Source organism: Xiphophorus couchianus, chromosome 9 (genome assembly GCF_001444195.1).
Source record: "Xiphophorus couchianus chromosome 9, X_couchianus-1.0, whole genome shotgun sequence".
In the NCBI taxonomy this organism is placed as follows: Eukaryota; Metazoa; Chordata; class Actinopteri; order Cyprinodontiformes; family Poeciliidae; genus Xiphophorus; species Xiphophorus couchianus.
In genome coordinates this window covers 8,265,260-8,678,819 of record NC_040236.1, presented here as the reverse complement: position 1 = coordinate 8,678,819, position 413,560 = coordinate 8,265,260, and the positions used below count along the sequence as shown (strand labels likewise).

General features: G+C 37.2%; 10 protein-coding genes and 4 long non-coding RNA genes across 24 annotated transcripts; 7 read left to right on the top strand and 7 right to left on the bottom strand.

The window, feature by feature from the left end:
* The first annotated feature begins 1,316 nt into the window (after positions 1-1,316).
* On the top strand, positions 1,317-10,308 carry alpi.1 (alkaline phosphatase, intestinal, tandem duplicate 1). Its single transcript, XM_028028985.1, has 9 exons — positions 1,317-1,430; positions 4,087-4,261; positions 4,542-4,714; positions 5,608-5,742; positions 5,841-5,916; positions 6,328-6,462; positions 6,614-6,805; positions 7,061-7,177; positions 9,321-10,308. The coding sequence occupies exons 1-9, from the start codon at positions 1,317-1,319 to the stop codon at positions 9,593-9,595; spliced, it is 1,392 nt and encodes a 463-aa protein (XP_027884786.1). The 3' UTR covers positions 9,596-10,308.
* Positions 10,309-12,501: 2,193 nt separating this feature from the next.
* On the top strand, positions 12,502-19,890 carry alpi.2 (alkaline phosphatase, intestinal, tandem duplicate 2). The gene is made up of 11 exons (XM_028028475.1): positions 12,502-12,615; positions 12,982-13,098; positions 13,990-14,105; positions 15,333-15,507; positions 15,701-15,873; positions 16,347-16,472; positions 16,609-16,678; positions 17,310-17,444; positions 17,977-18,168; positions 18,277-18,393; positions 19,010-19,890. Exons 1-11 carry the CDS (start codon positions 12,540-12,542, stop codon positions 19,267-19,269), a joined length of 1,557 nt encoding a protein of 518 aa, XP_027884276.1. The 5' UTR covers positions 12,502-12,539; the 3' UTR covers positions 19,270-19,890.
* A 138-nt stretch (positions 19,891-20,028) lies between these two features.
* LOC114151329 (uncharacterized) lies at positions 20,029-31,433 on the top strand. 2 transcript variants are annotated; one of them, XM_028028473.1, is made up of 9 exons: positions 20,029-20,729; positions 21,387-21,539; positions 22,299-22,404; positions 23,404-23,524; positions 25,074-27,425; positions 27,544-27,712; positions 28,317-28,479; positions 28,578-28,710; positions 30,119-31,433. In XM_028028473.1, exons 1-9 carry the CDS (start codon positions 20,665-20,667, stop codon positions 30,283-30,285), a joined length of 3,429 nt encoding a protein of 1,142 aa, XP_027884274.1. In that variant the 5' UTR covers positions 20,029-20,664; the 3' UTR covers positions 30,286-31,433. The 2 variants fall into 2 exon arrangements, with proteins under 2 accessions (XP_027884274.1, XP_027884275.1); XM_028028474.1 differs by lacking the exons at positions 28,317-28,479; positions 28,578-28,710; positions 30,119-31,433 and having other exon boundaries at positions 27,519-27,680.
* A 2,353-nt stretch (positions 31,434-33,786) lies between these two features.
* LOC114151331 (uncharacterized) lies at positions 33,787-38,482 on the bottom strand. The gene is made up of 2 exons (XR_003596922.1): positions 34,490-38,482; positions 33,787-34,403 (listed from the first exon to the last, which is right to left on the bottom strand). It is a non-coding gene; the product is annotated as an uncharacterized LOC114151331 (long non-coding RNA).
* A 1,904-nt stretch (positions 38,483-40,386) lies between these two features.
* On the bottom strand, positions 40,387-67,046 carry LOC114150368 (uncharacterized). Its single transcript, XR_003596728.1, has 3 exons — positions 66,774-67,046; positions 53,687-53,818; positions 40,387-42,152 (listed from the first exon to the last, which is right to left on the bottom strand). It is a non-coding gene; the product is annotated as an uncharacterized LOC114150368 (long non-coding RNA).
* A 13,646-nt stretch (positions 67,047-80,692) lies between these two features.
* LOC114151210 (uncharacterized) lies at positions 80,693-95,931 on the top strand. The gene is made up of 2 exons (XR_003596900.1): positions 80,693-80,955; positions 95,470-95,931. It is a non-coding gene; the product is annotated as an uncharacterized LOC114151210 (long non-coding RNA).
* A 61,567-nt stretch (positions 95,932-157,498) lies between these two features.
* On the bottom strand, positions 157,499-166,859 carry LOC114151605 (uncharacterized). Its single transcript, XR_003596969.1, has 4 exons — positions 166,743-166,859; positions 164,355-164,413; positions 158,804-158,975; positions 157,499-158,089 (listed from the first exon to the last, which is right to left on the bottom strand). It is a non-coding gene; the product is annotated as an uncharacterized LOC114151605 (long non-coding RNA).
* Positions 166,860-171,529: 4,670 nt separating this feature from the next.
* Positions 171,530-244,004, top strand: nr5a2 (nuclear receptor subfamily 5, group A, member 2). The gene is made up of 8 exons (XM_028027873.1): positions 171,530-171,584; positions 173,575-173,706; positions 176,541-176,659; positions 179,810-179,951; positions 187,170-187,882; positions 215,174-215,293; positions 219,301-219,448; positions 242,091-244,004. Exons 2-8 carry the CDS (start codon positions 173,625-173,627, stop codon positions 242,336-242,338), a joined length of 1,572 nt encoding a protein of 523 aa, XP_027883674.1. The 5' UTR covers positions 171,530-171,584; positions 173,575-173,624; the 3' UTR covers positions 242,339-244,004.
* Positions 244,005-246,173: 2,169 nt separating this feature from the next.
* Positions 246,174-326,524, bottom strand: LOC114150996 (adhesion G-protein coupled receptor D2). Of its 2 annotated transcripts, XM_028027871.1 has the most exons (25): positions 326,370-326,522; positions 326,253-326,289; positions 325,752-325,776; positions 323,550-323,774; positions 322,803-323,417; positions 321,208-321,405; positions 320,628-320,692; positions 320,022-320,312; positions 319,804-319,915; positions 319,534-319,680; positions 319,143-319,245; positions 318,743-318,854; positions 318,137-318,192; positions 317,582-317,708; positions 316,572-316,675; positions 314,630-314,732; positions 313,464-313,617; positions 313,097-313,230; positions 312,578-312,693; positions 311,165-311,285; positions 287,124-287,165; positions 280,581-280,634; positions 277,629-277,773; positions 262,015-262,088; positions 246,174-246,822 (listed from the first exon to the last, which is right to left on the bottom strand). In XM_028027871.1, the coding sequence occupies exons 2-25, from the start codon at positions 326,286-326,288 to the stop codon at positions 246,715-246,717; spliced, it is 3,267 nt and encodes a 1,088-aa protein (XP_027883672.1). In that variant the 5' UTR covers position 326,289; positions 326,370-326,522; the 3' UTR covers positions 246,174-246,714. The 2 variants fall into 2 exon arrangements, with proteins under 2 accessions (XP_027883672.1, XP_027883673.1); XM_028027872.1 differs by lacking the exons at positions 246,174-246,822; positions 262,015-262,088; positions 277,629-277,773; positions 280,581-280,634; positions 287,124-287,165 and adding an exon at positions 299,579-299,688 and having other exon boundaries at positions 326,370-326,524.
* A 1,170-nt stretch (positions 326,525-327,694) lies between these two features.
* kif14 (kinesin family member 14) lies at positions 327,695-351,657 on the bottom strand. The gene is made up of 29 exons (XM_028028878.1): positions 350,397-351,657; positions 348,957-349,211; positions 348,769-348,856; positions 348,539-348,637; positions 348,272-348,324; positions 348,150-348,180; positions 347,855-347,962; positions 347,648-347,764; positions 346,951-347,069; positions 346,121-346,293; positions 345,187-345,334; positions 344,670-344,733; positions 344,367-344,551; positions 344,096-344,198; positions 343,776-343,933; positions 343,547-343,694; positions 342,168-342,314; positions 341,506-341,638; positions 341,022-341,115; positions 340,686-340,824; positions 340,059-340,165; positions 339,086-339,183; positions 338,026-338,259; positions 337,717-337,904; positions 337,087-337,239; positions 331,133-331,255; positions 330,922-330,996; positions 329,304-329,454; positions 327,695-328,881 (listed from the first exon to the last, which is right to left on the bottom strand). Exons 1-29 carry the CDS (start codon positions 351,407-351,409, stop codon positions 328,514-328,516), a joined length of 4,872 nt encoding a protein of 1,623 aa, XP_027884679.1. The 5' UTR covers positions 351,410-351,657; the 3' UTR covers positions 327,695-328,513.
* Positions 334,429-335,597, bottom strand: LOC114151573 (general transcription factor II-I repeat domain-containing protein 2A-like). The gene is made up of 2 exons (XM_028028880.1): positions 334,869-335,597; positions 334,429-334,510 (listed from the first exon to the last, which is right to left on the bottom strand). The coding sequence occupies exon 1, from the start codon at positions 335,583-335,585 to the stop codon at positions 334,896-334,898; it is 690 nt and encodes a 229-aa protein (XP_027884681.1). The 5' UTR covers positions 335,586-335,597; the 3' UTR covers positions 334,429-334,510; positions 334,869-334,895.
* Positions 351,658-352,535: 878 nt separating the features above from the next.
* On the bottom strand, positions 352,536-358,208 carry ddx59 (DEAD (Asp-Glu-Ala-Asp) box polypeptide 59). 3 transcript variants are annotated; one of them, XM_028028823.1, is made up of 8 exons: positions 358,123-358,208; positions 357,041-357,864; positions 356,426-356,620; positions 356,238-356,327; positions 355,240-355,491; positions 353,752-353,904; positions 353,390-353,518; positions 352,536-353,214 (listed from the first exon to the last, which is right to left on the bottom strand). In XM_028028823.1, exons 2-8 carry the CDS (start codon positions 357,842-357,844, stop codon positions 352,954-352,956), a joined length of 1,884 nt encoding a protein of 627 aa, XP_027884624.1. In that variant the 5' UTR covers positions 357,845-357,864; positions 358,123-358,208; the 3' UTR covers positions 352,536-352,953. The 3 variants fall into 3 exon arrangements, with proteins under 3 accessions (XP_027884624.1, XP_027884625.1, XP_027884626.1); XM_028028824.1 differs by having other exon boundaries at positions 358,035-358,134; XM_028028825.1 differs by having other exon boundaries at positions 352,954-353,214; positions 356,426-356,608.
* Positions 358,209-360,023: 1,815 nt separating this feature from the next.
* On the top strand, positions 360,024-402,094 carry camsap2a (calmodulin regulated spectrin-associated protein family, member 2a). 7 transcript variants are annotated; one of them, XM_028027972.1, is made up of 19 exons: positions 360,037-360,129; positions 360,217-360,658; positions 364,413-364,672; positions 376,893-377,054; positions 378,741-378,824; positions 384,013-384,045; positions 385,161-385,302; positions 385,690-385,829; positions 391,146-391,242; positions 391,436-391,532; positions 391,619-391,650; positions 391,735-391,804; positions 391,933-394,090; positions 395,312-395,448; positions 395,865-396,079; positions 396,458-396,554; positions 397,733-397,848; positions 398,110-398,228; positions 399,834-402,094. In XM_028027972.1, the coding sequence occupies exons 2-19, from the start codon at positions 360,520-360,522 to the stop codon at positions 400,137-400,139; spliced, it is 4,404 nt and encodes a 1,467-aa protein (XP_027883773.1). In that variant the 5' UTR covers positions 360,037-360,129; positions 360,217-360,519; the 3' UTR covers positions 400,140-402,094. The 7 variants fall into 7 exon arrangements, with proteins under 7 accessions (XP_027883777.1, XP_027883776.1, XP_027883772.1 ...); XM_028027971.1 differs by having other exon boundaries at positions 360,027-360,658; XM_028027973.1 differs by having other exon boundaries at positions 360,028-360,658; positions 396,482-396,554.
* A 307-nt stretch (positions 402,095-402,401) lies between these two features.
* On the top strand, positions 402,402-412,827 carry LOC114150283 (WD repeat-containing protein 47-like). Its single transcript, XM_028026605.1, has 17 exons — positions 402,402-402,604; positions 403,863-403,920; positions 404,078-404,268; positions 404,515-404,598; positions 404,759-404,843; positions 405,083-405,391; positions 405,564-406,003; positions 406,653-406,749; positions 408,129-408,301; positions 408,387-408,638; positions 409,026-409,101; positions 409,225-409,382; positions 409,912-410,081; positions 410,223-410,393; positions 410,524-410,655; positions 411,567-411,785; positions 411,866-412,827. Exons 3-17 carry the CDS (start codon positions 404,111-404,113, stop codon positions 412,006-412,008), a joined length of 2,667 nt encoding a protein of 888 aa, XP_027882406.1. The 5' UTR covers positions 402,402-402,604; positions 403,863-403,920; positions 404,078-404,110; the 3' UTR covers positions 412,009-412,827.
* The last annotated feature ends 733 nt before the right edge of the window (positions 412,828-413,560 follow it).

Sequence of the window (413,560 nt, the reverse complement as noted above, 5' to 3'; positions counted from 1 at the left end):
ACTGTGTTATTCTGGACATTCATTATTAAAATCATTTATTTATCGTATCCTGGGTCTACAGCGTTTGCCTCACCACCTCACCACAGCAATTTATGACACTGGTTAACTGAAGTTGGAGAAAAGGTTAAAAATACCACATATGCATTTACTGACTAATGATTAAAAAGTAGATTTTTCTTGGAAACGGCTTTGGTCTCATAAAAATAAATTAGCAGACGTCTATTGTATGCCTTTTAGATTTTCTTTCTTAAAACACGTTTATAAAGTATTTTGATGTTCCTTGTAGATCATTTTGATTTCTTTTTGGGTCCATTGCTACATTTATTGGCACCATTAACTGCTGATTAGCTGTAAAGAGTAAAGAGTATGATGGCATTGGCCACAGCTGCTTTTGACTGTGCATGTATGATCCATTAACATAGTGAGTTTGAAATGAAATTGCATTGTAAAGTTTTATATTTTCCAACTTGAAAGTGCACCTTTGTGTTGTGTTTGCTGACTTCTATAGTCAGTGCTGACATCTTAACCTTGTCTTCTGGCACTCCCAAGTAGAGACAGCTACAGTGAAAAGGAGACCATTTACATCTGGATTGGATAGAAATTCTTATTGTGTGTTTATATTTACAGTCGACAAGGCATTAAATTCATCTTTGCAGGAGAAGCTGTTTAAAGGCACATGGATTAAAGAACAGTTTTCCAGTTAACTATTGCAGGATCTGTTTTAAATCAAACTCAGTCACATTTCTGGGTGGTCGCGTTCAGTTTTCTTTGTGAATCTCCCCTGTCTGCTGTGCCCAGAGCCTGTTCTAAGTTTTACGACTGTGATTTTTGAGTTAAATTTGCTGCAGCTGCCTTAACTCAGCTAGGATTTGTTTCTTTTAAAGGGGCAAAAATAAAGCAAATCCCTTAACTGTTTCACATAATTCACTAAGGGAATATTAATTCCATCACAACAGAGTTCTATTTTGACCTGGAAAGACTTTTTTAATCTAAATTTTGATTTTGCTAGTTGCATGTTTTCTTTAGAGATCTACATCTTCATAATATTTTTAGTATTCACACAAACTATCCAAGCAGTTACAAAGGCAGTGGCATAAACCTGTGATTGAATGTTTCATATTATCAAACTGGTGGCAGATAATCTGCACAGTATGTGCTGTGAGTTTATGTAATGCCAAAGGGCGGTGAATGCAGATGTGTGGAGCATTGCTGACGAAATATGTGATTAATTATGTAATTGCTTTGAGATAACTAAGATGAGAAAAGCAGATGGGACATAAAAGTGAACTTTATTTGTCTGTCATCCTTCGACAGGGATGGGTGTGTCTACGGTTTCAGCAGCACGTATCCTGCGAGGTCAGAATGAGGGCGGGTCTGGGGAAGAAACGGTGCTGGCCATGGACACCTTCCCATATGTTGCCCTCTCTAAGGTAGTGACACAAAGTAGAGCTGTTGACAGAGAAATGATTAAAAAATCTTAAAATTTTCATTTTAAGATATTCTTAGGAGGTGTTTTGGCCACATTTTAATATTTGTAAGTAAGTTGGCCCACCCATTTGTAAAAGAAAGCAACTACTTTTCGGCATGATTCGGTCAATTTATGTTAATCTGCTTTTTGCTGGCTGAAATTTTGGTTTCAGCTTAAAAGTAATTCTAGAGTGTATATGTACCACAATCTACTCCAACAATGGTAACACTTATTTCATATGTTTTTTTCTGGTTTTCAAATTCCAGGCACACCTTGACTTGAGTCCTGACAAAATCTTGAAACAGTTTGTTTTGCATCTTTCATTGTAGTGCATCTCAGTCTACTGAATCTGATTTGACCTTTTGGAGCACATTGAACTCTTTGGGAGTTGGGAGAGAAAGATGGAATGAGTAATTATGAAGGATTTAGGCAAAGACTGCCAGACTCCCAATGGAACCTTCTAACAATTAGAGTATTCTGTGAGATGTTTACGGAAACTACAGCTCTTCCAAAAATAATGTCAAAAGTATTTTTTTCTAAATATTTTTAGACACTTTGGTAGTTCAGTCAAGAGATGGAAAGAAATTGTCTGAGCTGGTTATTCACACTCACTTAGTCCTTATTTTTATTAAATGTCAGTGGTTTAAAATAACCAGGAGTTTCCTTGAAATTTTCAATAGCAAAGAACTCTTAGTATTTTCTTTCAAAACACATTGTCCATTAGCTCCCAAAGAAGCCATTAAAGCTCAGTCATCTTTTATTCTTGCTGCTATATAGCCATTTTTCACTTATTCATATTTATCAGCCAAAAAAGTTAGTTAAAAGTATGTTTCTTTAAGGTGCTTAACAGTTTGCCAGGAATTGTGCAGCTCTTTGACCGTTACTATACCAAGTGGAAAAGGGCTTACAGTACAGCATAAATATAAGTAAAGTCATGATTCCTACCAACACACATTTAGCTACACAGTGGAACATTGGCAACTTTGTTTTTCACATCCCCTGATTGTCCAAAGGTATTACTTCTGAGCTGGCTGGAAAATCTCACATTTCCAGAGTTACTACTTCATTAGTGTTCTCATTTCCCTCTCCTCTGAAACAGCTCAAGAAAACTGCAAGGTTGCTAAGTTTAAAACAAAGGTGAGCATGCAAAAGCATAAGTGCAATTTTACTTGCTCATTTATTCAGATTTGCTTTAGCCAGCAAACTCCATAATAGAATACTAATCACTTTCACAGAAAAGAAATGGTAAAACTTTAGCTGTGCAAATGGAAAACCTGAAGTAATTTACCTTATTTACCACCACAGACACACTTGGAGCACTAGACTGTGAAGAGAGAGCTGTGCTAAATTTTAAGCACACACATGCATGCATTTAAATCTTCCAACTTAGTTTTGGCTGCTTAGTAAAATTGCACTATTCATTATGAATAAAGAGAGAGAAGATGAAAAACAGAAGTGGCAGTTGGCTTTCCAAGAGCATGTTGCATCTTGTCTTTTAATGAGCATGCACTGCTACGTAAGTTCTTAAACCACAAAACTGAAAGAGATTTAAAGGATTTTGTTAATTCACCCTTTAATTAAAATGCTGACAATAGGCTGTAAGTAGTGATCACAAATTCTGGGTCTCACATCGCTTTCTGGGCAAGCTTAATCCCTAAATTATTGTAACTTGAGCATTATGGAGAGGCTGAGTATTTATTAATTGTAGTTTTCTGTCTCAACCCACAATCAAGACAGATTAAATCTTTGTTTGGGATAAGTATACATATTTTTATTTATTTATTCGACCTTGGAGATCTTTACTAAGATAAAGTAACATACCAAGAAGAAGTAACATTGATTATTGTGAGACTCTGGTGTCAAGACAAGGTGCTTATGTTGCATTGTACTTGCATATTTTTTCTGAATCTTCTTAAAAGTACAGCGAAAAGATCTGTATTTCCAAAAACTTGTCCTGAACATTTCAAAATATTAAGTGCAAATTCACTCTATTTGTTGCTGTTTTACAGCGCTTTGTAAAATACTTTAAAATGAAAGGGACCCATTTAAAGGGATCCACGACTAGTTAAGCATATTGGCCTTAATATGTTAGAATTTACTTATTGACCTAAAAGTGGTGGTGTTTTCTGGGTAAAAACTCACAATTACTTCAAAGATTGTATATCTTCATTATATTTTTCATATAAGTGGGTTGCCATTTTTTTTTACCTGCACAATGCATGCCAGGCGGATGAAGTGGTTATGTTAAAGTGTGGTTCAAGTCTAGAAACAAAACACAAGAATTCAAGAAGGAGGAGGTCAACGAGGGCAACCTACAACCATGAAACAGCCTCAATGGTTTCATGTGCCGTTTTATATGAGATATCTGCTGAAACAACCGGCTTATAATCTGCTTTGTTTACTATAATAGCTAGAGCTAACACCATTAGCATGAGTTAACTCGAAATTAAAATCTCAATTGATTTTCCTGGTGAAATGAAGATTAATATAAAATAGTAAAAAAAGGAAATTGGAAAACAATGAATGCGTGTTAAAAATGTTGATAAATCATACAAGGGTCTATTTTTAGACCGTGTCCACTTTACATTTATTTGTACAATTGTATTCTGTTTCTGAAGACCTACAGTGTGGATAAGCAGGTTGCGGACAGCGCCAGCACGGCCACGGCCTATCACTGTGGGGTGAAGGCCAACGCCAAGACAGTTGGACTCAGTGCTAAAGCAGTGGCCTATGAGTGCAACACTACTTTTGGAAATGAGGTCTACTCAGTACTACGACGTGCGAAAGCCCAAGGTAAATACAGTGGATCACTGACAATAGTGGCTGTGCTGCATCATGGAAAGGTCAACCAGTTGAAACTGCACTCTTATCTCAAGATACAGATTAACCATACTTACCTAAGATGAAAAATGTTTGGAGTAGAACAATCATCCGATAAGCATGTGGTGTCACTTATTATGGTTCTATGCAATGTACAGGTATAGCTGCAGTGGTCCAGTTTTGTATTGGTAATTTTGTTCATTAATAAAAAACAGATGTAGTTCTGATTTGAGTGTGTCTCTGGGTTGTACAGGTAAATCAGTGGGTATTGTGACCACCACACGTGTTCAGCATGCCTCACCAGCTGCAGCCTATGCCCACTCTGTCAGCCGCAGCTGGTACAGCGACGCAGACCTTCCTTCCAGTGCTCAAAAACATGGATGTGTGGACATTGCTACCCAACTGGTCACCAACTTTGACATTGATGTATGAAAGTACAGCTTATTATTTTCCAAGATATTCTGAGACTGATTAATTATGGTAACATTGGTTACGTATAGGAACTGCTGAGCAAGTGGCAGAGTTAATTTTTAGACAATGTGAAATCTATAGAGCGTGCCATGAGGCTATGTAGAGGCATCAGGCAAACCTCTGATCTCCAAAAGCCTGTGTTAAATCAATAGCAGTCACATTAAATAAAATTAACAGCAATGTTATTTTTAAATGGAAGGACTTATGGTGGCTGAAACTGCAAAAGGCAATTAACCACAGTGATACTTTGGTGATCCAAATCACTCTATTTGTAAATGTTGCATGTTGATTTACCTTATTTGCATTAGTTATCTGCGTAGCCTTGGTGTGGTCAGCCATGTTATTCTTGTATTGTCATCTTGAGAAAACATCTATGCTAGCAAGTTGTGACTGCATTGCTTTCTCTGAATCTTTTTATTTCATTTTCTGCTTTAAAAGACTTCAAACAACAGGCACGCTAACAAATTGGCTTATTCAATAGGAACATTTTACAGCAAATGTTGCTGTAAGATTACTAAAAGTTGAGAAAAGTCAATTACTTCAATACGGATCCTTTAATAAACACCTTAAGCAAAACCCTGGGTCAATATTTTAAATCACACATGGATGGCTATAACCACCTCCCATATATATTTTAAAAATGAATTATATTTTTTTTTTCCTGGAGCTACTCCTTTGCTTGACGTAGCTTGCCAAATAATTTCTACTTCATTCTGTTGATGTTTAGATTGAAAAGACTTAGAACTTGTACATGTTGCATGTTGTACACCATGTATTTTTTGAAGCTGTACAGATAAAGTATTTAAAAAGTGCCTCCACCGACATTCTGTCATGTGATCTTCTTAAAGGTGATTCTTGGGGGAGGAAGGATGTACATGACACCAAAAGGGACTCCGGATCCTGAGTATCCTACCTCCTCTTCTCGTAAGGGAAACCGCAAAGACAAGAAAAACCTTATTGATGTGTGGTTGAATGCTAAACCGGTAGGATTAATGAGCATTAGCTTGATAAATTATGTACCATTTTATGGACTTCTGCTACTAACATATATGTTACCATGGATCATGGATTTGTTTTTTAGAACAAGAAATCACTGTATGTCTGGCATAAGAAGGAGTTTGATGAGATAAATGTGAAAACTACAGATCGTCTTATGGGTGGGTGTACAAGTAATATATAACATCTTTATCTCTAAGTATCGCCTTTCATCTTTACAGCCATTTAAGACAGTCATGTTTTGTGTGTAAATTTACTTTTAACAAGCATTATCAGGTCCAGCTATAGAGATAAAGACTCAAGGGTGCATTTCTTGCTGTGATGATACATATAACAGTAATCCAGGTGCAGCTACCAAGAGTACACCATCTTTATTATCTTACTATCATGTTGTCCTTTGATATGTGAGGAGTTCAGACTCTTGAACTTTCTCATTGGTCGTATTTTGAATGTTTTTTTTCTGTGGCCTTTCTTTTCACAGCTTTATTGCTTCTAAACAGAGCTGAGTCTTTACTGCCTCCAACTGTAAATCTCACAATGCTGAGATTTCACACTCTTTTATTTGGGTCTAGGTCTTTTTGAAGCAAAGGACATGAGATTTGATGTTTTCCGGAATACCACACGAGACCCATCTATTGTGGAGATGACCGAAAAAGCAATTCAAATCCTCAGGAAGAATCCAAAAGGATACTTCTTGTTTGTGGAAGATGAGTATTATGGGATTGTTGTTGAATATAAAATCAAAATAAGAGCACAAGAAAGCACTTATTTTCAATGTTGTTCCTGAAATAACACAGAATCCTGATTGTGCATGATCATGTGCAGTTGTTGAAATTTGTCTTTTCTGTGTTGTATTACGAGGGAGAATTGACCATGGACACCATGATGGCATTGCAAAACTGGCACTAACTGAAGCTGAGATGTTTGATCGTGCAATTGAACGGGCAGCGCAAATCACCAGAGAGTCTGACACACTGACAGTGGTAACTGCAGACCACTCTCATGTCTTTACCTTTGGTGGTAACACACCTCGAGGGAACCCCATTTTTGGTATGATTCTAAGAATAGCTATTTTGATGCTGTTCATATTAAAAGTTGAGTGAAAGTATAAAAAAAACATGTAAGACCAGCTGAAGACTAGAAGATGTTGATCTACTGTTAGTTTTTTTTTAGCTCTAGAAAGTCCTGGGTAAAGATTCTTTAAGTTCATTATAATCTGCTTTCAATATGACGTCAAAGCATACGTAAGTATCAAGGAATACCTTACATGACAAACATTATTCACTTTCCCACCCAATGATTCAGGTCTGGCGCCAAAGAAAGCAGATGACGAAATGCCTTTTACCAGCATCCTTTATGCCAATGGCCCTGGTTATGTGCATGTAAATGGAACCAGAGGGAACATCACAATGGTGGATTACTGTGAGTCCAGGCTAATGGTTTTCAGATGCAGCTGCTTGTCTCTACTGATCTGTGTACAGCCAGTTTTAACTGATGTGGTTATGGCTGACTCATGCCTGAGTTTGTCTGAAAAACAAAGATGAAACATAATGCATTCATTTCATTGTGATCTGCTTTCTTTTTTCCGCATAATCCTTTGCATTTATATAACTGAACTTTTAAACTACATTTGCATGTCTTTGTGACACGTTGAAAAGAATGAAAATACACATGCATTTTAAGTTATTGCACAGAATACCTTTTATAGCCCTAAGTTTTGCTCACCATTTCTAAATGGACCAGTATTACTTTTTGGAACAAGTTTTCATGTATAATAGCTATACACTGAGCCCAACTCCATATGGAATTTGATTTTAAAATGTATCCATCTGGAGAGGCAGGGAGCATTGCAAAAGAAGTACATGTGCACTTTGATGCTTTTATCCACAGCAATGCAGTGAAATTACAAAGCAACAAGAAAGAAAAAGGCACCAGCATGCTTTCCAAACCATCTCTGCCACTCTACAGAAAAAAATGACTTTATTTGAAGTGTAGAAAAGATTGTAGTATTTTTAATCATAATAATTTTAAAATACTTTATCTCACTTCCTGTCCAACATGTGCTTCTTGTATTTTAAAGGTCAGGAACTATTTCTGCATTTTCCATCAAAGGAACTTCAATTACCTTCTGGGGCTTTGGAAAGCTGTAATTAGTTTTGTTTGAGTAAATTATGGAGCTTTGGAAAACCCTGTCTTATGGGCCAAACTACTAAAAATGTATGAGGCAAAGGTTAGAATAGTATTAGTGCAAATGCAGGAACAACAAATAAAAAAGTCTTAACAGCAAAAACAGTAAATCTAGGACACTCAGTTTTCTGTTATATTTTGTTATTTCATATTGTAAGGAACATTGGGGAAAAAAAATGTTAAACACATGAACATTCTTCTTTTAATAATGTATTTCTAATTATGTTATTGACATGAAATTCACACCAGGAGTCAGTCACAACCCAAGAGGGTTACACAAACTTTTTTTCCACAATGTCAATGTCAAAATGTCTTGTATAGAGAAACTACTGTAATTGTTGTTCAGGTATGTTATGTAAGACATTAAAAACTTGTAATTCTGGTGAGCTCCTATATACACTCTATTTTGTTCTTCCCATAGATTTTTTTTAAAGTTGGATTTAACTAAATTGATTGACTAGGCAGCTGTGTTTTTTTTTTTTTTTTTTTTACCCTGAGACCACTTGAGTTTATTTACCTTGGTGTCATTGGGTAGTTGAAATATACTTCATTCAGATTCTTATTAGTAATGTCCTGGAAGATTTCCCCTTTAATTCTTTCTGCTAGTTACATTAAGTGTGCCTGTACCATGTGCTAAAAAACAGCCCCACATCATGATGTTCACACCTTCACACTTCACGTTTGAAGGTGTGAACTTATTGTGCAATGCGGTTTCTCATATATGTGTTGTAAGCAGTGATGTTTAAAGAGTACAGGTTTGGATCTAATATGACCAGACTATATTTTCTTAATATTTGATTGGCTTGTTTGAAAGCTGTATAGAAAACTTTCCACAAGTTTCAACACACTTTATCTTCAGAAGTGGAATTTTGCATAGTGAGTCTGTATAGAATGTCTTTCAGTTGAGTGCATTAGTTATTGTTTTTATAAAAAAGCTAATTAGGACTCTCTGAAACACTCAAACATTGGTCCTCAGTTAAGACTAAAATAACAGGTTATGAATTTGCACTGATAATGAGTAGTTTTGCTTTCAGAATACAGACAAAATCTAACTATTGTCCTGATTTTCTATGTTTTTTATACATATTTTTCTGTTTAATTCTTATTTCTTCACTCCTGCTTATTTTAATTACCTAATTTATGGACAGATTTTTGTTGATTTCTTGGATATGGGTGTTAGAAATATTGTGTGAACTTCATGCCAATATGGCAATTAGAAGTATATTTAGGGAGAAAAAAATTGGATATGTTCAATATTTATATTACAAAATGTTGTTTGCTGGTTTATATGTAATGGTCACTAATAGAAGCATTAAATTACATTCATTTTAACGTATTGGATTTTCTTTTTTTGCATTTTGCACTTGTCTCCTTGCAGTGGATGAGGAGTACATGCAGCAGGCCGCTGTACCATTGGATGCTGAGACACACGGCGGAGAAGACGTAGCCATCTACGCCAAAGGTCCCATGGCTCACCTGTTTCATGGAGTAAAGGAGCAGAACTATGTAGCACATGTTATGGCTTATGCAGCCTGTTTGGAGCCATACAAAAACTGCCCTCCTCACCATCACAGCCATTCCTCAGCTGGGAGTGTGAACAGACATTTAGACCTTTGGGTCAATATGCTTGTCCTTCTTTGGTTTTTAAGATGACCTTCATCAATAGACATACATTTAAACTGTTACGGTTATTTGCATGCAGTAAAAGAAAGACTATGGATTAAGTGCTTTCAGGTAAATATGCCAACATGCCCATTTTGTGCATGGGCTGAAAAGTCAGAGTGCATGGATGAACACTGACAGTACTGTATTTATTACCAAAAACTCCTTGGATCATGTGGTATTGATCCACACACACTAGTATTTTGCCATAGATTTACAATGCAAGTTTGAGCATGCAAGTGTTAACTAATCTAAGCTGCATAGCAATAAAAAGTTGAGCACTGACAGCTTGTTCACATGAAAATATGCAATGATGAACTGTTATTCCTTTGTAAACTGAAACAGTTTTTCTAGAGAGAGACGATTAAAGACTCAATATGTCATCCAACATTCCAACTGATCAATGTACAACTTCAAAGAGACTGTAGACTTGCACTAACTTGTAAGTTCATGATTTAGTGAGATGTTTTTAAGAGTTCTTTATTCTATGCCATGGATTTACATGAAATGAAAATTTACTGTGTGCGTAAGATTTTCTCTGAATATCTTGAAGCCAACAACCCTTTGTGGTACATTTGTTGGGATATATACGTTTACTGAAGGAAAAAATGACTTGATTGAGTAAATTAAACCCAAACTTTGAACTGTTTTGTCATTGTACATTACAATATTAAATGACCTTCAATGAGCCAATATAAAAGGTATCTTACTTGGTCTCCTACGGTCAGTAAATACTATATAACTTTAAGGGTAAAGTTTTAACCCTTAAAGTTAAAAACTTTAACGTTTTTTTAAAAGGGGAAAACCATTAAAGTGCAACTCAAAACCACTTCTTTCTCTTTATCAGCGCAGCTACGCGCAGCCACACAACTGACAACAACGCCACTAATATATAATATATTAACTGATAAAAAAATATTCCACCATAAACCCCTCTTTTGATAAAGAAATATGTAATATTTTAATATTAATCTCATCATTATTTATATATATTTTTTGACAGTTTAGGTTTTTTGCACCAGAGACCTCCACAGCAAGGCTGATAGGAGGTTCCTTCTGTCTTTTTCTTCTGTCAGACACTTTTCCATTTCTAGCTTGAGGAGCAAAGCAACTTGATGAATGTCACTGGAAGCCAATCAGAAAGATGAGCATGGCAAAAAAAAAAAAAAGCTCCTTGAATTTTTACTCTGTGGGACAATAAAGGCTATTTCTATCTTGAATAAGTTATTTTAACTTACATTTTATAATAATGACTGAAAAACACATGACATTTATATATAAAAATTAAATTAAATTTCAGATTTAAACGTTCAATTTTTTTCTTTTCTTTTCCCCATTTTTGCCCTTCTTCCATCTAATTCTCTGAAACTCCCATGACGCCCCCTGGTGGCCCTCACCTTTAAAAACTTTGTACTAGAGGACAACTGGGTCTCCTTTGCTCAACAAATGGTAATAAAGAATCTAAATCTAAGCTATTTTTAATGGATAGACAGAGAAAAACAAACAATAAATGTATCCCCTTGAACTAGATAGAAGAGAGTTTAAGTACTAAAATCTTTAGTCTGCATTCTAATCACCCATCTAAGCAGCCCCGTGTGTGCATACACATGCATACATTTATTTTGTAGCATATAGAATTGTTTGCAGAATATTGGGCCAGAATGGAGAAAACTGAATGAACTACAAACTACTATGTGATATAAAAACCACTTACACAGCAGTACAGCACAATATTTATTGTTCCGTTTTAGATGTTTGCTTATTCTTTGCAGGGTTTCTGTTGCCTAGCTCCCTCGCTCAGTGAGAGATAAGACAGGTGTAATTGCTAATGACGTAAACCGTATCAAAACACAAACCTTTACATCCTTTACGTGTATGCATACATTCTATTATTGAACCCTATTCTAAACACATTTTTTTATTTCGGGCCACATTAAGATCAGAAATGCCCTAAAATGGCCCAATTTTGGCAAAATGGATTGAAAAAAATACCCAGTAACAAACTGTTAAAATAAAACAAAATAAAATCTTCTTTAAGCACAGACTCACTAAGCACTGAGTATGTTACATTGCAATAGCAGGTATTTCAATATCACACCAGCATTTTTAAAACTCAAAACCTTTTTGATGAGTTTGATAACAAAACGTTTTTTCTGCATAATCGGGTTCGTTGGGAGGAGTTGGTGTGTTCTTAGTTGTTGTCAGGGGGCAGAAAGAAGGGGTTACTCAAGGCGGCATACATAAAAGATATCATTATGAGGTCACACTATAACGTTTTATGATAAGGATAAAATTCTAAGAAACTAATAGTGTCTTGAAGTTTACCACAGTTTTCTGTTGTATGCAGATAACCAGAGATAATCGTGAACAAATATCGTTTGTAGTGAGTTTTTACAGGAACAAATATCATTACAGAGATCAAAAACTGGTAATACATTTATTGGATCCAATTAAGAATTAATATGAACCCCATATTTTGTGTCATCAATTAGTACTAAACTGATTAATACTTCACTGATATCTGATTCTGAGTACTAAGCACAATATCTAAATTGAAAACTACAACTCTGTAAAGATTCAGAAAAGTAACAAGCCATTAATAAGAAAAATCTTGATGAACTAAAAAGAAGATGCTATACTTATTGTCAAAAATACTGCCTTATTGCCATAAAAACTAAAAAAAAAACATCACACAACCATATTAATTACATTTGATTCATAGACAAACTATAATAGAAAAGAGTCTAATAGAAAAGAGTCTGACTATTTGAATGTTTTGGGTGAGCCATGGACAGTTCCCTATCGGTGTGTTCTTGCTTGTTAAGCATAATCTTGTTCTTACATTGCCCATGTGCCCTTTGCTCCTTCTGCAGGTATAAAGGGAGTTGAGCTAACTCACAAGCAAAGTTTTGTAAATTTACCTGCAGCCAACACAATGGCAAAGACACACAACCTCATTTTTGCTGGATTATTAATATTTCTATTGACTCAGAGGACTTTGTGCGTTATCGGTAAGAATCTATTAAATATTCAACTAAGAACAGTTCTTAAAAATTGTGGAAACCATGAATAAATATAATATGACACTTGGAATTAATACAAAGAAAAACAAACATATGACATCGGTAAACCAAACTGTTTTATGGTTTAATACAACGACAGAGTGATTTTGAGGTAAAAAAAAAAAATTTATACAAAGAATGTGACATATTTACATGTAATAACTCTGTAAGGTCATATTTGACTTCTAGCTTTGTTGCTTTTATAAATATTTATTTCCATGAAATATCAGTTTGATTAAACCTTTATCCTTATCCATTTGTTATTTTATAATGAAATACTTTTATCGTACCCTGATGTGTTTATCCTAATCACAGAGGAAGAACTTCATGCTGAATACTGGAACAACAAAGCGAAACAAGCTATTCACACTGCACTGAATGTTCAGCCTAATGCTCACCAAGCCAAAAACCTCATCCTGTTCCTGGGGGACGGTGAGTCTTTTCTACCATTAAAGAGCCTTTCCTGGATCATCTGGTTTTGTTCCTTTTACCTCAGTTTATTTTTTCAGTCCAATAAAAAATTACAACTGCGGGAACATGATTTGGGAAACCACTTTTTCATGAGCCTTTAAGGTAATGCAAACAAAGTGATAAAATGCTGGATAGTGATCTAAGCATGGTGAGACGTCCACCATGCTCAGATGATGTGACACTCACTCGGGTTTCTCTAATAAGTAACAATTTACCGTTAAACATTACTAAAGACAGCTATAAAGAAATGGACTGCCCTTTCTGGTTATGTATAACTGGATTTCAACAAACATCATATCATATCACCATATCATGGTCATAACTGTGATTGTGGACAAATTGCAAATTTACAGCAGCAGTGTAGAATTCTGATCACAACATAATCCACTCCCTCCTGGAAAACATGCTGATTACGGCATATTCAGGGCTTTATCAGGGTTTGCGATTGATCAGTAATACTTCATTACCCCGTAATCTGGTATGTTTATGACAACAAATCACGTTGTAAGTAAGCTCTTGTAAATTACCAGATGACAACACTGTATAAAGAGAAATCAGAAGAAGGTTCCAATATTTTATTGTACATTTAAAATGCAGAGAAAAGAAATTGTGAATATTTAGCCCATTGTGAATCAGTTTTTGGAGTTCAACTGTTGGACAACAAGTCATTAGTTTATGTTGATATAATAAAGTTTGCAGTTCTGAAAGAATAATTAATAATGGTGGATTTCATACTTCACACGCATCCCACTGTCTGTGATTGTGAGTCTTTCACTGTCATGTAACTCAGCCAAGTCTTATGAGGTTCACAAAGTACAATGTTAACCTTGTGGCATTTGATTCTGCTTTCAGGAATGGGAATACCAACAGTGACAGCTGCCCGGATCCTCAAAGGCCAGCTGGAAGGAAATTCAGGAGAGGAGGGAAGTTTGGTTATGGATACATTCCCTCACCTGGCACTGTCAAAGGTCAGCACTCTTTGACAGCACATTTTGACTGCTCAGGCGATGTATCAAAAATAAAAAAGAAACACATTATTTAATAGTGAAAGCTAACCCTTAGCTAATAATAAGCATTACTTTGGACAGAAAAAGCACAAGTACTAGACAGAAGCACAGAACTCAATAGAAATTATCTTAACGTCTTTTAAAATGTGAAAATAACCTTTTTCCATGAACAAAGAAAATCTAGCCTTTTAAACTGTCAGAAATTCATAAAGTTACTACATTAATATTTTGATGGTATTTTTCCTGGGGACAATGTTACTAAACATCCCATTTTTTATTGTTTTACTTGGTGTGTTCTGTAGCAGTATCCTGTATACTACACACTCCAAATTTGACATTATGATCTGAAGAGAATTCCTTGACCTTCCATCCATCCATCCATCCATTTTCTGTTCACCCTTGTCCCTAATGGGGTCGGGAGGGTTGCTGGTGCCCATCTCCAGCTACGTTCCGGGCGAGAGGCGGGGTACACCCTGGACAGGTCGCCAGTCTGTCGCAGGGCAACACAGAGACATACAGGACAAACAACCATGCACACACACACTCACACCTAGGGAGAATTTAGAGAAACCAATTAACCTGACAGTCATGTTTTTGGACTGTGGGAGGAAGCCGGAGTACCCGGAGAGAACCCACGCATGCACAGGGAGAACATGCAAACTCCATGCAGAAAGACCCCGGCCGGGAATCGAACCCAGGACCTTCTTGCTGCAAGGCAACAGTGCTACCAACTGCGCCACTGTGCAGCCCCTTGACCTTCTATAATCTTAATCAAGTGCATAGTGCACAACTATGCAAAATATATATATATATATATATATATATATATATATATATATATATATATATACGGTATATTGCCAAACAAACAGCATATTATCACATAAGAGTCTGATCTACATTTAGGGTGATGATGATTGCAGTCCCCCCTTCCTAATATTTTCTGCATCAAACTACGTAACTAATGGTTGAAAAAAATATATACTTTGAACTTGTCATGGGCCCTCTCAAATCTTTGATAGACAATTTCTATTTTTGACTGCTTTTCTTTTAAAAAAGCAACGTCTTCATATTTGAAAGCACTTTAGAAAATCCAGAATTATTTGAATCTGATTCTTTGTACATTTCATTATACTTCTAAAGTATATTAATTCCACAGTGTTTTTCTCCAATATTTGATTCCTGCAGACCTATAATGTAGACCAGCAGATGCCAGATAGTGCCGGCACGGCGACGGCATACTTATGTGGGGTAAAAGCCAACTATGGGACCCTTGGAGTCTCTGCTGCCACTCCACTGGGTGACTGTAAAGCTGTTTTTGGCAATGAAGTCACATCAATTCTCTACCGTGCCAAGAATGCAGGTAGGCACCATTATCTACAAAGTTTGGCCACCATATCTATTTGACAAGAAGATTAGTTTTATTATATGCGTGAGGCAGTATAAAAGGCACTTAAGCAAATTAATCACCACTTAGATTAATTTCGTAGAAATGTTGACAAAATATAAAGAACATTGTTGTTACAACGGTCTGACAACTACCATATTTGTTTTAGGAAAATCTGTTGGAATTGTCACAACAACGAGAGTGCAACATGCTTCCCCTGCTGCAAGCTACGCTCACTCTGCAGACAGAGATTGGTATTCTGACTCTGACCTCTCTAATGAAGCTGTCCAAAATGGCTGTCGTGACATTGCTTATCAGCTGGTTTACAACACAGAGATAGATGTGAGTCTTAATTTTTGAATCAGTTCCTTACGGCGATGTCCATTGAGTCAATAATTGCAACAAACCTTGTTGGATAGTAATGGAAATGTCTTCATAATCAAATGTTAACATAGCTTTCAGCAATTTGACATATGCTTTTTAAATATACTTCATGTATTATTCGACTCCTTCCTCACTCATGTTCATATTATTTAATTCAGATCAATTGAATTCAGTTTATTCATAAATTTTTTTTAAAGTTCATTTATGTCACTAATTCAGCCCCCCAAGAAAAATTATATAGATTATATAGATGTATTACATAGACACAATGTTTTCAAGCCTTTGTTTCTGTTATTCATAAGGATTTTCTGCATATAGCGGCAAAAGCACGACAGTGAAGATTAGAATATTACATCAGACTGAGAACAGCAAAAACACTATTTTAATAGTTTTAAAAATGACTATAACCTTTGTCATCTTTTTCAATGCAGGTCATTCTGGGTGGAGGTCGTCAGTATATGTTACCAAGAGACACACCAGATCCTGAGTACCCATCTGAAACCGGAAGCCGGAAAGACGGAAAAAATCTTATTGATGAATGGGCTAAAAACAAAATAGTAAATTGAATATTTTACGTCTACATTATTTGATTTGAAGTATGGTGTTCCAATGTAGTGTAAATATATTTGTAATTTGTACATCATCTTATATTATTTCAAAGTTTACCCATATGTTTGTTATTTCAACTTGCAGAATGCTAAATATGTTTGGAATAAAAGTGAGTTTGATGCTGTCGATCCTCGAAAAACAGACTTCCTTCTTGGTAAGTTCTTATTAAGCACTCTAAAAAGAAATAAACTAATGGCATGACTTGCTTAAATGTTTTCTCTGGCTAGTTTTGTTTAAATGGAGGATATCTAAACAGTCATTTTCAGATCTCGCTTGAAATTTGATTCAAGTCTGGAGTCTGGTTTGACCTTTCTAGGACTGCTAGTTCCCGCTGCTGCGAAACACCCACATAGCATTATGCTGCCTTCACCATACTTCAATGAAGGGATGTTATTAGCCTTATGATGAGCCAAGTCTGGTTTCCTCCAAACATTATGCCTGACATTCACACCACATAGTTCAATCTTTGTCTCATAAGACCAGACTTTAGTTTCCTGTGGTTTGAGAATCATTCAGGTGCCTCCAGACAGCCTGTCTGGCAAACTACAGACAGGCCGCCATGTGATTTTTATGAAGAAGTGGCTCTCGTCTGGCCATTCTACCATGCAGGCGTGGTTGGTGGATTGCTGCAGAGATGGTTGTCCTCCTGCAAGGGAAGAGAGTTTGGCATAGTTATGGGTGTTCATCAGGCTACATGGAGCAAAAAAGCAATAACTACTTAAAAGTTTACATGATCCAGCATATTTTGCTTTAGATTATATTTTAAAAAATGTCCTTTCTCTCAGGTTTGTTTGAACCCAAAGACTGTCGCTATGAGCTGGAGCGGGATACATCTATGGACCCTTCGCTAACAGAGATGACAGAAAAGGCAATCAAGATTCTCCAAAAGAATCCCAAAGGATATTTCCTGTTTGTGGAAGATAAGTACACACCCAAAATTCAAAAACCTTTTCTCTTTGTATTGCTTTTGAAGTTTGCATAATTGCATAGATTGTTGCATAGATTTATGTGTCAATGACCCTTATTATCAATATAATATCTCATTTTGTCTTTTAATAAACACAATATTAAATAATCTGCATTTAAACCTGTAAACAAAATTATTCTATGAGTGGCATTAGCTGGTTTTAAATGAGCTATCATTTACCTAAAGAGATAGTGTAGAAATTCTTATATCAAGTGCTGTTAAAACATAATGAGTTTATAATTTACCTGCAGTAAATACCACTCTCTGCAACAATTAGTGTCCATCCCAAAAACTTCTGAAAATGTCCCCATACAAAGACCATAGACCGTCCTGGAATTGATTCCCAACCTTACGACATTTGCGGCATGTTTTCCCCCTTCACTCTCTGTTTCATAACTGTCAATAAAGCCAAAACAATCTTTAAAAAAACACAAACAAATGAGATTGTCATGCTTATGTGTCAGTGTGCTTCTCTTGAACTTTAAGGGGGAGAATAGATCATGCTCACCATTCCACTATGGCTAAAAAAGCTCTTCATGAAGCTGTAGAGTTTGACCGTGCAATCGGGCGAGCAGCAGAACTCACTAATGAGCTGGACACACTGACTGTAGTCACTGCTGACCACTCCCATGTCTTTGCTTTTGGAGGATATTCTGCAAGAGGAAACTCTGTTGTGGGTAAGATATGTGATGAAAAAATAACTTATTATATCAAAGTTAAAGTAACATAATGTTGTCCAAATTAGTATTTTTAAACAAAACACTGACGTGTTCTGCAATCCACAGGAGTTTCTCGTAGCTTGGCCTCGGACAAAAAGCATTTTACCACTGCTGTTTATGGCAATGGACCAGGATATCAGATAGTCAATGGAACTCGCCCTGATATGAATGAATCAATTTCATGTAAGTACATGCTGATTTTTGTAAGAAAAAAAAAAAGCCAATAACTTCACCTAGTAGACTGACATGTTACATTTTACATACTACACATACACAATATGAAAATAAGAGTCCATTTTATGTTGGTTTAATAAAACCAGTAACGTGGGGGTGTGTGTGAAAGGGTGAATTAATGAATTTAGTGTAAGTGCTTTGGAGTTCTCTGAGCTTGATGAGTTACTTTACAAAAACAAGCCATTTACCATTTGTCTAGGCAACATGTTAAAGACAATTTGTACTAGAAGAAAAATTGAGTGTTCTGCTACCAATTTAAAGTGTAAAAATGTAAGTTTACTTGTTTTCAGTAAAGCTGGCCTTGTCACCTGTATGTTCAGCTTTTGTGTCAGTTCAGTTGTTAATTATGTCATCATTACTCAGAAACTCAAATAAACATTTCAGTCAGGTCAAGTCTTATGATACACATAATGATGATTTATGGTCCTGTTTGTCACTGCCAGATAATGTTTTACTTCCAATTATGTTATCTGAGGCTTCAAACGTTCACACACACAAGGGCAGGTTTGCCAATTCTGTGTGAGAAAATTTAAACATAATGCAGACCTTTCCATTTCTCTCACAGCAACAAATGACTACACACAGCAGACTACAGTCCCTCTCGACTCAGAGACCCATGGTATAGAAGACGTGGCCATCTTTGCCAAAGGACCAATGTCTCACCTTTTCCACGGAGTTCAGGAACAGAGCTACATTCCACATGTCATGGCTTACGCCGCCTGCATAGAGCCCTATACAGATTGCCAACTGGAAAGCCACAGTGGAAGAATTCACTCTAGCCTGCTTCTTGTGATGGGCTTGTTGGTTACCCTGTGCTCTGCCTGAGATCACAGTCCCAACAGGATTCATTAAGATATTGGAATTAGTCTACAATCTTTTATTTTGGTTGAAATATAAATTATTATTGTATTGCATTTCAATGTTGTGCTAAGACATATGCAGCCATTCAGAGTAAAGCATTTTTGTTCAGCATTTGAGCTGAAAAAGTATTTCTATTAATGCTGACTATGGAAGCTGTGAATCTGAACACTTTCTTAAATGTTTGTATCTAAACTATGACTGTGATTCTTTTAAAATTCAATTTAAAATAACTTACGTTGTTTTCGTGTTGGACTATCAGCTTGTTTAAAATATGTCCTACCTCCATGAATAAACATAAAATGAAAATAAAATAAAAACTGTTAAAGTTAAACATTACGTATGTGGGTTTAAAATTGCTGATATTTTCTACTGTTATTTAGCAGGTTTTATTGCTAACTGCACTTCTTATGTTTAATTATATCCTAGACTTTTATATGTATACGGAAACTTGTATTCTGACACAGTTATAGAAATTATGCTCAAGTTGAAGAGCCAAGAAAGTTGGTGCATTATAAGTTTCCTTCTCAGATTAAAGGAAGCTTTAAAATTTGCAATACAACATATACAAATAAATGATGTTGCAACGGTTTTGGCTGAAATTCCAATGTTTAGTAAGAATAACATCATCATGGCAACCTTTATGCGAACTGTAAATGTATAACATCAAAACACATTTTAAAAACTCTGTGACATCAACCAAACTCACTAAATATAATTCACCTATAGAACAGCATCTCAAAGTCAGTTTTCCTATTTGTTTTGCTATTTTGCTGCAAATCTTTTTATTAGTTCAATTCAGTTCAGTTTATTTGTATGGCACCAATTGACAACAAGTGTAATTTTTAGGCACTTACGGAAAAAAATCACTTCAGTCAAACTTTCCAATTTATCCTAGTTATTATCATTGCAGTACATTAAACTACATGGTGACGGAGACCAGAGCTTCTTTATTTGAAATGCTGATGACGCTGTTGACAAGTTGTCCAATCAGAAGAGCCCGTGGGCGGGTCTTCCGACTTCTTGCTTGGAGGGAACTTTAACCATCAAAACAATAAACGCAGCTTTTCCTGATCTGGGTTTCGGTTTTAAATTCAACATTATTTGGGACTACAAAGCTACGTAAACATTTTAGCCAAATAATAGACGATTAAATGAACCGCCTATTATTTGTTAGCTAAATGCATTATAAACTTAGCCGAACAAGTGTACGCAAAGTGGAGTCGTTTCTGCAGAATTAGCCCTATTAGCTAACTTTGGTTGAAAGTTTTCCCCCGTTTTCTGATTCATTTCATCATGAGCTAGGCAGAAAGACTTTGCAAATAACATAGTGTAGTGTTGTGCAAGCAAACATCGGTGGTCATGGATTGCAACAACGGGAGGCTGGCAAGGCAGTTGTGCGTCGCGGTGAACGATGGAGATACCAGGTAGTTAACAAGTATCCAGGCTTTTCTTTGTTTTGTTCGGGCATGTCCTGAGTTGAAAGAGACGCAGAAGACAACTGTATTTGGGATGCTGGATTGTATTTTCGAGTTGTTCAGTTATGAACACCTCTTTAACAATTTTAGTTAAGCGATCGGCACTCTTTGATATGCAAAGTTTGGAGTCCTTTGACGTGTAATGAACCAGCAGACGTTCCCATGCGGTGGCTGAAATAATTGTATTGTAATAAGTGATGATTGTGCAGTTGAATAAACGTTAGTCATCAAGGACATGATTCCATATAATAAACAATGTTTAGGTAAATGCATCCTGTCTTTTACTTTTACTATTTGCCAGTCAGTTCTGGAGTTACTATTTGCAGTAGCATTTTTTGTTTTTCAAATTTGGTGATGTAAGTGTTAATGCAAAACTGCTTTCTTAGATAATTTGCCAGAGAGAAGCCACCCATAATAAACCAAACACCTACTACCTACCTATTGTATGTTTAAATGAGTAGCTTTTAATATTTTTTATTTGTTCTGCTTTGTAGGAAGATGCACAACTTTTGGATGAATAGAATGTTTATGATTATGTTTTGTACGTGACATATTATTAAGTTAATACATGAATTCCAGAAAGTAACGTGATTTGATCCTTTGCAGATCTGTACAGCTATTCCTTTCCAAGGGTGCAAACCCAAACCTGGTGGGTAGTAAAGGTGTGGCTGCAATACACCTGGCTGTCGGCAACGAAACAGAGAAGAACATACGCTGCTTGAAAATGTTGCTGCGGCATGGATCTGACCCCAATGTCAGGTATAGTTTCATACATTGAAATTAAAACATACCGTATTTTCGGCACTACAAGGCGCACCTAAAACGCTTCCATTTTCTCAAAAGCCGACAGTGCGCCTTATAATCCGGTGTGTCTTATATATGGACCAATATTGAGCCACGACAGGTCTTGCAACTACGGTAAGCAGCCGCCGACTTCATTTTCCCCCGTAGAAGAAGAAGCGCACGGTGCACGCTGAGATATATGGCTGCGTGAAGCGTGCCGTTTCATTTCCATTTGTGTGTTTGTGTAAAGAGCCAAAATGGCTCCTATTAAGAGACACGCTTACAACGCAGAGTTTAAAGTCAAGGTGACCAGTCACGCAGTAGAACACGGGAATAGAGCAGCAGCGAGAGAATTTAACATTAACGAATCAATGGTGCGGAAGTGGAGGAAGCGACAAGATGACCTGCGCCAAGTAAAGAAGACTAAACAGAGTTTCCGAGGGAACAAAGCGAGATGGCTACAGTTGGAGGACAAACTCGAACAGTGGGTTGTTGAACAGAGAGCAGCAAGTAGAAGTGTCAGTATAATCACTATTCGAATGAAGGCAACAGCGCTAGCAAGCGAACTTATCAAAGTTTTAAAATATGCCATTCATTGAAGGTGTGCCATATAGTGTGGAAAATACGTATATTGTTTTACCAGTTTACAGATAACAGTTGAATTACACCTATAATCTTGTAAACAAATATATTCTAGTAAAGCACACATTGATTTCTTACCTGTATTTCTCTCAGATCTTCTGAAGGCCTGACTCCTCTTCATGTCGCTGCTCTTTGGGGATGCTATCAAATTCTCAAGATGCTCTTAATGAATGGAGGGAACCCAAATTTAAAAGATAATGTAAGTCTTTACAGTTAAACAGATTAATTACAGCTGTTTTAATACCGAGATGGGCAAGTTTATATCTTAAATTGCATTGTATGATGTTTGATGACAGGGATCACTTTTGATGGAAACTCACTTTACCAAGTTTGTATGAAGATAAACACGTAGACTGCTGCTCTTACAGCCAAGCAAATATAATGCAATCAAATAGAGCATAAGTGAGCATATTGGTATTTATTATTTATAAATATATTTTTTTATATATTTATTTAGATTAGAGATTAGATTAGATTATTTAGATTATTTGATTAGAGTTTAGTTATACAACGTCTATTATACGGTTGAGGCATCTTTTAATGTGCAAACCATATTCAGTTTGATAAAATCTTGTTCTGTCCAGAAATATATCAAATTCAAATTAATTATAAAAATGATCCAATTGTGTAGTCAGTTAAGATTATACAGTTGTTCTTGTAAGAAGCTCTTAGAAATCCCAGCCAACAGCATTAAATTGTTGACTTACCAGCAGTTCTTCATACAGAGCAAGTATTTGGAGACTGTGGAAAGAAATGGCTTCCTTTAATCAGGAAGAGACTCCTAGCAGAACCAGGTTCAGTGAGAGGTCATCTACTAGACGAACACAGAGTCCCAGGTGTGCTTTTTATGGAAACGGACAAACAAAGAGTATGCATTATGACCTCAAATTACACAGTTTAAGAATAATATCTTCACTCAACACACAGCCTTAAAAAAGGTTGGTTTGCTTTGCTCAAATATTGATCTGAGAGCTTTTCTGTAAAAATGTCCTTATGGATCCTGGACTACTTCATGTGGTCAGAGTAACCACATTACATTGTACAACAATGGCTCACTCCTGAGGTGTCGGCTTACCACCAAATACCATATGACAAATGTGACTGCCAGGAATTAGACATTTTTAAAGAATAAATATTTCATTTTCCTGTAATATTTAATTTATGTAATCTGACCATTATAGTCTGTTTATTTGTGCAGGACGGGAACACACCAGCACAACTAGCAGAACAACAGGACAATTGGAAATGTGCCTCTCTTCTTCATGAGTACCAGTCCTCAGCTGATACAGAAGAAGAGGACCTCCCCCAGTTTCAATACTGTAAGATATGTTACCTTGTTGCAGATTGCTTTAAAAATTGTGGACTTTGTGGGGTCTTTTTGTTTTAAGATACTTCCATGTGAAAAAGTACATTGTCATACATTTGCAATTCTTTATGTACAAAGAAAAAAAGTGTTGTCATTATTATTATTCTGATCTAAAAAGTAGTTACTTTTAACAGATGAAGATCAGCACATTCACATTACTATTCTCATCATTATTTATTTGAACTCAAAAAAGCCAAACTGCTGAAACAAATGTCCACCATTAACAAGAACATAAGTGGTAGCATCTCATTGCAAATTGATTGCAGTATATTTACTTATCCAAACAAATTTATAAAAGAAAATAATGTTTGCAGTTTATTGTTGCCTGTAAATCAAGAATGAGTAATAGAATAGAATAGAAGTACTTTATTCATCCCAGCAGGGAAATTACTTCGCAGTTACAGCATAGAGACAAGACAAGAGACGAGACACAATAACAACGTTCGGGTGTTTAGTCTGGAGTTTGGCTGTGTCAGAGCTGATGACGTCACAGGCCACCGCTGCATCAGCTGATGGGGGAATGTAAACAGCGATCAAAATGGCGGACGTAAACTCCCTCGGTAAATAACCGAGGGAGTTATGGCCGGGATTACACCACCTCTCACTCACATAAGTGCAATCCCGCCGCCCCTCTTCTTCCGACTCTTGGAAAAGTCCCTGTCCCCCACCCCCAGCACCAAGGAAAATCCAGGAACCTCCACGCTGTAGTCCGGAATAAGCGAGTGTAGCCAGGTTTCGGTGAAGCAGAAGATACTGCACTCCCAGTACTCCTTCTTGGTCCTAACCAGCGCCGTGAGTTCGTCTGTCCAATTTACCAAAGACCTCACGTTCCCCACGATAATCGCCGGTAACGCTGGCCTGCGCCGTCTCTTCTTCTACCTCCGTTTAACTCCAGCCCCGTCGTCTCCTCCGTAACTCCTCCGGGACCACAGGCCCGTCTCCGGGCAGCAGCAGAGGCCCACACAGCGCAATCAGCCGTTCACGCAAGCAAACAATGCCGCTACACCGCTCGGCGAGGTTCTCCGCCATAAAAAGTAGCAGACGAACGCGGAGAACATCGACAGAACCACATCCAGCCATTGTGGAAAGCCCAACTGATGATCCATGGGTTCTTCAAGCACGGATCATTAATCGGTTACAGCAAATATACACAGACAAACACACACGACGGGAGCTGCGTCTGCAGGCAGCCAGCTGCACCAGCGCCATCTTGAGAGGTATAAAAAATAAAAAATAGCTGTAATCAGTTCTTACAGACTATGATAAATAATTAATTTAGAGTGAAATGGTAAAGTCTGTTTTTATAGTTTTTCTGAAGAGGACGTGCCAGCAGATTCAAAGTAAAGTTATGTAATAAATAAACCAAAGATAACTGACTTTTCCACCCAGTTGGTTGCCACTGGCCAAATGCTGCAAAATTAATAAAGTGAAAATGTACACAGTGTGGTTATATGCAGGGACTCGAAACTGTTGTGATAAAAATGTGTGTTTTCTTGTCACAGCTGTGTACTCAGACCAGACTGACACGTCCAGCTATCCTGAATCAGACTACAGCTTCAGTTCCCGCTCGTCCATGATCAGTGGCTTTGGTGAAGTCCCACTGAGCAGCACGAGGCGTTCATCCTTTTTCACCTTGTCTAACATAAATGGAAGACCAAGTTGCAGGGGAGTATCATTTAATGGGCCTTCTGTGCTGTCAAGCACTCGCATTTCTGCTGCAGGACCTGTAGCTACAATGGCAGCTCCAGAAAATGACGCCTTAAGTTGTGACGATGGAACAGTCACAAAAGATAATGAACAGGCGGCTTCAGCTAATGCTCCTTCAGAGTTTTTATCCAGGCGAGCAAGTCGGAAGAGTGTTAGCTTTAGAAAAGTAGATGACTATTTCCCAGTTTTCAGTCCAGAAACTCGAAAACAGAGCACTTCTGTTGAAATCAGCCAGCGCACTTTACCCTTTGACATGTCTGAATACTCAGACTTTCTAGATTCTGAACGCATGGCTACGGTTTTACCACAGCAGGGGATCGACGTCACATCACCGGACCATGTATTTGTCTTCTCTAGGGAAAGCAGTGAGAGCACAGAAGAGGAGCTAGAGAAAACAGTTATCAGTCACTGTGCTCTTGAACTCAGTGATGACGAACCAGAGGGGCAGAGCAACAAAGAACCTCCAATGAATCCTTCTGAACAACAAGAGCAGGCCCATGTGGGTAGCAGCAGCAGCAGCAGCAGTGGGACTCGCAGCAGTCATTACAGTAGCTGTGAAAGTGACCAGTACACCAGCTGTCTGGATGCTCCTGTACCCCTAAGACATCATTCATTCCCTCTTATAGAGGAGTCAGAGTCTGATACAAGGACCAAACAGGATTCTACAGACTCTGAAAATGAACTCCAAAAGGGAGATAAAAATATGTTAAGAGTTCAAACAGAACCCAACGGAGACTCAAAATCTGAAACTGTACAACCTTTATCAGGTTTGCTTGATAAACTGACCTTATCTGAAAAACAACACGAAGAGACGGATATATTGAAAGCTTCTATGGGTTCTTTTTTAAGCACTGCAAAAAAACTTGATGGGGTCAGGCAAGATGCTGAGTCATCAGAAGAAATTAATGGACTTCAATTTACACCTAGCCCTTTTGTGACCGGCAGGACACGGTCTAGATTGAGCCGCTGCTCAATGAGAACAAGCAGAAACCCTGAGAGCATGTTAATCACATCTTCTTTATTTGACAATACGCTGCCAACGCCAGTTCGAATGTTTCGGCAGACACCAAGGTGTCAGAGCAGTGGGCATGGATTCAACTCACCTTACACACCTAGTTATATGTCACGCCACTTGGAGAGGTGCACTGAAAGAGACCCGCTACCCAAGGACAGCCAAGACCCCCAGTCCAGTACTCTTAGAAGTCCAAGTGTCAGTAATAGCCAAGCTGATACTCTTATTCTACACAACAGAGTAACTGATTCTGTTGAGGGATCACAGTCTTTGGATGACACAGACATATTAGACAAGAACCAGGATGACTCGGTCGCTGCTTATGAAAAAAATTTTGCGGAGATTATTCTTGCCATAAGAGGACAGAACAGCCATCTTTCTGAGGATGAGGAATTTCTAACGGAGGCTCTCCCTGGTTCGGATGAGTCAAAAGTAGCTCATCTGGCAGTTGAAGATCAGGTAGATGATTTTAAAAACGACGACTGTTGGGTTACTGAAGACTACGGCTCAGAGTCCAACTCTGCATCCTCTTCGTCCACCTCCAGCAGTTTTTCTCCAAAGACATCCACGGAGGACACTGACCCTCCACGTACTCCAGGCACCGGATGCACCCCGAGATACAGCATGAGCCGGCTGTCGAGCCATCGACCACAGCGCCTAGCAGACCTGTCTTTCACTCCTGGGGGGCGTCCAGTAATCCAGAACCTGGATGAACCAGTGGAGTATCTCTACACTGATACAGAGCAGGGCCACAAGCTCATTGAGACACACGTTCCACCTACGTCCGACACCTCACTCAGCTCCGGCACAAGTACCTGCATCAGCGACGAGACCGTTTTGTATGACTGGCGAGCTTTGCAAACTGAAACTAAGAGCAGCAAAGCTAAAGAGAACCTACAGCCTGAGATGCGGGCTCAGGAAGAGGAAGATGATAAATCTGAGTGCAGACTGTTGCCAGAAACTAGAGGAATGACTGACAGGGAACTGAGACTGAGGCTGGTGGAACTGGGAGAGAGCCCGGGTCCTATCAGCAGCCTCACCAGGCCAACTTACCTGAGGAAGCTCTGCCGACTGTTGCAAGAAGAAAACTGCAACACACAGAATGACAACAAGCAGTCTGACCAACCGCAGAAAGGTTATGTTTATTTTCAGATATTACATTATTACATTACGTGAAGAAACATTCAGGAGAATTTAAGCAAGTAATGTTGCACCTTGTCATTCACAGATGTTTTCTTCTTTAACTTTCCTAGATTTAGGGTATAGTCCAGATCTCTGTCGGGTCCTGAAGACTTTCCAGCTGCCCAATTCCCATGGTGATGAGCAGTCCCTGTGCCAGCAGTTTGACCAACCTGATCAAAACAGGAAGTGGAGGGAGGGCATCATCAAGTCCAGCTTTAACTACCTTCTTCTTGACCCAAGGTACAGTCTATTTTTTGCTTTTTGATTACTGGTGCAGTCCTTTTGCCTCGCAAAAAGATTTTAAAGTTTTACAGTTTGATAAGTGTTAACTTGTTTTCGTTGTTTTGAACGTGTGTGATATAGGCTCCTATAGCTCTTTTGGAAGTTTTATTTTTGATGTTTTTGAGTTTCTTATTAGTAAAAAATCATTAATAAAGCAAATAAAAAAGAGACAATATGACAGTATAAGATGACAATAGGATAACAGTGAGTAAAAATCTATTGAGTTCACAGTATTTACAAAAAAATTCAAAACAAAAATGGGTAACATGATGTAATTCTTTTTTTTTTTTTTTAAGAAACAGGGACCACTTATCTTCCCAGCTGTTACACTATGTTGTGAATTCCAGTTACGTTTATGGTTGCAAAATACTAAATACATAATAAATATATCATTTTCTTTTTAATTCCACTGGAAGACCACAATAAATCAGATAACTTTTCATAAGCCATTTTCTTAACTAAAAATTAGCCTCTAAACTGGTTTTAATCCCTGATTTGGGTTGTAATGAAAAAAAAAAAAAACAATATGTAGTATTACATCTTTTTCTTTTTCTTTCATTAGAGTGACAAAGAACCTCCCGTTCCGCAGTCACACCATGACTCCTCAGGAATGTTTCCAGACTTTCATCCATGCCATATTTTATGTGGGCAAAGGAAAACGCTCCCGCCCCTACAGTCACCTGTATGAAGCTTTAGAGTACTACCGAGGGGAGAAATCCGCCAAAGTAACTCTGCCCAGACACCTCTGTCTTGTAAAATTATAAGGACGTTTAACCAAGGTGGTATCAATAGGTAACAGGGCTGCTTTTCTTCCCTTTAACAGAAACTTTGTCCAAAAGTGCAGCACATTCTCCAGGTGTGGACTGCCGGACAGGGTGTCATCTCTCTGCACTGTTTTCAGAACGTCATTCCTGTGGAAGCGTACACAAGAGAGGCCTGCATGGTGGAGGCCATCGGTGAGTGAGGAGCAGTCATAACTTGTCGTTGATAATCACCTATGTATGACGTCAGACCAAGTGTTTGATGTGACGTCCTTTACCCACCCGCTTGCGCAAATCTGAATACAAAAATATAAATATGAATATATAGTCATATCCTTGAAGGTTTGATGAAAAGTAATGCCATCATAGATTTTTAGGAGCTTCTGAGTTGAAAATTGGTTGATGGTGTTGAGCGAAACTATGTTTCCTCCCTTCCTGACTTTTTCTGCTTTTTCTAAAGTTGAATACTTAAATTTGTTTTCCTCACTGCAAATTTGAAATCACACAAAAGTAACTAAAGTGAAGATTTATATTACAGATTCATTTATTAAAGTATAAAAGCTATCCAAAACTATAGTGAGGTCTATGTTGAGAAGCTACTACACTGCTTGCTATATCATAAATTAACTTACTAACCTCATTTTGGGAAAGCTTTACTAGCGACACACAGACCTAAACTGTGCTTGAGTTTTAGCCTCTAAAAATTGCTTAAATAGAATGTATCAGACAATCAAAAAGTTACACATCATTCCTCAATCTAAAGAAATTATTTTAAAGAAATTTAATAACTGATAAGTGAAATTTACTGTAAAATTTATGTCTATTTCAGTCCAGAAAGGTTTACAATGACCAAATTACTGTAATTTGTAAGGCATAAAATATTACTTTTGTGAGAATGGCCCCCCAAACTGGCTCCAGCCCAAGCTACATCCCTTTCAGTTAGTCCCTGGTGGTTCTTACAGCTATGCACTGTAGTAGGAAAATGTGGCATTTTTTAAAATAGATCTCATTGTGATGAAAGCAAATTATTATTAAAGAACCAAATTGAAAATTTCAAGTTTAAAAAAAAAAAAGCAAGATTAGTCCTTTTTAAAATTTTAAATATCTCCTTTTTCTGTGTTGGTGTTGATGTAGCTTTCTACACAAACACTTTATAATGACAGTCCAAAAATGTAATTAAATATAAAAAAAAAAACAGCAGTGCCTTGACTTCTACCCTTCCTTTCTCTCCGTCTCTCTTCCTCAGTTTTTTGTCTCGGAGAGAAAATGAGATTAGATGGAGAAAACATTTCACTACATGGATATTTAGAAATGAGATGATTAACTGGTGAGGAAGGATTGGTGTTGGAGCTTACACATCTTGTAAAAAAAATATTTTAGCTGAAAATGTCTTTCCCTATTTAAGACAGAGTAGACCAAGTATATGGCATGAGTGTAAGGAAAATACCATTAATTTATAGACTGACCACACTTATTTAACTTATTTAGTTGTGTCTTGTGTAGACAATACCAGTGTCTTATGGAAGTGATTTTCACAGACTTGCTTAGTTTGTCTGAAATTACTTGAGTGCAACATTTTTGGACCAAACTGTCCTTATTCCAGGGCTAAAGATGCTGACCAATCAGAAGCGAGGAGATTTCTATGGCGTGGTGTCAAACTGGGAGCTAAAGAGGAAACGGGAGCTCGGGATCCATCTGCTATACCGAGCCATGCGGATTTTTCTGGCTGAGGGTGAGAGACAGCTCAGACCAGCAGACATCAGGCAGTAGAGACCCCTATAGGAGTGGGGAGGTGTGGGAGGCTATTAACTGCAAAACACCAACACTGATGGGGTGAAATTTCTACATTGATGGACATCAGCTACATGAGCCGCATTAAACTCTTTATCAGGGATGGTTTTTTTCTCCTAAAACCAGTACAGTTTTCTTTTTAATGCAGCCTGAACATACAGTTTATCATTATGCAGAAACTGTACAATGAATTTTTAGACTTGTTCTGTTTTAATAAGTATGCTCTTTATACATTTTCAGTGGATGTTCTTTGTGGAATTTGAGAAACTCACAATAACTTTGTCTTAGCTTTTCATGACATGTGAACAAAACAATCAATTCTGTTGCATTTCAACTTTCAGGAATTTTGCCACAACTCATTTTGAAAAATGTTACTCCTTAGGTTTAAGCTTTATTTTCACTTATAGCCCAGTGCTTTTTTTTTTTTTTAAAGTCACAGTTAATTAATTTCAAATGAACTTTATGTTTCATAAAATGTGAGACTTTTTTACATAGCTTAGTGATCATAGCTTGTATTAATTTAGTTTTGATTAAAAAGAAGTTAGCTAAGTGATGCATTAGTGAGCAATTATATTTTGAAGGATGAAGAATAATGAGGTGTAAAAGGAGAAAATCATAGCTTGAAAGTAGAAGATGAGATGTTTCTGTTTATTGGCATAACCAGTTTAAACTTTGTTCCTGTGCGAAAGATCCTTAGATTGCATGCTGGATCTCAGGGGTTACAGCTGTTACTTGGTGTTATGATCTCCATAATTTCACCATCTCATTTACTACACATCAGTGACCCATGCAGTGAGCTTCCGAATCACTCATTATCTCCGCAGGGAATTACGATTGATGAGCTCTCTGACAGTCTCACACGGCTAAAAAAGCATTAGCACTGACAAATGCAGACTTTGTGTTTTAGAATGTTTGCTTTACATTGCTTGTAAAGCAAAATTAAACAATTGCCACTTTAATAAGGCACATCAAAGAAAACACTACAATTCAGGTTTTGGAAGATTTCATTTAAGCAATTGATTAATCTAGAAGGACACTTTTTTAGGTCTAACCCCTAACCCTAAAACAAATCTGTGCATTACTTCTGATTTCTTTCGTGGTTTGAAAATAAAGCTCCCTGTCTTTGATCTGTTTGATACATCTGTTTGATTTATCACAAAATAATGTTTTTATAGTTAATGAAACTGCTTTCATCCTGACTAGACTGTCTATATCACTGCTTTTCTCCATTCTTTGCACATTTCTTTCACTGTTTTTGTGAAGAGGGAGGGATAATGTGGGAAGCTCACATTAATCTGGATCCTGCTGTTTTCAGTGTCTGCTTCCTGTTGTTTGGTGTCCCTCTAGTGGACTAAAAATGACATTGATTTCATTCGTTCACTTTATTTAGTACCCGCCCTCGATCTCTGATCACTATAAGAATTTGAGAAATCCAAACATAATTTGTTCAGATAATTTGATCCAATTTAGCTCCTTTAATATTTTATCGCTAAAATTTATTTTTAAAAAATATTTAAAATCTTAATTTAAATAATCAAAATTAAAATCTTACAAAGTCTTAATTTTTCCAGTGATTGCATGTTTTATATTAAATTGGCTTAATTATTTAATATTACATGCTTCAAACTATTTCTGTGTAATAAGCATGGTGATTCCTCATAAAAAATTGCACGTTTAAGCAATTAAAAGCAAAATTTGTTTGCTACTCTTCAAACTGACTCCTACATCATGGAAAAGTGTATCTTTAAAATGGTTTGACCTGAAAAGAGGAATTTTAAAACCTCTTATCAGGAGCTGAAATGAGATGAAGTCTCATTTATACCTGCATGAAAAGAAAACGGAGTAGAAAACCATCAAACTGTTTTCCTAAGTTACATGTCTTGCTTAGATTTTATATGTTTTCATGTGACTAACCTATTTTTTCTCTATGGTGATCTTAAAGTTAAATTAGACATCTTGATTAAATCTTGCAGAAACCCTGAGCTTTACTTGCATCGGTCTCCCAAAAAACACACAAGTAAACAAAGAAATGAACTGTGTGCATCCACTTAGTTATGTAAGATGGTTTTTGTTTAATCAAAGGTGAATCTGTTTTTCAAGAATTGGCTTTCTTTACTGTTAGTGTGACTCATTCAGTTTCAGCTGCAGTTTCTTGGTAATGGTGAGGCAGCACATTCTTACCAGCATCATCATCATCGTCATCATTTTCTCCGTATCACCACAGGCCCTTTCTTTAAGGCTGCTGCTAATCCTAAAGCAGCGACCCAAATGACGCATTATATAATCTGGTGGAGAGAGGGCTGCAGATCTTGTCAGTCACTGCTTATTTGCAGAGCATCAATTTACTTTTTATGAGAATTATTGTATAATAACGGGATGTGAAAAATCATCTATAATGGTGCAGCGTAGGCAGAGGTAAGTATAAAAATAATATGAAAGCATAAAGCCATTTTGAACAGCCATGACCTCTGAGTTGTCAAAAAGAAAAGGGGACAGTTAGTGTTTGTGGTCACGATGTGGTTTTATTTCAGAATTAACAGCCTTCAGTTATTTTTTTAAGGTTCCTTCCTGGCTGAGCAGTACAGTGGTCTGCGGGGGGAAACAAAAGCTAACTATATCACCAGCACAATATTTTTGAAATTTAATTGCATACATATAGACTGGAAGAAACAGCTAAATATTAAGACTTTAGATTTTGTAATGTGCTCCAATTAAAGTAAACATGTAGAATAAAATGTAGTTTCAGCTTTTTTTTTAGTTCTGGGGGACTGAACAGGTGGTGTTGCACTTTTGAAGACGGTATTGTGTGTTTTAACAACATTAAATGCAGTTGCTTGCCCATTGATGTAGAAACTATTGTGTTGCTATGTATGAATGCACCTCCAAAAATAAAGCTTGGCAGTGAAACGTAAAAAATATAAGAGCAATTATGCTTATTTTTCTTAGTTAAAATGGTCCAACACAATTAGAATATTAGGCTGTGATAAATAATTAAAAATCTTTTTCCACCTTTGTTACAATTATCCTGTTGCAATACTGTGGAAACACATATTGATGGAGCCTAATTTATAAAATAATATTGTAAAAAAATTTTTCTAGAAGACATTAGTTTTAATTTGGGTCGTAAAAGATAAATGCCAAATTATATGTGAAGAAAAGCTTTAGAATGACTTAACTGGTGTCATGTTTTTACTTCACAAATTTACTTCTGGTATTTTAAGAGGGCTCCATAGTTTACATTTTCATCAAAAATTAGCTACAATATTTCTAAAATCTTAACAAGATTAAATCTTGACAACTCCATTCACTTTTTGTTTTTCTTACATCTTGGCTTGAGGTGCTTTGATCGGTGGGATTTGCATATTGCAGATAGCTATCGTTTTTATTCAAGTTTCAGAAGAGGAGCTTTGACTATGCTAGATCCAACATCATCAATTTCACATGTTCCCCTGGAAAATCAATGAGTATCAACAGCTTCACTGAGATCTGAAAGTGTGATGATTTATTGAAATTCATCAAAGACAGTGCATGCGATGTGTTAAGAATTAGGAACACAAAGTGAATTTAAATTCTTATGTATCATAGTAACTTAATTCCTGGAAACATTACAGAAATGAAGACCACCTGATTTATGCCGTTTTATACCTTAACATACCAACTAGTCCAATTACAATGTGCACAAAAAATAAAACATTTCCATTTAGTTCAAAGTTCACAACAAAGTCATGTCTAGTATTTCATGTCCCAAGTTTAGTTTTATTGTCTTTTCTTCTGTTGCTCCTAAAGCCAAACTGTCAACAAGGCAGTTCACACCACCAGCATCACGGTAGCTGAGGGAGAGAGACAGGCGAAATAAATAACGCCATCATCAGCATGCCGTGACAACATTCCTTGTGACGGTCGGATGAAATCTGGGACACAGTTGCATTCATCGTTCAGTGAGCTCTTCCACAAAGTCAAACCCACCGACAGCAATGAATGTTGATTGTGACCTTTGTTGTGATTTAGAAAGCTGGAAGTATGTCCGGATTGTTTTCCTTCCCAAGGAGTCGTCAGCCGTTCTTCCTCTGATTCGTATGGTGGGGCTTTATCTTCATCTTTTAAAAATACATCTAGTGACAAAAGCTGTCCACAGGGTACAGTCAACGGTCGATGGTTTTTGTTAAATTACAATCAAACTCACCGACAGCGTTGAATGTTCACTGAGGGAAGCGTGAACCGGACGGTGACCAGAGATGACAGTCTGCTTAGAAATGAGGGCGAAGCGTGGCTGCTCTGTGGGTGGAGAAACTTTTACCTTGCATATTCATGAAGTAAATCTTTCTTTCATTCTTCAGAAGTAAACAGAAAAGGTCATGGGAGCTTTACCAATGACAACAACATCATGGATATTTAATGATTATGTGCTAACCAATGCTTGAACTGGTTACGTAAAGCTGAACTTTATTCATCCCTATGGCAGATTTAGACATAAAACTTGCTTCATTTGACCAAGAGAAAATGGGAAAGTCTTCTCTTGATAGATAAGAAAATACAAAAGTGTTAATTTCATATATAAAGTTTTGTTTATTTTAATAAAATAAATAGCATGTAAAAATTCTTCCCAATAATCAATTTGAGATCTTTATTAGCATTAAAGCAATCACACCTTTCTATAATTACTGATAAGAGCTTCTAGTGATTTATGAACAATAAATCATCATCATCAAGATGATTTATTGTCCAAGATGAGCTCCAAATCTTTGACATAAAGGCCATCACCCTAATCTTTAGTTCCTTCAACAAATTCCCTATCAGTTTCAAGTTCGAACTCTGTCTGGGTCACTTCAAAATAATAACAGACAAAGAAACATGTTGATAAAATTACTTCAACCCTAAATCTGCCAAGGGTATCAATAACATAACTGTGTATTAGTGGAGTTGTTCCCAGTTACATGACAATAACATATTACATTTTGGTCATTTTGATTGAAATATCCAAAACATTTCTTTAAATAATAAAAAAAAACAAATGTGACACAAAAACAAGTGTATGACTTTGTGAAGATTTTTCCTCCCCCAGTAGTTTCTTCCACCGCAGCCCATGAAAAAAGAAACAACTTTGACTCACCTTTTCTTTAAATCTTAGAAACCAACCAGTAATACAAGTACGATTTAACTTCCATGAAATACGGTCAAAATTACACAGACGGTGAGTGCATGGGAACATGTCTTACTTTGCTGAAAGTAGCAGTTACACAAAGAAAGTCATCTTGAAACTCCTGACTCATAGTAGTTCTTGGTTAACAGAGCACCTGGGCAGGAGCTGCAGTTTTCTGTCTTTTTTTTTTTCTTTCCTGTTTTGAAGCACAGCTGCTCGGCCTCTAGAGGAGCATCAACATGCCTCAAAGGCTTCAGCGCAAGTTTGAGGATGAGGGAGAGAACGGGTATGAAACTGCCGACTCACCCCGATCAGTAACGCTTGCTGTTTCGTTATGATGTGGTCCCCTGAGTCTGAGGACTGAAAGGCTCAAATGCGCTTTTTATTTGTTTCCTCTCTTTGCACTAAAACCAAGAGAGAAACTGTCCACCATCTTAGACAGTGCTGAATCATTGCTCATCTTGGGAAGGAAAGAAAAATGCGCAGACAGTAAGAAGCATGAAACTCAAATGCCACAGAGCTGCTGTAGTAAATAAGACAGGACGTGAGAGCAACTACGCTGATGAGTCAAGATTCGTTTGGGTGATAAATATCATTCTGGGATGCTTTAACAGAGCAGGATAAGGAGTGACTAAGGCAATCTGGTTGAATGTGTCACCACCTGCCAATCTCTCTCTAAATACCCCTGCACTCATACAACTTTGATTTAAAAATAACAGCTTTTGCTGTCTTTACTACAAAGAGTACTAAGACTTGTGGAGAGGAGTATGCCGCCTCTTTTTACCCTCACATCTTGTGCCACTGCTGTCATTTTATTTGTACCTGACGAAGATCTCTTCACTTCAAAGTAACTCCCCCCCCCCAAAAAATAAATCAAGTCTACAACTCTGTTAGCTGATGAAATATATATCTACATAGAAAAACATGTCCAACATTATATATAAACAAATAGTCCTTGCTGCGACAAACCCCCAATGGTGGTGTGAGTGACAGTGTTTGAATTGACAGAAGTGGATGAGAGAGAGTGTAGCTTTATAAGGTCTTTTCTGGCCGCGGGACGGGGTGGCTGACAGTGGGAAGAAAGAAACGGGACACGAAACTAAAGAGAGAAGAGCCCTGAGCTGACAATGTGGCCTTAATCTGAATGACAAGGCCTGCACATCAGCCCTCTAACCAGCCTGGTTGGAGCGATGGTGAGGGGGTGCTGGATGATGTGGGAGCTAACGGGGGGAGAAGGGGATTTAAAGAGACAGAGGAAGGAGGGGGAGGTGTCCTTCCTTCAAACACGCTGGCCTTAATGGTACGGACAGCTCTGACATTTAACCACTGAATCATTTTTAGAAAAGTGGACGGGTTGGGGGGAGCTGAGACTTTGGCTAAATATAGGGAGCTTTGAAACAGACAATAAAAACGATCTTACTGAAAAAGTTTAGGATTGTTGAAGCAAAGTTCTGTAAAAGTTTAAAAGCACATAAATATATCAGAAGTATATTACGCTCTTTCTGTCTTCATTGACCATTTTATGAACCTATACACTGTAATTACATATATATTGGACAGTAAGGCTAATGCTTATTTATAATAGTTAACACAGGCTTCCTCTGTGTAACGTGAAAATGGAGCATGTAAGTGTTTCCAAGTACATACGTAACAGAGACGTGAACCAGTGGTAAAATCAATAAAAATATATATAAAACAAGGTCCTTCAATCATAAACTGCTTTAATATTTGTGTGTTTTACACCCCTTCCCTTTATATCAGAGAGTTACTCTGAATGGACATGCTTCCATTCTCAATAAGAGTTTCACACAGGAAATTAATTGGTGTTGCACTTTCATTTCCTGTGGAAATCATTGTCAGCTGCTGTAAAACAGCCACTAAGTCCAAAGAGCTTAAAGGTATATAAAATAGGGTTTGCATTAAACATTATGAGATTGGGGTTTCTATAAGGACCTAGAAGTCCACTTTAGTCTTGGCCCTTCTTGGATAGTAGTTAGTTTCTGTTCCATATTGTAAAGCGCTTTGAGAGGTCAAAATGACTGGAAAAGCGCTATATAAGTTCAGTCCACTTACCATTTAAGCACTCGGGGCCAAGCAATCTGAAATTATACAGAATGAAGACACCATGTGAGTAATTTCCAGCTGCAACCGCTTATAGCCACTTAACAGAACCTTACTTCAAAAATTATTAATTTTACCCCTGAAGAATAAGGAGAGAGAAGAGTTCAGAGAGTATGGGCAATAACGGGAATTACTTAATTAAACAGCATCATTTTAAAACGAGGTGACTAGATGAGGCTGTGACCAAAGAGCCAGTGAAAAGAACAAATTTGTGTAAGACATGAACTGAAATGTCCCTTTTCTTTCAAAACTCAAATTGCAAATTTCCTTGCCAATAATACTCCATGCGGTTGATTCAGCGCATCTGAGCGGCGAAGAGCAGAAAACAGAACAAAACTACGGAGGATTTTTCTTAAGGTCGAGTAGCGAAGTAAGTCATACGTATCGGCACTGATAATGGCCATGTTTCCTCAGCAGACTGGGTGCAAGGATAAAAAGGGGAAAGAAAATAACAAAAGGGAGCCCTGACAATGTTCCAGGAAATTCGTAAGACATTCGTTTGTGTGATGAGCACTGTCAGCGTTTCACAATTAGCACCGTGGACTCTGTCAGAACAGACTAGTAATTCCAGACAGGCGAATCATACAGGAGGTGATTAAACGCTCTGAGAATTTTGCTCCTTTTGACAAACTTGTGAACACACTGTTTTATTTATTTTTCTGTCCTTTCATTATTTGAGTTTTACAGAACGTAGGGACAGATATGTGCTCTACCAAAACATGGAGCGTCTGCGGAGATTTTGCACCTATTTTTCTCCACTGCTGTCAATCTGATTTCTCCGCGTCGTTTCATCACGCAAGCTAATTTTAGGCTTGCAAGTGTGAGCTTTTGCCTGGAGGGAAAATATGCATAAAATTTAAAAATAACATGAAACAGGCGAGGTTTCTATGCTAAAATAGAAACATTAAAGGTGAAAAACAAATATTTCCACAAATAACTTAATTAATGTGAAAATGTTAAACTATTTTTAAAAGTGCAATTAGCCTTACTGTAGAGTGTTTTCAATCTTTAAAAATATAATTTTTCCACAAAACCTACACATTAAGATGAATGTAAACTGTTCAAAAATGTTAACTACAGCAATTTCAGATTTAATAAGGTTAACAAGATGTAGCTTTGAAGAAAAATAGCATAAGCCGCAATTTGCACCCGTCTTTCACCTTCAACCCGCCCTCCTCCCAGGAGTTGGAGGAAATTCCTGGTGAGGGTGCTGCGAATCGCCGCGCTCAGCCTGCAGGTACAGACCGGTCTCCTCTGTCTGCAGATATCACACCGCGACGTGATCTGTTTAGCACCCTGACTTAATGCTCACCTGCTTGCACTCAACCCCCACCTGCTGTGTGTATGTGCAAGTGCGTCAGTGTGTGCAGTGTTTATTGTGGCCGTGTGTACACGACGCCTTCGGTCTCCTCACAGCTGGAATGGCGTCTCCTTCTTTATCTGCTGCACTGCAATTATAGACACACACGCTCACAGAATGATAGATGGATTCTTACTGCAAGGACAAGATATTTTTGGAAATTATTCCAATCTTCTGCAAATAAAAAAGGACTAAAAACTCATATGGAAGAAGATTAAAGTGCCTAAAAAAAGAAACATGGGACTACTGAAGGAAAGATGGATGTGAAACTTGCAAAATGTAACAATTTTAACAGATCTCAGAATTTATCTATGCACTTTATGACAAAAATCTAAAAAATAAACATTTTAAAATGAGCTTGAAGCATTCATTTTCTGTGATTTGCATGCATAGTTTGTCATTTCCCCCTGAGGTTGTCACCACGCTGACAGATACAAACTGACTTGTACAACCGCACTCACAAAACACACACCAAGACACTTGAGCAGGGGTCTGAGTCCAGCTGGAGGTGGTCTCCTGCCAAACCTGCAGGGAGGTTGACTATTCATATTCATCACACGCACACACTGATTGGAACTGACAGGACAGACAAACACACACACACCTTCTTACACGCACACAGTTGGGAAAAAACAAAAAAAATCTACCGGAGAGTGATTCAGTGGTTAGACTAGGCAAGGTTTACTTATACGAGGTACAAAAATTAAAAAACAATTTACAAGTTTAAAGTATTTTTTTTAATGGATAGCGTAATAGCGCTGCCCCTCACCCTTTGTTGACTGTCAGCTGGCTGAAAGAAAGCTACTGTATTTTACAAGAGAGACGGATTTGGCTGAAAATATTTCGCACCAGCTTGCCATCTTATAAAGGTAACACTATTTTCACACTATTGCTGTCAAGCTATTAGCAACATGACTGATAAGCAAACGACTGTAGTCTGGCTACCGAGCCAGCTTTTTAGTCTACCCCAAAATTTAGCTGACATTTTTTTTTTCTTTTTTTAGATAGGTGCACTTAATGTGTATATTTATGAATACCAAAATAGCCATTAATAAATGGAATATAAAATATTACAGTTACATCCATAATGAGAAATTAGTTGATTTATTTCAGTGGGGGAAGCTGTAAGTTTACTCAAATTAAAGCAGTCTTATGATGCTATATGGTTCAGTTTTTCAATGAACAAGTTTACCCTATCCTAACCACATACTGGCCCTAGCTGTGTTGAGAACGCAACTGTCTTCTTTGCTCACAGTATTGTCTTTTACTTCTACCTTTTAGACTACTTTACTTGTTGTTATGAATGATATGCACTGTAGATAAAAAAAATATGGAGTGTTTACAAAAAGAAAACGAGGTGTTTATGGTAAAGAGACAGCCATGATTGGATGAAGAGCAGCAACAGTAAGTAATGTCAGGAGAGGTGTAGGGTGGGAGAGGAAAAGCGAGAAGTTAATAATAGCCAATGGACTGGGAAGGCAACATCACTGAGAGACATGGAGGATGAGTACCACTCCTCTTCCTCTCTCTCTCTCTCTCTCTCAAATACACACACACACACACACAGGCAAAAAAGAGAGAGACTCCATGGGGTGCTGAATAATAACCTTCCTTGTCATTATCATCGCCAAGCCAAACCGCTCTCCTCTCCACTCCACTCCTCCACCACCACCACCTTCCATCTTCAGCACAATCATTGCCCTATCGTTTACAGTGTGCCGCCAAATGGGAACATCAATAGACACATCCATTAGCAGCGTGAGTTCTTTCCTCTCTGATTCTCAAGTGCTTTAATAGTTGGTACACACACCCCTACACACGCCGACACACACACACACACACCCTCGACCGACTGTTAACCAAGCTGGCCTCGCGCAGGAAAAAAGCTGAACTGATGGAGTGTATCATTAAAGCTTAACTGTGACACGGCCACTGTGAGGTTGGCTTCGTCAGTTAACCCAAACGCTGGAAATGACCAGGGCTGCTTTCTCATCTAAATAGCTCGCATTTGACTATTTTTTAATTCAGTTTAAGTTCCAAATTCGCATAATTAACTCAAATTTGACAGCCTTGGTGATCTTAACTCTTGACAGCCACATTTATTTCTAGATAACTGTGGCCACTGGATAACGTTTAAAAATCCGAAGGCAATACTAAAACATGCACATTCTTTTTGTTCCACGAAAAGCCTGAGGAGTTGTAGCCTCTTCAGTGCGTTCCAAGTGGCTCAAAGTGATAACAGGAAGATACATTTAAAGAGGACAATCAAAGAAACTTAATTAGTATGCTAATTAGTAGTTCATTAAAAATTTAAGAATTTTTTTACCCCTTTTTAGAAATTAAAACAAACTAATTATCAACCTCTCTTTCCATTCACACAAAATCAGACACAAAAAAGGTGGATTCTATAGAGGGCTACATTCATACCTTCTAAAGTTAACTGTAGCTACAGATTGAAATTAGTGTGGGTCGCCATAGTCCAGACTAATTTACAATAAAATTATCTGCACTCTGAATCAAGTGAAGCCTAACAAGGAGACTAGGGAAGGGACGTCGGGGGGGCAGAGATACAAAAGAGGGAGGGTTTTCCCACAGAGCCGCACTGTAATTTCGTCTTGAAGGATTTATTTTGGAGGGTGTGCTCGGCAGGATGCTGGGAAGCCTGGGAGGGGCGTTGGGTGGGTTATGTGGGTTGGTTACGGAGGTGTTGTGGGATGTGCGGTGGGGAGGTTAAACTTGTATGGATAGGTTCAATGGACGGAAAAAAAAGGGGGATAAAAACAGATTTAGATTTCCCTGAGGCAAGTACACTCAAAAACATTAACACATGATATAAGATGTATTTTGAATAGTTTAAAACATCTAGACTTTAAAGGAGAAAATTGGTTTTACGTCGATGCTATTCTAGTTTGTTTTCTCAATAATTTTCTATAAATTTTTTGCAGTAAGTTTTACATTTCATTATTGGAATTTGGCTTTGAAGTAAAAGAAGAAAGCAGCAAAAGATAATGAATGTGTTTTCGTAAATTCCAACTGCGATTATCATCGTGACTCTGTGGTCTGTTGTTCCTTACTGTAACAGTCTTTGTGTGCAAGTGCGTGGGTGTGTTGGGGTGTGCGTGTCTGTGTGCATGTGCAGAAGGGTGGTGGTAGACCGCAGACAGCCTCTAGGTGCCATTGCACTGGGTTTGTGTGTATCCTTGCGTGCCTCCTTCATGTCTGGACCTGGGCAGAAAACAAACAGAAGTACAGAGTAAATTCAAGGTGTCGTCTGTTTAAAGCATGTTATTAAAATGTTTACACATGCACATTCACCCCACTGCGTACACACGAGAGTCGGAAGAGACGCATGCACTCAAAAAGAAAAGACAAGATAGAAACAGGCGACTGATTTCAATTAGCACACTGCATTTGATGTGTGTGCTGAAGCTCGTGGTTAAAACAGTTTTAAAATTCGAGTTTAAATTATTCAACAACAGATGATGTGCAAACTATGTTTGCTTCAACTCTGTTAAATAACTCGCATGAATTTATTTGTGCAGAAAGCCCACTCTGAAGTGGACCGGATCCTATCAACAGCTTGGGTGGTCTTAGGAAGCACAGAAAAGGAGCTGCTGGGTGTGTACATTAACCTCTGATTGAGCAACAAAAGGGCCCCACTTTCAGAAACATATGAATTCAACATCTTTGGAGTCTATATAATACAAGACCTTGATAAAAAACACACGACAAATTGCACATTGAAGTGGCTGTTTTTATCTCCTTTAACAGACCTGCTGTAAAAACTGTGTTCTTCTCATGTGGTGTTCGACACAAACTGAGGAATTTCAGGATTATACGGGCACTGGCTGTAATGCGTTATAGGCTGCAGCGCTGCGTCTGACGCTGAAGCAGCAGGATGAGGCCGAGAGTGAATGTGCGGAGAGACAGAATGAATTATCAAAAAGAATTTCTGAGTCTAAAGTCTACAGCTGGCCAGACTGAGAAGGAGGAATAAAATTGTATTGGGTGTAACAGGAGGTGATTAATGCAGCAACACTATGTAATATATTTTCTGGGTGTGTTGAACTATTGAAAAAAAAAATGTTTTAAAATGTTACATTTCTTGTTATGCTACCTGAAGCAGGTTTGCTTTTTGTAATTATCCAAAGCTATGTTTTGAACGCCAGAAAAAAAGTAACATTTTTATTTAAACTTCATTTTTTGTAGTTGCATTATCTTGTCCTGCTTTATTTCATTCATGTGTCATTTGGCTTTCTATTGTTACAGATAACAGACGTGGTACTATGAAGTTGTGGCCAGTAAAGCACATCAAAGTTCCCGTGGAAGTCATATTCATTAGTGTTTTTTTGAAGCTACTTAAGCTGCATTAATGATTTTTTTTCAAGTACCCTGCTGCTTGTAGTTTTAAGTAGTCCCACAGAGTCCTTTTAAACTTCCGTCTTTTCTGGCTTGGGATAATTTCTGCCCTTTGGCGAAAAGCAAAGCAAGTGGTCATAATTAGATATGGCAAGTTCATGCACTCCTTATTAAATATATCTAGAAGTCAGAATATCATGTATTTAAGCACAGTACATATATCTCAACCGATTCTTTTTATTCTTCATCAAAGTGTGTTGCAAAGTTAATACACTTACATTAGCCATTCTTATCCTCATGTTAATCTAAGTTTTAATCTTGTTCGCTGAGTTGCATAGGGGTAAGTTTAACAAACATAATTTACAAAATAACACCACTGCTATAACAAATGGGCCAGAAAATTTCAGATAATTATATCTACATTACAAAACAAATATCACATTTAGAAAGAAAAACATGCAGAAATGTAATATTCCATAAATATCTGCCTAAAATGTGTTTAAAGAGTGGCTTGCAGAAGCAGACATGCCATAGAAGCATGGCTTCTCAGCTGGACCTACATTTTCAGATGGAGAACAATGATTGACCTTCACCGTGCGAAAAATTGCCTCAATTGTTCAAACTTTTCTTTGATGTTAAATGCAGGGAAAGAGGGCAGCACAGGAAAGCTGCTCACTGCAGACAAAGGAGAAATTAAACCTTTTATGCCAACTAAGAACTTCCGTCCTCAATTCACAATGTTGATAAAAAAAAAAAAAACTTCATCTCTGTTTAGGCACTTCCAGTATCAAGGTATATCAAAGTTTGAAAAGTTACAGTTTTAAGCTGCTTCTTTCTCAGCTGTTGCTGCACACTGCTAATCAGCTGGCTGAAAGAAGGTTATTACACTTTTTTCTGCTTACAAGGGCGATGGTTGTAAGAGTTCATCCAGTAAGCTGTGGGTTGACGGTTCAAAACCCTGTCTCAGTTGTTGTGCCCTTGGACTAGACACTTTCACCCTTCAAAATAATAAAATAAGTGCTACAAATAACATTATTACTATGTTATTAACTGTTATCTGTGAGTAAGGTTATTTTAGCAGTAATAAGATCAACCCAGCCAAACTATGTTTTACATTTTTGCTTTAGTATTTTGTGTGTAAGCATGATATAATGAAATGTGGGGTTTAAATTTAATCTTATAACACCATGAGAGTCTCATACTGTTTTATTGTTGGCATTGACCAGTTCAAAATGTAGATGTATTTTTTATATCTTATTAAGGGGAAAGTGGTACATCTTCTTTTCTATACCTTTTTCTAGCAACATCTTGTTGATAGAAAAAGCTCTCTTTTTTCCTTCTGTATCCTAATTTTCCCTTTTTCTGTCTCAATGCCTGCTGAGAACAGGGAAGAGTACTGCCATCATTAAAGCCCGGTACATTCACCAATGTAAACCCCTTAAAAGAATGGGACCACCCAAATGTTTGCAAAATGAAATGCAACCTTAAAGATCCATGCTACCCAAAGAGACCAATAGAACTAATGGTGAAAAGAACCACAAATTAGGATACTTGAACATTTGATAGAACACAGGAAGTTTTCTTTTTCTTTTGGTTAAGGAGAAAACATACCGTTTTCTGTTGACGCTCTTTTCTTGTGGGACTTACCGCTATTTCATTTTTTTTTTTTTATTAATGTGTCAAAATGTAATTAAAAGAAAGCAATTAATATATTGCAACTACTCTATTAAAAAGCTTTACTATGCATGGTTTCCTTCTAAAATGTATGTTTATATACAGTGGCTTTGTTGGATTTATGCTGTCATGAACAAAAATAATAGTCATGCAGTCATGAGATGCATAAACCTCCCATTGACCCATGTTACATTTTTGTGCCATTTCACTCTAAAGCAAATGTGGTCCAAAGTGGTTCAATGAGTGGAGAACAACACAGAAAGATTTAAGAGTTCCTCTTCTAATGGGGCACCCAGGTTTGAAATGTACAATATGTGATAATGTGAAATGTTGACGACAGAAAAATCCAGCCATTTTGTCACAGGCTCCCTGGGCTATGAGATCGCTGTAAGAACATTTCAAAGACCAGAGAAGCATTTATGGTTTTTATGGTAAGTTTACACAGATAAATGTAACCCTTCAGTTTTGGATCATCTGGCTTCTATTCAGAGGCTAAATACAGGTTTGGATGGAGGCTAAAGTTAGCTTTGTGATGAAATGTAGGAGGGTGCACATTTACATTTCTTAGTAAAGCGAAGCAGTCGCGTTCAAGTGCGCGTCTATGATCAGTTCCGCTGCACCCTGGCGAAACAACTGAAGCAGGTAGTGAAGCAGGAAACGTCCAGCACACCTATTTTCTTTCCAGAATTACGTTTACGCCGCACCACGTCACTAATCTTCTTTGTCAGTGTGTATGTGCTTTTACCATGTTGTGCCTGTTTGCAATAAAACTAGCACAGGCATGTAGAGCTAGACCACCCAGAAAAGTTACCAAAACACCCTCCCCAAAGAAATGCGCTAGTCTTAATTATATCCATCTTCTGGGCGTGACTTTCAGCTCAAAACAGACATCTGAGCCACCCCTCGACCGATAGGCCACAAACCTCATGACAAAGCTTTACGGAAAGAACTTTTTGGTCAACACACTTACTTTGGATGGAAACAAACAGGATAAGCCTTTCTTTTTTTTTTAGTATTCTGATCTTATATTCATTACATCGTGTAAAGGGACTACAGCTAAATTAATCAAGATATTTAAAGGAAAGGAATGGCAGCTAACTAAAATAAACACCTGCACAATGTGTAGCACTTCATTAACAGGAGGAAAAACATGACAGCTTGTAGATGTGGACACACACAGGAGCTGTGATATGAAAACAACTGTTGAAAGGGGAGGCTAAGAGGAGGCTAACCCGTTCCCGTCTGTGATCTCTAATTTTTATGTTGGGAATATGAGGGGGCAACTGTTTTGGTTGAGCATGTAGAGACTTAAAAAGGCACAAAAAGACACAAGAGGAGCGAGAGTGTAAGCAGACAGGACCTCAGTGACTATCTGCCAGACAAATCCTCCTTGCGCTTTGATCCGCTGCCCACTTCTCCCTCTGTGGGTTTTGTCTTCAATAACACAGCTGTGATGTTTAGCTGAATGCCACAAGATTTCAAGGCTCGGGGAAGTGAAAATTCAATGAAAATAAATGGCAATTTAACACCTTGCAATGCTAAAAATAAAAATTATCAAGATTTACAGCTATTATTTTTTTTTAAACATGCAGTAAGGGGACAAAAGAGTTAATCTCTTCTTCTTGTAGTTTGGCTGAGATACTATCTAAAGCCATTTGTTTCAAGTAGTGAGGCTAATGACCCTGATCTGACTCTTGGCATTAGGCAGGGAGCAAAAGAAGGTAAGTAACCTCATATGTTCTCAGGGGGCCAAGATAATGAGAGGGAATGGGAATACGAGCTACGGTCCATCATCTACTTAGGATCTAGGCAGCAGCACTGTCTTACCACTCTTTCCCACCCCCAACCAAAACTCGACAAGACACACAAACACAACTCTTCTTCCCCATCCAATTTTGCTCCTGTCTTGTTAAGTAAATGTAATGTGTGCTGCATGCAATCATCAATAAGTCAATAGTCTATTAACTCTGAGACATTGGTATTATTACTGTAAACAAGGAGTTCCATCATTAGGATAGCAGGCTGTTTCCATTTGCTTTTTCTTTAGTTTAACCGGTTGGTTGGCATCGCCTGGTCTGCTGGGTCACTTTGCTTTCTAGACCTATTTTACATGTCACAGGATAGTTGATGGAGTGGAATTTTAACACAAATACATACATGCAAAGTGGGTTTTATGAGTAAACTGGTTTCTAAGAAATTTTGGCAAAAACATTATGGTATTTTGACAGCAATAAAGCCTAAATGTCCATTAGTCTGGTATTCTGAAAATAAGTCTGACTCAGCTTTTCACAAACCAAGCACATTAACTTTTATAAACAAGGTCTAGAGTTTATGTTTAGATTAAAAAAATAGTCTACATTCTGTATGAGAACTGCATTAGGGAGCTTACACAGCTAGCAAAATCAGGAAAAGAAATATGTAAACTTTACAGTAAAACAATTTGTTTTTTCAAAAGAAGTTAACTAAGATTTGGCTGTAGAATTAACACAATGTGTGTGTGGTAAACATACTGTTCTAAATGGCTACAAGTGGCCCACAGGCTGTAAAATGAAATTTTCTACTTTGATGTTCCATCCTACAGCTTCTTATTGTAAGTGGCTAATGATGTCTGTTCTGTTTTTTCTTTTATTTGAAATGAATGTTCTCATTTTTTTCACTCATTTTATGAAGATGTTTCAATACTACATACTTTTTCTACTCACTTTGACAATGAATGAATTCAAGTAATTACCTATATACTACCACAGTTTACTGTAAGAAAATGTGATTGTTTTACTCCAATAATTAACTTAAGGTAAGGTAATTGTATTTATATAGCACATTTTCAGCAACAAGGCAATTCAAAGTGCTTTGCATTGCCTTAAAGCAGCAGGAACAAAAGTAATTGTTATTTTAGTTTATTTATTTCATAGAAGTACAAAAGTGGATTAGAACCACAATCAATAGAAATGGAAAATGATCAATTTGAAATCTGAATACATTCATGTGAAGGAAAACATCTGTTTTTATGTACAAAATGAAAATATGTTGGGATGATTCGGCAACATTTGAATACATTTGAAAGTGATGATACAAATACATGATGACACTAACAGACCACAAGTCGGTTTTATATAAATTCTTCATGTAAAGACTCATAAAAACAACATTTACACTTCATTTTCATTGTCTTTTTTGAGAACGCCACGTCTTACCAATTACTGCTTAACGACAGTTCAAAGTTACTGCCATACACGAAGAAGCCGAAACGTATGCATAGACACTGTATAGCCAGGCATGGATGTTCTCACAATATGAGGCAGAGAGAATTCGGCTGTGATGGGAAAACAGCGGGGGGTCCACTCCTCAGCTTTTATTCGATTCAAGTCGAGCATGGCTGCCTCTTTTACTTCTGGCACGCACATGGATATTTTATATGTGTGTGTGTGTGTGTGTGTGTGTATGTGGAAAAGAGAATAGAGCACCAGAATAAGTACCTACTGCACTCTGTGTATGTCTGCGTGAGCATAAATGTGTTGTTGTGTGTGTGTCAGTAATACCTCCTATGGCAGGCTAATGATAGGTCTTATCGACACCCAGCAGTGAATGCAGGCCTTTGTCTCCTCTCGGGACGCATTATGAAAAGCTTAGGGGGCTGCCTTTGACTCCTCTTTCATTTGTTCACCCACTGATAAAACTGGGTACAAAAAAAATGCAACTCTTATATGGCTCCTATAGTGCAGCGAGGTTGGTTACAATAAAACCCCAAGCCCTGTGTGCTCATCAACAAAATAAGCAAAGCAAAGTTAGAGCTGCAGCTCAAAAACTCATAAGTCGCAGACAAAAGATGGAGATTAAGACCGGAATTTACATTTTGCTAAACAAAAACACAAAGCTCCAAGTCAACGAGGAGTGAATAGATTGGAGAGAGGAAAACAACATGCATGAGCTTGAAGCATAGTTTAAAATTATTTTCAGTAATACCTGCTGTGACAGTACAAGAAAAATGATCTAGGACCATAATGGATTTAGAATTTCTTCTGGGTTGACACGATGTGATTTCTTTCTGTACACCAACACACCTTACCAGAATTGATCATTTTTTGGGTTAATTCTAAAATCCACATTAATTGAAATGAAATTTAATTTTCATAAGGTTTTTTGTTTTGTTTTGTTTTTAACAGATCTTGTTTGTCTTTACCAAGATCCACAGCATTTTCTACCAGATGATCTGCTACTGTTACTACTTAAAACATACTGTATATTAATAATAATGTTTTTTCTAAGTAGGCTGGCACTCATCCCATATAGTTAATCTATTAAAGATAAGCTTAAAGTGTTTGTGTTTGTACAAAGAAGTAGAAGAAATACACATTCTTTTTTTAAAGTCCTTGTTCATCACTGTGCTTGCTTGTGGAGTTGAAGGTTGGGGCTCGATTCTGTGGACAAGCGGTTTGTGACATGGAAATGTTGTCTTTTTCAATTATGTCAACAATTACTTCTCACATATTTTTGTGTACAGCCCCTTTGGGGATGCCCAGTCATTTTCCTGCTCAGTCAGCAAAATAATCTCGCTTTATCTACATTCTAACTTTGCTTTTGTTAGAAACTGCACTGACAGGGTTTGGATTGTAGCTTGTGGTTAACCCTCTGCCACCTTTCATTCAACTGTATTTCTGACATAATAATTTTTTCCCGCCTTATTATTATTTTTATCTAAATGTTCAATGTAAGCTTTCTTCGCTTCACCGCTCTCTTTCTCTGCCGGTTTTACCAACATGGTGGTAAACAATGAATCACCCCAATAAGCTGTGCAATAAGGACTTGGAGGCTTCATCTAGCAGCCACATAGTGTTGAGACTCCCCCATCCCATTCCTCACAGCAATTAGAGAGAGGCCAGGAAGTGCATTGCTTTTATGATCTTATAAAGACATTAGAGACTCCACTGCGCAGACCCTCAACACTTCTAGATTTACTAGTTCCACATTATGCTTTCTGTCTTTCAATTATCTTGAAAGTTAACTTGGAAACTTAGTGGACGGCACTCACTGTCTTTCTCTCTGTTGACTCCACACCCTGTAAATTTTTGTCTGCAAAACCACGCATACTCTCTTTTTGAGAATCTCACACTGATACCTCTAGTTTCAAACTGCAGTGGCATTTCACGCCATAAAAGCCCTTTGTGCAAACACAAATGCTATCTAGTCTTTCACTTATCTTTTAAGTTTTCATGCTTGTTCACCAGCTGTCCTGACCATGACCATTGTGCATCACTTGCTGTTTTTCTTTTCTTTCTTTTGGCACAAGCATGAAACCGACAATTACCCACTGTGTCTGTTCAAAATCTTTCACTGAATCGATACAACATGACGGAGAGCTCGTCTGCCTGTCATCTTCCTGTATGTGTACATCCGTAAAATAAAACCTTCTGACATACTGCGACTTGAGCATTTTTAACCTCGCCTCTCTCTAACTAAGTGGACGCCATTAGAGATCCAAGCTGCTTTTTGGGCCAAAGCTATCTTAGACAAACTCGTCTGCCGCTGAAACATGTCACGTCTTTAGAGGGGGAAAAAGGGCAAAGAGGAAAAGGCAGCAGCATGTCTGAATATTTTCTTACATCCTCCACCGTTATCCTTCCTTTCTTCCCAAGGCAACTCATGCATCCTTTGACAAGTCCCTAAAACAATGGGATTGTGTATCACGCTACAATGTATGCCTCCACTAATCCCAGGTGGTTGATACATGGTTCATCCATCAAAAGGATGATGAAAGAAGGTATTTCTACCTCAAAGACGTTCTAAACCACTTCTATTTAAAAATATTTTTCCCAGCCTTGCTAGATAGATACAACCATCGCTCAACATCCCATAATCCTGCCAAACCGTTTCATCATTTTCTGTTTTTTTTAATGGTTTTGGATCATAAAAAAGTGCAACTTTGTGAATATACTGTCATAGAAACAATTACGTAAAAGAAGAACATAGAGATGAAGGTTGCTTCCATATGGATCAAACAAACAAAAAATATGACTACAAAAAAATAAAAGAACTCAAGAGAACATAAAATCAGTTTAGACACAACAAAATTGCTGCAAAAAAAATAAGTGCAAGAGACAAAGTGCAAGAAGAGAGAGGTGAGAGCATCTATGCTGGTTTGATATAAAATGAGTTAACCTAAAATGAAATGGAGAAATCGTGGAATTGAATTCGCTCTGTCTCCTGCAGAATATGAGTGTGAGCAGCAGTTCGGATTGAAAGTTGATGTAATACCTGCAGCTGAAAAGCTGACATATTTAGTGGATGAGTATAATATAAAATGTCTGAATCGTCTTGGAAAAAAAGTCTGAAGAAGAAGTTTTGTATTCATTGAAAGATAAATTAATGCTATAAAAACATACGTATTACTAGTTTCTAAACTCTTAAAAACACTCGAGGAAAGGGAGAAAAATAGATGGAACGTTTGTGTTTAAAAACTAAAACCCCTGAAAAGCTTTGAAGAAGAATCCCATCATTGCTGTTGTAACCTCTGGGTGGAAGGTTGAGGTGGAAGAGTGTTTCATCAGAAGGGAGGATGACATGTACTAAGAAAAACAACATTGTCTTTTGCCTCTTGCTGGATCTCCTCTTTAACTATCCCCCCTATCTGTGTGTGCTGGTGGCCGTTCTGTTCATGCCTGCACGGAGGAAAATGATTTACTGCTGCTTTCAGCTTCACACAGAGAGTGAGAAGATTACTCACGGAGACGACACACACTTTGGGAACTGCTGAAACACAGTTAAAACAATAAGGTGGCTCCTCTGCCAGGTTCATTCCTGTGTTTTGCCTTGTGGGTATGCTGTTCTCCAAGGTAATGATTTATTTCTCCTTCTCTACATCCCAGTACTGTTAGGCTTTCCATATTTTAATAGGGGTTGGAAGAAAAATCCTAACTCTGAAATAGATTCTCTGATCGTACAGGCGAGTTCACAGACAACCCTTTAGATTGTTAAGAATACTGTCTCTTCAAATGATCCCTGACAGATATTTTCTTATAAAAAACTTTTTTTGCTTACTTTCCTAATTAAGTATCCATGACCATGGGCCACTTGTGTAAGGATTTTGTAATTTCCATAAAATTTTCTGTCAGTGTGGATTTAAAGTTAATCTCTTCGCATTGATTAAACCACTGGAAATATTATTTCTATTCCTCAAAATTCCTTATCTACAGTTTTGCCGACGAAAATAATCCCCTCATGACTTAAAACAGCTTAGATGTACTTCAACACCTTAGCCTCATTTATAATGCGTGGATGTATGAATATGCAAATTTAGTCTCCACCTCCACAGCTTTCCTAAGGGTTGCGTTTACCTTCTTGACTTACACTCTGCTCAACACTTCAGTTATATAAATGAAGGAGGGTGAAGTGTTTATGGATGCCTTTGAGTCAGTTTATCAAAACAGAACCATATTTTGTCTATCTCCAGTTAGAAAGTTAGAGTTGAAACTTAGGGTGTCTTAAAATCCAGCAAACTGTTCAGATTAATTGGGTACTCTTGGGCTCTGAAAGCTACATTGAACCCTGGATGTAATTTTAAACATGAACCCTATTTTGTATTCAGACAAGTATGAACTGTAACTGGTGAGAACGTGAGACTAAAATACACAACCTTAAGTATTTGAAATTTGTAAAATTTGTATTTCTGGATACTGTAAACTGTGATTGTGATCAAAAGGTGCTGCAATGCCAATCCTGTGTCAGCAGAAGGTAGAAATGCAAAAATGTAAGATCATCCTGAGCCTTGCTAAATTAGTGCTTTGAACTCTAATGGAAATCGAGTTAGACCAAAGTGACACAGATAACTTAAAAAGAAAAACTACATTTGTCATGGATTCTAGATCAGGGCTTGTTAACTTCTACTTCATGAGGTTGCAGAGATGCAGTTCACTGGGGTTGGCCACAAATGGCATATTGTCCACTTTGGGAAGTCTCTTCCAAAACATCTGTATCTGGACGTGATTTATTTATTTATTTTTAAATATTCATGTTCGTGTGAACAATTGCTAAAAATCAATACAGAAATCTCAGTCTGTGCTCTCTGGGAGCTTAGTGTGATGTAGACATTAAGATGACCATTTATTCAGATGCTTCTGCAATATTTTAATTTTACAATAATATAACTGCACAATATTCAAAATAGCAATCATCGTCATGATACCAATGTGTGTGAAATTCAAATCATACCTAACTGTTCAGATTAAATATTTTCTGGGCTAATTTAGGTAGAATGTTTTCACTGGTTAATATAAAAATCACATCTTCTTATTCAGGCTTTACAATGTTGTGAAATAGCTAATTATATGTTGCAAATTATCATTTTATTATATTTTTGGTATTTACATTTTCAGTCTGTTTAAAACAGTGAGAATTCATTGTGGAAATAAATGAGGAAAGAAATACAAAGTGGTTAAAAAGTGGAAAACAACCAACCATGATTTTTTTTTTCTTTTCTTGAAGGTAAACATGGAAACTGAGATTCAAAAAAGAGAAAGAGATGGTGACTGGGACAGAAAATGCTATTCACCTGTTGGTTGTGACTTAACACGAGGGAGGGACTCACACACACCATGCTCACTTAAATACTTAAAAACAGAAACATGCAGGAATGCAAACATAAAACCTGCCCCAGCTGAACACCTGACTAAGGCAACCAGGTGGAAAGGACAGAGAAATGCTTTGAGGCCAGGTATAAGCTAAGCTCTCACCTCGTCTAGTTCTCCTCGTAGCTCACCGCTTGAGTTAGGGGGTCTTCTGCTTCCTCTTCTTGCCTCTTGGGTGAAGGCCAACACTGTCAATTCTCTTCAGCTTCTCCCTCTTTTGTCAGCTCATTTCATGGCCTGACACAGAAAAAGACCAAAAGGGGAAAACAAATCATTAAGAACCTCTTCAAGTGAAATGCGTTGAGGTCAACAAGCACCTTGCATTGAGAGAGAAAAAAACAACATATAAATTTCCTACTTAAAGAGATGGGCATAATTTAAATCTCTTATTTGCCCTCCATAAAAGGAAGGCAAGACAGCTAAAAACAATTGCAAATCAATGCAAATTCTAGGGTTTTATGTGCTTATGGTAAAGAACAGTCCCAGAATGAATGATTAATATTTAGGCATCATATGACTATACAAGTGTCATTTACAGTTTGCGTAACTGTTTGGTCTTGCTACTCTGTCCGTTTCGTCTCTCTTTTCTTTTCCTAAACTGTGTTGACATGCGCAGTTTGGGCAATTTTCTCATGGCTGTAACTGCTTCGAAATAATTGACACGGTTTGTTTTGCGAGAGTGCGTGCAGGGGGCGTCTTACAGTGCACTGATGAAATTGCTAACAGCTGTGACAGCCGCCATTGAGCACACAGACCCTCCCTTTCGCCATCTCATTTGTAGCGTACAGCTGCACAGATAAAGCACGAGGGTTAAGCAAATAATGCACAATAGCCAGAAAACAATGACTCTCCTCTATCACTCACTCGCACACACTCGCTCCAAGTGTTAGCGCTGCTAAAAAAGAGCATGCCAGCTGCAAGTGTGGAAAAATGACTGGCACTGCTTGTCCTCTTTATTACTGGGGGCAGCGCAGACACCCCAGCTATCCCTCCATTCATTTGAATCTCTTTTTCTTAATGATAAACCCTCCTTGGTCACACTCTCTCGTTGCCTGCGACCCCTCTAACCGCACCCCTCCAGTCTGGTGTCAACCCTTGAACAAGGCAGCAACAGTGCTCCTTTGTCTGTCCTCCTCCCCTCCTCTCTCTCCTTGCCCCCTCATCCTGCCCTGAGTGATGCTGGTTGGCGGGGACGGAGGCATGCCTCGACAGGAACGCCAGAGGAGAGGAAGGGAGGGAATGCAGGAGAAAAATATAGGTGGAAGAAGGTCAGTGGGGGGAAGAAAAAAAAAGTATGGTTCTAATAGTCAATTGCTGTCATTTTTCTCTCCTTTCTGTACTTTTCTGGTATTTATTCAGACCGAGATGAGTGCAAGCTCAGACAGCATTTGTGGGGAAAAACGAAGGTGGGTTTCAAGTGACCACACCCTCAGTGAACCCTATGACTCTAGGCTTACCATCACAGAAAGTAATTTCCAAAGGAATACAGCTGGTTTGGACAGAGAAGCTAATTTTAAACTCTAAAGTAAAGATGGAAAAGATGTGGGGAAGAAAAACATTCAGTCTTATTTCTTCTCTTTGAAAACAAGCTATGTTCATTGGATTTTATGATTGAAAAAATAATGTGAGTACGACTGGGAGTTTGCAAAAATAGTCAAAAATACACAACGTGTAATTTATCATTTATGCAACAAAAAATACCAGGTCCAAGCCCACCGGGGTTAGTCAGGACATAATTTTAGCTAATTCATTCTGGTACCATGGCGGGTGCTGCAAACCCAGCTCCCTAATAGCATAAATACTGCTCTTGTAGTGATGTCTGGGGAATGTCTCATTTGGTAGCGAGCGAGACCAAGAGGTAGAGCAGCACCTTTTTAGCTAAAGCACACAAACATTGTGGCAACTTAGAGGAAATAAATCGGACCATTAACCCCACGTAATCTACAAACATTGTGTTTATAGTAAACACATTCCCAGCTTTGTGTGTGGGGTGGAGGGGGGAGCATGTTAATTCACTCTGAGTGTGAGGATGTGATGTATAAGTGAGCCATGACAACGCGAGAACCATGTCTCTCAGTTTCCATGCACACGCATCTGTCATGGCTGTCTGTGTGTGGAGCATGTGCTGTGATAGATAGAGAGAACATGTCATAGACAGTGAAAACGAGTGTGAAAGTGTGTGTGTTTGTGTGGCATGACTACAGTGATGCAGCTTCGCGCCTTGATCTAGATTCCTGCCTGCTTGTGACACCCGCTGCGCCTGCTTCATTAATCAATAGGACAGATGAAGACAGACTCCTGCTGCGCTATGACGGAGAACGGTGGCTTGCATTCCCTACTGTGTGTGTTTCTGTATGCATGCAGACTCCAATGCCCCCGGGTAGAACGTGGCAGACATGATGCGAACCTTCAAGGCTTCCTGCCCACACAGATCATCTGCATTGTATTTGCTTTCTTGTACCTAAAGAAAAAAAAAAGCAAAGAAAATGTCCTTGTCTATTTGATGATCTGAACAGACTTGTGTTTGCTACTGTATTAACCAGAATGGCCTGAAGCCTTGAAGTCTCCAAAAAAAAAAATTTATGTACTGGGATTTTACTTCTGTGTTTAGGTTCTCTGTACAGAATTATACCATTGTCTCACTTTCATGTCTGGTAGAAAACATTTCAATAAAAAATGAAAGTAAACACCAAAATCACAACGATTATGATGCTCAAACTATTGTTCCTCTTTTTGAATGTGGTAGAAGCCTTGAGAACAAGAATCAACATTTTGTAATTTAGTTATATCCTTGATTTTAAGCACAGACGCATACACAGACATGCACACAGCTGTAATTACCTGTTCTTGGAAACACACACACACAAAAAACTCTTGGTGTGTTTATTTAAATTCTTTTTCAAAACCTGAGCTAAAAAGAGAGCATGCCTTAAGGGCTTACTGAGAAACTCTTTGTGTTCATAAGTTTAGTATACCTCTAAGTACAGTCAGACCATGAGAAAATTAAATCAAAACCTAAAATAAACTTCCCCTTTCATGTGACACCAAAGAAATAAACGCCTCAAAATTTCATGTTTTGAAGTATCTCGGTTGCATAAAAAATAAAAAAAAATAAAACACTGGAACTGTTACAACAGTCTCTCAGTCATACTTGTGCAAAATGTGACTACAATACTGTGGCCATACGAAAAAGAATTGAGTAATTTGCGAAGATGTATTAGAGCGTCTATATGTAAAACCTGCACAACACCATAAATTTAAATGTAGCTGATTTAACAGCAGTCATCCATCTTGACACACGTTAAACAAGTTGGAAATATTTTTACCTAATGCAACCTGATAGAAGAATGCTATAAATCATAGGTGAGTGTTTTTTGTGAGTCCAATCAAATGCCCACTTTTAATTGAGCAAAGCTGTACTGAAAGTCAACTTTTAAGAGAGAGATAAATTAAAGAATATTGCTATAAAGCAGGCTAGGTAGGATCTGAGGGATGGAAAAAGGTTAGAGGGCAACATTGATGTGATTAATGCTACCCTTCTTAAATCTCATGCCAGTCAGCTGACTCGATAAAGGCTCATAAACTTTCCACATACTTACAAGGACAGGGTTGGCTGTTTGGAAGCACATACAATATTAAACAACCAAGAACCATGTTTTAAAAATTGAAATTAATACAATCACTCTTTTTAAAGTAACACTGTTTTTAGTACTGCAGCTGTCAAGATAAGGGCAGCTGCATTAGTATGCTTTCTAATTACACAGCTAGTGTTAGGTTGTTATACTTCTGCTCCTCTATAAAAGTGGAATAGTAGAAAAGCATTAAAATTGGCAAAATAAGCACTTGAGACCTACTAAATTTATCATGTGTTTATAGTTTTTCATAGTCTATGTATCAAAATCAAAACATATTAATAATTTGAATGGTGATAAACATATATTCAACAGCAGCAGTAATAGTTGTTACTTTTCTATTTTAAATAAGAATAACTATATTATGTTCTGTATGTTTGTTTTCCATGTTTTAATTAAATATAATATTTATTTAAGGTTAACTTACTGTGAGAAACTTCCTACCAGCCCATGACTATAAGTCATCTATTTTTCATATATTGTTTCTAAAAATCAAACATTAGTATTACACATAGAAAATATCCTTTGTTAAATTGTAATTTATTGAGGAAATGCAGCCCTGCCATTATTAAATCATACTGTGAAGAAAAGTGCAATGACTATAACATTTTGAACATAGCAATACAAAACGTTTGTGACTTGTTTTCAAGTATATTCTGGTAACAGAAAAGAGGAATGTGTGTAATTTCCTGGGCTCTAAATGACTTGAATGCAAAGCCACTTAGGCTATTTTCTTCCTTAGAAGCTAAATCTTGCAGAACGGTTATCAGTCAGTGAGAATTTTTTTGCCTCCTGACTGTACTGCTACACCGTTTTGTGTGCATTCAATATAACTTGTGATACTTGGCCAGAACTCAGTACCCTCTTTGTTAGCCATTGTGCAGTGATGAATGAATCCTTCTTCCAAATTTCATACAGAGTTGCTCTGTGTGGAGCCATAGAGACTCCTTTGAGACCAGTAAACTGATGTGTAGATGATATATGTAGACACCTATAAAAGGAATATTAGCTAGTATCAAGTTGCAAATAGCGACTAATTTAAAGTATATGCAATAAAATTAGAGCATTATTTCTCTATCATACTGAATAAACTGTAATTAGCTATTAAGGTTTCATTTAGTCTTGCATTTTATAGTATATTTTTTCTTTATCCAAGTAAAAATAGATTAGTGTAAGGTAGAGAACTTTGAATTTAAAAAAAAAAAAAAACTTTTTCAGGTTGAAAACATAGGCTGAGAAGCACATTTGTTTGATTTATTCAATAAACTATTAAGAGGTTTGATGGATCTCCTACTGGCAATAATACATTAGCTGTAAATATGTGACACCAAATCATTTCGGTTTATTGATGAGTACCTCATCTGCCTGTATGATTGATTTTCCTTTTCATAAAAGCTGAGCATCACTGCAGCACTGCACAAAGTTTGTTGATTTAGTGACTCATATCAAAAGCCCATTGTTTACTCATTGGAAAAATTATACGGTTACAAAATTTCTGTGTAATTCAAATGTACTTTACTGCAGAGCTAAAAGTAATGCTGTCAAAAGAATGATGTCACCCGTAAAAAAAAAGAAAAAATAAAGAAGTTATTTAAAACAATGAATAACATGCAATAATGAGATGTTTAAAATTTAAAGAAGAAAAAAAATTCATGTGAATTTACCAAGACATTTTGTGGTCACTTCTTAACCCAAGGTCGCCTGATTGGATAGGCACATTGTGTGTTTTGACATTGTTGGCCTGACATTCAGACAAAGGGGGCCAATGTAGGCCTCAAGAGGGCAGATGACAAACACTCCTAAACCATAGCCAGACATAATCCCCCCACCTCCCACTAAAACCCCACAACAAACGCAGGGAGGAGGTGAACTTATTCAGAGCATATTAGGGAGGTGAAGGGGGCCAGGCACAGAGGGACCCTCTTCTCTCAGCTGTCCTAATCGTCTGAGACAACCCCTCCAGAGGCAGATTTTCCCGCCAAACAAGACCTCGCCCCTCTCCCCCCAAAGGCATATCCCAGACACATCCAGGAGTGTTTACAAGGGCAGACGGCCATGAAGTGGAGAAGCTGACCAGAAATAAACAGCTCCCGTGGGAGATGTAGTCTAATTGTCCATATTCTTGGTCCAAATTAAACAAGCTTGAGCTCGTTCAAGTATCCATATACTCACACGTCCCACCCACCATCACCATCCTGCTTTTAACTGACTGGCACGCCGCTGATGCAGAATGATGAGCGAGACCCTATTGTCTCGTTATATTGTCTTCAATTAGGGAGGAGATGATGGGAGACAATGAGAGGAGCATTTGTAATCATGAGCCTTCCAAACTCACGCTGGGAAACAGAACTTCATTATGCCCAATGGTCCCTCATTGACGATAAAACTCAGAAAATATGCTGTTCATCCTTAGGAAGTTTTCAAGCATAAATGGCTCGGAAAGAAGTGAGTCACCATGAAAACTGTAGGGGGTTTTGAAACTTAAGATAACAACAGATATGTACTGAGGCAAATTGCCTTCTTTTATCTGAACTGCAAGAGAACAACAGATTGCAATCTATAAAATCCCACTCTTCTCATGCAAGCCTACATTTTATATTGACGATTTTAAAAGTGAGAGAACTTTGAGGAGCAGGGCGTGGATAAAAATTAGTAAAGTAAGTGATGGATAATCCTTTAAGAAGTACAAGAAACTCAAAGGTTCTAATTTCAGATTGATTAACAAAAGTGGTACACTTTTTTTTTTTAATTATTATTCCTCTATCCTTTAAATATCCAATAAACAAACTGATTTTTTTCCAGAGATGAATTTAAAGGTGTAAAGTGTTCCTCTGATGTCGTTTCATCTCCTTCCAGCAAGTACTATAAAGGCTAAGCCTGTGAGCAGAAGCTGTGGCAGTGTTGGTGTCACAGCCATCAGTAAAAATTATTCTTCTTTAAGAAAAAAGAAACTGGAGAATGTATTACTTGCAGTCACCTGAAGAGCGTTCAGCTGAGAAATGATTCTAACCTGACATATCGGCGGCTTTGTAGCTCACCATGTCATTTCAAAATCACGTTCCACTGTGGCTGCTGGGCTTTGATAGAACCATCCAACCGGACAAATACTGCTTTCAGAAAATTGTGCAAATTATTTCTTTCAACTGGGATTGGGGCTGCATTGTCCCCACCCTCCGCTCCCACTGCTTCACTTCGCTTTTCCTTCTCTCGTGGCACAAAGAGCTAATCTGAGACAAACACTTGCTGGCTTGAACGCATTGTCAGTGCAAAACCTGGGTGATTTTATTTTCTTTAAATCACGTAAAGTGACGGCTGAGGTGAAAGCCACCATCCTTGGAGCGTAACACAAGGCTTAGAGAAAAATTGCTCCACGTTACACAATGGTGGGATTATATACCATGTTTTATTTTACTCATCCAATCGTTCAGTTGTTTTGTCATGTGTACAGTATTAAAAAGACACCAGATAGATCCCAAATTTCTTTCTAGTTTGATTTTGCCCATTTGCTGATGAAATCATTCTGCAGTGGGTGCCAGTGAAAGGGATATCCACAAATTCAAGCTGCCCCAGGGCTAAACATCCTTTACTCCAAAGCCCCTTATCTGATTCCACCAAATGGGGCAAGACCATGGCCATGCCAGCCATAGCCTTCCCATTTTTTAAAATGTATCCCTCTGCTTTCAAACTGCTTTATTGATCACTGACAGACCTCAGTTTGTTCCTCTGCTTCCAAGACACTATTTGTAACATGATCATCCAGACGAGAATGGCAAGGAGATGGACGGATCCTAATCCTCTTGTTTTTTTTCCCCTGTCTGGGGCTTTGTGATATTTTGTGGATCATCTCTGTCAAGATCAGTATTATCTGAGGCTCCTGAGGTCAGGCTACAATCTATGTTTGGGAGTTAATTTCTGCATAGAACAATTGTTCCTTTTAATCCTCTTGAAATGGATAAATGGAAACAAGCATATACAGCAAAAAAACAACAACAACAAAAAAACAAGGCTCCCTCAATTTAGAAGCATTGATTTCAAGTTCACTCTAGGATGTTTCTGACCTGAACCCAAACATTAAATGTGCTCGTTGACCTCTGAGGACTTGACACATTCCTCCATGTTGAACAACGCAGTGCAGCGCAGGGAAGCATCTGCCTTGTCACTCCACCCAGATGGCAGCAGAAAGTATGTAAATTGGTTCATTAACCTTACAGTGCTTTAACCAGTGGGCCATGCAAAGGGCTCATTCAATCGGGCTTTCGTGAATTTTATTAACGCCCATTAATAACATCAGGAAACTTTTGCTAATGGCCTGAGGTAGTTTTCTGTGGCAATATCAAACACTGTAGTAATTATACATGACATCCCTCTGATTAGCACTTCTGTGATTATTACACCATGTAAAAATCTCATTTACTCCCCTCTTAAAAAGAGTTATCCGTCTTCTTGGTTGGAGGAAAAATATTATGGCAGCACTTACCCCATCTGCAAAAGCAGGTTTGGATCTTTAACCCCAGACAATAGAGTAGCATGTAGAAAAAGAAGTGAGGGGGGTGATGGTAGGGGGGGTGGTGAAAAATGTGAAAGGGAGCTGCATTTTCATGTGCTGTTTCCCCCCTCCGTGGAGTGTGTACGAGGAATTGGCACGCAATGAGTGTCTGTGTGTGAGCTGCCAGCAGTGAGGGCTTGCACCTGGAGCAGGGAGGAGCAAGTGAAGGGGCCAAGGGTCACCTCGTGGGCTAAACAGGATCGGAGTTTTCCCTCTTCCAAAGGAGGCCAGACGGCCCCCGCGGCTGCATCGCACAAGCAAGTCTTTCACGCCCCCTTCCTTCCTTTTCCCCCTTCTCTCCTTCCTCTCCTGGTCACCTCCTTTTCTTTTCTCCTTTGGAGAAGGCACAGTAATCCATAACCCACTAAACTATCAGCAGCTCAATTATCCCTCCTGTTCCTCTATTTTCTCCCCTCGGATGGAGATTCAAAAACAATTAACCTCTTCACGGCTGGGGACTTTTCCCAGGAAAGGGTATGATTGTAATTGAATGACTCCACCATTTACATTCCTGACCATGACTTCACTTCTTCGTGCATAAATCTGGTTACCAAAATCTTAATCTGCGGCTTTGTGATTGTTCAACATTATTACCATGAATGTTGTGCTATCAAGGTGTAAAAACCGTCTTTATCTTAGACAGAATTTAACCACACAATTTGTTAACATTAACTAAACAGCCAATGACCTGTCTAGATTTTAATACTGTTTGCGTGTGTCTCTGTGTTGGGCCCAAGGTAGAGAGGGGGCTATGTACAAGCTATTGTGTGATCAAAACATTGTAATAAGTTCAACTGAAAGCACTTTCCAAAAATGGCACTGCTAGACAATTTCACACCAAGTGTCTATAAGCTATAATGCACCTCCTCCTCATCTTCAGCCTTCAATAAACTGCTCTCTTTTTCTCCTTCGATACAGAGGGGCCTCCTATTCATCTCCAGGTAGAGAGCCTCAAAGTCTAGGAGGGAGGAACAGCTTGTTGCACCCATTGAGCTTTTTATTACTTCCCTCTTCAAAGGGTGGTGGTAGAAGAAGACACAGGCCCCATACCTCCCTGATGCGATGATGCAAAGAGTTTCAGAAAACAAACACAAAACAAGAGGAAGAACTGCAACTGGAGCTCGGTAACAGATTTTACAGACACTTGTTCTTCAAAACATCCCAATTGAACAGATTACGTTGTTGATGCACAGCGAGAGCACCCTCCCTCCCCTCTTCCCACTCACCCCACTCCAGTTGTTCGGGGGATAATCCTCAGATAAACAAGTTTATCAAAAATGGACACATTCGAGAAAAACAACTGGTGGCATGCTAAAAATATCTCCTTTTTCAACGAGTGTCTAACAAAGGCTCTGATCAACCGTTTTCTGTGAGGCAAGCTAGCTTAGTGTCTAGCTATCCCATCTGAAACAAAATGATGTAATGCACAACCAACAAAGAGGCGAAAACAAAGAGGTGTCTAATGGCAAAAGCTTTGAAGAAAAATCTGCCAAATGTCCATCATCTTTAATTTTGTAGTTTTCAAATTGCACAAGACATTAATCATCAACTTAAAGATGATGACATGTTTTTTTACGGCTATTTCAGTTTGAGATGTCCTTTTCTTTATTTTAATGTTAAATTTGACATTGAAAATTGTATGTATTTTTCGTTCATCCATCTTATCCAAATTTAGCCTGAAGAAAAAAAACACTGACATTCGAGCTTCAAAGTAACCATGTTGAAATATCAAATGAGGTCTATCATATGGATGTCTTTTACTCTTCAAAAAGATTTACATTTTTAGATGGAAGATAATTTCATATTTTCTATACCTAGCCATTAAAATTTTGCTCTAGACGGGTCACTTCAGAAGCTTCACCAATTTGCTCAAGAGAAGGAATATTATCAAAAACGTAGGACCTATAAAATCTTATTTGTGAATCTTGAATACATAACATATTTCTTTTAAATAAAAACAAAACTAACAAGCTATTTTCTGCAAGGCAAACAAGTTTAATACATACCAAACTTGTGAGAATTTTTTTTAATAATCTCACCGAACAAACATCAAGAAACAAAGGGATGTGCAAGAGGGAAGGACGGTTGAAGGTAACTCTTTCAAAGAGAAGTGTAATCACTAACTAAAATTTTGATATATTTTTTGCACTTAATATGTTTTCCATTTCAGGTGAGAGACAGTCCCCATCAAACACTTGATATTTATGGACATCATATTATGAGTCTTTAAGTCAAGTCCTTATTCTTTATTTACAAGGAAAAATAAAATCCATCCATCCAGCTAGCCCATTTGATTAAGCCCCATCACCCTCTAACTACATTTATAAATCAATAATGTATTTAGGTGGACATCTTGTCATTGCTTCTTCAATCACATATACACATTTAGATTAAAAGGAAGAAAGGTATTGTCTATATTACTTGAATTCAATATTGGAAATAGTGGGTCATTGTATGAGCCTCACAGCGAGTCAAATCAGTCTTTGTTCAAGAGATGAGCACTCGGTTGATACTTAAAAAAGACCTAATTGTTGTTTAATAATATCAAGACACTAGTGTTTAATGGAGCATATTTTCTAAGGACAAGATCAATAATTAACCCAACTACCAATTCTGCAAAACAACCCGCTTTGATATTTTTGATAGCTGTACAGAAAGACACAAAATGACGTAATCAACATCCAACACGCATTGAGAAACAGAGAGGCTCAAATGGAAGACAAATCTGTTAAAGAAATACATGTCTGCCAATTTTTAACTTAAATATATTTTAGCTTGTCATATTATATATTTAGAAATCAGATTCTAAAAGACCTTAATCATTACCTTAACACAGGATGTCTATAGACATGTTTTCATGCCCTGTTCTTGTCTTCCTTATTGGTCTCAAAAATATGTTGAAAATATGACTTAATTTAGCTCAAGGGTGCTATCCAAATTTTGCCAACTGGTTAGCTCAGATGTTCAGATTTAACAATCCTCTCTCTCTGACATACATGTGTAGATATATATACATTTCATACTTATATGTGTTTTTCAGATGGAGAGCAAGGTTGTTTTTTCTATGACTATTCAACAGAATTACGCTTGCGTCAGGCCATTGTAAGGACTTCTCTGCGCCATCAATCAGTCTTTGTTCAAGAGATGGAGTGCTCAACTCAGACTTAAAATGTACTTAACTTTACTGTTTGAATAATGATGTTCTGATGTTTTATGAACCATATTCCACATCGACATTAAATTTTGCCAAAAAAGGAAGAACTTAAAAAAGACAAAAAATCATGGATCAAAGTTTCCTGTGGTTCGTTTGGAAACAAAATTGTAGCAATAGCAATACTAGACAAAAAATGTAAAGCGAATCACAGATACCACCAAAAACTCTACATTTATACTATGCTTGCCTGGAGAACACAAGTAGAATCTGCATCAGACACACTCACACAATAGAAGGCAGAAGAAGTCTTTGATGTTTCCTCATGAGAGTGCGTTTGCGTGTGTGTCTATTGCAGCTCTGTGAGTCACCCACATTCATCCAATATCCATACAGGCTGCACGGCGACAGCAGCACAGTAGCACTGAAACTGCAACCCTTTTTACATGCAAACACAGAAACTCACAAACAACGTAATGCGTCTTGATTTGGGGTTGAGGAACAAGGGACAGGCAGGGCAAGCCAGGCCAACAAGAGAACAGGAGCGGGGAAAAAGTGGGAGGAGAAGATGGAAACCTAAAAACAACTGGCTGCACTTCAGACAGACTGAAACTTCTCTTGATCATTATGTCTAGGCTTCAGGTGTCTGGGGTCGGTGTACTGTAGGCGATAGTTAGGTTTGAGGGTTGGTGGGAGGATGGGGTGGGTGAGAGTAGATAAGACAGCAGCCAGACAAAGAGGGGAATAAGAAGCGCTGCCTACATACCACCAGCATCAAGAAACAGAGGGTGGGAGTCTAGGGAGGGAGCGACAAGAAGAAAAAGAGGAGGGTTATAAAATTTTGATTAGACGATCCTCCACTGAAGTGACTTTCTGTGTCGGGTTTGCTTTTCTTTTTTCCCCTCTTTCTCTCCTCTTGCCCGTTCCCCTCCCTTTCTTGCTTTTCCAGACCGCTGCCTGAGAGAACAGGGCAGACAGATTTTATAGGTCCTAATTAAAGCCATCTGAAGCCTTTCAAAACATCAAATGGCCCTGGTCCCCTGCTCTTTCCCTCTGATTGTGTGGTAGATACAAAAAAAAAAGAAAAAAAATCTGAGGGCACCTATTTTTTGGATTGACTCTGGAGTGTACATAAATGTTGTACTCCCTCCTCCCACCTATGACCCCCAGCAACCTCTAATTTCCAATCAATAAAAAGGTTCACTGAATGACATGACCCCATAAGGTGAATAAGGTGAAATCCAATTCACTGAAATTTGACATTTAAGGTACTTTACTTAACAAGTAAGAGGGGGAGGAAAAACAATTTTTAAATTTTTTTTTTATCTCGATATAAGACTTAAAATTCACCTTCATCTCCGTCAGGCGGTTTGAAGCGAAGTGCAGACCTGTTTCAGTGCGCCTCAAGTACTCCATTTATTTCTCCTGTCGGCCCCCCCTAATTGTCCTCATTGAGCCGTGTGGACCGGTTGCACAGCCTGCCTGTCTGCCTGACTGGGGTCAGCGGGTTTACTGTGTGCTTTTTATCTATATTTCATTCTATGGCGCTGCGCGGAGACAACCACACATGCACAATGAGGACATTCACAGAGACGCACACAAAGAATGCCGACAGCAGAGGCAGGAAAAAACAAACTCAGATTACTCAAACAATAACTTAAGTCAAATATGTTATGATATACCAACATATGAAGGTGTTTTTTTATGTCTAAATATCTATTTAAATTAACACAAAAAAGAACAGAACTCGTGCCATGCAAAAGTGAAACAAGTTATGCGTTTGAAAACGAAGTTGATTTCAAGTCATGACTTTTGCGAACAAGAGCATCCAGAAAAAGGAAAATATTATATCTCGCCACTTACAATTTATTACAATAACTTCGGGGTGTTATTGTCTCGCTGCCTGCCTTTCCCCCGTTTGGACACAAAAAGTCTCTTCCAGCGGCAAAAGCGGCGCTCATCCTCCGCCGACAGGAGTGCTTGGTCAGCCTCATCATAAGGAGATAAAGTTTGTTTAAGATGAACACCTGGTCAATCAGTTGCAGGGAGCGACGAGCGGACGTCCGATTTCCTCTGATGTCAGGTCTTCAGTGATGCCTGCACTCGCCGGGATTGAGCGCCTGAAAGGACTGGAGAGCGCACAGAAAGGCGTCATGTGAGCGGGGAGCGCTGCGCCATTGGCCAGTCGGGTAGAAGTATGATAAGGCTACCCTGCGCGCCATTGGCCCAGGACGGACGCGGAGGCGCCTCCTCACTTTGCTGTGCGCAAGAATGTGTGAGTCTGAGTGTTCATAATTTTCAACATGGCAAGAGCGGGTAGGGGGTGGGCGGTAGGAGAGCATAAGTAACAAATTGGTATTGAGATGTTATGCTTTTTTATCCACTGGTTTGCGTCTTTGGTCAAGGGTGAAAGAGGAACATTTACACCCTCAATTTCCTGGCTGGTTTCCTGGATACATTTACAGGACACATTTAAAACATTTTTATTATTACAATAAAAAAAAAGAAAAATCACTTGCAACTCTTTCAATAAATTGTTATGGCTTTAAATTTTGCCTCAATATATTTTAGAGCAATTTGATTTCTTGGATGGATATCATCCACAGTGAATCCCTGCGTTTCCACCCTATTTATGCAACTCTTGAAAAGATTAAAAAGCCACATCAAAATCTTTAGTCCCTGTAATTTTGCTGATGCATTTAAGTCAAAAGTTTTATTTCATAAAATGCTAGCAGCCTTTCCTAATCATTCAATTTGAGACTTTCTTTACAGAAAATTATAGTTTTGTAAAAAATAAAAATGCTGTAATTCCAGACCTCAAATACCTCAAGAAAGTTTGTTGACCATTTAAAGAAACAAACAAAAAACTAATGTTTTGACTTTCCACCAGGCTTTTACATCTTTGGGTTCAGGTGACTCTTTCTCAATAAGTAGGTCGAGGTGAGAAAGAAAACAATTGCTGACTTCAGGAATAACAAAAATACTAAGAGCACATGTGAAATTAATGAAGTTAGATGTTTATACCAGTGACATTGTGACATTGGATGTCAACTGTGACAGGAGCTTAAGCCGTCACAGTCAAAGCTCCTCCTCTTAAACAGTAATAAAAGTAGAAGACATGCACAATATGCTAATCCCACTGATCAAATCACACCAAGACAGATCTGGTAAGAGGTCAGGATACATGTAGGCATGTCTGACAAGTAAAAAAAAAAAAAAAAAATATATATATATATATATATATACACTGCTCAAAAAAATAAAGGGAACACTCAAATAACACATCCTAGATCTGAATGAAAGAAATATTCTCATTGAATACTTTGTTCTGTACAAAGTTCCATTTGCACAACAGCAGGTGAAATTGATTGTCAATCAGTGTTGCTTCCTAAGTGGACAGTTTGATTTCACAGAAGTTTGATTTACTTGGAGTTATATTGTGTTGTTTAAGTGTTCACTTTATTTTTTTGAGCAGTGTATATATATATATATATATATATATATATATATATATATAGATAGACAGACAAGAATATTTTCATTTTAACTTGCCGGACAAGCGTATATGACTATATATTGGGTAAATCCTGACCTATATTCGGTAAACATCATTGGCTCAGATTACTATTAGCTGCTTTTCTGAACATTTATTCTCTTTACTTCGCAGTCTCCTCTGGTGAGGATGTCCAGTCAGGGTAGCCAATCAAATTCAAGCACAGCTAGTACTTAATTGCTGTAGTGTTGCTGAAAATTGTGATGACAATATTGATTATAAGTAAACAATATTATCCTGTCAGTTTCTTTCTTTGCCATTGAACGATGTCCTCAAATCTGATCTAAAAAGATACACATCAGGTGTGGCAGTTAGTCTATGCAACTGGCTAAATACATTAATGTGGTGGTGCTGAATGCATAGCACTTAAAATATAGCATACTGCAAAATATAGCAACTATTCTAGTTCAGGTTTAGCCAGTCAAACCATTGCAGAGTTTGAACTTGGAATTATTAAGTACAGTTCAGATTCCTCAATATATAATAAAATAGTCCTTGAGTTTAGCACATATATCTCAATGAGAGACCAACTTCACATTTACTAATCTCTTAAATATGTCACAGAAAATCTGCTCATGGAACACCTTAGTGAAATGGCAGCCTTGTATTACCCCCCTCCCCCCCAGTGATTTAGAGTCTGAAATGTAGTCCTGTGAACTCCGAACACTTTTTAAGGGGGCTAAGGGGGTTGACTTGACTTTGATGTAGCGTGAAAAGTAAAAGTTTTATTAGCATTAAGAATATTTCTACATGACACTATTTGTGACTCATTCAGCACAATCTGCAGAAAAGTTTTCATGGATAATTATCTTCATTAATGGGTCCATGGTTGCTTGTGAAGAATTTATTTTCTTAATAATATATTTGATGCAGTCATCTTCTGTAGACCACAAAGGCAACTTATATTCACAATCATGATAAATACTAAGAAAAAAAGAGGAATTTTCTGATCACACATATCTCACAGTTAATGACATTTACACATTTACATTTTCACTTTCAAGAGAACTACAGGCCAAATTGAAAGATTTTCCTTCTGCTTTGCTGCTATAGCAAGATCTACACTGGTTTTCCTATAGATTTCTTTCATCCTGATAAGGTCCCAAGCTGATTTATTATTTAGGAGATGTGGAGATAATTAAAAGAGAAGGAGGCAATCCATAGCTATGGAGGTAACCACCAGAAAGTGGCCTCTTTTGTATTCTCTTTGAAATACCGCAAATTAGCATAAAATGTTCCTACTATTTGTGTTCTCCCGCAGTTTTCTTTATTTCCGCATTAATTCTTTACACAGTTGGACTTCACAGAGGGAAACGGCACATAAAAGAGCATCCTCTCCCCGTCTCTCTGTGGTCCTCCAGAGTGTGGAGACAGAGGAGCTCAAGGATCCTGTATGGGTGGGAAATAGAGCGCATGTAATCTGGAGCACGCATCTTCCCCCTGCTCAGGCTGCAGCATTAAATCGATATTCCGCAAAGCTTTCCCTTGTTTTCACATTCACTTGACTGCTGCCGTAATGCGCCGCGAGGGTCGAACAGCCTCTCCCTGATTTTTGTGGCACTTGCCTCCTACCCCTCACCCCCACTGCTCTCCACTTCCCTCTTCTGCCTTCTCCACCTCCTTCTTCACTTCAGTTCACTTCACTCCATTGCAGACACCCTCATTTGGATGGCTTCAAGGCGATGCTCCTGTTCCGTTTGTCTCCTGTGTTAACGCGAGGCGGCAGGAATAAGGCACGGCGTTATCTCAATACAAAACATTATCTACGCTTTGGTCCTCCAACACCGTGAAACAGTGATTATTAACTGCTCGAGGAGCATGTTTAAGGGTTTTGAGGCTTGTCGCCACACTTAAGAAACATGAAATATATCACACATTACACGCCGTGCAATATATTTTAACATTTTATGTGACAGATTATAATGCTTCCCCTTTTTCTCACCTTTTGCTACCGCTTTTGATTCTGTCTAGCCCATAACCTCAGTAAAGTATAACTAACGGCGTTATTACTGGACGCATGACAGTAGCATTTCTCACCAGAAACCAACCTATGACTTTCTTTTCAAGATTTAAAAGCTCGTTGTGCAGCAGCATCCTGGCGCAAGAATACACCATTTATGCATTCATACACTTGTTCGTTCCCTCACACTCCGCTGTTATGAAAGCAAAGCCTTGCCTCTGCAAAATGGGTCACATACACTGCAGTGACTTTATTTCAGCAAATGTATCGTGCTTGGGTGAGTCTGTGAGCGGGACACGTGAATGTGTGATTGCACATCAAAGGCAAAAAAAAAAAAAGCGGTATTAGAGGATGGATGTCTTTGCTGGAACAGGACTTGAGCAAAATCGAGCAAGTCAATGTTTTCATTGGCTGCAAGCTTCTGTGATTAGAGTTTGCCCAGAGAGCTAAGATGTCATTCTCTATTTAATACCTTCAAACAGCCAAGGGGAAGATGCCCACACTCAAAAAATAAACTTCAGTGGCATCACATTTATTCTGCTGCAATCTCTCGGAAAGGCTAATTCTACCTCAGGTGTGTCCAAACATTGGAGGAGAACATGAGATTTTTTTTTTCCAAAGACAAAAAAACATTTATCGTATTTTAATTGTGGTGTTCCAAGCATTACCAATCAAAAAAAGAAGACAGCACTGTGCTGCCATATTAAACAACACCCATCACGACACAGGCTAATCTGCAATGTGCTGTGGCCCTATATTTAGAGCAATGTTTTGTGAATAATCCGCCGAGATGAAAAAAGCTTTTCAAAGATGTTAACCTCATATCTGTAATTCTTGCATATGAGCTTTCAGACATGGATTCCAAAACACCTGTTCTCATCTTCACTGCCTTATAAATACAAACTTGTTTTGTGAGAAGGATGTTGATTATGATTGGTGATAATGGTGTAATGTTTCACAAAGATTTTATGGCCGTTAATTCCAGAATTTGAGACAGTTGCACAATGCTGAGCTTCAGCATTGTGTGAATGCATCTCCAAACATTATGTGAGCTCTATTTCTGTAAAACTGCACAGCTTAGTTTATCTTTGTATAGGATATCAGAAACATATTTGCATTTAGTGCTTTTCACATTTTGTTTTGGAGCAACCACAGATTTTCATATTTTTTTATCAGCATCATGTACACAGGCCAACACAAAGCAATGCATAATTGCAAAATGGAAGAAAAATACAACATGGTTTATTACACTTTTATAAATAAAACGGTGTATGGCATGTAGAAGTCGTCTTATTTATGAATTATCTACCTCTCTCAGCATAATTTAATAAATGTATAAAACCTTCTGTGAAGTCCTATTTTGTTAGAGAACATAATTGAACTAATCATCAAGACCATGAAACATATCAGGCCAGGAATAAAGTTGGAACATCCAGGCTCAAAGAGCATTATTCAAGCTCTTATCTAAAAGCAAAAGGAGAATTTCACAATTGTTAGATACATCTTGTTACAAACCTACCAAAATGTGGCAGTCTTCCTGAACCGACATGTCGAGCAACGTGGTCAGCGAAGCAGCCAAGAGGCTTCTCCAGTGGTAACTCTGGAGAAGCCACAGAGATCTACTGCTTGGGTTAGATAATCCATCAAAAGAGCAACTGTTAGTTGTGAACCCCACAAATATATGGAAGAGTGGCAAGGAGAAAGCCACTGATGAAAGACAGACATTAGAAAACACAGACACAGACACAGACATTAGAAAACACACTCATTTGCAATAAGCAAATGAGTGTGTAGGTGATACAAAAAACATCTAAACATGTAAAAACACCTCCTTTGGTGTTTTTATATATTGGACAAAATTAAATATTTTGGCCGACATGGAAAACACTATGTGAATACTCACACTTCACAGCACTATCTCTACAGTCAATCAAGACTAGAAAGCATCATGCTGCGAGGAACTTTCTTTTTCTGCATGGACAGGGAACACAGCCCGTTAATTCACCTTTCAGCAGAACGAGGATCCAAAACATAGGCTCAGAGCTACAATGGAATGGTTTTAATGAAAGCATATTAATTCATTAAAATGGCCACACTCAAAAGTACAGACATGATCTACATCAAATATGACTGAGCATGAGCTATTTTGCAAATAAGATTAGGAAGCAAATTTATCTTCTAAATTTGCTGAGCTTGCAGAGAGCAACTGTAATGAAAACAATAGGTGGTTAAACATAGTTGATTCTGACAGGTTTTATGTAAATAAACACTACAGTTTTCTGATTTTATTTGTTAAAAAATGTTTTCACTTTTCTGCCACTGAACAATTATGTGCTGCTTTTCATTGGTTTATATCATATAAAACCCTAATAAAATACGCAGATTTTTGAAATTTTGATTTAGAGGTATAAATATTTTTGAAAGGCATAACACATCATGGTTATTCTCATCTCTTTCTTTTCATTATCTAACATATCACTGACTGTGTTCAGAACATCAGGCATGGTTAACGTTCAGCCAACCTATTCAGGTGGGACAGTGCAAGGCAGTCATTTTAAGAGCCTTTACCTCCATCTGCTGTGTGGTCAGCACAACCACATGCATTTACACACAGATGCACAGACAGGCAAGATCGTCTGTATGGTTGACATGCCTGTCCCTTAAGCGTTATACGCTATATGCTTTGGCCACACAAACGCGCCACGCCAGGGGCCTGCATGGCATCTGCCAACTTGCTACTGAAGCCAAGGTTTGGGGCCGAGGGAAGGACCTGGGGGTGAGATAAGCTCTTCCTCCCCTGGTCAGCGCTACGCCGTGGGGACCGGACAGGCCCGGAGCCTCAGCTGAGCACGACTGATAGTATCCACCGGAGTGTACGTGCATGTGCAGTTGGATGAGTATGGGTTGTACGTGCAAGAGGAGGCTTGGTTGTGTGCATTGAAGTGTGTATGTGTGTATCCACAGTTGCTCACACTTTTGCACATTTGTGGAAATGGACAAATATGACAACAAAGCCAAAAATGCTGGTCCCCAAAGTAATAAAAGTTGTGCAGTTTAGTGGTAAGTGTTAACAGAAGTGCTTAAGAAATGTTTTCTTTTGAGGAAGGCTTTTGCATTCTGGAATCGACAAAAAATGCAAAACAGACAAAGACGTTAAAACACTGCTTCTTTGCAAAAATGTCTAGAAATATAGAAACTAATTAATGTCGCAATTTTCCCAAGACATAGACATAAGCGTGATGCATTTAGAGACATTACATTTATACACATATGTGTGTAAAACCTCTGTTAGGCATGGAAACACAGAGCTTTTAAGATCAGTACATTACACTAAAAACATCTGACAAGGAATAAACATGACTTCCAAAAAGCTTCTCATGGAATTTTGACAGCTTTTGTGTTTTTCCTCTTGCTTGTTTTACAAGGTGAGATTAATTTTGTTGCTAACTGCAAATCAATCTGTTCTCATCCACCTGCTACAGTTCATTACTAATTGAACATGAGTGCAACCTCCTCCTTTGTCAATTTGTGGAAAATGAACTCTCTTTGTTCAACAGCACTGACCTTATCATTTTTACTTGTCATATTTGGAACACTCATTTTTTTGATTATGGTTAGAGTCACATCCCCTAATTAGGTGGGGATAGCAAACTGAATTAATTCGAGGTTTGTTTTAATTTTGTTGACATTTGTGCATGGTAAAGTAGTCAGGGTGATGAAACATAAAAAAGAAGGATAATTTTTAAAATATAAAAGCGTAAATTTATTGAAATATGGTAATATTATGACATTTCACACGAAGAGGATTGGGAGTGATCTTCTGCGCAGCATGATATTAAAAAGAAAAGCTGCAATAACCATAAGCCATCACATCACAAATTTTAATGTGATGTGGGTATCATTTTAACCACAGTTAATCATCACTATGTTGATTTTAGGGAGGGAATCTAATAATTAATTGGGTAGCTAGAACAAAAATTGCTACCAGAGGAATTAAAAAGCAACTGTTTCACAGCAAACCTCCTGAGTCGTCAATGAAATTTACCTGGAAATGTTTAAATTCTTGTAAATCAACGGAGAACAGATAATCAGTTACATTTTTGTTGTAAACAGCACTGAAGCTTTGGATTAGAGTGAATGAACAAGATCACTTCAGCTTGTTTTTCATCTTGCAAAGACAAAAGGGGGGAAGAGCAGGGCTTTGATTAAAAGAGCTTTGTTCTCTTTATGGTGGGAAGCAGTGAAAGTTATGGGAAAAGTGGTTTAAATTTCAGAAGCACTGACAATGCCAAGAATTATGACATGCAAAGATAAGCCTTGGGAGTCTTATTGCATCATTACTGTCTTATTATCCACTTGGTTTATATCCCTATGGCAATTGCATTAATTACGTTATTGGCAGCTATTCTGTGGTGTCCATTGGGTCTAGAGATCTAAGATGTCTAATTGTTATAGCCTGATTGTGATTTTATTATGAGACATATGCTGTCATCCCATAATTCATGATGTCTCAGCCAAAGGTGACACCTGCCATGGGATATGTAGCATATCGTCTTTGAAATGGACCAAACAGAACTGACCCCAATAAAGTATATTTGCCTGATAAATGACTAAGTTTGCATAATGACAATTACAACAATTTCAAGCTCCAAGCATTTGCTTTAAGAAATGCACTTTAAGGCATTTGATTGTCCCTTATAGCTTTGGTTTTCCAGTTGTGTTCCTAGTTATTGTTTAGCTAGGCTTGGTTGTCAAATAACGTTTTGTTTTCACAATGTCATTCCAACATTTTTGAAAACAATGCCACAGACAAAACAAAAAGAGGAGTTGCTAATCAGAATGAAGTAAAGGAAAACAGACTGTCAGCATAAAACCCAAACTAGCACCACCATTCACTCTTTTAAAGGTTGTACCTCTGGAAAAAAATACACTTGTTGTGCAAATAGCATACTAAATTTATGTAGCATGTCTTGTTACGCAATCAACTGCATTCTGTCGTCTGTGCAGACAGCCAGGCTACTTGACCAGCAGATATTAGTTTGCTTTAGCCCCATGACTGCTGGAGATATACCCCAGTGATCCCTTCATGGATAAGTGGGTATGTCCCATGGATGGATGGATGAACTAGAGTAACATAAACATAGGCTATAAAAAGCAAAACAGGAAAAATTTTAATGCCCTGTCCAGTAAGAATGGCTTCAAAGGTACAAAGAGAAAGGGAATTGAAGAACCTTTAAATATGGCATCATTGTTGATGTCAAGTGGGCTAGTCCGAGTACTTCAGAAACGGCTGATCTACTGGTAAATTCAGTTCAGCCATCTACAGGGAGTGGTCAGAAATAAACCCAAATATTCTACACTGGGCCCACAACTATCAACAGAGCATTGCTCAAATCTCAAAGCCTACCCAAGTATTGCTGCTGAATATCACCATGCCTTTATCACTAGAGTTTTAAAGTTATGACAGTTGTAATCTAGGCAGCTTTGAACACAAAATAGGGTCTAATACAATACTGAGGAGGTCTATCTGGTCATAAAAAAGTCATTGGTTCTTTGATTGGGAAACTTGGAGACTACTTGAAGAACAGAGAGCAAGTATTGTACGTTGCCATGAGTGGAGCTTCTGAAGTTTAAGTCAGCACATGTTTTGACAGAGGGAGCAAGAAAAAAATATACATAAAGACAAATATCCAGAGATCCAGGTCAGCTGTGTGGCCTCAGCTGGAGTGGAAGGCTACACCTGTCAGTGCTCGGGGGCCTCTCCCTCTCTTTTTCTGTCCAGCTGGACATGCAGAGCCTCTCAACTCCTCCAACCCCCCTCCACCTCCCAGATTCAGGCCAGTTCAGCTCAGCCATGCGTGGCCATCTCTGGGAATTTATTCCGGATGCTTTCAGTTCCTTACATCCACTCCTCTCTCATGCACAGTTCTTTCCCAGTCACTCCCTCCCTCTATCCAGTGCTTTCCTTTTATCTGTCCCATAGCCAGTCTCTATTTTATCACATACAGGTCAATCTCTTACACTTTTCTATCATTCTCATACATTCTCAGTGATAAAGTAAAAAAGCAAGATTTGGGGGGAAAAAATCCAAAACAGAAGTGACTATTATCTCTCCCCTTGGGTCTGATTCAAATAAAACACATGCTTTCTGAATTTACTTTTAGTACATGGCAATGAATTCCAAAAGATTTAAACTAATAGAGTAGTGCTATATCCAACACGCCACAGGCAAAGTCATCCTTTCTTCTTGCACTTACTACACTAGAGAAGATGATGGCACAGATACTCAAAGTTCCCCTTTCATTGTTGAATTTCAGCAGGAACCACTAAGGAGCAGAACACATTCCACCCAGTTTTGTCTCCTGCTGTGCATCCAATGCTTCCTCCCAGCACAGTCAGCAGAGACGGCAGCTGGAAACACTAAAATCTTACTACAAGCATCTTTTTTTCATATTGTGTCTGTAGACTGTCTTTTCCCAAAGTGTGCCAGCACAGTAAAAGTACAATACCATTTTTTTTGCAGCGATGACTACAGTTTAGTGTGCTAGATGAGCACAAGCAGAAAGACAAACATTTTATATATGCATTTATTTATGTTTCAATTTTTCAAATCAAAACAGTGAGCATAAATCTGAGTAGCTAAGGAAAGTCTTTCAATGCAAGAACAGGAATAATCAATCCCAGTTTTTATGTATATCTATAGGAACAGTGTCAAATAATCAGGGGCCTGTGTTCTCAAACATTCTCAGTGTTAGAAAACACCTATCCTAGCCTAAAAGTTTCTGCTACTAAGTACTAGCTCTGAATGATTCAGTCAGCTGTTGAGAGCATCACTGAATTAGGAATTAACAAAAAATCCTATCTTAGAGAGGAGCTGTGGTTGACCAAATGTGCCAAGATTGTGCCAAGTGATTGGTTCTTCTTCTGCTTCTTGTTTAATAGCAGCTGCCAAACAACAAACTGGTGAGGAGTGTGGACCAAATGTCACAAAAACACGACAAAAGAAATTCGTCATATCCTATCATGCAAACTAGAGTATAACCTGCTAGCTAGGAAGGAAGGCAGGAAGAAACAACGAACAAACAAATGAAAAAGAACCCAATAAGTGAATAATACAAACGAGGAAAAAAGGGATGAGGAGAGAAAGAAAATACATCTAAAAATGTAAATATTTTCTGTACTCATCTAGATCTGGTCACTGAAACTCAATTCCAGACTTTTAAGAGTGCATTGAAAATCTGTATTTCCATTTTTTACATATTAAACATAAATTTTCCTTGATTTTACAGTTATGTGCTACTTTGTATTGGTCTGTCAAATAAAATTTCAGTAAAACACATTGAAGTTTGTGGGTGTAGTATGACAAAATATGGACAGGTTCAAGCTGAATGATTGCTTTACCATGGCACTGTAAGCCTCAGAATATTAAACTATTAAAAAAAGTCAGATTCATTATTAGATATTTTACATCCCATGTGACCATATCATCTGTGGGTGTGATTTAATCTAATGGCTGTTGTGAACAAATGTACACACTAAAACTGATACTTTCCCTCAGTTCAGAATTCAATGAAGAGAAGCTCTGTAAGCTGCACTGACGATCCTCTGCCAAATCACGATGGTTATATCTGTGACGAATGGAAAAGACAGCTTTCATTCTGCCCCAATTTTGTCTTTCTGTAAAAGAACGCCAGCTGAATTTATGCCTCAGTTAAGCATTTAATGTTGTGAAAGCCACAGAAAACAGGGACGCAGTAGGTTTCTCTAGGTTTGCCTTTTCCTACTGCTGCTTTGCAAAATGATCAAGTTTTCAGACTAATTTTGGGCAGTCTATGTTTTATGTTTTTTAAAGGAGGGAGAAAAAGAAGCATCAAACATACATACAACACCCATTGCAACTTAGATTACAGCAGCTGATTGAATTTTATTTGGTTTACACAAATCTAGAAAATTCCTTAAAATAAGAAGGCATAAAAGAAAATAATACACCAATACCAACATTTACTGTTCCCTCTCTCTTTTATCTGTGGTTCCCTTTTTACACATAGCTCCATTTGCAATTTCCCCCACCTAATGGAGGGAGTCTAAGATGATATGGTATCCATAGATAACGGTAATGGATTTGGTCAGGAAGGAAAGCAGTCAAATCTCCATTTGTGACATGCTAAAGTCTAAAACTCTGGACGTAACTGTGTACTTTATAGCTTGGTCTGTGTTTGAATCGATTCGCACATAAGTGGTTTGCCGATGACATGAACTGGCATTAAAAATAAAACACCACCCAGCTGCTGTCAGTCTGGTGTAAACTAAAACATTGATGTATTTTTCTTCTCTCTCTTTCTCTCTGCCGGATACATGTACCTCCAGTGGCTCAGGCCTGGGACAAGCTGGTAAAAATCAGATATTTAATCTCGCTCAATCTCCATTTTGTCCCACAGCAAGATGAAGCTGAGAGTTGAATAACAGCGGGCTTTTTCTCCCACTGCACTCACACCACATCCTACCCCATGCCAGCTGCTGAATTATTCAACTGTTTGTACCTGTGAGGCATGCAGACTCTGTTAAGGGCTGCCCCAGTATGATCTATAATTAAATATAATGTAACATGAAAGTGCATAAGTCATGAGTTTAGGGTTTGGACAACACAGTAAGACTTCCTCCAAGTTATCTGTTTTGTGTAATTTCATCTGCTGTTTTTATTTATTTATTAATTTTTTTTTTGCAGTTTGCAAACAGTAATGACTACGCTCTCTTTTGCCTGGCCTCACTCTGATCCTGAGTGTTTGCCAATAGCAATTGACATCGGGAGGGGAATAGGATCATGTCATGTTTGATTATACTGCTACTGTCTGACACAGTGCACAGCTTTACACCCAATAGGGCCGCCGTTTTTAACAGTATGTTTGTTTTGATTCCCCTTGCAGCTCAATCACAGACCCTTTCATAGCATGCACTCAAACAGTCCTGCTGTGCAATTAGAAATTTGAGCATAACAAAACCATTTATAGGCTCTCAAAATTGGCCATTTGGGAAACATAGACCTCAGCAAGCATCTATTGTTCTCAGCAAGTATCCAATTCTCCCTTAATGTCGACATAATTTTTAGTTGCCTACAATGGTGCGCAAATTGAAATCTCACTCAAGAGAAAAAACACATTTGAAATTTTGTTTTGAATATTTTGTTTCTAGAAAGCACAATATCTGAATTAAACAATCACAGACAATAAAGATGTGAAATTCTCAGCTACCGCTGAAGATCTCAAGTAAACACACATATACACATGCAATGCAAAAGGATCTCTGCATCTGTCCAAATGTGAGCAGCAATATCTTCACCTTGCAGGCGGCTATGGGGAGGAAAGGCTTAGCGGCTTGCTCACTTTCTTCCTTCACTGGCTGTGAAGTGGAGTCTGAGGTGTCAGGAGGTTTTTTTTCTTTTCCCCTCCCTTCCTATTTCTCTACTCTTTCTCTCTTTTTTCACAGCAAGTATGTCTGTATAGTGGCTGAGTTTGAGCTTTACAGGGAACGCTGCAAGAGCTTGATAAGAAGCTAAAAGCTAGATATACACATCCCAGAGTGAGCTGCAGAAACACAGCCAGTGAGACAGTAAACAGATCACACGCAGAATGTTTCTTGAATTTGCACGTGGCAAATGATATGGAGGTGCTAGCGGGAGGTAAACATAAAAAGTTCTTTGCACCTAAAATGTATTGTGAAGGGACAGCTAGAAATAACATTTGCCTCCCATGCTTCCATGCAGGCATATTGAATTGACCCCTTCATTATTTTCCTCTAAAAGAGACTAAATTAATATTCAACAACAGTTAATATAAATACCAAGTGTTTATTCCCTTTAGCCTCTATTATGGGAGCTTTTTAAAAAAAAAAAAAATGCATCTCACACATTCAAGCTTTTAGCTCATCTCCTTTTATAAAGACCAAGCAATTACTCTGGTTTGCTGACACACTGAATGCCAACACAACAATGCCTCTTCTTTCTCCTCAGGACTCCCCCAACAACATTATGAAAACACACGCATGCACACCCCCACACACACATTGATTTCACTACCACTCTCCCCACCCAAAATCCCTTTCACTCCGCCCTGTTCCCCTCCTAAAATACAAGTTGCAGCTGGTTGCTATGACTACAACAAGAGTTCATAAATCCAACCACAGAGGGACTCTTCATTCCTTAAAAATTATCGGCAGGATTTTTTTTTTTGAGAGGGAGGGCAGAAAGTGGAGGGGGTTGGGGGTTTGGGGCTGCGGCAAACAGGGAGAAGGATTTGGATAAAGAAGGTTGAGGGGATAGTGCACATGGAGGAAGCCCATCCTTTCCCTCCACCACGTGTCCTGCTGAAGCAGATGGTGCCGTGTGGCTCCGCCATGCCACTGTGGTCGCCTTGTGAGCGCTGCTGCCATAAGGAGGTGGGTTAGTGGGAGATTTGGGGTGACAGTGTTTGGCAGGGGCTACAAAGTGAAGATGTAGGGAGGGGAGAAAGCGCTTGGTGCCTTGGGCTGACACCAAGGTAAGCTGCTGTTATGTTTCTGTCTCTCTGATTTAGTGCCCAAGTGGTGAAAGAAAAGAGAAAGCCAAGGGTAGCTTTAGGTTTAGGGTTTAAGCATGTCAGGGCACATCATGGTACATTTTAGTTTGTTATGTAAATGCCTTCACTAGTCCTGCCATTCACAGAGCAAAGTCATTTTGTTACATTTTAAAGAAAGCAAAACAAACAGGGCATAGAAAATAATACAGTTTGAATGACAGTACACATAAAGTCCAAAACAAACAAACATGTGAAAAAGTAAAGAAAACAAAAGACTTACTTTATGTTTTTTAATCTGTATGTACATTTTTTTTTAATTCTTGTTTTATGTTTTTTAACCTATGTGCTACAACGTCCTGCACATTTTTACCATTCTTGATCACAATATGTAAAGAAAAATAATAAAATCAGTCCCTACACATTGAAAAAATGCAGTAGTTATATCACTATATTTTGAGATTATACTGTAGTATACTTTCCATACCATCCTCCTCAATGTGTGTGGTGGAAATGTGAACTTGTGCCTGCGTCCAGCCATGTTTGCTAGTTCTTCTTCTTTTTTTTTTGTTCTGAATTAATTTTTAAAAATTATTATTATTAAATTATATCTCCGAGTGTATAAATGTAGGTCTTTAGGTGAGAAAAAAATTCCCTTATATCCATTTTTTGTTTCAATTAATGAACATCAACACACTCAGCATATCTCACTTCACTTTATCATTTTGAATAAAGTTTAACGGAAATGGGTTATATGTCATATTTGTGTATATTTATAATTAAAATGTAATAGATTTTTTTCACCAGAGCATGAATATACTTAAATTAAATGCGGCTTTCATGAATAAAACACTTAAATTAGGGTACTGCAAAAACAATTTTAAGGATTTTTAAACATCTTTAAAAAAGTGCTGGAAAATTATACATTTTCTTTTACTTCTCTTGTTGCTGTAGTAAAAACATCCTGCCTTGGATTTTCCCTTTCTTTCCTTTCTTTTAGTGCACCTTAGCAAAAAAACAAAAAAACCAAACAAAAACATACATTTCTACTAAAGATCATTATAATCAAGGACAGTGGTTTTAAAAGCTTACTCTTTAAATGCTGTGTAAAAAAGACAGCTACCTCTCTGCCATACACATTCCAACAAATAATCTGCTGGAGATCCACAGGCAAAATAACAAGAATGATTATACTTCTAAAAATAGATTTTAAAGATTACTTCAAAAACGATCCCCAATCAATCTGGAACAGCTTTTTACAGACAAAGAACCTCAAAGGGATCAATGTTTCTAATACTGGACGTCAGTGTGGTTACATATAACAAAAATAATTTCCGTTAAGAGTACAAAACTGTAAACACGATGCAACAGAAGGTTATATTGTTAAATGGCTACTTGGTTGTCTCACTGCAGGCACCGCACAAAAGACAGAAGAATGAAAAAAGCTTTTTAGAACACAATTGGTTACGCCGTGTCAGAAGAGCAGGTTTGTGTAAGTCTTGAATCCTAATGCAACACTATGACCCCAAACACTCAGCTGGAAATAGCTCAAAGCATGGTTGAAAATAAATGAAATAGCCTGTCATGAACTTCAAAGTAGTGATCCTAACATCCAGGAATGGTGGGTATTTTACTTTCAGGTTGACTACGAATATTGTGTAAAAGCGTGATCACAGTGAGATGGGGTGGAAGAGTTTGACGAGGGGCACATCGAGGTGACATGGTGTTCTGTATTGGACGGAGGATGAGTGGTGGTTGAAGAAGGTCATCTGCCTGAATAGTCCTGCACACATCCCGACATGCTCTGCCTGCGTCTGTCACATGCAAATAGTTATGCGTACATTAGCCTTCTGCTTGGATGAAGTCCATCTGCAGTCTTGACCACAAATGATATAAAAGTGTAATCACTAGAAAAAACATGAAACACACAACTGCTCCCTTTAATCCACTGCACTCCACATCCACACGCACGCATACAGACGTCCCACAATGCTCATTACACTGTATGCACCGATGCACTCTAACACACAGTAATACACAGACACATCAACCTTCTCAGTCCGTAGCATGGAAGAATGAAGCCAGTGTGTGTGAGGCTGCTATACCAGACAAGGGCAGGGCACAGCATTTTTCAGGGGCATGTGTGTGTATGTAACAGTGTGTGTCGGGGGCGCAGCAGGCTTTGGAAATGTGGGTTGGTTTTGGGAGAGGCCTTAGCCAATACATTTGAAATGCATTTAAGTAGATAGATAGAGACACAAATAGAATCAGAGACGTTCTGGGAGTCGCAACGTGACAAACTGGGAGATTTGTGGGTGCATTTGAAGTACAAAGCCTTTGAAGGATGTAAAAGTTGATCTTTACAGGCTAGTTCGGGAACAAATGATTAAAATCATGGACGTTTCTGAGCTAAATTTAGAAGCTTTTCTAAAAGCAGAACACAAAGGATCTGAACAAAAAAAAGAAATGCAGCATACAAAATCAAAAATCTGTCACGGTCTGCACTCCCCTCTATTAGCTGCATTTTTACTAAACTAGTAAGCATAAGCAGTTATACTAGTTACATGAAAAAATGCAAAGAATAAATTAAAATAGGATATGTGGGCTCAAATAAATTAATTTTAGAAAACCAAACTACTGTCACATGGAATGTATGAGCGATTATATATTCTATGATGTGGCAAATAGTGCCTGAGTGTATAATGAACTCTGGTGCTTTCAGTCTCATTTAGAAGCAGCTCTTTAATCGGTCCAAGATCTATTGCAACACTTTAAGTGACTTAATGTGTGGTATATGTTAATATTTTGCTCAAGTACACTTCAGCATAATACTCTGCTGTACTTCTCTCAGAAGTGAGACAAGCTGTTTCAGTAACACCGTCTTCTCAACAAGCTCACCTTAATCCTACTGCCCACAGCCTCTTTCGGATATTTTTTCCCCTTATTATTAAGTATTGTGTCATGTTTTGCTAATTTTTGTTTTCATTGAACATATTGATAGTTTCATATAACATAAAAATGGATGATGAACATTTACTCCATTTTTTTTTTACAATAGAAGGTAACTTATAGTTATGAACAACCAGAGGAAGAGTGTACTACTGTTGGTGGATGAAACATCTGAGGTTATACCTTACAGTAAAAAAAGAAATGCAATCATTTCTGCAAAACCCCCACCCCCGTATACCTACAAATAGTCTTACTGAACTTGCTTAGAGAAGGGTTATAATACCGTGGAAAACTTCAAAGTCCAAAACACCCATATAGTTGGTTCCAGTTCAAGAAATAAAACCACCAAAACTACAGGTGTTCTCCACTCAGCAGCAGAGTTGTGCAACACGTGTCAGACTTTTCTGAGTATTTCTTTCACTTAAGCGGACATTGTCACATTTATGCCTACTTTTCTTAACTACTGTGGTATTTTGAATGAAATCAAGTGCATGAAGTTAGTCTTCATGTCTTGTGAGAATAGGAAAGGGATACCAGTTGAAGTAATATAAAATGTACATGCATCACAATGAGAATCAAAAAGCTTCATGTATTGGTTCTCATTTTCATAACATTTTGACACAGTGTTTTGAAATTATTGATCCTAAAATGGGAAAATTTGTTCTCATTTAAAAAAATAATAATTACATCATGCTGAGTTTTATATTAGGTTATAAAAAACTGTTTTTATTATTATTATTTTACATAAGTGCTGTAGACGGATTCAATTTATAGCTTACATGAGTGTTTTGTGAATTATGTTTTTTTTTGCAAGGCACGATGTCAGATGAACTGAAGCAGTGGCTTCCAGTCAACAACTCCTCTGTCATTAGGCCGCATTGTTTCACTCATTGCCCTTTTATTCCTTTCACTCATCATTTTCTTTTCAGAGCAGCAGATGTGAATGAGTCTGCGTATGTGCAAGCAATTTTTGCGGTTCCATAAGTGAATGCGTGTGCATAAGTGTGTGTTTCTGAAAGAGTGTGAGGGAAGTTAGCCAATGAGTCTTTTCTTTTGAAACCCAGAGGGCCTGTGACCGACTCCAGTCCCCAACATGGTTGCCGTAAATCAGAGGGAGAAAGAGCTAAGTTAATTGCACAGGCGTTTATGAAGGAGAGAGCCTTGATTTACTCCAAAAGCTTTACATCTCCCCTGCGGATGTGGAGTGATGAAAGGAGTGGAGTCAGAGAGAAGGGGAAGGGGGAGTATGGGAGAGGGGACAGGGATAGAACATATGGGGTGTGAACAAAGTTCACTCACAGCACATTAGATTAGATGATTGGTAAACTAGATTATGAGAAGATATGCATCTCTTGCCTTGGGAATTATTACTGAAAAGTTAGGACGAAGGAACTTTCTCTTTATAGAGGCAAAACTTAACATTTCAGAAACTTTCCTTTCTCATGCTTTCAAGGGACTCCTTAAAACTAGACTGAAAGAAGTTGAAAGTGTTTTACTTAGCTGTAAGGAAATGTTGTGGGATATACTGGGTTAGTTCTGTACTCTATTGTTTATCCATATACATATTTCCCTTCCTTGTATTTATTTTATGGAACACATACACTTAGCTACATTTCATATTGAATGTATTTTAAATTGAATCTTTAACAATAGTGGCAATTTTAGTTTAGGTGATCAGGACTCCCTGAAGGAGGAGAAGGTAAATTTGTTTGGGGCTCACTAAATAAATGTGAAAATGTAGTGCGTGGCATTTAATGGCTCTTCAATATGTGTACTTTTTTGTCACATGAAAATCACAAATTTTAATGCATTACTGTGCATTGTATGAATATTCACCCTTTAATACCCCAGAATGTAACTCATTTGTAAATAAACACTACCTTGTGGAGGCAATTTAACTTCAATATAAATTAAATTAAATTTCAATGGAGAATATTTATTCAAACACCAACATTTTTTTTACAATTTTGGAAACCATGTATCATTTTCTTTCCACTTTCTACTAAAAAGCGTTGAACTGAGAGGTAGTTCATGGAATAAGTTCAGCAGATGCATAGTTCTGCTGCCGCTAGTCTGGTGGAGCTGTGCAGGGAAGGAATGGGAGCTCTGTGAGGCGGAAGCTCAGCTGAAACTACAGCTACAAGGAGTAGCTTCAAGGATATATGCACCACTTTGTGGGAACAAGCATGTAGGCACCTCCAAATGGCTGCCAGAGGAGATTCAAGCTTTCCTCAATAATAGAATCAAAGCAACACTCTAGGTATTTTTCTTTTGATGAGGAAAAAACACTATAACATTATATAAAGCTAAAAAAAGATGTTTTGCATAATTGACCCTCGCTTATGTTTTTAAGCATTTTTAATTATATAATATCTTTAAACTGAAATGTAAACGAGAGGATTGCCACATTGGCATATATGAATGTATAAATGTTCTCATTCGATGGGAGATGGCTCTTCTGATTCAACACAAAGCATTTGCTCTTGAAGATGGAAAACACCACATGCTTCAGGGTGTATCATTTTGATTCCTTGTGCAATGTGGTCTTTCTGAATATCATGTCATTTACAACTAAAATGTATACTGAAACAAAAAAAAGCATGCTTGCTTTTTTTTTTTTTTTTTACTGAAATACCAATAATCAAGAAACTACAATATGCCACTGCCTCACTCACCAGCTTGAAATACAAAAAAATCATAAATTATAAAAAGGGGGTAGACATATCACCAGAAGTTATTTTAAGTGTCTAAAGGTTGGGAGTGAATGCATGTCTACATGGCTGAGTCTTCCATCTGCCCTTTCATACATTCATAAAGCCTTTGTGTATATATTCAGTTGCACACATTACACACCCATCGTTGCTAATTAGTAGTGATCAACTTTGGATAAGGACACGTTGCGATCCTGCCCTCAACAAAAAAGCCACAGTGAAGAGGTTTGATGGGTTCCCATGCTCACGGAACATCTGTCTTTTCCACAATAAGACAGATTTTATGCAGCACTCAACTCCACTTCTCCCCTTTCCTCCAAATTTAGCAACGCAAGCTAGTATCTAGCTCTCTGGCTTCTTTCCTGTGTGATGATGCTATCAGGGTTTCAGATGCTTTTTCAGCAGCTGCACGCTGCATGCAGTTCTTGCGCGCGCGCACACACAGCAAAGAAGGAGGTGGAAGCGGTAAAAAACCGTTGAGGCCGTGGTTTTGAGGGTAGGTCTATGTGGTTGATGATGGGAAACATTCGTTACAGTAGTATAGAAGACCTGAAGCCACGACACAGGCTTCAGGTCTTCTATTTTGTATCTCAAAATGCATTACAGTTACAATGACAGACGAAGAAGGATCAGTAAAAATGTAAAAAGACAAAGCTGCAAGTTCACCACATATTTCATTTTGTGGTTTTGCATCAGAAACAAAGCACCATATTCTTTCCCTTCAAATGTAATCATCTAAGTAATTCAAATAATTGAAAAAACAATGATGTGATAAATAGAAGTTTTCTAAAATCATCATTTGACTTTGTTCAGGTTGACAAACGACCATTATAAGCAAAGTGCTGAAAAATGTAATTGGAAAGTGCACAAAGGATAAAGAAAAAAAATAGGAAGGTTAAATTGGTAAATAATTTTAATTTAAAGTAGCATCGTTACTTACTGGAGTTTTTTTCTCAGAGGTTTACTGTTGAGACCTCCCGCTTGCTGATCATCAGAGGGAATCGGGCAGATGGGTGCTGACAAAAACAGAAAACAAGGAAGTAATGGCTGAAGTATTATCTTCAGGAGGCCAATAGTTACTGTCAAGACAGCGTATTTCAGTTGTTGGCAGGTCACTAGAGAATATATCTGTGAGATGATAAAGGAAAGGTGTCAAAGAAAAGATCAAGAACTAACTTGGGGTAGACACAAAAGTTCTATAGCACAGTGGGACAATAATAATTCTTTCAAAATACTAGAAGAACTGGAAAACTGTAAGGGTTAATACAGCAACTAAAGATGTACAGTCTAGTGTGGAGACAGAAGCAATGGAGTTTGGCTGCATTCTGGACAAGAATCAGCAGGTTAAACACGATGAAGTATCAGTGGGAGTAAGAAATAAGACAGACAGAAACAACAAAAAACTAAATAATCATGCCAGTATTATGGTGTTGCTATTATTTATTTTACCAATAAATAATAGCTTATTTGTTTTACCAATAAATAATAGCCAATTAAATCAACCCTCTTATTTCCTTAATATAGCTATAGTTTGTACGATGGAAGGCTACATAAAAGACAAAACAAAGAGAGGTACACAATTTAACATCTGCCAATTTGAATGCAGATATTTGACCTATTTTGCTGTAACGTTTTTCTTTCATTTCTTTGTCCTCCCACGTACAATAACTATTTTCATAGCCTAATCATCCCTGTAGTACAGCATTGTAATTTACCTCTTAGACAATATTTTAATCTAGCATTTCACTCTTATCTATCAATCTAGCATTTTCCATCTTATAACATTTCAATGTTTCTAGTTGTGTTTTGAAAAAAATTGGCTTTCTACTTACCATAATCAGATGACTTCCTGAACTACCTTTTTAAACTGAAATGCAGTATATAGTTGTTTTCAAAGTTCTTGTCCTTGAGTTATTTTGGACATATAAGTCACCCTAAGGGCTTAACATGCCTTTCTCCTTTTTTTTTTTACACAATTTGTAGCTAAACCAACAACCTCTGAGATCTACACTTTCCACTACACTACTTTAGGTTCACTACACATTAACAGCCTGTAAGGGGTAGTTAATGGCATATTTCACCGCGCTGTATTTCTGTAAAACAAGCTCCAGAGTTTTTTTTTTTTTTTTTCCTTCTCCTGCTCATGGTCCGACCCTTCAATTTGGTGCTACCCTCTGACTAGGAGTCTCATCCTCACTCCTGCCTTGTACAAACACAGTCACAAAAATCTAGGCAGAACATGGATCTCTGCCCTAATGGGAGGTACATTTCATCATTACACATGACATATTGCTTAGGCTTTGTGGTCAAGCACTCTTGGAGATTGACAGGAATTGATCATACAATCTTTAGTTGTATGATCAACCTTTAGTACATAAAAAAGCAAATAGAACAATAGACATACCACTTTCTGAAACATTATTGCTTATGTATAAACAAGATGCAGAGGCAATGCCCTCCAATATCAAACTCATATGTGGATGACTGAGATATAGTGAATAGGTTCACAAATAAAAAAATAAATATATTTGTTTTCATTTCATATAATGGATGTGTCCTTTAATCTTAGGAAAATTAAAACATTTTTTTTTTTGACACCACGCATTTTGAAGACTGTGATTTAGAATTTGTGATTCTAAAGAAGAAACATTGTTGCATATACTATTATCTTGAGGTGAACTAGTTTGAATCAAATATGCTGATTAGCTAAAGGAAAGTACATGCTTTTACAATGTTTGGTTTGTACAAAACGGTCACCATTTTCTCCAAACAATGTTTCTTGGCAAGAATAAAACTCTAGAAAATGTTTTATGCTGAGTTCTGACCTCAATAGAGGAATCTGCAATCATTCCACCGCTACTAAGAACTAAGTGTTTTCAGGTGCTACAATCCCTTTAGTTTTACTCCAGAGGGATTTAAAAGACATGAATATGGATATGACGATGAACTCGATGATGACGGTAGTTTGGTCTCTCTTCAGATAAGCGCTAATCGCATTTGGAGACTGTAACTACAAAGCTAGGTATAAATTTGGCCAGCAGCATTATCTGCATGGGGGATGCGGTATGAGTGAAGGTACTTTTTGCGTATATGTGTGTAAGTGTGCATGTTGAGGTGAATGAATTATTTACCCTAAAAGAGAGCATATCTTCATGGCAGTGGGTGGGGTGCAGGATGTTATCAGGGAACAGATAATCCCAAACTAGGGATTGATCTTTTGACTTCTTCCTCATCATTTCTTTCCTCCTACCCCCTCCTCCTTCTTTTCACCCTCATCCTTGCGCTCATCTTCCAATCATCTGTCTTTTTCTTCTTTTTCAGTCTTTTTTTCAACCGCTACTGCTCTGTGAAAACGGAGTAGCTGAATGGGGGGTTATAATTAGCCCAGATAGTCTTATTCATATTCAAATTATATATCTAATCTCACCAAGGATTTCTAACAAGAAATAAGGATTGGATTGCTCATTTCCATCAGAAGATTTGATAGGTCACATTCCCAAGAACAGAGTAAACCAAATCTCTTCCAGTATGTTAAATTCAGCACTGTCTTCTGACAACCCGGGCCATTTGCATAAACACCACCCCATGCATGGCACCTAAAGCATCTGTACCCAAACTTTTCAATTTCATGCAAGCAAAATAACAGACAGACTTGTAATCTGGACTATCATTATATTTTAAAATTATATTTATTTGACTTTTTGAAACCATCTAAAGACCAAAGCAAAGAATGATGGTCTTGGTAAACATAGCATTCAGTTATATATATATCTATATATATATAGATATATATATATAGATATATATCAGGCCCCCTCAGTCAAGATTTACAGCTACAAGTCCTTTTGGATATGTCTCAAAATAGCTTTGCACATCCACAGATTGACGTATTTGCAAATGTTTCTTGGAGCTATTTAGCAAAACAGTTCAAGCTCAGTCAGATTGGATGGGGAGCATATGCAAAAAGTAATTCTACAGTCTCACCAAAAATCCTCAATTGGATCTAAATCTGTAAGGTCAAGGGGTGATTCTAACACATGGAGGCATGAATCTAAAACATCCCACTGGAAGCCTGGCTGTTACGTAGTGCATTGCTTTACTGGAAGGTGAATTTCTGTCTCTGTCTCTTTAGATAGTTATAACAGTTTGTCTTCCAGTATTGTTCTACATTCACTTCCATCCACCTTACCATCAAGCTAGACGCGGGGACCCTGCTGAAGAAGAATCTCTCCTTATCCTGAAATCAGTCTGTCAGGAATGGAAATGAGCAATATCAATACTTTTGAAGGGAAATGTCCGATGTTGAAGAAGAAAAAAAAACATTATTTCTTTTAAATTAAAGGAATGTCCGTCAGGTAGGAATACCTTTTAAAGTATGAGTAAGACTAGATAATAGGCTCTAGCCCATTATCAAAACAGCTCAAATGCAACTAAATAAATATTTGCTTTGAATGCTTTTAGTCAAAACTGATTAAACTTCTACTGATGCTATATACAAAAAACTACCAATATGTTTATGTTTATTTTAAACAATTAATCAGTTATACTAATACATGTATTTTTTAGTAATTCAGAAAAGGCCCGACTCTTCTCTAAGGCAGGAGCTATGTCACAAGAAAGCAGTGAAGCTTGCTTGACGTGTATATATAAAAAGAGAAAAAAAAGCCCCTCTACACTCACCTCAGGGCGCGTGGTGCATCCGTGCCCTACATGCTCATCCAAGCAGAAGCTAATGTAGCTTCTTCCTCTCTGGCTCATAGTTTGTCATTTATCTCACCTAAATGATGTGCTGCAAAAAATTCTGTTTTGAGACTGAGAAGAACAGATTATGCATGTACGTATTTGTATTTTTACATGTGAAATTGACATTCACTGCCTTGCATTTAAGGTCTGAGCCATTTGCAAGCAAGAAAACAGCTTTAACTGTTTTGCAGAGCAAATGTATTTATACTTTCCCATAATCCAACACATTACATTTCATATTTTGTGTAATTTAGTATGATTTTATGAGACTAACTCAATTAAGTGCTGTGAATGGAATCATTATGTATTCAGTGAACACAAGATGTTAGCTCTTTCTTGAAGAGCTAAGTCTGCCAGTTGCTGTTGCTATTTTGAGATTTAAAACTTTATTTTGAAATAGTTTTGAATTTTTTTTTATTATATGTGGGAATTTCTGCTTCAAGTACACCATACAGTGTACTGTAAATACACTACATATAAAATAAAGATTTTGACTTGAGGGGTGGGGGTTAGCTTTCAGAGGGTTTTTTTTGTTTTCACAAAAAAAGAAAAAAAAATACCAAACAGTAAACAACAAGGCTTGATTGTTAGACTTGAGTGACAAACACTAGTCAGAAAAGTAGTAATAATTGACCTACAAAAAAAACAACATTTTTTTTTATAAACACACAGGACTATGTGTCCAAAGAAAAAGAAAACAGAACAAATAATTAACATCAAATCTCCCCTCCCTTTGCAATCAGACAGTGGTATGATCCACTTTAGTGGTTTTGGTATTTAGAGAAATCTGATACAACTAGCATTTTTTCCTTGATGTGGTACTCCATCTGAAGCTCTGAAGTAGCTGGTAACATTTAGCCACTTGTCTGATTTATGGCAGCAGGAACAGCTGTCACACTGACCAATAACATTTTTTATACAACAGTACATCTAACAAGCTAACAAACTTTTTCACCAGAAAACTGGAGATGCTCTAGTTGATTGACCAGAAGCTGAAATTGGCCAGTTTTTTTTCTTAGATTCAAAAATCATAAATGATAACCTATTTATTAAATCCATCCAAACCAAGAACCTCCAACATTTTCAGTTAACAACTCAACATGGTGAACTATTTGCCTATGTGTTCTTTCAGAATTGGGTGTGTGTGTGTGTGTGTGTGTGTCACAAACACGCTAAGGAGTATACCGTAACTTAATTTTCAATTTATACCACCATGTTCATCTTAGAGCTTCCACTAGCCTAGTTTAGAAGTATCACAAATGACCTAGTATTTCTTGGCTTTATCAGATATAAAGAATCTGTGTTGAGGTGAAGGCACCATATTTCCCTGACTGGAATCAAATGGACAATGTGATCATGGGCTTGAATACATTGATCAAACTATAGACTCCCAGGCATAGTTTTGTATTTATTTGTTTGAATTAAGGTCCTTCTGTTTCAAAAGCAACAATGAAATGCCCTAACTGACAGAAGCCACTCTGTACCATCTCTGATGCCAGTTTAAATCTGCCTAGTGATTGACAGCAATGGCATTTCATGGTTGGAAGACATTTCTTTTCAAAAGCTCTATCTCAAGATTGACCTGTCATTGTGTCCTTACCCTATAAAGTGTTTGAGCATGGTTCTTGATCTTTCATGTGGGTTCTTGATGTTAGACATTTGTTACTTATTCCAATTTCTCAGTGTCCATCTCTGGAAATAGGTGGGTGTGGCAGCTGTGCACATTGTTTACAGTGTCCTCAGGGCAGGACTCTGCACATTCCATTGGCCAATATGTTCATATTAGTGTACTGACTAGAATTGAAAAGCATTGCAAATATGTCTATATAGAGTGTATAGACAGTGAAACTATAAAGCTAATAGATGAAGAAAGGCAAATTACAAACCAAGTATAACTTTCTTTGTAGAGCGTAGATGGGTATTTACACCTGCCATAACTTACTTTGCTCTGAACTATGTGGGCTCCAGACAGTTTGATTTGATACACATTATTTTTCTAAATAACGTAAGTAGGATTTCTACACCATATGAAAACATTTGTGTGACAATAATTCATGTTGGGTAACATAAATGATATGACTCATAATTAGGACGACCTACCTGAAACAGATACAGAATGTCCTTGATTCCATTAGTCATTTTCTTTTACATTTGTTTGTGCTGTTTTTTAGTGCATGCAATATGAGTAATTGATGTTGACATTTTCATGTGGCCTCATTACTTTATGGTTGATTAATTCAGACACTTCATGCATTCGGAAACACAACTGCAAGACTTGGACAGAAGTCAAGGGTAGAATCTTTAATCCGTTAGAGTGGGCTACAAAAGACAAATTATATACACATCTATCTTAGTATAAAATTATCTTGTGATGGAGCAAGATTCTCTAAGGAGTTGATCAGGATTAATTGCAATCACAGTGTGTATCAGTTTTGAATTGTTTTATTCCAACCAGTATGAAATACTGGTAGTTTAAAACAAAAACAAACTGTTTTCAAATGGTGATTTAATATTTTCAGAGAAAAAAAGAAATCCAACTCAACCTGGTCTGATATGAAGAAGTAATCGCCTCCTTGTAACATGGGCCTACTTTGCTGTTTTTGAATTTCGATGACTTGCTATTATTGACGAAACCAATAATTCTGCTCTCCATCATAAAATCTTAAGGGAATCGTCTGGCCGTCAGTTTTTGACCTTAAGATCAAGAGAATCTGTTTTTGCAGCAGGACAATGGTCCAAAGTATGGGAGGACCGAAAGTGGTTTATGTGCCCAAGTTAAAGTCTGGAGTTAATTCTGATTAGGATGCCGTTTCATAGCCCTTCACGCTTGCTAACTAAAATAATTATGCAAAGAATAGTGGGCCAAAATTGCTTGACATAGGTGAAACGCTTCAATGCCAGTTGTCAAGGTCAAGGGTTGTCAGGTTTAAGGAACAATCAATTTGTTAGATTTTTTTTTACATAGGGCCAGATTGTTTTGGTCTTTAGAAATACTTTTTGTTGATCTTAAAAATATATTATTAAAACAGCTATTTGTTTTTGGCCAAGTTTTCTTTGAGTGATTCAACACATGTTTATATGAAACATTTAGGCATATAAAAAGGCAAAAATAACTAAAATTTTGTGGCATTGTAACTAGATTGTATTTGTGCCTTTTCTCAATGCTGGGTTTTATTCAGTCAGCCATCTGTAATTCATATTTGAGGCTTCCTGATTAAAAAAGTTTGGATTCACTTGGCTTGTCAAATCTCCTGAACATGAATCACAGGATAATTGGACACTGCCAATTATTTTGATGCACCGTATGTTATGAGGAAGAGGCTGATTGCTCTCCTGTCCCTCCTGTGAAAAAGCATAAATCAATACCCACACTTCTCTGGTCATTAATGTGTTCTTGAATGGCAACAAAAGTCCAAAAACCTACAGAGAAAATTACTTATATGAATCACCAGAAGAACATTTTAGGGTTCAGTTTAATTTTTTATTAGAAAGGAATATTTTTTGCAGAGCACAAAACTGCAGTTGTTGTCAACATCGAGTGCAACAGAAACAAAATAAACATGTATTTTATATGATATTTTACAAGTACATCGCAAATACTTCACCAGGAAGGGTGGCAAATATACATTTAATTATGGATGATGGTGTCAAACCATCAGTCAGTATTAGAGGTTAAATCTCAGACACCAAAACTAAGGAAGCAGCTTTATCATCATAGACTCTGTTTGGTAAATATCTAGCCAAAACATTTGAACTCAAATGTTTATAAATGTTGTGTGTCTTTAGTGATGTGTCTCTTGTTGAATTTTTCAAGTTAAGAATATTAATTCAAATTGAATTATGGCTCTTTTTAAAATTCAGTTCACAAAGATTGAAATACATTCCTTAATTATGTGTGCTTGAACACAAACATATATAGTATGTACAGTATATGTCTTTTTTTTCTGTTTTTTTTTTTTTTTTTTTTTTTTACAAAAGTGCTGTTCAGTGAATTTTAGTTTAGTTGGATGTTTTATCTCTTTTTTTCTTTCCTTTATTGCACATCTGAGCTGTGTCTGGGTCCTGCAGTAGAATTAATGGAGTGTGTCTTTTTCAGGCTTTGGGAGGCGACTCCCTGCTGGTACTGCAGTGAGAGAGGAGCAGGGGAGCAACCAGACGAGCAAAGACAGCCGCCACCTCACACTGGGTGATGACTGAACTAACTCCATCTTGCACACTAATAATACGGCATCAGTGGCTCTTGGTGCTGAGCTTGCAGACCACGGGCATCACTAACTCTATTTTGTGCTCAGAATCATACATTCCTTATCAAAAGTATAAAAGTGTCATATTTCTTCACTCTTTTCCGGGCTTTACTCAGACTGCACTCCAGATCTTTTCCATAAAAAACTTTTTAGGAGCAGTCTGACAGAGACAGAGCTGTGTTTGAGGTATTGGTTTGTTGGTTTGATGTATCTGTTATTCGTATGGACCACAAAGAAAGTGGATGTGATCTTTTCCTTCAAAACTGCCTTGTGAATACAATTCTAAAATAAACTATAAAAACTATCACACCATACCACATGCTGACTTGACAATTGTTATCCACTTTGCCTTGTATTACACTGTTATAGACTATGTATTAGGTATTTTAAGTTATTAAAATCTCAGTGAGATGTCTGAAAAGCAAATCAAAGAAGCAAAAAAAAAAAAACATGTAAGAAACTAAAAACCATGTTCTCTAATGGTGCATGTCTAACTTCAGACAGGAGAGCAAGAAAATTGCAAACAACAGAAAATCTGAAACCTGTTACAGCGAAGTTGCTATGCTTTATCCTTTTGACATTTTAATCTCAGGTCTGTCACTAAATGTTCTAAATTTGGAAAGTCTCCATTTTCTAGGAAATATAAATGTAGACAGATGTTTACAGTTAGCAATGCTAACCACACTAATCGCCATCACAAGAAGTTGTGGCACAGCTTAAAATGTTAATTTCCTAGGCAACTTATCTTTGTTTAGAAATGAAACACATGCACACATGCAAAACGTTGCCTCTGCTTCCAAAATACACAATTAATTAGTGCCTAGGAAAAATTACTTGCTGTTCTTTTATATTCCAGTGTTTCATTTATTCAAGAAAAATCATCATCGGCTAAAATAACTTTTGGCAGGTCAAAGCTTTACAGAAAAGAAATCTTCCACAAAACTATAAGTGGTGCACATGAACTTTTCATAACACAATACAAATATTATAGGGTACTCTTTAATTTGTGATGCATAACTTGTTGCTTGGTTCAAAGTATGTCAGATGACTAGAGTAAGATAACTATTGTAATCATTTTGTTTCATTTTTCTTGACTACAACTGGATCAATGTTGATTCTTTAAACACTATGACTGACTATAGTCAATAGCAAGAAACTAGAAAGATGTCTTAGCAGCAGGAGAGGCCGTGTTACAACTTTATTGAAACATCAAATGAAATTCTTAACATTCTGAGGGAGCCTTTGGCCACAGAAAATGTATGGAATATTTTTATAGGCCTGCTTTACATTTACAAGCTGTGTGTCTGTGCGTGCGTGGGTGTGCGTGTGCCCAGTTTTTCCATATGTTTAATTAAGGTCACAGCAGTTCCTCTTCAAAGATTTCCCATAGAGTTAACAGTTTTAAGTATTAGGAGTGAGTAGATAAAAAAAAGTTGCCAACACATAAAATCTCAATCAAAGCAGCCAGATAAGCTTGAACTTGATCCCTCAGAGGGGCTCACTGAATGTATTAGAAAGAAGTGCATTCCATGAAAATCTCAATCTCAATTCCTAACTAGTTTACCCAGCGTCCACCTAAAAGAGACAAAAAAACTGAGAACAAGACCCATTTACCAGGAAGCCTAAAAATTAATGAGGATTTTTCTTTTTCAAGCTTGTGTCTGAGTGCAGCGACTGGAAGTCAACATCTTCCAAAGGAAAGGAAACAAGGGATCCTTTTGAATGTGAGCCCTTACTAAAATTGCACATGGGAAAGAAAATGTTGCTTTAAGGTGAAAAGGCTCTTTCTTGCTTCATGCTGTTGTTGCCTATTTGTGGGCAGGCGTGCATGGCATTGACTAGGGCAGACAGTGCTAATTAAGGCTGGTTTCTCAAGCTAGAAGGACAGAAATATTTAATACAAATGTGTTCATACTTAAAACTAACCCTTCACTAGTTCCTCTTGCACACACAGGGAGCCACACAAAGCAACTTCTGTGACACACACGGTTTGAGGCCATACATGGGTGAGCACAGGATGAAAGCGTTAGACAGCCTCTGTAATGAATTGAACAACTGGAACACCACTCATTAAAGATACATTTGTGTACATACAGATTGGGCAGTTCATTATTCCCAAACCCGCAAATTCCACTGCAAGTCACTGGAATCACAGAGATGTTATAATGTGCCCAGAAAATCTGTTTAGTATTTAATCTGGATGTTTTAAATGGATCCTGTGGTTGTCATGCTCTTTCATGGCTGTACCACATAGGGATAAAACAAATCTAAAATGTGTTATTTAAGCTGTGAGGGTGAAGGCGCATCATAACTATTTTGTGTCTAAAGTGGAAAAAAGCACAACCCAGTGTCTTCAATATTATCACAACAAAGAGGACAGGAATAATTTGTACATAACAGTACATTTTTGTTCGCTCTTTTCAGCATTACATTATGAATGTAAGCTCCAGTTATCTTCTAATGAAGAAAAGAAATTCTGGCAAGAAGTCTCAATAAATATATTAGTAGCAAATCAAGCAAATCAGCCGTACTTAACAAATCCTTTATAACCCAATCTGCCCATTGCTACGTTTCAGCTGCTAAAATCCAATCTACCTCCGGGCGAAAATTGCACAGTAGCTTGGCTGCCTAAGGATTCAGTTGATTAACACTTCCTGAAGTTTAGGGCCATGGTTAACCAGCTCCTTTGTGCTCCCAATTACTTGTCACTTTTGTCATCAGTACGCCTCACTTCCCCTTCACTGGGAAAGGAACAGCAAAGACAACAGAAAGCTCCTTGTCCTTCTCAAACCCACAATTACAATCATGTTAACCCACTATTGTTTCCTACTCTCTTCTATTGAGGTTCTCCAAGAGTAGTAAACTCAAGATCTCTTTGTAGTAAGCCTTTCAACGTGTTTAGAGCCCATTTGCTCTCTTCTGCTAGGGTGTTGCTTTTGACTATGACTGTCTTGGCATCCTTCTGTGATGAACCAGCCTCATTCCACGTCGTTTTGAATGTCATCTTTTTGCTTTGAACATGACTTCATTTTTAATTCGACTGTTCAAACTGGATGCTAACTTCACATAAGTCAAAAAGTTTACCCAAAACACTAATTTTGTTTTATTTTTTGGCAATTCACAAAAAAGCTGATACGAGTCTGAAAGTTTTCTTAATATGTGCACATTGGCATACTGAAAATATTAAACTAAAAAAAACAGAACTAATAGCTCCTAACCTTGGAAATGAAAAAGCTTCCTCAAATAAATTCTTTGTTTAGATAAAATCCATGTATTTTAAAGTTATCAACAAAAAAAGAATGAAAATCAAAAATAGAGTAAGAAAATGACAGTTTAGAGTAATAATTTAAAAACGTTACATATTTGAACAAAATATTTTGTTTGAGGAATCCAACAGAGAAAATAATGTCACTGTAGGGGTAGTTTACACTGTGTACTTATTTATACATATATAAGTAGTAATCCACTGCTCTATTGTACAAAGATCTCAAATTTCCCAAAAAATTTTTCACAGCAACTACATGTCAGTTACTGATTGATTACCACCTATGGCTTTGGGCATTTTTTCACTGAATAATGGTAAAATATGAACCAATACTGACCAGACCATTGTAATTAATAACCACATGAGAACTCTGAAAAGATTGGCACTCTTCTAGTTGTCTTGCTTCACTGTGGACAGTCATAATATTGCTTCACCATTTTCCAGCTTATGATAGGCTGATGTCTATCAAACATTTTTATGTACCTGTGTAATATGTAAATATTTGATAAATACCTTAATGTGAATCAATGCATTTAGTCTGTAGGTGTCATTTTAAACTGTGTGGATTTGAGATCTTTCCAACGCTGAGACTTTTTAGTCTTTTTTAGTCTTAACTTAATTAATTGCAGTCTGACAGTGGGCCAGGTACCAAAGGACTTGAAGCATACGGCTGTTCATCATCTGATGAAGAAACCGGAGCTCCACTCAGATATCTTATATATTTTAAGCCAGTTTCAAAATGGCCTTTTTTTAGTTAAATACAGGAAATGAGTGTTAACTACAAACTAAAGGACTCATAGGAAAAACATAAATCCTGAAACTTTTTCATTTGTGCTTTGAAGCAACTCAACAAAACAAAATCCACTCTGTTAACAGTTTTTAACAAAACAAAACAAAACAAAATAAAATAAAATTAGCAACTAATTGTGAAAATTATGTACTTCTAGTAGTTTTATCCCTAGATAGATCCCAATCCCTAGATTGAAACAATTGATAATGGCATGCTTTTTTCCTGCTTGGAGCAATGGGTGGGAATCAGAGGTTCAGGTCATCAGAGTATGAAATCCAACCTCCCCTAAAGAAGTTTAAGAATCGGCAGCAGAACCTTAAGCTGAAGTCACAAGACTATGTTATTGAACCTTTTTCTTTTTTCCCTTTACCATTAGCCACTGAAAACAATTTTTCAGAGATATGGGATATCCTTCCATTTGCATGTTTTTAAATCTTAAATGGAAGATTTGGCTTTTAACGTAATGTGACATTGACTGTACTGATTAGTTGAATATTATTGTGCTGTGTCTGTGTTTTTAGGATTTTGATTGCTACCTCTGTCTTTTTTTTAAGTGCTATTTAAATAGACATGTTATGGTAGGGGATAAATTAATTCAGCTAAATTAACCCAACCATTTATTGTTTTAACAATTTGTTGAAGTTGTGTGATGCCTACGGGAGATGATTAGGGCCACTGAAAAAATAAAAATAAAGCTATCAGAAATCTGCAGATTTTTGATAGCAGAAGATTAGCGTCAAAATTCTGAGATTAAAGTCAGAATTCTATGAAAAAAGTAAGAATTATTTTTTTAACATAAACTTCAACCCAGTGATGAATGTATGCAAACTTTTAAATATCAGTTTAACACTGTGTGTTTGATACTGAAAATGAAATACATAACCCACTTTTCACTGAACTTGGATGACATTATTAATGGTTATTTTCTCCAGTTAAGACCAGTTTAATAGAAATACCCTTTAGAAGTTATACTCAAGCGGTGATTGTGATTAATTGTGATAATTTTGGCCTTGTCCATGTCTTGTTTTAGGTGTTTTTTTCACAACACTCTTAGTAGAACAAAAATATGGTACATCACAGGATAGTATGAATTTACAACTTGTAGCCCATGGTGGCTCAATTTTCATCACTGAAAATGAAAAATATTGCAAACAATCTGGTAGGAAAAACAAAGTTGGTGCAATGCAGGCCAGATTATTGTCTAATGGTGAGTAAAGACATTATGTTTGGAAAGCCACATTCAATGCATAATCACATCTATAGATACCCACCCAAGACAAAAGTAGTGATAGAAAGGTCTGCAGTCTGTGTGAAGATATATGGTGAATTATATAGAAAGAAAGAGGAACTCTAGAAAAATCATTTCTGAAAGCTGTAACTTAGAGACTTAAACGGGTACCCTAAGCAGAGATTTAAAAGCACTGAAATTTGACGTCGAGGTCTCTGCTTTGGTTATAACCGGCATAGTTACTCTGATGCTCATAGGTGTCAGGAATCTTATTTCTATCCGTTTTAGAGGACAAGACTGAACTGCTCAGAAGTGTGCACTTAAATCTTATTTACTGTATCTTTTGTAAAAAAAAAAAAAAAGACACTTTCAAAGTTTTTAGTCTTTGTGGCTTTAAAACAGGATATTTTTTCTGTAGTGTGTAAAAGGTTTAACGTATAAAAATAATACCAAGCATTTTTTTATTATAAATGCATGCGATGAATTGCAAGAAATCAGGAAGACTTCTTTGGTGGTGTTGAGTTTAATAATATAGTCTGTGTGGTTTTGGTCAGGCTGCAAAAGAAATCCTCCTGCTCCTTGCTCACACCTCTCTTTGTCTTGGGCTAATTCCATCTTGTCCCCAAGAATAGGACTCCCACTCACCATGTTTACAAAGGACCCTCAAGCGTGACCCATCATTATGTACAGACCCTCCTCTTACAACTGAAAAGGCCCCTTAGGGCATCAAGCATCAAGTGCAGAAAAAAAATTCACACAAACTGCATTTGCATTTGATTTGATTATCCTTCATGGTTGATTCATGGCCCCTAGGAGCTTCTGGTAGGGGACTTTTACACACCATCTCTCTGACATACTTATTTGTGTCTCATGAAAGAGAAAAGAAAAGTAATTTCTTTAGTCTCTTATATTAGATTTGCTTTTCATCAGTGAGTGCTTTTTGAAACTGCCTCTGCATTACACTTTGGAAAAAGAAGCATTCTGTGTAAGACAAAGAAATCAGTAAACTTTGAATTCTGAGTTAGCTACCTCATGAATACAACATATTTTCCCATCTAGAATAATGAAACCTGCTAAGTATAGTTCAGTCACAAAATCTCAGAAAATAAACATTTACACACTTAGTTTCAAGATTAAGAATAGCAGAGAAATTCAAATAAACATTTTCATGTATAAATACACAATAAGAAGCTGAACTTGTGTGAATGAGCTGAAACAGTGGAAACATATTAATTCTCACATAAGGCCTTTAATACTCATTATATAAAGAAAAACAAAGCAAGAATCTACTATAATGACTCAAAACTCAACAAAAGGCTTAATAGGACACCGTTTTTCTAAGCACAGAGCCAGATTTTGATTAGCCATGGTAGGTTTTATTTATCTTAGACCTACACGCTTTATGCCATACGCAGATGCCATCTGTCAGGAATGGAACAATTTTCTCACATTTCTTAGCGTGTAACATTTTGGATGTGGCAATATCCATGGATCATATCATGGAAATGCATATTATTGCAACAAAGTGTAGAGGAGGAAAATGTGAATATAACTTTTTTTCTACAAAAACACATATAACACAAGTTATAAAATTGGCATTTTTGTCCCCAAATTTTAGTTAACATTAGCAAATAACCTTTTACAACATGTGGCACGTGAGATTATTTTTTTTAGATTTTTAATGTTACACACTTTATTCAAATTTTATGCTAAAGATTAACCAATTGCCAGGTGACTATGGCATAGTGGGTAGAGTAGTCATCTTATACCTCGGCAAAGTGCTTAGCCCCAAGTTGCCTACCAATCTGCAACTTGAGGGATCAGTATCACTGGAAAAGCACAATATAATTTCAGTCCATTTACAGGTGCTTAAAGTTATAGCATTATTAACTTCTTTCAGTTTTTTCATATTTAACTGATGCCCCAATCAGAAGGGCATGTTGGGTAGTTTCTAAGGAAACTATCCTACATGCTTCTTTGTCCAAAAATAAATTCATGTAATATTAAAATTTCCTAATATAATTCCTAATATAATTTTCAAACCTGGATTTATAGCATACAAAGTTCAATAACATTTTGTTTTCTTTTTAGTTAAAATTTGTGTACACACATTGATGTGAAATCAATAAGTATAACATTATGCTTCTTGCTAAATACTTGTTGCAGATACGCTTTATCTCAGACAGCAGAAATGTGGTTGTATGTTTCTCTACGCTGCTCTGCTTTCCTGCTCTCGCTTGCTGTGTGCATGAGAGTCTGCGTTTATGTGTGTGTGTGTGCATTTGCGTGTGGGGGTGTGTGTTTCTGTGCATGAGCACATGTCTGCAGGGCAGCTGTGTCCTCAATATGTGGGGACCTGACCCAGCTGTCACTAAGCATACAGTGCAAGGTCTCTCTGAAAGCAAGGAAATGAAATGTACGTTCTTCTCTCAGCAGGAACTGGTAAAGAAATGTCAGTAGTTTTATAAACAAATGAGTTGCATATGAATGTATATCACTTTTAATATCTCACAAGAAAATGTCACATTTCATTTCATGCACAAGATTGGACAAAAAGACCTCTGGGTTTAAAAAAATAAGTATTACTGAAATACCTTGTGCAACCAAACAGAAATGTAAAGAGCAACCATTTTGCATCGATACAAGGAGGTGGCTTGTATCCAGTGCATCAACACAATAACTATAAATGGATGCTGCTTTAGGGATTGAATCTAAATTGTTTTGGGTTTTTTTAAAAATCTTGCATTAAGCAAAGTCCAACTTTTTAATATTGAGATACTTTAAGGTTTGAACAAAAAAAAATCTAATACACCCAATTATTTCATTGAGTAATCTTTGTCCTCTTATAGATATACACTCTTTAAAAAAAGAATACAAATTCAAAAAGAAGCAGGACATGGGTAAGGTTGGTTTCTCAAAGAACAACACCAACACAGCAAGTAAAAGATGAAGGTGAAATGCGCAAAAATGATCTCAACTCGGAACTTGAATTATTTGAAACTGTAATATACTATGAATATTGAAGTTTCCTGGATAAAGTTCTATGAATTTTCTACTGGTTATTGCTCCCTTACATGTTTTAGAAAAACTCTCATGAGCTAATTATGTCATTTTAATGCTGAATTCTAACATCTAGAGATGTACACTATCTCAGCACACTGTTCTATTTCAGCTGACTTTAAAACAGTTTAAACTAAAAATGTTCACATGAGTGTCACATAATGCTTTGTTATATTTAGCAACAGATCAGTTCTATGTTTATTACTGTTTTATGCAGTTGAACTACATTTAGCTTTCTTTTGTGATTACATTGGCTGCACCTGCCTATTGTATTAAACATATCAGCTTAAGCTGAAGCTTATTGTGATAAAAAAAATTTAAAAATCCCCTGAGCTGAAACGCTACAGTTTGGCTCACATGGAGTCGGGCTTGCTGTTCTTAATGTTTTTATATCTACTTCATATTCCAGAACTCTAAATACAAATGTGTCCTTTATAAATTTCTGCTGTTGTCTACATTGCACATACAGCTTTAGGGTTAAAAATAATATGGACGAGCACTTTAAAGGAAATGCGATTTGAAAGGCTGGCAAAGGCGAGGGGACGCAGCTGTCGGCAAAGCATATCTTTTTAAAGGGCTGCCCCTAATGATTGGAGACAGTTGGCAATTATGTAAGTATTCACTTTTAGGCCACTGGGCTGTACACTGTGTCGTTGGCCCTCAGATCCTGGCACATATGCAAAATGGAAAGGTGAGGGCGATCAAAGGTGCGGGTGGGTGAACAACAGAGAGTAAAAAAAATGGGGGAGCTTGAAAAAAAAAAAAAGGCTATGAGGGAATTATTAAGTACATGGTACTATAGCGGGATGAAGATAAAGAACTGGACAGAAAGACGGGGGGGTGAGGAATATAAATAAGAATGGGTAGAAAAGTGATCACAAATAACGCACACACAGATGTAGACTAGTGCAAACAATGTCAGTGCTGTAAACACAAAGTTGCAACAAGCAACAATAAATATTCTTTTGCAATTTTACATTTGAATTACAATTAAAAAGAAATTTGATTCTCTTTTCCTACATCTTTCTTGCTGATTTTTCACATTAAAAACTTAAACATTCATGCACATGTGTTCAGCCCTTTATTTTTTAAATTATTATTAGTAGTAGTAAGGAACACCAACTCTCCACATGATTCTGAAGACACCATCCCCATGGTGACACACTGCAGTGGCAGCCTCATGCTGTGGGGATTTGGGTGGTGGTTCACCTTCTAGCACTTCAGTCCAAAGTATAATGGTTTTTATAAAGAATATTTATCTGCTAGGATGGGCCGATAAGGATCCATACCTAAATCCAATTGAGAATTTGTGCCAAGTCTTCAAAATTGCTGTTCATCCTTCTTGATGTGAAAACCTAATAGAAACAAATTGCAAAAGACTTGCAGTTGGAATTGCAGCAAACAAACTGTTGTTTATCTTTTCTTCTTCCTTTACAGTTAAGCTCTACTTTTTGTTTATTTACCACATAGAACTCTTGTAAAATGCATCAACATTGTTGGCATTGTTGCAACGTTACAAAATGTTAAAAAGCCAGAGTGATTCATTTTGCAAGGCACTCTAAAAGAAAAAAGAACACTAATTTGCTTTTAAAAAATCCACACGGTAGGTGTGCTACAATCTTTATTCACACATACTACAGCAGTAAACAAACTACTCAGCCACAAAACATTCTGAATCACCTCACTGGGTGATATTTAGTACGTTATTAGCAATGTGTCAGCGATTACACAGCCTTTGTTTTTTCCTCAGAGAGTTTGCGCTTGGCCCCAACACCTGTTTCTCATTCAAACCTGGAAGGTTAACAGCTGTCTGGGAAGATGACTGAGGTATGCACACCAACACATGCTAAGACACATACACACTGACAAGCACACACATTGCATTACTTATCTAGTCAACGAGAATTATCTGACTGTTCACATACCGGTCATCCCAGTCTTATTTTATTTCCAACGATTTGTCTCGAGTGTCAGAGCAAATGCAAGGGGATGATTTGGAAACAGAGCTTTTCTCACACAGTTGCACACGGTATCATTGCTGGTAACAAAGCATCTAATTGCGTTTTCATTTTCTCCATTATTGATTGTGATGACTGAATTACAAACCCTTGCTGCTCTTCTTACTTGATAATGTGTGCCTTTTTGCTCGGATGTGAGTGTCTACATGTGTCGCTATGTGAGAAACAGAGCAAAAACAAAGACTGTGTATCTATTTGAGTGCATCACTTGGAAGGTGTGTGTTTTCCCTGCTGTCTGAATACTCTGTGCAGTCCTCAGTACAGGATCTACTGATAGCCTTTGCTTTATTAGCAGACTTGTCTGTGATGCTCAGAGTGGAACCCCACAGAGCCCCATCATCTGTTGTCAAATATTTATAAATGTCACAGAGCTAAGGCCTCCAACCAATGATTGTTGGTTGGTTGGTTTATTGAAAGTTTTGAAGATGAACATAGTAATACGCAAAAACTAAGTAGTATTTCATTAAGAAAACAAAAACCACACATTCACTCAGACTCCAGAAAAAAAACTCAACCGTCAACAAATCTCACCATGATCTTTATGTTGTTGGGTGCTTTAGTTTGTTACATTTTTCTCTTAAAGTTCTTCACATTATAATTGGCCTGGTCTGTAGTAGATACCTTGCTGTTATTCTAATATATCAACTCAGCATCTATAGACAAGATCTAAAAGGGCAAAAAAGTTCAGTTTTTTTATTTATTCTCTCCCTTTCGAGTGCTGAAATAAAAAACATGTGTAAAAAAATGTTTCAGTTCTTCATGTTTTCATGCAATATTTTTTGTTCCACCCACTAAATTAGTTAAACCTGAAAGTCTGCATTTAAACTGGAACCGATTTGTTTCATTTAAAGTTAACTATGTCCAGAACAGTAAAAGTTAGGAATTGTTAAGTATATCACTAATCAAAGCTAATATTTCATGCATATTCATTCATTCAAGAGCAGTATGTTTAAGTTTGAAAAATGCACTGAAGATTGGTTTAAAATTGTCTTTTGAAGATGCATATTTTTGAGTTCACAGCTTACATCTTTAAATAAATCAAGGGGAAAACCCTGCAATAAAAACATTTATGAAAATCTCTCAACATCATTATATTGTGCACTGGGTGTAGCAATGCTACTTCTCATGGTTTTTGTATTCCTACTAATGAAAGCAACTGAACGTTTTTGTTATAACAGCATTAGCAGAGAGAGACTGGTGACTGGCTTTCACTTACACGCTTTGTTTATTTGTTTAAAACACTGTCCCAGTGAGGAAGCTGCAACAATAGAGATGTGTTGACTCTGTCAGACACTACTTGTCACGTTATGTTTGTTTTAGCAGAAAGATTATCTTGATGGTTTAAGTCTTTGTCAAGAGAGAAAGACATCACAGAAGAATGGCATAAAGGCCATGTTTGCATTTTTCTTATGAAACACGTTGGGATATTAATTTTACATTGAGCTAAAGTTACTATGTATACACTATACATTTGAAGGTGAACATGTTAATACAAAGTAAAAGTATGAATATAAAACATGATGTTTATAACAAATATAAAGCATAATGTTCGTAAATCTTACGGCCCGTACAGTGGGAGCTTCTATTCATCATGGACAAACAAAGCCAGAGAGCGCCAATCAAAATGGCAGCTGCCTTAATGCCTCCAGACCTCATTTAAATACTTCACTTCCTCCATCCTCAGTACTCGATGACATGTTGGTGAGTTTGTCTCATGTTTCATCGCCTGTAAATTCCAAACGGATTAATCCCCTCCCCCATCCCCTTTTTCTCTGACATGTTAGTAAGAAGCAGCATCGATTTCCAAAAAAATTAAATAAATTATAATTTGCAGGGCGGCTTGTCAAGCTGCGATTGCTAATCTATGAGGGAGGATTTGAATAAGTCCTCGGTGGCTCTGCGCTTGCTCTCCTTTCCTCAATCTGTTTCTCATCCCTTGCTCGGCAGTCAACTCAGGAGGAGGGCCCCCTTTTTGGAGAGCGTGTAGCACTAAGTGAGATTAGTTTCGACATCATAAATAACTTAAAGCAGGTCGCTAAAGGGAGCGGGGTGCCTGTACTATGTTAGTGAAGGCAGACATATTTGAGTGTGATTTACCATTTCAATCCACGTTCTTAGTCACATCTTTGTTTGGCGCGAGCCAAGAGGGGGCCATTCACAATGACATGCTGCTTTGTCTCAAGTGTTATAATCTGCTATTAAAGGGAGACTGATGGAGTTTACTGAATGGATACCATAACCTCCAACTCATACAGCTGCCCAGACAGGAGTTTGTTTTACATATAGCAGTAAAATACACCTGTCTTCAATTTTAAAATTACTGCCATGCATTTGAGTGCAGTTCTGCCTTTGAACAGAATAGTTCAAAGGATAGTCTGTCACTTTTGTAAAATATATTATTATACTTTCCACATTATTTTTTTACACACTGATCTATATCCAATGACTCCACAGGACACAATTTTTTAACAATGCACCTACTATATAAAAGATTTTTGCTGTCCAACTAGTAGGCCCTCTAAACTGAAGTGCTCTTGAACACATCATGTGCTGTTCAAAAAGCCTTTGGCAAGTGACAGTAATGCTGACACTTCCAAAAAGTTCTGAAAGGCCATAACACATATCACTGTCATGCCCTGTACCTTTGCTGCCCCTTCCGCTTAGCAGTGTGCTGCCCTCCTTTTCTTCCATGTGTGCCTGCCAATGTGCAGGTAGTGCAAGTTATCAGCACTTCTTCTAAAACTCTTCACCAAATAACATTCTGTGTGACGAGGTTATTTCCCTGTGCTTCTTCAGCTTTACCAGTCTTCAGTCCCTCAAAGGGCATTGCTCCGTGGCCCAGTCCAAACCTCAGCCAGCCAAAGTCTGGTTAAAACATATCTGGTCTCTGTTAAGTTGTTCTTGAACTCAGTGTAATCTTTCTTTGATCCGTAAGAACACAGTCATTTTCCCAAATTCAAATAGTAAGTCTTTAAGAAGCAGGTACAAAAAAAAACATATCAAGCTGGTAATGTAGTGATGGAACAAAGTGATTTTAGTAGAAAATAGATATGTAAAGCATTATAGATCAGAAACAATCCACAGTGAGGCTAGGGGAGCTGTGAAAAGATGAAGTTCCAGAACAGAAAAAATAAAATAAAATGAAAACAGGGATGTTACTACAAAACCAGCAGAGTCTTTCCTGATGTAGTGGTACATCAACTCTTTTATATCCTTCGTACTTCATTATAGAAAATGTGTGTGCTTCATAAGCGTCCCACATACTTCAATGGTATGAAAGGAACTGAGACTGATATAAATGTATTTTGTTTTTTTATGCTTAGATCCATGAAGAAGATGTTTTGAGATATTCCAGTAAGACGGCAACTTTAAGCAGTTTTCTTTTCTTACTTTAACCAGATTCCATTATCAAATCAACACAGATAAGATTGCAAAGTAGATGCAGTTAGTTAGTCAGTATTTTCTATAGTACTTGTTTAAAAGACATTTAGGTAAATTCAAGTATAGTTACTACAAAGAAATAATGCTGGTATAACTGATATATGGTGACATGTCAGCTTTTAGTTGTTAAAACAAATCTTAGTCCCTTCTTTAAATTTCTTATAGCATAAATACATGGACTGTAGTACAACTGACAAAAGCACATGACAAGATTAATTTTCACATACTGAACATATGCCTGAATGTGTAGTACAATGTAGCCATGGTCCCATGGGTTTGTGCAAAGTGTACATTTATTTATACTGCATAAGAGTGCACCCACTGTGCAGATTCTTTTGTAAACCCCCAGCCCTCTCCAAAACACACAAACAGAGCTCACCTCGAAAGTAAGTCTACAACCCTTGCAGACGCTGTCATATTCATTACAACGTCAGATTTCAGAATACATGAATACATGATCCTCCACAGAGAAAGCTCAGCAAACAAAACTAAAAAAAATGGCTTATGACCAAAGTAATCTAAACAGGATTGACCTTAACTCAAACAAACCCCTACGGTTTCTCGGTGCGGCTGAATTTGTGTGCATTGGCCTCTATTTATTCAGGGTGTCAGGGCCTGTTCCGCCTTGTTTACTGTTAAGAGGATGAAAATGAACAGCGAAATAGTGCTCCATTTATAAGCCTGTTTATACATGCTAATACCAGAGGCTGTTCTGCAGCCACAGAAGCGCTTCTGGATGTGACTCAATCGACAAAAAGATGCTCCTTTGCACATTCAAAATCTTCAGAACCAAAGTATTAAGTACTATTTAAAAATGGAAAATAAACATAATTTGTGGCTGTGACTGACAAAGTGTCTCTAGGAGACAGTAGAGTAAGATTTTAAATGATGTATTTCACATCTAGTCAAACCACGACCAGTAATTGTGCAGTAATTGTGCTTCCCTTGCTGTGTAAAAGGTGTGTTCATAACAATCAGCCAGTCTTAAAAGTAGAAATCACCATCTGCTGTTTCATGTGATGAAAAAGATTTTAAAACCTGATTAAAGTTGTCCCCCGACTGTAACTGAAGAAATTAACAAATTATACAAAAAGGCAGTGTTTAGATTAATCGAGAACTGGATGTCAGATTTTAATTTATTTTCATTAATCCAACTATGTCCTGATGGCATAAGCTTTTGGCACAAGAAATATGTAGTTAATCACTTGGTAACATTATTACTTAGCTCCTCTTGGTCAAATTTCCCTCACCACTGTTATTTAGCTGATTCAAACTGTTCCAGTGAGAATTAGTATGAAAATAAGAAAAGACACATATGTCATTTGAACACTTTTTTCTAATATCAAAGTAATTACAAAAAAAAAAAACTGTTTAAGAAACAGATTAATTTAAAATGGGAAAAACTATCAAATAAACCTGCCGTTATGCATAAAAAGCAATTGCTCTCTAAATCTGACAACTGCTTGTGACAAACAAACAAAAAAAAACTTGGCAATGGTAGAATGGTTTTTAACACTCAGCCGGTCACAGCACATGGCTGCCTGGTTCTAAAGGGAGGAGTTTCTTGTTAAAATGGGCCGTGCTTTTTAACATTGGAAACATACATTTTTTCAGATCAAAAGTGAAGTACCTCTTACCATGTTATATAACAGATACTATATTTCAGGTAGTTCTGTGCACTCTCATTTACTTTGAATGCTCTCCTGGATCAGTGCTTCTGTGTTTCTTTTATGACTCCTTCCAATCCCCTTAACTAACATATGGCTACTTTCAATGGAGTGACGTTCTGCTGGATGTCTCTCTCTGCTGCAAGGGAGTAATTACTCTCCAGCGTCACCACATGCTAGTTCAGAATGAGGGCTGTCTGCAAAGTCATTGGCTTCATGCTACTCGCTGAGTATTGTTAAACAGAAAATCACAGATACGTATTAATTGAATTTGACTGCATTGTAAATTGGAACTGTACATAACTGACTCTTAATCTATTTGTATTATATTGGAATACATTAGATTGAGTTGAATTGAGTTTGGATTATAAATTAGACCAGCCTGCCCTGTAAAAATGTAGCTAACAGCAGTTGTGGTTTAGGGCTATATGCTTGTTGATATTCTGTTTACTCAGAAAGAATAGGCAAACATTCCATCAGGCTACTATAATAAACTTTTGAAAGGACATTTAAAATGTTTGATCCACTTAATTTAAAAAGAATTTCACTAAACACTTAAAACTATTACTAACATCTAAATTTAAAGTAGATTGAAAGAAAACCTCTAAAATGTACCTAAAACAGAAACAGAAATGTGGTCAAATTTAGTGCCAGACAAAGAGAATAGTATTGTTGATTTGAAAGCATGAGTTTTAAAAGTTTAACCTTTGACTAGAGCCCTTATAAGCATGATATTGGTTTCTTTTAAACAAAACATGGTTTTATATTGTGTTCCCGCTCAAATACATTTGAAACAAATAAATAAGCTTATATGACTCTCGCAGTTACATGCATTGAATAAAATGAGTCCACACCTGCATAAAAAACCTAGACTGTGGTGACATTAAGATATCTTCTTGGCAACTCAGCCAATGCCTCAGTCTGACTTTGTTGACATGGGCAGGGCTAATGTGTTAGGTGGGCGCTTTGGGCATGTAAAGTTTGAAAAAGAAAATTTCACGGTCTCCTTCACTACTTTTTCTTCAAGATTATTCAACACCTCTTGACAGGAGAAAGAAAAATGTCAGTGGAATGACATTCCACTGATATAGTCCAGATACTGCTATTTCTGTATCTGGACTAAAATGCCTGTAAGAGATGTCCACAGTGAGGTGACAAAGCATGACACAGATTGCTACAAAAAAAACAAAAAACTATTGAAACATGCTTGCTATATGTAAGGGAAGTGCTCACAGTAATCAAAACATGAATGGTTTACCAATTTAGTTAATTTAACTGTTTTGCAAATAATGACAAGAAAGTTATTAGTTTGTGAAATGTTGATTCATTAAGGTTTAGGAGATGTACAAAAACTTTGTTTTCTCTATACAGCATTTATGTTGCTGAAAATAAAAGTCTCTAAAACATGAAGACTGCTGGTCAGATTAGCAGAAATTAGAATGCTGATAATTTACTCACATTGTTTGTATTTTATGGGATAAAACTGTTATCCCATAAAATACATAAACAGTTTTGTTGTTGCCAGTTTTATTTTCTGGCAACAGTGTTTTATAGTAAGCTTGTCTTTTTGACCTTTTCAGGTTCTTAAATGCTCACACACAAAATTTACTCGTAGTAATACTTGCTTTATTCCTAAGCAGCATGCTGCTTCAAACAAAACAAACTCAGCAAATATGGAAGGACAGAAAAGGCCAAGGTGAGAGTATTTGCAGATCTTGTCGGTTTAATTGTATTTGGTGCCAATCTCGATTTGCTGCCATCTTACATTTGCCTACATAAGCTGTACGACTGCCGCTTTGTTAAAAATGGAGAGATAGAAAGCCGAGGGAGGCCTGAAGTAGCAGCAGTGCAGTCAAACAGATTTATTACTTGTGCAGTCACCCAGGGTATTTCACAGCTGTGTTTACCTTGGACCTTGCCGTGAGTATTAGGTGGCAGGGACAAGGTCTGTATGTGTGATAACCCATTCACAAATATGCTGCCTCTGTGTGCTCACTCCCCCTATCTGACATTTTAATACTTCCTTTAAGACTGTTAACAAATCCGTGCCAGAATTTTTTTTTCAGATCATACTTCACTGATCTGAAGTCAAAACTATTTTTAAAAGTAGCTGTAATTCCTACATAGCTTCCCTGTCAGAACCTTGCATCAAAAATTTGATCCACTGCCTACTGTGATTTTCCCTGAATGGAAAGATGGACAAGATAAGAGTTTTCACAGTCCTGAAGTTATAGTATGAAGAAGCTTTGCCCTCTTTATTTTGGCTCATGACATTTAGGACATAATAGCAATCATAATGTATATTAGGCTAAAATAATGTTGGCTTGAGGCCTTAGGCTGGCTTTATAATTAGAAAAAGAAACTAAACATTACACAGTTTTATTTTCTTTAATATAATTAGCTATACTTGATAAGAAGCAAAAGTGTTTCTTCACACATCCTGACCTGGAAGTCGCTTAATGCAACCACAATCAGTCACTGTCAAATGCCACATAGGTAGCATTCATCAATGTTGTCACAGGGTCTGCTGAAAAATGTATTCCAAAAGCTCTTCCCATCTTTTTAGTTCTTCTCTGTCTACTTCCTGATTCATTTGTCTATTTGTTCATTTGGTTTTGCGGTCTTTTCTTTGTTGAACGACAAGATACAAAATTCATTTTACAGCATTTTAATGCTGATCTACTTTCCTTATGCTATGGAACAAACTGGTACTCATTAGTTGACTACTGTAAACAAAAAAAGCTCACTGTCTCACTTAAAAGACACACCATCATGATTCAGTTTGACTCTCAAGATAATCTGTAGTGTAAGCAAATAGAATGAAACAGGATACATTTGATGATAAAGAACAATGTAGAAGAACGCAAAGAGAGGGCTGATGAATAAGAAATGATCAATTTACACATTTTGTTTCTTACATCAATGTTATATCAAATCTCTTATAATCTCATAACTTTATGAAATTAACAATCAGATCCCATCGCAGGCCAACATTAAATATAGAATGAGCATTAATATACACCCAGTGCCAGACTGAGTGACACAAAATGTACACAGTGAAAGCTGCTTCATGGATTTGGGATTTGACTCAATTCTACTGTGTAAAATATATTCATCTGGTTCAGCTCTGGATGCACTGGGCTGCTCGGCTCAAGGCCAGGATGGGGTGGAATGAACAGACATATGTGGCGGGATGTTGCTCATTACATTATGGTTCACGTCTCATTCACGCGTGGCTGCTCATTAACTATGTAACTTATGTGTCAGTTCACATGCTAAGCACTGAGAGCAAATATGGATCCATCCTAATGAGGTCATGTCAGATGAAAGCTGCCGCTGATAAAAAGTGGTCACGGTGAATGTAATTTGTTAACCACACTTGTTCATTTGAACGTCTCCATGAAGAACATGCAAGCATGTCACGGTGGAGTTGTCGGATGAGGATGGTGATTACTTGCAGAGTTCATATTTAATAATGTGTCAGGAATTTGATTCAGTCTGATGCAGGGCTCTCTACAATAAGTGATCCGGCAGTAGGGAACAGTGTTTCATAGGTACTTTAAGGTAGGCCATATGCGAAATGGGCATGCATGCATTCTCACATGTGGGATGCCCTCAAACAGAAACACATGCACTGTAACCTCGGTGATCTGGCACCTCAAATGCAAACATTCAAATAGAACTGCTGCCAATCAGATGGGAGGTGATGCATTGTTGTCATGCTGCATTTGTTTCTTATAATGTCTTCCAGCAGCATATAAATTATTTGTACAATTTGGACAGATTTTTGTAAATAAACATACTTAACTACCCAGAGTGCTCCAGTGAAGTACTAAATGAACTCAAAAAAAGAAACATCCAATAACTTTATTGAAAATATAATAATTTTAAATTTCAAGAAAACAAATAAAAAATAAATGTAGCTAATAGCAATAAAGTTTATTTTGGAATATTAAAAAAAAAACAATGATGGTGCTTTAAAGCAGACTTTAAATATGAGATACTTGCACTATGCCTGCAAAACTCATCTAGGGCACTCGTATCTGCACTAACACACACAAACACAAGTAAATTAAATCCTGCCCATATTTCAGTGTCATGCAGTGTAAAGATTATGTCTAAATGTTGTGTGCTTTTCCAGCATGTTATTTGTTGTTTTTATTGATGCTTATGATTGTTGTATTTTTGCCTCTTTATTCTGCCTAGCCTGGAGAGACATGACTCAACAAAGGACAAATTAATGTACAATTATTGCTCCTCACCATCAAATACATACAACCTCAGGCATTTATACGTGCATCCTCTCTACCCATCTATCATCCCAAAGAAAATTCCCCATCAGCATCATGCTCTCTGGATCAAATCAGAAACAGCAAAAGCAGGTCGGCACTCCAGCGGCCTGTCAGCTCAGCTCAAGTCTTTATCTTTCTCTTGCGTCTCTTTACATTGAAGACAAATGGAAGAGGGCCCTGCCCGTGGCATTGGGAAGAAGGAAATGTCCATTCTAATATCCTGTCTCAAGCACACACTCTCTCCATCAGAATCACGTCTATCAGTCCATCTTGCTGGATGTGGTGCATGTGCGTGTGGGGAGGTGGGCACACTGCTATCTGATGTTCTCCTCCTTCGTCTCTTTTTACATTTTGTGGCAAGGACATTCAGCAATTACTCAGGAGATGAGACACGCATTCTATGGTGCTGATCTACAAAGATTCCAAGTAAGGAGTGCTAAATTTTGTAAGCAGAAAATTTTTTTTTATGTGCATTTAAGTGGCCTACGAAGATTGCGAGTGCAATTGATTGGATGGTGCAAAGGTTCTGCAGAACGCTGTCTCTTGATGAATATTTTCTGTGTGCTGTTGTTTGTCATCATGGTGAGTTTCAAAGAGCAGAGTGCACATAAAAAAAGATAAAGCAGACATTCATTATCCTGGAGGTATAATAAATAATAATAATAATAATACTAATAATAATAATAGACTTTATTATTCTATTTTTTTTTATTGTGCATAAAACATGGCACAACACAGCGGTGAAAAAAAAAGACCCATCAAAATAAAGCTCTGAACATTTGTATTTAACTCAGCAACTTGTTAAACTTGCGGACATTCGGCTGGAAACTGCAGCTCCAAGGACAAGTTTTGCGGAAATTGGCAGCACTTTGTGAGAAGAAGAGTTTAGGCACCCCTGAATGGCTGCCAAAACATGAAAATATGGAAGTGCTTCTGCAAGACAACGCACACAAAGCCAACAAATAAAACTAAAAGCTTTTAAAACAGAACTTAAGACCTCTAGTGATCTAAAAAGGAATTTTGTTCAGGCTCTACAACTTTGACAACTCTGACTCTAAGTTTATATCAGATGTTCTTGGTCATCTTAAGACTTTAGTGCACTGCCTGAATTTTAAACCAATATTTGCTTTTGCTGGAGCAAAAAAAAAGTCCTTCTGTTGGCATACAGTTATAACCGCCAAAGCAAAACTGACTCAGAGGGGCCTGTAAGAAAACACAACTCCTCCCATTTGTAGAGCCATTTTTACCAAAACCCAAACAAAATATGCACAGGCTGCACTTCATTATATTTTGACATCATTCACTTAAACAGAGAAGTATTTTATTTCAAGCACAACGGCCCATCCCTCTTGGGAATATAATTAGCTATTAATTTAAAGATGCCCAGCTGTGCACTACTTGGGAGACAAGAAGACATGTTAGGAGAGGAATTTCAGAAACAAAGCTTAGGAAGTAAGGACAGGAAGTGTGGGGAAAATAGAGACATTTGCCAGCACCTCATTTATGGCACTTCTCTTCTTTGTCCTGCATGACCTTCTCCCAGAAGTTGAGGTTGTTTTGGGTGTAAAAATACTTGCTGCTAAAATCCACACTTTGCTGAATTATTTTGACAGACTTCTTTATTCATTTGCTGTTCTCACACTTCCACTTTTACTTTACCCTTCATTGCCTTCTGTACAGACATAGTGCCAGATCTGTGCCCAAAGGTGTGTACCAGCCACCTAGAATGTTTACCTTTTTACACTTTGTGATTTGCAGCTCCCGTCATGCAAAAGTAAGCTTCGGGGAGCTTAAAGTTCTTTCTCTGGGATGTTTTGTTTCACAACGATTTAAGCAAAGGGCACAGTCTGAATGTGCCCAGACAATGTGTAATGACATCAGTTTAAGTTTTAACTACATGGAACACAAACGGGCAAAGCTAAGAATATTGAGATACACAAGGTTTTGAATCCAACTTTCATGACAGTGAAAAGCAATCTAAAACTATTAATTTATTTCCAATGATGAATAACTTTTTTTAAGCATGCATTCTTGTGACAACTTCATAATAAAAACTATTTTCACTGACAAAACTGTTATGAACTCTTTTATGTAGCTATAGTTTATATTATCTGTCATTAGCTAGATGAAGGTTTCCTCTCCATAGAGGGTATCCCTAACTCAGTGATTCTGTGTTTAGTTTTGGGAAGAGTTTGGGAAGAGCAGAGATATTTTTGTAAAAGAAAAAAAACAAACATTGTATGGTCTTTGTTTTCCTTTCCTACAGAAATGACTCTTGGCTCAAGGCTCATGCGTTCAGCTCGGCTTCTTACACAAAAACATTGGCAAAGCTATTGCTGCTTTCCCAGATAAACGTTATTGTTGTTTTTTTTATCACATGGTAAGTACTTGCCTGAGAAGCTGATGCCATTACCTTTGTGTCAATCTCTACCTCTAAATTTATGTACCATAGAAAGTACTTTTTGGTCAGTGCTTCTGTGTTTAGCTTTGGTTTTTTTTGTATGAATAAAGTAACTGACGGAGTTACTGATTCCATTGAATTCTTTGTTTATGTTTTCAATAAATTATAGCTTCATTGTGCAATAATTAGTTATGTCGTTCATGAAAAAGTCATTAAAAAGCTACTGCTTCAATTAGCTATACATAGTCTCCTTTAAATGAAGTACTCCAAGTTCATTGCTTCTGTGTCCAGGTTTATTTATCAAATGAAATGACTGATGGCACTATTACTGCCATTACCTATGTGTTAAAACTCAACAAGGATTATTTTCCCATAAAGCACATATGCTTCTTTTTTCAACTATTTTTCTTTCCTGGACTTAGACAGTTTTGTGCTATTGCTGCAATTAAGTACTCTTTTTGTACTATTTTTAATTACCATAGAACATTTCTACTTATTTATGTCTTCAACTTCTACTTCTGATCTTTTAAATTTCAAGGGACTTTCCTGGCCCTTAGCAGAGCTTTGCTTCTAATTACATTGTGTTTATTTTGCTTTTGTTTGCCACACAATCTACTGAACTATGTTTTTCCTATTTCATTTCTATCTCATCAATCTCCAAATGGCTGACTGAACTGATCCTTCTTGTCCTGGAGATTTCTTCTTTTTAACGTTGAGGTGTTATTTTCCAATTTCACCTCATGCTTGCTCAAGGGATGAATTCCTGCAAAGTCAACAACTTGATGTGATCAGCTCAATTTTATTTAATATATAGATTTTTTATCATTTGGCATTAAAAGAATAAGCTTTATTTTGCTATATTGTATTTTGATTGAACTGGTTTGATATAATTGCAGTTAAACCTAACTATATCTTTATATCACATTGGAATGAATCAGACTGATTAAAACTGATTATAGAATGACCTGGATATGAACTGTGCGGTTGTCTTTGACCTGTGATCTGGTGACAAATAAATCAGCTGTTTTCTATTAAATTAGTTGTGTAAACGTAATTATATGTGCTTTGACTGTAATTGGTCTGTCTTTACTGTAAGTGCATTATATCTTGTCAGTTCATCTTTCTCAGTTTCTTTGAGGAACAGTGTGAGATGATCTGTCTGTGTGCTCAGTAAAGTAAATGTGCTGTATGCGACCTTCTGAACCTCCCGATGTTCGGCTCTGAGGGTGCCATTATTTCTTTTTGAGACCTGAGAATTGGGAAGGTGGCGGGTGTGCAACGGTTCTGCATGGGACCCAAGTACAATAAAAACAAAACAAAAAGAGAGCCCCAATCACCAGCATGGGGTGCAAAGTGCAGCTGCCCTGCTAATGAGATTTTAAAATGGGCCTTGATGCCCCCTTAAATGGCCCCTACATGGAGAATTATATGCTTCATGTGTCAATTTATTCAAAGGGGGAGCGGCATACTGCACATGTATGTATGCATCTGTGCGTTTGTGTGCATCTGTGTTTTTACACAATAGCCTGAAGTGAGGACAACTATCAGAACGCTGCGTTCCCCTCAGACGGCAGTTTTGGATCTCCATAATAAACAAAAAAACCATGGAAAAAAATAACAAATTGAAAGAAAAATTGTGAAATGATGTTAAAGGCTTTTGAAAAATATTTTATAATCTGCTTGGACAAAAAAAAAACAAAAGACAAATATGAGCACAGTACTATTATGTAGCAATACAGTTTTAGTGCAGAGAAAAAAACTGTATTGAAATTAGTAAAAAACAAAAGTTTTTTATGGGATATACGTGGAGGACAGAATTTAGGATGCAAATTCTTAACAGAGTGAATTTGTAAATGAAGAGAAAGAAAAAGAAAGAAAAAAAAGATCCATTTGCTCTCATTCTGAGGCCCTATGACAGAGCACAATAATTGTTTATTTGGACACTAGAATGTTTTTTTATTTTTAGTTCAGTTGGGTAAATGATTTGTGCTTGTTTACTCTGTTTGTCCCTAAAGTTAGTGTATGAACCTCTTTATATCAGTGAGCGAATCAGACAAGAAATCACTGTCACTGGCCACTGAAATGGGACTCTGTCAAATATGTGTGTGTGCGCGCAAGTCGGGGTGTGTGTGTGTCTTTAACAAGTCTGTGAGAAGCCATCTTTTGTATGAGCAATGTACGCTCTTTGTGGAGGAATATTGAAAAACATTAGCATGATAAAGAATGGATTGCACTGTCTTGGTGATCATGTGATATGTTACTGAAAAAGCGCATAGATAGAAAATGACAGCAAGCTCATTCACGCAACACAGAAACCAATGGGTGTGCCGGCGAGGTTTTTGGGAAGGAACCATTCATGGCATTTTAGTGCACAGGCAGCTTCAGTTCACAGCAAAACAAAAAAACAACACTTGTCATCTGTTAGAAAAGAGTGTTATAAATACACAAACTATTGTGTTGTGATCTTCTGTTGGATCCCTTCTGTTTTTACAATATTTTAAATGTATTGAAGTACAATTTCAATGTGTACAGTGTGTACTTGGGTGTATATGCGTGTCTGTAAAAAGAAGAGAACACAGGCATCTGTGGGCCTCCCTAATTAAAGAGTGTGGCTGGGCCAAGCTCTTGTTTTTAAGATCCCATTTCAAAGCTGGAGTCATAGAGGGCTTATTTTTGGGCTGGGGACGTGTTGGTTTATATCCGCAAACCTTACTTACCAGATGAGTGACAAAACCAGCCTTCGAAGACTAAACGAGACTGAAACATAAGCAGGAGTACTGTTGTTAAAAGGTGGGACATAGACAAAGGACATAACTGTGTCTGCTGCAGTCTGACTTTGTAGCACTCATGTAATTATTAAATGCTGAAAAAAAAAGGATTCAAATCAAAACACTTCACAGTTTGTCTAGCAGAAAAAATATCACATCTCCTTATTGTCTGCATTGATTCTGACATGAGGCATACTTCAGAATCAGGTCAACTCAAATGCAATTTAAAATGATTTATTGTGGCCTTGTAGGTTGCTGTTTAAGTAATGCACATTTCATTATGTTGATCCCTCTGCGATTCTGCAATCATCGCACTAGTGTGTGTGCAATGTCAATTTAAATTGTTTACCTTTTCTAAAACAAAAACAGAACATGATAAATTCTCTCATCTCTTTTTTGGTTTCAAAGTAAAAACTATGTTTTTACTTGACATTAGCAGCACAAATACTTGACAGCATCAACTCTATGTCTGCAATAGTTCCATCTTACTTTTTATTCTGACACATATTTTGAGAAAATAACCCGTCATTAACACTTTTTTTATGATGACACAACTAAATTATCACAAATACCGAAAGCATGCTGATTATTGTCAGTTTTTCACAGAATACCAGAATCCAATTGCTAACAAAAAGAGGGTAGGAAGAGTAGATATGTTGCACATTGGAAGCAAGCTGACTGTAAAATTAATGTTTCAATTTTAGGGGGAAATTTTACCAAATTTTAAATTTAACAAAGAAAATAAAGATTTAAATTCAATGATTAATTGCATTCACGGGAGTAGAAACCCTTCAGAGAAGAGGTTAAGCAAAAGAACAAAACATGTGGCTTAAGCCCATGCTGTTTGGGTGTTTTCTTTGGCCTGCTGAATGCTAATAAAAGGTAAGATGCTGCCCTCTGGTGACAAATAAAGCCATAGCAGTCCAATAAGAAATTATTTCAATATTTGGATACATTAATCAATCCTATCTTAAAACATTTGACAGTAACAACAAGACATACTGGAGATTAAAAAAAATCATGCATTTAGGTTTTGTTGTAACTAAGTTTCATCAAATGAAGATATAGAACAAACCCTCCTTTGGAGGCAATAAAATGTACAGGGTGGACAAAGTCATAATGTGAAACCCTGTAGTGGACCTTTTAGAGTCAGGTGTCACTATGGAAATGCTGATTTGTTAAATATGAAGTGTTATAAGCAAGTCTGTGTTGCAACCCTGGATACATTAGTTCTACTTTCAAAGAATGTAAAAAATCCAATAAATAAACATCAAGAAAGTGTTCTCCTTTCATCATAGGGGACAATGTCATTACAACTGAGGACATTCATGCACCATGGTACAGATTAGGAGGCATCTTGGGGTTTTGCACCTTGCCTTGAAATGTTACATCAACATGTGTCCAGAGAGAAAGTTGGACTTTTCCAAGAAAACTGCTCATATTGAGCCACAGGTGTCCCAGTAGTTGATGGACACCCCAGAAATTGGTACTGTTCAATATGATCCTTTTAATTTCACCCAGACAAACTTGTTAGGATTACATGAACTAAATGCTGCTGCTTCTGCTTGATCAGACAGGGGACTTTTTACTGTCCTTTTCTCTAATATAACCTAGATAAATCATTATCAAAGTGTCATTATACTGTACCCAAAATGTCCCCATATGAGGCACACTATCAGTCCTACCCAATACATTACCAAAAGTATTGGGTCAACCCTCCAAATTATTCAACTTAGGCATTCAAAATCCTTGCATGGGCCCTGAAGTTCTTATAGCCTTCAGATTAGCTCAAGTACAGTACATAGAGAACTTCATGGAACAGCATTCCAACAGGTGGAGAAACAACTGTAGAGTGGAAAGCAAAAATGCAGCGGTGTAAAGCATGCTGGATCTGGACTCTAGAGCAGCAACAAATCTAAAAACAAATCTAGGAAACAAATCATACTACCTTCTCTGGACTTATCTTTGGCAATTACCAGGCGAACAACACCAGACTGATTCCATTGTGCTGAGGGTAGAGCTTGGTATCTAGGGGGATTATGGATGTTGGGCAATATTTTTGTTTTTTATGTATTACATTCAACCCATTCTGTGATATAATTGTTGTTTTTTTAGTGGAATATCAATTGCAAACAACCATAACTGATCATCAGTTGTCGGTACTTTACAAAAAATCTAATTACTAATTTACTTTTAACAACAAGCTGAACAAAAACAACTTTCAATGTATTCAGCCTTTATTTGGTTTGCGCTGTGCATCAAATATGAAATGTTGCAGAGCTACATTCTTTAAATAACTCCAACCAGATAGGCCTCACAGTAGCTGTTATATCATCTCCCGTACCTAACCTCCCATACAACAGCTACTGTCAGACTGCTATTGTCTTTGATAGGTGGGGTGGGGGAGAGATTGATGAGAGCCAGGATGCTCCACACCACACCACTTCACCTTCCCTCTCCTTCAGCCTGACACAATCTGAATTACAGTAAATGATAGTCCTGCTTGGCCACAAAGTGATTTGACCTGCCTCAGACTCTTTTCTTTCACCCCACTCTACCACTCTGTCACCCCCACCCTCCATCTCCGTTAATAGGTCCCCGTTGGGTGACCATGCTCCCGTGGGACCCTCTGGGACAGACTATTTGGAGAAAAGAGGGATGGTGGAGAGGGACTCAGACAGAGACCAGTAAGAGAGGATGAGTTATCAGCCCTGACACCATTTTCAGCAAACATACGGCTGCTGGCCACTCTGTGGAACCACAGATTTTATGGTCAATAGGCAATGATTCAGCATATACAGTATCAGTCCTACATTGTACGTTCAGAGAAAAAAAAAAATTCAACGTGGCATAGCTGTACATGAAAGAAAAAAATAATTAGTTTTTATTTAAGAAGGTTGCATTTTGAACTTTAAAATGACAGAAAAAGGTAAAAATGCAATAGCACAACACTTCACCATAATAAGGAAAATAATGAATATATGTTTCTCATATTCTGCAACATACTCTATAACATTTTTTAGTGCAGCAATAATGCATTTAATCATGCTGCAGATACATGTTTTAGGATTTAATTAAAGGGTTGAGGACATGAATGTGAAGTGGACGACACACCAGTGAGTGGATGACCTCCCAGTGACCTGCAGCTCTGGGTTAGTTGTCTGCGTTGTGCGCTTCCTTGATTGAACAACACTTTTTATAACAGCTCAAGGTTCATTGTGCCCCAGGGCGATGCAGAACTATATTTCTTTGCCTGTGTATGTAGCTGTATTCTCCAAATGTGTTCATGTGGCAAAAAAGAAAAAAAAAGTACCTTTTTATTTAAATTAAGTTTAAATTGGCATTTATTTCAGTATATATACATATATTTTTTTCTTTTTACTATTACCTCACTATATACCATGACTCTGGAAATTAGTTTTCTGCAAACCATATTTGGGTAACATTGGCACCAAACAACACAAAATACGTAAATTACAGGTCCTCACTTTTTATAAAAAAAAACTGAATTTGACACTTTCAAACCTAATGTGTTCATTCAGATACTGATATTCCTTTCCTGCTTAATTTTGCAAGTAAATTAATATTGTCACCGTTTTTGTGATTCCCATTTCAAGTATGGAAGCTTAGGATCTAGCCTTGGTTTTGTAAGGGAATTTTCTCAGAAAGAAATAAGTTAATGAAAATTTCGATTTAAACAGAAATTAAACATGCTAATCCAGGGATCTGCAACCTTTACAATCCCAAGTAATTTTTATCCTATGTCCAGTTTAATAAAACTCATGTAGAGCTGCAAATGTCAAATATGTCTCAAATATATCTTGAAAAAAAAGTAAATGTTGATAAATATCTACTAAAGGAAACTTGTTGAAATTCTTAATCTAAAGATCCAAAGGGATATTTACGGCCACAGGAAGGAGGTTGCGTTCACCTGCCCTAATCCAAAAAGAAAATCCCAAGAAAGAAAAATAAACTCTTTCTCAATCCTTAGCTAAATAACACATGTTTATCTATCTCATTATATGTACTCAGCCCATTTGGTGTTTTAATTTTTAAAGAAGATGGTCCCAAACCCAGGGAAGATGCATAAAAAGAGAAATATAATCTTAGAGAGTGAGTGTTTTTCTGGATTTAGTCATTTAGGAAGCAACACATGTAAAATAACAGTTCTAACTGCAGTCTGAAATTTGCCTTCATATATGTAGAAAGACTCAGCTATCTGTACAAAAGAGGATATTTGAGATGGAATCTCTTTTGATGGCTGTGGGATTTGGGGAAATGTGAATGCTTTGAAATGTGAAGCAGAGATAAGTTCACTCCAGAAAAGGTCATCCAGCATGAGGAGGAACATTTTACTACTCTGTGTTTTGTGTTTTGTTTCATTTTTTTTCTTTTTTGCAGAGGATTAATTTCACATGAAATGTCATCATTTCTTTTCAGTCTGATGATCTAAACCCATGTAAATTCTCAAAGGTTGCTACAGTTTTATCTAGATGAAATAGTTTCTTTACTTTTATATTCTAAATATAAATAATTTGATCTTATAAAATACATTTAGTGGAAATGCTTTACATAGCTTGTATAATTCTTTAGGTATCTTGGAATATTTTAAAGTTTTTTTAAAACAGGAAAAAAAGCATAAAATATTTTTGCAATAACATGTAAACATTTATCCATCTAAATAACCTTGAGGATGGAGTGTAGGAGACTGGAGTATATCCTAAACAGATCCTCAGTCCATCATGGGGGCCTCAAATGAACATATTGCCATTCTTTTCCCAAGTTTTGGTCACCTTTTTCACCTTAAATTAAAAGTGTACAGGAGAAGAAGAAAAAATTACAATCACAAGCAGGATGTGGCCCTGTGTAGTCAGACTGTCATTAGATGGCAGCATTGGTTTAGTAAAGACCACCCAGGTTTGGTTAGCAATCTAGAATAAACTTCACGCTGCAAAAAGCTTATTAAAATGAGATACTGATTTAAACTACAATAACCAAAATAGGTTCAGCACGTATCCTCAGTCAGTATAGATATTTTGATGCAAACCGGCTTTTTTCCAATATATTTTAATTGATTTGAATTTTGCAGTTATTAGTTGAAATTAAATATATTCCTTTTAACATCTCAGTTTTAATTATGTTTTTAATATATGTTCACACTAAACAAAAGTAGGGTACATATTATTTATCATAAATGAGTCAGATTGAAAAAAATTCTGCTTCCTTTATTTAACACAGAAACTTAAAAACTCAAAAACTGTGATTAGTGCAATGTTGAACTATTTGCTCATAGTTATGCACGTATTTAGAGGAGTGAGCAAACATGCTCAGATTCCCAGATAAATCTTGAATGTGGTAGCTGAGTTGTGCTGCCAGTTCCCAGATGTGTGGAACAGGTGTTTTAGTGGACTGCTTACCGATGACAGGGGTGACACAGGGCCTGGAACCGGTTCATAATGTCCCCACAGAATGGAAAACCAGGGAGTGGGTCTGCAGTCATATTTCTTGGATTTCACACAGGATCCCCTGCTGTGTGGGTTTTTTTAGTGCTTGAATGAGCTATATACCTGCATTCATGTTGTCTGTGCCTGTCTCTGTCTCTCATGTATACCGCATACAATGTTTAGACATTTAATTCTGTTTTTTTTTTATTAAATTGCGTCATTTAGTATCCATTTTCTATTCACCATTTGTTGACTTAGAAGCCTTAGGAAAAAGCATGTGAAACCGCTTCTAAAAAAAAAAAAAACGTATATCCCATAAGAAATTATGCAATAAGTACAGGAAGCAAATAGCTGATGGCTCTAATAAGCCACTTGTTAACTGAATGAGCTCCACTCAGCAGATCAAGTTATTTTTAATGGACAATTACATATAATTAAATGTTCATTTTTCCGTCATGCTGCATGCTTTCTCAGTCGATTTTTCACGCTTTGCTAAGGTTAGCTGCATCGTTGGACTCGTTTCTCTCTGGAATCAATCATATCAAACAAAAATTATCCTCAAGGCCAGAATGAATCTTACATGACTGAGCATTGACATTCAGAGGACCTGCCGTCATTCTGTGTCTTAGAATGTGCAGAAACAGGCAGCATCAACGATAATGATGAGTTTTATCAAGTGACAATTCAGTTGTTGGATTGAATGCATGCAGATGATTATTATTATAGCTGTAGCGCATCAAATAATATATATATTTTTTATGCCACTGTTTTAATCTTTTTTTTTACCCCTCCAGGGGGTCTTTTGTGGGCTCTAGTGTCCCTTATATGACAGTAGACGGGGAGGCAGAGGGGGGAAGACATGCGGCAAATATCGTCGGGTCCGGGAGTCGAACCCGTGACGGCCGCGTCGAGGACTCAAGGCCTCCAAATATGGGTCGCGCTAACCACTACGCCACGCCTAATCATTTTAACTATTATGAACAACTTAGTGTTTTTTAAGTTCAGTTGTTCTTTGGAGACAAAATCACACTAATTTCATAATAAATATGCCAATGTTTAAAAGTGTGAAGCAAAAAAACTTAAGATCATGAGAGATTTTGAGAGAAATGCTACAAAATTGGTAATGTCAGTTTTTCTCCATGTGTGAATGCCAAATGCACATGGATCTGCTTTCACTGTATTTGTGTGCTTATGGGTTCCCTTTTTAAACATGTTTTGCCGCTAAATCTCAGTTTGTGTGGAGCTTGTGCTGTGAGTACTTGCAACATACACATTCTTGTGAATTTAGCGTTTGTTGCAAAACAGCTTAGAAATTGAGCTTTCATTTTTGAATTGTTTAAACTTTCTCCACAAAACATACAATGTTACCAACAGCAAGGACATTTGAGTAAAATGTCAAGATGCAAACATGAAGCAGCTTGTATAATAATAAACATTGAAGAAGTAGAAGTAATTTTTTACAAAGATTATCCCGCCAAATGCCAGATCAGATTACTATTTAAAACATGATCCTAAAATAATTTAAATTATGTCTGTCATATTAAGTATTCAAATTTGGATGTGTGAGTTTTTTCATTTAAAGATTCTCCACGCACACACACATATTTTTTTGCTATTAAATTAACATAATTTAAAATAGCCATCCTGTGTGAGCCGCTAAACTGCTGAAGAGTTGCTTAATCTAACATATTTTTTCTGTAATTGAAACTCTTACAATAAAATAAAGAAATTCACATTTTTACAAGCAAATCTTCAGATTTTGCATGTTTTTGATGATTACAGTAAAAAAATTATCGTGATGTCAAAATATGTTGAAATTAAAAATGAAGTATTCTATTATGTATGAGGGTTTTCTCTTGTCTTAAGTCTTGAATGTCTTAAATTTTAAGCATATTTAATTTGAACTTTGTAAATAGTCACTAACACATAATCAGATCTATTTAGCAAAGTCTTTCAGTAACATGAAAACAAACCTTTGGTCAAGCAGCACACCAGCTATCCCATACACCATGGTGTGTGGGATAGGATTGTGTGTTATGTATGTACTGTGTGTTATGTATTGCTCCATGTACTGTAATTAAAACATAGATAGTGCACAAGCAAAAAGCAAAAACTATTTTGATTGTTGACTGTGAACATTAACCCAGAAATTGTAAAAGTTGCAGACTCATCAATTTCCTATGTTCTTTCTAACCTCTTCAGCCGCCACTGAACTCAGTTATATTCATCTTAAATTTATTTTGTTTTAAAAAATCATGTTTTGTTTTTTGCCATTTGAGTAGAAGTTCATCTCATACACTCATCTTAATAAACACTCGTGTATCTACTCAAATGTGCCTGATCTCTCTTTCCTACAGGCTGTTTTAATGAGATATAGGATATGCATGTTACACATCCAAGTTGAAAGAATCAGTCACTGGTGGCAACAGTGCTGATCCATCAAGGATAGCACCTTTTACCCTGAAAATTCTGCCAACTCAGGAGGGCAATTAACACCTCGGCAGCCTGGGTCAGAAATGAGCTGAAGATTTCTCCCTTGTGAACGGTGCGGTTGGCCACAGAGCCGCAGCGCTCTTTGCTGATGCATTGGCCTAAGTATTTTGTGTGTGTGTGTGTATGTGCATTTCTATTTGTGTTAATGTCTAAGCATGTTTTAGAGAGAGGGAGAAAAGAGATGGTTTTTTTTGTTTGTTTTTTTGTGACGACGTGTGTGAGAAAAGTAAAGCTGGTATATGTCTCTTGTCCTGTGTGTGTGTTTGTATGCTTGCACTGCTGACAGGCAGCAGGAGGTGTTCAGGTAAGGTGCTCTTTAGGGTAATTACGCACAACCTCAAGGGATTTAACACTTGGGCATTCTGGGTATGTTTGTTTGTTTTAGCCATTTCATTTTTTCTGTAGTTGTTCACATGAATGAAATATCAAATGTACCTCAGAGGCCTGTGTTAGGTTTAAAAGAGCATTCATCTGCATATTAGGATTGATGCTAGAGGGAAATGTGATCACGTCTCTGGACTCCAGACACACGTTTCTGATATTAATATGCGCTCGATAGGCTCTGAGATGAGTTTTCATGAATATTCATCAAGCTTAATATGGACGTCTGCAACTGATATCACCGTCGATTAGAATAAAACTTTCCTAATGTTCTTAATTGGCTAAAGTCCCATGACTGCATCACATTTTCATTTTATAAACATTTGACGTGTCCAATTCAAATCTTACAGCCTAATCTCTGAATACAAAATCTCCTGACCTTTGATCAAGGTAATTAACCTGCTCTATCAATTAACAAATGAAGTGTAAGAGCGTAGTTCATGTTCACATGCAGAGCCATGATACCACCTTTATGGATCACACATAGCTTCATTCTCAAAGGCAAAGACACATTGGAAACACCTCCAAACTGTATTATTACATTTTTATAAATACCTAAATGTATTTATTTTTTTAAAATACTGCTCAAAATTAACCTAGGAAACCCATGTCTTTATGAAACAAATCTAAAAAGAGGGGACATTTTTTACACGCTTACTTAAAGGTTTAAAACGAACACCTGCTTTGATCACTTCACTGCAGCTGCAGCACTCTCTTCTCTATTTTGGCCCTTAGAAAAACTGAAAGAGAGGTGGGGCCAGCGAGGGACTGCAGGGGAACGCCATCCGTCATGACTTCTTCACAGACCAAAGCAAGCCGAGCCTCTCCGGACGAATGGGAAACCTGAGCCACAGTAAGACAAACACATGCTGCTTCCAAAATAACAATGAGCTCCTGTGACAACGACCACAGCTCTCTGGACAGAGTTCAGGCATGCTGACTCTGAAGTGTGCCGTGATGAGACTGCTTGGCTGAAAATCTGCTGTCCAACAAGTCTAACAGCAGAGGGTTGGACATAAACTTCAGACAATTACAAGCAAGTGTGTTGGCAAGTTTGTGATGTGGGTAATAAATGACACATTTTGTCAGAGTTTTGTGGCCAATTTCTTTTCTCCAGTTTTGTAAACCTCAACTCTGACTTGTTCATGATTGTAGCTAATGCTGATTTATCTTCAACTGCCATAATTGTCACACCAAATGCTTATTTCTGGTCTCCCTGCCAGAAGTCAATAATTGTTTATTTTAGAAGTAGAGAGAAAGTCACATTAAGAGAAAGTTACAGTTTTACTGCCTTATGAAAAAGACAAGATGCTATGGAGTTTACATGTTAAAACAGCTTTTTAAACTTTATAATAGAGATTACTGTGCATTGCTAACTGTAAGCTATGTATCCATACTGTACCTTATCAATGACATTGTTACGGCCAGTGGCCTTTTCTTTCTGTGTTTGTTGTTTTTCAGTGGCTAATCAGATTGACTCCACCTGGAAGTGGGTGCTGCCCTGCTTGTCCTGTGTCACATCCTGAGGCCTACCGTGATTGGGTCATCAATTGCCGGCTCCACCAATCACTGTTGAGGCCTCCCTTTAAGAACCAAGGACATCCTGGGAGAAGGCGCGGCTGTTTCTTGGTTGAAACAGCTTGCCACTTTGTTAGGGGTTTTGGTTGACTGCTGTAACCTTGTTTTGTTAGCTCTGACAACCTTTGTTAGCTTGGATAGCTTGTGCCACTCACTTTGTCCCCGTGTGGGATCTTTGATTCTCTGTTAGAGATTTGTAGTTTGTTTTGTGAACCCTGTTCTGAAAGTCTATTTTTGTTTGGTTAAGTTCTTTGATTTACAACTGATTGTTTTGGGGTTTTGTTTTGTTTAGTACCCTTTTGTTAGTCTCTACATTTTGACTATTGTTAATTTTACCCCCTTTATTTTTGTTGAACCCAAACAATAAACCTCTAAACTGTTAAACCTTACCATCTAGGTTTCATTTAATGTTGCTTCCCTTTTCCCTAGCCGAGCCGGGTCGTAACAGACATATATCAGTATCCTGCTAAAAAGTGCAAAGTTCATCATGTTCCCTTAAGTACTGAGAATAAGACAGTGTTTAAGTAGGACTGAAACTGACAGAAATAAAATAAAAGCAAAAATATACAAATGGCCCAATAAATGATTCAACACACTACAAATGTACCAATTAATTTAAAAAAGAACAACTTGTTTGGAAAATTTGTTGCATCTTTTTTTAGATGCAACAAATTACATATTTAAGCATATAATATATATTGCATTGTTTTAAAATGATTTTTGTATGTTTTTAGTTTAAATATAGATGCATTATCGTGTTTTTATCCCACGAGACCTTTGATTTCCATGTGTTTCACATCCTTGGAAAGATTTAAAAAACTGTAAATAACTCAAAATGCTCCAGAGTAGACTTGTTCATGGATTTGCTGCGGCCAGTCATTTATTTATTTATTTTTTTTTTTGATGAATGTGAATAAATTTGTTACATTACAATTTTTTATTTCCATATGTTCTTTTTACATTCCATACATAAGCAATGCCCACAATCGTGTGGAACAAACTATTATTGAGAAGCTTACAACCGGGGTTGAACTGAATCAAACTTTTACAGTGAGACCTGCTAGTGGAGAAGCAGTTTGTTCAGTTTGTTGAGCTCTTTGGAACTGAGAGTGTGCAGGATCTGAGCAAGAGCAAGTTCTGTTTGCACTAAAAGAGGCATGTTGTCATAAGCCTGCCTACAATCAATACACTTCAAATGCACTAATTACAAAGATATTCAATGTCATGGGTCAGAATACATATGGGCACCACAGACAGTCGCCGATTGTTGTTGAACTCTGACCTCAGCAGCAAAGACCAGTTGTACTGCTCAACCTGTCTGTGAAGCATCCCAACTAGAGCACTTTTTCTCTGACATGCTGCGGCATCCTCACGCAGGCACAAAGACAATTGCAGTACTTTATGCTCCTCACGTAATATCTACCAATTCAAGCAATGCAGTATACACTTCCCATGGCATCTTCCCACTGAACATGGGAGTCTTTAGATTTACGAAAGCTAGTTGTCCATGGATGCATAACATCGCATCATAGAATGTCAGCACTGTAACTCAAGTCCTCATACCTTGTCAAACCTTAGGATAATCCAGGCAGAGTGGCTATTTTCTCATTTTATGAGCAGGCAAACTTATCTCCTTCTCTTCACTCTTAACCTTGTCCGTGAATATAATTGGGAATTGTTCCCCCAAGCTGAAATTAGCGTCGCTAACAATACTTTCAGTCTTTGCCACGTAATTAAATTTTTTGACAGCAGCATAAAAGATCCAAGGACCAAACATTTTGCTCTCGCCCCTGGTTTAAGTTCTAACAGTAGTTGGGCAGCTCACAGTGGACAACTCAACCAACACTTTCTCAGACAGGAACCACTTCCTTCTAGCAAGGGTCCCAACATTCATTGTGGAATTAAAACACATCCTAACTTTTGATGACATCATAACTTTAAGGAGCAATAACAGTGTAACAGAAATAGTCAACAACAATAATAATTACAATATGTCTAATATAAAATAAGACTAACAGGCAGGCAGCAGGAGGTATTCAGGTAAGGTGCGAAGACACAAATTTCAAATGGCGTGTGTCTTTAAATACATAAAAATTAACCAAACCAAAGATTTGCTACAGCTCAGCAGTTGAAAGTGTAGAAATCCTTCTAACCTCAGCAAGTTTGGAAGTAAATGTGTTCTAATGAAATATATTTTTCATTTGCAGGGAATTTCTACTGATAATCTTTGTGTAGTAATACTTTCTGACTTAGCCTGTAGAGCAACCTCTCTGCGTCAGAAACGCCACAGGAGCGTCTGTGTATTTGTGAAGTCACTGTGGATACAGTGTGTCAGCTAAATGTGTACATAATTTGGAAGAGGAAGTGTTCTGTCAGCTCTGAGCAGGTATCTGTCAGCAGGCTGTATCCTTTAGGGCTGCAGGAGGAGGAAGCAGCCTTGACCAGGCCCTTCTCTGCCCCGCGCCACTGTACAGCTGCCGTGAAGGAACGAGCAGTAAATCCATACATGCAGAACAATTCTACACAAACACAAGGATGGATTACACACAGATGTGTCTGCACCTGCTCTTGGAAAAACTATCTAACTAAATATGGAGTAACTCATTGAGTTGTTAAATCATTTATTAAAATGTATGGGACTTTTTTTGTTTATTGTTTGTGAAAGAGTAGTAGCAGTTTGCTACTCTGTCCAACTTTTAAAATGCTGCAGTATTCAACTTACACATTAACATATTCTACAATTTGCTAATTGCAGTATCAATGCAACTGCATTCAAAGCTTATCAGTAGAATCCAGTAAAAATGGATATTTAAAGTTTTAAAGCAACACCATTATTTCTTTTGCGAAAGAAAAAAAATTGTGAATGTCTTTGGAAGCTGAATATCTCAGCATTTTTGATGACAATTGTGCTTAAGCTTCTAGATAATTACTACCAACCTCCATTTCCACTCTCCAAATTTACATGTGCATTTAACTTAAAAGCTCACAACTGCCTGAGTCCCTCTCTGTCTGCTCACATTCATCTGTTTGTTGCTCCTCTTACTAATTCCCTATTTTTTTTATTAGACTCACCAGGTTTAAGCTCCTTCTACTCTTAGAACTGCTTCAAATTTTCCTGGCAAATATTCAACAATGTGTTGGAAGCTTTGCTCTGACATATTGCTTCGTATTGACATATTTGCATAACACAATTGCTGCAGATATGTCAGCTGCACACCTATGGTTTGAATGTCCTGTTCCACTGCATCCGAAGTGTGCTCTATTTCATTGAGATCTGGTGACTGCGTAGACCATATGGAGTACAGTAAACTCTTCGTCACGTTCAAGAAAAAAGTTTGAAATGATTAGAGCTTTGTGGCATGGTCATTATTCTGCTGGAAACAGCCATCAGTGGGCATATTCTGCTCATAAAAAGATGAGCATGAGTCAACTGCAGTATTACTATTGGGCTGTGGTGTTTACAGCTGCTCAGTTAGTACTGAGGAGCTCAAATCATTGCAAGAAAATATTTCCCACACCACCACAGCTGTAGATACAAAGCAAGATGGAACCATGCTTTTGTATTGTTTATGTCAAAGACTGACCCCGACTATTGGAATCAAGATAGCATTTTTCCAATATGTTATTATCCATTTTTGGTGAACCTGTGTGAACTGAAGCGGTTTCATGTCATTAGCTGCCAGATGTGGAACTTTTTCTCTTCTGCTGCTGCTGCTGCTGTACCCCATCAGCTTCAGGGCTTAACATATTATGTGTTTAGTAATGGTGTGTAGTAATAATTTAGTAAAAGAAATTGCTGTACCTCTGTTATCTTGAATCCATTTTCCTCTCTTCCCCAACAAGGGATTTGCTGTAGATCTGCATATTGGATGGTTTTCCTCTTGTAGGCTTCTTTCTCTAAATTGAGAAAATATTTGAATAAAAAGTTACAACAAAATTAACACTTACTCAACTCAGATCAAATTTCCCTTCTGTTTTATAAGCACTCTGTAGAAATGTCAACATTGTGTTGCATTTAAAAAAAGAAAATCAGACAGAAAGTCAGATTGTTCCTATTTGTTATTTAGTTAATGGGAACTGCAAGCTCCCGTTACCTTCAGTTGTTATGTTTGATATATACAGCATTTGTATAACTTGAAAGAAATTTGACTTTGCAATTCGACTCCTTGAAATCGACTGCTGTCTCTTTAAGATGTTCCTACTCCACCTTAAGCACGTCATCACATGCTGCTCCACTAGGCTGTTTACAGCCGGGTTGTTTTTAGGAGTGTTGGACTGAAAAGTAGTTTCTCTAATAAGCTCAGCAAACATGCAGTTACACTTAGTCTTTGCTAATTTCTGCTGCAGCTAGTCTGGTGTAGCTGTACGGAGAAGGTGAGGGAGAGGGGAACTCTGTGAGGTGGATGCTTGGTTGAAGATTGTTGCTCTAAGGAGGAGCTTTGTGAAAATAAGTGGTGCTTTATGGGAGTAATCCTTTAGGCACCGCCAACAGGCTGCCATAGCTGATTCAAAGATTTCTCAAACATCCATGAAAGAATGAAAGCAGCAACCCAGGCATGTTTTTGATGAGGGAATAACATTAAACATATATAAAAGATAAAAAATTTGATTTTTTATAATACATCCCTTAAATAGTTCAGATCTTTCACTTTAATTTCATTTCAAATTTATTATGATTGAAATCATGCATAACAAACCTCAACTTGAATTCCTTTTTTAAAAATACTACCAAATATTGCTTGCTTCTTTTACTGTGTAAAACAAATAAATAAATTGTATGTTGAAGAAGGACATTAGAAATGCAGTTCTGGATTTCTAAAAAACAGAATATAATAAACATTTAGATTTTTTTTTTTTTTTTTTTTTTTACCATTCCAACTGATGAAGGCTTGGGTGAACAAAGCAGGTTCTTTAAAATCAAACTGCAACTTTCAGCTAACTGAGTAATATTAATTAATAACACGTCTGATATAATTATTCTGAGAAAAATAATTGGGCAACAAGCAGAAGGCAGAAAGTCTGCTACATCCACCTTCTAGTATGAGGTAAAGAAATACAAAAGAAATCATAGTTTGATGCTTGCTCATAATAATAGATTTATAACAGAAATATATGCTACAGCAAGTCATTCAGGTCTTAAAGCAACCATAGTCCATAACAATAGAAAATTACTTTGAGTGTGCTACTTGTACTCTTATTTCGAGAACTGCCACCCTACAGAAGTTGATTTATTGTAATGTTATTCCATCCAAATAAATTGAAACATTTCTGAGTCATTTTGTTTCACAGATCATAAACTCCATAAGAGACCAGTTTTATTAATTTAAAAGGAAAATCTGGTTAGTAAGTTTCAATTATACTAGCAGTAGTATAATTCTGAAACATGCAAAAGATGTTATGCTTTATTAGCTAAATTAATATGCAGACAATTAAGTATCAGGTTGCTAAATGTTTTATCTAGGGTTTCTAAGAAATCATACTTATGACATCTGCTGGTGGTATTTTAATTGCTTTCTTATTAATAAATTAATGGTACTTTAAAATGATGTCTCTAGAATTAACTATTTCAGTGGCTTCATAATCAAACAGCAAAAAGGTTTTTTTATGTTAGTGTCATTCAAGGTGAAGATTGCCATCTTCAGAACAGACATGTTAGCGCAGACAGTCTCTCATGGCTGGAAGCCAGTTATGCTTCAATTGTTGTTATAATGAACTAATGAAATCAGCTTTATTGGAAAATACTGAGAGGCTGAGATCAATATTAGTGGAGTAGACAGAATGGGGTGGTGTGAGATCCCTGCAAAGCAGGAAAAGCACAAACTTGAATTTATTTGGATGTCAATAAGTTCCCTGTAAAACTCATCTAGCTCACCATTCCCCATCCCCCACACCTGATCTTCACCTGCATTGCTTTGTACCAGTAATTAATGCACTTGAATAAGACAAATCCAGTTGCCTGATATGGATATTGACTCCTTTCTACACAAGATGTAGTGGTAATGGCAAATTTTCAAATCTACTTTTTAGATTCCATCTTAAAATTGTCTATAATGGAGCTAACAGTTCTTTAGGATAATCCCAAGAAGTCGTGTATATTTTCCTTGGGAAAAAAAAGTGTGGTTGTTGATCAAAAAGTGACACTGGAAAACATGTCTATGGACAAAGATATGTTGCCTATAACTACTAATTCAAAGTCTAAAAATGCTTTCAGAATTTGGCCAAAATAACAGTCTAAAGATTTCTATGCTTTATGCAGCAGGAACAAAGTTTAAAAGACAGAGGTCAGTGTTAAGTAGGGATTCATAAAAGGTATTGATTTCAGAGCTCACCAAATCATCAGACATAAGTAAATGAGTGCCAACATGTTTGTCATTACTGTAAACAACCAAATGCTTTCAACTACAGCAAATGTAAGACACTAGTATCAGAGATAACTGATAAGTCCAATAGACAGAAAGCAAAACTATGAAGCAAGATTGCATAGCTTTTCGCTCCAGTTTTGATAAATTTGAAAATTATTTCTTTTAATAGAAAAGTGAAATATTAACTCAAAATGTTTGTCTTTTTTATTTACCATTTCCAAAGGTTATACCTGAATGTAAAATTTTAGGTGCACTGATAGAAAGGCAATTGTACAAAGAGGACTTATCAGGGGCTTTGTATTTTAAATAAACTGAAACAGCTAAGCCTAAAATTATTCATAACTTTCTTAATGTGAAGAAGGAAGTTGTTTTCATATCTTATTCAGAGGTTTGTATATGGCAACCTCCAGTGGTTCTTGGTGCAGCGCCACCACAGGCAAGGGGGACAGGTTTTTTAAAGACTGGTCCATTTGATACAGTGAAGTGTCAAAGTAAATCAAAAATTTTGCTGATGTGGTTACAAATTTTGCAGCTTTGGACCCCAATTAAATTAAGTCTACCAGACTTTCAGATGTGAACAACTCCCCTTAGATTTAACATTATTTTCATCAAGGACATGAGACACCACTTGCCAACACTATATTCTGAACTTCCACCGCAGAATTTCTGTCAAAATCAAGTTGGGACTTTGGCTAGTCAATTCCACAACAATATTATTTCCAGTTGGAAAAAATATGGTAGAAATATTAAACGATTAAAGTAAACCTTTAAATTTAGCACAAGGTATACATGAAAGCTCCTTGGCGGATAATTATATATGTTACTAATTGTTTTATTAGAATTTCATACCCCCACACAAGTGCAGACTGCTTCCCCTTCCTTTCCCCATAGTGAGTCCCTTTTTAATGAGAAGTAGAGTTGACTGCCAAGTTCTAAATGGTCCCACAAACAGAAAGAAAGAGTGTGTATGTTGCATTGTTTTTCTGATGTCACCGTCGTACTCTTTTTGTGCCAAGAAATCGGCTGACACACCTAAGCCCCTTGAAGGAGGGAAAATGCGCTGATGCTAACTGATGTCTTCGTTCCACAAATTGGCATTGCTACTGGCAGCATTAAATGGCAAGAAGTTATTGGTTCATAACCACACTACCTATTAAGATGGCCCATGGCTTCTCTGATGTGAACGTTTCTGTGTGACTTGTCCCTTTTCCTGGTAAACAATGCTGTACCTGACGCCGTTTCCCTGACATGGGGATAGAGGCACGGGATGCTCAGGATGGGACGTAACCGCTTTCAGCACTTCCTCCCATCACCCCTCGCTCTGAAGTGCGGCTGTTGCGTGTTTTATTGCCAGGCCAGGGTGAGCATGAAAACAAACAGGGGCCCAACTCCGAAGCTTTGATCTCCCATTTCCTGGCCCATTATTTATGTCTGTTTCTCACGAAGCTTTTTTTGCTCTATGCAGTTGATTACTATGCGTTTCCTCACACTTGGTCAGCCTGAGATGCTGACAATGTCATGTTTTTTTTTTCCTTTATGAAAGTTTAAAGGACTTTGATAGTTATTGTCCTTATTGACCCCCTTTATTTTGGTTAGATCAGCATAAAAGATAAAAGCCAGAGCAGGCCAATGGACCAGATCAGAATCAGTAAAAATTTAGCAACGGATATTTTTATTTTACATGTTGAATACGCACAGCACAGGAAAAACCTAAAGAGACATAGATAATCAATGGGCATCTAGAGGGGAAAGGAGAAAAACAATGGCAAAGCTGTAATTAACCCCATGTTCATCTGAGATCTGACCAATAGGCTAGCAAGCACATCACTCACCTTGACCTGTGAGATTCACCAGCTCAGCAGATAGATCAGAATGCACAACTCTCAGAGAAAAAATCATTCTCTATTATGGCCAAGATTTTATTAGAGACTTTTCCAATGAGGGTCACTGAAAGGCTACATTTTTGTCTAAAACCAATTTTGATGTATGATCCAGGAGTTTTTCCATGTAGCGCTGAATGATTTGAACTGTAGTCTATAAATGCATAACACAGCATATACATTCATACATTGGTGACTTCAGCATGTCCACCCTGGGCTAGAAGCTGTGTATGTTATCTACTTTTTACCTTGGAGTGGCCGACTTCATTATTCCTATCTCGACTTAGGGGATCCCGCACTTCCGGTATCTGTGCCCTCTGTCCTCTGCACATTTTTCAGCCGTTACAATTGTTTAATCTGTTGTCATCATGTCAGAACATGCTTTTTAAGCACAACATGAGCGTTAAGGTGCTTGTGCGATATTTACACCTGTGAGGCAGTGCAGAGCTGCACACCGGTGTGAATGATAACAGCAAATCAGCAAAAGGCATAATTGTATTAATAAACATGGTTATTTTAGTTGAAAGGTTACATAAACATTTGTTTATGTATTTATAACAATTTAAAACGCTATTTACTGTGTGACTGGAAAAATAAGCTATTTCTCCCCAACAGCTGGGTTCTTGTGGACATTGGCACTATGTCTGAACTCACTATCATAAAATATTTGGAGTTATCTGTCATGTTTGCAAATTAGCATTCACATTCATAGAAAGTGAATGCTGCTTCTCCAAGGTTTTGTGAGATAATACTCACAAAAACCTTTACATTAAAGAACCCTATAAGAAATATCAACAAATAAACAAAATGTTAGACTCCTTTACTTATAAAATTGTATTGATGGTCCTAAACATTTATTTAGATTTCACATTCATGATTTATTTTACTTTTTTTCCTTTACCAATGTGTTGTTTCCCAGCAATGTGCCAGAGTGTGCTTTTCTATCAGTGTTGCAAGCCTGAAAAATCAAACAGAATGCACACTGAATTTTTGCAGTGGTTTGTCCTTTAATGATCAGCACCATAAGAGTGACCAATCAGCCAGTTATCTGTCATCATGTCTTTCCTAGTATCCGCTAGACAGATTCCAATATCAGACGCACTCCAACGCACGAACGGACAGACTAGAGTCTTCACACAGACTCCCCCTTTACTATTCACAAGTGAAATAATTGGAGCTTGTTTGAAGAGCATTTAAGGAAACAAAACTGGTAGGGAAGTTCACCAGGGAGGGGCAATACATTAAAGGAATTTAGAAGAGAGAGTGACTAAGAGCTGGGCAGTAGAAAGAGCAGGACTGGGAAGTGAGTCTGGCCATTGCATGTTTGAGAGAAGCAGTTGGGACCCTGATGACAGAGTGGTCTTTGGGAATTTAAGAGCAAGAGCCCAGAAGTGGGTGTTTCCCCCCGCAGAGGACCAGGCCAGGAAGGAAGGCTTTGGCTTTCAAAGCATCCACAGCTTTATTTATATTACATATTTTCATCGCCAGGACTTTTTCAAAGGAAGGAGAGAGCTGTTTTCCAATTTCCAATACTCGTTGGCCCCTGTCTATTATTTTCCTGCTCTGACCCCGACAATGTCTTTGTTTCCGGAGCAACATTCACTGTGGGCCTTCGGGTAGGGACTGTGTTTACCATTGAAAGATGCAAACAGATTGTTATTCTTACATGCAAAGAGAGTGATGGGACATTACATGATTGTTTTTGCCTCACCTGTTTTCCAATGGGGTTCACCACTAGAGAGGAACAGCACAAAAAAACAATACTTAGCAGGCCTTGGAACAACTGGATGATGAAAGTTACACTCTGCAGACTACACAGTCTGTATAAATACTTTGGGATTTAGTGTTGTTTTTTTTTAAGGAAGGATTAAAAGTTAAATTAAAACCTGAATGGAAAGTTTTAACTTCGAGTTCAGTTCAAGATTTTACTCCACTGGAAAGAAAAAAAGAAAAACTGTAACCATGTGAAAAACATTTCAAACAATACACATCAACTCCCTTCTGTTAGTTATCCCACACAAGCATCATTTTCTATTCACTAAAGACAGGCACTGATAAATTAGTCATCCATCAAAGGACCCCCATATCTTTGGAGTTGCCCGATCGTTACTGGGGGTAAACACTGGTGTCAGTGGATACACCGTCAACCTCCTTTTGCATTGTCTCCTCCTGAAAATGAATTACCCCCTGCCACCAAATAAGTCTTGGGGAAAAATGTTGGGTTTTTACCTCCACCTGCTGGGGAGGGATGCTGACAGAATTTTGATCAAGACTTACAAGCAGAATAATGTAACTTTTCTAGTATTTTTCTCAAATTGAGTCATAATAGATATAAACAGTTTTGTGAATTGTTCTCAGAGATTTTGTGTTCTGCTCGAGTGACAGAAAAGTGTACCAAAAAGTGTACATACATATCCCTGATATACAAATAGAGAAAGAACAGTGAAGGGGAAGCTAGTTAAAGTTGATAGAAAGACAGATTCAACTAAATAAAATGTAAGCTTCTAGAAAACCTGTTAGAGGCTGCAAAAGACTTGAGACTGGGTTGATATTTATTATCTAGCAAGACAAAACTCCCAAACACTCCCAAGAGTTAGAATTGAATGTCTTAGATCAAAGCATGTTCTTGTGATAGAAAATCCTACTCAGTCAAGGCCTTACTCCAATTAAGAATTTGTGGCAAGCTTTGAAAATTGATTTATATAGGTACTCTACTTCTTGTGTAGCTGAGATTGACCTATATTTCTAGAAGAATATGTAAAATTGTAGTTTTTAGATTTATAATCGACAAACGTGTTACAGCTTTAATTGCAGAAAAAAGTGGTTCTGCATTAACTTAATTAGGGCTGGCTACAAATGCATGATACACCTCTCAGATTGCTTTGTGTAAATAATTTTTAGAACAATGTATCATTTTCCTTCAAGTCTCCAATTATGGCCAACCTAACGTTGGTATATCGCACAAAATCTTAACAGAAAGCATTAAAGTGTGTCATCAATTATAAAACAAATGTACATTGAAATTTGCTCTTCAAAAATGAACATACATTTTTCATCAGTTATTTTTTTATTATTATTTTCTGCTCAATGTAATCTTACAAACTATGCAGCAGATGACAATATTACAGAACAGTACTTACCAATATAATATTGTTCATGTACTTTTCCAAAGTGGATGGAGATGTTTCCCTCATGGCACAGTGCTTAATTAATTAAGAAACGGGGGTGCCAGTTGCCTCTTGGACTCTGGGGTAATCATACAGGGAAAATTACACCACACTGAACTGTCAGTTGGGACAGAGGAGCCATCAACATTTGTCATTGCTGATTAATTTCTCCGTGCAGATCTCAACACTGCTGTGCATGTGTAACCTGTCACAATGCACCCTTGTGTCTATTCATCACTCTTTGGAAGTTGGGGGCCTCTGGATGCAAGTTGATATGGTGTACAAATTCATTTTACAATGTGTTGCGTTTCTATATTAGCATATAGCAGAAGTCACAGGTGATCACTTACCATGCTAGTTGCACATGTGTGAGTATTTAGATAATTTAATTTGTCAACACCTGTAATTTATATTAGTACTATCACTGTATCCTTCTTGCTTTTCCAATTTGTGGGGACTTTAATTTGCATGGGGGGGATGGAGGAGAGACGGAAACTTCACTTATAAACAAGATAGTGATGCCTGATAAGGACAAGTGGTGTTCCAAATGACAAATGGCTGATTACGTCTTGGGACTGCATGGACAGGGAAGGCTGTAGGGAAGTGTATTGATTTGCCTTATTACCCAAAGCATCAGTCTTGGGAATGAGAGATGGAGGAGAGGAGGGTGGGAAATTAGCCAGGCTCCACCTGCGTTGACGGACTGATTGCTCAGGAGGCCCTGAGGAGAATAAATGGCCCCTGCCTGTCTACACAAGCACATACATGAACACCAATGCACACACTTATCAGTCAAGATTACTGTATATAATTTTGTCACTAGTATGTATTTTACAAATGGATTGATTAATAGTAAAGCCCACTATATTGAATAAATAAAGAACTGAAAACATGTTTTACTGGTGTTGTATTTTTTTTCTGTTGAGTTTTTTAAATTTTATTTAAAGAAGTCAAAAGCCACAAAAACAATAATCTAATTTCAACTTCAAATTTTATAATTTTCCAAAATGGAAAGGTTATATCAACATTACTAAGGTGTTTGCTTGTTCAATAAAAGCCAGAACTCGTCAATCTGTGGTGTGACAGTTTTTCTTTGTATATTTAATCACTAAAATCCATGTTGATAGACATTCCTTCCTCTACTCAAGGTAATGCTGAAATATGACCAAGCAAAATAAAAGGATATCTGTTTTTTTTTTCCTTTTATAAGGCATGTTAAATAATTTTACTTTATTTTATTTTATAAAAATAATTTCATTGCTATTTATCATGTTACTAAAGAGGCTGCACATTCTATGTTCTTTAGTACACCCTCTAAAGTTGGCATTAATGCACCATGCTCAATCATTATACACAATTCTCTTCAATTTTTAATCAACAATAAACTGCCCTATGTAAATTATTCAGTATATATTGTTTAATTTATTTTCCCTCTATGCCCTATAATGCCTTTTTACCACACCACCCCTATCATTTCTCTGTTAATCACATTTCACTGTAATGATCTACTTTCCTAAACATATTGATGAAACTGCTGCAATTACTTAGCTCAATATTTTGCACATTAGTCGGCCTTAGAAGTGTTTCACACACCCATTTATCTGAGTGGGGTTTTTAAACAGCATAAAATTGGCCTCAAAGTGCATTCATATTTTATTCTATTGAGATATTGCCTGGCTGCCGGTAATTCATAAGCCTAAGTACGAGTAATAGCTCCAGCTTGAACTTTCCTGACAGGAAAACCATTTCCAATGGAACTGTTTCATCCTCCTTTGCTGAAACTAATTTGTTCAATTACCAATTTCCTTGTCAAGACGCTATGAAATATGGAGGCTGGGTTCTTATGGACAAGAAAAGTGATGAGGACCTTCTATCTTTTTTTTTTTCTTTCTGCAGTACTTTTTATCTTTTTTCATAGATTCTGAATCATCACTTCTTGTTGTGGCTGATGTGTTGAAATTACTCCTGTGAAATGCTGAGTTCTGTAATGGCCTCGGTCTATTTGGGTCACTATAGTGTGACCACCTTGGTACAAAAAGAATGAGGTCACCTTTTTTTGCTGTTTCACAAAATTTTCTCTAAGGTCAGGACAGAGGAATGTGGTGCTGTCTGGCCTCGCCCTCTTTCCATTATGGCCTTTTTCCATTTTATTTTCTATTTAGCGGGTTTATTCTTTCAGCTGTTGACTTTAGAATAAAAACCCTATGGGGGAGAAGTGTTAACATTTTAATTTTATTGCTGAAACTTGACCACTAATGGCCAGTGAATACTGATTGCTGTACTCCAACACCTCCTTGAAACCCCGTTATGCATGGGTAAAAATCATTATGTTTTTATCTGCTTCTGACTAAACCATTCGTGGTTAAGAAAAGCTTCTGCCTCATTAAAGCACTCTGCTTAGCTGGAGTTGGAAGACTATGATGTTAGTGGGATCAATCAATAGCCATCTTCCCCTTGCCTTACTGTAAATGTGCTGAAGTATTTATGAATTAATTGACTTCCTTCATCAAAATAAGAGAATCTACCATTATCTCCAGAGCTGTTCTATGGAGGTCACAGGCATTCTTGGTAATAAAAAGACTCATGTTTTCAGTGCAGTGGAGTTAGTGATTAACGTGCCTTGAATGATGATGAAGTGACAACTAAAATAGCTCTAACTCATTTTACGTTAGTTTACTCTCAGTCCTTTATTATTTTTATATTTAGATTGGATATCAATTGATTTGACTACACTGATCATCAACAACATGGACTGGGATAAGTTCATGATTAATTGGATTCTTGATGCCACAGTTTGGTTCATTTAAGTAGGTATTAACTTTAAAAAGCCTGCATCACCAAACTGCAGGTTAGAAAAACATACACGTTACAAATATAAGTGCTCTAAGCAGTAGGCTGCACTCTGTTGGGATTCCTGTAAGATCTGGTCAGTGGCTTCATCTTCATCCAGGCAGAATCAGAGGAACTTGCTGATGTTAACTTGTATGCATGGCTTTTCAAATCTAAACAAATGACCAAGTGTTTAACTTTTGAAGCGACAGTAACAATACCAAAACATCATCATGGTTTAATCTGTGATCATAGGAAAATAATTAACGCTGGATTTCCATAGGGTCACTTCGACAAGAAAGTGATTGGTTTTCCCTATGACTGTTCTTATTGATTTTTATTTTAACTTTGTAAAAGCATTGCTAATTTTCAAACATGTGATATTTGTTTTTATAGTTTTGCTTAGCCTCCTTCGTTTATCAGTCATACAGTGCAGGCAAAAAGGTTACCAGAGCATTAATAAAAGGTTTTACAAGGTACAACAGTCTGTTATAAATAAATATAATAATAATAATAATAAATATAATTTATCATCTGACACTATAAAAAAGGTATTAATTTTAGAATCACACAAACTATGGCTAAGTTGGACAATCCCAGAATCAAACAAATTGGCCATTACCAAAACTAGAGCTGAATGACATGCTGGTGAAGGAATTCAGTCATTTAATTCAGAAGTGTTAGAGAGGGAATGCATTCAATTATTGCAGGATCATAGCTCTTAAGATAAGGAATTAGGCCTCCCTAGACAGTAAAGCATAATACTTTTTTAAGATTATTTCTTCCAATTAACATCTACAGAAATGTTCTTAGTAGCCAATGTTAACTTCAGATTGGTGATTCTTTTATGAGTGCATAATAATTCTCACCAATCAAGCCATCTTTGTATTGCATTTGAAAATCAGTCAGTCACTGGAAACATAAGAACTGATTATTGTTCTTACAAAATCTGATGTCTAAACAGACTTTAAAAAGTTTAACCATAACTTTTTAAAGAATTTACATCTAGAAACAACACAAACATTTGATTCAATATCAGTCAAACAAATCTAAATTCCGTTATAGCAACAAAAATAAGAGTAGTAGCTATTCAGGAAGTCATCCTTCTAATGTGTCTTGCTCTGAAGAACCAAGGACCAAATTTTTCTGGCTCCTGGCTGGATTTTACTAATGCTTCCCAGATTACAGACCACCACTGTTTGAGGAAGAATTACATTTTGGGGCATGGACCAAGGTAGCCTATACTTGAAGTAGTGTAAATCATGTGATGTCACAAGATTCACTCTAAACGATATTTGCCTCCCTCCACTTGGCGTCATACACTACCCAACACTTGGGTGGTATTGAAGAGAGAGGGAGTGAACACACTTTTTTGGTGGAAGGGAAACATGTTGAACAAGCCTCTTCCCCTGCCATGGTCTAGCAACCACGGGTGGAGAACAGTGTAACCAACCACCCCGAGAAAACATTGTGGTTTGACCACCACTTATGATGCTGGACGGGATATGAAAAGATGCTGGTGGGGATTATTCTCAAACGTCTGACTGCAAGCAAATACTCTCGATAACTACCCTTTTTGAATTTTCAGAGCATGCATGAAAAGTTGTTGCTCTTTCAGAAAAACTGTATCTTTAGCATTGAACTTGTTAGAGTTCTTATACACTTTGAAAAAAGGCTTTCCCAACTTTCCTACTGTGATGCAAGTGCTGTTTCTAGACATTAGACCACACGTGTAGCCCTCTCACCTCTGGCAAGAGAAGCAATTTATTTTTAGAGAAAAAGCTCCACCAGTTGGACTTTTTTGGTAGAGATTTATGGTCCCCTCTCTCAACGCAAATAAAAAGAAACATCTGAATGAACTAAGAATATCAGCCACCTACATAGAAAATTATTTCACCTAATAAAACACAACTTTTAACCAGTTGCTTATTTCAGCTTATCTGTAAACTGATTTAGAAAAGTAGCAGATGTCCACTTCTTTAAACTGTGTTATCTCAGATGGACAAATTCAGAAACCCTTTACGAGTGTTTTGGCTGAGAGGAAATTGCAAGGCAGATCCTGGCAGAGTAGCTCTCTTTGTGTGTGCTTTGTTAGTGTGGGGAAATGTAAGGGTTTCCCACATGTGTGCCCATTTGGGTGAGTGTATTAGAATCTTTTTGTTGTTTGTGGAAAAATCCTACCAAACCACAATGTAGCTTTGCATTTTTTTCATGTTATAAAGCAATTGTTAAAGTGCATGAGTCTGTTTGTGTGCATGAGTTGACAACCCTATCTGCATCCTCTTTGGGTTCTGTCTCATTTCCGCCAGGACAGTTCTAAAATAACTACCCCCTCCTCCCTCTTTCCTCTACACACCATCCAAAACACACATACACACACACATTGCTTCCTTCAAACACTGGAGCATATTCATCAAGACGAACTTGGGTTTTCTGTCTTCTCCTGAGATAAGAACCAGCACTGGATAAACTAAATGCACATATACATTTACATACATTACACATAATTACTTATGCACACTTCTGGTACATGCAAAACCATAACTGAACAGATATACAACCAGCCCATTATTCCAATTTATCCATTAGTCCTGCTCTCAAAAGTTTCCTATTTACTGGCTGGTGGTATTGTTTAAGCAGGACAGGAGTATTTGCCAAGCACTGAGTCATTCTTGTGCTTTGATTTCAAAAAAGGAACTCACATAAACAACACCCCATCAACAAGTAAAACATGTTTTCTGTTCTAGGAACTCATAGAAACGAGGAGGAATGAGGAAATTAGAGTGAAAATTATGCTTTTATCATGGCCACCAGATCACAAGTTTTCACAAAAATAAGTGCTTTTTATTTAAATTAAATGGATACACTGTTAAAAGTTGTAAAAATTGCCTTCTCGATGCAGATATTTGCAGTGAGGAAATAAAAATGATAATATTAAGCCTGAAAATAACTTGTAGTTTAAGCTCAAACAGCAAGCAGACAGCGTAATAAACCTGTAAAAAGTTTCATGTTTTCTCCCCTCTGGGTTCTAGATAGGCTGTGTTAATGACCGAGCAGACCAATATGGTACGAGTTCACCTAAAGCTCATCTTATATAGCATAATCCTTCATAAAATGTAACTCAGATTATTTTTTAATAATTCCATTAAGAAATGTGATCTAATATACCTGTGAAACTAGTAATTGACACTAAATATAAATCCATCCATTGTCTACTTCCATTTCTCGTTGTAGGGTCAAAGCTAGGATGATTCTGAAACAAACTTCCAGGAAACTGCAAAACAGCTCAAACACCGAGTTCCTCTATATCTATACCAAAACCCCACATGTTTAGAATTGCTTTTGAACCATAGTGAATTAAACATTGACCAACATTTTGATATGTAACAATAACACTTGACAAAATGTAACTCTTAGTGTGTGGTGTCTTTTATGACTTTGTATTTTTGTGTTTTTTTATGATGTAAAGCACTTGTTCAGCCTTGTTGCTGAAATGTGCTATACAAATAAACTTGACTGATTGATTTATGATTCTTGTCTCCAGCAGTAATTGGGGAAAGGGACATCCTGGACAGGCCACAAGTGTATGAAAGGGCAACATAAAGACACAAAGCACATATAACATAAGATGCATGCATTGTGAGCGGAAATCAAATCAAAGTACCCAGAGAGAATAAAGGCGTGCTCAGGTGGAACAACTCCAACTCCAGTCACAAGACCCCATGCCAGGACCTTCTTGGTTCAAGGAAACGGTGCTAATAACGAAACCACTGTGCAGCCCTGCCACTAAATATTTACCAGTAGAAATGTAACACAGACTACATGTGATGCAAAAAATGCATGTTAAATTTGTGAAAGCAGTCAAAATATGGCATATGCATTTTGAATTAATCTACAAAAATAAGTGTGATTCAAAAATATTTAAATATGGTATTCTGTGCTTAGATGCTGAAATTCTTTACTGGTGTACTTGTATAACAAATTGGTGGATATGGTAGTCTGAAACACATCTGTTTCTTGTATGATGATAAAAAGGTTTATTTTCTAAAATTTAAAACACCATCAATGAATGCTGTGTGTGTGAGTCTATGTCTGCATGTGTGAGTCTATGTCTGCATGTGTATCACTTTTGACATTCATCCACGTTCATATGTTTGCCTTTCCGGGTTGATTATGTTTGAAAGAATGCAATACAAACATAATCTCCCACTGTCCCTGTGTGATCAACAAATGTGAATTCCAGAGTAATTTGCTGCAATCTGCACACAGTAAAATTACAGGATGCTGACTTCTGCTGATTTATAATCTTTTTACGCAATTTATAAATCTGACATGAGTGTCCATATCCTCTCAACTCATGTGGAGTCACACCAAATAAAGCATATGTTTATCAGATGGTGTTTTAGAATGGATATTTTAGCAGATTCAGTAGAGAACAGCATGCATTTTGTTTCTCAGTTGACTCTTTCTCTTGTGAATGTTTTAGATATAACATGCCCTCTATATGAAAAAACAATAAAATACAACTGATAATGTTAAGCATGTAAGATATTAGCTTATTAGTTAGGCACACTTTTTGTATCAGGAAGCAAGCACTAAAATTAATTTCAAACAACATCAAATTCCTGTCATTTACTTATCATACAATATACAGGCTATTTTCCCCAAAGGTTCTTATAGTTTCTGGTAGTAGTATTTTAATATGTAAAAACTTTGTTTGCAAGTTGTATGATTTCTTTAATTGGACAGCCTCACACCAAGTATTTGTGGTTAATTTATTTAATTTATTTTTCACAAACTAGAATTGTATTTGTTGGCAGAATCAGTCTATACACAAAAATAGAGCATGCATGTCATATAAAACTGCATGTGATATAAAACTGTAAAATAAGTAAAATTCCACAGCAGGGTTAATTTTCGCTATATCCATTACCCATTAATCTATAATTTTTTTAACATTACATATTATATAGCATAATCCTCCAAAGTCAAATATTCAGTAAAAATTTGTCAAGACAGTTTGTTAGCTTTTGTTCCATAATGGAAAAAGGAAATTTGCCCATGTTCATCTGAAAGAAATGAAAGAAATGGCCTTTTGTCCAAAAATATCAGAATAATCTGTGCAACAAAATCGCAACGGTTTGTGTCAGATTTCAACTAACCACAAAATACCTGCAGCACATACACCTTGAATGAGAACAGTTGAACCCACGTTATGTTGGACCTCTGAGATTGAACCTGGCTCACTTTACCCCAGGAAGGGAGTCTTTTCCTGGGGCAGCACTTAGCCCTCACCGCGGTTCTTCCCCAACCTCCCCCACTCACACTATCCCTGGCTGAGCGCAACCGGCAGGGCTCCCAGTTCCAGATCTACAAACCTCCACAGATATTTCCTGAGGAAAACATATCACCTCAGGCTAGACCCGTCGGCTCACTATGCTGAGACAGCAGCAGCCCCAGCCCACAATCCACCGCAGGCCTCAACCTCACTTACACTCCCTTCACTTTCTCTCCTCGCTCCCCCACTTTTTCAGTTGCTCTATTTTTCGATTCCCTTTCAGTCTCTGTTTAGTCATCTTTCTTTGTTTTCTATTTTGTTCTCTTTCAGAAAACAGAAAAATGTATGTGAAATTTGTCTGAATACAACTACAAATCAATAATGTTAATAAAATCCAAATGGAAAGTATTATGGCTGCTTCAATAATGTGGTAACTGTCAGTTGAAACAAAAGTGTGTTGCTGCAGGGTAAGACGCATAAAAATAAACAAAAGTCTTTGCAATGAAAAATAAAAATATTTTAGCAAACAAAATTACATGTTGCCATCAAGACATATTCATTTGAATTTTATAGACTTTTACTGATTTATCTGTCAAATTTTGTAATCAGAGTCGTATCTGCTGCTGGATAAGGAAAAACAAAAGCCAAGCATAGAGATTTTGGTACAAATTTGACAACTACAAGACATAGTCTACAGATTTCAGATGATTAATACAACAGTAAGAAATTAATAGTTCTAATCTAACATACTACATCTAGATGACATTGTTTAATTTTTGAGCTATGCAAAAGGTATGGCAGCATTTAAAAATCCAAACTTGTTGATGCACAGCTAGTTTCAAATATTTCTTCGTAAAAAGGTGTTGAAGTAAAAAAAAAGGCCTTGCAATTGTTTAAATCTTTGTTTCTCAAACATGCTTTAAAACTAATAAAGTGTCTCTTTTTGTGAGGCATCTCATCCTCAAGCATAAATTAACATCCGTCAACATCAATGCAGTCTGCAGGGGGAAAGGAAGGAGTCGATGATGTGTTTTATGAGTAGCAGCATGGTGGGAACCCTATGTTGGGACAGTAAAACTGAGAGGACCTGTTAAACTTATTGATAGCATCACCTCAGGAAATCCCCTAAACCTCATGTGTTTTCATCTGCCCTGTCTCTCTGTGTTTGTTCCCACGTTTTGTCTTTACGCTGCTGCTTTCAGTTTTCTCCGTTTGTTTTCCTCAACCATTCAAAGTCTCAAGCAGTGTTGCACTGTTGCTGCAGGGCTGTCGGTCTCTGAGTAACAAATCAAACACAAGCGCTTTTTCCCCTTCTTTGCTTGTATGTGAACATATTAGTTTTGTTACATACTGAGGAACGTACAGCGTTAAAGATCTCCATCAAAGAAACACAAAAATTAAAATGCTAATTTGAAAGACAGTACAGGATCCACATCAGCTTTGAGGGTGACTTCAACTGCTTGTCATCCAGTAGAGTAGCTAAAAGCTAATTAGCCAGTAAACTGGCCATTGTTCAGGTCAAGTGAAATGAGATGCAAAATCTTCCTCATAGGTAAAATTTAGGCTTGGCAATAAATTGCTAGGATGTCTATTAAATCAAGGTCATAAGCTGGTCTGGGTCAATTTTCGCTTTAACAACCTTATTTTTTCTCCACAAAATACTGATATTTAAGTATTTTTTTTATTTTTTTACCCCTCCAGGGGGTCTTTTGTGGGCTCTATTGTCCCTTATATGACAGTGGGCTGACAGGAGACAGGGAAGGAGAGGGGGGAAAACATGCGGCAAATATCGTTGGGTCCGGGAGTCGAACCCGCGGCGGCCACGTCGAGGACTCAAGGCCTCCAAATATGGGTCGCGCTAGCCACTACGGCACGCCCCATATTTAAGTACTTAAATAATCTAGGTAATAATCATAAACAACTATTAGAGCTTGTGTAGTGTTTAATTGTAATTACTTATACAGGCAGCCATTCTCTAACAGAGTTGCCTCCCAGTGACATGCAAACAGATGCAGACATGCCAACACTCACACCAACAGAATCCCATAGACTAAACTTAGTCTACCTGTAAACTATTTAATTGATCTTGTTAGTCTGCTTTTTACTGACACATCAACATGAAAAATAAAATCACCAAAAAGATAGGTGTGCAAGTGACTTCTACTTCACTAATACCACATAAAGGGTTCCTTGTAGATCAAGATTTACGTCTCATTTGTTTAGAGTAGCATTTAATTAATAACTGGAATACGGCAGGAGGGGTGGTTGAGGACCACCTGGCGATGCACCTTTTTCTCTGATTTCTGCATCTACATTTTATTTTGTGCTTCAAAATTGAGTACATTGAAATGTTTCAGGCATAGGTGTTTTGGCTAGGTTTTTTTCTCTATTTGTTCACACCTATTTTGCTTTTTATTCCTTCTGATCCAAATGAGTTTGCCTCTGTTTGACCCAAGTGTACTTTCTGCTTCACATTCTCAATCAGGCCAGAGGAAGTCAAGGCAAAAATGTCTATAACACCTCAGAGTCTATCTCAGCCCTTGTCAGGACAATCCCACTTAGCATGAAGGATGGCTCTATCTGTCTGGTGTCTCATATTGTCCTGACCACATGCCCCCACTGGTCTATTGCTATCTGCCCATCGACCACTGTGATTTGTCGGCATCCAATCCCAGGAAAGATAATTGAGTTAATTGTAGGTGATGAATGAACATGTTTTATAGAGTATCAATCATAAGTTGGTGACAGTTTGGAGAATTATGTTGAAAGTTTGTGGGTCTTACGGTGGGATTTCATGTTTTGGATTTAATAGATCATAGCTGAAAAAACCGTATACTATTCTATTGCACCTATGTGGATATGGTAACATTTAGCTTGGAAGTGTGAAAAGAAATGTGCAGTTCAGAACAAAACTCACTCCTGAAGTCCCAGTTTGGGACAATTTTGGTTCAGTTACATTTGGGGAAATCAAACAAAGTGTCCTTATTTTCTCATTTCACAGTAAAATGTGAAACTAAGTTGTAGTAAAAGGCCTCTCAACAGGGCAAGCTAAATTAATAGCTATAAAAAGCTGTTCCAACTTAAGTCAATCGAACAAAGCCAACATAATGTTTTAATTTGGTGCATCTTTCTTTCACAACTCATACCTTTTTTTAGAGTGAGATACATTACCAAGACATCTTTACTGTTCCATGGGAAGTTTGACCTTATCTGTACCTGTTTATTTTTGCATCATTCTAATGTGTTTCCTTGGAAGTTGAATGAGGGACATGCAGAGCTGCACACTCTTGCTCAATAACCTTCCATATTTGTTAGTTGAAAGAAAATGCTGCATTATTTCATTATTTTTTCTGTAAATGGCTTCTTTCATCTTCCCATCAACTTTGACCTATGTCCCTTCAGAAGAAAGTAATTCCAAAAGCATTATGATGCCGCTGAAGGGATGCAGATATGTCTGTCTGTGTGTGTGTGTGTGTGTGTGTGTGTGTGTGTGTGTGTGTGTGGGTGAGGGTTAGAAGTTATAATAAACCTTTAAAAATCCCCACATAAACCAATCACTTGCATTAGTACTGTCATTACAATAGGGGCTATAACAAATATGTAATTAATTGTTTTCTTTATGTTCAGCATCTTTGAATATCTGTCTCTACTAGAACTTCTTCATATATATATTTATTTCATTTTACATGGTTAAATTCTTTCATCACTATAATTTATTAGCTATAAAGTGTAGCTCAGCAGTGAAATCTTTTTAAAACAGACTTTAAACACTGTGAAAACACATACAATCACACACCACATGTACACAAATCCTGTAACAGGAAGGACCCAATGAGATCTCATGTGATGGATAGGTTCCCATTGCTGTCTCACAGGTTACAGATGGCAAGTTGAAGTATGTCTGAGAATTTGGAAAGATAGTGTGAAGACAATGAAAGACATTCATGTAGTGTCCAAATACACACAGCCAAACTTGTGTTGTGGGGGAAAAAAGACAATTTTGGCAAGGGATTTTTTGCTCCAGACAGACTTGGCAGCTTTACTTCAGGTTGTAAAAACTGAAACCTTGGAAGAAGAAATGAGTTTTTAAAAAAAACAGACTTTAATTTCAGTTAAATTTACTGTTACACTATGTCTCGAGTTCCAGCAAAAAGGAAATTTATTGATGCTTATTACCTGCATCGAGGGATGATTAAGCTAAAACAGACTGTGATCCACTTTAAATTCTGCACTTTTACGCTGGTTTTAATCTGTCCCATTGTTTGTCTTTTTCTCAGCCTTAAGAGAGCAGACCTTTAATTCCAACTTTCCTTTTCATTGTCTCCAATGTTTATCTTCCTACATTCCTTTTTTAGACTGACTGGGGGAGAACAAATGAGTTCAGTCCACAGAGATGAATTGATGTGCAATCAAGACAGGATGAGTTTATAGTTAATTTCAAAGGTAAATGTAGTGCATTTCATTGAGATCATTTGATGGACTGAATTAGCATAATTGAGTGATGCATAATTTTAGCTCATTTGAGTAATACATGGTTTTATTCACAGTATTTGTTTACCACTAAACAAATTACCACTAAATGTTACCCACTGTAAGTCAGCTAATTGGTAAATTCTTAATGAACAAAAATCTAAATGTTGCATACATTTGAAATTGATCCCTATGCAGGTGTGCGTGCATGTGTGTCTGTGGCATTGCATTTAATACATTGTAAAGATCGTTTTCCTAATACAAACTACACTGTGGGGACTGACTGCTCTTTATATGGCCCAAAGCCCAAGTCCCATAAAAAGAAGTGCTGTTTTAGATTTTGGGGTTAGACATGTACTGGTAATGGTTAGGTTTAGGGCAAAGGCCCCAGCATACTTCAGCCAATGCCGAACAATTTATGCAAAGTCACTAGATTGCGAACTGTTCCTATTCCTTTCATACAACAACACAGATCACCTGTGAAAACCCCTCCAGCTACAGTATACGTCATGCCATTACCCCCCGAGGTTCCCCATACCTCCCTGTTTCCTCTGTTTTGCTGATAGGAAACAGTCACTGATAGCCCCACACTTGTCTGCAGACAGCCTCTGCCATGAACAATGTTACAGTTTCCATCCAAGAGTTATTAACCATTCACCAGTTATATTTTTATAGGAGTTATTTTGTAAAGAATCGTAAAAATGTACATAATTCCTCAATTATATTAATGTCCCCTGCAGATACAAAAACCACATTTGAACCATAGGACCAGGGAGAGCAATAAGGTACTGTAACCCCATCATCCCATCCTGCCATCTTGTCCTTCAGTACAGGCCAAGCCAGAACCCAGTCACCATGTGAGCCAGGTTCCCACACAAACGCCTAGTAGAATAACTGCCAATAGCAGTTATTGATGATCAATGAGGTCAAATGCCCCAGGTCTCCAGTGTGCCAGTCAGATATCCGCAATCCACAGCGAACCAGATCTAGAAGGAGCCATGAAGGACTGGCACCCCAATCAATCCGCAACATGCCTTTTTTTTCTGCCTCTTCATAATTATGCACCACTCTGTTGCTCTTTCTTGTAAAATTTCTAGTAACATATATCAAAGTTTGTGTTTGGAAGGATAAAGGTAAAAAGGTCCAAGACATACAAACACTTGCAATGTACCGTATAAGAATAAAGTCTAAAGAGGATATAGAGAAGGAACTAAATAACCTAGGAGGATAAGAAAGTCATCTGGGAAAGAAGAAAAAAGAAAAGCACATTTCAGATAAAAAGTAAGAAGACATAAAGAAAAAGATATAGTTGAAGAATCAGGTAAATCAAAGTGTGGCAGGAAACAGGAAGACTAACATGTTGAATTTAGGAAATAATAAGGGTAAAACAGAAAGAAAGTTTATAGGGTGTACACGAAGAGGATCCAATTTCCACATTCTTCCTATTGCCACACCTAAATCCTTAATTGTGTGGCCACAGAGAAAGTACTGCAGAGACCACAGCATTGCTGCTAGCTGGTGTTTAGCTGCCGACAACCTTTCTGTTTAAATTGGTCAGGAACCCAGTCTGCATACGACTGGGGTTTTGGAGTGTGTGAGAGAGGGAGAAAAGAAATGAAAAATAATATGAGGAAAGAAGGAGAAACAAATGAGAGAAAATCCTTTTCGGAATTCCAGCTTGGCAAGGGCAACTAAAAAAATAAATACAGCCATTTCTGCACATCAAACCACCACCACACTATCAGCATGTCAAATGTTTTATGGACAAGGAATGGCGCCTACCATTTTCCTGATCAAATCACAGAGAAAAGAAAGTTTAAACTTGAATCTACATTGTCAGTTGTATTTAAAAAGTCATAAAAAGCTAGATAATTCTCTGTTTGCAGAGGTAGTGAGTGTTCACACATGGGAATCTACCTTACAGTTATCCAATATGCTAAAAGAAAAACAACCAAGAATAACCCCTGTGCCTTTCACACAACAAAGCTGCTCTAAGTAGGACTAATGTGTCTCCTAAGGGCTGCGACCTGGCTTTTCTGTGTTTTTGTGTTTTGGGAGTACACATAGCACCGGTGGAGGACGAGAAGCTTGAAACGTATGTAGAAGGTTAGGCTCTAGTTGTCTGTGAAATAGAAAACTCAGCAAGAACATCATTTTCCTACAGTATGACAGGCCTCAACTCCACCACTGCCTCTCCACTGCTCTCTGCTCCCCACACCCCAACCACTCCATCTGACATGCTGTTTCTGATCAATAAACCTCTATTTTCTCCCCCACACAAGGTTTTCTATTCAATACAGCTGCCAGTGACTTTAAAAACATAGAAGCATGATCCATTTATTATTGGCTGTTACTATGATCTATCTGCTCACCCCGATCTCTCCCCACCACCCAACCTTTCTTTATGCTGGTGCCTATTGGGGAGAGCGGGGGTCTCTTTATTTCCTGCTCATGCTGCTTATTGACAAGCCATCGCTAAGGCCCATCATTCATTGCACACTGTACATGAATGTGAAGACATATGGCATATTGTTTGGAACTGTATGCGATTTAGATAGTTCGGTTGAGGTTTATGCAGACAAAGGCTTCTGCATGGTGTTATATTACTTAGTGCTGAAGAAAGAAAAAGTAAATTACATGGGCAACAGAAAATAACAACTTTGAAACAAGTTTTATCTTTTCTGTCATTTCCGGATGATGACTAATAACTGCAACACAAAAATGTTGGCCCAAGTTTTCATATTGGAAATGTGGAACTGCCAAGTCTGTGACTATTCCTAAAGAATTTGCGCATTAAAACCTGCACAACACAAACATCAAGTTTTCATTAACTTTTGGAATTACAACACAAACGCAAATTCTTTAATGATGCTTCAACTTCATTTAAACAATTAAATACGTTTAAGTCAAACACAATAAGTTGAAAAATGTAAATATACGTCTATATATTTATTACTATTTTATTGTACATTTTCAAGAGAAACAATTTTGTGAACATGAGCATTACTAAGCTTTTTTCTTTTAATGTTTACATAGAAATTAGTAACATTATGTAGTAATGAAGGTCAGACAAGTATTATTTTCTTCCTCAAACCCTCCTGGTTTTATGAGAGTTGTTCAATGAGAAAGTTAGCCTATAGCCAACTTTTGAAAGCTATAGGCAGTGAACACAGTTCACTGCTGCAAGTGTAAGTGTAACTTAAAAATACAGTATATTGCATCACATTGGCAATATGGCAACTAGCTGAAACACTGTGCAGAAGCTCATCCATGAGGCTTTCACAATGGACAGTCTGCTTAATTTGTGCAGGTTTGGAAGTTCATCTAAACTGTGGTGTGAACCAAACAAACTGTAGTAGCTGAAAACAAAAGTTTCTATCCATTTCCAAACAATAATGCTTAGAGGGTAATGCAATCAGCAAACCAAAATGAGAAAGTGAAGCAAAGAGAGGAAGTGATGTCTTCTATACGTAAGATTTACGAACATATATGTGAAGTGAAAACCTTTTAATTCAGATCTGTCATGTAACTCCAGTTGTATAGTCTTTTCCTCTGGAATATCTTTTTTCTACTCCTGTGCTGGCCTGCAGCTTCTTGTGACTACATCCCTGAAGTGCAGCTATTTTAACAATATAACATTGTCCAGGTGGTTTGGTCTGCCTTTAGAAGAGCAAAAGGTGAACAAAGAACTAGTTTGATTCCAACGAATACTACCCTGTCTTCATACTATCCTGGTATGAAGACACACTTATAGAGACTGTTGAACAATGCACAAAAATATTTACAGTATATTTACCATATATTTTAATGCTTTTAGTTTGGTTTAGAATAAAATAGACCCACAATGACACTTGTACGTAGAGTCTTGCTAATCCTGAACTGACACATGGTTTTCTCCTTAGGGAAAATGCCAACAGTTTCTATCTTCCTCAGGCCCAATTAAGCCCAACCGCTCTAACTGGAGGTCTTCCTTAATGTTGTACTCTGCTGGCCAACTTTTATTAGTTCCACACAAATGTTCACTATCAAGAACATGGGGCCAGAGACGCTGTCTAACCACAACCTATTAATAGTGCAAACAGTTTCTCTTTCTCTGAGCTAATGCCAGTCTGAAATAGACACATTTTTTCCAAGCAATGAAGTACTATTAAAAAAATGATACTGGGGGAGAATAGGTAAAACATGGCTTTTTACTTTTTTCCAAGGTTAGTTAAAACACAAAATGGAAAAACTGAGATATTTATAAAAAGAAAAAAAAATGTTAAATGTTTGTAATTCTGGCGATTTAATGAAACCATTTGGAAGGGGAGTAAGAAACGGGGGGGGGGCGGGGTATGACACAAGCACTTAAACATTACCTTTAAGCTTGCTTACCATGGGATGTTTTAGCTGGTCAGCAGAAAAAAACTAAAGCAGCTATTTTTCCCCAAGATGATGAATGGAGTGGGCTTGACGGGTCACTTCTTTCTCTTCTTTTATATTTTCCCCTTCTTCCTTTCTTCCGTCCTTTCCTCTTCCACTTCCCTGTTCTTTCACACCCCTTCCTCTGCAAGCAAAAAGGGATTCCACCAGGTGAAACATTTATCAGTGTCAGGATGACGTAAAACCTGTGCAAACCTACAGGAACATCTAAAGACCTATTGTCAGGAAGACAAGTAGCGTCATTTATGTCCACTAGGGTTTCATAAAAAGAGGGCTCTTAAATATCTTCACATCAGTGGACTTTTTTCCAGTTCTCTGAAAAGTTCTCTAACTTTCACATCCATCTGGAAAGCCAGAGTTTCCTAATTCTTTAAAACGTTGGCTGATTTCTTTTTTAGACTTTTGACTGAATGTGTATATGAACCACATGTGGATGATTTCCCTGTTGAGCTTTTAGGGTTGTAAGCTGAGAGTCATTTTTGCTCTGGCTGACATTTCTTCTGCACAAAGTTAAGGAGTTGGTTTGAGGTTTGCAGGGACAAGTTCGCAGGTGTAACAAACCAGGCCCCACTCCTTACCCAAGCAGCCACAAAACCGCCTCATAGAGGCACCATAATTCATTTAGTTCCAGGCCTCACCCAGTGATGCTTAAGGTCTGTGGGTGGTCCACAATACAGAATAACAAATAACAGTAGCAGTCTCTACTCTCCAGAAAAGACATTAAATATACCTGTATAACTTACTTATTCTTGTCTTTTCAACACAGAGTGATTTAGGCACATACAATATACAATGTACCAAATAGTGGCATACCATATATTCCTGTGTGCTGGGAAAAAATCTCTTAACGGTCTTGCTGATATGACAAGTTGGTCAAGATATCTAACCAAACTATCTCCAACACAGACAAGCTCTTTTCTTAATGTCCAAGCACATCAATGACTACATGTTGTAATGGATAATTTTATCAACTGTCATAAAATAAAACCCCGAATATCTCTGACAAGCTGACAGACAGGCTCTCCAGCAAAAAACATGAAGGACAGAAAGAACCCAAAAGAGAGAAAAAAATGTAGTTCTAGCCCAACTTTCTTTCCAAACTTGTTAGAAAATGCTCGTCAGTCTTAATTACTACATATTTCAGGCCAGCAATAGATGAAATTACAGCTCTATTTTCTGTGAAGAATTTGACAATGTTTAGCTCACATTCTTACTGAGAAAGCTGTCTTCATTAAAGGCTGCTTTTTTTCAGCATTTTCAGTCAAGAGCAATAAAGTGACCTTTTAAAGAGATACTTGAATACATCACAGCAACTGCAGTCATGTAAGTGAACATAAAGTAGTGCATACTTAAAGTACCTGTACTGCTTTCTAAAGCAGCATTAAATAAAATGAATCTTCAATATTCTTTACAAAAAATTTATAAAAAGTGTGAGATGTTCATTTTGTATCAACTGTGCCATAAATCAGGTGATGGATGGAACAGTGCTGCATTAGCAGTTCAGAGTTTGGAATGTTGTTTCAGACCCTAACCTTGCTGAAGTACAGTCATAATAGAAGAGTGTCCTTTAACAACTTCATAACTGATGTGTCTGGTGTGACTTTGTGTCAGCACTTAGTTTGATTTTGATTATACGTAGGTATCTGATTAAAGTGTGCCAAATTCAAATGCAGGCCACATTGACCAGATTTCTCTTTTCTTGAGAAAAGAAAGAAAAATTCTTACCATGCCCACCTGTAATATGGCACAATATTATGGCATCCAACTTGACACAGAATTTGAAAAAAAATGTATAAGACGTAACTGATGGGTATACAATTTAAACTAGAAGCCTATAAACAGCAAATAATAAGACACATACACAATTTTCGCAATGTCTACAGATAAATCAGACCAGACTTCTCTTGATTTATGCAAGTTAAAATTAGCAAAATTATTTATATTTGCTAAATGCTACAATAATGAGAGAAATAATATGCTAGATCAAAAATTTTGAATTTTTACATACCTTTCCTAAGTATTTGGTAGCAATGCCACTGAACTATATGAATTAATCAAATGTTTTGGATATTCCTTCACAACCTGCTCTAGAATTTTGGTTTGTTCCTCCAGACAGAACTGGTGAAATTGTGCTTAGCATTATTGTCCATTTGGAAGACCACCTGTGCCTGATTGCAGGAACTGATTTACCTCCCTGGTTGATGTCTTTGACGTCAAAATTTCAACATAATGTCTTTTCCTCATGATGCCACATTTTGCATCATGAGACTAATCGTGACATTAATGAATCAATCTCTGACATATTATTTTATTACTGTTGGTAATTTGAACTGAGCAAGAGAACATTGGTCCAATTTAGCTTCAGGACAGTGAGGAAAAATTATGTATGTTTGTTTATGTAAACTTTGAGTTTCAGCTGTACATCTTTATAATGATAAAATAATAAGACAATATACAATTGTCTTATTATTTTATTATAAAAGAATAATAAGTTGGGGTTTTTTTTCAAAAAAAGATTTCTGGCTCCAGTAGCCTTTAATGTGGTCAGACAGGAATGTGGGTTCTGAAAGAGGGATAAGACATGCTGCAAAGGTCAACAGGTCAGGACTCGAACCAGGGATGGCCACATCAACAACTACAGTCCCAATATGTGGCACACGCTTTACCCATGTGACATCGCCGTGCCCAATAGAAGCATACTATGTTTGATATTTCACCTATTGGTAAAACATTAAACTTTTATACTCTTCTGTATGTTATTTTGGTAATATCAGTAGACGTAAACCAATAAATATAGCAGTACAGTGTTTGCCTACAAATTACTAAATCCTCCCCGCTCTAGGCACTCAAAAGGTGTATTTCTGATGAAATTCTGATGATTTAAGATGGAATTCATGGATGCATCCTGTTTGCAAGTTGGACAACTCTATGTGTAAGCCCCAGGCTGAGAACAGGCATAGTTTAACCTTCGTTAGATAACTACAGATGAGCTGTGATCCAGAAAGTTCTTGTCTGTTTGTGTAGTCATTGTAAAGCAGACACACACTCTATGGTAACGTCTTCATTGTAAAATGTGAATATAAGCTCACATATTATTTTAAATTAACCATTACTGTACAACGCAAAGTTTCTTAGATTTCACCATGTGATAATTTAGGTACAAAATAAGCAAAAGCAGAAAAATTCTGAATATTTGAGCACACCAAAAGATCACTACATCTTTGACAAATATGTAACCCCACCTAGAAATTAAACAGGGATGTACTATTTGCTTTGTATTGTGTTGACCATGCATACAACTGTTGCTTCCATGCAATGTAAGAGAGAGACCAGAATCAAGGTGGTACAAATCAAATGCATCACTTGATGATCACCAAATGTGACCTTGTGCAACAATAAGTGCTGATATTGTGCACTTATATGTATGTAAAAAACATGCCAAGAATGGAACATTTTTGTAATTGCCACAATAGATGAATAGATGAAAAGTAGCAAAGTGATACAAAATGCCTTCTTGAGCTTACTTTGCAGCCACAAGCCCTTTGCATCATTGATGATTATAAACACCTCTGCATACACAATCAAATGCGAAGTGATCTGTTTGACAACTAAATCATTGCCAACATTCAGAAAATCTACAGCAGAATGGCTAAATAAAGATGCTAGGGCCACACTTTAGAAAAGTTCTGAATTAAAAAGTACTCATTAATATCTATGCATTTTGGAAGAGGAGGTGACCAAAATTTGGGCTACTGTGGCTCACCTGTTGGAAGAGTAGCCAACAAGTAAATTTGAATTTGTGGTCTTTACCAGGTTCGAAGGTTATTTAACTTGTATCTCAAGTGTACAAGTCCACACACCTCAGATTCTACTAAATTGAAGGCAGAAACGAAACAAGTCCCTAAATTCCCATATAGGTACAAAATACATTAAACCTGTTATATATCATGGAGTAAGAAGTTACAAGGTGAGTAATTTCTTTTTACCATGACTAAAGAAAATCATGCAGCATTTAATATAATCTCTTATTACACCTGGTCACCTCTCACCTATCAGTTCTCACATGTGTTCTCTTTGTAAAAGTTTGGAGACTAAAGGAAGAGAACAAAAGAACATAAATTTTCAGGAGCAAATTCCTTTAGTCAAAGACAGGAACCGACTACAGATAATGTTTCCTGGTGTCTCCATGACCAACCATTATGCCACAGTTAATGGTTAGGATCTCAGTATTTACTCTCCATTAAGCCTCTACACACAGTAAGAGACACACACACATATATGCACACACATACATAGTGAGAAAGAGAGAGAGAGAGAGAGAGAAGATACCATAGTGAACAAGTGACCTGCGCATCACCACTTCTTTTGGTGTGTCACTTAAAGGTTAGCAAACACACACAGCGAAGCACGCCACCAAAGATCATATACCAGAGAGGTAAGCAAACGTACTCGCATAGTAGACTGGAGAGAGACTTTATCATGGAGGTAGAATACCCACCCCCATCACCTGTTTTAAATCCATAAAACAGCTCTCACAGTCTATTCACCTGCCTTATTTTATAGATCTCTGAGCTGCAATTAGACTTTATTAGCCATTTGCAGAAACAACCAGCACTATAGCAGCCCTAATTGAAAAGCGAGCCATTGATTAGAGGTGTTAGCCTTTCAAACTGGAGTGCTTAGTGTAATTAGGCTTACATAATCAAAACAAATACATTAAATAAATGAGCAGTCATATCTTTGTATTGCTGAATAATAAAATCTTTTTTTAGGAATGTTTCTTTCAACATTATGTGTCACTCTTTATGTGTCATAAAGAGTCTTTCCAAGAATCTCTCATATTTATTTCCTAATATTCAGTCAGATAAATAGAATACAAATACCAGTTCTCACCGACTTAACTTCAGGCTGTCCATAGAGTACAAACGTGAGAAATGTGAATGGGGTTGTTGCATTTCAGTAGAAGTAGAGTTCATTTCATTGATAGCCAATTAGCTGTTCTGTGTCATTAACAGTGTTTAATGGTATGGCAGGTTTGCTAAAAGGGATGCTGGCTGCAAAAAGGGAAAGGGGAATAGTCCATTGGGCACAGCTGTTGTGTGTATCGGTGTGTATATTTGGTAATGGCCAAGGGTCAGTCAGAGGGGATACAATGTGTTTGTCACAAGTGACCGCTCCACGACCAGACACCAGTCGACCAGGCACTGGCATTTGTAACAGGTATTTCTGTGTTAAAGGTAGACAGAGTAAGAGCCCTTCGTCCTCCTTAGCACCCTTTTTCTTTTCACTGTCCAGACTGTTACAGCCAACCGCACACTGACCCTGCGGTCGTTCTAGTGTGTTTGTCTGTCTGAGAAAAAAGGAGCTAGGAACTCAGGATCCCACACAATAACCAGATTCAGTCAGATAAACAGCAGAATAAGCAGAGGAGAGATTTTATAGAGTCAGGTGTGAGTATTTGTATGTGTAACGGCATGTCTGTCATGAATGACCGCACACTCACCTGGTGGCTACAACTGGCCTTGTGATAGGATTCGTTTTTCTTTGTCCAGATTGCAATGTCTATGCAGAAAAGTAGTTCAGTTATAATGATTATGATAAACTTAAAAACGCTTAGGTCTAAAACTCTTACATTTTATTCTGTTACACAAGTTACTAGTTTTCCAAAATGATCATCAAAATGTTAGAAATAGAAATTCTATATAAAGTAATGACAATAAAAAGGAGAACTGGAATTTAATTTTAACAAATTCTACACAGAAAAAAAACATACTTGGAAAAAAATAAAAACACATTTAGTTACACCTTTCATAGGCACACTGATGTAATCTGACTAGGTAGGTGTTGCCGTGGAGTTTAAGGACATTTGCCAATCCCCAAGTAGACGGAAAAGAAGCTCTGGTGTCCATGAGTTCAGAAAATTTGATGAACACTGATGGAAGATGAGACTAGATTACTTTCCTTGCTGGGTGGGATATTCTTTTATTTTAAAATTTTTCATGAGAACATAGCTGTGTGTAAACTTTGCAACAAAGTTTTCTTATTCTCCCAGAATGTCAGGTTTGCTTGAGGTGATGTGAACCATCTAGCAACATTCAATACCAACAGTGATGTTGTATTAACTTATCAGAATAATATGTCTTTCCACAGAAAACATATTGTCAAGCACCGAATGTAAATGTGTGCATTCACTGCGTGCATACTACAAAAATGAGTGGATATGATCTCTATCATTACATTTTATTCCAACTATGCATGACTGGCCTTAGGAAATCTTGTTCTAACTTTAACAATGGTGATTTTTCATGTTTTACCCTTGGTTTACTATAAGCAACTCCAATGTGTAATATCTACATGCTGAGTGTATTATTGGTTCAAACATGGGTCACATTTTGTCATCTTTCATGGGAATAAACTTACAGGAGAAAACTTAGTTGACATTTGAATATGAGGATTTTTCAAAATAAAAAAAATTTGGAAGATTTAATTTGCTGTTCAATTTTATGTGAAGACAGCTGGCAGTTTTTAAAGTAATCTCTCTCCAATTTGTAGCTCACATTAACTCAGCTGACATGTTTAAACCATCAACAGGAAATCTGTCACAGTACCAGCAAGCTGAATAGTGTGAACTTTCCAATTCCGGGTATTTGTTTTATCAATAAATAAATCAGTGACAGCTTTAATGCTCATCACACTGAGCATCTACAGATGTGCTCCGATTTCCTCCATTGAGACTCTGCCAAGCATCCACTCAATAGCAAAGACAGAGACTTTGAGAAGCATAACTGGAACAGCTCCTCTATTGCAAGAACAATGGCAGGGGTAATATTCCCTCCACAGATGTTTCTGGTACTTTACTCCCCTGTGGGACCCTCCACCTCAGAGCTTCACTAAATGACGGCGAAGCTATCTGTTGTAAACAAAACAATTGAGATTAAAAAAAGCATGCCTATTATTTATGACAAATATTTATGTACTTGCATGAGCATGAACATATAGACTATGTAACAAAGAGAAAACAACACTGAAACCTTCCAATATTTTATTTAATCCGAGACCAATGTGGTTTGTTTATTATTTTGCAAATTAAATGTCACAGTACTACTGAGCACTATTGTTGCTCCTGCTGGCTCTTGAAAATAGAAGCCTATAGGAAGCAATGAACAATGACTGTTACATGACCCGCTAATAGATCTAGCAGTTGTTCTGGGCTTTTTTTTGCATGAATGTGTGTTTGTGTGTCTGAGAGATGGTAAGGTGTTTGCACAGCTTGGGAGGAAAACAGCAAAGTGACAAAAATGGCAAAAAAAAAGATGACCGTGTAGATACTGCTGCAGTATTTTGTGATCACATGTAAAAAATATTTGTATCTGTATTTGTTGGATAGCTGGAGCACAATCATGCAGATCAAGGAAAACATTTCATCTTTGAAGTAAGATGGTCCCAGGATGGATTCCTTTTACAGATGAACATAACTGGAAATGGGCCTTAGTGTCTGGGGTTTGTTTTGTGAGAAAAAAAAAGCCAGTTTTTGAATCCAATATCTTAGGTATTGACCTGTTCTTTTAAAACCTTTCATCCAACAGTAGTTAGTTCTTAAGGCCCACATTAAAGGCAAAAGCAGAAATAAGCCAGGGGTCAGAGAGGCAGCAGTCTGTGAAGAAGTGCTTGGAACAGACTCAAGATTCTGGCAGATTAATTATTATCTTGTGTGGGTGCGTGTGTGCGGGGGTGTGCATGTGTGTGTTTCTGTCTGCGGATAGAGATTTGGTCAGGCTGTGTGACTCATAGCTACCGCAGCATATTCTTGGATATTCTCAGGGGGAATGATGTTTATACTAAAGTGAACTGTATGTGTAGGTGTGCACCCCTCACCATTCTACAAACTCACTCTCATTGTCCTTTTCTAAAGTCGTCCACCTGAAAGGCTTCTTTTTCTTCTGTTCTTGTCTGCTGTTACGCTCCACTTCCTCAGATGTAATGAAGATGAAAGAAGAAATACATGTTCCTTGAAAAATGTAAACTGTCAAACAAATCACATTTCTTGAACACCTGTGTTGCCTAATTCTACATTTTTTTAAATGGTATGTAGCTTTTCTCCAAACAAGTGCTAAGTAAAATTAAGAACTAATTTAATTTCACATTTATTTAATTAACCAGAATAGATTAGGTAAGCAGATCTGTTTTCATTTGAATTAATGGTCAGATGCCACGCTCTTTAGCAGAAGCCCTCTAGATTCAATTGATAACAATTGTTGTTGGGTCCCAGTTTGTTGAGACATTATTTACAACCATTTCTTATTGCTGATGTATTGCTCTGGTCTACTGGGGCAGTCAAGTGTGAACTAAGATTTGGCTTAAATTTGGACCATTACTCCTTGAGCAAGTAAAGGATAAGTCTGTTGGTTATACAAAACATGTTTATTACAATTAATATACAAAATCATTTCCAGAAATTGAGATTTCACGCCATCAATCCTGCCTGTTTTGAGCCAATTAAAGAACGCTTGTTTCAGGGCTACATCACAATTATGCAAAAGAGCTGCTGCTGTTCAAGTCCTCCAAACTCAGCGTTTACATTAGCATCTCAGACACATGAAAATTGCTACAAGCAGATGAACAGTGGTACAACCGTATATCTTTGAGTATTTTCCCGCACAAATGCAACCTTATATATATATATATATATATATATATATATATATATATATATATATATATATATATATATATTTGAGAGGTTAGAGGAGAAGCACCTATCTCCACATGTGCAAAGAAAAGAAATGTGACAATATTGGTAATGTCCAGATGTTTCACAAACACTGCATCTTCTCAATGTAGACTATCCAGTTTACTACAATTCCAAAAATAAAAAAATGCGCCATTTAGGCCTCATTTAGCATAGCATTACCTTGTGACAAAGCATATTCATGCATAACAACAATGCAAAACACACAACACATCATTAAATACTTACCTCGCCATCATCTCCATATGTGTGACAAACAGTAGGAAGAAAGTCTTCCTTCAGTCCAAGTCTTTTGGTAAATACTGCCATGTACTATTGGTAGTTTTCAAAGGACTCCTTCCTAAACCGATCTGTGCAAACTACAACGTTTCTTGGCAATATCACAGACAAAGCAAAAGTAAAATGAAGCCACGACATTCTATCCTCCATCACTGTAAGAAAATGCATGAGCACATGCTCTGTACTACAGCCGACAACAAATAATTTTCGTCTTTCAGCAGCCATTGCAGCTGTAGCTAAGCGTCTTGAATGAAAGGGGTGGAGCTCCACTTGGGTTGCCAGGTGACGGGCTGGACCTGACTTAGGGTTGCTAGGTAGCAAATTGTGACACAACATTATAGAGGTATTTGAAACAGACTGTTTTGCACACACTAGTTGATCATTTATTTATTCCCAAGAAACAGCTTCTTTTTTTTTTTCTTGCTTTTTGACTGTTTCTAGGAGCAGGAGATGCGCAAATGCAAGTACAGAAACATGCCAAAAGTAAATTTTGCATAAGGATGGACCTTTAAAAATGACGTGTAAAAATAATGCAAGATAATGTGAGTTAATAATAAATGTTTTTTTAATTTTACTGAATGGAATCAAATGGGATGAAAGAATTTCTTGATTCTTGTACTGTAGCTGTATGTCTGTTAAATCCAAACTCATGTTAATAAACTTATTGGTAGGTAACTTCTTCATGGATGGTTTCAAAGGGAAACTTGGAATTCTACTCTGTGTAGTTGGATTGATTAGGGTTTGATTGCACATTGACATTTTTACCACACACAAATCATGTTATAAGAAAGCTATGACTTTTCAGGGAAAAGACACAGTGTGACTTTTATATAACTTCACTATCCAAAACTAAAAGTTAATAAAAATATATTTAAAATAAAATAATACTTATTGTAGTTTTCATTCATAGTGTTTGAGTCAGAGGTCTTTAATGCCTTGTCGACTTTCTCTTCCCTCCTATCTTTCGGCTTTTTTCCCAATTTTCATTCCTTGCACATAACTCCAGCCCCACTGAATCATTTCCTTCAGTAGGAGATGTTAGCAGAACATTCAGCTTTATGCAGATCTTATTCTTTCATACTATTTCTGTCTCCCCTCTTTCTGTCAAGAACATTAGGATGTTGCCCCAGTATGCCCTCAATCCTAGTGATTTACTCTCTCCTTCAAATTCTTTCATCAGATGTCAATCTGACATCACTGTTTTCTACCTCGATCAACTTAGTATGTTGGAGGGATGGGTATTATATTGATTAATTTAGTTACATCATTATGTGTTTTAAACTTTCACAATTTGTCATATTAAAACTACCTAAAAAATATTGGAGTTTTTTTTGATAAACTAATTAAAGTTCTGCATAATTGTGAAGTGGAGAGAATATAGTCTTTCATTTTATTAATAACATTTGTTTGACCCAGTGTGCATCTATATTCAACTTGCCATGATTCACTCATTGTAGAACCGCCATTTGCTACAATTACAGCAATTAGAGTTGTTCAGGGTATGTCTCTACCAGCTTTGTACACCAACATACTGAAATATTTGCCCATATTTTTTTGCATAAAAGCTCAGGCTTGGTCAGACAGGACAGGTAGTGTATGTGAATTACTAAGATGAAACATTGACACAGATTCCCAGGTGGATTTTGATGTGGACTATGACTGGGTCATTCAAACACATAAATATGCTGTCTAAATTGTTACATGTTAGATCTTAATTTACGTATGTTTAGACTTATTGCCCTGCAGAAAGATGAACTTCTGCTCCAGGTTCAAGTCCCATGTAGTCTTTTCTTCCATGATTGCCCTTTTTATATGCCCATCCATCTTTCAATCAATTCTGACCAGTGGTATTTTTTTCTCTGACAAATAATCTCCACAGCATAATTGCATGCTTAATGTGTGCCCTGCAAATTTGTCTTCTTTATGGCTGTCTTTCAGTAATAACATGTTTTGTTTTGTCAATTTTAGACCCATTTTTTACAGCACATGACTGACAGTTGCCCTGTTACAGATTGAGACAGTGAGAACTATGTTACATTTGTCAACAGTGTTCTCTTTGTGACCAATTTGAGCTTTTAGATTTCAGTCATGTGATATTGAGATAACCAAACCTCTCAAACAGTATCAGCACCCTTCAGATCATCAGTGGTAAACATCCAACTCTGACACAAAAAGTTACGCACACACCCTTACAAATAGACACTCAACTGCACACTCCTTTCGCTTGACAAAGGAGTCTGTCTTTGTTTGATCTCTGTGAGGTTTATCTCCTGAACCCAAATGTCAACACTGGTTGTTGACAGACTCTGTTTCCTCCAATAATCCATTGACTGTCTACATCCAAGACCCGGAGAGCAGCAGGTAATAGCAGTTTGACCTGAGGGCACAGAAGAAAGTTAAAAGAACTGGAAATATCCTAACCTTCATGGAAGGTTGGATTGAAACATGGATTGTTCCTGAAAAAGAACAATCAAAAAAAAAAAAGTATTTGCCCCCGTTCAGATTTATTTTGTTTCTTAAATGTTTCAAAATATCAAAATAATTTTATTATCAGGCAAAGACAGTCTAACCAGACCACTTCAAAGTAAAACTGTACCACCTTAATTTTTAATTCCTTATTAATATGAAACTGTTAAGGCAAAAAATACAATTGGTCCAAAGGACAACTGGTTACAGATTCTGTGCCAGTGCATTTCATCATGATTTTGCATTATCTATTCTAGTTCTAGGAACTTTCCCTAGTTCGGGGCACAGAGGACCACTTCAATTGACTATCCAAGGAATTTTAGCTATATTCAGCTTTAACATCTTTTTTGAGGTGCAATTTGGTTTGAGTCTAAAATACTGATTATAATCTAAAATTAAGAACTAGTCATGGTGCCAAGTGTCTTAGACTTCTATCACACACATAAATTAATCTATTTCAATGAGATAAACATTCTTTTTATCTCATTGCAGATGAGCAGGTTGCTTTTTATAGCCAGTAATGTTGTGATCCCAGAATCAGTAAGACTGTTTGTCTTTGAGCCAATCAGATAAATCTAGACTTCACAATCAAACATGACTCCTGATTAGTCCAAAGTTTCATGTTTGCTCCTGGCAAAACAATTTGTCATTTTCTTTCTGACATTGACAACCTCAATCTGCAAACTAGAAAACGTCTTTATACAAAATCAAATGCACACATTGATTCCCACATCTTCATGTATGTTTAAGTTTTGATTTTCATGATCCACATATGTCTCTATGTTGCTTACCTTTTGCCACATCTCTCTTTTTCTCCATGCAAGTTAATCATTCTTCTAAAGCTAGCTTGCCATAGAAGTTCTGTGTCATTTTATAACTTGACCTGCACCCCAGCCCACAAAACTGATGACAGCTCCCCCATTAGCAGTTGTCAGAGATTCTCTGACTCTACCCACAAATATTTACAAATAACCTACTTTTATTTTGGTGACATAAATAATTATAAATAATCATGAATAATGACAACAGTAAGGTTGATCTACTGATTATGTTAATGATGTGGTTGTTAGTACTTGCGATATGACAGATTCAGGTCAGTTAAACAGAATCATTAAAGAAATAAGCACTATATACATATATATATACAGTATGTACTGTATATATACTGTATATATATAGCAGAAGGACAGAAAAAAAACTTTCGGGACACCTCGAAGTGTGTTTGCCTCACACATCCAGGTGTCCCGCCAATATATATATTGGAACATATAATTGTTTCATCTTAAATGAGGACACAAATCTTTGGGGTGGAGTATTTAGTTCTCTTTTGGCTTTCTTTAGTGAGGTAGTGAGGTGAGGCCATTTTAGGAAAAGAAAAACATGAAAAGTAAGTAACATCTGGAACATTTTGACTCCACAAAGAGACTGATTTGTGTTTCAGCCCAGCTTAAAATTTAGAAAGAACTTTTTGTTTTTTAGTTAAAAAAAAGAAAGAAAAATTGTAAATTGTATGCATAAAGGAAACTTGTGCTGCTGGGGCACCAAAACGAACTCCAACAAGGGCCCACAGTCTTTTTATATTCAGCCCTGAGAATTTGCACAAATAACAGGTTACAGTTATTTGTGCAACAGGTTGCTTTGTACTTAAAAATCCTGTGATTTTGCAGTTTTATAGACTCTATACCTCTATATGTCGCCTTTCTTCAGATTTCCATTTATTTCTAAAATAGGCTGGCTATTATGGTGTAAAATCCTCTTGATGTTTCCAAAGTAACAGTCTTTTTTTTTCTACTCTCAAGTGCAAATCTGGATGAGCGCACAAGTTCCACGCGTATTTGCGGAGTTGGCCTTATTTTTCGGGCGGGCCTCTTATTTCTGCCAGGTGACTCTACTTGGACGTACCCCTTCAACGGGAAAGCTAAAATACCCAACGTGAGATCTCTGACTGTTATCACTTAAGCTGCTAGTAATAAATCAAATACAAAGATATAACTTGGGGAGCGGAGGTTGCTTTGATTTATACACAAAGGCATCTCAAACTGCAGGCCAATTTTACACACATTTTGTTCTGCAAATCTGCGCAAACAAAGCCAAACACTTACACTGATTTAATTTTTATTTAACACAACACTTGAACACTGTGAACGGAAAACAGCTATAAATTTAATACAACATTCTTTACTGTAAGTTCTTAGGACATTGTAAAATAGATTTTCAGATTAATAAAACAAGACATAGACATCAAAAATAGTAGACATACATATAAAAAGAACGTGCAGAAACAGACGAACGCCTGCTTTTCCCAGCTTGTTTCACACTCCACACCACATACCTTTGCGCTCAGACTCTGCACTCCGTGGGCTAATGGGGAGTCTGCAGTTGCATCACCTTTTTTTTTATTTTCCTTGTCCCCCATCACCCTCACCCCACCTCAATCCATCAATGCAGCTTTTTAAAGTCCATCATTAACGGGATTAAACAGCTGAGATTTCAGAGCGGTGGAACTACGGAGCTTTGAGGCAATACTTCCCGGTCTCCTCGCCTGATTGGGCCGATGAGACGTGATGTCAGATGACCGCATGCGCCTCGGATTGGAGAGACTGGCGTAAACAAAGCCGCGAGGAGGGAGTGGAGGAGGAGGAGGAGGAGGAGGAGGAGGAGGAGGAGGAGGAGGAGGAAGAGGACAGGTCTCCACATCTCCAGACAGTCCGACCAAGACACCGAAGCCGACTTTACGCTTAGGGGAGGGCTGCCCCGCCGGCGCGTGCTTGTCTGCTGAAGGCTCTAACTTACTTTGACAGCCTCGTGTTAATTGGTGACGTGCTGTAAGGAATTCTGGAAGAGATAAAGGCAAACTTGCCGTCGTCCTTCCATCCGGACGTTGCGCAGTTTTTCATTTAGCAGAGAGAAATTTACCAACTTATCGCGCATCTGCCCTTCGTTAAATACTTCAAAGGGGGAAGCATCATTGTAGGTTCCCTTCTCTTAGACGCAGATAGTTAAAGTAAATGAGTGAAGCTGAGTAACAGCGATCGGGTATCTGAGTATATGAGTGTTTCGATCACGTTTAGAGAAAGTCTGAGTGGTCTGGATCAGGCTGAAAGCATGGTCCAATAATTTGGAAGACGGAGGGAGAAGGCGGGAGACACAGAAAGTAAGAAACAGAACAGGACAGAAACAAAAAAAGACTTTCGGGACACTTCGAAGTGTGTTTGCCTCACACATCCAGGTGTCCCGCCGAGCGGTGCGCGGTCTCCAGCTCGGGCCGGGAGCGCTGACATGCTGCCCAAAGTCGAGACTGACTCTTTGGGACTCACTCGATCGTATGGGGAACAGGGGCACATGCCAAGGAACTTGCAAGGTAAGAATAGTCACTCCGCCGATTGTCTATAGATGTAACTGCTCCATAATGAGGTGTCCACTTTTGAGCAGCGCATCTGGCTGAAGTTCTCAGCGCGGTAAAGTAAAAACTTTGGTGCTAAGTTATTTGCGTTACTTTTACACGGATGGCTTCTGCCGCTTTCATGAAGCTTGTGCCATAAAAGTGTTTAATGGCTGGATGTATTTACTTGACGGATTGAAAATGGGTTTCCATAAACTTTAATAATTTATTTATATTATTATTTTTATTTGTTACCTTGCAACCCATGATATGTATTTAGATGCAAATTTAAATGCAATTCTTTACGTTTTTGCTAGTGAACAATTATCACGATCAACTGTCAATTAACCAAACATTAAAAAACGCTCACAAACCTGAAAGGCAGGAAACCCGTACGTAAGCGTTTATCTTGTTTCTATTTCTGAGATTTTGTTATTAGACTACCGGACTACATCTTAATGCCATAAAATGACAATTGTCAAGATCATGTGTCATTTGTAAACAAAATATATCCAAGAGTCAGACAGACATTTACTACCCCCAGAAGATAAGTTAAGAGTCCAGAATCATCATCTTATTTTGACGAGTTGATCCAAAGTTTTCTTGTCCTTGTAAAAATGTGAGAAATAAAACGAAACTATGTTCTCAAATATGCAGTCTCCTAATGTCTTCACTTAACTTGTTTTAAAATAATATATATATAACTAAATTGTTTAAATTCGAAAGTCGGTGGAGGTTTTGATTTGGTACATAATAAAATGACATTTTACTTTTAAACACATGAATAAAAAACATACCATTATTTTCCTATTTGAGAAGCAGAATTAATGATCTGATTTTAAAAAGCATCTTTGATGCTATAACGTTTCTTGGAATCGACATAATTATGCATATTTCCCTCGGGCTTACATTAATTTTATTTTCTTGATCTTCCCGCGAAACAGACTACACTCGCAGCAGCGGAAAAAAAAAAGAGACTCACTCATTGTCAAAGATAAACACGTGTAACCTGCATATTCCACACGTCATTCCACTGCAATATAAGCGGGAAATCAATTAGTCCGCTTTGGTTTTATGACATAGTGATAAGGCTCATAGAAGGAGTGGTTTGTTTGGGGGGTTATTATCTGATTTGGCGAAAAAAAACAAAACGAGGTAACGTGAGTGGAAATATATTTTTGTCATTATTCTGTTTTGATTGGATTTATGAACAGGTGGCCTTCTAGTACTTGTTAAAAAAAAACATACCGCTTTGTTGAATTAAATCCTTAAAAAGCAAACGCTGTTTCCCTTTTATTTAAATGACTATTCGATAACTTACCTGGTTAAGCTAAAAAAAATACATATGTATTTGCAGCGTGAAGTTTTAACTGCTATAATCATTTTCTGTTTCATGAGTTTGATGCAGATCACAATTGCAACCGCTGTTGTCGTAAAATTTCTTATCTTTATTCAGTTTTGCAGCACCTACCGAGCAAACACACAGCCTATAGTAATATTATTTCGTTTATGCGCTTTAGAGCGAAAAATGCTAAAATAAATAAAATAAAAAAGAGGAACAAAGAAAAGAAAAGAAAGAAAAAAATAGAGTTCGGAGGTTAAATCTGCTTTGAGCGTCTGTGAAAAATGGAGTTAAAGAAAACGTCAGCAGTCTGGTAGAACTTGTTGCTTCAACTCGAAAATTCAGCGCCGATCCCAGTAGGGAAACGCGTTAACAAACTACAAATCATGTCTAATTAACGGGTCTCGGAGAGCAGATGAAGAGGATTTTTTTAAGTGAATGGGGCACTAATATGTGTAGGGGTGTGTGTGTGTGCGTGCGTGTGTGTATGTGTGTGAAGGCCACGGAAAAGGCGTCTGTGGCTGACAAAATATTTCCACTTTTACAGCCGCATCCACCGAGGTTTTCCTGTTTGATCTTGGCTGCTTTGCTTTTTTATGATAAGTACCATAAAATGCTTTAAACTGTTGTAAATGTGTGCTTGGCTGTTTGCTCACACACAGATACTCATGCACATGAAAGTATTTCCAAAACTGAAATCAGAGCAATGACAAATAAGATCAGCTTTTAAAAATCGTTTGACGTCTTGTATTTTCTTTTTTTAATGAGCGACATTTGTGAAAATAAATTGGGACATTTTACGCGCCCCTGTTTTGTTTTTAATTCCGTCCTTTCCAGATTAACAATAATGACTTTTATTTTTCTAATACCAAATAAAATTTATATTTAAGAACTTGTTCAGAAAACATAAAATATCGCTGCTACTTTTTCACAACTTTAAAGCAGATTTAAATCCACATGAACTGGCCTTTGGCGCTAGCGCTGATTCTTAGAGAAGAAAAAAAATGTTGGTTTTAGATGTTTTTTCTAATCGCCCGCAAAGATAAGGGCTTCTCTGTGTGTTTTCATTTGTCTGTGGGCGGTAACATTTTCTCATCCAATCCTCAAGTCTAATATCTCTCCATTTCCCCCAGCGATTTCACGACTTAGACGCATGCATATTTATGAGGCTGACTTTCCTGCACTTTTTTTTTCCTATTTTATTTTTTTGGCTGTAAGACGAGTGAGGAGTAAGAGGGAGACATGGTTGCGTCCCTCCACACACTCCAGAATCGACCCTTCATAATGTCTGGGGGCACGATTTAAAGCTTCAGAAGAGGAACTGAAGTTTCACAAAATCCCATTCAGTTGCGACGCGGAGTCCCTCCGCGGTTCACCTTGATGGATGAGAGCGGGCTTTTGGGGGGGAAAGAGCGCTCAACACTGAAATAGACTTCAGTCTGCGTGTGTGTCTCCGTGTGTCCTCTTGCAGCCCCCCAGTTAAAAATGATGGACTACTCCTATGACGAAGACCTGGACGAGATGTGTCCCGTGTGCGGGGACAAGGTTTCCGGGTATCACTATGGACTCCTGACCTGCGAAAGCTGCAAGGTGGGTGCCCCGTAAGGCGAGAAAATGTTTAGATTTTTCTGCACTGTAACGTCAAATATAATTTGAGTTTGTACAGTGCCGTGTGCCATGCCTAAAACAGTTTAGTACCGTTTTGTTAGGAAGGTTAAAGCTGCTTAAAACTGTATAGCAGCATTAACATCCAGTCTTGTCAGCATTAGGTTGTCAAGTTTATGCTTGTGTGACATGGGCAATTTAGCATCCAAGCAAACTTTTAGTGTTTAGTCAATTTTTTAAAATATATATGACCCTTTTCTGTTAAAGTAATTTTTCACTCTTAAAGTTTTGTTGTATGCTATACAGTTACATTCTCTCCAAAAAAAATATATAACAGAAGAACACACTCTAACTTCCTTATCAAAATTGGGTGAAACAAATTCTTAAATAGCAATGATGCAGGAGACAATTACATGATCAATGTATCTGTCTTTTTTGCCATTTTTTGCAACCAGATAGATAGACAGTAGTTCAAAAATAGAGATGATCAATTACTGTCCCCATTTCTCAAAACACAGTGGGATAGCCCTTAAACTTATAGACCAGAACAGACCAGCTCCAAGCACAATCACTTTGTTCTTTAACAGTGCTTATGCGCTCCCTTTTGACTGGACATGGATTCACAATAGAAAACTCTTTTGGAGTGTAACAAACAGGGAAGTTTTTTTATTTTTTCAAGTTTCAAACCTTGTCCTAATAGAATGGTGCCCTGGGTAGTGAGCAACATAACCCATATCAAAATCTGAAATGGCATAGATCGCAAAATATGTGGGAGGGTTGCAACACTTGAGGCACAATGTACTCTAGTGATGTTGCTGTTTGAGAAAGCTTCTGTCTAAAATTCTCGTCACAGTTTCATTAGAAGATCATCCGCTTTGCCTGAGCTACTTGTTTCCGTATGACAAGACAGGAGTAAAATAAAAGGTACCATGCTGTTAAACTTGAACTCTGTCAACAACTTATTTGTCCTTCTCTTCCTCAACACAGAGCAAATAAGCGTTGACTTTTTTTTTCCAGTTCAGTAAAGCTGTCAGTGCAAAATTAAGCCAAGATAAATGTCTCCACATTAACGCTCTTCAGCGTAAAATTGCTGCTCTCAGTATTGATGCTGCAGTGCACATTTCTTGCCTATGTGGTCATTATTCAAAGCAGATGTTATAGATTTGATCCCATAGTTTGACCTTGAGATGCTGAATATTTGCTTGAAAGGAGACGTCAGTGGCATCTCTGGTGCTCCTCAGCCTCTGTGCAGCCAATCTGCATGTTTCTCGGCTGACTTTAAACATGCTGATGTTTTGTGTGTGTGTGTGTTTGCACATGTGGGGCTGCGTGCGTGTGTGTGTGTGTGTTCTGGATCCAGATGAAGAGATGCTTTATAGAATGCTGCATATCCTTGGTGAAACATTAATGATATTGATAATTACCCAAAGCCTGTCATTGATTATCTCTAAAATGTAGCAGTTTGTATGATCATCAGGGCTGGGCTGATAAATCAGCCTGCTGACACATTACAGGTTCATTCTGCCATTAAATATATGCGAGCAGAGATTCAAGCTGATCCATGTTAGATCCATCTTCATTTCACTGGAAGCGACTTCCAGGTTGATCAGTGTAAAAATCAATGACGAGATTTAATCACATTATTTTATTTTTAACTAACCTCCCTATCATCCTATGTATGCTGAAAGTCATGTAGAGCATGATTGTTATTAGGACCTAATAATTAGATTTATACTTTGAGCGTTTGATGTGCTACAGAAGAAACATATCTGATGCACATCATGAACAATAGAACAGTTGCATTTGCAGATGTCAAATGTGCCTATAGACACACACAGGCCTACACACACATCAGCTGTCATTGAAGTGCAAAGATCATTTCTGTTCATGTGCTTCACCTCGGTAAGATAAACATGTTGTTGCGTCAAACTTTCTGGAATAATAACATGAGATCTTCTTTTAAGTTCCAACAGAACAACAACAACCTCTGAGTCCTAAAATATAGTCGCTCCATGCGGCTTGCTTATGGATCAGAAACATAGACTCAGTCACTGTGCACGTAGGGGAACAGTGTTTCCCAAATACTACAATAAAGTTATTTTATACTTTTGCCTTTGTTTAAGTCATATTGCATTGCAGTGTAAATGGAATAAAAGCTGTTTCTATCGATCATGCAAAAGATAAACAACAATTTAAGTCTTGGCTTGCTGTGCATCTGGAAAGAGCAGTTTTCAGTAAGAAGTTGCAAACTTAACCCATAAAAAGCGTTTTGGAATCAGGTTGAGTTCTTGTACATGAATGCTAAGAAGAAAGCATTGCTGAAGCACAAATACTAAAGTAGGGAGTCAATTTTCCAGAATCCAAACCTCTGCCCTTTTTTCCCTGTGTTTGGTCAGGTCAGGCAATGCAGATTGTCAATTAAATATGTGTTTGGTGAGATATTGACAGCAGCACCTTCTTTTTTATTTTATTTTAAAGAGCAGGTTTAAGGATTCTCCTCCTAGGTTATGGATCTAGAATACGTTAATACCACCTTCCTGTGTTTGATTTTCACTGCAGCTGCCAATAATAAATTCTGTGTATGAATGTCTATAATCCCGGAACTTTAAATTATGTATCTAATTTATTGGATTTTTTTTGCTCTCTTGTGTCCTGGCCATATTATTCAATAATTAAGTATAGGGTTGAAAGAATTACTTAATTCCTGGAGTTTTTGTGTGAAAAGAGAATATTGAAAGTGAGTAGCCAAATATTTTATGAAGTAGTCTAAAATGCAGTGAAGCTTTGGAAAACAAATCAAAACAGCTAAACAAAAGTTTATGTGCTGCTCATCAATTAAAATCCAAGTCATTATGAAATAAAGAAATTTATTTCATAACGACACATTTAGTGTCACATTTAGTGTGACACACTAACCATAAATGAACCTGAAATAGCTTGTGGAAACGCAAAAACTGAAGCATCGCACAAATTGTAGAATATCTTTAAAAACTCCCCTCTGTGTTTGTGTGTGTGTGTGTGTGCATGTATCCAATAAGGCTGTCCCTCTCCATCTGTCTGGGAGTGTGAATGGGCCAATTACTATCGCATTGCAGGGGTCAAGCAGGTTGACGTCTTAATTGGTTCTCTCCACAGGGCTTCTTCAAGCGCACCGTCCAGAACAACAAGCGCTACACGTGTATAGAGAACCAGAGCTGCCAGATTGACAAAACCCAGAGAAAGCGCTGTCCGTACTGCCGCTTCCAAAAGTGCCTCACGGTCGGCATGAAGCTAGAAGGTATGATGAATTTTTTTCAGTGCTCTGCTCTTTGGTTTATTGCAGAGTGACTGAAAATGGCAAGTTTTCTACTGAATTTTGGCTCCTGCATTTAGATTTGTCTTGTCCCTGAACATGAGGTTATGTACAAGCTCATGTTCGTATCGTTTTTGTATCGTAGTACAAGCTCTGCTGAGCAGTACCTGCAGGTGCTGAGGGTAAATGTTTGGTGATAGATGTGCAGCTGTTGCTTTAGAAGGAAAGGGTTCTTATATCCGGGGAGTTTTCAAATTTGCTTCAGAAAAAATGGCTATACAGAAAAATAAGAACACAGTTTTTGAGATGTGATTTTTTGTTTGTTTTTTTTTCAGTAAAAGTGTGGACGTGAAAATATTCAATTACATGCTTTCCACAAATCATCACATAGCCTCTTAAGTTCATAGGAGTTTTATGAATAACTTACATCAGATTCAGTTCATTCCAGATGTCTGTTGTAGACACATTTCAATATTAATAAACAAAGATCTGACACAATGCATCTAGTTGAGGAAAAAGGCAGCTTCCATGAATTCTCAGCTGAGCATAGAAGGCAGGCGTTTTCATTTCTTAATTTTTATTTACCTGAAACTCAAAGGGAATGTATGCTTGTATTATTATTTTGCATGAAGGCAGCTTTCTAAACACTGAATAATTAGTTGGTGCTCAGAGATAAAGCAAAAATACTACATAAAGACTCTGTTTGGACAGCAGTATTTTCTCTAATGTATTTATTTCTTGCAAAGATAAAAATGTGCTTTTTTATTAGATGATATCCATCATTACTTCTTGGCATGGAGTAACAGGTCAGAGATAGTTGGGGGCAAATGATGGGCGGGGAGGGTTGTCTGGTTGTAAGTGTAAAGAGAAATATAAAATATTATAGTTAGAATTTTGTTCTTTTGGTTAAATGGCGAGGCCTCGGTTCATCTCAGAAATTAGGATTTACTCCACACATTAGTTTGGAAACTGTATTTGGAAATCAGTCACATTTGAAAAGTCTGTCTTCACTTTAGTGGAATGTAAAACAATGTAAAGCCTAAACATCTGATTGTAATTTACTTTTTTTCTTGAAATTACTGTAATTGCATTTACATTTACAGCAAAACTAAAGGATAAAACAACAAAAAGGAAAAAAAAAACAGAAACAAAGCAAAAATCTTGAGGCGTCTCCATCTACCTGCCATTATGGTTTCATTAACAGCTATTAACTGTGAACGGCCTTTGGGCAGAAAGTCCCGGACGGTCATTTGAAAGCTAACAGGGGCGCGAGACGGGATAGGAGGGGGTGGTTGTGTTTGATTTGTTTTGCCGGCGGTAACTTTCCGCTCGTAGGCAAGAAGAGGCCCTGCAGCGCTCTGTCAGGTGCCAGAAGCTCCAGTGGGCAACTCCTGCCACATCCAGTAAAGACCTCCCACACAGAAGAGCTGACACCCTTTAACACACACACACACACCCCGGCACGCACTCACACAACTGCACAGGCACACGCATACAGCTCTGCCTCCTAAACACATACATAAATTCATGACAGGAAAGTTGTTCAGATGGCCACAGGCAGCAGGAAGTAGTTGTCTTTTAATCTAAAAAAAGAAAATGATCTCAGCCATGTGCTGCGTTACGGCGCATGATGGCCTTCAGAAACATGTAAATTTTGGAGATAAACCAGAGACCAAATTTAAAGAAAATTTGACAGTTGCCTCCAAGTGCCACTTTTTTAGTTTACTTTCTTGTGTAACACTTTTTGGTGGTGTGTTTTTTTTTAATTGTTGAGCCTTTGTTACCACCAGTGAGGCAGTTTGTTCACTTTTAGAAAAAAGGGGGAAAAACATGTTGAAGTGTCTGAGACAGTGCAATAACTCTCCATCCAAATTTGTCATTGCACCTTGTGCAATAAAAAGAGCTCAGTTAGCAAATTAACATCAATTTGCTAAAGTTAAAATTAGCAAATTAATATCAATAACCAGCAGTTCAGACTGAGAGTACAAGCTTACTCACAGAAATCTTTGGTATTAATACCACCTGCAAACCTGAACAGATTGGTCAATGAGAACTCTTAAGAGTTAGGCAGGTTCCTTTTCTTTTCAAGAGAGATGTGCTTTAACATTACAAAACTGATGACATTCTTTGAGACAAAAAAACAAATCCAATTTATGTTTCTGTATACAAAAGTGAGTGAAAGAATTTTGGATGCTGAGGTGTGCCATTATTTTGGTGAAAGTGTTGTTTTAGTTTAAGTAAGGTGGCTGAGTGACAAGATATTACAAACGTATGGTTTATTGTTGTCTTTTAATATTTGTTGCATATGTGAGTTGGTAAACTTGCATATATCCCAATAAAATAAACAGAATGTCATTATATTATCTCAGTTGGAGTAAAAACAAAAGCAGTAAAGTAGGAACTTTGATCTAAATGTTTATTAGTTTAACAACAATAAGTACGGTAAGTCTAGATTAGGTGTGAACAATGCTGTCAGATCTTATAAAACTTTTCTTCAAAACTGTTTTTAGTAAATATAACTAAAACAGTAAAGGATGGTAAGTCTTTATGTGACTGATTTTGAGTGAAAGAATCCAATCCATCCACATGCTGCAAGCACACTCTCTTCTTGGTATGCTGTTTGCATCTCCCGCCTGCATTGTCCCCCTGAAAAAACAAGATTTGATTCATTAGAACATCACTCACCGCAGCCAGTGAAGCGTGCTATATTTGAACAGCTCCCACTGGCATGATTGTCTTTTTGCTTGCTAATAGTTGTCTTGTATCATATGCTTCACTGAGCTGCCTAATATTTCCTTCACTTGTGTATCATTTTAAAGGCAGAACATAACATTAATATCTTGATCCCTACATAAATTTGTTATTTCAGATATGATGCTCTCACAGAGACTCCCTTTCTCCTTTCACGTCGTTTTTGTGCATGCAGTTAATTGTTCATAAAATTTTAATTGATTGATTACTACAAATTCAAAACCTCTGAAGAGCCACTTAGTTGAAATTAGCACCACTGGCTGAGTGTTTGTATATTCCCTGCTGCATCTCTCCCCTGCTCCCTCCACTTTTTATTTCCTCCCCGTCTCCATCTTTCCAGCTCTGATTTGTCTTCCATCAGCCTCTCAGTACCTGTGGTGGGAAAGCCGGGGAGCTGTCCCATTACTTATGCATAGGTATCATAGGTATTCATGTGTGTGCATGGGATAGGGCGCATCCAGAGCAGGGGCCGGGGCCCCGACATGACAAACAGGGTGTCAGCAAGGCTCCGCGGGACCCATTAATATGCCGGCAGCCGACAGGGATCCTCACCTACGCACGCTTAATATTCCTGTATATTAAACAACCATAAATCAGAGGATATAAGCACTGAGGGCTGTGTGTAAGAAAGGAGTTCAGTATTTGTTAGTGTCTGTGTATAGGGGTGTTCTTGGAAATGTTACATTACTAAAAAATGAATGTTCTCTGTGTCTCTGCTTGTTTGTACAAGTTTGAGGCACACAGGGAACAGCGGACATTTTTGGAGAATAGGAGGAGTTGTGTCAGATTGGAAATTTATGAATTTTATGTTCCCCAGTCTGTGCATTGGTGCTGTCAGACAACATCTCACAGTATATGATGTCCTTAACCATACAAACCTAAAGCCCCACTATTAACCTCCTGTGTCAGTAGCTTTTCACTGGTTTAAGCATAGTAAAAGTTATATTTCCCCTATCTTCTAATGGGAACAAACATCACATTTTATGCAAGTAATTAATCCTATTCACAAATTTAATTGTTTTAAAAATGATTTTTTTGTGTGTGTTTGGTTTTCATAACAATATTTCAGTTTCATCTCTGTGTCTCGTGCCTTTATGCTGTGGTTATTTACTGAAGGAATCTAAATATTTCTGTTGACTTTGTTTGAAAGTCTGTTTGTGGCTGTTTTTGTCCAGCTGATCACTCAGTTCAGAGCAAGCTTCAGGCATAAGAGAAATAAGCTGCTGCTTAAAGTTTTAGTCCAGCAGGGAGATAAAGATACCAACACTGTTTACAGGCATAAAAAAATTATATTTGTAGTTTTGTTTATTAGGAATAAGCCTCTTTACAATTTTCTTTCCAAGGTTTCAGAATACTGAATTCAAAAGAATTACAATTCCTTTAAAAAATTCATTGGTAATAGTTTATTTGTAAGTCATAATTTAAAGCCGGAAGTACAATTATATATGCTGCTTATAATAGTGTCTTTGGTAAGGGTCCTAAAAATTTTGAGCTAGCCCTGGCCATAAAACATAAATTCACCCTTTTCTTGGCAAACAGCAATCTAACCTTGAAAGCAAAGGCAACACCACCGAAACGGTTAATGCAGAAAGTTTTATATTGATAAACTAAAATCTTTATTGTTCTCATTTCTGTTGGGTATAGGGATCATATGAATTCATTCTCATCAGAAGCTACATTGTTGCAGTGTCCCAACACTTGTCATATTGCCACCTTGTTCAGACATGCACATTTCTCTCTGCCTCCTTATGCATGTGTGCACTCTACCCCTCTCCCCTCCCCCTCCAAATTAATCCATGTTACATGAATGCAAATCACCTTGTTTAATTAGAGACAAAAATGTGTGCACGTTTGTGTGCCCCAGTATGCATGTGTATGTAGTTGTAAGATGCCCCCCCACCACCGCTACCACTACCAACTCTGGTATTCATGATGCGCTGTGGGTCCCTTGGTCCGAGGCAGGCGAGAAAAGCAGTCAGGGCCTAATTTTGTTTTCCCAGTAGGGCCAACTATTAGTTTCTCAGCTCATTAATTACGCTGTTGTGGAGAATCATTAATAGTTAAAGTTACCCTACAATAATGTATAATGGATACATTTGACTGGAATCCCAATTTCTTCTTCTTTTTTTTTTTGATGTGAGAGCAATTTTTCAGTGGTCATGATCATTTGTGAGTCTAGTTGAATGGACATTGTGAGGATGCATGTGGGGAAGTGGCTGTTGGAGTGTGAGTAAATCACTGCATTTAAACCACCAGAGTCTCTTCAAGGTGGTGGACCGTCTGGCACGCTCCCATCTCTCTGATGAGGAACAGTGTGTGATGTTTTCCATGTAAGCCACTTTGTGTTTGGGTGTCAAATCTATACATAAGTGTGTGTGTGTGGGGGTGGGGGGGGGGGCGTGCAGGCGGGTGTGTGTGTGTGGCTGCCCTCTCGGCGGTGCTTGCTCAGATCAGTGACAGGCACATTTTGTGAAAGAGGTCATTAAAATCCCTCCCAAGGCAGCTTGGTGTGTAGGCGTGAATGTGTGTGTGGGTATGCGTATATGTCTTTGTACGGGTGTCTGCCCATCTTTCGCCCCTGAACTTAAGTCCCGCTCCACGCCTTCTCCACACCCCCACTTCACTTTCCCTCTTCTGTTCTTTCATTCATCTGTCAAAGCATCAGGCATCTCAGTGGACCTAAGATTTCTTGCTGCAGTATTTGACTTGTCCTTGTGTATGAAAAGGTCAAACATATTTGGGCTTAATAATATATTTGCCTGCATTTTGATGCATTTAAAAAGATGGAAGCCGTTTCCAAAATCATGATGATATGGGTCTAATATTTGTGAATATTAGCACTGAAAAGTCTAGTGCATATTTTACCCTTTTTATGCTACATTAAGTCCCAGACGTCTGTTGGCTTTTTGCACGCTGGGCCCTGCAAAACCTTGTCAGAATAAGATGTAATTAAGTATGAATAATTAACACCAGTGCCCCCCGACTGAGAGATAGTAGAGCAGCTTCCCTGTGGCAGCAGTCGGTCAGATCACACACGCACCTCATTGCAGTCCACTGTGTGCCCAGTTTGTTCATTAGAAATACCCACAGCTCACACTCGTTGTGATCCTCACCACAGGATCCCTGTGCTGAGGGGTAGGGGGGGGCAACGGGGGAGCATCGTGGGTGCGTTTGTTTCATCAGAAAATAAGAACCCCAATTGAATTATTGTCAGACTGATCATGTCTTTGGTCTTTATAAAGAAGTCCTTGCTAATTGACACAGACATTTTAAAAGCTTTTAGGGATTGCATAATCAGAAAAGTAGATTTTTGTCAGAGTTTATAATACTAACTAACTTCTGAGAGGGAGCCCAGACACCCTTCACCACAAAAAAAAAAAAAAAAAATAGAACTTCTTGTACTATGATCCTTCTGTCATTGGGTTCATACAAGTTTAAAATTCTGGTCAATGAGTAACATCACTATCACTTTGGTCTGTGGGCTTTAGCAGTCGACTGATAAACGTCAAGTGTAGTTGTTATGCGTAACCCTTTGCCATACAGAAAACTGATGGTAAACACCACCCCTAAAATGTTTTGCGTTTGTACCAATGTTTAAACATTGGGATGTAATCAGACATTGACATCACAAGACAAGTTTTGGTGGAAGAGAAAGAGGCTAGAGGAAATTTTAGAAAGATTTTTGGAAAACTCTAGAATCCCCCATATTTTACTCTGACAGAGGAAATGGTTCATAAATCTAAAGCAGGCTTTCAAAGAAACTCTATTCAGTTTATAATTGATCATTTTGAACATTTTCAAACAGATGTTCAAATGATCAAACTGTTAAATAGTTCTGTTATATGGAGGCTAATTTTAATAGCTTTCACTTGGTTTATAAATTGAAGCCACAGGCTGACAGCAACTGAATCACTCTTCTCAAGATAGTCTGCTTTTGAGGAGAAATATTGTGCTGTTTGATCCAGATCACATCATGTGAACATACACGGTTTGGCATAATGCCATGACCACCAGAGGCCCTCTCACAGGTTTATGGCTATGCAGCCCCTTAACTGATGTTGGATTAGAATAAACAAGCCAAACTTCACTCCTCATGTGCATCATTTTACCCTGACATCAGTTCACCACTGTTCAATCATTGATGATACTATATATACAAACTACGAACAAATGCCATAAACAGGTGATAATCAGTGTTATTTCCTTATAATTATAATCTAAACTCTTGCACCTTTTCTTCTCAATCTTTGCTCCTTCCTTTGATACAAGTTAATGTTGTATGGTGAATGAATTTATTCTAGGTGCATCATTTGGTTTTTAATATGAATGTATCACAAGTAAAAGTATGAAAATTTGCTTTGTCTTTCAGAAATGCCATCAAGAGTGAGTATATTGAACATACGTTTGAACTAACTGTCTGCTTTTCTCCTCTTTATCATGTCTTCCTCTCAGCTGTGCGAGCAGACCGCATGCGTGGCGGTCGTAACAAGTTTGGCCCAATGTACAAACGTGACCGTGCCCTGAAGCAGCAAAAGAAGGCGCTGATCCGAGCAAATGGCCTTAAGATTGAGGCCATGAGCCAGGTGATGCAAGCTGTACCCACTGACCTCACTATCTCCTCAGCCATTCAGAACATCCACTCGGCAGCATCCAAAGGCCTTCCACTGAGCCACCATGCTGGTCACCACGCCAGTCACCACCACCACCACCATCATCACCATCACGCCACAGCTTTGCCTCCTACAGACTACGATCGTAGCCCTTTTGTTACTTCTCCTGTCAGTATGGCGATGCCGCCACACGCGGGCAGCCTGCAGGGCTACCAGGCGGCCTACGGACACTTCCAGGGCACACGCACCATCAAGTCTGAGTATCCAGACCCATACACCAGCTCTCCAGAGTCCATCATGGGCTACGCTTACGTTGATGCCTACCAGTCAGGCTCTCCAACCACCTTCCCCCATCTGATAGTAGAGCTACTAAAATGTGAACCCGATGAACTACAGGTTCAGGCAAAGATCCTGGCCTATCTACAGCAGGAGCAGGCCAGCCGAGGCAAGCACGAGAAGCTCAACACATTTGGGCTGATGTGCAAGATGGCCGACCAAACACTCTTCTCTATTGTGGAGTGGGCCCGCAGCAGCATTTTCTTTCGTGAACTTAAGGTAAGTGTGAGTGATCTACTGCAGTGATGCTGTTATTTGGGTTATAAGGACATGATCAAAATATAGGCATTTACTTTTTAATGTTAAACTCCTATCTGCTTTACACAAATAAGAGCCATGAGTTCAATGGGCAATGATCAACGAAACTACATTTTGCTTCAGTGCTAAGCCTTTTACCACATTTCCAAGCATGGGATTTAACTCTGCTCATATACATCATTTGTTCTGTTCCTTATGTTCAACAGCACCTAATATCCTTTCTATCCTGGTTTTCAACATTAATGTTGAGTGTACAAGGCTGTGGGCTGTGAGCCAGAATTTGCTCATTGCTGGCACTGCTCTCTGTCCTGTAGTGCCTAATCAAAATTCACCAGCCAGTTGTTTTTATCAAACACACAAAAGACTTTTTTTCCCCTTTCGCTGTGGATTTTGAAAACTTTTAGTCTGAGCAATAGGGACATTGTAGTATTCTGCAAACAATACAGATTAAATTAGGTGCTTTGATTAGTTTTATTGAACAATTAAATTGGTATATTTTTATAATGTAATTATTTCTATTCATTTTCAAATCACTTAATTTTATGGTTAATTTAATTGTTTGAAGGCATTTACAATATGTTTATTTGACAAATGTATCTTTTAGCAGTAAAATTTTAAGGTGCTAAGGTATTCATCAAGTTTCAGATGAAAGCACAATACTCAACACTTAGATTAGAGCACATGAATGGTTCAGATTTTTTTAGTCTCATATACCATTATATTGTTAAAAAATTTTATTGCTCTTTTTTCTCATAAAGAAGACTTTCATATCCTTTTAAATTCATGCCTCAGGTCCTCCTAAAGTAGAAAGATGGTTTTCTGAGGACCGTAACAGTCTAAATGTCACTCTGCAGCTCTGTAAATCCCAATGAATCACAATTTTTGACTTTAAACATGTTTTACATGTGGTTGCAAAAAAGAAAATTAAAACCAGTTAAATATTCTTGAAAAGCGACACTGAAATCACACTTTCTGCATTACACGATGTCTAAAGCAACAATCTTAAGTCTCCTAAATATTGTACCATTTGTTATTGTTTACCTGAGTTAATCCCAAATGACCAGTGTTTGCTGTCTTCAATACATCACTTTGGATTCTGCTTTCTTTTCATCACAGACCCTCTGAGAGAGCTTGTGGCGTGTATTTTACTTACAGCTTTATTTGTTCTGAATGAAGGTTAATATCCTCAAAGCGATTTGAAAGGCATTTGATTAGCCTGCACTCACCTGGTTTTCTTCCCCTCGCCTATTTCTTTTTATTTCTGTTTGTCTCACAGTGCGTCGCCACAGGCTCAGCTGCATATTCATGGGCCTGTTGCCAAATCCCCTCTAAATATTTAGTGTAATTTTGTTTTGAAAAAGGAAAATAACAGCCAAAAAAATATTACATTAAAAAAATGTGCCAATTACTAAACAGATAAGAGTCCTTGAATAACACATGTCGACATTTAGCATGCACTGTGTCCCCCTCTCTTGACCTTTTTGAGATATTTATTTGCATTTGCCATAGATGCTCACTATACAGAGGCTCTCATACACATACAAAAGGGCTCACTGAAGGGTGTGGCTACATCTAATAATTGTGTGGTTTGCTCATTAATTTTGAATGATCAATTCTGCTCCATTGTTAAAGCATCTCTATTTCTCACACCCTCCTCCTAATTCAATTATATCAGCCACTAGTGTTTGTCGCCGTGAATGAGTTGTCATTATGTTTGCCTAATGACTACCCATATTACTCTATCTTAACAGTAATTGACGAGTGCTTGTTACAAAGGTGCAAAATGACCCGAGCTCAAAGCTTTTCCCACTGTTACACAGGCCTCATTGCTTTCAGGGGAAATGTGAGGGAGATAATAGAATTTTGCTTATGTTGCCCCTTCTGTTGTTAAAGCATCATTCAAAGGACAAGGGGTTTTGATAAATAATATGCTAGCTGTGGCTCTGACAGTTTTTTTTTCTCCACATGCTTGACCATCCTGTCTTTCCTGTTTGTTTCTTATTGCAAACTCTTGTTATAATCTGAGCTAAGGTGTTGTGAGAAGATTATTTGAAGTACTGAATGAGAAAGGCAAAACCTAGGATTCGTCTAATGAGTACCATTTAAAAAAATTATGAAGACTGTTTTTATATTGTCTTTTGTAACTTCTCAAAGATATTTTCTTCAATACATTTAGGTCTTTTTTGTTAAAGTACTCAAATATTTCTTGAACCTTTCCACATTACTATCACTAGCTTCAATACATTTGAGGGGTGGGGGAGGATTTTATGTGTTAGATTATGAGTCCTTGCACAAGACACTTCACCCTACTTGCTTGCTGGTGGTGGTCAGAGGGCCTGGTGGTGGTGGTGCATGGCAGGCAGGCCTCTGTCAGACTGCCCCAGAGCAGGTGTGGTCACTATCTAGTAGCTTGTGAATATATGAATGACTGAATCAAGTGTGAAGCACTTTGGGGTAATCTGGACTTGTACTATACAAGTACAGACCATTTACCATTTAGATCAAAACAAAGTTGTGAATAATTTTGAAAGGGAAGAAAATGCAACACATATTTCAACAATGTCACAAGACGTTTCTGAAAAGAGTGGTGTACTTTATTTTTTTTATACTGAGTTAATACTTTGTGCAGCCAATTTTCATGCTGCTTAAAGTTGCTCAGCTAGAGTCTGCCTTTTTTATGCAAAACATTTTAATTTTGGCCAGATTGTATAGAAAGCAGCTGTGGACAGTGCAGTCTTCAAGTCTTTGTACTTCAGTTTAGGTCTGTACTTTGACTGGGGCATTCTAACACATGACTATTCTTTGATCTAAACCCTTCCAATGCAACTCTGCATGGTTCTTTTTATGGTAATGTGAAGCTTTAGTTTTCTGACACATTAGATTTTTTTTGCAAAAGGCTAAAAGTTTTTGACGCTTCTAGCCAGAGGCTCTACATGGCATGTGGCAAACCTACTGCGCATATTACTAATGGGACCCTTCTAGCCACATCCTTATAAACACCAGATGGGGTGCACCACAGCTTCTACTTGTGCTTTCAACAGATTCTGCAACCTGTGCTGTGGATTTCTGCAGCTCCTTCAGAGCAGTCAACGAGTCTTTTAACTGCTTCCCTTATTAGACTTTATCTTAGCAGTTTATGTAAAAAAGAATCTGTTAGGTTAACAGATGTATCATAGATTGGACATGTGCTCTACATTCCAAGCTCTGAGATTTAGACCTATTTAAAGCTTGAAAACTGTCCAATTTATTATTTATTAAAAAATCCTCCTTAAAACTTCTCTACAACTTTATCCCTCCCTGTATGGTCTGATCCTCTGTCTATTTGTTCAGTAAACAGAACAAATAGACTGTTAGCTTCAATTGCTAACACAACATTGAAGCCCTCGCAGAAAAGGTGTGCTCATTCTGAGACTAAATACCAAATAGAAAGACTTCAGCAAAACTTAACTGCGCTCAAATTTATTTTTGGGTAGGTATCATTGTAAAGGCACTGGATACAATTTTAAGTCCTCATTTTTAAAATAGCATAAAATCAAAGTATATTTTTCCTTCTATTATTATGCTGCTTTGTCTTGCTGTATTGCATGAAATCAGTAAACAATACAATAAACTTTGAGGTTGAATCATGAGAAGATGTGAAAAATTCAAGGGGTACGATTACTCTTACAAAACATTAGCTGTCCATAATTATGTATGTATTTTAAATAATGTTAAGTGACTGAATAAATCATTCATGAAGATAAAATCACCCACAGTGAACCTTTGTTGTCTCAGCGAGCTAAACATGAATTCAGCTCAATGGGGTTATATTTGTGAATCCATCTGAACTTTGACTTCTTCTGCTATTGTTGTTTGGACTGCTAAATGTGAGGTCAAGCCTAAGAGCAGAAATACAGGAACCAGAATATAATTAAAAGTTTGTTACAAGAATGACTTGCCACTGTAGGAAGTTATAAATACAGTTTTAGCCAGTGCACATGCACATTCATATGCACACATAGCCAGATCAGAGCCCTTCCCCTTTCACTATTATTAGCTCTGTATGAACAAAAGAATTTCTTTTGTAACAGGGCCAACCTGGAAGGGTGTGTGCAAGGCATCTGCCAGAAATGTGGGTAAAGATTTGGTTTCCATACATTAGCCATAATCACGGCTCTCATAACTATTTTGTCATTAGAAAAACCTACAACAGACCATTTCCCATTCTTTTCCAGCATGGCAAGCTGCCTCCGCTTTTTTCCCCCTTAACCTCTGGGAGTGAGACATGACGTGAGGAACATTTATTTCTTACCATTCAGATCCAAGAAGTTGTGCTTTATGACTAACCTGCCTTTGTCTTGAATTTTTAAGCATAACGACAGACTTGTGGCAGCACTGTTTCTCTGGTTTTGAAATCACTGGCATAATGAAATAACATTTTCAGCAGGGTTGAGGCCATTCGCTTTTGTGATTATTTTATGAAATTTTCAGTGAGCTGAGAACAGGTGCATCTTTGGTGTGCATATTTAAATTTAGGAATGACTTTTATTTTACTTATTTTTTCCATTGAAATATTAGGTAGCTGCTATTGTGTGTGGAACCATGACTCTTGCTTGAACCCATCATAACTGCAATTTTCATTTCATTTCATTAATCCAAGCAGAAAGAGTGGTTTGCAATATTCTAATAGTTATACTTCATGGTATTTTTTTTTTTGCTAGAGTTGTGCTTAATACAAGTTCATGTGGTTCAGTATATTTCTATATATTTTGCAATGAATGTCATATAAAATATGCTCATATATTTATACTTGACCAAATAGGTGGCTTAAAATTAGTTGTTTGTGAGTTTTACTTTATTCCAAATTGATTTTTGAATCAAGTTTATTTGTATAGAACATTTCAGTGACAAGGCCTTTTAAAGTGTTTCTACATGATGAAAACATTGAAAGGGTTAAACCTAACCCAACAAACAACAAGAAACATTACATCACAGTAACTGGAATGAACATTACTGTGTCATCACTTCCATGTGGCAAAATACATGGAAGTGATGAAATGTTGCAATGCAAAGTACAATGAAAGATGTTCCAGTTTTTATCAATTAAAGGCAACTCTGCAGAAATGGGATTATGGCCTTTATTTACAAGAACTCTGGGTTTCAGTATTTCTGCAATTTTTTAGTTTGTTCCAGACAAAAAGTATAAAAAAATCAAATTCCACATCCCCATGTTTGGTTCTGATTCTGGGGATACAGAATAGACTAGAACCTGAGTGGTATGGAAGTTTGGTGTAATGATAACAGGTCTTTAATTTATTGTGGCGCTAAGCCACTTAGTGATTCTTGAGCCAACAAAAGCATTAAAAGTTTATTCTCTGAGCTACAGGGAGACAGTGCTTTTTGTCAGTTTCGGTTTCTTTGTCATTTATTTTACATTGGCTGTTATACTTCTAAATGCACTGACTGAACCAATTAAAGTTGTGTTATTTTTACATGTGTGATCTAGCTTGTTAATATATTGGGTATTTAAGTGTGCTGTACTTATCAAATACATTTTTTAATTCAGTACATTTGTGTTTGGGTTAGGGTTAATTCAGTGCTGAATTAGTGTCAATTCAGTGCTGGCTTTCTGTATTGGATCGGTATCGACCGATACTAACCCTCGGATATCTGTATCAGTTTTTCACTATTGGAAGTGAAAAAACTGGATCGGTGCATTAGTGGTCGTTAATCAAACAAAAATTGTTTGAGTGACTTTTAGAATTCTATTAATAAAAATATATAAAATTTTATATAAAACTCATAAATGCAGCCAACTACCTACTTACATTGTTCAAGCTTGAATTTGTATTTGCACTTTGTGCTTCTGTGCGTGCATGTGTGTGTGATGGTGATTCATACTGGTGTATGGTCCCATGCTCCTTTCTTCCCCATTGTTTCAAAGTAAGGATGGCTCTCTAGATTCCCACCACAAACACAATGGGAAGGAGAATTTAGCGGAGCGTTTAGGAATATAAGTGATTCATTTATGTTTATATCTTACCTTCCTAATTCTATTCCTTTTTCACCCCACCCTCTGTTTCCTCTCTTCACCCTTTCATAAAAAGAGACATGTGATTGCTGTTAGGACAACAAAGGCTTTTGTGTACCTTGTCAACACAGATTATGCAGTGGGTAATATGGAAAAAAATTACAGCTGAAAAGACTTTGAAGTTTCACATGTACTGAATGTAGAAGAAGATTTCTATGGATAATAGAAAATAATTTACACTTCAATAATTACCTTATTATTAATTTGAAAAAACCCTTCTCTAATTCATGACATTTCTTTTAAATGCACAAATGTACAGTATATAGTCTTCACTTTGCTCTCTCTAACAGATATTTTTACTTAAAGCCTCTCTTGGCAAAGTATTTTTCTTCATCCACACAAACATTTTTATCTATTTAAAAATGCATCATAATTTGTGGAGCATCCAATCCTCAGCTATTTATAATCCCCTCAAACAGGAAGTAAAGAAACTTTGATTTGCAGATGTATCACAAAAAAGGAATCAATATCCCTCCAGAAATGTAGGCATAAGATTTAATCAAAGTTTGGAAAATATTTCAGAGCATTCTTTGACAAAAATCTTAAATATATATATATATATATATATATATATATATATATATATATATATATATATATATATATATATTGTGGTCTCGAAATTGCCTCTTCTCTCTGAGTTACCCCATTTCCAAATTTATTGGACCTAGTATTTTGTCTAAATCTTAAGCATAATTAACACAAAACACAACTATACTTCTTAGTCTAATCATACCTTACAAGATGAAGCTGAAGGTGTCAATGATATTTTAAAAAAACACATGGCTGAGATTTAGTTAAAGATTCAGACAGTTTTTCTTTTTTTGTTGCTTTTTGGTGATTTTTTTTTACTTGTGTTCTACTCTGCATGTAACAGTTATGGCAAAAGCAGAACTGAGGGCCATTATGTTGAAGAGGAACTGTATTAGAAGTCTTGTTCCCTGGGAAAGCTCCCAGCTGAGATGGGACAGCCATATTGGATAAACAGATGGTGGGGGAGAGGAAAGAACAAGCGCAGAGAACAAAGGTGAAATGAAGAAAGGAGATGAGTGGAGAGATGAGCAGAGGAGGAATGCAAAGGGAGTGAGGAAGAGCAAAGAATAGGAAAGAAAAAGATTAGCAATGAGGTAAGCTGAGGAACCTTGTTGTTGTAGGTCATGTCCTGGTAACTTATTATAATAAAATCAAAAACATAAAACGTTTGCTGGATCAACATGTCTTCATTAAGACTTGTTTGATAAAAGTATTACAAACACTTGGCATGACCTTGACTCAGTACTTGAAGTCAGATTGGAATTCAGATTAAAGCATTTTTAAATTACCAAGATACAAATCCCAGACTATTCTTGTCTCTTATTACCTTTTTTGGTCTATCTGTGATTTTATTTCAGCAATAGTATTACAGCAATAGTTTTACTTAGCAAGGCATGTTGCCATGTTTTACATAGAAAATATTCCTACAGCTGTTGGTTGAAAACTGTCTCATGTGCCATGCACATGATTATGTTGGGCTAACAGATCTGTTTGCAGCAGCCAACACAGTCTCTTTTTCAGTTTCCTGTTTGTATGTGTCATATGACCTGCTTGGGCGCAGACAACTATGTAAAACAGAGCTCTACAGAGAAGGGCTAAAATACAGTGAGTTACTGTATATTAAAGTAAACATATTAGCATTATTGTAGTATCTTAGAAACTTTGTCAGAATACAATTTTATGTTTTATATGTTTTTTCATATAGTACTGAGGCAGCACTTAAAACTGCCTCTCAGAAATTATGGTTATAGTTGTATTTAAGTAAATATGCAACAATGATATTTTAAAATATTTTACCTGTTATTGGTAAATATATATACTTAAATTAATCAGATCAGTACCAGGGACAACGCCCTGTTTGGGGACAGCTCTAGTTAAAACTCTAAAATATAGAAATTTAAATTTTTATTGCTGAGTTCTAAATAATTGTATTTAGATAATACAAAAGTATTTTAAATGATACATTTTGTGGCTGCTTAAAATTTAAGGGAACATCCAAGTTTCTTGCATTTGATGAGTGTAAATTGCACAGTTACAGGCAGCTGTTATTCAGTTATATTTCATTTTTTAGTTTAGCTTTGGAGTTGGTCTGCACAAAATATCATTGTCACATTATTTCTACATTGCAAAATTAAATTCACAATGGAATGTTTGGAGTTTAGTAATTGTTGGCTTGTATATTCCAAGTGCTACAAATGTCCATTTTGCATGCTACTGCAATGTTTAGCCAGTTAAGTAGAGATTTACTTTTTCCTTTTCTGACAGTCTGTTTTAAATTTTGATTGCACTAATCAGTAGCATATATTCACATGGGACACAAAAAGACATAGCCCACAATGCTAAAGGTCACAGGGTGTATGAAATACAGGTGATAATGAGAAGAAGAAAAAAAAAAAAATAGGCATATAGCACAACTGATATCGACTTCGGACTATTTACTATTATTACTGTTATTGCAAGATTTTCTAATAATATGCAGCCTTGTGGTGTTACTGTTTTTAAATACTTGTACTTAATTAGTTATCTACAAGGATATCCAATAAAGTAAATCAATATGCATTGTCTTTCAAAATGTAGAAACTACAGTGTTTTTCAAACATCTATTAATAAAAAGAACAATTTTTGGGCCCCTAAAACCACAGATTTAGCCGTTTCTGAAGTTAGCACAGGATGTTATTTAGGATGGTGAAATTATTTATGTTCAACAATTTTCTACAGATATTCATTCATCTTATCCAAGTGTCCTCAACTCATTCATTCACACTAAATGAGACTTTTTATTTTGGAGTTTGAAGGGGGTGGAGGTGTCTGATGTTGGGATCTCAGGCTTGAATATTCTCTGCTTATAGATTTACCTGAGTGAATAATGTAAGGTTTTCTGATGTTCTCCACTCTACCCTACTGCATAATTTCACCCCGTATTCACCTCCATCTATGCCCATGAATATTACATGAATTTACTTTAGTGAAATTATACTTACACCACCTATCCAACCAGTTCAGAGTGGACAGTCGCTTTCTGCACATACACACCAACCCCCCACTCACTGATTTTTTTATGTTCATTTCAGAAGCAGTTTATTATTCAAGGTGCCTGATCATATTTGAGTGTGTGTTGGTGTGTGTTGTAAACTGCCTCTGCTCTGTGGTGACCGGTAATTGCACCTTTGCCCCCCGCACCCTTTCAAGCCTCATAACTGACAGGAAATTAATAAGCCATTTTAGACAGGTTCTGTGATCCTTGTGAAATGCCACATCTATACAACTGACTACGCAGACACATTCAGAACCTCATGCAGCAGTGTCTATCTTGTAGCAGAGGTCATTGGCCACTCCTGCAAAAACCTCTCACCGGACACTCTAATCCTGACAAACTGCAAGTGTGAAGGGGTTGGCGTCTGCTCACATGTGGCAAAGATTTGTAACTGTGTCCCTGGTCCATTGCATTTGAATTATTCTGCAGGTTGTGTTGCAACACCCTGCACACACTCGGACCATAGCGTGCTTTACTTTGGTTGTGCAAAAAATTATGCATGAAGAGTGACAGGAAGGGAGAAGGGAGAGGAGAGCACAGGATTAAATTGGAATGAATAAAATAAAAGGTTATATGAAGTTCAGTACAGACTGACGGGAACAGGAAAAAAAGAAGACAAACTGAACAAAAACAGAAAATACAGAATAAGAAAAAATGTTCACAGGAAAGAACAAGAGAAGATTCAGGAAGAGGAGAGCTGACAAATAAAGAGCCAATGGACTGATGAACAAAGAAATAAGTAAGGTGTGTTAAATGGAAAGATGAAGAAGGGACCCTAGGAGGCATTGGCCAAGGGAAAAAACACAGGAAATGGTAAAAGAAATGGTGAAGGACAGGAGAGGTTGGAAAAAATAAAAAAGGACCGGTAGATTGGTGAGGTTAGGTGGGGGTGTTAGGGGGGAACAGGTGTAAGGTTAATGGGCCTGGAGAGGATCCACCAAACGATCTGGGGCTTGATATATGGCCTGTGAGCCTGGTGCGGGGCGTAAGCTTTCAAAGATATATTATTTCATTTGAGGAGCTGCGCCATTCTGGCTGACAATCCCCCTACAGCACCCCAGCACCCTCCTCCCCCAAATTTCTCCCAGCACCCCCCACGGCCTGCATTTGTCCAGTGATAGATGACACCCTCCCCACACCACCTCACCCAAGCTCATGAACACAGATGCAGAAATCTACCTACTGTTCTTGTAGACTTGTTTCATAAAGATCAATAGTTTAAACTTTCAGACTGTATTTTTTCTTTCTTTTTGGATATCTTTCTGATCAGTCATTTCTTGCTGTCAATCTACCAGTCTGCAGCCAGGTCTTGCAGCTGGTAATGTGTATATCTTTTTTTAAGTTGCTATTTTAGGAGTAACAATATCTGTTTGATCAGCAGCATTGGGTCAAAGCTGGAGTTGAGCAGATACTTAAGAGGAGAGAGAAGACAGTGGAGGTTCACTAAGTCTTTTTTTTTCATTCATGAATAATTAAACAGTACCTCACTTTTTCAGAAATGCTATAAAACAACTCCCATGATTTTTTTCTCAACAATGCCAAAAAAATGGGAAGCTCAGATGTTTGGATACATTTTAAGAGAAGACTTGAGGCTAAAAAATATAACTCATTCACAACTGAGGCAACTACCTTATGTTGTTTTTTTTTTTTTGTTAGAGTGCTTTTAACAAATCCTATAGGAGACATGTGAACATATATTACAAAACACACACACATACTGTATATATATATATATATATATATATATATATATATATATATATATATTTTTTTTTTTTTTTTTTTTTTTTTTTTGTCAGTAAAAACTTCTGGCTCTTCTGTGGCCAATATGACAAGATTACAAATGTGTATCATATCGACCTCCTGTGGTTTAACTTTATTCTTTATACATTTATTGCCAAATTCTGGCTGTTTGACTGATATCACAGAAATCTAATGCTCCAATCCTCACATTTCCCTTGACAGTTTTAGACTTAGCCTCACAGATAAAACCAGTTCACATTGGAATGGTCTTGCAGGTTTAACCCCAGGGGATGGTGAGGGGCCGGAAGGAAGAACAGGAAACTTGTTAAAAGAAAAGATTTAAGGTCATCTGTCCCGGAGGAGCGGCAGCTTTAAGGAGACAACAGGGGTTGGGAGGTTTTAGGATGCGCAAAGTCTGCATATCCACTTGTTGCTTTGATGAGGGATGAAAGGCTGTCATGAAGTGCAGGTTTACAGAGCTCTGAGCAATGATAGACTTGACTGTACTCAAGAATATTTTATCTTCCATGACCTTTGTCTTACTCTCTCAAGACATTTTTGCCTGCTGTTTTTTAACTAAAATCTCCACTCCATTCTGACTGACCACAGACTAGGCTTGCAGATCTTAATGGACACTTATTGTTGGATTACACTTTTCCTATATCCTAAGAAAAGGGGAAAAGATTTGTTCTTCATTTGCTGTGTGTTTGTGTTCTTTGTGATCTCCTCATTCAACCCCCATCTGATAAACAGTTGTTTAGAAAAAACAATCAAAGATTGCCTCCACATCCTCTCTAGTTTTACATTTTGATGCAAGTTAACACAGCCTGATTCACATTTCGAGCACTTTGGGCATTTGGTGGGAGCAAGAGCGAGTTGTGTTTAAAGTCTTGTTTGAGCATGATCAGGGTAAAAGCCTTTTTTATTGGCAGGTCATGTCGCTTGTTAAGATGGTGACGCGGGTGAGTTAGGCATTGCCGTAAGCCTCTGTGGTCCCAAAGTAACACAGTTGTTCCATCACAAGTTGGCAACAGTCAGTAAAATCAGCAAAGTAAAAAAGACGGTGAGACTGAAAGCAGAGGAAGTGGTAGTGAAAGATAAAGAAATTGGGCAATCAAAGTAAATATGGGGAGTTGATTCATTTTGCCGGGCCTGGTAACAAATCAACTGAAAAGCAAGCAAACAATTTAGACACTCCTCCAAAGCACAAAGTTGCTTCATACCTCTTTTCTTCCTCTCTACCTTAATTGCAGCTATGTAAGTCAAATTTACATTTTATTCCAGAATATTGCTGTAATTGCTGAAGGAAAGTGGCTGTATACCACCATACATCACAGGTAAATAAAGAATGCAGAGATAAAAGTGAATAAAACTACTTTTAAATGCTAGAAGATGATGCACAGGAACAAAATCTTGTTGGTAAATTGTTAAGAATACAGACAAAAGCATTGGTATTTTATGTTTACTTGATCCCTAGCTGCAGCAATTCCAGGGGGTTAAAGGGGCTGCTGCTGCTGCTGCTTTACGCTGACCTTCAACCTCTAAACTAAATCTAACACACACAACTATGCAAACATCTTGGATGATTAATTTTCCTCTTACTTTAATGTCTGAAGTAGGTAAGAATGAAGACAAACAAAAAATGTTTCAATACATTTGTAGACCAACCATTCCATTACTGACTAGTCACTTTAGAACAACATATTGTTCACCAAATTAACAGTCATAGTGCTTCAGTAAGCTTTTTAAAATCTAAAGTAAGACAAAGCAAAAAAGAAAATACAGCGTCCTCGGGTTCTCATGTTTCCAAATTGCGTGGCCTCAATTATCTGCATTTAATCCAGCCTGCCTAGATGTTTGTGCCTGTGTCTGCCGCTTTCATCACAGGGCTGTCAACAGTTGTCCCTCAATGTCTATTTTTGATGCTTATTTACAGCTTTCTATTCTGGACTGGGATTCGGGAAGCTTTGGGGTGGGGGTTTTACGGGTCCGGAGACAATAGATAAGACATCAGTGGAACAGAGTCGATATCTCCCCGGTTGGTTTTACCCTTTAAGAGTTGAAGTGTATTTATACTCATCTGGTAAGACGGCTGATTGAATTTGCACACAGATGACTGATGAAGGCAGCTCATAAGTGTAACATTAGACATTGTGGTTGTGTTGTGACAACGGGTGAGAAATTTCAATGGAGTGACAAGCCATATCTAGCCAAGAAAATTGCTTCATCTCTGTTGTCAAAGTAGGGCAAAGACACCTGTTCTCTATTCCTACTTTCTCTTTTTTGAGGTTTTAATCTCCATTTTCCCCTTTTTTACTGTGGCTTTTTACTTCTCTGACACCATTTCTTTTTTTATCACCTCTCAGTCAGCCCAAATTTCTCTGTGTTTCACCAAGTACCATGACTGCAAATCTGGCATGGGCCATCGATAAACGATCCCATACTAGTGAAATAAAAGCATAGCAATAATAACATCCATTATGGGCATATGTTCCTTTAGGATAGCACCCTTTCAGAGGGGGATAAAAATGGCTTTATTTAAGCGAGCTGAAACAATTACAAGCAATAAACCAAATATGCTGAAAGGCGACTTGTTGGGAAAGGTGCTGACAGCACCATTAACTTGCATGAAACAAACCAGTCCTAGACAAAAAAAAAAAAAAGTCAGGGAAGGATTTCAGGTGGCAAACCACAGTCTCGCTTTCCCAAAGGCCAGAGCTTTATTCACCACATGTTGCACTGCACTTCCCATCAGCAGCAGCAGCTGCACCACCAGGCCTGCAGCAGTGGTGTTGTAGAGAGACAGCTATTTCCTAATCTACATGCATTCATGGCAGTTTCTCTGAGACAAGGCCTGGATATGCACTTGAGGGACAAGCAAAGACCCATCTGTTGTGCGGCATTGTGGTTTTGATGCCTCATCTCCCCTGTAGTGGGATGACTTACATGTCACAAGAGTTGTAGAAATGCTCAATGAGGTTAATTTAGATATTTAGCTTAACCATCAATGGATGAGATTCCAGGGATCTCTGGAATTTTGCCATACTTTGATTCATAGCAGTTTGTCTAAAAATCCAGCACCCAAACCCTCTACGTCTATCCAACTCCACTTAGGCCTGAGCACACAAACTTATGAACACACCTTGAGAAAAATACTTTTAAAAATGCCAGCGTGTCAAATGCTAATGGGAATGAGTGTCTTCTACCCTCTCAGACAGAAAGCATCCCAGCGTCAGTCTCTGCATTTTAAAAGAGCTTCAGTCTTCTGCACTGTGTTAAGGTTTATTGCATATGTCTGTGTCTTTGTTTATAGGGATGCATGTTACAAAGAGTTCTGTTCTGAATTATACAAAAGGGCAAACCCTTTAGTCTGATGGCTTGTTTGTCTCACTTTCTTGTCTTCACTTTTAAGTTAACACGTAGACAGCCAGACAAGAACTATGAGTTGAACTCTGTCTGCCAATGAAGCTACATTCACTTACAAATGTGTGCAGAAAATAATAATTATAATTTTTATTGTTCACAGATGTAGAAATTTCCTTTTGCTCATCTATGCATGCAGATAAGAATTCCCAACCTTACTTTGATATGACACTAAAGATTATGCAAATTCCACTTTTAGTAAGCATACAGATACATAATTTTTCCCCCCTCATATTAATGAATGTATCAAATTAAGCATTAGCTCCAGTTATTCTACAATGCATAAATCCAGCAATCTCATGATTAAGCATTGAGATCACCTGTAGCATTAACCTTTGGACGTGTTTGTTTTGATTTGGAGAATCTGCAAGGGAGGTAAAGGATTCTGATGGATCATTAGGAGTTCAATCATCAGGACATCTATTTTAGAGTCTCCTAGACTGGCACTGTGCTTCCTTTGGATTTGGATGGCATGCTTTTTTTCCGTGTGTGTGATGGAGGACAATCTGGAGAAATGAGAAAGGAACAGACAAGCATGTGTGGAAAGAAATGTGTATAGGCATGGGATTTTGCCATGGATTTGTACTTGGATGTCTGTGTAAGTTTGCCGGGACTGACGTGATTGCATCTAAGTGTGTGTGAATGCGAAAGAGGAAGGGTTACTTTTGGGAAATGCCATTCCCTCGGCTGGATGTGTATTAGCGGTCTAATGTTCATGTGAATAATTGATTAGGGCCTCTCTGTGTTTTTGATAATTAGTTGATAGCTCTCTAGCTCTAAGCCCTAAGATTGTACATGTGCGTGTGTGTGCGCGGGGGTGGGCTTGCGTGTGTGTGTGTGTCTAAGGTATCATGGAAACATTACTGTTCAAAAAACTGTTGTTACCTCTAAGCCATGTACTCATGGATTAACATTCTGAAGTAATAAAGCAGCAGTACATATACATACCTTTCTCATAACCTACTTTTGACTTTAGAGTATCAGAGTGAATTGTATATTGTCAAAGTTAGCAACACCGTGTTGCTGAAATAAAAAAATCTAACATGAAATCATGAAACAAAGAAAACAGACTCTGCTATTCTAAAACATATGTACGGACAATGGTGCAAATTTGGAGGACAAGCAATTTCAAGGGGTTGTTCAAAATGTTTTGAGTGACTTTGTATTAAAATATAGTTGCTGCAGCAGATAACTTTGCTGCTGGTAAAAACATTCCCGTGATATCTTTGAAATTTTTGAAATCAGCTATGTTTGGTCTATGGATTATCTTTTTGCTTCATCCTTAACTAATCAACCAACTAATCAAAATGAACTTATATTAAATAAAGATAGCAAGAGGCTATTTTCTACATGTAAAAAATTAAGTTCTTTGACTATATTAACCAAGTAAAACCAGGTCAGAACGTAATGAAAAATTGAGTGGCTTGCTTAGACAATGGTCTGGCACTAACCAAGAAAAACATAAGAAAAATGAAAACTGATTTGAGTGGTGCAGCAAATCTAAAGAAGTGAACAAATATTTCAATGCAAAACAAGCTAAAGTCCTCAGGGAATGAAGTCAATGTATAAAATCTCAAAGATCCTCAAAGCCCTCAGATGTGGATATGAGGACTGTTGTCCTCTACCACCTCTACCGTCAATATGTGTCTCATCAAAGAACAGAGCTGATCATTCATATCCACTTTAAACTGATTTGTAGTGATATATATATATTTTTAATTTTAAGCATTTATGGACCATATTAATAAAGATGTACAGGATACCACCACTATGTGTCACCTTTCCTATCTTATTTCTCAAGCACTGCATTTGTAACACACTACAATAAGCATTGCATCCTTAAAAAATAACTCATTGAAATTCTAGACTGCCTTCTCATTGGTCTATTCTCTTGCAGTATTGATTTTTCTATCTTTCATATGCTTATGTACCTGGAAAAAACAGAATATGAAAGTTTGGGTATGCTTGATTCATCGTCAAATCCCTGTTCTGATATCAGACTCAGACGAGGGCTTGTTGCTATCATCAACAACCTTGAGAAAACAAGATGTTCTTCCCCTCTGCAATACTCAAGCCCTTTGAGGTGTTTTGTTTTTTTTTCCACATGAATGTAATGCCACATTTCTCCTAGGCTATCATAAGTCTATTTTTTGTCATTTCTAGTTACTTTTTTGCTATAGGTTTCCCATTTACATTTTTATGAAGCACAGATATTTCTCCTGTTTGTTGCAGGGACTGTGCTTCCTGCCTTCAATGGCCTTTTTTGTGATAGAAGAACTCCAAGAACAACCCGGACTTGTTAAGTCAAATGTCCGGTTATCCGTTCAACTCAACAAAGCTAACAGGGAAAAAAACAAAGCAAAAACATTTTAAGGCAGGTAGAGGAGGAAGGCAATTACAATCCCTGGCTGGATTTTTGTTTTTCCACTCACCAAGACTGGGAATAAACAAAGAATACCAGGATAGATAGATAGATTATGTGATGCTGGAGAGAGGAAGAGAGCATGACGAATCGAATATGGCGTGTTCTCAGGGTCAAAGGCCACCTTGTAGAGTCTCTTAATGTGGTCACCGTGGGAACTGATCAATCCCAGTGCCTGGGCAGTATCGATCAGACCTGGGCGTGTGCACACACGTTGAAATGCACAGAGGTTTGTTGTGACGCGTGCTCTTACAATGAACCACTCATTCACCGATATGAAACTGTTTGTGCTCCCACTGCAACATAAAGTGAGTTTATGCTTCATACTGCTGAACAAACACACTTTTTCAAAATCAGATGCCGAATGCAATGGTATTACCCCAACATAACCATCTATATAAAAAAAGAAAGCTTTTTTGACAAAATTATTTTAGTCTTCCTGGAGTCTTTTTAATACAGCAGATTTAGATGATCTCTGTCTATTTCTGCGAACATATAGACCTACATGAAATTCAAGTATCAACTGCCAATTCTAAAAGACCATTGGGAACATGGTTTTCACTTGCATATTCATATTTTGAGAGATGTTCACATTTTGATTACGAAATTGATCATGCTTCAGTTAAGTTGAACTTAACATAATTAAAACAATAGGTGCATGTGTTTTGATTTTGAGTAGTCACATGGTATTGATGTTCTATAACATGTATGATATTCCAGACAAATTGAAGAGACTTGTACAATTTGTACATCTAGCCTTTACCAGAATCTACCATATAACAAAAGATGTGAGAAAATAGTCTAAGAAAGTGATTCAAAAATACAAAAAACTAGAGTTTTTTTGTATCTTTGTTATTGATGCAAAAATACATCTGGTTTTTTTTTCAGTGCTATAACATTGTAGCAGTTTTGGTATTGTAATACCTTAATAGATATATAAATCATGTGAAAAAAGTAAAAGACCTGGTTTGATCCTTTTATACTGATATAATGTCATACATGATGAGGTTATAATTAAATTATCACAAAGTGTAAAATGGTGTTAGATTACTTTCAGCTCTACTTTCAAAATATCTCTGTTACACGAGTTTTATTCCTTCTATGTCCCCAAATCACTCTATTATGTATTTGCCTGTTTCATTTAGTAGCATACTACTTTTTTTTGCTCCCCCCATGCATATTATGCACAGTATGTAGGGCACCAAGTGGCTGGGGGGGCACCAAAAAAATTAGGCTTGTAGAAAATGTATTATAATTAATCATTACACTCCGCTTTGTTACATTTAATTCATTCTACTTCATTTGTTTCCTCCTTTTAGTCCCACTTGAAATTTGACAAAACATTTATGCTTAGAGTACACAAATGGCCAGCAGTATCTCTGAGGACACTGTATAAAAATATGTGACTTTGAGTAAAAGATGGTTTAGCATTTCTTTTCTACATAACTGATACTGTTTGATTTCCAGCGAAGTTAAGTTGCCATAAGCTTTAGACTTGTAGAATTTTGACATTTCTGACAAGATCCCAACCTAGAAACATCACAGATGCTACATGTGCCACTGCAGCAGTGATCTGAGATAAAGATTACATGACTTACACTCTTCCCATGCTACACAGACTCTGTTTGTCCTGGTGATTCACTCACCTTGCCATGTCAAATGCTTGAAGTGGCTCCTACAGGACCAAATAAAGGTGACCGAAAAAAAAGAAACATGGCAAATATAACATTCTGATGCAGCACATTGTACAGCTTACAGCTTTCCTTCAAACACATCAGAAGATACAAATTTACTTTATAAATGTGACAGGAAGTGTCTTAAAATCATTTATTTCAATATGTAGCTAGATTGGTTGCTAACGACCTTTCCACAATTTAACAACAGATTTTAATTTGCAACTGTTTAACTACATCTGCAGCTTTTATGATATGTTCTGTGGTCACACATAGCATCTCAATGGCTGCTAAGAGACCTAATAACATTCTAGGATTTCTGTGTGCCCAGTTGGAGATAAACCCACAGGCATTCTGCACTACCTGATCTGCTGGATTAGAGATACACACAGCCAACAAGCAGCTGCTGATAAGAATTCAAGCAATGAAATGCGCACAGTCAGAGCCCTTCTCAAAGCTAAACTATAAAGAAGGGTATACTTCTAAATAAACTAAAATGTAATTTGGACAAACATAATCTAAACAGCAGTCATGATAGGCTTGGTTGAAATCTTTAAAATATGTTAAGTTCAAGTGAGCCTATAAAGGCAATGTGTTGATTCGCAGACTAGGTGTTCTGAAGAGTTCAGCTTCAATTTCTTCTAAAGGATCAGACAAAACAGAAGACAACTACATCAATTAGTGATAAAGAATTGTTTGTCTTGCTTTATTCCTCCTCTTTATCATTGACCTGACAAATTCAGCCTTACTGAACCTAGTTTGGGTATTATCAGCAGTATTATGATTCCTCTCTTCAGTGCACAGCCCCCACCTGCTCAACCAGCAGTACAGCCTGTCACCTGCTGATTTTCCCAGCATTCTTATCTCTGCTGCCAGCTACAAAGTTGAGGCCCAAGCACACTTTGTGCCACGAGACGTGAGAGCTGCTTTTGCTGTCAGGGGAGAGAGTTATGTGCTTTACTCTCATCAAACTTTGCACTGCAAATAGAGAAGCAACATGGACGCCTCTCCTCCAGTCCTCAGCTACTGTCTCCCATGTACTCACTGGCCAGTTTATTAGGTATATTTCAATTGCTAATTAACACAATTACCAATTAAACCAATTGCCTGGCAGCAATGTAGTACATTTGGCTCTTTGGTTTAGATCACAAAAGATGCCACTGCTGTCAGTTAAGAACAGAAACTGAATCTACAATTAGCGTAACTTTATAAAAATTAGATCATAATAAATTGCATGGTCAGATGAGTCTTGGTTCCAATTCCTTTATCAACTTCAAAGCAGAAGTTATCTTAAATTGTTTCAACATGGTGTTGATTGTGTAGTAGCTTGGTTTAGTCCCCATAGAGGTTTGTTTAAATGCCATAGCCAGTGTGAGTATTGCTATTAACTATATCCATCCTCTCATGATCACAGTGTACCGATCTTATCATGGTCCCTGTCTGTAGGAGAATGCACCATGTTGCAAAGCTCAAATGATCTCAAACTGCTTTCTTAAACATGTCAGTGAGTTCACTGTACTCCGGTAACTTTCAGATGCCCCATATCTTAACCCAAAATAGAACCTTTGGGCTGTGGTACAACAGAAAACTTGCATTATAGATGTTCAACTGACAAATCTGCACCATTTTCGTGGTGCTATTATGTCAAAATAGACCAAATTATTTGAGCAATGTTTCTGACACCTTGTTTTATTTTTATTAAATAGCATAAAGGCTTAATACAGCACAGAAGGCAAAAAGTAGGATTAGCTGTTAATAGCAAGGTATACTGTTAAATTTTCCTGGAGACTTGTCATTTTGTTGTTTTGATAGATTCAGTTAATCCCAGGATTATTAAAACATTTGGCAGATCTACAACTACAGTAACCATTGAATTTTACCAGCATGCTTCTTCCCTTTGAAAGTAATTTTAAAGAGGAATTATTATTCAAAATTCATTTTTCCACATTTTTATGCTTCACATCTCTGATTCTTGAAACAGTCCAAGTGCTTAAAAAGACATTCAGCCATTTTCTGACCAAACATACATAAACCACTTCTGCATTCTTAAAGGTTGCGAAGGAGGCTCCAATGCTTCTGCTTCTGGATCTGATTCAGGGTCAAAGACGCATTGTTGTACAATTGTGCTTCTATTAGCAGGTCTTTTCACATGCATAAAATACGAGTGTAAACATTCAGTTGTGGGATGTGACCAGCAGCTTATTTGGAATTAAAGTGACAAGAGGCCTTGAAGCAGGTAATTCTGAAAGGAGCTCAAATTCTGAGTGGGAGAAATGTCATTATCTGAGAATGGGTCTTTTTGCAAAATATGCAATGACTATGTTTTGTATAGACTAGAGACCTATCCTAAGTTGTTCGAGGAAGTATAATCGGCCCCCGTTAGCATTTTGAACTCCAGACATGAATCTGAAAGAGAAAACTAAGAGAGAATTAAAGATTTGGGTAATGGTAAAGAGGCCTTCCAAACTCAAAAACTTTGGGCTCATTACTAAAAAATAAATAGTCAAAATTCTTCTGGAAACATGCCAAAGACTGGCCCTCATTTGTTTTTATATTCCCCTTACTTTGTTTTATTTTTATCTTTATAGAAATTCCTATTTTAGTTCTTATTAGATGCTAAATTCTTTATTGAACTATTTACTATTGGGAAATGATTGGAAAATTCTTTACTTTGGCCGGCTAAATGACTAGAAACCAACAAAATTGTTATTGTCGCACACACACACACACACACTGAAACTCATTTATTAAATTAATTAACTTAACTAAAAACGAGCTACAGTACGCTGTCAGCCTCAGCATAATTAAGCGTTTGCAGCACTGAGAAGAACAGGCGCTGTTCTAGGTAAATTAATCCCTGTTCCCAGGTGAATACATTGCCTGTTTGGCTCAAGGCGAACAGATGCCAAGATAGGGACTGCACCAAAGGATGGCAGCTACAGACGAGCATGCATTGATGTGAGCTTCAAATCTCACCTGTAGTACTCAGAGACGGCATTGATTCCCGTCCAGCAGAGACAGGGAAGACAGAAGCACAGCTATTGTTTATGTTTGAGTCGTTTAAACTCACAGTCTGTGTTGATGTGTGTCCCCTTCTCCCCCCATCCTCTCGTGTAAAAAAAATAAGTGATTTTCTCCATTCATTAAGGCTCCGCAGAAGGAGATTCCATTAATCTGTTCATTAGGCCACATCAAAAATGGAACTACTTATTAAAATCAGATCCAGCTGTGTAGTCTCGTTAAAGACCAACATACTGTATGAAGCTTAACAATGCTTGTGGCACCAGACCAAGACCCCACCATAAGAAAGGGGGGATTCTGGTACATTGGCCTGCTTTGAGTCAACACACCATCATAATTGATGTACTCATAGCAGGGGGGTATGAATAAACATTACTTTTTCTTTTTGTAACTGAATCATCTGAATACTTCATTTCCAATTAATTTACATTTGCGTAGATATGAGAGAATATGTGCTCTTAATCACTATGTTTTATTTTCTCACTCCCCCCCCCCAAGTCTTTTCTCATTCTCTCATTCCCTGTCTGGCAGTTCCATTCCCCTTCTCAACTCGGCTCTCCTTCTTCTTTTCCCGCTCCCTCTCTCTCTCTGGTAAAATCCCATTAATCTCAGCAGGTGGTTTTGAACAAAAGCTATGGGCTAAGCGATTGATCCGGGCATTGATCCCACTCGCCTGAACAATCATAAAGGTGTTAAATTGGTTTCTTGGAGGATATGTATTTTTCATCGCTGGCTGCCGCAGTAGAAGTTCCTGCTTGGAATTTTACTTTCCCTCTCCCTTTTTTAAGTACACTAAAAATGGGTGTTTAAATAATAAATAGATCACACCTTGAAAAGCAACCTTAAATGTGGATTTTGAGACCAGTTTGAAGCAATTTCTGAAGTGAATGTTAAGTGCATAAACTTTAGTAGCTAAATCCATGATGGGCTTTGCTATATCCAAGGACAAAAATATTCTTGCTTTTTTTTACTCTTCGAGTGAAATCATTTCTGGAATTTATTTTATGATTAGAATAGAAATTCAGATATGCATTCATTTTAATACACAAAAAACATATATTTTCCATTGTATCATCACTAAGCAAAACCTTAAAATGCATTTTTTTATTTTCCTTACAACTGCAGTGAGAGATGCATGATTACATTTGTGACTGAAAGCTTTGGTATGCTCATTTAATTTTAGCCAGTTGTGATTTTGCTTTAATTCAATTAATCCGTTTTTAAAATATTTTCTCAGCTTAGTGCTGTGAACAGTCATTAATTATTTATTAATTAATTGTGTTTTAATCAGTTAAAAAAAAAAATATATATATATATATATATATACTGTATATATATATATATATATATATATATATATACATATATATATATATATATTTTGAGCTCACGTTTTAAAATTACAGAGGAACTAAATAGCAGTCTCTCTCTCTCTACAGTACAGCAGTACTTCTCCACTGGTCAGGGTTTCGGACACACGATCACGCCTAGTTGGCAATCTGAGATCCAAGTGAAAAAATAAAAAAAATAAATTTTTCTTTTTTCAAATAAGTCACTCATTCAAGTATTAATCATAAGGCCAAGATTTACTCCGAGCAATCGGTGGCCACCACTTTAACAAACTGTGATTCTATTATTATGCAAAACACGTGGAACAAAAGAGTCGCATGTCCAGGCCTTGAGGCCTGTTATCCTTCAACTTTAATGCATTTCTTCTTCAACACACCTAAGTCAGTTAATTAGGTCATTAGCAGGACTCTGCAGAACCTGACTGTATATTGCAGAGGTGACTTGATCCAGGTCCGTTGGACCAGGAACACATCTGAAAGTAGAGAGACACAGGCTCTAGTGGCCTGGATTTGAGAACCCCTTGAAAAACTCCTGATTTAAGTCAGAGATTGAAGGCTTGGCTAACTTTGCGTTTCAATCTTTCTGACGTCTTCTGAAATCCATTTGCTATTTCCTCAAAGCATGTGTAAGTGGATTTTCTGTTACAGACAGCTTGTTTTCATACAAGAAAATTCAAGTGCCAACCAAAACTATTATGCAAAATGCAAAGCTGCAAATTGCCTGCATCTGTTGTAATAGCACATAGGAACAGTCAGCATCATTCAAATATTCTGAAAATCTGGTTGTTTTGAGGCCTCTATTCTTATAACCAGGGTCCTTTGTTTTATCTAATGTAGCATTATTGTAGCATCTGGCATCCTTTAATCAACAGTATTTAATTCCTACAAATATATTTTCCTCAGAATAATTATATAGTTTCAAACTTCATTGATCATCAAATTTAGGAGGATTTTCTCTTTTTTATGTCCTCATTGCTTTAAAGAGCTGGAACAGTAACAAGAGACGTTATCTAAAATGTCCATGACTGTGTGATAAGCGTTATACATGAATTATCAGTTTTATTGCTTTTGTGTTGTTGGAGCAAACTTCTTGTTTGCACTTTCCAATGTCATAACAGTCTGTGGATTTAATCAGCTACTGGTAATCATCAACATCATCTGATAATCATCAACCATTTTCTCTCTATGAGAACGAGGCAAAACAGTCATCAATTCCATGTCACCTCATTGATATTATCGAGTGAGCCATGCAGGCTATCTCGTAAGAACAAGCGCCATATGACAGAGCAAAGGAAGAGCTTGTCAGGGAAACAGCTTGTGATGCTGGTACTTAAAAGGTCAGCGAGCTCAACTCCAACCACTGGTACGCCCTTACACTTGTCTGTCTGTCACCATATCCCCCCTTTCACCAAGCGGGTGTACGCTGCCCTCATCTAGGCTGCTGTCACCCATCGTCATCTCCTCTGAGTTGCCACCCTTTGATGACCCGGACCTCTTGTCAGAGAGGAGCTTCCAGGCAGGCACAGAGAGGACAGTCCTTTGAAGAGGACCCCGGCACTTGCCAGGCCCAATGACACGTGGCTGATTTCTTTGAAGAACTCAGGCTTTATGTTTACCAGTCCATCCACAGATACACGTCATGCCTTGCTTCCAGCATCTTTACATGGAGAGACGACGAGGAGCACTTGGTCTTAGACTGCTTTCTATGCCCTCTGATGGTTTTAATGAAGGCATTTGAATTCTCCTTTGGTCTTGAGCTCATGACACAGATGGCGCAAAGCCACAGAAAATAGATGTATAGGTGGGCAAGTCACAAGAGGAGTCCACTGTACTGTCAGAAATGTTGGAAAAGGTCACAGCAGCATTACTCTGATTTTTAAATTCTTTTTATTTTTATTTTGTTGAACTGATAAATGAGGAATGAAAGATGTAAGACATCTGAGACTGGTGGTTTTCTATTATTTTACTAGACTTTTTCTGTAAATTACACTACTGTGTAGATACAACACGTATAAATAACCTACCTGAGCTGTCAGCCTACTGAATACAATATCAAGGAAAATATATTAAAGAAAAACACAAGTCTGTTTTGGAGCACTAACTATAGTATGATCATATATTTTATTATGCATTATTATGCAGGGATTTCTTTTATTCTCCTTGAATACTTTTTCATATTTTGTCATGTTACGTCTTCAAACGTCTCTGTATTTTACTGGGATTAGCTCTGTCCATCCCCCAATTTACTTTGGCCTGCTTCTGTGTAACTGCTGAAGAAACGCATGCCCACATCATGATGCTGCCACTATTGTATTTCAATACATGTTGAAATGCTGTGCAATTTTAATTTCCCTTCATGAAACATTTTACAGTTTCTTCCTTCTCAAAGACAGGTTTGCGAAGATCATGACAAGCTATTATCTACATCTGCCCCAAAGTTATGATGGGCCTCCTGGCTACTTCTTAGTCGCCATAAAAGTTTGGCGCTCAACAATAGTTGTGGCACCATACCAAAATATGACAAACTGTGAAAATGCTCGAGGACCATGAGAACTTTTGTAAGGCACATTTCTTTTTTTTTTTCAGTGAAAAATTAGATGGAACTTTGTGAATTATGATGAACTTCATTCATAAAAAAAATCCCCTGATAAATGCATATATCATACAATGTTAAACCAAAGATTTTTCTGAATCAAAGTCAGTACATAATTGGTGCTTTTAGAATATATCAGTTAAGGTTTTCTCCTTCTGCAGCTGTATGTATAGTCTGTAATGCTTTGTCTTCCTAAAAGTTAGATAGGCATTCTTAAACACTTGCCTTAAATCAGTAGTCAAAACAGTTCCAGTTAACAAGAGACAGAGTTCAGACCTGCCCATGTCAAAATAAATATTGAAGTGTTGCACATTTTTAGCAGGCCTGTAACTGCAGACATCAAATAAATGATTAAGGTCATTCCATTGCACTTTCTTAGCGGCTTCAGAACACATTCCTCACAGGTGTCTCTACACTGCAGCTGCCTGTGTCACAAAGTTCCAACATTGATCCACATTCTTAACTCTACAAGCGGCTGACATGGGCAAAGACTGTCAAATACTGTTCTCACACAGTCAAAGCAGTAGTTCACATCTCTCCACAACAGCCCACGATATTCCCAATAAACGCCACAAAGAGACAAAGAGCAAAATGTTTGCTGATAGGGTGGGGGAGGGGAGAAAGAATTAACCTCATGTATTTTCCTCATTCCTGTCCTCTAAATGGGCCCCTTTTTTCCCCCTGTGTCCACTTTTTTGCTGTAATGATTAACACTGCTGAGCATGGGAAGAGACTCTCTGTTACAATGGAGGAGGTTGTTTTGGTTCCCAAATTACAGATTCATCTGTGTTAACTTCCCAAGTTCATCTGGCAGATTACTGGGAGCCTGTGGCTGGTATTTGGGAAGAAACTCTCCTCTTAATCATTATCATTGTTAGAATCACTCAGAAATGTCTGGCAATGGGCAAACAGAAAAAAACCCTTAACATTGTCAATTGAAGCACGTAGCAAAGCTCTTAACTCACTCTGGAAAGGTTCACATGAGAAAAGCTTCTGAATGAGTACAGGGGACTTTTGCGCTTTGTGTAGGGTTGTGACAAAAACACACACCTGATCAATACCAATTGACCTGTGTGTAAGCTCACCCTGCATACAAGGTCTTGTGATACTTTCAAGCTGGTTCCCAAGCCTGACACAGTTTTGTTTTAAGTGTGTCTATACATACATTAGGGTTGCAGCTAATGATTATTTTGAAATTGATTATTGTACACACACACACGCACACACACACACGCCCACACACACTGTTGAACTGCGCAAGTTTTACTTCATATATATAAAAAATTCCCTTCTCACCCACCGCGGGTGGTTCTTATCCTCTGAACTCGGGTCCTCTACCAGAGGCCTGGGAGCTTGAGGGTATGAAGTAAAACTTGCGCAGTTCAACAGTGTGTCTTTGCTACGTGCTTCAATATATATATATATATATATATATATATATATATATATATATATATATATATATATATATATATATATATATATGAAGTAAAACTTGCGCAGTTCAACAGTGTGTCTTTGCTACGTGCTTCAATATATATATATATATATATATATATATATATATATATATGAAGTAAAACTTGCGCAGTTCAACAGTGTGTCCAGGTCTTTCCGCTATGTTTTATAGGCTATACATGCACACACAACTTCATCATGTACTCTGTTGAAAAATCTGTCTGCATAAACATCTGCAAAGACAAAAACCCATGCCACCCAGTAACAAGGGACAGTGACAGACATACATTCGTCTCGGATGACAGATTTCTTACAGTGGATATGAGGTTAGGTTACACAAACACAGACTGTTGTTTCAGCTGTATGGGACAGGAAATACAAACAGACGACTTGATGATTTTTTTTTTTTTTTGTTTTGGGTATCTTTAACCAGGTGGATGACCAGATGAAGCTGCTGCAGAACTGCTGGAGTGAACTCCTCATCCTCGACCATGTTTTCCGTCAAGTGGTACATGCAAAGGAGGGCTCAATCCTGTTGGTCACAGGCCAGCAGGTAAGTTAGTCAATTTCCTCATTTGGCGACTTCTAATGACCTACACTTTTTCAGTTTTCCCTTAAAATCCAGAAAAAATATCATATGAAGCTTGGAATCACCCCTGAGCATGTATTTCTGTAATGTTTGTTGATTTTGCCACCCCAAAAAAGCTAGAACTTCAATTTAATCTAATTAAATCCCAATTAATGTCTAATCTTCTTGGATCAATCAATTTTACTCATTGTATTAAGATTCCAGCTGTGGAAAATGTAAGGAAATATATGGAAAAGCAATGACTTATTTTGTTTTCCTGCTATATTTGAGGAATATAGTCTGCATTGGTTCCTTCTGCTAATTTGAATTTATACACACACTGAAAAAAGGAAATGTATGAATAAACAATATAAGTAAATAAATAAAAACTCTACAAATACATAAACCCAAAGGAATCTCCCCTTAGTATTCTGCTTTCCCCCTAATCTAGTTAAAAAAAGTCAAACTCAAAATAGGAAAAAAAGGTACCCAAGCAAAACTATGAAAAAAAAAACCATTGTGAATATGCCTCTGAATAAGATGAGACGTTATAAATTATAGATTTTCTTGTTCTCCAAAAACACTGCCTTCCATCACAATCCTTTACAACAACAGATGCTGGCATAAATTTTGGGAAAGTGCATGTGCTCTAAATGCACATGCTTGATTCCGCTGTTCTGAATGAAGACAAGGTCATGTTGTTTTTCAGAACTGGCGTAGACCTGCTCACCTCTGGTAAATAAGTAGCACAAATATAAGGGTGAGTTATTGTTTGTGGCACTAGTTTGAGATTAAACTATAGATCCAAGACAAGTGAGCTGTTTCCTAAAGAAAGGTGAGATGAAAATGAGAGAAACGTGACAAAATTAAAGAAGGGTTGTGGGACAGGAAAATAAAGAAAATATCAAACGGAGAACATTTGGAGAAGGTATGAAATGTCAGTAAAAAGAGGCAGAAGAAGCAAAGTTGTGCAGCGATGGGACAGGACATGATGAGGCGAAGCGGACAAGGTGGTTTGTGGAGGAGGAGAAGTGAAAGGAGGGGCTGATAGTCTGGGGAGGCGCAGGTCAGCGCTTTCGTTTGCATACTGTGGTTAATGAACAGCTGGTGTTGAGGAGTGTGTGTAAATGTATTCATGTGGCTGTGCATCAGTGTGTGTGTGGATGTGTATGAGGCTCTGAAACAGTTCATTATCTCCTATTATTCTCTGCCTGGCCAGGGGTGACAGCACAACGATAATACCAGGGATGTTTAGACCACAGTAGCGGCATCACCTCAAGCAAAGGCTACACAAACACGCCAGCACAAAGAAGGCTCATTTTGACCAAAGCAGTATGTTTGCCATATTTAGTTTGTGAAATGCTATAGGACTACAACTGTGAAGGTTTTTGAGACATGAATTAGTGGGAGGTGATATGTCAAAGTCACTGCTTTTCTATAGTTTTACTTTTCAGCAGCTTGGAAGGTTAGGGATTAAGATTCGGAAGACAAAAGTAATGACAGTATTGTTGAGGGAAAAAAATAATAAATATCTATAAAGTCTGTTTAGTCATCTTTTTACCTGGTGTCAAATATGTATAATTAGTAAGGGAACCAATTGCATGCAGACATCACCTAATTAGTGAATAGAGTGCACTGTAATCGTGTAAGTAATTTAGTCTGCAAATTAATTCAGTGGTTACATGAAGGCCTCAGAGGTTAGTTAGAGAATATAAGTGAATAGACAGCATCAATACGACAATAAAACACACAACACAGACCGGGGATAAAGTTGTAGAGAAGTCTAAATCAAGGCTAGGTTATAAAGCAGTATTTTAAGGTTTGAATATCTCACAGAGTATCCTGTTCAATACATTCTTCAAAACTACTATACTACCAAGCGTACACATCACAAGGACCGCTTCATCCCTAAAGTGAAAAATGGTGGTGATAAAATCATGGTGTGAGAATGCTTTTCATCTGTGGAGATAGGGAAGCTATCCAGAGTTAATGGGAGGATGGATAGAACTAGATACAAGGTCATCCTTACAGAAAACCATCCAGTGCTGCACCGAATTGTTTGGATCAAAACATTTAATTGTGTTACAACAGTTAAGTAGAAGTCAAGAGATAAATTCAGCAAAATGAATAATTTTGATGAATCGCTATAAGTTCACGAATAGGACACATTAAAGCTTTATGAGTAATTAAATACACAAAGCTATCTTTAAGTTTAGATATCATAAATAAAGTACATAGAACTTTATATGTGATATGTGCGCATAATTTTTTAAGTGGGTGAAAAAGGCATAAAATCACATAACACATGTAATATCTTCATAAAGATTGTTCTGTTGTTGGTACAGGTGTCTCTCATTTTTGCTTTGAAACAAGCTGCCACTTTGCTTTGCTTTTCTACAAGTTCAACTCCTACAGTTGAAAAGAAACCAATTGAAGCAGCAAATTAATAGTTACAAGCTGTCAAATGGCGTCTGTCTTGCTCTTTTGCTGCATGTTCCCTGCTTGCTAATTCCTTTCTTTTCTCACATTTTCTCTGATTCTATACAGCCGTGTGTTGCCTTGTCACCAACATCAGAAAGATATGGCCATGAGTGCTTGTTCTTCATCCTGTCAGGAGGATCAAACATGCAGTGTATAACTTGCATAAATGTGTACAAAGATCAGATGAGAAAGACTGCAATGATTAAGCGAGGCCTCGAAAGCTTGGCAGCTGATTTCATTATAGGTCCTGACATTTTGATGGCACACACTCTTATGTTGGGCTACAAGAAATTCAAATGACCAAAGAAACACATACAAAAAAAAAAATCATCAGTAAAATCCTTTGTTTCTTTACATTTTTACTCGAAACCAGTAGTCCCTAAAAATAGCATTTTGAGTTAAAATATTAAACAGTGTACCTCGCCCCACCAGGCACAATAAACAAATATTGATTGATTGCCTGATTGATACACAGGTCACCAAAGTCAGAGTTAGTGCTAAGTCGGCTATAGTGACATTATAGCTTTTTCCTCACCCCTTTTACTAAGGCGAGGAGGTAATAACCCAATGCACCGCCATCAACAGTCCAATCTTTCAATGAACTTATTTCATGCACAGTTGATTTTATGTAAATTGATTGACACCTTGGATGGGGGCAGGCAGTGTCTGCTCCCCACAGTCATAACTCTTTATGTACTGGTAGGTAGTAAGAAGGGAAGAGGGAGGGACAAAGCAGTTGGGACAAAGAGTATGGCCAAGTGAGAGCATGAAGAAGTCAAAGGGGATTAATTCCTTGTGTCAGTGTTTGCTTTGCTTCGACTCATCAGGCGAGACCAAACAAAATTTGTGGCGAGAAAGGATACGAATCATCTTATTTACACAATAAATAAAACTCCAGACCCTGAGGCTGGTTTTAATTGCAAATGCATGCTCGCAGGGACTCTCTTCCTCTCTGAGCATTAGGAACTGCGCACGCCAACATCTACCTTCCCCTGGAAACCTCTGCACAGTCAATTATGGTAATGAATCGTCAATAAATATAAAAATTTAATACGGTCCTGCTTACTGTGAGTGGCAGCTAAGGACCTGCCCTCCCAGAAAAAATGTGCTGCGCCTGCAGATCTGAAGTGCACCTGAAGAGAAGTGTTTGTTTATGCCCGTTTGAGTGAATGCCTTTGATGTAATATGTAAATTCAAATATATATTGTTCTTGTCATGTTTCACAATCAAAGCTAGAAAGTGTCCACATTTGACTATTAATGCTTTTCTAACAATACTTGTTTGAAAAAAACCTACTGTTTTTATTTTAAAAAATGCCTCCAGTTTCTAACAAACTGACAGAAATTGCATTGCCTTCATTAAATGGTATTGAGCAAAGTCATTAGTCTTTAAATCTGCATGTTTAATCAATAAATGTTTGGAATTTATTGCCATTGTATTTTTTATGGGAATGTCGTTTCTGTATTGCAGATGTCTTAGCATCTTTCTGTCTCCCTTCCTGCTTTTTCCAGGTTGATTATGCAGTAATTGCTTCACAGGCGGGTGCGACGCTCAACAATCTGCTGAGCCATGCTCAAGAGCTGGTAGCCAAACTACGCTCCCTACAGCTGGACCAAAGGGAGTTTGTTTGCCTCAAGTTCTTGGTTCTGTTCAGTCTCGGTGAGTTTCTGAAAAGTGTATTTTAGCTGTGTTGATCGGTGAGTTAATCTTTTCAAAGAGATGCCATAGAAAGCGTGACCAGGGGTATAGAGTAACGACGTCCTGCCTCTCCCCCACCTGATAATGCAAACTGCTGGTCAGTTGCTCTGAAAGAAATCACCTACACTGTTCACTGACTTGGAGAAAACAGAAATTCAGCTGTTTGGAAATGTATTGAATCATATAAAGACGGTCATGGCATGGAAATTATAGGAGTGATACACCCATCAGTGGTAATAAAATGTAAAAATCACATTTAAAAACCAGAGGTACATGTCATCTCCTGTACAATTCAAGCAGTTTAACCTAAGAAAAGCTGAGTTTGGTAAGACATAAACCATGATGGACAGTATCAAGGGAATAGAGGCTGAAACAAGCAATGTTGAGGAAACTACTATTCAACTAACTACAACGCAAAATGCTCTTCATGATCGTGTTTGATGTGCAGTGGTGCTACTGGGTAAAAGGACCATTTTCACCCTCCTTTCTTGCAGATCATTATACATACATGTTTGTCGGGGTGTGCGTGTGTGTGTTTCTTTGGGCAGAGGGAGGAGTGTAAACTTTGGAATTTTGGAAAGGAAAAAGAGGAAGTTGGACAGGGGAAAGGTTGAAGGGAGGTCTGAGAAGGAAAGAGACGGGAGAAAATGGAATAGGAAAAGAGAGGATACTGGGAATTGATATAAGGATCCATGTGCAATATATTCTGTATTCTGGGACAGGTGGGAGAGAGTTAAGGTTAGACAGACGACCAGCACAAGAGATTTGGAGGAGGTTAAGTACCTTATTGAGTTAAGGGACAAAGGGGAGGTAAATATGTTGGGGTGTTCATGTGTGGGTATATGTGCACCTGTAGATATATTTACTTATACCAAAGCTGCTGACTCCTCTGACAGCTGAGGTCAGGCATAACTATGAAAATGTTTTCATTGCAAATCCAACCAACCAACCAACCATTTTCTGTTCACCCTTGTCCCTAATGGGGTCGGGAGGGTTGCTGGTGCCCATCTCCAGCTACGTTCCGGGCGAGAGGCGGGGTACACCCTGGACAGGTCGCCAGTCTGTCGCAGGGCAACACAGAGACATACAGGACAAACAACCATGCACACACACACTCACACCTAGGGAGAATTCAGAGAAACCAATTGACCTGACAGTCATGTTTTTGGACTGTGGGAGGAAGCCGGAGTACCCGGAGAGAACCCACGCATGCACAGGGAGAACATGCAAACTCCATGCAGAAAGACCCCGGCCGGGAATCGAACCCAGGACCTTCTTGCTGCAAGGCAACAGTGCTACCAACTGCGCCACTGTGCAGCCCTTCATTGCAAATCATTGCAAAAAATAAAATAAAATAAACAATGTACTAATAAGCAGAAATACATATCAATCAGCCAGAATTAATGCATCTGTTAGCTGAATTTGTATAGAAAGGGGAAGGAGTAGGGATACCTGCAGAGGGATTTCAGTGTATGTATGTCTGTGTGTGAGCATGTTTGTTTTGTTTTTTTTTCTTTTTGTTTTGTTTTTTTGTAGGGCTGGGTGTTTGCTCGGGCACAGGGTCTAAATAATTTGGCAGAGGAATCATCAATAATGAAAGGCCCACCTGAGGGATGTGTATTGCCCCCGGCAGTGCCTGTTCTCAGGCCTCCCGCAAAAGAAGACTGATATAGGCAATGTAGAGCCAGCTGAGGGGATCAGTGTAATAAGGGGAGGAGACATTAGTGGGATGGAGGAAATGATACAATGTGAGCAAACTAAACCATGGGAGATTAAGGTTTATGTAAATAATATAATTTACAGCTGATGTAAGATTTACATAAATTCTTCTGTGAGAGGACTGGTTTTCTGGGAGACAAGTGAAAGATCAGATGTTTCTACTTGACTGCCCCTCTATCAATCAGATGCAACTAATAAATATATGATTGCAATGTGGCTTTTTTCATAAAATGCAGATTTTATTTTTCTTATTATTCTTGAAGAAAATTTAGATTTTGGATTTTAAACTTTTTCAAAATGTGAGAATATGTTTTTCTGCCCAACTACTGCCTCACCTTTATAATAGAATATTCTTTTTAGCAAAGCTGAATTAATTTTGACCAGCCACACCAAGTCTGATTACTTCTAGACCCATAGAATCAAATATCTTAAAAAAAGAATCTCATGTCTGAACTCATGTTGCAAGGTATCGAGGACCTGCAACACAAGAAAATACAATATAAAAAAACATATCAATAATTCTGAAATAGAAGAAAAGTTTGAGCTTGAGCTTAATCTTTTTAACTAGAATCAAGCTACATTTTCAAGATGAAAATCAGAAGATCTGATGCCTGAGTTCAGCTGTAGTGGACTATAACATAAAAAGTACGTGCATAGATGTTTGAGTATGTGACATCACAATGAAATGTAGTGTACACAGATATTTAGTTAAAAACACTAAAGAGTTATGCGCTAAATGCATAACTCTTAAAGGCTATCTACAAATAACATCAATAAGTGGTTTTGTAAAATCATTTAATTGAATTGTGGGTGTATAATATTGAATGTTATAGCTGATCATTTCCCCTGTGAATCTTGGAAGTACAGTGATTTATTCTGTATTTTTCTGCCTTGGCCTGGGCCTTTTTTACTTTACATTTCATTTCTGCCGTTTGTCTTCTGCCTTGATTTTTCTCACTGGCTGTCTCCTCTATTGACAGCCCCCCCCCCCCTTACTCTCTCTCACTTTGTGTGTGTGAACAATCAGTCACTTTCCCACTAGCAGAGGATCTTTTAGTTAAGCAAGAAGTCGATAAAGACAGAGATATAGATGTCAACCCACCTGAGGAGAGACACTTGTCATGATCTGTGCGTGTTTGTTTTCAGAGTTAGACTTATTCTATCTCTTGTTGTTCTCTTTCACTCCTTCAACATCTTGAGTGAAGGTTCTTAACCTCTGTCAAGGAGGAAATGATCACTGTGATCATTGATCTCCTAAGTGTTTATAGTAGAGAGAGCGATGATTGTACTGTATGTCTTGGACAATGAGAAACAAACAATTTAGAGTTTGAGGTCTGCCCAGGTCAGAGTTCAGTGACGGATCACTGCAACTCCTTCAGTGTCAGGACACTGTTAATGGGTCTTTGATTTCCTTTAAAGTTCTCAAAGGCCTTAAACAGAGACTGACAAGATGCCAGATGATAAAACATCACGAGGTGAAGAAGAGGTCACAAGCTTGAATTCAGATTAAGGAGAGTGGATTAAAGATGATTGCTTTTCCGCTTTGAAGACAACTTTTTTGCTGCTTCAAATGTTGGAGGAAAAATAGCAATTATTGATCATCCTTTACCAAGAAAAAAACTACACAAATGTGTGTCTGGTGAATTTTCATTAAGCAGATGTTGTGACAGACGTCAGAGCATGTTCAGCCAGCGACCATTTAACCCAGCTTAGTGGGTCAGACCCCGTCACATGTAATCGATTCAGACAGGTGCTACCAGGCCTCGTCAGCCCAGAGCAGAGCCAGAGGACCTGCCAGAGCTGAATGGGGAGGTAAATTGTCCCAGTGGAGAGAGCACTACTGGGAATAAATAGACTTAAAGTTATTCTTTATCAGGAATAATAAATGTGAGAACAGAGTGAACATTTTCATTGGTCTTTGATATTTCTTTTTATTTCTGTTGTAGGTTTTATGAAGTTGTGACTTTTAAAATTTCTAACAATTGAGCATTTCCTTGGGGTTATTTAAATAGAGAAATTGGGGGTCCAGTCTAATGGCACAGGCATATAGAACTGCCTAAATTACTATAACAATTTATAAATGAAGAATCAACCATTTTTTTGTTCTTTTCAAACCAAAATTAATTAGCCAATTTCAGTCAAATTATTTTTGCTTAATTTTCTTAACATTTGAAGTCACAAACATACAAAAAAGTCTATTTCTCTCTTAATGATAACCAAAACCTGAACAATTTTACACTTAAGATGATGTTCTGATTAAGATGGCATCTAACTGCATAACTTAACAAGCCCTCTAGTAATGCCATTCAGTCAGAAAGATTTTTCAGAGGAAATATGTTTCTGTCCACTGGACGTAAAATAGCAAAATTGATATAATTTCTGACACATTCGACAAAATATCAATTCTCAATTTCTAACCTTTTGCATTAAAGACAAAAGCAAAATATCAGGGTGTGATGGTTCTTTTAAATGAATATCATCAGGAAATAAACCCCATTCATAAAAAAAAAAAAACAATGATTTAAGAGTGAACCTCCATTAGCTTCCTGCCAAGTGATTAGTTGGTCTCTGAGGTTAGAGAAGCTCACTCATCAATCCCCTACCTCCTGACCTCCATCCTTCTACATTCATCCAACCCTTTGCATTGTCTCGTCTCATTGTTCTGCCCTTTCTGTCCAAATCCATCTTTTTACACTATTATCGATCAAGGGTCTATCACAAGATCCACATTCACTATTTCTCATTCATCTTAACCTTCAATTAATCTTTTTTCTGCTTTTGAACCAACTCCTTCACCCATCTCAGCCTTAAAAAGCCTCCAATAGTAATCAGGAGTACTTGACTTAAAATTAGATTTCAGATGAAACAAACCTGTGTCTCAAACAGGTTTAGGTTGCTTTAATCTGTCTATCTTCCGTTTTTGCATGAGTTTTATAATAAAATCAGCTCAAAACATATCCAACCTCACATTATGACACATTTCTCATTTACATAATTAGGGGTCTTTTGGCATTGCAAGGTCAGATACAAATCTGCTGACAACAAAAACACAACAGATGAATTAACCTTGATGAAAACACATCCTTTTCCTCCTTTCTTTTTTATAATTGCTGATTCCCCACACAGTGAGAAAGAGAGAAACACAAAGCATGTAATTCCCAGGCAGGTACAGCCTAATTAAAGCAAGAACGGAGGCTCTTCACAATCAATGTCCTGATCCTTGGCTGTAGAAGGCATGCACTTCCATACACACAAATAGAGATAAACACACAATTTTACACATACAGCACAAATTAGTCTTACAAATATTTATTTCCAGAAAGCAACTGAATCATTTACGATGTAGCTGAGGATTGATCAGCTACATCATGAGGGAGTGGTTTTTCAATACTTTTTTTCTTTTTTAAACTAAATTAGGAGCCAAATGATGTGGAATTCAAGCTGCATTTAAACAAGTTTTAACCCTTTACAGCTTAATAAGAATCTGGGAGCATAAAATATATTTTTTTTATTCCCTCTTATGGCCAAACTTTCTGCTGGAATGGCCACCTTGATCCTCATCAACACGCTAATGAAATATTGTGACTTGTAAGAGGATTTATATTTTTTTCCCCTCTTCCCTCAGAGGTAAAAAATAGGAATCAGTAAGCCATATGCTTACTATAAAAAACAACTATAATAACATAAACAACAGAGTTTAACCTTCAGTGTAAGTAAAGGCACTGGCTGCAAAACAAATAGACAAATTAATGGTAACCCTACCAAAAAGAGAAAATAAAAACACATAAGTTTTCAAGGTTGCTTTAAAGATTTACATTTGATTGTTTATTGTATTTACAGTGAGTGCTTTATGTTGCAGGAATAAATAATATGTCTATCCGCAACTGATGTTTCATCTAGGATGCGTTATGGGGCTGCCTTCTTTAAAACTTTGCTTTCAGTATGAGGGAAATGTGGAAATGTAATCTACGAACTTGTGCTTCCCTGGACAATTAGGATTTGTACAAACCCCAAAAGTTCAATACAACCTTTTAAACTTAATCTTAATAAACTTAATACAACCTTCTGAGGAACACTACATGCATCCTTTACTGGTTGAAGTAATTTGGTAAGATTTTGCATTTTAGGCTTAATGCCTAAAATGCAACAGTTATTTGACTAATTCTTTACATTAGCTAAACAAATTCATATTATGAATTTCACATCTTCTCTCTCTAAGTTGTTTAAGCTCTAAATTAATGCACCGGTAGGTTTCTTAACTGCCACAGACATATGTAATAGCATGCAAAAGAAAGCAACAGCAGAAGGAGCTATGGCTTACACAGGGATCCTAAATCCATGGATTAGTGCATAACAGAATGGCCTCCTAATTCAAAAGCAATGAGAGCAAAGACTCTAGCTTTGATGGGACCTCAAAAGATGTAAAATTATCCAGCAAATTGAGAAGTTACTTGAAACTTCTCATTTCCTTTGAAAGCCAATGGAAATTTAGATTTAGATTTATTTGTTTCATCCTTTTATTTGTAGTTTTTCTTGCTCTGCAATATATAGAAATGTGCTCATTACCTTCTGAATGAGAGTATATGCATTTTATTTTCATGCATTTTATGTTACTTTTTATTGGCCAACCATTTCTGGCAGAAATGGTGGAAGGTCAAATTGTTACCTTTACGTCATATTAACATGTCTGTCTGCTATGGCCCAGCAAGTGTTCATCGTTGAAATAAAATTAGCGATGACGGAAATCCATTCTAGCTGTTTATTAGATTATGTTCAGAGTCAGTCAACACATACAACTCTTTCTCACTCCATTTGTTTACTCTAGACATAATTTCAGATGTAGCAACAATTAAAATAAACAAATAAGTTAAAATCAATAAAAGCTGGTAAAATCACATCCTACTGCAGCCAAATCAAGTTAATCGGACGTGAGTGTGGTAACTTTTCTTTCTTTTTTTTCCCCATCTGTTTCGAAGAGGGAAGAAGCCTGCCCTAAAGAAAGTAATCTAATTTATTGGTCTGTCTGCCAAATTTACCTAAAAAAAAGCTAACATTCTGAGCAGTAATCTTTATGTGCATCCTGCCACTTTGTAGGGAATTCTATGTAATGAGGCTTTCTAAAAAGCTTTCAGACTTTATCAAGCTATAAAAGCTTTGGGTCTCCAACTTGCCAATACTACGTGGCAATACTGCAGGCTGTCATTAAGTAGCAGTTGCTGTGAGTTATGGTGGTGGAAGGCATTTTGAGGATCACGGCTTCACACCTTATACTGTCCCTCTTACTATCAATTCTTCGAATGGATGTCAACATTTACCAGATTCTCCACATGCTTTGCTTCTTTTCACCTTATTCAAGTATATTTTCACCTTATGAAAATAATATGGCATAGCCTGTAATTGGATCAGCTAGACCTCTGTACTGAGGTTGATGCTTCTGCCATCTTGCTTATGGCTTCCTGATAACTTTAGAACTGTCTGAAAGTATTCCCATACTGTCCTTGAAATAAGCTTCTTCGTAATGCAGTGACATTCACAAATGGCTCATTTCAAGCCAAGTTATTTCTAAAGCTGATGGGTGCATTTATATCAAAGCAGCTAATAAGATGACTAAGAAACTTTTTTTTTCCTCAGAAAAGGTTTATAACACAAAAAGAAATATGCATTTCAGACATTTGATAACCCCTTTCACTTTGCAACATGGGCTCACATTTGTAAAAAAAAGAAAGGGTGCTTTGCTACATCAGGGAATGTATGCCTAAGTGTACCAAGTGTATGTTTCATAATGTACTTGCTCAGAAAGAAGAAATTAAAAGTAAAAGAAAAAAACCCAAATAAATTCAGAATTGCAATCGCAGCAATCCTGGTAACCAGTCACTTAATGATGCCTTGACCACTGCATGATAGCAGGAGAATTTTGTCCACTTTAACTAAAAGCTCTGATAAAGCAATACAGGACAAATCCCCTAAACTCCTGTCCCACTTTTATCAATGCTGCCATTAACTCTACCACTAGCGAGTACAAGTATACAAATGCTCTTGTAAAAGTTTTTTTTTTTATGCTGTTAACTCCTTCCTTTGCCTTCCTCCTCTGCTCCACTCCAATACTCCCAAGTCAAGTGATTTAAAGCGCTAAGGCTGTGGAGAAAATGTTCCCCTCCATCCCACCCTCCTCCTCTCTACACATTCTCGCTCTCCCTTGGTCTTATTACAGGCTGTCAGTTTATTATAAAACATTAGGAAAGCAGAGGGACACTTGCAGTTACTGTCTTATCGATTGGTGAGGATAGATTCTGTGATTTAGAGTCAGCCTCTGCTCACGACCTCCACATTCTCAGCCTCCTATTAAGGCACCTGCGCTTTGCTTGGGCTATTGATGTCTCAACATTAACAGTTACAAGCTGCTACAGAAAATCAATGTTCAACTTTTATTACCAGCTGCATAACATGGAGGACCTCCCACTGCTTGGTACTTAGCAGTCTGTCTGGTACATCAGGTATTTTCTGTAGTAACATCCATCATATCCATAGCATATGAGGACTTTTCAGGGGGCAGTTGAGGGTCTTAGAGCTTAAGGGTATATTATAGGAAGGTATAGAATGGCAAACAAATTAGAGCATCCTTGAATCCCTGTCTCTGAACCGAGATGTGAAGTTGAGAATGTGTTCGTTGTGGAGAATTAGAATTTTTTAAATAAAATCTAAACAAGGTTTGGACATTTTTAGCTTCCTGATGCAGAAACAGACCTGTTCAGTACAATACATAAAAAACTATCAATCTTCTGAGCCACAACAACTAGACAGACATTTGTCTATCACAACCATCAACCTGGATTTGAGTGCTGTAACTGTTACTCAGGAAGGGTGGATCTAGAGGGGCTCAGGCCTGTAAAACATTTATGAGTGGCTACTGTGCAGCAGTATGGCAACCCTTCTGGGACAAACAGCTGCTGGTTCTGTGCTCTCCGTCCCTATTAATGGAACTCAAGTTCATCACACACACTTTTCAGCCGAATGGTGGCAACTGATTTCTCCTCCTCTCCCTCCTCTGATCATTGGACTGCCCACCTGTGGGGCCTCAATGCACTTGCTTTTTCACATGACGCTGTGTGTAAGGGTGGATGGGGGGAAAAGGAGTAAGGACTGATGGGCATTAGTGTTTTTTTTTGTTTTTTTTTCTGGTTTTGTGTGTGTGCTCGAACTGGGTATGTTCCCAGTGGGCAGAGCTTGAGGTTATCATTATGTACAGGTACATCCGCTGCAATGCTAATGCTGCTGCATTCTCAGTGGCCACAGCTCGGGTCCCAGCACTGTGCTCGCAGCGCTGCAACTCCTCTCCAATTAAAGACTGAGGGAGTCTGTTTGCAATAGGGAGGACAGGCTTGAGCATTCTGGAGCCCTGTGGAAAACAGGCTCACATTAGTCAACAAAAACAGGATTGGAGAACAAATTGTGCATAAATCAGAGCCCTGTTAAAAAGTGTATAGTTGGACGGGGTTTCTCATGAGTATCATTTTTGTAATAACAATCATGTAGTCCATTCCTAATCAATTTAATCGACTGTCAGCAATGCAATCATATATTTTATGAGACCTGTTGTTTTGTTAACTTTGTAAGCAGCTTAAAGAGCCCAGACCAAAGTTGACTTTTTGAACCCGCCTGCGGTCTTAGCACAGGAGGAACACGGCAAGTGTCAAGGTCAGAAAGTGCCGAAGTGGGATCAGTGCACAAAGTAAAATATCCATGAGGTTGAAATGACCCCATCTCTTAAGATCGCATTTAAAAAAAAAAAACAATCTCAAAAAGCTCATATAGGTTAATACCAGTCCTTTTTTTTTTTTTTTACAAACATTTCAACTGTTGTCATATTTGTACTGGGTGGTTATTTAAACAGAAGCCAATGATTATTTACACTGAAAATGGAGGCAGGAAGTTTTTCACCACAAATAATCTTAGTTTGTACATGTACCAAGAGCAGAACATGTAAAGGGTTTTAGGTCATAGAAATTAAAGTAATGCAAACTAAAGCAAAAATTTTACAGCTGCTTCATTGAATGGTTTTTTTGTTGAATTTTATACTTTCTTCTCTCTCAGGCTACTCTGATCAGAAAGACTTTATATGTGATTTTTTTTTCTCAGTTCATGTTTTAGACAGGAAGATAACCGGTGACACACTGCCTCCAGTCGCTTTTTTCTGTGTAAATAGCCATCACATTTTGTGTAAAATAAAATAAAATTTAAAAAATGTGTACATGGGTTTGTAAAACTACAGTCACATTCGTTGCCATACTATTTTAAAAATGAGAATGGTTGTAGAGGAATACTTAAGTCTACGCGTCTTGTAGACAAGCACTTAGCTTCATCATCTGCAACTAACAAATCTGAATTTATACTAAAAGAAAACACAAAGAGATTGTGTACTGCAGATATTGACTCTTTATATAACCTCCAAACAGAAACTTTCTTCAAACATTTTACAAAGCTCTCGTTAAAGATATCACAGGCCTTTCATATACTTATGCAAACATTTCTGTAGTTGTAAGAGGTTCAAAAGGTTCCCAGTCAGAGTATTCCTATAGAAGCTTAACTATAATTCCTGAAACTGTCATTTTATCTTCATGAAAATACACTTATGGCTGCTCTTACTTATGATGTATCATTGTTTTACTTATTGCAGTCATGTATGTAAATACAAAATATAAAAGTCTTGCAGATTTATAATGACTGATAAATGAATTAAATAAATTGATGACTGTATAAAAATACAACAGATTTTGACATTAGGTGTTTGAGCTGTTTCTTAAGAAAAGCGCTGAGTGGACTGTAGAAGTAAAAATAATCCTTCACATTCACCTACAGTTCTAATATTACAAATGGAGCTCTGTGGCATGACAGAACTGCCTGGCATGTGAATTGTCAGTCATTGTGTCCCTGTGTGATTATGTATAGAGCAAAGGCATGTGCTCAAACTATGGCAAGCTATCCGGTGGTCAGGTGGCTGCTATAAGATTAAACAACCTTTGCTCTTTGAGCTTCTGTGTGCGTGAAGGGTTGGGGGTGGGGGTGTGTGTGTGCTTTTAGACAATGTGGTTACAAGATACTTCTGGCAGAGCAAAAAACAGCAGCGCTTTGAGGCAACAAGTGTGTGTGTGCGTAACCAGAGACAGTGATTAAATGTTTTGAAGCACAGATGATCCAACAGTTGCTGTCTCTTGTTCCTGCTCTCTTTCTCTCCACACCCACCTGTGAGTCTGCTTCCCCTTTGTGTTTCCACAGCTCTTTTTTTCTTGTCTCTTTCTTGTCTTGGATTATATTATAACCACACAAGTTACACAGAAAAGCTTCAGCGTCTCCCCTTGATAAATTCATTGATTTATAAGGGAAAAGTAAACAAAGGCGTTAAATAAAACATTCCAACATTATTCTTACACAAACTCACCGAGCAAACACAGATATCTCAGCGTTATGCTGTGGGACATAAAAGTATATTGCTGGCTAATCCCAGACATTCGTCATGTCAACTTGTGCTGTGTTAGAAGCAGATTTAGAACATTGTGTTGTTCTCTGGTGCCACCTGGCACGAATGCTGAAATGCTGCTGCCGGCAACTCTAAGAACCGAAACTATAAATTCACACAGCGGTGAGTGGTTTTGGTATAGCACATCAGCAACAAACTCAGCAGACTTTTAATAGAGTCTTCAGTGTCATTACAATCTTCCGAAATCATAAAATCACAGACTTTTAAAATAATTAATTTACTTACTTCATGTTTTGTCAATTTTCAGTTAAAAGCCACAAAGTTACAGATGCACGTAAAGATGTATGCAAGAAAATAGTCTCAATTGTGTTTTAAAGTTCTATTGATTAAACTATAATTTTGTCATCACCAAATTTTGGACACCACAATGTCTACACAAGAATGTGCATCACCATTTTGTATTCTGTAGTTGAGCAAAATAAAATACATTATCTCCTACTACTCCTTACTGTGAAACCAATTCCCCACAGAGTGATGTTGCTATCATCTTTCTTCATTAAGGATAGTCTGCTACCCAGCTTTTTGCATGTAGGCCACAAATTTAATTTCTGAGCTTATCTGAACAGAGCACCTGTATCCAACATGTGTGTTTTGTCCCATGTAGCTTGTGAGAAGTTGCAATCAATCAATCAATCAATCAATCAATCAAATTTTATTTGTATAGCACATTTCAGTAGCAAGGCATTTCAAAGTGCTTTACATCATAACACACACACAAACACAAAGTCATAACAAACATAAGCACAAAGTCATGAAACACAGAATCGACAATCAAAACATTACATTAAGTCAAATGCCATTGTTAAATTCGTAATTGATTATGTTTCAAATACAACTCTAAACAGGTGGGTTTTTAGTCGAGATTGCATTCAACTTCTTCTGACTTTCTTTCAACTGACAGATTTCATTGTGGGGTTTGCACAGGTAATGAATTTCCTAAAACTCTTAACGTCAAATTGGTAAAATTCCTAGACCAACACAACTTTATTAGTTTATCCTAATAAAGTTTATCCTTAAAATTCTTCTTTTTTCCAGAGTTTCCTGAGCTCCACGTTTTAAAATCCTCATGTTAGAAACTGTACACAAACTCTGAATATGTCGTTCTGAGAGACCAACTTCAAAAAAGAATGTGCAAACGTGTCTTTTATATTAATTGCATTGCTATGTAATATCTCAATAAAAAATGGCACAGTGTGGTTAACATGTAACACAATCTGTCTCTAGTCAGCACACTACCTGACGGCATCCTTCATCAATTCTGAAAGGAAAGAAAAGGTGTATAGATGTAAAAAGAGAGAAAGTGAAGTACTGAGCGATCGAGTGGTGGAGGAGGAGGGGGAGCACCTATGCTATGGATTAACTGTCCTTCATGCTGAAAATATACATCCCCGGGCGCTTGGCACTGAATTATTAATTCAAATTTGTCAAAGAAAGAATGAGAGAAATCTATTGACTGGGACACAGGCTCTTTAATGGTCTCATTAAAGGGGAGGCTTCCCACACCATGCACCTTCTGCACTGTTGAAGGATTTTCGGGGCAGTGGAGGTTTTGAAGGTGGAGGGAGGCAGCTGGGGGGGCACTTGACCCCCCAATGATTTTCTGTCACTTCATCATAAACAAGAAAGGCTGACATGCCCCAACCCCCTCACAACCCGCTCCCCGGCACTCGTCTCCTCACACACCCCAAGCACCGCCATACAAACCCTGGGTGTAATTAGCCAACGGCTGCAAAAGTGCATCGAATGTAAACGAGGTTCACATGCAAGAACTGAATCTGACAGATGGAGTCAGCAATAACACTCACATTTTAAAATGCCTGCTTGAACTGTTACTGACAGGTACAAATGAATTACAAGGTAAAGTCACCGTGAGCCTGAAAAGTCGTCTCGTAGGCAGCGCTATTGATTTCTCTTAATTCAACAGTTTTTTTTCTACAGTACAAAGATTATTTCCACAAATTCCAGCATAAATAGCAAGATCAAATCCTGACTGTAGTTCATTAGATCTGGACCTGTCAGTCAAGTGTCGGTGCCATCAGCTGCACTCGGAGCCGTGTCGGTGGGTGGAATTTGGGCGGAGACGGCTCTGTCCAGACAGCATTACTGAGGTGGAAGAAGCAGAGACCTGTGGGTGCATCATTCCATCCGAGGCCAGCTCATTTGAGAGGATTTTGTTTTCACCTCCGAGGGGGGCTAAATCAGAGGGCAGTAAGGTGGGGAGAACTGGAGGCACTACAGAGGGCTAAGCAGTGAGTTCATTGCTGATTCAAGTCTCTTAGTAACCCTCTGGCAAATGGATTTTCATAATGCTGAGACAATGAGTTTTTTTTGTTGTTTTTTTTTTCTTCCAAGCCTGTCTGAAGCATGTCAAAAATGCATGCACTGATAATTTGGATCATATTTTTTACACGGTGATTTTAACTTACTGATTCATGGCCACTTCAAATAAAATAACTTATTTATGGTTGCACCGCTAGCACAGAACAATTCCTACCATCTCATGAAAGAGTAATAATCAAAAGATAGTAATACATGTAATTTCATGTCAAGAAGACTTAACCATCCCTTTAATATTAATCCACACTGATAGCAGCCTCCCTATCTGTGTCCATCTGTTGAAGCTCTCTAACTAATTCAGGGTGTGAATTTACTCCCCCGTTCACTTCAAAATAAATCCCTACCACCTCCCAGTCAGCATAGGCAATGAGAGAGGCTTGGATCCTTTCTGCTCCGAGCGCCTTTCCTCTTGTTTATTTTATCAGACCTAAGGCACATTTCTCTGCTTCTTAATGTCTCTCGCCGGCTGCTGCCCTCCGCCCCTCCACCCCCACTCACTACCACCACCACCGATACCAGTCTGTCAAGCCAGGGACCCATCCTTGGGCGACAGAACTCACCCAGCCGCTACCTGTTTAGCTTAACAACAATAGCTATGTTGTCGGTGAAAGGTTTTAAATCTGACTTAATATATCCCCAACTGGACAGTAGCTGCATAATTCTCTTTCATTACCGGATGGCTTTTGGCCCCTTGAGAGGCTTAAAGAGAGGGTTTGATGGGTTGGTGGGCAAATTGAGCCCTAATGCTTTATTCTGACATGCTGACAACAACCCGTTGCCTTAAATGGCCTGTTTCCAATAGCTGGGACCCACTTGTAATTATGCACTGGTAGAATCTTGGATATTTGGCCTGTAGACATTAGGTACTATGTTGGCTTGCGGGCATGTTGCTATAATATGTAGCTGTGCGCCAGTGAAATAACATTCAATGTTTAAGATAAAAAAAAGGCACTCCTCCGGTATTAACATGGCCGTATTTAAGTTATCTAAAAAGTCAAGAATACATTCTAACATCATTCCACAAATATAGATGAACATAATCATTGTCAAGTTTCAACACAGTTTCATTGTTAACCCCTGACCTCCCCTCTAAGGTATCAGTTTTCTCAGGGCAGCAGTACACAGTTACTGGGTAGGTTTTATTCTTAAATTGCATGTTGTTATTATTAACCTTTATTTAATAAAGACATATTTAACCTAACATGCATTCTATGGAAGGAACCGATTAGTACTCACACATGCAGTGGGATAACTCCATATATTAAGGCCATGACCTTAATTTTCAGTTGTTTTTTTTATTTTACTTTAAAGTCATTGAAGATGTAGAAATAAAACCACAGTATTTTTGATCTGTTTGATATTATATTTGACCACAACTAGATGTGATTTGTATTTTTTCCTATAAGTAAAAACTGTGGAAAAATAATATTGAAATATTGTGTAACACAACCAACCTCCAACCTGTGCACCAGCATGCTGCAGACAGCAGGCACATTCTTTTGAACTCATACATCTCTTCTTTGCATCACTTAATATGAAAACCATGCTATGAGTTATCCTGTAAATCTTCAGTGTTTCAAAGAGATTTTCCCAATAATGCATGGTTGGACCCCATTTTTCCAATTATGTTTTTCCCTTACCACTAATTTGTAGGTGGTTTTTTTTAAGTGAATTCCCCTGATGGACTCACAGAAAAGAAGTGGGACTGAGATCTCGAGGGAGCAGGCAAACTTGTTTTCTGTTTAGTACAGATAGATGGGAACAGTAATACTCTAGTAGGAATCAGAACCTCCTTTAAAAGACAAAGACAATTCAAACTTGCAGACGAGACGTTGACAGTTTAGCATTAATGTAAGTTGAATTGTGTGTTTGTGTGCTGGCTGAATTTACTGAGAAGATGCAGAAATTTAAAAATCACTGATTGTTTTCTAACACAAACCAGAGCTTACATATTAAGACAGTAAAACACAACTCTGATATAAGCCGGTTATGTGGTAGTGTTGAACATGTGGCCATTGCTCCTTGACCTAGTGGCTTTTGTTTGCTCTTAATGCACCTGTTACCCTTTTCCTTTCTTTTTTAACACACATAGACATTTTATTTCAACACACATGCTGCAATACATTTGACCTATGTGGTGTGAAGCAACTAGTTAGTCACCCCTGGATGGCTTTGTTTTTCAGTGTCAAAGGTCACTAAGTTCTCTGTCAACACCACCTTTGCTGATTGGAGCCTAGATGACATTAATAATAATGAATCAAGTTGTTGTGGGCACTGTTGACTCGATAACAGCCCAGTAGGGTGCAATAAAGACATTCTAGCTGGGACACAAGTTGAACTGCTAACTCTTTGAAGCACTGCCGCTGCAGTAAAAGGTGATTCAGCTTTGATAGTCTCATATAAACACTGTTTAGAGCTCTCCCATTGGGAGACCTGAGATCCTAATGCGGGAAGTAACCTGTTCGTTTTCCACTCACATTTAATTGGCCAACTTTACTGACAGCACCTCATTTAACAAGGGTTTTATGACTCAGGACTTTTATGTGTTATTTCGTGAGCCGACAGAAAATGCATGCCATGAAGTTTGAAAGGTAGAGCGTGCACTGGCAGCATGTGACTGTGATGGCTTATTGATTTGGGCAATAAAAACATAACGTGGGAAACTGCAGAGTTACTTTGCCATATATTGATTGTTAACCATACAAGAGAAAATTTTGTAAAAAAGGGCAAGTCTGGTAATAGTGAGAGTTTATTGGGAACATAGCAGGACAGAAAAAGGTGAATTAAAATATTGTTAAGGGTTTAATGTCTTTTTATCATTTCAGTATCCCCAGAATTTGTAAATTCCCTTTTTATAATAAAAAAATATAATGGAAATATGCACAATAAAGAAAAAATATTGTTTTATTTCTGATATATGCCCGAACTAGATTTGTTGCTCAGAAGTTGACCCGATAAACATGCTGTAAGTGACTGACGTGTTTTTTTTTTTTACGTCCTTAGCCACTTACAGCATATAAACATTGCCCCGTATCTTTTGCCTTGCAAAACTATGCGAACTTTGACACCAGTTTATGAGTTTTTACACACCAGATCATCGACTCTGTGAGGCAGTTTGGTGATCGGAGTCTAAAAGGCGTCTTGCACCGAGTGTCTGCACAATATGCTTTACATTTGTTTGCGTGTGTGTGTCCCTGGAGCAGATTGATAGGGTTTTGTAAGTATGTGAGAGAATATGCAGAGCCATACATGTACAGCAAAGAGCAGATTGAGTCTAATTAAAAAGCACAGCAGAGATTTCAGAGGTTCTGTGAAGGGGTGTGTGGTATGTAGGGGTGCATGCGGGTGGGGGTGTAGGCGTGTGTGTGTGTGCAGTGGCTTCGGCATGATCGGCCGTCAAATGAAAACAATGTATTCCATGGGACCTCGGGGTTTCCATTTGAGTATTCGGACACGGCACTCAGACGAACTGTGGCTGTTTTATGTAAAAAAAAAAAAAAAAGAAAAAGTTGATAATTAGTCCCTCAGTGACTGAATGATGAGATGGAGAGGAAGAGGAGGGGGAAAAGAGGCACTGAAGGCAGAGAAGAGAGTGCTTAGCGCATTTAGTAGTCCATCCTGGCACTGTCTGGGAAGGATTGATAAGGTTTTTTTTATTTGTTTGTTGTCTTTTTTTAATCTTTGTTTTTTTTTTTTATCCTTTCTGACTTCATCAGCAAAAATACCTCTGAGTTTTTAATTTATTTCGGAACTGAGAAAATTATTTGAAGTGTTCTTCTGCAGTTTGTAACATCAGTTTAGTATTGTTTGTGTTCCCTTTTTTTATGCAAACACAGATTCATTCGTTTTTCAAAAGAGTCTCTGGCAACAATTAGCAATTAAAATAAAGACTGAAACATTCAGTCATTTTTTTGCTGTGCTTCCACCTCAACAGTCACAAGTAAGTGCAAAAAAATGTGCATTTAATGTAGATGTATGTTTAAACAATTTGACTGTATTTTTTTTATCTTATTTAACACTTTTTTTTTCTGCTCTAGCATGTCCCCATATGGTATTTTTACTTATGATTACCTTGAAATAAAAAAAAAAACAACTGTTTTCTTGATATTTAGGCAAGGCAAAATTTCTTTTTTTTTTTCAAGAGCAAAGCAACAAATATTGTTGGTGCTAATAGTAATAATACAAAACACTTCTAATAATTTCTAATTAATCTAAATTTTTCTTGTGTTTTGACTTAGAAATAATAAGATTTTAAGTCCTTGATTTTAGTGACCAACTCATGCCTTTTCCCATTCTTGAAAATTGCTTGAAAATTTGAAAATCTCAATACACCAACAGATATGATAGTTTGTGAAAAAAATGCACTACTCAGTCAGCTTCAGCTTTGCTTCAGATGGTTTGAAGAAGTTGGAACAGAAAAAAAGCTCTCATGTAAACGTGATAAAAACGTCAAATATGATAGGATTAAAATACATTAAAAAATAATAATAACAAATGACAAAATTAAACGGAACACAATTCAAAATATTCACATTTTTCAAGTTAACTCAATTCTACAACATCTCAGAAACTTTTCCATCTGTGTTTTTCCCACATAATAACAACAACCTTTCCCTCCACCCTCTCTCTTTGACCTGCGTAGGACGGTTGTGATTGAACGCTTAGAGCGCCCTGTGCTAGGTTCGCTTATGTAAGGCTATGTTACCACTTCTCTGAGGTGTTGGTGGTGTGAGAGCTGATTCAGGATCCTGATAGGAGGTCAGACAGCTGAATGGCAGCAGGAAAAAGCACATGTCATGTTTGTTTGGAGGCTCCTTTGTCACAGGCCCTCTAACCCCCACCGTTCCTGCCCTCCTCTTAGCCTTATTTAGCCCCCTGTCATGTCACCCAGAGGTCAGAGCAAGCTGAAGCTCACACATACACAAGTCACACAACAGCAGACAGACACACACATGCATACAGATTGTAATAGCATGGTAGACTGCATCATAGATGGAAGTGCCTTGAAGGACCTGCTTCTCATTCTCTAGACCTCATTAGTTGCTGATTTATCTCCCCCTCCTTTCCCCTAATGCTCTTGGTGGGTGGAGACGATATGGGTGCGTGTGTGTGTGTATGGGGTTAGGGGTAGGATGTGTGTGTGAGAGACAGAGAGCAGATTTGTTTGTTGGTGGCGGGTACAGCTATTATTACAAAAAGTAATACTATATGTATCCCCACAGATTATTGCGTCTATTTAATAATAATAAAAAAGTTTTAAAGCTCAGCTCACTTAGTGTGTGATTTGATGCAGAAGTGCAAAGTGTCACTTCACAGTAGCCCACTGTGATCAGATTCAACCTGGGGGTCATACAAATTCCTAAAAAAATCAGACACACACATACAGCTCTCAGAACAGTCTCACCCTTGTGTTGTCTTGCGGATCAAAAGTGACCCACTAGCATGTTTAATTATATGACTTTACCTAAATTGACCCCTTGTGCTGAAGATGTTCATTGTAGGAGCGTCTTCATATGGTGAAGAACATCTTTGCACTACTGTATGAAGATTTTCTTGAACATCTCATGTTCAACATTTTGTGTTCAACGTGGGATGTTCTTCATTTTATGTTCAACGTGGGGTAGGAAACATAGGATGTTCTTCATCTTATGTTGAAGTTGTTCAATGTAAGAGCATCTTTATAAGATGAAGAACATCTTCATCTCATGGGAATATTTTCCATCTTTAGTTCAATACCTTATGTTGAACAGAAAATGTTCTTCATCTTGTGTTGAGGATGCTGAGGATAAGAACATCTTCATGAAATGAACATCATCTTGTGAAGATGTTCTTCATTTTATGCTCAACACCTCATGTTGAGCAGAAGATGTTCTTCATCTTGTGGTGAACATCCCATATAATTATAAGATGTTGATGTTGAACAACAATTCAACATCAACATAAGAACTGATGTTAAATTGTTCAAGAAATCAAACAATATTTTGTTTTGTTGTGTTACGAGAGGTATTTTTATAATTCACTTAAACCATTGACAAAGAATTTCCAAATTGTTTTCCCTTTCAGTATAATTAATTAAAAAGTAATAACTTCACATTTATGTAATTACAACAACAAACCTTTATTGTGTAAAAGAAAACTGATACAACACTTGGTTTGTGGTAAGAAGAAAAAAAAAGTGTGTAATACTGTTGATCGTCTTTTTGTATTGTATAACAAAAATACATAATAAAAAATAATTAAATTGAGTTGAATTGATAAATATCAGATTGTTTCATGATGCAAAATAGATTTTGGATTTAAAATTCAATTAATTTGCTTTATTTTGGGGCTTTTGTTAGGGTGGGTCATTGTTGACCCATAAGACAAGAGGAGTAAACAGAATGTTACGATCGCACAAGGGTTAAATATTCTGCAGTCCTACACTTCATAATCATGACAAGCACACAAAGTGCTCAGGTTTGCCATTATCCATTTAGCAAATTTTTGTCTTGTCTTGCAATAATCTCCTCAAACCCCCAGTGAGCTCATTATTGTTAGGAAAAAGTGCTTATGGCTGCGCAGAAAGGTGGGGATTAAGAAAAGACACACAATGTATTTTGCACAAGCAATTAATAGTAAAAGTAGACTTTCTAACAAAGTGAATTCTAGCATGACGTTAACATTATATTTCCCATATTGATCTTCTAAAAACTTTTGTCTACTTCTTCATAATAATCTGACAACTTTCCGCCTCTTTAAGATGGTGAAAAGATTTTTATGTTTAAGAAGCAAATGTGGCCTGACTATACCTCTGCCCTATATAATTTATTGTCCCCAGGGAAGTCATCTCTCAGAAGAACATTCTTGCTTTCACCTGATTCCTTCTGCATTGTCTTCCCAAGAGGCTCTTCAGAGGAAAACAGAAAAGAGAAGGAAGGGGGTTTCATCATACAACATATGAGCCACAATAAAGGAGTCAGATTTTCACATTGCCTAACCCTTATGTATCAGTAATAATGGCAGATTTATCTTTATGCCCCTCAAAATTAAGGACAGTGTTACACTAACGGCTAGTGTAACACTGTCCTTAAACACGTTGCCGGGGCTTAGTCACTAACCACTTTACCTCTTCACCTTATGTTTTTGTGGGCTAGCGTGACTTAATTGATTCTGTGAAATACAGGGAGCAGCTTTTTAGATTTTTTTGAGGGGGGTAGGTGCACACTTAGGCACAAAGAAGCTTGCTTGCAAATTTACTTACAAATTTCAATATGTTTTCAATAAAAATGTTCTAATTGCACAATAACCTTTAGTGTCTTCTATAATTTTGCTAATACGCATTAAAAAATAGCGTTATAGCTTGATGCATGCCATTATGTTTTTTTCATCGATTCAGCCTTTTTTTAAACCATGTTAGTCTTGAAACAGCCATTGCCTCCACATCAGATCAATCTCTCTGGACTCCTTTGATCGGCTCCATCACTACGTTGGGATGGGGGGTTTTTAGTTTCATCCTGCAGGCCGTTGTTGATGGTGTGAGGGAGGTGTTTGAGTTTGGGGCCCCTGGGGTTTTCCCGGGGTTGGGGTCACTGGAGGTGATTCTGTCGCCACGGGCCCCCACCTGGGAGGGGCTTTGGCTTTTTTGGGAGGTGACTTTCAGGTGGCTACATGTCATTTTAGGGGCTCTATTCTGCTTCTGGGTGGGTCTGGAGGGGCAGGGGGGTCTTGCATTTCTGGGGGCATATGACCATTAGGCTGGGGCCTGGCAGAGGCTAGAGGGCTGGGGTCCTTTCGGATACGTTGCCGGGGCTTTGGGACGGTTAATGTGTGATGGCTGTGCCCTGGCCCCATTGGGCTTCCATACATTTTTGGGGCCTATTAAAGTGGCTTTTCTCATCTCATTGCAGGTTCACTCTTTCAGAGACAGCATTCTACAGACAGGGGAGAGGGGGTCTCTAATGTCTTAAGTGCTCTGGGATTTGATCATATGTTCGAGTGGTAAAGTTTTTTTCGTCTAGGATGGGGTTGGGTGGGTCTCTTGGGTTTGGCTTGGTGGTACTGCTACTGTTGAGCTTGCGGTTGATGTGCCAGAGCCTCTCTCCCTTGGTGGATTTGGCGAACCAGGGTGCCTATTGAGGTCAGCGGGGGAGTTGGCTCTCTGAGAGGACATTACATCACACATGCAGGTGTTTGGGGTGCAGATGTGTCTCTGGGATGTGATGAAGTTTCTTCATCTCAATTCCAAATTTTATTCTACAACTTAGACACTCTCATCTTTAACATTCTCATGACACACATACACTTAGGGCCTTGGCCTTGGGCATGGTTAATGGCATCCAGAGGGCAATCTTTCAATCAGCCTCACTTCTGGAACCACTTTCAAATGTTAAGTTGTATGTAGACATTGAAAGTTCTGGGTGGATGAAGGGGACCATGTCCTGGATCTGGGGGCTGGTTGCTCTCTGGGATATCAGTAACTGGACGTGGGGAGTATAGAGTGTGTATGAGGAGTGTGAGGGAGTGTATTGCATCCATTCTTGTGTGTCTTTATGTTGTGTGTGTGAGAGTATTTTTGTGTGCAGACTTGAGGGTGGGATGGCGTGATTGTGTCAGTGTATCTGTCACGTCAGGTCTTTGACTTCCCTGTCTCCTAGAACTCCTAGAACTGGCCAAATTTGGGCCTTGTTTCCCCCCTGTCACACGCGCTGTCGGTTGGCTGGTGCCTCCACCCAGATAAATAATAATGATTGTATTGTACTTGTCTGAGAGCCTTTTTATTTACTTTAGGATTCTTCATTGTATCGTCGTTCTGTCGGTTGATTCTGACTTAAATGTTTGAATCATATGTATACATGTGAATCCATGCAAACTTGAACTATATATGTGTGGTTTGTATTTCTACTATTATTAAGAGCATTACAAATTAATGAAGAGTCCTTATGAAAAATTCAGAGTAAAAACAATAATAGTTGTTTCAAAGACGTAAGAATACTTTTTGCACTGTGTTAATATCTTTCTTCCTTTTTCCTGCAGACGTGAAGAACTTAGAGAACTTCCACCTGGTGGAAAGCGTTCAGGAGCAGGTCAACGCAGCACTGCTGGACTATGTGATGTGCAACTATCCTCAGCAGACTGACAAGTTTGGCCAGCTGCTCCTTCGACTGCCGGAGATCCGAGCCATCAGCCTGCAAGCCGAGGAGTATCTTTATTACAAACACCTGAATGGCGACGTGCCCTGCAATAACCTACTCATTGAAATGCTGCACGCAAAAAGAGCTTAACAACCGGACAGTCCTGATTCTTTCAACAACTGCAAGGACGTTTGTAAAAACTCATCGACTCATGTTCTTTTCTCTTTTTTTTCATAAAACCAAAACCTCCAGCTTGTCTACGAAGATAATAAATTCGGGAAGCTTAAAGTGTCAGAAACTCTTATTTATACTGAGCTCATTATGAACTTGAACACTCGGAGACTCACGTTGTGCGTAAACAAACAGCATTTAGATTGCTTTATTGTAAAAATTCAAATAAAGATAAAAAAGACTGCAAGAAGACTGTTCTCTTCAACTGAACTGCAGAAAAAAAGAATTTTGAAGGGCAACAAAGAAAAAAAAACACTTGAAACAAACTCCATGTTTGACACTATATGATAATTTCTGCTCGAGCAGGACCATAAGACTTTAGGGTTACAAGTTAAAGCCTTCTGAAAATAATAAAATGTGGATTTGTGCTGAGAAAAGGAAGCCGAATAACACTGCCCTTCTTTCAGACAGCTCTGTAGCAACAGCTTAACGTTCCTCCTGCGTGTTCTCCCACTGAAACTGGGCTTCAGCTGTTGTTGGTACTGTAAAGTCAAACTGACACGCAGCCAGCCAAGCAAGTGACTCTATTTTCTGATCGCCCATATGACACCTGGGCTTGACCCAACAAACAAGGTAAAATAAATGGGTGGACAATAGGATCGGTCATTGATGAACAAAAAACTAAAGGGTGAAATGTTTCTGTCTTTTTCCAGACATTTGCTATTCATGGTCGCCTTGTTGACCCCTCATCTTGTTCATCATTCTAAGAATAATCTTTTGTTATTTACCTCAAAAAGAACAGTGTTAGATAAGCCCTGTTAATAAAGTCACCATAAAGAATTATGTGCATACTCCCACTTTTTTCTGCAGTTAACACTCTCTTTTTAATATTTTACCAAACTTGGAACAAAACAAGTCATGATTCCACAGATGGAGATGGAACAATCCTGCCTTCCTCCAAAAAGACCAAAGCCCACCGTAGAAGAGGGAAGGAAATGACTAACACCTTAATAATCAGTGTTACAATGCGGAAAAGAAAAAAAAAATTGTGATGTCACAGTTATGTGAGTCTTGCCTTATTTCATTACCATGCTAGCTAACCGTGCAGATGTGAATGAAAATATGTACAAATATATAAATATATATATAAAGTATTCATGTTGTAAAAAAAATAAAAAAGACTAATTCAACAGGTGTTTACATTCATGTTGTCATATGGGAGAGAACTGTGATGAAGCTTAATTTGCAAAGTAATGATTTCCAAATGAAAAATGAAATCATCAAAATGAAGAAAAGGGTTTCTCTGGTGTGTTTTCTTTGATTTGTGTACAGTGTTTACTCTTTTTTTATTTCTTCATAACAGTACTTAAATTATGTCGTGAGACACTAAAATCAAAGAGGAATCACACATTTAAAATTTTTTTATCAGCATTGCTCTCTAGGGATTGTGCTTCCCTCTCAGCATTTTATTTGTAAATCCCGTTTTTGCTTCTTTTTTTGTTTATTTCCCGTTCTTTAAATTTTTTGATGTACAGTATGTCACTGGTTACTCTTAATATTGAAGATAATTTATTGTGTCGCTGGGTCTCCATCTTTGTGTTACATGACGTGAGGTGTCCACGCCAAAATAAATTTGTTTATTGTAGCATGCTCTCTGTTTTGTTTCCATGAGTGGTTTTCAAATACAGAAAAACCCTTTAATTTTTCTTATCTTTTTAAATGTCTATGCAGGTTTACGCATTGAAGAGTATTTTAGGGGTGTAATATATTTGTGTCACATCAGTTTTACTCACTAAATATGAACCTGAATCTTTGTTCTGTCTGGTTTGCTGTTATACCAAAGACTTCTCATTTACCCTTTTATATACTTTAATGACTGTGCACACAATTGGCACACAGCAGTGAAAATAAGTACTGAACACATCAGTGTACTTTGGAGACCACTGGTATAAAATTCAGTAACAAAACAAATATGCCACACTGTAAATAAGCTTTTAACTAAGGTACTAAAAATTTTTTAGTACGCAGCAGAAACATCTCTTGGTAGTAACAAGACATCCTCAGACATCCTCTTTATGGAGAAACTAGTCACATGTTACTCAGGTGTGATTTTGACCTATTCTACAGAATCTATCTTTCAGAAAGAAAATTTAAGGCACACCATTAGTTGAGCCTTCCTGGTAACTGTCTTTTCTCTGACTTCATACAGAATTTCCATGGTGGTGTCTTTGGGATGATTTTCTTGATGGAAAACCTGCTGTCACTTCATATTTAGTGTTTTAACAAGAATGTGCCACTGCACATTGCACTGCTTTGTCCATTCAGGCTTCCTTCATTGCATGAAGTCTGCCATTTACGAATGCTGAGAGACAGCAACGCACCACAAAGTTTAGTTCAAACCTCACAGTTGGCATTTTGGGGTTATTGTGAACAACCGTGTTGCCTCCAAACATAGTGTGTGGTATAACATGCAAAAAGTTGTATTTTGATCTCATCTGATTTTGATATATTTATCTTGTACATTGGCTTCATTCATTTAAACAGGTTTCCAAATGCATTTTCTTCATCTGAGGAGTCTTGGACAGTGAATGGGCATGGAGGCCATTGGAGCAGAGTGCATTACTTTTTATTTTAATGGAGAATCGTATCTGCTAACTCCAGGTCTTTTTGAAGCTCCCTGCATAATTATTGGATAATTCTGCTGAGAAGGTTTTTCCACTCCTCTGTCAGAAAAGGCCACTTGGCAGCAGCAGTAATGTTCTTTCATTTCTGTATTTCAGCTCCAAAAATTAATTAATTAAAAGCCTATTTCACAGACATGGTCAAAAATACTATAGACAACACAATTTATGTATCATAAATCACAGGACATAAAATTAAGTATATAAATAAAGAACAAGTTAAAAAGGCATTAAAGAAAAATACAAGAACATGAAAAAGATAATAGAAAGATACAAAAGACGGTATAAAATCTTATGTGAATGTCAAACTAAATAAGTGGGCATTTAACAGATTTTTTTAGTCTTCACTTGAATTCATTTCAGAAGCTTAGAAAAATATCTTAAGCTCATACATCAATGTGATTCAATTCAATAATGTTGCAAAGGTACTTTAACTCATTTTTATATTAACCGAGTCATTAACTTGCTCTGGTCTGGAGCATGATAGCTTCCTAAATACTGACAGATTTCAAAAATCATTTTGGCTTTTTGTCTTCAGATGGTTTTTGCATGTATTCAGTGCATATCCCCAGTTTCCTTCCAAATTATTATTTATCAATAAATAATATATTTATTATGGTGTCCCTGTTCTAACTGGATTGTTTTCCATTACATTAAAAACCCTTCATTATTATGCCAAAACCACTCCTTTTATCACGTAGTTGTAAATGTTTTTGATCTAAATATCCCCTCGCCTGATTCCAAAAAAATGCATGGATTGTTAATCTTATTAAAATTTTGTTAATAAATTCATTATTTGAACAAAACCTTTCTAGTGACATGTCTAATTCTGCTGCGATCTCTGTTGTTGAAATTCTGAAATGTATCAGAACTTGATCTTGATTGATCTCTGAGGCAGATTAGCACTTTGTTTTTGTGGTATAATTATAAAACTGTCTTCTCATTCCCTGTGATGTATTAATTTAAGCTTAAATATTGGTTGTTCAGTATTGATAAAGATAAATTGTTTAACATTTAAACCAACAAAGCATTCACAACATGTAGGAAGGAGACATAAAATACATTTTTTATTAGAAAAAAAGAAATATATATATGTGTGTGTGTGTGTATAGTTACATCACATTTACACAGAGTACCTCTGTTCAACTTTTATTTCACCTTCTGTCACATTCTGGGTCTTACCTGATTGTGAAAGAGTTACAAATCACTACAGAAAATTATTACAAAACAAATTTAAACTAAGAATGGGAAAGTTAAACACTGTATATAATAACTGTACAGCAAGAAAACTAAAGTATCTTATAGAAAAAAATAGAATTAGTTATATTGGCTTTATAGCAATTCGATTGCAATTTATAGCAATTGCTTTATAAACAATTATAGCTTATGTTTGTAAACTATAAACATAAGCTTTATAGTTTATGTTTAATAAATTAAACATAAACCTAAGATATTATGTATATATCATCCAGTATATCATTAAAATGAGTTAAAGTCAATCAGTACCTCCTCATTTCGCACTCGAATGAGTTCTCTTTTTTGACAGAATCACTGATTAGAGAGAACAGAATAAAAAGAGGTACTATAGAAAAAAGGAAACATCTATCAGAAAATAAGTCACAATTTTAAACAACACATCGTTAAGCCAGTTCGGTCACTCTATACAGAGTTTTTCTAAGGTGGAGGAATGCGAGGAAAACAGGAAGCTGCAAACTCAACGTCCATGGGAACATGAAGGCTGCATCCAGCTGGCAAGGCATCCACTTCTACAGGAGGAGGCTCCTGGGCGTAGGAAGAGAACAGGTAACTATTCAGTACAAACATTCAATATGCCAGGATTTAAACTTAATGCTTGAAAATAATAAAAAACACCTGGGAAAGTAAAAAGAAAAGAAAAACAAATTTAGATTCTACACTTCACACTTCAACTCTGATTAAGACAAGACAGAAAAAAAGTAATAGGTTTTTTTTGTATTGTCAAGTGACAATAGAAAAAGTTATCATCTCTTTCTTACAACTTTTAAATTCAAAAAGTTAAAACAAGATAAGATAGATAAATAGCATGAATCCAATTTTAAAATCCATGTGTGTTAGTGGGATGGTAAAAGAGTAGACAAAACTTCAATTCAGAATTATTTTTTTTGTTCACATACATTATCTAATCTGGCAAATAATATGGTAGAGTCATATGCTAAAATACTCGCAGTTTAATTGCTATGAGAGCGGATTTACAAAGTATCAACTGCTGGACTGAATACAATTAGATACCACAATTTTAACTTTTTTACAAATAAAGAAATTTGAAAATTATGTTTTATTTTGTGTTGGACTTTACAGTCAAAAAACCCATGTTTGTTTGATGGCAAATTTGTGTAGAAGTTCAACGGGTGTCTATACTTTTCCAAGTCACTGCTATGACATTAAGCTTTTTTACTGAAAGCCATATTACATACTATTAATTTGTTCCAACAACAAGACCTTACTTTGTCTCATATTCCCAGTGAAATACAAACATTCCCTCTAAATTTAACAAAAAGACAATGTTTCACAAGGCTGTACATTTCCAGAAAATTACAGAAAACGGCCATCCATTTTCATCATATTAATTGATTTGTTTAAAATGAAAAACACTAACATTTAAATGATATGAGGACACCTTTAATTGCTAAGCAAGTAACAGAAAGCATTAGCAGTGCTGATATGCAGCAATAAGGATGCCTGTCACAAACAGGCAAACGGCCAGCTCGATTCCCGATGCACACTGTTGCAACCCACACTTGAAGCTTGGCTTGCAGTGCCTGCCCTCCTGTCTGTAAATGTGTTAAAACCTGCTTTCACTCGCTCTGAATTTGTATAAATAATGTATATACATTTATACACAGACTCTAACAAGTGCAGCCTCAGGTGAAAATACTCAGAAATGCATGCTCTGTGCATCCCCGAAGGTGGACATGAGCTCCAAACCAAGTAACTCAAAAGATAACCATGCAGAGAGTGAAAAAACACACACACATGGATAACTCGCCAAAAGCAACATAAGCACAGAGACACCGTTTTTTTTTTTTTAACTCTCTAACACACAGTGCTGTCAGTTTCTAAACAAGTTTTCCTCTCCATCACACAAACAGCCCCAAGTTCCGTCTGCCAGTGTTATATGAAGCTTTTAAACTCTGGAACCACATCACTCGTGTTTACCGAGACGCGCTTGTATGTTTCCCTACATTGTCAAGCACAGTCAAAGCGAAAGAGACCGCGGGGGTGAAAAAATGCTAAAGCTTTTAGAAGTGTTCCAAGACTGTGGAAAAATGTAATAGTGGGCTGGAATAAGAATATTTGCTTCCCAGCACAGTTTGAGGGGGGCCCTGAGGCTTTACTGGCCGTATAGTGGCAAAAATGTGTCACCGATCAGGTTTTCTATAACTGATCATGATTTGCTCTACACATTTTGCCACGTTCCCGCTATTCAACAGCTTATACATTTAAATTAGCAGCTGCTTCCACAGTCTGCAGACGTGTTAACATTAAACATTATTTGAAAAAAAAAAAAAAAATCAGGCATTGTCAGCTTTTTGAAGTCTGTTCTCATTGTTGCATATAGTGAAACAAAAGAATATGCAACATTAAGTAATTGTGGTGACTCTTTGTGTTTTAACAGTCAGCTACTACCAGTAAAACCGTAAACTTAAAACATTACAGTCACAGAGGTCATCGCATCCTTGATCATTTTAATGTCTTAACAAACAAATATATTTATTACATTTCCTCACATCATGGAACATTTATTGATGCATCAATTTGTTTTGTGTTCATCCGACTCAAATGTAAAACACACATGCAGAACATGAAAACAAAAAAGAAACAGCTCAACCCTTCAGAGACACAATTAGCCAATGTTCTAATCACTTACACCAAACAGCAACTGGGGGACACGATGTTTGGCGGCCTGATGGACAAACTTTAAAAATGTAAAGATCAAATTAATAAGCAAACATTGTTAATGGGCAAACTCACTATTATTATGCAAAAGCATCACTATGGCATGCAAAACAAATAGTCTGAGGTTTGGAGATGGAATAGTTCGAAGGCCGCTGCCGTTTCATTTCAAAGCATGCATTATACATCATTGTGCATAAAGAGGAAGCCTACAGCATTACGCTGTCCCCCTACCCCACCTCCCCACCACAATGATTATCCTTTATTATTCATTAAAAAAAAAAGATTGAGTGAGAAAAAAAAATACAACTTTTAAGCACCTGTACCTCGCTGCCAGCATTCCATTAATTGCCTGCACAAAGGGGAGAGCCTTTGGAGATTTTTCAATTTCAAAAAATGAGGAGCATGCATTCAGTCGTGCTCATGTTATACCGGCACTTAAATCCTACAGAGCTCACATAAAAAAGGACTCAAGGTTGCATCCGATTGAAAGCCTCCAACTACAGCCACTTTAGAAATCCATTTAGCAAGCGGGAGGTTAGAACATCTAATTCATACGCAGCCGCTCTGTTAAAACGGTTGCGCCAATGTCTTTTAAAGAAAAGCACACACTTTCTCCTGTGTTTGCTTGGCTTCATTGTAGGAAATATGAACCTGGCTCATAGAAAGACGGCAAGACACAAAGAATTAATCTTGCCAGACCTCAGCCAAGTGGCGAAAGTGAATGCTGGTGAATGACTGCTTGTGGAAACTTGACCTTTCCTTCAATGAAATCAAAAGGAGAGCTCTAGGGGAGCAACAAAAGAAGGAATGTTGTGACTGTAATGAAATGACAACCTGACAATCACAACACTATTCATCAACTGCAGCATCTGGGATAAAACACATAATTATATTTTTTGTGTGACCTCTGAGAATGTCTGTGAAGAGACGATAAAAAGTTTCATGGAACAAAACTACAATAAGGTAAGAAACCAATTAGTGGCCACTTAACCTAAAGTTTATTCTCCTGAAAACGCATAATTAATCAACACTTGAGCTGCTGCTAATGTTTACGATTTAATTGCTTATTTGAAAGACTATAGCCACTTGTTCTTACAGTTAATAGATCAGTAGAAGCATTTAGCAAAAATAAATAAGCAGAATAATCTGATTAATGAATACAAGTGGGTGAGTAGTTCTGAACTTATAGCTCACTTATTGCACATAGTTCTTTAGATACTATGATGTCTATTTAGGTTTCACTGCCTCTTTTTATACGAATTAGCTATATATCTGATGGGAATATATGATTGTTACAACCTCTCCTTTTCAATTATGCTTAGCCTCACACCTTGTGATAATCATATTCTGATAAGTGATTCTAAAGTAAAAAATAATAATATTAAAAAATCAAGAAACTAAGCAAAATTTAGATAGCAAAAATTAGCTGAGAAGTTATGATGTTGCATATCATCACCTTCCTGGTAATTTTTAGCCATTTTTTGTGCCTAATTAATCTTTTGGCAAAAAAAAAAAAGAGGTGGGGATATTTATTTATTTATTTCCTTATTTATTTATTTGCACAATCATTTTTGGCAAAAAATGACTTTGGCCATTCATTATTTTTGGAAAATGATACTAAACACTGAAGTTGGGCAATAATGCATAAAACAGTGGCAATCCAAGACAAGATTCAAGTCAAATCATTTTTTGCCCTTGTTCAAAGGGCAAAAAGGGTTTTTTTGTTTGTTTTTTTTTCATCTGAGAAACTTTATGCTCACAAACAGCAACTGTGGGTGTCTCAGTGGTTTGGGTATACTTTTCTGCTAGAGCTATGTGGTATTGACATGCTATGCCATGTGTCCCTGTCCTTTAACATTGTGTAATTCCCTGGAAACATTCTGTGTATACCAGGAATGCTTCATATATACAATGAAAATACTGATAGTTTACAAGTCAACATGCTTTGAAATAGTGTCTATTAGTGAACATGTTTGTCAATGATGAAATGTGTTAACACACCATCCATTTGTTTCTATAAATGAAATGAACTGTGAATCTTCACAAAAAGAAAGAAAAAATAACTTTTCTTCTCTGCTTCTGTACAAACCCTCTCATTTTCAGCTTGAGGGACATTTCTCGGAAGCCCGCACATGCAAACAGTTGTGTTCACATTGTCCCCATCAAAGAAAACTGATAATTTAGTTTGCTATCTTCCTCTTGAGACAATAATGGTTTCAGTTTGCTGGCTTGAAGTCTTAAGAGAATCTGTCTTTTGCCAGAGGCAGCTGCAGTGCTATAACATCGCTCTTTTAAAATGAGCATCAGGGATTAAAATGTAACAGGCAAAAGGACAATATGAGGAACTAAGACACAATACCCTTTGAGAAAATTCTTTAGCTATCTGTTGGGTGAGAAGTTCATTTTAGAAACATTTGGAAAAAAGTGTTGTTTTAGGGAGTCTCAAGCTCTTGGTTTCCTAAATTGTGGATCTGAATCACAAATGATTGCTTTAGCAACTGTTGAGTGGCTCCTAATATAATAAAAAAGATTTTCAGTACATAATAAGAAGAAGTTCTAGTCTCTTAAATATAACAGGTTCTTACATGGCAATGTATCTCCAACAGTAAGTGCAGTGTTTCGCCTTAGTTCAAAATGTGGTTTTAATATTTTTTTTAATCTAAAAAGTTTTTATGCTCTCCAGCAGGGAAAGTTAAATACATAAAATAATGAAGAAAATGTTTATGTGGCTGAATATCTTACCAGTCACTGTTGCATAAACTGTAATGTTGGCCGACTTGTTGCCACTCTTTGTGTCTGGCTTTAAGCCACCAAAAAGTCACTTTAAATCTTTAAAATCACTTAAAGCTACAATAAGCCTTAGGGACGTCCGGGGAATAGTGTCAGGACACTGCATCTGTCATCCATGAGCACCATATTACTACCGGCTATAAAATAAGTGGGGAGGTTAAAGGGAGAGACAAACACAATTGGCTGGGTTAGACAATTACTGCAAAGGTGCCCTTGAGCAAAGCATTTAAAAGCCTTGCAATGATGGTACTTCTCAAAGATTGATTGTGTATGCATAAATGTAAAAAGGGTTGGCTGGAAAATGAAGTGCAAGCTAACAATGTTTACATTTTCTCTGAAAGGAAAATACCCTGTATTTTCTGGAACTATGAATACTGAGGAAAATACACAGAGAGGGATAAAGTACAGACATATACACACACATACACACACACATATATATAACGAGAGGGAGAGAGAGGGTGATAGAGAGTCAAATAACACCTGACCAATGCAAACTTGATAGCAAGTATGTGTGCTAGACTTCATCTTGGTTTGTCAAAAAAAAAAAAGGATTTAAATCAACATAAACATTGACTTCATGTTGACAAGTGCTTTCTTTGGGAGTGTAGCGAGGGTCTAACAGTGGAGGGCAAGCTTTGAGTCTAATATGACCTGAGTGATGTAAGATGAGGTGAGAGAGTGTAAAGCCTGAGGCTTTACACACCAAAGCACCAGACAGCAGTTTGATCAATATGGCATGGCCAGATCTGTACAAGATGGCAGTGGTAGACAGTGGAGGGTCTTGCCTTCATGATGGAGTTGCATAGGCCAGAAATATGCTGGAATTATTTATTGATTATCATATCATTGCTGACATCAAGCTAATCATATTACTTATATGTATGTTGTTTTCAGAAGAAACAGTTACAGTATTATTTTTGAGTGGACAGAGTTATCACAATTAAGTAAAAGTTGTGGTAAGTGAACAACACATCAAAAACAAACATGTAAACAAGGAAAAAACAAATAACTTGGATAATATTATTTTTTACAATAAAATCAACATTATCAATGAACAGTTGCAGATTTAGGAGACAGTTACACCAGCTCTGTTTAATTAGCTTTAATCAAACTCTAGTTTTTTTGCCTAGAAGGTCTTGTTTGTTTGTTTCCAAATGCACATCAGGATGTGAATTGGTCCTGAACTCTACCGTTTGAAATTTTATTAACTTTCTTTGAATGTTGTATGTGTATGAAGAAACCACCAATTTAATGATTAGTTATCACTTGGGATGAATCAAGCACAGAACTTGTTGGAGACTCCAAATATTTTGTATATGGTTTATAGCTTGCTAGGGGGAATCTAAGTGGGAAAAAGAAAACACCATAAAGTCAAACTCGCAAGGCAAATGTATGTTTTCTTTTTAAATAACCTAAGATGTTCATATTAGACTAACCTATAAAAAATTATATTGATGATTGGTGAATGTAAATATCTAAACAACATTTTCTTACGTCTCTGAAACCAGTTATGCAGAAACAAAAGCAAACACGGATATGTTCAGACCTAAAAAAATCTGACATTCATAAGTGATAAAAATGTCAGTTGGAATTTTTTAAGATGTATAAATAATGGATGCTCCTAGTATGCAGGGGATCATCTTCAATGAGCTAAGTGTGTGGAGTGGGCTGTCTCATCTCCAAGCAGAAGAGCCATCTTAATGACTGCGCCCGGAGACCTCTGGGTCTACGCATACTCCCCCTGTTTTCATCAACCCTCCCATCAGAACCCCTGCTCTTCATCAGACCCATTCATGCTCCTGACCACAATGTATCATGCAGAGCAGAATATGAGCTTTTAAATTAAACATTGACAGCAGCAGCTGCTGCCTGTTTTAGGCAAAACAGCAGAAAATCAACCAAACAGGGTGGTTTGGGAAGATCTGTGTGTGTGCGCAATTGAGACGTTTTAGGGGCTGATTGGTTGGGTCTCACAAACCTGCGGAGAGTAGCAAATGCAAATCATGTCACAAGCCTGTGTGGGCATAGTAGTTAACAGCGGTGTTAGATGTGACCAACTCTGAGCCCTATGTGATTTGGACGTATCAAAATCACTGGGCGCTACTATTTTTGGCATTTCATTTAGTAAAAAGATATATTGTGACTTTCCTCTTGTTTCTCAGGTAGTGACGGCTCGTGTGTAATATCAACCAGCAACACAAACGTAAACAATGGAGGGAGCAGAGAGGTGCTCGTTTACTACAGGCACTATTCTGAGTTTGTGTCAGCTATAGATGACAATATGAATGTCCGTTGTAACCTCTGTGATGGCGACAAAGTGCTATTGTTACACTCTTAACACTCGTTGTTCCGGAGACGGAACAACGAGAGTGAATTTCTGTACTTCTCCAGTGGAGGATGGAGCTACTACCAATCAATCCTAGAATAGGCTTTCCAGCTGATTTCTGATGTAGAGATCAAACTTTCCTGAATAAACTGACAAACCTTAACATAGCATGTAAAAAAAAAAAGAAAAAAGAAAATTACAATTTTCTCACTGCATTTACATTGCTTTTAGGCTTATGCCAACTGATATCAATATAAACTTTTTTTGCCACTGTCAATTGTAAATCTTATTTTTTCCAGTCAACTCTTGTAGTATGAAATCAACATATAACAACTGCATCTTATAGTTTTTATCTTGGGGTGTAATAATAGTCTTCCAACCTATCAATAGCTTCAACAATACATCAAACTTGAGGAAACATTTGAGAATAGCACAGTCTAATTGACAGAGCAAGTCTCACCAGGTGGTGTCAAGCAGAGAGCTATGACTAAACTTCAGGAGTTTCCCCATCACTCAGACAAAAGCAGGACTTCGGTGCAAAACCAGTAGGCAGAGTTGAAGTTGAGGAAATAATGCCCTTAAACACAGATGACTCATCCTGGTTGTCATTTTTATGCTAAGGCAGCAGGGGCTGTTGTCAGCAGTTGTTTAATGGAACTAATGAAGTAACTTGAAATATAACTCAGTTACTTTTTTCAAGGAGAGGTGCAAATGTGCAGCAAAAGCCAAAAATGAGATGCAAACAGGTGTAACTGCACATCAAATCACTTTTTTAAACAGGGCCATGTAGGTTTGCAGTTTTTCCTCCCTAAATAATGAACAACATTTAAAAAACTGCTTTTTGTGTTTACTTGTGCTGTCTTTGACTAATATTTAAATTCGTTTAATGTACTGAAAAACATAAGGGTGACAAACATGCAAAGAAATAGGAAATCAGAAAAGGGGCAAACACTTCTTCACACCACTGTACCTACAAAATGGCAATGTATGTTACAATTAAATACAAACAGACTCGCACAAATGCCAAAAGTGTCAGCTGAGAGTAATTTAGGTATTTGAGTCTTGTCTAATTAAATAAAGGCAAACATTCCTGGACAGATATTTTCTTCAAATAGAGGATAGTGGAATTTATAACATCCTGCGTCAACTTTACTTTGTATGACGATGACGATAGATGAGGTAAGGACGACTACACTCCTCTCCTGACCTGCATTCCGACATAAACAGGAAATTGCAAGCGGGAAGGAAGTCATATTTTTTACAGCTGTGCCCTGCGATGAGAACAGCACAGAGAGACGTGCATTTCCAATATGTCTAAGCTGTGCAGACCATACCTACAATATGCCAGTCAATATTAAAAAACATGAATAATCCAGATGGAGTAAAAAGTACCGTTACTCTTTTTATTTTAAGCAAAACTGAATCTTTATCTGGTATTGTCCCAATTCAAAGAGTTTTTCCTATACAAGCAACACAGACACCTTTGTCTCTTTGTTTCAGATTTTGGATGATGATCAAGGCCCCAGGTTCAGACTCAGGGCTTTTGATGTGTCACAGAACAGGGATTTATGTGGCTCTTGTATCCGATGATAGTCATCACATCTGCAAGTCAAGGCAGTAAATCAGATTGATAGGCTGCACAGAATTCCATTTTCACACTGGACCAAAGGACAGAAATTAAATGATGCAGATGTATTCTGTGCCATCTCAAATTCTCTTCGGCTTGAGAATATTTCACTTCTCAATGCAAACACCTTTTGTGACAAGCTTTTACATGCACGTCCATTGGAAGATGTGATCAATTTGCCTTCCAAAAAGAGAAGTTCCATTTGTTAAAATGTAGAGGCGCAGAAAGAAATAATTTAATGTCCTACAGGAAGTGATTTAATGTGCAAAAAGACATGCACTTGTTTTTGCTCTGTCCTTTTCCTGTTGTGTTCTGATAGGGACTTCCTCTCCCCCGTGGGGGTGGATACAGTGTCATCCGTCCATCCATCCCACCCACCTCAACCCAAGCATAACTCACTGAAATGTCATCATGCTGTCAAGCTACCTCAATAAAAATATTTCTAAACTTTCAAGACATCAGTATGGACACCGGCAAAGTGCAAAGCACTTCCAACAGAGATTGTGTAAGGTGAGCTACAGTAAAGCATAAAAAGGTTGATGTTTGTGTTTTTAACGTGGTAAACTCTGTGTGAGCATTTGAGACATTTTTGTGCTGGCCTGGGTGCGGGGGTGGTTGCAGGCTTCACCTCAGCACTGGTAACACCAGGATGATCTTTTCCTGTCTGCCCCAGTATCTCTACGACCAACTCCCTTCCTTCCCGCCAATACACAGCGATAGGGCACAGCCTTACACACGTAACTGTTATAGAAATGTAAGCATCATCTTTAGGTCAGTGTCAGAGGGAGAATGCTGTCTAAAGCATTCTCCCTCTGACACTGACCTTTGTAACAAGGTAAAACCTGATTCAGTATAAATACTTTTCATTCACGTTTTATCACAGTGCAACCTGGACATTTTTTTAAATAGATACCCTAAAGGTAATTTCAAGAAAAGGTGCCATTAATGAGTTGTTATAGCCTAGATGAAACAGAGGACACATAAAATGTTTTATGCAAAAACTGAAAAAGATCAAATCTTTAAATTCTGCAGTCAAATTTAGATAAAACAAAAGGCAAATGTGTAGAATGTTTGGTCTTATTAGTTTTTTGTCTTTGTCTTTGGAGACTGAAAGTAGAAATACATATTTTTTGTTGCTGTTGGGGTTGGGGTTGGTGAGGACACTTTCATACATGTTGAGTTGTACAAGTTTGCTTATATAAAATAAATAGCAGTTGTGGGTGTCATTGTGCTTTGACTGAATCCTTGTTGGTTCATTATTTGTCCGATTCTTCCTACCTTTTTGTGGCGAGAATGTCCAAATTAATTTTGTCATCTAGGAGGACTGCAAAGATTTTAGATTTGTTGTTCTGTGAGAAATTATATTTCATGGACAGTGTTACTCTATATTAATCAATGAATACAATACGATTTGTCACTTATTAGCAAAATGTTCTAGAAAAAAAACCGTTTTCTTTTAACTTCAAAAAATATTTAATGTGACAATACTTTTGTATTTACTTTGCTACAAAGTATTTTTTGCTAAAATGATAGAACTATTGCATTTTTGATCCTGTAACATTTTTCAATTGGGTAAAGTTAGTCACACTTAAACATAGCTGGACATGTGCACAGTCACCTACAGATGGAGGAAATACTCTCAGTGCTGCCTGTGTCTGCTGAGGATGTGCGGTGCAGTGATGGCACATTAACGATCAGACCCATGACAGCAGTGTGCTTAGCCTCACTGAAAAAAGCTTGCTGCCAGTGTTTAATTCAATGAGGATTGTTTGAGTAAAACAATGGCTTTTGGCCCCATTGAGATTAAGGGAAGGGTGAGAAAGGTGTGTTTGTCAATGGCAGCTGACTGTATTTTTGTGTTTTAGCCCACTGGTGATCCCATGGGTTCGATGGGGTCGTGAATCAGACGTATCGCTGTGGTGCAAGGGACATCCGCTGTTTTTCCAGGTAACTCACAAAACAGGTCAACAATGAGTAGCTAAAAGGGAAAATACAACCAGACATGCTCACTGTGGTACCATAAAGACTATTTAGAGACACTGGGAGTAAATTGTACTTATATTTAGGGTTACAATTATTTTTAGTAAGACTTTTCAAAACTATCTTGCAAAAAAAAAATATATAAATACACTGTGTGATGAAGTACCTCATAAAGAACAGACTAAAAAAAAGACCAGCCAACCCCATGGACAGTAGGGTTGGCTTTTTTTTTTTTTTTTACTAGCCACACCTGCTAATAAGGCTAATGATAAAACAAGCCATTATTAAATGGTGGACCAAGACTGAAGCTGACAATACAAGAAGGACCTAGTCAGAACCCATGGTAACCTATTCCTAACATATAGCCTATTAGAATGCGAATACTTTTTCAAATGTTTCACTATACAGGAAAGTGACATTTTTGAGCATTGTATAGATAGGACCTGTCTAGCAGTCACTGGTTTTGTTCTAATATTTAATTGGCTGTATTTCGTGTCTTATTAGAAAAAGACCTTTGACTTCAAAACAGGTTTCTTGGAAACCAGTATTATGTAATTTGTCATTTACACTCAGTTCAGCAGCAAGTCAGAGGCAACGGTCTCTGTGTTTATTTTATTTTATTTATTTGGGTATTTTGCATTCCATGTAGTCCATTTCGACTATGCTAATGTAGTTTACTGATTTAGAGCTGCAGGTCTTAATGAAAATCCTCTGCCTGATGATCAGTGCTATTGATCACGCTGAGCTCCTGTTTTAAGCGGGGCTAATTGATCAATCACCACAGGTTGCTTTGGATTAATGGAACATAACTGGTACATGAACCTGCAGCTCTCTCCTCCCAAGGAATTTTTACTTTTCAGGAGTGTGAGATACAATTGATCAATGGGTACAATTTTTAAACCTTTGTGCACAACTTATAATGCATAATATGGTGCAGTGTTGTCCAGTTTAATTTAAGTATTTTTCTTGACAGAGGTCAAATTTAGTCTTCTACAAGCTGAAAGTGCCTCTTTATAAACAGGCATTATAAAGCAATTAAAACAAATTGGAATGTGTACTGATGGTCACCTTTTTTTTAAGATAGCTTTTGACTATACTTGTGACAATGGATAAAAAAGGAAGAAAAATGCCATTACAGCAAGAAATGCTTCAATCCATGATTTCTGGGTTATGATCCGATCCTTATATCTGAGTTTACTAATCCACAGATACCAATATTTTTTGATCCACAACCTATTTATTAAAACATTTACTGTTATTTCAAATCTTGTGATTTACAAGCTAATCATACATAAACTATAAGCCATGCTGTTGAAATTTGAACATATACTTTAACAGTTTAACAGTTACATAATAAATATTGAAAATATTATTTTGTACTTAAATTTACAATATGGTCAGTAGTTGAGATTCTACATATGCAGATGACTGAGACAAAGGAGACAGTGAATAGTTGGACATAAACCACAGTAGGCATTAGAACATATTTGTATTTTAAAAAGTTTTCAGCTCTCTGGTTTTACAGGAAGTAAAATGCTGTAAAAGGTTCAAAAACCACCGCAAGCAACAACATTGTATTGTGGTAAATAGTAACTATATCAGTACTTGGCCAGGTACTGATGCTGGATTGGATTGGGCCATTCTCTGATCACAGATCCCACATCTAGGTTGTTAATATTGCACAAGTTACTTTGTAGTCCACGGATTTAAAAATGTAAGATTTGGATTGTGAAAGACCAAGACATCAACACACTCTTCAATATACACAGAAAATTGTGATGTCACTCTACATAAGAGCAGGAATCAACATTTTCAGCTAAAAAGTTACAAGATCAGTCTAACACAAAAAGTCAGTAATAAATACAAAATGTCAGTAATAAATACATTAAATTACTTATTTATGTTTAAGGAGTTATAGAAAGAGAGCTTTTCAATCACATATCTGTGCTTAGTGGTCACTCTAGGTAACAGTTAATGTAGAAAAATGTTAATGTAGAAAAACTCTATGTTGAATTTAGAACATAGTCATAAGCATTAACTACCATCCAAATACTAGTACACACATCTAGATAAAAACACTCCCTGTGAACGATTGCTGACTGACCACTAGTGACTCCACAGAGGTTTTGTTTTCTGTGTATATGAAAGAGTGGACTGGATATTCCAGCTGGCCTGTTATGGGACTCCCAATCGCGTGTGAACTGTACTCAGAGGGAGCTGCGGCTAACAGGTCCAACACTGAAACACTTAACAGGATGAGAAGGTCAGCTGGGGTGAGCTCAGCTGGGTAAACCAGGAATAGTTTTCTTTGTGACTCTGAATTGTTTTTAGTAATATTCCGCTCATGTGGAATTTTAATCTTAGTATTTTTCAACTTTTCAACAAAATTTTTACATTTTTCAACAAAAATAAATCCTTGTTACAATATATACATAAAAAATTCTATTCTATTTGCTTTCGCAAAATAACAATTTTAAAAATGCATTATTTGGATCTCACAACAAATTACAGATTTCAACTTCCCACTGTTATTCATCTACAAACCTTTCCTTATTGAAACACACCCACTTCGAAGCATTTAGCTAACCTTGACCAACTAACCAGCCACACACTCTGCTCAAATCCAGCTGTCCTAACTTGCAGATGGTGCAGAATGAGATCACAATTCCACCCAACAACCTCTGGTGTGAACTTAATTGTGTACACTCAGGTATTGGGTTTCAGACAGCGTCTGAAACTCCCAGCAAGTGAAGAGAAACAGACAGAGTGAACTTGACAATGAGCGAGAGTGCGACAGTGCAAGAAGAGAGGGAGTGAGGCACGGACCACCCAATAGCTGCAAAGGAAAATAAAGCCAGAGAACAGAGTCGGCTTCGATCAGTTCGGAAGTAGAACAATTGAAAGATGTTGTGCAGGAGCTGTTTGCTAAGACAAAAAAAATGACAGAAAATGAAGACGAAAAACTGCAAACATCATTTAATCAGAGAGTTGATCTTAAACTGTAAATTTATGTGGTGTGTAATGTCTAGCAGTATCGCGTATGAATATTGCACAATATTCATACACGTTATGAAAGTTGTTTATGTGAGCAGAAAAAAATAATCCTTTAAAACAATTACATAAAAAACAAACATTACCTTTTAAGATCAGTTTTCACTACATACTGGGAGTTTCAGGCATGATAGCATAGACAGCAATGACGGAGAATTTTAGAAAAAAAATGTAGTTTTGTAAAGCAAACTGAAAAAAATTATTATAAATATTATGTTGTTTTTTTTGTGTGTTTTTTTTTACCAGATGAGCTTGCAAAACAATCTTATTACATTATATCATTTAGTCACAGAGCTTATGATGAAGGTTGTTTTTTTTTTTTCTTTTTTAAAAGGTAAATGCAATATTGTATAAAGTGTATGAGAAGTGGTTTTAGTGGTGGCCACTAGGGGGATGAGTTTGTTAAATGTTAGTTCTGGATGCTGGATGTATTTAAGTGATGAGGCAGTCAGTTAAGCATTGAGGAGCCTGTGTGGGAGGCTTGGAGGAAGCCAGAAAGAGACTTCTGCCAAGTCCTGGAAGCCTTCTAATTCATTTCCACCCGGACTGAATGTACAAACCTCTTTACTCATCATAGCTGATTTTGACTAAAGCGTCTGGCTGTTATACCTGTGATTATTTTCTTAAAAAAAAAAAAAGAAAAAAAAAAGCATATAAATGTTTTCAGTTTGCCTGCTTACTTCTAAGTATTTTTGTTCTGCTGTTCTCTCTCAGGACCAATGTAGAACTTTTGTCATTTTGCATAAAGATCTGACCTTAATTTAATAAAAGAATAAACACATTTTCATACTGTTATTTAACTCTAAAGGTCAACCAATTTGACTTGATTGCCCTATAGGATCTGGGGCAATCCTATTTGCAAATTATTTGGAGGTTATTGTTGAGTGATCATGTCTTTGATATCTTTCTTTTTTACATAATTTACTTTGGAATACATGTTATGTCTTGTTTGTAAGATACATTTTGTTAATTCTTCTTTCATTAAATATTTGAAGACAAAAGAAAGATCTTTTAAAAATGCTGATTCCAGTCCAGCTGAAGTGTTGCTAGGCAGTAACAAAAGGAACATATTTTGATGAGCATAAAGCCCAAATTAAGAATGGTCTAAATTTCAAAGTGTTTTTGTCCAAAAAGTGATGCATCTAAATTTGTTGTCTACCTATTCAGATCATTTTGCTGTTTTCCCAAACCACAATTTCCCTGAATGACCAATAATGTTATTATGTAAACTCTGTGCATATATATATAAAAAGAAAGTTACCTTTTTATCCGATGGAGTTAATGTGGACATTTGAAGCAGGGATTTTTCCTCAGCACCTGGATTGGGTAACTGACCTGAAGACAGTCAAATATAGTCACTGTTAGCTCTTTGAATTTCTGGGCGCACATTTTCAAACATTTCGTTTCTGAACATCATCACAAATTTTGTCTAATCATGATACAAAAAAGGTCACTAGTACACAATCACTGCAATAACATGATATAAAATTAATCAAAGCAGAAAATAAAATCAACTTACAAAAAGCTTTGAAGTACAAAAATGAAATAATAATTGAATATAAGCAATTTAAATATATCAGTTTCATATACATATTAAATTTCATATCTGAGGAAGCTTTAAAATAAAATGTGAGACAGATATCAAATTTTGAGATACATGTTTATTTATACATCTTCAGAAAATATCTAAATATCTCTTATCTTTCACTAACTGTGAAGATTTTAATTGTTTCAACTTTATCTCTCTTTTTTATGATAAAAATCATGTAATAAGAAAAATGTTAATTGAAAAAAGTATAAGAAACTCCTGAAGCTGTTGATTTGTTTGATACAGAATGAGAAAGTCTTTTTCTGTTTAGAAGAAACAAAAAAGTCAAACATACGGGGTAATTACTAAAATTTGGCAATATTTCTAACTATGGGATATTGGACCCTGTAAAGTTCTTAAATACACAATAGCTTAAGAATATGTAGACTTTGCGAGTTTTCTGTTTGTCGTGAACCTATCTGCGTCATCTGACTGCCAACTGTCTTGTCTCTGTCATGTTATTCACGACCAGTCATCACTGCTCTGCACCCCGACATTGGCCTATGGATTGGTCTCCGAGGACGACTGCTTATTTGAACAGGGTGGGCAGCCTGCCTTTTACACATGTATCTACACACATTATGCAGTGTCTTCATCTGTCGCTGCCTCATTTATATGTAAAAGGGCAGAAGGGTGGGTGGCTAGTCCATAGGAGAGAGGTCAGTGTCCTGAAGGAGTTTATCTCTCTGAGATGTCAGAGTTATGAATGTGAAGAAGAGAGAAAGCAGGACAGAATGGTGTGACTCAAAACAATCTGGAAAGTATTGTTTTGTGACCAAACTGATCTGTAACAGCCGTTACACTGTATAACTTAACTATAAGTCCTCAAAGAGTCAAACACAATGACTAGGTGTGAATTAGAAAGGTTAAACAAATTTGACACATTTCTGTGTTTACTTGCTTAGAAGAGAGTTGAGTAAAAATGAGTAAGAAACAGATCAGATGTCTTTGGAAAGTTTCTTTGCGAAAGGGAAAAGGCCCAGAGACAGGAGAATGGATTTATCCCGGTAGGTTATTCCCACATTCCAAGCCCGCTCTGCATAATATGGGTCGACCGGCTTGCTAATGAGGCAACGAAGCTTCAAACTGCTTCGCCACGAAGACACCAAGTACCCTGCGCATAAGCAACACTTCGGGTGTCATTGTCTCTCATCACTCCCAGATGGGACCATCTCATTGCAGAGAAACAAGCTCAGGGCTCCCATTAGTCGTCATCGTAAGTTACAATTTTCACAAAAGTAAAATGTTTGTTTTTGTGGCACATCTGTATCTTATTTTGAAGGGATATGTAAACGTTACTATAGCGACCAGAGTCAGAGAGCGTTAGGGCAGCGGTCGAGAGAAGATGAGAGGAGTAGAGCTTGTGAGTCTTAAGTCTGGTTCACACCGCCATGATTAAAGAATTGTCGGCCGATTTTCCAAACCTCTCTGACCACACACGACACGAACCGATAAAAGTAAAACAGGTTCGATCGGTTCGTGTGTCCAGCCACACGGCAGGAGCAACACACCACACATGAACCGATTCCACTCATGAACATCCCGATTCCAGAAAAAAATCCAGAAAATCCCCCAGACTGCAGAAAAATTGCCACGTCTTGACCAGTTCGCGGTAATAAAAAGGTTGGAGACCACTGATATAGTAATCTTTTAAAAGTTTCAAAACTTGGCAAATTTATTTGTGGTGATTTTACAGATATTATTAAGTAATTTGTTATGGGCCTCTGAAAGTCCATTATTTGATATTGGACGTACAGGCTTCTTAAAACATTCCCAGGCACACTACAGCATCAGGATCCAAACTATTGTGTTTTTTCTTGATTACATTTCATTTTTGCCATAATCAGAGTATTTTATAAAGCAATGTGTATGTCCTTCTGATGATGCCATTTAAATGTGGCTTTGTTCATAAATTGTCTTGAAATTAAAAAAATATATAATCAAAAATAATATACATCAAAATGTAGATCACAATGACACTTACATGCTAAGTAATATTACAAACAATGATACAAAAGACACTGGAAACTGTAACTGAATATAACATAGCAGTCATTATCAATTTAATCAGAACAGCCGTGCTGTGATAAAGCGTTAGAGCACGGGTAAAAGAACATTTATGTTGTTTATGTGGAAAGTAACTGCATTTTATCAAATCAGAGTTTGGTAATGTTTGGAGGAAAACCAACTAAAAAGTTTTCTGACAAGATAAGGGTATCATTGGCAGTGTGCAGTGCAGAGGGAAGGTTGGGTTCAGGAAGTTTTCACTCCTTTCTTTCCAGTGCGCCCCTGGCCTTTCCAATTTCCAGTGAATTGCTGAAAGAAGCCAGATACAGGCAGGGTAATCACCAGCTAATAAGAGGCTTTACTGAAAACAGACAGCCAGTGACATATTACAAGCTTGAAAGATGCGTGCTTACATTTGTACACACCCAATCACACTGACAACTTAATGCATTTGACCACACAAAGATGTATAATTGCAGTGCGGTATATGACGACAAACACTGGAAAGAAACAATCACTAAAAACGTATAAAACTATAAAACAAGCACATGTGCAAAAATCAACACACCAACAAATACACAAAATCCTCACCAGACCCAGATCCTTTATCCTGCCACTAACTTCAGCCCTCCACTACCATAGCAGAGAAGTGAAAGCATATGGCAAAAATATCAATAATTCAATTATAATATATCAATTATCAATTTAGAAGCACAGAACGGGATCCCTATGGATCATGCATTCTTATCATTCAGGCTAAATTTTGACCATATCTAAGAAAGAGACCAGTGACTGTATGTGGCACTGCTGGTAGATTTTCATGAGTGCTTCTCAAATGTTACAACCCAACCCAATAATAAACATACTTAAATAAATGTGAAAGAAGTCCTACTACACATGCGATATGCAAAGTGTGTGTGTGGGGGGGGGGTTGTCATTAACATGCTTTTTTCATAGAAGTGACATATGGGCTTCATTCCTCATTGTTTACACCCATGTTGAATGCATGTTTAGACATGCCAACATACATTGCGTGATAATACATACTGTGACAGCAGCTTTACCAGAAGTTTGAAAAGGAACCCAACCCAGATCTCTGAATTCCCTTTTTAAAGCAATCAAGGAGCGACATGAAGCCTCATACACAAACACCTCTCATCACAATCCACAGGACTCAGAGAAAGCCAGAGTATGTTTAGAGGAGTTGGCATTCTCTGCTTGACTGAAGCAGATCATAGAGGAGTTTGAGAAAACACATGGCTGGAATAAGAAGAAAGAGAGTTTGAGTCTGAGGTTTCTGAGAAGGTTTTGTGATCTACAAACCACCAACTTGGCACTCAGACACCCTCTCTCAATATATTTGTAAGCATTTGTATTTGTTCTGCACAGTTCTGAACTTTTAAATTGTTTTTATGTCAGCTAAAAACCAAACATAGTCACTCAAATATACAAGGGCAAATTGTTGAAAATGTTAAAAAAAAGGAAATATGCTAATAATCAAACTGCATAAGCACACATATCACTTTTCAATACAAACTAGCATCCATTCCAAATGCATTTCCTCTTTTCGCACACACAACCATTCATCCAAAAAGTGCTTCACCCCCTTGTGTAAAGCACTCCCAGTGTTCTGCTTACACCATCAGCAGCATCAAAAAGGACAATCTATGTTCCCTCCTCTGTCTTCTTTTTTCATTTGAGTGACTATGAGCAGTAGCTGCAGCAGCTGCAGCAGCATCTCTCCCTGCCTGTGCTCAGTCGGGGTGAGGCAATAGGTTTAGCAGGCGAGGAGGCGAGGCAGATTTATGGTGGTGGATGTGACCTCTGGGGCCGTAACACGGTGATGGGTGAGTGGCTCTCAGCGGTAAGCTACTGGCACTTGACAAAGTGCCCGAAGCAGAATGAATTTACTTCTCTTTTCCTCAATCATCAAGCAGCCACTGCCCTGACCCCCATCCTGACTGCTATAACAAGATCTCCCATCTCACAAGGGCCTGAAAAATTTACTGTCACATCTACTTTTCAATGAGCTCAAGTGAGCACTTCTTTCACCTTCAGCGGAGCAGGTGCTGGTGTCGAGCAGGGCTAACCTGTTTGAGTGTGTATGTTTTATGTGTGCGTGCATCAGGGGGAACTTACACAGAGAGCACGCTGCACCCACAGGTAAGCTGGTGAACTCGCTTACCTGTGTACTCCTGTGTTCATCCCCAGCCTTTAATAGGGCATTTATAAGTAGACAAAATAAAGCAGGAAATACCCAAAGACACACAAGTATTCCATGGTTTCATGCAATGTTTATAAAACTCGTGCGTTTTCTGCAGCACTCATAAGTGTAATAAGGTTACCAGGGACACAGAGGGCAGAACTATATGGATGTCAATAGACACCTCTCCCATTTATATTAAAAGTCAATCTACCTTAACACATCTCTTATACACACAAGCACACACAGCAGGCATTATGGAATTTGTGTGTATGAAGGCTTTCATCAGCCTGATGGCAGTAGAGTTGGACTTAATGATCCCGGTATTCTTTTTTTTTTTTTTTTTTATAACCAGTCGATAAATCTTGATGCCAACACATTTAAATTTCACCTTTCATGCTCTCTACTCGCTAGAATGAAATATAGTGAAGGTAAAAGAAAATTAAGAACATCAAATGAAAGCTAAGAAGGATGCAACAGATTTTTTTCTTCTGTTCAAATTTGTTTGGATTCTTACTGTTTTGTTTAGTTTCCACACATTGAAGCAAAAAAAAATAATAATTAATGAATCTGACAAAAATACTTTGAATCTCAAGATTAAAAAGTCAGTATGGACGCTAAAGGTTATTTTGTCCTGGGGTTCAATTAAAGCTAATGAGAGATTGAAACGGTTTAAAATCAAATAATCTTTACTTCTTTTTTCCTTTTCAATTCAATAAAAAATTGAATTGAAAAAGATTCAAAATTTCAATTGAATTGAAAAAAAGAATAGGGTTTCCTTATTTTTAAAGAAAACAGTAAATAAACAAAGTTTAAATTATATTGAATATTAACATTTTGAAGAAGTGTACAGATTTGATGTAGATGAAGCTGTTAATTCAGCATGATAAAATCAATCTTTTAAGCTGAGTGGTCATGAACTTCAGTATTTTGTATAGGTAATATCAAGGTCCAAAAACAATAACGAGACAAATATTTTCAAATGAAATTGAATATTTTTTCTTCTTTTTGGTACACAGAACAAATAATTTCTATAATGTTCAAATATTTTAGAAAGATGAAAATAATTAAGTGTAATTTTGATTCAAAATAGTAAAGCTACTTGGACAAAGGTTAACTTTGCATCCTATAGAGTCCCTGAGAGATAAAAAAAATATGATTCACTTTCATTCAGAATCAATTTGAAAATAAATATCTAGTTAGTAAATCTTGGGTCCACCATGCAGACTGATTCAATAAAACAGGAGATAAAATAGCTTATGATTGTTCTTTATAACATAAGAGGGTTTTAAAAAGTACTTCACTATATTGTCCATTGATATTGCAGTTACACCGCCAATCAATAACCTGTGCATTAGACAAAGAAACTGGCCTGTGCACACATTTCTATTTGTCAAGTTCAGTCTTGAATATGTCATTACTAATTCAAGCTCTTTTCTTTTTATGATCCCAGCCTCACCAGCTCGAATAATGTTATCATGATGAGCCAATAAAAATCAATGATTAAACACGTGTAATTTCCCAGAGACAATGTATTAAAATTTATTGTCTTTTGCCTTGCAGCAGGCAACACGACTTACTGTCTGTGGGTTACAACTGAAAATAAAATGGGGATTAAAAGCTACTCAATGAGCTGCTGTGAAATTGATCAGGCTACAAAAGCTGCTCCACAGCTGCTCTTGCCTGGTAAGCTCCAGAGTGCAGGATTAAAACTGTGGTAGAAAGGGAATGGGGAAGTTTCAGACAGAAGACTGTAAAGACTGAAACTCAGATGGGTTGAAGGGAATTCTCATGATGTAACTCAGAAAACAACTTTGCTTGATGAGATACAAAGATTTGAAGGAATTCATGGTCACTCAAGTTTTCACTTACATGAGAAGGAACAAAACTGGTGATAGAGAATTTGATAACAGTCAATGAATTAAAGAAAAACTCTAATACATAGCAATAATTATATGCTTTAGCAGGTAATCTATAAATCTAAATAAAATCATAGGATGTCATGGTATATAGAAAATCAAATAAAACTAAAATAAAAGCATGGAATAACATGCAGAGAGTAGAGCAGCCAATCCATAATCTCTGAAATAGTAATATCCAAAATAGTCTGTGATGTGCAAAAAGCTTCAGCACTTAAGTTTGGTGGTAATGCTCTGCATGCCACACAGACATTTTTTCTAGTTTCTTCCAATCTCTCTGGTTAAAAATACAAACAACACATTCACTAGTATCGCTAGGAAACTCTGGGGGACAATGTTCTCCAATAACCCATGGAGATTTACTGTTTGATCATCAACTTGGACAGTATTCCGTTTGGACTCCTTTTTTAAATTACATAAAACGAGAAAGAAAGAAAAAATCCAGTGGCCACGAACAACACCTCTGGCTCAATCAGTGGCAGTGGCTCAGCAAACTGCATTTTTCTTTTAACTTTCAATTCTCCTAAGCATCCGTGCTTCACAGCCCCTGGGGCTATTGCCTTTCTCAATCTGTCCCTGGAGAGGCAGGAGTTATGGTCCCTGTCGATTGAGGAGAAAGGGATGTTATTCCCCTGTCACCTCCTGGTCGTGCCGCCATCCTCCCAGCGCTGATCTACAGCCTAACCACACCGCCTCCCCTTACCGCCTTCCTCTCTCCCTTTTCCCCACTTTTTCTGTTGTAAGCTGTGGGTATGTCATCGCCATGGACTGTTGAGATGTGGATGATGGAAAAATGTTCTTGCAAGGGGGTTGGAGGTGCTGGTTGTGGTTTTTCTGTCATGATTGTTAAATAAAATGAAATTTGCTTATTCAAATGGACAACAGATTCTAAGGGATATTTAAATAAATGTATTTCATTAACCGTTCCCTGTGACAGACTGGCGACCTGTCCAGGGTGTACCCCGCCTCTCACCCGGAACATTAGCTGGAGATATGAATCAGCACCTCCCGACCCCACTAGGGACAAGGGTGTAAGAAAATGGATGGATGGATGAATTTTATTAACCAAATACTGCACATTCATTCATTTACAAAAAGAAATGTACCGTCTGTTAAGGAGATGGGGGACACAGAGTGGGCTGAGGGAGAGGGGATGTGAGACCGGGTGGCCCAGGGGAGGTGACCTATCCCAGGCCACATGCAGGTCCTTGAATGACACCGTTGATAGTGGAGCACTGACAGGGTTAAACATGAAAGGCAGTTATCTGAAGATTACATGTGCTGGCCGTTAACTCATGTCACAGGGGTCTAGGTAGATGTGATTTTCTTGTTTTTTTCTTTTTTTTTGGCTGACTTCTCCTGAAAAAAAAATCTCTTTATGCGCGTGTGTGTGGGGGGGGGGTACAAAAAAAAGATATTAGAACTGGTTCAAAACATTTAGATTGAAACTGAAGCCATGAAAAGCATTATCAAAGACTAAAAACTATAATAATAAAGGTAACGGAAAGTTAATATAGAACAATTTCTCAAACAGGCAAGAAAAAAAAATCAAAGCAACAGTCCAGATATGTGTTTCATGAGGGAATATTATAACATGATATAAAACTATGAAAAAATAGTTTTTAAAGAGGAGGTATACAACCCCCTTTTTTAAACAACCCTTGTTCTTAGTTCACTTTGCAAATTGCATGCATACAGAGTTAATGTGGTTTCACAGAAACCTCACATTGGGAAACTTTCTTTTCTTTGTTCTCAAACTGAAATAGGATTTATCAAAACTTAAGAAGCTGCAAATCACTTAAACAACCAGAACCAGCACAGACATTAGTACACCTGACACATGCACAGCAGACAACGTCCAGACCTCGAAGTGTTTGGACCCATTTCCATACTGCCCAATGCTCATCTTTTTTTTCCCCTTTTACTATTATGCAACTTAGGCAAATCTTGAGTTTGTGAGGGTCTTTCTGGGTGAAAGAATAAATAAATAAGCAGATAAACAGATGAATAACCCAGAGAGATGGGAGCGCATGTGGCTTGGCCATCCATCATATATCCTATTACCCTCCACTCAGCAGCTCCTGCAGTATATATAATGTAGTCAACCTCCATAAGCAGATACAAATTCAACTGTTTTCCTCCTCAATTTGTTATTACTGACAACAGCATGGACTGTGCCTTGTTGTTTCTCTGAATTATGAATAGATTCCCCTCACCAGACTTTCACTTGTGCATGATAGTGTGGTGTTTTATGCAGAACAGCTGTGGAAAACAAATGTGTAAAGCCTAGCGCAACTTGTAGCAGTTGGACAAATATGCATAAACAGCTATTTAATTAAGGCACCAAATGGACTCAATTTTTCAACTCTGGATGGGTTGTATTGGGGTGATAAATATAAAATACCAAGCCACAATGCAAGTGCAGGGAATGTAGCTGTTTAAGTGTTTCAAATGATCTAAGAATTGATTCAAGACATTTTACAGTAAACAACGATACAGTAGACATGTAAATCAAAATCTCAATTCTTGCCACAAGTTCCTTTTCCAAATTTAGTCTTGGAACAACAAATACTATGAGTATTATTCACCAGTTCTGTGACATGATTTGATTGGGTGGGTAAAACAAAGAATGGGAGGAAGAACTATCCAAAAAAGGTATAAAGTAAATAAGAAATTAACAAATCAGATGTAATATTGAGATTGACAGAAACCAAGCTGTGAGTGGTAGGGGAATGTAAATATATGGCAAACTGATAGCACATTTCACCCACCACTTGTTTGTTTGGCTATTTACACTGTGAGGCTACAATCAGGTTCTTCAAAGCTTCAGCCCACATGACAAGAGCCTATTTCAGGGCCGCACGTCCCCCAGATAGCTGAGCCAAATCTCATTCCACACACACACAAACCCAAAGTCATATGTATTTAGTTGTCCATCATTTCAAAATGTAAAAAGGATGCTGGGGGGAATTAAGTTTAATTCATGTACAGAGGAAAAAGGAATAAGAGAGAATAGGAGGATAAATTGTAAGGAAGTGATTTTTTTGGGACTTGGCTGAACTCTCAAACCCTGTTTGGTTAGAGCAGATGTGGAATTAGTACACATCAGTTTGCATCAGTGAGACATTAAACACAAGCTGCTTCTTAGATGCCAAATACCTCTCTGTCATACAGACACAAACATGTGCATGCCTCACTTCTAGTGTCTATGGCTCTGCTAGAGTAATTATCAGGATGATGTCAGTTCCCAGAGGATCAAATTCCTCTACTTTCTTTTTTAACCGTGGTAGTGCTGAGATACCTGTGCAGTGTGAAAAAGTATTTTAACTAGGGAAAACAGTCAGGTTTTCTTTTCATTTAAAAAAACAACAACAAGCCAACAGTAGTTGAAAGGGAGAAGAAGAAGACTGTCACACTTGTTTCAGATTGTCAAACACATGTTAAAATCCAATTTGGGATGTTTGCAATAACTGACAATCAGTTTATATTTATGGTGGAATTTTGTCCCAATTTTCTTAGCAGAATAGTTTTAATACAACTATAAAGTTGAGTTTCTTCAAGCTGCCACAAGGTTATTTGAAAATTATGTTAACTGATGCCTAGAAAGCATCAGATCTTATAAAAAAAAAGTAATTTCAGAAAAGTGTGTTCTTACTGCTCAATGTATTTGTGGAATAATTTTGAAAGGAATTGTCAGGGGTTAAGGTACGATCCTGTTAGATAAAGACATTCTTCAGAAAGAATGAGGGAATTGTGATTTAACACAGAATTTATCAAATTTTTCCTGGATCAAAAAGGCCATTAGGAAGCAGTGCAAACCTTATGAAGCTCAATGAATGATTAAAAAAGGCTTAATTTGGACCTATGAGATTGAACTAATACCTGTAATAACAACTTTTAGGAAATGAACTGAAAACCTACAAGAAAAGAAGGAAAGAAGAAAGGATATATTTTAAGATATCAAGACATTTAATGCCTATGTGCATCACTTTAATGTCCTCCTGTTTTGAAAAAAATATGTGTACATTAAAAATAAATCTTATTGTTAAATATTTGCAGTTATGTTCTGATTTTGCAGCAGTCCACCTATAGCCCCCAAAGTGCATGACCAACTACGGCACATTTGCAAAAGCAGTAGGTGATCTGATAGCAAGTATTAAGATGAAATCACATTGAGCATGTCTTTCCACAAGAAAAGTTTTTCCACTGGGATCCTGTTTCATGTCAGTGAAATAAGCTAAATATGGATGACAACCTGTAGTGTGTGAGAGGAAAATAAGTTGGCATCAACCCCAGTGTGATGTGAGCAGAGATCTGTGTATAATTTGCAGAAGATGCATTTGATAGACCACCAAACTGTTTTCTATCTACAAGGCCCCAAATTGCAGGAAATGCTAAGGAACACGTGCGGAATGGAAGAAGGGGAAAGGTGTCAAATGTCAGAATCAAACTGGAATTCGCTTCCTACAAAGAGGGTTTGGTTAGCTTTAAACAAACGTTTTCTAACAAATACTTAGCGGACAACATGAAACTGTACATCATGCTTCCTTAATTAGAAACACCCCGGAAATATGTGAGAAAGCAAAACAATTGTCAAAAATATCAATGTATACACAATAACGATAATTTCATGCATTTGCACATTTGGTAATTTCATTTCTCCAGTATAAGTACAAGTACTAGGCTGTGGGATTTACAAAACTTGTGGTGGTACATGCTTTAACAATTGACGACTTAAAGAAATTTTCTAAAATCTTAAATAATATATAATTAAAATGACCATTCTTTATTTAATTAATTTATTCTTCACCCAAAATTCATTAATCCATTTATCTCGGTTTTTCAGATTTAAAAAAAATTGTAATGCAATAGAAGAGTACAACGGGATAAAATGGTTCATTTATGGGTTCAAAAACAAGTACAAGCTTTGAGTTGACCCAGAGGTGGCATGTATCTCTATCAAAGAGTATGTCAAGATGTCAGCTAAGACCAGACAACATCTTAAAGTCATGATATCTATAAATGCAATATGTGTATATTTTTAAGTTAATTATGAATATAGACCATAGTCCATTCAAGCACATTTCCAAGCACAAGAGAGGGATACTCTTTGACCTGTGGATTTAGAATAAGGTGAACATGAAAGGAAACCAAACAAAGTAAAAAATGACATGAGGCTACACAAATGGCCTCGCATGTTATTGCAGCTCGAAAGGGCTTGCTACCTTCAACTCTGTCATTCTTTGGCATCCTTCTCATCAGAAATGCAACACTCATTTGCACAGACAAACACCCACACATCGCTTTCAGTCCAAAATCCCCCATACTTCACCTCCCACTCCTCTTTATGCACTTGTCCTTCTCCTGTACTCACAGCAAACATGTGCTACGTTTGGTTATAATTCCCACCAACACACACCCTGAATATAACCCATCATCTGCTGTGAAAAACTTTGGCATCCAATTTGAGTACACAGAAAAATAAGAGAAGAATCTTCTGTGCAAGCCACATCCAGTTGAAACCAGATATTTGTCTTTACTACATTAAAGGACAAACTTTTTTCCTTTCTTTAAATTCAGGAGTTTACAGTCTCTGTCTTAGTACCTAGTAGCATTCCCTTTGAAACTGTATGGTGTGGGTCAAACACTGTGGTGCTCACAGACTTATGAAAAGCACATTTTGGGAAATCAAAATCTGTTGAGGAAATCGTTTTATATTGTATCTTATGTGATGGTGCTATATTTTGTCCTTTACTGTATGTTATTGTCTACCTGGTTGTTGGTTGCCTACTTGATGATGGGAGTACAGGAGCTGGTCTGTGGAAAAGAATGCACTCTTTGGGACAATAAAATCTAAAGTCTATCCCTCATAATGTTTAACTCTGCCCACAAATTTTCCATGGATATAGGACAGGACTTTATGAGTGTCACTCCAAAACATTGACCTTGTTGTACATTGTTAGCCCTTTTATCTTAATCTGGCAGAATGTTTATATATTCACTGTGCTTTTGAAAGACTCTTGTTTGCCCAAGCTTTAACTTCCTGGCTGATGCTTCCAGACATTACTTTAACACTTGCACATAATGTCCTTTCCTCATGTCTTTTTTGCTTTTAAGTGTGCAAGTCCCTAATGCAGAAAAACGTCAATATAACTACAGGCTGCCTACTTTGTACAGTTGGGATTGTAAGATGATGCTTGCAAACTTTCCTGTATTTTTGTATTGATTTTCCTTGTGGTCAAGAAAAAAAGGGTTTGTCTTATTTTATTTTTTACAGTATGTTAACTATCTGGTTTGCACTGTAAATATTATGAAATAAATGTTTGGCAAAAGATGATATTTTGAAAATAAAAAAATCACCCTTAGTTGAAACTTATTAGAACGTAAAAAAAATATTTTATTATTTTAATCATAATCATTTCCTTGCGTGGGTCATTTGGTGAATATCATATTTAATTAATCTGAATTGGAAAAAAGTGTAAAAGCATAACAAAACTCTTGCCTCTTCAGAACAATACAGCTATTACGTAAAAGATATATTACAAAAGCCGACAACTACACTAACTTGTGCAGTTAAAAATACACCAGAGTGCTTAGAAAGGATTTGACATGACATGATGATTAGTCGCAGGGTACTGACTGTGCAAATTTGTCTTCTGCATAATATAACTGCATGGCACTGAGTGAGCACTTCTACAGTCCCAGCACTTAATCACATAAAGCCGATTACATTTGCATGTTGCAGCGGTGAGGTAGAGGCAAACCGGAGGAGCAGCAAATGGACTACATAATATCATCTGACAAGTGATTATTTCTCCATTTGTGTTCTATCAGAAACATTATGTTTGCTGCTCAGTTGGATGTGTCTGGTTGCGCTGATGATTCAGCATGTAAATGTGCCATAGGGACTGATTTAATAACTTTGCTGTGAGTGAGTGAAAGAGAGTAATAATGTGGTGGAGCATGCAAATCACTTGCAAAGGAAATGTTGTAAATCAGACTGAGAGGTATTCGGAGGAGCAATAAGGGCCGACAACACGCAGCCCATGCACTTTACAAATGTGAATTTTATTATACAAGTCATAAACTATTACCAACATAGTTTCCACAGATTTAAAGAGCCACTCTGCAAATTGATATTTAGTTGCAGTTTTCCACCATCAGATGGTGCAATAAAGTGTTGGTAAAACATTTTGAAAATATATCCACATAAATGCGGTAACATACATTTGAATATTATTGAAAAAGTTTATTGAATTTAAAACATAATCTTCATAGCAACTCATTACACACAATCTGTTTTAAGCTGCATTGTTTCTGCTCATTTTGCTGAATGCAGTGGCAGTGACAGCTGGTTACAAAGTAAATCTTGGCAAACCTGATTTGGAAATGTGTAAATGTTTCCAATTGCAGTTAGGCACACACTGTTAGGAAAAACTGACATTTATAATACATTTTTTAATAAGTTGATACATATATGATGATTATTTTTGCATCAATTATGTAATTTTCAGATGTTTTTCTCCCTCCATAACTGAAAGGGCAGCACCCCACACGCCCTTTGTATGTCCTACTATTGGAAAGTGGTCATAATATTATTCCTAAATGAGGTATCACCACAACCTGTCTTAAAATTTTGATTTGGGATATTAATTATAATTTCTGATTGTCTTTAAAAACCGAGATGACAGCATAGTACGAAAATGAAAAGGAGTGTCTTAATAAAATGCAGACTAAAATCCTTTGTATTTCTGCTTTTAGTTTAAAGAGGAAACAAGAAAAAGAGAAATTATGTAATTCTGAATCTGCCTCATCAGCTCAAACCCCAAGTTACTAGTTTTAAGTTACAAAATGAAAGCAGGACTCGACCTCTCCCTCTTTTTTGGCCCTCTTTGAAACTGGTACCCTCAATCTTTCCCACAGTGAAACAGGGTTCATCACTGGCAAGCACAGCATGGGTCAGAGAGCTGAACCAGAGCCAGGAAGTCTGGTTAGTGTTAAAGTTGAATAGGGTACTTCTGATGTCTGATTTCACTCAACAAGCCAGCCGCTATTTTCTATTCCAGAATGCCTTGCTATGAAGTCTGGATGAAATACCAGTGAAGGAACAGACATGGGGCATAACTTTATACTGTTGCTATCCAAAATCAGCCAACACCCTTAACCTGCAACACATTCTGGAGGCAGTTCTGCTAATTCGAAGAAATTGAAAAGGATGTGGCTATTACTACTTCTCATAGTGACTAAAAAAACTAAAATTATTCTATGAAGAGTCAATCTGAGGACATTGTTGCAACAGAAGAAGGTTGGTTGAAATTTAAGTCACCCATTGGGATGATAATCTCAAACAAACACAGATGTAAAACCATTTGAAATGCTGTGACAAGTTCTATGAAGAGAAAAAGAGAATGCTCAAAAACTTGTACCAGCTCTTTTTTAGTGTATTGTTGGGGGGGCAATACACAAAAAAATTATTTGAAAATTGGATGAGGTCAAACAAAGACCTGTACACTACAGTGGAGTGTACATGATTAAATCATATAGTATTTGTTTTTATTCATGCACTGTTTTTGTATTTTTGGTTTAATAAAATAAAGCACTCAGTATGGTGTTATTCATCTGAAAGGGTTTCTCCATAATTTAACACTTAGACAAAAGTATAGTTGTCCAATTTACAGCCTTAAAATTCAGTTTCAAATGGAATTTATCATAAAGCACCAATACATGATATAATCATTTCAAGGCACTTTACAAAAAAAGGTCATGTTCAGACATTCCAGTTGATAAAAAGCTTTTTGTGTCTAAGGAGATACAGCAAATTGAATGGCCACTGACCCACAGCAATTAAGTTTCCTTGACTACTGAGTTTGCCATTCAGCCTAATCTTTTCTAGCAAAACTTCTTCAGCAAAGTTGAAAATTATTTACACAAAGTTCAAAGATCAACACAGTTTTAAAACATTGACATTTATTCTAGAAAACAGGATTCTGCATAGACCAGGTTGTTCGCCAAACTGTGGTCTAATGTGTGCATCTAATGTTTCTAATCACACACGTTAATAATTGTAATATTTTAAATCACATGCTCATAATGTTTTTTACTTTTGCTTGTTAAAATGGTGGCAAAAGTCCTAAAAACTGTTGAAATAAAATACTCACCTTTGCTCTTCTCTTCCTCCATCCTATTGCAGGATGTGCTGTTGCACGGGTAGGTCTCTTCCTCCTGGCTAGGGGTTGATCCAAGCGGATAACTTACAGGACGGGAAGTGGTCAAAGAACTGGATGGTCGGGAGCTGGCACAGTTCTACAAAAAAAAAACACAAAGTTAAGCAATCTCATTTGATCAGATTCCTTAGCTGATGATAAGTTATCTAAACAAGGATTATGAACATTGTGATTTGCTCGACCACTATTATTTTTTAAATGTCTGTTTGTGTTTTTCTTACTATGCCCAAGTTAACATACAAAATTCAATACAGTACCTTTGTTTGTGTTATTACTATAGGTAGGTATTTTTTTCTTCATAGTCACTGACATTAAAAATAATCTTAAATACAATTGTTTGTCATGTTTTTTTTTATTTTTTTAATTGTTACAACATGTAACAGGAGCAGTTTTTGTCTAAGTTGGAGTTGGACAGTGTCTTGTTTTGCACAAGCGTTGCCTTGTCCACTCCCACCCAAAAGATCTTCATTCACACACACACACAAACACCTACCCACGCAAAACCTCCAACATAGAGTTAGGTGCTACACAGGTTCACATACTCTGACGTGCTTTCATTAAATGGGAAATTTTCAGGGTGTGCTATTCAGTTGTTTCCTATTGTAAATTTACAGCTTTGTTGCATATGTCAAATATGCAATCAAAAGAATACAGATAAATGCACAGATACAAGTTGCAATAAACCTTTTCTAACCAAAATGCCAAACCACAATATTAACTTTGATTACATGAGTTCCACAACAATGTGTACCCAGTTTCAACTGTCTACCCATAAAAACATTTACCTGATTGATTCCAACTGGTGTATCAAAACTTGAGAGAAGATTTAAAAAAAAAAAAAAAAAAAAAACTAATCCCTTTCTCATTTATATCTATATTTCAAGGATGTCATGGGTGTGAAGTAGTGGGAAGGGGGATTGAGGGTGTTTTTTATTTGGACTTGGCAACTGACAGTTTTATTTCACAAAGCAATCCGGCTGTGTGTGTGTGGAAGAAGGAGGTCAGGGTAGGTCAAGAGGTATGTGGTATCAAATGGGCTGGTGACACTGCTAAAAGTGGCCATGTATGTGTGAGTACATATATAACCATACACCATAGGGGTTAAAAAATGGAGCATGAGTTGTACAGCAGAATATAGAACAACAATAAGGAAGAGGTCAAAAGAGGTTGACGGTAGTGTGGGATTTAAGAGGGGAGATTTCCTGATTGTGTTTGATGGAATTTATTTAAGATATTGTCAAGGTTACGCATGTCTCATTGCAGTGAAATAACACATTTGTAAGTTAAGAAATTGATCCTTCATTTAAATGACTGCAACTTTGTATATTTTCAAAATAGTAAAAAATGACTAACACATCTGTTTCACCTTTTCCAAGTAAATCCCAATGGAAACTGATCATCTTATCGTATCATTTACACAAAGGTAGAGTGACTTTATCTACACTACACTCATTGTTAATGTTTAAGAAATAAAAGGGAGACTAAGAGTTCCATACAGCTTTTCTAAATTTAAGTCCTTAAAATGCTATTGATGTGAATTATCCCATTGGATAAAATCTTCACAGGCATATAATAAACCATATAAACCCCTTTATCTGTGACAAGAGCAATATGTCTCCAAATGACCCCATATGCTGTAACAACATCAAAAATCCTCTTTGCGCCTCACCTCAAAGGCACAATACCCAATCCTATGTTTTACAACAAGAGGATATATAGGGGCATGTGCGGTCATCTAGAGCCAAATGTCTCCTATCTAACCACAGGACAGGGGGATACAGTATTTCGAGCAGGATTTATAGCACAAAACAGCATTAGCTAAAAACTATCAGGCAGCAGTGATGGCTTAAAAAATGCATTCTGGTAGCAGAACCTGGCAAGATTGGAAAATTGCCACAACGGGAGGGGAGAGGACGCAGTAAAATTGACTCTAGATGGGGGTCCCTCACTGATAACAGGAGACGCACATATATCAGACTGCACGTGGTGGCAAACCCCCCCCCCCCACACTGACATATACACATGCACATTTTAGCTTATCTATTTGCTTATTTCCTCCCATCTTTACTTTGTCCATTTTTTGGCAAAGAAGAGTCAAAGGGAAGGTGTAACAGCATGGTCAGTTTTCAATCTCCTGCTCATAAATGGCTTCAAGAGAAGGGTTAAAGCACATATGTGAGAGTCAGAGTGCAGAGGGAGGAGCAGGACAAAGTATTTCTGGAGATTAAGTGTGACACAACACCATGACCAGAAGCATTGTGTCTGTGTGTGCGCACTTGAGATGAAGGATACACACAACACACCATTGGCAGAAGAGGTTAGAGTGATGAGTGGGTGTTTGTAAAGGGCTAAGGTTCATAATTGCACCTTTAAGTGCAGGAGTTGTGTCTTTGCACGTGTCAGACTTTTAAAAGGTGCTGTGTTGGCAACAATCTTTCTTCTTTCTACAGACACACAAACACACACTAGCAATATCCCACAGTTTCAGCTAAACAGCAGAGTCCAAGCGGGTATAAATACTGCTCTGACACTTTAATGTCTGGGGACGGCTTGTCCAGGATTAGAAACTTGTAACCCACTGCAGAACCTGACATTGCTGGGATGAAGGTGATGCAATTGGGAGAGGGAGGAAGGGCTGAAGGGGTGTGGGGGCTATTATAGAGGGTCTATGTTTGATGTATAAGGGCATCTAACATAGACTGTCGACCAGTAAAAGGTTATTAGAAGCTGCTTTGAAGCTGGCTTTCATTGGCATTGAATGAGTTGCTTTTTTTTTTCTCCCAAGAGAAGTAAAATACAGTTAGTTACACAAATAATCAACAGAATTCATAAAAGCACATGGACCTGCATGAACACTTCGTCAACTGAAAACTTAGAATGACTTACAGACAAATTAAGTGCTTTTCTTCTCTCCTTGATCCTGTTGACAGTACTCCATACCTGGAAGAAAGAGAATTAAACAAAAGTAGTAACTATTTATCTAAACTCCATTAACCATGTCTTAATAAATAAAACCTAAATTGAATTTTCCTGTGGGCATAGTCTAGTACATAAGAGAGGGAAGAATACTAAAGAGTAAAAGAATAATAGCATATTTTTAGAATTAATCTGTAGACAATATCATGGAGGAGCTGGCACGGTGTAGATGTGCATGTGAGGGTGTTCCAGTGTGTCCTAGTGCTAATGGGACTTGAAAGTGACACATAGAGCTGGCACACTAAGGAGACGACTTCAAGCTATCATCTGTCAACATGGAGCGGAGGGGCCAACAAATGGAGCTATTGGAGGAGAAGGGACCGCCCTAGCAGAACAGATTGCATTTTTACACTCGAGATGAAACTGTGTACTTGCACACCTTTATTTTACACACATATAACATCACAAAAGAGTGTCACTGATGTTACAAATATATAGCACATATACACAAACACACATGTATACAGAGAAAATTATCAATCCTCAAATGATAAACTATAGCATAATTTTATTGGGAAAACTTTTTGTGAAAATTTAGACCACGTGGAAAAGGTTAATTTTACCAAAACTATTTCCACAGGTATTGAAAAGATAAATAGAAGCATGGTGCTACTTAACAATTGCAACCGATTAAGTGATTATCAGTAATGTGAAGAAAGAAATTTTGTCAGTTTCCTTCTTTGATGCATTTAGGAGCATGTTAAGTAAAAACAAACAAAGACATCAGACATGATCCAAAGAATAAACACATATAAGTTGCTGGTCATCAACATGGACAAAACAGCAAAAAAATAAATAAATCAAACAATCAAAACAATATAATTCCACAACTGGCATAGTTGTGGCTTGACATTCATTTGCGACTACATTTAGAAAAAGATTAAATATTCCCAAACAAAGACCTAAACTTTAAATACAATGACTGAAATGAGTAATGAGTGTCGTCGTACCACCATGTAAGTCAAAACTCGAAAATCTATTCAACGTCTACAAAACAAAAAAGTAGTAACTTCCTCAGCAATTATGTCAATGTCTTATAAGGTCAAAAAATAGTGAGTAAATGTGTTTTTGCTGCTAAATACTTTTGAGTCAGGTTTGGTCCTGAGTTTTTCACAGGTTGAATTAGTTTTTGAGAAGGAACTTTGGTATTTTATATCATGTGTTGTAGCCCATCTGAGTTTGTCTTTGTCTCACTTTAGGAACTTATTTTATTGTTGCTGTCTTTCTTACGATTGTTAGCAAGAGTTTTCAGTAACACAAAGTATTTGACATCTCTATACCTTATGCTCATAGTTATGGCAAAAGCATTGCAGCAGATCACATATAAGGCAACGACTCTAGCAGATCACATATCCCAACCAGATATAGTGTAACTACTACCTGAACAGAAGACTTCCATAAAAACCTTCAAGGTAATTATGAGTTCTGCATGCCTGTGTGGGTGCCTGTGTCATTTTCATGCACACCATCAGTACAAACTGGAAATTTGTAGCGCCTGGGCACTCATCTCTACAGCCTGTCCCAGCCCAGCCCACAACATTAGTGAATATGCATCATGGCTTATGGCATCATTAAGTCACCAAGCATTATAAGTTATGACACCGCACCAATCACACACATGCTCCAGAGACAGCTTGAGTATACAATGGACGTTTTGCATACAAACCATTGCTGAACCTTCTATAAATAGAAGGAAGAGCAGAATCAGAAGTGAACAGTGTTATTATTTCTGACAACATCATAACAAGGTCTTCAACACAGTATACATGCGAGTAAAACAACACTGTATAACATTATTTAAATGGGAAATTACAACTTCGGGATTTCACTGATATCAAAAACAGCCAGCATGCTGAGACAATTACGTGACACAACTTAATTAATCATTTGACAATGAGGGGAAGGGCATTGTTTTAGATTATTGTAATGTGTTTAAGGGGGTTTGAGTAGACTCAAGGTTTAGAACTGATGCAAAGCATGTAAATGGTTGCAACGCAATTTCCATATAAAAGCAGTGCACCCAACAACACCTGCTGAAATCCTTGGAGTTGATGGAAATAAAAGGTCATCAAAGCGTGGGATTACAAGGTGACCACCAAGGAAAAGCTAATTGCAATGAATAATAGGAAGCTATCGTCAGGTAATTAGCAATTAAGCATTGCATTTTGAGTATAATAGCAGCAGATGCAGTTTATGCTTCATACCACAGTTTATTGTTTAGCTGAAAAACCAGGCTTGTTAATCCACAATCTGACTTTAAGGTACGAGTTAATTCACCACCAACTTTTGCATATCAAAGTCATATTTCCTCATTAATTAGTTTTAAAAGGAAAATATTTAAAAATAAAGTTAAAAATTGAGTGATCTCAATCTTTTCTGGATACTTGTCAGCATATCTATCGTCGTCTTTTTATTTTCATTTTAACACAGATAGCTGGAGACAAGCTTGGAATGAACAAGAGTGCCGATAGACAGTCTTATCCATTCACTGGGACTTTTGTTGACAAGGACACCCATCAACCAATCGAGGATTGTCTAATACTGGTTTCTTATTTTACATTCAGACTGAAAAAAATAGTTGTCAGTTTGAGGGGAATTACTTCTTAATTTCAGTGAAATAGGCGTTTCCCTTGTGGTTTCATGACCATGCTCCTTATCACATATCATGTACTGTATGCTAATGTGTTAATTTTGACCTTTTAATCTGTGAACATTTCTATTACACATGTATGTGGAAGGACTCCACATACATGTATATGTATATGACATTTTACCCTTCATGGGAAGGAAGAAGCCACATCAACACTGTCATTGGCTTTTCAGTAACATGAAAGATTCAGTTTTCTATACAGAGCACTGCCATCTGGAGGTATGCTGCCATTCAGGGAGCACATAATGCACCAGTTTTTATGTGCAAATGGCCTAGACTATAGCAGAGTATCAATTGATTTTGGCTGAAGCTCCATGTTGAGATCCTTTGGTTGAAGCCAAAGCAACTTCTGCTGCTACCATGCATAATATAGGATCAACTCCATTCTTGAAGGACTCAAGAAGACCTTTCAAACACTGTCCATCCTACGGCTGATTTTTGACTTAGTAGTGTGGTCTCAATCCATTGTAAAGGGGTTTCAGCAAATGATGTAATTGAAAGACTTCATGTGTCCAAGAATTTAACTGAAAAAGGAGATCCTGCCCACTTCTAAAAACTATTAGCTTAACACTGGGAGTACCAGGGTTTCGACCTCTCCCCTGAAGTCCCGAAAGAGGGTCAAAAGACCTGAGTCCAAACTGACGATTCTGATGGCTCAAATTAGCATCCCTTTTTCAATTGTAAACGTGGCCATTGACCGTCAGGCCAGAAAGGAGGAGTGGAAAATCATGCAAAACTGGTTATAGCTAAAATAACCAAATATAGCTAAAATCCTTCAGGTCAGTCGACCCGTCTCTGGGCTCCAAAGGTAGAAATGTTAACATAGGACCCTTCTCTGGTACTCACAGTTAAATAAAAGCAAAAGATAAATACTGTACATCCTTGGCTCATCATCTTACTGGAAGTAAAGAAGCAAGAAATATTTTGAATACTGATAGAAATTGTTTCTGAATATCTGCTACAGAATTTTGTAAACAAGATGGATGTTAGATTGTAAAAATCTGACTAACATACAAAACATGAGACAAACAGGGTGAGTCCAAACAAAATATGTTTCTTCTAAAGGTGATGGAGGTTTGGAAGAAGTAATATTTACAGATCTGTAATTCAAAGAGGTTTCTGTGAGTCTTTTTAACAGAAAAGGAGGTTCCTTTTTAAATTGGAACATAAGCTGTTCAAGTACCATGAAAACCTCAGGGTCAAAGACAACTTTAGAGACTGCAAATTATTTCTGCACATTAAAAAGGCTACTCAAGAAGGAATGCATGTTAATTTATTTTACAATGTAAAGGGTCAACCTTCCCAGCATCTGTATTGTCAATAGATTGGCTATGACTCAGGGACACCTTTTCATGCTCTGAAGAAGACATGAATACAAGCAAGAAAGAGAAAATACAAACTAAAGACAGGAAATTGAAATGTTGTGTGAGACCAATGTAATCTTGGATGTTCAGATGGACAGAGGTACTGATGAAGTTAGATAAAAACTGAAAAGTGGGAGGCCATGTAATTTTGCCCATTTACCTTGTAAATGCCTCATCTGAAACAACAAAAAGACAAATTACCTTTGGATTCATCAGAACTGAAGACTCGTCAACTGGGCTTCATTTAGGCCACAGACAAGAAAAGTGCTTGTTAGACATACTTTCAATGTATTGCATGAAAATTTAAATGCACTCTGCTTCTTTACATGATGTGTTAGCACCTTTATTTTTCAAAAACTAAACTATACTTTGATGATAACTTACATCATTTGAAATCCTGCATACAAGTGTTTGAACCCTTTCTATTCGAGTCTGTAGAAAACATTTTCTCTTTTTATCATAGTAAAACATATAGAGGAGATCATTTTTTTCAAACTGAGACTCATTGGCCTCGGGTCACTTTCCGTGAAAAACATAATTCAGGAAAAGAAAATTGACGACCACCCACCATGCACCGCCCCCAATACATTTACATTGCACTCTGGATGTTCGGGTCCACCAAACCCAGACTTGATAAAATTGTGCATCTTCCATGCCTGTTGTTTGTGTGTGGAGGGTTGGGGTATTGGTATATATTCCCATTATAACAATTTTTACCAACAAAGAGAGGTAATTTGTGGAAAGTGAGGACATTTTTCTGATCTTCACTTTTTTAAATTCTACCGAGCTCTACTTTAGGTTTGAGTTATGATGTGAATAAAGCTTTGGTAAAGGCTTGGGTTGCGAATGTACTTGGAATGGTTAAGATTAGGAAAAATGTCTGGGTCTGGGTCCTTGTACTATCAGTCCTTGGACTGTACAGTACAAAGATATTTGTGCATATGAATCTTCTTGTCTTCTTCTTCCCTGGTCCAAAAAAAAAGATTTAAATAAAAGATGTTATTATAGCGATTTACAGGTAAATCTAAAAATAAACATAAATATTTACTTCTATATGGAATATAAATTTTGTCCTTTTTTAATGTACATGCTTTTGTGATAGAGCAAATATGAACGAGCTGTACTTTTTTTTCTTAAAATGTTTTATTTTCAAATTAAAAGGCGACAATAAACCATATTTGCTGTTTGTATTGATGTAATTGAAGTGAAGTGATCATCTTTTTTGTGTTTTAATGTAAACCATTTTTGGTTGTGTTGAATTTCAGCAATGAAATACAGTGGGTCCATCAGACCCAGTGGTTGTGTAACTAAAATATGAGTCAGACTCATGAGTCTGAGTCTGCTTTACCAGATGTTTGTAGTTCCATAGTCTAATAAAATGAAGGGGAGAGAAAAATGGTGTTAATGAGAGAGAAATATCATGTGCTCAACCGTACTTTTTGGGCTGAACAAAAAGTTGGTGGCATCTTTGTTGAAAATTGGTCAAAATTTCACTCTAAAATTGTTCGTGGCTTTCCCCATGAATCACATGTGTTGATGAGACAAAGTTTATCCATTCTTTAATTGTGGTCATGGGCCAGTAGAATAACCTTATGAGAGCAGCACATGGGCCCCTAGATCACATTTTAGACCCCAGAGACACTGATCTTTCCTTTACAGAGAGACAAAAATGTTGTGGAGAGTATTTCAAGACTACCCACTATAAACTTAGGGGGAAAACAAAACACAATGTACAAGTACACCTGACTGCCTATTTAACTTTTGCAGTTACTACATGAAACTCATAATGACATCAGACCCAATGTTAACTTAGCCTGGTTATAATTTGAATATCTGAGCATAAAAGGGGATGCATAATTAAACAGCAGGTCTTGCGCTTTAAGAATTGCCAGCAGGTGGCACATTTTTGGTATGTTTACAAAGGTGGTATTTGCTATAAAAAGTTTAAGCACTACTGCTAGAATCACTTTAAATAGTAATCACGTCAAAATATTGTTATTGTTTTCAATTATTCATTGGAAACTGTTTGTCGCATTGTTATTTTTTCTTTTTTTTTCCCCATTCTGCAATGGTAGCTGCACTGGGCCATGCAAAGCCCTGGCCAGGAGCTTTGTCAGGATGTTAAATGGAGGACCGTGAGTTTAAAAACTTAAAGAGGCAGTGAAATATTAGCCAATGTGGGTGAGAAATGAGTGGCTGAGAAGCGCAGCGTGTCAGTGTTAAATGGTCGGACTCGGATGCATATAAGTTAGTCCAAGCATGAAGGGCAGTGGGACGCTCGCGTGGAAACGATGTCTCCTCCCCTCACTCGCACAAAACGCGTTCACACACGCACACACTCTGTCACCCCACCCACACAGCATTTAAGCAAGAAGCCCATCAGAAACTTGTCATTTCTCTCATTCACTCCGACAGCCTTGAGACACAATGCAGACTTACCTCTGTGTTGTACACCCCATATATCAGAAAGATGAACAGGCCCTGCAAACACAGACAAAGAAAGAAAGAGGAGAGAAAGAAGAGGACAAAGTTGTAACTGTTGTTTTCTCTTTTATCCTTTTTTTGTTAAATACATTAAACAAAAGTACAAAGTTGATTGATGAGAACAGGGAAGGTGAAATGCTATAAAGAATTTCTGTAAACTGGACCATCTTTGTAAAGCTCAGCTTGCACTTGTTTCATACCCAGTGTAGGCAACACAAAGCAGCTAAAGGGTGAAGTACAAGGTTCTACCTTCACTCACTCAGGAAAACAATCTCAATAACTTGTTTTCATTTTATGTTTTTATTAAATGTAAATGCATAACCAAAAAAAAAAAAACACATTCTCATAGCCTTAATAACTTGCATCAAAAACATGCTTTCAAAATTTGATGAAAGGAAAAACAAAATTGGGGAATTAGACAGAACTATCCTATTAAAAATCTAAAGGCACAAACAGATAGACACAAAGAGAGCAACTAGGAGCCGACAAGACCAGGAGGAAAGCAGAGAAGAAAAGAGGCAAGAGGAACATAATGAAAAGAATAACAGACAAAAGAAGATATTTCATGTTCATAAAACTCATGGCTAGTACCCAGGGTCCAAGCATGTCATGCCCTTGGAGACAAAAAAGCCTGCACTTTTAGTCGCAATGAAAAAAAAAATATTTTTTTGTCTATTCAAATCAATTGTGGCATTCATTGAATGTACAAGCTGTGCATTCACCTTCAGGCAAAAATGTCATCCTTTATCCTCAATGAAAAGCTCTGAGCACTGATTGAACTGTGCCACTAAACGTACCCAGAAAATATAAAAAGACAGTTGAAGTCCTAGAAATTTCAAGGCTGTTGGACTCACTAGATGCTTGGACAAGACGAACACAATGTCAATATGGACCAACTTACAACAGGCACAAAATAACTTTTTAAAGTACATCTCTCCCCTTTCACTGCCAAGTGTTTGTGTTGCTATGCCGTTAAAAGTGGGGGTAAGGATACATCACGAGGACCGGGCACAATGTGGTCAAAGCATCAATCAAAACAAGTTCGGAGCATTCAATTTTTGCCAGAGGGAGATCTCGACGCATCAACATTGACAACATGATTTGGGGGCCCATCCTCAGTGGCTGGATGACAATGGCTGGCGACGACCTCTTGCTTGACCGACGAGAAGTGGGCTGCGGCTCACCCCCAAGAATTGAACTGCCCTGTTTATCGTAATAACAGCTCAAGTCGTACATCTTTTTAAAACTGACAGTTCTACTTGTCTCACACATGCGACAGACTATAGGCAATCTGATACTGGGATCTCTTAAATTTGAATTTTTATTTAATAATTGGAAATGCAAGAAAAATTTGTTTCATAAAAAAATAAAATAGCACAATTAGTAAACTGTTAGTAAACTGTTAGGACAGCTGGTTAATGAATATAAAAAAAGTTTTAAATCTCTGAACTTTTACATATTTTCTTACTTTGTAACTACAAACCTCAATGTATTTTATTTGGTAAATGTATTTTTATTTTTAGTTTGTGAGGTAAAACCCTCTATGTATTTTAACATGTTGATTCTGATAGACCTACACATAATATCGTGCATAACTGTGAAGTGAAAGGAAAATGATACATAGTTTCCAAAACTTAAGTGTGACAGGCATTTATGTCACACTTGCTGCCTCATTTGTGCAGAAATACTGCATTTTATGCCATCAAATGAGGCAGCAAAGTGGGAAAAAATTTAATTAACCATCCAAACCAACAGAACACCACAAAAAATCACAATAATAGAAAGTAGGGAGTACGATTGTTTAAGGTTAATGTTCCTTCCAGTTATTTTTTTTGCCAATGTATGCTGTTTCAGACTGATCTTATTTAATAAGCCTACTTTATTAATTGGTTGACCTTAGCAAAAAACAGTTACTGGGATGCTGTTTCTATAAATTGGAGCAACAAATAAAGGCTTCAGGAAATCGAAATGTGTTTGGGTGTTTCTGTGAATAGAGAAAATCAGAGATTTTTTTTCTTTTCCATTTACAGTGAGTAATAAATATATAGCTCTTTTATGAAATTTAAAAAGTCAATCCAGAATCTAATAAATTTACTGCTCCTCTCTATAGATGTCTTACTGGACAGATCACATAGAGACAAAGAGACTTTTATTTCCAAATCAGCAGTGAAAGCGTGTATGACTAAATTTAGCATTTTTTCTCAAATCTATTTTTAGTTTGTGAGGTAAAATAAATAAAGAAAAAAAAGATAACAGAGACTTTACAAATTAGTCAGGCAACAGCAAAAACAAATATTTACTCACCCAGTTTCTCCTGCTTTTGGTGCCAATGTATGTATTTCTTTTCAGCACATTTTTTCCTGACAGCCTTAAAATCCAATACAAGCAGGTGCCTCATTTATCAAGGTTTCCTTACTGTTAACTACAGGTTAATTACAAAGAACTTCATACAGACCAAGGAACACAGCAGAAAGGTCAAATATAAATTGTGGAAATTCTAGAAGCAGATTGAAAAAACAATGCTTTGACTACTGAACAGGAACCATAACATTGATTCCAAGTCACCTGGTTACAACGGACTAGGACATTAAATTTTGTTTAAACCCTCAACTGGTAAAATACGTCCCTTGGTTTGTGTGGTGAGGCTATATGAAGATTTTCTATTTAATCTAAATCAGATACAGCTTTGTTGTATCTGCTGGTCTGATTCTTCTATTCACTAAAGTCAAGGATGCCCATTGTTGGAAATATAAATGCCAACAAAAAAGAAAATTTAGCATATATGGTATGGTTCATAATAATCTACTCAACAACAAGCACATGCATATAAAAAGCAAGTAACTTTTTGTGCAAACAAACACATAAAGTATCACTGTGGGGGTAATTTGCAACACATGTTCTATTGTATTGCATTAGAGTTGCAATTTTAAGCTCTTTGTTGCAATTTGATTATCATGTTTTTGATCATTGCTCTTATTTGTAATCAATCTTTTGTTGTGCATCACACAAAGTGAGGAGAACATGCCGCGCATATTAGTTAAAATGATCTTTTAACATCTAATTGAGTTAAAAATAAGATGGATTGTTTAAAATGTTAATTCATTAATATCTGCACTGAAAAACAAACATGCAAGAAAATTGGGGCACATTATTTAAATTCCAGAATGTTTTTCTAAACTCAGCCCTGCTTCTTTTGAACTCGGCACAAGATACTGGCCAATTTATGCAAAGAGTGAACACAATTACTATCAAAGTATTGTTACACTGTACATCAAACAGCAAAGCGTATGTTAATTTGCTCCCCTCTAATTAGCAAACAATTGTATGTTTAAAAAGTTAAAGATAACACCGTGTTGTATCAAAAACATCTCACCCCAGAGAAATGTACTTTGCTGCAATACAACATAAAATAGTACTTGTTTAAATAAGTAAGTTTTGTCCGGGGAAGCAGAAAGAGTAAATTAAAGTTGAGCCACTGGTTTAGTGCAGCATATTCTAAGTCAAATCAGTCAAAGCAATGAATTCTGTGGCTCTAACCTTGATGCTGTTAAAATACAGACTGTTTATAAAGTTAACAACCTCCTTTTGGAAGTTTTCCTTCCCCGTCCTTGCAGCTCACTCTACGTAAAATCGAGTGGAGTCCATTAAATGTTTACCGTGAGCCATCAAGTGCAGCTTAGTTTTGCACTAAAAGCTTCATGCTACTCTTTAATCCTAAACTTTGCAAGTGGTGTCGCTAAATTAAACTCATCATCTAAGAATATCCCAAGCTGGACATGAACAAATGAACAGGTTTTATTGCATATCTGTACTTACACTGACAACAGAGTTAAAATATCAAATATGCAATGGCTTATTTGAACTTAATACCAAGTGGGTGTAAAATTTAAGTTTACAATAAGAAAGTGTGAGAACAGATAATAATTCAGAGTTTATCTGAACAAACCAGTGGATGGTCTGTCCACCAGTTAATAAAAATTTATTTTGTTTCACATTTTGTAGGCTTTGAAGATGTGTTTTCTTGTCAGAAGCTAAAATCTAACAGTAAGTTAAAGCAGCTGCATTGTTGCAAAAATTAGAAAACTCTCAAAACAAAGTAATTAAAATTGCTAAGTGCAAATTTGCCTTCGTTTCTCCATGGCACAAAACTCCAAATTAATCGGAAGGTAAGTCAGACGCTATTTGCTTTTCTCTTACATTTTATGCCAGTTACAAAACAACTTCAGCAGAAACTCCAAAATTAAAAGCAGGCATGACTGATAATATATACACATACTTAAAAACATTTAATTCAGGAGTCTGTTTAAAGCACATTTTAGATTCAAAAGGACATCATCATTAATACTTTCTGAGCTGGGTTACGACAAGTTCAGAACTGGCACAAAGCCCCACAGATGACAATTACAGTTCTGTGGCAGCAGAGCAAAAGTTCTGTAAAGGTTCAGAAAAGTTCTGCTCTGCAAATATGTTTACTTATATGTTGGACCCCTAGTGTGCTACCTGAGCAGAACAGACTGTTCCCATAGGGCATTTATTTTGTATTCTTCTTCACTGCTGTTGTTGGTGCATAAAACCTGATCTGGAAACAAAACGTAAGTAAATCACTACATCTTTTATATTTCACACCTGCAGCTCCTAAAGATACACTTCACAGTTTTAGTGTCAACACCTTAGTGCACTATAAATGATTACATATTCAAAGTGAACGATAACTATACAGTCCCCCAAATCTTTCACCTTTCAGTGTCCCCATTTCCAGTTTCCATCAAGCTCTCTAATGGAGTGGACTTAGGGAGCAGCACTGGCAGGTAAAAATCTCAGAAAATAGCAAGTTTATGACATTGTCCTTGGGGAACAAATTTTCAATGTACAGATATGAAAACTATGATTAAGGGGGGAGGGCAGTGTCTTGGCAAAAAGATAGGGACTGACGGGGCCGGTTTTTCTTCTTAGCTACAATATATTGCTTCTGTCACCTAACTGCTCCTTTTGGTAAGAGAAGTGGACAAAACATTTCATTAAACTAGAGTGACATCAGGGAAAGAAGCTTTTTAAAATTGGATTAAAAGTTACTGTATGTTTCTTTTCAGAAAGAAATGGCATCTGCTTAAATTCCATTTAGGACTAGGATCTGGACAATTTTAAAATGATCATACAGTAGAAAAAAAGAATATTATGCAAAAGTATTATGATTATGTATTCTGAATTTTTTCAGCTTGGTGAAATATTACTACCAAAAGCATCAATGTATTTTGCTGGGGTTTTGGTTGATATACCTACATAAAGTAGCACATCTCCCCCTTCAATACATCATCACAAAAATATTTCTCTATGCATCCATTGATGCCATTTACAGTTCTTAGGAACTGTAAATAGAAGTCATCTACCATTTACTGGACTCCTGAAATGTATTAGTTCTACTGGATTTTTGTCAGAAAAGCTAAAATGTTCTTAAAGAGACATACAGTATTTCTTGAATTTGGCCTGTTATGATGATATGGCTGTGATGTGAAGTGAAATTTCTTTTAGGTTGTTTCTCATATATGCAGCATTTTCAAAACAACTGAAGTTAAACTGAACTCCAGGAAAATTGTAAAACAGCCAAAACACTCAGTTCCTTTAAATCTAAACTAAAAACCCACCTGCTTAGAGTTGCTTTTGTACCATAATTAACGAAACACTAACCAACATTTTGATGTGTAAATGACAGCACTTGGAAAAATGGTTTCAGCTGTTGACTTTTGTGTTTTTATGACGTAAAGCACTTTGAACTGCTTCGTTTCCGAAATGTGCTATACAAATAAAATTTGATTTGATTTTGATTTGAAGGTAATATAGTTACTTGGTTGTGGTAAGAAAATCCTTGAAATCACACAATTCTCCCCATTAAAAGTTCTTCCGCAGCTCCTGTGTCACAAAGCAAAGATGAATGACTCTTCAGTTATGTTGAATGTAATTTTTTTTTTTTACATTTTATAAACAAAAGGCTTATTAATAAATAAAATGGCTCAATAATATCAACTTTTATAGACCACATGCTTTATGTTGTTTAGCTTAGCCAGTAACATCTGGCACTCCTATGGCTCAGTGTCAAAGTTATACTTGTCCAAACTGACATTATACACTGAAAAGGAAATTTTTACAATGTCATCTTTGTGTTGGACCAACAGCTTTATCAAAAGAAATTCAGGACCAAAACCACAACATCTTTTTCAAAGAACTACAGCGAGCCATAAAAAGAGAGATATTTGAGTAACTTAGACCTGCCGTCAAATATGCTAGCCCAAATTCAAACACACAGAGACACTTTTCACAAATAGAGCTATCTGCGTCTCTACTTGGCAAAAACGGTGGGGAAAAAAACCTGCCTTTCCACCTGGTAATCATTAAGAAAATGAGAGACAGAAGAGGTTAAAATGCTGTGATTGAGAGAAAAGAGAAGAAATTCACACTTCTGCACTGGGGCTTGCTAATGTCTCTGACCCCTCCATGCATAAACAGTTTAATTAACATGTATACATAACTCGCACTTTAACTGCTCATGGCACGTCAAATCAAAGTGTCTGTCAAAGCTGTGAAAAAAGGGAGTTGATGGTTTGCAGGTCTTCGGTTCAAATCCAACCCGACGTAACTGCTCCAGCTGGCCAGAACAACTGGCAGGAGACACGGAGGCAGTGAGACATGCAGGTATACGAGTAACCTGGCACTCTGCAGGGTTAAAAAGGCAAATACCTACAATAAAAACTGAAATACCTAGGCTTGCATAAGATGACCAGAAGGTAAGATGGAAAGATGCTTACAGCAGGAAAATAAATCCCAACGCATATTTCTCCGGATTCTAAAATATCTGTTGATTTGAGGTTAGCAGAAGGAATTGAGTTTGGCAGATAATATTAGTGAATTATAAGACACCATGCTCCTCTTACACACAATCTTTTGTTTAAATCCATATTTGATCAGTCTGTCAGAAAATCAAAAACTGATTATTTTTCCAAACAATGGAAATAAATACATAAGCATTGTTTTTAGAAACAAGAGTAGAAATTGGTACTAAAAGAGGAGAACTAAAGTTATATATACTGTATATTCAGTGTCAGTGACCTGTTGGAAAAAATATATTCCCAAGTAAAACACAGAGGGTGTCAGTATCTTTCTTCTCTGTCTATTCAAGCTGCTTAAACTATCAATTAGTCGAGTCTATCAGTACGGCACATTTCAGCAACAAGTCAGTTCAACATGCTTTATAATAAAAACACAAAAATAAAAAGTCATAAAACCATCACACAGTCACCAATTGAGAAACCAGTAACAAACATTTCCATTTTGTCGAGTGCCATCATCAGAAGAATTATCAATACACATCAAATATGTTGATCAATGTTCCAGTGATCATAGGGCCAAAGCAACTCAAGTGGGTTTGCAGCCTTGATTTAAAGGAACTCAGCTGTTTTAAGGTTTTCTGGAAGTTTGTTCTACTAGAAACCATCAGAGGATAACAGGAAGGGAAAACACAAGAAACTGAAGCTGTTCTTTTTGATCAGTTCCAGCTTTCAACCTCTGTCTGCCATGTAGCCTCATGGGATTGAAAATAGCCGCAGCTTTTTAAAAATTTTCAAGCCAAGATAAGGGGTTTAGTTTCTCTTTGGGGATACATGCAGGGATTGGCGTTTACAGTTATTAACGTTACACTCTGCAGAAGATTAAGTTAGTTTTAATGAAAAGTGAGCAAATTCACTTGGTCAAGGTAAGCTAAATCCTGTGTAAATAGCAGATTTTGACAGTAAATTGGAATTTGACTGGTCCTGGTTTTGCTTTATAATAAATATTGTATTTGTATTTGTTGAAAAATGCACTTTAATCCTAATAAGACACTTTTATGTCTGAATAAATAACAGCTGCACTCATTACTCATATGAAATGCTACAGATAAATGAACATTTCTGCTCTGAATCTTTTACAATACTTCTCTTAAGGTGTAAGGTAAATTTTTATTCTTAGATCTACTCCGAAGCTACTTCTGTTTGAGGGTGGAGTTGAGGCAAAAGTTTTCTTTCTGCTATTTTTCTGCTACACATTATTAAGAAAAGTGGATAAGTTCCTCTTTTGAAATGGTCCTGTAAGATTCCCACTTTCTCTCGATAAGAAACACAGTCAGCTGCATGTCAAGTGGAGGAGCAGACCCCCAAGTGAACCTGCCTCAATGGGGTACAGCAACAGAAGAAAAGTGAGAGTATCTACACACACACATGCACACCGGCAGACTCAGAGGCCAGGAAGAACACCAGTACCAGAGTATGATGGCTCAGGAGAGGAGGGAGAGTTATTAGCTTAGCCCTGAACCACCTACTTAATATAGGGGCCGGCGGTGATCGCTAACAGAGCCTGGCAGAGGTGACAGGTTTTGGCCCTGCTTGAGGAAATCCAATTGAAAAGCAGCCAAGAGGAACAACAAGCTCGAAACAGATGTTGCTCACTACCACCGGTGCAACTTGGGTACACACAACCCGGCGGCTTCAACCCTTGGTGGCATGGCTAACACACAAACCTAAACACTGGGAAGTGGAGGGTCACAATGACTAGAAAAGTAGCAGAACCTGTTTAACTTTGACATTTACAATTGAAAGTGATGTTGTTTTATTTTCAAATGTACATTAGTGTTCAGATCAGTCTCACAAGCCTGTCTGGCTTCCAAAAAACATCTCCCTACATATTTTTAAAAAACTGTGCAACTTAGTCCAGAAGGCACAGATGACAGCAGCACTTTAGCCTATCAGGACATTCAAACACGGAAGTGATGAGTGGGACCGATTAGAAACAACAGACCATGAGAGAGATCGTAAGAAAATGTGCCACCAGACATCATACTAAAATGAGTGTCACTGCTTCTTCGACCCCGTTTAGTGATAGTCATATTCCTGGACTGGTATGTGTAGTAAATAATTGCACAAGCAGAAAGTATAAGCTAAGAGTTGAAATAAGTAGCCTGAGGGTAACAAAATTAGCAGCACTATCCACCACTATCATGAAGTTAGGTTTTTGTGCAAAGGTCTGTAAAAAACAGGAATTGACTGCACATATAGAATGTTAAACATTATATCTAAAGTCCTAGAACATGAAAAATACATAATTCAACTATGTTTGCACCTATAACATAGCCACCCTCTAGTAAAGCAAGATGTTTTAATGAATACATTGCCTATGGTGTTAATCAGAATGCATTCTTGTTTTCAAACTTTTAACTACTTAGTTACTTTTGTTGTGTTATATTGTCTTGTACTTTTTGTCATTCTTTTCCATATGCACATTCATGACCAGTAATGCAGAAATCACAATGAAATGTTCTCACCTAAACAGGGCAAAAAGTGAAATCCCCACTAAAAATAATGATATGCAGACGTGAAACATACAATTTACATTTTTTGTCCTACTTTATACAGTTCTCCAACGATTTTAGTTATGAGCCCAAATATGCAGTTAAGCCCAAATGATTATAGAAAAACAACACAAATCAGTGTCTCACATCAGAACAGACTAAACATTTTCTGTTTTATGTCAGACAGGATTAACACACCTATTTCTACTTGCTAAATGCCAGAAAAATTAGTGAGGAAAGATTTGTCTTACTTTATATTTTATTTTACGTTCTACAAACACAGAATTATACCATGTCTCTAAGCAAACTGTGGACAAACACTGAACAAACGTAACAAACTGTGCTCAAATGTCACGGATTTGTAAAATTCTGACAGGCTTACCAGCAACATTTGTATAGGCGATGAAGGATCCCTTCACTGTGTTTAAGTGCAAGATTTTCAACTCAATCCCAAAACAAAAACACAAGATGTTGTGAAGATGGTGCCTGAAACTTATAAGAGTGTGCCACTTTTATATGAAGCCTGTACTGACATGGGCTGAAAGGCCACTCAGAGAGGGTGAAGTCATTCCTCAAAAGGGTCAAAAACAAGGCAAATTACATCTTTGAAATTAACAATAACCCTGTACATCAATAGGAAGATCAACCAAATATTTTCTGCAAGGCAATAATTCTAAACAACTACATTCTGCAGTCCACTTCTGTATTTAATTTCTTTAATCATTTAATAACACAATAATTTTCTTGCTTTGTGACATTTGGGAAATTCATTTCAGTAATCCTAACTGTCCAAAACTAGCTTAGTAAGACAGTGATTATATACAAAGATTATATGCTTTGTTTTTACAGTGCATGCATATGCCTGTTTCTAGAAGTACAGATTATTCTTTGTAAATATTTATTAGAATGCTCCTTATATTCTAAGTTTTACATTTTGAAATTTTGAATAATTTCTCTGTGCTTTTTTTTTTTACTTTCTCAAGGTAATAAATATATATAAAAAATGTATGTGCCTCTACATTGGATAACAAAATGCTTCTTTGTAGTGCACCTCAAGAAACATGAAAAAAACTAAATGTTTGCAAATCTCTTTAAAAATGTCTGAGGAAGAAACAGATCAAATATCACCTTCCTGGAGAAGACACCACCCGAACACTGATCCATCAAATGCTCTTCCTCTTTTTGTGCTCCGATCTAGCACTTCACTGGAATCAGAGCACAAAGACGTTCAAATCATCACAGCCTGATTCTCCAATAATAATTGAGTTAAGCAAGGCCAAACATACCTTACTCATAATAACATTCATTTATTTCTTTCTATTTACTGCTCCTGCAAAAGAGCAAGAACAAAAAAGAGTGGAGAGAGAGAAAAAAGAGAGAGAGGCATAGAACGAAAAGCAGGGGAAGAAATGGGCTAAAATCAATTGTGACATATCTTTATTACTAGTCAATGATAAATGACTACACATTTGCCATCGCTCTGGCATTGTGTCAGTGTGTGTCTTATCGATTTTACATCAGACGGACAAATGTTATTGACAAAGTGCCCAAGAAACAGATGAGCCCTTTATTTTATTTGTTTTAACGTGTAAATAAACCTGAATGACAAAGAATAAATCTGATCGGGCTGAGTAGCAGATCTTAAAATTATTAGCATTTCTTTTAGGTATCTACACAAATCAGGACTATTTAAAGACGTAAAAAAAAAAAGAAAGAACTGGTAGTTATGCTCTGAACATGATCACACTGCACACATGTGGTATTATAATGGGGAGGGTAGTAAAAAAAAGAGAGAGAGAAAGAGAAAGAGATTGAACTGTAAACAAACTAGCTTTTAAACAAGACAATTTAGGGTTCCGTGTCTTGGATGCCAAGAAAAACACAGCCACGGAAAGCTGATACAAACTTTTAACACATGGGTCAAAGCGGGAGTCTTTGAACTGGTGCAGCTAGTGGAGAGAGCTGTTTAATTAAAAATACTTTGGTATTCGGCTGGCTGTCCTGGCGCACCTTCTTGTCAAACTGAATGTTATCCTGCCGTCAATCTTCCGATGTTTTTATTCTAATCGTGTAGTTTTCCTCTGACAGGGAGGATAAACAGAAGAACACACGTCCTGAAGTACAGCAGCTGGGCACTGGATGGGTTTGAGAAAAATGCACACATGTGCCCCGAGTCGGATACTGACAGGAGGTGCTAATTTGATTTTGGCGTTTATAAAGAAGTTTTCACCTAGCAATACATATAAGTATCAGCAGTACCAGATAAGTTTGTCTCCACTCATTATAATTACTGAATATCTAAAATATAAAATCCAAACAGAAAAAAACAACACATTTAATAGCAATTAATTAAAATACATAAAAATTGATTTTGTTTGCTACGTAGTTAACTTCTGAAGGCAATTGATTGTATTGGAATTTGTAGGCGTATTAGATAGAGAGTTGAATGCAAAAGTACAGTGTATTGTTTTGTTAAATAATTGAAAATCATGCATAATCTTTCTGATTTGATGCCACTTTGTATCTATTTGTCATATAAAGTTGAATGTTTTACAGAGCAATATGAAATTACTTTATTAAAACCTGCATTCATTATATGAACTTTTAATCTGTCCATTTATTAGTCTGACACTTAAAGTGTTTTAGTAATTTTCCATCACAGTGCTAATTATAAATAAGCAAGATTGAACTAGTAGTGCTGAAGGAAAACTTAATATAGCAATAAATCTTTATGAAAGACATACGGTAAAATAAGGCTCTTACACCTTCATAGAAAGCAGCTTCCTGTTGAAGTGTAGCCAGCTCCTGCAAAACTAGTGGCATTCTCACCTGCAAACATTACTTGAGCTCAGAGGCAAGCAGAATTAGGTCCAAACTAAAGTTCAGAAAGTTATTTCTCATCTCTCTGTGGAGGTGGAAAAGGAATTTCCAGACTAAAATATAGTCATTTGTTGGAAAGGAAACAACTTAAACATAATCAGACAGCCATGAAAAAAAAAAAAAAAAAAATCTATGACAGCTTGTAGCACCCTCAATTGAAAATCATGAATGGCTTTAAAAAGGTCAGTTTCTGCTAAAAACAGGAAAACATGGTTCTGGTGCTGTTACTGTATTTCTCAAACATAGGGCTGAGAGATATAAGTGGCTCTATAAAGTATAAAGGAAAGAAAGGAAGAGAGAAATAAATAATGAAAGGAACAAAGAATCAAACAAGGAAATAAAGAAACAAAGAAAAAAAGAGGAAGAAAGAAAGAAAATATCTAATTAATTAACATAATATACAGGTCATCAATTAATGTCTACATCGCTAATATGTGGATTTCATTTACATTTTGTGACATTTTCAATCTTTGAAAAAGTGCAGGTCATGTATACATTTTCTTAATAGCACAAACATGACAAAACAAAAAAAACACCCTTTTATTTTTTACAGGACCTTTATGAGCAATATATTACCTTCAAAAGTTTAAAACTAAAATAAATTGGCAGAGAATTTCCACTCTTGCTATTTAGAAAACTGTACAATTAGAAAAAAAAGAGAGGTAACCTTGTCCATCTGTGTGAGTATGAATGAGCTGAATAAATGGATCTTATAAGTGGGTCTGTGCCTACAAACGCAGACCCGCATTATCCCTGCTCTGAAACTCTCCGTATTCATGCATTTGTCTGGGAGTGCATGTGCAAATACATGTGTGCAGCGCCACCATGACGGCAAGGTGCATCCATCATGATAAGCCGGCAGACTCTGTGACTGTCACTTGCAATCACACTTCAGTACGGTTCAAAGGACTTCAAAGTGAAAATGAATGGTAGTTCATTGACATGAAGACTTCATAGATCTTCGTTTCTGTCTTCTTTCTCACTCTTTTATTTTTTGGAAGAGAGTTGCACTCCCCCAGTAAGCCAGTGAGGACGGCTATATGATTCATAGATTCAGTTCACTATGACTTGTAGGACGAATAACAATCGTAACAGTTTAAGAAATAAAATTGATGCATAAAGGTTTCTATTTTTATTTTATTTTTGCCAAATAACTTGTATTTCCCATATTTTTGACTAAAAATAAATAAAACATAAATCAATTATACACAGTATTTACAAAAAATAATTTTTAACAAAAAACTGAATAAAGGCTTCTGAGTGTCTGGTATTGAGGTAATTTATACAATATATTGTATTTCTTTAGCACACCATAAAATTAAAAAAAACATTCAAATAAATGTGGCAGAAATTTAAGCTTAATTTGGTGAGACTCTTCTCAAAGTTCTCTATGAGAATTTGTGTTTTGACAAAATGTTTGTCAAAGAAAATACTCAACACTTAATTAACATCTATTTGGTACACCATTATCTCTGGAATAAAAGTTTAGAATAAAAAAATACAGTGCAACTGAAATAATTGAAAAAGAAATCTATAACATTTGTTCTTAATTGTGCAAGTAATTTCTGCAAGAGCTGAAATGTCAAACACGACATAATAATGCCAGTGATGCAGAAGCTGTAGCACTGGCAGGGCCTGCCTTTGATCTAGTAATGACTCTGTGTTCGTAAAAACTGTGAAGATCGGGCTACAGGTCTCCCTGCCTCTCCCCCGTCTCTCCCTGCTCTGGCCCAGGCTCTGTTCTCACTCTCCAAGTTGTTTGATTGGCACATGCTTTCACCTAATGAGGGATAATTACCAAGTAAAACAAGTGGGAGACCACATCTGCTCAGTGTAAAAAGAAGTCCAGGCCTGGCGCAATCTGTCAGCCGAGGCTCTCAGGTTGTGTGAGCGAAATGGCTTTACCCACCTTCACTGGCTTCTCGCTCCAAGACAAACCCGCCTCCAGGACCCCCTCCTTCCCCTTCCCTCCTCCTTCGGACCCAGACGAGAAGCAGATTAATAGGAATCAGCATGTGGCTGTAAACACTCAGCGGGAAGAGTGCATATCTGTGTGTGTTGACATGGATAGGAAACGACCCGGGGTATCTGTGGAGGGCAGGCCGGGGGCCACAGCAGGAAGGGCAAAAGGCCAGCGAGGGACGATCAACATCCCAATCAGTGTCCCACTGCCAGAGCCGTTGTTCTCCATCTCTAATCGCAGCCGTTTTGTTTTCTTTCACACAATGCTCTACTGTAATGGTAGTAAAATATACAGGTAGCCACCCTGTTTCCCAGATACTTCACTGCCCATTAATTATCCCCGCATGGGATTTACTCTGGATAAGTGTTTTCTAGATCACTTGTCCATAATTAGAGATAACCGTTTTAATTAATGGGAGTAACATAAATCAAAAAGGAAACCTTGTGGTGTGTGAATAGGGGAATTTCATGGCATGTACTTGACAAAAGTCCTCTGATTAAAAAGAAATTTAAATTAAAAAGAATTATTAGTGATAATCTGTAGAAAAATCCTATTTTGAAATGTGAGATGTCTGCTAAAAAAAAAACCCTCCTAACTCATAACTATGTAGTCATTCTTTCAAATATCACATTTTTGCATTAAAGAGCAAATGAAAAAAAAAATTCTGAAAAATAATTTATGATGAAAAACACAAATATATCATCACTGGTGTATTCAAAGCTGCAAGTTAACCAAGGATAAAACCACAATCACACTACAAATAAGGTTAATAAAATGCATCCACTGGTGAGAATGTTTTAGAAAAAAGCTATTGAAGATATTTACACTGAAAAAAATTACATTTTAGAAACTATTTGAGCAATGTTTATTTGTGTTAAGGTAGATGCAACAAAAAGAGGGCTGCTCCCGTCATGTAAAGTGGTTCATACTGGACAGCCATTTAACCTCCAACACCTACAGGTTTTTCTCAACCAGATCTAAGCATCTCCTTACCACCCAGTCACTGAAACAACCACACTGTTTTGCTTTCTCGGCCTACTCTGACCCAGTTCTCACTAATTACCCTCAAAGTATACATCAAAGACGGGTAAATCCAGGGATCTGCGGCGACGCGGCGGGGTAAGGAAAACCAGGACTATCCCTAACCTATTCACCCCATGCCATCACTGATATGGCTGTTTAAGGTTGTGTGTGTGCGCACACATGCCGAGCAATGTCAGCCGATACAAAAGGCAAGGCGGTGAACTTATAAATAGATCGGTCATTGTTTCGACATGGGTAATTTCTGGTGTCTGAGCTGTTCCTGACACTGTCTGCAGCACAGATTGGAAGACGGGAAGGAGGGGACATGGGAGAGTGAGGTCATGAAGGTGAGAGTCAGCTGATTGAATGCTTGCTTGCTAACAGGCATTTGCACACGGGAATAAAAACAGAGACATATATATCTGCTTATGACAAATGGCAAAGCAGGGAGGATTTTACAAATTAGATGGACGGTAAGCTAGAAGAACACACACTTCCAAACACACAAAAAAAGCACACAAAGGTATGGTTTGGCAGGGGCGAAGGGGCTCGTTTGCTTTCTTATGACACAGTCAATTACTAAATTGAGCTGGCAGGTAATTCTAAGGTAAATAAATGCAGGCAGGTTTAACAGAAGAAGAGGTCTTAGAGGTGGTAGTGCAATGACAGGAATTCTCTCGCCTTTTTTTTTTTGACAGGAAACCTATTATATGCACCGCTTTATTTTTGCAGGCCAGTTTTCAATAACTGATGTTTCCAATAGTATTTCACTCCCACCAAAACGGAAAGAAAAAGTCAGGCTTAGTTCATCACATATTCATTTTGCTGCCCTCTCTTTTAACTCCTAGACTTAAATATATACATTACATAAGAAAATGACTGCTGATATTATACTTTCATAAGAATTTCCTGTATGAAATTTAGCATTTGGAATTAAGCCTCCCTCTGTTAGAAGTTCTACATTCAAACAATATTACAGAGTGCTCTACATAGATTTTTTTTTCTTTAAACAAACTAAAGAAAAAAGAAGAGAAGGAGAAATAAAACACACTATAAATATACTACTTAAAAAAACTGCAACATCCTCATTATAAGTGCCATCTCAAAGAAGCGTACTGGGAGTCAGGGCCGACCTTGGTATCCCGTTTGAATATTGTTTTAATGCCGTGCCTGGTAATTGAGAATGCAATGCTAACAGTGGACTTTTCTTTCTTCTCTTATTTTCTTGGGCAATGGGGATGCAAACAATCTTGTCATGAAACTATTTGTTTGGTTTTTTATGCTTCAGAACTAACCAGTAACACAAATAAGTTATTTCTTTAAAAAAAAAAAAACAAGAACAAAAAACATAATTTGTATCCCACTGCATTAAAAAAAAATTGAGCAAAAAAATAAAAGATAAAATAAAATAAAGTGAAGCAGGCAGAGCATGCCACGTGGACAAAATTATCAATTGAGTGAAACAGGAAAGGAAAACGTTCCTTCTGAATGGGGCTGCTGTTCAAGTCTGGATGAGTTGAAAAGAGAGAAACAAGATCCAGAATCTGATGTTTTTATTTCCTCAGCTAAATGAAAAGCACTGACTTGGAGTGAATCTTGTTAGAGCCAGATTGTAATAGTTGATCCCCATTAACTTGTATAGGTTTCTTAAGAGAGACATTTTATGCTCAATTCTTCTCCTAATCTATAAGCAGAAATAAAATTTTACATCTTATCTAGACTTGGGCCCCTATTAGCTTTTGTATATAATTAGATTCCATTTACATTGGAAGTCACAATAAATTACATTTGAAGGCAATAAAAAGCCAAATGATTCTATGCATGTGTTATAAAATTAATCTAGTTAGACTTTAATTAAATTAGATTAGGCCTAAGTATTTATCGTCTTGTTTATAAATATTGTGAAAACTTTGTCATCAACAATAAACACCAGCTATGGTGTTTAACAATCCCAAAACTAACAATATTGTCCAGGTTGTTAATTTTCTACTCCATGCTGTTATCTCATTGAGAAAATGAATTAATATCAATATATTTTAAAATACGATTAGAGTTGTTATCTTGTGCTGTTTAGCGATAAAACTAACATCTCAATGTAACAAGTGTCCCAAAGTAAATTATTTAATAACAATCAGTATTTAAAGAGGAGAACTTGAATTTGTGAGGCTTCTACTGCTGTGACATGCAATAACAGTCATACAGACAGGAAGAAATTGACTTAATTACAAGTGACTATACTTGTTTGTGTACACAAACCTACACAAACCTGTTAAAACCACCAACTCTCTCTTAGAGTTTTGCTCTAAGCAACTTCTGACTGAAAAAAGGGAAAACCTCTTCTTGCACCATCATTTCAGAGGCCATAAAAGCATTGCTTACTCACACAACAAATCTTCCATATGGCAAAAATCAATAGGCAGAGCAACACTTTATTGATCATATCTATATCTTAGATATACTCTGATGTCAACTAGCCAAGTCTGGTCTGTGCGTGCGGAGGTGCGTGTGTGTGTGTGTTTGTTTAAGTGTTGATATCTGTTTGGTATTAGTTAGAATATTTTTATGCCAATATCAAATTCTAAAATATCTTTCAAGAATGTGAATCAATCTTAAAATTAAATTATGGTGTGAAGTAGTCTCTTGGAAAAGCAAAAAGTACAATTCAGCTTAAAAAAAAAGTTGTGATGTCTTTCAACTCATAAAAATAAATGCACTTTAACTTTTAAGTTTAAAATAATTACACACCTACTGGCTTTCTCAAAGTTGTTTTTAGACCTTAATAAAATGATGAATTTCACACCTGGAGGTTTATTCCATCTATGAAAATCTCCTAATGCATGAGATTTATGAGAAAACTTAAAACCTTTGTTAATGTGAGAAAATATATCTAAATACAACATGATAAAACAGACAAAATAACTTTTCTTATCAATTTCTGTGACTACTCAACTGTTATAAAGGCACAGGGCTGCCCTCCTCAGGAAACATTTCACTATAACAGAAATAAACCAACACATCTCTGAGTAGCACTTTCCCAGTCAAAGTCAACAACTATCGACAACTCGAAGAGAACAAACATCACCTTAATATTTTCTTTACCAACTGCTCAACTTCCTTCACCTCTCCTATGCTTCCTTTTTTTCTCACTAACATCTAACTATCTCTGAACCTCAAAGTTATTGATAGTTTAAAGTTATGGGATAATAATAGGATGGACACTGCATGGCCAGGAAGCTATTATACCCAGATAATAGATGGTACAGGGATTTTGAACGACATTACCCCGAGATTGGATGACAAAGAGTGGAAGAATTTATGACCTACCCAAAGAGCACCCATTCTTCTCTTCTATCTCTTGCTGATAAGGGAGTAGATGAGGCATGACTGTATTTATGGTGAGGATGTTCATAAAAAATAAATAAAATAATAAAACAAGTAGTAGTAGGTAAGAGTAAAAAGTTTCAAGCATTCCAAATTCACGCTGATGTTTATTTTTGATAAAAAAATAAAATATGACAAAAAAACATGATTTCTCACATTTAAATGAACTCATGAAAATGTAGATGCACCACAAAATCAGGTCTTGACTGGATTCCATTATTCAGCCAGAATGGCCCAACCTATGACAAGCTGTTCTGAAAAACATTTTCTGATCTGTGAAAGCACTAAATGTAAGTGCTACCGGTTAGTGCTAGCAAAAACACTCTTTGGTGTTGATGTTTACTGTTCAAAGATGATAAAAAGTTAGCATCAGGGAAGTGTTTTTGATTAGGTGACAGAAAGCAAAGAGATATAAAAGCTGTTCAAAAGGGGGACATATTTTCTAGGACACGTTAGGGTATGTCTGCAGTTAATTTAGGTTGTGAGATAGCAAATTAAGGAGTACTGAATAGACAACAAGTTGTCATGTCTGACCTCCTCCATGAAGTGAATTTCAAGGTTCTAGAAGCCTTTTGAAAATTTAAATGAATGTAGACCTCTAGAGAATACAGATTTTACAGTGATTGTTTTGTAACACACACAATGTGACTCTACTCCTACTATGAATATTTATGGACCACACAGCAGAAAGGCTATCTTGTATCTCGTATTAAAACAGCTTAAGAGCCACTGGAATTTGACAAAATCGACATCTGCAGGTGAACAGTTAAAGAAGCTGGAGATTGGTGCATCTATTCTGGGTTGTCTGATTTGAGAATGTTACTCCATGGGTCAATAAAGGTACCAGTCCTGCACCTTAAAAGACAACAGTAGATTCTAGTTGCAACGTAATATGGCAAACATTTGATTGCTTGAATTAAATAAAAACAAAGAAACAGAACAAATAAAATAAAACATCATGATGATCACAGGAGTGGTTCTTCCACTTAAGCATAACCTCAATTCTGGACATAAAATTGAAGCAAAATTTAATCGTGCTTTCTACAAGTTCAGAAAGGCAAAAGTGCATTAATGCCAGGTCAGCTGTGATTTTTTCACTATAATGTGTTCAGGCAATAACAACAGTGGAGATAGTTTGTAGTTGTAAGGATTGTAGTGGGGGAGATGAGTGAGCTGCATCAGGGAGAGCTATGAGAAAAGGCTTGTCAACATTATCTGTTTTATTGATTTCATAGTAAAAGCTTGCTGCTTAAGCATTATGTTACTTGTGCTGGGCCCATGGACAATATAACAGCTGCAAATAATTAAAAAAAACACACTTAAAATTTCTTACCAATTTATGGGTTTGCTAGTTTTATCACTTGTCTGACAGAAATTTGCCTGTCCCAGTCTTATGGTTATATCAATTTAATAATGTGTGTGAATGGTATTAACTAAATTCTCACATAAACATGAAGACGGATGATGAAATTTGCCAAGCTGAGGTAAAAACATTAAATGCTGAACCAGCTTCCTGAGAGTTGAGAAAGAAAAAAAAAAGAGAAATCATAACTCAGGCGCATTCTGCAGCCATAGATTTTCAGACATGAAGTAGCAACTGGCCATACTTGTAACAACACAACCACTAATAGGGATACCATCAATAAATTGCAACTTAAACATATTCTGCAATCTATGTCTTTCCAACCACCTTTATCAGTACAAATTAGGCTTTTCCTAGCCTACAATGGCATCGTGTTTTCTTTAAAGTCTCGTCTTGTTTATAGAACTAGATTTAGTTCTATAAAGAATACATGAAAGATAAAATGTTCCACAAGAAAAATTTATATTTTTAAACTGGGAGGAGGACAAGTCCTCGTCACACATAATTATTGTGACGGCCATGAAACCATGCATCATTTTCCTTTCAGCTTGCAATCATGCATACTTTTTATTTAACACATAAAATCCCTACAGGATATGTTGGAATTTTTGGCTATAATGTGATAAAAGTGAACTTTTGCAAGGAACTGTACAGATGACTTCACTCAACCTATTTAATATTTTTAGATTACCGTTATAGCCAATAAGAAATAATAAGAGCAATGTGTTTCCTCTATTCCAGACACAGAGCAGGTGCTACCCTGCACATGGAGAGTGGCTGCAGAGTCTCAACTCCTGCTGAACTTGGATTTGAGTTTTCTGACTCCAATCCATTCAAGGCTAGTTAGTTTGAAGTGAAACCTAAAGTTGTAAACCTCCCATCTATATTTTGTATAAATGTAGTGAGATGTTTCAGAAGCCAGATTATAATACATAAGGGGTCTTAGTTTCACCTTGGATATTATTTAAGCCCCATGTGAGAAAACTGCTTAAATCTGCTCTCACTCATTGATACAGTTCTGGCATAAAAGCCACTTGAATAACATTACCCAAATCACCTGCACAACATTAAATATGGTTGAGTTTGGAGTTCGAACATGCCTGTACGGTTGTTAAAATTAGGTTTATTTGTCAGTGGTTTACCAAAATGTAAAAGCTCAAGAACTTTTCCTTATGACCACTTGGATATTTATCCTTCAGAATAAGGTGTTTTCTGAAAATTTAACATTTCCAGCAAGAAATGTTTTAACTTTTTCCATTTTTATTTGCTTTTATCAGAGAAAAATTCATTGATTCATTAAAAGTGTCCTTGGATTAATATAACAAACTGCCATAGAAAACAGAATTTTTGTCTTTATACAAGAAAAACAAACAAGCTTAGTCACTTTTGTTCAAGTCACTGATTAAAAGTGTAATCAATAAATTTTGGTGTCTTTTACTTAATGACCAAGGTCATACTGCATCGTCAAAAAGAGAAAACTTAAGAGATCCACGAAATTTAGAAAAAGAAGCAGGCAAAGAAAAACAGAATGTAGGATTCAGAAATGAAAAGCTGAACAGACAGAGTACACTGTTATGTGTACTGTAAACACATAACAGTAATCCATATCACACATTAAAATGTTAAACAGTGCAGTCCTACAACAAGAGCAAAGTAAACCCCTCTGTGTTAATTACTGTCGACATGGAAAAAATATAATTAGATATGAGAGGGGAAACAAAAACTATTTATGGTAAGCAAAGGATCTGACTTAATGATTAGAGTAGAGCTAAGTCCTCTATTGATTTTCCGGTTAAATATACAGCTCAATTAAAGTTGCAGCTGATTAAAAGATAACTACGACTTGCAAAAGCAGATGCAGAGAAGTGGGGGGGAAGGGCCGAATCCAGTCTGGTCTGCTACAGAGAAAGTATTACAAAATATGTTTCAGGCTTTCCGTTTGGAAGGAAAGTAGAAAATAACTCTTAAAAGCAGAAAATCATGATCCAAACAGGTATCTTTCTTATTAAAGAATGGATGCATATTTGAACATTAATGTGTGTGTATAAAATGTCAAACAAAAAATATAAAACAGCAAAAACAGTACAGTATCCACAATTTTTTTTAAAAAAAGGGGTTTTGACAATGTGAACTAAAGAACAATAATACTGAGCTTTGAATACAAAATGCAGAAAATAAAATAAAATGAACAATTAGAGTACAATTTTCATTTTAAAGTAATTCGCCTTTTAACACGTAGACAGCAACCTTTTCCCCTTTTTACTTTATATTTGTCAATGACAAGTAAAAACACCTTGATATATCTCGTATCCTCTTCATATGAGAACTGCAGAATTTCTGAGTTTAATGGAAAACCTTTTTGTTTCTGATTTATGAACAAAATATTGTTTAAATTGCTTAAACTGTGATGTTATTTACGACCTTTGCCTTTTTCCAGCTAATAGTAACAAACAGATGGTTGTTTTAAAGGCTTTACATAAGAAAAAACTTAGAACAACTACTTCTTATGACATATTACATTATTACAAATCACTATAGGCAATTCAAATCTGCCTAATGTGATATATGCAACATTTGTAATCAGAATGTAGTTTTAAGTGAGGGAAACAGATAAAACTGGAATTAGTACAGATGGGCATTCTTGGTCAAACTCAGAGCAAGGCTGATTAAGGCCCTAAGCAGAAATTCATTCAGGGGCCTAATTCCAATTAAGACCAAGAAGCAACACAGTGCTGCTAACTTCTGTTATAATTTCTATGCTTTAAAAAGTACTGACCTAATTGTGAATTAAAATGTATGACAAACTGTGCATAGATCAGTTGCTTCAAATTATTTATTACTAATGAGAGCTACAGATAAAGTGCTAGTTTAAAAAATATATTTTTTAAATTTCCATTTATTTAATGTCCATTGTGATTCTATAAAGACAACGCAAGGTAAAATGATCAGCTTAATATTTTTGGGTTTTTTTATGTAAATTGTGAATTAAAAACATTTAGGGGTCTGAAAATATTTTTTTAGCTCTCGACACATTTTTGAGCAGGTTTTCCCAACTACTGCAGTGAACCAGAAGAAAAGTACAGAATTGCATTTAAAGCCTGATTAACAACATGTTAGAAGCACAATGTTACACTATCTCAAGTTTTTAAAATCGTTTTGTTAAGTGAAATAAAACATGACAATTTCATGTGCTAAGGCGACTTTAAGCAACCATGGAAAAAGATCAATATATTGCAATAATATTTACAGTTTTGATATGTGTGTAAAGCTTTTTTAAGCTTAGACATTTGAAGAAATAGCTATATAAGCTTTAATTATTACTCGAGCTATAGAGGTGTTCTTCTGTATATGAAATACCTGCATATTTGTGAACATTTCCTGTGAGAACCATCAAAGTCTCTTGGATTGATAAGTTTGTGTAATGTCAGCGTACTTGGAAAGTGCAGTGTTTAAGCAGCACATGTTAAAGCTATATTTATGTCAGAATAAAACGTTCCTCAGCAGAGAATTGCACTGGCAGCAAATGAGAAACTAAACTGATACTTTAATGTTCCAGCTGACGAGTAAATGAAAGGAATTTTCAGAGAATCTTGTTCTTTGGTTTTCTTTTCATTAGAAATTAATCTTAAAATCCATCCAATATATTGTTTTCTTCTTTTTATATTTTACCACTGGTACCACATCAATTTTCTAAATAGATTGTGCAGTCTATTTAGCTTTTGCATTGATTTGTGCTTTTTATATCTGGTCCAGAGACCTTGTACAGTCATAAAAGGAATCTATCCCACGTAAAAAAAAAAAATAAAAATAAATAAATAAAATCAAAACATGCATGAATGTGCATGATTGTGGGACCATTAAACTTGTTTATGCATTCATGGAGACTTTAACCTATTTTTGTTAGTAAAAATTAAGTGCAAAACCTTGGGATGTGAAGTATTTCTTTTTTATAATATCAAATTTTTTAGTCTTCAATATCTGTTCTAATAACATACATGAGTGTGTATGCTTACTTGTAGGGAATTGAGAAGAATGAAGAGGTAGGCCATGACGATGGAAAATGGTACCAAAACGCCAAAGAGCCATGTCAGTCCAAGGATTGGCAGCAACACCAACACCGCTTTCACTGCAGCCCTGCACTCACATGAATACAAGAATAAATCAAGTAAGGAAATCAAACCACTCGCATGTGATTCTGAGCTAAGAAACATAAGCAACACCTGATTAACTTCTAACAGTCAATTTTATTTAATTTCCAATTCAGGTCAATATTATTTAACTTTTTTGTTAAGTCAAGGAATATTTCATTTGGACAGCAACTCTTCCCTGGACAAAACCAAAGACTTGCATTATCATGCAATGCTAATGTGAGGAAAAACTTCAAATATGCACAGGAAGAAACATGCTTGAAAAAAAAATACATTTCTGAATTTTATGAACGGATATTGGAACATGTAAAATAAGTTTGATCTGAAATGGATAAATAATTTTTAGACCCAAACAAAAAGTACAAAAAATAATTCAACTATTCTGATTCCTTTCTGTTTATATTAAGCTTTACTTCCACTTCTTCCAGCTTGCATAATAACCACCCTTAGATTTTGAACTCCTTTTAGAAGAAAATCCAGCAGCTCTGGCAGGCTGCTTCTTCCATACACAAAACCATGTGGGCAGGAAAGCTGATGTGGTGACAACTTCCCTGTGACAACTTCAATGTGACTTAATTCTGTTTAGAGTCAAATTAGCTTCCCACTCAGGTGACTGCCAAACCACAACAGCTGTCTGTGCATTTGTGTGTTTGTGAAATGACATGCACCTAGAACTGGTTTATTCTGTGAGCCAATGTGTTTGACTTTCCACGCTGGCTGCCGCCCAGAGGTGCGACACAGTTCAAGGCCTGCATTGAACACTCTCACAGTGCATCTACTGTGCTCCTCCGTGGACCCGCAAATAAAAACATTCACATAAATACACAGTTTATTTGTATTACCATCAGATTTTAACACTAATCGTGTATGGAGGCAGGGTATGTTGCATGCAAAAGATTAACTCTTATTAGAGCAATGATACACTTCATACTGTCTCTGAATCAAATTAAAAAAGAGTGATACGGTACACTGTTATAAACCAAAAAGTCTTACAGACCTTAAAGGACATCAACACCCAATAAAAGCAGGACAAACACTAAGGAATTGTAGGAATTTCAATTATAAATGCTACATGAAATTACAACATATTAAGACAGTCAAAACTTGAAGTAATTTAAATATTTAAAAAAATATATAGCCTTAATGTAAAGCTACTTTTTGGCAGGTTGATAAAAAGAAAATACTTTTGGATTCAACTTGTGACTACAGCTTTTGCCCAGCATCCCTGACACATTCATTTTTAAAAGAGGACAAATGGTGCCTCCTAGTGGCCACTACCTGATCTGCTCATAGGCTTGCTCAGCAGGACTCATGCCCAAGGCGAGCATGATGGACCTTCTCTTTGCTGTAGAGACGGTGATGATTACCACCCTGGTCAGAACCAAGATATTGACCTGGAAATATATTTAAACAAATGAAAATAGAACAGAAAAAAGTCAGATAATTACTCTTATTTTGCTATATGTCTTTCTGTTAAAATGTTCTGTGCAAATAAATTATTACAGATTTTTTTGTCTAATAATGTGATTTCACCTTTAAAAAATATTATAATTCAAGCTCACATATGTTAACTTGAAGGGAAAAAGTGGAAAAAAGTCAAAATACTTTATAATTAATGATCAAACTGCAGAACAAAATCAAACTGTTACACTTTTCTAAAAAAATAATTTCAAAGGAAGAGACCAACATTTAGATCGCAGTAACTGTTGGATTTCCAGATACACAAAAGTTGAATGTTCGCTTTAACAGTGAAAATAGCACAATCAACAACTTAAAGTAAATAAATAAATTTCTGACCATTATGATGAAGATGACCGGACCAACAAATCCCCAGATGATGCCATTTTGGACACTGAGCCAACAGTAGTCATCAGCTGAGTATTTGCCTGAGGCCGATGCAAGAGTGATGGTGACGATCAGCACAGGAAGACCTGATAATATTAGGATAAAAATTAATTTACTTGAGATTAAGTAGTTTGGGTTTTTAAAAAAAAAAAAAAAACAGGAAATACATGGAGATTACAAACATTTGTGGCACTCAAGTCTTTTGTTTATAAAAGATTTACTTAAATTTTAATGAATATCTGCTTAATGTCTAAGATATTTAGGCACCAGACCTGCTTTGCTTTTTCAGTGACAAGACATATACACAAAACCACCATACCCCAACCGATGAGATAGTAATACTTCATATGATGATCCTCGCTGAGGTTGACTGCAACTACTTTGCTCCAGAGCAGCAGTCCTTCAACCAGCATCCAACTGAATGCTGCCATGAAGAAAAGATGGAGCAGCGCAGCAACAAGTGTGCATGCCACCTACAATTATACGAAAATCACAAACAGAGAAATTGCAAGATTTTGGTTTACATTTCAAAGTGAAGGTATGCAGTGACCTTCATTTCACTTTGCAATTAATGATTGCAAAGAAGTCTCATAAAAGGTTCATTAATAAAATAATTAAAAATGATTGATATATGTACTATTTTAACTGATTAAAATACTGTGTCATAATTGTTATATAGTTTGAAAAGGACATTTTCAGACACCTATTAGTAAGACACATACACATTTTTTCCTCACTGTCTGAAATTATATTAGACCAAACTCCAATCAGAAGTTTCCAAAGACATGGCATCACCATCTGGGCATTCCCCTCAATGTTTAAAGTGATGGCAGTCATTCTGATCTGATTTAACTTCAGACAGTGAGAAAAAACGTGTATGTATCTTTGCAATTAGTGCATGACAACTTCTGGTTTCACCTCTAAATACAGCTTCCACAAATTAAAGATGCTGGAAAACAAATAAATTGCAATAGAATTATGAAACACACTGAACATCCAAACAAGTTAACTATGTTGTATTATTTCAGGCCTTGTTATGGAAAACCTTATTAATACTAAAATAACCAACAAGCATCAAGCCATCTTACTAACCACCACAGGCTGGGCCTTCTAGCTGATTGGTACAGCTTTTATGGTCACTTATCATCATCTGCCATAATTATTTGTTTTCCATTTGTTTTTACATATTCAACCTCAAATAGCAGCAAAACAATTTATAGTAGGCTATTTGGTTAATTAGACATTCTAATAATTATGAGTTTAATTTTTTTTTTGTTATTACTATAATTTGTATGTCATGCAGGAGTAAAATTAAAAACATGTATGTAACCAGCACAAAGCTGCTGTTTAACGCCATATTTTCCCACTAGCAAACTTATACTATCTTATTTGATTCACATTTGTCCATAATCTGTCCCTAAGAGCGACAACATTACTCACACAGACTGATAAATAAAGAAGATTTGTTTACTGCCTGTACGGTACCTTGCTGTGTATGGCGGAGCCACTGCAGAGCAGAATCACCTGGGCACAGATCAGAGCTATAAACAGGTTTTTATGGATGGAGGTCCTGTCTGATTTAGGGATGCTATAAACACAGAAAGGGACATTTTAAAGGAAAAATGTTTAGCGAAACTGAATCACATCATGAGTGCTGATAAAATGTTTGAATTCAAATGAAAGTTTAGGTTTTTCTTCATTTCGTCTCTCTATAGATCCTTATGAGATGTATTAAAGGACAGCAGAGATAATTATTGCAAACTTAAATCAATTACCCATAAAAGTACAAAATAAACGTATTGACAATACAAAACATAGATTTATGTTAACGGGTTGAAGTTAAAGGAAGAAAAGACAAACTATAACAGAAACTATAAAATTTAAATCTATGACTTTGACTATAAAAGACAAGTTCCCAAATCTAAATTTCGTGTCCATTTTTCATTAATTCTGCCTGATAATCCTCCTGAGGAAAAGGTGTTGTTGAACCCAAATGGAAGATAACTATGACTGAAGTTTTCAACAAAAACTATCTTGAAGTAGCTAAGTAAATTAAATGATAAATGCCAAATGATTGTCACTATTTCCTTGGATACACTGAAAAAGCTCAGTGTGACTAATATGTAAAAAAAGAAAATCAACATCAATCTCACTTAGTGAGATCAAGAATACATTTTTCCACGTGTAAGATTACTTTTACTTTCATTGCTAAGTTAAAGAAACAGGATGTGACAATTGAGTTTTAAAAACAGTGGACAAAATGTTAATTCAGTTAAATTAATCCAACTGTTTTATGCATGTGTCTATTATATACCACCTCTAATCACAGCTGATCTAATTCTATAAATTTGCTACATGATTCCTTCAACTTGCTGAGATTTAATTGGAAATAAGGGAAAAGTAAATAAAAACCTTAGTTTCCTATTTTGTTTTCCAGAAAAATACAATTGTTTAACGGCAATAAGAACATTTTTTATTGAGAACAGAATCAATTGTCAGATTAAATAAAACTCATTTGAATGGGTAACAATAATAATTGTTTTGTTCCCGCTTAACACATCCTAAAAGAAATTAAGGATGTGTCATTTTAGACACAACAGAATAATATAATTACTCTTTTCACCAAAGTATTAAACCACAACAAGCTGACACAGCTTTATGCTTCTCTTTATTAATGTGCTGCAGCAGTGCAGCAGTACTAAAACTTCCATTAAAGCTCAATTATTTAAACCATATAGGCAAATGTCAGCATTGGTGCTTCACACCAAATAAATTTTACAGTCTCTAAGCAAATCTCCACCTTTCCAGTCAGTGTTTTATCTTTGGAGTGGGATGAGTTAAATGAAGATCATACAGCAGAATGTGCGAAATGAACTGCTGCCCTCTTTGCTTTAAGGACATTTATAAATTGTCAGGGCAGCATCTCTTCTGCTGATTGAGATCCCTATGTGACTATTATGTTAATTGCCAGCTGTGGGATTAAACCATAAAACTTCGGAGAGGACTCACATGTAGACAACAGCAATTACAGCATTAGCAGAAGTCAATACTGATAAAAGCCTGTGGGACAGAAGGGGAGTGGCCAAACTCCCAATATTTCATCCCATGCCAGATGAATGTGTGTATTTTTAGTAATTTCAGTTCATTTAAGGACCTTATGCTGGAGTGTGAATCAACACATTTTTCTAATAGGAGTAAGATGAACTAATAACATAAGCATCCATTTTATTATCAGAAATAATCTAAATTAAAATATTCAACCAACACTTGGCAACAAATACCCATAGAATGAATGTTGTCGGAAAAGAAGTTAATTCTTGAGTTTAACGCAAATCAAACCAGCTCAAAGTTTGTTGGCTGTGACAGCACAGAGGCTAATTATTTGCATCAATGGTGAATAGAACAGGAACGTTAAACAGCTACTCACTCCAGGACAGTGAAGAGCATCAAGGTCACCACCAGTGCGCAGAGAGATGCCCCACAGCCGATGAACGTAAGCTTGGTCAAAATAAGCTCTTCTTCAGGACTCCACTGAAACAGAGGACACACATGGTAATGGAAAAGAGAAAGTGAGAGTGGAAAATCTTTTCTAATATGGAGATTTGGTTGGTAAATCATATGGTAAATCCAAAAATTTTATGTTGCTCTATTTTACCTTTCACTAACAATGATCTTCATATGAAAAGACATTAGAACTGAAGATTGTGAAGACTCTATTCAATGTTTTCTCATGTGTAATGTCTAAGATAAAACATATTTTAACTATAAAAATCAATTTCACGCCTTCAACTACTTATTGTGTGTGAGATTACAACCCATAATATCTGCCACAAATCTTGATTATTTTTACATTTATACTGATATCTATCTTCAATAAAAGTTTAAAAGCTCTTTAACTTCACTAAACAAGAGTTAAAATTAATTATGGCCTATGGGCGTTTATAGTCACCTCATAAATTGTTTGCTTGGTTTTACATCTAAACATCTAAGCTTTCACTGAAAAAAGGAGAATGGAACTCCAATTTAAAAAAAATTAGTTAATTTGTTACATGTAATCAAATTAAGTTAGTTAAACTTAATTTATTTACATTTGTTTAACCAGACAACTTAATACACCATATATATTTGCTTGAATAAACTTAATTTGATTACTTGTAACAAATTAACTCACTTATTTTGGGTCACCTGTTTTTTTTCTTTAGTGTTCTCTTCAAATAATATAGGGTTTCTATGAGTGTATATCTAGAGTTCAAACCTTGTCCCATGCTTCAATAGAAACTACCAAGTATTAATGTCATGGAATTCACTGTAAGACAGGTCAGACTGGATGTTTTTAATATAACAGTAAAATGTCTGTCTTTGGTTCTCTAGTTTAAGCTGTGGGCGTTTCACATATAGGAGCAGATATTTACCTCCTGTCAATTAATGTGTTGTTACCTTAGATTCCAAGTAATTCATCAGGACTGCAAAGTTGGTTGTGTGGTTACACAGACATGAAGTATCACTAGAGCCAACAGAGATCACGGAGCAGCCATCACTGGACCAGCCACTCCCGTGACTATGCCTAGATAATAGAGCACAAAGGCATTGACACAAACATAAATGTTCATTAGCTCTCCCCATGCATGAATGGGTTATCACAAGGTACTCTGGCTTTTGTCCTCCGGGGTGAGTGTGTGCATCTACAGTATATTTGTCATTTCTGCCCATGTGTTGCCCGGTGTGGTGTACTCCGTCTCTTGTCCAGTGGTTACTGGAGACATTGGTTTGCATATATCTGTGTGTTGTAAAGGTATATAATACTAAGATGGCAATACACTTTGATTCGCTATGCTTTTTGGAATAAACTATTTAAGTCTGATCATACAAAATATGTTTTTTTAAAAACCAATGTTTAGACCCCAATCTTGCCATTTATTAATTTCATTGAGATCTTATTGATAGAAAAATGTGCCATGCTATTAAAGTGGATCTGCTGTTGGTCAAACTTACAGCAGGCTGAAATTCCAAAATGCGCAAACAGGAGGAACTCTCTGGGAATACTTTGTCTAGAAACAAAAAGATAGATTTGTGTTAATTTGCCATCTCTTCCAATAGCAAAGTGTCAAAATATTGTAATAACCAAGCTAAATACCAACAAATCTCTCAGCATCCTACCATGAGGATTCCAGCATGTTCCCTTAAATGCACCACGGCAAAAGCTTTGAATGCAATCCATTAGCAGGCTGTAATCATTGAGGTCGACATTGAGTTTTCTAGAATTTCACATGCATCTTCTCAAACCATTCTATGCTACTATTTCAAGAAAATCAATGCCCTTCTTGTATGTAAGAGGACAATGTTTTCATTCAAATGTATTATTCGTCTTTCATTTTGGACTCTTTCCCTCAGGGAAATGAATCCTTATTTTGTTGTTTAGAAATAAATTTTACAATTTTTGTTAAAATTATATCATTAGCAGAAGTGCCACTTTTGGTTGGAACTAAATATTTAAAAAAAAAACACAAACCTTTGAATAGTAACTTCAATAATAGAATGAGTACATGTAATTGTTTAGATTATTTTACACTATGAGGCACCATGAACAACATCCTGTACCACTTGTGAAGATGAAAGGGTGTACTGGACAGCCACAGGGACAGTTTGGCCCTTCAAGACATCTCGGACAGTCGCCGATATGACAGCAGAGGTTAGTTTGCCTGGAAGAGTACTAGAAAGACAAAGAACAGTTATCACTAACTTAAATCTTACTTTAAAAAAAAATCTACTGGCTTCATTTATTTAAAGGACAGATCATTGTACAGATGACTAATGTAGAAGCATCAGTTTTGATGCAAAGAAAATTGATAATATTTCTACAGTTCTGGTACTTTTGCTTGATGAAATTAAACAACAGAAGATGTTCATTAGAAATATGAGATAAGAATAAATTGTTGAGGCGAGTTCAGATGTACCGTTTTTATTTCGGAATAACATCAATGGAGCTATGGTATCTAACCTCTCTGTTGTGTTTAGCTGAGTCTCTGTAGATTTCTCTGCTGCAGACACAACCTCACTGAGGTGGCTGTAGTGGGTATGAATAAGCATCACTTCTTTACATCCTGTTTTCACAGAGAAAGAACAGCTTAATGTGTAACCCATCATAGATTAGTGACAACCAAAAGAATAGAAAGTGGCAATGAATCGGCAACAAAAAACCCAAAAAACTGAAAGTATCTTTTAACAAGTTGGGCCTCCTACATGTTAAAAATGTCTACCTAAAATAGTGGCTTGTGTTACCATTTAAATGTATAATTTTTGTCGATGGCTGAGTTTCAAATATTAAAATCTAGACATTAATTTTCATGGTGCAAAGACATAAGTTGTGAATGACGATATTTCATTCCTACCTAATTTACGTAACCGCTGTAGTTCAGACTCTGGGATAATCAGCTCATCGTGACTACCTCCTCTGGGCCTGTGAGAGGAGACTGCAGATGGCTTGAAGACCTGACTGTTGCTCTCGGGAGAAAGTTTTTGCCACTTCAGGTACACATCTGATAGCACAGGAAGCATAATATGTGCACAGCTTCTGTTATTTTATACAACTAATGGTTTATGTTACATGTATGAAGGTGCAAACTCTGAGATGTGAAGAATAATTCAAAACAATACATCACCTATGTTTTTAGTAGAGAAAGTGAAGCCCCTTCGCTGCACAGACAGTGTGTCTGCAAGAGCTTCGGTGAGACTATCAATGCTCTTGATAATTGTAAATGGTCCAGTGTTGACCTGCAAATAGTTAAAAAAAAAAATCACAATTAATATAGGAAGGGGTTCTATAGGTAGAAAATTTGACGAACAACTACTGTTACACAAACAAAATATAATATCTCACCCCATCCTCAGTCCGACCAACCCACTGCGTAGCCGTTTGCGGCTCAAGCATCACATTTGCTAGCTTTAAATAGTTTGTAGCAATGGACATCATGACCTCTGCTGAATTGGTTCTTGCAGAGTGGGTGCTGGCTGCAATGCCATCAATCAACTGAGCGAAGTGGAGGATGTCAATTGAGGTTAAGGGGTGATGGCCATCAGCCTCTATTGTATGCACAGCCGCCTGAGTCAGCTGCTGCAGGGAGGTCAAATCTCTGTTTTGGGAGGTGTTGATGCTTAGCTCCTCCATTACCTAGAGACCCAGACAGACAAACAGCTCTGAACCACATTAAATTGACTAAATGATATACACCAATTATATAAGTCCAAAACAACATCTTTGTGGAAATAAAATTAGGAAGTGCTTCACAAATAAAAAAAAACAAACTCCTATGTCAAAATTATAAGTCTGAAATAAAAATATCATATCTGATGTACACAGACTAGGTTTTTAATGTAGTAGCTCTGCTTCTAAGGTTTCTTTCAGTATACTTACACATTTCTAAGCTTATGAGGATTAAATTACATGATATACTTTTCTCAAAGACAACTAGATGTCACAACTTACCTGCGTGATGTTTGGATATTTGCTCAATTTATTGAAAAAAGGAGACTTTGGCAAACTGGGCTTTGCTGCAAAGGTATAGACAATAAAGTGTAGTCAGATCAACTGATACAATAAATTTGACAGACAAAACCTGCGTGGCAAGTTATTTAAACTAAAGTTTGGATTATAAACAGTTTTAGTTTTCAGTTCTAATTAGTAATTATTATTCTTTCAGCACTTATGATTTTATCCCTGCCAAACTCCCATGAGGAGTACCACAAAAAACTATTTTTAATCACTTTTTTACTTCAATGTACTTGCTACACATGCTTGGAACTGAAATTTCTAAATGACATCACAAATGAAATTTGCAACTTCATGCTAGCCCAATACAGTCACTTGTGGTATTAAATTGTGTGTTCAAAAGATTTTTACTCTCTGGCCATTGCCCTGATATGAGATGCTGATTATGATCAGCCTTAGTGCCTTTTTTATGCTTTATAATTACATGTGTACGGTCAGATATAGTATAGTTAAATATTACATAAAATATCCAACGTGACAGGTTTTCATTAGAACAGACCAAAAAATAAAAACGTACCCTTCTTTAATTGACAGACAACTCTCTTGTATGAGTTGCAACTCTCTAAGAGACAGCTCTCTGTAACAGGGTTAAACACTCTGCAATCTTCATGGACCATCTTTTTCTGGAAAACTTTGACAATGAAAGTTTGGTTTTGCCAAGAAGTCCCATCCAACAACGGATTAAATAAATCCACAGTGAAATCAGCAAATTTCCCTAGCAAAGAAAATTGGTAGGATTAATGCTTTTGTTAAAATAATAACATTTAAAATGTGTTTACATAACAATTTATTAAAAGCTAATCTAGAATGCACAGTTTCTAAATATCCCTTGCTTTTATTTTACAGCGCAAACCTTCCAGATATTTTATAGTTTTCATTTGATCAAATGTACTATTCATATTGATGCAAATGGCCCTTTGTAAAAAAAAAAAAAAAAAAAAAAAAAAAAAAGCCTTTGAAGTGTAAAAAGTCCAGTAAGTTATAAAATGTTTTATAACAATGTTTCAGAAGTAAAATAACTTTGTGTATTTTGCTTGACCACCTGCTTTAGAGAGCCTGGCTGATAAGTATTATGGGGTCTAAATATTGAGCAGAAATAACAAATATGGAATGTAAGTCAGAAAGAAAGTGAGTATATTATTATGTTTGCAAGTTCAGTTGTAGGAGAGGGAGTGAGGCTTTTGGACACTTAATGCTCACTGGGGACAATGATGTCAGAGAGGGAGAAGTCTGTTTTCAAGGGTGGGACTCAGAATGATCTAAGTTAAAAAACATTTACAAGAACCATTTAGAGTTAGTTTGCCAGCTACAACTTAGTCATCATTGCTCATTTTTATCTGTTAGTCCTCAGTTTGGTGGTTTAAACAAAAAAAAAAAAAAAACAATATTTCTCAGTATTAACAGCTACTGTAGATAAGTCAGGAAAGCACTTTGGAAAAGTATTCATGATCTGAGAATAAACCATGCCAAGAAAATTTCTAACATATTATGCCATTACATGCACAGACTTCAGTTCCCATTAACTTTACATGTGATGTAAAAAGACAAAGTAGCACATCATTTTTAAATGAAAGGAAACCGTTTTATGGGCTACAATTTCCTTTAAAATACCAATTTGCAAGGAGTGGTGTGAACTTGTATTCAGCTTTTACTCCAATGTTAGCTGTGAGTCCATTGAGGAATGTTTCTAGGAACTTTTCAAATCTTGAAGTTGGTATAATTGACAGTTATATCTCAGTTAGATTAGATTGAAAAATGTCTGTCAACATCAAATTTCAAGTCTTTCCACTTGAAAGTACCAGATGGGTGGGGGTTACTACATGGAATGTTACTTAGTTGTGTGTGCTCAAAAGCTGTTTGGCCTGGTGTCCACTAGATTTTTTTTTTGTCAGCATAGCAACCACACCCAACTCAATTGTGAAATCAACTAATGTGAAGAAAAAAAAAAAAGCTGCATAGTTTTCTAAAGCTTTGGACTTTAAGGGATGATTTTTTTTTTTACCTTTAGGTTAAAATACACGAGTTCTTTTCCTCTTAATTTCATCATAGACTAAAGCCTTGATATTAGATTTTTGCAAAAACTTTGTCTTCTTCCTGTCATTTAAACTGTACCTTGACACGGGCTTTCCTCCCACATCTGGTCCTCTATTTCCAGTAATGGCTCACTCCACTTAAACACCAGCCCAGAGGAGATGGTTGAACACTCATTTTCCATGGTGAGTATTTCACAGCTGCTCAAAACCCGATCCCAAATGTGCAGATTGGTGATTCTCCCTGAGAATGCATCATTTGACTCAAAAGAGCCATTCTGCCCATGACCGATAATGAAGAAGCTATCTGGGCTAATGCTGTCATTATTACAATTCATGCCATTCCCCCTTGAAACCACGTGGCCGTGAGCGTACAGGGCCCAGCTTCCGTCATCCTGGCTCCAAGAAACACACACAGAGTGCCAGGAGCCGTCATGTTCGAAAGCGTTGATGTAAGGCCCTTGTTTGCTGTGGGTCCGCAGAGCCAACTGCACAGGGTTTCCCTGGGTCAGATTTGCTCGGAGTTGGAAGTTATTAATGGAATAAGAAAAGACTGTGGAAATTCCGGAGGTGTTTAGATTGAAGTGGAATTGGGTGCAAACAGTCAATGAGCTCATGGAGGGAAACTTGCGCAGAAGGTGAGCATGCATCTGGTCCGAACGCCTGGAGAAATCCAGAATCAGTGTCTTGGAAGAGTCTTTGATTTCATCCCAAACAGAGAGAGAAGGAAGTAGTTATAAAAGTTAATCGTAAAATCAACATTTTACTCCTAAAAATGTGGAACATTTGTGCATCTTATTTGTTGACAAAATAAGCAAAATTAACCTACTTTTTTGACGTGTTAGAATTTTCCTGGCAATCCACACATGATGAGAGATATTCTGGTTTTTTAAGAAGCTGTTTAGCTGTTGGTACTCTGCCAGGTTGGAGACAGTGGCTAAGTTGCCAAATAACTGCTTGCATTGCTCCTCTGCATCCTTCCATTGCAGGGCACGGTGAATATACTTGTAGTACAACTCGTCATATGGCTGGCTTCTCCTTTTCACTCTTAGTGCTATTTGAAAAGCAGAGAGAACAAGTTGATAGAAAAGCTTCCACCAAAGTGGAAGTCAATATATAGGCGACATCCCAAAAGTTCAAGAGTGTCACTGCACTAAGACGGATGAGCACTGGCTAATAAAAGTTATTCTCCATATGAACCAGATTACTGTGTAAATGATGGGATGAAGATCTAAACAATTTGATGTCATTTCAGGATTCCAGCCATCTACAAAAGCCTTATGAGAGTTTTCCAAGTCTTTACGGTAAATGGACTCTTCAGCCCCTGCCAGACCTCTAATTATTTTTTTTGTATGTGCACATCTAAAACATGCATTACAAGGGTGGATAAGTTGCACTCGCTATGAGTCACTCTCCAAGTGATGATGTAAGTGCTGAAAAACATCTGGGTGTCTCACTGAGAGGAATACCTCTCTGACTTGCCTAAAGCATGTGAGACTTCACTGCTCCAGCACAAAGTAATGCATTTTCCATGTAGTTCTAAGGCTAGATTATGCTTCTAAGATTTTTAGCCGCAAGCTGACCTGTTGCATCAAAAGACTTGGGTTTTCTGTTTGAGCATGTTTCCACAAGCATGAGTTTCCAATAAATACATAGGACTAAATTCCTGTTCAGTTATGTCCTGATGAATTTTGTTGTACATGCTAGATTGCTGCACTTTTTCTCTACATATCAGCCGATAGGCTCAGATAGAAAGATCTCTAGATCATCCACTGAAACTAATGCTTTCCTCCCTGCAGATTTGCCTGGAGGTTTTTTTAATAGGATTTAGCCGAGTGTTGATCATGTAAGAATTTGGATTTTGTGTCTGAGGAACAATTTCTGTGAATTAGGTCACCAGATCTGTATTAGTTCAGCAGATATAAATTTTAAATCTCCTGGATCTAACAAGATTCCTTCTGGAAGAGCGATTGTCCCACAGCATCACAAATTGTACATAGAAGTGGATTTAAGGTTCTTTTCCAGATACAGCTCTGGAAAAAACTAAGAGACCACTGAACTAAACATTGAAAACCTCAAAGTTATTCCACCAAATATTGATTTCTGAACCCTTTTCCTGAGTTAAAACATTAGTATTGTTGTTTCTAAATGAATGAACATAAGCTTGTTTTCTTTGCACTATTTGAGGTCTGAAAGCACTGCATATCTGTTCGTGATTTTGACCATTTGTCATTTTCTGGAAATAAATGCTAGACTTTTGTTTGTAATTTCAGAGACATGTCAGTAGTTTATAGAATGAAAGAACAATGTTCATTTTACTCAAACATATACCTATAAAGAGTAAAATCAAAGAACCGATAATTTTGCAGTGGTCTCTTCATTTGAGCTGCATTTGTCATTAACTTAGTTGGAAGCAAGAGGTGCAATATTAACATAAAAAAAATATTGACTAGCCTTTAAATAAGCTTTGTATAGATATGTAGAGTTTGGGTTTCCCATGTCAGGCATCCTGCTACTTGGGAATGGGATGCCAAGGTTTCCCTCCTGGAACTGCAACATCCAAATTGTTCAACAAATGTGCCACTGATGACTTACCAGTTCTGTTTTTATTTTTTGTAACATGAGACTTTATAATCACTGAATAAAAGCTCTCAAATTAAAGGTTGAATTTTTTGGGAAAATTCAGGGTGAAATTACGTTATTGCAATCACAGTTGAGATTCACTGATGTCTACTCCTAAATGTGGTTGACACTGAAGAAGAATACTCCACAAAATTTTCAATAAGAAGTGACATAAATAAATATCCAATAAATGGATGCAAAAAAGCAAGGAAACACACCCACAAAATGAAATCACTCAGTACAAGAACAGGAAATAGAAATAAAAACCAATAAAAAAGCTTAGCTGAAAAGAGACTAAATATGCAGTGTTAACAAGGTGATAATAAATACATAATGTGACTACAGACAAATGGGCTGCAGAGCAGAACATCACTCCAGCTATGTTGTTTGTAAGAGAAAATTAACTTACCTAATATCCAGCTTTGAACGCAAACCTGTAACACAAATCCAGGTTTAGTTCAGCTGTGAAAACAATTTAGGTTAAATTAGTAGGCAAGAGCTCAAACTTGAAAACGAATTCGTGGCCCAATAAAAAACTGCGTTCTCCCCTCCAGTTCTGTTTTTAAATCCTAACAAATGTAATATTTTCTCATTTAATTTTTTGAATTATATTTTTTAAGGTTCATTAAAATTTCCATAAACTCATAAAAGTGTTCAATTTAACAAGGCGAGTATTGATAGAGTGCACACGTGGTTTTCAAACTAACATTAATACAAAATAATACGCTGTATTTTTGTTAATTGTGCATTTGTTTTTCATCTTAACTCATAAAGCCTGTTAACTTCTAGAGTAGAAAAATATTTTTAACATTTTTGCATCTGTTAGATCGCTTACCAGGAACACACATTCCAAATAGTTTTAAAAGAAGAGAAACACATACTACTGGTTAAAAAAATAAAGACTACTTACAAGCAGAGATAAAATGGGGAAATACAACCAGTGCATCCTGCAACAAATACTTCGTTAGCTGGAAATAAAGCGACAAATCCAACAGTGATTTCTATAAACACAACGCATTGTTTTTACCTGATTTGTTCGTCTCTTTTGGTCGTCTTCTCATTTCAAGTCGAGCTGTGTCTGTGAACGCACCATCAATCCGTTGTGAAGTATGTTTACTTCTTAACCATGCAAAAGTAGAGCCGAAGTGCTGCCGACTCCAGGGAGCATTAAGGGAGGATGCAGATGAGGCTACGCAGACGATGAGTGGGTGTAGCCTGGAGCCAGCAGCAGAGGGTGGTAAAAGTAGGGTTCAAGGACATTTGGGGGCCCGGGGTGGACTTGTTGGGGTCTAGTAATTTAAATATATATTTTTAAATACATTTCAGAAACAAAGCAAAATTTTAAAGTGTCGACTAGTTTTCAAACCTTTGCCAATTAATTGTGGTAAGCTAAATATTAGTTTCTGGACCAAATCCTGACAAACTGTTTTTATTTTCTTAAAAGTGCTTAAAACGAATTACAGTTTGTTCAGTTCTGTTAATCCACCTCATATTTTATAGTGATACATTGTAGCTCAATGGAATTAAGATGCTTCCTGTATCGTCAAATTTTAAAAATTACTGCTACAATCTCAGAGCCCTATTAATACCATTACATGCTAATATTAAAAAATTATACATCTTTCCTCTTTGATCATTGAAGACTGAAAGAATGTTTTTTTTTCCTTTTCAAGATTTCTACAATGTTTCAATTTGTTTAGATTTTTTTTTTCCTTGTCAAAAGTGGCTTGCTTTTTGTTTCTTTTCATAGAGTCTCTGCTTGTGGATCCACAACTTATCACTCCCATCCCTGTGGCCAGTGTTGACTGAACTTTGCATTGGTGCCCACCACAGAAAGAGCTGGCCCTGCTTGACCTTAACCTTTCACCATGAAGGTATCAATGACCTAAGAAAAACTGTACTTCCAAGTGCAGACTGTATTTTAGAAATAAAGTCATGACCTTACATATGTAAAGTAAAGTTGTAAAGATTTTTTTTTTTAATGTAAAGTTGCTTGTACATTTTTCTTTGGAGTTTATCATAACTGAAATTCAATTTTCTCTCCCAAAAATTGAGTTTTGGGATTTGCAATTTTATAAAACAAGTGCAAAACCTAGATTTACTGTATAATTATATTTTGCATCAATAATGAATGCTTTGGGCTTTTTTTTTTTCTTGCAAATGATGCAATCGTCAGTTTTTTGTGGGGAAGCATTGGTTTAATGTGTTTTGTTTTAAATAAAAAGTACAAATACAACACAAATTTCAAAGGTCAAAATAAAAAAAATGTGGGCTTCTATATTTTTTCAATTAGTGAAAAGTTCAGTTAAGAGCCATGCATATGAGTGCTAGCATAAATGTAAACACGCTGAATATAGAAAAATTATGATTTTATTGCTACTTAACAGTAAAAGTCTTTATATGGGTGCACTCTACCAGCAATGTATTGTGAGCTAAAGGTAAAGAACTAGGAATCCATGTGAAATCAAGTCATGCGATTCTTAGCAGCTGCGCAAGTGGCTGTATCATTTTTTAAAGCAATAAAAAATGGTTACAACAGCATTCATTTAGATACAAATATTAGCATGAAACCCAAATTTACAAGTGTTTGAGTGCAAATAGTTTGATATGTTATGCTGCAACACAATATACAGGAGCAAACAATATACAAAAGAGTTTAAAAACCAGGTCCTCTATTTCTTACAAATTAGCCTACCTGGAGTGACCATAATTGAGACTTTACATGTCCCAAAAATATATTGTCCTGAAATAATGGTTTGACAAAGACTGCCCTTTTCCTTAGAGCTTCTATTGACCCAACATCAATTAACGTACAATTTACACTCATGAGTAAAGTTCTAGGTTCACTTGGCGCATCATAAAAATCTTCTCATTGGAGGGCGTGTTTTTACCATACCAACAAGAGAAATCAAAGAAACTTCAACAGTATTTTCCTATACACCATGTTGAAAGCAACACAATTGTTACTCTTGAATGTTTCAAAGAAAGATTGTGTCCATTTTCTGCAATTTGTGAATGCTAGAGGCAAGTATTTATTTTTTTAAACAAAGATTGTTTCCTGTACTTTTACAGTTACTTGAATCCTAGCAGGTTGCCTCTCTATTTTTCTTCAAGGTAACAATTTATTTAAACTCTTAAACTACAACCTATGATTAAAAACCCAAAGAGATATTACACCCAGTGAGGGCTGCCACTGAGTGGCACACCTGAAGTAAAGGGGTACACCACTTTATACACACCTTTATTTCTAACTGCATTGTGAGTGGTGGGTCTTTCTTTAATGGAGGAGTCATTTTCTAAACTGCTGTCCGAACCAGCTGAACTTCTGCTGTCGTTCACCCCCTGCTCGCTCCAGAAAGACGACAACAAGGACTGCAGGGTGGAGTGGAGATCATCTCGTGCAGATATGACTGACTGAAGCTGCAAGGACTTAGTCTCTACTCCCTTCCTGGACAGGTCAGTGACCAGCTCATCCACCACCTTGGTAGAGGAGGAGATCAGCTCTCTGTAGCTGCTGAGATCAGGATTTCTATCCATACCTGGAAGAACAGAAGTCAATCACACATGCACTTTTTTATTAAATGATCACACCTCTGTAGTGCACTGCAAAATTAGGCTTACCTACTTGACAAAAGAAACTAATCGGTTGAAAGAGGGAATGATGAATATAATTTCTGACAACCTCTGCAATCACCAAATCTCAAGCAAATAGTGCACCACTGTTGGATGAGCAGTACTCCATCCCTCCATTTCCAGGCATGAAGGACTGATGCCAAGGCATACCAATGCAGTTCTAGCCACATGTGTTGACCTAACATCTCACTAAGATACTGTTTGTCAGATTTCCTCTATAATTTGACAGTAATTTGTTCTTGCTCCTGATGAGCTTCATTTGCAAGAGTCAACCAGTTCGGAGATTAAAAGAAAAATTCCTAAGAAATGTGCTATTTCAAAGAGTCACCTCGCAGGGCTGTAGACAGACAAGACTGCATCTGTTGGATGGCCAGGGTTAGCTGGAACAGTTTGGTCGACGTAGTCCTCAGCCTCTGTAAATGAGCGAGTAAGATTGCATCTTCCTCCTCTTCATGCGCCTCTTCATCATTTTCTTGCTCCTGTTTGAAAACAGAAATATACCCAGAATGGCAAATAATGAGTAAGACAACAAAAAAGTCAGGTTTTAGAATGAAAGTCTTTGATATCAACTAAGTTCAATACGGCTTCTTTGAGCATGCAAAAAATGTTGCTTTAATTAGACCTTAACAGGGGTTTTTTTTCACCACTTTATATAAAAATAATTACATTCGATAATTTTAGCAATTCACAAAATTGGTATTTTCCACTTAATTTTTACATGAATAAAAGCCAAAAACATGCAAAACAGAATGCACATGCAAGAAATGAAAGCAAATAAACTGCTGTTTGGTTTTTCTGTAAACTCTTAATGACTGTTAAACTGATAGAAAGACTTAAGAATGCAATATACAACCCATAAACTGCTGGTAAATATCATTTTAATTTCTTTTCACTGTATTCTCATATTATTGCTTTTTATTATTGCTAAAAACAAACAAGAAGTAGCAGAAGGACCATACAGGCAATGGTTATCAGTGTGTCCATCCAACGCAAGAAAAGGGATTCATATTATATCTTGATTCTCTTCTCAATGTTTCTGCCATTTTCCCTTTGCTAATTTTTTGTTGACACATAATGGCAGTAAAAATAAGGAAAACAAATACATGCGGGACATATTGAAATGTCTCATGGTGAACACAATAGTAACATTTTGCGCAACAATCATAAAAAAGAATGGTCTCAATACGAACTGCATCCGTACCAAAAATTGTCACTAACATTTTGTGAGATCAAATCTGATTCCATAATTTCCTTAACATGTCCAATCTTGACAACTAAAGCAACTAAACCTGGGTCTGGTTAACTTACAGTGTTGGGGCAAATGTACTCTACCAAAAAGGGGCCAATGCTACCTTTGTTGCTTTAAGAAAATTAAAGTTCTGGCAGCAAAGGAAAAAGCCTGCAAACATTATAGAAACACATTAATGTCAAAAAGAATAAGAAAAAGACTCACTTCACACAAGAGGGATCTCCATCCATACTCTCTCTAAGCAGAACACTGTGCTGCATACATGTCCACGAGATCTCATGACATAGGTTATAACTCAGCTTTATTTAACTGTGGGGGGTGCCTATAAGTGTCCATTACTGGTTCAACAAAACCACTGGCTAGTTTGTGTGGCTAAGATAACTTCAAACAAGCCTGTTAGCTGTAACTTATGCCACTTCATTCACCACATTTATTACGTTGACTACTGTCGAGGGTGAGTGCGCAGAGATAAGCTTAGAGAGCATTGAGCTTTACAGTAGCAATAAAGGTTGAGTGGCATCTTTAACAGGGCTGTTGTGGGAGTGGGTGTTAATCTATTTCATTTAATCTCATGTCAAGGCAGAGGAATTGTTTCAGCTGACTGTGCAGAGTGCCATCCGATTCCAGTTTCAAAAAGCAACTGCCAGTGGTTTTTGGGATGGCACATACACTTGTATATGCGTTTGCAGAAACTCACCGAAATATGGGACTGAATGTAGCTCTGCAGGGCACGAGACATATCAAGAGTTTTGGATTTTAGACTCTGTAAGACCTGGAAGCAGAGATGAAAGGCATCAAAGGCAGAACCTCACTCAGATTTCCTTTGGTCAGCCTACAGGTCAGTCATGTCAAATTACGTGACATCAATCAGATAATTTCCCGCTACAAATGAATGTCTGATGTCTCACTGGGTTTCTGGGATAGGCCAGCTGAGCATCCCTTAGCGTTTCCCTGGTGATGGCAAGGATTTCCTCCAGGAGAGAGCGCACACCCTTTCTGGTTCCCCTCAGCAGACAGCTCAAAAGTGATTGCTGAAAGCATAGAGCATTAAAGACAGTGAACATGTGCATGAACAGTGGACAGCTCCAAAAACTATAAATGCGTAACCAACAAAACGGTAGAGAAAACAAAGATGTAGCAAACATCCCTGATAGTCTGGAGCAGAGCCTGAAGAGGAGGACTGGCTGAATTAAAAGTGTTGCAAAACAATTCAGTTTGACCTCAATCCCAAAGTGATACTGCTTAGAATAAAATAAAAATTTACTCTTCCATCTCCATTGATTATGGAGATTGTGGATTTTTTTTATTACTATCATTTGTTTATCAAGAAATTATATAAAGTTGTTTATATTATATGCATTTTACACAACTTACAGTACTACTCTTTCTCTACTTTTTTTAAACATGTAAAACCCCATACAAACATAACAGAAAGAAAGAAATAATTGAAAAAAAGAAGAAAAAAGATATTATTCTACACATTGAGAAGGTACTCCATAAAGGGTCTCTACTTGAAAGTAAATTTTGCTTGACCCTTGACTGTTTGAGAAGTTTTTTCTGTTTTCAAAATGTTCCTACAGTGTGAAGCCATTGCCATGTGGATGGAGGTAGAGATTTTCAGAAGAGTAAAATACAGTGTCTAGCAAGAAGAAAACAGAAAGCCAAAATCTTATGGTTCAACGTGATCACTGGCACTCCATATATAGCTATGAATGGATCACTTTGGATCTGGGTTCTAAAAATCCCCCTGAGAGTGCAGAAAAGAAATTACTCCAGAATTTGTACAAATTTGGGCAGAAAAAAAAACATATTAAGTTGCAAGGCCTAACAACCAGAAGATCAACAAGACTCAGCAAGGAAAGTTCGAAAATTTGGAAACAGTGATGAGACACAGTGTCTAATTTGGAAGCAGAGAAACAAATGAGAAGGAGACAGGGTAAATTTTGAGGGCAACTCTGAAACAAAGTAAAAATAAATAAATAAAACATCTCTGTAAAGGTCTCTCTTGGTTTTAATGCCTCTCTCGTGCCAAGCGGCATTAGTAGCACCGAGGAAGTAGATGATTTCTTAACAAAGGCATTTGGTTAGAGGGAGACACAAATTCAAAATGGGACCTAAACTGACAAAATCTTAAGAGTAGAGAGCACAGTGAGATGTGAAGTTACAGAGGATAATTTAATAGGCATCAAATCATCATTAGATAATTGAAGCTGGCGAAAAAGATAAAAATTGATTGAATAAATTTGTGGATTTCTACTTCCACATTATTCCAGACTCAAATTTCAAAATTTTTCCATGAGCATCATGTTTCTCCAAATTTAACACAAAATGCCACTTTTAAAAAGGCATTTTCTGCTATTGTCTGCTACAGAAGCGAACATAGCAGCCATCATAAGGAATCTTTAACCACTCTTCATGGGCAAAGGCCTTCAGTTTATTAATATTCTTGTGTTTAGGTGCTGCTCTGGGTTTTTTAAGAACCTGGCAGAAATTTTTATAGGGATCAAGTCAAGCAACTGAAGTGAAGCGAATCTCCAGTATGGGTTCCTAAAGATCCTGTCTTCCCACATTTTTTTTTATTTTACTAGGCTGTTGTTAGTGCGTGTTGGAGTGAGAAAAACAAGCTTTTTGTTTAAATTAGGTTTCCTGACATTAAGGAGGTCCTGAATATCAATGAAATCTGAAATCTCTGTTCACCACAACTGCAGAGTTCAGAAGATGATTTTTAAAAATGGCAAAATTTCAAATACAGCAGCAATTATACATAATTCCACAGCAGTTGTTTTAAAGCCACATACTGCAAATCCATATTATGTGGGGATTTCTAGGTAGAATTGATTTTAAATGAACTGTGAGCATCCCAACTTCCAAACACAGGAAAGCTATCACATGTATTATTTATGATGGTTTTAAAGAATTAAGACCAGTTTTGACTCAGAAGAAGTTTGCAAAAATCCATAGATTTTTGATCATTAAAGCCTGGGGGATGTATATTGTAGAAAGAATAACCACACACATATGCAGCACCAGCTGCTAGAGTAAGTTTGCTCTGTCCCAACTTGAAATCAGTGAATAGTCAGCTGTGACTGTTTTTATCTCCGAACATAAAGTGAGATATCCTAACTTTATCATGTAAAATCTCTTAAAAAGACTCAGTGAAGGCGCTGAAGGTGGAAATTAATGCTTCCTTTTTTAAAAACATTTACATTAATGGCAGATTTTAGCATTTAAATGCAAACTTTAAAAAAAACATGGTGATATTCAGCACAGGTAGTTTAGCTGAAAGGCCACTCAGAAAGCCTGATTACAGTTTTTGAATGAACAGAGAGACCTTAATATTTGGAGACATGTGGTCTGATGACTAATATTGAAGTATTTGGCCATAATGATCATAGTTACACTGGCAGGAAAATACGGCAGTTTACAAGCACAAGAACACTCTCACCACTGACGCCTCGGGGTAACAACAGGATGCTTAGCTGCAGGAGAGACTGGTCCATTTAATAAAACAGATGCCATCATGAGAAAAGAACCCCATGTGCAAATATTGAAATACTGTATCATCTCAAGACCTCAGCCAGGAAGTTGAAGGTTGGCCACAAAGGGGTTTTCCAAATAACTGTGACTATAATCGTATCACTGAATTAGTCACCAAGTGGCTCAAGTAAAACAAAGTCAACATTTTGGAAAGGGAATCACAAAGCTCTCATTTCAGTCCCATAGAAAATTTACATCCAAGAAAGACACTTTCAAATTTGGCGCAGTTACATGTGTTCTGTCAGGAGGAATGGTCCAAAACTCCAGCAAACTACTGTGAGCAGCTGACAAAGCAAAACCTTAAACATTTGCTGTAAGTCATATAGACTAAAGGGTGTTCTACCAACTACCGGGGAAATGTAAGAAAAAAATGAATTTTTTTGTTTAAAAGTTATCTCTATTGTCATTTGGGAATTTAGAACATCTGGTTTGAACTGTTTGAACTAGGTTTATGTGTCACTGCTTTCTCCTGCTTCATCAAGGCAGCAACAACCATGAACCTCTTATTATTTCTTCATGCAGATCAGAACATTTTGTACATAAATAATAATTTTTAAAAAAAGATATAAGTATCCAGATTATTAACAACTAAGGTGTAATGTCTTAACTGCTCTGGCTATCCACAAAGCTTTTATTACTTTTCATTTTCTGTGGATCAGAAGACAATAGAGCAGGGGTGGCGAACAAGTTAGACACAAAGAGCCGAAATCTTTAACTGTGAAAGTCCAAGAGCCACACCACGCGCTGACCTGCCAAGACAGACACACACACACGCGCACACAAACACACATAATTAAAACCATATATTTTTCTAATAACACACTCCTCTTCTTACAACATAACCCTCAAGTGTCCACCCTCAACACACACATCAAATGCAGCTTAGCCAGAGGTAATACAGCAACTACCCTGGAGGTCAGACACTCCCCTCTCCACACACACAGGCACTGCTCTCTCTATCCCTCGCTCTGACACACGCAACTAATGAACACACTTCAGATACATAGATAGGGCCTGTTTAATGTAAATTGATCAATATTGAAATATTCACACAGGCATGTTTAGTCAGATGGTATTTTTTTCAAACTACATCACAGAGTTTCTTACCTTGCTGGAGGTGATGGGGTGATAATCTCAGTGGGATTTCTGGCATCTCTTGTTTCTAGTAATCCTCTGCAAATCAGGTTGGTATTCAGTTGTAGCCACTCGGAGCAGTTCCTTTACGTGAGTGTCAGTCAGAACGGACCGATGCTTGGACTTCACGTGTTTCAAGGTAGAAAACAGGGATTCGCAGACATATGTTGAGGAGAACATCGACAGCAGTTTGAGGGCGGCTCTTTTTACACACGGGTATTTTTCAGTTGGCACAACTCTCCAAAACGCAACAGGGCCTTCTTTCAAAAGAGATTTCAGTCTGTCATCCTCGCGTAGCTCAATCATCTCCAGTTCACTCGCTGCCTCATCAGTGACAAGCGGGGATTTGAGGCAGTCTGCCTCTGCATTAAAAGGGTCGATGAGAAGAGCGATCTGTGGTCTTTTCTGCTGCAGGTCCTCAAAACGCGAAGTAATGCTCCCGTGCAGTTGCGCAAGCATTTTCACGTACTGACCCATATTCATTTTAATGCCAGCCTTCTGCTGGGCGCTGCGCAATGAAGGAAAATGGGACAGATTGCCATTTTGAATGTGCACTTTGAACAGCTTCACCTTGTTAACAAAGGAGAATACACTTTGTGTCAGATCAGGAAGAGTTTTTAATTTCCCCTGCAGGTCCAGGTTTAGTTTGTCCAAGTGTGAAAGCATGTCCACTAAGAAAGCCAAATCCATAAGCCATTTGGGGTCTGAGTTCTGAGGGTAACTTTTGTTCTTTTCTGCCATAAACAATTTTACTGGTTCCAAAAGCTCCAAAAAGCGTGAAACCACTTTACCTCTTGAGAGCCATCTTACAACGCAGTGCAGTGGCAAGTCACCTGGCAAGTCTCCGTCTAGGTCAGCAATGAGATTTTTGAACTGTCGGTGAGTAAGGGCATGCGTGCGGATGTAGTTCACAATCTCCATCATAGGTTTCATGACGTAGTCTAAATTCCGTGTTTTAGACACGAGTTGCTCCCGGTGGATGATGCAGTGAAAATTCCAAAAATCGGGGAAGAGGTCATCACCCTTACAAAGGCCCACAAGGCCGTTCACAGAACCAATCATCGATGGCGCTCCATCCGTGGCTATTGCGGTGAGTTTTTCAAAAGACATATTCGCTGTTTTGAATACTTCCATCATTGCTTCTTTTACGTCAGTGCCGCGAGTTCTGTCTTTTAATGGGACAATATCGAGAAGCTCTTCTTTCACCACGCAGTCCTCAGAAATCATTCGTACAAATATTGCCAACTGTGGCTTGTCCTGTATGTCGCATGACTCGTCTAATGCTACACTAAAATAAGCACATGCGTTCAGGTCTGCATGTAGATCAGATTCAAGCGCATTATTTATGTCTGATATTCTGATTTCAACTGTGTGTCGTGACATCTGGAGATCAGTGATGGAATCTTTGAGTTGTTTGTTATCTGGAGCCAAAATGTCAATTAAATCTACAAAACACTGTTTTAAAAACTCGCCTTTGTTGTATGATTTTTTAGCACGGGCAATATTCCATGCCACTTTATAGGATGCAAGTGTCACAGCTTCTCCACGCTTGGTCAATTGCTGAAACATTTGAGACTGTCTTTTTACCTGGCTTTTCAATGTGCTCAATTTTTGCTTCCGTAGTTCAGTACCTTTGGGGAAATCCTTGTCAATATTAGCATGGAGTGTGCTAAAATGACGCTGAAGGTTTGAAGCCTTGTAATGTGATATCGTGGTATCGCATAATAAACAGAGCGATTTGCCATTCCGTTCAATAAAAAAGTAAGCATCTTCCCATTCTTCCAGAAATGTCCTGTGTTCATCGTCATATTTTCGTTTAGCTTTGCATTTTGCCATTTTTACACAGAAGGTAAGTCTGCGGTCTGCATGCATATAAAATGTTTACCTAATTTCCCGGCATGAGACGTAATCCGCGCATATGATTGGCGGTCACTTACGTCTCTTACGTCTCATAAAAAACACCCAATCTGTCAAATTAATTTATTAATTTTAAAATATTATTATTTGTTTTTAATAACCCCTGATGGATTTAAGTGTGTTTAAGATATAAAAAAAAAAAAGAAGAAAAGAAACATGAAACGAGGAAAGAGCCACAGTATATAGAAAATATGGTAACAGGCAAAGAGCCGCATTCTTATTGGTCGAGAGCCGCGTGTTCGCCACCCCTGCAATAGAGTATTACAAGAGTTACCTTGCCTGTGGCCTGATTGCCAGGAGCTGTAACACTGAGCGGCATGCCCGTCACCACCGCCAGCTGGGCAAGCACTAGCATCGCCGCATCCAAGCACTGACTGCTTTTCCTCCGTGCTTCCTTCACCATTGATGTGATCTCAGATTCACAACCCTGAATTGAGAAAAACAGTTTTTTATTTATTTACATCCAACATCAGGCTAGCATAAACAAACAGATGGAATTAAATTTAATTTACCAGTGAATCAATGAGAGTCAACACAACGGTTGATGAAGTCTGAAGGGTCAGTAAATAAATTAAAATGGTGGAAAAAAACATAACAGGGTTTAGGGGTAAAAATTGTCTGTTTAGGTGCCAAGAGTTGTCAAGAATTTAGATTTTCTTTCCATATATTCATGACCTGTGTGGAGCTCAAGGCTGAGAATTCCCTCTGCTTTGCCATTTCCATAGACAGAGCTCAAACAGCTCAGAGCTAAGACCTGTCAGTCAGATCGGCATTTTGATAAGCCGCCGTATGTCCAAGCTACGCCTAATTGAAGACCATTTTGTCAGCTTAAATTTTGCCTTTTATATGAAATGAAAATACCCAGAAACCTCCATCCCAGTTTTATGTCACTATGTGGATTCACCTGAATAAGCATTTGGAAGAATCCTCCCATTTTCTTGACTTGGCTTTTAAGTTCTTCAGCAGTCGAGTACAGCAAGCCAGAGGAGCGTTTAATAGTGGCCAGCCACTGCATGGCAACAAACACGGCGGTCTCTAATGCCGTAGTGGCCTTGATCAGTTCAGTCTGGGCTGCCACGCTGCACACAAACACTGCAGAAGGATGAGCAATCAGAAAAGTTTGATTAAAATAAAACCCCAACACTTAACAGTTGAACAAAGAACTTTCATAATATTGCATAAATGATTGTTTGAAAAATCAGTTGACGCTCACCACTGTCTTGGCTGTCATCATCTAGACTCTCATACAAGTCAGATATAGTTTGGACAGCCGTGTATACCAGATTCAGATCAGATATCAGTCTGTCTGCCAAGGTCTCTTCTGTCTCGCTGCAGCTTCGCAGACGAGCCAAGGACCGGCCAATGAGCTCCTTGCAGAGGCTGGGCACAGCGGGTTCTGTGGTGCTCGTTAGGTTGGAAGGAGGTTGGACTGATCCACATATAAGCCCTGCAGTGCAGACAGGAGGAGTAACAAAAATAACCAGCGTCACTGCAAGTTCCTACAAGTTCCTCTTAGTTATTCTAAAACAATATAAAACCTTTTGAAGATCATGATTTAACAGTAAAACCTATATTAATTGTGAAAAATAGCTTCTATCAGTTAAATAACACTTTGTTCATCTATGACTGTATTTTAACTCTAGCATGTAAGCTATGTGCTTTTATATTCAATTCAACTACAATTCACTATGCAATACAGTGCCTGCTGCAACTACAGGTTTCAGCCATCTAATGAAATTCCTGATTTTCAAGCCAAACACAAACAAAATACCTTCTTTTCAGTGACAGCTGACAGTGGAAACGCTAACAAGAACAACTTGGTGTCAGTTCCCTTAAACCACAAAAAACCTGTTTAAGGAACAGGTATTGTTTTATAGAAGTTTGCAGAGAAGGATTGAAGAGCTCTTCAACGCTGTGCTCAAAATTAAATTAATATATGTACAAATTTTAAATTTTATGCATTTAAAAAATGCTTAGGATCTTTTCTAGATCTTAAACATCATCAACATAGATCATACCTTTTTTAAGGTAATTTATTTTTTACAAAAAATACATTTTTATTTTATTGGTACAACTCAAGTTTAGCACGGATTTTGCAAGCGCTATAACATTTTTTAAAATTCTTTACAAATTTGTTTTTCACAATATCTTTTTATTAAATTACAATATAATTTACATTCAGTCAAAAAAAGCAATATGACTATTTAAAGTACTAGTCAGCTCCTAAAGTTCACGGAATTTTTAAACAACTGATTTGTTATCAAGCATCTTACCAGCAGACTGTGAGGAGTTGGTGAGGCTCTGAATGGGATGAACTCGGATTTCATACAGACGTCCAGAGATTCGCTTTGTCTTCAGAAGGCTTCGGCTCCTGAAGTTCAACCAAACATAAGCTGTTTAAGTTCACAGCCAACTTCAAATTAATCGTTTTGAGACATTTTGGGAATAATATAACTGAGAACTGCAATCATGAGGGTAATGAAAAATTTGCATTTTGGTTAAAGGGAGAGAGAGAGAAAAAAGACATACCCAGATTTCAGTTAAAGAGAGAGAGAAAAAAAGAGAGCAGGAATCCTAGTAAAGTTATGCTGCATACACGTACATCCACTAAAGTCAGGAAGAAAAGCAGGATGGAGCCACAAACTGTGTGTGAATTGTTTCATTTGGCTGGATCTGGTGGAGAGCTGGGCACCACCAGAACTTTTTGCCATGAAAAACAACACTGTGACAGGAAAATGTTAGATGTTTGTAGTTTCCTTGAGTTGTGAGTGAGTGGGTGTGCACGCGCATGTGCTTCTATCTACATGTTTTGTTTTTAAGGCATGAAGTCTGACAGAAGGAAACTTTAATCCCCCTTCATTTAAACACCATGTTCTGACCTGGTGGACAAGAGACTGAATAAAATAAAAACCAAATGAACCAAAAGGGAAGGAAAAAATGTTACCAGCAGTTTGCTGATTACACTTTTTAAGAATGACAGGATCTTGTGTAAAACATGTGTGTATAAACTTCATTACTTCCATGTATACACAATTAGATTGTCAAAAAACATTTCTTTTGCTTGAACATTGTTGAAATAAGAGTTTAATTGGCCAGCAAAAACCCAGATGAGATTAAACAGTGAGTTGGAAACATGCAGAGGGAAGTTTGGAAGTTTTTCTCCCAACATAATTTGTATAACTAAAGCCAACTACTTCCTGCAAAAACAAGATGCAAACAGAGGGTCTGCAGGAGATGGATAATTACCTTCGGCGAGAAAAGCAGGAAGTGGGAGCAGAGGAGACTAATATATCTTGCTCCCACTCATCATCAGGGTCATAAAACACATCGTCATCTTTAGAGGTGGAATCCCCCTGCGGAGAGTAAAGCAGTGCTGACAAGCCCGGTCTCACTTACTCAACTTAATGAGAAAAGCACGGCAACGTGAGGCTGCAACCCTCCATCAGGCATAAAACAAGCCAATCTGGACTGTAAATAAGGTCAAATGGCAGGGAAATAGGCAATTAAGTGAGAGGTGATGTCAGTCTCTGATTATGCAGAATGAGGAATGGGAAAGTTGGGAGTCTGCACATGTTTTTCTCAATACACAGCATGTAATGTCTCAGTAAAACTCCTTTCAATTGAGGTAGGAAATCTTCCGTGAATTTAGCAGCATATTATGGACCACAGGAAGAGCTTTAAATTCAAATCATAGACAAACAAAGGAGAATCCTAATTAAATAATCCTGAAAAAGCAGAGGCAACTTGAGATGGTCAAGAAAAGAAATTGCAAAACAAGTGTACCCTTTGATGCAGACAAAGAGTCAGCTAATCTGCTAAAACAAAAAAAGGCTTAAAATTACATCAGAAAAATCAATTTCAATGAAGACCAACCTGTTCCAGCTCTCTCATCACAGCCATGTTGTTCTGGAATTTCTCCAAGCTCCAGAAAGTGGAGATTCCCAGCTTTGTGTTTTGAACACGTACTCGAAGCCCGCCTTGCTGGGTGTTCTCAGTCTCAGAGCTTTCATGTCTAAAATAAAAGAAAAATGACAACAATGATAGCTAATCTACACAGATATGACATCTGCTATACAAAGGATTTTAAAACTGAAAGCTGCAATTCAAAATATTATACAAAATGTTTAAATATATGTAAAACCCATGTACTCTTAATCCCCATTTTGATGGTAACCCTCTGTAAAACTTTCCAGACTGCGTCTTTCCCACCTGCTGAAGAGAGTGTGTTTCTTCAGCTTAACGCTGATTTTATTGGCCTCCTCAATCATCAAGGACAGCTTCATGGCATCCCACTGTGGAGAAGCTGCAAAACAGAAATAAAACACCATGACATGACACCAGGCTTTTGAAAGTTTTAGACGCCCAAAATTCCATTTCTTATTATGCCAGCTATATTAAAGAAGTTTATAAAACATGAATGCACCAAGTAACCTTGCGCTGTGGATTTGATCAGATCTCTACCAACTAAACTCAATGCTTCCCGTTTAGATAATGAAATAAAAAGAAAAAAAATATATTCACTATATTGCATGACTTTGGATGATCAATTTGATGAAATACACCCCTTTCTTTCTCCTGAACCAAGGGACAAAAACATGAAAAGGGGGGCATTAAGTTTTTAAGTATAAGAATCTTAAAAAGTTGTCCTCCTAACTTAATGAGACACGTAATGATAGCAGCTGTTCCAACTAACCATTTCTGGTAGTTTGTTTCTCCCTAAGAGCCCTTTTCTTCTGCATCTCCTCCAGCTCCTTGCTGATCTTCCTCTTTTCTGCCTCCAGGGCATCTACAATCTTTGCTTGGCAAACTCTTTGTTCTTCTATAGCCTGCAGTGAGTCAGAGCAAAGTAAACAATGTTACACACATCAGGCCACAACATTTAGCCTTAAACCAGGCTATCGCATAGCTCAAAACACACCCCAAATGACCAATTAATTAAGATCAAGAGTAAGGATATTTATTTAAACTTATGCTTGTTTCTATAGTCAAAAATTAAGGGAATTGGAGATTAATAATAGCAATAAACTTGCTGTACTGAGCTATCATATGATAAAGCAAAAGCATGAAAAAAATAAATAAAAATCTTATGTAAAATACACAAATAAAAGTCATAGAGAGATTTACTACTTGCAAGTATATAAATATTGGTTTAGGCTATTTCTTCAATGTCTTATTCTAAGATGATATTACACAAAGAAAAATATAATTTTGTAAAAACAATATAGAGATTTATTTCCTCTCTACCTCTAAGAAAGGAGATACATTTAAATTTCAACAAAAGGCCAGGTGAGTGCACAGGGACAAAATGATCAAGTCTGTACATATAAAAACAAATTTATCTTTTCTTTTCCTGACCTGAGCTTCCATGTGGAGACGGAGGCGTCTCTTCTGGGAGTCCACCTCCTTTTCCAGCTCCAGCTTGGCTATCTTGAGCTCTGCCATCTGGCTAGCCACCCTCTGCTGATCTCTCTCTTGCTGACGCTTTCGCTCGTTTTCCTCATTCTGAAACAAAATTACAAATGTATTAAACGTGACTGGTGTATGGTATGCACAGTTCAAATTAAAAGTACTGTTTAATACATAATGTTTTTATTTAGTTACATTTTTCACATTTTTATTCGTTTGAAAAATGTTTCACCCTAACAGCTGAAAGTAATTTTAGGAATTGAAATTTGAGTAAAATTTAATTTGCAAAGAAATTAGTAATGAAGAAAAGTAGTTTAGCCATTTAGTATTATTTCAAATATTTCTGAGAATTTTTGCATATTAATGTTCCAACTTTCCTTAAAAACTCATGAAATCCTTTACCCGTCTCATCCCCCTGGTGGACAGTCTAAGTACTACAGTTGTCAAGCGCCAGTTTTATTTAGAAGTTAATCACGGCTGCACTTTTACCTTCTGAAGCAGAGCTTTCATGTGGCACAAAATCAATTTTTTAAGATTACAGAAGGTTAAAAAAAATATTTTAATTAGGCTTTCAACTGTGATGAAAACGTGTATTAGTTTCTGTATCCTAGAGGTGCATTTGAGTGAATAAATTTGAATATGACTGAAAAATTCATTTATTTCAGTAGCTCATTTCAATAAATTAAACATATTATAAAGATGAATTCCACACATTATGATGTTATCAAGCCTTTTATGTGTTATGACAATGTTTCACTTAAAGCTAATAAAAGGACAACATTCTCGTTCGTTTTCCTCGTTCTGAAACAAAATTACAAATGTATTAAACGTGACTGGTGTATGGTATGCACAGTTTAAATTAAAAGTACTGTTTAGTACATAATGTTACTAAATGTTTTTATTTTTATTTTTTTATTGGTCTGATTATAATATCCAGATCTTAAATGTTTCATTCTGAAACAAAATTGCAAATGTATTAAACGTTTGTAATTAAAAAAAAAAACATGTTTAATACAGGAATCTGGGCTTAGTGAAAAGCATGTTTAATGTCCGCTTAAATGTTTTTATTTTCAAAATGTGCTTTTAATCTGACAAATTGCATATTTCAGATACACCTGTGTGTTGAATTTAATAGATTTCTTTATTTAATGTGGACTGTAATTAAATTGAGAATTCAAATTAATTTATGATTTTAATTAGGTTTGTATATAGAAGAATGGTATTTTGTTAAGATTTGTCAAAAAGCATCTAATAAAATGCTACATCTTAAACTGTGCTGATTTCTGAAGATACAAGGGCTTTCTGAAAATTTAAATTGTAAAACATACCAGTTCTCTCTCCAAGGCTTGGATCCTATTTTCATAAAGGTTCTTCTGGTCAGAAAGCTCTTTTTGAGCCACCTCTTTTGCCATCTGAATTCCCTGCATCATCTCTTGTTTTGCCTTCAAATGAGCTTCTTCGATTTCTGCCTCCAGCCTGAGTTAAAAGTGAGTGATTTAAAGGAATTCTGACTTTACTTGTTAGTTTGTCAAATTAATAGAGTTCTTCAACACTCACTTTGCTCGCTGACCTGCAAGAAGCTCATTCTTCGCAAATTCAAAGTCTTTTTGTCCATCCCCGGCTCCTGTCCAGCAAGATACCCGCTTTCCAGACTGCACCTCTGCTGGATGATTAAAGCGGAAGTAGTGGTCCCCACCAAGGATAACTCTGTCTCCCTGGATAGCAGATTTTAAAATAAATAAATAAAACATGAGATGAGAACAGAACCTTGTGCATAAAATTATTTTGTTGTCAACAGGATGTTTGCTTTGTTTTGCTAATTAATCCTTCGGATCGAGTTATACAATAAGGGAAGCAAATACTTTTCCGATACTTACATGGTGTAGTACAGTGGATTCATAGATGAGGTTCCCATTGACAAAGGTCTTTGCGTTATCCATAGGGATGATGCTGACCATATTGTGGAGGTTACTTATGACACTTTAAATGGAAGAAAAAAAAGAAGTAAAAATCATATAACTCTAATTTAAACTCAAATGCAACATACTGATTGTAACTATTCACAACTTTTTCTTGTTTAGTTTTGCTGAGCAGAGTTTAACCTTTTTTTAACTGAACACTGTATTACCAAACTACCAGGACTCTCACCAGTGCCGATCAGCAATAAGAGTTCCTGTGAGCTGAATGTCATGACTGGAGTCCGGCTTGAGCTTGCCCACCGTGGTTCGGCCCTCTTTGATCATATACAGAAGCATCTCTGACAGCTGGGGGTCCTCGTTCAGATTCACCAGGTTTGGAAGACGGTTGTCCACTTTGAAAGTCACACCTGCTTTCTGATTATATGAAATGTGAGAAATACTTGAGCTTTTTTTTTTTGCTCTGTCTTCATTAAAAGAGAAGTGTTATGTTTTCGTTTTAATTTGGGAGAAGAAGGAAAACAATAAAACATACCTGTAGCTCTTTGGTCTCTTCACGTTTGTGTATCTCTGCTTGCTCAAGTTTCTCTCTCCATGCTCTGACATAAAAATAAAATACACAATCACTTTATTGTAATGAAAGTGTTCCTTGCTTCCTTTCATATCTAAACTTTGATATTACTCTTAACTTTCAAAAACAATGAAGGTAAACCGTAAAAAAATTGATGTTGTAATTACATTAATGCTGCAGCATTTGAAAGTAAGAGTTCTGTAAAAAGCTGTAAATATATTATTGTAAAACTGCTCTAAAGTAAAAAAAACAAAACTTAAATAAAACAGCTAATAAACTGTAAAGAAATTTATAGCTCCAATACTCATATTTTCACTGTCATTGTACTGTAAATATGTCTCACAATTAACTGCTGGCATCCAGCTGGTGGTAAGTTACAGTGGAACTTATAACATTTCTACAGTAGATCTAAAAATATACTTCAGGATTACGAGAAACAAAGTTTAAGAAATGGTGTTAGAATGGTTGTAGTGATTCTGACCTGTTGGCCTCAACCATCTCTCTCTCTTGTTGACAAAGTTTACTCTTCAGGGTGCTGATCTCCTGCTGGAACATCCTGACTCTTTCCGGCTCAGTACCCTGGGAGTTCATCTGGGCAGAACGCAGTTTCTCCACCTCTGCCTTCAGCTCTAAAAATGCACCACAGTTTGGGCCAGACGGTTTAAATAAAAAGCTAACTAGCACTGAGAAAATATCAACAATAACAGAAAAATCTAATAAATAGACTGGAAAGAGTTGACATTTTTTTCATTAAGAAGTATTCAGAATTTGTCAGCAACTTGTGCCGCAATCGCTACTGATTTGCTGCATAACAGTGTTCCAATTTGAACAGCAAGTCTCACACTGACCAGTGAGACAAGCTGCATCTGCAGCAAGAGCTCCCCTTAGTGCTGAAAACAGTGAACAGCAGCACAAAGGCCTCATGAAAAATAATACTTGCATGACATTTAGCCGCCATGTGCAACTGACAGTGCATAAATAAGGGAAGGAAGCAAGGTTAGGGCCATGCTTTCATTTCAGCTGGAGAGCAAAAGAGGCGGTGAGAGATAAATGTGAGAGCAGGTTATAATGTGGGGAGGAGAATAGGAGATGAAGATTAAACTTTCTGGAGTAAAAGTTCATAAGACTGAACAAAAAAAATTATCAAGAACAACCTTAACTACGGTAATAAAATACAACGTTTTCAGGTCTGTCAGCTACTAAGGACATACAGTATTTTTCTTAGCCATTAGTAGAATCAAACAGTGAATATACATGGTGCCAGTTTATAGCATAAAATGTGCTTCTAGAGATAAAAACTACACAAACACTTTGTTTCTATCTCTAAAATAAGTCTAAAGAAACAGTTGTTCAGATTGTGTAGATTAATCAAATAACATGAACTAATTTGATTTTGTAAGTCCAGAAAGTCTGACCTCTGATCAGCTTGGCACTGGTGTCTTCATTAACTTTGGCCACGTTGATGATTGTGCGGGCCTGCTGAGCATAGCGCAGCGTGCTCAGGCTCTCCTCCACGTTAGTGCCAGCAGGGCTTACGGTGGCGATCATCGCCGTCTTGGAGTTACCTCCGAGGCTCTCCTTCAACAGCCTGCAAGATGAGAAAAAACGACTTTACAAAACAAAAACAATGCTCCAAATTCCTTAAATAAGCCTGAATTTGAAAGTGATTTCAGCTACTTTATGTTTTCAGAGAAATTGTCATGTCTTTCAGCACCCTTCAAGATTACCGATTCTCCTAGGACACATAAGGATTCATAATGACCACACAAAATAAAACATATTTTATTTTATTTTATAAGGGCATAAGAAAATGGATGGATGGATGGAATATGTGGGTCATGGCACAGAGGCCCATTTTTTAAGACACTTTTGAAAATGGGAAAGATAAGGGTTCATGGCTACTAGAAAAGAGTTATTGGTTGGAACTTAGCTATAGCATTGTGAGCAATCATTTTAAAAACAATTATAACTGCAATAAGAATCTTTTGAAAAAATGCACAATGAGGGGAAAAGGGAAAATATTTTAAAGTGGCAACTACAGCTACTGCACAGTGTGGCATCTTTGCATCACAGAATGTAAACAGCAACCATTTATTGTAAAGCTTTTGTAAACATTAGGGGTGCCAACAAATGGGAATGGCAGAATATTGTATAAAACTGCGCTGCTACTTCGACACCTGACAATATTTCTTATGTGGAAAGAAGCTAACAATGTTGTGTTTAATGAAGCTTTCTGCATCCTTACCATGTGAGAACAGACTCTCTGTACGGTATAAAAACCTTCTTCCTGGTGAGCACCTGTTCTGACAGAGCAGAGATTACCTTTCCGAGAGTTAGCAGGGATTTGTTGATGCTAGCACCCTCCTGTAATGTCACAAAAAAAAAAAATGTTTACCTTTTAGTAGCTAATACAGAGCACACAGAACAGAAAAAAAAAATCTCTATAATAAATGAAAACTGGATTTTTTAAAATCATTATATCAATGAAGTAAAAGCTGAGTCAAAGTTGGTGACAATGAAACAAACAAGAGTGTCATACTTTTTCTTTACACTAAAAATCTTGCTGAGTGCCACTCCTACTGAAGCTTCTTAATATCAATGAATTATAGTCATGTGACAAAACTGAGGTCAACTCACTTAAGAAATTAGTTAAAATCTAAATTTTAACTAATTTGTAAAACGTATGTTTTACTCATTAAACATACATAATTGAGAAAAAAAAGGATATGACCATCATCCAGTAATATGACACCAGCAAATATGTTGCTTTTATTTCATTAATTTAGACCAATATCATGCTATTTTATTACCTAGTTTTGAACTGCAATAAAAGACAATGAAGATAAGTTCCCAGACTGACAGCCTGAGTAGAAACACTACAAGACACAGATGCTAATATTACAGCAGTGCTAAAGAGGGAACATCCCAACATCTGTACTAACCCTGAGTCTCTCCCCAGATGTTTGGGCTGTGCGGCAGCGCTCGCTGCCAGCAAGGTCGACCAGGTTGATCCTGCTGCTGATGCTGTGGTCATGTTCCTCTCCCTCCACAAACTCAGTCTGAACAGACAAATAAATGAGTCACCAAATGATACATTAATGCACACATCAAAATGAATGTAAGCACACAGTGAAGACAGAATTGTGTACCTTAGTCTGGGTCATAACCAGAGTGAAGACAGAGTGAGACCTGGAGCTTTTGTCATTCATTCCTGTGGCTGCTGTAGCTCTCTGCTTGTTACCAAGCTCCAACCAACCCTTAAAAAAAAAAAAGAGGCAAAGTGAATAATGAAAGATTCATACCAAATATTAACTTTGGAGACTTTTTTCAATAATAAGCAATATTCTTATTCAAACAAAAGATTAACTCCAGCTTTTATTTTATTTTCCTCTTCAAAGCAACCTTTAAGAGAAGAAAAACTCTACAATAGTAGTTCCAGCTTACCTGAATGTCACTGTAAGAGCTCACCACATTCCTTGAAAAAGTAACAAAATAAGCAGTTCATATGTATCATTTTTGTTTTTATTGGATTGAAATTAACATAAAAAGAGAAATGGTTCTCTTACGCAGAGAGCTCGGCAACATAAGGACCATGGACCGGATGCTCCCTCACCCTCAGCTGAAAAACAAGTGTGTTACATTTTCACTAATTACCTCACAATAACAGAAAGACATGTCCTGGTAGCATTTTGAGTTAAGCCAAACTTTTGATTTGGCATTTATTTCTTCTTTTAGTAAAATCTAAAAGCAAACACGTTAATTGTCAGATTGGAAAGCAGGATTTCAAAAATGTTAATAGAAAAATACATTTACAGCTGTTGCAAACTACTAACCGGCATCTTCTTCTGGTTTGGCTCCTCCCTTGTAACCAGCAGATCATGAATTTTTTCATTATACACCTCAAAGTAGCTCATCTCCACATGACATTTCACCTGAAAGGCCACATAGAATAGATTTTATGTTATGATACCCAACAGGATGGAAAACTTTCACAACTGTGGTGTTTTCCTGGTAAAATAATTTAGAAAAGGTCAATTAGCAATCTATTTCAGTGTGAATTTACCTCTTCATCTTCCATTGAGGCCAATTTCATAAATAGCTCTTGGCAGAAACGTGGGATGACCCCAGCCTCCTCCTCAAAACCCATCATCCTGGAAAAAAACCAAACATAATCAAACCAAGCAAAGCAAAAGATTTACAAATTTCATGAAGGCAAACAGATGAACTGACAAAAACTCCAAAAACACTCACGTGTATGATTTACCAGAACCCGTCTGGCCGTAGGCAAACAAGCAAGTGTTAAATCCTTCGAAGGCTCTTTGTAACAAAGGCCTGGCCAGGGTCTTGTACACAGTTTTTTGGCTGGCGAAGGTGGGGTCGTCTCCATCCACAGAGCAGAAAGAGAAGTCATATGTGAAGGAGTAGCTTTGCCTGGACTCTGGATGCTGGACATTTGTCTCCTGGCCGTTCATAAAGATGACCTGTGTGGCCTTTTCAGCCTTTTCTCTACAACACAGTAGAATATATAAACAGCGTGGAAAATGCACCTTGTCCTCATTTCCATTTCAGTGATAGTGTTTAAATAAAGAACAGCAGTGTTGCAGGGCACTTTAAAAAGCATCAATGGTTTTAATTAGGACAGAAATCCTAACTGTAGAAAATAGTGTCCTTCAAAACTATCCATATGTCTTTAACTTTTTCAGATTTTTCTGACATTAAAAGGTCAGATATTTGTGTTTTGCTGAAATTTGTATGATAGACCATTTATAGTTGATGTCAATCTTTTTTTCCAAATAAAAATTTGAAAAATGTGGTGTGAAAATGTATTATATCCAGTCTTTTTCAGTTTACTTCTAGGATTGCTCTGAGTTTAGCTCCATCTTTCTTCCAAACATGTCTTAACAGTTTTTCTCCCCCTGTTAAAGAAAAGCAGCCCCACACACAATGCTGCAACCACAGTGAAATGGTGTTGTCAGGGTGATTAAGGTGTTATTTTTTTCCAAAACACATAGCATTTGCATGCAAACCAGAGCATCTTCTTTTTTATAAGGCTTGTGACAAATTTCAAAGACAAATTCTTGCAGCTTTCTGCTTGTGGCTCTTCTAGAAATGCCAGATCTGTAGAGTTCAATTCTGTAGGTCCTCCAGAATTGCCATGGTGTTCTTGGCTGCTTTTCTGATGTTTTCTTTGCCTAGCCAAGAAGTACTTACCATACCTTCCTAAGGTTGCAATTGTTCCATTTCCATTTTTTTAGGATTGTGTGGTGGTGTTCTGTGAGATGCTTAAAGCTTGGGATATTGCTTTATAACTTGATAACCTGCTTTAAACTTCTCCACACTTTATATCTGGTCTCTCTGCTGTATGCCTTTCTTTTCATAATATGTTTTGTCCACTAATGTTCTCTAACAAAACTTTGAGGCATTCACAGAACAGATGCACATATTCTCAGATTAAATTACACACATGCAAAAATTCAAAAGGCATTTAGTAGGATTAGATTTTATTTATAGGTATACTTCTGCAGAAAATTGTTCGTGTTTTTGTTGATAAAAAAAATTCAGAACCTGTTTTTATCACTCCACAAGTAAATTGTTAAGTAAAAGTCAGAATACAGTACATTGAAGAGTGTGGCTGTAATGTTTAAAAGTTGAAGTTTTTGCAAGGCTCTGAAGACAATATAATCCACAAACCTGGCACTGAAGGGTCGGACCCGGACAGCCACAGTCACTGCGCTGTTCTCCATCTTAAATGACTCCTGATGCCCCGCAGCCTCACATGGGTGACTCAGGGGTTGGTCAGCGGGGACTGGAGTGGACATCCTTGCAAAGGTGGCGTCCCCTTGTTGATTTGCGGTGGTGGGCTTTCTCTCCGGCACAACAGGGTGGCTTTTCTCCACACTTGAGGATACCTTGCAGACTCTCGGAGTTGGAACTGGTTTGGCGTTTTCTGCTTGCTCAGCTTTGGGTTTGGGCCTTTCCAAACTTGCAGATTTACCTACAACTTGCTTCGGTGCTTCTTTGCAAGCCAGTCTCTCGAAAACGTCCCTTTTAGCAGCAATTTTCTCAAACGGCGTCCTCCTGGTGGGAGTTTTAAATGTCTTAGTCGAATCATCTAGATGCCTGGAAGCAAATGATGGCGTTTTGGTTTGCGCCCCGGGAGTTGCAGCTTCTGATCCCTTTATTTTTAATGGAGTTTCTCTTAAACTTGCCGATCTAAATAAACTCGCCCTGCCATTTGGTTCACTGAGTACTTTTGAAATTGGCTGTGGGTCAGCAGTAACGCTGACCCCACGCACGGTTTTATGCATGGAGGGCGTCCTGGTCCTTCGCTGTAGAGTCAATCTCTTCTCCGGAGCAGGAGTGCTGTTCTGGCTGCTTTCGGTCAACGATTTCTCGGCACCACTCTTCCTCCTTGACCTCCTTTGTAGAGTGAGTCTGCTCCGGTAAGGTGTTTGCAGCCCGCTGCCGCTTTTTGACAGTGCAGAGACGACATAGGTTCTGTTTACTTGACGGCTTTTATCTGATAACCTGCTCTCTTCAGTCCCAGATTCTGCACCTGATATCCCACTTTTCCCTAAAGATGTGTCTGGTACCTTTACATCTCCCTGTCGGTTTCTGCCGCCGGGTGTCCTTGAGGTTGATGCTGACACTAGATGGTCGTAATAAGTTGTATGCTTCCTTGCCTGTACGCTAAATATAGACATTGCGATGTTCCTCAAAACTCTCAGGATTAGCTAACTAACGGTAACTGTACACTTTCCTAACGCTCCTCAGCATCTAAAAAAGACTAAAACTATTTGCAGTACATCGTAATTTACTTTTTAAAAGTAGACTGAGTCCCATCCGAAGTAAATGACCCCACTAAAAACAGAGCTACTTTGTTTATTTATTCTTTCGTATTCGCTTCCGCCTTCGCCCGCTTCAATTTCAAATCTCGATCGTCAGTGACTGCTGATTGGCTGAAATAATAGCGTGACGATTTTGGCGCAGTCATGCAACCACTTAACCTGACACTAGGTGGCAGTATATGTTAGATCGGTTTTATCTTTTAGTTGAGTGCCCCTAAAGCAGGGGTGTCAAACTCCAGTCCTCAAGGGCCACTGACCTGCAGTTTTTAGATGGGCTACAGGTACAAAACACTGGAATGAAATGGCTTAATTACCTCCTCCTTGTGTAGATCAGTTTTCCAGAGCCTTGCTAATGACCTAATTATTCTATTCAGGTGTGGTGCAGCAGAGGCACATCTAAAAGTTGCAGGGCAGTGGCCCTTGAGGACTGGAGTTTGACACCTGTGTCCTAAAGCTACAAGTCAGAACTTACTTTAGATGCCTACTATAAAATAAGTATGATCAGTGTTCTATTTTTTAGTTGTCTTTAATTAGTTAAGATAAAATCTGCCTTCTCTTGTGACATCTACTAAGGATTAAGGGAGCAGGTTAGGATTCTTTTGAGTACATGTACTAAAAAAAAAACATTTTTTCTGATCAAATTCCAACTTGAATATAAGTTAAAACAAGGGTAGTTTATAAAGAGGACTCAGACTGAAATGAAATCATGCTTCAAAATATCAATATTTTAGAACCCACTCATCACTTGTCATACTTTTGCCAAGTATCCCAACTGACCGATTCTATTCTCGTAGCCCTTGTGATATCATTGACAAAATATGCACACAGCAGTTATTTTATTTGTAGAGCAATTTTTAGAAATGCATTTTGTGAAATTATGTGCAGAACGCCAATCTAATTACTCAGCAGTGCTTTTATTGTCAGTGTACATTTTTAAAAATACACTACTGAGAGGTATCTTAAAAAAAACATGTGATTTGTCTCAAAAAGAAACAAATTAGTCAAACTTTATTTGTTGAAATAATTTTACAAAAAGATACGAGGGGAGTAATTTACTCACCACAGCTTCACCCCTAGCAGAGGCGTAGTGCCACCTGAGTATTTTTGGGGTCAAACAGCCCATAATCTTATGATAGAAGAATTTCAAAGATAAACACACAACTATTAAAATCAAAATTTTTATCAAGTGGAAACTAATTGAATGAAATGCAAAGAAAATGAGAACATTTTCATTTTATTACTTTAGTAGCTGTAGCTCCCTTCTTACAATATTTACAAAAAGGGATAGTCAAACGATAAAAAATACATGTTTATTTGTAATTACGGTAACCAAAACACAAACTTAACATTTAATGTCTTTATAATAAACAGAAAGCCCCAGTACAGGTTTGACCAATCAGTTACTTCTTGCGACGGTCATGTTTCTTTATGATGTCCAAGAGGTTGTTTTTAGTAACCAGTATGTCATCATGTTGCATCTTGTTCTTCTGATTTTCCCTCTTCTGTTGTTCAAAGAGGTATGGTGAGTTTAGGAGCTGAGGGGGCAGGATGGACCCAGTGGGTTTGACCCTGTTCACCACCTCCAGGAAAAGCCGTTTGTTGTTGTTGTTCAGGAAGGTGATAGCTGTTCCCCTGTGCCCCAGCCTTCCCGCCCTCCCCACCTGGTGAGGAAACATTAAAGATGAATTAGGAGACATATTCTGTTTTCCATTTATATTAAAAAAGTAAAAAAAATAATAAGAATTAACAACATAATTAGATACTTTTTAAAACTTTAATGTTCTAGTTATAACCTAGACAGCCATTTTGAGTGAAATATGAGATTAGTTCACTAACCTGATGCACGTACTCATCCATTGTGTTTGGCATGTCAAAGTTAACTACTAATCTCACATTGACAAGGTCTAGTCCTCTGCCCAGCACACCTGTACTGATTACCACTTCAAAGTCTCCATCCAGAAGACCCTAAAAAAACAGAACACATTTTACACAACAGAAACTTGACAGACTGTATGAGCTTTACTGGGTCTAAAAATACTACAATGAATTTTACTAGATTAAAATGTAGAATAATGGAACATTGTTAGGTTTGTGGTTGAGTAACTACAATTATCAACTCAAGAACATCAATCTTTTTCAGTAAACACTTGGAGCTCTTTTATTTTTCCATGTATCATTCTGCATGCCATGAATCTCACCTTAAGGATGCGGTTGCGCTGCCTCTGGTTTTTGTCAGAGTGAATTGCTACAGTAGTTAGGCCCGTCACCGTGGCAACTGCCTCACACAGGAGATCGGCACCCAGTTTACAGTCGACAAACACCACGACTGGAGGCTGGAACAGTTTGTTATCCTAGAAGGATGGAAACTGTATTTATTACAACCATAACGGTATGTATGGCTACAGTGACCTCGGCCATATCCAGTAAATTAGATTATATGCTTCGATGAGGCTCATTTATCATATTAAAAGTACCTTTTGAAGAGAACATCCATTAAGCAGGTATTAAACATATTTTTCAATAAGCCCACTGTATTATAAGTGTTTTTCTTAAAGGCCTGATGTGTTTTCATCTTAAATATTATGTTTCCATTTCCAGTAAGCAGAAAAAACAGAAATAAAAGACTGAAGATGTCTATCATTAATCTATGATCCATTTAGTGAATTTAGCTACTAAAATAAACTTTTCAATAATATTTTAATTTATTTAATATGACTGGGGTTTTTTTAGTCATTTTATAAGCCGATAGTAAAAAAAACCTGCAGAGTCCAAATACAAATCCTCAATCATATGTTTGAGCTGGATTTGCTGCCATTTGAAAATACTTAGCAGCAAATATAACAAGCCAGGAGAAACTTTAAAAAGCATTAATAAGTGCTCTAAAGTTTTTGCAAACATAATAGTAATAATAATAAGTAATGAGTTGAAAACCACATTCATTGAAATACATAAAATAAACACTGTATAATGAATATATGTAATATCAATTTCCTTTATTAATAGAATTTTTGAAATAAATGAACTTTTCAGCCACATTTCAATATATGTTTGGAGTAATATATGCCAATATGTGCCAATATGATTTTCCCTTTTTAAAATCATATTGGCACCATAGTTTTGTATTACTCATATGCTTACCTCTCTCTTTACAGAGTTATTTTCCACTTAGTACTGAAATAGTTCTATAATCCTTCTAAAAGTGAGGTTATTCTCAGGTAAACTATGGCTTAACAGGTTTTCCCTGGATCAAATAGAGCAGACCTCCTTCTCCTTTCTTTGGATAAATGTTGTGGGCCATTACTTGGATTCCTGGACTGAGGCCATGGCTCCAAGGCTGTGGTAATTGCAGTATAAACATGATGTTAAGGGAGACTGGTTGTTGGAGTTTAAGGAATTCCTACATACAGTTGCCAACAAAAAAAATAAGCTGGTACCCGTACTTGGCAGGACTGGGAGATAAGTACAAAGACTAAAATATGGGTGTGATTAGCAAAACAAATGTCAAATCTCCAACTACAGAACTTCTTGTGCTACTTTCTAAACAAGTTGGATTTGTTCTTTGTAGTACACCAAGATGTTACACAATGGTTACAGTGACACTCCATCCAAAATCCCTCCTTTTACCCTAAAACTTAAGCAATTTTTGCCTTTAACTTTTACAAATAAAACTAAAAAATATAACTTACATTAAGAATTTCAAACAGCTTCTTCTTCTTAGAGGGTTCCTCCACCCAAAGTAGGATCTGCCTGACATTAGCACACGGTTGGTTCTTCTCACCGATAGCAATGCGTACAGGGTCATGGACCAAGCGAGCAGCCAACTCCTCCGTCCCTGCTGGGATAGTGGCCGAAGCCAGTAGAGTCTGGTGTTCCTTTGTAACATGCTCCAGAACCTCCAGAACTTGTTGCTGGAAGCCCATCTTCAGCATGGTGTCAACCTAAAGGATACACCACAGGAGTTATGTTGTGAAAGGATTTTCAGGATATAATTACAAAAGATTAGCAAATCTTTTTTCTTTTCCATTTTTTTTCTCCAAAGAGTTTTTGCGGCGCTAGTGGCATATTTTTTTGTACAGTAGGCAGACAGGAAGGAGGGTGAGGAGAGGGGGGAAGACATGCGGTAAAAGTCGTCGGGACCGGGAGTCGAACCCGCGACGTCCGCGTCGAGGACTAAGGCCTCCAAACGTAGGGCGTGCTAACCCCCTGCGCCACCACAGCACGCCCCAGATTAGCGAATCTTTGTTAAGATTAGCGAATACTTAGGTATTCGAAGAGCTACATATCTTCGAATACCTTTTCACCACTACTATTGACATGTCTCTGAAACTGCAAACATTAATCAAGAGGATTTTTTCAGAAGTGCCAGGCTAAGAAGACTCTCCTTTTTAAAGGGCCTATGATAATTTATCCTTTTTAAACTGTTGTATATTGCTACAACCTGAATTTTCTTGGTATTTTATCAGGATTTTAAATGATAGACCAATACAAAGTAGAAAAATAACACCTGGTCTTTCTGGCCTACGTAGAGATCACTATACAGGTTTACTCCAGAAAACCTGCTTGGACTGGTTGCAGGGGCACTAGAGCAGTCCACCATGTTTTTGTGTTGTAAAAATGACAAAAGGGAAAAAGTTCAATGGGTATGAATAGATATTTACAAGGCATTATAATAAAGTTGCCATACCTCATCAACCACCAGAATCTTTACTTTGTCAAGTTTTAGTGCTTTTTGCTTCAGGATTTCAATGAGCCTCCCAGGAGTAGCAATAACAATCTAGTGGAGATTAAGAGAAACCAACATGATGATGGGGAAAAAATGCTACAAAATTTCACAAACAATGCTTTGATTGGACAGAAAAACAGGGACTTTACTTTGATGCTGCTCTTGAGGCGGTGCAGCTGCGGGGGAAGAGGCATGCCTCCCACAAGCAGTGCTGTTCTCATGTTAGGGATGCCCATCACCAGCTCCTTGGCCTGTCTCTCTATCTGTATGGCCAGCTCTCTGGTGGGGGTCAGGATCAGACCCAATGGGCTGCATATGCCGTGAGCTGCTTCCTGAAAGTAACACTGAAAAAGAATGACTCAGTTTCTGACATCTTTCTGTAAAGGAGGTTAACTAAAAGAAAGTTGCGTCATTAGATGGAGTATGTCCAAATTATTTCTAGGGGGTTAGCATCTCATTAGAGGGTGGCTAATGGAAAACCCTTCTACATAATCATATTTTAAATGAAATATGTAACCCAGAGTAAATAGACACACATCTTCTAAATCATATATATTTAGCTCCCTACAAGCTTTCTTGTAGTCCCGATTTACAAAAACCAGCACACATCTATCTAAACTGAATGGCATGTTCTCTTGTCTTTCCTGTTTTGAGGATGGGCTCAGATGGGGTCATATGTTAACATGTTAATGTTAACATTAAGTAACATTAAATTAGATTACTTAATATTAAAGAGTCGAGTAATGCTGGTTAGATCACCGTACCTCTAGTGCTCTCACAACCACAGGCAGCAGGAAAGCTATGGTCTTCCCTGATCCTGTGTCAGCGCTGGCTATCACATCCCTCCCTGTGAGGCCAACAGGCACCATCTGCATCTGGACAGGCGTTGGAGCCTCATAACCAGCTTTTTTCAGGTTGCCACTTAACAGGGATGGAAAACCACAGTGTTCAAACTCAACAATAGGTCTTCGGACATCTTTTCCCTCGGTTTTAATGCCAAGCTCCAATCTAATTCGCTCAACCTGTTCATCTGTGAGGCCTGAGATGAACGGATCTTCCCTGTAGGAATAGCCTGCTTCACTTGTACCCAGATTTACGGCTGGATGGTGAGGCTGAGAAGTCTTTCCATCTGTGTTTTTATCCTTAACATTAAAGGCATAATCTCCAGCCCTAATTCCCATTTGCAGTAAATGATTGGCTTTGCATTCAAGGCTGCAAACATCATTATCAGTAGCATCACATATGTACTCCCCATAACGTCCGCACATGACACAGACAGGCTCTCCTGGCTCAGGCCATCTCTGGCTCTTTTTGAAAGATTTCACTGGTTCCTCTTCTTCTGCGTCATCTGAGGAGGACTGAGCTCCAGATTCACATTTTGGGGCCTCTGTCAAATGTTCGCCTTTGTCAGTCTGTGTTTTTAAGTCTTCCCACGCCTCATCTTTCTGCGTGGATGCCTGCAAGTTTCTTTGGTCACAATCCTCTTGATCAGTCTTGCTTTTCTTATTTAAACAGTGGCCTGGTTCCTGGACAGGTCTCTTTACTTTCAGTGCTCTTGGCATAAACATTGAAGCGGTGGAAACAGGGCCTACGAGGTAGAAATGTGAAGAAGAAAAAATTACATTAAACACAAATAATAAAAGGTGAATAAATTATAAAAGATAGCGCCCCGAATGGCTGCTGTGACTTTAAAGTCTTGTAAAGCCACACTCACGTTGTGAGCAAGGCACAAGCGTTTGTACGTTTTGTGTTATATACCTAGTAGTATTTTTTCACCAATTACAATTCACAAATGTAAGAAAAATAACATAGCTTTCTCTTTAGTACACGGTGATAGCATGAATACCTTCACGAGTCTCGTCAAATCTTCCAAAACAACCACAGAGCGCACAGTGATGACGTAGTTACGCACTGCAATCTGGGTAAGGTAGTTCTTCATTTGTTTTAAAAAAATAACTAGAATACTACAAAGTAAAAGGAGTAAGTTAAAGTGCATAAACGATTGCATATTTCATTTTGTGGTCAACACATGAAATATAACAATAATGCAGCTGAATTTATCTTAATGGTTTAATTGTAATTTATTTATAAATGTTGTTTTCATACACAGTGTAACAAAACAAAGCATTTTTCACAGATGAATAGCGGTAAATATATCCAGCAATAAAACAAACACAACAAAGCTGATTTGTGTGCAAGTACTGGTAAGACAAATGTAGCAACTTTCCTCTGCATCTCAAAAAAAGTGCAGCTCAGCTTATTATCATGATAAAATCTCTAAAGGTCATAGGATAAAATGTTGGATCAATAAAACTCAAGATTAAGGTAAATATGTGTTTCCTTTAAGATGGGTCCCTTGTCTGAAACAATCTACCTGTATTTGAGATCTAAACATATGAAATCTGATTTTCTGAGAACTGAAAATATGCTCAGGTGATGGCAAAAGGTGAAGAATGATATATGTTATAATAATATATAAAGTTACGCAGACAAAAAAAAACCTGTTGAAAAAACTTGCTGTTGCACTATAGTTTAGATGTAGGTGTCACACGTGCTGCATTGTTTTTGTTGTGCTAACTGACAGGAATGGGACTTTAACATGCACTGATAAAGCCAAATAAACATACCATACAAATATCAAATCTAATAAAGCACTTTTTTTTTTCAATAAATCAATTAGATTTATACAGCAGTTAAAAAGATTACACTAAAGGCTAAATAAAAAATAAAATAAAATAAAGCAATAAAGCATTCATTACACAACATACAGTATACGGTTGAAACAGAAGTTTACATCCATCAAATAAAAAAAAGACTTTTTTTTCTCACTGTCTGAAGTTAAATTAGACCAAATGTCTCAGTTTATCCCTGATATTGGCCAAATGTATGTAAAGTTTTTTTTTTTAAATCTCATCAAAAATATTTTGGCTAACTTTTCTGGCATTTAACATATAGGAATTATTTTTGATAATTCTAACTAACCTAAAGCAAAAAACTGGTCTGATTTAACTTCAGACAGTCAAGGGGAAAAAATGAGTAGCTTATGTGTCTTTTATCAGTGGGTGCAGATGTCTTGTTTTAACTGTAACTGTTCTTCACTGTGTCAGAACACAGTGAAAAACTGTGCAGAGGACCTTTGTCAACATTTTGTTTTGTTTTATATGATAGCTTGCATATCAAACAATAAATATGAGGATGGATGAGGATAAGCTTCAGACATACTTGATGTGGATAATGTGTACAAACTGTGCTGTGGTGTTTTTGTAATATTTTAAAAATGCTACAAATTTAATTATTTAAACATATAACAGAAAAAAGGCACCTAAAACTAAGAAAAGCTAAAAATGGTTGCAATAGTTATGAAGAAAGTAAAAACACTTAAAAAGATTGTTATGGGACGTTCACTGTTCTGTATCTTAATAGTGGGATAAAGTATCTAGATATTTTATATATCAATATAGCATGCATAATACATCTTAAAATGTCTGATGTAATGAACGCGATCAGTATGCTGCTGTGGTGCGTTCAGGACGTAAAAATAGAGAAGAAAACTAATTTAATCAAACCATGATTGTTGACCTTCAGAAGAAAGCTCTAATAATAATATTAATTTATAATTAAATAATTAATAATTAATTATGAATAATCTACTGAAACCATGTCCGCAAATTGACGCAATACCTCATAAAGCTGTGAGGAACTCTAAGAAGTTGTGTTATCCGACTAAACTAGAAGGCACCACGTGCGCATGCGAACTACCCAACAAAGGTGCGGGACTGGAGAACCTCGAAGCGGTGCGACAGGACAACGGCAGAGGATAGGCTGAATGAAAACGCAAAGACAGAATAGCCAGGTTATAATTACAATGTTTTGTAGATATGTAAGAAAGAAGCTGTGTGCTTCACCACCAAAATAACGGAAACGTTGCTGTTCTCTCTAGAGTCAAAGAACAGTTTCCCCCCCCCCCCTGAAAACCTCGAAAACCTGTCCGACGGAGTCCATTTCAGCTGGTCCCACTGAGAGAATGGATGGACAACCCCAGGACTAGAGACCCGTTCTGTCAGCAAGAGCGAGAAGGACAAAAGCACGACCATCTGTGCGTTTTATGACTGAAAGAGGCTGCCAATAAGCAGTGAGGACTGATTTCACCTCTCCAGGTTACAGCCGCCTATTGTTTTTCCCCCATACATTCCGGTGGTGGGATGCTCCCTTAGGGTTGACTGCATACAGCATCAGCGGAAATATGGGTGAAGTTCAGGACGTCAGGGATGCGAAGAAGAGCTTCGTCGCTCCGGCGATAAAGTCCTTCGAGCATTATGACTTTTCCCGAGCCAAAATCTGTTGCAGCCTCAGATGGCTGGTGGCTAAGGCATATGGAACAGGTAGGGAAATATTGTCAATTTTCTTTATTTTCTGTTAATTATAATTTTAAATAAGAAATTTCAATTTAATATTTCACACAGTTTATTCAATTCTTTGTTTATCTGTTTTATTATTCAATCATTTCATCAACACTGCACACAAAGATATCTGGCAGTATCAGTAGGCCTATAGAAACCCCCAAAATTTCTTTTAAAAAGTAGCTTCTTTCCTTTTATTTAAACTGTTATGTTTTCATTAACCCTCTTTCATAAGCAGTATTCTACAGTTTTATCACCTTTGGCCATCTTATATTCTGTAATGAACATTAAAAAAAATTGTTTTATAGGTGTTGCACTGTCTTAAAATAAGCAACTCTTAGCTTTCTGCATCCAAGTTAAAAACAAATCTAAAGACAAACATCACATTTTGAAGAAAACATAATTTTCCAGCAGTATCTGCATGGAACATTGTGGAGCTGATTTATGCAAGGAAACCATGTCATTATTGTTCCATACTGTGATGGTCGATTTCAGTTAAGCCATCGCTCATTTTTTATACCATGAACAGGATGTTCCCAACAATCACCTCCAACTCTACTATCTGGGTCACCAAGATCTAGATCCGCTGTGGGAATAAAGACCAGGGAAAGTCCATCTAGTTGGCCAAATGTAATGTTGTCATGCAGAGGTTGAATGTATGCTGTAAAAAAGTCTACCCAATCCTGATGTCAAGCAGTTTGTTGCAATCTCAATGTTGGACTTGTTGTTATTGGAATGATGATTGCAATACAATATATTCCAGAGCTCCAGACAACAGACAAAGTCTCTTTGGCAGTAATGATTACAGAGAACTTCATATTGTTCAGAAGTGTTTTCTTTTTAATGAGAAAACTTTGTTTGAGTGGTGGGAGTTTAAGCATTCAGGTTTGTTCCATAATGATGATTTACAAACGTATCTCTGACAACACAGATGAAAGTAAATGGTGAATCAGTATCTGTGTTTAACTCTCTGCTTTAAATGGATCTAATGGTTAACAACTAATAGAATCATCTGATCCAGTATAATATGTATTTTTCCAGGCCTGGATTAAAAAAAAAAAAACTAGTAAAAAAACTTTTTTGCTTGCACACTTTACTTCCTGTCCCATTGTCTAAAGGTTTTATCCATTGATTGTTCTCTCTGTTGTCTGTTTATCCATCCATCAAGCCAGTCAGCTGTCCATAAATGTACCTCCCTGTACATTTGTCCATTTTGGTCCGCTTATGCTCCATTCCATCTATCTTTGTCCTTCCATTTGTTTGTTCTTTTCCCCATCAATTTGTCCATCAATCAACCTACCTGCTTGTCGGCCTGCCTGTCAATCCATCCATTAATCAATCTGTCCCCCCTTTCAGCAATATATTTGTGAGTTAATTCATCCACATATTCTTCGCTTCATCCAACCAGCGGTTTATTTATACTCCTCTGTCTTTTTGCAAGTCTTAAGTTTTAAAACTTTGTTTTCACATTGACATTTGATAGCACTGTTGCCTGACATCAAGAAAGTACTGGGTTTGAATTTTGGCGTGGAGTTCTCTCTGAGTACTCCCTCAGAGAGAGAAATAATATTTATGAAAGCTTAATTGATATCTCTGTGCTGCACTTAGGAGGTAGCGTGTGCAATTTTTTGCCTTGTTTTTGTGTCTGTGGTGCCTGAGGTAGACAGGAAGCCTGTCCAAGACTGAAAACTCTGAAACTCTGGGACTTGAAACGTATGACATTTTGACATAAAAGTAAGAAGAAACCTTGCATTGGGCACTATTTTGACGTTTAGCCCATCTTCTCTGGTGCATTCAGCGAAGCTTTGGTGTGTTAGGGCTCATCCACTCCCGCTGCTGTTTTGTAACAAGCAGGCAAACATGAGATCCCTTGCAGACCTTCTGTGTATTTTCAATCAGGACTGAATGAATTGGGTTGATTCCAAAAATATAGCCTTCCTTAGGGGGCGGGAGGGAGGCAGGGAAATAAAAGACAGTGAGCGGGCTCGTAGCCAGATCCCTGCCTACGTTGTACCGAATGTTCACATTCATCTAATCTAACTCATTGCTGTAATGCAGGAGCACATCAGGAATATGCAAGTGTGCACAAGATACAAACAACACAGTGGATCGTCTCACAGAAAGCTGCAACACATCATATAGTGATCTCATTTTTAATGCACCAATTCATCTGATGTGATTTATTAGAATACTGCAGACTCAAAGATCTATTGTGGCATGAATACTTTATTTCCAGTGGTAAGCGACAAGGTTTCTATGAAGATTTATTGAATATGATTAAATAAAACCTCTTAGAAAATATTCATATTTTATGCTTTATTCCATTTTATCCATTAATCCTTCCAAGAATACATTTATTTGTCATTCCTTCTTTTCTTCTTTCTTTTCTTCTTCCTTTCCTTCCTTGTTTTGACTAATCACTGAAGAAATATCTCCATAAATTTATAGTCAACTTTCCAAACTAAAAATTTACTTGAAAGGTCTACAAACTGGAAAAGTCTGTAACATGACACAAAAACATGTTGAAAGTTGGAAACAGAGTGTTTGTAAATATAAATAAAGATATACAGTAGATTATCTTATGTATGTAAATACTAAAATATAAAAGTACTTAAAATATGGAGATGAATAATAACCATAGGACAGTTCCTTGAGGAACAAATGTAAATATCTGTCCATACAATGAAAAATTAAAGATTAGAAACTAAAGTTACATTTCTTTTTTTCCTTTCTTTTCTTTTTTTTTTTTAAATAGATTGTGATAATATTTTTAAGGTGGTTAAAGTCAGTATCTGAATAAGCTCTGGTGTCTGCATCGCTGATTCATAATCTCACAGAGTTAATCTTTAAATGACCTTGTATTTGACTGTCAGGCAGGTGATTGATAGATTTTTGTCTGTTTGTCAGAGCCATGTAGTACAGAACATAACATCAGTTCTAAATGCTAAATGCATGCTGTGTTTCTGTTTAGTTCATGCTACTTTCTCAGTGATAACTTGAGTTTATTATTACAGCACTCAAGTGCTTCAGTCCAAAAGGCTAATTTGATGAAGTGAAGTCAGTCAGGGTGGGTTGAATAAAATTAGTATTTTTTTGCACAATTAGTGAAATACTAGTTTATTTTGGTAAATACTTTGTCATTGACTTCTCTGAGGCGATGAACAGTCAGCCGAACACTCACATGCAGCCAGTACCTTTTGAAGATACAGGCAGTGTAGAGGGTTTTCCCAGAGAACTGAAAGCATCACAGATAAAGACGAGATGAATCGATCGGATTCCACTCCTCCTGCAGTTTCTATAGCAACACTAAGGTCTATCCGTATGCATCCAGGTCAAGAGATAATAAAAACACGCACAGCAAAGAAGTAGTATCAGAAGGGAAGAGATAGATTCAATGACTAATGTTTTAAATTAGTCAGAATTTGTGCATTATGTTTTATTTATTTATTTATCTTTCTTTCCTGAGTTTTGCTTTTGTGTTTCTTCTTTAATTTGTGAAACTAAGACTAAAAGTGAATAATTTTTTTTGTCTGATGTTTGTTCCATTTTTGCTTCAGATTTTAATTTTACTTAAAACTGGATTTTGAAAAGGAGGATTTTAACATTCTAACAACCAATCACGGAGAAGTTGTAGCTCTGTGGTTATCCCATTACCAGATAGGTGCCGTGCTAAACTTGCGATTTATGAAACCTTTTAGTTATAAATTAATCCTTTTTCTATCCCACTATTGAACAGACAGCATCCCTGCAGAACTAAAGGACCCCTTCTACACTGACCAGTATGAACAGGAGCACCTGAAGCCCCCTGTGACCAGCCTACTGCTGTCTGCTGACCTGTACTGCAGGGCCGGCAGCCTCATCCTGAAGAGCGATGCTGCCAAGCCACTGCTGGGTCACGATGCCGTCATCCAGGCGCTGGCTCAGCGCGGTCTCTATGTCACTGACCAAGACAGACTGGTCACCGAGAGGGACCTACGAAAGAGGCCTCTACAAATGGTGAGATACTTTGCTTATTGGGTTTTTTTGTGGGCATCAGGATTTAGACTCAAAATCTGATGCCTTGTGTGGAAGGATACTGACCAGTTTTCTCTCAGCAACAGAGGCCTGTTTTGTGCACAAGTCCTTTTTCTCAGTCCATATGTCTTACAAGCATTATACTAAGGAAAGACAGAAATTGGACAAGCAGGCATTTTAGCTAAAACAAGACAAAACAATTACTATTTTATTTTTTTAGCGTTTTTTTTTATTGTTTTATCAGAATGTAAAATGCATGAAGCACTTTTGAAACAACATATCTTAACTGTTTGGATAACTTAAAATATCTGTAGCAGTCCTCAAGGGCCGGTATCCTGCATGCTTTTGTTTTTTCCCTGATTCAACACAATTGAATCAAATGATGGATCATTAGCAGGCCTCTGCAGAACCTAAACATTCTGAGCAGGTAGGTGGCCCATGTGAATCAGCCATGTTGATGCAGAGACACATCTAAAACTGGCAAGACACCGACCCTCGAGGACTGGAGCTGGACACCCACATTCTACAATAACTAACATTACAACCCGAGGAAAATGCAAAACAACACTGAACATGTGGTTATTTCAACAAAGATTTGAACCAAAGGTTCAACAGAACTCTCTGACTTCAACTTCTGCACTTTGTTGTTTCAGTGTTTATTTCCAATACATTTAGGATGTATTCTCCCATAATTTTTAACTAATTTGTCAGCGTTTGAAATGAGATGGCTTTAAAGGCTTCCTGCTGAGTTTGATTGAGGTTTCCTCATTATTTTGGAGCAAAATCTCAGTTGGATGCAGTGCTGGTTCAGTGAATAGCAATTGAGATGCGATTAACGCACAGTGTGCCTGCAGTCTGTTTGTAGACCCTCGCTGCTTTTATTTCTCCTCTATGCTAGTTCAGAAGTTATTTAAGTTTTACGTCAGGGTTTACATTCCAGATTTCTAGAGAAGAAGACAAGCAGTTAGTATTTGTATATGTATATGTAATTATAGTATATGTATAATTTCAAGTAAAATGGAAAAGTGCATATTATACGTGTGTGTCCATCTGTTAATCTTTGGGGGTGGGGGTGTCTGGGTACTGGATTACCCATCCCCTATTACTTCAAAGAGTCTTCTAGTTGAAATTTGTGACCCTTTGTGAGCTGTAAGTGGGGTTCACACCAGAAACAAGCCCAGCATGGATCCTGACTGACTGGTTAGCAGGGAATAATGTAAAGTGTTTATGTGTGACAGGGTTCCTAGTGAATGTGAAAAGGAGCTGATAGATGAGTGGGAAATGCCAAACAAGTTTTGTCTTTTGTTCTTTTTCAACTTTCTCTTATTCCCCCATCACCTCCCATATCCCTTCACACCACTGCATGATGGTTGTTTACCTTTTTCAGATTGGCTCATCAATTATTTACAGCCCGTCAAAATCTGACAGGGCTGCACTTCCTCTGCTCCATTGAGATTACGCTTATCGAAGACCAGAAACAGGAAAAAGATTTCTCTTTTAGAAGATGTGGAGAAAACATCCATAACCTGTGACTTCTTTTGAGAGAACAGAACACTCAGCACCTACCTACAGTTAAAACTGCTGGAATAGATTCATTAAATTTTGCTTCATGGCACTTTTTACTAAGCATCCTTCCTAACCAACACATTCTCACTCCCAACTCGTCATATATTGACGAGTTGGGACGATTTCTGACCATGCGTCACATATTGACGTGAAGGGTACCCCCTTTGCGTCAATATGTGACGACTTGGGCAGGGTCCTTCAGCGTCACATGTTGACGATTTGGGTAGGTGACATGTTTTACGTGGATTATTGAACCGAAGGGTTCTCGCAACCGCTGCCGACACTTCAAAACCCGACGATTTGGTTAGGTTTAGGGCAAAAATTACGGTAAGGCATAGGGTAAAACACCTCGCGTCACATATTGACGCAAAAGGGGTACCCTGCGCGTCAATATGCGACGAGGACGGACCGTCCCATGCGTAAATATATGACGAGTAGGAAGTGAGAATGGGCTGTCCTAACACAGCAATTTGTGTCGAAGGGAATAATTTTAGGAATAAGCAAGTCTACGTGATGTCTAAAGCAGTTTCACTCAGTCGGTCAGAAGATGGAGATGCTGATAATGTCTAACTTGTGTCATAACACTGCATATTTTCTGACATTTTCACTGCGTTTCTAATTTGACTTTGCTTTGCAGTGGTATTTTCTCTGTCGCTCTCTTTTTTTGTCACTGTTCTGCCCACTCATCCTACTGTCTTCTGCCATGTGATGAATTTCCACACGTGAAGATGCAGAAATCGAATCACAGATCCCACCCACTCAGTCGCCCACACTGATTCTGTATCCCATGCTCTATCTTCTCTACCTGATTGGCTTGTAGAGTGTAAAGGAAGGAAAAGCAGGGGTAGACTGACAGTCTGAAAGCATGTTTCTATCCTCATACACTGAAGCTTACAGAAAGCATCACTGGAAGAGAAATGTTCACTGTTTAGGTTGAAAAATTCCTTTGGCTTCAAAGGCTTTCTGTGCAACTCTGATGAGCATCAAAACATTAAGTCGCCTACATAGTTACCTCCAATTAATCTGAATACAATTACAGGTACATTTCTTTGCATGATAATAATGCTGCATCAGAGTGTTTTTAATATAGAATGTATGCACTACTTCAGACTATTTATGAGTGACTTTAGAACCTAAAATATAGGAAATCTAGATAAATAAATTTTTGATTTTTGTCTTTTCATGCATGCCCGTTTATCTAATGTTTGTGTCACTTTTTAACAAGATTCAGTTATACGAACTAGCTCTAGATTGCTCGTCAGATCACTGAAGCAGGTCAGAAACAGTGGCTACCATTTAATATAACAACAATCTGATCTGCACTGCAGCTCTCGTGGTTAATTGTTTTGCTCGAAGGCAGCTCTGCACCTCAATTATCACTGATCATAGACACCAATAGCCTTAGGAAATTAGCATCACAAAGGAGCAGGCTGTTAATTCACGCTACATGATACACACTGATGGAAATTATTCTACTTACTAGTGATATGATAAATTTGTGCATCACTTTGAGTCAATGAGTCACTTTAAATGCTTGTTTGCCAAAACTTCTAAATTTAATGCATACAGCTCAGAATTTTTGCAAGGAAGTAAATTCAACATCTGTAGCAATACACCGAGTGTCAGGGAGTGAGATTGCATTGAGATGGCATTTCTTCAAAAAAGCTGAACAGTTTAAATCATAACTTTCAAAATATATCAAGATGATTATATTGAGAGGAAGAGAGTGTAGAAATTATTGTATTTTAAAAGAAAGGCGTGTTATATTAGAAGTGTAAATTAGTTGGTGATGTTTTGCATTGGAGAGGATGGTACATTGTAGTGGGAAACAATTTATTCTCGATAAAAGACATGAGTTCTTACTGATAAGTGTAATCTGTAACTATGGAAAAAAAATTATGTTATAACTTTATTATTTACCAAAGTGGATGGAAATGGTGTATGCCCAGGCTATGATTCTTTAATGTACATAAATCAGACTGGCAGGCTGTGATTGGAGAGCATTAATCAGAGACAAGAGGGTCGCTGTAACTAAAGACATGCAGAGATTAACAGCTCAGGTGGGAGAATCTGTTGACAGGATTGTTATTGTACTCGACAAATCTGGTTTATGCAAAAAAAAAGCATGGACTAAGAGACAGCGATAAGACAGAGTCCCAACAATGAAACAATGGTGGTAGCCTCATGATGTGGGGTTGCTTGTCCTCACCCCACAGGTGAGCTGTACTTACCTTTTTTCTGGACCCAATATTAGTTTTTCAGTAACAAGAAGCTGCTCCAGAGAAGGACAGAAGATTAACATAGGGTAGAAAAGACATACAGCCAGAGCTACACTAGTACTATTTAGATGAAAACACAGTATGTTGGTATGACCCAGTTAAAGTCCATTTTAAATCACATATGTGGCAAAACTTGACAAATGTTGTTTACAAATTCCATTCATCCAGTCTGAGCTATTTTGAAAAGAAAAATGGACAAAAATTTCACTCTAGATGTGAGTACCAACAGTCAAACTTGAAAGACTGTAATTTTTTGAAAACTGTGGTTCTGCAAAGTATGACAGAATGTAAAACATTCAAGTATTTTATATGTACTTTTTCAAGACCGTGTATGTACTTCAGCCATAATTACGCTTTAATGACAAAGAAATCTGATCAAATAATCCAGAAACTTGCAATCAAAAAAATTAAATGTAGGATTGATTTCTAACATACTATGCTTTATATAATAAAAAAGTAGGTTTTGCCCAGCTTAATTTTAGTCTATCGATAAATGTGGTTGTGTTCAATTGGCACAAATTGCTGTTGAGGATACCAACAGCAACAGTAGTTTTCAGAAAGACTTGTAGATAAACATTTTTTTTCAACTTTATGATGTAACAGATGTGAATCTTACACAGAAGCGCTTTATTCATTTGTGTTTCTAAGCATGGCACATTTAAAACAGAGTCATCTGAGTAAGTAATTAGCTCACCATATGTGGACCCAATATTGGTTTTTCAGCTATGCAGTGATATACTGTCTCCTGTTTAGCTTGGATGAATTTGGAGAGTTAATTTCCTCCTATTATTTTACCTCCTTTTTCTCTGCCTCCATCACAACCCCTATTGGGCTGGCGCTTTCGTTTCCATGGTTACACTCCCGTAGGTTGAGGGCTGCTTTCGTGTGTGGTGGTGGATGCAAGAGTAGGGGTGCTTGTGCCTGCATATGTTGTATTCAGCACGATGAGCTTGTATGTTCTGCGTGCATTTGAACATGTCTGGGGTGTGTGGGTTGGTGTGTGTGTGTGTGTGTGTAGCAAGGACTGTAGTGGTGTTGAAAGGCTGTGAGAGGGAGAATGCTGAAATGCTGGCTTCATCCAAGCAGGCAGATGGCATTTCTAAGACTCTGTATCTCACACTATGACACCCCTCCTTACACACACATTTATATGCAGAACTAAGGAAAGCTCTTGTGGGGACCAAGCTGAACATCGACTTTACACAACTGTGTTACATTAGCAGTGCCTGTAGTGACTAATGCATAGCACTCTGAAACTTCCTTCTTATGTGATTGAAAAATAAATACAAGTGAATTCAATTTACTTTGATTTTAATAATCTATTAGCAAACAGTGAGAAGCTAAACAGAAAGATCTAACTGCTGACCAGTCAAGCTATTTCTTTCTGCTTCTGGCTTAATCATAGTAAATACATTTGGAAAATGTCATAAATGACTCCCAGGCTGTGAGTAAAATATGGCTGGATCATCAACAGTGAGGATATCTTTTGGCAAGAGAGCTGAATCTCTCTGTACATGAGAGCATAAAACAAACACTCCCAATATCTTATATCCAGATTGTTTCGATCTTCTCTTTAATTGCTTGCATTATTTTGTTCGGATAAAAAATTTAAAATGCTTAAACCTTATGTCCCTTTATAGTTTTTAAAGGCATACTTTCTCTTCTGCTCTGTTTTTCTTGTGCATCTTTTTTTTTTTTTTGGCATTTCCAGCATACCATATGAGAAGGGTGGTTGCCTAGACTTGCCAGGGCAGCTTTGCTCTACAGAAATGATATCTGGAGATGGTGTTATGAATGTGTGATTGATCTATCACGCCAGGATTGCACCTTGAATCAAAGTAGACAAGTCACACTGATGAAACAGGAAACTGTTTTTGTATGACCTTCATGATTTTGGAATATTTGTAAAAGTGTGTGAGTGTGAATGTGTGTGTCTGTGTGTAATGTACTCTTGTACATTATTGTATCCAAAGCTTTATAGTGATCACAAATATGTTGCTATTTCTCCCCTAATAAAGCAGGAATAATTAACCCTAGGTTGTTTTAATTATTCATTTATTTAATAGAGTCATACCAGTGAAATATCCAACTGTATTTTAAAATCTCTTGATTTTCAGTAGTAGTAATAGTAGTACAAGCATTTCTTGCACACAGTTAATTACTGGTTGTAAAAAGTCTCTGTTTAAACTTCTGATTTTGAACTGTTTCACTAAAACGTTTCACCTTCTGATTACTTTAGCCATACTTTAAGCCTATTAAGCATTCTTAAATCTCCTTAGAGTTTAAAGAAGGGATTTTATGACTAATATCTCACCCTCTGCTGTTATTGCAAGCTGCGGATTACAGGGATGTAATGCAGCAGTAATGAATATTTATTTAAAATATTACCTGTGCCTGATTTGGTAGCTTTCTTTGTTCTATGCTAACAAACACTAAATGAGCATTTGAGATAGAAGATGTGTAGCTAGATGATATGATGTGATTTTTAAATAGCATATCTATATCATGGTAACATTTAGGAAATATTTTCCAGATGATCTGTTGATATGTTCTTTGCTCAGACCCACTTCACTTTAATTAACAGTAAAAAGCCAACAACATATAATTGTGCTTCTTTTTATTTAACTTTTGCTTTACTGATGCTTTTCTGGCCATCATGCCTCTGTGTTATTGCCACATATTTCATCTCACCACTAATATGTTCCTTAAAAATCTGTATGTCAGATTCCTGTGGCTCCATCATCAGCTTTGACGTTACTCTCAAAAACACTGAAGAGACCATAAAGATGTTTTCTGATCTTTATTGTTGTGAGGTTGTCTTAGTCCTGAGTTAGATGTATTTTAAGAAAGCTAATGAAATCAAGATTACATTTTCCCTCTTTCTGACAGAATAGTGGTGATCATGCCGCAGAAAATACTGTTGCCCTCCGTTACTGATTCATGCTGAACAAAGGCAGCTCCTAGAGAAAGCTCCTAGAGAGGGATTTTTAAATAGCATGCTATACTGCACTTTGAAGTTTAATTTGAACTATTCTATTAGGTTCCACAGCTACTTTGATTAAAATGAGGTTTATTACACAAGCACTGTGTTATTTCTATCTGGATACAATATTTTTTCAAACCAGAGGCCTCTTTCAGCACATACGTGAGGGTCAGCCCTGTCAGGGAACCCTGATCTAAGGTTAGCTGTGAGGTTTTCACCTAATTGTTAGGCTCTTTTTGGCGCATATTCAGGGAGAAGGTATGCTGCTCCAAACATTTGATGCCAGACCTCACAATTGGCATTTTGGAGATGTTAAAATCTGCTTGTGTGAAACTGTGTGTGAGAGCACTTTTAATCAGGTTCTCATTGTGGTAGACTACTAAAGACAACCTACCATCTATTCATCTGAAAGTTAAAACCAATGCGAAATGATCTGAGTAAGGAAAACTAAATTTTTGATTAAGTTTGCTAATATGAAAAGGCATTTATGCTTGAGTATTTTACTCCTTCAGCAAGAGAAAAATGCAGTTAAACATGCCTACTTGTTGACTGAGCTTGTTCATGCTACCTTGGTTAATCTAGACTTGAATTTTTGATGAAAAATCTTCTCCAGGGGAAAGCTCATAAATTTGGTACACATTTATAGTATCCTTTCACCTTTCTAATAAGATGCCACTTTATGCATTTTTAAACTTTTTTTGTACATATTTTAAGTCTTCATCCATTTTCTCCCTACCTGCCAGTGCATAAATAAAAAGGCAAAGTGCATGTAAAAGGTTAAAAGTTTTTTCCACAGTATAGCATTTTCTTTTTTGAGAACATTTTCTGACCTCTGAGGAGACCGAAGAGAGATACAGCTAAGTGGTTTTCCATGTCCAGCAGAGTACTTACCTGAAATTAGACAGCTTCAGTTTCTCTGCTTTAGCCTAGAACTTTCACAGGATAACCATACGACTAAAAACAGAGCATATTTCAGTATTATTTTGTGCTCAAACTAATTTTAAACCACAGATATATTTTGTGATTGCTTTGTATTGTGTGAGTTCAAAACACTTTGTTTAGTGGAGTTTCTTTTCTAAAAATAGTCATTAAAGCCTTGACATGTGGGATTTTCCTGTGTGACTGAGTATTTGTAGTACTAACCTCCAGTTGCATATTTTCTGAAGAAATAAAGTCAGTGTGGAGATTTTAATGGTTTCCTAAAGATCTTTTTCTATGCTTTGCCTCAGTAGCAGGGAAGATGAATGCATTGCATATTCTCATTATCATCAAATCATACTAGAGGTTCAAAGTACTGACTATGGAGATTTTTGTTGGATTTACAATGGACACATGATTGTGCAGAAAAATACATATACAGACACTAGACACTCTGTAGCAGGTCTCTGTGGTTCACATTTGCAATTCTTTTATGCGATGCTAAGTCAACCTTCTACTAAGGATTAGCCATCTTTTTTTTTAATGCTGTATTAAAGATGAGCGGTATTTACCTTTTTCCTCAGAGAGAGTGCTGTGTGGCAGTACAATGTAAACAGGATATCGACCGTGAAGCTGCATCTCCTTACCTCCTGGGGAATCGGCTTAAGATTTATGGATTCAATTGGCTGAAAAAGCAACAATTTGTGTGTTTTATTCTGTAAAGTATGTTGGTGTATTAGTGGCTGCATGGTTTAAAGGGGATTTTATTATTGTTATAGTGGTTAAATACCTCACTATATATTTTTATAGTTATCAGGCAGAATATTTGATCTTGTCAAAACTAAATCAAACAGCAGCAATCTTTTTGGAATCTTAATAGTTCCCCGGTCAAGGCATCTGATCTTAGTGAGCTAGAGTGATCTATTGAAATTTAACAGAGCAGCTGCAACTATGTGTAGTTGGAGGAGTTTGATGCTAATCGTTTCTGATAGAAAGCATATGTGCACTGCAAACATAAAGGTTATAAACCATCATGCTATAACAGGGAAAAAAAATCTCTGCTACAAATGTCAGGGTGGATTTTTTACAACAGCTATAAAGCTTTGGTCTTCCTTCTTTTCCCGTTTATCCTCCCTACATCCATTCAGTTGCTACTGTCTTTACATATCCTACTATATTTAATCAGAAGTGGATTCATACTCCTTTGTCATTTGGTAAACAGTTCTGTATCTGGCACTGTAAATAACCTGAAATATGTTTTTTGTGGCATAAGCATGCCAAAGCTTTTGTGTACTGCTTGCAAAGACCAATTAGAGACGCCTTTTCTAAATTTAGATAAATAGCATTAGACACTTGTATTTGTTTTGTAACAGCAGATGCTTTGTTACAGGATTAGGTCATAACTTGGCTAGTTGGCAGCTCTGCTGCAGACTAAAAGCAGAGATTGTTGCTATTCTGTAAACAGTAAAGTTAACAAATAAGCTTCTCAAAGAGAATACTATTACTCCACTTACATGAATATCAATCAATCTCAAAACAGCCTTATAATCCATGAACCAGTATGATATTTTCAAAGTATAATATTGATTATACTGTTACTCTGCTAAAGTTGTACTTTTATGAGCAAGAGATTGCACCTATTTTTCAGTGCCGTGTGACTAACCAGAGTCAAATTTCAAATTTTGAGAATTTTTTTTTCACCTCTTCTTACCATTTTACACGTTTAATTGTGAACAGTAAATATAAGCAAAACAAAACTAGCAATTTTTTAATTACTGAGGCATCAGACAATATTTACTATCACTATATCAACATCTATAGTGTGAGTGGTGTGAGGAGCTCCTAAATCTGAAGAAGTGCTTTTACTGTAACACATCTTCCCTCACATTACCCTGACATCATTCAAAATAATTAGAGACAGTGGGTCTGTGGTTTAGTTAACAAGATTAACTCCTCTGTTGTCATTTATGTTATCAGACCAGATTACATCCAAATCAATATTGTGATATTACTCAGCAGATGTGCTCCCTTTGAAGGCTCACACTGATTTCTTGGCTTTTCTAAAATTACTGCTGCTTTACATCAAGCGTCTTGTTGCGCAAGTGTAGAAAAAATGTAGTTTTAAAAACTAGTGATAGTATTTATGTGCCTGTCTGAGTATGTGTGTCTTTAGGATTATGTTTAACACTGTTTGGACAAGCTTAATGAGGGCCAGTAGGACCCAGTTTGGCAGTGTATTATTAAATGTGGTTGTTTTGGTGCTCTGATGCCAAATTACAGAGAGAGGAAATGAAACATTGCACTAATGAGATTTCACACAGTTAATTCAGTCGGAGCTGCAAATTCTCCATCATTATTGGATCGCTAGATTTTTTCATTCTTTATTTTTAGGGAGAATCTTATGAATATATCTGTATTTTCCAGAATATATGATCACATTTCAAAGATAATGTATTAATTGTTTCAGGTTGCTAAGACTGTTGTTCATAGAAATTAGTGGCAGAGCAAGTTGTGCATTTAAATGGTAGGTTTACAGCTAAATAACAAGGAATGCTGAGTGAAGATGCTAGTATGCTGCAATAATTTAAATATTCGACTGATTCATTTCTTTATTTTTTTTCACTCAGGAAGGACTTTTGATTATTGCTGGTCAATAATTTCTACAGAGATAATGCTTGAATAATTACAGGTTTTCATAGTTATTACTATATGCCAAAACAATTTATCCAATTTTATTTCAATATGTTAAAGTGTGCTGAACAACTTAGACTACATGACCAGGACTGTGACTATTGCTATGATTCTGGACGCTTTGATTTACAGAGCATATGTATTTAGAGCATTGTTTTTTTTTGCCATTTACTGGATTGAAAATGTGACTTGTGTGTTCAATAAACATTGTGTATTCATGATTTTATAGAAACAGAGAGACTTTTTAAAATCTCAGATATTTTTAGGGGTTTTGTAAAATCATTGAACAAGTCTAGTTTTCTTTAAATGTAAGGTAGGTAGATACCATCCATATTTTACGTAATTAGTGATTAGCTGTTAAAAACATTATGCAACAAAAACCTGATAGATGCAGCAATATACTTTTGACACTTTTTAAATAAAAACCTGGGATTTTGCAATAACAAGTGGAGCAACCACGTATAATAAATGACACTTATGTTTCATGAACTCTGCTGCCCGAAATATGCTTTAATTGGATTCTCAAAGGCTAACGGTCGCTGTGAGAAAACTGGGTCTCGTAACAGGGGATGAAAGGGATGGAGACACTTGTTTCCAGGGTAACGGAAACAATGGGTTTAAGCTAAGGATCGTCAGATGTTCATTACAGAAAAGAGATTGTCTTTTCTTTTTAATGGTGTTCAATTTTGTCAAAACTTTGCAATTCTCTGTGAATATGATGAGTCTCATTGCCAGATTATGTTGTAGTCATTTTTTTACTGAGGTAAAAATCTGGTCACGGTTAAAATAGGACACTGATCAGTGTGTCAGGTGTACAAACTCGGTTAAGTTTTTTTAATCACTCATTCTCTGTTTCATTACTCACAGCTGGGCTTTCTTATCTTAAGATCCTATTTCTTGTAAAGTGAAGAGAATATTATGTTGATTGTTTGAGACTCAGCTGTGTGTGATTTACCTCAGATGTCAGAGTTGCCAATGGCATCACACCCAAGTTGGGAGTGTTCTAATTGCAAGTAAAAAGATGGGATTTTCTCATTCTTGGGGCGCTAACTACTGGAAAGAAATGCTGCTAATAATATACTAATCATTTTGAATTTCATATACATTAAAACACCAGAGAAAAATGGGTAACACTTTATTTGACGGGTTGTGAATAAGACTGTCATGATACTGTAATAACTTCATAAATTATGTAGCTTTATGTTATTAAAGCTAAAGTTTAATCAGTAATACTTTTATAACAAATTTATGTTAGATCATGATTTCTTGGTTAATGTAAAGATGTCATAACAAAGACATTTTGAATAATGTCAACTTTGTATTAAAAGTGTCAAGATTTACCGAATGACAGTCATAAATATTCAAAAAGACTTACTCATGTTCATGACAGGCGTTATGTCATGTTTATGACAGTGTCATAACAGTCTTATTCACAACCCGTTAAACAAAGTGTTACTGAAAAATGTCAAATAACAGTTTCATAGCACTATGTGTTTTAATGTATCTGATTTATTAGGATACAAACAATCAAATGCACTAATAAAGAATAATGTCCATATTTACTCAATTATTTTTGCCCTTCAGCCATATTGGACACTATATGACAAATAGTGTCATATTTGTCTAGTGTCAAATGTGACACTAGACAAAAAGTCAGACTTTGGACAAATTAAGACACTCCACCCTTAATGTGGATAAACTGGACCAGCCCTTAACTGCACATGAACCGTTAGTTTTCACCTGCTTTGTGCTGTTGTTCTCCTAGGGTGCCCACTTGGCCATGATTGACACTCTGATGATGGCGTACACAGTAGAGACTGTAAATGTGGAGAAGGTAATGGCTTGCACTCATCAGTATTCATCCTGCGACTATGAGGAGGAAAGACCATATGATACAGAGGACGCTGTGACCACCTGGATTAACAAGGTTTGGTATTGTTTTTCTGTTGCAGTTAAAGGCTTTAATCCTTTAATTATATTAATTCCAGTGTCTAGAATTGTATCTGCTTATGCATACAAAATGCAGGTTACTGTTTGTTTAACAGAAAAAAAAACATTTCTCAATTACAAACTAAAACTTGTGTTAGACTGACTGACGGAACTTACCATAAATATATTACCTTGGAAAAATATTCACACCCTTTAAAATCTTTCACATTTTCTCACATCAGTGTGTAACAACAAACTTCAGTGTATTGGAATTTTATGTGGTAGTTCAACACAAAATACATTATTGTGGATTTTTTTTCCTTTCTTTCTTTTTTCCAGTTTACTGTAAGTCTTTCTGTAAACTATCTGTAAACTGGGACTTGCATTGTTTTTATAGTAGTCTGTAGTCTGGTACCGCTAAATAAATTCCAGTTCAAACAATTGTTTTCAGAAGACATCAATTCAATAAACAGAGTCCAGTTGTGTATTATTAAAACTCAGTATAGACACAGCTACTCTTTGAGGACCTTAAAAGTTTGCTGAAGGACATTATGAATAGTGTTAGTGGCTGAACATCTGTACTGACAAGCAAGTAGTACATTAATCACAGAAGTAGTTTGCAGTATCATACTAACTCTGGGGGAGTAAGTTTGTCACTCCATTTGTAAAAACTTTGACGCCATGTATTATTTGCATTACTATTGGCAATAATGCACTACTTTATATTAGCCTATCACAAATGTCAAATAAACAACTTTGAAGGTTGTGTTTGTAAAAGATTTAAGAGGTATGAATACATTTGCAAGGCACTGCTGTTACAGCATAAACCTGTCTGTAAAATAACACAGCTTATTATCTATCTAGACTTGTAACACAGGACTGAGGAACACACAGGGACTCATTTACATGATAAACAAAAGGGCAACATAAATTTGGAGCTTCTAACTGAACCAAGCAGGATATGGGCTTATGTCAATCTAAACCAGTTATCTCTACAAATGACATTCACACTGTTGCTTGTGGAAATGGATAATTCAACAAACACTCTGCTCATCTGGCATTTATAATAAAGTGGGTAAACAAAATCAGTTTCTTACTAAAAGCTCTCTCAGTGTCCCCTATGAATTTGCAAAAAGCCACTTAATAGCTTGAAAATAAAACATCCTTCTAGTAGTAAAGGAATAATTTCACACTATGCTATTACAACAAATATAACATGACTAGATTTGAACCTGCACTACTTCAAAAACAAATCAGCTGTTAATATATTTCTCCCATCCATATAAATTGCAACATGGTTGCTTTTGCAGGGCTGCATGCACAGATGGCTGCATGCACAGATGACAGAATCCAGTCAGACTCTGTTTACATTCTTCTAGCTGCAGCTCTGGAGGGCTTCCAGATCTGGACTTCAAACACACTCAGATCAGACAAAGGGTTACAGGAGGTGTGGTCATGGTCTCCTGCTAGAAAGGCATATGGCTCCCTGTTGGAATACTCACTACTTCCACAACATGCAGTTTGTAGCACACTGAATTAAAACAAGTAAAATCAAATCCTTTGTGTTTTGCAATGTAAAACCATAATTGTTTAATGTATTTAATCACTTGGAGCTGTGTTTTACACTCTCAAAGATGTTGTTTCTTTCTTTGATAATAGAGTATTATTTTTCCTCCCCCATTAGGTAAATGAGTATCTGAAAGATGTTATTGCTCAGGAACAGAAGAAGAAGGAGACACAGAGTGCTGAGCAGACTGGGAGTCCTAGGGTGGGTGTTTTCTTTTGACTTTTCTCATCTAGCTGTAGCACTTCACACACTGCATATACTGTACACAGTGTGATGGACACATTCAACTGAGCTGAGTGAAATCCTTGGCTCCAAGTAATGGATTTACCACAGCATTTCTCTTTGACTGACACTTATTTTTCCCAGACCTCTGTGTTACTACAGTATTTCAGACAAGTTTCTTGACTGTGTGAAGCTGTTTAAAACTTAGCCAGCATCAAGAAAATTCTTAGTCAGATATTTTTGTTTCAATGTTTGTTTAATGAATATTAAACCAAGAAATTAGATATTAAAGGCATTGATGTTTACCCACTCATCTTTTGAATCTTTGTCAGAGGGTCAGGACTCTCCAGTCTAATTAGATAAGCAGTTATTTAGTCTTGGTTGAACCTTCAGGATTCCCTGCAGTCACAGATTGCTTATGTAACTTTCTCCAGAATCAGCGCTTATTTTTTATACTCTAAGATATGGAGGTGATGCCTATGTGGTTTTTTATGTATAACTGAAATAGTCTCTGTATTCTGCCTGTTTGAGTCTGTTTGCCAAAACAGTTTCTTACCCAATGAGTATTGCAATAACTCATTAATGCTCGACATATATCATAATGAGCATTTCATTCTTTAGATAAAAACATACATTGACAGAAATGTGCACAAAAAGTTGTATTGCATTTGATGTTCATACAGATTTCAATTGTATGCTGTTTTAAAAGCACTATTCTCTAATTTACAAAACAATTAAATAAGAAAATAAATTTTTTTTTAAAAAGTTAAGCAAATATATATTTAGGTGACGGGTCAATTGAAACAGCTATAATTACAGCATTTTTTAAGATCCACATTATTTGGATAACTGAAACTATGTGATGAAAATAGACAATTTAGGCATAGTCAAAAATAGTTTCTTTCATATTCACTTCTATCTTTATTGCAGTAAATACCACAACATATGATAACATTTAAGTTAAAATTATGTTGTATGCAAGAACTCTGTTCTTTTATTGTTTCCATGACCGATGAGTGATGCAAACGTACTCCTCTGTAAAATTAGATCCAAGTTTCTCTTCATAGTGCAGCTGTTTGTAAGCTTTTGACTCTTCCAGTAATACAGACAGTCGGTGTCTGATTTTATGGCACCTTTATCATTGCAATTTATTATCCAGTAGCAATAAAATTGGATTATAGTTTGCTACTGAAGCAGGAGTGGATGTACATAGTATTTTTATGGCTCCACTTTGTTTTAGCATCTGTGATGCGTTTATTACTCTGCAGCAGTGAGGAGGAGAGTTTCAAACAACGTGTCAGAGAGAGGAAGAGGAGGTGAATGATGTCACTCATGGACTCACCTTCATGTTTATCCTTCATGCCTTGTCTGGCCGTCTCCCTTCCATGTCCTTGAATAGTCACTGCCAGCAGTTTTAAAGAAAGGATTGACTTTTGAAATGCTGCGGTGGCTTCCTCTCTGTCATCTGGACCTTAAACATGTTCAGGGATTGAGAAAAAATTATATTATATATTATTGACATATTGTTGTCACGTTTCCTACCTCCATTTCCTTTGCCCCCAAAGAAATAAAAAATTTCTTTTTATTTCTTCCATTTCTCTCTCCCAAGTTATGCCATACAACACACTCTGACATAACACGATTGGTGTTGCTTCATCTTAAAGATGTTAAAAGCCCATCTCATGCTAAACTGGCAGCTCAGCTGCCTTGTTTTGACCTCCAGAGATGGGAGAACTGCACTTCCTTTTCTCAGGGCTGCACAGTGTTTGACGATGATCTGACCAGTCAGTGTGCAGACACAGCAGTGCATGCCTCAGCTATCCTTCACAAACACACAGCTAGGCACACATGCTTTAACTGGTAAAGTGGAACCAGAAAGTGAAATCATATCCTCATTGAAACTTCTGGGGGGGGCTTGTACTACTGAACCAAAAACTGAATGATAAACATGGTCACTTATTATCTATTTAGTCTAGTCTGATGCTGATTTTTGGGTGATAACAAATCCCCTTGTTTGGCCCAGGAGCTGTGGAGTTGACCTTCCACTGTCCTCATGAACCTCAAGGCTACTAGCCTTAGATGCCGTGTGTGTGTTGGTGTTGTGTCCTTGTTGTGACTTCTATGTCTTTTGCTTATGGCAGACTTTGCTGTAGTTTAATAGACAAACTCGCTAAATGCTTCATTTGAACACATTCTGATGTGTTAGACAGATTTCAGGCTCTCTGGAGATTACGTGATTTTTTTCAGTTTAAAGTCTAATTATTAAGTAAAGTTATTTGTACCATCCAACTAAAACTTTAGCAAAACATTAAATTTCTCTCCTTGTAGTAATTACATAATAACGTATTATGTTAGGTAGGTAATTTACAGTATTATTGTAATGGGGATGTGGTAAAGTGCAAAGTTTTTAGCATATGTATTTAGACTAAACATGTTATAATAGTGTGTATGATATAATTTTGTCAAGCACCAATTAATCAGGCAGTGATCAAAAGGTGGCAATTTCCAACTGATTAACTCCAAACAGTGATCAACAGGTAATGTAGTGGAAAATATGTAATCCAAGTGCCCCAAAACTGAAATCTCCCACTTTTTTCTGCCTGTAAACACATTAAAAGACAGTATGTTTTTTTTTTTTTTTAATCAAGCTTAGATAATGGTAAGGCTCATGTGCTTTGATGCATAATTGGGAACAATTTTGAAATCTTTTCATTATACTGAGTTCACAATTATTGTACATATTAAGGACACTGCAGCAGACAAAATAATCCTTGATACCCAAAGAGAACTATAGCTAAAAGTTTTATTTTAAATAATCAGTGGTTTGCTATTAATTTTCTTAGAGGAAAAGTTCATTGTCATTTTGAGAGGGAAAATAGAAATGACCATAGGATCGCAAGTTTCTAAAAACCAGTTGCCTTTAAAATAGTACAATGTTACATTTGCTACCTCCAGCAGCTTTTTGTCCCCCTCCCGCCTACTGTCTGCTGTAGGTCTGCAGTTAGTATGAGTCACGCAAACAGACAGTGAGAGACACACACCCTTCTAGGGCAGTCGGGGCGACACTGACATTATTTTATCTCATCAGTTATTTGTAGGGGTGATGGTTGCAACATGACAAGTGTTTGGAAGGTTGATTTATTTTTTTCCTCTAAGGACCTTATATGCCCTCATGGGTTTGACTGGTGGATACACTGTGTAGCACTACTCAGTGAAAAGTCTAACATCAGTTTAGAAGCTGACAGTCTTCCTCTTGTTGTCAAGCTGTGGCAGCAGGCTGTGGTATTTGGAGCCTGAATGATCTGCAAAGTGCATGCTGACCTTTGAATAAAATTTATTAGAATTACCAAGCCATCCAATCATATTGTATCTGATAATAATGACACCTGAATAAATATTTTCAAATTTGCCTTTGCTGGTTCTCAGGTCAGCCTGAAAACCTGTGAGAGTTTGCTTACTTTGTATTGTTGAGGAGCACAGCTTAATTGACTCCTGGTTCTGGAGGGAGTTGGTAGTTTGTCTCAGTCTACAGATGCACTTTTCCACAACAATGACTTTATGGCACGGTTGCAAAAAACTTTCAGGCTTTGAGTTGAAGGGAAAAAGAAGAATTAGATTTACTTCAAGTTGTTGGCACAGAAACCATCTGTTAAAAATATCATTGGATGTTATTAGTGAATGTAATTACGATAGCAAAGAACTGTACAACACAGAGATAGAAAATATTTAAATAAACTTAAGGGAGTAAATACTTTCATGCTTGTAGGAACACTAAATTGTTATAAATTTTTTATGCTGATGGCAATAAAATGAGTCAAATATGAGGCAAACATAATCCTAATTCTTGTGTCCGAATTGTGAATAAACAAAGTATTTATAACTAGTGTTACTTATCAATTGACTGGAACTCATTTGCACAGATTGGGACTAAATCTTGTCTTTTCCTCATGTTTATAAGCTGATCAGTTCTATTTCTTGCCTACCTAAATATATTGTATGATGAACTATTCTGACATCCTGACCAACAGATAAAACTGATTAACCACTAAAATGTTGACTAGATTAGAACAGATGTGGGTGAGCGCTGTGACACTAATCAAATCAGGAAAATCCAGGACAGCTTATGTCTCTCTCTTTTTTTTTTTTGATACTTTTTGTGCCTTTTCTAGTTATATTGATGATTTCATTAGAGTGTCTGTATTTTCCCTACAAGTCACAGCTTTCCTTCTTTGAAGTTATGGAAATGGACGTCATTTTGATTGACGTGAATTTTGGGTCTTTGGTGACTCAAGGGAGTGTGGGAATTAACTTTTAGGTGCAACAAGCCTCGTCTGGAAGCAGCTTACATCGTCAGAGGATAGCTGACAGATTTTGACATGAATGCAGTAGAAATGTTATTTGGATTTTCTCTTTCATGAGACAGGTTTTTATTAACTTGACTGTGAACATTTGAACAGTCAAGATTATCCAACAGATACACTCAGGTATTTTAGTGTGAATCTATTGGAACTGGCATGGAAAAGTGACTGTCAAATTTAAAATACCAATTTCACGGCATTTTAATCATAGCCCTTAAAGGAAATTGTACTTTGATATTTGTTCCTCTAAATTATAATGCATTATCTCAGGTCAAAAAGACTTATGTAATTGCATGTGATTGCAAAAGATGAGAATGTAAATAACAGCGTCATGGCTAACAGGTTCTAAAATTGTCTTTAAATATTACAAAAGTGACAAAAATGGTTTTAGGAGAAGGAAACCTTCTGTTCTTTTCTTATTTTTCTTGAATACATCCCCATGAATTTTAATTTACAAAAAGTACACTTTGTCATGTTTATGTCATTTACTATAAAGTCAGGACCTAATCACAGTAAATGTTCTTACCACACATTTCTTACATCGGAACTTTAAGATGTGACAGTTGTTTTGCTGTATCCACATGAAAGAAAAGATAAAAAGCGAAAGCAATTTAAGCATATTACAACTAAGCTATACAGTTTTTTAAGATGAGTGGGATGTCTTTCATACACACAAAAACAATTACCAACACTTCTTACTTTGGTGTCAGTGCTGTTATGTTACTGCTTATGTTACTAATTGCATTACTAACTAATCTCATTTAGAACATTTCTTTATGGTTCCCTTTCCTTCTGCTTCGCTGCTGCAGTCTCCAACCAAGTGGTACATGAAGCTTGTGCCTGTAAGTCCACTTATCACTGCTGCTCCTTTTGCATCTGTGTTCATAGTGATTTATTTCATCCCTCCCACAGAGCCACACAATATTAGAAAAACATGCTATTGCAAGGTTGATGTTGAACATTGTCACAGTATTAGTTGCTACTAGCCCAGATTTTCCTAATTAATCATTTTTTTCAAAGCTCAATACATGGTAAGAGCTTTTGGATCTCGCTCTTTATATCACTAGACTCTATAACTGTGCTGGAAGGGATCAAAAATAATGAAAGGCAGAGAAATTGGTCAAATTTAATATTGCCAAGCAGGCCATTACAAATGAATATGAATGCATTAATATTGCAATAACAATTTGGCTTGCATATATTTTGAAGCTCTACCTCATTTGTTTGTTGTGTACATAGAATTTCTATTTGTCTTGTCAACAGGTCATCATTTGTCATTTTATACACATCAGAGAGATGACAAAAATCTTCTGATTCTTATTAAACTTGCTTCAGTACCTATTGTACATAGGGATACGTTTAGTGAAACTCATGAAAAAATTTTTTTTTCTATTGTGGCTTTACCTATTTATTACATACTTCTTTAGATTCTATAGGTTATACAACATTGAGGAATTTCTTAAGTTCTCCCACGATTAAACATTAGACAAGAAAAAATACTTTATAGGTTTTAGACAGCTAGGAAGAAATACTGCTATAGTTTGAAATCCATATTTTAGTTATTGTCATTTGAGTGACAAGCCCCTTGTGTTTTTTATTTCACCTAGAGAAAATAAATGTAAATAACTTTACAACATTTGAATACAAATCATTTAAAAACCTATTGTTTCTTGGCTTTGGCACATACCAGTCAATTTCCAAAGTCATCTAATTACCTTCCTTCATGAGTAAATCCTCTAAATTCACACTGTTCTCTAAACTATTTGCCGCTTCTTGAAAGCTCTAATGAAAGCCCAGCTGTTGCGAGGGTCGCTCCATTAATTGTGCCTAATTTTGCCTCCCATTAAGTGAATGAAAAACAGAAACAACAGGATAAGTCTAAATTACAAACTACTGCAAATCTAAGCAAGATGCTGTTCTGCAAAGCACTTGGGTTTAAAGCTGTTTATATCAACAGGCTCGCTATCGGAAAGAGCAGGCCTCTACCCAGCTGGCTCCCTGGATCCCCCCAGTGGACAACCTACTTAAGGACAGCACAGACGGCTCGGCTCTGGGTGCACTGCTGCATTTCTACTGCCCTCAGCTGCTGCCCCTGGATAGTAAGGAGACGAGATGGAAACAGTTGCCGTTTTTAGATTCTGATGTCAGAAAAGAGACGGTATAGTGTAGGTTCACTGAGTGGATCAGTTGTCTTTCACAAACAGAAGATGCATTCAATTGAAGGACCAAGTAAACAAAGCTATCTACTTTGTAAACACATGGTAATTTACTAATTAGAGAGAATCATGGAGAAAAACATCAATCACTATTAAATAACAGTAAACCACTATCTTGACATTTAAGACTTCTACAAATGTTTGAGGAAAAGTTAAAAAAGCTACCTTAGCTGTGTCTGGAAAAAAAGATTGTTAATCTTTCAGTGCAGTAAAAAGCTTTCTAGTCATCAAATTTTGTCTGACAGCTGATGGATCTGTCTGCCCTCATAGATGTCTGTTTGAAGGAGAATATGAGTCTGGCCGACCGTCTCTACAACCTGCAGCTCATTCAGGACTTCTGCAAAGACAACCTGAACAGCTGCTGCCATTTCAGCCTGGAGGACATGCTCTATGCCTCCTCAACCATCAAGGTACAGCCTAAATCAGCATGCATCATTTTTCTTCAACAAAAGACAAAAAGTTCAAAATTATCATGTTGAAATTATCATGAATGATTTCATAATGTTTAGGTTTGCAGTTCTAAACTTCTTGCTGCTTTTTTTTCATTCGGACAGTTAGCTTATTGTCCAAACGCTAACTGATTCTACTCACTGATACATTATTAGGAAAGTTTTTGTTTTACCTATTTTTGTGGACTTTTTTTTCGACACAGAGAAGAAACCCATATGGCATAGTTGTGTATAGGGAGAAAGGCTGAATAAAAGAAAAAAATAAGCTGGGTTGCACGCCAGTGGAGTGAGTCATGCTGTGGAAAAACCTCGTTAAAAACCCTCTGTTCAAACCACAAAATTGGAGAACTCCATACAGGCTGCACTGCTGCTGCGTGCACTTATTTAGCTTTTTCCTTCTATACTATTTGCTTTTACATTGTTTTTCTTACCCTATTTTAGGTCCCACTTCTTTGTGAGACATTCCTTGTGTCTTTCATTTTGTGTTGTTTTCAGACTTTGTGTTTTCTTTACTTCTGCCACTTGTACTTTTTGGTTTGCATTTGTCTCACTAAAATATACTTATTTTTTTCTTTTCCCTTGTTAATGCTTCAGCTTACAGACTTGTCTGTAATTTATTCATAAAGTTAGCATCTTTATGTAGATTTGTGTAAACTTCTTGCTACATGATGATGCTGGAGTGCATCTGTCCTAGAAACAACTCCTGTTTTTCATTTTTTGCTAAGCTCACTTGCTGCCCTACTTTTCTTCCTCCAGCAATAATAACATACATATAGCCAATAATAGTTGGCAGATATGTCAACCATGTCAGACTGATGTACTTTTTAAAATAGAAAAGCGTTTGTTGTTCTCTGTTTTACATTTTATTTTAAATACTTTTCCAAATATTTGCCAGATTTAAAAGTGCATGAACAGCAAATGAGCATTTTATCCTTTTCATCAAATAGCCATCATGGCTTCTGAAACACATGAATACCACAACATCAGAAGACAAATCACAGTGCAGACAACCTAATTGTTCCTTCAGTAACACCCTTTTGTTGGTTGGAGGGTTTATTGCAACTTTCCTTTTGCGCTTCATGTTTTTGTTCTTGTGGTGTCTTGTGGTGTAGTCTCTTCCCCCGAATGCTGCATAAACAGTAAACTGGTGTGTGATTTGATGGATGAGTCTGGCTTTGGCTTGCTGCCGTCTAAACGTGTCTTTGGATTCAGACAAAGACTGTCTGAATATGCTCTGAGCAGAGACAGAATAAAATGTATTTTAAGGTAATACTATCAATATAAATATATGAGTTGGAATAGTTGTATTTCTCATTACTTTGATTAAAAATAGCAAAACATTTAGTATTTTATTACAATACATTTATGCTTCCTCCAAAAAATTCCTCCTGACCATGGTGAAATAAAAAAATTAACTTTTTGACCAACATGCAAAACTGTTTGTGTCTGGAAATAATCATTGCACCGTGAAAACATTGTGCCTATGAAAATTAACCTTATACATACAACCAGGCCTACAATGGAAGTATTTAGATTGTAGCTTATTCATGTTCTAGAATGTTAAAGTCAATGTGTAAATCTAAATCTGATTGCGAATGATGTTCTTCCTCAAAAAGCTCAAGGATTTTGACCACTGTGCTTAGAATTTGTGTTTCAAAACAGGGGCTTTGAGTGTTTGAACTGAGACAACACAAGTGAAGGATTGTTGTGGCAGTTCAAAGGTTAAAATTAATGTTATAACATAAGTGTATAACTATAATGTATCATATTAAAAGTGTTGCCCCAAAAACCTGCATGTTACTGTCAACAGAGCTTAAATGAAGAAAAAAGAAGAGTGATTGTGTACTGAGTCCAGCCAGCAGCATTATTTTGCTGACACTGATTTTTGCAGACATAAAGTTGTCCCAGCAGAGCACAGTTACTGTCTGAAAGAAGCAGTAAAAGGCAGAACTGCAAAGCGAACAAGTCAAATTCGGTAACCTTGACCTGGATTTCCAGGCACACACACCGTCAGTGGCTGTGTGCTGCAGCCCGTCACACTAATGGAGACCTTATTATAAAGACTGAGCTGAGACATTAAGGGGAGGCGAAGTGAGGGGGCTGTTGATACAGAAGAAATTGGAAACAGAACAGAGGTAGTAGGAGTGTGAAGCAATTAGAAAGGTGAGGGAAGGGTCTGAACAGTAATATTGAAGAGAATCACCAGGGTTCAGCTAACTGCCAGCGCACATACTCACGCTAACTTGTTTATTTATTCTTAAGATGGTGTTGCTCTTAAATTAATCTCAATCTATCAGCACCTGTGGGTTGTACAGTTTTGCAAACATCTTTACTCATTCAGCATAATCAAAATTAAAATTGAAGGCTGACAGTTTAAACATTCAACACTTTCATCAGTATCCTCATGAACAAATCAGTCTGCTCATGTAAAATCACGTCTATTGCAAATTACTGTAAATGTAAGATACTTAAAAGACAGTGGACAAGGGATGAGTGCTTAAACAATATGTTTCTTTAAACATGACAATTCCACTTGAGTTCCACCATGCTTTTATAAAACACAGTGTGTTAGCCTTTAAAACCCAACCCCCTAAAATCCATTTATTACATACACAACTTAGCCATTACCCTTAGGTAATGGGCTTGGCTTAGTAAATCATGTCAGCCCTACTCCCCTTTGGACACTCTGCATTTAATTAATTCACAACACATCTAAATTACCATCTGTGGTTGAAAGAATGGATATTTTGTTCACCATGTCTGGTTTTTAACTATCTTTAAACCACTGGACGTCAAGCTTTGCATAAATCTCAGTTAGTTGGTTCTCCATTAGAGGAGGATATTTCAAGGAAAAATGGCTTGACATCTCGATTTTCTGTGAAATGTAAAACTACTGCATCTGACTGATACTAAGTTCAGATCCCGAAGTAGGTTAATGTGGTGCGGTAAAGGGTGTAAAGATAATTAGAATAAATCTAGTAATTTTATTAATGTAGGTAAATTGAAAAAAACAACAACCACTGTTTCCTTTCAGTGTTTTACTGTAAATAGTGAGTGAGGTCAATAATATACACAGGTTCCCCCCATGAAATGTCTTAAAATCAACAATAATATTTTTCATTTCTTTCTAAGTTTAACAGGCAACCAGTTTAATGATACTAACAAGCGACATGCCGTTTCATCTGTTCAAGTCACTGCTGCCACACCAGCTTTTCTTTCTAGTCTGTCTGAAATTGAAAGATCTGTTTTCCCCTCTGGAACTGACAGTAGCTCAATAAACTTGGCAGGAAATGAAAGAGTGGGATTTTCCACATTTGTGTGATTGTCTCTGTCTGCTTGCTAGACCCATATCCTTTAATCAACCTTCCGTTCCACCTCTTGTTGGGATTAAATCCCCAGGAATTGTCAGTGCATGTCCTTGTCTCCTACAGAACTCAATGATATCACTCACAGGGTGTGTCTGAGTGACCTGCCATTGACTTTTTTATTGGCTTTAAGCAATACACACCACAAGTGCCTTTGGGTGTCTCATTATTATATTGTGTGTGGGACATCTCAATCCCTGCAGAGTGGATTAGCCACCACCCCCACCCAACCTACTTCTTCCAACTAGAAATCTCATTAATCATCAGTCAGGTTAAAAGCTGCACACTTAAACCTCCAAACAGCAAAATCTGGCAGTTCTGCAAACCAGGCAACGTCAGAAGTAGTAGAACCAAACAATGGGAAGATAGGTGGGGCAGTGGGTGATCTGTGTGAGTGCATGCTTGCTTAGGGGTGGTATTATACTACAGCACTCACACCTGGCGTGTCAGTAGTAGACAGAGGAACAGATGGAAAGAAAAAACAAGGCCTGGGTGGTTCAGATATAAGGAGATCTCATCATCATTCTTGCATATTTTTCTACTTTTCTATTCATCAAAACCTTAAAGGATGTTACCCAAAGGTAAATAGCATGGTTTGACTATCAGTTTTAAAAAAATTATGTTGAGTAAGAAAAAACTTAGTTGAAAGAAGTTTTATTTGTGCATGTTGATAACATTAATTTACTTACTGAAAGCACCTAGAAAAGACTGGTTTTGCAGTTCTGCACACTAGCATGTGGACTCCAACATGAAGAAAAACTGTAAATTGCTGCAGTAACAGTCACAATAGACAAGTGTCAGTAGTGTTAATTGCCTCTGCACCTCCTGGTGGGCTCTTGGGCTGCAGTTTAGAGGCTTGTGAAGTGAATGTTTAATTTGTGTGTGCGTGTGGTAGTTTTTTGCTTAGCAGAGCAAAATATTGCTGATGAAGTGAAAAGGATGTCGTTGGCGCTGATCCATGCACCACTGCCTTTGTCTGGGGACCGCGGATTGAGGGGTGGTTAGAGGGTGTGTTCCCTCAAGGTCACTCTCGCTTCAGAGCTCCCATACTGCATATTTATGGGGGCTGCATGAACACATGATTTAGAATACTTCAATAATTTAGCCTAAAAATACATTTAAGCAAAACAAGATGCTTAAAATACATTTAAGCAAAACAAGATGCTTAAAATGCATTTAAGCAAAACAAGATGCTAATGTATTTTCTTTAAGAAATTTTACAATTTTGCTATGTGTTAGAATTATTACAAAATTAATGTCAGTTTTCTAGAATTACTCTTTTGGTATATCCAGATATGCAGTACATATTATGTATTGAAATTGTGGCTCTTTTTTCAGAGCAGTGCAATCTAGCAGTTTGACCTCCTACTGTATGTTGACCTGATTTAGACTTGGACATACCATGGCACAGCAGTGTCACAAAATATCAACATTTACCTAGTGTGAATTAGGTTAACTGGTTGGTTGCACAACTGTGACAAAAATTATAAAATATACTTATCATGGAAACAAGAATTTAGCCTTTTTGGCTTCTTGTAGTTTCTGACATATCTCAAATTCTGGCTCCAATACATTTTTTTTCAGTATAGTAGGTAATAATTATTTTTATCAGTCCTCAGAAAATGTGTTAATCTGCTGAAAGGAATGCTTAAAAATAACTGGAAATTAAGCTGTAAATTGTTTGCAGACATTGTGTGGAAAGGGACAAACTTGATGAAAATTTAATCACTGCAGATCTTCTTGGAGTCCACAGTGACACATGGTGGGGAAATATATTCAATGCAGTTGTAATTTAGTAGAAGTTGATCTAAAGCAAGTACTTACTGTATATTTATCTTTGAAGAATCTTCAGATCAAATGGGTTTAACATGACTTAGTCCCATGATTTTAACATTTGTTTTTTTCCCCTCAGAACAACTATCTGGTGTTCATGGCCGAACTGTTTTGGTGGTTTGAGGTGGTTAAGCCGTCTTTTGTAAAGCCAAGCGTGCTTGACAATGAAGGGGAAGGCAAGTAATAAATTCAAGCATTATAGTTCAAGTTATGTCATGCAAGTTACAATGGTGTCTTGTTTGTTTGAAAATGTAGTATAAAAAGTTAAATACAACATACCTGTAGGTTTCCTAAACTGGAAATGGTAAGAGAATAGTACAGTAATGATCTACATTGTGAAAACAAATTTTCTCTGTTTCACCCTTCCAGAAACATCATCCATATTAAAAAGTATGCCTTTCATTCCAATCTCCAAAGCTACCAAGAGAAGTTTCATGGAAAGACCTCCAAGTCCTGAAAGACCCAGGTAGAGTATTGTAAGAATTTTGTGTAAAGTTATGTTGATTCATGAGATTTAAAAATGAAAATTTATCTTTTTCTGTAAATTTATAGTTTACCCCTTCGGCCCCAGCTTCGTAACACAGGTAATTATAATTTTCACAGCAAGAAGATTAGCCATTTAAATTCTATTGTTTTTACCTGTTTTTTGTCTGATTTTTGTTATCCAGGAGAGATCAAGAGATCTAGCTCCATGTCTTTTGTTGATGGGAATCTAGGCACATGGCCCAAAGAGAAAAGGTTGGTAATTACATCTACTCATCAATAGATGTGGTAATTTTGAGTTAAATCTAAAGAGCTCACTGAGTTAAATTAGCCACTAATCACATACCTGCAGATTTATTTACAGTTTTGATCTTTCGTTATAGGTCTGGGCCTTACGGGGTGTCATTTGACATCCCCTTTGACAAAGGGGATTCTGCTCCTGCTGTACCTTCCTCTACACATGGAATGGTTAGATCTATCAGCACTGATGATGGTTCTGGTTTCAAGGTCCAGCACATGCCTCGTGGAATGAAGAGGAACCTGTCTTTCCAGCCAGTGAATGGTCAGAGCATTGGTATCCAGGAGGAAGGCTGTCCAGAACGCCTTGCAGGAGTGGAGTCCTGCAGGCAAGCATTCCCCAACGGACATGGAAATGTCCTGACATCAGCTCCCTCTATGGAAGAATCCCTCCCGAACATCCACAGCCCAACTAGACCACCTGTAGAGGGCATCAACAATGGTTTCTTTCTGCACAGCCAAAACCCTGGGGATGGTGCTGGTGGCTTGGACCCTCTGTCAGAGTCTGATTCCAAAGAACTTTTGAGCACCGCAGACACCACCGAGGTGGACACCGGCATTCACATCCGCACAGAGGACATGCTGGATGAAGATTCCTCTTTGAAAGACCTCTCTGTAAACATGGACCTGGATGTGGACACACCAAGTCCCTGTCCAAGCAATCAGAGCAAATCTCCCTCGGGAGTGAAGTTGACCAGCTTTGCCGAGCAGAAGATGAGGAAGCTTAGTCCATCAGCACCAGATTCTGGCAGAGGAAGCAGCAGCTCCATGAAGACCACTCCAGAGGGCTCAGAGTTTGCTCTCCCACTGTCAGTCTCCTGGGCACCAACACCTGAGCACAGCCCCATCCGTCAACAAAACACACCAGCCATTACTGCTCAGGCAACACCCACATCTGTCCAGCTTCCACCCAATGACCCTGCACAGGTCATGGCTACAGAGATGGTGCAGCTGAGGATAAGGCTTGAAGAGAAACGAAAAGCTATTGAAGCTCAAAAGAAGAAAGTGGAAGCTGCTTTTACAAGGCATCGGCAGAAGATGGGCCACTCAGCATTTCTCAATGTGGTAAAGAGGAAAGCTGATGGGGCTGTAAGTGGAGAGGAAGGGGGTCAAACTGATGGAGAAGGAAAATTGGCGAGCACAAGTCCCACATTTAAATTTGGCCAGAGCAAGGCTGATACACCTGACGGAGCAGAACAAAGCACCACATCCTCTTGTTGGCAGAAGACACCAGGTTCAGGAGATGAGGGTGGACAAAGCCATGCTCAGATCACTGAAGCAGATCTCTCAGAGTATACACGTTCAATCGAAAAGCTCAACCACTCTTTGGCATTTCTCCAGGCTGAGATGCAACGTTTAGCTCAGCAGCAGGAAGTTATCATGGCCATGAGGGAACAACAGCATCAGCAAGCCTGGGTCATTCCCCCTCCTCATACAAACCCCTCACCACAGAAACATCCTCGACCTGGAGCTGTTACCCGCTCTTCTGGGCCTTCTTCCCCTGCCGACTCACCTCGTTCAACCCATCGCTCTCCAACCAGCATCAAACGCAAATCGGCCTCCTTCCACTCACGCAATCCTTGCACAGCTCGACCCAGTGAGCTTAAGCTGGCACCGTACAGTCGTGTCCTAACTGCACCACAGTCAGTCGATAGCATCCCGAGGTTGCGCAGGTTTTCTCCTTGCCAGCCTATGCAGAGCTCCTTTATTTATATGGGGGAGAAACCAGCAGCTGCCAGTCCAGAAACAATCAACCAAGATGGGGATAATACTAAAGAGACAGATTCCATCCTGTCCCCTGAGAGGGAGCTGGCTAGGATGTGTGCTGTCTGCTCCCCTCACAGCTCTCCCAAGCTGCAGACCAAAACAGAACAAAGTGAAGTAGGTGCAAATTTCTCCAACCAGGAAACAGAATCTCACACCCATGATGAGATTTCAGACACTGTAAAAGATGACCAGAGCAGCACAGTTCAGAAATCATTTATTGAACTTAAACCCACCATTGAGTCTTCTTTCCCTGAGGTTCTTGCCCACCCTATAGTAGAAACCTTCACAGTGACGCCATCAGAGTTACCTCCAAAGCCAGAACCCTCCAGTCAGGCCAAAAGTAGTCTGATTGAGGTTCCTTTGTCGGTCATGAAGTCTACGGAGGATCTGACAATTGATGACGGTTTGGAGATGGAACAAGGCAGTACTGAGAGTTCAAATGATGAGCAAAGGTTATGCCGTGGATTCTTCTTTAAGGTAATTTCAGTTCTATCAATTTTGTCAAGAAATACACAGGAGTATCAAGACACAACTTTTGATAATGGAACTTTAATGTGCTCCTTTAACACTGCTATGGGGGAAATTAGCAATTATATATTCATAACAGCATAGCCCTGTTTATTTTGTTGGGGAAAGCTTCTCGCTCCAAACATGATGAGATTAATAGTTGAGGAAACATGTCGGCTAAGGACAGCATCGTCTTGCACAGCATCTTAGATTGCTTTTAGCTGCTGTCTGGGCTCCGATGTAGGTCAGAAAAGTGGGGCTGCTGTGAATAATTCAGGGACAGCTGTGAAAATGTGGGGTGGAATACAGGTTGACTTGAATGTAAAGCATAGGGGATGTTTGGTCTCTTTAAAGTCTTTAAACTGAAAAGTGAATTTTTATTTAAATAATGCATTTATGCTTTAGATATACCTTCTAGTTATTTACTAAGTCTGGCTAAAGATGTTTTTTTTTTTCTTGAGTTATTTGCAGTGCTTTTATAAAAGATAATTTGAGATATACAGTGTCTTGAAAATATCCATATTTCTTGAACTTCTACACATTTTGTCACATAAGACCTACAAATTTATCATATTTTATGTTAAATATATAATAAATATATAACATACATTTATTCTATACATCTAACTAAAATAGAGGTGCACATTAATGTTTATGTTTAGTCCAACCGAGTCAGTGAGTTACAGTGTTCAGCCTTGTAGGGTTGTTCTCTACAATCTTCATACGTGTAAAATACTGACATATTTTCCATTCTTCTAGCAGAAAAACTCAAACAGTCCAACTGAACTTGTCTGTGATGTAAATCCCTCCACCATCTCTACCTGTGTGTTTATGATTGAAGGTTGTGCTGCTAAAAGGGGTTGCTCTGCCACACTCACCAGCATTTTGTGGCCTCTAAGCAGGTGTTCCTCTAGTTTCTCCCTGTATTTAGCTCCATTTATCCCTCTATTAACTCATACAAACCTCCAAGTTAAAAGAATACTTTTGCATCACTTTGTTTACCCATAAACTAGGTATGTTGCATTTTATGTATCATGATAGTTAGTATATGCATAGTAACAAAATTGCCACAGGAGCTCTTAGCCTTTTTTGGCAAACATAAAAAGTCACTTTTGTTAACCATCAGAATAATAATGTACTACAAACTTACTTAATGACTTCCTCCTCCTTGCTGTCTTTGGTTTTCATCAGGAGGATGGCAAGGCAGAGGAGAACATGGCACAAAGGAGAGCTGCACTGCTGGAAAAAAGGATGAGGAGAGAAAAAGAGGGCCAGATGAGGAAGATGCAGCTGGAGGCCGAGTTGGAGCAGAAGAAAGAGGGAGCTCGGTATGCAAATTTACATCTTTCCTTTGTTAATATAAAAAGTCAGCTTAGTCTTTGCTGTTATCTGAATTTGTCAGGTATTTGTTAGTTTGCGACTATATGTTGCATTGAGTTTCTCTCCTTCGGTTTTAATTTTTTAAGTTTATAATTTTGTTTTGTCTAATGTTGATTTAATTTGTTGTTAAATGTTTTTTTTAAAATTACAAGACTAAGCAGTTCCCAGAATATACCAATTAGGTCTTCGGAGTCAACCTAAATACACTGACTCAGCTTAACTTTTTACGATCTACAGTACATAGCTGTATAGATTTCAAAATTATACATGAAGGCTCCTGGTATTTCAACTGGAAAACCTATTTTTGACAGCATTTTTAAACCTCAATCTCCATACTTCTTCATCTGTTCCTCAACATGTTCAGATTGAAAGCAGAGGAGGAGCGTATCAGGAAGGAGGAGGAAAAGGCCAGGAAGGAGTTCATCAAGCAGGAGTACCTGAGGAGGAAGCAGTTGAAGCTGATGGAGGACATGGACACCATCATCAAGCCCCGACCTGCCAAGCAGAAGCGGGGTCGACCAAAGTCCATCCACCGGGACAGCATGGACTCCCCAAAGACTCCTGTGAGAGCTCCCACAGGTATCCAGAAGGACTTGGTTCAGAAACAGCTGTCCTGTCTTTCAACTCATTGCCCCGTACCTGAGAAACTGTGTTTTACTATTTATTTATTGTCAAATATAGAGAAGCCATTTTGGGTCATTCACAAAAATATACAAAACCATTGTACTCTAACATACTTAAATAACAGTGTATTGAATTTAAATCATGTTGTCCTAATTATTTGGCTTATAATATGTTGTCTTCATGCGTTTTATGGCTGTTATGACTGACTGTTGTCATTTCACTGACCTCCACATTGCTGTGTGACATGGCTGCCACAGCGAGTGGTTTTGTTTTCATTTGTGGTGTCTGTGTAATCGTGTCACGCTGTGCCACACTTTGCTGTCTCACATTCAGGTTCACGCCAACGTTTCTTTTCAGTCTCCAGCTTGTCTCTGGCTTCGCTGACCTTGGGCGACAGTGACAGTGTTCACTCAGACAAAAGAGCGCCAAGGTAAGATCTGCTTACAAGTGTATTATTGCAAGCAGAAAGTATGCAATTGAAGTATATATATGAATATGTAGATTATAATCACATATACAGTACGGGCTACTGATGAAAATTTTATGATAAAAATTAACAAAATCTGTGACTTTGGTTGGAAATCTTGATTAAATGTATTTTTCTACTCTAACATGCTCTCTTCAAATTTTTCCTCTTTGCTACTTTTTTCCGGCTGTTTCACACATCAGAAGTTCTAGTTTAGCTTCTAGCAGTCTCTTCTACTTTCTGAACTCTCCCAAACAGAGAAGGAGAAGGTTAGTTTCTTCTTGGGACTTGAAGCTAAGGCCACTAATCTTTTCAGCCATGTGCGAAGATGCTCATTACTGATTACAAAGCACTGGTCTGATTCTAGACTTCCTGTGCTTGTAAGTTTGATAACCAGAATTTTCACAGTTCTTACTCCACATGATGTATCTCATTATAAAGCATTTCACAGCCTTTATGCTATACACAACAGGTTACAAGCAGCCTCGACACATAAAGACATGGTTTACAAATAAATGTTCCACGCATCCGGATGTTTGTGAGGAAATGCGATATGCACGTGGGCTGTAAAGTGCTTAATAGTGAGATACAGAATAAGCTTTGGAAAAGAACACCCACTATGCTTCTCACTCACCCATCTACAGTTCTAATGCACACTCCTGTTAGATTCACAGCGGACTAAACATGAAGGGTAACCTTTTTGTTTAAAAGCACAGTGTCACAGAGCCCACTCCGCATAAAACAACATTATCAAGTCATTGCTTTGTCATATAATGAACACATGTAAGGTAAAAAAAGAAAGGCTTAAATGACTTGTTAATGTGCATTCACAAAACACTCTACTAAAAATTTAATGCAAGTTTGGCTTTAATTGCTCTTATTGCAAAATAGGAGCAAGTAAAAGCTGCACTGTATCTGATGGACCTGGTCTACATTATGCTCCTCCCCCAGCCTGCGTTTGCAAACTCTGTTGTTTTCCTGCCCTCTGCAACATCAAACCAAGCCCTTGCTTTTGATGACCAAACTGAAAATCAGCCTGCCTTGCTTACACTGTACTCTGCTGATCATTGAGGTTTAGCTCACATGCAGGACAGGTGAGCTAAAAGTCAGTGTGTGTATACATCTGTGTGTGTGTGTTTTAGGCCAGACTCTGCCGATGGCTTTCTTTCACCAAGCCGCTCCAGCAGCAGAAACGGAGAAAAAGACTGGGAAAATGCCTCAACCACCTCTTCTGTTACATCCAACACAGAGTATACTGGTGGGTATACATAGCATGATGCTTATGCAAATCTGGCCTTTTCGTCATTCAGAGATGTTAACATCACTTAAAATATAATGGTTCTAAATACACAGATTGATACTGAAAACTCTGGCTTTTATGATAAATATGTATTTCCTTCTCAAAGCACAACATGACACTGAAATCTTCATACATGATTTATGAAAGTGTTAAAATAGCGACCAGGTTGGTTGTAACTGAAATAGTGTCATCCTGATTTTCTTTTTTGTTTCCTCCCAGGACCAAGGCTGTACAAAGAGCCCAGTGCCAAATCTAATAAGCACATTATCCAAAATGCTCTGGCCCACTGCTGCCTCGCAGGCAAGGTCAACGAGGGGCAAAAGAACAAGATCCTGGAGGTAACAGCTTGGACTACTACTGCTCTAAACACAGATGCCTTGTTGACAGCAGGGATGATGCATGTCACTTTAATGTCCAGTTTCCAAGTGTTTTAATTTGTTTTATTTGGAGATTCGCTGATTTGAAATTACTTGACTGATTTTCAATGGCTGATTATGCATAGCTGTTTTCAGTCATTTAGCCATTTCTGATTTATTTTTCAGGATCTATAAATAAAAGTTATGTTAATTTTATATATACATTTGCATGACCTGAAAATGTAACAATAAAATTTTTAAAGAATTAATAAACAACAGAACTTTCTTTCTTTTCCATACTAAAAATCTGAAAAACTAAACGGAATTGCAGCTTTTTTTTCCTTAATTTATTTTTGTGTGCGTCTTAAAATTTACAAGTGCAAAACAATATTTTCTTTGGGTTTTTTTTTAAAATCCAACTTAATAATATAATGAGTTAGGTCAAAGATAATTTATTAAATTATTGTGATTTGGAAGAAACTTTAGGCAGTCTATCTGTTGTGAATGGTTATTAAACTTTCATATTAGCACCAGATGAAGCATCATCTTGGTGAGAGAGAATGTGGTCATTGCTACACAACTCTGTAATTGAGTCAAACAAGATTTTGCTAAGGTATATACTGTCATATTAACTCAATTAGAATATACAGTATGTTCAGGTGATGCTCGTTCATCAGGTATTAAACATCCTTTTCATTAAGCCTGCATTTCTGGATTCTGGATTTTTTACAGCAAACATCATGTTGGTGTCAACATGTACACCAAACGAATGTAAATAATCTATGTACTTTATGTACTGAGCTGAATAACTGAAATATGTAAAATATGTGGTAACACTTTATTTGACGGGTTGTGAATAAGACTGTCATGACACCGTCATAAACATGACATAACACCTGGCATGAACATGAGTAAGTCTTCATGAATATTTATGTCATTCGGCAAAAAGTGCCAAATGACACTTTTTGTCATAAAGTGTCATTCGGCAAATCATGAGACTTTTTATACAAAGTTGACATTATTCAAAATGTCTTCGTTATGACAACTTGACATTAACCAAGAAATCATGACCTGATGTAAATGTGTTATAAAAGTATTACTGATTAAACTTTAGCTTTAATAACATAAAGCTACATATTTTTTTAAAGTTTCATCAGTAATACTTTCATAACAAATTTGTGTCAGATCATGATTTCTTGGTTAATGACAAGATGTCCTAACGAAGACATTTTGAATAATGTCAACTTTGTATTAAAAGTGTCATGATTTACCGAATGACACTTTATGACAACAGTCATAAATATTCATGAAGACTTACAGGTGTTATGTCATGTTTATGATGGTGTCATGACAGTCTTATTCACAATCCGTGAAATAAAGTGTTACCAAATTTTTCAGCATTGCTCTTGAAAATATTGTGCTCAACATTGGTGTTGAACACAATTAGCATGGTTTGCCTTGCTAAATGTAAACATCAGTCTCTGTGTGTTTTCCCTGTAGAATTCACTGAAATAAAGGTGAGGCCAGTCAAGATCTTTTAAGCATTTGTTACTTTGACATTAGGCTTCTTATTTGTTACTTCTACAGGAAATGGAAAAATCAGAGGCCAATAACTTCCTGGTTTTGTTCCGGGATTCTGGCTGCCAGTTCCGATCCCTGTACACCTACTGCCCCGAAACACAGGAGATCATCAAACTCACAGGGATCGGTCCAAAGAGCATCACTCGCAAGATGATCGACGGACTCTACAAGTACAACTCGGACAAGAAGCAGTTTAGTCAGATACCGGCAAAGACCATGTCAGCCAGTGTGGATGCCGTGACCATCCACAACCACCTCTGGCAAACCAAGAAGCCAGCCACCCCTAAAAAAGTAGTGCCTGCACTGTCCTAATAGAACTCTGTACCCCCAATCAGTACCCATCTCAGTTTGCACTTCGATGTACATATCCATAAGGATTCCAACACCTGCAATGCCAGTTTGATGAATGCTTATTTATCTTTTTTATGTTAATTTATCCGCTCACTGCATTCCTGTCGCTCTCTATCTTGCATATTATTGACTCAATCTGACAGGATGCATCAGATTATGAAAAACTGGATTGTTACCGTTGACCAAGTTATTGATAACATTTGAGTCAGTCTTTATAAGTACGTCTGAGTATTGTTCTGTTTTATTACGTGCTAAAAGTGGAAAAAGAGACAGTATGAATGCAAGGACATTTTACGTGGTAACCTGAAGCACTGAATGTTTTCATGTACAGATGGATTTCTGTTTGTATGATTTTGTTGATCCCGGGCCTTATGCACATTTTTTCTCTGTGTGAATGCATTGAAGGAATTATTAGGCTGAAACCTTTTAAGTGTTTTGAAGGGCACCTCTTTTCTTTAATGTCTATGGATTTTACAGTTTGTATGAAAAGGTTTGTGTGACTGTCAAAGGGCCAAAAACTAATTTTATACAGCTAGTGTTAGCCACACAATTCACGTGTGCTCAGCTCAACAAAGCCAAGCGGTTTCAGCTTTTACAGAACAATTTTGGGAGTAGAAGAATGTCGCTGTAAGCCACTGGGTTTTCACCTGTGGGATACGACACCTACTGACGATTCATGGTATAATGTATAATGGATGCATAATATCCAGGTATTGGGTGAGATTTGCATTTGTAGTGATACAGATGCAAAAATTACATTAAGGATGAATGATTCTGTCACGGTGGTTGTTTTAACTCTGGAGAATTTTTATAGCTGGTTTGTGAACAAAACAAAACACCTCAGTATTATTTTATTTATTTAATCCTGCAAACAGCACCATGTAGGAACCTTACAATCAATAACAATAATTTGTAAAACATATCCACCTGCTGGTTAGAGAAATATGACTGAAACTCAAGGAATACATATTGCTCCTTTTATTCTAATTGAACTAAATTCTTCTAGTATTTTAACTGTATTACTAAGCTCAAGATTTAAACTCTTCAAATAATACTAATAATATCTACACTTATAAAAAATGTGAGGCAATTCCACTAAGCAAAATACAGTCAGTTAATAGAGCAATTTTTTTTCACTCAGATAATTTCTCCTGTTGTGAAGTAAGTCAACCATACATCCAAGTAGTAGGAAATTCTATAGAAAATATCCAATAAAAAATAAGTTGCCATATGTCTTATATGTGTTGACCTTTTGAACATAAATAGGTTTTAACTTAAGTAAGCTATCAGATAGTGTGTGTAACAGCAGCCTATTTGTATGTTGTCCTCAAACACAACATGTATTATTAAAGCTCTGTAATGTGGTAAATAAATTTATATTCCTTGCTATTTTAAAAAAATTGGAAGCAAAATGATGCAAGGAAGAGAAGTGCAGGTGGATCCAAGCTGCTGAATACGGGTAGAGACTCACCATCAAGTTTCATTGGTATCAATATCGTGTTATTTTTGCCTCCGAATGTCAGATTAACACCATGTGTGATTTCTTTTTTTTTTCCTTTTTTACTAAATAAATCCTTAAACATGGTGCTATTATTTTCATAAGAGTGTTTTGTGGGGGATGGGGTATTTATTACCAAAAGAAAGCATGTACTGTACATGCTTCTGAAAAAATGTAATTGAACATGACGGAGAAAAAGATCTATCCACAGGAAGCACTGTCCATTGGCTTTTGGCTGTTTAAGGCCAAGGGGGAAAAAATTGTTTGAAGTGTAATGATACTGTACAGCGTGATCATGTGAGCTTTCTGTTTGCTATGATGCCTTTGTTTGTGCTGTCATTTAACATTGCACAGTAGTTCCATTTTTAGATTGTTCTTATTTTTGTTTTTGAAATGAATAAACTTCAGCATGACCTCAGTTTGTATGTGATGTCTATGTTCAACGTGTGTATGAAACATACTTTAATAATACAAATTATGCAAATGGTCAGATTTTAAGAATGAAAATATGCAACCATAATAATAAAACTCATTACAACAAACTTTCAGCTAATACCTAAGAAAGAATATTAAACTAGAGTAACAAAGAATAAACATAAACTGGAATCACAAAGGAAGGACTGTAAAACAGAAACACAGTCTACGGCTGACTGCTTCAAGAATAATATTAAGAATAATAATGGCTATAAAAGTTGTCGCGTTGTGGCGCTGTACTGACCGCTGGGCGTCATCGCTTCAGCTGATTGGTGGTTTACGTCTGCGTCCGCATGGCAACCGTAACCTGTGTACAAGAAGCGAAGAAGAGGGGAGCCCTATGACAATAAAGCTTTCGGTTAACACCCAAGACCCTCTCTGGTGTGCTGCACAATCTGCACAAAAACGAAAAGGGGTACTGACTGCGACGTGTGTCGGCGTGGCTGCCTGACAGGTGAGGAGCTGGCACGGCTGCGCTTTGATTTGGCGCGGTGTCGGAAATGAATGGCAGTGCTTGTATTCTGTGTTCCCGCATGCGTGTCCTGTGGAGTGGCTTTGCGTGTAAAGGCAGTCGCCAAATGCTGCCAGACTCTAGTAAACAAGGCGTGTCTAGCAACGGGCAAGGTGCTGTGAAAGGTGTCAGATTTGGGCCGCAGACGCTGTTCCAGAACCGGGAGCGGGATGCTGTGTTTTTGTGCAGGGGAGGGTCGGGGCGGTGTCAGCGTCTGACTGTACTCTGCCACCCGGAGTCATCACCGCCCTCTCTTCTTCCTACTACACCGTACAGCCATATGCTGTTTCATGTTCGTGTCCGGTGTTGCAGTATTTAACCAGTCACTGACCGATTGCATAGAATTACATCCCTGTTTCCTCTACTCGTATTGGACAGGTGCATGAATGCAACCTTAATTCAAATCTCTGCGTTAAAGAAAACACAATAAACCTCATTGAAGTAATCTTCAAAATAGAACAATGATTATTTTAACTGTATAATAATAAAGTGTCAACTAGTAAATACAGTCTTGTATGGAGTCTTACTCGATTCATCAGAGTACTAATTAAAGTACGGCTTGCTTATATTGAGTTGGAGATATAGTTTACAGAGAAAATTGTTCTTAAAAATGCAACAAAAATACTTCATGCAAACATTTGTTTAGTTTACAAAATTCTTCATGATGTTGCTGCTCCATCCCTAAGAAGGTTTGTCACTCTGAGCTCAGATAAAATAGCCAGAGTCACAGAGGTGAGTCCTAAAATATAGAACTTATTTTAATAAAACTGCCTTCTCTTTTGTTGCCATGAGTCATTGCAATAGTTTGCCAAATTAAATTATAACATGTGCTAGTTTCAAAATATTTGCACAATTGACAAAAAAATATAAGTGTGTGTGGGATTGTATTTTGAACAGTTTGATTTCTTTTAGTGAGACGTAAATCAAAATGTATAGGATATGTATAGAATGTGAAATTAGCTTTCATGCTGGTTTATCATTAATTCACATTCTATGTTAAATTATTCCTGATAACTATCAGCCTGTCTACAGACTGGAAGGGAAAATTAGCATTTTTTTGTTACAACCTAGTACCATAAATCGTTCCTTTGAAAAGGTCATTGAAATGTTTCACATTATTTATGTGTGAAATTTTTAAAAAAAAGATGTAAAGAAATTATACATAAGCAGCATTCTTTGGTAATTTTGTTATCTCCTGCAGATCATGTGACTGGTTTTGGAGCAACAGAACATTTCACCAGGCAGCAAACATCATCCAAGTAAATAACAATTTGAGACTTCTTCTTGATACCTTTAAGGCTAAGCAGACAAAATCTTAAAAGGGATGACTAAATGTAAAACCAGCAGCTAAGTGATCACTTCAGGATCACTTCAAAGCATTAAATATGCTTTGTTAAAGTCTTTCTTTTTCCCCAGCTAACTACTATCATCTACAACTCATCTACAACCATGACAGCAGAGGAGGTCATCAACATCAAGGAGGCCGAGGTGATCAAGCTGATCCTGGACTTCCTGAACTCCAGGAAGCTGCACATCAGCATGCTGGCTTTGGAAAAGGAGAGCGGTGTCATTAATGGACTCTACTCCGATGATATGCTCTTCCTCCGGTATAACTACACTCATCCTACAATCCATGTGAAAACTGGAAAGGGTTGTACTGAAGCAGATAGTCAATGGTAGTTTTATGTAAGACAAACAGAAAGTAGTGCATATTTGGGAAGAGGAAGGGAAAAAAATGCAAATAAAAATTTGAATCTCCCCTCTTTACTAAATGAAATAGAACCAATTGCCTTCAGACGTTTTCTGAATAGTAAATCCAGCTGTCTGAGGTTTGTTTTTATTACTTTAACCAGGCAACTCATTCTGGATGGCCAGTGGGAGGAGGTGATGCAGTTCATTCAACCTTTAGAAGGAATGGAAAAGTTTGATAAGAAACGGTAAAATAAAATATCTGTCAGATTATTTAGCTACATATTTTGCATCTTTTGTCCTTTTGTTCCATATCTCTCAACTCTGTGCATCAGAAGAACATTTTATGCTTTAAACAAGCAGTCGATGCTGTCATCAGTCCTTTTTCTAATACTTTGATATTTCTAGGTTTCGATACATCATCCTAAAGCAGAGGTTCTTGGAAGCTCTGTGTGTCAATAATGCCATATCAGCTACTGAGGATCCACATAACGTATGTATAAGTTGAATTAATTTACTGTTTAGTAGTAATTCTAAAGATGTCTTTGTAAAACTTTCTCAACCATTTTCAGGTTAACATTCTAAAAGTCTGAATAATAACTGTTATGTACATTAAAGAATGGTTCCTAAGGACCATCCAATTTGTAAAACGTATCCATCCTTATTGAGCCATACAAATATTAATTACATTTACAGTCTTGTTGTTTTTCTTCATTGCCTTCCCCTCCACAGCTGGAGCTCACAATGCAGGAGGCTGTGAGGTGCCTCCACTGTCTGGAGGAGTTGTGCCCAACCAAAGAAGACTACAGCAAGCTGTGCCTTCTCCTCACCCTGCCTCGCCTCACCCACCACGCCGAGTTCAAAGACTGGAACCCCAGCTCGGCCCGCGTCCATTGTTTTGAGGAAGCCTGCGCCATGGTGACCGAGTTCATCCCTGCGGACAGGAAGCTGAGTGAGGCAGGCTTCAGGGCGAGCGGGAACCGACTCTTCCAGCTGCTCATCAAAGGAATCCTTTACGAGTGCTGTGTAGAGTTCTGCCAGGTATCATGATGTGCTAAAGATAAAATGGACTGCAGTTATATTTCACTGTATGAGAAAGTACATAATTAAAAATGCATTGTCAGGCCCATAAGGAAACCATTTGTTTTCTTCTCGTACAAAGCTGAGGTTATTAAACTTTGCACATTTTTGTTGATATTTCTGTGTTGTCTAGAGTAAAGCGACAGGTGAGGAGATCAGAGAGGGCGAGGTGTTGCTCGGCGTGGATTTGCTCTGCGGGAACGGATGCGATGAGCTGGATTTGTCACTGCTCTCCTGGCTGCAGAACCTCTCCTCTGGTGCTTTCACCTGCGCCTTCGAACAGAAGACCCTGAACATTCACGTGGACCGCCTGGTGAAACCCAGCAAAGCTGGACACGCCGACCTCCTAACTCCCCTAATCAACCGTCTCTCTCCCTGCCCGACTTCACCCTTTCGCCAGAGACCTCATTCAGCCGACACTTACATGTCCAGATCCCTCAACCCAGCTCTGGACGGCTTGTCCTACGGACTGGCAGCACAGGACAAGAGAGGCATGGAAACCAACGTGAAATCTGCACTCAGTAGGAGTCTAGTGGAGAATAACGTGCATCAGCAGGATGACTCACCTGAGAGGTAAAAGCCAAAAAAGGATTAAAACCGGTTTGCTGTGCTGGGTTTAAGGGATTAAAAACTCCAAATACGATCAAATAATATACATAATTAGGTTCAAATTTAATTATGTAACTGTACATCTTTGTTTAGAATGTTTTATCCAGAGCTACATCTACCAGTTTGGTTCTACATTCACAAGTAAGCTTTAAACCTAAGAAAAGATCCACAGTGTTTTAAAGCTTATAAACCCTTTGGAATTAAGTAGATATGCAGCTCACAAACGTTTTCTGACTAATACGCATTTCAAGTTTTCTTTCAGGTGCGACCTGCCAGCTCTCTAGTAATTCTTAACAAAATTGGTGACACCCATATTACAATTTTATAAAGTTGTAAGCAAGAGCTCAGGTTCTCCTGTGCTACTTGTGATTGCAGATATTGTGCACATTTGGTACAAAAAATAAATCTCAGAATGTGACTTCTGATAAAAACCTGATTAAATTCAAAGCAAACTTTCTTTTTGTGCCTGTCATTCATTTTTATCCTGCTCTGCCTTTGTCATTTCAATAAGCTATTTGTCTGTTGTTTGTTTTTGCTTTTAGCTTGAAATACTGTTGTTTTTAGCTCAGATATGTTAAAATCAACTTTTTTTTATTTCTTTTTCTGTGTTAAGGAAGCACTCACAGGGGTTGGATGGGCCCCAGACCACACGCACTCCTCTGACTCCAGGAAAAGATGGCGGACCGCCATGCAGTGCAGACATACTGGAGGTAATACAAGCTGTGTGTGTGGTCATAGCCGGTGCAGTTTATACATTAAGTAAATTTTATATTTTTATGGTAACATTTTGTAACAATCTGCTAATATTAATTACACTCTGTTTACCTAAATCGTGCTGAATATCATATTTATATCATGATGTCTTTATGCTTGAAAGATTCAAGTGTTGATGAACAATACTGTATGACATCATGAAATTCTTTACTGAGAAAGAAATCCAAAGGTGCTCAGTGTCGGATCAAATATAAGGAGATTTTTCTTAGTTTGATTTTTTTCACATGTATTTTCTGCTTTAGGGAGCACTGCGTTTTATAAATGTGAAAAATCTCTTTCGAAACCTGAACTTTCACCAAGGGGAGGATGTGTTCAAGGTCATGTGCAGTGCTTATGACCCCAGCTGGCTTTATTTATTTAGTTATTTATTTGTGATCATTCAGTCACAGCTGATTTTCCACATATTTCTGTCCTCTAAAATTTTAAAAGTTTTGTTCCCATCAAACTGGAGTGATCGTTACAATATTATTTTTAGGTGAGAAAAAAACTCCACTTCTCAATTATGTACTGATTTGTGTTGATCTATCACAATGAATCTCAATGAACTTGACATTTGTGGTTGTAACCTGATTCAAAGTGAACAAGAGTAGGAAATGTGAATACTTTTGCAAGGCATAGTGTATTTGGGATCCAATATGGACCCAGCAATGGCATGTTGAGTAAAATCGTAAAGGTGAATAAAAATATGGTTAATTTTGACCATTTTTGTCATCTTAGTTGTGCATATGACAGTTTAAAATCTTATAATTTACAAGAGTAAAGGAGATGTAGATCAACCTTAGCTGCTTCATCTGAGTTTGTTTTGTGAATTTCATTGGGTCAATCAATTCAAAGTCAAAGAAGGATCGTCAGTGTGCCTGAAAGCATCGTTGCAGCTTTAAGATGTATATAATTAGATCCATCTACTCAGTGAATGCTCTCAGTTTCTCTACATCATAAATCTACACAAAATTCTTCTTTACTCGTTTATTAGATACTTCCCTCTTCACCATGTCTTCTTTAAGAGGTGTAAGTCATGAGCACCTGTAGCATATAATTGGATTTGATGTGTGCTCATACAAACATTGACCCATCGCTCATCTTTATGCGTCTCAGTTCCTTGTGAAGAGCAAAGTGAAATTAGATTTTTTTTATGTATGTATGTGTGTGCAGATTGTTGTCATAGGATTAGGGTCTTAAACATCTATTTATGGATTAAGTGATGGAGGGCAAGACCTTGGAAGTTAAAGGGTTAAATAAAAAAAAGATTTGTCAATGTTCTACTAGGTTAAGCACAGCATTTGCTATTTATCTCACAGTGGTTGTGTTTTTACAGCGCCGTGACTCCACAGAGCACATCCAGGAGTACTACAGGCAGCGGCTTCGGGTGCAGCAGCATCTGGAACAGAAGCAGCAGCAAAGACAGCTGTATCAGCAGATGCTGCTGGAGGGAGGTGTGAAGCAGCAGGATGGAGCCCAACACAACCTCACCGAGACGTTTCTGAGCAGGTGGGGGCGTCGAACTAAAACATTCAGTTTGACCGATGAGAGAAAATGTGATATTAGTTCTACCAGGACCTGTTGCTTTGCCTAGATCCATTCAGCGGTTGGAGGAGATGAATGTGGGCATCGATCCCAAAGGAGATGAAGTGATGGCACACTTGGGCCAGCAGTGGAATGGGTTGTCAACAAACAGCTGCACCTCCAGCCCCAGGATGGCCGACGTTCACAGCACAGAGAGGGGCCCTGTGAGGAGCAGGTCAGGAGGGGTGAGCAGCACCCCATTAAACTCTGGGAACCACAGCCAGTCGTCACTCAGTGAGTCCCCAGTTACTAAAAGTCGCAGGTAAAAACCTCTCAAGTGTCTGGTGTAACATTTACTATTATTTTCTACATTTACAAAAATTTTCATGTTTAAGGTCAAGATATGGAATTACATGTTTAATTTTGCCTTTTTATACACTATAAAACAGTGGATATTATTACAGCCTAGAAGAGGCTGGAAAAGTATGGAATTTCATTTAAAGATTTTCCAGACTTTCTTCCATCTTCCCTTCTGTCCTTTTTGTGTCTCTCCTTTTCAACTCACTGTTTCTGCCCGTTGTCAAAAATGTTCTATTTGTTTAACATTTCAGTTGAAAGTGCAAGAAACTTGTACCTAAATCAGATTTTTTTTGTGTGTGCAACAGTAGATGTGCAGGCTTAAAATGCAATGCTATATTGTCATTTTCAGCTTGGAAAGAATCAGAGGTTCTGCTGCTGCAGTCCAAGATGATCCTGGCTGCTCCACCATCAGAAACACACATGAGGTAAACCAAATGTCCAATAACTATGGAAAAACTTCCACTCACAAGCAAGGCTTAAATGCTAAAAGACATTTAGATTCTTGTTGGAACTCATCAGAGTTCGTTATGTTTCTGGTCTTGTTGCAGCATGTGAAATCCAAAGCCCAGTTTGTACGGGTGAGTCAGCTTGAGGATACCCAGGCTCTGCGTGCCGTAGCTTTTCATCCATCTGGAGCGCTCTATGCAGTCGGCTCAAACTCCAAAACCCTGAGAGTCTGTGCCTACCCAGAAACAGTGACCAGCAGGTGGGCTTTGTTTGCCAAAGCATGAGACAGTGAAAGAGGACGTAGATAATTATTTGCATTTATAGTATAACACTGAGTACCTTCACGGTCTGAAAGCCTGGAATGTAAGGAATTTGCTTTTGTCCTTTTCCAGGCCTGGGTAAAATGGATAAAAAGAAAATAGAATCTTAGAAAGATATGAATTTCTAAACAATAAAGTACTTTTCACATTATTTATATTTCATTTACAACCATTTTCTTTAACCTACCAGATCTCAGTTGGTGAACTTTTTTTTTTATTAAACTTAGTTTTAATAGATACTAGATACTAAAACCCAGCTATGTCAATTTTCTTCTAAAATATCTCTAAGAAATGAATCTTCAAAAGTATGGCATCTTCAACTGGAAAACGCTGTTTGTGACTTGATAAAAATATTGCATAAAGTTCACTATTATGCCTTTGCTTAAAATATATAATTTCCCTTTTTCTCCTAAATATTCAACAATCCGGCTAAGGTCAAACGTGTCTTTTACTGTTTCACCACTTTAGCGGTTCCGGTGCAGCCAAACAGCCGTCGGTGCGTTTCAGACGAAACAAACATCATAAAGGCTCAATCTACTGTGTGGCTTGGAGTCACTGTGGACAGCTGCTAGCCACCGGCTCCAACGACAAATATGTTAAGGTTTTGCCTTTCAATGCAGACAGCTGCAATGCCACAGGTACAGTTTAACAGGTTTAGTATTGCTTTTCTTTTCTCTTTCTATATGAGCACAGGTAAAAATGCCAGTGAAGACAGGAAATTAAATTTCCATTTGCATACACTGTCTCACTGCTTAAAAGTAAATGTTGCCATGATTCAGGGCCAGACCTGGAGTTCAGCATGCATGATGGTACCATAAGAGACCTGGCGTTTATGGAGGGTCCTGAGAGCGGGGGATCCATTCTGGTCAGTGCCGGGGCTGGAGACTGCAACATTTACACAACAGACTGTCAGAGAGGACAAGGCCTTCATGCCCTGAGTGGACACACAGGTAACCCAGTGGTAAAAACACCACTTTTTATTTTACAACTCTGATATTTTTCAAACTAATTCAAAATTAAAGTACGGCACCACAGGAGAGTCACAATGAAAAACAGTTTAATGCTATTATACCTGAATAGGTCACATTCTGACTGTGTACACATGGGGCGGTTGGATGATCACCTCCGGCTCCCAGGATAAAACGGTCCGGTTCTGGGACCTCCGTGTGCCCAGCTGTGTTCGGGTGATTGGCACGTCTCTGCATGGATCAGGTGAGTCAAAACACAGATGATCCAGATTTTAACTCAACATTCGATCAGCTGCAGTTCACTAGTCCACACTGCCCAAGCAATCATATCATTTAAGCCAACCATGTCAAGTTAAATTGTACAGGAAGATATAGTCTCCCATCCCCCTTTATAACTATTGCTCTGTTTTAAACAATTTTTTTTATATAATATTGGAAAGTCCTTGTATAATTAAATAAGAATTCAAGTTTTGTCATTCACATACTTGGAGTTTATTTTTTATCATTAATTTATTTTTCGCTAAACTTGGCACATAAAAAAATGAAAAACTCCAGTTGCCTCCAGTTTATCTCAATAAAAAAATAAAACATTTCTACTCGGTCTCAGTTCCTTTTTTTTAATCCAAAACAATTGTGCCGGGATATATTAGGTATATAGTAGAAACAGGAAGCTCCTAATAAATAGATTGAATGTTCCAAAGACATACACACCTGAAAATCCATCCATTTTCTGTTCACCCTTGTCCCTAATGGGGTCGGGAGGGTTGCTGGTGCCCATCTCCAGCTACGTTCCGGGTGAGAGGCGGGGTACACCCTGGACAGGTCGCCAGTCTGTCGCAGGGCAACACAGAGACATACAGAACAAACAACCATTCACACACTCACACCCAGGGAGAATTTAGAGAAACCAATTGACCTGACAGTCATGTTTTTGGACTGTGGGAGGAAGCCGGAGTACCTGGAGAGAACCCACGCATGCACAGGGAGAACATGCAAACTCCATGCAGAAAGACCCCGGCCGGGAATCGAACCCAGGACCTCCTTGCTGCAAGGCAACAGTGCTACCAACTGCGCCACTGTGCAGCCACACCTGAAAATATATGCTTGAAATCAGGCTGAGCCAGTATTAGGAGGTGCTTCCTGTTTGTCGCTCAGGAAGTGCCGTTGCTTCAGTGGCGGTGGACCCCAGCGGCCGCCTGCTGGCCACCGGTCAGGAGGACAGCACCTGCATGTTGTATGACATCCGAGGGGGACGCATAGTTCAGACTTTCCGCCCCCATGGCAGCGACATTCGCTCTGTGCGCTTCTCGCCGGGAGCCCATCATCTCCTCACTGGTTCCTACGACAACAAAATCATCATCAGCGACCTTCAAGGTGAACATGTCGTTTCTGAACATAGAAAGAAAACGACGACTTAACAGCATGTGCAGCTAATCCTGATCTTCTGACTCCAGGTGACCTGACGAAGCCGCTCCCTCAGACGCTGGCCGGCGAGCACTGGGACAAGGTGATCCAGTGCCGGTGGCACCCACATGACCAGACGTTCCTCTCCTCATCTGCTGATCGAACTGTCGTCCTCTGGGCTCCAGGGCCCTGAGAATTTCAAGAAATTAGATGTTCACAAGAGCACAGTTTACTCTGTTTAGATCAGCCGCTATGTGTGTACTGCAGTGATGGTGTTTTGAGGACTTCATGCACTGAAAGCCACCTGTGTGAATTGGAATGCTACTGTGGTAGATCTGTGATTCTGTCACTGTGGGACACTCTAAAGTCTGTGTGTGTATGATGTCAAAGGTCAACTGTAGCTAAAGGTGGACCTAAAACATTTTTCAAATTACCGAAGGAAACAAAAATGTATGTGCAGTTGTAATTTGGTTTTAGTGTAATCCCAAAGCCTCAAAAGTACTATTCATTCTTCTGTTTGCTTGTTATATTGTGATTGAAAGGGTGGATGACACGAAAAAAAAAGAGAAAACTAAGTTCACGTCAAGCACACTTGTAAAACTGCTTTAGTTCTTTAACAATGCACTGAAATATTTTATCAATATTCTGTCAAATTGATGAAAAAAATTAATAGAAATTTAAAGAATTTACCTTTTGTTGCAATATTGCACAGCGTTTCACAGCTCATCAAAGCACAGCGATGTTAGTGGTTTCTATGGGAATCAGTGTCTGGACTCAACAATGTAGAAAGATGCAACATTTAGTTTTATGCATTTCATAACGTGCCTTTATTAAACATGTGCAGAGAATTAGCTTTCTTTTCTGATTGCATTTCTATGCCAGGTCAAAGTAAATATTTTAAACATGTCATCAATGCAGAAAATTAGAAGCAGCATTTTGACTGTGCACATACAGTATGTATGTAAAATAAATGATTGCCATATTACCATAAAAGTTTTTTTATTAATTAGGACCAGTGTTGTATAGTAACGAAGTAAAACCACTTCACTACTTTACTTAAGTATATTTTGGAGTACTTCATACTTTCCTCGAGTATGAACATTTTGGATGACTTTCACTTTTACTTCACTACATTTCCGAACTTAATTGCATACTTTTACTCCGATACATTTTCAATGTGTGGTTTAGTTACTCGTTACAAAAAAGCGAGCGAGAGAGAGAAACGCAAAGTGCACACTCCATACCAGTAGGTGGCGGTAATGCACACCATTAAGTTGCTTGCCAACCGCCATTAAAAACAAAAAGAAGAAGAAGAAGAAACGCAAAGTGTTTTGACCCCACCTACTGATTGACCGCAACAAAGCCGGTAGCCTACTTGCCTGGGCTTGTTCATCACCACCAATAGGATACACCTGTTTCGCGTCTCCCATTAAACACAAAGCAAGTCTCGCAATCAGCAGCGGCCACATGGAGGAGGAGACGGAGACCACAACGACTGTTGGTGGCTCCAGTTGAACCACCAGCTGGTGATGAGAGCCCATGGCCTTATTTAAACACAATACACTCTTTCGTGGGTGTTAAAGATTTGTCGTACCGCATGCAGTTTATGTTATTCCTGCCCGAAGATGTGGAAATTCTATCTTACAAAAACTCCCCGTCCAACTTGAAGAAACACATCGAGGTAACGTCTTATGAAATGGTTATAATCCTCCTGTTTCAGTAACTATAGCTTGGTCACTAGGCAC

Excerpts from the sequence above, each read along its gene's own strand:
- LOC114150283 (XM_028026605.1), top strand. The coding sequence starts at position 404,111 with ATGACAGCAGAGGAGGTCATCAACATCAAGGAGGCCGAGGTGATCAAG. Across the intron at positions 404,269-404,514 it reads GATGATATGCTCTTCCTCCG|GCAACTCATTCTGGATGGCC; the intron begins GTATAACTACAC and ends TACTTTAACCAG. Across the intron at positions 406,750-408,128 it reads GCAGTGCAGACATACTGGAG|CGCCGTGACTCCACAGAGCA; the intron begins GTAATACAAGCT and ends GTGTTTTTACAG.
- LOC114151573 (XM_028028880.1), bottom strand. The coding sequence starts at position 335,585 with ATGGATTTGGCTTTCTTAGTGGACATGCTTTCACACTTGGACAAACTA.
- LOC114150996 (XM_028027871.1), bottom strand. The coding sequence starts at position 326,288 with ATGCACTGGTTGTATTTCCCCATTTTATCTCTGCTT. Across the intron at positions 325,777-326,252 it reads TCCCCATTTTATCTCTGCTT|GTTTGCGTTCAAAGCTGGAT; the intron begins GTAAGTAGTCTT and ends TTTGTGTTACAG. Across the intron at positions 313,231-313,463 it reads TTACTATCTCATCGGTTGGG|GTCTTCCTGTGCTGATCGTC; the intron begins GTATGGTGGTTT and ends TAATATTATCAG.
- LOC114151329 (XM_028028473.1), top strand. The coding sequence starts at position 20,665 with ATGGATTGCAACAACGGGAGGCTGGCAAGGCAGTTGTGCGTCGCGGTG. Across the intron at positions 23,525-25,073 it reads CCTCCCCCAGTTTCAATACT|CTGTGTACTCAGACCAGACT; the intron begins GTAAGATATGTT and ends TTCTTGTCACAG. Across the intron at positions 27,713-28,316 it reads TACCTTCTTCTTGACCCAAG|AGTGACAAAGAACCTCCCGT; the intron begins GTACAGTCTATT and ends TTCTTTCATTAG.
- alpi.2 (XM_028028475.1), top strand. The coding sequence starts at position 12,540 with ATGGCAAAGACACACAACCTCATTTTTGCTGGATTATTAATATTTCTA. Across the intron at positions 13,099-13,989 it reads CATCCTGTTCCTGGGGGACG|GAATGGGAATACCAACAGTG; the intron begins GTGAGTCTTTTC and ends TTCTGCTTTCAG. Across the intron at positions 18,169-18,276 it reads AAGAGGAAACTCTGTTGTGG|GAGTTTCTCGTAGCTTGGCC; the intron begins GTAAGATATGTG and ends TGCAATCCACAG.
- nr5a2 (XM_028027873.1), top strand. The coding sequence starts at position 173,625 with ATGCTGCCCAAAGTCGAGACTGACTCTTTGGGACTCACTCGATCGTAT. Across the intron at positions 173,707-176,540 it reads CATGCCAAGGAACTTGCAAG|CCCCCCAGTTAAAAATGATG; the intron begins GTAAGAATAGTC and ends GTCCTCTTGCAG. Across the intron at positions 219,449-242,090 it reads CTTGGTTCTGTTCAGTCTCG|ACGTGAAGAACTTAGAGAAC; the intron begins GTGAGTTTCTGA and ends TTTTTCCTGCAG.
- alpi.1 (XM_028028985.1), top strand. The coding sequence starts at position 1,317 with ATGGGTGTGTCTACGGTTTCAGCAGCACGTATCCTGCGAGGTCAGAAT. Across the intron at positions 4,262-4,541 it reads ACGACGTGCGAAAGCCCAAG|GTAAATCAGTGGGTATTGTG; the intron begins GTAAATACAGTG and ends TGGGTTGTACAG. Across the intron at positions 5,743-5,840 it reads TGTGGTTGAATGCTAAACCG|AACAAGAAATCACTGTATGT; the intron begins GTAGGATTAATG and ends TTTGTTTTTTAG.
- ddx59 (XM_028028823.1), bottom strand. The coding sequence starts at position 357,844 with ATGTTTATGCCAAGAGCACTGAAAGTAAAGAGACCTGTCCAGGAACCA. Across the intron at positions 356,328-356,425 it reads GCCTCAAGAGCAGCATCAAA|ATTGTTATTGCTACTCCTGG; the intron begins GTAAAGTCCCTG and ends AATCTCCACTAG. Across the intron at positions 353,519-353,751 it reads AGCGCAACCGCATCCTTAAG|GGTCTTCTGGATGGAGACTT; the intron begins GTGAGATTCATG and ends CTGTTTTTTTAG.
- kif14 (XM_028028878.1), bottom strand. The coding sequence starts at position 351,409 with ATGTCTATATTTAGCGTACAGGCAAGGAAGCATACAACTTATTACGAC. Across the intron at positions 344,734-345,186 it reads GAGATGGTTGAGGCCAACAG|AGCATGGAGAGAGAAACTTG; the intron begins GTCAGAATCACT and ends TTTTTATGTCAG. Across the intron at positions 342,315-343,546 it reads AAGCCTTGGAGAGAGAACTG|AATGAGGAAAACGAGCGAAA; the intron begins GTATGTTTTACA and ends ATTTTGTTTCAG.
- camsap2a (XM_028027971.1), top strand. The coding sequence starts at position 360,520 with ATGGGTGAAGTTCAGGACGTCAGGGATGCGAAGAAGAGCTTCGTCGCT. Across the intron at positions 377,055-378,740 it reads TGACCACCTGGATTAACAAG|GTAAATGAGTATCTGAAAGA; the intron begins GTTTGGTATTGT and ends CTCCCCCATTAG. Across the intron at positions 398,229-399,833 it reads AAAAGAACAAGATCCTGGAG|GAAATGGAAAAATCAGAGGC; the intron begins GTAACAGCTTGG and ends TTACTTCTACAG.